This window comes from Schistocerca americana, chromosome 10, assembly GCF_021461395.2.
Source record: "Schistocerca americana isolate TAMUIC-IGC-003095 chromosome 10, iqSchAmer2.1, whole genome shotgun sequence".
NCBI classification, from domain to species: Eukaryota; Metazoa; Arthropoda; class Insecta; order Orthoptera; family Acrididae; genus Schistocerca; species Schistocerca americana.
Window position 1 is genome coordinate 24083348 of NC_060128.1, and position 576716 is coordinate 24660063.

Here is a 576716-nt window from a genome sequence, read left to right on the forward strand (position 1 = left end):
GCATAGTCAGAACGAGGAGTCAGTCTTCTTGTACTTATGTCGGCATTGTGCCTTTTGTATTTAATTCCGATGCAATTTCTGTGTTTCATCGTCAATAAGAACGTCCAAGGGATACAATAAACCTGAAGTGAAGCATCGGAATCTATAACTAGTGTCACAGGAATGGTTCAAAACATAGACAGTAGGAAGAGTCCGTCTTCCTGTACTTAATTCCGCATTGTGCCTTTTGTATTTAATTCCGATGCAATATCTGTGTTTCATCGTCAATAAGAAGGTCCAAGGGCTACAATAAACCTGAAGTAAAGCATCGGAATCTGTAACTATCGTCACAGGAGTGGTTCAAGACATAGACAGTAAGAAGAGTCAGTCTTATTGTACTTTAGTCGGCATTATGCCTTTTCTATTTTATTCCGATGCAATTTCTGTGTTTCATCGTCAAAAGAAATTCAGAGGGATACAGTAAACCTGAAGTGAAGCATCGGAATCTATAACTAGTGTCACAGGAAAGGTTCAAAACATAGACAGTATGAAGAGTCAGTCTTCTTGTACTTAAGTCGGCATTGTGCTTTTTCTATTCCATTCCGATGCAATTTCAGTGTTTCATCGTCAATAAGAATGTAAGAGAGATACAGTAAACCTGAAGTGAAGCATCGGAACCTGTAACTTGCGTCAGAGGAATGGTTCAAAACATAGACAGTAAGAAGAAACAGTCTTCTTGCACTTAAGTACAAGAAGACTGCATTGTGTCTTTTCTATTTAATTCCGATGCCATTTCTGTGTTTCATCGTCAATAAGAAGGTCCAAGGGATACAGTAAACCTGAAGTGAAGCATCGGAATCTATATCTAGTGTCACAGGAATGGTTCAAAACATAGGCAGTAAGGAGAGTCAGTCTTCTTTTACTTTAGTCGGCATTGTGCCATTTGTATTTAATTCCGATGCAATTTCTGTGTTTCAACGTCAATAAGAAGGTCAGAGGGATACAGTAAACCTGAAGTGAAGCATCGGAATCTATAACTAGTGTCACAGGATTGGTTCAAAACAGACAGTAAGAAGAGTCAGTCTTCTTGTACTTACGTCGGCATTGTGCCATTTGTATTTATTTCCGATGCAATTTCTGTGTTTCATCGTCAATGAGAAGGTCAGAGGGATACAGTAAACCTGAAGTGTAGCATCTGAATCTATAACTAGTGTCACAGGAATGGTTCAAAACATAGGCAGTAGGAAGAGTCAGTCATCTTGTACTTAAGTCGGCATTGTACCTTTTGTATTAATTCCGATCCAATTTCTGTGTTTCATCTTCAATAAGAAGGTCCAAGGGATAGAGTTAACCTGATGTGAAGCATCGGAATCTATAACTAGTGTCACAGGAATGGTTCAAAGCATAGACAGTAAGAAAGGTCAGTCTTCTTGTACTTAACTCGGCATTGTGCCTTTTGTATTTAATTCCGATGCAATTTCTGTGTTTCATCGTCAATAAGAAGATCAGAGGGATACAGAAAACCTGAAGTGAAGCATCGGAATCTATAACTAGTATCACAGGAATGGTTCAAAACATAGACAGTAGGAAGAGTCAGTCTTCTTGTACTTAAGTCAGCATTGTGCCTTTTCTATATAATTCCGATGCACTTACTGTGTTTCATGGTCATTAAGATGGTCCAAGGGATACAGTAAACCTGAAATGAAGCGTCGGAATCTATAACTAGTGTCACAGGAATGTTTCAAAACATAGACAGTAGGAAGAGTCAGTCTACATGTACTCAAGTCGGCATTGTGCCCTTTGTATTTAATTCAGATGCAATTTCTGTGTTTCATCGTCAATAGGAAAGTCAGAGGGATACAGTAAACCTGAAGTGAAGCATCGGAATCTATAACTAGTGTCACAGGAGTGGTTCAAAACATAGTCAGTAAGAAGAGTCAGTCTTCTTGTACTTATGTCGGCATTGTGCCTTTTGTATTTAATTCCGACGCAATTTCTGTGTTGCATCGTCAATAAGAACGTCCAAGGGATACAGTAAACCTGTAGTGAAGCATCGGAATCTATAACTAGTGTCACAGGAACGGTTCAAACCATAGACAGTAGGAAGAGTCAGTCTTCTTGTACTTAAGTAGCATTGTGCCTTTTCTATTTAATTCCGATGCAATTTCTGTGCTTCATCGTCAATAAAAAGGTCAGAGGGATACAGTATACCTGAAGTGTAGCAACGGAATCTATAACTAGTGTCACAGAAATGGTTCAAATCATAGTCAGTAAGAAGAGTCAGTCTTCTTGTACTTAAGTCGGCATTGTGCTTTTTCTATTTCATAAAGATGCAATTCCAGTGTTTCATCGTCAATAAGAATGTCAGAGGGATACAGTAAACCTGAAGTGAAGCATCGGAATCTGTAACTTGCGTCAGAGGAATAGTTCAAAACATAGACAGTAAGAAGAGTCAGTCTTCTTGTACTAAAGTCGGCATTGTGCTTTTCTATTTAATTCCGATGCAATATATGTGTTTCATCGTCAATAAGAACGTCCAAGGGATACAATAAACCTGAAGTGAAGCATCGGAATCTATAACTAGTGTCACAGGAGTGGTTCAAAACATAGTCAGTAAGAAGAGTCAGTCTTCTTGTACTTATGTCGGCATTGTGCCTTTTGTATTTAATTCCGATGCAATTTCTGTGTTGCATCGTCAATAAGAACGTCCAAGGGATACAATAAACCTGAAGTGAAGCATCGGAATCTATAACTAGTGTCACAGGAATGGTTCAAACATAGACTGTGTGAAGAGTCAGTCTTCTTGTACTTAAGTCAGCATTGTGCCTTTTGCATTTAATTCCGATACAATTTCTGTGTTTCATTGTCAATAAGAAGGTCAGAGAATTACAGAAAACCTGAAGTGAAGCATCGGAATATATAACTAGTGTCACAGGAATGGTTCAAAACATAGACAGTAGGAAGAGTCAGTCTTCCTGTACTTAAGTCAGCATTGTGCCTTTTGTATTTAATTCCGATGCACTTTCTGTGTTTCATGGTCAATAATAAGGTCCAAGGGATACAGTAAACCTGAAATGAAGCATCGGAATCAGTAACTAGTGTCACAGGAATGTTTCAAAGCATAGACAGTAGGAAGAGTCAGTACACATGTACTTAAGTCGGCATTATGCCTTTGTATTTAATTCCGATGCAATTTCTGTGTTTCATCGTCAATAAGAAGGTCAGAGGGATACAGTAAACCTGAAGTGAAGCATCGGAATCAATAACTAGTGTCACAGGAATGGTTCAAAGCATAGACAGTAAGAAAGGTCAGTCTTCTTGTACTTAAGTCGGCATTGTGACTTTTGTATTTAATTCCGATGCAATTTCAGTGTTTTATCGTCAATAAGAAGATCAGAGTGATACAGAAAACCTGAAGTGAAGCATCGGAATCTATAACTACTGTCATAATAATGGTTCAAAACATAGACAGTAGGAAGAGTCAGTCTTCTTATACTTAAGTCGGCATTGTGCCTTTTCTATTTAATTCCGATGCAATTTCTGTATTTCGTCGCCAATAAGTAGGTCCAAAGGATACAGTAAACCTGAAGTGAAGCATCGGAATCTATAACTAATGTCACAGGAATCGTTTCAAACATAGACAGAAGGAAGAGTCAGTCTTCTTGTACTTAAGTCGGCATTGTGCTTTTCTATTTAATTCCCATGCAATATCTGTGTTTCATCGTCAATAAGAAGGTCCAAGGGATACAGTAAACCTGAAGTGAAGCATCGGAATCTATATCTAGTGTCACAGGAAAGGTTCAAAACATAGACAGTAGGAAGAGTCCGTCTTCCTGTACTTAATTCCGCATTGTGCCTTTTGTATTTAATTCCGATGCAACATCTGTGTTTCATCGTCAATAAGAAGGTCCAAGGGCTACAATAAACCTGAAGTAAAGCATCGGAATCTGTAACTATCGTCACAGGAGTGGTTCAAAACATAGACAGTAGGAAGAGTCAGTCTTATTGTACTTTAGTCGGCATTATGCCTTTTCTACTTTATTCCGATGCAATTTCTGTGTTTCATCGTCAAAAAGAAATACAGAGGGATACAGTAAACCTGAAGTGAAGCATCGGAATCTATAACTAGTGTCACAGGAAAGGTTCAAAACATAGACAGTATGAAGAGTCAGTCTTCTTGTACTTTAGTCGGCATTGTGCTTTTTCTATTTCATTCCAATGCAATTTCAGTGTTTCATCGTCAATAAGAATGTCAGAGGGATACAGTAAACCTGAAGTGAAACATCGGAATCTGTAACTTCCGTCACAGGAATCGTTCAAAACATAGACAGTAGGAAGAGTCAGTCTTCTTGTACTTAAGTCGGCATTGTGCCTTTTGTATTTAATTCCGGTGCAATTTCTGTGTTTCATCGTCAAAAAGAAGGTCAGAGGGATACAGTAAACCTGAAGTGAAGCGTCGGAATCTATAACTAGTGTCACAGGAACGGTTCAAAACATAGACAGTAGGAAGAGTCAGTCTTCTTGTACTTAAGTCGGCATTGTGCTTTTTGTATTTAATTCCGATGCTATATCTGTGTTTCATCGACAATAAGAAGGTCCAAGGGCTACAGTAAACCTGAAGTGAAGCATCGGAATCTGTAACTAGCGTCACAGGAGTGGTCCAAAGCATAGACAGTTTATAAGAGTCAGTCTTCTTGTACTTAAGTCGGCATCGTGCCTTTTCTATTTAATTCCGATGCAATTTCTGTTTTTCATCGTCAATAATAAGGTCAGAGGGATACAGTAAACCTGAAGTGTAGCATCGGAATCTATAACTAGTGTCACAGGAATGGTTGAAATTATAGACAGTAAGGAGAGTCAGTCTTCTTGTACTTAAGTCGGCATTGTGCCTTTTCTATTTAATTCCGATGCAATTTCTGTGTTTCATCGTCAATTAGAAGGTCAGAGGGATACAGTAAACCTGAAGTGAAGCATCGCAATCTATAACTAGTGTCACAGGAATAGTTCAAAACAGTCAGTAAGAAGAGGGAGACTTCTTGTACTTAAGTCGGCATTGCGCATTTTGTATTTAACTCCGATGCAATTTCTGTGTTTCATCGTCAATAAGAAGGACCAAGGGATACAGTAAACATGAAGTTAAGCATCGGAATCTATAACTAGTGTCACAGGAATGGTTCAAAACATAGACAGTAAGAAGAGTCAGTCTTCTTGTACTTAAGTCGGCATTGTGCTTTTTCTATTTAATTCCGATGCAATTTCTGTGTTTCATCGTCAATAATAAGGTCAGAGGGATACAGTAAACCTGAAGTGTAGCATCGGAATCTATAACTAGTGTCACAGGAATTGTTCAAATCATAGTCAGTAAGAAAAGTCAGTCTTCTTGTACTTATGTCGACATTGTGCTTTTTCGATTTCATTTCGATGCAATTTCAGTGTTTCATCGTCAACAAGAATGTCAGAGGGGTACAGTAAACCTGAAGGGAAGCATCGGAATCTGTAACTTGCGTCAGAGGATTGGTTGAAACATAGACAGTAAGAAGAGTCAGTCTTCTTGTACTTTAGTCGGCATTGTGCCTTTTCTATTTAATTCCGATGCAATTTCTGTGTTTCATCTTCAATAAGAAGGTCCAAGGGATACAGTAAAACTGAAGTGAAGCATCGGAATCTATATCTAGTGTCACAGGAATGGTTGAAATTTTAGACAGTAAGGAGAGTCAGTCTTCTTGTACTTAAGTCGGCATTGTGCCTTTTCTATTTAATTCCGATGCAATTTCTGTGTTTCATCGTCAATTAGAAGGTCAGAGGGATACAGTAAACCTGAAGTGAAACATCGGAATCTGTAACTTGCGTCACAGGAATCGTTCAAAACATAGACAGTAGGAAGAGTCAGTTTTCTTGTACTTAAGTCGGCATTGTGCTTTTTGTATTTAATTCAGATGCAATATCTGTGTTTCATCGTCAATAGGAAGGTCCAAGGGCTACAGTAAACCTGAAGTGAAGCATCGGAATCTGTAACTAGCGTCACAGGAGTGGTTCAAAACATAGACAGTAAGAAGAGTCAGTCTTCTTGTACTTAAGTGGGCATTGTGCCTTTTGTATTTAATTCCGGTGCAATTTCTGTGTTTCATCGTCTAAAAAATGGTCAGAGGGATACAGTAAACCTGAAGTGAAGCATCGGAATCTATAACTAGTGTCACAGGAACGGTTCAAAACATAGACAGTAGGAAGAGTCAGTCTTCTTGTACTTAAGTGGGCATTGTGATTTTTGTATTTAATTCCGATGCTATATCTGTGTTTCATCGACAATAAGAAGGTCCAAGGGCTACAGTAAACCTGAAGTGAAGCATCGGAATCTGTAACTAGCGTCACAGGAGTGGTTCAAAACATAGTCAGAACGAGGAGTCAGTCTTCTTGTACTTATGTCGGCATTGTGCCTTTTGTATTTAATTACGATGCAATTTCTGTGTTTCATCGTCAATAGGAACGTCCAAGGGATACAATAAACCTGAAGTGAAGCATCGGAATCTATAACTAGTGTCACAGGAATGGTTCAAACATAGACTGTGTGAAGAGTCAGTCTTCTTGTACTTAAGTCAGCATTGTGCCTTTTGTACTTAATTCCGATGCACTTTCTGTGTTTCATGGTCAATAAGAAGGTCCAAGGGATACAGTAAACCTGAAATGAAGCATCGGAATCAGTAACTAGTGTCACAGGAATGTTTCAAAACATAGACAGTAGGAAGAGTCAGTATACATGTACTTAAGTCGGCATTATGCCTTTGTATTTAATTCCGATGCAATTTCTGTGTTTCATCGTCAATAAGAAGGTCAGAGGGATACAGTAAACCTGAAGTGAAGCATCGGAATCCATAACTAGTGTCACAGGAATGGTTCAAAGCATAGACAGTAAGAAAGGTCAGTCTCCTTGTACTTAAGTCGGCATTGTGACTTTTGTATTTAATTCCGATGCAATTTTTGTGTTTTATCGTCAATAAGAAGATCAGAGTGATACAGAAAACCTGAAGTGATGCATCGAAATCTATAACTAGTGTCATAGGAATGGTTCAAAACATAGACATTAGGAAGAATCAGTCTTCTTGTACTTAAGTCGGCATTGTGCTTTTCTATTTAATTCCCATGCAATATCTGTGTTTCATCGTCAATAAGAAGGTCCAAGGGATACAGTAAACCTGAAGTGAAGCATCGGAATCTATATCTAGTGTCACAGGAATGGTTCAAAACATAGACAGTAGGAAGAGTCCGTCTTCCTGTACTTAATTCCGCATTGTGCATTTTGTATTTAATTCCGATGCAATATCTGTGTTTCATCGTCAATAAGAAGGTCCAAGGGCTACAATAAACCTGAAGTAAAGCATCGGAATCTGTAACTATCGTAACAGGAGTGGTTCAAAACATAGACAGTAAGAAGAGTCAGTCTTATTGTACTTTAGTCGGCATTATGCCTTTTCTATTTTATTCCGATGCAATTTCTGTGTTTCATCGTCAAAAAGAAGGTCAGAGGGATACAGTAAACCTGAAGTGAAGCATCGGAATCTATAACTAGTGTCACAGGAAAGGTTCAAAACATAGACAGTATGAAGAGTCAGTCTTCTTGTACTTAAGTCGGCATTGTGCTTTTTCTATTTCATTCCAATGCAATTTCAGTGTTTCATCGTCAATAGGAAGGTCCAAGGGCTACAGTAAACCTGAAGTGAAGCATCGGAATCTGTAACTAGCGTCACAGGAGTGGTTCAAAACATAGACAGTAAGAAGAGTCAGTCTTCTTGTACTTAAGTCGGCTTTGTGCTTTTCTATTTAATTCCGATGCAATTTCTGTGTTTCATCGTCAATTAGAAGGTCAGAGGGATACAGTAAACCTGAAGTGAAACATCGGAATCTGTAACTTGCGTCACAGGAATCGTTCAAAACATAGACAGTAGGAAGAGTCAGTCTTCTTGTACTTAAGTCGGCATTGTGCCTTTTGTATTTAATTCCGGTGCAATTTCTGTGTTTCATCGTCTAAAAGATGGTCAGAGGGATACAGTAAACCTGAAGTGAAGCATCGGAATCTATAACTAGTGTCACAGGAACGGTTCAAAACATAGACAGTAGGAAGAGTCAGTCTTCTTGTACTTAAGTGGGCATTGTGATTTTTGTATTTAATTCCGATGCTATATCTGTGTTTCATCGACAATAAGAAGGTCCAAGGGCTACAGTAAACCTGAAGTGAAGCATCGGAATCTGTAACTAGCGTCACAGGAGTGGTCCAAAACATAGACAGTTTATAAGAGTCAGTCTTCTTGTTCTTAAGTCGGCATTGTGCATTTTGTATTTAATTCCGATGCAATTTCTGTGTTTCATCGTCAAAAAGAAATTCAGAGGGATACAGTAAACCTGAAGTGAAGCATCGGAATCTATAACTAGTGTCACAGGAATGGTTCAAAACATAGACAGTAGGAAGAGACAGTCTTCTTGTACTTAAGGCGGCGTTGTGCCTTTTGTATTTAATTCCGATGCAATATCTGTGTTTCATCGTCAATAAGAAGGTCCAAGGGCTACATTTAACCTAAAGAGAAGCATCGGAATCTCTAACTAGCGTCACAGGAGTGGTTCAAAACATAGTCAGAACGAGGAGTCAGTCTTCTTGTACTTATGTCGGCATTGTGCCTTTTGTATTTAATTACGATGCAATTTCTGTGTTTCATCGTCAATAGGAACGTCCAAGGGATACAATAAACCTGAAGTGAAGCATCGGAATCTATAACTAGTGTCACAGGAATGGTTCAAACATAGACTGTGTGAAGAGTCAGTCTTCTTGTACTTAAGTCAGCATTGTGCCTTTTGTATTTAATTCCGATGCAATTTTTGAGTTTCATTGTCAATAAGAAGGTCAGAGAATTACAGAAAACCTGAAGTGAAGCATCGGAATATATAACTAGTGTCACAGGAATGGTTCAAAACATAGACAGTAGGAAGAGTCAGTCTTCCTGTACTTAAGTCAGCATTGTGCCTTTTGTACTTAATTCCGATGCACTTTCTGTGTTTCATGGTCAATAAGAAGGTCCAAGGGATACAGTAAACCTGAAATGAAGCATCGGAATTAGTAACTAGTGTCACAGGAATGTTTCAAAACATAGACAGTAGGAAGAGTCAGTATACATGTACTTAAGTCGGCATTATGCCTTTGTATTTAATTCCGATGCAATTTCTGTGTTTCATCGTCAATAAGAAGGTCAGAGGGATACAGTAAACCTGAAGTGAAGCATCGGAATCCATAACTAGTGTCACAGGAATGGTTCAAAGCATAGACAGTAAGAAAGGTCAGTCTTCTTGTACTTAAGTCGGCATTGTGACTTTTGTATTTAATTCCGATGCAATTTTTGTGTTTTATCGTCAATAAGAAGATCAGAGTGATACAGAAAACCTGAAGTGATGCATCGAAATCTATAACTAGTGTCATAGGAATGGTTCAAAACATAGACATTAGGAAGAATCAGTCTTCTTGTACTTAAGTCGGCATTGTGCTTTTCTATTTAATTCCCATGCAATATCTGTGTTTCATCGTCAATAAGAAGGTCCAAGGGATACAGTAAACCTGAAGTGAAGCATCGGAATCTATATCTAGTGTCACAGGAATGGTTCAAAACATAGACAGTAGGAAGAGTCCGTCTTCCTGTACTTAATTCCGCATTGTGCATTTTGTATTTAATTCCGATGCAATATCTGTGTTTCATCGTCAATAAGAAGGTCCAAGGGCTACAATAAACCTGAAGTAAAGCATCGGAATCTGTAACTATCGTAACAGGAGTGGTTCAAAACATAGACAGTAAGAAGAGTCAGTCTTATTGTACTTTAGTCGGCATTATGCCTTTTCTATTTTATTCCGATGCAATTTCTGTGTTTCATCGTCAAAAAGAAGGTCAGAGGGATACAGTAAACCTGAAGTGAAGCATCGGAATCTATAACTAGTGTCACAGGAAATGTTCAAAACATAGACAGTATGAAGAGTCAGTCTTCTTGTATTTAAGTCGGCATTGTGCTTTTTCTATTTCATTCCAATGCAATTTCAGTGTTTCATCGTCAATAAGAATGTCAGAGGGATACAGTAAACCTGAAGTGAAACATCGGAATCTGTAACTTGCGTCACAGGAATCGTTCAAAACATAGACAGTAGGAAGAGTCAGTCTTCTTGTACTTAAGTCGGCATTGTGCCTTTTGTATTTAATTCCGGTGCAATTTCTGTGTTTCATCGTCAAAAAGAAGGTCAGAGGGATACAGTAAACCTGAAGTGAAGCATCGGAATCTATAACTAGTGTCACAGGAACGGTTCAAAACATAGACAGTAGGAAGAGTCAGTCTTCTTGTACTTAAGTCGGCATTGTGCTTTTTGTATTTAATTCCGATGCTATATCTGTGTTTCATCGACAATAAGAAGGTCCAAGGGCTACAGTAAACCTGAAGTGAAGCATCGGAATCTGTAACTAGCGTCACAGGAGTGGTCCAAAACATAGACAGTTTATAAGAGTCAGTCTTCTTGTACTTAAGTCGGCATTGTGCCTATTCTATTTAATTCCGATGCAATTTCTGTGTTTCATCGTCAATAATAAGGTCAGAGGGATACAGTAAACCTGAAGTGTAGCATCGGAATCTATAACTAGTGTCGCAGGAATTGTTCAAATCATAGTCAGTAAGAAAGTCAGTCTTCTTGTACTTAAGTCGGCATTGTGCTTTTTCTATTTCATTTCGATGCAATTTCAGTGTTTCATCGTCAACAAGAATGTCAGAGGGATACAGTAAACCTGAAATGAAGCATCGGAATCTGTAACTTGCGTCAGAGGATTGGTTCAAAACATAGACAGTAAGAAGAGTCAGTCTTCTTGTACTTTAGTCGGCATTGTGCCTTTTCTATTTAATTCCGATGCAATTTCTGTGTTTCATCTTCAATAAGAAGGTCGAAGGGATACAGTAAACCTGAAGTGAAGCATCGGAATCTATATCTAGTGTCACAGGAATGGTTGAAATTATAGACAGTAAGGAGAGTCAGTCTTCTTGTACTTAAGTCGGCATTGTGCCATTTGTATTTAAGTCCGATGCAATTTCTGTGTTTCAACGTCAATAAGAAGGTCAGAGGGATACAGTAAACCTGAAGTGAAGCATCGCAATCTATAACTAGTGTCACAGGAATGGTTCAAAACAGTCAGTAAGAAGAGGGAGACTTCTTGTACTTAAGTCGGCATTGCGCATTATGTATTTAATTCCGATGCAATTTCTGTGTTTCATCGTCAATAAGAAGGTCCAGAGGATAGAGTAAACGTGATGTTAAGCATTGGAATCTATAACTAGTGTCACAGGAATTGTTCAAAACATAGACAGTAAGAAGAGTCAGTCTTCTTGTACTTATGTCGGCATTGTGCCTTTTCTATTTAATTCCGATGCAATTTCTGTGTTCCTCGTCAATAATAAGGTCAGAGGGATACAGTAAACCTGAAGTGTAGAATCGGAATCTATAACTAGTGTCACAGGAATTGTTCAAATCATAGTCAGTGAGAGAAGTCAGTCTTCTTGTACTTAAGTCGGCATTGTGCTTTTTCTATTTCATTTCGATGCAATTTCAGTGTTTCATCGTCAACAAGAATGTCAGAGGGATACAGTAAACCTGAAGGGAAGCATCGGAATCTGTAACCTGCGTCAGAGGATTGGTTCAAAACATAGACAGTAAGAAGAGTCAGTCTTCTTGTATTTTAGTCGGCATTGTGCCTTTTCTATTTAATTCCGATGAAATTTCTGTGTTTCATCTTCAATAAGAAGGTCCAAGGGATACAGTAAACCTGAAGTGAAGCATCGGAATCTATATCTAGTGTCACAGGAATGGTTCAAATTATAGACAGTAAGGAGAGTCAGTCTTCTTGTACTTAAGTCGGCATTGTGCCTCTTCTATTTAATTCCGATGCAATTTCTGTGTTTCATCGTCAATTAGAAGGTCAGAGGGATACAGTAAACCTGAAGTGAAACATCGGAATCTGTAACTTGCGTCACAGTAATCGTTCAAAACATAGACAGTAGGAAGAGTCAGTTTTCTTGTACTTAAGTCGGCATTGTGCCTTTTGTATTTAATTCAGATGCAATATCTGTGTTTCATCGTCAATAGGAAGGTCCAAGGGCTACAGTAAACCTGAAGTGAAGCATCGGAATCTGTAACTTGCGTCACAGGAGTGGTTCAAAACGTAGACAGTAAGAAGAGTCAGTCTTCTTGTACTTAAGTAGGCACTGTGCCTTTTCTATTTAATTCCGATGCAATTTCTGTGTTTCATCGTCAATTAGAAGGTCAGAGGGATACAGTAAACCTGAAGTGAAACATCGGAATCTGTAACTTGCGTCACAGGAATCGTTCAAAACATAGACAGTAGGAAGAGTCAGTCTTCTTGTACTTAAGTCGGCATTGTGCCTTTTGTATTTAATTCCGGTGCAATTTCTGTGTTTCATCGTCAAAAAGATGGTCAGAGGGATACAGTAAACCTGAAGTGAAGCATCGGAATCTATAACTAGTGTCACAGGAACGGTTCAAAACATAGACAGTAGGAAGAGTCAGTCTTCTTGTACTTAAGTCGGCATTGTGATTTTTGTATTTAATTCCGATGCTATGTCTGTGTTTCATCGACAATAAGAAGGTCCAAGGGCTACAGTAAACCTGAAGTGAAGCATCGGAATCTGTGACTAGCGTCACAGGAGTGCTCCAAAACATAGACAGTTTATAAGAGTCAGTCTTCTTGTACTTAAGTCGGCATTGTGCATTTTGTATTTAATTCCGATGCAATTTCTGTGTTTCATCGTCAATAAGAAGGTCCAAGGGCTACAGTTAACCTGAAGTGAAGCATCGGAATCTCTAACTAGCGTCGCAGGAGTGGTTCAAAACATAGTCAGTACGAGGAGTCAGTCTTCTTGTACTTAAGTCGGCATTGTGCCTTTTCTATTTAATTCCGATGCAATTTCTGTGTTTCATCGTCAATAAGAAGGTCAGAGGGATACAGTAAACAAGAAGTGTAGCAACGGAATCTATAACTAGTGTCACAGGAATGGTTCAAATCGTAGTCAGTGAGAAGAGTCAGTCTTCTTGTACTTAAGTCGGCATTGTGTTTTTTCTATTTCATACCGATGCAATTCCAGTGTTTCATCGTCAATACGAATGTCAGAGGGATACAGTAATCCTGAAGTGAAGCATCGGAATCTGTAACTTGCGTCAGAGAAATAGTTCAAAACATAGAAAGTAAGAAGAGTCAGTCTTCTTGTACTTAAGTCGGCATTGTGCTTTTCTACTTAATTCCGATGCAATATCTGTGTTTCATCGTCAATAAGAAGGTCCAAGGGATACAGTAAACCTGAAGTGAAGCATCGGAATCTATATCTAGTGTCACAGGAATGGTTCAAAACATAGACAGTAGGAAGAGTCAGTCTTCTTGTACTTAAGTCGGCACTGTGCCTTTTGTATTTAATTCAGATGCAATATCTGTGTTTCATCGTTGATAGGAAGGTCCAAGGGCTACAGTAAACCTGAAGTGAAGCATCGGAATCTATATCTAGTGTCACAGGAATGGTTCAAAACATAGACAGTAAGAAGAGTCAGTCTACTTGTACTTAAGTCGGCACTGTGCCTTTTCTATTTAATTCCGATGCAATTTCTGTGTTTCATCGTCAATTAGAAGGTCAGAGGGATACAGTAAACCTGAAGTGTAGCATCGGGATCTATAACTAGTGTCACAGGAATCGTTAAAATCATAGCCAGTAAGTAAAGTCAGTCTTCTTGTACTTAAGTCGGCATTGTGCTTTTTCCATTTCATTCCGATGCAATTTCAGTGTTTCACCGTCAATAAGAATGTCAGAGGGATACAGTAAACCTGAAGGGAAGCTTCGGAATGTGTAACTTGCGTCAGAGGTATGGTTCAAAACATAGACAGTAAGAAGAGTCAGTCTTCTTGTACTTAAGTCGGCATTGTGCCTTTTCTGTTTTATTCCGATGCAATTTCTGTGTTTCATCTTCAATAAGAAGGTCCAAGGGATACAGTAAACGTGACGTGAAGCATCGGAATCTATATCTAGTGTCACAGGAATGGTTCAAATTATAGACAGTAGGAAGAGTCAGTCTTCTTGTACTTAAGTCGGCACTGTGCCTTTTGTATTTAATTCAGATGCAATATCTGTGTTTCATCGTTGATACGAAGGTCCAAGGGCTACAGTAAACCTGACGTGAAGCATCGGAATCTGTAACTAGCGTCACAGGAGTGGTTCAAAACATAGACAGTAAGAAGAGTCAGTCTACTTGTACTTAAGTCGGCACTGTGGATTTTCTATTTAATTCCGATGCAATTTCTGTGTTTCATCGTCAATTAGAAGGTCAGAGGGATACAGTAAACTTGAAGTGTAACATCGGGATCTATAACTAGTGTCACAGGAATCGTTAAAATCATAGCCAGTAAGAAAAGACAGTCTTATGGTACTTAAGTCGGCATTGTGCTTTTTCCATTTCATTCCGATGCAATTTCAGTGTTTCACCGTCAATAAGAATGTCAGAGGGATACAGTAAACCTGAAGGGAAGCTTCGGAATGTGTAACTTGCGTCAGAGGTATGGTTCAAAACATAGACAGTAAGAAGAGTCAGTCTTCTTGTACTAAAGTCGGCATTGTGCCTTTTCTATTTTATTCCGATGCAATTTCTGTGTTTCATCTTCAATAAGAAGGTCCAAGGGATACAGTAAACCTGACGTGAAGCATCGGAATCTATATCTAGTGTCACAGGAATGGTTCAAATTATAGACAGTAAGGAGAGTCAGTCTTCTTGTACTTAAGTCGGCATTGTGCCATTTGTATTTAATTCCGATGCAATTTCTGTGTTTCAACGTCAATAAGAAGGTCAGAGGGATACAGTAAATCTGAAGTGAAGCATCGGAATCTATAACTAGGGTCACAGGAACGGTTCAAAACATAGACAGTAGGAAGAGTCAGTCGTCTTGTACTTAAGTAGCATTGTGCCTTTTCTATTTAATTCCGATGCAATTTCTGTGTTTCATCGTCAATAAGATGGTCAGAGGGATACAGAAAACCTGAAGTGTAGCATCGGAATTTATAACTAGTGTCACAGGAATGGTTCAAATCATAGTCAGTAAGAAGAGTCAGTCTTCTTGTACTTAAGTCCACATTGTGCTTTTTCTATTTAATTCCGATGCAATTTCAGTGTTTCATCGTCAATAAGAATGTCAGAGAGATACAGTAAACCTGATGTGAAGCATCGGAATCTGTAACTTGCGTCAGAGGAATGGTTCAAAAGCATAGACAGTAAGAAGAGTCAGTCTTCTTGTACTTAAGTCGGCTTTGTGCCTTTTCTATTTAATTCCGATGCAATATCTGTGTTTCATCGTCAATAAGAGGGTCCAAGGGATACAGTAAACCTGAAGTGAAGCATTGGAATCTATATCTAGTGTCACAGGAATGGTTCAAAACATAGACAGTAAGGAGAGTCAGTCTTCTTGTACTTAAGTCGGCATTGTGCCCTGTGTATTTAATTCCGATGCAATTTCAGTGTTTCATCGTCAATAAGAAGATCAGAGGGATACAGAAAACCTGAAGTGAAGCATTGGAATCTATAACTAGTGTCACAGGAGTGGTTCAAAACATAGTCAGTAAGAAGAGTCAGTCTTCTTGTACTTATGTCGGCATTGTGCCTTTTGTATTTAATTCCGATGCAATTTCTGTGTTTCATCGTCAATACGAACGTCCAAGGGATACAGTAAACCTGAAGTGATGCATCGGAATCTGTAACTAGCGTCACAGGAATGGTTCAAAGCATACCCACTAAGAAGATTTAGTCAGCGTGTACTGAAGACGGTATTGTGCCTTTTCTATTTTATTCCCATGTGATTTCTGTGCTTCATCGTCAATAAGAAGGTCAGAGGGATACAGTGAACCTGAGGTGAAGCATCGGAATCTATAAGTAGTGTCACAGGAATGGTTCAAAACATAGACAGTAGGAAGAGTCAGTCTTCTTGTACTGAAGTCGGCATTGTGCCTTTTGTATTTACTTCCGATGCAATTTCTGTGTTTCATCGTAAAAAAGAACGTCAGAGGGATACAGTAAACCTGAAGTGAAGCATCGGAATCTATAACTAGTGTCACAGGAATGGTTCAAAACACAGGCAGTAGGAAGAGTCAGTCATCTTGTACTTAAGTCGGCATTGTACCTTTTGTATTAATTCCGATCCAATTTCTGTGTTTCATCTTCAATAAGAAGGTCCAAGGGCTACAGTAAACCTGAAGTGAAGCATCGGAATCTGTAACTAGCGTCACAGGAGTGGTCCAAAACATAGACAGTTTATAAGAGTCAGTCTTCTTGTACTTAAGTCGGCATTGTGCATTTTGTATTTAATTCCGATGCAATTTCTGTGCTTCATCGTCAAAAAGAAGGTCAGAGGGATACAGTAAACCTGAAGTGAAGCATCGGAATCTATAACTAGTGTCACAGGAATGGTTCAAAACATAGACAGTAGGAAGAGTCAGTCTTCTTGTACTTAAGGCGGCGTTGTGAGTTTTGTATTTAATTCCGATGCAATATCTGTGTTTCATCGTCAATAAGAAGGTCCAAGGGCTACAGTTAACCTAAAGTGAAGCATCGGAATCTCTAACTAGCGTCACAGGAGTGGTTCAAAACATAGTCAGTACGAGGAGTCAGTCTTCTTGTACTTAAGTCGGCATTGTGCCTTTTCTATTTAATTCCGATGCAATTTCTGTGTTTCATCGTCAATAAGAAGGTCAGAGGGATACAGTAAACATGAAGTGTAGCAACGGAATCTATAACTAGTGTCACAGGAATGGTTCAAATCGTAGTCAGTGAGAAGAGTCTGTCTTCTTGTACTTAAGTCGGCATTGTGTTTTTTCTATTTCATACCGATGCAATTCCAGTGTTTCATCGTCAATACAAATGTCAGAGGGATACAGTAATCCTGAAGTGAAGCATCGGAATCTGTAACTTGCGTCAGAGAAATAGTTCAAAACATAGACAGTAAGAAGAGTCAGTCTTCTTGTACTTAAGTCGGCATTGTGCTTTTTTACTCAATTCCGATGCAATATCTGTGTTTCATCGTCAATAAGAAGGTCCAAGGGATACAGTAAACCTGAAGTGAAGCATCGGAATCTATATCTAGTGTCACAGGAATGGTTCAAAACATAGACAGTAAGGAGAGTCAGTCTTCTTGTACTTAAGTCGGCATTGTGCCCTTTGTATTTAATTCCGATGCAATTTCAGTGTTTCATCGTCAATAAGAAGATCAGAGGGATACAGAAAACCTGAAGTGAAGCATCGGAATCTATAACTAGTGTCACAGGAGTGGTTCAAAACATAGTCAGTAAGAAGAGTCAGTCTTCTTGTACTTATGTCGGCATTGTGACTTTCGTATGTAATTCCGATGCAATTTCTGTGTTTCATCGTCAATAAGAACGTCCAAGGGATACAGTAAACCTGAAGTGAAGCATCGGAATCTGTAACTAGCGACACAGGAATGGTTCAAAGCATACCCACTAAGAAAAGTCAGTCAGCGTGTACTGAAGACGGTATTGTGCCTTTTCTATTTTATTCCCATGTGATTTCTGTGTTTCATCGTCAATAAGAAGGTCAGAGGGATACAGTGAACCTGAGGTGAAGCATCGGAATCTATAAGTAGTGTCACAGGAATGGTTCAAAACATAGACAGTAGGAAGAGTCAGTCTTCTTGTACTTAAGTCGGCATTGTGCCTTTTGTATTGAATTCCGATGCAATTTCTGTGTTTCATCGTAAAAAAGAACGTCAGAGGGATACAGTAAACCTGAAGTGAAGCATCGGAATCCATAACTAGTGTCACAGGAATGGTTCATAACACAGGCAGTAGGAAGAGTCAGTCATCTTGTACTTAAGTCGGCATTGTACCTTTAGTATTAATTCCGATCCAATTTCTGTGTTTCATCTTCAATAAGAAGGTCCAAGGGATACAGTAAACCTGAAGTGAAGCATCGGAATCTATAACTAGTGTCACAGGAACCGTTCAAAACATAGACAGTGGGAAGAGTCAGTCTTCTTGTACTTAAGTAGCATTGTGCCTTTTGTATTTAATTCCGATGCAATTTCTGTGTTTCATCGGCAATAGGAAGGTCAGAGGGATACAGTAAACCTGAGGTGAAGCATCGGAATCTATAACTAGTGTCACAGGAGTGGTTCAAAACATAGACAGTAGGAGGAATCAGTCTACATGTACTTAAGTCGGCATTGTGTTTTTCTATTTAATTCCGATGCAATATCTGTGATTCATCGTCAATAAGAAGGTCCAAGAAATACAGTAAACCTGAAGTGAAGCTACGGAATCTATATCTAGTGTCACAGGAATGGTTCAAAGCATAGACAGTAGGAAGAGTCAGTCGTCTTATACTCAAGTCAGCATTGTGCCTTTTCTATATAATTCCGATGCACTTTCTGTGTTTCATGGCCAATATGATGGTCCAAGGGATACAGTAATCCTGAAATGAAGCATCGGAATCTATAACTAGTGTCACAGGAATGTTTCAAAACATAGACAGTAGGAGGAATCAGTCTACATGTACTTAAGTCGGCATTGTGCCTTTTGTATTTAATTCAGATGCAATTTCTGTGTTTCATCGGCAATAGGAAGGTCAGAGGGATACAGTAAACCTGAGGTGAAGCATCGGAATCTATAACTAGTGTCACAGGAGTGGTTCAAAGCATAGTCAGTAAGAAGAGTCCGTCTTCTTGTACTTACGTCGGCATTGTGGCTTTTGTATTTAATTCCGATGCAATTTCTGTGTTTCATCGTCAACAAGAACGTCCAAGGGATACAGTAAACCTGAAGTGAAGCATCGGAATCTATAACTAGTGTCACAGGAACCGTTCAAAACATAGACAGTGGGAAGAGTCAGTCTTCTTGTACTTAAGTAGCATTGTGCCTTTTGTATTTAATTCCGATGCAATTTCTGTGTTTCATCGTCAATAAGAAGGTCCAAGGGATACAGTAAACCTGAAGTGAAGCATCGGAATCTGTAACTAGCGTCACAGGAGTGATTCAAATCATAGTCATTAAGAAGAGTCAGTCTTCTTGTACTTATGTCGGCATTGTGCCTTTTCTATTTAAATCCGATGCAATTTCTGTGTTTCATCGTCAATAAGAAGGTCAGAGGGATACAGTAAACCTGAAGTGTAGCATCGGAATCTATAACTAGTGTCACAGGAATGGTTCAAATCATAGTCAGTAAGAAGAGTCAGTCTTCTTGTACTTAAGTCGGCATTGTGCTTTTTCTATTTAATTACGATGAAATTTCAGTGTTTCATCGTCAATAAGAATGTCAGAGGGATACAGTATACCTGAAGTGAAGCATCGGAATCTATATCTAGTGTCACAGGAATGGTTCAAAACTTAGACAGTAAGGAGAGTCAGTCTTCTTGTACTTAATTCGGCATTGTGCCATTTGCATTTAATTCCGATGCAATTTCTGTGTTTCAACGTCGATAAGAAGGTCAGAGGGATACAGTAAACCTGAAGTGAAGCATCGGAATCCATAACTAGTGTCACAGGAATGGTTCAAAACAGTCAGTAAGAAGAGTCAGTCTCCTTGTACTTAAGTCGGCATTGTGCCTTTTGTATTTAATTCCGATGCAATTTCTATGTTTCATCGTCAATAAGAAGGTCAGAGGTATACTGAAAACCTAAAGTGAAGCATCGGAATCTATAACTAGTGTCACAGGAATGGTTCAAACATAGACTGTGTAAAGAGTCAGTCTTCTTGTACTTAAGTCAGCATTGTGCCTTTTGTATTTATTTCCGATGCAATTTCTGTGTTTCATTGTCAATAAGAAGGTCAGAGAATTACAGAAAACCTGAAGTGAAGCATCGGAATCTATAACTAGTGTCACAGGAATGGTTCAAAGCATAGACAGTAAGAAAGGTCAGTCTTCTTGTACTTAAGTCGGCAATGTGACTTTTGTGTTTAATTCCGATGCAATGTCTGTGTTTTATCGTCAATACGAAGATCAGAGTGATACAGAAAACCTGAAGTGAAGCATCGGAATCTATAACTAGTGTCATAGGAATGGTTCAAAACATAGACAGTATGAAGAGTCAGTCTTCTTGTACTTAAGTCAGCATTGTGCCTTTTCTATATAATTCCGATGCACTATCTGTGTTTCATTGTCAATAAGATGGTCCAATGGATACAGTAAACCTGAAATGAAGCATCGGAATCTATAACTAGTGTCACAGGAATGTTTCAAAACGTAGACAGTGGGAAGAGCCAGTCTACACGTACTTAAGACGGCATTGTGCCTTTTGTATTTAATTCAGATGCAATTTCTGTGTTTCATTGTCAATAAGAAGGTCCAAGGGATATAAGAAACCTGAAGTGAAGCATCGGAATCTATAACTAGTGTCACAGGAATGGTTCAAAACATAGTCAGTAAGAAGAGTCAGTCTTCCTGTACTTATGTCGGCATTGTGCCTTTTCTATTTAATTCCGATGCAATTTCTGTGTTTCATCGTCAATAAGAGGGTCCAAGGGATACGGTGAACCTGAAGTGAAGCATCGGAATCTGTAACTAGCGTCACAGAAGTGGTTCAAAACATAGTCAGTAAGAAGAGTCAGTCTTCTTGCGCTTAAGTCGGCATTGTGCCTTTTCTATTTAAATCCGATGCAATTTCTGTGTTTCATCGTCAATAAGAAGGTCAGAGGCATACAGTAAACCTGAAGTGAAGCGTGGGAATCTATAACTAGTGTCACAGGAATGGTTCAAAACATAGTCAGTAAGAAGAGTCAGTCTTCTTGTACTTAAGTCGGCATTGTGCCTTTTCTATTTAATTCCGATGCAATTTCTGTGTTTCATCGTCAATAAGAGGGTTCAAGGGATACAGTAAACCTGAAGTGAAGCATGGGAATCTATAACTAGTGTCACAGGAATGGTTCAAAACATAGTCAGTAAGCCGAGTCAGTCTTCTTGTACTTAAGTCGGCATTGTGCCCTTTGTATTTAATTCAGATGCAATTTCTGTGTTTCATCGTCATTAGGAAGGTCAGAGGGATACAATAAACCTGAAGTGAAGGATCGGAATCTATAACTAGTGTCACAGGAGTGGTTCAAAACATAGTCAGTAAGAAGAGTCAGTCTTCTTGTACTTATGTCGGCATTGTGCCTTTGGTATTTAATTCCGATGCAATTTCTGTGTTGCATCGTCAATAAGAACGTCCAAGGGATACACTAAACCTGTAGTGAAGCATCGGAATCTATAACTAGTGTCACAGGAACGGTTCAAAACATAGACAGTAGGAAGAGTCAGTCTTCTTGTACTTAAGTACCATTGTGCCTTTTCTATTTAATTCCGATGCAATTTCTGTGTTTAATCGTCAATAAGAAGGTCCAAGGGATACGGTAAACCTGAAGTGAAGCATCGGAATCTGTAACTAGCGTCACAGAAGTGGTTCAAAACATAGTCAGTAAGAAGAGTCAGTCTTCTTGCACTTAAGTCGGCATTGTGCCTTTTCTATTTAAATCCGATGCAATTTCTGTGTTTCATCGTCAATAAGAAGGTCAGAGGCATACAGTAAACCTGAAGTGTAGCATCGGAATCTACAACTAGTGTCACAGGAATGGTTCAAATCATAGTCAGTAAGAAGAGTTAGTCTTCTTGTACTTAAGTCGGCATTGTGCTTTTTCTATTTCATTCCGATGCAATTTCAGTGTTTGATCGTCAATAAGAATGTCAGAGGGATACAGTAAACCTGAAGTGAAGCATCGGAATCTATATCTAGTGTCACAGGAATTGTTCAAAACATAGACAGTAAGGAGAGTCAGTCTTCTTGTACTTAAGTCGGCATTGTGCCATTTGTATTTAATTCCGATGCAATTCCTGTGTTTCAACGTCAATAAGAAGGTCAGTGGGATACAGTAAACCTGAAGTGAAGCATCGGAATCCATAACTAGTGTCACAGGAATGGTTCAAAACAGTCAGTAAGAAGAGTCAGTCTTCTTGTACTTAAGTCGGCATTGTGCCTTTTGTATTTAATTCCGATGCAATTTCTGTGTTTCTTCGTCAATAAGAAGGTCAGAGGGATACTGAAAACCTGAAGTGAAGCATCGGAATCTATAACTAGTGTTACAGGAATATTTCTAACATAGACAGTGTGAAGAGTCAGTCTTCTTGTACTTAAGTCAGCATTGTGCCTTTTGTATTTAATTCCGATGCAATTTCTGTGTTTCATCGTCAATAAGAAGGTCAGAGAATTACAGAAAACCTGAAGTGAAGCATCGGAATATATAACTAGTGTCACAGGAATGGTTCAAATCATAGACAGTAGGAAGAGTCAGTCTTCTTGTACTTAAGTCAGCAATGTACGTTTTGTATTTAATTCCGATGCACTTTCTGTGTTTCATGGTCAATAAGAAGGTCCAAGGGCTACAGAAACCTGAAGTGAAGCATCGGAATCTGTAACCAGCGTCATAATAGTGGTTCAAAACATAGTCAGTAAGAGGAGTCAGTCTTCTTGTACTTAAGTCGGCATTGTGCCTTTTCTATTTAATTCCGATGCAATTTCTGTGTTTCATCGTCAATAAGAAAGTCAGAGGGATACAGTAAACCTGAAGTGTAGCAACGGAATCTATAACTAGTGTCACAGAAATGGTTCAAATCATAGTCAGTAAGAAGAGTCAGTCTTCTTGTACTTTAGTCGGCATTGTGCTTTTTCTATTTCATACCGATGCAATTCCAGTGTTTCATCGTCAATAAGAATGTCAGAGGGATACAGTAAACCTGAAGTGAAGCATCGGAATCTGTAACTTGCGTCAGAGGAATAGTTCAAAACATAGACAGTAAGAAGAGTCAGTCTTCTTGTACTAAAGTCGGCATTGTGTTTTCTATTTAATTCTGATGCAATATCTGTGTTTCATCGTCAATAAGAAGGTTCAAGAAATACAGTAAACCTGAAGTGAAGCATCGGAATCTATATCTAGTGTCACAGGAATGGTTAAAATCATAGACAGTAGGAAGAGTCAGTCGTCTTATACTTAAGTCAGCATTGTGCATTTTCTATATAATTCCGATGCACTTTCTGTGTTTCATGGTCAATATGATGGTCCAAGGGATACAGTAAACCTGAAATGAAGCATCGGAATCTATAACTAGTGTCACAGGAATGTTTCAAAACATAGACAGTAGGAGGAGTCAGTCTACATGTACTTAAGTCGGCATTGTGCCTTTTGTATTTAATTCAGATGCAATTTCTGTGTTTCATCGGCAATAGGAAGGTCAGAGGGATACAGTAAACCTGAAGTGAAGCATCGGAATCTATAACTAGTGTCACAGGAGTGGTTCAAAACATAGTCAGTAAGAAGAGTCCGTCTTCTTGTACTTATGTCGGCATTGTGCCTTTTGTATTTAATTCCGGTGCAATTTCTGTGTTTCATCGTCAATAAGAGCGTCCAAGGGATACAGTAAACCTGAAGTGAAGCATCGGAATCTATAACTAGTGTCACAGGAACGGTTCAAAACATAGACAGTAGGAAGAGTCAGTCTTCTTGTACTTTAGTAGCATTGTGACTTTTTTATTTAATTCCGATGCAATTTCTGTGTTTCATCGTCAATAAGAAGGTCCAAGGGATACAGTAAACCTGAAGTGAAGCATCGGAATCTGTAACTAGCGTCACAGGAGTGATTCAAATCATAGTCATTAAGAAGAGTCAGTCTTCTTGTACTTAAGTCGGCATTGTGCCTTTTCTATTTAAATCCGATGCAATTTCTGTGTTTCATCGTCAATAAGAAAGTCAGAGGGATACAGTAAACCTGAAGTGTAGCATCGGAGTCTATAACTAGTGTCACAGGAATGGTTCAAATCATAGTCAGTAAGAAGAGTCAGTCTTCTTGTACTTAAGTCGGCATTGTGCTTTTTCTATTTAATTCCGATGCAATTTCAGTGTTTCAACGTCAATAATAATGTCAGAGGGATACAGTATACCTGAAGTGAAGCATCGGAATCTATATCTAGTGTCACAGGAATGGTTCAAGACTTAGACAGTAAGGAGAGTCAGTCTTCTTGTACTTAAGTCGGCATTGTGCCATTTGCATTTAATTCCGATGCAATTTCTGTGTTTCAACGTCGATAAGAAGGTCAGAGGGATACAGTAAACCTGAAGTGAAGCATCGGAATCCATAACTAGTGTCACAGGAATGGTTCAAACATAGACTGTGTGAAGAGTCAGTCTTCTTGTACTTAAGTCAGCATTGTGCCTTTTGTATTTAATTCCGATGCAATTTCTGTGTTTCATTGTCAATAAGATGGTCAGAGAAATACAGAAATCCTGAAGTGAAGCATCGGAATCTATAACTAGTGTCACAGGAATGGTTCAAAGCATAGACAGTAAGAAAGGTCAGTCTTCTTGTACTTAAGTAGGCATTGTGACTTTTGTATTTAATTCCGATGCAATGTCTGTGTTTTATCGTCAATACGAAGATCAGAGTGATACAGAAAACCTGAAGTGAAGCATCGGAATCTATAACTAGTGTCATAGGAATGGTTCAAAACATAGACAGTAGGAAGAGTCAGTCTTCTTGTACTTAAGTCAGCATTGTGCCTTTTCTATATAATTCCGATGCACTTTCTGTGTTTCATGGTCAATAAGATGGTCCAATGGATACAGTAAACCTGAAATGAAGCATCGGAATCTATAACTAGTGTCACAGGAATGTTTCAAAACATAGACAGTAGGAAGAGTCAGTCTACACGTACTTAAGTCGGCATTGTGCCTTTTGTATTTAATTCAGATGCAATTTCTGTGTTTCATTGTCAATAAGAAGGTCCAAGGGATACAGTAAACCTGAAGTGAAGCATCGGAATCTATAACTAGTGTCACAGGAATGGTTCAAAACATAGTCAGTAAGAAGAGTCAGTCTTCCTGTACTTAAGTCGGCATTGTGCCTTTTCTATTTAATTCCGATGCAATTTCTGTGTTTCATCGTCAATAAGAAGGTCCAAGGGATACGGTAAACCTGAAGTGAAGCATCGGAATCTGTAACTAGTGTCACAGGAATGGTTCAAAACAGTCAGTAAGAAGAGTCAGTCTTCTTGTACTTAAGTCGGCATTGTGCCTTTTGTATTTAATTCCGATGCAATTTCTGTGTTTCTTCGTCAATAAGAAGGTCAGAGCGATACTGAAAACCTGAAGTGAAGCATCGGAATCTATAACTAGTGTTACAGGAATATTTCTAACATAGACAGTGTGAAGAGTCAGTCATCTTGTACTTAAGTCAGCATTGTGCCTTTTGTATTTAATTCCGATGCAATTTCTGTGTTTCATCGTCAATAAGAAGGTCAGAGAATTACAGGAAACCTGAAGTGAAGCATCGGAATATATAACTAGTGTCACAGGAATGGTTCAAAACATAGACAGTAGGAAGAGTCAGTCTTCTTGTACTTAAGTCAGCAATGTGCGTTTTGTATTTAATTCCGATGCACTTTCTGTGTTTCATGGTCAATAAGAAGGTCCAAGGGCTACAGTAAACCTGAAGTGAAGCATCGGAATCTGTAACCAGCGTTATAATAGTGGTTCAAAACATAGTCAGTAAAAGGAGTCAGTCTTCTTGTACTTAAGTCGGCATTGTGCCTTTTCTATTTAATTCCGATGCAATTTCTGTGTTTCATCGTCAATAAGAAGGTCAGAGGGATACAGTAAACCTGAAATGTAGCAACGGAATCTATAACTAGTGTCACAGAAATGGTTCAAATCATAGTCAGTAAGAAGAGTCAGTCTTCTTGTACTTAAGTCGGCATTGTGCTTTTTCTATTTCATACCGATGCAATTCCAGTGTTTCATCGTCAATAAGAATGTCAGAGGGATACAGTAAACCTGAAGTGTAGCATCGGAATCTGTAACTTGCGTCAGAGGAATAGTTCAAAACATAGACAGTAAGAAGAGTCAGTCTTCTTGTACTAAAGTCGGCATTGTGCTTTTTCTATTTAATTCCGATGCAATTTCAGTGTTTCATCGTCAATAAGAATGTCAGAGGGATACAGTATACCTGAAGTGAAGCATCGGAATCTATATCTAGTGTCACAGGAATGGTTCAAAACTTAGACAGTAAGGAGAGTCAGTCTTCTTGTACTTAAGTCGGCATTGTGCCTTTTGTATTTAATTCAGATGCAATTTCTGTGTTTCATTGTCAATAAGAAGGTCCAAGGGATACAGTAAACCTGAAGTGAAGCATCGGAATCTATAACTAGTGTCACAGGAATGGTTCAAAACATAGTCAGTAAGAAGAGTCAGTCTTCCTGTACTTATGTCGGCATTGTGCCTTTTCTATTTAATTCCGATGCAATTTCTGTGTTTCATCGTCAATAAGAAGGTCCAAGGGATACGGTAAACCTGAAGTGAAGCATCGGAATCTGTAACTAGCGTCACAGAAGTGGTTCAAATCATAGTAAGAAGCGTCAGTCTTCTTGCACTTAAGTCGGCATTGTGCCTTTTCTATTTAAATGCGATGCAATTTCTGTGTTTCATCGTCAATAAGAAGGTCAGAGGCATACAGTAAACCTGAAGTGAAGCATCGGAATCCATAACTAGTGTCACAGGAATGGTTCAAAACAGTCAGTAAGAAGAGTCAGTCTTCTTGTACTTAAGTCGGCATTGTGCCTTTTGTATTTAATTCCGATGCAATTTCTGTGTTTCTTCGTCAATACGAAGGTCAGAGCGATACTGAAAACCTGAAGTGAAGCATCGGAATTTATAACTAGTGTTACAGGAATATTTCTAACATAGACAGTGTGAAGAGTCAGTCTTCTTGTACTTAAGTCAGCATTGTGCCTTTTGTACTTAATTCCGATGCAATTTCTGTGTTTCATCGTCAATAAGAAGGTCAGAGAATTACAGGAAACCTGAAGTGTAGGATCGGAATCTGTAACTTGCGTCAGAGGAATAGTTCAAAACATAGACAGTAAGAAGAGTCAGTCTTCTTGTACTAAAGTCGGCATTGTGTTTTCTATTTAATTCCGATGCAATATCTGTGTTTCATCGTCAATAAGAAAGTCCAACAAATACAGTAAACCTGAAGTGAAGCATTGGAATCTATATCTAGTGTCACAGGAATGGTTCAAAACATAGACAGTAGGAAGAGTCAGTCGTCTTATACTTAAGTCAGCATTGTGCATTTTCTATATAATTCCGATGCACTTTCTGTGTTTCATGGTCAATATGATGGTCCAAGGGATACAGTAAACCTGAAATGAAGCATCGGAATCTATAACTATTGTCACAGGAATGTTTCAAAACATAGACAGTAGGAGGAGTCAGTCTACATGTACTTAAGTCGGCATTGTGCCTTTTGTATTTAATTCAGATGCAATTTCTGTGTTTCATTGTCAATAAGAAGGTCCAAGGGATACAGTAAACCTGAAGTGAAGCATGGGAATCTATAACTAGTGTCACAGGAATGGTTCAAAACATAGTCAGTAAGAAGAGTCAGTCTTCCTGTACATAAGTCGGCATTGTGCCTTTTCTATTTAATTCCGATGCAATTTCTGTGTTTCATCGTCAATAAGAGGGTCCAAGGGATACAGTAAACCTGAAGTGAAGCATGGGAATCTACAACTAGTGTCACAGGAATGGTTCAAAACATAGACAGTAAGGAGAGTCAATCTTCTTGTACTTAAGTCGCGCATTGTGCCATTTGTATTTAATTCCGATGCAATTTCTGTGTTTCAACGTCAATAAGAAGGTCAGTGGGATACAGTAAACCTGAAGTGAAGCATCGGAATCCATAACTAGTGTCACAGGAATGGTTCAAAACAGTCAGTAAGAAGAGTCAGTCTTCTTGTACTTAAGTCGGCATTGTGCCTTTTGTATTTAATTCCGATGCAATTTCTGTGTTTCTTCGTCAATAAGAAGGTCAGAGGGATACTGAAAACCTGAAGTGAAGCATCGGAATCTATAACTAGTGTTACAGGAATTTTTCTAACATAGACAGTGTGAAGAGTCAGTCTTCTTGTACTTAAGTCAGCATTGTGCCTTTTGTATTTAATTCCGATGCAATTTCTGTGTTTCATCGTCAATAAGAAGGTCAGAGAATTACAGAAAACCTGAAGTGAAGCATCGGAATATATAACTAGTTTCACAGGAATGGTTCAAAACATAGACAGTAGGAAGAGTCAGTCTTCTTGTACTTAAGTCAGCAATGTGCGTTTTGTATTTAATTCCGATGCACTTTCTGTGTTTCATGGTCAATAAGAAGGTCCAAGGGCTACAGTAAACCTGAAGTGAAGCATCGGAATCTGTAACCAGCGTCATAATAGTGGTTCAAAACATAGTCAGTAAGAGGAGTCAGTCTTCTTGTACTTAAGTCGGCATTGTGCTTTTTCTATTTCATACCGATGCAATTCCAGTGTTTCATCGTCAATAAGAATGTCAGAGGGATAAAGTAAACCTGAAGTGAAGCATCGGAATCTGTAACTTGCGTCAGAGGAATAGTTCAAAACATAGACAGTAAGAAGAGTCAGTCTTCTTGTACTAAGGTCGGCATTGTGTTTTCTATTTAATTCCGATGCAATATCTGTGTTTCATCGTCAATAAGAAGGTCCAAGAAATACAGTAAACCTGAAGTGAAGCATCGGAATCTATATCTAGTGTCACAGGAATGGTTCAAAACATAGACAGTAGGAAGAGTCAGTCGTCTTATACTTAAGTCAGCATTGTGCCTTTTCTATATAATTCCGATGCACTTTCTGTGTTTCATGGTCAATATGATGGTCCAAGGGATACAGTAAACCTGAAATAAAGCATCGGAATCTATAACTAGTGTCACAGGAATGTTTCAAAACATAGACAGTAGGAGGAGTCAGTCTACATGTACTTAAGTCGGCATTGTGCCTTTTGTATTTAATTCAGATGCAATTTCTGTGTTTCATCGGCAATAGGAAGGTCAGAGGGATACAGTAAACCTGAAGTGAAGCGTCGCAATCTATAACTAGTGTCACAGGAGTGGTTCAAAATATAGTCAGTAAGAAGAGTCTGTCTTCTTGTACTTATGTCGGCATTGTGCCTTTTGTATTTAATTCCGATGCAATTTCTGTGTTTCATCGTAATAAGAACGTCCAAGGGATACAGTAAACCTGAAGTGAAGCATCGGAATCTATAACTAGTGTCACAGGAACGGTTCAAAACATAGACAGTAGGAAGAGTCAGTCTTCTTGTACTTTAGTAGCATTGTGCCTTTTTTATTTAATTCCGATGCAATTTCTGTGTTTCATCGTCAATAAGAAGGTCCAAGGGATACAGTAAACCTGAAGTGAAGCATCGGAATCTGTAACTAGCGTCACAGGAGTGATTCAAATCATAGTCATTAAGAAGAGTCAGTTTTCTTGTACTTAAGTCGGCATTGTGCCTTTTCTATTTAAATCCGATGCAATTTCCGTGTTTCATCGTCAATAAGAAAGTCAAAGGGATACAGTAAACCTGAAGTGTAGCTTCGGAATCTATAACTAGTGTCACAGGAATGGTTCAAATCATAGTCAGTTAGAAGAGCCAGTCTTCTAGTACTTCAGTCGGGATTGTGCTTTTTCTATTTAATTCCGATGCAATTTCTGTGTTTCATCATCAATAAGAATGTCAGAGGGATACAGTATACCTGAAGTGAAGCATCGGAATCTATATCTAGTGTCACAGGAATGGTTCGAAACTTAGATAGTAAGGAGAGTCAGTCTTCTTGTACTTAAGTCGGCATTGTGCCATTTGCATTTAATTCCGATGCAATTTCTGTGTTTCAACGTCGATAAGGAGGTCAGAGGGATACAGTAAACCTGAAGTGAAGCATCGGAATCCATAACTAGTGTCACTAGAATGGTTCAAAGCAGTCAGTAAGAATCAGTCTCCTTCTACTTAAGTCGGCATTGTGCCTTTTGTATTTAATTCCGATGCAATTTCTGTGTTTCATCGTCAATAAGAAGGTCAGAGGGATACTGAAAACCTGAAGTGAAGCATCGGAATCTATAACTAGTGTCACAGGAATGGTTCAAACATAGACTGTGTGAAGAGTCAGTCTTCTTGTACTTAAGTCAGCATTGTGCCTTTTGTATTTAATTCCGATGCAATTTCTGTGTTTCATTGTCAAAAAGAAGGTAAGAGAAATACAGAAAACCTGAAGTGAAGCATCGGAATATATAACTAGTGTCACAGGAAGGGTTCAAAACATAGACAGTAGGAAAAGTCAGTCTTCCTGTACTTAAGTCAGCATTGTTCCTTTTGTATTTAATTCCGTTGCACTTTCTGTGTTTCATGGTCAATAAGAAGGTCCAAGGGATACAGTAAACCTGAAATGAAGCATCGGAATCCATAACTAGTGTCACAGGAATGTTTCAAAACATAGACAGTAGGAAGAGTCAGTATACATGTACTTAAGTCGGCATTGTGCCTTTGTATTTAATTCCGAAGCAATTTCTGTGTTTCATCGTCAATAAGAAGGTCAGAGGGATACAGAAAACCTGAAGTGAAGCATCGGAATCTATAACTAGTGTCACAGGAATGGTTCAAAACATAGTCAGTAAGAATAGTCAGTCTTCCTGTACTTAAGTCGGCATTGTGCCTTTTCTATTGAATTCCGATGCAATTTCTGTGTTTCATCGTCAATAAGAGGGTCCAAGGGATACAGTAAACCTGAAGTGAAGCATGGGAATCTATAACTAGTGTCACAGGAATGGTTCAAAACATAGACAGTAAGCGGAGTCAGTCTTCTTGTACATAAGTCGCCATTGTGCCTTTTCTATTTAATTCCGATGCAATTTCTGTATTTCGTCGCCAATTAGAAGGTCCAAAGGATACAGTAAACCTGAAGTGAAGCATCGGAATCTATAACTAATGTCACAGGAATCGTTTCAAACATAGACAATAGGAAGAGTCAGTCTACTTGAACTTAAGTCGGCATTGTGCATTTCTATTCAATTCCCATGCAATATCTGTGTTTCATCGTCAATAAGAAGGTCCAAGGGATACAGTAAACCTGAAGTGAAGCATCGGAATCTATAACTAGTGTCACAGGAAAGGTTCAAAACATAGACAGTATGAAGAGTCAGTCTTCTTGTACTTAAGTCGGCATTGTGCTTTTTCTATATCATTCCAATGCAATTTCAGTGTTTCATCGTCAATAAGAATGTCAGAGGGATACAGTAAACCTGAAGTGAAAAATCGGAATCTGTAACTTGCGTCACAGGAATCGTTCAAAACATAGACAGTAGGAAGAGTCAGTCTTCTTGTACTTAAGTCGGCATTGTGCCTTTTGTATTTAATTCCGGTGCAATTTCTGTGTTTCATCGTCAAAAAGAAGGTCAGAGGGATACAGTAAACCTGAATTGAAGCATCGGAATCTATATCTAGTATCACAGGAATGGTTCAAAACATAGACAGTAGGAAGAGTCAGTCTTCCTGTACTTAATTCGGCATTGTGCCTTTTGTATTTAATTCCTATTTAATATCTGTGTTTCATCGTCTATAAGAAGGTCCAAGGGCTACAATAAACCTGAAGTAAAGCATCGGAATCTGTAACTATCGTCACAGGAGTGGTTCAAAACATAGACAGTAAGAAGAGTCAGTCTTATTGTACTTTAGTCGGCATTATGCCTTTTCTATTTTATTCCGATGCAATTTCTGTGTTTCATCGTCAATAAGAAGGTCAGAGGGATACAGTAAACCTGAAGTGAAGCATCGGAATCTATAACTAGTGTCACAGGAAAGGTTCAAAACATAGACAGTATGAAGAGTCAGTCTTCTTGTACTTAAGTCGGCATTGTGCTTTTTCTATTTCATTCCAATGCAATTTCAGTGTTTCATCGTCAATAAGAATGTTAGAGGGATACAGTAGACCTAAAGTGAAGCATCGGAATCTAGATCTAGTGTCACAGGAATGGTTGAAATTATAGACAGTAAGGAGAGTCAGTCTTCTTGTACTTAAGTCGGCATTGTGCCATTTGTATTTAAGTCCGATGCAATTTCTGTGTTTCAACATCAATAAGAAGGTCAGAGGGATACAGTGAACCTGAAGTGAAGCATCGCATTGTTTAACTAGTGTCACAGGAATGGTTCAAAACAGTCAGTAAGAAGTGGGAGACTTCTTGTACTTAAGTCGGCATTGCGCATTTTGTATTTAATTCCGATGCAATTTCTGTGTTTCATCGTCAATAAGAAGGTCCAAGGGATACAGTAAACATGAAGTGAAGCATCGGGATCTATAACTAGTGTCACAGGAATGGTTCAAAACATAGACAGTAAGAAGAGTCAGTCTTCTTGTACTTAAGTCGGCATTGTGCCTTTTTCAATTTAATTCCGATGTAATTACTGTGTTGCATCGTCAATAGGAAGGTCAGAGGGATACCGTAACCCTGATGTGAAGCTTCGGAATCTCTAACTAGTGTCACAGTAATGGTTCAAAACATAGTCAGTAAGAAGAGTCAGTCTTCTTGTACTTACGTCGGCGTTGTGCCTTTTGTAGTTAATTCCGATGCAATATCTGTGTTTCATCGTCAATAAGAAGGCCCAAGGGATACAGTAAACCTGAAGTGAAGCATCGGAATCTGTAACTACCGTCACAGGAATGGTTCAAAACATAGACAGTTAGAAGAGTCAGTCTTCTTGCACTTAAGTCGGCATTGTGCTTTTTCTATTTCATACCGATGCAATTCCAGTGTTTCATCGTCAATACGAATGTCAGAGGGATACCGTAAACCTGAAGTGAAGCATCGGTATCTGTAACTTGCGTCAGAGGAATAGTTCAAAACATAGACAGTAAGAAGAGTCAGTCTTCTTGTACTTAAGTCGGCATTGTGCTTTTCTATTTAATTCCGATGCAATATCTGTGTTTCATCGTCAATAAGAAGGTCCAAGGGATACAGTACACCTGAAGTGAAGCATCGGAATCTATATCTAGTGTTACAGGAATGGTTCAAAACATAGACAGTAGGAAGAGGCAGTCTTCTTGTACTTAAGTAGGCATTGTGCCTTTTGTATTTAATTCAGATGCAATATCTGTGTTTCATCGTCAATAGGAAGGTCCAAGGGCTACAGTAAACATGAAGTGATGCATCGGAATCTGTAACTAGCGTCACAGGAGTGGTTCAAAACATAGAAAGTAAGAAGAGTCAGTCTTCTTGTACTTAAGTCGGCACTGTGCCTTTTCTGTTTAATTCCGATGCAATTTCTGTGTTTCATCGTCAATTAGAAGGTCAGAGGGATACAGTAAACCTGAAGTGAAGCATCGGAATCTATAACTAGTGTCACAGGAACGGTTCAAAACACAGACAGTGGGAAGAGTCAGTCTTCTTGTACTTAAGTCGGCATTGTGATTTTTGTATTTAATTCCGATGCAATTTCTGTGTTTCATAGTCAATAAGAAGGTCCAAGGAATTCAGTAAACGTGAAGTGAAGCATCGGAATCTAAAACTAGTGTCACAGGAATGTTTCAAAACATAGACAGTAGGAAGAGTCAGTCTACATGTACTTAAGTCGGCAATGTGACTTTTGTTTTTAATTTCGATGCAATTTCTGTGTTTCATTGTCAATAAGAAGGTCAGAGGGATACAGTAAACCTGAAGTGAAGCATCAGAATCTATAACTAGTGTCACAGGAATGGTTCAAAACAGTCGGTAAGAAGAGTCAGTCCTCTTGTACTTAGGTCGGCATTGTGCCATTTGTATTTAATTCACATGCAATTTCTGTGTTTCGTCGTCAATAAGATGGTCAGAGGGATACAGTAAACCTGAAGTGAAGCATCGGAATCTATAACTAGTGTCACAGGAATGGTTCAACACACTCAGTAAGAAGAGACAGTATTCTTGTACTTAAGTCGGCATTGTGCCTTTTGTATTTTATTCCGATGCAATTTCTGTGTTTCATCGTCAATATGAAGGTCAGAGGGATACAGTAAACCTGAAGTGTAGCATCAGAATCTATAACTAGTGTCACAGGAATGGTTCAAAACATAGACAGTAGGAAGAGTCAGTCTTCTTGTACTTAAGTTGGCATTGTGCCTTTTGTATTTAATTCCGATGCAATTTCTGTGTTTCATCGTCAATATGAAGGTCAGAGGGATACAGTAAACCTGAAGTGTAGCATCAGAATCTCTAACTAGTGTCACAGGAATGGTTCAAAACATAGACAGTAGGAAGAGTCAGTCTTCTTGTACTTAAGCCGGCATTGTGCCTTTTGTATTTAATTCCGATGCAATTTCTCTTTTTCATCGTCAATAAGAACGTTCAAGGGATACAGTAAACATGAAGTGAAGCATCGGAATCTATTACTAGTGTCACATGAATGGTTCAAAATATAGACAGTAGGATGAGTCAGTCTTCTTGTACTTAAGTCGGCATTGTGCCTTTTGTATTAAATTCTGATGCAATTTCTGAGATTCATCGTCAATAAGAAGGTCCAAGGGACTCAGTAAACCTTAAGTGAAGCATCGGAATCTATAACTAGTGTCACAGGAATGGTTCAAAGCATGGACGGTAACAAATGTCAGTCTTCTTGTACTTAAGTCGACATTGTGCCTTTTGTATTTAATTCCGATGCAATTTCTGTGTTTCATCGTCAATAAGAATATCAGAGGGATACAGTAATCCTGAAGTGAAGCATCGGAATCTATAACTAGTGTCACAGGAATGTTTAAAACATAGACAGTAGGAAGAGTCAGTCTTCTTGTACTTATGTCAGCATTGTGCCTTTTCTATTTAATTCCGATGCACTTTCAGTGTTTCATCGTCAATTAGAAGGTCCAATGTATACAGTAAACATGAAATGAAGCATCGGAATCTATTACTAGCGTCACAGGAATGTTTCAAAACATAGACAGTAGGAGGAGTCAGTCCACATGTACTTAAGTCGCCATTGTGCCTCTTGTATTTAATTCCGATGCAATTTCTATGTTTCATCGTCAATAAGAAGGTCAGAGGGATACAGTAAACCTGAAGTTAAGCATCGGGATCTGTAAATAGTGTCACAGGAATGGTTCAAAACAAAGTCAGTAAGAAGAGTCAGTCTTCTTGTAATTAAGTCGGCGTTGTGCCTATTGTATTTAATTCCGATGCAATTTCTGTGTTTCATCGTCAATGAGAAGGTCCAAGGGATACAGGAAACCTGAAGTGAAGAATCGGAATCTATAACTAGTGTCACAGGAATGGTTCAAAACGTAGACACTAAGAAGAGTCAGACTTCTTGTACATAGGTCGGCATTAAGCCCTTTTCTATTTAATTCCGATGCAATTACTGTGTTTCATCGTCAATAAGAAGGTCAGAGGGATACAGTAAACCTGAAGTGAAGCATCGGAATCTCTAACTGGTGTCACAGGAATGGTTCAAAACATAGTCAGTAAGAAGAGTCAGTCTTCTAGTACTTAAGTAAGCATTGTGCCTTTTGTATTTAATTCCGATGCAATATCTGTGTTTCATCGTCAATAAGAAGGTCCAAGGGATACAGTAAGCCTGAAGTGAAGCATCGGAATCTATAACTAGTGTCACAGGAATGGTTCAAAACATAGACAAAAATAAGAGTCAGTCTTCTTGTACTTAAGTCGGCATTGTGCCATTTGAATTTCATTCCGATGCAATTTCTGTGATTCATCGTCAATAAGAAGGCCCAAGGGGCACAGTAAACCTGAAGTGAGGCATCGGAATCTATAACTAGTATCACAGGAATTTTTCAAAACATAGACAGTAAGAAAAGTCTGTCTTCTTGCACTTTAGTCGGCATTGTGCCTTTTGTAATTACATCCGATGCAGTTTCTGTGTTTCATCGTCAACAAGAAGGTCAGAGGGATACAGTAATCCTGAAGTGAAGCATCGGAATCTATAACTAGCGTCACAGGAATGGTTCAAAACATAGAAAGTAGGAAGAGTCAGTCTTCTTGTACTTAAGTCTGCATTGTGAATTTTCTATTTAATTCCGATGCAACTTCTGTGTTTCATCGTCAGTAAGAAGGTCCAAGGAATACAGTAAACCTGAAGTGAAGCATCGGAATCTATATCTAGTGTCACAGGAATGGTTCAAAACATAGATAGTAAGGAGAGTCAGTCTTCTTGCACTTAAGTCGGCATTGTGCCATTTGTATTTAATTCCGATGTAATTTCTGTGTTTCATCGTCACTAAGAACGTCAGAGGGATACAGTAAACCTGAAGTGAAGCATCGGAATCTATAACTAGTGTCACAGGAATGGTTCAAAAGCAGTCAGTAAGAAGAGTCAGTCTACTAGTACTTAAGTCGGCATTGTGCCTTTTGTATTTAATTCCGATGCAATTTCTGCGTTCCATCGTCAATAAGAATTTCAGATGGATACAGTAGACCTGAAGTGTAGGATCGGAATCTATAACTAGTGTCACAGGAATGGTTCAAAACATAGACACTAAGAAGAGTCAGACTTCTTGTACATAGGTCGGCATTAAGCCCTTTTCTATTTAATTCCGATGCAATTACTGTGTTTCATCGTCAATAAGAAGGTCAGAGGGATACAGTAAACCTGAAGTGAAGCATCGGAATCTCTAACTGGTGTCACAGGAATGGTTCAGAACATAGTCAGTAAGAAGAGTCAGTCTTCTAGTACTTAAGTAAGCATTGTGCCTTTTGTATTTAATTCCGATGCAATATCTGTGTTTCATCGTCAATAAGAAGGTCCAAGGGATACAGTAAGCCTTAAGTGAAGCATCGGAATCTATAACTAGTGTCACAGGAATGGTTCAAAACATAGACAAAAATAAGAGTCAGTCTTCTTGTACTTATGTCAGCATTGTGCCTTTTCTATTTAATTCCGATACACATTCTCTGTTTCATGGTCAATACGAAGGTCCAAGGGATACAGTAAACTTGAAATGAAGCATCGGAATCTATAACTAGTGTCACAGGAATGTTTCAAAACATAGACAGAAGGAAGAGTCAGTCTCCTTGTACTTAAGTCGGCATTGTGCGTTTTGTATTTAATTGCGATGCAATTCCTGTGTTTCATCGTCAATAAGAAGGTCACCGGGATACAGTAAACCTGAAGTGAAGCATCGAAATCTGTAACTAACGTCACAGGAATGGTTCAAAGCATAGACACTAAGAAGAGTCAGTCTGCTTGTAATTCAGACGGCATTGTGCCTTTTATATTTAATTCCGATGCAATTTCTGCGTTCCATCGTCAATAAGAATTTCAGAGGGATACAGTAGACCTGAAGTGTAGCATCGGAATCTATAACTAGTGTCACAGGAATGGTTCAAAACATAGACACTAAGAAGAGTCAGACTTCTCGTACATAGGTCGGCATTAAGCCCTTTTCTATTTAATTCCGATGCAATTACTGTGTTTCATCGTCAATAAGAAGGTCAGAGGGATACAGTAAACCTGAAGTGAAGCATCGGAATCTCTAACTGGTGTCACAGGAATGGTTCAGAACATAGTCAGTAAGAAGAGTCAGTCTTCTAGTACTTAAGTAAGCATTGTGCCTTTTGTATTTATTTCCGATGCAATATCTGTGTTTCATCGTCAATAAGAAGGTCCAAGGGATACAGTAAGCCTTAAGTGAAGCATCGGAATCTATAACTAGTGTCACAGGAATGGTTCAAAACATAGACAAAAATAAGAGTCAGTCTTCTTGTACTTATGTCAGCATTGTGCCTTTTCTATTTAATTCCGATACACATTCTCTGTTTCATGGTCAATACGAAGGTCCAAGGGATACAGTAAACCTGAAATGAAGCATCGGAATCTATAACTAGTGTCACAGGAATGTTTCAAAACATAGACAGTAGGAAGAGTCAGTCTCCTTGTACTTAAGTCGGCATTGTGCGTTTTGTATTTAATTGCGATGCAATTCCTGTGTTTCATCGTCAATAAGAAGGTCACAGGGATACAGTAAACCTAAAGTGAAGCATCGGAATCTATAACTAGTGTCACAGGAATGGTTCAAAACATAGACAGTAGGAAGAGTCAGTCTTCTTGTACTTAAGTCGGCATTGTGCCTTTTCTATTTAATTCCGATGCGATTTATGTATTTCGTCGCCAATAAGGAGGCCCAAAGGATACAGTAAACCTGAAGTGAAGCATCGGAATCTATATCTAATGTCACAGGAATTGTTCAAATCATAGACAGTAGGAAGAGTCAGTCATCTTGTACTTAAGTCGGCATTGTGCCTTTTGTATTTAATTACGATGCAATTTCTGTGTTTCATCGTCAAAAAGAAGGTCAGAGGGATACAGTAAACCTGAAGCGAAGCATCGGAATCTATAACTAGTGTCACAGGAATGGTTCAAAACATAGACAGTAGGAAGAGTCAGTCTTCTTGTACTTAAGTCGGCATTGTGCCTATTTTATTTAATTCCGATGCAATATGTGTGTTTCATCGTCAATAAGAAGGTCCAAGGGATACAGTAAACCTGAAGTGAAGCATCGGAATCTGTAACTAGAGTCACAGGAGTGGTTCAAATCATAGTCAGTAAGAAGAGTCAGTCTTCTTGTACTTAAGTCGGCATTGTGCCATTTCTATTTAATTCCGATGCAATTTCTGTGTTTCATCGTCAATAAGAAAGTACAAGGGATACAGTAAAACTGAAGTGAAGCATCGGAATCTATATCGAGTGTCTTAGGAATGGTTCAAAACAGACAAAAAGAAGAGTCAGTCTTCTTGTACTTAAGTCGGCATTGTGCCTTTTCTATTTAATTCCGATGCAATTTCTGTATTTCGTCGCCAATAAGAAGGTCCAAAGGATACACTAAACCTGTAGTGATGCATCGGAATCCATAACTGGTGGCACAGTAATCGTTCAAAACATAGACAGTAGGAAGAGTCGATCTTCTTGTACTTAAGTCGGCATAGTGCCTTTTGTATTTAATTCCGATGCAATTTCTGTGTTTCATCGTCAATAAGAAGGTCAGAGGGATACAGTAAACCTGAAGTTAAGCATCGGGATCTGTAAATAGTGTCACAGAAATGGTTCAAAACAAAGTCAGTAAGAAGAGTCAGTCTTCTTGTAATTAAGTCGGCGTTGTGCCAATTGTATTTAATTCCGATGCAATTTCTGTGTTTCATCGTCAATGAGAAGGTCCAAGGGATACAGGATACCTGAAGTGAAGAATCGGAATCTATAACTAGTGTCACAGGAATGGTTCAAAACGTAGACACCAAGAAGAGTCAGACTTCTTGCACATAGGTCGGCATTAAGCCCTTTTCTATTTAATTCCGATGCAATTACTGTGTTTCATCGTCAATAAGAAGGTCAGAGGGATACAGTAAACCTGAAGTGAAGCATCGGAATCTCTAACTGGTGTCACAGGAATGGTTCAAAACATAGTCAGTAAGAAGAGTCAGTCTTCTAGTACTTAAGTAAGCATTGTGCCTTTTGTATTTAATTCCGATGCAATATCTGTGTTTCATCGTCAATAAGAAGGTCCAAGGGATACAGTAAGCCTGAAGTGAAGCATCGGAATCTATAACTAGTGTCACAGGAATGGTTCAAAACATAGACAAAAATAAGAGTCAGTCTTCTTGTACTTAAGTCGGCATTGTGCCATTTGAGTTTCATTCCGATGCAATTTCTGTGATTCATCGTCAATAAGAAGGCCCAAGGGGCACAGTAAACCTGAAGTGAGGCATCGGAATCTATAACTAGTATCACAGGAATTTTTCAAAACATAGACAGTAAGAAAAGTCTGTCTTCTTGCACTTTAGTCGGCATTGTGCCTTTTGTAATTACATCCGATGCAGTTTCTGTGTTTCATCGTCAACAAGAAGGTCAGAGGGATACAGTAATCCTGAAGTGAAGCATCGGAATCTATAACTAGCGTCACAGGAATGGATCAAAACATAGAAAGTAGGAAGAGTCAGTTTTCTTGTACTTAAGTCTGCATTGTGAATTTTCTATTTAATTCCGATGCAACTTCTGTGTTTCATCGTCAGTAAGAAGGTCCAAGGAATACAGTAAACCTGAAGTGAAGCATCGGAATCTATATCTAGTGTCACAGGAATGGTTCAAAACATAGATAGTAAGGAGAGTCAGTCTTCTTGCACTTAAGTCGGCATTGTGCCATTTGTATTTAATTCCGATGTAATTTCTGTGTTTCATCGTCACTAAGAAGGTCAGAGGGATACAGTAAACCTGAAGTGAAGCATCGGAATCTATAACTAGTGTCACAGGAATGGTTCAAAGCAGTCAGTAAGAAGAGTCAGTCTACTAGTACTTACGTCGGCATTGTGCCTTTTGTATTTAATTCCGATGCAATTTCTGCGTTCCATCGTCAATTAGAATTTCGGAGGGATACAGTAGACCTGAAGTGTAGCATCGGAATCTATAACTAGTGTCACAGGAATGGTTCAAAACATAGACAGTAGGAAGAGTCAGTCTTCTTGTACTTAAGTCGGCATTGTGACCTTCCTATTTAATTCCGATGCAATTACTGTGTTTCATCGTCAATAAGAAGGTGCAAGGGATACAGTAAACTTGAAGTGATGCATCGGAATCTATATCTAGTGTCACAGGAATAGTTGATATTTATAGACAGTTTGGAGAGTCAGTCTTCTTGTACTTAAGTCGGCATTGTGCCATTTGTATTTAAGTCCGATGCAATTTCTGTGTTTCAACGTCAATAAGAAGGACAAAGGGATACAGTAATCCTGAAGTGAAGCATCGCAATCTATAACTAGTGTCACAGGAATGGTTAAAACATAGACAGTAGGAAGAGTCAGTCTTCTTGTACTTATGTCAGCATTGTGCCTTTTCTATTTAATTCCGATGCACTTTCAGTGTTTCATCGTCAATTAGAAGGTCCAATGTATACAGTAAACATGAAATGAAGCATCGGAATCTATTACTAGCGTCACAGGAATGTTTCAAAACATAGACAGTAGGAGGAGTCAATCCACATATACTTAAGTCGCCATTGTGCCACTTGTATTTAATTCCGATGCAATTTCTATGTTTCATCGTCAATAAGAAGGTCAGAGGGATACAGTAAACCTGAAGTTAAGCATCGGGATCTGTAAATAGTGTCACAGGAATGGTTCAAAACAAAGTCAGTAAGAAGAGTCAGTCTTCTTGTAATTAAGTCGGCGTTGTGCCTATTGTATTTAATTCCGATGCAATTTCTGTGTTTCATCGTCAATGAGAAGGTCCAAGGGATACAGGAAACCTGAAGTGAAGAATCGGAATCTATAACTAGTGTCACAGGAATGGTTCAAAACATAGACAGTAGGAAGAGTCAGTCTTCTTGTACTTAAGTCGGCATTGTGCATTTTTTATTTAATTCCGATGCAATATGTGTGTTTCATCGTCAATAAGAAGGTCCAAGGGATACAGTAAACCTGAAGTGAAGCATCGGAATCTGTAACTAGAGTCACAGGAGTGGTTCAAATCATAGTCAGTAAGAAGAGTCAGTCTTCTTGTACTTAAGTCGGCATTGTGCCATTTCTATTTAATTCCGATGCAATTTCTGTGTTTCATCGTCAATAAGAATGTCCAAGGGATACAGTAAACCTGAAGTGAAGCATCGGAAACTATATCGAGTGTCTTAGGAATGGTTCAAAACATAGACAGTAGGAAGAGTCAGTCTTCTTGTACTTAAGTCGGCATTGTGCCTTTTCTATTTAATTCCGATGCAATGTCTGTGTTTCATCGTCAATAAGAGAGTACAAGGGATACAGTAAAACTGAAGTGAAGCATCGGAATCTATAACTAGTGTCACAGGAATGGTTCAAAACATAGACAAAAAGAAGAGTCAGTCTTCTTGTACTTAAGTCGGCATTGTGCCCTTTCTATTTAATTCCGATGCAATTTCTGTATTTCGTCGCCAATAAGAAGGTCCAAAGGATACAGTAAACCTGTAGTGATGCATCGGAATCCATAACTGGTGGCACAGGAATCGTTCAAAACATAGACAGTAGGAAGAGTCGGTCTTCTTGTACTTAAGTCGGCATAGTGCCTTTTGTATTTAATTCCGATGCAATTTCTGTGTTTCATCGTCAATAAGAAGGTCAGAGGGATACAGTAAACCTGAAGTTAAGCATTGGGATCTGTAAATAGTGTCACAGGAATGGTTCAAAACAAAGTCAGTAAGAAGAGTCAGTCTTCTTGTAATTAAGTCGGCGTTGTGCCTATTGTATTTCATTCCGATGCAATTTCTGTGTTTCAGCGTCAATGAGAAGGTACAAGGGATACAGGAAACCTGAAGTGAAGAATCGGAATCTATAACTGGTGTCACAGGAATGGTTCAAATCATAGACACTAAGAAGAGTCAGACTTCTTGTACATAGGTCGGCATTAAGCCCTTTTCTATTTAATTCCGATGCAATTACTGTGTTTCATCGTCAATAAGAAGGTCAGAGGGATACAGTAAACCTGAAGTGAAGCATCGGAATCTCTAACTGGTGTCACAGGAATGGTTCAAAACATAGTCAGTAAGAAGAGTCAGTCTTCTAGTACTTAAGTAAGCATTGTGCCTTTTGTATTTAATTCCGATGCAATATCTGTGTTTCATCGTCAATAAGAAGGTTCAAGGGATACAGTAAGCCTGAAGTGAGGCATCGGAATCTATAACTAGTGTCACAGGAATGGTTCAAAACATAGACAAAAATAAGAGTCAGTCTTCTTGTACTTAAGTCGGCATTGTGCCATTTGAATTTCATTCCGATGCAATTTCTGTGATTCATCGTCAATAAGAAGGCCCAAGGGGCACAGTAAACCTGAAGTGAGGCATCGGAATCTATAACTAGTATCACAGGAATTTTTCAAAAGCATAGACAGTAAGAAGAGTCTGTCTTCTTGCACTTTAGTCGGCATTGTGCCTTTTGTAATTACATCCGATGCAGTTTCTGTGTTTCATCGTCAACAAGAAGGTCAGAGGGATACAGTAATCCTGAAGTGAAGCATCGGAATCTATAACTAGCGTCACAGGAATGGTTCAAAACATAGAAAGTAGGAAGAGTCAGTCTTCTTGTACTTAAGTCTGCATTGTGAATTTTCTATTTAATTCCGATGCAATTTCTGTGTTTCATCGTCAGTAAGAAGGTCCAAGGAATACAGTAAACCTGAAGTGAAGCATCGGAATCTATATCTAGTGTCACAGGAATGGTTCAAAACATAGATAGTAAGGAGAGTCAGTCTTCTTGCACTTAAGTCGGCATTGTGCCATTTGTATTTAATTCCGATGTAATTTCTGTGTTTCATCGTCACTAAGAAGGTCAGAGGGATACAGTAAACCTGAAGTGAAGCATCGGAATCTATAACTAGTGTCACAGGAATGGTTCAAAGCAGTCAGTAAGAAGAGTCAGTCTACTAGTACTTACGTCGGCATTGTGCCTTTTGTATTTAATTCCGATGCAATTTCTGCGTTCCATCGTCAATAAGAATTTCAGAGGGATACAGTAGACCTGAAGTGTAGCATCGGAATCTATAACTAGTGCACAGGAATGGTTCAAAACATAGACAGTAGGAAGAGTCAGTCTTCTTGTACTTAAGTCGGCATCGTGCTTTTTCTATTTCATACCGATGCAATTCCAGTGTTTCATCGTCAATACGAATGTCAGAGGGATACAGTAATCCTGAAGTGAAGCATCGGAATCTGTAACTTGCGTCAGAGAAATAGTTCAAAACATAGACAGTAAGAAGAGTCAGTCTTCTTGTACTTAAGTCGGCATTGTGCCTTTTGTATTTAATTCTGATGCAATTTCTGTGTTTCATCGTCAATAAGTAGGTCAGAGGGATACAGAAAACCTGAAGTGAAGCATCGGAATCTGTAACAAGTGTCACATGAATGGTTCAAAACATAGACAGTAGGAAGAGTCAGTCTTCTTGTACTTATGTCAGCATTGTGCCTTTTCTATTTAATTCCGATACACATTCACTGTCTCATGGTCAATACGAAGGTCCAAGGGATACAGTAAACCTGAAATGAAGCATCGGAATCTATAACTAGTGTCACAGGAATGTTTCAAAACATAGACAGTAGGAAGAGTCAGTCTCCTTGTACTTAAGTCGGCATTGTGCGTTTTGTATTTAATTCTGATGCAATTCCTGTGTTTCATCGTCAATAAGAAGGTCACAGGGATACAGTATACCTGAAGTGAAGCATCGGAATCTGAAACTAGCGTCACAGGAATGGTTCAAAGCATAGACACTAAGAAGAGTCAGTCTGCTTGTATTTCAGACGGCATTGTGCCTCTTCTATTTAAATCCGATGCGATTTCTGTGTTTAATCGTCAGTAAGAAGGTCAGAGGGATACAGTGAACCTGAGTTGAAGCATTGGAATCTATGACTAGTGTCACAGGAATGGTTCAAAACATAGACAGTGGGAAGAGTCAGTCTTCTTGTACTTTAGTCGGCATTGTGCCTTTTCTATTTAATTCCGATGCGATTTATGTATTTCGTCGCCAATAAGGAGGTCCAAAGGATACAGTAAACCTGAAGTGAAGCATCGGAATCTATATCTAATGTCACAGGAATTGTTCAAATCATAGACAGTAGGAAGAGTCAGTCATCTTGTACTTAAGTCGGCATTGTGCCTTTTGTATTTAATTACGATGCAATTTCTGTGTTTCATCGTCAAAAAGAAGGTCAGAGGGATACAGTAAACCTGAAGTGAAGCATCGGAATCTATAACTAGTGTCACAGGAATGGTTCAAAACATAGACAGTAGGAAGAGTCAGTCTTCTTGTACTTAAGTCGGCATTGTGCCTTTTTTATTTAATTCCGATGCACTTTCAGTGTTTCATCGTCAATTAGAAGGTCCAATGTATACAGTAAACATGAAATGAAGCATCGGAATCTATTACTAGCGTCACAGGAATGTTTCAAAACATAGACAGTAGGAGGAGTCAGTCCACATGTACTAAAGTCGCCATTGTGCCTCTTGTATTTAATTCCGATGCAATTTCTATGTTTCATCGTCAATAAGAAGGTCAGAGGGATACAGTAAACCTGAAGTTAAGCATCGGGATCTGTAAATAGTGTCACAGGAATGGTTCAAAACAAAGTCAGTAAGAAGAGTCAGTCTTCTTGTAATTAAGTCGGCGTTGTGCCTATTGTATTTAATTCCGATGCAATTTCTGTGTTTCATCGTCAATGAGAAGGTCCAAGGGATACAGGAAACCTGAAGTGAAGAATCGGAATCTATAACTAGTGTCACAGGAATGGTTCAAAACATAGACACTAAGAAGAGTCAGACTTCTTGTACATAGGTCGGCATTAAGCCCTTTTCTATTTAATTCCGATGCAATTACTGTGTTTCAACGTCAATAAGAAGGTCAGAGGGATACAGTAAACATGAAGTGAAGCATCGGAATCTCTAACTGGTGTCACAGGAATGGTTCAAAACATAGTCAGTAAGAAGAGTCAGTCTTCTAGTACTTAAGTAAGCATTGTGCCTTTTGTATTTAATTCCGATGCAATATCTGTGTTTCATCGTCAATGAGAAGGTCCAAGGGATACAGTAAGCCTGAAGTGAAGCATCGGAATCTATAACTAGTGTCACAGGAATGGTTCAAAACATAGACAAAAATAAGAGTCAGTCTTCTTGTACGTAAGTCGGCATTGTGAAATTTGAATTTCATTCCGATGAAATTTCTGTGATTCATCGTCAATAAGAAGGCCCAAGGGGCACAGTAAACCTGAAGTGAGGCATCGGAATCTATAACTAGTATCACAGGAATTTTTCAAAACATAGACAGTAAGAAGAGTCTGTCTTCTTGCACTTTAGTCGGCATTGTGCCTATTGTAATTACATCCGATGCAGTTTCTGTGTTTCATCGTCAACAAGAAGGTCAGAGGGATACAGTAATCCTGAAGTGAAGCATCGGAATCTATAACTAGCGTCACAGGAATGGTTCAAAACATAGAAAGTAGGAAGAGTCGGTCTTCTTGTACTTAAGTCTGCATTGTGAATTTCCTATTTAATTCCGATGCAATTTCTGTGTTTCATCGTCAGTAAGACGGTCCAAGGAATACAGTAAACCTGAAGTGAAGCATCGGAATCTATATCTAGTGTCACAGGAATGGTTCAAAACATAGATAGTAAGGAGAGTCAGTCTTCTTGCACTTAAGTCGGCATTGTGCCATTTGTATTTAAGTCCGATGCAATTTCTGTGTTTCAACGTCAATAAGAAGGTCAGAGGGATACAGTAATCCTGAAGTGAAGCATCGCAATCTATAACTAGTGTCACAGGAATGGTTTAAAACAGTGAGTAATAAGAGTCAGACATCTTGTACTTAAGTCGGCATTGTGCATTTTGCATTTAATTCCGATGCAATTTCTGTGTTTCATCGTCAAAAAGAAGGTCAGAGGGATACAGTAAACCAGAAGTGAAGCATCGGAATCGATAACTAGTGTCACAGAAATGGTTCAAAACATAGACAGTAGGAAGAGTCAGTCTTCTTGTACTTAAGGCGGCATTGTGCCTTTTGTATTTAATTCCGATGCAATATCTGTGTTTCATCGTCAATAAGAAGGTCAGGGGGATACAGTAAACCTGAAGTGTAGCAACGGAATCTATAACTAGTGTCACAGGAATGGTTCAAATCATAGTCAGTGAGAAGAGTCAGTCTTCTTGTACTTAAGTCGGCATTGTGCTTTTTCTATTTCATACCGATGCAATTCCAGTGTTTCATCGTCAATACGAATGTCAGAGGGATACAGTAATCCTGAAGTGAAGCATCGGAATCTGTAACTTGCGTCAGAGAAATAGTTTAAAACATAGACAGTAAGAAGAGTCAGTCTTCTTGTACTTAAGTCGGCATTGTGCCTTTTGTATTTAATTCTGATGCAATTTCTGTGTTTCATCGTCAATAAGTAGGTCAGAGGGATACTGAAAACCTAAAGTGAAGCATCGGGATCTGTAACTAGCGTCACAGGAATGGTTCAGAGCATAGACACTAAGAAGAGTCAGTCTGCTTGTATTTCAGACGGCATTGTGCCTCTTCTATTTAATTCCGATGCGATTTCTGTGTTTAATCGTCAATAAGAAGGTCAGAGGGATACAGTGAACCTGAGTTGAAGCATCGGAATCTATAACTAGTGTCACAGGAATGGTTCAAAACATAGACAGTAGGAAGAGTCAGTCTTCTTGTACTTAAGTCGGCATTGTGCCTTTTTTATTTAATTCCGATGCAATAAGTGTGTTTCATCGTCAATAAGAAGGTCCAAGGGATACAGTAAACCTGAAGTGAAGCATCGGAATCTGTAACTAGAGTCACAGGAGTGGTTCAAATCATAGTCAGTAAGAAGAGTCAGTCTTCTTGTACTTAAGTCGGCATTGTGCCATTTCTATTTAATTCCGATGCAATTTCTGTGTTTCATCGTCAATAAGAATGTCCAAGGGATACAGTAAACCTGAAGTGAAGCATCGGAATCTATATCGAGTGTCTTAGGAATGGTTCAAAACATAGACAGTAGGAAGAGTCAGTCTTCTTGTACTTAAGTCGGCATTGTGCCTTTTCTATTTAATTCCGATGCAATGTCTGTGTTTCATCGTCAATAAGAAAGTACAAGGGATACAGTAAAACTGAAGTGAAGCATCGGAATCTATAACTAGTGTCACAGGAATGGTTTAAAACATAGACAAAAAGAAGAGTCAGTCTTCTTGTACTTAAGTCGGCATTGTGCCTTTTCTATTTAATTCCGATGCAATTTCTGTATTTCGTCGCCAATAAGAAGGTCCAAAGGATACAGTAAACCTGTAGTGATGCATCGGAATCCATAACTGGTGGCACAGGAATCGTTCAAAACATAGACAGTAGGAAGAGTCGGTCTTCTTGTACTTAAGTCGGCATAGTGCCTTTTGTATTTCATTCCGATGCAATTTCTGTGTTTCATCGTCAATAAGAAGGTCAGAGGGATTTAGTAAACCTGAAGTGAAGCATCGGAATCTATAACTAGTGTCACAGGAATGGTTCAAATCATAGACAGTAAGAAGAGTCAGTCTTCTTGTACTTAAGTCGGCATTGTGCCCTTTCTATTTAATTCCGATGCAATTTCTGTGTTTCATCGTCAATACGAGCGTCCAAGGGATATAGTAAACCTGAAGTGAAGCATCGGAATCTATAACTAGTGTCACAGGAATAGTTCAAAACATAGACAGTTAGAAGAGTCAGTCTTCTTGTACTTAAGTCGGCATTGTGCCCTTTCTATTTAATTCCGATGCAATATCTGTGTTTCATCGTCAATAAGAGCGTCCAAGTGATATAGTAAACCTGAAGTGAAGCATCGGAATCTATAACTAGTGTCACAGGAATGGTTCAAAACATAGACAGTTAGAAGAGTCAGTCTTCTTCTACTTATGTCGGCATTGTGCCATTTCTATTTAATTCCGATTTAATTTCTGTGTTTCATCGTCAATGAGAAGGTCCAAGGGATACTGTAAACCTGAAGTGAAGCTTCCGAAACCATTACTAGTGTCACAGGAATGGTTCAAAACATAGACAAAAAGAAGAGTCAGTCTTCTTGTACTCAAGTCGGCATTGTGCCTTTAGCATTTAATTCCGATGCAATTTCTGTGATTCGTCGTCAATACGAAGGTCAGAGGGATACACTAAAACTGAAGTGAAGCATAGGAATCTATAACTAGTGTCACAAGAATGGTTCAAAGCAGTCGGTAAGAAGAGTCAGTCCACTTGTACTTACGTCGGCATCGTGCCTTTTGTATACAATTCCGATGAAATTTCTGTGTTTCATCGTCAATAAGAAGGTCCAAGGGATACAGTAAATCTGAAGTGAAGCATCGGAATCTATAACTAGTGTCACAGGAATGGTTCAAAACATAGACAGTAAGAAGAGTCAGACTTCTTGTACTTAAGTCGGCATTATGCCCTTTTCAAATTAATTCCGATGCAATTACCGTGTTTCATCGTCAATAAGAGGGTCAGAAGGATACAGTAAACCTGAAGAGAAGCATCGGAATCTCCAACTAGTGTCACAGGAATGGTTCATAACATAGTCAGTAAGAAGAGTCAGTCTTCTTGTACTTAAGTCGGCATTGTGCGTTTTGTATTTAATTCCGATGCAATATCTGTGTTTCATCGTCAATACGAAGGACCAAGGGATACAGTAAACCTGAAGTGAAGCATCGGAATCTATATCTAGTGTCACAGGAATGGTTCAAACATAGTCAGTAAGGAGAGTCAGTCTTCTTAAACTGAAGTCGGCATTGTGCCATTTGTATTTAATTCACATGCAATTTCTGTGTTTCATCGTCAATAAGATGGTCAGAGGGATACAGTAAACCTGAAGAGAAGCATCGGAATCTCCAACTAGTGTCACAGGAATGGTTCATAACATAGTCAGTAAGAAGAGTCAGTCTTCTTGTACTTAAGTCGGAATTGTGCGTTTTGTATTTAATTCCGATGCAATATCTGTGTTTCATCGTCAATACGAAGGACCAAGGGATACAGTAAACCTGAAGTGAAGCATCGGAATCTATAACTAGTGTCACAGGAATGGTTCAACACAGTCAGTAAGAAGAGTCAGTCTTCTTGTACTTACGTCAGCATTGTGCTTTTTGTATTTAATTCCGATAAAATTTCTGTGTTCCATCGTCAATAAGAATTTCAGAGGGATACAGTAGACCTGAAGTGTAACATCGGAATCTATAACTAGTGTCACAGGAATGGTTCAATACATAGACAGTAGGAAGAGTCAGTCTTCTTCTACTCAAGTCGGCATTGTGCGTTTTGTATTTAATTCCGATGCAATATCTGTGTTTCATCGTCAATAAGAACGTCCAAGGGATACAGTAAAACTGAAGTGAAGCATCGGAATCTATAACTAGTGTCACAGGAATGGTTCAAAACATAGACAGTAGGAAAAGTCAGTCTTCTTGTACTTGAGTCGGCATTGTGCCTTTTCTATTTCTTTCCGATGCAATTTCTGTGTTTCATCGTCAATAAGAAGGTCCAAGGGATACAGAAAATCTGAAGTGAAGCATCGGAAACTATAACTAGTGTCACAGGAATGGTTCAAAACATAGACAAAAGAAGAGTCAGTCTTCTTGTACTCAAGGCCCCAATGTGCATTTTGCATTTAATTCCGATGCAATTTCTGTGATTAATCGTCAATAAGAAGGTCAGAGGGATACAGTGAACCTGAGTTGAAGCATCGGAATCTATAACTAGTGTCACAGGAATGGTTCAAAACATAGACAGTAGGAAGAGTCAGTCTTCTTGTACTTAAGTCGGCATTGTGCCTTTTTTATTTAATTCCGATGCAATAAGTGTGTTTCATCGTCAATAAGAAGGTCCAAGGGATACAGTAAACCTGAAGTGAAGCATCGGAATCTGTAACTAGAGTCACAGGAGTGGTTTAAATCATAGTCAGTAAGAAGAGTCAGTCTCCTTGTACTTAAGTCGGCATTGTGCCATTTCTATTTAATTCCGATGCAATTTCTGTGTTTCATCGTCAATAAGAATGTCCAAGGGATACAGTAAACCTGAAGTGAAGCATCGGAATCTATATCGAGTGTCTTAGGAATGGTTCAAAACATAGACAGTAGGAAGAGTCAGTCTTCTTGTACTTAAGTCGGCATTGTGCCTTTTCTATTTAATTCCGATGCAATGTCTGTGTTTCATCGTCAATAAGAAAGTACAAGGGATACAGTAAAACTGAAGTGAAGCATCGGAATCTATAACTAGTGTCACAGGAATGGTTCAAAACATAGACAAAAAGAAGAGTCAGTCTTCTTGTACTTAAGTCGGCATTGTGCCTTTTCTATTTAATTCCGATGCAATTTCTGTATTTCGTCGCCAATAAGAAGGTCCAAAGGATACAGTAAACCTGTAGTGATGCATCGGAATCCATAACTGGTGGCACAGGAATCGTTCAAAACATAGACAGTAGGAAGAGTCGGTCTTCTTGTACTTAAGTCGGCATAGTGCCTTTTGTATTTCATTCCGATGCAATTTCTGTGTTTCATCGTCAATAAGAAGGTCAGAGGGATTTAGTAAACCTGAAGTGAAGCATCGGAATCTATAACTAGTGTCACAGGAATGGTTCAAATCATAGACAGTAAGAAGAGTCAGTCTTCTTGTACTTAAGTCGGCATTGTGCCCTTTCTATTTAATTCCGATGCAATTTCTGTGTTTCATCGTCAATACGAGCGTCCAAGGGATATAGTAAACCTGAAGTGAAGCATCGGAATCTATAACTAGTGTCACAGGAATAGTTCAATACATAGACAGTTAGAAGAGTCAGTCTTCTTGTACTTAAGTCGGCATTGTGCCCTTTCTATTTAATTCCGATGCAATATCTGTGTTTCATCGTCAATAAGAGCGTCCAAGTGATATAGTAAACCTGAAGTGAAGCATCGGAATCTATAACTAGTGTCACAGGAATGGTTCAAAACATAGACAGTTAGAAGAGTCAGTCTTCTTCTACTTATGTCGGCATTGTGCCATTTCTATTTAATTCCGATTTAATTTCTGTGTTTCATCGTCAATGAGAAGGTCCAAGGGATACTGTAAACCTGAAGTGAAGCTTCCGAAACCATTACTAGTGTCACAGGAATGGTTCAAAACATAGACAAAAAGAAGAGTCAGTCTTCTTGTACTCAAGTCGGCATTGTGCCTTTAGCATTTAATTCCGATGCAATTTCTGTGATTCATCGTCAATACGAAGGTCAGAGGGATACACTAAAACTGAAGTGAAGCATAGGAATCTATAACTAGTGTCACAAGAATGGTTCAAAGCAGTCGGTAAGAAGAGTCAGTCCACTTGTACTTACGTCGGCATCGTGCCTTTTGTATACAATTCCGATGAAATTTCTGTGTTTCATCGTCAATAAGAAGGTCCAAGGGATACAGTAAATCTGAAGTGAAGCATCGGAATCTATAACTAGTGTCACAGGAATGGTTCAAAACATAGACAGTAAGAAGAGTCAGACTTCTTGTACTTAAGTCGGCATTATGCCCTTTTCAAATTAATTCCGATGCAATTACCGTGTTTCATCGTCAATAAGAGGGTCAGAAGGATACAGTAAACCTGAAGAGAAGCATCGGAATCTCCAACTAGTGTCACAGGAATGGTTCATAACATAGTCAGTAAGAAGAGTCAGTCTTCTTGTACTTAAGTCGGCATTGTGCGTTTTGTATTTAATTCCGATGCAATATCTGTGTTTCATCGTCAATACGAAGGACCAAGGGATACAGTAAACCTGAAGTGAAGCATCGGAATCTATATCTAGTGTCACAGGAATGGTTCAAACATAGTCAGTAAGGAGAGTCAGTCTTCTTAAACTGAAGTCGGCATTGTGCCATTTGTATTTAATTCACATGCAATTTCTGTGTTTCATCGTCAATAAGATGGTCAGAGGGATACAGTAAACCTGAAGAGAAGCATCGGAATCTCCAACTAGTGTCACAGGAATGGTTCATAACATAGTCAGTAAGAAGAGTCAGTCTTCTTGTACTGAAGTCGGCATTGTGCGTTTTGTATTTAATTCCGATGCAATATCTGTGTTTCATCGTCAATACGAAGGACCAAGGGATACAGTAAACCTGAAGTGAAGCATCGGAATCTATAACTAGTGTCACAGGAATGGTTCAACACAGTCAGTAAGAAGAGTCAGTCTTCTTGTACTTACGTCAGCATTGTGCTTTTTGTATTTAATTCCGATAAAATTTCTGTGTTCCATCGTCAATAAGAATTTCAGAGGGATACAGTAGACCTGAAGTGTAACATCGGAATCTATAACTAGTGTCACAGGAATGGTTCAATACATAGACAGTAGGAAGAGTCAGTCTTCTTCTACTCAAGTCGGCATTGTGCGTTTTGTATTTAATTCCGATGCAATATCTGTGTTTCATCGTCAATAAGAACGTCCAAGGGATACAGTAAAACTGAAGTGAAGCATCGGAATCTATAACTAGTGTCACAGGAATGGTTCAAATTATAGACAGTAGGAAAAGTCAGTCTTCTTGTACTTGAGTCGGCATTGTGCCTTTTCTATTTCTTTCCGATGCAATTTCTGTGTTTCATCGTCAATAAGAAGGTCCAAGGGATACAGAAAATCTGAAGTGAAGCATCGGAAACTATAACTAGTGTCACAGGAATGGTTCAAAACATAGACAAAAGAAGAGTCAGTCTTCTTGTACTCAAGGCCCCAATGTGCATTTTGCATTTAATTCCGATGCAATTTCTGTGATTAATCGTCAATAAGAAGGTCAGAGGGATACAGTGAACCTGAAGTGAAGCATCGGAATCTATAACTAGTGTCACAGGAATGGTTCAAAACAGTCGGTAAGAAGAGTCAGTCCTCTTGTACTTAGGTCGGCATCGTGCCATTTGTATTTAATTCCGATGCAATTTCTGTGATCCATCGTCAATAAGAAGGTCCAAGGGTTAAAGTAAATCTGAAGTGAAGCATCGGAATCTATAACTAGTGTCACAGGAATGGTTCAAAACATAGTCAGTAAGGAGAGTCAGTCTTCTTGAACTTAAGTCGGCATTGTGCCATTTGTATTTAATTCACATGCAATTTCTGTGTTTCGTCGTCAATAAGATGGTCAGAGGGATACAGTAAACCTGAAGTGAAGCATCGGAATCTATAACTAGTGTCACAGGAATGGTTCAACACACTCAGTAAGAAGAGACAGTATTCTTGTACTTAAGTCGGCATTGTGTATTTTGTATTTTATTCCGATGCAATTTCTGTGTTTCATCGTCAATATGAAGGTCAGAGGGATACAGTAAACCTGAAGTGTAGCATCAGAATCTATAACTAGTGTCACAGGAATGGTTCAAAACATAGACAGTAGGAAGAGTCAGTCTTCTTGTACTTAAGTTGGCATTGTGCCTTTTGTATTTAATTCCGATGCAATTTCTGTGTTTCATCGTCAATAAGAAGGTCCAAGGGAATCAATAAACCTGAAGTGAAGCATTGGAATCTATAACTAGTGTCACAGGAATGGTTCAAATCTTAGACAGTAAGAAGAGTCAGTCTTCTTGTACTTAAGCCGGCATTGTGCCTTTTGTATTTAATTCCGATGGAATTTCTCTTTTTCATCGTCAATAAGAACGTTCAAGGGATACAGTAAACATGAGGTGAAGCATCGGAATCTATTACTAGCGTCACAGGAATGTTTCAAAACATAGACAGTAGGAGGAGTCAGTCCACATGTACTTAAGTCGCCATTGTGCCTCTTGTATTTAATTCCGATGCAATTTCTGCGTTCCATCGTCAATAAGAATTTCAGAGGGATACAGTAAACCTGAAGTGAAGCATCGGCATCTATAACTACTGTCACAGGAATGGTTCAAAACACTCAGTAAGAAGAGGCAGTGTTCTTGTACTTAAGTCGGCATTGTGCCTTTTGTATTTAATTCCGATGCAATTTCTGTGTTTCATCGTCAATAAGAAGGTCAGAGGGATACATTAAACCTGAAGTGTAGCATCGGAATCTATAACTAGTGTCACAGGAATGGTTCAAAACATAGACAGTAGGATGAGTCAGTCTTCTAGTACTTAAGTCGGCATTATGCCTTTTGTATTTAATTCCGATGCAATCTCTGTGTTTCATCGTCAATAAGAAGGTCCAAGGGACTCAATAAACCTGAAGTGAAGCATTGGAATCTATAACTAGTGTCACAGGAATGGTTCAAATCTTAGACAGTAAGAAGATTCAGACTTCTTGCACTTAAGCCGGCATTGTGCCTTTTGTATTTAATTCCGATGCAATTTCTCTGTTTCATCGTCAATAAGAACGTCCAAGGGATACAGTAAACATGAAGTGAAGCATCGGAATCTATTCCTAGTGTCACAGGAATGGTTCAAAATATAGACAGTAGGATGAGTCAGTCTTCTTGTACTTGAGTCGGCATTGTGCCTTTTGTATTTAATTCCGATGCAATTTCTGAGATTCATCGTCAATAAGAAGGTCCAAGGGAGTCAGTAAACCTGAAGTGAAGCATCGGAATCTATAAGTAGTGTCACAGGAATGGTTCAAAGCATAGACAGTAAGAGAGGTCAGTCTTCTTGTACTTAAGTCGGCATTGAGCCTTTTGTATTTAATTCCGATGCAATTTCTGTGTTTCATCGTCAATAAGAATATCAGAGGGATACAGTAATCCTGAAGTGAAGCATCGGAATCTATAACAAGTGTCACAGGAATGGTTAAAAACATAGACAGTAGGAAGAGTCAGTCTTCTTGTACTTATGTCAGCATTGTGCCTTTTCTATTTAATTCCGATGCACTTTCAGTGTTTCATCGTCAATAAGAAGGTCAGAGGGATACAGTAAACCTGAAGTGAAGCATCGGGATCTGTAACTAGTGTCACAGGAATGGTTCAAAACAAAGTGAGTAAGAAGAGTCAGTCTTCTTGTACTTAAGTCGGCGTTGTGCCTATTGTTATTAAATTCCGATGCTATTTCTGTGGTTCATCGTCAATAAGAAGGTCCAAGGGATACAGGAAACCTGAAGTGAAGAATCGGAATCTATAACTAGTTCACAGGAATGGTTCAAAACATAGACAGTAAGAAGTGTCAGACTACTTGTACATAGGTCGGCATTAAGCCCTTTTCTATTTAATTCCGATGCAATTACTGTGTTTCATCGTCAATAAGAAGGTCAGAGGGATACAGTAAACCTGAAGTGAAGCATCGGGATCTTTAAATAGTGTCACAGGAATGGTTCAAAACAGAGTGAGTAAGAAGAGTCAGTCTTCTTGTACTTAAGTCGGCGTTGTGCCTATTGTATTAAATTCCGATGCTATTTCTGTGGTTCATCGTCAATATGAAGGTCCAAGGGATACAGGAAACCTGAAGTGAAGAATCGGAATCTATAACTAGTCTCACAGGAATGGTTCTAACATAGACAGTAAGAAGAGTCAGACTACTTGTACATAGGTCGGCATTAAGCCCTTTTCTATTTAATTCCGATGCAATTACTGTGTTTCATCGTCAATAAGAAGGTCAGAGGGATACAGTAAACCTGATGTGAAGCATCGGAATCTGTAACTGGTGTCACAGGAATGGTTCAAAACATAGTCAGTAAGAAGAGTCAGTCTTCTTGTTCTTAGGTAGGCATTGTGCCTTTTGTATTTAATTCCGATGCAATATCTGTGTTTCATCGTCAATACGAAGGTCCAAGCGATACAGTAAACCTGAAGTGAAGCATCGGAATCTCTATCTAGTGTCACAGGAATGGTTCAAAACATAGACAGTAAGTAGAGTCAGTCTTCTTGTACTTAAGTCGGCATTGTGCCATTTGTATTTAATTCCGATGCAATGTCTGTGTTTCATCGTCAATAAGAAGGTCAAAAGGATACAGTACACCTCAAGTGAAACATCGGAATCTATAACTAGTGTCACAAGAATGGTTCAAAACAGTCAGTAAGAAGAGTCAGTCTGCTTGTACTTAAGTCGGCATTGTGCCTTTTGTATTTAATTCCGATGCAATTTATGCTTTTCATCGTCAATAAGAAGGTCAGAGGTATACAGTAAACCTGAAGTGAAGCATCGGAATCTATAACTAGTGTCACAGGAATGCTTCAAAACAGTCAGTAACAAGAGTCAGTCTACTTGTACTTACGTCGGCATTGTGCCTTTTGTATTTAATTCCGATGCAATTTCTGTGTTCCATCGTCAATAAGAATTTCAGAGGGTTACAGTAGATATGAAGTGTAGCATCGGAATCTATAACTAGTGTCACAGGAATGGTTCAAAACATAGACAGTAGGAAGAGTCAGTCTTCTTGTACTTAAGTCGGCATTGTGACCTTCCTATTTAATTCCGATGCAATTACTGTGTTTCATCGTCAATAAGAAGGTCCAAGGGATACAGAAAACCTGAAGTGAAGAATCGGAATCTATAACTAGTGTCACTGGAATGGTTCAAAACATAGACAAAAAGAAGAGTCAGTCTTCTTGTACTCAAGTCGGCATTGTGCATTTTGCATTTAATTCCGATGCAATTTCTGTGGTTCATCGTCAATATAATAGTCAGAGGGATACAGTAAACCTGAAGTGAAGCATCGGAATCTATAACTAGTGTCACAGGAATGGTTCAAAACAGTCGGTAAGAAGAGTCAGTCTTCTTGTACTTAGGTCGGCATCGTGCCATTTGTATTTAATTGCGATGCAATTTCTGTGCTCCATCGTCAATAAGAAGGTCCAAGGGTTACAGTAAATTTGAAGTGAAGCATCGGAATCTATAACTAGTGTCAGAGGAATGGTTCAAAACATAGACAGTAAGAAGAGTCAGACTTTTTGTACTTAAGTCGGCATTATGCCCATTTCAATTTAATTCCGATGCAATTACTGTGTTTCATCGTCAATAAGAAGGTCCGAGGGATACAGTAAACCTGAAGTGAAGCATCGGAATCTATATCTAGTGCCACAGGAACGGTTCAAAATATAGTCAGTAAGGAGAGTCAGTCTTCTTGAACTTAAGTCGGAATTGTGCCATTTGTATTTAATTCACATGCAATTTCTGTGTTTCGTCGTCAATAAGATGGTCAGAGGGATACAGTAAACCTGAAGTGGAGCATCGGAATCTATAACTAGTGTCACAGGAATGGTTCAAAACACTCAGTAAGAAGAGACAGTGTTCTTGTACTTAAGTCGGCATTGTGCCTTTTGTATTTAATTCCGATGCAATTTCTGTGTTTCATCGTCAATAAGAAGGTCAGAGGGATACATTAAACCTGAAGTGTAGCATCGGAATCTATAACTAGTGTCACAGGAATGGTTCAAAACATAGACAGTAGGAAGAGTCAGTCTTCTTGTACTTAAGTCGGCATTATGCCTTTTGTATTTAATTCCGATGCAATCTCTGTGTTTCATCGTCAATAAGAAGGTCTAAGGGACTCAATAAACCTGAAGTGAAGCATTGGAATCTATAACTAGTGTCACAGGAATGGTTCAAATCTTAGACAGTAAGAAGATTCAGACTTCTTGCACTTAAGCCGGCATTGTGCCTTTTGTATTTAATTCCGATGCAATTTCTCTGTTTCATCGTCAATAAGAACGTCCAAGGGATACAGTAAACATGAAATGAAGCATCGGAATCTATTCCTAGTGTCACAGGAATGGTTCAAAATATAGACAGTAGGATGAGTCAGTCTTCTTGTACTTGAGTCGGCATTGTGCCTTTTGTATTTAATTCCGATGCAATTTCTGAGATTCATCGTCAATAAGAAGGTCCAAGGGAGTCAGTAAACCTGAAGTGAAGCATCGGAATCTATAACTAGTGTCACAGGAATGGTTCAAAGCATAGACAGTAAGAGAGGTCAGTCTTCTTGTACTTAAGTCGGCATTGAGCCTTTTGTACTTAATTCCGATGCAATTTCTGTGTTTCATCGTCAATAAGAATATCAGAGGGATACAGTAATCCTGAAGTGAAGCTTTGGAATCTATAACAAGTGTCACAGGAATGGTTAAAAGCATAGACAGTAGGAAGAGTCAGTCTTCTTGTACTTATGTCAGCATTGTGCCTTTTCTATTTAATTCCGATGCACTTTCAGTGTTTCATCGTCAATAAGAAGGTCAGAGGGATACAGTAAACCTGAAGTGAAGCATCGGGATCTGTAACTAGTGTCACAGGAATGGTTCAAAACAAAGTGAGTAAGAAGAGTCAGTCTTCTTGTACTTAAGTCGGCGTTGTGCCTATTGTTATTAAATTCCGATGCTATTTCTGTGGTTCATCGTCAATAAGAAGGTCCAAGGGATACAGGAAACCTGAAGTGAAGAATCGGAATCTATAACTAGTGTCACAGGAATGGTTCAAAACATAGGCAGTAAGAAGAGTCAGACTACTTGTACATAGGTCGGCATTAAGCCCTTTTCTATTTAATTCCGATGCAATTACTGTGTTTCATCGTCAATAAGAAGGTCAGAGGGATACAGTAAACCTGAAGTGAAGCATCGGGATCTGTAAATAGTGTCACAGGAATGGTTCAAAACAAATTGAGTAAGAAGAGTCAGTCTTCTTGTACTTAAGTCGGCGTTGTGCCTATTGTATTAAATTTCGATGCTATTTCTGTGGTTCATCGTCAATAAAAAGGTCCAAGGGATACAGGAAACCTGAAGTGAAGAATCGGAATCTATAAATAGTCTCACAGGAATGGTTCTAACATAGACAGTAAGAAGAGTCGGACTACTTGTACATAGGTCGGCATTAAGCCCTTTTCTATTTAATTCCGATGCAATGACTGTGTTTCATCGTCAATAAGAAGGTCAGAGGGATACAGTAAACCTGATGTGAAGCATCGGAATCTGTATCTAGTGTCACAGGAATGGTTCAAAACATAGACAGTAAGTAGAGTCAGTCTTCTTGTACTTAAGTCGGCATTGTGCCATTTGTATTTAATTCCGATGCAATGTCTGTGTTTCATCGTCAATAAGAAGGTCAAAAGGATACAGTACACCTCAAGTGAAGCATCGGAGTCTATAACTAGTGTCACAAGAATGGTTCAAAACAGTCAGTAAGAAGAGTCAGTCTTCTTGTACTTACGTCGGCATTGTGCCTTTTGTATTTAATTCCGATGCAATTTCTGTGTTCCATTGTCAATAAGAATTTCAGAGGGTTACAGTAGACCTGAAGTGTAGCATCGGAATCTATAACTAGTGTTACAGGAATGGTTCAAAACATAGACAGTAGGAAGAGTCAGTCTTCTTGTACTTAAGCCGGCATTGTGCCTTTTGTATTTAATTCCGATGCAATTTCTCTTTTTCATCGTCAATAAGAACGTTCAAGGGATACAGTAAACATGAAGTGAAGCATCGGAATCTATTACTAGCGTCACAGGAATGTTTCAAAACATAGACAGTAGGAGGAGTCAGTCCACATGTACTTAAGTCGCCATTGTGCCTCTTGTATTTAATTCCGATCCAATTTCTATGTTTCATCGTCAATAAGAAGGTCAGAGGGATACAGTAAACCTGAAGTTAAGCATCGGGATCTGTAAATAGTGTCACAGGAATGGTTCAAAACAAAGTCAGTAAGAAGAGTCAGTCTTCTTGTAATTAAGTCGGCGTTGTGTCATTTGTATTTAATTCCGATGCAATTTCTGTGTTTCATCGTCACTAAGAGGGTCAGAGGGATACAGTAAACCTGAAGTGAAGCATCGGAATCTATAACTAGTGTCACAGGAATGGTTCAAAGCAGTCAGTAAGAAGTGTCAGTCTACTAGTACTTACGTCGGCATTGTGCCTCTTGTATTTAATTCCGATGCAATTTCTGCGTTCCATCGTCAATAAGAATTTCAGAGGGATACAGTAAACCTGAAGTGAAGCATCGGCATCTATAACTACTGTCACAGGAATGGTTCAAAACACTCAGTAAGAAGAGACAGTGTTCTTGTACTTAAGTCGGCATTGTGCCTTTTGTATTTAATTCCGATGCAATTTCTGTGTTTCATCGTCAATAAGAAGGTCAGAGGGATACATTAAACCTGAAGTGTAGCATCGGAATCTATAACTAGTGTCACAGGAATGGTTCAAAACATAGACAGTAGGATGAGTCAGTCTTCTTGTACTTAAGTCGGCATTATGCCTTTTGTATTTAATTCCGATGCAATCTCTGTGTTTCATCGTCAATAAGAAGGTCCAAGGGACTCAATAAACCTGAAGTGAAGCATTGGAATCTATAACTAGTGTCACAGGAATGGTTCAAATCTTAGACAGTAAGAAGATTCAGACTTCTTGCACTTAAGCCGGCATTGTGCCTTTTGTATTTAATTTTGATGCAATTTCTCTGTTTCATCGTCAATAAGAACGTCCAAGGGATACAGTAAACATGAAGTGAAGCATCGGAATCTATTCCTAGTGTCACAGGAATGGTTCAAAATATAGACAGTAGGATGAGTCAGTCTTCTTGTACTTGAGTCGGCATTGTGCCTTTTGTATTTAATTCCGATGCAATTTCTGAGATTCATCGTCAATAAGAAGGTCCAAGGGAGTCAGTAAACCTGAAGTGAAGCATCGGAATCTATAAGTAGTGTCACAGGAATGGTTCAAAGCATAGACAGTAAGAGAGGTCAGTCTTCTTGTACTTAAGTCGGCATTGAGCCTTTTGTATTTAATTCCGATGCAATTTCTGTGTTTCATCGTCAATAAGAATATCAGAGGGATACAGTAATCCTGAAGTGAAGCATCGGAATCTATAACAAGTGTCACAGGAATGGTTAAAAACATAGACAGTAGGAAGAGTCAGTCTTCTTGTACTTATGTCAGCATTGTGCCTTTTCTATTTAATTCCGATGCACTTTCAGTGTTTCATCGTCAATAAGAAGGTCAGAGGGATACAGTAAACCTGAAGTGAAGCATCGGGATCTGTAACTAGTGTCACAGGAATGGTTCAAAACAAAGTGAGTAAGAAGAGTCAGTCTTCTTGTACTTAAGTCGGCGTTGTGCCTATTGTTATTAAATTCCGATGCTATTTCTGTGGTTCATCGTCAATAAGAAGGTCCAAGGGATACAGGAAACCTGAAGTGAAGAATCGGAATCTATAACTAGTTCACAGGAATGGTTCAAAACATAGACAGTAAGAAGTGTCAGACTACTTGTACATAGGTCGGCATTAAGCCCTTTTCTATTTAATTCCGATGCAATTACTGTGTTTCATCGTCAATAAGAAGGTCAGAGGGATACAGTAAACCTGAAGTGAAGCATCGGGATCTGTAAATAGTGTCACAGGAATGGTTCAAAACAGAGTGAGTAAGAAGAGTCAGTCTTCTTGTACTTAAGTCGGCGTTGTGCCTATTGTATTAAATTCCGATGCTATTTCTGTGGTTCATCGTCAATATGAAGGTCCAAGGGATACAGGAAACCTGAAGTGAAGAATCGGAATCTATAACTAGTCTCACAGGAATGGTTCTAACATAGACAGTAAGAAGAGTCAGACTACTTGTACATAGGTCGGCATTAAGCCCTTTTCTATTTAATTCCGATGCAATTACTGTGTTTCATCGTCAATAAGAAGGTCAGAGGGATACAGTAAACCTGATGTGAAGCATCGGAATCTGTAACTGGTGTCACAGGAATGGTTCAAAACATAGTCAGTAAGAAGAGTCAGTCTTCTTGTTCTTAGGTAGGCATTGTGCCTTTTGTATTTAATTCCGATGCAATATCTGTGTTTCATCGTCAATACGAAGGTCCAAGCGATACAGTAAACCTGAAGTGAAGCATCGGAATCTCTATCTAGTGTCACAGGAATGGTTCAAAACATAGACAGTAAGTAGAGTCAGTCTTCTTGTACTTAAGTCGGCATTGTGCCATTTGTATTTAATTCCGATGCAATGTCTGTGTTTCATCGTCAATAAGAAGGTCAAAAGGATACAGTACACCTCAAGTGAAACATCGGAATCTATAACTAGTGTCACAAGAATGGTTCAAAACAGTCAGTAAGAAGAGTCAGTCTGCTTGTACTTAAGTCGGCATTGTGCCTTTTGTATTTAATTCCGATGCAATTTATGCTTTTCATCGTCAATAAGAAGGTCAGAGGTATACAGTAAACCTGAAGTGAAGCATCGGAATCTATAACTAGTGTCACAGGAATGCTTCAAAACAGTCAGTAACAAGAGTCAGTCTACTTGTACTTACGTCGGCATTGTGCCTTTTGTATTTAATTCCGATGCAATTTCTGTGTTCCATCGTCAATAAGAATTTCAGAGGGTTACAGTAGATATGAAGTGTAGCATCGGAATCTATAACTAGTGTCACAGGAATGGTTCAAAACATAGACAGTAGGAAGAGTCAGTCTTCTTGTACTTAAGTCGGCATTGTGACCTTCCTATTTAATTCCGATGCAATTACTGTGTTTCATCGTCAATAAGAAGGTCCAAGGGATACAGAAAACCTGAAGTGAAGAATCGGAATCTATAACTAGTGTCACTGGAATGGTTCAAAACATAGACAAAAAGAAGAGTCAGTCTTCTTGTACTCAAGTCGGCATTGTGCATTTTGCATTTAATTCCGATGCAATTTCTGTGGTTCATCGTCAATATAATAGTCAGAGGGATACAGTAAACCTGAAGTGAAGCATCGGAATCTATAACTAGTGTCACAGGAATGGTTCAAAACAGTCGGTAAGAAGAGTCAGTCTTCTTGTACTTAGGTCGGCATCGTGCCATTTGTATTTAATTGCGATGCAATTTCTGTGCTCCATCGTCAATAAGAAGGTCCAAGGGTTACAGTAAATTTGAAGTGAAGCATCGGAATCTATAACTAGTGTCAGAGGAATGGTTCAAAACATAGACAGTAAGAAGAGTCAGACTTTTTGTACTTAAGTCGGCATTATGCCCATTTCAATTTAATTCCGATGCAATTACTGTGTTTCATCGTCAATAAGAAGGTCCGAGGGATACAGTAAACCTGAAGTGAAGCATCGGAATCTATATCTAGTGCCACAGGAACGGTTCAAAATATAGTCAGTAAGGAGAGTCAGTCTTCTTGAACTTAAGTCGGAATTGTGCCATTTGTATTTAATTCACATGCAATTTCTGTGTTTCGTCGTCAATAAGATGGTCAGAGGGATACAGTAAACCTGAAGTGGAGCATCGGAATCTATAACTAGTGTCACAGGAATGGTTCAAAACACTCAGTAAGAAGAGACAGTGTTCTTGTACTTAAGTCGGCATTGTGCCTTTTGTATTTAATTCCGATGCAATTTCTGTGTTTCATCGTCAATAAGAAGGTCAGAGGGATACATTAAACCTGAAGTGTAGCATCGGAATCTATAACTAGTGTCACAGGAATGGTTCAAAACATAGACAGTAGGAAGAGTCAGTCTTCTTGTACTTAAGTCGGCATTATGCCTTTTGTATTTAATTCCGATGCAATCTCTGTGTTTCATCGTCAATAAGAAGGTCCAAGGGACTCAATAAACCTGAAGTGAAGCATTGGAATCTATAACTAGTGTCACAGGAATGGTTCAAATCTTAGACAGTAAGAAGATTCAGACTTCTTGCACTTAAGCCGGCATTGTGCCTTTTGTATTTAATTCCGATGCAATTTCTCTGTTTCATCGTCAATAAGAACGTCCAAGGGATACAGTAAACATGAAATGAAGCATCGGAATCTATTCCTAGTGTCACAGGAATGGTTCAAAATATAGACAGTAGGATGAGTCAGTCTTCTTGTACTTGAGTCGGCATTGTGCCTTTTGTATTTAATTCCGATGCAATTTCTGAGATTCATCGTCAATAAGAAGGTCCAAGGGAGTCAGTAAACCTGAAGTGAAGCATCGGAATCTATAACTAGTGTCACAGGAATGGTTCAAAGCATAGACAGTAAGAGAGGTCAGTCTTCTTGTACTTAAGTCGGCATTGAGCCTTTTGTACTTAATTCCGATGCAATTTCTGTGTTTCATCGTCAATAAGAATATCAGAGGGATACAGTAATCCTGAAGTGAAGCTTTGGAATCTATAACAAGGGTCACAGAAATGGTTAAAAGCATAGACAGTAGGAAGAGTCAGTCTTCTTGTACTTATGTCAGCATTGTGCCTTTTCTATTTAATTCCGATGCACTTTCAGTGTTTCATCGTCAATAAGAAGGTCAGAGGGATACAGTAAACCTGAAGTGAAGCATCGGGATCTGTAACTAGTGTCACAGGAATGGTTCAAAACAAAGTGAGTAAGAAGAGTCAGTCTTCTTGTACTTAAGTCGGCGTTGTGCCTATTGTTATTAAATTCCGATGCTATTTCTGTGGTTCATCGTCAATAAGAAGGTCCAAGGGATACAGGAAACCTGAAGTGAAGAATCGGAATCTATAACTAGTGTCACAGGAATGGTTCAAAACATAGGCAGTAAGAAGAGTCAGACTACTTGTACATAGGTCGGCATTAAGCCCTTTTCTATTTAATTCCGATGCAATTACTGTGTTTCATCGTCAATAAGAAGGTCAGAGGGATACAGTAAACCTGAAGTGAAGCATCGGGATCTGTAAATAGTGTCACAGGAATGGTTCAAAACAAATTGAGTAAGAAGAGTCAGTCTTCTTGTACTTAAGTCGGCGTTGTGCCTATTGTATTAAATTTCGATGCTATTTCTGTGGTTCATCGTCAATAAAAAGGTCCAAGGGATACAGGAAACCTGAAGTGAAGAATCGGAATCTATAAATAGTCTCACAGGAATGGTTCTAACATAGACAGTAAGAAGAGTCAGACTACTTGTACATAGGTCGGCATTAAGCCCTTTTCTATTTAATTCCGATGCAATGACTGTGTTTCATCGTCAATAAGAAGGTCAGAGGGATACAGTAAACCTGATGTGAAGCATCGGAATCTGTATCTAGTGTCACAGGAATGGTTCAAAACATAGACAGTAAGTAGAGTCAGTCTTCTTGTACTTAAGTCGGCATTGTGCCATTTGTATTTAATTCCGATGCAATGTCTGTGTTTCATCGTCAATAAGAAGGTCAAAAGGATACAGTACACCTCAAGTGAAGCATCGGAATCTATAACTAGTGTCACAAGAATGGTTCAAAACAGTCAGTAAGAAGAGTCAGTCTTCTTGTACTTACGTCGGCATTGTGCCTTTTGTATTTAATTCCGATGCAATTTCTGTGTTCCATTGTCAATAAGAATTTCAGAGGGTTACAGTAGACCTGAAGTGTAGCATCGGAATCTATAACTAGTGTTACAGGAATGGTTCAAAACATAGACAGTAGGAAGAGTCAGTCTTCTTGTACTTAAGTCGGCATTGTGACCTTCCTATTTAATTCCGAAACAATTTCTGGGTTTCATCGTCAATAAGAAGGTCCAAGGGATACAGAAAACCTGAAGTGAAGAATCGGAATCTATAACTAGTGTCACAGGAATGGTTCAAAACATAGACAAAAAGAAGAGTCAGTCTTCTTGTACTCAAGTCGGCATTGTGCATTTTGCATTTAATTCTGATTCAATTTCTGTGATTCATCGTCAATAAGAAGGTCAGAGGGATACAGTAAACCTGAAGTGAAGCATCGGAATCTATAACTAGTGTCACAGGAATGGTTCAAAACAGTCGGTAAAAAGAGTCAGTCTTCTTGTACTTAGGTCGGCATCGTGCCATTTGTATTCAATTCCGATGCAATTTCTGTGTTCCATCGTCAATTAGAAGGTCCAAGGGTCACAGTAAATCTGAAGTGAAGCATCGGAATCTATAACTAGTGTCACAGGAATGGTTCAAAGCATAGACAGTAAGAAGAGTCAGACTTTTTGTACTTAAGTCGGCATTATGCCCATTACAATTTAATTCCGATGCAATTACTGTGTTTCATCGTCAATAAGAAGGTCAGAGGGATACAGTAAACCTGAAGTGAAGCATCGGAATCTGTAACTAGCGTCACTGGAATGGTTCAAAGCATAGACAGTAAGAAGAGTCAATCTTCTTGTACTTAAGCCGGCATTGTGCCTTTTCTATTTAATTCCGATGCAATTTCTGTGTTTCATCGTCAATAAGGAGGTCCAAGGAATTCAGTAAACCTGAAGTGAAGCATTGGAATCTATAACTAGTGTCACAGGAATGGTTCAAATCATAGACAGTAAGAAGAGTCAGTCCTCTTATTCTTAAGTCGGCATTGTGCCTTTGTATTTAATTCCGAAGCAATTTCTGTGTTTCATCGTCAATAAGAGCGTCCAAGGGATGCAGTAAACCTGAGGAGAATCATCGGAATCTATAACTAGTGTCACCGGAATGGTTCAAAACGTAGACAATAGGAAGAGTCAATCTTCTTGTACTTAAGTCGGCATTGTGCCTTTTCTATTTAATTCCGACGCAATTTCTGTGTTTCATCGTCAATAAGATGGTCCAAGGGATACAGTAAGCCTGAAGTGAAGCATCGGAATGTATAACTAGTGTCACAGGAATGGTTCAACACAAGGACAAAAATAAGAGTCAGTCTTCTTGTACTTAAGTCGGCATTGTGCCATTTGAATTTCATTCCGATGCAATTTCTGTGATTCATCGTCAATAAGAAGGTCCAAGGGGTACAGTAAACCTGAAGTGAAGCATGGGAATCTATAACTAGTGTCACAGGAATTTTTCAAAACATAGATAGTAAGAAGAGTCTGTCTTCTTGCACTTTAGTCGGCATTGTGCCTTTTTTAGTTACATCCGATGCAGTTTCTGTGTTTCATCGTCAACAAGAAGGTCAGAGGGATACAGTAATCCTGAAGTGAAGCACCGGAATCTGTAACTAGTGTCACAGGAATGGTTCAAAACATAGAAAGTAGGAAGAGTCAGTCTTCTTGTACTTAAGTCTGCATTGTGAATTTTCTATTTAATTCCGATGCGATTTCTGTGTTTCCTCGTCAGTAAGACGGTCCAAGGAATACAGTAAACCTGAAGTGAAGCATCGGAATCTATATCTAGTGTGACAGGAATGGTTCAAAACATAAACAGTAAGGAGAGTCAGTCTTCTTGCACTTAAGTCGGCATTGTGCCATTTGTATTTAATTCCGATGCAATTTCTGTGTTTCATCGTCACTAAGAAGGTCAGAGGGATACAGTAAACCTGAAGTGAAGCATCGGAATCTATAACTAGTGTCACAGGAATGGTTCAAAGCAGTCAGTAAGAAGAGTCAGTCTACTTGTACTTACGTCGGCATTGTGCCTTTTGTATTTAATTCCGATGCAATTTCTGTGTTCCATCGTCAATAAGAATTTCAGATGGATACAGTAGACCTGAAGTGTAGCATCGGAATCTATAACTAGTGTCACAGGAATGGTTCAAAACATAGACAGTAGGAAGAGTCAGTCTTCTTCTACTTAAGTCGGCATTGTGACCTTCCTATTTAATTCCGATGCAATTTCTGTGTTTCATCGTCAATAAGAAGGTCCAAGGGATACAGAAAACCTGAAGTTAAGAATCGTAATCTATAACTAGTGTCACAGGATTGGTTCAAAACATAGACAAAAAGAAGAGTCAGTCTTCTTGTACTCAAGTCGGCATTGTGCATTTTGCTTTTAATTCCGATGCAATTTCTGTGATTCATCGTCAATAAGAAGGTCAGAGGGATACAGTAAACCTGAAGTGAAGCATCGGAATCTATAACTAGTGTCACAGGAATGGTACTAAACAGTCGGTAAGAAGAGTCAGTCTTCTTGTACTTAGGTCGGCATCGTGCCATTTGTATTTAATTCCGATGCAATTTCTGTGCTCCATCGTCAATAAGAAGGTCCAAGGGTTAAAGTAAATCTGAAGTGAAGCATCGGAATCTATAACTAGTGTCACAGGAATGGTTCAAAACATAGACAGTAAGAAGAGTCAGACTTTTTGTACTTAAGTCGGCATTATGCCCATTTCAATTTAATTCCGATGCAATTACTGTGTTTCATCGTCAATAAAAGGTCCGAGGGATACAGTAAACCTGAAGTGAAGCATCGGAATCTATATCTAGTGTCACAGGAATGGTTCAAAACATTGTCAGTAAGGAGAGTCAGTCGTCTTGAACTCAAGTCGGAATTGTGCCATTTGTATTTAATTCACATGCAATTTCTGTGTTTCGTCGTCAATAAGATGGTCAGAGGGATACAGTAAACCTGAAGTGAAGCATCGGAATCTATCACTAGTGTCACATGAATGGTTCATAACACTCAGTAAGAAGAGACAGTGTTCTTGTACTTAAGTCGGCATTGTGCCTTTTGTATTTAATTCCGATGCAATTTCTGTGTTTCATCGTCAATAAGAAGGTCAGAGGGATACATTAAACCTGAAGTGTAGCATCGGAATCTATAACTAGTGTCACAGGAATGGTTCAAAACATAGACAGTAGGAAGAGTCAGCCTTCTTGTACTTAAGTCGGCATTGTGCCTTTTGTATTTAATTCCGATGCAATCTCTGTGTTTCATCGTCAATAAGAAGGTCCAAGGGACTCAATAAACCTGAAGTGAAGCATTGGAATCTATAACTAGTGTCACAGGAATGGTTCAAATCTTAGACAGTAAGAAGATTCAGTCTTTTTGTACTTAAGCCGGCATTGTGCCTTTTGTATTTAATTCCGATGCAATATCTCTGTTTCATCGTCAATAAGAACGTCCAAGGGATACAGTAAACATGAAGTGAATCATTGGAATCTATTACTAGTGTCACAGGAATGGTTCAAAATATAGACAGTAGGATGAGTCAGTCTTCTTGTACTTGAGTCGGCATTGTGCCTTATGTATTTAATTCCGATGCAATTTCTGTGTTTCATCGTCAATAAGAAGGTCCAAGGGACTCAGTAAACCTGAAGTGAAGCATCGGAATCTATAACTAGTGTCACAGGAATAGTTCAAAGCATAGACAGTAAGAGAGGTCAGTCTTCTTGTACTTAAGTCGGCATTGAGCTTTTTGTATTTAATTCCGATGCAATTTCTGTGTTTCATCGTCAATAAGAATATCAGAGGGATACAGTAATCCTGAAGTGAAGCATCGGATCTATAACTAGTGTCACAGGAATGGTTAAAAACATAGACAGTAGGAAGAGTCAGTCTTCTTGTACTTAAGTCAGCATTGTGCCTTTTCTATTTAATTCCGATGCACTTTCTGTGTTTCATCGTCAATAAGAAGGTCCAAGGTATACAGTAAACATGAAATGAAGCATCGGAATCTATTACTAGCGTCACAGGAATGATTCAAAACATAGACAGTAGGAAGAGTCAGTCTACATGTACTTAAGTCCTCATTGTGCCTTTTGTATTTAATTCCGACGCAATTTCTATGTTTCATCGTCAATAAGTAGGTCAGAGGGATACAGTAAACTTGAAGTGAAGCATCGGGATCTGTAACTAGTGTCACAGGAATGGTTCAAAACAAAGTCAGTAAGAAGAGTCAGTCTTCTTGTACTTACGTCGGCGTTGTGCCTATTGCATTAAATTCCGATGCTATTTCTGTGGTTCATCGTCAATAAGAAGGTCCAAGGGATACAGGAAACTTGAAGTGAAGAATCGGAATCTATAACTAGTGTCACAGGAATGGTTCAAAACATAGACAGTAAGAAGAGTCAGACTACTTGTACATAGGTCGGCATTAAGCCCTTTTCTATTTAATTCCGATGCAATTACTGTGTTTCATCGTCAATAAGAAGGTCACAGGGATACAGTAAACCTGAAGTGAAGCATCGGAATCTCTAACTGGTGTCACAGGAATGGTTCAAAACATAGTCAGTAAGAAGAGTCAGTCTTCTTGTTCTTAGGTAGGCATTGTGCCTTTTGTATTTAATTCCGATCCAATATCTGTGTTTCATCGTCAATAAGAAGGTCCAAGCGATACGGTAAACCTGAAGTGAAGCATCGGAATCTGTATCTAGTGTCACAGGAATGGTTCAAAACATAGACAGTAAGTAGAGCCAGTCTTCTTGTACTTAAGTCGGCATTGTGCCAATTGTATTTAATTCCGATGCAATGTCTGTGTTTCATCGTCAATAAGAAGGTCAGAAGGATACAGTACACCTCAAGTGAAGCATGGGAATCTATAACTAGTGTCACAAGAATGGTTCAAAGCAGTCAGTAAGAAGAGTCAGTCTTCTCGTACTTAAGTCGGCATTGTGCCTTTTGTATTTAGTTCCGACGCAATTTATGCTTTTCATCGTCAATAAGAAGGTTAGAGGGATACAGTACACCTGAAGTGAAGCATCGGAATCCATAACTAGTGTCACAGGAATGGTTCAAAACAGTCAGTAAGAAGAGTCAGTCTACTTGTACTTACGTCGGCATTGTGCCTTTTGTATTTAATTCCGATGCAATTTCTGTGTTCCATCGTCAATAAGAATTTCAGAGGGATACAGTAGACCTGAAGTGTAGCATCGGAATCTATAAGTAGTGTCACAGGAATGGTTCAAAACATAGAGAGTAGGAAGAGTCAGACTTCTTGTACTTAAGTCGGCATTGTGACCTTCCTATTTAATTCCGATGCAATTTCTGTGTTTCATCGTCAATAAGAAGGTCCAAGGGATACAGAAAGCCTGAAGTGAGGAATCGGAATCTATAACTAGTGTCACAGGAATGGTTCAAAACAGTCAGTAAAAAGAGTCAGTCTTCTTGTATTTAGGTCGGCATCGTGCCATTTGTATTCAATTCCGATGCAATTTCTGTGTTCCATCGTCAATAAGAAGGTCCAAGGGTCACAGTAAATCTGAAGTGAAGCATCGGAATCTATAACTAGTGTCACAGGAATGGTTCAAAACATAGACAGTAGGAAGAGTCAGACTTTTTGTACTTAAGTGAGCATTATGCCCATTTCAATTTAATTCCGATGCAATTACTGTGTTTCATCGTCAATAAGAAGGTCAGAGGGATACAGTAAACCTGAAGTGAAGCATCGGAATCTATAACTAGTGTCACAGGAATTTTTCAAAACAGTCGGTAAAAAGAGTCAGTCTTCTTGTACTTAGGTCGGCATCGTGCCATTTGTATTCAATTCCGATGCAATTTCTGTGTTCCGTCGTCAATAAGAAGGTCCAAGGGTCACAGTAAATCTGAAGTGAAGCATCGGAATCTATAACTAGTGTCACAGGAATGGTTCAAAACATAGACAGTAAGAAGAGTCAGACTTTTTGTACTTAAGTCAGCATTATGCCCATTTCAATTTAATTCCGATGCAATTACTGTGTTTCATCGTCAATAAGAAGGTCAGAGGGATACAGTAAACCTGAAGTGAAGCATCGGAATCTATATCTAGTGTCACAGGAATGGCTCAAACATAGTCAGTAAGGAGAGTCAGTCTTCTTGAACTTAAGTCGGCATTGTGCCATTTGTATTTAATTCACATGCAATTTCTGTGTTTCGTCGTCAATAAGATGGTCAGAGGGATACAGTAAACCTGAAGTGAAGCATCGGAATCTATAACTAGTGTCACAGGAATGGTTCAAAACACTCAGTAAGAAGAGACAGTCTTCTTGTCCTTAAGTCGGCATTCTGCCTTTTGTATTTAATTCCGATGCAATTTCTGTGTTTCATCGTCAATAAGAAGGTCCAAGGGATACAGAAAGCCTGAAGTGAGGAATCGGAATCTATAACTAGTGTCACAGGAATGGTTCAAAACAGTCAGTAAAAAGAGTCAGTCTTCTTGTACTTAGGTCGGCATCGTGCCATTTGTATTCAATTCCGATGCAAGTTCTGTGTTCCATCGTCAATAAGAAGGTCCAAGGGTCACAGTAAATCTGAAGTGAAGCATCGGAATCTATAACTAGTGTCACAGGAATGGTTCAAAACATAGACAGTAGGAAGAGTCAGACTTTTTGTACTTAAGTGAGCATTATGCCCATTTCAATTTAATTCCGATGCAATTACTGTGTTTCATCGTCAATAAGAAGGTCAGAGGGATACAGTAAACCTGAAGTGAAGCATCGGAATCTATAACTAGTGTCACAGGAATGGTTCAAAAGATAGACAGTAGGAAGAGTCAGTCTTCTTGTACTTAAGTCGGCATTGTGCCTTTTGTATTTAATTCCGATGCAATTTCTGTGTTTCATCGTCAATAAGAAGGTCCAAGGGACTCAATGAACCTGAAGTGAAGCATTGGAATCTATAACTAGTGTCACAGGAATGGTTCAAATCTTAGAGAGTAAGAAGATTCAGTCTTCTTGTACTTAAGACGGCATTGTGCCTTTTGTATTTAATTCCGATGCAATTTCTCTGTTTCATCGTCAATAAGAACGTCCAAGAGATACAGTAAACCTGAGGAGAAGCATCGGAATCTATAACTAGTGTTACAGTAATGGTTAAAAACATAGAAAGTAGGAAGAGTCAGTCTTCTTGTACTTAAGTCGGCATTTTGGCTTTTCTATTTAATTCCGATGCAATTTCTGTGTTTCATCGTCAATAAGGAGGTCCAAGGAATTCAGTAAACCTGAAGTGAAGCATCGGAATCTATAACTAGTGTCACAGGAATGGTTCAAATCTTAGAGAGTAAGAAGATTCAGTCTTCTTGTACTTAAGACGGCATTGTGCCTTTTGTATTTAATTCCGATGCAATTTCTCTGTTTCATCGTCAATAAGAACGTCCAAGGGATACAGTAAACATGAAGTGAAGCATCGGAAACTATAACTAGTGTCACAGGAATGGTTCAAAATATAGACAGTAGGATGAGTCAGTCTCCTTGTACTTGAGTCGGCATTGTGCCTTTTGTATGTAATTACGATGCAATTTCTGAAATTCATCGTCAATAAGAAGGTCCAAGGGACTCAGTAAACCTGAAGTGAAGCATCGGAATCTATAACTAGTGTCACAGGAATGGTTCAAAGCATAGACAGTAAGAAAGGTCAGTCTTCTTGTACTTAAGTCGGCATTGAGCCTTTTGTATTTATTTCCGATGCAATTTCTGTGATTCATCGTCAATAAGAAGGTCAGAGGGATACAGTAATCCTGAAGTAAAGCATCGGAATCCATAACTAGTGTCACAGGATTGGTTAAAAACATAGACAGTAGGAAGAGTCAGTCTTCTTGTACTTAAGTCAGCATTGTGCCTTTTCTATTTAATTCCGATGCACTTTCTGTGTTTCATCGTCAATAAGAAGGTCCAAGGTATACAGTAAACATGAAATGAAGCATCGGAATCTATTACTAGCGGCACAGGAATGTTTCAAAACATAGACAGTAGGAAGAGTCAGACTACATGTACTTAAGTCGTCATTGTGCCTTTTGTATTTAATTCCGACGCAATTTCTATGTTTCATCGTCAATAAGAAGGTCAGAGGGATACAGTAAACCTGAAGTGAAGCATCGGAATCTCTAACTGGTGTCACAGGAATGGTTCAAAACATAGTCAGCAAGAAGAGTCAGTCTTCTTGTTCTTAGGTAGGCATTGTGCGTTTTGTATTTAATTCCGATGCAATATCTGTGTTTCATCGTCAATAAGAAGGTCCAAGCGATACAGTAAACCTGAAGTGAAGCATCGGAATCTGTATCTAGTGTCACAGGAATGGTTCAAAACATAGACAGTAAGTAGAGTCAGTCTTCTTGTACTTAAGTCGGCATTGTGCTATTAGTATTTAATTCCGATGCAATGTCTGTGTTTCATCGTCAATAAGAAGGTGAGAAGGAAACAGTACACCTCAAGTGAAGCATCGGAATCTATAACTAGTGTCACAAGAATGGTTCAAAACAGTCAGTAAGAAGAGTCAGTCTTCTTGTACTTAAGTCGGCATTGAGCCTTTTGTATTTAATTCCGATGCAATTTCTGTTTTTCATCGTCAATAAGAAGGTCAGAGGGATAGAGTAAACCTGAAATGAAGCATCGGAATCTGTAAATAGCGTCACAGGAATTGTTCAAAACATAGACAGTAAGAAGAGTCAGTCTCCTTGTACTTAAGGCGGCATTGTGCCTTTTCTATTTAATTCCGATGCAATTTCTGTGTTTCATCGTCAATAAGGAGGTCCAAGGAATTCAGTAAACCTGAAGTGAAGCATCGGAATCTATAACTAGTGTCACAGGAATGGTTCAAATCATAGACAGTAAGAAGAGTCAGTCCTCTTGTACTTAAGTCGGCATTGTGTCTTTTGTATTTAATTCCGATGCAATTTCTGTGTTTCATCGTCAATAAGAACGTCCAAGAGATACAGTAAACCTGAGGAGAAGCATCGGAATCTATAACTAGTGTTACAGTAATGGTTAAAAACATAGACAGTAGGAAGAGTCAGTCTTCTTGTACTTAAGTCGGCATTTTGGCTTTTCTATTTAATTCCGACGCAATTTCTGTGTTTCATCGTCAATAAGAAGGTCCAAGGGATACAGTAAGCCTGAAGTGAAGCATCGGAATCTATAACTAGTGTCACAGGAATTTTTCAAAGCATAGACAGTAAGAAGAGTCTGTCTTCTTGTACTTTAGTCGGCATTGTGCCTTTTGTAATTACTTCCGATTCAGTTTCTGTGTTTCATCGTCAACAAGAAGGTCAGAGGGATACAGTAATCCTGAAGTGAAGCATCGGAATCTATAACTGGTGTAACAGGAATGGTTCAAAACATAGAAAGTAGGAAGAGTCAGTCTTCTTGTACTTAAGTCTGTATTGTGAATTTTCTATTTAATTCCGATGCAATTTCTGTGTTTCATCGTCAATAAGGAGGTCCATGGGATACTGTAAACCTGAAGTGAAGCATAGGAATCTATAACTAGTGTCACAGCAATGGTTCAAAACATAGACAAAAAGACGAGTCAGTCTTCTTGTACTTAAGTCGGCATTGTGCCCTTTGTATTTAATTCCGATGCAATTTCTGTGTTTCATCGTCAATAAGAAGGTCAGAGGGATAGAGTAAACCTGAAGTGTAGCATCGGAATCAATAACTAGTGTCACAGGAATGGTTCAAAACAGTCACTAAGAAGAGTCATTCTTCTTGTACTTCAGTCGGCATTGGGCCTTTTGTATTTAATTACGATGCAATTTCTGTGTTTCATCGTCAATAAGAAGATCAGAGGGATACAGTAAACCTGAAGTGTAGCATCGGAAACTATAACTAGTGTCACAGGAATAGTTCAAAACCTAGACAGTAGGAAGAGTCAGTCTTCTTGTACTTAAGTCAGCATTGTGCCTTTTGTTTATAATTCCGATGCAATTTCTGTGTTTCATGGCCTATAAGAAGGTCCAAGGCATACAGTGAACCTGAAGTGAAGCATCGGAATCTATAACTAGTGTCACAGGAATTGTTCAAAGCATAGACAGTAAGAAGAGTCTGTCTTCTTGTACTTAAGTCGTCATTGTGCCGTTTGTATTTAATTCCGACGCAATTTCTATGTTTCATCGTCAATAAGAAGGTCAGAGGGATACAGTAAACCTGAAGTGAAGCATCGTGATCTGTAACTAGTGTCACAGGAATGGTTCAAAACAAAGTCAGTATGAAGAGTCAGTCTTCTTGTACTTAAGTCGGCGTTGTGCCTATTGTATTAAATTCCGATGCAATGTCTGTGGTTCATCCTCAATAAGAAGGGCCAAGGGATACAGGAAACGTGAAGTGAAGAATCGGAATCTACAACTAGTGTCACAGGAATGGTTCAAAACATAGACAGTAAGAAGAGTCAGACTACTTGTACATAGGTCGGCATTAAGCCCATTTCTATTTAATTCCGATGCAATTACTGTGTTTCATCGTCAATAAGAAGGTCAGAGGGATACAGTAAACCTGAAGTGAAGCATTGGAATCTCTAACTGGTGTCACAGGAATGGTTCAAAATATAGTCAGTAAGAAGAGTCAGTCTTCTTGTTCTTAGGTAGGCATTGTGCGTTTTGTATTTAATTCCGATGGAATATCTGTGTTTCATCGTCAATAAGAAGGTCCAAGCGATACAGTAAACCTGAAGTGAAGCATCGGAACCTGTATCTAGTGTCACAGGAATGGTTCAAAACATAGACAGTAAGTAGAGTCAGTCTTCTTGTACTTAAGTCGGCATTGTGCCATTTGTATTTAATTCCGATGCAATGTCTGTGTTTCATCGTCAATAAGAAGGTCAGAAGGATACAGTACACCTCAAGTGAAGCATCGGAATCTATAACTAGTGTCACAAGAATGGTTCAAAACAGTCAGTAAGAAGTGTCAGTCTTCTTGTACCTAAGTCGGCATTGTGCCTTTTGTATTTAATTCCGATGCAATTTCTGTTTTTCATCGTCAATAAGAAGGTCAGAGGGATAGAGTAAACCTGAAATGAAGCATCGGAATCTGTAACTAGCGTCACAGGAATTGTTCAAATCATAGACAGTAAGAAGAGTCAGTCTCCTTGTAATTAAGGCGGCATTTTGCCTTTTCTATTTAATTCCGATGCAATTTCGGTGTTTCATCGTCAATAAGGACGTCCAAGGAATTCAGTAAACCTGAAGTGAAGCATCGGAATCTATAACTAGTGTCACAGGAATGGTTCAAATCATAGTTAGTAAGAAGAGTCAGTCCTCTTGTACTTAAGTCGGCATTGTGCCTTTTGTATTTAATTCCGATGCAATTTCTGTGTTTCATCGTCAATAAGAACGTCCAAGGGAGACAGCAAACCTGAGGAGAAGCATCGGAATCTATAACTAGTGTTACAGGAATGGTTCAAAACATAGACAGTAGGAAGAGTCAGTCTTCTTGTACTTAAGTCGGCATTGTGCCTTTTCTATTTAATTCCGACGCAATTTCTGTGTTTCATCGTCAATAAGAAGGTCCAAGGGATACAGTAAGCCTGAAGTGAAGCATCGGAATCTATAACTAGTGTCACAGGAATGGTTCAAAACATAGACGAAAAGAAGAGTCAGTCTTCTTGTACTTAAGTCGGCATTGCACAATTTTTATTCCATTCCGATGCAATTTCTGTGATTCATCGTCAATAAGAAGGTCCAAGGGGTACAGTAAACCTGAAGTGAAGCATCGGAATCTATAACTAGTGTCACAGGAATTTTTCAAAGCATAGACATTAAGAAGAGTCTGTCTTCTTGTACTTTAGTCGGCATTGTGCCTTTTGTAATTACTACCGATTCAGTTTCTGTGTTTCATCGTCAACAAGAAGGTCAGAGGGATACAGTAATCCTGAAGTGGAGCATCGGAATCTATAACTAGTGTCACAGGAATGGTTCAAAACAAAGAAAGTAGGAAGAGTCATTCTTCTTGTACTTAAGTCTGCATTGTGAATTTTCTATTTAATTTCGATGCAATTTCTGTGTTTCATCGTCAATAAGGAGGTCCTTGGGATACAGTAAACCTGAAGTGAAGCATAGGAATCTATAACTAGTGTCAAGGCAATGGTTCAAAACATAGACAAAAAGACGAGTCAGTCTTCTTGTACTTAAGTCGGCATTGTGCCTTTTGTATTTAATTCCGATGCAGTTTCTGTGTTTCATCGTCAATACGAAAGTCCAAGTGATACAGTAAACCTGAAGTGAAGCATCGAAATCAATAACTAGTGTCACAGGAATGGTTCAAAGCAGTCAGTAAGAAGTGTCGGTGTTCTTGTACTTAAGTCGGCATTGTGCCTTTTGTTTATAATTCCGATGCAATTTCTGTGTTTCATGGCCTATAAGAAGGTCCAAGGCATTCAGTAAACCTGAAGTGAAGCATCGGAATCTGTAACTAGCGTGACAGGAATGGTTCAAATCATAGACAGTAAGAAGAGTCAGTCCTCTTGTACTTAAGTCGGCATTGTGCCTTTTGTATTTAATTCCGATGCACTTTCTGTGTTTCATCGTCAATAAGAAGGTCCAAGGGACACAGTAAGCCTGAAATGAAGCATCGGAATCTATAACCAGCGTCACAGGAATGTTTCAAAGCATAGACAGTAGGAAGAGTCAGTCTACATGTACTTAAGTCAGCATTGTGCCTTTTGTATTTAATTCCGATGCAATTTCTGTGTTTCATCGTCAATAAGAAGGACCAGGGGATACAGTAAACCTGAAGTGAAGCATCGGAGTCTATAACTAGTGTCACAGGAATGGTTCAAAATATAGACAGTAAGAAGAGTCAGAAATCTTGTACTTAAGTCGGCATTATGCCCTTTTCAATTTAATTCCGATGCAATTACTGCGTTTCACCGTCAATAAGTAGGTCAGAGGGATACAGTAAACCTGAAGTGAAGCATCGGAATCTCTCACTAGTGACACAGGAATGGTTCAAAACATAATCAGTAAGAAGAGACAGTCTTCTTGTACATAAGTCTGTATTGTGCCTTTTGTATTTAATTCCGATGCAATATCTGTGTTTCATCATCAATAAGAAGGTCCAAGGGATACGGTAAACCTGAAGTGAAGCATCGGAATTTGTAACTAGCGTCGCAGGAATGGTTCAAAACATTGTCAGTAAGAAGAGTCAGTCTTCTGGTACTTAAGTCGGCCTTGTGCCTTTTCTATTTACTTCCGATGCAATTTCTGTGTTTCATCGTCAATAAGAACGTCCAAGGGATACAGTAAACCTGAAGTGAAGCATCGGAACCTATAACTAGCGTCACAGGAATGGTTCAAAACATAGACAGTATTAAGAGTCAGTCTTCTTGTACCTAAGTCGGCATTGTGCCTTTTCTATTTAATTCCGATGCAATTTCCGTGTTTCATCGTCAATAAGAAAGTCAGAGGGATACAGTAAACCTGAGGTGAAGCATCGGAATCTGTAAATAGCGTCACAGGAATGGTTCAAATCATATACAGTGAGAAGAGTCAGTCTTCTTGTACTTAAGTCGGCATTGTGCCTTTTCTATTTAATGCCGATGTAATTTCTGTGTTTCATCGTCAATAAGAAGGTCCAAGGGATACAGTAAACCTGAAGTGAAGCATCGGAATCTAAACTAGTGTCACAGGAATGGTTCAAAACATAGACAAAAAGAGGAGTCAGTCTTCTTGTACTTATGTCGGCATCGTGCATTTAGTATTTAATTCCGATGCAATTTCTGTGTTTCATCGTCAATAAGAAGGTCAGAGGGATACAGTAAACCTGAAGTGAAGCATCGGAATCTATAACTAGTGTCACAGGAGTGGTTCAAAACATAGACAGTGGGAATAGTCAGTCTTCTTGTACTTAAGTCGGCATTGTGCCTTTTGTATTTAACTCCGATGCACTATCTGTGTTTCATCGTCAAGAAGAAGATCCCAGGGATACAGTAAACCCGAAATAAAGCATCGGAATCTATAACTAGTGTCACAGGAATGGTTCTAAACATAGACAGTAGGAAGAGTCAGTCTTGTTGTACTTAAGTCGGCATTGTGCCTTTTCTATTTCATTCCGATGCACTTTCTGTGTTTCATCGTCAATAAGAAGGTCCAAGGGACGCAATAAACCTGAAATGAAGCATCTGATTCTATAACTAAGGCCTTAGGACTGTTTCAATATATAGAAAGGAGGAAGAGTCAGTCTTGTTGTACTTAAGTTGGCATTGTGCCTTTTCTATTTAATTCCGATGCAATTTCTGTGTTTCATCGTCAATACGAAGGCCAGAGGGATACAGTAAACCTGAAGTGAAGCATCGGAATCTATAACTAGTGTCACAGGAATGGTTCAAATCATAGTCAGTAAGATGAGTCAGTCTTCTTGTACTTAAGTCGGCATTGTGCCTTTTGTATTTAATTCCGATGCAATTTCTGTGTTTCATCGTCAATAAGAAGGTCAGAGGGATATAGAAAACCTGAAGTGAAGCATCGTAATCTGTAACTAGTGTCACAGGAATGGTTCCAAACATAGTCAGTAAGAAGAGTCAGTTTCGTTGTACTTAAGTCGGCATTGTGCCTTTTCTATTTAATTCCGAAGCAATTTCGGTGTTTCATCGTCAAAAAGAAGGTCCAAAGGATACAGTAAACCTAAAGTGAATCATCGGAATCTATAACTTGTGTCACAGGAATGGTTCAAAAAATAGTCTGTACGAAGAGTCAGTCTTCTTGTACTTAAGTCGGCATTGTGCCTTTTGTATTTAATTCCGATGCAATTTCTGTGTTTCATCGTCAATAAGAAGGTCCAAGGGAAACAGTGAACCTGAAGTGAAGCATCGGAATCTATAACTAGTGTCACAGGAATGGTAAAAACATAGACAAAAAGAAGAGTCAGTCTTCTTGTACTTAAGTCGGCATTGTGCCCTTTGTATTTAATTCCGATGCAATTTCTGAGTTTCATCGTCAATAAGGAGGTCAGAGGGATACAGTAAACCTGAAGTGAAGCATCGTAATCTATAACTAGTGTCACAGGAATGGTTCAAAACAGTCAGTAAGAAGAGTCAGTCTTCTTGTCCTTATGTCGGCATTGTGCCTTTTGTATTTAATTCCGATGCAATTTCTGTGTTTCGTCGTCAATAAGAAGGTCCAAGGGATACAGTGAACCTGAAATGAAGCATCGGAAACTATAACTAAGGTCACAGGACTGTTTCAAACATAGACAGTAGGAAGAGTCAGTCTACATGTACTTACGTCGGCATTGTGCCTTTTGTATTTTATTCCGATGCAATATCTGTGTTTCATCGTCAATAAGAAGGTCCAAGGGATACAGTGAACCTGAAGTGTAACATCGGAATCTATAACAAGTGTCACAGGAATAGTTCAAATCATAGTCAGTAAGATGAGTCAGTCTTCTTGTACTTAAGTCGGCATTGTGCCTTTTCTATTACATTCCGATGCAATTTCTGTGTTTCATCGTCAATAAGAAGGTCAGAGGGATACAGTAAACCTGAAGTGTAGCATCGGAATCTGTAACAAGTGTCACAGGAATAGTTCAAAACATAGACAGTTGGAAGAGTCAGTCTTCTTGTACTTAAGTCGGCATTGTGCCTTTTGTTTATAATTCCGATGCAATTTCTGTGTTTCATGGCCTATAAGAAGGTCCAAGGCATTCAGTAAACCTGAAGTGAAGCATCGGAATCTGTAACTAGCGTCACAGGAATTGTTCAAAGCATAGACAGTAAGAAGAGTCAGTCTCCTTGTACTTAAGGGGGCATTGTGCCTTTTCTATTTAATTCCGATGCAATTTCTGTGTTTCATCGTCAATAAGGAGGTCCAAGGAATTCAGTAAACCTGAAGTGAAGCATCGGAATCTACAACTAGTGTCACAGGAATGGTTCAAATCATAGACAGTAAGAAGAGTCAGTCCTCTTGTACTTAAGTCGGCATTGTGCCTTTTGTATTTAATTCCGATGCACTTTCTGTGTTTCATAGTCAATAAGAAGGTCCAAGGGACACAGTAAGCCTGAAATGAAGCATCGGAATCTATAACCAGCGTCACAGGAATGTTTCAAAGCATAGACAGTAGGAAGCGTCAGTCTACATGTACATAAGTCAGCATTGTGCCTTTTGTATTTAATTCCGATGCAATTTCTGTGTTTCATCGTCAATAAGAAGGACCAGATGATACAGTAAACCTGAAGTGAAGCATCGGAATCTATAACTAGTGTCACAGGAATGGTTCCTAATATAGACAGTAAGAAGAGTCAGAAATCTTGTACTGAAGTCGGCATTATGCCCTTTTCAATTTAATTCCGATGCAATTACTGCGTTTCACCGTCAATAAGTAGGTCAGAGGGATACAGTAAACCTGAAGTGAAGCATCGGAATCTCTCACTAGTGACACAGGAATGGTTCAAAACATAATCAGTAAGAAGAGACAGTCTTCTTGTACATAAGTCTGTATTGTGCCTTTTGTATTTAATTCCGATGCAATATCTGTGTTTCATCATCAATAAGAAGGTCCAAGGGATACAGTAAACCTGAAGTGAAGCATCGGAATTTGTAACTAGCGTCGCAGGAATGGTTCAAAACATTGTCAGTAAGAAGAGTCAGTCTTCTGGTACTTAAGTCGGCCTTGTGCCTTTTCTATTTACTTCCGATGCAATTTCTGTGTTTCATCGTCAATAAGAACGTCCAAGGGATACAGTAAACCTGAAGTGAAGCATCGGAACCTATAACTAGCGTCACAGGAATGGTTCAAAACATAGACAGTAGGAAGAGTCAGTCTTCTTGTACCTAAGTCGGCATTGTGCCTTTTCTATTTAATTCCGATGTAATTTCTGTGTTTCATCGTCAATAAGAAAGTCAGAGGGATACAGTAAACCTGAAGTGAAGCATCGGAATCTGTAAATAGCGTCACAGGAATGGTTCAAATCATAGACAGTAAGAAGAGTCAGTCTTCTTGTACTTAAGTCGGCATTGTGCCTTTTCTATTTAATGCCGATGTAAATTCTGTGTTTCATCGTCAATAAGAAGGTCCAAGGGATACAGTAAACCTGAAGTGAAGCATCGGAATCTAAACTAGTGTCACAGGAATGGTTCAAAACATAGACAAAAAGGGGAGTCAGTCTTCTTGTACTTAAGTCGGCATTGTGCATTTAGTATTTAATTCCGATGCAATTTCTGTGTTTCATCGTCAATAAGGAGGTCAGAGGGATACAGTAAACCTGAAGTGAAGCATCGGAATCTATAACTAGTGTCACAGGAGTGGTTCAAAACATAGACAGTGGGAATAGTTAGTCTTCTTGTACTTAAGTCGGCATTGTGCCTTTTGTATTTAACTCCGATGCACTATCTGTGTTTCATCGTCAATAAGAAGATCCCAGGGATACAGTAAACCCGAAATGAATCATCGGAATCTATAACTAGTGTCACAGGAATGGTTCAAAACATAGACAGTAGGAAGAGTCAGTCTTGTTGTACTTAAGTCGGCATTGTGCCCTTTCTATTTCATTCCGATGCACTTTCTGTGTTTCATCGTCAATAAGAAGGTCCAAGGGACGCAACAAACCTGAAATGAAGCATCTGATTCTATAACTAAGGTCTTAGGACTGTTTCAATACATAGACAGGAGGAAGAGTCAGTCTTGTTGTACTTAAGTTGGCATTGTGCCTTTTCTATTTAATTCCGATGCAATTTCTGTGTTTCATCGTCAATACGAAGGCCAGAGGGATACAGTAAACCTGAAGTGAAGCATCGGAATCTATAACTAGTGTCACAGGAATGGTTCAAATCATAGTCAGTAAGATGAGTCAGTCTTCTTGTACTTAAGTCGGCATTGTGCCTTTTGTATTTAATTCCGATGCAATTTCTGTGTTTCATCGTCAATAAGAAGGTCAGAGGGATATAGAAAACATGAAAGGAAGCATCGTAATATGTAACTAGTGTCACAGGAATGGTTCCAAACATAGTCAGTAAGAAGAGTCAGTTTCCTTGTACTTAAGTCGGCATTGTGCCTTTTCTATTTAATTCCGAAGCAATTTCGGTGTTTCATCGTCAAAAAGAAGGTCCAAAGGATACAGTAAACCTAAAGTGAATCATCGGAATCTATAACTTGTGTCACAGGAATGGTTCAAAAAATAGTCTGTACGAAGAGTCAGTCTTCTTGTACTTAAGTCGGCATTGTGCCTTTTGTATTTAATTCCGATGCAATTTCTGTGTTTCATCGTCAATAAGAAGGTCCAAGGGAAACAGTAAACCTGAAGTGAAGCATCGGAATCTATAACTAGTGTCACAGGAATGGTAAAAACATAGACAAAAAGAAGAGTCAGTCTTCTTGTACTTAAGTCGGCATTGTGCCCTTTGTATTTAATTCCGATGCAATTTCTGAGTTTCATCGTCAGTAAGAAGGTCAGAGGGATACAGTAAACCTGAAGTGAAGCATCATAATCTATAACTAGTGTCACAGGAATGGTTCAAAACAGTCAGTAAGAAGAGTCAGTCTTCTTGTCCTTATGTCGGCATTGTGCCTTTTGTATTTAATTCCGATGCAATTTCTGTGTTTCAACGTCAATAAGAAGGTCCAAGGGATACAGTGAACCTGAAATGAAGCATCGGAAACTATAACTAAGGTGACAGGACTGTTTCAAACATAGACAGTAGGAAGAGTCAGTCTACATGTACTTACGTCGGCATTGTGCCTTTTGTATTTAATTCCGATGCAATATCTGTGTTTCATCGTCAATACGAAGGCCCAAGGGATACAGTGAACCTGAAATGAAGCATCGGAAACTATAACTAAGGTGACAGGACTGTTTCAAACATAGACAGTAGGAAGAGTCAGTCTACATGTACTTACGTCGGCATTGTGCCTTTTGTATTTAATTCCGATGCAATTTCTGTGTTTCATCGTCAATAAGAAGCTCAGAGGGATACAGTAAACCTGAAGTGTAGCATCGGAATCTATAACAAGTGTCACAGGAATAGTTCAAAACATAGACAGTTGGAAGAGTCAGTCTTCTTGTACTTAAGTCGGCATTGTGCCTTTTGCTTATAATTCCGATGCATTTTCTGTGTTTCATGGCCTATAAGAAGGTCCAAGGCATTCAGTAAACCTGAAGTGAAGCATCGGAATCTGTAACTAATGTCACAGGAATTGTTCAAAGCATAGACAGTAAGAAGAGTCAGTCTCCTTGTACTTAAGGCGGCATTGTGCCTTTTCTATTTAATTCCGATGCAATTTCTGTGTTTCATCGTCAATAAGGAGGTCCAAGGAATTCAGTAAACATGAAGTGAAGCATCGGAATCTATAACTAGTGTAACAGGAATCTTTCAAATCATCGACAGTAAGACGAGTCAGTCCTCTTGTACTTAAGTCGGCATTGTGCCTTTTGTATTTAATTCCGATGCACTTTCTGTGTTTCATCGTCAATAAGAAGGTCCAAGGGACACAGTAAGCCTGAAATGAAGCATCGGAATATATAACTAGCGTCACAGGAATGTTTCAAAGCATAGACAGTAGGAAGAGTCAGTCTACATGTACTTAAGTCAGCATTGTGCCTTTTGTATTTAATTCCGATGCAATTTCTGTGTTTCATCGTCAATAAGAAGGACCAGGGGATACAGTAAACCTGAAGTGAAGCATCGGAATCTATAACTAGTGTCACAGGAATGGTACAAAATATAGACAGTAAGAAGAGTCAGAAATCTTGTACTTAAGTCGGCATTATGCCCTTTTCAATTTAATTCCGATGCAATTACTGCGTTTCACCGTCAATAAGAAGGTCAGAGGGATACAGTAAACCTGAAGTGAAGCATCGGAATCTCTCACTAGTGACACAGGAATGGTTCAAAACATAATCAGTAAGAAGAGACAGTCTTCTTGTACATAAGTCGGCATTGTGCCTTTTCTATTTACTTCCGATGCAATTTCTGTGTTTCATCGTCAATAAGAACGTCCAAGGGATACAGTAAACCTGAAGTAAAGCATCGGAACCTATAACTAGCGTCACAGGAATGGTTCAAAACATAGTCAGTAGGAAGAGTCAGTCTTCTTGTACCTAAGTCGGCATTGTGCCTTTTCTATTTAATTCCGATGCAACTTCTGTGTTTCATCGTCAATAAGAAAGTCAGAGGGATACAGTAAACCTGCGGTGAAGCATCGGAATCTGTAAATAGCGTCACAGGAATGGTTCAAATCATAGACAGTAAGAAGAGTCAGTCTTCTTGTACTTAAGTCGGCATTGTGCCTTTTCTATTTAATTCCGATGTAATTTCTGTGTTTCATCGTCAATAAGAAGGTCCAAGGGATACAGTAAACCTGAAGTGAAGCATCGGAATCTAAACTAGTGTCACACGATTGGTTCAAAACATAGACAAAAAGAGGAGTCAGTCTTCTTGTACTTAAGTCGGCATTGTGCCTTTAGTATTTAATTCCGATGCAATTTCTGTGTTTCATCGTCAATAAGAAGGTCAGAGGGATACAGTAAACCTGAAGTGAAGCATCGGAATCTATAACTAGTGTCACAGGAGTGGTTCAAAACATAGACAGTGGGAATAGTTAGTTTTCTTGTACTTAAGTCGGCATTGTGCCTTTTGTATTTAACTCCGATGCACTATCTGTGTTTCATCGTCAATAAGAAGATCCCAGGGATACAGTAAACCCGAAATGAAGCATCGGAATCTATAACTAGTGTCACAGGAATGGCTCTAAACATAGACAGTATTAAGAGTCAGTCTTGTTGTACTTAAGTCGGCATTGTGCCTTTTCTAATTCATTCCGATGCACTTTCTGTGTTTCATGTCAATAAGAAGGTCCAAGGGACGCAATAAACCTGAAATGAAGCATCTGATTCTATAACTAAGGTCTTAGGACTGTTTCAAAACATAGACAGGAGGAAGAGTCAGTCTTGTTGTACTTAAGTTGGCATTGTGCCTTTTCTATTTAATTCCGATGCAATTTCTGTGTTTCATCGTCAATACGAAGGCCAGAGGGATACAGTAAACCTGAAGTGATGCAGCGGAATCTATAACTAGTGTCACAGGAATGGTTCAAATCATAGTCAGTAAGATGAGTCAGTCTTCTTGTACTTAAGTCGGCATTGTGCCTTTTGTATTTAATTCCGATGCAATATCTGTGTTTCATCGTCAATAAGAAGGTCCAAGGGATACAGTGAACCTGAAATAAAGCATTGGCCTCTATAACTAGTGTCACAGGAGTGGTTCTAAACATAGACAGTAGGAAGAGTCAGTCTTGTTGTACTTAAGTCGGCATTGTGCGTTTTCTGTTTCATTCCGATGCACTTTCTGTGTTTCATCGTCAATAAGAAGGGCCAAGGGATACAATAAACCTGAAATGAAGCATCTGATTCTATAACTAAGGTCCTAGGACTGTTGCAAAACATAGACATTAGGAAGAGTCAGTCTTGTTGTACTTAAGTCGGCATTGTGCCTTTTCTATTTAATTCCGATGAAATTTCTGTGTTTCATCGTCAGTAAGAAGGCAAGAGGGATACAGTAAACCTTAAGTGAAGCATCGCAATCTATAAGTAGTGTCACAGCAATGGTTCAAATCATAGTCAGTAAGATGAGTCAGTCTTCTTGTACTTAAGCCGGCATTGTACCTTTTCTATTACATTCCGATGCAATTTCTGTGTTTCATCGTCAATAAGAAGGTCAGAGGGATACAGTAAACCTGAAGTGAAGCATCGGAATCCATAACTAGTGTCACAGGAATGGTTCAAAGCAGTCAGTAAGAAGAGTCAGACTTCTTGTACTTATGTCGGCATTGTGCCTTTTGTATTTAATTCCGATGCAATTTCTGTCTTTCATCGTCAATAAGAAGGTCCAAGGGATACAGTAAATCTGAAGTGAAGCATCGGAATCTATAACTAGTGTCACAGGAATGGTTCAAAACATAGACAGTAAGAAGAGTCAGTCTTCTTGTACTTAAGTCGACATTGTTTCTTTTGTATTTAATTCCGATCCAATTTCTGTGTTTCATCGGCAGAAAGAAGGTCAGAGGGATACAGTAAACCTGAAGTGAAGCATCGGAATCTATAACTAGTGTCACAGGAATGGTTCAAATCATGGACAGTAGGAAGAGTCAGTCTTCTTGTACTTAAGTCGCCGTTGTGCCTTATCTTTTTAATTCCAATGCAATTACTGTGTTTCATCGTCAATATGAAGGTCCAAGGGATACAATAAACCTGAAATGAAGGATCGGAATCTATAACTAAGGTCACAGGACTGTTTCAAACATAGACAGTAGAAAGAGTCAGTCTACATGTACTTACGTCGGCATTGTCCCTTTTGTATTTAATTCCGATGCAATATCTGTGTTTCATCGTCAATAAGAAGGTCCTAGGGATAGAGTAAACCTGCAGTGAAGCTTAGGAATCAATAACTAGTGTCACAGGAATGATTCAAAACATAGACAAAGAGAAGAGTCAGTCTTCTTGTACTTAAGTCGGCATTGTGCCTTTTGTATTTAATTCCGATGCAATTTCTGTGTTTTATCGTCAATAAGAAGGTGAGAGGGAAACAGTAAACCTGAAGTGCAGCATCGCAACCTATAACTAGTGTCACAGGAATGGTTCAAAACATAGTCAGTAAGAAGAGTCAGTCTTCTTGAACGTAAGTCGGCATTGTGCGTTTTGTATTTAATTCCGATGCAATTTCTGTGTTTCATCGTCAATAAGAATGTCCAAGGGATTCAGCAAACCTGGAGTGAAGCATCGGAATCTATAACTAATGTCACAGGAATGGTTCAAAATATAGACAGTAAGAAGAGTCAGTCTTCTTGTACCTACGTCGGCATTGTGCCTTTTGTATTTAATTCCGATGCACTATCTGTGTTTCATCGTCAATAAGAAGGCCAAGGGATACAGTCAACCTGAAGTGAAGCATCGGAATCTGTAACTAGCGTCACAGGAATGGTTCAAAACAAAGACAGTAAGAAGAGTCAGTCTTCTTGTACATAAGTCGGCATTGTAACTTTTCTATTTAATTCCGATGCAATATCCGTGTTTCATCGTCAATAAGAAGGTAAGAGGGATACAGAAAACCTGAAGTTAAGCATAGGAATCTATAACTAGTGTCACAGGAATGGTCCAAAATATAGTCAGTACGAAGAGTCAGTCTTATTGTACTTAAGTCGGCATTGTGCCTTTTGTATTTGATTCCGATGCCATTTCTGTGTTTCATCGCCAATAAGCAGGTCAGAGGGATACAGTAAACCTTAAGTGAAGCATCGGAATCTATAACTAGTGTCACAGGAATGGTTCAAAACATAGTCAGTAAGAAGAGTCAGTCTTCTTGTACTTAAGTCGGCATTGTGCTTTTTTTATTTAATTCCGATGCAATTTCAGTGTTTCATCGTCAATAAGAAGGTCAGAGGGATACAGTAAACCTGAAGTGAAGCATCGGAATCTGTAACTTGCGTCACAGGATTGGTTCAAAAGATAGACAGTAAGAAGAGTCAGTCTTCGTGTACTTAAGTCGGCATTGTGCATTTTCTATTTCATTCCGATGCAATTTCTGTGTTTCATCGTCAATAAGAAGTTCCATGGGATACAGTAAACCAGAAGTGAAGAATCGGAATCTATATCTTCTTTCACAGGAATGGTTCAAAACATAGACAGTAAGGTGAGTCAGTCTTCTTGTACTTAAGTCGGCATTGTGCCTTTTGTATTTAATACCGATGCAATTTATGTGTTTCATCGTCAATAAGAAGGTCCAACGGATACAGTAAGATTGAAGTGGAGCATCGGAATCTCTAACTAGTGTCACAGGAATGGTTCAAAATATAGTCAGTAAGAAGAGTCAGTCTTCTTGTACTTAAGTCGACATTGTGCCTTTTGTATTTAATTCCGATGCAATATCTGTGTTTCATCGTCAATAAGAAGGTCCAAGGGATACAGTAAACCTGAAGTGAAGCATCGGAATCTGTAACTAGCGTCACAGGAATGCTTCAAAACATAGTCAGTAAGAAGAGTCAGTCTTACTGTACTTAAGTCGGCATTGTGCCTTTTATATTTAATTACGATGCAATTTCTGTGTTTCATCGTCAATAAAAACGTCCAAGGGATACAGTGAACCTGAAGTGAAGCTTGCGAATCTATAACTAGTGTCACAGGATTGGTTCAAAGCATAGACAGTAGGAAGAGTCAATCTTCTTGAACTTAAGTCGGCATTGTGCCTTTTCTATTTAATTTCGATGCAATTTCTGTCTTTCATCGTCAATAAGACGGTCAGAGGGATACAGTAAACCCGAAGTGAAGCATCGGAATCTGTAACTAGCGTCACAGGAATGGTTCAAAACATAGACAGTAAGAAGAGTCAGTCTTCTTGTACTTAATTCGGCATTGTGCCATTTTCAATTTAATTCCGATGCAATTAGTGTGTTTCATCGTCAATTAGAAGGTCAGAGGGATACAGTAAACCTGAAGTGAAGCATCGGAATCTCTAAATAGTGTCACAGGAATGGTTCAAAACAAAGTCAGTAAGAAGAGTCAGTCTTCTTGTACTTACGTCGGCATTGTGCCTTTTGTATTTAATTCCGATGCAATATCTGTGTTTCATCGTCAATAAGAAGGTCCAAGGGATACAGTCAACCTGAAGTGAAGCATCGGAATCTGTAACTAGCGTCACAGGAATGGTTCAAAACATAGACAGTAAGAAGAGTCAGTCTTCTTGTACCTAAGTCGGCATTGTGCCTTTTCTCTTTAATTCCGATGCAATTTCCGTGTTTCATCATCAATAAGAAGGTAAGAGGGATACAGTAAACCTGAAGTTAAGCATAGGAATCTACAACTAGAGTCACAGGATTGGTCCAAAACATAGTCAGTACGAAGAGTCAGTCTTATTGTACTTAAGTCGGCATTGTGCCATTTGTATTTAATTCCGATGCCATTTCTGTGTCTCATCGTCAATAAGAAGGTCAGAGAGATACAGTAAACCTTAAGTGAAGCATCGGAATCTATAACTAGTGTCACAGGAATGGTTCAAATCATAGTCAGTGAGAAAAGTCAGTCTTCTTGTACTTAAGTCGGCATTGTGCTTTTTCTATTTCATTCCGATGCAATTTCAGTGTTTCATCGCCAATAAGAAGGTCAGAGGGATACAGTAAACCTGAAGTGAAGCATCGGAATCTGTAACTTCCGTCACAGAAATGGTTCAAAACATAGACAGTAAGATGAGTCAGTCTTCTTGTACTTAAGTCGGCATTGTGCATTTTCTATTTAATTCCGATGCAATTTCTGTGTTTCATCGTTAATAAGAGGGTCCAAGAGATACAGTAAACCTGAAGTGAAGCATCGGAATCTATATCTTGTGTCACAGGAATGGTTCAAAACATAGACAGTAAGGTGAGTCAGTCTTCTTGTACTTAAGTCGGCATTGTTCCATTTGTATTTAATTCCGATGCAATTTCTGGGTTTCATCGTCAATAAGAAGGTCAGAGGGATACAGTAAACCTGGAGTGAAGCATCGGAATCTATAACTAGTGTCACAGGAATGGTTCCAAACATAGTCAGTAAGAAGAGTCAGTCTCTTGTACTTAAGTTGGCATTGTGCTTTTTCAATTTATTTCCGATGCAATTTCTGTGTTTCATCGTCAATAAGAAGGTCAGAGGGATACAGTAAACCTGGAGTGAAGCATCGGAATCTATAACTAGTGTCACAGGAATGGTTCCAAACATAGTCAGTAAGAAGAGTCAGTCTCTTGTACTTAAGTTGGCATTGTGCTTTTTCAATTTATTTCCGATGCAATTTCTGTGTTTCATCGTCAATAAGAAGGTCCAAAGGATGCAGTAAACCTGAAGTAAATCATCGGAATCTATAACTAGAGTCACAGGAATGGTTCAGAACATAGTCAGTACGAAGAGTCGGTCTTCATGTACTTAAGTCGGCATTGTGCCTTTTGTATTTAATTCCGATGCAATTTTTGTGTTTCATCGTCAATAAGAAGGTCAGAGGGATACAGTAAACCTTAAGGGAAGCATCGGAATCTATAACTAGTGTCACAGGAATATTTCAAAGCATAGACAGTAAGAAGGGTCAGTCTTCTTGTACTTAAGTCGGCATTTTGCTTTTCGTATTTAATTCCGATGCAATTTCTGTGTTTCATCGCCAATAAGAAGGTCCAAGGGATACGGTAAACCTGAAGTGAAGCATCGGAATCTATAACTAGTGTCACAGGAATGGTTCAAAACATAGACAAAAAGAAGAGTCAGTCTTCATGTACCTAAGTCGGCATTGTGCCTTTTGTATTTGATTCCGATGCAATATCTGTGTTTCATCGTCAATAAGAAGGTCAGAGGGATACAGTAAACCTGAAGTGAAGCAATGGAATCTGTAACTAGTGTCATAGGAATGGTTCAAAACATAGACAGTGGGAAGAGTCATTCTTCTTGTACTTAAGTCAGCATTGTGCCTCTTCTATTTAATTCCGATGCACATTCTGTAGTTCATCGTCAATAACAAGGTCCAAGGGATACAGTAAACCTGAAATGAAGTATAGGAATCTATAACTAGTGTCACAGGAATGTTTCAAAACATAGACAGTAGGAAGAGTCAGTTTACATGTACTTAAGTCGGCCTTGTGCCTTTTGTGTTTAATTCCGATGCAATTTCTGTTTCATCGCCGATAAGAATGTCAGAGGGATAAAGTAAACCTGAAGTGAAGCATCGGAATCTATAACTAGTGTCACAGGAATGGTTCAAAACATAGTCAGTAAGAAGAGTCAGTCTTCTTGTACTTAAGTCAGCATTGTGCCTTTTGTATCTAAATTCAATGCAATTTCTGTGTTTCATCGTCAATAAGAAGGTCCAAGGGGTTACAGTAAACCTGAAGTGAAGCTTTGGAATCTATAACTAGTGTCACCGGAATGGTTCAAACATAGAGAGTAAGAAGAGTCAGTCTACTTGTACTTAAGTCGGCATTATGCCCTTTTCAATTTAATTCCGATGAAATTACTGTGTTTCATCGTCAATAAGAAGGTCAGAGGGATACAGTAAACCTGAAGTGAACCATCGGAATCTCTAACTAGTGTCACAGGAATGGTTCAATACATAGTCAGTAAGAAGAGTCAGTCTTCTTGTACTTAAGTAGGCATTGTGCCTTTTGTATTTAATTCCGATGCAATATCTGTGTTTCATCGTCAATAAGAAGGTCCAAGGTATACAGTAAACCTGAAGTGAAGCATCGGAATCTGTAACTAGCGTCACAGGAATGGTTAAAAACATAGTCAGTAAGAAGAGTCAGTCTTATTGTACTTAAGTCGGCATTGTGCCTTTTCTATTTAATTACGATGCAATTTCTGTGTTTCATCGTCAATAAGAACGTCCAAGGGATACAGTGAACCTGAATTGAAGCATCGGAATCTATAACTAGTGTCACAGGATTGGTTCAAAACATAGACAGTAGGAAGAGTCAATCTTCATGTACTTAAGTCGGCATTAAGCCCTTTTCAATTTAATTCCGATGCAATTAATGTGTTTCATCGTCAATAAGAAGGTCAGAGGGATACAGTAAACCAGAAGTGAACCATCGGAATCTCTAACTAGTGTCACAGGAATGGTTCAAATCATAGTCAGTAAGATGAGTCAGTCTTCTTGTACTTCAGTCGGCATTGTGCCTTTTGTATTTAAGATCGATGCAATATCTGTGTTTCATCGTCAATAAGAAGGTCCAAGGGATACAGTAAACATGAAGTGAAGCATCGGAATCTATAACTAGCGTCACAGGAATGGTTCAAAACATAGTCAGTAAGAAGAGTCAGTCTTATTGTACTTAAGTCGGCATTGTGCCTTTTCTATTTAATTACAAAGAAATTTCTGGGTTTCATCGTCAATAAGAACGTCCAAGGGTTACAATGTACCTGAAGGGAGCCCTTCGGAATCTATAACTAATGTCACGGGATTGGTTCAAAACATAGACAGTAGGAAGAGTCAGTCTTCTTGTACTTAAGTCGGCATTGTGACTTTTCTATTTAATTCCGATGCAATTTCTGTGTTTCATCGTCAATAAGAAGGTCCAAGGGATACAGTAAACCTGAAGTGAAGCATCGGAATCTATAACTAGTGTCACAGGAATGGTTCAAAACATAGACAGTAAGAGGAGACAGTCTTCTTGTACTTAAGTCGGCATTGTGCCTTTTCTACTTAATTCCGATGCAATATCTGTGTTTCATCGTCAATAAGAAGGTCAGAGGGATACGGTAAACCTGAAGTGAAGCATCGGAATCCATAACTAGTGTCACAGGAATATTTCAAAACATAGACAGTAAGAAGGGTCAGTCTTCTTGTACATAAGTCGGTATTGTGCTTTTCGTATTTAATTCCGATGCAATTTCTGTTTTTCATCGTTAATAAGAAGGTCAGAGGGATACAGTAAATCTGAAGTGAAGCATCGGAATCTATAACTAGTGTCACAGGAACGGTTCAAAACATAGACAGTGGGAAGAGTCAGTCTTCTTGTACTTTAGTCGGCATTGTGCTTTTTCTATTTAACTCCGATGCAATTTCTGTGTTTCATCGTCAATAAGAAGGTCAGAGGGATACAGTAAACCTGAAGTGAAGCATCGGAATCTATAACTAGTGTCACGGGAATGGTTCAGAGCAGTCTGTAAGATAAGTCAGTCTTCTTGTACTTAAGTCGTCATTGCGCCTTTTGTATTTAATTCCGATGCAACATCTGTGTTTCATCGTCAATTAGAAGGTCCAAGGGATACAGTAAAACAGAAGTGAAGCATCGGAATGTATAACTAGTGTCACAGGAATGGTTCAAAACATAGTCAGTAAGAAGAGTCAGTCTTCTTGTACTTAAGTCGGCATTATGCCCTTTTCAATTTAATTCCGATGCAATTACTGTGTTTCATCGTCAATAAGAAGGTCAGAGGGATACAGTAAACCTGAAGTGAAGCATAGGAATCGATAACTAGTGTCACAGGAATGGTTCAAAACATAGAGAGTAAGAAGGGTCAGTCTCATTGTACTTAAGTCGGCATCGTGCCTTTTGTATTTAATTCCGATGCAATTTCTGTGTTTCAACGTCAATAAGAAGTTCCAAGGGATACAGTAAACCTGAAGTGAAGCATCTGAATTTATAACTAGTGTCACAGGAATGGCTCAAAACATAGACAGTAAGAAGAGTCAGTCTTCTTGTACTTAAGCCGGCATTGTGCCTTATCTATTTAATTCCGATGCAATTTCTGTGTTTCATCGTCAATAAGAAGGTCCAAGGGATACAGTAAACATGAAGTGAAGCATCGGAATCTATAACTAGCGTCACAGGAATGGTTCAAATCATAGTCAGTAAGAAGAGTCAGTCTTATTGTACTTAAGTCGGCATTGTGCCTTTTCTATTTAATTACAATGCAATTTCTGTGTTTCATCGTCAATAAGAACGTCCAAGGGATACAATGTACCTGAATGGAGCCCTTCGGAATCTATAACTAGTGTCACAGGATTGGTTCAAAACATAGACAGTAGGAAGAGTCAGTCTTCTTGTACTTAAGTCGGCATTGTGACTTTTCTATTTAATTCCGATGCAATTTCTGTGTTTCATCGTCAATAAGAAGGTCCAAGGGATACAGTAAACCTGAAGTGAAGCATCGGAATCTATAACTAGTGTCACAGGAATGGTTCAAAACATAGACAGTAAGAGGAGTCAGTCTTCTTGTACTTAAGTCGGCATTGTGCCTTTTCTACTTAATTCCGATGCAATTTCTGTGTTTCATCGTCAATAAGAAGGTCAGAGGGATACGGTAAACCTGAAGTGAAGCATCGGAATCTATAACTAGTGTCACAGGAATATTTCAAAACATAGACAGTAAGAAGGGTCAGTCTTCTTGTACATAAGTCGGTATTGTGCCTTTCGTATTTAATTCCGATGCAATTTCTGTGTTTCATCGTTAATAAGAAGGTCAGAGGGATACAGTAAATCTGAAGTGAAGCATCGGAATCTATAACTAGTGTCACAGGAACGGTTCAAAACATAGACATTGGGAAGAGTCAGTCTTCTTGTACTTTAGTCGGCATTGTGCCTTTTCTATTTAACTCCGATGCAATTTCTGTGTTTCATCGTCAATAAGAAGGTCAGAGGGATACAGTAAACCTGAAGTGAAGCATCGGAATCTATAATTAGTGTCACAGGAATGGTTCAGTGCAGTCAGTAAGATAAGTCAATCTTCTTGTACTTAAGTCGTCATTGCGCCTTTTGTATTTAATTCCGATGCAACATCTGTGTTTCATCGTCAATTAGAAGGTCCAAGGGATACAGTAAAACAGAAGTGAAGCATCGGAATGTATAACTAGTGTCACAGGAATGGTTCAAAACATAGTCAGTAAGAAGAGTCAGTCTTCTTGTACTTAAGTCGGCATTATGCCCTTTTCAATTTAATTCCGATGCAATTACTGTGTTTCATCGTCAATAAGAAGGTCAGAGGGATACAGTAAACCTGAAGTGAAGCATAGGAATCGATAACTAGTGTCACAGGAATGGTTCAAAACATAGAGAGTAAGAAGGGTCAGTCTCATTGTACTTAAGTCGGCATCGTGCCTTTTGTATTCAATTCCGATTCAAATTTCTGTGTTTCAACGTCAATAAGAAGTTCCAAGGGATACAGTAAACCTGAAGTGAAGCATCTGAATGTATAACTAGTGTCACAGGCATGGCTCAAAACATAGACAGTAAGAAGAGTCAGTCTTCTTGTACTTAAGTCGGCATTGTGCCTTTTGTATTTAATTCCGATGCAATATCTGTGTTTCATCGTCAATACGAACGTCCAAGGGATACAGTAAACCTGAAGTGAAGCATCCGAATCCGTAACTAGCGTTACAGGAACAGTTCAAAACATAGTCAGTAAGAAGAGTCAGTCTTATTGAACTTAAGTCGGCATTGTGCCTTTTCAATTTAATTCCGATGCAATTTCTGTGTTTCATCGCCAATAAGAACGTCCAAGGGATACAGTGAACCTGAAGTGAAGCATCGGAATCTATAACTAGTGTCACAGGATTGGTTCAAATCATAGACAGTAGGAAGAGTCATTCTTCTTGTACTTAAGTCGGCATTGTGCCTTTTCTATTTAATTCCGATGCAATTTCTGTGTTTCATCGTCAATAGGAAGGTCAGAGGGACACAGTAAATCGGAAGTGAAGCATCGGAATCTGTAACTAGCGTCGCAGGAATGGTTCAAAACATAGACAGTAATAAGAGTCAGTCTTCTTGTACTTAAGCCGGCATTGTGCCTTATCTATTTAATTCCGATGCAATTTCTGTGTTTCATCGTCAACAAGAAGGTCCAAGGAATACAGTAAACCTGAAGTGAAGCATCGGAATGTATAACTAGTGTGGGAGGAATGGTTCAAAACATAGTCAGTAAGAAGAGTCAGTCTTCTTGTACCTAAGTCGGCATTGTGCCTTTTCTATTTAATTCTGATGCAATTTCTGTGTTTCATCGTCAATAAGAAGGTCAGAGGGATACAGTTAACCTGAAGGGAAGCATCGGAATCTATAACTAGTGACACAGGAATGGTGCAAAACAGTCAGTAAGAAGAGTCAGTCTTCTTGTACTTAAGTCGGCATTGTGCCATTTGTATTTAGTTCCGATGCAATTTCTGTGTTTCATCGTCAATAAGAAGGTCCAAAGGATGCAGTAAACCTGAAGTAAATCATCGGAATCTATAACTAGAGTCACAGGAATGGTTCAGAACATAGTCAGTACGAAGAGTCGGTCTTCATGTACTTAAGTCGGCATTGTGCCTTTTGTATTTAATTCCGATGCAATTTTTGTGTTTCATCGTCAATAAGAAGGTCAGAGGGATACAGTAAACCTTAAGGGAAGCATCGGAATCTATAACTAGTGTCACAGGAATATTTCAAAGCATAGACAGTAAGAAGGGTCAGTCTTCTTGTACTTAAGTCGGCATTTTGCTTTTCGTATTTAATTCCGATGCAATTTCTGTGTTTCATCGCCAATAAGAAGGTCCAAGGGATACGGTAAACCTGAAGTGAAGCATCGGAATCTATAACTAGTGTCACAGGAATGGTTCAAAACATAGACAAAAAGAAGAGTCAGTCTTCATGTACCTAAGTCGGCATTGTGCCTTTTGTATTTGATTCCGATGCAATATCTGTGTTTCATCGTCAATAAGAAGGTCAGAGGGATACAGTAAACCTGAAGTGAAGCAATGGAATCTGTAACTAGTGTCATAGGAATGGTTCAAAACATAGACAGTGGGAAGAGTCATTCTTCTTGTACTTAAGTCAGCATTGTTCCTCTTCTATTTAATTCCGATGCACATTCTGTAGTTCATCGTCAATAACAAGGTCCAAGGGATACAGTAAACCTGAAATGAAGTATAGGAATCTATAACTAGTGTCACAGGAATGTTTCAAAACATAGACAGTAGGAAGAGTCAGTTTACATGTACTTAAGTCGGCCTTGTGCCTTTTGTGTTTAATTCCGATGCAATTTCTGTTTCATCGCCGATAAGAATGTCAGAGGGATAAAGTAAACCTGAAGTGAAGCATCGGAATCTATAACTAGTGTCACAGGAATGGTTCAAAACATAGTCAGTAAGAAGAGTCAGTCTTCTTGTACTTAAGTCAGCATTGTGCCTTTTGTATCTAAATTCAATGCAATTTCTGTGTTTCATCGTCAATAAGAAGGTCCAAGGGGTTACAGTAAACCTGAAGTGAAGCTTTGGAATCTATAACTAGTGTCACCGGAATGGTTCAAACATAGAGAATAAGAAGAGTCAGTCTACTTGTACTTAAGTCGGCATTATGCCCTTTTCAATTTAATTCCGATGAAATTACTGTGTTTCATCGTCAATAAGAAGGTCAGAGGGATACAGTAAACCTGAAGTGAACCATCGGAATCTCTAACTAGTGTCACAGGAATGGTTCAATACATAGTCAGTAAGAAGAGTCAGTCTTCTTGTACTTAAGTAGGCATTGTGCCTTTTGTATTTAATTCCGATGCAATATCTGTGTTTCATCGTCAATAAGAAGGTCCAAGGTATACAGTAAACCTGAAGTGAAGCATCGGAATCTGTAACTAGCGTCACAGGAATGGTTAAAAACATAGTCAGTAAGAAGAGTCAGTCTTATTGTACTTAAGTCGGCATTGTGCCTTTTCTATTTAATTACGATGCAATTTCTGTGTTTCATCGTCAATAAGAACGTCCAAGGGATACAGTGAACCTGAATTGAAGCATCGGAATCTATAACTAGTGTCACAGGATTGGTTCAAAACATAGACAGTAGGAAGAGTCAATCTTCATGTACTTAAGTCGGCATTAAGCCCTTTTCAATTTAATTCCGATGCAATTAATGTGTTTCATCGTCAATAAGAAGGTCAGAGGGATACAGTAAACCAGAAGTGAACCATCGGAATCTCTAACTAGTGTCACAGGAATGGTTCAAATCATAGTCAGTAAGATGAGTCAGTCTTCTTGTACTTCAGTCGGCATTGTGCCTTTTGTATTTAAGATCGATGCAATATCTGTGTTTCATCGTCAATAAGAAGGTCCAAGGGATACAGTAAACATGAAGTGAAGCATCGGAATCTATAACTAGCGTCACAGGAATGGTTCAAAACATAGTCAGTAAGAAGAGTCAGTCTTATTGTACTTAAGTCGGCATTGTGCCTTTTCTATTTAATTACAAAGAAATTTCTGTGTTTCATCGTCAATAAGAACGTCCAAGGGTTACAATGTACCTGAAGGGAGCCCTTCGGAATCTATAACTAATGTCACGGGATTGGTTCAAAACATAGACAGTAGGAAGAGTCAGTCTTCTTGTACTTAAGTCGGCATTGTGACTTTTCTATTTAATTCCGATGCAATTTCTGTGTTTCATCGTCAATAAGAAGGTCCAAGGGATACAGTAAACCTGAAGTGAAGCATCGGAATCTATAACTAGTGTCACAGGAATGGTTCAAAACATAGACAGTAAGAGGAGACAGTCTTCTTGTACTTAAGTCGGCATTGTGCCTTTTCTACTTAATTCCGATGCAATTTCTGTGTTTCATCGTCAATAAGAAGGTCAGAGGGATACGGTAAACCTGAAGTGAAGCATCGGAATCTATAACTAGTGTCACAGGAATATTTCAAAACATAGACAGTAAGAAGGGTCAGTCTTCTTGTACATAAGTTGGTATTGTGCTTTTCGTATTTAATTCCGATGCAATTTCTGTTTTTCATCGTTAATAAGAAGGTCAGAGGGATACAGTAAATCTGAAGTGAAGCATCGGAATCTATAACTAGTGTCACAGGAACGGTTCAAAACATAGACAGTGGGAAGAGTCAGTCTTCTTGTACTTTAGTCGGCATTGTGCTTTTTCTATTTAACTCCGATGCAATTTCTGTGTTTCATCGTCAATAAGAAGGTCAGAGGGATACAGTAAACCTGAAGTGAAGCATCGGAATCTATAACTAGTGTCACGGGAATGGTTCAGAGCAGTCTGTAAGATAAGTCAGTCTTCTTGTACTTAAGTCGTCATTGCGCCTTTTGTATTTAATTCCGATGCAACATCTGTGTTTCATCGTCAATTAGAAGGTCCAAGGGATACAGTAAAACAGAAGTGAAGCATCGGAATGTATAACTAGTGTCACAGGAATGGTTCAAAACATAGTCAGTAAGAAGAGTCAGTCTTCTTGTACTTAAGTCGGCATTATGCCCTTTTCAATTTAATTCCGATGCAATTACTGTGTTTCATCGTCAATAAGAAGGTCAGAGGGATACAGTAAACCTGAAGTGAAGCATAGGAATCGATAACTAGTGTCACAGGAATGGTTCAAAACATAGAGAGTAAGAAGGGTCAGTCTCATTGTACTTAAGTCGGCATCGTGCCTTTTGTATTTAATTCCGATGCAATTTCTGTGTTTCAACGTCAATAAGAAGTTCCAAGGGATACAGTAAACCTGAAGTGAAGCATCTGAATTTATAACTAGTGTCACAGGAATGGCTCAAAACATAGACAGTAAGAAGAGTCAGTCTTCTTGTACTTAAGCCGGCATTGTGCCTTATCTATTTAATTCCGATGCAATTTCTGTGTTTCATCGTCAATAAGAAGGTCCAAGGGATACAGTAAACATGAAGTGAAGCATCGGAATCTATAACTAGCGTCACAGGAATGGTTCAAATCATAGTCAGTAAGAAGAGTCAGTCTTATTGTACTTAAGTCGGCATTGTGCCTTTTCTATTTAATTACAATGCAATTTCTGTGTTTCATCGTCAATAAGAACGTCCAAGGGATACAATGTACCTGAATGGAGCCCTTCGGAATCTATAACTAGTGTCACAGGATTGGTTCAAAACATAGACAGTAGGAAGAGTCAGTCTTCTTGTACTTAAGTCGGCATTGTGACTTTTCTATTTAATTCCGATGCAATTTCTGTGTTTCATCGTCAATAAGAAGGTCCAAGGGATACAGTAAACCTGAAGTGAAGCATCGGAATCTATAACTAGTGTCACAGGAATGGTTCAAAACATAGACAGTAAGAGGAGTCAGTCTTCTTGTACTTAAGTCGGCATTGTGCCTTTTCTACTTAATTCCGATGCAATTTCTGTGTTTCATCGTCAATAAGAAGGTCAGAGGGATACGGTAAACCTGAAGTGAAGCATCGGAATCTATAACTAGTGTCACAGGAATATTTCAAAACATAGACAGTAAGAAGGGTCAGTCTTCTTGTACATAAGTCGGTATTGTGCCTTTCGTATTTAATTCCGATGCAATTTCTGTGTTTCATCGTTAATAAGAAGGTCAGAGGGATACAGTAAATCTGAAGTGAAGCATCGGAATCTATAACTAGTGTCACAGGAACGGTTCAAAACATAGACATTGGGAAGAGTCAGTCTTCTTGTACTTTAGTCGGCATTGTGCCTTTTCTATTTAACTCCGATGCAATTTCTGTGTTTCATCGTCAATAAGAAGGTCAGAGGGATACAGTAAACCTGAAGTGAAGCATCGGAATCTATAATTAGTGTCACAGGAATGGTTCAGTGCAGTCAGTAAGATAAGTCAATCTTCTTGTACTTAAGTCGTCATTGCGCCTTTTGTATTTAATTCCGATGCAACATCTGTGTTTCATCGTCAATTAGAAGGTCCAAGGGATACAGTAAAACAGAAGTGAAGCATCGGAATGTATAACTAGTGTCACAGGAATGGTTCAAAATATAGTCAGTAAGAAGAGTCAGTCTTCTTGTACTTAAGTCGGCATTATGCCCTTTTCAATTTAATTCCGATGCAATTACTGTGTTTCATCGTCAATAAGAAGGTCAGAGGGATACAGTAAACCTGAAGTGAAGCATAGGAATCGATAACTAGTGTCACAGGAATGGTTCAAAACATAGAGAGTAAGAAGGGTCAGTCTCAATGTACTTAAGTCGGCATCGTGCCTTTTGTATTCAATTCCGATGCAAATTTCTGTGTTTCAACGTCAATAAGAAGTTCCAAGGGATACAGTAAACCTGAAGTGAAGCATCTGAATGTATAACTAGTGTCACAGGCATGGCTCAAAACATAGACAGTAAGAAGAGTCAGTCTTCTTGTACTTAAGTCGGCATTGTGCCTTTTGTATTTAATTCCGATGCAATATCTGTGTTTCATCGTCAATACGAACGTCCAAGGGATACAGTAAACCTGAAGTGAAGCATCCGAATCCGTAACTAGCGTTACAGGAACAGTTCAAAACATAGTCAGTAAGAAGAGTCAGTCTTATTGAACTTAAGTCGGCATTGTGCCTTTTCAATTTAATTCCGATGCAATTTCTGTGTTTCATCGCCAATAAGAACGTCCAAGGGATACAGTGAACCTGAAGTGAAGCATCGGAATCTATAACTAATGTCACAGGATTGGTTCAAATCATAGACAGTAGGAAGAGTCATTCTTCTTGTACTTAAGTCGGCATTGTGCCTTTTCTATTTAATTCCGATGCAATTTCTGTGTTTCATCGTCAATAGGAAGGTCAGAGGGACACAGTAAATCGGAAGTGAAGCATCGGAATCTGTAACTAGCGTCGCAGGAATGGTTCAAAACATAGACAGTAATAAGAGTCAGTCTTCTTGTACTTAAGCCGGCATTGTGCCTTATCTATTTAATTCCGATGCAATTTCTGTGTTTCATCGTCAACAAGAAGGTCCAAGGAATACAGTAAACCTGAAGTGAAGCATCGGAATGTATAACTAGTGTGGGAGGAATGGTTCAAAACATAGTCAGTAAGAAGAGTCAGTCTTCTTGTACCTAAGTCGGCATTGTGCCTTTTCTATTTAATTCTGATGCAATTTCTGTGTTTCATCGTCAATAAGAAGGTCAGAGGGATACAGTTAACCTGAAGGGAAGCATCGGAATCTATAACTAGTGACACAGGAATGGTGCAAAACAGTCAGTAAGAAGAGTCAGTCTTCTTGTACTTAAGTCGGCATTGTGCCATTTGTATTTAGTTCCGATGCAATTTCTGTGTTTCATCGTCAATAACAAGGTCCTAGGGATAGAGTTAACCTGAAGGGAAGCATCGGAATGTATAACTAGTGTCGCAGGAATGGTGCCAAACATAGTCAGTAAGAAGAGTCAGTCTTCTTGTACTTAAGTCGGCATTGTGCCTTTTCTATTTAATTCCGATGCAATTTCTGTGTTTCATCGTCAATAAGAAGGTCAGAGGGATACGGTAAACCTGAAGTGAAGCATCGGAATCTATAACTAGTGTCACAGGAATGGTTCAAAACATAGTCAGTAAGAAGAGTCTGTCTTCTTGTACTTACGTCGGCATTATGCCTATTCTATTTAATTCCGATGCAATATCGGTGTTTCATCGTCAATAAGAAGGTCAGAGGGATACAGTAAACCTGAACTGAAGCATCGGAATCTATAACTAGTGTCACAGGAATGGTTCCAAACATAGTCAGTAAGAAGAGTCAGTCTTCTTGTACTTAAGTTGGCATTGCGCCTTTTCTATTTATTTCCGATGCAATTTCTGTGTTTCATCGTCAATAAGAAGGTCCAAGGGATACAGTAAACTTGAAGTGAATCATCGGAATCTATAACTAGTGTCACAGGAATGGTTCAAAACATAGTCAGTACGAAGAGTCGGTCTTCTTGTACTTAAGTCGGCATTGTGCCTTTTGTATTTAATTCCGATGCAATTTCTGTGTTTCATCGTCAATAAGAAGGTCAGAGGGATACAGTAAACCTGAAGTGAAGCATCGGAATCTATAACTAGTGTCACAGGAATGGTTCAAATCATAGACAGTAAGAAGTCTCAGTCTTCTTGTACTTAAGTCGGCATTGTGCCTTTTCTATTTAATGTCGTTGCAATTTATTGTTTCATCGTCAATAAGAAGGTCCAAGGGATACAGTAAACCTGATGTGAAGCATCGGAATCTATAACTAGTGTCACAAAAATGGGTCAAAACATAGACAGTAAGAGGAGTCAGTCTTCTTGTACTTAAGTCGGCATTGTGCCTTTTCTATTTAACTCCGATGCAATTTCTGTGTTTCATCGTCAATAAGAAGGTCCAAGGGATACAGCAAACCTCAAGTGAATCATCGTAATCTATAACTAGTGTCACAGGAATGGTTAGAAACATAGCCAGTACGAAGAGTCAGTCTTCATGTACTTTAGTCGGCATTGTGCCTATTAAATTTAATTCCGACGCAATTTCTGTGTTTCATCGTCAATAAGAAGGTCAGAGGGATACAGTAAACCTTAAGTGAAGCATCGGAATCTATAACTAGTGTCACAGGAATGGTTCAAATCATAGACAGTAAGAAGTCTCAGTCTTCTTGTACTTAAGTCGGCATTGTGCCTTTTGTATTTAAAACCGATGCAATTTCTGTGTTTCATCGTCAATAAGAAGGTGCAAGGGATACAGTAAACCTGAAGTGAAGCATCGGAATCTATAACTAGTGTCACAGGAATGGTTCAAAACATAGACAGTAAGAAGAGTCGGTCTTCTTGTACTTAAGTCGGCATTGTGATTTTTGTATTTAATTCCGATGCAATTTCTGTGTTTCATCGTCAAAGAGATTGTCAGAAGGATACAACAAACCTGAAGTGAATCATCGTAATCTATAACTAGTGTCACAGGAATGGTTCAAACCATAGCCAGAACGAAGAGTCAGTCTTCTCGTACTTTAGTCGGCATTGTGCCTATTGTATTTAATTCCGATGCAATTTCTGTGTTTCATCGACAATACGAAGGTCAGAGGGATACAGTAAACCTGAAGTGAAGCATCGGAATCTATAACTAGTGTCACAGGAATGGTTCAAAACAGTCAGTAAGAAAAGTCAGTCTTCTTGTACTTAAGTCGTCATTGCGCCTTTTGTATTTCATTCCGATGCAATATCTGTGTTTCATCGTCAATTAGAAGGTCCAAGGGATACAGTAAAACAGAAGTGAAGCATCGGATTGTATAACTAGTGTCAGAGGAATGATTCAAATCATAGTCAGTAAGAAGAGTCAGTCTTCTTGTACTTAAGTCGGCATTATGCCCATTTCAAGTTAATTCCGATGCAATTACTGTGTTTCATCGTCAATAAGAAGGTCAGAGGGATACAGTAAACCTGAAGTGAAGCATCGGAATCTGTAACTAGTGTCACAGGAATGGTTCAAAACATAGTCAGTAAGAAGAGTCAGTCTTCTTGTACTTAAGTCGGCATTATGCCCTTATCAAATTAATTCCGATGCAATTACTGTGTTTCATCGTCAATAAGAAGGTCAGAGGGATACAGTAAACCTGAAGTGAAGCATCGGAATCGATAACTAGTGTCACAGGAATGGTTCAAATCATAGACAGTAAGAAGGGTCAGTCTTATTGTACTTAAGTAGGCATTGTGCCTTTGGTATTTAATTCCGATGCATTTTCTGTGTTTCACCGTCAATAAGAAGGTCCAAGGGATACAGTAAACCTAAAGTGAAGCATCGGAATTTATAACTAGTGTCCCAGGAATGGTTCAAAACATAGACAGTAAGAAGAGTCAGTCTTCTTGTACTTAAGTCGGCATTGTGCTTTTTCTATTTAAATCCGATGCAATTTCTGTAGTTCGTCGTCAATAAGAAGGTCCAAAGGATACATTAAACCTGAAGTGAAGCGTCGGAATCTATAACTAATGTCACAGGTATCTTTCAAAACATATTCAGTAGGAAGAGTCAGTCTTCTTGTACTTAAGTCGGCATTGTGCCTTTTGTATTTAGTCCCGATGCAATTACTGTGTTTCATCGTCAATAAGATGATCAGAGGGATACAGTAAACCTGAAGTGAAGCATCGGAATCTGTAACTAGTGTCGCAGGAATGGTTCAAAACATAGTCAGTAAGAAGAGTCAGTCTTCTTGTACTTAAGTCGGCATTGTGCCTTTTGTATTTAATTCCGATGCAATATCTGTGTTTCATCGTCAATAAGAACGTCCAAGGGATACAGTAAACCTAAAGTGAAGCATCCGAATCTGTAACTAGCGTCACAGGAATGGTTCAAAACATAGTCAGTAAGAAGAGTCAGTCTTATTGGACTTAAGTCGGCATTGTGCCTTTTCTATTTAATTCCGATGCAATTTCTGTGTTTCATCGCCAATAAGAACGTCCAAGGGATTCAGTGAACCTGAAGTGAAGCATCGGAATCTATAACTAGTGTCACAGGATTGGTTCAAATCATAGACAGTAGGAAGAGTCAGTCTTCATGTACTTAAGTCGGCATTGTGCCTTTTCTATTTAATTCCGATGCAATTTCTGTGTTTCATCGTCAATAGGAAGGTCAGAGGGATACAGTAAATCCGAAGTGAAGCATCGGAATCTGTAACTAGCGTCACAGGAATAGTTCAAAACATAGACAGTAAGAAGAGTCGGTCTTCTTGTACTTAAATCTGCATTGTGCCTTATCTATTTAATTCCGATGCAATTTCTGTGTTTCATCGTCAATAAGAAGGTCAGAGGGATACAGTAAACCTGAACTGAAGCATCGGAATCTATAACTAGTGTCACAGGAATGGTTCCAAACATAGTCAGTAAGAAGAGTCAGTCTTCTTGTACTTAAGTTGGCATTGCGCCTTTTCTATTTATTTCCGATGCAATTTCTGTGTTTCATCGTCAATAAGAAGGTCCAAGGGATACAGTAAACTTGAAGTGAATCATCGGAATCTATAACTAGTGTCACAGGAATGGTTCAAAACATAGTCAGTACGAAGAGTCGGTCTTCTTGTACTTAAGTCGGCATTGTGCCTTTTGTATTTAATTCCGATGCAATTTCTGTGTTTCATCGCCAATAAGAACGTCCAAGGGATTCAGTGAACCTGAAGTGAAGCATCGGAATCTATAACTAGTATCACAGGAATGGTTCAAATCATAGACAGTAAGAAGTCTCAGTCTTCTTGTACTTAAGTCGGCATTGTGCCTTTTCTATTTAATGTCGTTGCAATTTATTGTTTCATCGTCAATAAGAAGGTCTAAGGGATACAGTAAACCTGATGTGAAGCATCGGAATCTATAACTAGTGTCACAAAAATGGTTCAAAACATAGACAGTAAGAGGAGTCAGTCTTCTTGTACTTAAGTCGGCATTGTGCCTTTTCTATTTAACTCCGATGCAATTTCTGTGTTTCATCGTCAATAAGAAGGTCCAAGGGATACAGCAAACCTGAAGTGAATCATCGTAATCTATAACTAGTGTCACAGGAATGGTTAGAAACATAGCCAGTACGAAGAGTCAGTCTTCATGTACTTTAGTCGGCATTGTGCCTATTAAATTTAATTCCGACGCAATTTCTGTGTTTCATCGTCAATAAGAAGGTCAGAGGGATACAGTAAACCTTAAGTGAAGCATCGGAATCTATAACTAGTGTCACAGGAATGGTTCAAATCATAGACAGTAAGAAGTCTCAGTCTTCTTGTACTTAAGTCGGCATTGTGCCTTTTGTATTTAAAACCGATGCAATTTCTGTGTTTCATCGTCAATAAGAAGGTGCAAGGGATACAGTAAACCTGAAGTGAAGCATCGGAATCTATAACTAGTGTCACAGGAATGGTTCAAAACATAGACAGTAAGAAGAGTCGGTCTTCTTGTACTTAAGTCGGCATTGTGATTTTTGTATTTAATTCCGATGCAATTTCTGTGTTTCATCGTCAAAGAGATTGTCAGAGGGATACAACAAACCTGAAGTGAATCATCGTAATCTATAACTAGTGTCACAGGAATGGTTCAAACCATAGCCAGAACGAAGAGTCAGTCTTCTCGTACTTTAGTCGGCATTGTGCCTATTGTATTTAATTCCGATGCAATTTCTGTGTTTCATCGACAATACGAAGGTCAGAGGGATACAGTAAACCTTAAGTGAAGCATCGGAATCTATAACTAGTGTCACAGGAATGGTTCAAAACAGTCAGTAAGAAAAGTCAGTCTTCTTGTACTTAAGTCGTCATTGCGCCTTTTGTATTTCATTCCGATGCAATATCTGTGTTTCATCGTCAATTAGAAGGTCCAAGGGATACAGTAAAACAGAAGTGAAGCATCGGATTGTATAACTAGTGTCAGAGGAATGATTCAAATCATAGTCAGTAAGAAGAGTCAGTCTTCTTGTACTTAAGTCGGCATTATGCCCATTTCAAGTTAATTCCGATGCAATTACTGTGTTTCATCGTCAATAAGAAGGTCAGAGGGATACAGTAAACCTGAAGTGAAGCATCGGAATCTGTAACTAGTGTCACAGGAATGGTTCAAAACATAGTCAGTAAGAAGAGTCAGTCTTCTTGTACTTAAGTCGGCATTATGCCCTTATCAAATTAATTCCGATGCAATTACTGTGTTTCATCGTCAATAAGAAGGTCAGAGGGATACAGTAAACCTGAAGTGAAGCATCGGAATCGATAACTAGTGTCACAGGAATGGTTCAAATCATAGACAGTAAGAAGGGTCAGTCTTATTGTACTTAAGTAGGCATTGTGCCTTTGGTATTTAATTCCGATGCATTTTCTGTGTTTCACCGTCAATAAGAAGGTCCAAGGGATACAGTAAACCTAAAGTGAAGCATCGGAATTTATAACTAGTGTCCCAGGAATGGTTCAAAACATAGACAGTAAGAAGAGTCAGTCTTCTTGTACTTAAGTCGGCATTGTGCTTTTTCTATTTAAATCCGATGCAATTTCTGTAGTTCGTCGCCAATAAGAAGGTCCAAAGGATACATTAAACCTGAAGTGAAGCGTCGGAATCTATAACTAATGTCACAGGTATCTTTCAAAGCATATTCAGTAGGAAGAGTCAGTCTTCTTGTACTTAAGTCGGCATTGTGCCTTTTGTATTTAGTCCCGATGCAATTACTGTGTTTCATCGTCAATAAGATGATCAGAGGGATACAGTAAACCTGAAGTGAAGCATCGGAATCTGTAACTAGCGTCACAGGAATGGTTCAAAACATAGTCAGTAAGAAGAGTCAGTCTTATTGGACTTAAGTCGGCATTGTGCCTTTTCTGTTTAATTCCGATGCAATTTCTGTGTTTCATCGCCAATAAGAACGTCCAAGGGATTCAGTGAACCTGAAGTGAAGCATCGGAATCTATAACTAGTGTCACAGGATTGGTTCAAATCATAGACAGTAGGAAGAGTCAGTCTTCATGTACTTAAGTCGGCATTGTGCCTTTTCTATTTAATTCCGATGCAATTTCTGTGTTTCATCGTCAATAGGAAGGTCAGAGGGATACAGTAAATCCGAAGTGAAGCATCGGAATCTGTAACTAGCGTCACAGGAATAGTTCAAAACATAGACAGTAAGAAGAGTCGGTCTTCTTGTACTTAAATCTGCATTGTGCCTTATCTATTTAATTCCGATGCAATTTCTGTGTTTCATTGTCAATAAGAAGGTCCAAGGAATACAGTAAACCTGAAGTGAAGCATCGGAATATATAACTAGTGTCGCAGCAATGGTTCAAAACATAGTCAGTAAGAAGAGTCAGTCTTCTTGTACTTAAGTAGGCATTGTGCAATTTCAACATAATTCCGATGCAATATCTGTGATTCATCGTCAATAAGAAGGTCAGAGGGATACAGTAAACCTTAAGTGAAGCATCTGAATCGATAACAAGTGTCACAGGAATGGTTCAAATCGTAGACAGTAAGAAGGGTCAGTCTTTTTGTACGTAAGTCGGATTTGTGCCTTTTGTATTTAATTCCGATGCAATTTCTGTGTTTCATCGTCAATAAGAAGGTCCAAGGGATACAGTAAACCTAAAGTGAAGCATCGGAATTTAAACCTAGTGTCACAGAAATGGTTCAAAACATAGACAAAAACAAGAGTCAGTCTTCTTAAACTTAAGTCGGCATTGTGAATTTTGTATTTAATTCCGATACAATTTCTGTGATTTATCGTCAATAAGAAAGTCAGAGTTATACAGTTAACCTGAAGTGAAGCATCGGCATCTGTAACTAGTGTCACAGGAATGGTGCAAAACATTCAGTAAGAAGAGTCAGTCTTCTTGTACTTAAGTCGGCATTGTGCATTTTGTATTTAATTCCGATGCAATTTCTGTTTCATCGCCAATGAGAAGCTCAGGGGGATACAGTAAACCTGAAGTGAAGCTTTGGAATCTATAACTAGTGTCACAGGAATGGTTCAAATCATAGAGAGGAAGAACAGTCAGTCTTCTTGTACTAAAGTCGGCATTATGCCCTTTTCAATTTAATTCCGATGCAATTACTGTGTTTCATCGTCAATAAGAAGGTCAGAGGGATACAGTAAACCTGAAGAGAAGCATCGGAATCTCTATCTAGTGTCACAGGAATGGCCCAAACATAGTCAGTAAGAAGAGTCAGTCTTCTTGTACTTAACTCGGCATTGTGACTTTTGTATTTCATTCCGATGCAATATCTGTGTTTCATCGTCAATAAGAAGGTCCAAGGGATTCAGTAAACCTGAAGTGAAGCATCGGATTCTGTAACTAGCGTCACAGGAATGGTTCAAAACATAGTCAGTAAGACGAGATAGTCTTATTGTACTTAAGTCGGCATTGTGACTTTTCTATTTAATTCCGATGCAATTTCTGAGTTTCATCGTCAATAAGTACGTCCAAGGGATACTGTGAACCTGAAGTGAAGCATCTGAATCTATAACTAGTGTCACAGGATTGGTTCAAATCATAGACAGTAGGAAGAGTCAGTCTTCATGTACTTAAGTCGGCATTGTGCAATCTCTATTTAATTCCGATGCAATTTCAGTGTTTCATCGTCAATAAGAAGGTCAGAGGGATACAGTAGACCTGAAGTGAAACATCGGAATCTATAACTAGTGTCAGAGGAATGGCTCCAAACATAGTCAGTAAGAGAGTCAGTCTCCTTGTACTTAAGTTGGCATTGTGCCTTTTCTATTTATTTCCGATGCAATTTCTGTGTTTCATCGTCCATAAGAAGGTCCAAGGGGTACAGTAAACCTGAAGTGAATCATCGGATTCTATAACTAGTATCACAGAATTGGTTCAAAACATAGTCAGTACGAAGAGTCAGTCTTCTTGTACTTAAGTCGGCATCGTGCCTTTTGTATTTAATTCCGATGCAATTTCTGTGTTTCATCGTCAATAAGAAGGTCAGAGGGATACAGTAAACCTTAAGTGAAGCATCTGAATCGATAACTAGTGTCACAGGAATGGTTCAAAACATAGACAGTAAGGAGGGTCAGTCTTCTTTTACTTAAGTCGGCATTGTGCCTTTTGTATTTAATTCCGATGCAATTTCTGTGTTTCATCGTCAATAAGAAGGTCAGAGGGATACAGTAAATCCGAAGTGAAGCATCGGAATCTGTAACTAGCGTCACAGGAATAGTTCAAAACATAGACAGTAAGAAGAGTCGGTCTTCCTGTACTTAAGTCGGCATTGTGCCTTTTGTATTTAATTCCGATGCAATTTCTGTTTTTCATCGTCAATAAGAAGGTCAGAGGGATAAAGTAAACCTGAAGGGAAGCATCGGAATCTCTAACTAGTGTCACAGGAATGGTTCAAAACATAGACAAAAAGAAGAGTCAGTCTTCTTGTACTTAAGTCGGCATTGTGCATTTTGTATTTAATTCCCATACAATTTCTGTGATTCATCGTCAATAAGAATATCAGAGGGAAACAGTAAACCTGAAGTGTAGCATCGGAATCTATAACTAGTGTCACAGGAATGGTTCAAAACAGTCAGTAAGAAGAGTCAGTCTTCTTGTACTTAAGTCGTCATTGAGCCTTTTGTATTTAATTCCGATGCAATTTCTGTGTTTCATCGTCAATAAGAAGGTCAGAGGGATACAGTAAACCTGAAGTGAAACAACGGAATCTATAACTAGTGTCACAGGAATGGTTCAAAACATAGTCAGTAAGAAGAGTCAGTCTTCTTGTACTTAAGTCGGCATTGTGCCTTTTGTATTTAAATCAGATGCAATATCTGTTTTTCATCGTCAATAAGAAGGTCAAAGGGATACAGTAAACCTGAAGGGAAGCATCGGAATCCCTAACTAGTGTCACAGGAATGGTTCAAAACATAGACAGTAGGAAGATTCAGTATACATGTACATAAGTCTGCATCGTGCTTTTTGTATTTATTTCCGATGCAATTTCTGTGTTTCATCGTCAATAAGAAGGTCAGAGGGATACAGTAAACCTGAAGTGAAGCATCGGAATCTATAACTAGTGTCACAGGAATGGTTGAAAACATAGTCAGTAAGAAGAGTCAGTCTTCTTGTACTTAAGTCGGCATTGTGTCTTTTGTATTTAATTCCGATGCAATTTCTGTTTTTCACCGTCAATAAGAAGGTCAGAGGGATACAGTAAACCTGAAGGGAAGCATCGGAATCTCTAACTAGTGTCACTGGAGTGGTTCAAAACATAGACAATAAGAAGAGTCAGTCTTCTTGTACTTAAGTCGGCATTGTGCCTTCTGTATTTAATTCCGATAAAATTTCTGTGATTCATCGTCAAAAAGGAGGTCAGAGGGATACAGTAAACCTGAAGTGAAGCATCGGAATCTATAACTAGTGTCACAGGAATGGTTCAAAATGTAGACCGTAGGAACAGTCAGTCTTCTTGTACTTAAGTCGGCATTGTGCCTTCTGTATTTAATTCCGATACAATTTCTGTGATTCATCGTCAAAAAGGAGGTCAGAGGGTTACAGTAAACCTGAAGTGAAGCATCGGAATCTATAACTAGTGTCACAGGAATGGTTCAAATTATAGACCGTAGGAACAGTCAGTCTTCATGTACTTAAGTCGGCATTGTGCCTTTTCTATTTAATTCCGATGCAATTTCTGTGTTTCATCGTTAATAAGTACGTCCAAGGGTTACAGTAAACCTGAAGTGAAGCATCGGAATCTATAACTAGTGTCACAGGAATGGTTCAATACAGTAAGTAAGAAGAGTCAGTCTTCTTGTACTTAAGTCGGCATTGTGCCTTTTCTATTTAATTCCGATGCAAATTCTGTGTTTCATCGTTAATAAGAACGTCCAAGGGATACAGTAAACCTGAAGTGAAGCATCGGAATCTATAACTAGTGTCACAGGAATGGTTCAATCCAGTAAGTAAGAAGAGTCAGTCTTCTTGTACTTAAGTCGGCATTGTGCATTTTGTATTTAATTCCGATGCAATTTCTGTTTCATCGCCAATAAGAAGCTTAGAGGGATACAGTAATCCTGAAGTGAAGCTTTGGAATCTCTAACTAGTGTCACAGGAATGGTTCAAAACAGTCAGTAAGAAGAGTCAGTCTTCTTGTACTTAAGTCGGCATTGTGCATTATGTATTTAGTTCCGATGCAATTTATGTTTCATCGCGAATAAGAAGATGAGAGGGATACAGTAAACCTGAAGTGAAGCATCGGAATCTATAACTAGTGTCTCAGGAATGGTTCAAAACATAGTCAGTAAGAAGAGTCAGTCTTCTTGTACTTACGTCGGCATTGTGCAATTTCTATTTAATTCCGATGCAATATCTGTATTTCAACGTCAATAAGAAGGTACAAGGGATACAGTAAACCTGAAGAGAAGCATCGGAATCTATAACTGGTTTCACAGGAATGGTTCAAATCATAGTCGGTAAGAAGAAACAGTCTTCTTGTACATAAGTTGGCATTGTGCCTTTTGTATTTAATTTCGATGCAATTTCTGTGTTTCATCGTCAATAAGAAGGTCAGAGGGATACAGTGAAACCTGAAGTGAAGAATCGGAATCTATAACTAGTGTCACAGGAATGGTTCAAAACAGTCAGTAAGAAGAGTCAGTCTTCTTGTACTTAAGTCGACATTGTGCATTATGTATTTAGTTCCGATGCAATTTATGTTTCATCGCGAATAAGAAGATGAGAGGGATACAGTAAACCTGAAGTGAAGCATCGGAATCTATAACTAGTGTTACAGGAATGGTCCAAAACATAGTCAGTAACAAGAGTCAGTCTTCTTGTACTTAAGTCAGCATTGTGCCTTTTGTATTTAATTCCGATGCAATTTCGGTGTTTCATCGTCAATAAGAAGGTCCAAGGCATACAGTGAACCTGAAGTGAAGCTTTGGAATCTCTAACTAGTGTCACAGGAGTGGTTCAACACATAGTCAGTAAGAAGAGTCAGTCTTCTTGTACTTACGTCGGCATTGTGCAATTTCTATTTAATTCCGATGCAATATGTGTATTTCATCGTCAATAAGAAGTTACAAGGGATACAGTAAACCCGAAGAGAAGCATCGGAATCTATAACTGGTTTCACAGGAATGGTTCAAATCATAGTCAGTAAGAAGAGTCAGTCCTCTTGTACTTACGTCGGCATTGTGCAATTTCTATTTAATTCCGATGCAATTTCTGTGTTTCATCGTCAATAAGAAGGTCAGAGGGATACAGTAAACCTTAAGTGAAGCATCGGAATCTATAACTAGTGTCACAAGAACGGTTCAAAACATAGACAGTAGGAAGAGTCAGTTTTCTTGTACTTAAGTCGGCATTGTGCCTTTTGTACTTAATTCCGATGCAATTTCTGTGTTTCTTCGTCAATAAGAAGGTCAGAGGGATACAGTAACCTTGAAGTGAACCATCGGAATTTGTAACTAGCGTCACAGGAATGGTTCAAAACATAGACAGTAAGAAGAATCAGTCTTCTTGTACTTGAGTCGGCATTGTGCCTTCAGTATTTAATTCCGATGCAATTTCAGTGTTTCATCGTCAATAAGAAGGTCCAAGGGATACAGTGAACCTGAAGTGAAGCTTTGGAATCTCTAACTAGTGTCACAGGCGTGGTTCAACACATAGTCAGTAAGAAGAGTCAGTCTTCTTGTACTTACGTCGGCATTGTGCAATTTCTATTTAATTCCGATGCAATATCTGTATTTCATCGTCAATAAGAAGGTACAAGGGATACAAAAAACCTGAAGAGAAGCATCGGAATCCATAACTGGTTTCACAGGAATGGGTCAAATCATAGTCAGTAAGAAGAGTCAGTCTTCTTGTACTTAAGTTGGCATTGTGCCTTTTGTATTTAATTCCGATGCAATTTCTGTGTTTCATCGTCAATAAGAAGGTGAGAGGGATACAGTGAAACCTGAAGTGAAGCTTCGGAATCTATAACTAGCGTCACAGGAATGGTTCAAAACAGTCAGTAAGAAGAGTCAGTCTTCTTGTACTTAAGTCGGCATTGTGCATTATGTATTTAATTCCGATGAAATTTATGTTTCATCGCGAATAAGAAGGTGAGAGGGATACAGTAAACCTGAAGTGAAGCATCGGAATCTATAACTAGTGTCACAGGAATGGTTCATAACATAGTCAGTAGGAAGAGTCAGTCTTCTTGTACTTAAGTCGGCATTGTACCCTTTATATTTAATTCCGATGCAATTTCGGTGTTTCATCGTCAATAAGAAGGTCCAAGGGATACAGTGAACCTTAAGTGAAGCTTTGGAATCTCTAACTAGTGTCACAGGAGTGGTTCAAACATAGTCAGTAAGAAGAGTCAGTCTTCTTGTACTTACGTCGGCATTGTGCAATTTCTATTTAATTCCGATGCAATATCTGTGTTTCATCGTCAATAAGAAGGTCCAAGGGATACAGTAAACCTGAAGTGAAGCATCAGAATCAGTAACTAGCGTGACAGGAATGCTTCAAAACATAGTCAGTAAGAAGAGTCAGTCTAATTGTACTTAAGTGGGCATTGTGCCATTTCTATTTAATTCCAATGCAATTTCTGTGTTTCATCGTCAATAAGAACGTCCAAGGGATACAGTGAACCTCAAGTGAAGCATCGGAATCTATAACTAGTGTCACAGGAATGGTTCAAAACATAGACAGTAAGAAGAGTCAGTCCTCTTGTACTTAAGTCGGCATTGTGTCTTTTCTATTCAAATCCGATGCAATATCTGTGTTTCATCGTCATTAAGAAGGTCAGAGGGATACAGAAAACCTGAAGTGAAGCAGCGGAATCTATAACTAGTGTCACAGGAATGGTTCAGAACAGTCAGTAAGAAGAGTCAGTCTTCTTGTACTTAAGTCGGCATTGTGCAATTTCTATTTAATTCCGATGCAATATCTTTGTTTCATCGTCAATAAGAAGGTCAGAGGGATACAGTAAACCTGAAGTGAAGCATCGGAATCTATAACTAGTGTCACAGGAATGGTTCAAAACAGTCAGTAAGAAGAGTCAGTCTTCTTGTACTTAAGTCGGCATTGTGCCTTTTGTATTTAATTCCGATACAAGTTCTGTGATTCATCGTCAATAAGAAAGTCAGAGAGATACAGTAAACCTGAAGTGAAGCTTCGGAATCTGTAACTAGTGTCACAGGAGTAGTTCAAAACAGTCAGTAAGAAGAGTCAGTCTTTTTGTACTTAAGTCGGCATTGTGCCTTTTGTATTTAATTCCGATGCAATTTCTGTGTTTCATCGTCAAAAAGAAGGTCAGAGGGATACAGTAAACCTGAAGTGAAGCATCGGAATCTATAACTAGTGTCACAGGAATGGTTCAAAACATAGACAGTAGGAAGAGTCAGTCTACTTGTACTTAAGTCGGTATTGTGCCTCTTTTATTTAACTCCCATGCACTATCCGCGTTTCATCGTCAATAAGATGATCGAAGGGATACAGTAAATCTGGAATGAAACATCGGAATCTATAACTAGTGTCACAGGAATGGTTCAAAACATAGTCAGTAAGAAGAGTCAGTCTTCTTGTACTTAAATCGGCATTGTGCCTTTTGTATTTAATTCCGATGCAATCTCTGTGTTTCATCGTCAATAAGAAGGTCCAAGGGATACAGTAAACCTGAAGTGAAGCATCGGAATCTGTAAGTAGCGTCACAGGAATGGTTCAAATCATAGACACTAAGAAAATTCAGTATGCTTGTACTTAAGACGGCATTTTGCCTTTTCTATTTAATTCCGATGCAATTTCTGTGTTTCATCGTCAATAAGAAGGTCAGAGGGATACAGTGAACTTGAGGTGAAGCATCGGAATTTATAACTAGTGTCACAGGAATGGTTCAAAACTCAGACAGTAGGTAGAGTCAGTCTTCTTGTACTTAAGTCGGCAATGTGCCTTTTGTATTTAATACCGATGCAATTTCTGTGTTTCTTCGACAATAAGAAGGTCAGAGGGATACAGTAAACCTAAAGTGAAACATCGGAATCTATAACTAGTGTCACAGGAATGGTTCAAAACATAGACAGTAAGAATTGTCAGTCTTCTTGTACTTAAGTCGGCATTTTGCCTATTGTATTTAAGTCCGATGCAATTTCTGTGTTACATCGTCAATAAGAAGGTGCAAGGGATACAGTAAACCTGAAGTGAAGCATCGGAATCTATAACTAGTGTCACCAGAATGGTTCAAAACATAGACAGTAAGAATTGTCAGTCATCTTGTACTTAAGTCGGCATTGTGCCTTTTGTATTTAATTCCGAAGCAATTTCTGTGTTTCATCGGCAATAAGAAGGTCCAAGGGATACAGTAAACCTGAAGTGGAGCATCGGAATCTATAACTAGTGTCACAGGAATGGTTAAAAAAAAAGGCAGTAAGATGAGTCAGTCTTCTTGTACTTAAGTCGGCATTGTGCAATTTCTATTTAATTCCGATGCAATATCTTTGTATCATCGTCAATAAGAAGGTCAGAGGGATACAGTAAACCTGAAGTGAAGCATCGGAATCTATAACTAGTGTCACAGGAATGGTTCAAAACAGTCAGTAAGAAGAGTCAGTCTTCTTGTTCTTAAGTCGGCATTGTGCCTTTTGTATTTAATTCCGATACAAGTTCTGTGATTCATCGTCAATAAGAAAGTCAGAGAGATAGAGTAAACCTGAAGTGAAGCTTCGGAATCTATAACTAGTGTCACAGGAATAGTTCAAAACAGTCAGTAAGAAGAGTCAGTCTTTTTGTACTTAAGTCGGCATTGTGCCTTTTGTATTTAATTCCGATGCAATTTCTGTGTTTCATCGTCAATAAGAAGGTCAGAGGGATACAGTAAACCTGAAATGAAGCATCGTAATCTATAACTAGTGTCACAGGAATGGTTCAAAACAGTCAGTACAAAGAGTCAGTCTTCTTGTACTTAAGTCGGCATTGTGCCTTTTGTATTTAATTCCGAAGCAATTTCTGTGTTTCATCGTCAATAAGAAGGTTCAAGGGATACAGTAAACCTGAAGTGGAGCATCGGAATCTATAACTAGTGTCACAGGAATGGTTCAAAACAAAGGCAGTAAGAAGAGTCAGTCTTCTTGTACTTAAGTCGGCATTGTGATTTTCTATTTAATTCCGATGCAATTTCTGTATTTCGTCGCCAATAAGAAGGTCCAAAGGATACAGTAAACCTGAAGTGAAGCATCGGAATCTATAACTAATGTCACAGGAATCGTTCAAAACATCGGCAGTAGGAAGAGTCATCCTTCTTGTACTTAAGTCGGCATTGGGCCTTTTGTATTTAGTTCCGATGCAATTTCTGTGTTTCATCGTCAATAAGAAGGTCCTAGGGATAGAGTAATCCAGATGTGAAGCATCGGAATCGATAACTAGTGTCACAGGAATGGTTCAAAACATAGTCAGTAAGAAGAGTCAGTCTTCTTGTACTTAAGTCGGCATTGTGCCTTTTGTATTTAATTCCGATGCAATTTCTGTGTTTCATCGTCAATACAAAGGTCCAAGGGATACAGTAGACCTGAAGTGAAGCATCCGAATCTAAAACTAGTGTCACAGGAATTGATCAAAACATAGTCAGTAAGAAGAGTCTGTCTTCTTGTACTTAAGTTGGCATTGTGCCTTTTGTATTTAATTCCGATGCAATTTCTGTGTTTCATCGTCAATAAGTAGGTCAGAGGGATACAGTAAACCTGAAGTGAAGCATCGGAATCTATAACTAGTGTCACAGGAATGGTTCAAAATAGTCAAAAAGAAGAGTCAGTCTTCTTGTACTTAAGTCAGCATTGTGAATTTTGTATTTAATTCCGATGAAATTTCTGTGTTTCATCGTCAATAAGAGGGTCCAAGGGATACAGTAGACTTGGAGTGAAGCATCGGAATCTATAACTAGTTTCACAGGAATGGTTCAAAACGTAGTCAGTAAGAAGAGTCAGACTTCTTGTACTTAAGTCGGCATTGTGCCTTTTGTATTTAATTCCGATGCAATCTCTGTGTTTCATCGTCAATAAGAAGGTCCAAGGGATACAGTAAACCTGAAGTGAAGCATCGGAATCTGTAACTAGCGTCACAGGAATGGTTCAAATCATAGACACTAAGAAGATTCAGTTTGCTTGTACTTAAGACGGCAGTTTGCCTTTTCTATTCAATTCCGATGCAATTTCTGTGTTTCATCGTCAATAAGAAGGTCAGAGGGATACAGTGAACCTGAGGTGAAGCATCGGAATCTATAACTAGTGTCACCGGAATGGTTCAAAACATAGACAGTAGGAAGAGTCATCCTTCTTGTACTTAAGTCGGCATTGGGCCTTTTGTATTTAGTTCCGATGCAATTACTGTGTTTCATCGTCATTAAGACGGTCCAAGGGATATAGTAAACCTGAAGTGATTCATCGTAAACTATAACTAGTGTCACAGGAATGGTTCAAAACATAGTCAGTAAGAAGAGACAGTCTTCTTGTACTTAAGTCGGCATTGTGCCTTTTCTATTAAATTCCGATGCAATTTCTGTATTTCATCGTCAATAAGAAGGTCCATTGGATACAGTAAGCCTGAAGTGAAGCATCGGAATCTATAACTAGTGTCACAAGAATGGTTCAAAACATAGACTGTAAGAAGAGTCAGTATTCTTGTACTTAAGTCGGCATTGTCCCTTTTGTATTTAATTCCGATGCAATTTCTGTGTTTCATCGTCAATAAGAAGGTCAGAGGGATACAGTAAACCTGAAGTGAAGCATCGGAATCTATAACTAGTTTCACAGGAATGGTTCAAAAAAGTAGTCAGTAAGAAGAGTCAGACTTCTTGTACTTAAGTCGGCATTGTGCCTTTTCTATTTAATTCCAATGCAATTTCTGAGTTTCATCGTCAATAAGAAGGTCAGAGAGATACAGTAAACCCGAAGGGAAGCATCGGAATCTCTAACTAGTGTCACAGGAATGGTTCAAAACATAGTCAGTAAGAAGAGTCAGTCTTCTTGTACTTAAATCGGCATTGTGCCTTTTGTATTTAATTCCGATGCAATCTCTGTGTTTCATCGTCAATAAGAAGGTCCAAGGGATACAGTAAACCTGAAGTGAAGCATCGGAATCTGTAAGTAGCGTCACAGGCATGGTTCAAAACATAGACACTAAGAAGATTCAGTATGCTTGTACTTAAGACGGCATTTTGCCTTTTCTATTTAATTCCGATGCAATTTCTGTGTTTCATCGTCAATAAGAAGGTCAGAGGGATACAGTGAACTTGAGGTGAAGCATCGGAATTTATAATTAGTGTCACAGGAATGGTTCAAAACTCAGACAGTAGGTAGGGTCAGTCTTCTTGTACTTAAGTCGGCAATGTGCCTTTTGTATTTAATTCCGATGCAATTTCTGTGTTTCTTCGACAATAAGAAGGTCAGAGGGATACAGTAAACCTAAAGTGAAACATCGGAATCTATAACTAGTGTCACAGGAATGGTTCAAAACATAGACAGTAAGAATTGTCAGTCTTCTTGTACTTAAGTCGGCATTTTGCCTTTTGTATTTAAGTCCGATGCAATTTCTGTGTTACATCGTCAATAAGAAGGTGCAAGGGATACAGTAAACCTGAAGTGAAGCATCGGAATCTATAACTAGTGTCACCAGAATGGTTCAAAACATAGACAGTAAGAATTGTCAGTCATCTTGTACTTAAGTCGGCATTGTGCCTTTTGTATTTAATTCCGAAGCAATTTCTGTGTTTCATCGGCAATAAGAAGGTCCAAGGGATACAGTAAACCTGAAGTGGAGCATCGGAATCTATAACTAGTGTCACAGGAATGGTTATAAAAAAAAGGCAGTAAGATCAGTCAGTCTTCTTGTACTTAAGTCGGCATTGTGCAATTTCTATTTAATTCCGATGCAATATCTTTGTATCATCGTCAATAAGAAGGTCAGAGGGATACAGTAAACCTGAAGTGAAGCATCGGAATCTATAACTAGTGTCACAGGAATGGTTCAAAACAGTCAGTAAGAAGAGTCAGTCTTCTTGTACTTAAGTCGGCATTGTGCCTTTTGTATTTAATTCCGATACAAGTTCTGTGATTCATCGTCAATAAGAAAGTCAGAGAGATACAGTAAACCTGAAGTGAAGCTTCGGAATCTATAACTAGTGTAACAGGAATAGTTCAAAACAGTCAGTAAGAAGAGTCAGTCTTTTTGTACGTAAGTCGGCATTGTGCCTTTTGTATTTAATTCCGATGCAATTTCTGTGTTTCATCGTCAAAAAGAAGGTCAGAGGGATACAGTAAACCTGAAGTGAACAATCGGAATCTATAACTAGTGTCACTGGAATGGTTCAAAACACAGACAGTAAGAAGTGTCAGTCTTCTTGTACTTAAGTCGGCATTGTGCCTCTTATATTTAATTCCGATGCTATTTCTGTGTTACATCGTCAATAAGAAGGTGCAAGGGATACAGTAAACCTAAAGTGAAGCATCGGAATCTATAACTAGTGTCACAAGAATGGTTCAAAACATAGACAGTAAGAGGAGTCAGTATTCTTGTACTTAATTCGGCATTGTCCCTTTTGTATTTAATTCCGATGCAATTTCTGTGTTTCATCGTCAATAAGAAGGTCAGAGGGATACAGTAAACCTGAAATGAAGCATCGTAATTTATAACTAGTGTCACAGGAATGGTTCAAAACAGTCAGTACAAAGAGTCAGTCTTCTTGTACTTAAGTCGGCATTGTGCCTTTTGTATTTAATTCCGAAGCAATTTCTGTGTTTCATCGTCAATAAGAAGGTTCAAGGGATACAGTAAACCTGAAGTGGAGCATCGGAATCTATAACTAGTGTCACAGGAATGGTTCAAAACAAAGGCAGTAAGAAGAGTCAGTCTTCTTGTACTTAAGTCGGCATTGTGATTTTCTATTTAATTCCGATGCAATTTCTGTATTTCGTCGCCAATAAGAAGGTCCAAAGGATACAGTAAACCTGAAGTGAAGCATCGGAATCTATAACTAATGTCACAGGAATCGTTCAAAACATAGGCAGTAGGAAGAGTCATCCTTCTTGTACTTAAGTCGGCATTGGGCCTTTTGTATTTAGTTCCGATGCAATTTCTGTGTTTCATCGTCAATAAGAAGGTCCTAGGGATAGAGTAATCCAGAAGTGAAGCATCGGAATCGATAACTAGTGTCACAGGAATGGTTCAAAACATAGTCAGTAAGAAGAGTCAGTCTTCTTGTACTTAAGTCGGCATTGTGCCTTTTGTATTTAATTCCGATGCAATTTCTGTGTTTCATCGTCAATACAAAGGTCCAAGGGATACAGTAGACCTGAAGTGAAGCATCCGAATCTAAAACTAGTGTCACAGGAATTGATCAAAACATAGTCAGTAAGAAGAGTCAGTCTTCTTGTACTTAAGTTGGCATTGTGCCTTTTGTATTTAATTCCGATGCAATTTCTGTGTTTCATCGTCAATAAGTAGGTCAGAGGGATACAGTAAACCTGAAGTGAAGCATCGGAATCTATAACTAGTGTCACAGGAATGGTTCAAAATAGTCAAAAAGAAGAGTCAGTCTTCTTGTACTTAAGTCAGCATTGTGAATTTTGTATTTAATTCCGATGAAATTTCTGTGTTTCATCGTCAATAAGAGGGTCCAAGGGATACAGTAGACTTGGAGTGAAGCATCGGAATCTATAACTAGTTTCACAGGAATGGTTCAAAACGTAGTCAGTAAGAAGAGTCAGACTTCTTGTACTTAAGTCGGCATTGTGCCTTTTGTATTTAATTCCGATGCAATCTCTGTGTTTCATCGTCAATAAGAAGGTCCAAGGGATACAGTAAACCTGAAGTGAAGCATCGGAATCTGTAACTAGCGTCACAGGAATGGTTCAAAACATAGACACTAAGAAGATTCAGTATGCTTGTACTTAAGACGGCAGTTTGCCTTTTCTATTCAATTCCGATGCAATTTCTGTGTTTCATCGTCAATAAGAAGGTCAGAGGGATACAGTGAACCTGAGGTGAAGCATCGGAATCTATAACTAGTGTCACCGGAATGGTTCAAAACATAGACAGTAGGAAGAGTCATCCTTCTTGTACTTAAGTCGGCATTGGGCCTTTTGTATTTAGTTCCGATGCAATTACTGTGTTTCATCGTCATTAAGACGGTCCAAGGGATATAGTAAACCTGAAGTGATTCATCGTAAACTATAACTAGTGTCATAGGAATGGTTCAAAACATAGTCAGTAAGAAGAGACAGTCTTCTTGTACTTAAGTCGGCATTGTGCCTTTTCTATTAAATTCCGATGCAATTTCTGTATTTCATCGTCAATAAGAAGGTCCATTGGATACAGTAAGCCTGAAGTGAAGCATCGGAATCTATAACTAGTGTCACAAGAATGGTTCAAAACATAGACTGTAAGAAGAGTCAGTATTCTTGTACTTAAGTCGGCATTGTCCCTTTTGTATTTAATTCCGATGCAATTTATGTGTTTCATCGTCAATAAGAAGGTCAGAGGGATACAGTAAACCTGAAGTGAAGCATCGTAATCTATAACTAGTGTCACAGGAATGGTTCAAAACAGTCAGTACGAAGAGTCAGTCTTCTTGTACTTAAGTCGGCATTGTGCCTTTTGTATTTAATTCCGAAGCAATTTCTGTGTTTCATCGTCAATAAGAAGGTCAAAGGGATACAGTAAACATGAAGTGGAGCATCGGAATCTATAACTAGTGTCACAGGAATGGTTCAAAACGTAGTCAGTAAGAAGAGTAAGACTTCTTGTACTTAAGTCGGCATTGTGCCTTTTCTATTTAATTCCAATGCAATTTCTGTGTTTCATCGTCAATAAGAAGGTCAGAGGGATACAGTAAACCTGATGGGAAGCATCGGAATCTCTAACTAGTGTCACAGGAATGGTTCAAAACATAGTCAGTAAGAAGAGTCAGTCTTCTTGTACTTAATTCGGCATTGTGCCTATTGTATTTAATTCCGATGCAATCTCTGTGTTTCATCGTCAATAAGAAGGTCCAAAGGATACAGTAAACCTGAAGTGCAGCATCGGAATCTGTAACTAGCGTCACAGGAATGGTTCAAAACATAGACACTTAGAAGATTCAGTATGCTTGTACTTAAGACGGCATTTTGCCTTTTCTATTCAATTCCGATGCGATTTCTGTGTTTCATCGTCAATAAGAAGGTCACAGGGATACAGTGAATGTGAGGTGAAGCATCGGAATCTATAACTAGTGTCACAGGAATGGTTCAAATCAGAGACAGTAGGAAGAGTCATCCTTCTTGTACTTAGGTCGGCATTGGGCCTTTTGTATTTAGTTCCGATGCAATTTCTGTGTTTCATCGTCAATAAGAAGGTCCTAGGGATAGAGTAAACCTGAAGTGAAGCATCGGAATCTATAACTAGTGTCACAGGAATGGTTCAAAACATAGTCAGTAAGAAGAGTCAGTCTTCTTGTACTTAAGTCAGCATTGTGAATTTTGTATTTAATTTAGATGCAATTTCTGTGTTTCATCGTCAATAAGAGGGTCCAAGGGAAACAGTAGACCTGGAGTGAAGCATCGGAATCTATAACTAGTTTCACATGAATGGTTCAAAACGTAGTCATTAAGAAGAGTCAGACTTCTTGTACTTAAGTCGGCATTGTGCCTTTTCTATTTAATTCCAATACAATTTCTTTGTTTCATCGTCAATAAGAAGGTCAGAGGGATACAGTAAACCTGAAGGGAAGCATCGGAAACTCTAACTAGTGTCACAGGAATGGTTCAAAACATAGTCAGTAAGAAGAGTCAGTCTTCTTGTACTTAATTCGGCATTGTGAGTTTTGTATTTAATTCCGATGCAAACTCTGTGTTTCATCGTCAATGGGAAGGTCCAAGGGATACAGTAAACCTCAAGTGAAGCATCGGATTCTGTAACTAGCGTCACAGGAATGGTTCAAAACATAGACACTAAGAAGATTCAGTATGCTTGTACTTAAGACGGCATTTTGCCTTTTCCATTTAATTCCGATGCAATTTCTGTGTTTCATCGTCAATAAGAAGGTCAGAGGGATACAGTGAACCTGAGGTGAAGCATCGGAATCTATAACTAGTGTCACAGGAATGGTTCAAAACATACACAGTAGGAAGAGTCAGTCTTCTTGTACTTAAGTCGGCATTGTGCCTTTGCTATTTAATTCCGATGCAATTTCTGTATTTCGTCGCCAATAAGAAGGTCCAAAGGATACAGTGAACCTGAGGTGAAGCATCCGAATCTATAACTAGTGTCACAGGAATGGTTCAAAGCATAGAAAGTAGGAAGAATCAGTCTTCTTGTACTTAAGTCGGCATTGTGCCTTTTCTATTTAATTCCGATGCAATTTCTGTGTTTCATCGTCAATAAGAAGGTCAGAGGGATACAGTAACCCTGAAGTGAAGCATCGTAATCTGTAACTTATGTCACAGGAATGGTTCAAAACATAGACAGTAAGAAGAGTCAGTCTTCTTGTACTTAAGTCGGCATTGTGCCATTTCTATTAAATTCCGATGCAATGTCTGTATTTCATCGTCAATAAGAAGGTCCATGGGATACAGTAAGCCTGAAGTGAAGCATCGGCATCTATAACTAGTGTCACTGGAATGGTTCAAAACATAGACAGTAAGGAGACTCGGTCTTCTTGTACTTAAGTCGGCATTGTGCCTTTTGTATTCAATTCCGATGCAATTTATGTGTTTCATCGACAATAAGAAGGTCAGAGGGATACAATAAACCTAAAGTGAAACATCGGAATCTATAACTAGTGTCACAGGAATGGTTCAAAACATCGACAGTAAGAAGTGGCAGTCTTCTTGTACGTAAGTCGGCATTGTGCCTTTTGTATTTAATTCCGATGCAATTTCTGTGTTACATCGTCAATAAGAAGGTGCACGGGATACAGTAAACCTGAAGTGAAGAATCGGAATCTATAACTAGTGTCACAAGAATGGTTCAAATCATAGACAGTAAGAAGAGTCAGTCCTCTTGTACTTAAGTCGGCATTGTCCCTTTAGTATTTCATTCCGATGCAATTTCTGTGTTTCATTGTCAATAAGAAGGTCAGAGGGATACATTAAACCTGAAATGAAGCATCGTAATCTATTACTAGTGTCACAGGTATGGTTCAAAACAGTCAGTAAGTAGAGTCAGTCTTCTTGTACTTTAGTTGGCATTGTGCCTTTTCTATTTAATTCCGATTCAATTTCTGTGTTTCATCGGCAATTAGTAGGTCAGAGGGATACATTAAGCCTGATGTGAAGCATCGGAATCTATAACTAGTGTCACTGGAATGGTTCAAAACATAGACAGTAAGAGGAGTCAGTCTTCTAGTACCTTAGTCGGCATTGTGCCTTTTCTATTTAATTCCGATGCAATTACTGTGTTTCATCGTCAACAAGACGGTCCAAGGAATATAGTAAACCTGAAGTGAATCATCGTAATCTATAACTAGTGTCACAGGATCGGTTCAAAACATAGTCAGTAAGGAGACTCAGTCTTCTTGTACTTAAGTCGGCATTGTGCCTTTTGTATTCAATTCCGATGCAACTTCTGTGTTTCATCGACAATAAGAAGGTCAGAGGGATACAGTAAACCTAAAGTGGAACATCGAAATCTATAACTAGTGTCACAGGAATGGTTCAAAACATCGACAGTAAGAAGTGGCAGTCTTCTTGTACGTAAGTCGGCATTGTGCCTTTTGTATTTAATTCCGATGCAATTTCTGTGTTACAATCGTCAATGTGAAGGTGCAAGGGATACAGTAAACCTGAAGTGAAGCATCGGAATCTATAACTAATGTCACAGAAATCGTTCAAAACATAGACAGTAGGAAGAGTCATCCTTCTTGTACTTAAGTCGGCATTGGGCCTTTTGCATTTAGTTCCGATGCAATTTCTGTGTTTCATCGGCAATAAGAAGGTCCTAGGAATAGAGTAAACCTGAAGTGAAGCATCGGAATCTATAACTAGTGTCTCAGGAATGGTTCAAAACATAGTCAGTAAGAAGAGTCAGTCTTCTTGTACTTAAGTCGGCATTGTGCCTTTTGTATTTAATTCCGATGCAATTTCTGTGTTTCATCGTCAATACAAAGGTCCAAGGGATACAGTAAAAATGAAGTGAAGCATCGGAATCTAAAACTAGTGTCACAGGAATTGATCAAAGCATAGTCAGTAAGAAGAGTCAGTCTTCTTGTACTTAAGCTGGCATTGTGCCTTTTGTATTTAATTCCGATGCAATTTCTGTGTTTCATCGTCAATAAGTAGGTCAGAGGGATACAGTAAACCTGAAGTGAAGCATCGGAATCTATAACTAGTGTCACAGGAATGGTTCAAAACAGTCAGTAAGAAGAGTCAGTCTTCCTGTACTTAAGTCGGCATTGTGAATTTTGTAATTAATTCCGATGCAATTTCTGTGTTTCATCGTCAATAAGAGGGTCCAAGGGATACAGTAGACCTGGAGTGAAGCATCGGAATCTATAACTAGTGTCACAGGAATGGTTCATATCATAGACAGTAAGAAGAGTCAGTCTTCTTGTACTGAAGTCGGCATTGTGCCTTTTGTATTTAATTCCGATGCAATTTCTGTGTTTAATCGTCAAAAAGAAGGTCAGAGGGATACAGTACACCTGAAGTGAAGCATCGGAATCTATAACTAGTGTCACAGGAATGGTTCAAACTTAGATAGTAGGAAGAGTCAGTCTTCTTGTACTTAAGTCAGCATTGTGCATTTTCTATTTAATTCCGATGCAATTTCTGTGTTTCATCGTCAAAAAGAAGGTCAGAGGGATAGAGTAAACCTGATGTGAAGCATCGGAATCTATAACTAGTGTCACAGGAATGGTTCAAACTTAGATAGTAGGAAGAGTCAGTCTTCTTGTACTTAAGTCAGCATTGTGCATTTTCTATTTAATTCCGATGCAATTTCTGTGTTTAATCGTCAAAAAGAAGGTCAGAGGGATACAGTACACCTGAAGTGAAGCATCGGAATCTATAACTAGTGTCACAGGAATGATTCCAAACATAGACAGTAGGAAGAGTCAGTCTTCTTGTACTTAAGTCGGCATTGTGCCATTTCTATTTAATTCCGATGCAATTTCTGTGTTTCATCGTCAATAAGAAGGTGCAAGGGGTACAGTAAACCAGACGTGAAGCATCGAAATCTATAACTAGTGTCACAGGAATGGTTCAAAACATAGACGGTAAGAAGAGTCAGTCTTCTTGTACTTAAGTCGGCATTGTGCCTTTTGTATTTAATTCCGATCCAATTTCTGTGTTTCATCGTCAATAAGAAGGTCAGAGGGATACAGTAAACCTGAAGTGAAGCATCGGAATCTATAACTAGTGTCACAGGAATGGTTCAAAGCAGTCAGTAAGAAGAGTCAGTCTTCTTGTACTTAAGTCAGCATTGTGCCTTTTGTATTCAGTTCCAATGCAATTTCTGTATTTCGTCGCCAATAAGAAGGTCCAAAGGATGCAGTAAACCTGAAGTGAAGCATCGGAATCTATAACTAATGTCACAGGAGTCGTTCAAAACAAAGACAGTAGAAAGTGTCAGTCTTCTTGTACTTAAGTCGGCATTGTGCCTTTTCTATTTAATTCCGATGCAATTTCTGTGATTCATCGTCAATAAGAATGTCAGAGTTCTACAGTAACCCTGAAGTGAAGCATCGTAATCTGTAACTAGCGTCACAGGAATGGTTCAAAACATAGTCAGTAAGAAGAGTCAGTCTTCTTGTACTTAAGTCCGCATTGTGCCTTTTCTATTTAATTCCGATGCAATTTCTGTGTTTCATCGCCAATAAGAAAGTGCAAGGGATACAGTAAACCTGAAGTGAAGCATCGGAATCCATAACTAGTGTCACAGGATTGGTTCAAAAGATAGTCAGTAAGAAGAGTCAGTCTTCTTGTGCTTAAGTCGGCATTATGCCTTTTCCATTTAATTCCGATGCAATATCTGTGTTTCATCGTCAATAAGAAGGTCAGAGGGATACAGTAAACCTGAAGTGAGGCATCGGGATCTATAACTAGTGTTACAGGAATGGTTCCAAACATAATCAGTATGAAGAGTCAGTCTTCTTGTACTTAAGTCGGCATTGTGCCTTTTCTATTTAATTCCGATGCTATTTCTGTGTTTCATCGTCAATAAGAAGGTCTAAGGGATACAGTAAACCTGAAGTGAATCATCGTAATCTATAACTAGTGTCACAAGAATGGTTCTAAACATAGTCAGTACGCAGAGTCAGTCTTCTTGTACTTAAGTCGGCATTGTGCCTTTTGTATTTAATTCCGATGCAATTTCTGTGTTTCGTCGTCAATAAGGAGGTCTCAGGGATACAGTAAACCTGAAGTGAACCATCGGAATCTATAACTAGTGTCACAGGAATGGTTCAAAACAGTCAGTTAGAAGAGTCAGTCTTCTTGTACTTAAGTCGGCAGTTTGCCTTTTGTATTTTATTCCGATGCAATTTCCGTACTTCGTCACCAATACGAAGGTCCAAAGGGTACAGTAAACATGAAGTGAAGCATCGGAATCTATAACTAATGTCACAGGAATCGTTCAAAACATAGACAGTAGGAAGAGTCAGTCTTCTTGTACTTAAGTTGGCATTGTGCCTTTTGTATTTAATTCCGATGTAATTTCTGTGTTTTATCGTCAACAAGTAGGTCAGAGGGATACAGTAAACCTGAAGTGAAGCTTCGGAATCTATAACTAGTGTCCCAGGAATGGTTCAAAACAGTCAGTAAGTAGAGTCAGTCTTCCTGTACTTAAGTCGGCATTGTGAATTTTGTATTTAATTCCGATGCAATTACTGTGTTTCATCGTCAATAAGAGGGTCCAAGGGATACAGTAGACATGGAGTGAAGCATCGGAATCTATAACTAGTGTCACAGGAATGGTTCATATCATAGACAGTAAGAAGAGTCAGTCTTCTTGTACTTAAGTCGGCATTGTGATTTTTGTATTTAATTCCGATGCAATTTCTGTGTTTAATCGTCAAAAAGAAGGTCAGAGGGATACAGTACATCTGAAGTGAAGCATCGGAATCTATAACTAGTGTCACAGGAATGGTTCAAACATAGACAGTAGGAAGAGTCAGTCTTCTTGTACTTAAGTCAGCATTGTGCCTTTTCTATTTAATTCCGATGCAATTTCTGTGTTTCATCGTCAAAAAGAAGGTCAGAGGGATAGAGTAAACCTTAAGTGAAGCATCGGAATCTATTACTAGTGTCACAGGAATGGTTCAAAACATAGGCAGTAGGAAGAGTCAGTCTTCCTGTACTTAAGTCGGCATTGTGGTTTTTCTATTTAATTCCGATGCAATTTCTGTGTTTCATCGTCAATAAGAAGGTCCAAGTGATACAGTGAACCTGAAGTGAAGCATCGGAATCTATAACTAGTGTCACAGGAATGGTTCAAAACATAGACAGTAGGAAGAGTCAGTCTTCTTGTACTTAAGTCAGCATTGTGCCTCTTCTATTTCATTCCGATGCAATTTCTGTGTTTCATCGTCAATAAGATGGTCAGAGGGATACAGTAAACCTGAAGTGAAGCATCGTAATCTATAACTAGTGTCACAGGAATGGTTCAAACAGTCAGTAAGAAGAGTCAGTCTTCTTGAACTTAAGTCGGCATTGTGCCTTTTGTATTCAATTCCGATGCAATTTCTGTATTTCGTTCGCCAATAAGAAGGTCCAAAGGATACAGTAAACCTGAAGTGAAGCATCGGAATCTATAACTAATGTCACAGGAATCGTTCAAAAAAAAGACAGTAGAAAGTGTCAGTCTTCTTGTACTTAAGTCGGCATTGTGCCTTTTCTTGTTAATTCCGATGCAATTTCTGTGATTCATCGTCAATAAGAATGTCAGAGTTCTACAGTAACCCTGAAGTGAAGCATCGGAATCTGTAACTAGCGTCACAGGAATGGTTCAAAACATAGTCAGTAAGAAGAGTCAGTCTGCTTGTACTTAAGTCCGCATTGTGCCTTTTCTATTTAATTCCGATGCAATTTCTGTGTTTCATCGCCAATAAGAAGGTGCAAGGGATACAGTAAACCTGAAGTGAAGCATCGGAATCTATAACAAGTGTCACAGGAATGTTTCAAAAGATAGTCAGTAAGGAGAGTCAGTCTTCTTGTACTTAAGTCGGCATTGTGCCTTTTGTATTTAATTCCGATGCAATTTCTGTGTTTCGTCGTCAATAAGAAGGTCTCAGGTATACAGTAAACCTGAAGTGAACCATCGGAATCTATAACTAGTGTCACAGGAATGGTTCAAAACATAGACAGTAAGAAGGGACAGCCTTCTTGTACCTAAGTCGGCATTGTGCCTTTTGTATTTAATTCCGATGCAATAACTGTGTTTCATCGTCAATTAGAAGGTGCAAGGGATACAGTAAACCTGAAGTGAATCATCGTAATCTATAACTAGTGTCACAGGAATGGTTCAAAACATAGTCAGTACGATTAGTCATTCTTCTACTTAAGTCGGCATTGTGCCTTTTGTATTTAATTCCGACGCAATTTCTGTGTTTCGTCGTCAATAAGGAGGTCTCAGGGATACAGTAAACCTGAAGTGAACCACCGGAATCTATAACTAGCGTCACAGGAATGGTTCAAAACATAGACAGTAAGAAGGGTCAGCCTTCTTGTACCTAAGTCGGCATTGTGCCTTTTGTATTTAATTCCGATGCAATTTCTGTGTTTCATCGTCAATAAGAGGGTCAGAGGGATATAGTAAACCTGAAGTGAAGCATCGGAATCTATAACTAGTGTCACAGGAATAGTTCAAAACAGTAAGTAAGAAGAGTCAATCTTCTTGTACTTAAGTCGGCATTCTGCCTTTTGTATTTAATTCCGATGCATTTTCTGTGTTTCATCGTCAATAAGAAGGTCCAAGGGATACAGTAAACCTGAAGTGAAGCATCGGAATCTATAACTAGTGTCACAGTAATGGTTCAAATCGTAGACAGTATGAAGAGTCAGTCTTCTTGTACTTAAGTCGGCAATGTGCCCTTTCTATTTAATTCCAATGCAATTTCTGTATTTCGTCGCCAATAAGAAGGTCCAAAGGACACAGTAAACCTGAAGTGAAGCGTCGGAATCTATAACTAATGTCACAGGAATCGTTCAAAGCATAGACAGTAGAAAGAGACAGTCTTCTTGTACTTAAGTCGGCATTGTGCCTTTTGTATTTAATTCCGATGCAATTTCTGTGTTTCATCGTCAAAAAGAAGATCAGAGGGTTACAGTAAACCTAAAGTGAAGCATCGGAATCTATAACTAGTGTCACAGGAATGGTTCAAAACAGTCAGTTAGAAGAGTCAGTCTTCTTGTACTTAAGTCGGCAGTTTGCCTTTTGTATTTTATTCCGATGCAATTTCCGTACTTCGTCACCAATACGAAGGTCCAAAGGGTACAGTAAACATGAAGTGAAGCATCGGAATCTATAACTAATGTCACAGGAATCGTTCAAAACATAGACAGTAGGAAGAGTCAGTCTTCTTGTACTTAAGTCAGCATTGTGCCTTTTGTATTTAATTCCGATGCAATTTCTGTGTTTCATCGTCAATACAAAGGTCCAAGGGATACAGTAAACCTAAAGTGAAGCATCGGAATCTAAAACTAGTGCCACAGGAATTGATCAAAACATAGTCAGTAAGAAGCTTCAGTCTTCTTGTACTTTGGTTGGCATTGTGCCTTTTGTATTTAATTCCGATGTAATTTCTGTGTTTCATCGTCAATTAGTAGGTCAGAGGGATACAGTAAACCTAAAGTGAAGCATGGGAATCTATAACTAGTGTCACAGGAATGGTTCAAAACAGTCAGTAAGAAGAGTCAGTCTTCCTGTACTTAAGTCGGCATTGGGCCTTTTGTATTCAATTCCGATGCAACTTCTGTGTTTCATCGACAATAAGAAGGTCAGAGGGATACAGTAAACCTAAGGTGAAACATTGGAATCTATAACTAGTGTCACAGGAATGGTTCAAAACATCGACAGTAAGAAGTGGCAGTCTTCTTGTACGTAAGTCGGCATTGTGCCTTTTGTATTTAATTCCGATGCAATTTCTGTGTTCCATCGTCAATAAGAAGGTCAGTGGGATACATTAAACCCGAAGTGAAGCATCGTAATCTATAACTAGTGTCACAGGAATGGTTCAAAACAGTCAGTAAGAAGAGTCAGTCTTCTTGTACTTAAGTCGGCATTGTGCCTTTTGTATTTAATTCCGAAGCAATTTCTGTGTTTCATCGTCATTAAGAAGGTCCAAGGGATACAGTAAACCTGAAGTGAAGCATCGGAATCTATAACTAGTGTCGCAGGAATGGTTCAAAACAAAGGCAGTAAGAAGAGTCAGTCTTCTTGTACTTAAGTCGGCATTGTGCTTTTCTATTTAATTCCGATGCAATTGCTGTATTTCGTCGCCAATAAGAAGGTCCAAAGGATACAGTAAACCTGAAGTGAAGCATCGGAATCTATAACTAATGTCACAGGAATCGTTCTAAACATAGACAGTAGGAAGAGTCATCCTTCTTGTATTTAAGTCGGCATTGGGCCTTTTGCATTTAGTTCCGATGCAATTTCTGTGTTTCATCGTCAATAAGTAGGTCCTAGGGATGGAGTAAACCTGAAGTGAAGCATCGGAATCTATAACTAGTGTCACAGGGATGGTTCAAACATAGTCAGTAAGAAGAGTCAGTCTTCTTGTACTTAAGTCGGCATTGTGCCTATTGTATTTAATTCCGATGCAATTTCTGTGTTTCATCGTCAATACAAAGGTCCAAGGGATACAGTAAAAATGAAGTGAAGCATCGGAACCTAAAACTAGTGCCACAGGAATTGATCAAAATATAGTCAGTAAGAAGAGTCAGTCTTCTTGTACTTAAGTTGGCATTGTGCCTCTTGTATTTAATTCGATGTAATTTCTGTGTTTCATGGTCAATTAGTAGGTCAGAGGGATACAGTAAACCTGAAGTGAAGCATCGGAATCTATAACTAGTGTCACAGGAATGGTTCAAAACAGTCAGTAAGAAGAGTCAGTCTTCCTGTACTTAAGTCGGCATTGTGCCCTTTGTATTCAATTCCGATGCAACTTCTGTGTTTCATCGACAATAAGAAGGTCAGAGGGATACAGTAAACCTAAAGTGAAACATTGGAATCTATAACTAGTGTCACAGGAATGGTTCAAAACATCGACAGTAAGAAGTGGCAGTCTTCTTGTACGTAAGTCGGCATTGTGCCTTTTGTATTTAATTCCGATGCAATTTCTGTGTTTCATCGTCAATAAAAAGGTCAGAGGGATATAGTAAACCTGAAGTGAAGCATCGGAATCTATAACTAGTGTCACAGGAATAGTTCAAAACAGTAAGTAAGAAGAGTCAATCTTCTTGTACTTAAGTCGGCATTCTGCCTTTTGTATTTAATTCCGATGCATTTTCTGTGTTTCATCGTCAATAAGAAGGTCCAAGGGATACAGTAAACCTGAAGTGAAGCATCGGAATCTATAACTAGTGTCACAGTAATGGTTCAAATCGTAGACAGTATGAAGAGTCAGTCTTCTTGTACTTAAGTCGGCAATGTGCCCTTTCTATTTAATTCCAATGCAATTTCTGTTTTTCGTCGCCAATATGAAGGTCCAAAGGATACAGTAAACCTGAAGTGAAGCATCGGAATCTATAACTAATGTCACAGGAATCGTTCAAAGCATAGACAGTAGAAAGAGACAGTCTTCTTGTACTTAAGTCGGCATTGTGCCTTTTGTATTTAATTTCGATGCAATTTCTGTGTTTCATCGTCAAAAAGAAGATCAGAGGGTTACAGTAAACCTAAAGTGAAGCATCGGAATCTATAACTAGTATCACAGGAATGGTTCAAAAGAGTCAGTTAGAAGAGTCAGTCTTCTTGTACTTAAGTCGGCAGTTTGCCTTTTGTATTTTATTCCGATGCAATTTCCGTACTTCGTCACCAATACGAAGGTCCAAAGGGTACAGTAAACATGAAGTGAAGCATCGGAATCTATAACTAATGTCACAGGAATCGTTCAAATCATAGTCAGTAGGAAGAGTCAGTCTTCTTGTACTTAAGTCAGCATTGTGCCTTTTGTATTTAATTCCGATGCAATTTCTGTGTTTCATCGTCAATACAAAGGTCCAAGGGATACAGTAAACCTGAAGTGAAGCATCGGAATCTAAAACTAGTGCCACAGGAATTGATCAAAACATAGTCAGTAAGAAACTTCAGTCTTCTTGTACTTTAGTTGGCATTGTGCCTTTTGTATTTAATTCCGATGTAATTTCTGTGTTTCATCGTCAGTTAGTAGGTCAGAGGGATACAGTAAACCTGAAGTGAAGCATCGGAATCTATAACTAGTGTCACAGGAATGGTTCAAAACAATCAGTAAGAAGAGTCAGTCTTCCTGTACTTAAGTCGGCATTGTGCCTTTTGTATTCAATTCCGATGCAACTTCTGTGTTTCATCGACAATAAGAAGGTCAGAGGGATACAGTAAACCTAAAGTGAAACATTGGAATCTATAACTAGTGTCACAGGAATGGTTCAAAACATCGACAGTAAGAAGTGGCAGTCTTCTTGTACGTAAATCGGCATTGTGCCTTTTGTATTTAATTCCGATGCAATTTCTGTGTTACATCGTCAATAAGAAGGTGCACGGGATATAGTAAACCTGAAGTGAAGCATCGGAATCTATAACTAGTGTCACAAGAATGGTAAAAAGCATAGACAGTAAGACGAGTCTGTCTTCTTGTACTTAAGTCGGCATTGTCCCTTTAGTATTTCATTCCGATGCAATTTCTGTGTTCCATCGTCAATAAGAAGGTCAGAGGGATACATTAAACCCGAAGTGAAGCATCGTAATCTACAACTAGTGTCACAGGAATGGTTCAAAACAGTCAGTAAGAAGAGTCAGTCTTCTTGTACTTAAGTCGGCATTGTGCCTTTTGTATTTAATTCCGAAGCAATTTCTGTGTTTCATCGTCAATAAGAAGGTCCAAGGGATACAGTAAACCTGAAGTGAAGCATCGGAATCTATAACTAGTGTCGCAGGAATGGTTCAAAACAAAGGCAGTAAGAAGAGTCAGTCTTCTTGTACTTAAGTCGGCATTGTGCTTTTCTATTTAATTCCGATGCAATTGCTGTATTTCGTCGCCAATAAGAAGGTCCAAAGGATACAGTAAACCTGAAGTGAAGCATCGGAATCTATAACTAATGTCACAGGAATCGTTCAAAACATAGACAGTAGGAAGAGTCATCCTTCTTGTACTTAAGTCGGCATTGGGCCTTTTGCATTTAGTTCCGATGCAATTTCTGTGTTTCATCGTCAATAAGTAGGACCTAGGGATAGAGTAAACCTGAAGTGAAGCATCGGAATCTATAACTAGTGTCACAGGAATGGTTCAAAACATAGTCAGTAAGAAGAGTCAGTCTTCTTGTACTTAAGCCGGCATTGTGCCTATTGTATTTAATTATGATGCAATTTCTGTGTTTCACCGTCAATACAAAGGTCCAAGGGATACAGTAAAAATGAAGTGTAGCATCGGAATCTAAAACTAGTGTCACAGGATTGATCAAATCATAGTCAGTAAGAAGAGTCAGTCTTCTTGTACTTATGTTGGCATTGTGCCTCTTGTATTTAATTCCGATGCAATTTCTGTGTTTTATCGTCAACAAGTAGGTCAGAGGGATACAGTAAACCTGAAGTGAAGTTTCGGAATCTATAACTAGTGTCACAGGAATGGTTCAAAACAGTCAGTAAGTAGAGTCAGACTTCCTGTACTTAAGTCGGCATTGTTAATTTTGTATTTAATTCCGATGCAATTACTGTGTTTCATCGTCAATAAGAGGGTCCAAGGGATACAGTAGACATGGAGTGAAGCATCGGAATCTATAACTAGTGTCACAGGAATGGTTCATATCATAGACAGTAAGAAGAGTCAGTCTTCTTGTACTTAAGTCGGCATTGTGCCTTTTGTATTTAATTCCGATGCAATTTCTGTGTTTAATCGTCAAAAAGAAGGTCAGAGGGATACAGTACACCTGAAGTGAAGCATCGGAATCTATAACTAGTGTCACAGGAATGGTTCAAACATAGACAGTAGGAGGAGTCAGTCTTCTTGTACTTAAGTCAGCATTGTGCCTTTTCTATTTAATTCCGATGCAATTTCTGTGTTTCATCGTCAAAAAGAAGGTCAGAGGGATAGAGTAAACCTGAAGTGAAGCATCGGAATCTATAACTAGTGTCACAGGAATGGTTCAAAGCATAGGCAGTAGGAAGAGTCAGTCTTCCTGTACTTAAGTCGGCATTGTGGTTTTTCTATTTAATTCCGATGCAATTTCTGTGTTTCATCGTCAATAAGAAGGGCCAAGGGATACAGTGAACCTGAAGTGAAGCATCGGAATCTATAACTAGTGTCACAGGAATGGTTCAGAACATAGACAGTAGGAAGAGTCAGTCTTCTTGTACTTAAGTCAGCATTGTGCCTCTTCTATTTCATTCCGATGCAATTTCTGTGTTTCATCGTCAATAAGAAGGTCCAAGGGGTACCGTAAACCAGACGTGAAGCATCGAAATCTATAACTAGTGCCACAGGAATGGTTCAAAACATAGACGGTAAGAAGAGTCAGTCTTCCTGTACTTAAGTCGGCATTGTGCCTTTTGTATTTAATTCCGATCCAATTTCTGTGTTTCACCGTCAATAAGAAGGTCAGAGGGATACAGTAAACCTGAAGTGAAGCATCGGAATCCATAACTAGTGTCACAGGAATGGTTCAAAGCAGTCAGTAAGAAGAGTCAGTCTTCTTGTACTTAAGTCGGCATTGTGCCTTTTGTATTCAATTCCGATGCAATTTCTGTATTTCGTTCGCCAATAAGAAGGTCCAAAGGATACAGTAAACCTGAAGTGAAGCATCGGAATCTATAACTAATGTCACAGGAATCGTTCAAAAAAAAGACAGTAGAAAGTGTCAGTCTTCTTGTACTTAAGTCGGCATTGTGCCTTTTGTACTTAATTCCGATGCAATTTCTGTGTTTCATCGTCAAAAAGAAGGTCAGAGGATTACAGTAAACCTAAAGTGAAGCATCGGAATCTATAACTAGTGTCACAGGAATGGTTCAAAACAGTCAGTAAGAAGAGTCAGTCTTCTTGTACTTAAGTCGGCAGTTTGCCTTTTGTATTTTATTCCGATGCAATTTCCGTACTTCGTCACCAATACGAAGGTCCAAAGGGTACAGTAAACATGAAGTGAAGCATCGGAATCTATAACTAATGTCACAGGAATCGTTCAAAGCATAGACAGTAGGAAGAGTCAGTCTTCTTGTACTTAAGTCAGCATTGTGCCTTTTGTATTTAATTCCGATGCAATTTCTGTGTTTCATCGTCAATACAAAGGTCCAAGGGATACAGTAAACCTGAAGTGAAGCATCGGAATCTAAAACTAGTGCCACAGGAATTGATCAAAACATAGTCAGTAAGAAGCTTCAGTCTTCTTGTACTTTAGTTGGCATTGTGCCTTTTGTATTCATTTCCGATGTAATTTCTGTGTTTCATGGTCAATTAGTAGGTCAGAGGGATACAGTAAACCTGAAGTGAAGCATCGGAATCTTTAACTAGTGTCACAGGAATGGTTCAAAACAGTCAGTAAGAAGAGTCAGTCTTCCTGTACTTAAGTCGGCATTGTGCCCTTTGTATTCAATTCCGATGCAACTTCTGTGTTTCATCGACAATAAGAAGGTCAGAGGGATACAGTTAACCTAAAGTGAAACATTGGAATCTATAACTAGTGTCACAGGAATGGTTCAAAACATCGACAGTAAGAAGTGGCAGTCTTCTTGTACGTAAGTCGGCATTGTGCCTATAGTATTTAATTCCGATGCAATTTCTGTGTTACATCGTCAATAAGAAGGTGCAAGGGATACAGTAAACCTGAAGTGAAGCATCGGAATCTATAACTAGTGTCACAGGAATGGTTCAAAACAGTCAGTAAGTAGAGTTAGTCTTCCTGTACTGAGTGTCGGCATTGTGAATTTTGTATTTAATTCCGATGCAATTACTGTGTTTCATCGTCAATAAGAGGGTCCAAGAGATACAGTGCACATGGAGTGAAGCATCGGAATCTATAACTAGTGTCACAGGAATGGTTCATATCATAGACAGTAAGAAGAGTCAGTCTTCTTGTACTTAAGTCGGCATTGTGCCTTTTGTATTTAATTCCGATGCAATTTCTGTGCTTAATCGTCAAAAAGAATGTCAGAGGGATACAGTACACCTGAAGTGAAGCATCGGAATCTATGACTAGTGTCACAGGAATGGTTCAAACATAGACAGTAGGAAGAGTCAGTCTTCTTGTACTTAAGTCAGCATTGTGCCTTTTCTATTTAATTCCGATGCAATTTCTGTGTTTCATCGTCAAAAAGAAGGTCAGAGGGATAGAGTAAACCTGAAGTGAAGCATCGGAATCTATAACAAGTGTCACAGGAATGGTTCAAAACATAGGCAGTAGGAAGAGTCAGTCTTCCTGTACTTAAGACGGCATTCTGGTTTTTCTATTTAATTCCGATGCAATTTCTGTGTTTCATCGTCAATAAGAAGGTCAGAGGGATAGAGTAAACCTGAAGTGAAGCATCGGAATCTATAACTAGTGTCACAGGAATGGTTCAAAACATAGTCAGTAAGAAGAGTCAGTCTTCTTGTACTTAAGCCGGCATTGTGCCTATTGTATTTAATTCCGATGCAATTTCTGTGTTTCACCGTCAATACAAAGGTCCAAGGGATACAGTAAAAATGAAGTGAAGCATCGGAATCTAAAACTAGTGTCACAGGAATTGATCAAATCATAGTCAGTAAGAAGAGTCAGTCTTCTTGTACTTATGTTGGCATTGTGCCTCTTGTATTTAATTCCGATGCAATTTCTGTGTTTTATCGTCAACAAGTAGGTCAGAGGGATACAGTAAACCTGAAGTGAAGTTTCGGAATCTATAACTAGTGTCACAGGAATGGTTCAAAACAGTCAGTAAGTAGAGTCAGCCTTCCTGTACTTAAGTCGGCATTGTTAATTTTGTATTTAATTCCGATGCAATTACTGTGTTTCATCGTCAATAAGAGGGTCCAAGGGATACAGTAGACATGGAGTGAAGCATCGGAATCTATAACTAGTGTCACAGGAATGGTTCATATCATAGACAGTAAGAAGAGTCAGTCTTCTTGTACTTAAGTCGGCATTGTGCCTTTTGTATTTAATTCCGATGCAATTTCTGTGTTTAATCGTCAAAAAGAAGGTCAGAGGGATACAGTACACCTGAAGTGAAGCATCGGAATCTATAACTAGTGTCACAGGAATGGTTCAAACATAGACAGTAGGAAGAGTCAGTCTTCTTGTACTTAAGTCAGCATTGTGCCTTTTCTATTTAATTGCGATGCAATTTCTGTGTTTCATCGTCAAAAAGAAGGTCAGAGGGATAGAGTAAACCTGAAGTGAAGCATCGGAATCTATAACTAGTGTCACAGGAATGGTTCAAAGCATAGGCAGTAGGAAGAGTCAGTCTTCCTGTACTTAAGTCGGCATTGTGGTTTTTCTATTTAATTCCGATGCAATTTCTGTGTTTCATCGTCAATAAGAAGGTCCAAGGGATACAGTGAACCTGAAGTGAAGCATCGGAATCTATAACTAGTGTCACAGGAATGGTTCAAAACATAGACAGTAGGAAGAGTCAGTCTTCTTGTACTTAAGTCAGCATTGTGCCTCTTCTATTTCATTCCGATGCAATTTCTGTGTTTCATCGTCAATAAGAAGGTCCAAGGGGTACCGTAAACCAGACGTGAAGCATCGAAATCTATAACTAGTGCCACAGGACTGGTTCAAAACATAGACGGTAAGAAGAGTCAGTCTTCTTGTACTTAAGTCGGCATTGTGCCTTTTGTATGTAATTCCGATCCAATTTCTGTGTTTCACCGTCAATAAGAAGGTCAGAGGGATACAGTAAACCTGAAGTGAAGCATCGGAATCCATAACTAGTGTCACAGGAATGGTTCAAAGCAGTCAGTAAGAAGAGTCAGTCTTCTTGTACTTAAGTCGGCATTGTGCCTTTTGTATTCAATTCCGATGCAATTTCTGTATTTCGTTCGCCAATAAGAAGGTCCAAAGGATACAGTAAACCTGAAGTGAAGCATCGGAATCTATAACTAATGTCACAGGAATCGTTCAAAAAAAAGACAGTAGAAAGTGTCAGTCTTCTTGTACTTAAGTCGGCATTGTGCCTTTTGTACTTAATTCCGATGCAATTTCTGTGTTTCATCGTCAAAAAGAAGGTCAGAGGATTACAGTAAACCTAAAGTGAAGCATCGGAATCTATAACTAGTGTCACAGGAATGGTTCAAAACAGTCAGTAAGAAGAGTCAGTCTTCTTGTACTTAAGTCGGCAGTTTGCCTTTTGTATTTTATTCCGATGCAATTTCCGTACTTCGTCACCAATACGAAGGTCCAAAGGGTACAGTAAACATGAAGTGAAGCATCGGAATCTATAACTAATGTCACAGGAATCGTTCAAAGCATAGACAGTAGGAAGAGTCAGTCTTCTTGTACTTAAGTCAGCATTGTGCCTTTTGTATTTAATTCCGATGCAATTTCTGTGTTTCATCGTCAATACAAAGGTCCAAGGGATACAGTAAACCTGAAGTGAAGCATCGGAATCTAAAACTAGTGCCACAGGAATTGATCAAAACATAGTCAGTAAGAAGCTTCAGTCTTCTTGTACTTTAGTTGGCATTGTGCCTTTTGTATTTAATTCCGATGTAATTTCTGTGTTTCATGGTCAATTAGTAGGTCAGAGGGATACAGTAAACCTGAAGTGAAGCATCGGAATCTATAACTAGTGTCACAGGAATGGTTCAAAACAGTCAGTAAGAAGAGTCAGTCTTCCTGTACTTAAGTCGGCATTGTGCCCTTTGTATTCAATTCCGATGCAACTTCTGTGTTTCATCGACAATAAGAAGGTCAGAGGGATACAGTAAACCTAAAGTGAAACATTGGAATCTATAACTAGTGTCACAGGAATGGTTCAAAACATCGACAGTAAGAAGTGGCAGTCTTCTTGTACGTAAGTCGGCATTGTGCCTATTGTATTTAATTCCGATGCAATTTCTGTGTTACATCGTCAATAAGAAGGTGCAAGGGATACAGTAAACCTGAAGTGAAGCATCGGAATCTATAACTAGTGTCACAGGAATGGTTCAAAACAGTCAGTAAGTAGAGTTAGTCTTCCTGTACTGAGTGTCGGCATTGTGAATTTTGTATTTAATTCCGATGCAATTACTGTGTTTCATCGTCAATAAGAGGGTCCAAGAGATACAGTGCACATGGAGTGAAGCATCGGAATCTATAACTAGTGTCACAGGAATGGTTCATATCATAGACAGTAAGAAGAGTCAGTCTTCTTGTACTTAAGTCGGCATTGTGCCTTTTGTATTTAATTCCGATGCAATTTCTGTGCTTAATCGTCAAAAAGAAGGTCAGAGGGATACAGTACACCTGAAGTGAAGCATCGGAATCTATAACTAGTGTCACAGGAATGGTTCAAACATAGACAGTAGGAAGAGTCAGTCTTCTTGTACTTAAGTCAGCATTGTGCCTTTTCTATTTAATTCCGATGCAATTTCTGTGTTTCATCGTCAAAAAGAAGGTCAGAGGGATAGAGTAAACCTGAAGTGAAGCATCGGAATCTATAACAAGTGTCACAGGAATGGTTCAAAACATAGGCAGTAGGAAGAGTCAGTCTTCCTGTACTTAAGTCGGCATTGTGGTTTTTCTATTTAATTCCGATGCAATTTCTGTGTTTCATCGTCAATAAGAAGGTCAGAGGGATACAGTAAACCTGAAGTGAAGCATCGGAATCTATAACTAGTGTCACAGGAATGGTTCAAAGCAGTCAGTAAGAAGAGTCAGTCTTCTTGTACTTAAGTCGGCATTGTGCCTTTTGTATTCAATTCCGATGCAATTTCTGTATTTCGTTCGCCAATAAGAAGGTCCAAAGGATACAGTAAACCTGAAGTGAAGCATCGGAATCTATAACTAATGTCACAGGAATCGTTCAAAAAAAAGACAGTAGAAAGTGTCAGTCTTCTTGTACTTAAGTCGGCATTGTGCCTTTTCTATTTAATTCCGATGCAATAACTGCGTTTCATCGTCAATTAGAAGGTGCAAGGGATACAGTAAACCTGAAGTGAATCACCGTAATCTATAACTAGTGTCACAGGAATGGTTCAAAGCATTGTCAGTACGATTAGTCATTCTTCTACTCAAGTCGGCATTGTGCCTTTTCTATTTAATTCCGATGCATTTTCTGTGTTTCATCGTCAATAAGAAGGTCCAAAGGATACAGTAAACCTGAAGTGAAGCATCGGAATCTATAACTAGTGTCACAGGAATGGTTCAAATCATAGACAGTAGGAAGAGTGAGTCTTCTTGTACTTAAGTCGGCATTGTGCCTTTTCTATTTAATTCCGATGCAATTTCTGTGTTGCATCGACAATAAGAAGGTTAGAGGGAAACATGAACCTGAAGTGAAGCATCGGAATCTATAACTAGTGTCACAGGAATGGTTCAAAACAGTCAGTAAGAAGAGTCAGTCTTCTTGTACTTAAGTCGGCAGTGTGCCTTTTGTATTTTATTCCGATGCAATTTCTGTACTTCGTCACCAATACGAAGGTCCAAAGGATACAGTAAACATGAAGTGAAGCATCGGAATCTACAACTAATGTCACAGGAATCGTTCAAAACATAGACAGTAAGAAGAGTCAGTCTTCTTGTACTTAAGTCAGCATTGTGCCTTTTGTGTTTAATTCCGATGCAATTACTGTGTTTCTACGTCAAAAAGAAGGTCATAGGGATACAGTAAACCTGAAGAGAAGCATTGGAATCTGTAACTAGCGCCACAGGAATGGTTCAAAACATAGTCAGTAAGAAGAGTCAGTCTTCTTGTACTTAAGTCGGCATTGTAATTTTTCTATTTAATTCCGATGCAATTTCAGTGTTTCATCGTCAATAAGAATGTCAGAGGGATACAGTTACCCTGAAGTGAAGCATCGGAATCCTTAACTAGTGTCACAGGAATGGTTCAAAACATAGTCAGTAAGAAGAGTCGGTCTTCTTGTACTTAAGTCGGCATTTTGCCTTTTCTATTTAATTCCGATGCAATATCTGTGTTTCATCGTCAATAAGAAGGTCCAAGGTATACAGTAAACCTGAAGTGAATCATCGTAATCTATAACTGGTGGCACAGGAATGGTTAAGAACATAGTCAGTACGATGAGTCATTCTTCTACTTAAGTCGACATTGTGCCTTTCGTATGTAATTCCGATGCATTTTCTGTGTTTCATCGTCAATAAGAAGGTCCAAGGGATACAGTAAACCTGAAGTGAAGCATCGGAATCTATAACTAGTGTCACAGGAATGGTTCAAATCATAGACAGTAAGAAGAGTCAGTCTTCTTGTACTTAGGTCGGCAATGTGCCTATTCTATTTAATTCCAATGCAATTTATGTATTTCGTCGCCAATAAGAAGGTCCGAAGGATACAGTAAACCTGAAGTGAAGCATCGGAATCTTTAACTAAGGTCACAGGAATCGTTCAAAACATAGACAGTAGGAAGAGTCAGTCTTCTTGTACTTAAGTCGGCATTGTGCCTTTTCTATTTAATTCCGATGCAATTTCTGTGTTGCATCGACAATAAGAAGGTTAGAGGGATACAGTAAACCTGAAGTGAAGCATCGGAATCTATAACTAGTGTCACAGGAATGGTTCAAAACATAGTCAGTAAGAAGAGTCGGTCTTCTTGTACTTAAGTCGGCATTGTGCCTTTTCTATTTCATTCCGATGCAATTTCTGTGTTTCATGGTCAGTAAGAAGGTCCATGGGATACAGTAAACCAGAAGTGAATCATCGTAATCTATAACTAGTGTCACAGGAATGGTTCAAAACATAGTTAGTACGATGAGTCATTCTTGTACTTAAGTCGGTATTGTGCCTTTTATACTTATTTCCGATGCTATTTCTGTTTTTCATGGTCAATAAGAAGGTCAGAGGGATTCAGTAAACCTGAAGTGAAGCATCGGAATCTATAACTAGTGTCACAGGAATGGTTCAAATCATAGACAGTAAGAAGGGTCAGTCTTCTTGTACTTAAGTCGGCATTGTGCCTTTTCTATTTAATTCCGATGCAATATCTGTGTCTCATCGTCAAGAAGAAGGTGCAAGGGATACAGTAAATCTGAAGTGAAGCATCGGAATCTTAAACTAGTGTCACAGGAATGGTTCAAAACATAGTCAATAAGAAGAGTCAGTCTTCTTGTGCTTAAGTCGGCATTGTGCCTTTTCTATTTAATTCCAATGCAATATCTGTGTTTCATCGTCAATAAGAAGGTCAGAGGGATACAGTATACCTGAAGTGTGGCATCAGAATGTATAACTAGTGTCACAGGAATGGTTCCAAACATCGTCAGCACGAAGAGTCAGTCTTCTTGTACTTAAGTCGGCATTGTGCCTTTTGTATTTCATTCCGATGCAATTTCTGTGTTTCGTCGTCAATAAGAAGGAAAGAGGGATACAGTAAACCTGAAGTGAAGCATCGGAATCTGTAACTAGTGTCACAGGAATGGTTCAAAACATAGACAGTAAGAAGGGTCAGTCTTCTTGAACTTAAGTCGGCATTGTGCATTTTGTATTTAATTCTGATGCAATATCTGTGTTTCATCGTCAATAAGAAGGTGCAAGGGATACAGTAAACCTGAAGTGAAGCATCGGAATCTATAACTAGTGTCACAGGAATGGTTCAAATCATAGACAGTAAGAAGAGTCCGTCTTCTTGTACTTAAGTCGGCATTGTGCCTTTTGTATTTAATTCCGATGCAATTACTGTGTTTCTACGTCAAAAAGAAGGTCATAGAGATACAGTAAACCTGAAGAGAAGCATTGGAATCTGTAACTAGCGTCACAGGAATGGTTCAAAGTATAGTCAGTAAGAAGAGTCAGTCCCCTTGTACTTAAGTCGGCATTGTACCTTTTCTATTTAATTCCGATGCAATTTCAGTGTTTCATCGTCAATAAGAATGTCAGAGTGATACAGTTACCCTGAAGTGAAGCATCGGAATCTATAACTAGTGTCACAGGAATGGTTCAAAACATAGTCAGTAAGAAGAGTAGGTCTTCTTGTACTTAAGTCGGCATTTTGCCTTTTCTATTTAATTCCGATGCAATATCTGTGTTTCATCGTCAACAAGAAGGTCCAAGGGATACAGTAAACCTGAAGTGAATCATCGTAATCTATAACTGGTGTCACAGGAATGGTTCAAAACATAGTCAGTACGATGAGTCATTCTTCTACTTAAGTCGACATTGTGCCTTTCGTATTTAATTCCGATGCATTTTCTGTGCTTCATCGTCAATAAGAAGGTCCAAAGGATACAGTAAACCTGAAGTGAAGCATCGGAATCTATAACTAGTGTCACAGGAATGGTTCAAATCATAGACAGTAGGAAGAGTGAGTCTTCTTGTACTTAAGTCGGCATTGTGCCTTTTCTATTTAATTCCGATGCAATTTCTGTGTTGCATCGACAATAAGAAGGTTAGACGGATACAGTAAACCTGAAGTGAAGCATCGGAATCTATAACTAGTGTCACAGGAATGGTTCAAAACATAGACAGTAAGAAGAGTCAGTCTTCTTGTACTTAAGTCGGCATTGTGCCTTTTGTATTTAATCCCGATGCAATTTCTGTGTTTCATCGTCAATAAAAAGGACAGAGGGAAACTAGAACCTGAAGTGAAGCATCGGAATCTATAACTAGTGTCACAGGAATGGTTCAAAACATAGTCAGTAAGAAGAGTCGGTCTTCTTGTACTTAAGTCGGCATTGTGCCTTTTGTATTTAATCCCGATGCAATTTCTGTGTTTCATCGTCAATAAAAAGGACAGAGGGAAACATGAACCTGAAGTGAAGCATCGGAATCTATAACTAGTGTCACAGGAATGGTTCAAAACAGTCAGTAAGAAGAGTCAGTCTTCTTGTACTTAAGTCGGCAGTGTGCCTTTTGTATTTTATTCCGATGCAATTTCTGTACTTCGTCACCAATACGAAGGTCCAAAGGATACAGTAAACATGAAGTGAAGCATCGGAATCTACAACTAATGTCACAGGAATCGTTCAAAACATAGACAGTAAGAAGAGTCAGTCTTCTTGTACTTAAGTCAGCATTGTGCCTTTTGTATTTAATTCCGATGCAATTACTGTGTTTCTACGTCAAAAAGAAGGTCATAGGGATACAGTAAACCTGAAGAGAAGCATTGGAATCTGTAACTAGCGCCACAGGAATGGTTCAAAACATAGTCAGTAAGAAGAGTCAGTCTCCTTGTACTTAAGTCGGCATTGTAATTTTTCTATTTAATTCCGATGCAATTTCAGTGTTTCATCGTCAATAAGAATGTCAGAGGGATACAGTTACCCTGAAGTGAAGCATCGGAATCCTTAACTAGTGTCACAGGAATGGTTCAAAACATAGTCAGTAAGAAGAGTCGGTCTTCTTGTACTTAAGTCGGCATTTTGCCTTTTCTATTTAATTCCGATGCAATATCTGTGTTTCATCATCAATAAGAAGGTCCAAGGTATACAGTAAACCTGAAGTGAATCATCGTAATCTATAACTGGTGGCACAGGAATGGTTAAGAACATAGTCAGTACGATGAGTCATTCTTCTACTTAAGTTGACATTGTGCCTTTCGTATGTAATTCCGATGCATTTTCTGTGTTTTATCGTCAATAAGAAGGTCCAAGGGATACAGTAAACCTGAAGTGAAGCATCGGAATCTATAACTAGTGTCACAGGAATGGTTCAAATCATAGACAGTAAGAAGAGTCAGTCTTCTTGTACTTAAGTCGGCATTGTGCCTTTTCTATTTAATTCCGATGCAATTTCTGTGTTGCATCGACAATAAGAAGGTTAGAGGGATACAGTAAACCTGAAGTGAAGCATCGGAATCTATAACTAGTGTCACAGGAATGGTTCAAAACATAGTCAGTAAGAAGAGTCGGTCTTCTTGTACTTAAGTCGGCATTGTGCCTTTTCTATTTCATTCCGATGCAATTTCTGTGTTTCATGGTCAGTAAGAAGGTCCATGGGATACAGTAAACCAGAAGTGAATCATCGTAATCTATAACTAGTGTCACAGGAATGGTTCAAAACATAGTTAGTACGATGAGTCATTCTTGTACTTAAGTCGGTATTGTGCCTTTTATACTTATTTCCGATGCTATTTCTGTTTTTCATGGTCAATAAGAAGGTCAGAAGGATTCAGTAAACCTGAAGTGAAGCATCGGAATCTTTAACTAAGGTCACAGGAATCGTTCAAAACATAGACAGTAGGAAGAGTCAGTCTTCTTGTACTTAAGTCGGCAATGTGCCTTTTCTATTTAATTCCGATGCAATTTCTGTGTTGCATCGACAATAAGAAGGTTAGAGGGATACAGTAAACCTGAAGTGAAGCATCGGAATCTATAACTAGTGTCACAGGAATGGTTCAAAACATAGTCAGTAAGAAGAGTCGGTCTTCTTGTACTTAAGTCGGCATTGTGCCTTTTCTATTTCATTCCGATGCAATTTCTGTGTTTCATGGTCAGTAAGAAGGTCCATGGGATACAGTAAACCAGAAGTGAATCATCGTAATCTATAACTAGTGTCACAGGAATGGTTCAAAACATAGTTAGTACGATGAGTCATTCTTGTACTTAAGTCGGTATTGTGCCTTTTATACTTATTTCCGATGCTATTTCTGTTTTTCATGGTCAAGAAGAAGGTCAGAAGGATTCAGTAAACCTGAAGTGAAGCATCGGAATCTATAACTAGTGTCACAGGAATGGTTCAAATCATAGTCAGTAAGAAATGTCAGTTTTCTTGTACTTAAGTCGGCATTGTGCCTTTTCTATTTAATTCCGATGCAATATCTGTGTCTCATCGTCAAGAAGAAGGTGCAAGGGATACAGTAAACCTGAAGTGAAGCATCGGAATCTTAAACTAGTGTCACAGGAATGGTTCAAAACATAGTCAATAAGAAGAGTCAGTCTTCTTGTGCTTAAGTCGGCATTGTGCCTTTTCTATTTAATTCCAATGCAATATCTGTGTTTCATCGTCAATAAGAAGGTCAGAGGGATACAGTATACCTGAAGTGTGGCATCAGAATGTATAACTAGTGTCACAGGAATGGTTCCAAACATCGTCAGCACGAAGAGTCAGTCTTCTTGTACTTAAGTCGGCATTGTGCCTTTTCTATTTAATTCCGATGCAATTTCTGTGTTGCATCGACAATAAGAAGGTTAGAGGGATACAGTAAACCTGAAGTGAAGCATCGGAATCTATAACTAGTGTCACAGGAATGGTTCAAAACATAGTCAGTAAGAAGAGTCGGTCTTCTTGTACTTAAGTCGGCATTGTGCCTTTTCTATTTCATTCCGATGCAATTTCTGTGTTTCATGGTCAGTAAGAAGGTCCATGGGATACAGTAAACCTGAAGTGAAGCATCGGAATCTATAACTAGTGTCACAGGAATGGTTCAAATCATAGACAGTAAGAAGAGTCCGTCTTCTTGTACTTAAGTCGGCATTGTGCCTTTTGTATTTAATTCCGATGCAATTACTGTGTTTCTACGTCAAAAAGAAGGTCATAGAGATACAGTAAACCTGAAGAGAAGCATTGGAATCTGTAACTAGCGTCACAGGAATGGTTCAAAGTATAGTCAGTAAGAAGAGTCAGTCCCCTTGTACTTAAGTCGGCATTGTACCTTTTCTATTTAATTCCGATGCAATTTCAGTGTTTCATCGTCAATAAGAATGTCAGAGAGATACAGTTACCCTGAAGTGAAGCATCGGAATCTATAACTAGTGTCACAGGAATGGTTCAAAACATAGTCAGTAAGAAGAGTCGGTCTTCTTGTACTTAAGTCGGCATTTAGCCTTTTCTATTTAATTCCGATGCAATATCTGTGTTTCATCGTCAACAAGAAGGTCCAAGGGATACAGTAAACCTGAAGTGAATCATCGTAATCTATAACTGGTGTCACAGGAATGGTTCAAAACATAGTCAGTACGATGAGTCATTCTTCTACTTAAGTCGACATTGTGCCTTTCGTATTTAATCCCGATGCATTTTCTGTGTGTCATCGTCAATAAGAAGGTCCAAAGGATACAGTAAACCTGAAGTGAAGCATCGGAATCTATAACTAGTGTCACAGGAATGGTTCAAATCATAGACAGTAGGAAGAGTGAGTCTTCTTGTACTTAAGTCGGCATTGTGCCTTTTCTATTTAATTCCGATGCAATTTCTGTGTTGCATCGACAATAAGAAGGTTAGAGGGATACAGTAAACCTGAAGTGAAGCATCGGAATCTATAACTAGTGTCACAGGAATGGTTCAAAACATAGACAGTAAGAAGAGTCAGTCTTCTTGTACTTAAGTCGGCATTGTGCCTTTTGTATTTAATCCCGATGCAATTTCTGTGTTTCATCGTCAATAAAAAGGACAGAGGGAAACGTGAACCTGAAGTGAAGCATCGGAATCTATAACTAGTGTCACAGGAATGGTTCAAAACAGTCAGTAATAAGAGTCAATCTTCTTGTACTTAAGTCGGCATTGTGCCTTTTGTATTTAATTCCGATGTATTTTCTGTGTTTCATCGTCAATATGAAGGTCCAAAGGATACAGTAAACCTGAAGTGAAGCATCGGAATCTATAACTAGTGTCACAGGAATGGTTCTAATCATAGACAGTAAGAAGAGTCAGTCTTCTTGTACTTAAGTCGGCAATGTGCCTTTTCTATTTAATTCCAATGCAATTTCTGTATTTCGTCGCCAATAAGAAGGTCCAAAGGATACAGTAAACCTGAAGTGAAGCATCGGAATCCGTAACTAGTGTCACAGGAATGGTTCAAGACATAGACAGTAGGAAGAGCCAGTCTTTTTGTACTTAAGTCGGCATTACGCCTTTTGTATTTAATTCCGATGCAATATCTGTGTTTCATCGTCAATAAGAAGGTCCAAGGGATACAGTAAACCTGAAGTGAAGCATCGGAATCTGTAACTAGCGTCACAGGAATGGTTCCAAAGATAGTCAGTAAGGAGAGTCAGTCTTCTTGTGCTTAAGTCGGCATTGTGCCTTTTCCATTTAATTCCGATGCAATATCTGTGTTTCTTCGTCAATAAGAAGGTCAGAGGGATACAGTAAACCTGAGGTGAGGCATCGGAATCTATAACTAGTGTCACAGGAATGGTTCCAAACATAATCAGTAAGACGAGTCAGTCTTCTTGTACTTAAGTCGGCATTGTGCCTTTTCTATTTAATTACGATGCAATTTCAGTGTTTCATCGTTAATAAGAGGGTCCAAGGGATACAGTAATCCTGAAGTGAATCATCGTAATCTACAAATAGTGTCACAAGAATGGTTCTAAACATAGTCAGTACGAAGAGTCAGTCTTCTTGTACTTATGTCGGCATTGTGCCTATTGTATTTAATTCCGATGCAATTTCTGTGTTTCGTCGTCAATAAGAAGGTCTGAGGGATCCAGTAAACCTAAAGTGAAGCATCGGAATCTATAAATAGTGTCACAGGAATGGTTCAATACATAGACAGTGAGAAGGGTCAGTCTTCTTGTACCTAAGTCGGCATTGTGCATTTTGTATTTAATTCCGATGCAATATCTGTGTTTCATCGTCAAGAAGAAGGTGCAAGGGATACAGTAAACCTGAAGTGAAGCATCGGAATCTTAAACTAGTGTCCCAGGAATGGTTCAAAACATAGTAAGTAAGAAGAGTCAGTCTTCTTGTGCTTAAGTCGGCATTGTGCCTTTTCTATTTCATTCCAATGCAATATCTGTGTTTCATCGTCAATAAGAAGGTCAGAGGGATACAGTATACCTGAAGTGTGGCATCAGAATGTATAACTAGTGTGACATGAATGGTTCCAAACATCGTCAGTACGAAGAGTCAGTCTTCTTGTACTTAAGTCGGAATTGTGCATTTTGTATTTAATTCTGATGCAATATCTGTGTTTCATCGTCAGTAAGAAGGTGCAAGGGATACAGTAAACCTGAAGTGAACCATCGGAATCTATAACTAGTGTCACAGGAATGGTTCAAATCATAGACAGTAAGAAGAGTCAGTCTTCTTGTACTTAAGTCGGCATTGTGCCTTTTGTATTTAATTCCGTTGCAAATTCTGTGTTTCATCGTCAATAAGAAGGTCAGAGGGAAACATGAACCTGAAGTGAAGCATCGGAATCAATAACTAGTGTCACAGGAATGGTTCAAAGCAGTCAGTAAGAAGAGTCAATCTTCTTGTACTTAGGTCGGCATTGTGCCTTTTGTATTTAATTCCGATGCATTTTCTGTGTTTCATCGTCAATAATAAGGTCCAAGGGATACAGTAAACCTGAAGTGAAGCATCGGAATCTATAACTAGTGTCGCAGGAAAGGTTCTAATCATAGACAGTAAGAAGAGTCAGTCTTCTTGTACTTAAGTCGGCAATGTGCCTTTTCTATTTAATTCCAATGCAGTTTCTGTATTTCGTCGCCAATAAGAAGGTCCAAAGGATACAGTAAACCTGAAGTGAACCATCGGAAACTATAGCTAATGTCACAGGAATCGTTCAAAACATAGACAGTAGGAAGAGTCAGTCTTCTTGTACTTAAGTCGGCATTGAGCCTTTTGTATTTAATTCCGAAGCAATTTCTGTGTTTCATCGTCAAAAAGAAGGTCAGAGAGATACAGTAAACCTGAAGTGAAGCATCGAAATCCGTAACTAGTGTCACAGGAACGGTTCAAGACATAGACAGTAGGAAGAGCAAGTCTTTTTGTACTTAAGTCGGCATTACGCCTTTTGTATTTAATTCCGATGCAATATCTGTGTTTCATCGTCAATAAGAAGGTCCAAGGGATACAGTGAACCTGAAGTGAAGCATCGGAATCTGTAACTAGCGTCACAGGAATGGTTCAAAACATAGTCAGTAAGAAGAGTCAGTCTTCTTGTACTTAAGTCGGCATTGTGCCTTTTGTATTTAATCCCGATGCAATTTCTGTGTTTCATCGTCAATAAAAAGGACAGAGGGAAACGTGAACCTGAAGTGAAGCATCGGAATCTATAACTAGTGTCACAGGAATGGTTCAAAACAGTCAGTAATAAGAGTCAATCTTCTTGTACTTAAGTCGGCATTGTGCCTTTTGTATTTAATTCCGATGTATTTTCTGTGTTTCATCGTCAATATGAAGGTCCAAAGGATACAGTAAACCTGAAGTGAAGCATCGGAATCTATAACTAGTGTCACAGGAATGGTTCTAATCATAGACAGTAAGAAGAGTCAGTCTTCTTGTACTTAAGTCGGCAATGTGCCTTTTCTATTTAATTCCAATGCAATTTCTGTATTTCGTCGCCAATAAGAAGGTCCAAAGGATACAGTAAACCTGAAGTGAAGCATCGGAATCCGTAACTAGTGTCACAGGAATGGTTCAAGACATAGACAGTAGGAAGAGCCAGTCTTTTTGTACTTAAGTCGGCATTACGCCTTTTGTATTTAATTCCGATGCAATATCTGTGTTTCATCGTCAATAAGAAGGTCCAAGGGATACAGTAAACCTGAAGTGAAGCATCGGAATCTGTAACTAGCGTCACAGGAATGGTTCCAAAGATAGTCAGTAAGGAGAGTCAGTCTTCTTGTGCTTAAGTCGGCATTGTGCCTTTTCCATTTAATTCCGATGCAATATCTGTGTTTCTTCGTCAATAAGAAGGTCAGAGGGATACAGTAAACCTGAGGTGAGGCATCGGAATCTATAACTAGTGTCACAGGAATGGTTCCAAACATAATCAGTAAGACGAGTCAGTCTTCTTGTACTTAAGTCGGCATTGTGCCTTTTCTATTTAATTACGATGCTATTTCAGTGTTTCATCGTTAATAAGAGGGTCCAAGGGATACAGTAATCCTGAAGTGAATCATCGTAATCTACAAATAGTGTCACAAGAATGGTTCTAAACATAGTCAGTACGAAGAGTCAGTCTTCTTGTACTTATGTCGGCATTGTGCCTATTGTATTTAATTCCGATGCAATTTCTGTCTTTCGTCGTCAATAAGAAGGTCTGAGGGATCCAGTAAACCTAAAGTGAAGCATCGGAATCTATAAATAGTGTCACAGGAATGGTTCAATACATAGACAGTGAGAAGGGTCAGTCTTCTTGTACCTAAGTCGGCATTGTGCCTTTTGTATTTAATTCCGATGCAATATCTGTGTTTCATCGTCAAAAAGAAGGTCAGAGGGTTACAGTAAGCCTAAAGTGAAGCATCGGAATCTATAACTAGTGTCACAGGAATGGTTCAAAACAGTCAGTAAGAAGAGTCAGTCTTCTTGTACTTAAGTCGGCAGTGTGCCTTATGTATTTTATTCCGATTCAATTTCTGTACTTCGTCACCAATACGAAGGTCCAAAGGATACAGTAAACATGAAGTGAAGCATCGGAATCTACAACTAATGTCACAGGAATCGTTCAAAACATAGACAGTAAGAAGAGTCAGTCTTCTTGTACTTAAGTCAGCATTGTGCCTTTTGTATTTAATTCCGATGCAATTACTGTGTTTCTACGTCAAAAAGAAGGTCATAGGGATACAGTAAACCTGAAGAGAAGCATTGGAATCTGTAACTAGCGTCACAGGAATGGTTCAAAACATAGTCAGTAAGAAGAGTCAGTCTCGTTGTACTTAAGTCGGCATTGTGCCTTTTGTATTTAATTCCGATGCAATATCTGTGTTTCATCGTCAAAAAGAAGGTCCAAAGGATACAGTAAACCTGAAGTGAAGCATCGGAATCTATAACTAGTGTCACAGGAATGGTTCAAATCATAGACAGTAAGAAGAGTCAGTCTTCTTGTACTTAGGTCGGCAATGTGCCTTTTCTATTTAAATCCAATGCAATTTATGTATTTCGTCGCCAATAAGAAGGTCCGAAGGATACAGTAAACCTGAAGTGAAGCATCGGAATCTTTAACTAAGGTCACAGGAATCGTTCAAAACATAGACAGTAGGAAGAGTCAGTCTTCTTGTACTGAAGTCAGCATTGTGCCTTTTCTATTTAATTCCGATGCAATTTCTGTGTTGCATCGACAATAAGAAGGTTAGAGGGATACAGTAAACCTGAAGTGAAGCATCGGAATCTATAACTAGTGTCACAGGAATGGTTCAAAACATAGTCAGTAAGAAGAGTCAGTCTTCTTGCACTTATGTCGGCATTGTGCCTTTGCTATTTAATTCCGATGCAATATCTGTGTTTCATCGTCAATAAGAAGGTCAGAGGGATACAGTAAACCTGAAGTGAGGCATCGGAATCTATAACTAGTGTCACAGGAATGGTTCCAAACATAGTCAGTAAGAAGAGTCAGTCTTCTTGTACTTATGTCGGCATTGTGCCTTTGCTATTTAATTCCGATGCAATTTCTGTGTTTCATCGTCAGTAAGAAGGATCAAGGGATACAGTAAACCAGAAGTGAATCATCGTAATCTATAACTAGTGGCACAGGAATTGTTCAAAACATAGTTAGTACGATGAGTCATTCTTGTACTTAAGTCGATATTGTGCCTTTTATACTTATTTCCGATGCTATTTCTGAGTTTCATGGTCAATAAGAAGGTCAGAGGGATTCAACAAACCTGAAGAGAAGCATCGGAATCTATAACTAGTGTCACAGGAATGGTTCAAATCATAGACAGTAAGAAGTGTCAGTCTTCTAGTACTTAAGTCGGCATTGTGCATTTTGTATTTAATTCCGATGCAATATCTGTGTTTCATCGTCAAGAAGAAGGTGCAAGGGATACAGTAAACCTGAAGTGAAGCATCGGAATCTTAAACTAGTGTCCCAGGAATGGTTCAAAACATAGTAAGTAAGAAGAGTCAGTCTTCTTGTGCTTAAGTCGGCATTGTGCCTTTTCTATTTCATTCCAATGCAATATCTGTGTTTCATCGTCAATAAGAAGGTCAGAGGGATACAGTATACCTGAAGTGTGGCATCAGAATGTATAACTAGTGTGACATGAATGGTTCCAAACATCGTCAGTACGAAGAGTCAGTCTTCTTGTACTTAAGTCGGAATTGTGCATTTTGTATTTAATTCTGATGCAATATCTGTGTTTCATCGTCAGTAAGAAGGTGCAAGGGATACAGTAAACCTGAAGTGAACCATCGGAATCTATAACTAGTGTCACAGGAATGGTTCAAATCATAGACAGTAAGAAGAGTCAGTCTTCTTGTACTTAAGTCGGCATTGTGCCTTTTGTATTTAATTCCGTTGCAAATTCTGTGTTTCATCGTCAATAAGAAGGTCAGAGGGAAACATGAACCTGAAGTGAAGCATCGGAATCAATAACTAGTGTCACAGGAATGGTTCAAAGCAGTCAGTAAGAAGAGTCAATCTTCTTGTACTTAGGTCGGCATTGTGCCTTTTGTATTTAATTCCGATGCATTTTCTGTGTTTCATCGTCAATAATAAAGTCCAAGGGATACAGTAAACCTGAAGTGAAGCATCGGAATCTATAACTAGTGTCGCAGGAAAGGTTCTAATCATAGACAGTAAGAAGAGTCAGTCTTCTTGTACTTAAGTCGGCAATGTGCCTTTTCTATTTAATTCCAATGCAGTTTCTGTATTTCGTCGCCAATAAGAAGGTCCAAAGGATACAGTAAACCTGAAGTGAACCATCGGAAACTATAGCTAATGTCACAGGAATCGTTCAAAACATAGACAGTAGGAAGAGTCAGTCTTCTTGTACTTAAGTCGGCATTGAGCCTTTTGTATTTAATTCCGAAGCAATTTCTGTGTTTCATCGTCAAAAAGAAGGTCAGAGAGATACAGTAAACCTGAAGTGAAGCATCGAAATCCGTAACTAGTGTCACAGGAACGGTTCAAGACATAGACAGTAGGAAGAGCAAGTCTTTTTGTACTTAAGTCGGCATTACGCCTTTTGTATTTAATTCCGATGCAATATCTGTGTTTCATCGTCAATAAGAAGGTCCAAGGGATACAGTGAACCTGAAGTGAAGCATCGGAATCTGTAACTAGCGTCACAGGAATGGTTCAAAACATAGTCAGTAAGAAGAGTCAGTCTTCTTGTACTTAAGTCGGCATTGTGCCTTTTCTATTTATTTCCGATGCAATTTCTGTGTTTCATCGTCAATAAGAACGTGCAAGGGATACAGTAAACCTGAAGTGAAGCATCGGAATCTATAACTAGTGTCACAGGAATGGTTCAAAAGATAGTCAGTAAGGAGGGTCAGTCTTCTTGTGCTTAAGTCGGCATTGTGCCTTTTCCATTTAATTCCGATCCAATATCTGTGTTTCATCGTCAATAAGAAGGTCAGAGGGATACAGTAAACCTGAAGTGATACATCGGAATCTATAACTAGTGTCACAGGAATGTTTCCAAACATAATCAGAAAGAAGAGTCAGTCTTCTTGTACTTATGTCGGCATTGTGCCTTTCCTATTTAATTCCGATGCAATTTCAGTATTTTGTCGTCAATAAGAAGGTCCAAGGGATACAGTAAACCTGAAGTGAATCATCGTAATCTATAACTAGTGTCACAAGAATGGTTCTAAACATAGTCAGTACGAAGACTCAGTCTTCTAGTACTTAAGACGGCATTGTGCCTTATGTATTTAATTCCGATGCAATTTCTGTGTTTCGTCGTCAATAAGAACGTCTGAGGGATACAGGTAACCTGAAGTGAAGCATCGGAATCTATAAATAGTGTCACAGGAATGGTTCAAAACATAGACAGTAAGAAGGGTCCGTTTTCTTGTACCTAAGTCGGCATTGTGCATTTTGTATTTAATTCCGATGCAATATCAGTGTTTCATCGTCTATAAGATTGTCAGAGGGATACAGTAACCCTGAAGTCAAGCACCGGAATCAGTAACTAGCGTCACAGGAATGGTTCAAAACATAGACTGAAAGAAGAATCAGTCCTCTTGTACTTAAGTCCGCATTGTGCCTTTTCTATTTAATTCCGATGCAATTTCTGTGTCTCATCGTCAATAAGAAGGTCCAAGGGATACAGTAAACCTGAAGTGAAGCATCGGAATCTATAACTAGTGTCACTGGAATGGTTCAAAACATAGACAGTAAGAAGAGTCAGTCTTTTTGTACTTAAGTCGGCATTACGCCTTTTGTATTTAATTCCGATGCAATATCTGTGTTTCATCGTCAATAAGAAGGTCCAAGGGATACAGTGAACCTGAAGTGAAGCATCGGAATCTGTAACTAGCGTCACAGGAATGGTTCAAAACATAGTCAGTAAGAAGAGTCAGTCTTCTTGTACTTAAGTCGGCATTGTGCCTTTTATACTTATTTCCGATGCTATTTCTGAGTTTCATGGTCAATAAGAAGGTCAGAGGGATTCAACAAACCTGAAGTGAAGCATCGGAATCTATAACTAGTGTCACAGGAATGGTTCAAATCATAGACAGTAAGAAGTGTCAGTCTTCTAGTACTTAAGTCGGCATTGTGCATTTTGTATTTAATTCCGATGCAATATCTGTGTTTCATCGTCAAGAAGAAGGTGCAAGGGATACAGTAAACCTGAATTGAAGCATCGGAATCTTAAACTAGTGTCCCAGGAATGGTTCAAAACATAGTAAGTAAGAAGAGTCAATCTTCTTGTGCTTAAGTCGGCATTGTGCCTTTTCTATTTCATTCCAATGCAATATCTGTGTTTCATCGTCAATAAGAAGGTCAGAGGGATACAGTATACCTGAAGTGTGGCATCAGAATGTATAACTAGTGTCACATGAATGGTTCCAAACATCGTCAGTACGAAGAGTCAGTCTTCTTGTACTTAAGTCGGAATTGTGCATTTTGTATTTAATTCTGATGCAATATCTGTGTTTCGTCGTCAGTAAGAAGGTGCAAGGGATACAGTAAACCTGAAGTGAAGCATCGGAATCTTAAACTAGTGTCACAGGAATGGTTCAAATCATAGACAGTAAGAAGAGTCAGTCTTCTTGTACTTAAGTCGGCATTGTGCCTTTTGTATTTAATTCCGTTGCAAATTCTGTGTTTCATCGTCAATAAGAAGGTCAGAGGGAAACATGAACCTGAAGTGAAGCATCGGAATCAATAACTAGTGTCACAGGAATGGTTCAAAGCAGTCAGTAAGAAGAGTCAATCTTCTTGTACTTAGGTCGGCATTGTGCCTTTTGTATTTAATTCCGATGCATTTTCTGTGTTTCATCGTCAATAATAAGGTCCAAGGGATACAGTAAACCTGAAGTGAAGCATCGGAATCTATAACTAGTGTCGCAGGAAAGGTTCTAATCATAGACAGTAAGAAGAGTCAGTCTTCTTGTACTTAAGTCGGCAATGTGCCTTTTCTATTTAATTCCAATGCAGTTTCTGTATTTCGTCGCCAATAAGAAGGTCCAAAGGATACAGTAAACCTGAAGTGAAGCATCGGAAACTATAACTAATGTCACAGGAATCGTTCAAAACATAGACAGTAGGAAGAGTCAGTCTTCTTGTACTTAAGTCGGCATTGAGCCTTTTGTATTTAATTCCGAAGCAATTTCTGTGTTTCATCGTCAAAAAGAAGGTCAGAGAGATACAGTAAACCTGAAGTGAAGCATCGAAATCCGTAACTAGTGTCACAGGAACGGTTCAAGACATAGACAGTAGGAAGAGCAAGTCTTTTTGTACTTAAGTCGGCATTACGCCTTTTGTATTTAATTCCGATGCAATATCTGTGTTTCATCGTCAATAAGAAGGTCCAAGGGATACAGTGAACCTGAAGTGAAGCATCGGAATCTGTAACTAGCGTCACAGGAATGGTTCAAAACATAGTCAGTAAGAAGAGTCAGTCTTCTTGTACTTAAGTCGGCATTGTGCCTTTTCTATTTATTTCCGATGCAATTTCTGTGTTTCATCGTCAATAAGAACGTGCAAGGGATACAGTAAACCTGAAGTGAAGCATCGGAATCTATAACTAGTGTCACAGGAATGGTTCAAAAGATAGTCAGTAAGGAGGGTCAGTCTTCTTGTGCTTAAGTCGGCATTGTGCCTTTTCCATTTAATTCCGATCCAATATCTGTGTTTCATCGTCAATAAGAAGGTCAGAGGGATACAGTAAACCTGAAGTGATACATCGGAATCTATAACTAGTGTCACAGGAATGTTTCCAAACATAATCAGAAAGAAGAGTCAGTCTTCTTGTACTTATGTCGGCATTGTGCCTTTCCTATTTAATTCCGATGCAATTTCAGTATTTTGTCGTCAATAAGAAGGTCCAAGGGATACAGTAAACCTGAAGTGAATCATCGTAATCTATAACTAGTGTCACAAGAATGGTTCTAAACATAGTCAGTACGAAGACTCAGTCTTCTAGTACTTAAGACGGCATTGTGCCTTATGTATTTAATTCCGATGCAATTTCTGTGTTTCGTCGTCAATAAGAACGTCTGAGGGATACAGGTAACCTGAAGTGAAGCATCGGAATCTATAAATAGTGTCACAGGAATGGTTCAAAACATAGACAGTAAGAAGGGTCCGTTTTCTTGTACCTAAGTCGGCATTGTGCATTTTGTATTTAATTCCGATGCAATATCAGTGTTTCATCGTCTATAAGATTGTCAGAGGGATACAGTAACCCTGAAGTCAAGCACCGGAATCAGTAACTAGCGTCACAGGAATGGTTCAAAACATAGACTGAAAGAAGAATCAGTCTTCTTGTACTTAAGTCTGCATTGTGCCTTTTCTATTTAATTCCGATGCAATTTCTGTGTCTCATCGTCAATAAGAAGGTCCAAGGGATACAGTAAACCTGAAGTGAAGCATCGGAATCTATAACTAGTGTCACTGGAATGGTTCAAAACATAGACAGTAAGAAGAGTCAGTCTTCTTGTACTTAAGTCGGCATTGTGCCTTTTGTATTTAATTCCGATGCATTTTCTGTGTTTCATCGTCAATAATAAGGTCCAAGGGATACAGTAAACCTGAAGTGAAGCATCGGAATCTATAACTAGTGTCACAGGAATGGTTCTAATCATAGACAGTAAGAAGAGTCAGTCTTCTTGTACTTAAGTCGGCAATGTGCCTTTTCTATTTAATTCCAATGCAATTTCTGTATTTCGTCGCCAATAAGAATGTCCAAAGGATACAGTAAACCTGAAGTGAAGCATCGGAATCTATAACTAATGTCACTGGAATCGTTCAAAACATAGACAGTAGGAAGAGTCAGTCTTCTTGTACTTAAGTCAGCATTGAGCATTTTGTATTTAATTCCGAAGCAATTTCTGTGTTTCATCGTCAAAAAGAAGGTCAGAGGGATACAGTAAACCTGAAGTGAAGCATCGGAATCCGTAACTAGTGTCACAGGAACGGTTCAAGACATAGACAGTAGGAAGAGCAAGTCTTTTTGTACTTAAGTCGGCATTACGCCTTTTGTATTTAATTCCGATGCAATATCTGTGTTTCATCGTCAATAAGAAGGTCCAAGGGATACAGTGAACCTGAAGTGAAGCATCGGAATCTGTAACTAGCGTCACAGGAATGGTTCAAAACATAGTCAGTAAGAAGAGTCAGTCTTCTTGTACTTAAGTCGGCATTGTGCCTTTTCTATTTATTTCCGATGCAATTTCTGTGTTTCATCGTTAATAAGAACGTGCAAGGAATACAGTAAACCTGAAGTGAAGCATCGGAATCTATAACTAGTGTCACAGGAATGGTTCAAAAGATAGTCAGTAAGGAGGGTCAGTCTTCTTGTGCTTAAGTCGGCATTGTGCCTTTTCCATTTAATTCCGATCCAATATCTGTGTTTCATCGTCAATAAGAAGGTCAGAGGGATACAGTAAACCTGAAGTGATACATCGGAATCTATAACTAGTGTCACAGGAATGTTTCCAAACATAATCAGAAAGAAGAGTCAGTCTTCTTGTACTTATGTCGGCATTGTGCCTTTCCTATTTAATTCCGATGCAATTTCAGTATTTTGTCGTCAATAAGGAGGTCCAAGGGATACAGTAAACCTGAAGTGAATCATCGTAATCTATAACTAGTGTCACAAGAATGGTTCTAAACATAGTCAGTACGAAGACTCAGTCTTCTAGTACTTAAGACGGCATTGTGCCTTTTGTATTTAATTCCGATGCAATTTCTGTGTTTCGTCGTCAATAAGAACGTCTGAGGGATACAGGTAACCTGAAGTGAAGCATCGGAATCTATAAATAGTGTCACAGGAATGGTTCAAAACATAGACAGTAAGAAGGGTCCGTTTTCTTGTACCTAAGTCGGCATTGTGCATTTTGTATTTAATTCCGATGCAATATCAGTGTTTCATCGTCTATAAGATTGTCAGAGGGATACAGTAACCCTGAAGTCAAGCACCGGAATCTGTAACTAGCGTCACAGGAATGGTTCAAAACATAGACTGAAAGAAGAATCAGTCTTCTTGTACTTAAGTCCGCATTGTGCCTTTTCTATTTAATTCCGATGCAATTTCTGTGTCTCATCGTCAATAAGAAGGTCCAAGGGATACAGTAAACCTGAAGTGAAGCATCGGAATCTATAACTAGTGTCACTGGAATAATTCAAAACATAGACAGTAAGAAGAGTCAGTCTTCTTGTACTTAAGTCGGCATTGTGCCTTTTGTATTTAATTCCGATGCATTTTCTGTGTTTCATCGTCAATAATAAGGTCCAAGGGATACAGTAAACCTGAAGTGAAGCATCGGAATCTATAACTAGTGTCACAGGAATGGTTCTAATCATAGACAGTAAGAAGAGTCAGTCTTCTTGTACTTAAGTCGGCAATGTGCCTTTTCTATTTAATTCCAATGCAATTTCTGTATTTCGTCGCCAATAAGAAGGTCCAAAGGATACAGTAAACCTGAAGTGAAGCATCGGAATCTATAACTAATGTCACTGGAATCGTTCAAAACATAGACAGCAGGAAGAGTCAGTCTTCTTGTACTTAAGTCAGCATTGAGCATTTTGTATTTAATTCCGAAGCAATTTCTGTGTTTCATCGTCAAAAAGAAGGTCAGAGGGATACAGTAAACCTGAAGTGAAGCATCGGAATCCGTAACTAGTGTCACAGGAACGGTTCAAGACATAGACAGTAGGAAGAGCAAGTCTTTTTGTACTTAAGTCGGCATTACGCCTTTTGTATTTAATTCCGATGCAATATCTGTGTTTCATCGTCAATAAGAAGGTCCAAGGGATACAGTGAACCTGAAGTGAAGCATCTGAATCTGTAACTAGCGTCGCAGGAATGGTTAGAAGCATAGTCAGTAAGAAGAGTCAGTCTTCTTGTACTTAAGTCGGCATTGTGCCTTTTCTATTTAATTCCGATGCAATTTCTGTGTTTCATCGTCAATAAGAACGTGCAAGGGATACAGTAAACCTGAAGTGAAGCATCGGAATCTATAACTAGTGTCACAGGAATGGTTCAAAAGATAGTCAGTAAGGAGAGTCAGTCTTCTTGTGCTTAAGTCTGCATTGTGCCTTTTCCATTTAATTCCGATGCAATATCTGTGTTTCATCGTCAATAAGAAGGTCAGAGGGATACAGTAATCCTGAAGGGAGGCATCGCAATCTATAACTAGTGTCACAGGAATGTTTCCAAACATAATCAGTAAGAAGAGTCAGTCTTCTTGTACTTAAGTCGGCATTGTGCTTTGTCTATTTAATTCCGATGCAATTTCTGTGTTTCATCGTCAAAAAGAAGGTCAGAGGGATACAGTAAACCTGAAGTGAAGCATCGGAATCCGTAACTAGTGTCACAGGAACGGTTCAAGTCATAGACAGTAGGAAGAGCAAGTCTTTTTGTACTTAAGTCGGCATTACGACTTTTGTATTTAATTCCGATGCAATATCTGTGTTTCATCGTCAATAAGAAGGTCCAAAGGATACAGTGAACCTGAAGTGAAGCATCGGAATCTGTAACTAGCGTCACAGGAATGGTTAGAAGCATAGTCAGTAAGAAGAGTCAGTCTTCTTGTACCTAAGTCGGCATTGTGCCTTTTCTATTTAATTCCGATGCAATTTCTGTGTTTCATCGTCAATATGAACGTGCAAGGGATACAGTAAACCTGAAGTGAAGCATCGGAATCTATAACTAGTGTCACAGGAATGGTTCAAAACATAGACAGTAAGAAGGGTCAGTCTTCTTGTACCTAAGACGGCATTGTGCCTTTTGTATTTAATTCCGATGCAATATCTGTGTTTCATTGTCAATAAGATTGTCAGAGGGATACAGTAACCCTGAAGTGAAGCATCGGAATCTGTAACTAGCGTCACAGGAATGGTTCAAAACATAGACAGAAGGAAGAATCAGTCTTCTTGTACTTAAGTCGGCATTGTGCTTTTTCTATTTAATTCCGATTCAATTTCTGTGTCCCATCGTGAATAAGAAGGTCCAAGGGATACAGTAAACCTGAAGTGAAGCATCGGAATCTATAACTAGTGTCACTGGAATGGTTCAAAACATAGACAGTAAGAAGAGTCAGTCTTCTAGTACTTAAGTCGGCATTGTGCCTTTTCTATTTAATTCCGATGCAATTTTATGTGTTTCATCGTCAATAAGAAGGTCAGAGGGATAAACTAAACCTGAAGTGAAGCATCGGAATCTATAACTAGTGTCACAGGAATGGTTCAAAACATAGTCAGTAAGAAGAGTCAGTCTTCTTGTACTTAAGTCGGCATTGTGCCTTTTCTATTTCATTCCGATGCAATATCTGTGTTTCATCGTCAATAAGAAGGTCAGAGGGATACAGTAAACCTGAAGTGAGGCATCGGAATTTGTAACTAGTGTAACAGGAATGGTTTCAAACACAGTCAGTAAGAAGAGTCAGTCTTCTTGTACTTAAGTCGGCATTGTGCCTTTTGTATTTAATTCCGATGCAATTTCTGTGTTTCATCGTCAATAAGAAGGTCCAAGGGATACAGGATACCTGAAGTGAATCATCGTAATTTATAACTAGTGTCACAGGAATGGTTCAAAACATAGTCAGTACGAAGAGTCAGTCTTCTTTTACTTAAGTCCGCAATGTGCCTTTTGTGTTTAATTCCGATGCTATTTGTGTGTTTCATGGTCAATAAGAAGGTCAGAGGGATACAGTAAACCTAAAGTGAAGCATCGGAATCTATAACTAGTGTCACAGGAATGGTTCAAAACATAGACAGTAAGAAGGGTCAGTCTTCTTGTACTTAATTGGCATTGTGCCTTTCGTATTTAATTCCGATGCAATATCTGTGTTTCATCGTCAATAAGAAGGTGCAAGGGATACAGTAAACCAGGGCTATACAGTATATCTGAAGTGAAGCATCGGAATCTATAACTAGTGTCACAGGATTGGTTCAAAACTTAGACAGTAGGAAGAGTCAGTCTTCTTGTACTGAAGTCGGCATTGTGCCTTTTCTATTTAATTCCGATGCAATTTCTGTGTTTCATCGTCAAAAAGAAGGTCAGAGGGATACAGTAAACCTGAAGTGAACCATCGGAATCAATAACTGGTGTCACAGGAATGGTTCAAAGCAGTCAGTAAGAAAAGTCAGTCTTCTTATACTTAAGTCGCCATTCTGCCTTTTGTATTTAATTCCGATGCAATTTCTGTGTTTCTTCGTCAATAAGGAGGTCAGAGGGATACAGTAAACCTGAAGTGAAGCATCGGAATATATAACTAGTGTCACAGGAATGGTTCAAAACAGTCAGTAAGAAGAGTCAATCTTCTTGTACTTAAGTCGGCATTGTGCCTTTTGTATTTAATTCCGATGCATTTTCTGTGTTTCATCGTCAATAAGAAGGTCCAAGGGATACAGCAAACCTGAAGTTAAGCATCGGTATATATAACTAGTGTCACAGGAATGGTTCAAACATAGACAGTAAGAAGAGTCAATCTTCTTGTACTTAAGTCGGCATTGTGCCTTTTGTATTTAATTCCGATGCATTTTCTGTGTTCCATCGTCAATACGAAGGTCACAGGGATACAGTAAACCTGAAGTGAAGCATCGGAATCTATTACTAGTGTCACAGGAATGGTTCAAAACATAGTCAGTAAGAAGATTCAGTCTTCTTGTACTTAAGTCGGCAATGTGCCTTTTCTATTTATTTCCGATGCAATTTCTGTGTTTCATCGTCAATTAGAAGGTCCCAGGGATACAGTAAAAATGAAGTGAAGCTTCGGAATCTATAACTAGTGTCACAGGAATGGTTCAAAACATAGACAGTAAGAAGAGTCAGTCTTCTTGTACTTAAGTCGGCATTGTGCCTTTTGTATTTAATTTCGAAGCTATTTCTGCATTTCGTCGTCAATTAGAAGGTCCAAAGGATACAGTAAACCTGAAGTGTAGCATCGGAATCAATAACTAATGTCACAGGAATCGTTCAAAGCATAGACAGTAGGAAGAGTCAGTCTTCTTGTACTTAAGTCGGCATTGTGCCTTTTGTATTTAATTCCGATGCAATTTCTGGGTTTCATCGTCAAAAAGAAGGTCAGAGGGATACAGTAAACCTGAAGTGAGGCATCGGAATCTGTATCTAGTGTCACAGGAATGGTTCAAAACATAGACAGTTGGAAGAGTCAGTCTTCTTGTACTTAATTGGCATTGTGCCTTTCGTATTTAATTCCGATGCAATATCTGTGTTTCATCGTCAATAAGAAGGTTGCAAGAGATACAGTAAACCAGGGCTATACAGTAAATCTGAAGTGAAGCATCGGAATCTATAACTAGTGTCACAGGATTGGTTCAAAACTTAGACAGTAGGAAGAGTCAGTTTTCTTGTACTGAAGTCGGCATTGTGCCTTTTCTATTTAATTCCGATGCAATTTCTGTGTTTCATCGTCACAAAGAAGGTCAGAGGGATACAGTAAACCTGAAGTGAAGCATCGGAATCTATAACTGGTGTCACAGGAATGGTTCAAAACAGTCAGTAAGAAGAGTCAGTCTTCTTATACTTAAGTCGCCATTCTGCCTTTTGTATTTAATTCCGATGCAATTTCTGTGTTTCATCGACAATAAGAAGGTCAGAGGGATACAGTAAACCTGAAGTGAAGCATCGGAATATATAACTAGTGTCACAGGAATGGTTCAAAACAGTCAGTAAGAAGAGTCAATCTTCTTGTACTTAAGTCGGCATTGTGCCTTTTGTATTTAATTCCGATGCATTTTCTGTGTTTCATCGTCAATAAGAAGGTCCAAGGGATACAGCAAAATTGAAGTTAAGCATCGGAATATATAACTAGTGTCACAGGAATGGTTCAAACATAGACAGTAAGAAGATTCAATCTTCTTGTACTTAAGTCGGTATTGTGCCTTTTGTATTTAATTCCGATGCATTTTCTGTGTTTCATCGTCAATAAGAAGGTCCTAGGGATACAGTAAACCTGAAGTGAAGCATCGGAATCTATAACTAGTGTCACAGGAATGGTTCAAATCATAGACAGTAAGAAGAGTCAGTCTTCTTGTACTTAAGTCAGCAATGTGCATTTTGTATTTAATTCCAATGCAATTTCTGTATTTCGTCGCCAATAAGAAGGTCCAAAGGATGCAGTAAACATGAAGTGAAGCATTGGAATCTATAACTAGTGACACAGGAATGGTTCAAAACAGTCAGTAAGAAGAGTCAGTCTTCTTGTACATAAGTCGGCATTGTGCCTTTTGTATTTAATTCCGATGCAAATTCTGTACTTCGTCGGCAATAAGAAGGTCCGAAGGATACAGTAAACCTGAAGTGAAGCGTCGGTATCTATAACTAATGTCACAGGAATCGTTCAAAACATACACAGTAGGAAGTGTCAGTCTTCTTGTGCTTAAGTCGGCATTGTGCCTTTCGTATTTAAGTCCGATGCAATTTCTGTGTTTCATCGTCAAAAAGAGGGTCAGAGGGATACAGTAAACCTGAAGTGAAGCATCGGTATCTGTAACTAGTGTCACAGGAATGATTCAAATCATAGACAGTAGGAAGAGTCAGTCTTTTTGTACTTAAGTCGGCATTGTGCCTTTTGTATTTAATTCCGATGCAATTTCTATGTTTCATCGTCAATAAGAATGTCAGAGGGATACAGTAACCCTGAAGTGAAGCATCGGAATCTGTAACTAGCGTCACAGGAATGGTTCAAAACATAGACAGAAAGAAGAGTCAGTCTTCTTGTACTTAAGTCGGCATTGTGCCTTTTCTATTTATTTCCGATGCAATTTCTGTGTTTCATCGTTAATTAGAAGGTCCCAGGGATACAGTAAACATGAAGTGAAGCTTCGGAATCTATAACTAGTGTCACAGGAATGGTTCAAAACATAGACAGTAAGAAGAGTCAGTCTTCTTGTACTTAAGTCGGCATTGTGCCTTTTCTATTTAATTCCGATGCTATTTCTGTGTTCCATCGTCAATACGAAGGTCACAGGGATACAGTAAACCTGAAGTGAAGCATCGGAATCTATAACTAGTGTCACAGGAATGGTTCAAAACATAGTCAGTAAGAAGATTCAGTCTTCTTGTACTTAACTCGGCATTGTGCCTTATCTATTTAATTCCGATGCAATATCTGTGTTTCATCGTCAATAAGAAGGTCAGAGGGATACAGAAAACCTGAACTGAGGCATCGGAATCTATAACTAGCGTCACAGGAATGGTTCAAAACATAGACAGAAAGAAGAGTCAGTCTTCTTGTACTTAAGTCGGCATTGTGCCTTTTCTATTTATTTCCGATGCAATTTCTGTGTTTCATCGTCAATTAGAGGGTCCCAGGGATACAGTAAACATGAAGTGAAGCTTCGGAATCTATAACTAGTGTCACAGGAATGCTTCAAAACATAGACAGTAAGAAGAGTCAGTCTTATTGTACTTAAGTCGGCATTGTGCCTTTTGTATTTAATTTCGAAGCTATTTCTGCATTTCGTCGTCAATTAGAAGGTCCAAAGGATACAGTAAACCTGAAGTGAAGCATCGGAATCAATAACTAATGTCACAGGAATCGATCAAAGCATAGACAGTAGGAAGAGTCAGTCTTCTTGAACTTAAGTCGGCATTGTGCCTTTTGTATTTAATTCCGATGCAATTTCTGTGTTTCATCGTCAAAAAGAAGGTCAGAGGGATACAGTAAACCTGAAGTGAGGCATCGGAATCTGTATCTAGTGTCACAGGAATAGTTCAAAACATAGACAGTTGGAAGAGACAGTCTTCTTGTACTTTAGTCGGCATTGTGCCTTTTGTATTTAATTCCGATGCAATATCGGTGTTTCATCGTCAATAAGAAGGTGCAAGGGATACAGTAAACCTGAATTGAAGCATCGGAATTTATAACTAGTGTCACAGGAATGGTTCAAAACATAGACAGTAAGAAGAGTCATTCTTCTTCTACTTAAGTCGGCATTGTGCCTTTTGTATTTAATTCCGATGCAATTTCTGTGTTTCATCGTCAATAAGAAGGTCAGAGGGATACAGTAAACCTGAAGTGAAGCATCGGAATCTATCACTAGTGTCACAAGAATGGTTCAAAACAGTCAGTAAGAAGAGTCAATCTTCTTGTACTTAAGTCGGCATTGTGCCTTTTGTATTTAATTCCGGTGCATTTTCTGTGTTTCATCGTCAATAAGAAGGTCCAAGGGATACAGTAAACCTGAAGTGAAGCATCGGAATATTTAACTAGTGTCACAGGAATGGTTCAAACATAGACAGTAAGAAGAGACAGTCCTCTTGTACTTAAGCCGGCAATGTGCCTTTTCTATTTAATTCCATTGCAATTTCTGTATTTCGTCGCCAATAAGAAGGTCCAAAGGATACAGTAAACCTGAAGTGAAGCATCGGAATCTATAAGTAATGTCACAGGAATCGTTCAAAACATAGACAGTAGGAAGAGTCAGTCTTCTTGTACTTAAGTCGGCATTGTGCCTTCTCTATTTAATTCCGATGCAATTTCTGTGTTTCATCGTCAATAAGAATGTCAGAGGGATACAGTAACCCTGAAGTGAAGCATCGGAATATATAACTAGTGTCACAGGAATGGTTCAAACATAGACAGTATGAAGAGTCAGTCCTCTTGTACTTAAGCCGGCAATGTGTCTTTTCTATTTAATTCCAATGCAATTTCTGTATTTCGTCGCCAATACGTAGGTCCAAAGCATACAGTAAACCTGAAGTGAAGCATCGGAATCTATAAATAATGTCACAGGAATCGTTCAAAACATAGACTGTAGGAAGAGTCAGTCTTCTTGTACTTAAGTCGGCATTGTGCCGTTTGTATTTAATTCCGAAGCATTTCTGTGTTTCATCGTCAAAAAGAAGGTCAGAGGGATACAGTAAACCTGAAGTGAAGCATCGGAATCTATAACTGATGTCACAGGAATGGTTCAAAACAGTCAGTAAGAAGAGTCGGTCTTCTTGTACATAAGTCGGCATTGTGCCTTTTGTATATAATTCCGATGCAATTTCTGTACTTCGTCGCCAATAAGAAGGTCCAAAGGATACAGTAAACCTGAAGTGAAGCGTCGGAATCTATAACTAATGTCACAGGAATCGTTCAAAACATAGACAGTAGGAAGTGTCAGTCTTCTTGTACTTAAGTCGGCATTGTGCCTTTTGTATTTAAGTCCGATGCAATATCTGTGTTTCATCGTCAAAAAGAAGGACAGAGGGATACAGTAAACCTGAAGTGAAGCATCGGAATCTGTAACTAGTGTCACAGGAATGATTCAAAGCATAGACTGTAGGAAGAGTCAGTCTTTTTGTACATAAGTCGGCATTGTGCCTTTTGTATTTAATTCCGATGCTATTTCTGTGTTTAATCGTCAATAAGAATGTCAGAGGGATACAGTAACCCTGAAGTGAAGCATCGTAATCTGTAACTAGCGTCACAGGAATGGTTCAAAGCATAGACAGAAAGAAGAGTCAGTCTTCTTGTACTTAAGTCGTCATTGTGCTATTTCTAATTATTTCCGATGCAATTTCTGTGTTTCATCGTCAATAAGAAGGTCCCAGGGATACAGTAAACCTGAACTGAAGCATCGGAATCTATAACTAGTGTCACAGGAATGGTTCAAAACATAGACAGTAAGAAGAGTCAGTCTTCTTGTACTTAAGTCGGCATTGTACCTTATCTATTTAATTCCGATGCAATTTCTGTGTTTCATCGTCAATAAGATGGCAACAGGGATACAGTAAACCTGAAGTGAAGCATCTGAATCTATAACTAGTGTCACAGGAATGGTTCAAAACATAGTCAGTAAGCAGAGTCAGTCTTCTTGTACTTAAGTCGGCATTGTGCCTTATCTATTTAATTCCGATGCAATATCTGTGTTTCATCGTCAAAAAGAAGGACAGAGGGATACAGTAAACCTGAAGTGAAGCATCGGAATCTGTAACTAGTGTCACAGGAATGATTCAAAGCATAGACTGTAGGAAGAGTCAGTCTTTTTGTACATAAGTCGGCATTGTGCCTTTTGTATTTAATTCCGATGCAATTTCTGAGTTTAATCGTCAATAAGAATGTCAGAGGGATACAGTAACCCTGAAGTGAAGCATCGTAATCTGTAACTAGCGTCACAGGAATGGTTCAAAGCATAGACAGAAAGAAGAGTCAGTCTTCTTGTACTTAAGTCGGCATTGTACCTTATCTATTTAATTCCGATGCAATTTCTGTGTTTCATCGTCAATAAGAAGGCCACAGGGATACAGTAAACCTGAAGTGAAGCATCTGAATCTATAACTAGTGTCACAGGAATGGTTCAAAACATAGTCAGTATGCAGAGTCAGTCTTCTTGTACTTAAGTCGGCATTGTGCCTTATCTATTTAATTCCGATGCAATATCTGTGTTTCATCGTCAATAAGATAGTCAGAGGGATACAGAAAACCTGACGTGAGGCATCGGAATCTATAACTAGTGTCACAGGAATGGTTCAAAACATAGTCAGTACGAAGAGTCAGTCTTCTTGTACTTAAGTCGGCATTGTGCCTTTTGTACTTAATTCCGATGCTATTTCTGTGTTTCATGGTCAATAAGAAGGTCAGAGGGATACAGTAAACCTGAAGTGAACCATCGGAATCTATAACTAGTGTCACAGGAATGGTTCAAAACATAGACATTAAGAAGGGTCAGTCTTCTTGTACTTAAGTCGGCATTGTGCCTTTTGTACTTAATTCCGGTGCAATATCTCTGTTTCATCGTCAATAAGAAGGTGCAGGGTTATTCAGTAAATCTGAAGTGAAGCAACGGAATCTATAACTAGTGTCACAGGATTGGTTCAAAACTTAGACAGGTGGAAGAGTCAGTCCTCTTGTACTGAAGTCAGCATTGTGCCTTTTCTATTTAATTCCGATGCAATTTCTGTGATTCATCGTCAAAAAGAAGGTCAGAGGGATACAGTAAACCTGAAGTGAAGCATCGGAATCTATAACTGGTGTCACAGGAATGGTTCAAAACAGTCAGTAAGAAGAGTCAGTCTTCTTATACTTAAGTCGCCATACTACCTTTTGTATTTAATTCCGATGCAATTTCTGTGTTTCATCGTCAATAAGAAGGTCAGAGGGATACAGTAAACCTGAAGTGAAGCATCGGAATATATAACTAGTGTCACATGAATGGTTCAAAACAGTCAGTAAGAAGAGTCAATCTTCTTGTACTTAAGTCGGCATTGTGCCTTTTGCATTTAATTCCGATGCATTTTCTGTTTTTCATCGTCAATAAGAAGGTCCAAGGGATACAGCAAACCTGAAGTTAAGCATCGGAATATATAACTAGTGTCACAGGAATGGTTCAAACATAGACAGTAGGATGAGTCAATCTTCTTGTACTTAAGTCGGCATTGTGCCTTTTGTATTTAATTCCGATGCATTTTCTGTGTTTCATCGTCAATAAGAAGGTCCAAGGGATACAGTAAACCTGAAGTGAAGCATCGGAATCTATAACTAGTGTCACAGGAATGGTTCAAATCATAGACAGTAAGAAGAGTCAGTCTTCTTGTACTTAAGTCAGCAATGTGCATTTTGTATTTAATTCCAATGCAATTTCTGTATTTCGTCGCCAATAGGAAGGTCCAAAGGATACAGTAAACCTGAAGTGAAGCATTGGAATCTATAACTAGTGACACAGCAATGGTTCAAAACAGTCAGTAAGAAGAGTCAGTCTTCTTGTACATAAGTCGGCATTGTGCCTTTTGTATTTAATTCCGATGCAAATTCTGTACTTCGTCGGCAATAAGAAGGTCCGAAGGATACAGTAAACCTGAAGTGAAGCGTCGGTATCTATAACTAATGTCACAGGAATCGTTCAAAACATAGACAGTAGGAAGTTACAGTCTTCTTGTACTTAAGTCGGCATTGTGCCTTTTGTATTTAATTCCGATGCAATTTCTGTGATTCATCGTCAAAAAGAAGGTCAGAGGGATACAATAAACCTGAAGTGAAGCATCGGAAATTGTAACTAGTGTCACAGGAATGATTCAAACCATAGACAGTAGGAAGAGTCAGTCATTTTGTACTTAAGTCGGCAATGTGCCTTTTGTATTTAATTCCGATGCAATTTCTATGTTTCATCGTCAATAAGAATGTCAGAGGGATACAGTAACCCTGAAGTGAAGCATCGGAATCTGTAACTAGCGTCACAGGAACGGTTCAAAACATAGACAGAAAGAAGAGTCAGTCTTCTTGTACTTAAGTCGGCATTGTGCCTTTTCTATTTATTTCCGATTCAATTTCTGTGTTTCATCGTCAATTAGAAGGTCCCAGGGATACAGTAAACCTGAAGTGAAGCATTGGAATCTATAACTAGTGACACAGGAATGGTTCAAAACAGTCAGTAAGAAGAGTCAGTCTTCTTGTACATAAGTCGGCATTGTGCCTTTTGTATTTAATTCCGATGCAAATTCTGTACTTCGTCGGCAATAAGAAGGTCCGAAGGATACAGTAAACCTGAAGTGAAGCGTCGGTATCTATAACTAATGTCACAGGAATCGTTCAAATCATAGACAGTAGGAAGTGTCAGTCTTCTTGTACTTAAGTCGGCATTGTGCCTTTTGTTTTAAGTCCGATGCAATTTCTGTGTTTCATCGTCAAAAAGAAGGTCAGAGAGATACAGTAAACCTGAAGTGAGGCATCGGAATCTGTATCTAGTGTCACAGGAATGGTTCAAAACATAGAGAGTTGGAAGAGTCAGTCTTCTTGTACTTAATTGGCATTGTGCCTTTCGTATTTAATTCCGATGCAATATCTGTGTTTCATCGTCAATAAGAAGGTGCAAGGGATACAGTAAACCAGGGCTATACAGTAAATCTGAAGTGAAGCATCGGAATCTATAACTAGTGTCACAGGATTGGTTCAAAACTTAGACTGTAGGAAGAGTCAGTCTTCTTGTACTGAAGTCGGCATTGTGCCTTTTCTATTTAATTCCGATGCAATTTCTGTGTTTCATCGTCAAAACGAAGGTCAGAGGGATACAGTAAACCTGAAGTGAAGCATCGGAATCTATAACTGGTGTCACAGGAATGGTTCAAAACAGTCAGTAAGAAGAGTCAGTCCTCTTATACTTAAGTCGCCATTCTGCCTTTTGTATTTAATTCCGATGCAATCTCTGTGTTTCATCGACAATAAGAAGGTCAGAGGGATACAGTAAACCTGAAGTGAAGCATCGGAATATATAACTAGTGTCACAGGAATGGTTCAAAACAGTCAGTAAGAAGAGTCAATCTTCGTGTACTTAAGTCGGCATTGTGCCTTTTGTATTTAATTCCGATGCATTTTCTGTGTTTCATTGTCAATAAGAAGGTCCAAGGGCTACAGCAAACCTGAAGTTAAGCATCGGAATATATAACTAGTGACACAGGAATGGTTCAAACATAGACAGTAAGAAGAGTCAATCTTCTTGTACTTAAGTCGGCATTGTGCCTTTTGTATTTAATTGCGATGCATATTCTGTGTTTCATCGTCAATAAGAAGGTCCAAGGGATACAGTAAACCTGAAGTGAAGCATCGTAATCTATAACTAGTGTCACAGGAATGGTTCAAATCATAGACAGTAAGAAGAGTCAGTCTTCTTGTACTTAAGTCAGCAATGTGCATTTTGTATTTAATTCCAATGCAATTTCTGTATTTCGCCGCCAATAAGAAGGTCCAAAGGATACAGTAAACCTGAAGTGAAGCATTGGAATCTATAACTAGTGACACAGGAATGGTTCAAAACAGTCAGTAAGAAGAGTCAGTCTTCTTGTACATAAGTCGGCATTGTGCCTTTTGTATTTAATTCCGATGCAAATTCTGTACTTCGCCGCCAATAAGAAGGTCCGAAGGATACAGTAAACCTGAAGTGAAGCGTCGGTATCTATAACTAATGTCACAGGAAACGTTCAAAACATAGACAGTAGGAAGTGTCAGTCTTCTTGTGCTTAAGTCGGCATTGTGCCTTTCGTATTTAAGTCCGATGCAATTTCTGTGTTTCATCGTCAAAAAGAAGGTCAGAGGGATACAGTAAACCTGAAGTGAAGCATCGGAATCTGTAACTAGTGTCACAGGAATGATTCAAAACATAGACAGTAGGAAGAGTCAGTCTTTTTGTACTTAAGTCGGCATTGTGCCTTTTGTATTTAATTCCGATGCAATTTCTATGTTTCATCGTCAATAACAATGTCAGAGGGATACAGTAACCCTGAAGTGAAGCATCGGAATCTGTAACTAGCGTCACAGGAATGGTTCAAAACATAGACAGAAAGAAGAGTCAGTCTTCTTGTACTTAAGTCGGCATTGTGCCTTTTCTATTTAATTCCGATGCTATTTCTGTGTTCCATCGTCAATACGAAGGTCACAGGGATACAGTAAACCTGAAGTGAAGCATCGGAATCTATAACTAGTGTCACAGGAATGGTTCAAAACATAGACAGTAAGAAGAGTCAGTCTTCTTGTACTTAAGTCGGCATTGTTCCTTTTCTATTTAATTCCGATGCTATTTCTGTGTTCCATCGTCAATACGAAGGTCACAGGGATACAGTAAACCTGAAGTGAAGCATCGGAATCTATAACTAGTGTCACAGGAATGGTTCAAAACATAGTCAGTAAGAAGATTCAGTCTTCTTGTACTTAAGTCGGCATTGTGCCTTATCTATTTAATTCCGATGCAATATCTGTGTTTCATCGTCAATAAGAAGATCAGAGGGATACAGAAAACCTGAAGTGAGGCATCGGAATCTATAACTAGCGTCACAGGAATGGTTCAAAACATAGACAGAAAGAAGAGTCAGTCTTTTTGTACTTAAGTCGGCATTGTGCCTTTTGTATTTCGTTTCGAAGCTATTTCTGCATTTCGTCGTCAATTAGAAGGTCCAAAGGATACAGTAAACCTGAAGTGAAGCATCGGAATCAATAACTAAAGTCACAGGAATCGTTCAAAGCATAGGCAGTAGGAAGAGTCAGTCTTCTTGTACTTAAGTCGTCATTGTGCCTTTTGTATTTAATTCCGATGCAATTTCTGTGTTTCATCGTCAAAAAGAGGTTCAGAGGGATACAGTAAACCTGAAGTGAGGCATCGGAATCTGTATCTAGTGTCACAGGAATTGTTCAAAACATAGACAGTTGGAAGAGTCAGTCTTCTTGTACTTTAGTCGGCATTGTGCCTTTTGTATTTAATTCCGATGCAATATGTGTGTTTCATCGTCAATAAGAAGGTGCAAGGGATACAGTAAACCTGAAGTGAAGCATCGGAATCTATAACTAGTGTCACAGGAATGGTTCAAAGCAGTCAGTAAGAAGAGTCAATCTTCTTGTACTTAAGTCGGCATTGTGCCTTTTGTATTTAATTCCGGTGCATTTTCTGTGTTTCATCGTCAATAAGAAGGTCCAAGGGATACAGTAAACCTGAAGTGAAGCATCGGAATCTATAAGTAATGTCACAGGAATCGTTCAAAACATAGACAGTAGGAAGAGTCAGTCTTCTTGTACTTAAGTCGGCATTGTGCCTGCTCTATTTAATTCCGATGCAATTTCTGTGTTTCATCGTCAATAAGAATGTCAGAGGGATGCAGTAACCCTGAAGTGAAGCATCGGAATATATAACTAGTGTCACAGGAATGGTTCAAACATAGACAGTGTGAAGAGTCAGTCCTCTTGTACTTAAGCCGGCAATGTGCCTTTTCTATTTAATTCCAATGCAATTTCTGTATTTCGTCGCCAATACGTAGGTCCAAAGCATACAGTAAACCTGAAGTGAAGCATCGGAATCTATAAGTAATGTCACAGGAATCGTTCAAAACATAGACTGTAGGAAGAGTCAGTCTTCTTGTACTTAAGTCGGCATTGTGCCCTTTGTATTTAATTCCGAAGCATTTCTGAGTTTCATCGTCAAAAAGAAGGTCAGAGGGATACAGTAAACCTGAAGTGAAGCATCGGAATCTATAACTGGTGTCACAGGAATGGTTCAAAACAGTCAGTAAGAAGAGTCAGTCTTCTTATACTTAAGTCGGCATTGTGCCTTTTGTATATAATTCCGATGCAATTTCTGTACTTCGTCGCCAATAAGAAGGTCCAAAGGATACAGTAAACCTGAAGTGAAGCGTCGGAATCTATAACTAATGTCACAGGAATCGTTCAAAACATAGACTGTAGGAAGAGTCAGTCTTCTTGTACTTAAGTCGGCATTGTGCCCTTTGTATTTAATTCCGAAGCATTTCTGAGTTTCATCGTCAAAAAGAAGGTCAGAGGGATACAGTAAACCTGAAGTGAAGCATCGGAAACTATAACTAGTGTCACAGGAATGATTCAAACCATAGACAGTAGGAAGAGTCAGTCTTTTTGTACTTAAGTCGGCATTGTGCCTTTTGTATTTAATTCCGATGCAATTTCTATGTTTCATCGTCAATAAGAATGTCAGAGGGATACAGTAACCCTGAAGTGAAGCATCGGAATCTGTAACTAGCGTCACAGGAATGGTTCAAAACATAGACAGAAAGAAGAGTCAGTCTTCTTGTACTTAAGTCGGCATTGTGCCTTTTCTATTTATTTCCGATTCAATTTCTGTGTTTCATCGTCAATTAGAAGGTCCCAGGGATACAGTAAACCTGAAGTGTAGCATTGGAATCTATAACTAGTGACACAGGAATGGTTCAAAACAGTCAGTAAGAAGAGTCAGTCTTCTTGTACATAAGTCGGCATTGTGCCTTTTGTATTTAATTCCGATGCAAATTCTGTACTTCGTCGGCAATAAGAAGGTCCGAAGGATACAGTAAACCTGAAGTGAAGCGTCGGTATCTATAACTAATGTCACAGGAATCGTTCAAAACATAGACAGTAGGAAGTGTCAGTCTTCTTGTACTTAAGTCGGCATTGTGCCTTTTGTTTTAAGTCCGATGCAATTTCTGTGTTTCATCGTCAAAAAGAAGGTCAGAGAGATACAGTAAACCTGAAGTGAGGCATCGGAATCTGTATCTAGTGTCACAGGAATGGTTCAAAACATAGAGAGTTGGAAGAGTCAGTCTTCTTGTACTTAATTGGCATTGTGCCTTTCGTATTTAATTCCGATGCAATATCTGTGTTTCATCGTCAATAAGAAGGTGCAAGGGATACAGTAAACCAGGGCTATACAGTAAATCTGAAGTGAAGCATCGGAATCTATAACTAGTGTCACAGGATTGGTTCAAAACTTAGACAGTAGGAAGAGTCAGTCTTCTTGTACTGAAGTCGGCATTGTGCCTTTTCTATTTAATTCCGATGCAATTTCTGTGTTTCATCGTCAAAAAGAAGGTCAGAGGGATACAGTAAACCTGAAGTGAAGCATCGGAATCTATAACTGGTGTCACAGGAATGGTTCAAAACAGTCAGTAAGAAGAGTCAGTCTTCTTATACGTAAGTCGCCATTCTGCCTTTTGTATTTAATTCCGATGCAATTTCTGTGTTTCATCGACAATAAGAAGGTCAGAGGGATACAGTAAACCTGAAGTGAAGCATCGGAATATATAACTAGTGTCACAGGAATGGTTCAAAACAGTCAGTAAGAAGAGTCAATCTTCATGTACTTAAGTCGGCATTGTGCCTTTTGTATTTAATTCCGATGCATTTTCTGTGTTTCATTGTCAATAAGAAGGTCCAAGGGCTACAGCAAACCTGAAGTTAAGCATCGGAATATATAACTAGTGTCACAGGAATGGTTCAAACATAGACAGTAAGAAGAGTCAATCTTCTTGTACTTAAGTCGGCATTGTGCCTTTTGTATTTAATTGCGATGCATATTCTGTGTTTCATCGTCAATAAGAAGGTCCAAGGGATACAGTAAACCTGAAGTGAAGCATCGTAATCTATAACTAGTGTCACAGGAATGGTTCAAATCATAGACAGTAAGAAGAGTCAGTCTTCTTGTACTTAAGTCAGCAATGTGCATTTTGTATTTAATTCCAATGCAATTTCTGTATTTCGCCGCCAATAAGAAGGTCCAAAGGATACAGTAAACCTGAAGTGAAGCATTGGAATCTATAACTAGTGACACAGGAATGGTTCAAAACAGTCAGTAAGAAGAGTCAGTCTTCTTGTACATAAGTCGGCATTGTGCCTTTTGTATTTAATTCCGATGCAAATTCTGTACTTCGTCGCCAATAAGAAGGTCCGAAGGATACAGTAAACCTGAAGTGAAGCGTCGGTATCTATAACTAATGTCACAGGAATCGTTCAAAACATAGACAGTAGGAAGTGTCAGTCTTCTTGTGCTTAAGTCGGCATTGTGCCTTTCGTATTTAAGTCCGATGCAATTTCTGTGTTTCATCGTCAAAAAGAAGGTCAGAGGGATACAGTAAACCTGAAGTGAAGCATCGGAATCTGTAACTAGTGTCACAGGAATGATTCAAAACATAGACAGTTGGAGGAGTCAGTCTTTTTGTACTTAAGTCGGCATTGTGCCTTTTGTATTTAATTCCGATGCAATTTCTATGTTTCATCGTCAATAAGAATGTCAGAGGGATACAGTAACCCTGAAGTGAAGCATCGGAATCTGTAACTAGCGTCACAGGAATGGTTCAAAACACAGACAGAAAGAAGAGTCAGTCTTCTTGTACTTAAGTCGGCATTGTGCCTTTTCTATTTATTTCCGATGCAATTTCTGTGTTTCATCGTCAATTAGAAGGTCCCAGGGATACAGTAAACATGAAGTGAAGCTTCGGAATCTATAACTAGTGTCACAGGAATGGTTCAAAACATAGACAGTAAGAAGAGTCAGTCTTCTTGTACTTAAGTCGGCATTGTGCCTTTTCTATTTAATTCCGATGCTATTTCTGTGTTCCATCGTCAATACGAAGGTCACAGGGATACAGTAAACCTGAAGTGAAGCATCGGAATCTATAACTAGTGTCACAGGAATGGTTCAAAACATAGTCAGTAAGAAGATTCAGTCTTCTTGTACTTAAGTCGGCATTGTGCCTTATCTATTTAATTCCGATGCAATATCTGTGTTTCATCGTCAATAAGAAGGTCAGAGGGATACAGAAAACCTGAAGTGAGGCATCGGAATCTATAACTAGCGTCACAGGAATGGTTCAAAACATAGACAGTAGGAAGAGTCAGTCTTCTTGTACTTAAGTCGGCATTGTGCCTTTTGTATTTAATTCCGATGCAATTTCTGTGTTTCATCGTCAAAAAGAAGTTCAGAGGGATACAGTAAACCTGAAGTGAGGCATCGGAATCTGTATCTAGTGTCACAGGAATTGTTCAAAACATAGACAGTTGGAAGAGTCAGTCTTCTTGTACTTTAGTCGGCATTGTGCCTTTTGTATTTAATTCCGATGTAATATGTGTGTTTCATCGTCAATAAGAAGGTGCAAGGGATACAGTAAACCTGAAGTGAAGCATCGGAATCTATAACTAGTGTCACAGGAATGGTTCAAAGCAGTCAGTAAGAAGAGTCAATCTTCTTGTACTTAAGTCGGCATTGTGCCTTTTGTATTTAATTCCGGTGCATTTTCTGTGTTTCATCGTCAATAAGAAGGTCCAAGGGATACAGTAAACCTGAAGTGAAGCATCGGAATCTATAAGTAATGTCACAGGAATCGTTCAAAACATAGACAGTAGGAAGAGTCAGTCTTCTTGTACTTAAGTCGGCATTGTGCCTGCTCTATTTAATTCCGATGCAATTTCTGTGTTTCATCGTCAATAAGAATGTCAGAGGGATGCAGTAACCCTGAAGTGAAGCATCGGAATATATAACTAGTGTCACAGGAATGGTTCAAACATAGACAGTGTGAAGAGTCAGTCCTCTTGTACTTAAGCCGGCAATGTGCCTTTTCTATTTAATTCCAATGCAATTTCTGTATTTCGTCGCCAATACGTAGGTCCAAAGCATACAGTAAACCTGAAGTGAAGCATCGGAATCTATAAGTAATGTCACAGGAATCGTTCAAAACATAGACTGTAGGAAGAGTCAGTCTTCTTGTACTTAAGTCGGCATTGTGCCCTTTGTATTTAATTCCGAAGCATTTCTGAGTTTCATCGTCAAAAAGAAGGTCAGAGGGATACAGTAAACCTGAAGTGAAGCATCGGAATCTATAACTGGTGTCACAGGAATGGTTCAAAACAGTCAGTAAGAAGAGTCAGTCTTCTTATACTTAAGTCGGCATTGTGCCTTTTGTATATAATTCCGATGCAATTTCTGTACTTCGTCGCCAATAAGAAGGTCCAAAGGATACAGTAAACCTGAAGTGAAGCGTCGGAATCTATAACTAATGTCACAGGAATCGTTCAAAACATAGACAGTAGGAAGTGTCAGTCTTCTTGTACTTAAGTCGGCATTGTGCCTTTTGTATTTAAGTCCGATGCAATTTCTGTGTTTCATCGTCAAAAAGAAGGTCAGAGGGATACAGTAAACCTGAAGTGAAGCATCGGAATCTGTAACTAGTGTCACAGGAATGATTCAAAACATAGACAGTAGGAAGAGTCAGTCTATTTGTACATAAGTCGGCATTGTGCCTTTTGTATTTAATTCCGATGCTATTTCTGTGTTTAATCGTCAATAAGAATGTCAGAGGGATACAGTAACCCTGAAGTGAAGCATCGTAATCTGTAACTAGCGTCACAGGAATGGTTCAAAGCATAGACAGAAAGAAGAGTCAGTCTTCTTGTACTTAAGTCGGCAATGTGCTATTTCTATTTATTTCCGATGCAATTTCTGTGTTTCATCGTCAATAAGAAGGTCCCAGGGATACAGTAAACCTGAACTGAAGCATCGGAATCTATAACTAGTGTCACAGGAATAGTTCAAAACATAGCCGGTAAGAAGAGTCAATCTTCTTGTACTTAAGTCGGCATTGTACCTTATCTATTTCATTCCGATGCAATTTCTGTGTTTCATCGTCAATAAGAAGGTCACAGGGATACAGTAAACCTGAAGTGAAGCATCGGAATCTATAACTAGTGTCACAGGAATGGTTCGAAACATAGTCAGTAAGAAGAGTCAGTCTTCTTGTACTTAAGTCGGCATTGTGCCTTATCTATTTAATTCCGATGCAATATCTGTGTTTCATCGTCAATAAGAAGGTCAGAGGGATACAGAAAACCTGACGTGAGGCATCGGAATCTATAACTAGTGTCACAGGAACGGTTCAAAACATAGTCAGTACGAAGAGTCAGTCTTCTTGTACTTAAGTCGGCATTGTGCCTTTTGTACTTAATTCCGATGCTATTTCTGTGTTTCATGGTCAATAAGAAGGTCAGAGGGATACAGTAAACCTGAAGTGAACCATCGGAATCTATAACTAGTGTCACAGGAATGGTTCAAAACATAGACATTAAGAAGGGTCAGTCTTCTTGTACTTAAGTCGGCATTGTGCCTTTTGTACTTAATTCCGGTGCAATATCTCTGTTTCATCGTCAATAAGAAGGTGCAGGGTTATACAGTAAATCTGAAGTGAAACAACGGAATCTATAACTAGTGTCACAGGATTGGTTCAAAACTTAGACAGTAGGAAGAGTCAGTCTTCTTGTACTGAAGTCGGCATTGTGACTTTTCTATTTAATTCCGATGCAATTTCTGTGATTCATCGTCAAAAAGAAGGTCAGAGGGATACAGTAAACCTGAAGTGAAGCATCGGAATCTATAACTGGTGTCACAGGAATGGTTCAAAACAGTCAGTAAGAAGAGTCAGTCTTCTTATACTTAAGTCGCCATACTGCCTTTTGTATTTAATTCCGATGCAATTTCTGTGTTTCATCGTCAATAAGAAGGTCAGAGGGATACAGTAAACCTGAAGTGAAGCATCGGAATATATAACTAGTGTCACAGGAATGGTTCAAAACAGTCAGTAAGAAGAGTCAATCTTCTTGTACTTAAGTCGGCATTGTGCCTTTTGTATTTAATTCCGATGCATTTTCTGTGTTTCATCGTCAATAAGAAGGTCCAAGGGATACAGCAAACCTGAAGTTAAGCATCGGAATATATAACTAGTGTCACAGGAATGGTTCAAACATAGACAGTAGGAAGAGTTAATCTTCTTGTACTTAATTCGGCATTGTGCCTTTTGTATTTAATTCCGATGCATTTTCTGTGTTTCATCGTCAATAAGAAGGTCCAAGGGATACAGTAAACCTGAAGTGAAGCATCGGAATCTATAACTAGTGTCACAGGAATGGTTCAAATCATAGACAGTAAGAAGAGTCAGTCATCTTGTACTTAAGTCAGCAATGTGCATTTTGTATTTAATTCCAATGCAATTTCTGTATTTCGACGCCAATAAGAAGGTCCAAAGGATACAGTAAACCTGAAGTGAAACATTGGAATCTATAACTAGTGACACAGGAATGGTTCAAAACAGTCAGTAAGAAGAGTCAGTCTTCTTGTACATAAGTCTGCATTGTGCCTTTTGTATTTAATTCCGATGCAAATTCTGTACTTCGTCGGCAATAAGAAGGTCCGAAGGATACAGTAAACCTGAAGTGAAGCGTCGGTATCTATAACTAATGTCACAGGAATCGCTCAAAACATAGACAGTAGGAAGTGTCAGTCTTCTTGTACTTACGTCGGCATTGTGCCTTATCTATTTAATTCCGATGCAATATCTGTGTTTCATCGTCAACAAGAAGGTCAAAGGGATACAGAAAACCTGAAGTGAGGCATCGGAATCTATAACTAGCGTCACATTAATGGTTCAAACATAGTCAGTAAGAAGATTCAGTCTTCTTGTACTTAAGTCGGCATTGTGCCTTATCTATTTAATTCCGATGCAATATCTGTGTTTCATTGTCAATAAGAAGGTCAGAGGGATACAGAAAACCTGACGTGAGGCATCGGAATATATAACTAGCGTCACAGGAATGGTTCAAAACATAGACAGAAAGAAGAGTCAGTCTTCTTGTACTTAAGTCGGCATTGTGCCTTTTGTATTTAATTTCGAAGCTATTTCTGCATTTCGTCGTCAATTAGAAGGTCCAAAGGATACAGTAAACCTGAAGTGAGGCATCGGAATCTGTATCTAGTGTCACAGGAATGGTTCAAAACATAGACAGTTGGAAGAGTCAGTCTTCTTGTACTTTAGTCGGCATTGTGCCTTTTGTATTTAATTCCGATGCAATATCTGTGTTTCATCGTCAATAAGAAGGTGCAAGGGATACAGTAAACCTGAAGTAAAGCATCGGAATCTATAACTAGTGTCACAGGAATGGTTCAAAACATAGACAGTAAGAAGAGTCAGTCTTCTTCTACTTAGGTCGGCATTGTGCCTTTTGTATTTAATTCCGATGCAATATCTGTGTTTCATCGTCAATAAGAAGGTCATAGGGATACAGTAAACCTGAAGTGAAGCATCGGAATCTGTAACTAGTGTCACAGGAGTGATTCAAAACATAGACAGTAGGAAGAGTCATTCTTTTTGTACATAAGTCGGCATTGTGCCTTTTGTATTTAATTCCGATGCTATTTCTGTGTTTAATCGTCAATAAGAATGTCAGAGGGATACAGTAACCCTGAAGTGAAGCATCGTAATCTGTAACTAGCGTCACAGGAATGGTTCAAAGCATAGACAGAAAGAAGAGTCAGTCTTCTCGTACTTAAGCCGGCATTGTGCTATATCTATTTATTTCCGATGCAATTTCTGTGTTTCATCGTCAATAAGAAGGTCCCAGGGATACAGTAATCCTGAAGCATTGGAATCTATAACTAGTGTCACAGGAATGGTTCAAAACATAGACAGTAAGAAGAGTCAGTCTTCTTGTACTTAAGTCGGCATTGTACCTTATCTATTTAATTCCGATGCAATTTCTGTGTTTCATCGTCAATAAGAAGGTCACAGGGATACAGTAAACCTGAAGTGAAGCATCGGAATCTATAAGTAGTGTCACAGGAATGGTTCAAAACATAGTCAGTAAGAAGAGTCAGTCTTCTTGTACTTAAGTCGGCATTGTGCCTTATCTATTTAATTCCGATGCAATATCTGTGTTTCATCGTCAATAAGAAGGTCAGAGGGATACAGAAAACCTGACGTGAGGCATCGGAATCTATAACTAGTGTCACAGGAATGGTTCAAAACATAGTCAGTACGAAGAGTCAGTCTTCTTGTACTTAAGTCGGCATTGTGCCTTTTGTACTTAATTCCGATGCTATTTCTGTGTTTCATGGTCAATAAGAAGGTCAGAGGGATACAGTAAACCTGAAGTGAACCATCGGAATCTATAACTAGTGTCAAAGGAATGGTTCAAAACATAGACATTAAGAAGGGTCAGCCTTCTTGTACTTAAGTCGGCATTGTGCCTTTTGTACTTAATTCCGGTGCAATATCTCTGTTTCATCGTCAATAAGAAGGTGCAGGGTTATACAGTTAATCTGAAGTGAAGCATCGGAATCTATAACTAGTGTCACAGGATTGGTTCAAAACTTAGACAGTAGGAAGAGTCAGTCTTCTTGTACTGAAGTCGGCATTGTGCCTTTTCTATTTAATTCCGATGCAATTTCTGTGATTCATCGTCAAAAAGAAGGTCAGAGGGATACAGTAAACCTGAAGTGAAGCATCGGAATCTATAACTGGTGTCACAGGAATGGTTCAAAACAGTCAGTAAGAACAGTCAGTCTTCTTATACTTAAGTCGCCATACTGCCTTTTGTATTTAATTCCGATGCAATTTCTTTGTTTCATCGTCAATAAGAAGGTCAGAGGGATACAGTATACCTGAAGTGAAGCATCGGAATATGTAACTAGTGTCACAGGAATGGTTCAAAACAGTCAGTAAGAAGAGTCAGTCTTCTTGTACATAAGTCGGCATTGTGCCTTTTGTATTTAATTCCGATGCAAATTCTGTACTTCGTCGGCAATAAGAAGGTCCGAAGGATACAGTAAACCTGAAGTGAAGCGTCGGTATCTATAACTAATGTCACAGGAATCGTTCAAAACATAGACAGTAGGAAGTGTCAGTCTTCTTGTACTTAAGTCGGCATTGTGCCTTTTGTATTTAAGTCCGATGCAATTTCTTTGTTTCATCGTCAAAAAGAAGGTCAGAGGGATACAGTAAACCTGAAGGAAGCATCGGAAACCGTAACTAGTGTCACAGGAAGGATTCAAAACATAGACAGTAGGAAGAGTCAGTCTTTTTGTACTTAAGTCGGCATTGTGCCTTTTGTATTTAATTCCGATGCAATTTCTATGTTTCATCGTCAATAAGAATGTCAGAGGGATACAGTAACCCTGAAGTGAAGCATCGGAATCTGTAACTAGCGTCACAGGAATGGTTCAAAACAAAGACAAAAAGAAGAGTCAGTCTTCTTGTACTTAAGTCGGCATTCTGCCTTTTCTATTTATTTCCGATGCAATTTCTGTGTTTCATCGTCAATTAGAAGGTCCCAGGGATACAGTAAACATGAAGTGAAGCATCGGAATCTATAACTAGTGTCACAGGAATGGTTCAAAACATAGACAGCAAGAAGAGTCAGTCTTCTTATACTTAAGTCAGCATTGAGCCTTTTCTATTTAATTCCGATGCTATTTCTGTGTTCCATCGTCAATAAGAAGGTCACAGGGATACAGTAAACCTGAAGTGAAGCATCGGAATCTATAACTAGTGTCACAGGAATGGTTCAAAACATAGTCAGTAAGAAAAGTCAGTCTTCTTGTACTTAAGTCGGCATTGTGCCTTATCTATTTAATTCCGATGCAATATCTGTGTTTCATCGACAATAAGAAGGTCCAAGGGATACAGTAACCCTGAAGTGAAGCATCGGAATCTGTAACTAGCGTCGCAGGAATGGTTTAAAAGATAGACAGAAAGAAAATTCAGTCTTCTTGTACTTAAGTCGGCATTGTGCCTTTTCTTTTTAATTCCGATGCAATTTCTGTGTTTCATCGTAGATAAGAAGGTCCAAGGGATACAGAAAACCTGAAGTGAAGCATCGGAATCTATAACTAGTGTCACAGGAATGGTTCAAAACATAGTCAGTAAGAAGAGTCAGTCTTCTTGTACTTAAGTCGACATTGTGCCTTTTCTATTTAATTCCGATGCAATATATTTGTTTCAACGTCAATAAGAAGGTCGGAGGGATACAGTAAACCTGAAGTGAGGCATCGGAATCTATAACTAGTGTCAGAGGAATGGATCCAAACATAGTCAGTAAGAAGAGTCAGTCTTCTTGTTCTTAAGTCGGCATTGTGCTTTTGTATTTAATTCCGATGCAATTTCTGTGTTTCTTCGTCAATAAGAAGGTCTAAGGGATACAGTAAACCTAAAGTGAAGCATCGGAATCTATAACTAGTGTCACAGGAAAGGTTCTAAACATAGACAGTAAGAAGAGTCAGTCTTCTTGTACTTAAGTCGGCATTGTGCTTTTTGTATTTAATTCCGATGCAATTTCTGTGTTTCATCGTCAAAAAGAAGTTCAGAGGGATACAGTAAACCTGAAGTGAATCATCGTAATCTATAACTAGTGTCACAGGAATGGTTCAAAACATAGTCAGTACGAAGAGTCAGTCTTCTTGTACTTAAGTCGGCATTGTGCCTTTTGTTTTTAATTCCGATGCAATTTCTGTGTTTCATCGTCAATAAGAAGGTCAGTGGGATACAGTAAACCTGTAGTGAAGCATGGGAATCTATAACTAGTGTCACAGGAATGGTTCTAAACATAGACAGTAAGAAGGGTCAGTCTTCTTGTACTTAAGTCGGCATTGCGCCTTTTGTATTTAGTTCCGATGCAATTTCTGTGTTTCATCGTCAATAAGAAGGTGCAAGGGATACAGTAAACCTGAAGTGAAGCATCGGAATCTATAACTAATGTCACAGGAATCGTTCAAACATAGACAGTAGGAAGAGTCAGTCTTCTTGTACTTAAGTCGGCATTGGGCCTTTTGTATTTAGTTCCGATGCAATTTCTGTGTTTCATCGTCAATAAGAAGGTCCTAGGGATAGAGTAAACCTGAAGTGAAGCAGCGGAAACTATAACTAGTGTCACAGGAATGGTTCAATACGTAGACAGTAAGAAGGGTCAGTCTTCTTGTACTTAAGTCGTCATTGTGCCTTTTGTATTTAATTCCGATGCAATATCTGTGTTTCACCGTCAGTAAGAAGGTGCAAGGGATACAGTAAACCTGAAGTGAAGCATCGGAATCTATAACTAGTGTCACAGGAATGGTTCAAAACATAGTCAGTAAGAAGAGACAGTCTTTTTGTGCTTAAGTCGGCATTGTGCCTTTTCTATTTAATTCCAATGCAATATCTGTGTTTCATCGTCAATGAGAAGGTCAGAGGGATACAGTAAACCTGAAGTGAAGCCTCGGAATTTATAACAAGTGTCACAGGAATGGTTCAAAACAGTCAGTAAGAAGAGTCAGTCTTCTAGTACTTAAGTCGGCATTGTGCCTTTAGTATTTAATTCCGAAGCTATTTCTGCATTTCGTCGCCAATTAGAAGGTCCAAAGGATACAGTAAGCTTGAAGTGAAGCATCGGAATCAATAACTATTGTCACAGGAATCGATCAAAACATTGACAGTAGGAAGAGTCAGTCTTCTTGTACTTAAGTCGGCATTGTGCCTTTTGTATTTAATTCCGATGCAATATCTGTGTTTCATCGTCAATAAGAAGGTCCAAGGGATACAGTAACCCTGAAGTGAAGCATCGGAATCTGTAACTAGCGTCACAGGAATGGTTCAAAACATAGACAGAAAGAAGAGTCAGTCTTCTTGTAATTAAGTCGGCATTGTGAATTATCTAATTAATTACGATGCAATATCTGTGTTTCATCGTCAATAAGAAGGTCAGTGGGATACAGAAAACCTGAAGTGAGGCATCGGAATCTATAACTAGCGTCACAGGAATGGTTCAAAACATAGACAGAAAGAAGAGTCAGTCTTCTTGTACTTAAGTCGGCATTGTGCCTTTTCTATTTAATTCCGATGCAATATCTGTGTTTCAACGTCAATAAGAAGGTCAGAGGGATACAGTAAACCTGAAGTGAGGCATCGGAATCTATAACTAGTGTCACAGGAATGGATCCAAACATAGTCAGTAAGAAGAGTCAGTCTTCTTGTACTTAAATAGGCATTGTGCGTTTGTATTTAATTCTGATGCAATTTCTGTGTTTCTTCGTCAATAAGAAGGTCCAAGGGAAACTGTAAACCTAAAGTGAAGCATCGGAATCTATAACTAGTGTCACAGGAAAGGTTCAAAACATAGACAGTAAGAAGAGTCAGTCTTCTTGTACTTAAGTCGGCATTGTGCTTTTTGTATTTAATTCCGATGCAATTTCTGTGTTTCATCGTCAAAAAGAAGTTCAGAGGGATACAGTAAACCTGAAGTAAATCATCGTAATCTATAATTAGTGTCACAGGAATGGTTCAAAACATAGTCAGTACGAAGAGTCAGTCTTCTTGTACTTAAGTTGGCATTGTGCCTTTTGTTTTTAATTCCGATGCAATTTCTGTGTTTCATCGTCTATACGAAGGTCAGTGGGATACAGTAAACCTGTAGTGAAGCATGGGAATCTATAACTAGTGTCACAGGAATGGTTCTAAACATAGACAGTAAGAAGGGTCAGTCTTCTTGTACTTAAGTCGGCATTGTGCCTTTTGTATTTAATTCCGATGCAATATCTGTGTTTCATCGTCAATAAGAAGGTCCAAGGGATACAGTAACCCTGAAGTGAAGCATCGGAATCTGTAACTAGCGTCACAGGAATGGTTGAAAACATAGACAGTTGGAAGAGTCAGTCTTCTTGTACTTTAGTCGGCATTGTGCCTTTTGTATTTAATTCCGATGCAATATCTGTGTTTCACCGTCAATAAGAAGGTCCAAGGGATACAGTAACCCTGAAGTGAAGCATCGGAATCTGTAACAAGCGTCGCAGGAATGGTTTAAAATATAGACAGAAAGAAAAGTCAGTCTTCTTGTACTTAAGTCGGCATTGTGCCTTTTCTTTTTAATTCCGATGCAATTTCTGTGTTTCATCGTAGATAAGAAGGTCCAAGGGATACAGAAAACCTGAAGTGAAGCATCGGAATCTATAACTAGTGTCACAGGAATGGTTCAAAACATAGTCAGTAAGAAGAGTCAGTCTTCTTGTACTTAAGTCGACATTGTGCCTTTTCTATTTAATTCCGATGCAATATATGTGTTTCAACGTCAATAAGAAGGTCAGAGGGATACAGTAAACCTGAAGTGAGGCATCGGAATCTATAACTAGTGTCACAGGAATGGATCCAAACATAGTCACTAAGAAGAGTCAGTCTTCTTGTACTTAAGTCGGCATTGTGCTGTTGTATTTACTTCCGATGCAATTTCTGTGTTTCTTCGTCAATAAGAAGGTCTAAGGGATACAGTAAACCTAAAGTGAAGCATCGGAATCTATAACTAGTGTCACAGGAAAGGTTCAAAACATAGACAGTAAGAAGAGTCAGTCTTCTTGTACTTAAGTCGGCATTGTGCTTTTTGTATTTAATTCCGATGCAATTTCTGTGTTTCATCGTCAAAAAGAAGTTCAGAGGGATACAGTAAACCTGAAGTGAATCATCGTAATCTATAACTAGTGTCACAGGAATGGTTCAAAACATAGTCAGTACGAAGAGTCAGTCTTCTTGTACTTAAGTCGGCATTGTGCCTTTTGTATTTAATTCCGATGCAATATCTGTGTTTCATCGTCAATAAGAAGGTCCAAGGGATACAGTAACCCTGAAGTGAAGCATCGGAATCTGTAACTAGCGTCACAGGAATGGTTCAAAACATAGACAGAAAGAAGAGTCAGTCTTCTTGTAATTAAGTCGGCATTGTGCCTTATCTAATTAATTCCGATGCAATATCTGTGTTTCATCGTCAATAAGAAGGTTAGTGGGATACAGAAAACCTGAAGTGAGGCATCGGAATCTATAACTAGCGTCACAGGAATGGTTCAAAACATAGACAGAAAGAAGAGTCAGTCTTCTTGTACTTAAGTCGGCATTGTGCCTTTTCTATTTAATTCCGATGCAATATCTGTGTTTCAACGTCAGTAAGAAGGTCAGAGGGATACAGTAAACCTGAAGTGAGGCATCGGAATCTATAACTAGTGTCACAGGAATGGATCCAAACATAGTCAGTAAGAAGAGTCAGTCTTCTTGTACTTAAATAGGCATTGTGCTTTTGTATTTAATTCCGATGCAATTTCTGTGTTTCTTCGTCAATAAGAAGGTCCAAGGGAAACTGTAAACCTAAAGTGAAGCATCGGAATCTATAACTAGTGTCACAGGAAAGGTTCAAAACATAGACAGTAAGAAGAGTCAGTCTTCTTGTACTTAAGTCGGCATTGTGCTTATTGTATTTAATTCCGATGCAATTTCTGTGTTTCATCGTTATAAAGAAGTTCAGAGGGATTCAGTAAACCTGAAGTGAATCATCGTAATCTATAACTAGTGTCACAGGAATGGTTCAAAACATAGTCAGTACGAAGAGTCAGTCTTCTTGTACTTAAGTCGGCATTGTGCCTTTTGTTTTTAATTCCGATGCAATTTCTGTGTTTCATCGTCAATAAGAAGGTCAGTGGGATACAGTAAACCTGAAGTGAAGCATCGGAATCTATAACTAGTGTCACAGGAATGGTTCTAAACATAGACAGTAAGAAGGGTCAGTCTTCTTGTACTTAAGTCGGCATTGTGCCTTTTGTATTTAATTCCGATGCAATATCTGTGTTTCATCGTCAATAAGAAGGTGCAAGGGATACAGTAAACCTGAAGTGAAGCATCGGAACCTATAACTTGTGTCACAGGAATGGTTCAAAACATAGACAGTAAGAAGGGTCAGTCTTCTTGTACTTAAGTCGGCATTTTGCTTTTGTATTTAATTCCGATGCAATTTCTGTGTTTCTTCGTCAATAAGAAGGTCCAAGGGATACAGTAAATCTAAAGTGAAGCATCGGAATCTATAACTAGTGTCACAGGAAAGGTTCAAAACATAGACAGTAAGAAGAGTCAGTCTTCTTGTACTTACATCGGCAATGTGCCTTATCTATTTAATTCCAATGCAATTTCTGTATTTCGTCGCCAATATGAAAGTCCAAAGGATATAGTACACCTGAAGTGAAGCATCGGAATCTATAACTGATGTCACAGGAATCGTTCAAACATAGACAGTAGGAAGAGTCAGTCTTCTTGTACTTAGGTCGGCATTGTGCCTTTTGTATTTAGTTCTGATGCAATTTCTGTGTTTCATCGTCAGTAAGAAGGTCCTAGGGATAGAGTTAACCTGAAGTGAAGCATCGGAAACTATAACTAGTGTCACAGGAATGGTTCAATACGTAGACAGTTAGAAGGGTCAGTCTTCTTGTACTTAAGTCGGCATTGTGCCTTTTGTATTTAATTCCGATGCAATATCTGTGCTTCACCGCAATAAGAAGGTGAAAGGGATACAGTAAACCTGAAGTAAAGCATCGGAATCTATAACTAGTGTCACAGGAATGGTTCAAACATAGTCAGTAAGAAGAGTCAGTCTTCTTGTGCTTAAGTCGGCATTGTGCCTTTTCTATTTACTTCCAAAGCAATATCTGTGTTTCATCGTCAATAAGAAGGTCAGAGGGATACAGTAAACCTGAAGTGAAGCCTCGGAATCTACAACATGTGTCACAGGAATGGTTCAAAACAGTCAGTAAGAAGAGTCAGTCTTCTTGTGCTTAAGTCGGCATTGTGCCTTTAGTATTTAATTCCGAAGCCATTTCTGCATTTCGTCGACAATTAGAAGGTCCAAAGGATTCAGTAAACCTGAAGTGAAGCATCGAAATCAATAACTATTGTCATATGAGTCGATCAAAACATAGACAGTAGGAAGAGTCAGTCTTCTTGTACTTAAGTCGGCATTGTGCCTTTTGTATTTAATTCCGATGCAATATCTGTGTTTCATCGTCAATAAGAAGGTCCAAGGGATACAGTAACCCTGAAGTGAAGCATCGGAATCTGTAACTAGCGTCACAGGAATGGTTCAAAACATAGACAGTAGGAAGGGTCAGTCTTCTTGTGCTTAAGCCGGCATTGTGCCTTTTGTATTTAATTCCGATGCAATATCTGTGTTTCATCGTCAATAAGAAGGTGCAAGGGATACAGTAAACGTGAAGTGAAGCATCGGAATCTATAACTAGTGTCACAGGAATGGTTCTAAACATAGACAGTAAGAAGGGTCAGTCTTCTTGTACTTAAGTCGGCATTGTGCCTTTTGTATTTAATTCCGATGCAATTTCTGTGTTTCATCGTCAATAACAAGGTCAGAGGGATACAGTAGACATGAAGTGAAGCATCGGAATCTATAAATAGTGTCACAGGAATGGATCAAAACAGTCAGTAAGAAGAGTCAATCTTCTTGTACTTAAGTCGGCATTGTGCCTTTTGAATTTAATTCCGATGCATTTTCTGTGTTTCATCGTCAATAAGAAGGTCCAAGGATTACAGTAAACCTGAAGTGAAGCATCGGAATCTATAACTAGTGTCTCAGGAATGGATCTAAACATAGACAGTAAGAAGGGTCTGTCTTCTTGTACTTAAGTCGGCATTGTGCCTTTTGTATTTAATTCCGATGCAATTTCTGTGTTTCATCGTCAAAGAGGTCAGAGGGATACAGTAAACCTGAAGTGAAGCATCGGAATCTATAACTAGTGTCACAGGAAAGGTTCAAAACATAGACAGTAAGAAGAGTCAGTCTTCTTGTACTTACGTCGGCAATGTGCCTTATCTATTTAATTCCAATGCAATTTCTGTATTTCGTCGCCAATAAGAAAGTCCAAAGGGTTTAGTAAACCTGAAGTGAAGCATCGGAATTTATAACTAATGTCACAGGAATCGTTCAAACATAACAGTAGGAAGAGTCAGTCTTCTTGTACTTAAGTCGGCATTGTGTACTTTGTATTTAATTCCGATGAAATTTCTGTGTTTCATCGTCAGTAAGAAGGTCAGAGGGATACAGTAAACCTGAAGTGAAGCATCGGAATATATAACTAGAGTCACAGGAATGGTTCTAAACATAGACAGTAAGAAGGGTCAGTCTTCTTGTACTTAAGCCAGCATTGTGCCTTTTGTATTTAATTCCGATGCAATATCTGTGTTTCATCGTCAATAAGAAGGTGCAAGGAATACAGTAAACCTGAAGTGAAGCATCGGAATCTATAACTAGTGTCACAGGAATGGTTCTAAACATAGACAGTAAGAAGGGTCAGTCTTCTTTTACTTAAGTCGGCCTTGTGCCTTTTGTATTTAATTCCGAAGCTATTTCTGCATTTCGTCGCCAATTAGAAGGCCCAAAGGATACAGTAAACCTGAAGTGAAGCATCGGAGTCTGTAACTACTGTCGCAGGAATGGTTCAAAACATAGACAGTAGGAAGAGTCAGTCTTCTTTTACTTAAGTCGGCATTGAGCCCTTTGTATTTAATTCCGATGCAATTTCTGTGATTCAACGTCAATTACAAGGTCAGAGGGATAAAGTAAACCTGAAGTGAAGCATCGGAATCTGTAACTAGTGTCACAGGAATGGTTTAAAACATAGACAGTAAGAAGGGTCAGTCTTCTTGAACTTAAGTCGGCATTGTGCCTTTGCTATTTAATTCCGATGCAATTTCTGTGTTTCATCGTCAATAAGAAGGTCAGAGGGATACAGTAAACCTGAAGTGAAGCATCGGAATCTATAACTAGTGTCACAGGAATGGTTCAAAACATAGTCCGTTAGAAGAGTCAGTCTTATTGTACTTAAGTCGGCATTGTGCCTTTTCTATTTAATTCCGATGCAATATCTGTGTTTCATCGTCAATAAGAAGGTCAGAGGGATACAGTAAACCTGAAGTGAGACATCGGAATCTATAACTAGTGTCACAGGAATGGTTCCAAACATAGTCAGTAAGAAGAATCGGTCTTCTTGTCCATAAGTCGGCATTGTGCCTCTTCTATTTAATTCAGATGCAATTTCTGTGTTTCATCGTCAATAAGAAAGTCCAAGGGATACAGTAAACCTGAAGTGAAACATCGTAATCTATAACTAGTGTCACAAGAATGGTTCAAAACATAGTCACTACGAAGAGTCAGTCTTCTTTTACTTAAGTCGGCATTGTGCCTTTTGTATTTAATTGCGATGCAATTTCTGTGTTTCATCGTCAATAAGAAGGTCAGAGGAATACAGTAAACCTGAAGTGAATCATCGGAATCTATAACTAGTGTCACAGGAATGGTTCTAAACATAGACAGTCTTCTTGTACATAAGTCGGCATTGTGCTTTTTGTATTTAATTCCGATGCAATATCTGTGTTTCATCGCCATTAAGAAGGTGCAAGGGATACAGTAAACCTGAAGTGAAGCATCGGAATCTATAACTAGTGTCACAGGAATGGTTCTAAACATAGACAGTAAGAAGGGTCAGTCTTCTTGTACTTAAGTCGGCATTGTGCATTTTGTATTTAATTCCGATGCAATTTCTGTGTTTCATCGTCAATAAAAAGGTCAGAGGGATACAGTAAACCTGAAGTGAAGCATCGGAATCTATAATTAGTGTCACAGGAATGATTCAAACAGTCAGTAAGAAGAGTCAATCTACATGTACTTAAGTCGGCATTGTGCCTTTTGTATTTAATTCCGATACATTTTCTGTGTGTCATCGTCAATAAGAAGGTCCTAGGGATAGAGTAAACCTGAAGTGAAGCATCGGAATCCATTACTAGTGCCACTGGAATGGTTCAAAACATAGACAGTAGGAAGAGTCAGTCTTCTTGTACTTCAGTCGGCATTGTGCTATTTGCATTTAATTCCGATGCAATATCTGTGTTTCATCGTGAATAAGAAGGTCCAAGGGATACAGTAACCCTGAAGTGAAGCATCGGAATCTGTAACTAGCGTCACAGGAATGGTTCAAAACATAGACAGAAAGAAGAGTCAGTCTTCTTGTACTTAAGTCGGCAATGTGCCTTTTCTAATTAATTCCGATGAAATTGCTGTGTTTCATCGTCAATAAGAAGGTCAGAGGGATACAGTAAACCTGAAGTGAAGCATCAGAATCTATAACTAGTGTCACAGGAATGGTTCAAAACATAGTCAAAAGAAGAGTCAGTCTTCTTGTACTTAAGTCGGCATTGTGCCTTTTCTATTTAATTCAGATGCAATATCTGTGTTTCATCGTCAATACGAATATCACAGGGATACAGTAAACCTGAAGTGAGGCATCGGAATCTATAACTAGTGTCACAGGAATGGTTCGAAACATAGTCAGTAAGAAGAGTCAGTCTTCTTGTACTTAAGTCAGCACTGTGCCTTTTCTATTTAATTCCGATGCAATTTCTGTGTTACATCGTCAATAAGAAGGTCCAGGGGATACAGTAAACCTGAAGTGAATCATCGTAATCTATAACTAGTGTCACAGGAATGGTTAAAACATAGTCAGTACGAAGAGTCAGTCTTCTTGTACTTAAGTCGGCATTGAGCCCTTTGTATTTAATTCCGATGCAATTTCTGTGATTCAACGTCAATTACAAGGTCAGAGGGATAAAGTAAACCTGAAGTGAAGCATCGGAATCTGTAACTAGTGTCACAGGAATGGTTTAAAACATAGACAGTAAGAAGGGTCAGTCTTCCTGTACTTAAGTCGGCATTGTGCCTTTTCTAATTAATTCCGATGAAATTGCTGTGTTTCATCGTCGAATAGAAGGTCAGAGGAATACAGTAACCCTGAAGTGAAGCAGCGGAATCTATAACTAGTGTCACAGGAATGGTTCAAAACGTAGACACTAAGAAGGGTCAGTCTTCTTGTTCTTAAGTCGGCATTGTGCCTTTTGTATTTAATTCCGCTGCAATATCTGTGTTTCACCGTCAATAAGAAGGTGCAAGAGATACAGTAAACCTGAAGTGAAGCATCGGAATCTATAACTAGTGTCACAGGAATGGTTCAAAACATAGTCAGTAAGAAGAGTCAGTCTTCTTGCGCTTATGTCGGCATTGTTCCTTTTCCATTTAATTCCAATGCAATTTCTATGTTTCATCGTCAATAAGAAGGTCAGAGGGATACAGTAAACCTGTAATGAAGCCTCGGAATCTATAACACGTGTCACAGGAATGGTTCAAAACAGTCAGTAAGAAGAGTCAGTCATCTTGTACTTAAGTCGGCAGTGTACATTTTGTATTTAATTCCGAAGCTATTTCTGCTTTTCGTCGCCAATTAAAAGGTCCAAAGGATACAGTAAACCTGAAGTGAAGCATCGGAATCAATACCTAATGTCACAGGAATCGTTCAAAACACAGACAGTAGGAACAGTCAGTCTTCTTGTACTTAAGTCGGCATTGTGCCTTTAGCATTTAATTCCGATGCAATTTCTGTGTTTCATCGTCAAAACGAAGTTCAGAGGGATACAGTAAACCTGAAGTGAAGCATCGGAATCTCTAACTAGTGACACAGGAATGGTTCAAAACATAGACAGTAGGAAGAGTGAGTCTTCTTGTACTTAAGTCGGCATTGTGCCTTTTGTATTTAATTCCGATGCAATATCTGTGTTTCATCGTCAATAAGATTGTGCAAGGGAAACAGTAACCATGAAATGAAGCATATGAATCTGTAACTAGCGTCACAGGAATGGTTCAAAACATAGACAGAAAGAAGAGTCAGTCTTCTTGTACTTAAGTCGGCATTGTGCCTTTTCTATTAAATTCCGATGCAATTTCTGTGTTTCATCGTCAATAAGAAGGTCCAAGGGATACAGTAAACCTGAAGTGAAGCATCGGAATCTATTACTAGTGTCACAGGAATGGTTCAAAACATCGACAGTAAGAAGAGTCAGTCTTCTTGTACTTAAGTCGGCATTGTGCCTTTTCTATTTACTTCCGACCCAATTTCTGTGTTTCATCGTCAATAAGAAGGTCAGAGGGATACAGTAAACCTGAAGTGAGGCATCGGAATCTATAACTAGTGTCACAGGAATGGTTACAAACATAGACAGTAAGAAGGCTCAGTCTTCTTGTACTTAAGTCGGCATTTTGCCATTTGTATTTAATTCCGATGCAATATCTGTGTTTCATCGTCAATAAGGAGGCGCAAGGGATACAGTAAACCTGAAGTGAAGCATAGGAATCTATAACTAGTGTCACAGGAATGGTTCTAAACATAGACAGTACGAAGGGTCAGTCTTCTTGTACTTCAGTCGGCATTGTGCCTTTTCTATTTAATTCCAATGCAATTTCTGTATTTCGTCGCCAATACGAAAGTCCAAAGGATATAGTAAACCTGAAGTGAAGCATCGGAATCAATAACTAATGTCACAGGAATCGTTCAAACATAGACAGTAGGAAGAGTCAGTCTTCTTGTACTCAAGTCGGCATTGTGCCTTTTGTATTTAATTCCGAAGCTATTTCTGCATTTCGTCACCAATTATAAAGTCCAAAGGATACAGTAAACCTGAAGTGAAGCATCGGAATTAATAACTAATGACACAGGAATCGTTCAAAACATAGACAGTAGGAAGAGTCAGTCTTCTTGTACTTAAGTCGGCATTGTGCCTTTTGTATTTAATTCCGATGCAATTTCTGTGTTTCATCGTCAAAAAGAAGGTCAGAGGGATACAGTAAACCTGAAGTGAAGCATCGGAATATGTAACTAGCGTCACAGGAATGGTTCAAAACATAGTCAGTAAGAAGAGTCAGTCTTCTTGTACTTAAGTCGGCATTGTGCCATTACTATTTAATTCCGATGCAATTTCTGGTTTTCATCGTCAATAAGAACGTTTAAGGGATACAGTAAACCTGAAGTGAGGCATCGGAATCTATAACTAGTGTCAGAGGAAAGGTTCAAAACATAGACAGTAAGAAGGGTCAGTCTTCCTGTACTTAAGTCCGCATTGTGCCTTTTCTATTTAATTCCGATGCAATTTCAGTATTTCATCGTCAATAAGAATGTCAGAGGGATACAGTAACCCTGAAGTGATGCATCGGATTGTGTAACTAGCGTCACAGGAATGGTTCAAACATAGACAGAAAGAGGAGTCAGTCTTCTTGTACTTAAGTCGGCATTGTGCCTTTTCCATTTAATTCCGATGCAATTTCTGTGTTTCATCGTCAATAAAAAGGTCAGAGGGATACAGTAATCCTGAAGTGAAGCATCGGAATCTATAACTAGTGTCACAGGAAAGGTTCAAACTGTCAGTAAAAAGAGTCAATCTTCTTGTACCTAAGTCGGCATTGTGCCTTTTGTATTTAATTCCGAAGCATTTTCTGTATATTATCGTCAATAAGAAGGTCCAAGGGATACAGTAAACCTGAAGTGAAGCATCTGAATCAATTACTAGTGTCACAGGAATGGTTCAAAACATAGACAGTAAGAAGAGTCAGTCTATTTGTACTTACGTCGGCAATGTGCCTTTTCTATTTACTTCCAATGCAATTTCTGTATTTCGTCGCCAATAAGAAAGTCCAAAGGATATAGTAAACCTGAAGTGAAGCATCGGAATCTATAACTAATGTCACAGGAGTCGTTCAAACATAGACAGTAGGAAGAGTCAGTCTTCTTGTACTTAAGTCGGCATTGTGCCTTTTGTATTTAGTTCCGATGCAATTTCTGTGTTTCATCGTCAATAAGAAGGTCTTAGGGATACAGTAAACCTGAAGTGAAGCATCGGAATCTATAACTAGTGTCACAGGAATGGTTCAAAACATATTCAGTAAGAACAGTCAGTCTTCTTGTACTTAAGTCGGCATTGTGCATTTTGTACTTAATTCCGATGCAATTTCTGTGTTTCATCGTCGAATAGAAGGTCAGAGGGATACAGTAAACCTGAAGTGAAGCATCGGAATCTATAACTAGTGTCACAGGAATGGTTCAAAACATAGACAGTAAGAAGGGTCAGTCTTCTTGTACTTAAGTCGGCATTGTGCCTTTTGTATTTAATTCCGATGCAATATCTGTGTTTCACCGTCAATACGAAGGTGCAAGGGATACAGTAAACCTGAAGTGAAGCATCGGAATCTATAACTAGTGTCACAGGAATGGTTCAAAACATAGTCAGTAAGAAGAGTCAGTCTTCTTGTGCTTAGGTCGACATTGTTTCTTTTCTATTTAATTCCCAAGCAATATCTGTGTTTCATCTTCAATAAGAAGGTCAGAGGGATACAGTAAACCTGAAGTGAAGCCTCGGAATCCATAACACGTGTCACAGGAATGGTTCAAAACAGTCAGTAAGGAGAGTCAGTCATCTTGTAATTAAGTCGGCATTGTGCCTATTATATTAAATTCCGAATTAATTTCTGCATTTCGTCGCCAATTAGAAGGTCCAAAGTATACAGTAACCCCGAAGTGAAGCATCGGAATCCATAACTAATGTCAAAGGAAACGTTCAAAACATAGGCAGTAGGAAGAGTCAGTCTTCTTGTACTTAAGTCGGCATTGTGCCTTTTGTATTTAATTCCGATGCAATTTCTGTGTTTCATCGTCAAAAAGAAGTTCAGAGGGATACAGTAAACGTAAAGTGAAGCATCGGAATCTATAACTAGTGTCACAGGAATGGTTCAAAACATAATCAGTAAGAACAGTGAGTCTTATTGTACTTTAGTCGGCATTGTGCCTTTCTATTTAATTCCGATGCAATTTCTGTGTTTTATCGTCAATACGACGGTCCAAGAGATACTGTAAACCTGAAGTGAATCATCGTAATCTATAACTAGTGTCACAGGAATGGTTCAAAACATAGTCAGTACGATGAGTCAGTCTTCTTGCACTTAAGTCGGCATTGTGCCTTTTCTATTAAATTCCGATGCAATTTCTGTGTTTCATCGTCAATAAGAAGGTCCAAGGGATACAGTAAACCTGAAGTGAAGCATCGGAATCTATTACTAGTGTCACAGGAATGGTTCAAAACATCGACAGTAAGAAGAGTCAGTCTTCTTGTACTTAAGTCGGCATTGTGCCTTTTCTATTTAATTCCGATGCAATTTCTGTGTTTCATCGTCAATAAGAAGGCCAGAGGGATACAGTAAACCTGAAGTGAAGCATCGGAATCTATAACTAGTGTCACAGGAATGGTTCAAAGCATAGTCAGTAAGAAGAGTGAGTCTTCTTGTACTTAAGTCGGCATTGTGCCTTTTCTATTTACTTCCGACCCAATTTCTGTGTTTCATCGTCAATAAGAAGGTCAGAGGGATACAGTAAACCTGAAGTGAGGCATCGGAATCTATAACTAGTGTCACAGGAATGGTTCCAAACATAGTCAGTAAGAAGAATCAGTCTTCTTGTACTTAAGTCGGCATTGTGATTTTTTCTATTTAATTCCGATGCAATTACTGTGTTTCATCGTCAATACGACGGTCCAAGGGATACTGTAAACCTGAAGTGAATCATCGTAATCTATAACTAGTGTCACAGGAATGGTTCAAAACATAGTCAGTACGAAGAGTCAGTCTTCTTGTACTTAAGTCGGCATTGTGCATTTTGTATTCAATTGCGATGCAATTTCTGTGTTTCATCGTCAATAAGAAGGTCCAAGGGATACAGTAAACCTGAAGTGAAGCATCGGAATCTATTACTAGTGTCACAGGAATGGTTCAAAACATCGACAGTAAGAAGAGTCAGTCTTCTTGTACTTAAGTCGGCATTGTGCCTTTTCTATTTAATTCCGATGCAATTTCTGTGTTTCATCGTCAATAAGAAGGCCAGAGGGATACAGTAAACCTGAAGTGAAGCATCGGAATCTATAACTAGTGTCACAGGAATGGTTCAAAGCATAGTCAGTAAGAAGAGTGAGTCTTCTTGTACTTAAGTCGGCATTGTGCCTTTTCTATTTACTTCCGACCCAATTTCTGTGTTTCATCGTCAATAAGAAGGTCAGAGGGATACAGTAAACCTGAAGTGAGGCATCGGAATCTATAACTAGTGTCACAGGAATGGTTCCAAACATAGTCAGTAAGAAGAATCAGTCTTCTTGTACTTAAGTCGGCATTGTGATTTTTTCTATTTAATTCCGATGCAATTACTGTGTTTCATCGTCAATACGACGGTCCAAGGGATACTGTAAACCTGAAGTGAATCATCGTAATCTATAACTAGTGTCACAGGAATGGTTCAAAACATAGTCAGTACGAAGAGTCAGTCTTCTTGTACTTAAGTCGGCATTGTGCATTTTGTATTCAATTGCGATGCAATTTCTCTGTTTCATCGTCAATAAGAAGGTCAGAGGGATACAGTAAACCTGAAGTGAAGCATCGGAATCTATATGTAGTGTCACAGGAATGGTTACAAACATAGACAGTAAGAAGGCTCAGTCTTCTTGTACTTAAGTCGGCATTTTGCCTTTTGTATTTAATTCCGATGCAATATCTGTGTTTCATCGTCAATAAGAAGGCGCAAGGGATACAGTAAACCTGAAGTGAAGCATAGGAATCTATAACTAGTGTCACAGGAATGGTTCTAAACATAGACAGTACGAAGGGTAAGTCTTCTTGTACTTCAGTTGGCATTGTGCCTTTTCTATTTAATTCCAATGCAATTTCTGTATTTCGTCGCTAACAAGAAAGTCCAAAGGATATAGTAAACCTGAAGTGAAGCATCGGAATCAATAACTAATGTCACAGGAATCGTTCAAACATAGACAGTAGGAAGAGTAAGTCTTCTTGAACTTAAGTCGGCATTGTGCCTTTTGTATTTAATTCCGATGCTATTCCTGTGTTTCATCGTCAAAAAGAAGGTCAGATGGATACAGTGAACCTGAAGAGAAGCATCGGAATCTATAATTAGTGTCACAGGAATGGTTGAAAACATAGACAGTAGGAAGAGTCAGTCTTCTTGTACTTAAATCGGCATTGTGCCTTTTCTATTTAATTCAGATGCTATTTCTGTGTTTCATCGTCAATAAGAAGGTCCTAGGGATAGAGTAAACCTGAAGTGAAGCATCGGAATCTATAACTAATGTCACAGGAATCGTTCAAACATAGACTGTAGGAAGAGTCAGTCCTCTTGTACTTAAGTCGGCATTGTGCCTTTTGTATTTAGTTCCGATGCAATTTCTGTGTTTCATCGTCAATAAAAAGGTCCAAAGGATACAGTGAACCTTAAGTGAAGCATCGGAATCTATAACTAATGTCACAGGAATCGTTCAAAACATAGACAGTAGGAAGAGTCAGTCTTCTAGTACTTAAGTCGGCATTGTGCCTTTTGTTTTCAATTCCGATGCAATTTCTGTGTTTCATCGTCAAAAAGAAGGTCAGAGGGATACAGTAAACCTGAAGTGAAGCCTCGGAATCTATAACAAGTGTCACAGGATTGGTTCAAATCAGTCAGTAAGAAGAGTCAGTCTTCTTGTACTTAAGTCGGCATTGTGCCTTTTGTATTTAATTCCGAAGCTATTTCTGCATTTCGTCACCAATTATAAAGTCCAAAGGATACAGTAAACCTGAAGTGAAGCATCGGAATTAATAACTAATGACACAGGAATCGTTCAAAACATAGACAGTAAGAAGAGTCAGTCTTCTTGTACTTAAGTCGGCATTGTGCCTTTTGTATTTAATTCCGATGCAATTTCTGTGTTTCATCGTCAAAAAGAAGGTCAGAGGGATACAGTAAACCTGAAGTGAAGCATCGGAATATGTAACTAGCGTCACAGGAATGGTTCAAAACATAGTGAGTAAGAAGAGTCAGTCTTCTTGTACTTAAGTCGGCATTGTGCCATTACTATTTAATTCCGATGCAATTTCTGGTTTTCATCGTCAATAAGAACGTTTAAGGGATACAGTAAACCTGAAGTGAGGCATCGGAATCTATAACTAGTGTCAGAGGAAAGGTTCAAAACATAGACAGTAAGAAGAGTCAGTCTTCCTGTACTTAAGTCCGCATTGTGCCTTTTCTATTTAATTCCGATGCAATTTCAGTATTTCATCGTCAATAAGAATGTCAGAGGGATACAGTAACCCTGAAGTGATGGTCGGATTCTGTAACTAGCGTCACAGGAATGGTTCAAACATAGACAGAAAGAGGAGTCAGTCTTCTTGTACTTAAGTCGGCATTGTGCCTTTTCCATTTAATTCCGATGCAATTTCTGTGTTTCATCGTCAATAAAAAGGTCAGAGGGATACAGTAATCCTGAAGTGAAGCATCGGAATCTATAACTAGTGTCACAGGAAAGGTTCAAACTGTCAGTAAAAAGAGTCAATCTTCTTGTACTTAAGTCGGCATTGTGCCTTTTGTATTTAATTCCGAAGCATTTTCTGTATTTCATCGTCAATAAGAAGGTCCAAGGGATACAGTAAACCTGAAGTGAAGCATCGGAATCAATAACTAGTGTCACAGGAATGGTTCAAAACATAGACAGTAAGAAGAGTCAGTCTATTTGTACTTACGTCGGCAATGTGCCTTTTCTATTTACTTCCAATGCAATTTCTGTATTTCGTCGCCAATAAGAAAGTCCAAAGGATATAGTAAACCTGAAGTGAAGCATCGGAATCTATAACTAATGTCACAGGTGTCGTTCAAACATAGAAAGTAGGAAGAGTCAGTCTTCTTGTACTTAAGTCGGCATTGTGCCTTTTGTATTTAGTTCCGATGCAATTTCTGTGTTTCATCGTCAATAAGAAGGTCTTAGGGATACAGTAAACCTGAAGTGAAGCATCGGAATCTATAACTAGTGTCACAGGAATGGTTCAAAACATATTCAGTAAGAAGGGTCAGTCTTCTTGTACTTAAGTCGGCATTGTGCATTTTGTACTTAATTCCGATGAAATTTCTGTGTTTCATCGTCGAATAGAAGGTCAGAGGGATACAGTAAACCTAAAGTGAAGCATCGGAATCTATAACTAGTGTCACAGGAATGGTTCAAAACATAGTCAGTAAGAAGAGTCAGTCTTCTTGTGCTTAGGTCGACATTGTTTCTTTTCTATTTAATTCCCAAGCAATATCTGTGTTTCATCTTCAATAAGAAGGTCAGAGGGATACAGTAAACCTGAAGTGAAGCCTCGGAATCCATAACACGTGTCACAGGAATGGTTCAAAACAGTCAGTAAGGAGAGTCAGTCATCTTGTAATTAAGTCGGCATTGTGCCTATTATATTAAATTCCGAATTAATTTCTGCATTTCGTCGCCAATTAGAAGGTCCAAAGTATACAGTAACCCCGAAGTGAAGCATCGGAATCCATAACTAATGTCAAAGGAAACGTTCAAAACATAGGCAGTAGGAAGAGTCAGTCTTCTTGTACTTAAGTCGGCATTGTGCCTTTTGTATTTAATTCCGATGCAATTTCTGTGTTTCATCGTCAAAAAGAAGTTCAGAGGGATACAGTAAACGTAAAGTGAAGCATCGGAATCTATAACTAGTGTCACAGGAATGGTTCAAAACATAATCAGTAAGAACAGTGAGTCTTATTGTACTTTAGTCGGCATTGTGCCTTTCTATTTAATTCCGATGCAATTTCTGTGTTTTATCGTCAATACGACGGTCCAAGAGATACTGTAAACCTGAAGTGAATCATCGTAATCTATAACTAGTGTCACAGGAATGGTTCAAAACATAGTCAGTACGAAGAGTCAGTCTTCTTGCACTTAAGTCGGCATTGTGCCTTTTGTATTTAATTCCGATGCAATTTCTGTGTTTCATCGTCAAAAAGAAGTTCAGAGGGATACAGTAAACGTAAAGTGAAGCATCGGAATCTATAACTAGTGTCACAGGAATGGTTCAAAACATAATCAGTAAGAACAGTGAGTCTTATTGTACTTTAGTCGGCATTGTGCCTTTCTATTTAATTCCGATGCAATTTCTGTGTTTTATCGTCAATACGACGGTCCAAGAGATACTGTAAACCTGAAGTGAATCATCGTAATCTATAACTAGTGTCACAGGAATGGTTCAAAACATAGTCAGTACGAAGAGTCAGTCTTCTTGCACTTAAGTCGGCATTGTGCCTTTTGTATTTAATTCCGATGCAATTTCTGTGTTTCATCGTCAATAAGAAGGTCAGAGGGATACAGTAAACCTGAAGTGAAGAATCGGAATCTATAACTAGTGTCACAGGAATGGTTCTAAACATAGACAGTAAGAAGAGTCAGTCTTCTTGTACTTAAGTCGGCATTGTGCCTTTGTATTTAATTCCGATGCAATATCTGTGTTTCATCGTCAATAAGAAGGTGCAAGGGATACAGTAAACCTGAAGTGAAGCATCGGAATCTATAACTAGTGTCACAGGAATGGTTCTAAACATAGACAGTAAGAAGGGTCAGTCTTCTTGTACTTAAGTCGGCATTGTGCCTTTTCTATTTAATTCCGATGCAATACCTGTGATTCATCGACAATAAGAAGGTGCAAGTGATACAGTAAACCTGAAGTGAAGCATCGGAATCTATAACTAGTGTCACAGGAATGGTTCAAAACATAGTCAGTAGGAAGAGTCAGTCTTCTTGTACTTAAGTCGGCATTGTGCCTTTTGTATTTAATTCCGATGCAATTTCTGTGTTTCATCGTCAAAAAGAAGGTCAGAGGGATACAGTAAACCTGAAGTGAAGCCTCGGAATCTATAACTAGTGTCACAGGAATGGTTCAAAACATAGACACTAGGAAGAGTCAATCTTCATGTACTTAAGTCGGCATTGTGCCATTTCTATTTAATTCCGATGCAATTTCAGTGTTTCATCGTCAATAAGAATGTCAGAGTGATACAGTAACCCTGAAGTGAAGCATCGGAATCTGTAACTAGCGTCACAGGAATGGTACAAAACATAGTCAGAAAGAGGAGTCAGTCTTCTTGTACGTAAGTCGGCATTGTGCCTTTTGTATTTAATTTCGATGCTATTTCTGTGTTTCATCGTCAATAAGAAGGTCCAAGGGATACAGTAAACCTGAAGTGAATCATCGTAATCTATAACTAGTGTCACAGGAATGGTTCAAAACATAGTCAGTAAGAAGAGTCAGTCATCTTGTGCTTAAGTCGGCATTGTGCATTTTGTACTTAATTCCGATGCAATTTCTGTGTTTCATCGTCGAATAGAAGGTCAGAGGGATACAGTAAACCTGAAGTGAAGCATCGGAATCTATAACTAGTGTCACAGGAATGGTTCAAAACATAGACAGTAAGAAGGGTCAGTCTTCTTGTACTTAAGTCGGCATTGTGCCTTTTGTATTTAATTCCGATGCAATATCTGTGTTTCACCGTCAATACGAAGGTGCAAGGGATACAGTAAACCTGAAGTGAAGCATCGGAATCTATAACTAGTGTCACAGGAATGGTTCAAAACATAGTCAGTAAGAAGAGTCAGTCTTCTTGTGCTTAAGTCGGGATTGTGCATTTTGTACTTAATTCCGATGCAATTTCTGTGTTTCATCGTCGAATAGAATGTCAGAGGGATACAGTAAACCTGAAGTGAAGCATCGGAATCTATAACTAGTGTCACAGGAATGGTTCAAAACATAGACAGTAAGAAGGGTCAGTCTTCTTGTATTTAAGTCGGCATTGTGCCTTTTGTATTTAATTCCGATGCAATATCTGTGTTTCACCATCAATACGAAGGTGCAAGGGATACAGTAAACCTGAAGTGAAGCATCGCAATCTATAACTAGTGTCACAGGAATGGTTCAAAACATAGTCAGTAAGAAGAGTCAGTCTTCTTGTCTTAAGTCGGCATTGTCTCTTTTCTATTTAATTCCAAAGCAATATCTGTGCTTCATCTTCAATAAGAAGGTCCGAGGGATACAGTAAACCTGAAGTGAAGCCTCGGAATCCATAACACGTGTCACAGGAATGGTTGAAAACAGTCCGTAAGAAGAGTCAGTCATCTTGTGCTTAAGTCGGCATTGTGCCTTTTATATTTAATTCCGAATTAATTTCTGCATTTCGTCGCCAATGTGAAGGTCCAAAGTATACAGTAACCCCGAAGTGAAGCATCGGAATCAATAACTAATGTCAAAGGAACCGTTCAAAACATAGGCAGTAGGAAGAGTCAGTCTTCTTGTACTTAAGTCGGCATTGTGCCTTTTGTATTTAATTCCGATGCAATTTCTGTGTTTCATCGTCAAAAAGAAGTTCAGAGGGATACAGTAAACGTAAAGTGAAGCATCGGAATCTATAACTAGTGTCACAGGAATGGTTCAAAACATAATCAGTAAGATCAGTGAGTCTTATTGTACTTAAGTCGGCATTGTGCCTTTCTATTTAAATCCGATGCAATTTCTGTGTTTCATCGTCAATAAGAAGGTCAGAGGGATGCAGTAAACTTGAAGTGAGGCATCATAATCTATAACGAGTGTCACAGGAATGGTTCAAAACATAGTCAGTACGAAGAGTCAGTCTTCTTGTACTTAAGTCGGCATTGTGCCTTTTGTATTTAATTCCGATGCAATTTCTGTGTTTCATCGTCAATAAGAAGGTCAGAGGGATACAGTAAACCTGAAGTGAAGAATCGGAATCTATAACTAGTGTCACAGGAATGGTTCTAAACATAGACAGTAAGAAGGGTCAGTCTTCTTGTACTTAAGTCGGCATTGTGCCTTTGTATTTAATTCCGATGCAATATCTGTGTTTCATCGTCAATAAGAAGTTGCAAGGGATACAGTAAACCTGAAGTGAAGCATCGGAATCTATAACTAGTGTCACAGGAATGGTTCTAAACATAGACAGTAAGAAGGGTCAGTCTTCTTGTACTTAAGTCGGCATTGTGCCTTTTCTATTTAATTCCGATGCAATACCTGTGATTCATCGACAATAAGAAGGTGCAAGTGATACAGTAAACCTGAAGTGAAGCATCGGAATCTATAACTAGTGTCACAGGAATGGTTCAAAACATAGTCAGTAGGAAGAGTCAGTCTTCTTGTACTGAAGTCGGCATTGTGCCTTTTCTATTTAATTCCGATGCAATTTCTGTGTTTCATCGCCAATAAGAAGGTCCTAGAAATAGAGTAAACCTGAAGTGAAGCATCGGAAACTATAACTAATGTCACAGGATTCGTTCAAACATAGACAGTAGGAAGAAACAGTCCTCTTGTACTTAAGTCGGCATTGTGCATTTTGTATTTCGTTCCGATGCAATTTCTGTGTTTCATAGTCAATAAGAAGGTCCAAAGGATACAGTAAACCTGAAGTGAAGCATCAGAATCTGTAACTAATGTCACAGGAATCGTTCAAAACATAGAGAGTAGGAAGAGTCAGTCTTCTAGTACTTAAGTCGGCATTGTGCCTTTTGTATTTAATTCCGATGCAATTTCTGTGTTTCATCGTCAAAAAGAAGGTCAGAGGGATACAGTAAACCTGAAGTGAAGCCTCGGAATCTATAACTAGTGTCACAGGAATGGTTCAAAACATAGACACTAGGAAGAGTCAATCTTCTTGTACTTAAGTCTGCATTGTGCCATTTCTATTTAATTCCGATGCAATTTCAGTGTTTCATCGTCAATAAGAATGTCAGAGTGATACAGTAACCCTGAAGTGAAGCATCGGAATCTGTAACTAGCGTCACAGGAATGGTTCAAAACATAGTCAGAAAGAGGAGTCAGTCTTCTTGTACGTAAGTCGGCATTGTGCCTTTTGTATTTAATTTCGATGCTATTTCTGTGTTTCATCGTCAATAAGAAGGTCCAAGGGATACAGTAAACCTGAAGTGAATCATCGTAATCTATAACTAGTGTCACAGGAATGGTTCAAAACATAGTCAGTACGAAGAGTCAGTCTTCTTGTACTTAAGTCGGCATTGTGCATTTTGTATTTAATTCCGATGCAATATCTGTATTTCATCGTCAAAAAGAAGGTCAGAGGGATACAGTAAACCTGAAGTGAAGCATCGGAATCTATAACTAGTGTCACAGGAATGGTTCAAAACATAGTCAGTAAGAAGAGTCAGTCATCTTGTGCTTAAGTCGGCGTTGTGCATTTTGTACTTAATTCCGATGCAATTTCTGTGTTTCATCGTCGAATAGAAGGTCAGAGGGATACAGTAAACGTAAAGTGAAGCATCGGAATCTATAACTAGTGTCACAGGAATGGTTCAAAACATAATCAGTAAGAACAGTGAGTCTTATTGTACTTAAGTCGGCATTGTGCCTTTCTATTTAATTCCGATGCAATTTCTGTGTTTCATCGTCAATAAGAAGGTCAGAGGGATACAGTAAACTTGAAGTGAGGCATCGGAATCTATAACGAGCATCACAGGAATGGTTCCAAACATAGTCAGTAAGAAGAATCAGTCTTCTTGTACTTAAGTCGGCATTGTGCCTTTTCCATTTAATTCCGATGCAATTTCTGTGTTTTATCGTCAATACGACGGTCCAAGAGATACTGTAAAACTGAAGTGAATCATCGTAATATATAACTAGTGTCACAGGAATGGTTCAAAACATAGTCAGTACGAAGAGTCAGTCTTCTTGTACTTAAGTCGGCATTGTGCCTTTTGTATTTAATTCCGATGCAATTTCTGTGTTTCATCGTCAATAAGAAGGTCAGAGGGATACAGTAAACCTGAAGTGAAGAATCGGAATCTATAACTAGTGTCACAGGAATGGTTCTAAACATAGACGGTAAGAAGGGTCAGTCTTTTTGTACTTAAGTCGGCATTGTGCGTTTGTATTTAAATCCGATGCAATATCTGTGTTTCATCGTCAATAAGAAGGTGCAAGGGATACAGTAAACCTGAAGTGAAGCATCGGAATCTATAACTAGTGTCACAGGAATGGTTCTAAACATAGACAGTAGGAAGGGTCAGTCTTCTTGTACTTAAGTCGGCATTGTGCCTTTTCTATTTAATTCCGATGCAATACCTGTGATTCATCGACAATACGAAGGTGCAAGTGATACAGTAAACCTGAAGTGAAGCATCGGAATCTATACCTAGTGTCACAGGAATGGTTCAAAACATAGACAGTAGGAAGAGTCAGTCTTCTTGTACTTAAGTAGGCATTGTGCCTTTTCTATTTAATTCCGATGCAATTTCTGTGTTTCATCGTCAATAAGAAGGTCCTAGAAATAGAGTAAACCTGAAGTGAAGCATCGGAAACTATAACTAATGTCACAGGAATCGTTCAAACATAGACAGTAGGAAGAAACAGTCCTCTTGTACTTAAGTCGGCATTGTGCATTTTGTATTTCGTTCCGATGCAATTTCTGTGTTTCATCGTCAAAAAGAAGGTCACAGGGATACAGTAAACCTGAAGTGAAGCCTCGGAATCTATAACTAGTGTGACAGGAATGGTTCAAAACATAGACACTAGGAAGAGTCAATCTTCTTGTACTTATGTCGGCATTGTGCCATTTCTATTTAATTCCGATGCAATTTCAGTGTTTCATCGTCAATAAGAATGTCAGAGTGATACAGTAACCCTGAAGTGAAGCATCGGAATCTGTAAGTAGCGTCACAGGAATGGTTCAAAACATAGACAGAAAGAGGAGTCAGTCTTCTTGTACTTAAGTCGGCATTGTGCCTTTTTTATTTAAATTCGATGCTATTTCTGTGTTTCATCGTCAATAAGAAGGTCCAAGGGATACAGTAAACCTGAAGTGAATCATCGTAATCTATAACTAGTGTCACAGGAATGGTTCAAAACATAGTCAGTACGAAGAGTCAGTCTTCTTGTACTTAAGTCGGCATTGTGCATTTTGTATTTAATTATGATGCAATATCTGTATTTCATCGTCAAAAAGAGGGTCAGAGGGATACAGTAAACCTGAAGTGAAGCATCGGAATCTATAACAAGTGTCACAGGAATGGTTCAAAACAGTCAGTAAGAAGAGTCAGTCTTCTTGTACATAAGTCGGCATTGTGCCTTTTCTATTTAATTCCGAAGCTATTTCTGCATTTTGTCGCCAATTAGAAGGTCAAAAGGATAAAGTAAATCTGAAGTGAAGCATCGGAATCAATAACTAATGTTACAGGAATGGTTCAAAACATAGACAGTAAGAAGGGTCAGTCTTCTTGTACTTAAGTCGGCATTGTGCCTTTTGTATTTAATTCCGAAGCAATATCTGTGTTTCACCGTCAATACGAAGGTGCAAGGGATGCAGTAAACCTGAAGTGAAGCATCGGAATCTATAACTAGTGTCACAGGAATGGTTCGAAACATAGTCAGTAAGAAGAGTCAGTCTTCTTGTGCTTAAGTCGGCTTTGTTCCTTTTCTATTTAATTCCAATGCAATATCTGTGTTTCATCGTCAATAAGAAGTTCACAGGGATACAGTAAACTTGAAGTGAAGCCTCGGAATCTATAACTAGTGTCACAGGAATGGTTCAAAACAGTCAGTAAGAAGAGTCAGTCATCTTGTACTTAAGTCGGCATTGTGCCTTTTGTATTTAATTCCGGTGCAATTTCTATGTTTCATCGTCAAAAAGAAGTTCAGAGGGATACAGTAAAGATAAAGTGAAGCATCGGAATCTATAACTAGTGTCACAGCAATGGTTCAAAACATAGTCAGTAAGAAGAGTGAGTCTTCTTGTACTTAAGTCGGCATTGTGCCTTTTCTATTTAATTCCGATGCAATTTCTGTGTTTCATCGTCAATAAGAAGGTCAGAGGGATACAGTAAACCTGAAGTGAGGCATCGGAATCTGTAACTAGTGTCACAGGAATGGTTGCAAACTTAGTCAGTAAGAAGAATCAGTCTTCTTGTACTTAAGTCGGCATTGTGATTTTTCTATTTAATTCCGATGCAATTTCTGTGTTTGATCGTCAATACGACGGTCCAAGAGATACTGTAAACCTGAAGTGAATCATCGTAATCTATAACTAGTGTCACAGGAATGTTTCAAAACAAAGTCAGTACGAAGAGTCAGTCTTCTTGTACTTAAGTCGGCATTATGCCTTTTTTATTTAATTCCGATGCAATTTCTGTGTTTCATCGTCAATAAGAAGGTCAGAGGGATACAGTAAACCTGAAGTGAAGCATCGGAATCTATAACTAGTGTCACAGGAATGGTTCTAAACATAGACAGTAAGAAGGGTCAGTCTTCTTGTACTTAAGTCGGCATTGTGCCTTTTCTATTTAATTCCGATGCGATATCTGTGTTTCATCGTCAATAAGAAGGTGCAAGGGATACAGTAAACCTGAAGTGATGCATCCGAATCTATTACTAAGGTCACAAGAATGGTTCAAAAGATAGACGGTAGGAAGAGGCAGTCTTCTTGTAATTAAGTCGGCATTGTGCCTTTTCTATTTAATTCCGATGCAATATCTGTGTCTCATCGTCAATAAGAAGGTTCTAGGGATAGAGTAAACCTGAAGTGAAGCATCAGAATCTATAACTAATGTCACACGAATCGTTCATACATAGACAGTTGGAAGAAACAATCCTCTTGTACTTAAGTCGGTATTGTGCCTTTTGTATTTAGTTCCGATGCAATTTCTGTGTTTCATCGTCAATAAGAAGGTCCAAAGGATACAGTAAACCTGAAGTGAAGCATCGGACTCTATTACTAATGTCACAGGAATCGTTCAAAACATAGACAGTAGGAAGGGTCAGTCTTCTAGTACTTAAGTCGGCATTGTGCCTTTTCTATTTAATTCCGATGCAATATCGGTGTTTCATCGTCAATAAGAAGGTCAGAGGAATACAGTAAACCTGAAGTGAGGCATCGGAAACTATAACTAGTGTCACAGGAATGGTTCAAAACATAGACAGAAAGGGGAGTCAGTCTTCTTGTACTTAAGTCGGCATTGTGCATTTTCCATTTAATTCCGATGCAATGTCTATGTTTCATCGTCAATAAGAAGATCCAAGGGATACAGTAAACCTGAGCGAAGCATCGGATTCTATAACTAGTGTCACAGGAATGGTTCCAAACATAGACAGTAATAAGAGTTAGTTTTCTTGTACTTAAGTCGGCATTGTGCCTTTTGTATTTAATTCCGATGCAATTTCCGGGTTTCATCGGCAATAAGAAGGTCAGAGGGATACAGTAAACCTGAAGTGAAGCATCGGAATCTATATCTAGTGTCACAGGAATGGTTCAAAACATAGTCAGTAAGAAGAGTCAGTCTTCTTGTACTTAAGTCGGCATTGTGCCTTTTCTATTTAATTCCGATGCAATATCGGTGTTTCATCGTCAATAAGAAGGTCAGAGGAATACAGTAAACCTGAAGTGAGGCATCGGAAACTATAACTAGTGTCACAGGAATGGTTCCAAACATAGCCAGTAAGAAGAGTCAGTCTTCTTGTACTTAAGTCGGCATTGTGCCTTTTCTATTTAATTCCGATGCAATTTCTGTGTTTCATCGTCAATAAGAAAGTCCAACGGATACAGTAAACCTGAAGTGAATCATCGTAATCTATAACTAGTGTCACAGGAATGGTTCAAAACAGTCAGTAAGAAGAGTCAGTCATCTTGTACTTAAGTCGGCATTGTGCTTTTTGTATTTAATTCCGAAAGTATTTCTGCGTTTCGTCGCCAATTAGATGGTCCAAAGGTTACAGTAAACCCGAAGTGAAGCATCGGAATCAATAACTAATGTCACAGGAATCGTTCAAAACATAGACAGTAGGAAGAGTCAGTCTTCTTGTACTTAATTCGGCATTGTGCCTTTTGTATTTAATTCCGATGCAATTTCTATGTTTCATCGTAAAAAGAAGTTCAGAGGGATACAGTAAACCTAAAGTGAAGCATCGGAATCTATAACTAGTGTCACAGCAATGGTTCAAAACATAGTCAGTAAGAAGTGTGAGTCTTCTTGTACTTAAGTCGGCATTGTGCCTTTTCTATTTAATTCCGATGCAATTTCTGTGTTTCATCGTCAATAAGAAGGTCAGAGGGATACAGTAAACCTGAAGTGAGGCATCGGAATCTGTAACTAGTGTCACAGGAATGGTTGCAAACTTAGTCAGTAAGAAGAATCAGTCTTCTTGTACTTAAGTCGGCATTGTGATTTTTCTATTTAATTCCGATGCAATTTCTGTGTTTCATCGTCAATACGACGGTCCAAGAGATACTGTAAACCTGAAGTGAATCATCGTAATCTATAACTAGTGTCACAGGAATGTTTCAAAACATAGTCAGTACGAAGAGTCAGTCTTCTTGTACTTAAGTCGGCATTGTGCCTTTTTTATTTAATTCCGATGCAATTTCTGTGTTTCATCGTCAATAAGAAGGTCAGAGGGATACAGTAAACCTGAAGTGAAGCATCGGAATCTATAACTAGTGTCACAGGAATGGTTCTAAACATAGACAGTAAGAAGGGTCAGTCTTCTTGTACTTAAGTCGGCATTGTGCCTTTTCTATTTAATTCCGATGCGATATCTGTGTTTCATCGTCAATAAGAGGGTGCAAGGGATACAGTAAACCTGAAGTGATGCATCTGAATCTATAACTAAGGTCACAAGAATGGTTCAAAACATAGACGGTAGGAAAAGTCAGTCTTCTTGTAATTAAGTCGGCATTGTGCCTTTTCTATTTAATTCCGATGCAATTTCTGTGTTTCATCGTCAATAAGAAGGTCCTAGGGATAGAGTAAACCTGAAGTGAAGCATCAGAATCTATAACTAATGTCACACGAATCGTTCAAACATAGACAGTTGGAAGAAACAATCCTCTTGTACTTAAGTCGGCATTGTGCTTGTTTGTATTGAGTTCCCATGCAATTTCTGTGTTTCATCGTCAATAAGAAGGTCCAAAGGATACAGTAAACCTGAAGTGAAGCATCGGAATCTATATCTAGTGTCACAGGAATGGTTCAAAACATTGTCAGTAAGAAGAGTCAGTCTTCTTGTACTTAAGTCGGCATTGTGCCTTTTCTATTTAATTCCGATGCAATATCGGTGTTTCATCGTCAATAAGAAGGTCAGAGGAATACAGTAAACCTGAAGTGAGGCATCGGAAACTATAACTAGTGTCACAGGAATGGTTCCAAACATAGTCAGTAAGAAGAGTCAGTCTTCTTGTACTTAAGTCGGCATTGTGCCTTTTCAATTTAATTCCGATGCAATTTCTGTGTTTCACCGTCAATAAGAAGGTCCAACGGATGCAGTAAACCTGAAGCGAATCATCGTAATCTACAACTAGTGTCACAGGAATGGTTCAAAACATAGTCAGTACGAAGAGTCAGTCTTCTTGTACTTAAGTCGGCATTGTGCATTTTGTATTTAATTCCGATGCAATTTCTGTATTTCATCGTCAAAAAGAAGGTCAGAGGGATACAGTAAACCTGAGGTGAATCATCGGAATCTATAACTAGTGTCACAGGAATGGTTCAAAACAGTCAGTAAGAAGAGTCAGTCTTCTTGTACTTAAGTCGGCATTGTGCCTTTTGTATTTAATTCCGATGCAATTTCTGTGTTTCATCGTCAATAAGAAGTTCAGAGGGATACAGTAAACTTGAAGTGAAGCCTCGGAATCTATAACTAGTGTCACAGGAATGGTTCAAAACAGTCAGAAAGAAGAGTCAGTCATCTTGTACTTAAGTCGGCATTGTGCCTTTTGTATTTAATTCCGAAAGTATTTCTGCATTTCGTCGCCAATTAGATGGTCCAAAGGTTACAGTAAACCCGAAGTGAAGCATCGGAATCAATAACTAATGTCACAGGAATCGTAAAAAAACATAGACAGTAGGAAGAGTCAGTCTTCTTGTACTTAAGTCGGCATTGTGCCTTTTGTATTTAATTCCGATGCAATTTCTATGTTTCATCGTCAAAAAGAAGTTCAGAGGGATACAGTAAACCTAAAGTGAAGCATCGGAATCTATAACTCGTGTCACAGCAATGGTTCAAAACATAGTCAGTAAGAAGAGTGAGCCTTCTTGTACTTAAGTCGGCATTGTGCCTTTTCTATTTAATTCCGATGCAATTTCTGTGTTTCATCGTCAATAAGAAGGTCAGAGGGATACAGTAAACCTGAAGTGAGGCATCGGAATCTGTAACTAGTGTCACAGGAATGGTTGCAAACTTAGTCAGTAAGAAGAATCAGTCTTCTTGTACTTAAGTCGGCATTGTGATTTTTCTATTTAATTCCGATGCAATTTCTGTGTTTCATCGTCAATACGACGGTCCAAGAGATACTGTAAACCTGAAGTGAATCATCGTAATCTATAACTAGTGTCACAGGAATGTTTCAAAACATAGTCAGTACGAAGAGTCAGTCTTCTTGTACATAAGTCTGCATTGTGCCTTTTGTATTTAATTCCGATGCAATTTCTTTGTTTCATCGTCAATACGAAGGTCAGAGGGATACAGTAAACCTGAAGTGAAGCATCGGAATCTACAACTAGTGTCACAGGAATGGTTTTAAACATAGACAGTAAGAAGGGTCAGTCTTCTTGTACTTAAGTCGGCATTGTGCCTTTTCTATTTAATTCCGATGCGATATCTGTGTTTCATCGTCAATAAGAAGGTGCAAGGGATACAGTAAACCTGAAGTGATGCATCGGAATCTATAACTAAGGTCACAAGAATGGTTGAAAACATAGACGGTAGGAAGAGTCTGTCTTCTTGTAATTAAGTCGGCATTGTGCCTTTTGTATTTAGTTCCGATGCAATTTCTGTGATTCATCGTCAATAAGAAGGTCCAAAGGATAGAGTAAACCTGAAGTGAAGCATCGGAATCTATTACTAATGTCACAGGAATCGTTGAAAACATAGACAGTAGGAAGAGTCAGTCTTCTAGTACTTAAGTCGACATTGTGCCTTTTGTATTTAATTCCGATGCAATTTCTGTGTTTCATCGTGAAAAAGAAGGTCAGAGGGATACCGTAACCCTGAAGTGAAGCATCGGAATCTGTAACTAGCGTCACAGGAATGGTTCAAAACATAGACAGAAAGGGGAGTCAGTCTTCTTGTACTTAAGTCGGCATTGTGCATTTTCCAATTAATTCCGATGCAATGTCTATGTTTCATCGTCAATAAGAAGGTCCAAGGGATACAGTAAACCTGAGCGAAGCATCGGATTCTATAACTAGTGTCACAGGAATGGTTCCAAACATAGACAGTAATAAGAGTTAGTTTTCTTGTACCTAAGTCGGCATTGTGCCTTTTGTATTTAATTCCGCTGCAATTTCCGGGTTTCATCGGCAATAAGAAGGTCAGAGGGATACACTAAACCTGAAGTGAAGCATCGGAATCTATATCTAGTGTCACAGGAATGGTTCAAAACATAGTCAGTAAGAAGAGTCAGTCTTCTTGTACTTAAGTCGGCATTGTGCCTTATCTATTTAATTCCGATGCAATATCGGTGTTTCATCGTCAATAAGAAGGTCAGAGGAATACAGTAAACCTGAAGTGAGGCATCGGAAACTATAACTAGTGTCACAGGAACGGTTCCAAACATAGTCAGTAAGAAGAGTCAGTCTTCTTGTACTTAAGTCGGCATTGTGCCTTTTCTATTTAATTCCGATGCAATTTCTGTGTTTCATCGTCAATAAGAAGGTCCAACGGATACAGTAAACCTGAAGTGAATCATCGTAATCTATAACTAGTGTCACAGGAATGGTTTTAAAACATAGTCAGTACGAAGAGTCAGTCTTCTTGTACTTAAGTCGGCATTGTGCATTTTGTATTTAATTCCGATGCAATTTCTGTATTTCATCGTCAAAAAGAAGGTCAGAGGGATACAGTAAACCTGAAGTGAATCATCGGAATCTGTAACTAGTGTCACAGGAATGGTTCAAAACAGTCAGTAAGAAGAGTCAGTCTTCTTGTACTTAAGTCGGCATTGTGCCTTTTGTATTTAATTCCGAAGCTATTTCTGCATTTCGTCGCCAATTAGAAGGTCCAAAGGATAAAGTAAACCTGAAGTGAAGCATCGGAATCAATAACTAATGTCACAGCAATCGTTCAAAACATAGACAGTAGGCAGAGTCAGTCTTCTTGTACTTAAGTCGGCATTGTGCCTTTTGTATTTAATTCCGATGCAATTTCTGTGTTTCATCGTCAAAAAGAGTGTCAGAGGGATACAGTAAACTTGAAGTGAAGCATCGGAATCTGTAACTAGTGTCACAGGAATGGTTCAAAACATAGTCAGTAAGAAGAGTCAGTCTTCTTGTACTTAAGTCGGCATTGTGCCTTTTCTATTTAATTCAGATGCAATATTGGTGTTTCATCGTCAATAAGAAGGTCAGAGGGATACAGTAAACCTGAAGTGAGGCATCGGAAACTCTAACTAGTGTCACAGGAATCGTTCAAAACATAGACAGTAGGAAGAGTCAGTCTTCTTGTACTTAAGTCGGCATTGTGCCTTTTGTATTTAATTCCGATGCAATTTCTATGTTTCATCGTCACAAAGAAGTTCAGAGGGATACAGTAAACCTAAAGTGAAGCATCGGAATCTATAACTAGAGTCACAGCAATGGTTCAAAACATAGTCAGTAAGAAGAGTGAGTCTTCTTGTACTTAAGTCGGCATTGAGCATTTTCTATTTAATTCCGATGCAATTTCTGTGTTTCATCGTCAATAAGAAGGTCCTAGGAATAGAGTAAACCTGAAGTGAAGCATCAGAATCTATAACTAATGTCACACGAATCGTTCAAACATAGACAGTTGGAAGAAACAATCCTCTTGTACTTAAGTCGGCATTGTGCCTTATGTATTTAGTTCCGATGCAATTTCTGTGTTTCATCGTCAATAAGAAGGTCCAAAGGATACAGTAAACCTGAAGTGAAGCATCGGAATCTATAACTAATGTCACAGGAATCGTTCAAACATAGACAGTAGGAAGAGTCAGTCTTCTTGTACTCAAGTCGGCATTGTGCCTTTTGTATTTAATTCCGATGCAATTTCTGTGTTTCATCGTCAAAAAGAGGGTCAGAGGGATACAGTAAACCTGAAGTGAAGCATCGGAATCTGTAACTAGTGTCACAGGAATGGTTCAAAACATAGTCAGTAAGAAGAGTCAGTCTTCTTGTACTTAAGTCGGCATTGTGCCTTTCTATTTAATTCCGATGCAATATCGGTGTTTCATCGTCAATAAGAAGGTCAGAGGGATACAGTAAACCTGAAGTGAGGCATCGGAAACTATAACTAGTGTCACAGGAATGGTTCCAAACATAGTCAGTTAGAAGAGTCAGTCTTCTTGTACTTAAGTCGGCATTGTGCCTTTTCTATTTAATTCCGATGCAATTTCTGTGTTTCATCGTCAATAAGAAGGTCCAAGGGATACAGTAAACCTGAAGTGAATCATCGTAATCTATAACTAGTGTCACAGGAATGGTTCAAAGCATAGTCAGTACGAAGAGTCAGTCTTCTTGTACTTAAGTCGGCATTGTGCATTTTGTATTTAATTCCGATGCAATTTCTGTATTTCATCGTCAAAAAGAAGGTCAGAGGGATACAGTAAACCTGAAGTGAATCATCGGAATCTATAACAAGTGTCACAGGAATGGTTCAAAACAGTCAGTAAGAAGAGTCAGTCTTCTTGTACTTAAGTCGGCATTGTGCCTTTTGTATTTAATTCCGAAGCTATTTCTGTATTTCGTCGCCAATTAGAAGGTCCAAAGGATAAAGTAAAACTGAAGTGAAGCATCGGAATCAATAATTAATGTCACAGGAATCGTTCAAAACGTAGACAGTAGTCAGTGTCAGTCTTCTTGTACTTAAGTCTGCATTGTGCCTTTTGTATTTAATTCCGATGCAATTTCTGTGTTTCATCGTCAAAAAGAGGGTCAGAGGGATACAGTAAACCTGAAGTGAAGCATCGGAATCTGTAACTAGTGTCACAGGAATGGTTCAAAACATAGACAGTAGGAAGAGTCAGTCTTCTTGAACTTAAGTCGGCATTGTGCCTTTTGTATTTAATTCCGATGCAATATCTGTGTTTCATCGTCAATAAGAAGGTCCAAAGGATACAGTAACCCTGAAGTGAAGCATCGGAATCTGTAACTAGCGTCACAGCAATGGTTCAAAACATAGACAGAAAGAAAAGTCAGTCTTCTTGTACTTAAGTCGGCATTGTGCCTTTTCTATTTAATTCCGTTGCAATTTCTGTGTTTCAACTTCAATGAGAAGGTCCAAGGGATACAGTAAACCTGAAGTGAAGCATCGGAATCTATAACTAGTGTCACAGGAATGGTTCAAAACAGTCAGTAAGAAGAGTCAATCATCTTGTACTTAAGTCGGCAAAGTGCCTTTTGTTTTTAATTCCGATGCATTTTCTGTGTTTCATCGTCAATAAGAAGGTCCAAAGGATAAAGTAAACCTGAAGTGAAGAGTCGGAATCAGTAACTAATGTCACAAGAATCGTTCAAAACATAGACAGTAGGCAGAGTCAGTCTTCTTGTACTTAAGTCGGCATTGTGGATTTTGTATTTAATTCCGATGCAATTTCTGTGTTTCATCGTCAAAAAGAGGGTCAGAGGGATACAGTAAACCTGAAGTGAAGCATCGGAATCTGTAACTAGTGTCACAGGAATGGTTCAAAACATAGACAGTAGGAAGAGTCAGTCTTCTTGAACTTAAGTCGGCATTGTGCCTTTTGTATTTAATTCCGATGCAATATCTGCGTTTCATTGTCAATAAGAAGGTCCAAAGGATACAGTAACCCTGAAGTGAAGAATCGGAATCTGTAACTAGCGTCACAGCAATGGTTCAAAACATAGACAGAAAGAAAAGTCAGTCTTCTTGTACTTAAGTCGGCATTGTGCCTTTTCTATTTAATTCCGATGCAATTTCTGTGTTTCATCGTCAATGAGAAGGACCAAGGGATACAGTAAACCTGAGTGAAGCATCGGATTCTATAACTAGTGTCACAGGAATGGTTCCAAACATAGACAGTAATAAGAGTTAGTTTTCTTGTACTTAAGTCGGCATTGTGCCTTTTGTATTTAATTCCGATGCAATTTCTGTGTTTCATCGGCAATAAGAAGGTCAGAGGGATACAGTAAACCTGATGTGAAGCATAGGAATCTATAACTAGTGTCACAGGAATGGTTCAAAACATAGTCAGTAAGAAGAGTCAGTCTTCTTGTACTTAAGTCGGCATTGTGCCTTTTCTATTTAATTCCGATGCAATATCGGTGTTTCATCGTCAATAAGAAGGTCAGAGGGATACAGTAAACCTGAAGTGAGGCATCGGAAACTATAACTAGTGTCACAGGAATGGTGCCAAACATAGTCAGTAAGAAGAGTCATTCTTCTTGTACTTAAGTCGGCATTGTGCCTTTTCTATTTAATTCCGATGCAATTTCTGTGTTTCATCGTCAATAAGAAGGTCCAAGGGATACAGTAAACCTGAAGTGAATCATCGTAACCTATAACTAGTGTCACAGGAATGGTTCAAAGCATAGTCAGTACGAAGAGTCAGTCTTCTTGTACTTAAGTCGGCATTGTGCATTTTGTATTTAATTCCGATGCAATTTCTGTATTTCATCGTCAAAAAGAAGGTCAGAGGGATACAGTAAACCTGAAGTGAATCATCGAAATCTATAACAAGTGTCACAGGAATGGTTCAAAACAGTCAGTAAGAAGAGTCAGTCTTCTTGTACTTAAGTCGGCATTGTGCCTTTTGTATTTAATTCCGAAGCTATTTCTGCATTTCGTCGCCAATTAGAAGGTCCAAAGGATAAAGTAAACCTGAAGTGAAGTATCGGAATCAATAACTAATGTCACAGGAATCGTTCAAAACATAGACAGTAGGCAGAGTCAGTCTTCTTGTACTTAAGTCGGCATTGTGCCTTTTGTATTTAATTCCGATGCAATTTCTGTGTTTCATCGTCAAAAAGAGGGTCAGAGGGATACAGTGAACCTGAAGTGAAGCATCGTAATCTGTAACTAGTGTCACAGGAATGGTTCAAAACATAGACAGTAGGAAGAGTCAGTCTTCTTGAACTAATGTCGGCATTGTGCCTTTTGTATTTAATACCGATGCAATATCTGTGTTTCATCGTCAATACGAAGGTCCAAAGGATACAGTAACCCTGAAGTGAAGCATCGGAATCTGTAACTAGCGTCACAGCAATGGTTCAAAACATAGACAGAAAGAAAACTCAGTCTTCTTGTACTTAAGTCGGCATTGTGCCTTTTCTATTTAATTCCGATGCAATTTCTGTGTTTCATCGTCAATGAGAAGGTCCAAGGGATACAGTAACCCTGAAGTGAGGCATCGGAATCTATAACTAGTGTCACAGGAATGGTTCAAAACAGTCAGTAAGAAGAGTCAATCATCTTGTACTTAAGTCGGCAATATGCCTTTTGTTTTTAATTCCGATGCATTTTCTGTGTTTCATCGTCAATAAGACTGTCCAAGGGATACAGTAAACCTGAAGTGAAGCATCGGAATCTATAACTAGCGTCACAGAAAAGGTTCAAAACATAGACAGTAATAAGAGTCAGTCTTCTTGTACTTACGTCGGCAATGTGCCTTTTCTATTTAATTCCAATGCAATTTCTGTATTTCGTCGCCAATAAGAAAGTCCAAAGGATATAGTAAACCTGAAGTGAAGCATCGGAATCTATAACTAATGTCACAGGAATCGTTCATACATAGACAGTAGGAAGAGTCAGTCTTCTTGTACTTAAGTCGGCATTGTGCCTTTTGTATTTAGTTCCGATGCAATTTCTGTGTTTCATCGTCAATAAGAAGGTCCTAGGGATAGAGTAAACCTGAAGTGTAGCATCGGAATCTATAACTAGTGTCACAGGAATGGTTCAAAACATAGTCAATAAGAAGAGTCAGTCTTCTTGTACTTAAGTCGGCATTGTGCCTTTTGTATTTAATTCCGAAGCAATTTCTGTGTTTTATCGTCAAAAAGACGGTCAGAGGGATATAGTGAACCTGAAGTGAATTATCGGAATCTATAACTAATGTCACAAGAATGGTTCAAAGCATAGACAGTAGGAAGAGTCAGTCTTCTTGTACTTAAGTCAGCATTGTGCCTTTTCTAACTAATTCCGATGCAATTTCTGTGTTCTTCGTCAATAAGAAGGTCCAAGAGATACTGTAAACCTAAAGTGAAGCATCTGAATCTATAACTAGAGTCACAGGAATGGTTCAAAACATAGGCAGTAAAAAGAGTCAGTCTTCTTGTACTTAAATCGGCAATGTGCTTTTTCTATTTAATTCCAATGCAATTTCTGTATGTCGTCGCCAATAAAAAGGTCCAAAAGATATAGTAAACCTGAAGTGAAGAATCGGAATCTATAACTAATGTCACAAGAATCGTTCAAACATAGACAGTAAGAAGAGTCAGTCTTCTTGTACTTAAGTCGGCATTGTGCCTTTTGTATTTAATTCCGATGCAATTTCTGTGTTTCATCGTCAATAAGAAGGTAATAGGGATAGAGTAAACCTGAAGTGAAGCATCGGAATCTATAACTAGTGTCACAGGAAAGGTTCAAAAAATAGACAGTAAGAAGGGTCAGTCTTCTTGTACTTAAGTCGGCATTGTGCATTTTCTATTTAATTCCGATGCAATTTCTGTGTTTCATCGTCAATAAGAAGGTCCTAGGGATAGAGTAAACCTGAAGTGAAGCATCGGAATCTATAACAAGTGTCACAGGAAAGGTTCAAAACATAGACACTAAGAAGGGTCAGTCTTCTTGTACTTAAGTCGGCATTGTGCCTTTAGTATTTCATTACGATGCAATATCTGTACTTCGTCGCCAATACGAAGGTCCATAGGATAAAGTAAACCTGAAGTGAAGCATCGGAATCAATAACCAATGTCACAGGAATCGTTCAAAACATAGACAGTAGGAAGAGTCAGTCTTCTGTTACTTAAGTCGGCATTGTGCCTTCTGTATTTCATTCCGATGCAATTTCTGTGTTTCATCGTCAAAACGAAGGACACAGGGATACAGTAAACCTGACGTGAAGCATCGGAATGTGTAACTAGTGTCCCAGGAATGGTTAAAAACATAGACAGTAGGAAGAGTCTGTCTTTTTGTACTTAAGTCGGCATTGTGCCTTTTGTATTTAATTCGGATGCAATATCTGTGTTTCATCGTCAATATGAAGGTCCAAGGGATACAGTAAACCTGAAGTGAAGCATCGGAATCTGTAACTAGCGTCACAGGAATGGTTCAATACACAGTCAGTAAGAGGAGTCAGTCTTCTTGTACTTAAGTCGGCATTGTGCCTTTTCTGTTTAATTCCGATGCAATTTCTGTGTTTCATCGTCAATAAGAAGGTCTGAGGGATACAGTAAACCTGATGTGAAGCATCGGAATCTATAACTAGTGTCACAGGAATGGTTCAAACATAGACAGTAGGATGAGTCAGTCTTCTTGTACTTAAGTTGGCATTGTACCTTTTCTATTTAATTCCGATGCAATGTCTGTGTTTCATCGTCAATAAGAAGGTCAGAGGGATACAGTAAACCTGGAGTGAGGCATCGGAATCTATAACTAGTGTCACAGGAATGGTTCCAAACATAGTCAGTAAGAGGAGTCAATCTTCTTGTACTTAAGTCGGCATTGTGCCTTTTGTATTTAATTCCGATGCAAGATCTGTGTTTCATCGTCAATAAGAAGGTCCAAGGGATACAGTAAACCTGATGTGAAGCATCGGAATCTATAACTAGTGTCATAGGAATGGTTCAAAACATAGACAGTAAGAAGGGTCAGTCTATTTGTACTTAAGTCGGCATTGTGCCTTTTGTTTTTAATTCCGATGCAGTATCTGTGTATCATCGTCAATAAGAGGGTGCAAGGGATACAGAAAACCTGGAGTGAAGCATCGGAATCTATAACTAGTGTCACAGGAATGGTTCAAAACAGTCAGTAAGAAGATTCAATCATCTTGTACTTAAGTCGGCAATGTGCCTTTTGTTTTTAATTCCGATGCAAGATCTGTGTTTCATCGTCAATAAGAAGGTCCAAGGGATACAGTAACCCTGAAGTGAAGCATCGGAATCTGTAACTAGCGTCACAGGAAGGGTTCAAACATAGACAGAAAGTAGAGTCAGTCTTCTTGTACTTAAGTCGGCATTGTGCCTTTTCCATTTAATTCCGATGCAATTTCTATGTTTCATCGTCAATAAGAAGGTCCAAGGGATACAGTAAACCTGAGTGAAGCATCGGATTCTATAACTAGTGTCACAGGAATGGTTCCAAACATAGACAGTAATAAGAGTTAGTTTTCTTGTACTTAAGTCGGCATTGTGCCTTTTGTATTTAATTCCGATGCAATTTCTGTGTTTCATCGGCAATAAGAAGGTCAGAGGGATACAGTAAACCTGATGTGAAGCATAGGAATCTATAACTAGTGTCACAGGAATGGTTCAAAACATAGTCAGTAAGAAGAGTCAGTCTTCTTGTACTTAAGTCGGCATTGTGCCTTTTCTATTTAATTCCGATGCAATATCGGTGTTTCATCGTCAATAAGAAGGTCAGAGGGATACAGTAAACCTGAAGTGAGGCATCGGAAACTATAACTAGTGTCACAGGAATGGTGCCAAACATAGTCAGTAAGAAGAGTCATTCTTCTTGTACTTAAGTCGGCATTGTGCCTTTTCTATTTAATTCCGATGCAATTTCTGTGTTTCATCGTCAATAAGAAGGTCCAAGGGATACAGTAAACCTGAAGTGAATCATCGTAACCTATAACTAGTGTCACAGGAATGGTTCAAAGCATAGTCAGTACGAAGAGTCAGTCTTCTTGTACTTAAGTCGGCATTGTGCATTTTGTATTTAATTCCGATGCAATTTCTGTATTTCATCGTCAAAAAGAAGGTCAGAGGGATACAGTAAACCTGAAGTGAATCATCGAAATCTATAACAAGTGTCACAGGAATGGTTCAAAACAGTCAGTAAGAAGAGTCAGTCTTCTTGTACTTAAGTCGGCATTGTGCCTTTTGTATTTAATTCCGAAGCTATTTCTGCATTTCGTCGCCAATTAGAAGGTCCAAAGGATAAAGTAAACCTGAAGTGAAGCATCGGAATCAATAACTAATGTCACAGGAATCGTTCAAAACATAGACAGTAGGCAGAGTCAGTCTTCTTGTACTTAAGTCGGCATTGTGCCTTTTGTATTTAACTCCGATGCAATTTCTGTGTTTCATCGTCAAAAAGAGGGTCAGAGGGATACAGTGAACCTGAAGTGAAGCATCGTAATCTGTAACTAGTGTCACAGGAATGGTTCAAAACATAGACAGTAGGAAGAGTCAGTCTTCTTGAACTAAAGTCGGCATTGTGCCTTTTGTATTTAATACCGATGCAATATCTGTGTTTCATCGTCAATAAGAAGGTCCAAAGGATACAGTAACCCTGAAGTGAAGCATCGGAATCTGTAACTAGCGTCACAGCAATGGTTCAAAACATAGACAGAAAGAAAACTCAGTCTTCTTGTACTTAAGTCGGCATTGTGCCTTTTCTATTTAATTCCGATGCAATTTCTGTGTTTCATCGTCAATGAGAAGGTCCAAGGGATACAGTAACCCTGAAGTGAGGCATCGGAATCTATAACTAGTGTCACAGGAATGGTTCAAAACAGTCAGTAAGAAGAGTCAATCATCTTGTACTTAAGTCGGCAATATGCCTTTTGTTTTTAATTCCGATGCATTTTCTGTGTTTCATCGTCAATAAGACTGTCCAAGGGATACAGTAAACCTGAAGTGAAGCATCGGAATCTATAACTAGCGTCACAGAAAAGGTTCAAAACATAGACAGTAATAAGAGTCAGTCTTCTTGTACTTACGTCGGCAATGTGCCTTTTCTATTTAATTCCAATGCAATTTCTGTATTTCGTCGCCAATAAGAAAGTCCAAAGGATATAGTAAACCTGAAGTGAAGCATCGGAATCTATAACTAATGTCACAGGAATCGTTCATACATAGACAGTAGGAAGAGTCAGTCTTCTTGTACTTAAGTCGGCATTGTGCCTTTTGTATTTAGTTCCGATGCAATTTCTGTGTTTCATCGTCAATAAGAAGGTCCTAGGGATAGAGTAAACCTGAAGTGTAGCATCGGAATCTATAACTAGTGTCACAGGAATGGTTCAAAACATAGTCAATAAGAAGAGTCAGTCTTCTTGTACTTGAGTCGGCATTGTGCCTTTTGTATTTAATTCCGATGCAATTTCTGTGTTTTATCGTCAAAAAGACGGTCAGAGGGATATAGTGAACCTGAAGTGAATTATCGGAATCTATAACTAATGTCACAAGAATGGTTCAAAGCATAGACAGTAGGAAGAGTCAGTCTTCTTGTACTTAAGTCGGCATTGTGCCTTTTCTAACTAATTCCGATGCAATTTCTGTGTTCTTCGTCAATAAGAAGGTCCAAGAGATACTGTAAACCTAAAGTGAAGCATCGGAATCTATAACTAGAGTCACAGGAATGGTTCAAAACATAGGCAGTAAAAAGAGTCAGTCTTCTTGTACTTAAGTCGGCAATGTGCTTTTTCTATTTAATTCCAATGCAATTTCTGTATTTCGTCGCCAATAAGAAGGTCCAAAAGATATAGTAAACCTGAAGTGAAGAATCGGAATATATAACTAATGTCACAAGAATCGTTCAAACATAGACAGTAGGATGAGTCAGTCTTCTTGTACTTAAGTTGGCATTGTACCTTTTCTATTTAATTCCGATGCAATGTCTGTGTTTCATCGTCAATAAGAAGGTCAGAGGGATACAGTAAACCTGGAGTGAGGCATCGGAATCTATAACTAGTGTCACAGGAATGGTTCCAAACATAGTCAGTAAGAGGAGTCAATCTTCTTGTACTTAAGTCGGCATTGTGCCTTTTGTATTTAATTCCGATGCAAGATCTGTGTTTCATCGTCAATAAGAAGGTCCAAGGGATACAGTAAACCTGATGTGAAGCATCGGAATCTATAACTAGTGTCATAGGAATGGTTCAAAACATAGACAGTAAGAAGGGTCAGTCTTTTTGTACTTAAGTCGGCATTGTGCCTTTTGTTTTTAATTCCGATGCAGTATCTGTGTATCATCGTCAATAAGAGGGTGCAAGGGATACAGAAAACCTGGAGTGAAGCATCGGAATCTATAACTAGTGTCACAGGAATGGTTCAAAACAGATAGTAAGAAGATTCAATCATCTTGTACTTAAGTCGGCAATGTGCCTTTTGTTTTTAATTCCGATGCAAGATCTGTGTTTCATCGTCAATAAGAAGGTCCAAGGGATACAGTAACCCTGAAGTGAAGCATCGGAATCTGTAACTAGCGTCACAGGAAGGGTTCAAACATAGACAGAAAGTAGAGTCAGTCTTCTTGTACTTAAGTCGGCATTGTGCCTTTTCCATTTAATTCCGATGCAATTTCTATGTTTCATCGTCAATAAGAAGGTCCAAGGGATACAGTAAACCTGAGTGAAGCATCGGATTCTATAACTAGTGTCACAGGAATGGTTCCAAACATAGACAGTAATAAGAGTTAGTTTTCTTGTACTTAAGTCGGCATTGTGCCTTTTGTATTTAATTCCGATGCAATTTCTGTGTTTCATCGGCAATAAGAAGGTCAGAGGGATACAGTAAACCTGATGTGAGGCATCGGAATCTATAACTAGTGTCACAGGAATGGTTCAAAACAGTCAGTAAGAAGAGTCAATCATCTTGTACTTAAGTCGGCAATATGCCTTTTGTTTTTAATTCCGATGCATTTTCTGTGTTTCATCGTCAATAAGACTGTCCAAGGGATACAGTAAACCTGAAGTGAAGCATCGGAATCTATAACTAGCGTCACAGAAAAGGTTCAAAACATAGACAGTAATAAGAGTCAGTCTTCTTGTACTTACGTCGGCAATGTGCCTTTTCTATTTACTTCCAATGCAATTTCTGTATTTCGTCGCCAATAAGAAAGTCCAAAGGATATAGTAAACCTGAAGTGAAGCATCGGAATCTATAACTAATGTCACAGGAATCGTTCATACATAGACAGTAGGAAGAGTCAGTCTTCTTGTACTTAAGTCGGCATTGTGCCTTTTGTATTTAGTTCCGATGCAATTTCTGTGTTTCATCGTCAATAAGAAGGTCCTAGGGATAGAGTAAACCTGAAGTGTAGCATCGGAATCTATAACTAGTGTCACAGGAATGGTTCAAAACATAGTCAATAAGAAGAGTCAGTCTTCTTGTACTTAAGTCGGCATTGTGCCTTTTGTATTTAATTCCGATGCAATTTCTGTGTTTTATCGTCAAAAAGACGGTCAGAGGGATATAGTGAACCTGAAGTGAATTATCGGAATCTATAACTAATGTCACAAGAATGGTTCAAAGCATAGACAGTAGGAAGAGTCAGTCTTCTTGTACTTAAGTCGGCATTGTGCCTTTTCTAACTAATTCCGATGCAATTTCTGTGTTCTTCGTCAATAAGAAGGTCCAAGAGATACTGTAAACCTAAAGTGAAGCATCGGAATCTATAACTAGAGTCACAGGAATGGTTCAAAACATAGGCAGTAAAAAGAGTCAGTCTTCTTGTACTTAAGTCGGCAATGTGCTTTTTCTATTTAATTCCAATGCAATTTCTGTATTTCGTCGCCAATAAGAAGGTCCAAAAGATATAGTAAACCTGAAGTGAAGAATCGGAATATATAACTAATGTCACAAGAATCGTTCAAACATAGACAGTAGGATGAGTCAGTCTTCTTGTACTTAAGTTGGCATTGTACCTTTTCTATTTAATTCCGATGCAATGTCTGTGTTTCATCGTCAATAAGAAGGTCAGAGGGATACAGTAAACCTGGAGTGAGGCATCGGAATCTATAACTAGTGTCACAGGAATGGTTCCAAACATAGTCAGTAAGAGGAGTCAATCTTCTTGTACTTAAGTCGGCATTGTGCCTTTTGTATTTAATTCCGATGCAAGATCTGTGTTTCATCGTCAATAAGAAGGTCCAAGGGATACAGTAAACCTGATGTGAAGCATCGGAATCTATAACTAGTGTCATAGGAATGGTTCAAAACATAGACAGTAAGAAGGGTCAGTCTTTTTGTACTTAAGTCGGCATTGTGCCTTTTGTTTTTAATTCCGATGCAGTATCTGTGTATCATCGTCAATAAGAGGGTGCAAGGGATACAGAAAACCTGGAGTGAAGCATCGGAATCTATAACTAGTGTCACAGGAATGGTTCAAAACAGATAGTAAGAAGATTCAATCATCTTGTACTTAAGTCGGCAATGTGCCTTTTGTTTTTAATTCCGATGCAAGATCTGTGTTTCATCGTCAATAAGAAGGTCCAAGGGATACAGTAACCCTGAAGTGAAGCATCGGAATCTGTAACTAGCGTCACAGGAAGGGTTCAAACATAGACAGAAAGTAGAGTCAGTCTTCTTGTACTTAAGTCGGCATTGTGCCTTTTCCATTTAATTCCGATGCAATTTCTATGTTTCATCGTCAATAAGAAGGTCCAAGGGATACAGTAAACCTGAGTGAAGCATCGGATTCTATAACTAGTGTCACAGGAATGGTTCCAAACATAGACAGTAATAAGAGTTAGTTTTCTTGTACTTAAGTCGGCATTGTGCCTTTTGTATTTAATTCCGATGCAATTTCTGTGTTTCATCGGCAATAAGAAGGTCAGAGGGATACAGTAAACCTGATGTGAAGCATAGGAATCTATAACTAGTGTCACAGGAATGGTTCAAAACATAGTCAGTAAGAAGAGTCAGTCTTCTTGTACTTAAGTCGGCATTGTGCCTTTTCTATTTAATTCCGATGCAATATCGGTGTTTCATCGTCAATAAGAAGCTCAGAGGGATACAGTAAACCTGAAGTGAGGCATCGGAAACTATAACTAGTGTCACAGGAATGGTGCCAAACATAGTCAGTAAGAAGAGTCATTCTTCTTGTACTTATGTCGGCATTGTGCCTTTTCTATTTAATTCCGATGCAATTTCTGTGTTTCATCGTCAATAAGAAGGTCCAAGGGATACAGTAAACCTGAAGTGAATCATCGTAACCTATAACTAGTGTCACAGGAATGGTTCAAAGCATAGTCAGTACGAAGAGTCAGTCTTCTTGTACTTAAGTCGGCATTGTGCATTTTGTATTTAATTCCGATGCAATTTCTGTATTTCATCGTCAAAAAGAAGGTCAGAGGGATACAGTAAACCTGAAGTGAATCATCGAAATCTATAACAAGTGTCACAGGAATGGTTCAAAACAGTCAGTAAGAAGAGTCAGTCTTCTTGTACTTAAGTCGGCATTGTGCCTTTTGTATTTAATTCCGAAGCTATTTCTGCATTTCGTCGCCAATTAGAAGGTCCAAAGGATAAAGTAAACCTCAAGTGAAGCATCGGAATCAATAACTAATGTCACAGGAATCGTTCAAAACATAGACAGTAGGCAGAGTCAGTCTTCTTGTACTTAAGTCGGCATTGTGATTTTTGTATTTAACTCCGATGCAATTTCTGTGTTTCATCGTCAAAAAGAGGGTCAGAGGGATACAGTGAACCTGAAGTGAAGCATCGTAATCTGTAACTAGTGTCACAGGAATGGTTCAAAACATAGACAGTAGGAAGAGTCAGTCTTCTTGAACTAAAGTCGGCATTGTGCCTTTTGTATTTAATACCGATGCAATATCTGTGTTTCATCGTCAATAAGAAGGTCCAAAGGATACAGTAACCCTGAAGTGAAGCATCGGAATCTGTAACTAGCGTCACAGCAATGGTTCAAAACATAGACAGAAAGAAAACTCAGTCTTCTTGTACTTAAGTCGGCATTGTGCCTTTTCTATTTAATTCCGATGCAATTTCTGTGTTTCATCGTCAATGAGAAGGTCCAAGGGATACAGTAACCCTGAAGTGAGGCATCGGAATCTATAACTAGTGTCACAGGAATGGTTCAAAACAGTCAGTAAGAAGAGTCAATCATCTTGTACTTAAGTCGGCAATATCCCTTTTGTTTTTAATTCCGATGCATTTTCTGTGTTTCATTGTCAATAAGACTGTCCAAGGGATACAGTAAACCTGAAGTGAAGCATCGGAATCTATAACTAGCGTCACAGAAAAGGTTCAAAACATAGACAGTAATAAGAGTCAGTCTTCTTGTACTTACGTCGGCAATGTGCCTTTTCTATTTAATTCCAATGCAATTTCTGTATTTCGTCGCCAATAAGAAAGTCCAAAGGATATAGTAAACCTGAAGTGAAGCATCGGAATCTATAACTAATGTCACAGGAATCGTTCATACATAGACAGTAGGAAGAGTCAGTCTTCTTGTACTTAAGTCGGCATTGTGCCTTTTGTATTTAGTTCCGATGCAATTTCTGTGTTTTATCGTCAATAAGAAGGTCCTAGGGATAGAGTAAACCTGAAGTGTAGCATCGGAAACTATAACTAGTGTCACAGGAATGGTTCAAAACATAGTCAATAAGAAGAGTCAGTCTTCTTGTACTTAAGTCGGCATTGTGCCTTTTGTATTTAATTCCGATGCAATTTCTGTGTTTTATCGTCAAAAAGACGGTCAGAGGGATATAGTGAACCTGAAGTGAATTATCGGAATCTATAACTAATGTCACAAGAATGGTTCAAAGCATAGACAGTAGGAAGAGTCAGTCTTCTTGTACTTAAGTCGGCATTGTGCCTTTTCTAACTAATTCCGATGCAATTTCTGTGTTCTTCGTCAATAAGAAGGTCCAAGAGATACTGTAAACCTAAAGTGAAGCATCGGAATCTATAACTAGAGTCACAGGAATGGTTCAAAACATAGGCAGTAAAAAGAGTCAGTCTTCTTGTACTTAAGTCGGCAATGTGCTTTTTCTATTTAATTCCAATGCAATTTCTGTATTTCGTCGCCAATAAGAAGGTCCAAAAGATACAGTAAACCTGAAGTGAAGAATCGGAATATATAACTAATGTCACAAGAATCGTTCAAACATAGACAGTAAGAAGAGTCAGTCTTCTTGTACTTAAGTCGGCATTGTGCCTTTTGTATTTAATTCCGATGCAATTTCTGTGTTTCATCGTCAATAAGAAGGTAATAGGGATAGAGTAAACCTGAAGTGAAGCATCGGAATCTATAACTAGTGTCACAGGAAAGGTTCAAAACATAGACAGTAAGAAGGGTCAGTCTTCTTGTACTTAAGTCGGCATTGTGCATTTTCTATTTAATTCCGATGCAATTTCTGTGTTTCATCGTCAATAAGAAGGTCCTAGGGATAGAGTAAACCTGAAGTGAAGCATCGGAATCAATAACAAATGTCACAGGAATCGTTCAAAACATAGACAGTAGGAAGAGTCAGTCTTCTGTTACTTAAGTCGGCATTGTGCCTTCTGTATTTCATTCCGATGCAATTTCTGTGTTTCATCGTCAAAACGAAGGACACAGGGATACAGTAAACCTGACGTGAAGCATCGGAATGTGTAACTAGTGTCCCAGGAATGGTTAAAAACATAGACAGTAGGAAGAGTCTGTCTTTTTGTACTTAAGTCGGCATTGTGCCTTTTGTATTTAATTCGGATGCAATATCTGTGTTTCATCGTCAATATGAAGGTCCAAGGGATACAGTAAACCTGAAGTGAAGCATCGGAATCTGTAACTAGCGTCACAGGAATGGTTCAATACACAGTCAGTAAGAGGAGTCAGTCTTCTTGTACTTAAGTCGGCATTGTGCCTTTTCAGTTTAATTCCGATGCAATTTCTGTGTTTCATCGTCAATAAGAAGGTCTGAGGGATACAGTAAACCTGAAGTGAAGCATCGGAATCTATAACTAGTGTCACAGGAATGGTTCAAACATAGACAGTAGGATGAGTCAGTCTTCTTGTACTTAAGTTGGCATTGTACCTTTTCTATTTAATTCCGATGCAATGTCTGTGTTTCATCGTCAATAAGAAGGTCAGAGGGATACAGTAAACCTGGAGTGAGGCATCGGAATCTATAACTAGTGTCACAGGAATGGTTCCAAACATAGTCAGTAAGAGGAGTCAATCTCCTTGTACTTAAGTCGGCATTGTGCCTTTTGTATTTAATTCCGATGCAAGATCTGTGTTTCATCGTCAATAAGAAGGTCCAAGGGATACAGTAAACCTGATGTGAAGCATCGGAATCTATACCTAGTGTCATAGGAATGGTTCAAAACATAGACAGTAAGAAGGGTCAGTCTTTTTGTACTTAAGTCGGCATTGTGCCTTTTGTTTTTAATTCCGATGCAGTATCTGTGTATCATCGTCAATAAGAGGGTGCAAGGGATACAGAAAACCTGGAGTGAAGCATCGGAATCTATAACTAGTGTCACAGGAATGGTTCAAAACAGTCAGTAAGAAGAGTCAATCATCTTGTACTTAAGTCGGCAATGTGCCTTTTGTTTTTAATTCCGATGCATTTTCTGTGTTTCATCGTCAATAAGAAGGTCCAAGGGATACAGTAAACCTGAAGTGAAGCATCGGAATCTATAACTATCTTCACAGAAAAGGTTCAAAACATAGACAGTAATAAGAGTCAGGCTTCTTGTACTTACGTCGGCAATGTGCCTTTTCTATTTAATTCCAATGCAATTTCTGTATTTCGTCGCCAATAAGGAAGTCCAAAGGATATAGTAAACCTGAAGTGAAGCATCGGAATCTATAACTAATGTCACAGGAATCGTTCATACATAGACAGTAGGAAGAGTCAGTCTTCTTGTACTTAAGTCGGCATTGTGCCTTTTGTATTTAGTTCCGATGCAAATTCTGTGTTTCATCGTCAATAAAAAGGTCCTAGGGATAGAGTAAACCTGAAGTGAAGCATCGGAATCTATAACTAGTGTCACAGGAATGGTTCAAAACATAGTCAATAAGAAGGATCAGTCTTCTTGTACTTAAGTCGGCATTGTGCCTTTTGTATTTAATTCCGATGCAATTTCTGTGTTTTATCGTCAGAAAGACGGTCAGAGGGATACAGTGAACCTGAAGTGAATTATCGGAATCTATATCTAGTGTCACGAGAATGGTTCAAAACTTAGACAGTAGGAAGAGTCAGTCTTCCTGTACTTAAGTCGGCATTGTGCCTTTTCTAACTAATTCCGATGCAATTTCTGTGTTGTTCGTCAACAAGAAGGTCCAAGAGATACTGTAAACCTAAAGTGAAGCATCGGAATCTATAACTAGAGTCACAGGAACGGTTCAAACATAGGCAGTAAAAGAGTCAGTCTTCTTGTATTTAAGTCGGCAATGTGCTTTTTCTATTTAATTCCAATGCAATTTCTGTATTTCGTCGCCAATAAGAAGGTCCAAAAGATATAGTAAACCTGAAGTGAAGTATCGGAATCTATAACTAATGTCACAAGAATCGTTCAAACATAGACAGTAGGAAGAGTCAGTCTTCTTGTACTTAAGTCGGCATTGTGCCTTTTGCATTTAATTCCGATGCAATTTCTGTGTGTCATCGTCAATAAGAAGGTCCTAGGGATAGAGTAAACCTGAGGTGAAGCATCGGAATCTATAACTAGTGTCACAGGAAAGGTTCAAAACATAGACAGTAAGAAGGGTCAGTCTTCTTGTACTTAAGTCGGCATTGTGCCTTTTGTATTTCATTCCGATGCAATATCTGTGTTTCACCGTCAATACGACGGCGCAAGGGATACAGTAAACCTGAAGTGAAGCATCGGAATCTATAACTAGTGTCACAGGAATAGTTCAAAACATAGTCAGTAAGAAGAGTCAGTCTTCTTGTGCTTAAGTCGGCATTGTGCTTTTTCTATTTAATTCCGATGCAATTTCTGTGTTTCATCATCAATAAGAAGGTCCTAGGGATAGAGTAAACCTGAAGTGAAGCATCGGAATCTATAACTAGTGTCACAGGATAGGTTCAAAACATAGACAGTAAGAAGGGTCAGTCTTCTTGTACTTAAGTCGGCATTGTGCCTTTTGTATTTCATTCCGATGCAATTTCTGTACTTCGTCGCCAATAAGAAGGTCCAAAGGATAAAGTAAACCTGAAGTGAAGAATCGGAATCAATAACAAATGCAACAGGAATCGTTCAAAACATAGACAGTAGGAAGAGTCAGTCTTCTGTTACTTAAGTCGGCATTGTGCCTTCTGTATTTCATTCCGATGCAATTTCTGTGTTTCATCGTCAAAACGAAGGACACAGGGATACAGTAAACCTGAAGTGAAGCATCGGAATGTGTAACTAGTGTCACAGGAATGGTTAAAAACATAGACAGTAGGAAGAGTCAGTCTTTATGTACTTAAGTCGGCATTGTGCCTTTTGTATTTAATTCCGATGCAATTTCTGTGTTTCATCGTCAATAAGAAGGTCTGAGGGATACAGTAAACCTGAAGTGAGCATCGGAATCTATAACTAGTGTCACAGGAATGGTTCAAACATAGACAGTAAGAAGGGTCAGTCTTTTTGTACTTAAGTCGGCATTGTGCCTTTTGTTTTTAATTCCGATGCAGTATCTGTGTATCATCGTCAATAAGAGGGTGCAAGGGATACAGAAAACCTGGAGTGAAGCATCGGAATCTATAACTAGTGTCACAGGAATGGTTCAAAACAGATAGTAAGAAGATTCAATCATCTTGTACTTAAGTCGGCAATGTGCCTTTTGTTTTTAATTCCGATGCAAGATCTGTGTTTCATCGTCAATAAGAAGGTCCAAGGGATACAGTAACCCTGAAGTGAAGCATCGGAATCTGTAACTAGCGTCACAGGAAGGGTTCAAACATAGACAGAAAGTAGAGTCAGTCTTCTTGTACTTAAGTCGGCATTGTGCCTTTTCCATTTAATTCCGATGCAATTTCTATGTTTCATCGTCAATAAGAAGGTCCAAGGGATACAGTAAACCTGAGTGAAGCATCGGATTCTATAACTAGTGTCACAGGAATGGTTCCAAACATAGACAGTAATAAGAGTTAGTTTTCTTGTACTTAAGTCGGCATTGTGCCTTTTGTATTTAATTCCGATGCAATTTCTGTGTTTCATCGGCAATAAGAAGGTCAGAGGGATACAGTAAACCTGATGTGAAGCATAGGAATCTATAACTAGTGTCACAGGAATGGTTCAAAACATAGTCAGTAAGAAGAGTCAGTCTTCTTGTACTTAAGTCGGCATTGTGCCTTTTCTATTTAATTCCGATGCAATATCGGTGTTTCATCGTCAATAAGAAGCTCAGAGGGATACAGTAAACCTGAAGTGAGGCATCGGAAACTATAACTAGTGTCACAGGAATGGTGCCAAACATAGTCAGTAAGAAGAGTCATTCTTCTTGTACTTATGTCGGCATTGTGCCTTTTCTATTTAATTCCGATGCAATTTCTGTGTTTCATCGTCAATAAGAAGGTCCAAGGGATACAGTAAACCTGAAGTGAATCATCGTAACCTGTAACTAGTGTCACAGGAATGGTTCAAAGCATAGTCAGTACGAAGAGTCAGTCTTCTTGTACTTAAGTCGGCATTGTGCATTTTGTATTTAATTCCGATGCAATTTCTGTATTTCATCGTCAAAAAGAAGGTCAGAGGGATACAGTAAACCTGAAGTGAATCATCGAAATCTATAACAAGTGTCACAGGAATGGTTAAAAACAGTCAGTAAGAAGAGTCAGTCTTCTTGTACTTAAGTCGGCATTGTGCCTTTTGTATTTAATTCCGAAGCTATTTCTGCATTTCGTCGCCAATTAGAAGGTCCAAAGGATAAAGTAAACCTGAAGTGAAGCATCGGAATCAATAACTAATGTCACAGGAATCGTTCAAAACATAGACAGTAGGCAGAGTCAGTCTTCTTGTACTTAAGTCGGCATTGTGCCTTTTGTATTTAACTCCGATGCAATTTCTGTGTTTCATCGTCAAAAAGAGGGTCAGAGGGATACAGTGAACCTGAAGTGAAGCATCGTAATCTGTAACTAGTGTCACAGGAATGGTTCAAAACATAGACAGTAGGAAGAGTCAGTCTTCTTGAACTAAAGTCGGCATTGTGCCTTTTGTATTTAATACCGATGCAATATCTGTGTTTCATCGTCAATAAGAAGGTCCAAAGGATACAGTAACCCTGAAGTGAAGCATCGGAATCTGTAACTAGCGTCACAGCAATGGTTCAAAACATAGACAGAAAGAAAACTCAGTCTTCTTGTACTTAAGTCGGCATTGTGCCTTTTCTATTTAATTCCGATGCAATTTCTGTGTTTCATCGTCAATGAGAAGGTCCAAGGGATACAGTAACCCTGAAGTGAGGCATCGGAATCTATAACTAGTGTCACAGGAATGGTTCAAAACAGTCAGTAAGAAGAGTCAATCATCTTGTACTTAAGTCGGCAATATGCCTTTTGTTTTTAATTCCGATGCATTTTCTGTGTTTCATTGTCAATAAGACTGTCCAAGGGATACAGTAAACCTGAAGTGAAGCATCGGAATCTATAACTAGCGTCACAGAAAAGGTTCAAAACATAGACAGTAATAAGAGTCAGTCTTCTTGTACTTACGTCGGCAATGTGCCTTTTCTATTTAATTCCAATGCAATTTCTGTATTTCGTCGCCAATAAGAAAGTCCAAAGGATATAGTAAACCTGAAGTGAGGCATCGGAATCTATAACTAATGTCACAGGAATCGTTCATACATAGACAGTAGGAAGAGTCAGTCTTCTTGTACTTAAGTCGGCATTGTGCCTTTTGTATTTAGTTCCGATGCAATTTCTGTGTTTCATCGTCAATAAGAAGGTCCTAGGGATAGAGTAAACCTGAAGTGTAGCATCGGAAACTATAACTAGTGTCACAGGAATGGTTCAAAACATAGTCAATAAGAAGAGTCAGTCTTCTTGTACTTAAGTCGGCATTGTGCCTTTTGTATTTAATTCCGATGCAATTTCTGTGTTTTATCGTCAAAAAGACGGTCAGAGGGATATAGTGAACCTGAAGTGAATTATCGGAATCTATAACTAATGTCACAAGAATGGTTCAAAGCATAAACAGTAGGAAGAGTCAGTCTTCTTGTACTTAAGTCGGCATTGTGCCTTTTCTAACTAATTCCGATGCAATTTCTGTGTTCTTCGTCAATAAGAAGGTCCAAGAGATACTGTAAACCTAAAGTGAAGCATCGGAATCTATAACTAGAGTCACAGGAATGGTTCAAAACATAGGCAGTAAAAAGAGTCAGTCTTCTTGTACTTAAGTCGGCAATGTGCTTTTTCTATTTAATTCCAATGCAATTTCTGTATTTCGTCTCCAATAAGAAGGTCCAAAAGATATAGTAAACCTGAAGTGAAGAATCGGAATATATAACTAATGTCACAAGAATCGTTCAAACATAGACAGTAAGAAGAGTCAGTCTTCTTGTACTTAAGTCGGCATTGTGCCTTTTGTATTTAATTCCGATGCAATTTCTGTGTTTCATCGTCAATAAGAAGGTAATAGGGATAGAGTAAACCTGAAGTGAAGCATCGGAATCTATAACTAGTGTCACAGGAAAGGTTCAAAACATAGACAGTAAGAAGGGTCAGTCTTCTTGTACTTAAGTCGGCATTGTGCATTTTCTATTTAATTCCGATGCAATTTCTGTGTTTCATCGTCAATAAGAAGGTCCTAGGGATAGAGTAAACCTGAAGTGAAGCATCGGAATCAATAACAAATGTCACAGGAATCGTTCAAAACATAGACAGTAGGAAGAGTCAGTCTTCTGTTACTTAAGTCGGCATTGTGCCTTCTGTATTTCATTCCGATGCAATTTCTGTGTTTCATCGTCAAAACGAAGGACACAGGGATACAGTAAACCTGACGTGAAGCATCGGAATGTGTAACTAGTGTCCCAGGAATGGTTAAAAACATAGACAGTAGGAAGAGTCTGTCTTTTTGTACTTAAGTCGGCATTGTGCCTTTTGTATTTAATTCGGATGCAATATCTGTGTTTCATCGTCAATATGAAGGTCCAAGGGATACAGTAAACCTGAAGTGAAGCATCGGAATCTGTAACTAGCAGTCACAGGAATGGTTCAATACACAGTCAGTAAGAGGAGTCAGTCTTCTTGTACTTAAGTCGGCATTGTGCCTTTTCTGTTTAATTCCGATGCAATTTCTGTGTTTCATCGTCAATAAGAAGGTCTGAGGGATACAGTAAACCTGAAGTGAAGCATCGGAATCTATAACTAGTGTCACAGGAATGGTTCAAACATAGACAGTAGGATGAGTCAGTCTTCTTGTACTTAAGTTGGCATTGTACCTTTTCTATTTAATTCCGATGCAATGTCTGTGTTTCATCGTCAATAAGAAGGTCAGAGGGATACAGTAAACCTGGAGTGAGGCATCGGAATCTATAACTAGTGTCACAGGAATGGTTCCAAACATAGTCAGTAAGAGGAGTCAATCTTCTTGTACTTAAGTCGGCATTGTGCCTTTTGTATTTAATTCCGATGCAAGATCTGTGTTTCATCGTCAATAAGAAGGTCCAAGGGATACAGTAAACCTGATGTGAAGCATCGGAATCTATACCTAGTGTCATAGGAATGGTTCAAAACATAGACAGTAAGAAGGGTCAGTCTTTTTGTACTTAAGTCGGCATTGTGCCTTTTGTTTTTAATTCCGATGCAGTATCTGTGTATCATCGTCAATAAGAGGGTGCAAGGGATACAGAAAACCTGGAGTGAAGCATCGGAATCTATAACTAGTGTCACAGGAATGGTTCAAAACAGTCAGTAAGAAGAGTCAATCATCTTGTACTTAAGTCGGCAATGTGCCTTTTGTTTTTAATTCCGATGCATTTTCTGTGTTTCATCGTCAATAAGAAGGTCCAAGGGATACAGTAAACCTGAAGTGAAGCATCGGAATCTATAACTATCGTCACAGAAAAGGTTCAAAACATAGACAGTAATAAGAGTCAGGCTTCTTGTACTTACGTCGGCAATGTGCCTTTTCTATTTAATTCCAATGCAATTTCTGTATTTCGTCGCCAATAAGGAAGTCCAAAGGATATAGTAAACCTGAAGTGAAGCATCGGAATCTATAACTAATGTCACAGGAATCGTTCATACATAGACAGTAGGAAGAGTCAGTCTTCTTGTACTTAAGTCGGCATTGTGCCTTTTGTATTTAGTTCCGATGCAAATTCTGTGTTTCATCGTCAATAAAAAGGTCCTAGGGATAGAGTAAACCTGAAGTGAAGCATCGGAATCTATAACTAGTGTCACAGGAATGGTTCAAAACATAGTCAATAAGAAGGATCAGTCTTCTTGTACTTAAGTCGGCATTGTGCCTTTTGTATTTAATTCCGATGCAATTTCTGTGTTTTATCGTCAGAAAGACGGTCAGAGGGATACAGTGAACCTGAAGTGAATTATCGGAATCTATATCTAGTGTCACGAGAATGGTTCAAAACTTAGACAGTAGGAAGAGTCAGTCTTCCTGTACTTAAGTCGGCATTGTGCCTTTTCTAACTAATTCCGATGCAATTTCTGTGTTGTTCGTCAACAAGAAGGTCCAAGAGATACTGTAAACCTAAAGTGAAGCATCGGAATCTATAACTAGAGTCACAGGAACGGTTCAAACATAGGCAGTAAAAGAGTCAGTCTTCTTGTATTTAAGTCGGCAATGTGCTTTTTCTATTTAATTCCAATGCAATTTCTGTATTTCGTCGCCAATAAGAAGGTCCAAAAGATATAGTAAACCTGAAGTGAAGTATCGGAATCTATAACTAATGTCACAAGAATCGTTCAAACATAGACAGTAGGAAGAGTCAGTCTTCTTGTACTTAAGTCGGCATTGTGCCTTTTGCATTTAATTCCGATGCAATTTCTGTGTGTCATCGTCAATAAGAAGGTCCTAGGGATAGAGTAAACCTGAGGTGAAGCATCGGAATCTATAACTAGTGTCACAGGAAAGGTTCAAAACATAGACAGTAAGAAGGGTCAGTCTTCTTGTACTTAAGTCGGCATTGTGCCTTTTGTATTTCATTCCGATGCAATATCTGTGTTTCACCGTCAATACGACGGCGCAAGGGATACAGTAAACCTGAAGTGAAGCATCGGAATCTATAACTAGTGTCACAGGAATAGTTCAAAACATAGTCAGTAAGAAGAGTCAGTCTTCTTGTGCTTAAGTCGGCATTGTGCTTTTTCTATTTAATTCCGATGCAATTTCTGTGTTTCATCATCAATAAGAAGGTCCTAGGGATAGAGTAAACCTGAAGTGAAGCATCGGAATCTATAACTAGTGTCACAGGATAGGTTCAAAACATAGACAGTAAGAAGGGTCAGTCTTCTTGTACTTAAGTCGGCATTGTGCCTTTTGTATTTCATTCCGATGCAATTTCTGTACTTCGTCGCCAATAAGAAGGTCCAAAGGATAAAGTAAACCTGAAGTGAAGAATCGGAATCAATAACAAATGCAACAGGAATCGTTCAAAACATAGACAGTAGGAAGAGTCAGTCTTCTGTTACTTAAGTCGGCATTGTGCCTTCTGTATTTCATTCCGATGCAATTTCTGTGTTTCATCGTCAAAACGAAGGACACAGGGATACAGTAAACCTGAAGTGAAGCATCGGAATGTGTAACTAGTGTCACAGGAATGGTTAAAAACATAGACAGTAGGAAGAGTCAGTCTTTATGTACTTAAGTCGGCATTGTGCCTTTTGTATTTAATTCCGATGCAATTTCTGTGTTTCATCGTCAATAAGAAGGTCTGAGGGATACAGTAAACCTGAAGTGAGCATCGGAATCTATAACTAGTGTCACAGGAATGGTTCAAACATAGACAGTAGGATGAGTCAGTCTTCTTGTATTTAAGTTGGCATTGTACCTTTTCTATTTAATTCCGATGCAATGTCTGTGTTTCATCGTCAATAAGAAGGTCAGAGGGATACAGTAAACCTGGAGTGAGGCATCGGAATCTATAACTAGTGTCACAGGAATGGTTCCAAAATACGTCAGTAAGAGGAGTCAATCTTCTTGTACTTAAGTCGGCATTGTGCCTTTTGTATTTAATTCCGATGCAATATCTGTGTTTCATCGTCAATAAGAAGGTCCAAGGGATACAGTAAACCTGAAGTGAAGCATCGGAATCAATAACTAGTGTCATAGGAATGGTTCAAAACATAGACTGTAAGAAGGGTCAGACTTCTTGTACTTAGGTCGGCATTGTGCCTTTTATATTTAATTCCGATGCAGTATCTGTGTATCATCGTCAATAAGAGGGTGCAAGGGATACAGAAAACCTGGAGTGAAGCATCGGAATCTATAACTAGTGTCACAGGAATGGTTCAAAACATAGACAGTAAGAAGAGTCAGTCTTCTTCTACCTACGTCGGCATTGTGCCTTTTGTATTAAATTCCGATGCAATTTCTGTGTTTCATCGTCAATAAGAAGGTCAGAGGGATACAGTAAACCTGCAGTGAAGCATCGGAATCTATAACTAGTGTCACAGGTATGGTTCAAAACAGTCAGTAAGAAGAGTCAATCTTCTTGTACTTAAGTCGGCATTGTGCCTTTTGTATTTAATTCCGATGCAATATCTGTGTTTCATCGTCAAAAGAAGGTCCAAGGGATACAGTAAACCTGAAGTGAAGCAGCGGAATCTATAACTAACGTCACAGGAATCGTTCAAATCATAGACAGTAGGAAGAGTCAGTCTTCTTGTACTTAAGTCGGCATTGTGCCTTTTGTATTTAATTCCGATGCAATTTCTGTGTTTCATCGCCAATAAGAAGGTCCAAGGGATGCAGTAAACATGAAGTGAAGCATCGGAATCTATAACTAGTGTCACAGGAATTGTTCAAAACATAGACAGTAGGAAGAGTCAGTCTTCTTGTACTTAAGTCGGCATTGTAACTTTTCTATTTAATTCCGATGCAATTTCAGTATTTCATCGTCAACAAGAATGTCAGAGGGATACAGTAACCCCGAAGTGAAGCATCGGAATCTGTAACTAGCGTCACAGGAATGGTTCAAAACATAGACAGAAAGAAGAGTCAGTCTTCTTGTACTTAAGTCGGCATTGTGCCTTTTCCATTTAATTCCGATGCAATTTCTGTGTTTCATCGTCAATAAGAAGGTCCAAGGGATACAGTAAGCCTGAAGTGAAGCATCGGAATCTATAACTAGTGTCACAGGAATGGTTCAAACATAGACAGTAAGAGGAGTCAGTGTTCTTGTACTTAAGTCGGCATTGTGCCTTTTCTATTTAATTCCGATGATATTTCTGTGTTTCATCGTCAATAAGAAGGTCAGAGGGATACAGTAAACCTAAAGTGAAGCATCGGAATCTATAACTAGTGTCACAGGAATTGTTCAAAACATAGTCAGTAAGAAGAGTCGGTCTTCTTGTACTTAAGTCGGAGTTGTGCCTTTTTTGTATTTAATTCCGATGCAATTTCTGTGTTGCAACGTCAATAAGAAGGTCAGAGGGATACAGTAAACCTGAAGTGAAGCATCGGAATTTAAAACTAGTGTCACAGGAATGGTTCAAAACAGTCAGTAAGAAGAGTCAATCTTCTTGTACTTAAGACGGCATTGTGCCTTTTGTACTTAATTCCGATGCATTTTCTGTGTTTCATCGACAATATAAAGGTCCAAGGGATACAGTAAACCTAAAGTGAAGCATCGGAATCTATAACTAGTGTCACAGGAATGGTTCAAAACAGTCAGTAAGAAGAGTCAGTCATCTTGTACTTAAGTCGGCATTGTGCCTTTTCTATTTCATTCCGATGCAATTTCTGTACTTCGTCCCCAATAAGAAGGTCCAAAGGATACAGTAAAGCTGAAGTGAAGCATCGGAATCTATTACTAATGTCACAGGAATCGTTCAAAACATAGACAGTAGGAAGAGTCAGTCTACTTGTACTTAAGTCAGCATTGTGCATTTGTATTTAACTCCGATGCTATTTCTGTGTTTCATCGTCAAAACGAAGGTCAAAGGGATACAGTAAACCTGAAGTGAAGCATCGGAATCTGTAACTAGTGTCACAGGAATGGTTCAAATCATAGACAGTAGGAAGAGTCAGTCTTTTTGTACTTAAATCGGCATTGTGCCTTTTGTATTTAATTCCGATGCAATATCTGTGATTCATCGTCTATAAGAAGGTCCAAGGGATACAGTAAACCTGAAGTGAAGCATCGGAATCTATAACTAGTGTCACAGGAATGGTTCAAAACATAGACAGTAGGATGAGTCAGTTTTCTTGTACTTAAGTCGGCATTATACCTTTTCTATGTAATTCCGATGCAATTTCAGTGTTTCATCGTCAATAAGAATGTCAGGGGGATACAGTAACCCTGAAGTGTAGCATCGGAATCAATAAGTAGTGTCACAGGAATGGTTCAAAACATAGTCAGTAAGAAGATTCTGTCTTCTTGTACTTAAGTCGGCATTGTGCCTTTTGTATTTAATTCCGATGCAATATCTGTGTTTCATCGTCAATAAGAATGTCCAAGGGATACAGTAAACCTGAAGTGAAGCATCGGAATCTATAACTAATGTCACAGGAATCGTTCAAAGCATAGACAGTAGGAAGAGTCAGTCTTCTTGTACTAAAGTCGGCATTGTACCTTTTCTATTTAATTCCGATCGCAATTTCAGTGTTTCATCGTCAATAAGAATGTCAGAGGGATACAGTAACCCTGAAGTGAAGCATCGGAATCTGTAACTAGCGTCACAGGAATGGTTCAAAACATAGACAGTAAGAGGAGTCAGTCTTCTTGTGCTTAGGTCGGCATTGTGCCTTTTCTATTTAATTCCGATGCAATTTCTGTGTTTCATCGTCAATAAGAAGGTCAGAGGGATACAGTAAACCTGAAGTGAAGCATCGGAATCTATAACTAGTGTCACAGGAATTGTTCAAAATATAGTCAGTAAGAAGAGTCGGTCTTATTGTACTTAAGACGGCATTGTGTCTTTTGTATTTAATTCCTATGCAATTTCTGTGTTTCATCGTCAATACGACGGTCAGAGGGATACAGTAAACCTGAAGTGAAGCATCGGAATTTATAACTAGTGTCACAGGAATGGTTCAAAACAGTCAGTAAGAAAAGTCAATCTTCTTGTACTTGAGTCGGCATTGTGCCTTTTGTATTTAATTCCGATGCATTTTCTGTGTTTCATTGTCAATATAAAGGTCCAAGGGATACAGTAAACCTGAAGTGAAGCATCGGAATCTATATCTAGTGTCACAGGAATGGTTCAAAACAGTCAGTAAGAAGAGGCTGTCATCTTGTACTTAAGTCGGCATTTTGCCTTTTGTATTTCATTCCGATGCAATTTCTGTACTTCGACGCCAATAAGAAGGTCCAAAGGAAACAGTAAACCTGAAGGGAAGCATCGGAATCCAAACTAATGTCACAGGAATCGTTCAAAACAGTCGGTAAGAAGAGTCAGTCTTCTTGTACTTAAGTCGACATTGTGCCTTTTCTATTTAATTCCGAAGCAATTTCTGTGTTTCATCGTCAATAAGAAGGTCCAAGGGATACAGTAAACCTGAAGTGAAGCATCGGAATCTATAACTAGTGTCACAGGAATGGTTCAAAACATAGACAGTAAGAAGAGTCAATCTTCTTGTACTTAAGTCGGCATTGTGCCTTTTGTATTTAATTCCGAACCATTATCTGCGTTTCATCGTCAATAAGAAGGTAAAAGGAATACAGTAAACCAGAAGTGAAGCCTCGGAATCTATAACTAGTGTCACAGGAATGGTTCAAAACATAGACAGTAGGAAGATTCAGTCCTCTTGTACTTAAGTCGGCAATGTGCCTTTTCTATTTAATTCCAATGCAATTTCTGTATTTCGTCGCCAATAAGAATGTCCAAAGGAAACAGTAAACCTGAAGTGAAGCATCGGAATCTATAACTAATGTCACAGGAATCGTTCAAAACATAGACAGTAAGAAGAGTCAGTCTTCTTGTACTTAAGTCGGCATTGTGCCTTTTGTATTTAATTCCGTTGCAATTTCTGTGTTTCATCGTCAATAAGAAGGTCCAACGGATACAGTAAACATGAAGTGAAGCATCGGAATCTTCAACTAGTGTCACAGGAACGGTTCAAATCACAGACAGTAGGAAGAGTCAGTCTTCTTGTACTTAAGTCGGCATTGTACCTTTACTATTTAATTCAGATGCAATTTCAGTGTTTCATCGTCAATAAGAATGTCAGAGGGATACAGTAACCCTGAAGTAAATCATATGAATCTGTAACTAGCGTCACAGGAATGGTTCAAACAAAGACAGAAAGAAGAGTCAGTCTTCTTGTACTTAAGTCGGCAATGTGCCTTTTCTATTTAATTCCAATGCAATTTCTGTATTTCGTCGCCAATAAGAAGGTCCAAAGGAAACAGTAAACCTGAAGTGAAGCATCGGAATCTATAACTAATGTCACAGGAATCGTTCAAAACATAGACAGTAGGAAGAGTCAGTCTTCTTGTACTTAAGTCGACATTGTGCCTTTTGTATTTAAATCCGATGCAATTTCTGTGTTTCATCGTCAATAAGAAGGTCCAAGGGATACAGTAAACCTGAAGTGAAGCATCGGAAGCTGTAACTAGCGTCACAGGAATGGTTCAAAACATAGTCAGTAGGAAGCGTCAGTCTTCTTGTACTTAAGTCGGCATTGTGCCTTTTCTATTTAATTCCGATGCAATTTCTGTGTTTCATCGTCAATAAGAATGTCCAAGGGATACAGTAAACCTGATGTGAAGCATCGGAATCTATAACTAGTGGCACAGGAATGGTTCAAAACATAGACAGTAGGATGAGTCAGTCTTCTTGTACTTAAGTCGGCATTGTGCCTTTTCTATTTAATTCCGATGCAATTTCTGTGTTTCAGCGTCAATAAGAAGGTTAGAGTAATACAGTAAACCTGAAGTGAAGCATCGGAATCTATAACTAGTGGCACAGGAATGGTTCAAAACAGTCAGTAAGAAGAGTCAGTCCTCATGTACTTCAGTCGGCAATGTGTTTTTTCTATTTAATTCCAATGTAATTTTTGTATTTCGTCGCCAATAAGAAAGTCCAAAGGAAACAGTAAACCTGAAGTGAAGCATCGGAATCTATAACTGATGTCACTGGAATCGTTCAAAACATAGACAGTAGGAAGAGTCAGTCTTCTTGTACTGAAGTCGGCATTGTGCCTTTTCTGTTTAATTCCGATGCAATATCTGTGTTTCATCGTCAATATGAACGTCCTAGGGATACAGTAACCCTGAGGTGAAGCATCGGAATCTGTAACTAGCGTCACAGGAATGGTTCAAAACATAGACAGAAAGAAGAGTCAGTCTTCTTGTACTTCAGTCGGCATTGTTCCTTTTCTATTTAATTCCGATGCAATTTCTGTCTTTCATCGTCAATAAGAAGGTCCAAGGGATACAGTAAACCTGAAGTGAAGCATCGGAATCTATAACTAGTGTCACAGGAATGGTTCAAATCATAGACAGTAAGAAGAGTCAGTCTTCTTGTACTTAATTCGGCATTGTGCCTTTTCTATTTAATTCCGATGCAATTTCTGTGTTTCATCGTCAATAAGAAGGTCCAAGGGATACAGTAAACCTGAAGTGAATCATCGTAATCTATAACTAGTGTCACAGGAATGGTTCAAAACATAGACAGTAAGAAGGGGCAGTCTTCTTGTACTTAAGTCGGCATTGTGCCTTTTGTACTTAATACCGATGCAATATCTGTGTTTCATCGTCAATAAGAAGGTCAGAGGGATACAGTAAATCTGAAGTGAAGCATCGGAATCTATAACAAGTGTCACAGGAATGGTTCAAAGCAGTCAGTAAGAAGAGTCAGTCTTCTTGTACTTAAGTCGGCATTGTGCCTTTTGTAATTAATTCCGAAGCTATTTCTGCATTTCGTCGCCAATTAGAAGGTCCAAAGGATACAGTAAACCTGAAGTGAAGCATCGGAATCAATGACTAATGTCACAGGAATCGTTCAAAGCATAGACAGTAGGAAGAGTCAGTCTTCTTGTTCTTAAGTCGGCATTGTGCCTTTTGTATTTAATTCCAATGCAATTTCTGCGTGTCATCGTTAAAAGAAGGTCAGAGGGATACCGTAAACCTGAAGTGAAGCTTCGGAAACTGTAACTAGTGTCACAGGAATGGTTCAAAACATAGTCAGTAAGAAGGGTCAGTCTTCTTGTTCTTAAGTCGGCATTGTGCCTTTTCTATTTAATTCCGATGCAATTTCTGTGTTTCATCGTCAATAAGAAGGTCCAAGGGATACAGTAAACCTGAAGAGAAGCATCGGAATCTGTAACTAGCGTCACAGGAATGGGTCAAAACATAGTCAGTAGGAAGCGTCAGTCTTCTTGTACTTAAGTCGGCATTGTGCCTTTTCTATTTAATACCGATGCAATTTCAGTAATTCATCGTCAATAAGAAGGTCCAAGGGATACAGTAAACCTGATGTGAAGCATCGGAATCTATAACTAGTGGCACAGGAATGGTTCAAAACATAGACAGTAGGATGAGTCAGTCTTCTTGTACTTAAGTCGGCATTGTGCCTTTTCTATTTAATTCCGATGCAATTTCTGTGTTTCATCGTCAATAAGAAGGTGCAAGGGATACAGTAAACCTGAAGTGAAGCATCGGAATCTATAACTAGTGTCACAGGAATGGTTCAAAACATAGACAGTAAGAAGAGTCAATCTTCTTGTACTTAAGTCGGCATTGTGCCTTTTGTATTTAATTCCGATGCATTATCTGTGTTTCATCGTCAATAAGAAGGTAAAAGGAATACAGTAAACCAGAAGTGAAGCCTCGGAATCTATAACTAGTGTCACAGGAATGGTTCAAAACATAGACAGTAGGAAGATTTAGTCCTCTTGTACTTAAGTCGGCAATGTGCCTTTTCTATTTAATTCCAATGCAATTTCTGTATTTCGTCGCCAATAAGAATGTCCAAAGGAAACAGTAAACCTCAAGTGAAGCATCGGAATCTATAACTAATGTCACAGGAATCGTTCAAAACATAGACAGTAAGAAGAGTCAGTCTTCTTGTACTTAAGTCGGCATTGTGCCTTTTGTATTTAATTCCGATGCAATTTCTGTGTTTCATCGTCAATAAGAAGGTCCAACGGATACAGTAAACATGAAGTGAAGCATCGGAATCTATAACTAGTGTCACAGGAATGGTTCAAATCATAGACAGTGGGAAGAGTCAGTCTTCTTGTACTTAAGTCGGCATTGTACCTTTACTATTTAATTCAGATGCAATTTCAGTGTTTCATCGTCAATAAGAATGTCAGAGGGATACAGTAACCCTGACGTAAATCATATGAATCTGTAACTAGCGTCACAGGAATGGTTCAAACAAAGACAGAAAGAAGAGTCAGTCTTCTTGTACTTAAGTCGGCAATGTGCCTTTTCTATTTAATTCCAATGCAATTTCTGTATTTCGTCGCCAATAAGAAGGTCCAAAGGAAACAGTAAACCTGAAGTGAAGCATCGGAATCTATAACTAATGTCACAGGAATCGTTCAAAACATAGACAGTAGGAAGAGTCAGTCTTCTTGTACTTAAGTCGACATTGTGCCTTTTGTATTTAAATCCGATGCAATTTCTGTGTTTCATCGTCAATAAGAAGGTCCAAGGGATACAGTAAACCTGAAGTGAAGCATCGGAATCTGTAACTAGCGTCACAGGAATGGGTCAAAACATAGTCAGTAGGAAGCGTCAGTCTTCTTGTACCTAAGTCGGCATTGTGCCTTTTCTATTTAAATCCGATGCAATTTCTGTGTTTCATCGTCAATAAGAAGGTCCAAGGGATACAGTAAGCCTGATGTGGAGCATCGGAATCTATAACTAGTGGCACAGGAATGGTTCAAAACATAGACAGTAAGAAGAGTCAGTCTTCTTGTACTTAAGTCGGCATTGTGCCTTTTGTATTTAATTCCGATGCATTATCTGTGTTTCATCGTCAATAAGAAGGTAAAAGGAATACAGTAAACCAGAAGTGAAGCCTCGGAATCTATAATTCGTGTCACAGGAATGGTTCAAATCATAGACAGTAGGAAGAGTCAGTCTTCTTGTACTTAAGTCGGCATTGTACCTTTACTATTTAATTCAGATGCAATTTCAGTGTTTCATCGTCAATAAGAATGTCAGAGGGATACAGTAACCCTGAAGTAAATCATCTGAATCTGTAACTAGCGTCACAGGAATGGTTCAAACAAAGACAGAAAGAAGAGTCAGTCTTCTTGTACTTAAGTCGGCAATGTGCCTTTTCTATTTAATTCCAATGCAATTTCTGTATTTCGTCGCCAATAAGAAGGTCCAAAGGAAACAGTAAACCTGAAGTGAAGCATCGGAATCTATAACTAATGTCACAGGAATCGTTCAAAACATAGACAGTAGGAAGAGTCAGTCTTCTTGTACTTAAGTCGACATTGTGCCTTTTGTATTTAAATCCGATGCAATTTCTGTGTTTCATCGTCAATAAGAAGGTCCAAGGGATACAGTAAACATGAAGTGAAGCATCGGAATCTATAACTAGTGTCACAGCAATGGTTCAAAACATAGACAGTAGGAAGAGTCAGTCTTCTTGTACTTAAGTCGGCAATGTACCTTTTCTATTTAATTCCGATGCAATTTCAGTGTTTAATCGTCAATAAGAAATTCAGAGGGATACAGTAACCCCGAAGTGAAGCATCGCAATCTGTAACTAGCGTCACAGGAATGGTTCAACCATAGACAGAAAGAAGAGTCAGTCTTCTTGTACTTAAGTCGGCATTGTGCCTTTTCTATTTAATTCCGATGCCATTTCTGTGTTTCATCGTCAATAAGAAGGTCCAAGGGATACAGTAAACCTGAAGTGAAGCATCGGAATCTATAACTAGTGTCACAGGAATGGTTCCAAACATAGTCAGTAAGAAGAGTCAGTCTTCTTGTACTGAAGTCGGCATTGTGCCTTTTCTATTTAATTCCGATGCAATTTCTGTGTTTCATCGTCAATAAGAAGGTTAGAGGGATACAGTAAACCTGAAGTGAAGCATCGGAATCTATAACTAGTGGCACAGGAATGGTTCAAAACAGTCAGTAAGAAGAGTCAGTCCTCTTGTACTTAAGTCGGCAATGTGATTTTTCTATTTAATTCCAATGTAATTTTTGTATTTCGTCGCCAATAAGAAAGTCCAAAGGAAACAGTAAACCTGAAGTGAAGCATCGGAATCTATAACTAATGTCACTGGAATCGTTCAAAACATAGACAGTAGGAAGAGTCAGTCTTCTTGTACTGAAGTCGGCATTGTGCCTTTTCTGTTTAATTCCGATGCAATATCTGTGTTTCATCGTCAATATGAACGTCCAAGGGATACAGTAACCCTGAAGTGAAGCATCGGAATCTGTAACTAGCGTCACAGGAATGGTTCAAAACATAGACAGAAAGAAGAGTCAGTCTTCTTGTACTTCAGTCGGCATTGTTCCTTTTCTATTTAATTCCGATGCAATTTCTGTGTTTCATCGTCAATAAGAAGGTCCAAGGGATACAGTAAACCTGAAGTGAATCATCGTAATCTATAACTAGTGTCACAGGAATGGTTCAAAACATAGACAGTAAGAAGGGTCAGTCTTCTTGTACTTAAGTCGGCATTGTGCCTTTTGTACTTAATACCGATGCAATATCTGCGTTTCATCGTCAATAAGAAGATCAGAGGGATACAGTAAATCTGAAGTGAAGCATCGGAATCTATAACAAGTGTCACAGCAATGGTTCAAAACAGTCAGTAAGAAGAGTCAGTCTTCTTGTACTTAAGTCGGCATTGTGCCTTTTGTAATTAATTCCGAAGCTATTTCTGCATTTCGTCGCCAATTAGAAGGTCCAAAGGATACAGTAAACCTGAAGTGAAGCATCGGAATCAATGACTAATGTCACAGGAATCGTTCAAAGCATAGACAGTAGGAAGAGTCAGTCTTCTTGTTCTTAAGTCGGCATTGTGCCTTTTGTATTTAATTCCGATGCAATTTCTGTGTGTCATCGTTAAAAGATGGTCAGAGGGATACCGTAAACCTGAAGTGAAGCTTCGGAATCTGTAACTAGTGTCACAGGAATGGTTCAAAACATAGTCAGTAAGAAGGGTCAGTCTTCTCGTTCTTAAGTCGGCATTGTGCCTTTTCTATTTAATTCCGATGCTATTTCTGTGTTTCATCGTGAATAAGAATGTCAGAGGGATACAGTAACCCTGAAGGGAAGCATCGGAATCTGTAACTAGCGTCACAGGAATGGTTCAAAACATAGACAGAAAGAAGAGTCAGTCTTCTTTTACTTAAGTCGGCATTGTGCCTTTTGTATTTAATGCCGTTGCAATTTCTGTGTTTCATCGTCAATAAGAGGGTCCAAGGGATGCAGTAAACCTGAAGTGAAGCATCGGAATCTATAACTAGTGTCACAGGAAAGGTTCCAAAAATAGTCAGTAAGAAGAGTCAGTCTTCTTGTACTGAAGTCGGCATTGTGCCTTTTCTATTTAATTCCGATGCAATTTCTGTGTTTCATCGTCAATAAGAAGGTTAGAGGGATACAGTAAACCTGAAGTGAAGCATCGGAATCTATAACTAGTGGCACAGGAATGGTTCCAAACAGTCAGTAAGAAGAGTCAGTCCTCTTGTACTTAAGTCGGCAATGTGATTTTTCTATTTAATTCCAATGCAAATTTTGTATTTCGTCGCCAATAAGAAAGTCCAAAGGAAACAGTAAACCTGAAGTGAAGCATCGGAATCTATAACTAATGTCACTGGAATCGTTCAAAACATAGACAGTAGGAAGAGTCAGTCTTCTTGTACTGAAGTCGGCATTGTGCCTTTTCTGTTTAATTCCGATGCAATATCTGTGTTTCATCGTCAATATGAACGTCCAAGAGATACAGTAACCCTGAAGTGAAGCATCGGAATCTATAACTAGTGTCACAGGAATGGTTCTAAACATAGACAGTAGGAAGAGTCAGTCTTCTTGTACTTAAGTCGGCATTGTACCTTTTCTATTTAATTCCGATGCGATTTCAGTGTTTCATCGTCAATAAGAATGTTAGAGGGATACAGTAACCCTGAAGTGAAGCATCGGAATCTGTAACTAGCGTCACAGGAATGGTTCAAAACATAGACAGAAAGATGAGTCAGTCTTCTTGTACTTCAGTCGGCATTGTTCCTTTTCAATTTAATTCCGATGCAATTTCTGTGTTTCATCGTCAATAAGAAGGTCCAAGGGATACAGTAAACCTGAAGTGAAGCATCGGAATCTATAACTAGTGTCACAGGAATGGTTCAAACATAGACAGTAAGAAGAGTCAGTCTTCTTGTACTTAAGTCGGCATTGTTCCTTTTCTATTTAATTCCGATGCAATTTCTGTGTTTCATCATCAATAAGAAGGTCCAAGGGATACAGTAAACCTGAAGTGAATCATCATAATCTATAACTAGTGTCACAGGAATGGTTCAAAACATAGACAGTACGAAGGGTCAGTCTTCTTGTACTTAAGTCGGCATTGTGCCTTTTGTATTTAATTCCGAAGCTATTTCTGCATTTCGTCGCCAATTAGAAGGTCCAAAGGATACAGTAAACCTGAAGTGAAGCATCGGAATCAATGACTAATGTCACAGGAATCGTTCAAAGTATAGACAGTAGGAAGAGTCAGTCTTCTTGTTCTTAAGTCGGCATTGTGCCTTTTGTATTTAATTCCGATGCAATTTCTGTGTTTCATCGTTAAAAGAAGGTCAGAGGGATACCGTAAACCTGAAGTGAAGCATCGGAATCTGTAACTAGCGTCACAGGAATGGTTCAAAACATAGACAGAAAGAAGAGTCAATCTTCTTGTACTTAAGTCGGCATTGTGCCTTTTGTATTTAATTCCGTTGCAATTTCTGTGTTTCATCGTCAATAAGAGGGTCCAAGGGATACAGTAAACCTGAAGTGATGCATCGGAATCTATAATTAGTGTCACAGGAATGGTTCAAAACATAGACAGTAAGAAAAGTCAGTATTCTTGTAATTAAGTCGGCATTGTGCCTTTTCTATTTAATTCCGATGCAATTTCTGCGTTTCATCGTCAATACGAAGGTCCAAGGGATACAGTAATCCTGATGTGAATAATCGTAATCTATAAGTAATGTCACAGGAATGGTTCAAAACATAGTCAGTACGAAGATTCAGTCTTCTTGTACTAAAGTCGGCATTGTGCCTTTTGAATTTAATTCCGATGCAATTTCTGTATTTCATCGTCGATAAGAAGGTCAGAGGGATACAGTAAACCTGAAGTGAAGCATCGGAATATATAACAAGAATCACAGGTATGGTTCAAAACAGTCAGTAAGAGAGTCAGTCTTCTTGTACTTAAGTCGGCATTGTGCCTTTTGTATTATTTTCGGATGCAATTTCTGTGTTTCATCGTAAATGAGAAGATCCAAGGGATACAGTAAACCTGAAATGAAGCATCGGAATCTATAACTAGTGTCACAGGAATGGTTCAAAACATAGATAGTTGGAAGAGTCAGTCCTCTTGTACTTAAGTCGGCATTGTGCCTTTTGTATTTAATTAAGGTGCAATATCTGTGTTTCATCGTCAACAAGAAGGTCCAAGGGATACAGTGAACCTGAAGTGAAGCATCGGAATCAGTAACTAGAACCACATTAATGGTTCAAAACATAGTCAGTAAGATGAGTCAGTCTTCTTGTACTTAAGTCGGCATTGTGCCTTTTGTATTTAATTCCGATGCAATTTCGTGTTTCATCGTCAATAAGAACGACCAAGGGATACAGTAAACCTGAAGTGAAGCATCGGAATCTATAACTAGTGTCACAGGAATGGTTCAAATCATAGCCAGTAGGAAGAGTCAGTCTTCTTGTACTTAAGTCGGCATTGTGCCTTTTCTATTCAATTCCGATGCTATTTCAGTGTTTCCTCGTCAATAAGAACGTCAGAGGGATACAGTAACCCTGAAGTGAAGAATCGGAATCTGTAACTAGCGTCACAGGAATGGTTCAAAACATAGACAGAAAGAAGAGTCAGTCTTCTTGTACTTAAGTCGGCATTGTGCCTTTTGTATTTAATTCCGTTGCAATTTCTGTGTTTCATCGTCAATAAGAGGGTACAAAGGATACAGTAAACCTGAAGTGAAGCATCGGAATCTATAACTAGTGTCACAGGAATGGTCCAAAACATAGCCAGTAAGAAGAGTCAGTCTTCTTGTACTTAAGCCGGCATTGTGCCTTTTCTATTGAATTCCGAAGCTATTTCTGCATTTCGTCGCCAATTAGAAGGTCCAAAGTATACAGTAAACCTGAAGTGAAGCATCGGAATCAATGACTAATGTCACAGGAATCGTTCAAAGCATAGACAGTAGGAAGAGTCAGTCTTCTTGTTCTTAAGTCGGCATTGTGCCTTTTGTATTTAATTCCGATGCAATTTCTGTGTTTCATCGTTAAAAGAAGGTCAGAGGGATACCGTAAACCTGAAGTGAAGCATCGGAATCTGTAACTAGCGTCACAGGAATGGTTCAAAACATAGTCAGTACGAAGATTCAGTCTTCTTGTACTAAAGTCGGCATTGTGCCTTTTGAATTTAATTCCGATGCAATTTCTGTATTTCATCGTCGATAAGAAGGTCAGAGGGATACAGTAAACCTGAAGTGAAGCATCGGAATCTATAACAAGAATCACAGGTATGGTTCAAAACAGTCAGTAAGAAGAGTCAGTCTTCTTGTACTTAAGTCGGCATTGTGCCTTTTGTATTGAATTCGGATGTAATTTCTGTGTTTCATCGTCAATAAGAAGATCCAAGGGATACAGTAAACCTGAAATGAAGCATCGGAATCTATAACTAGTGTCACAGGAATGGTTCAAAACATAGATAGTTGGAAGAGTCAGTCCTCTTGTACTTAAGTCGGCATTGTGCCTTTTGTATTTAATTAAGGTGCAATATCTGTGTTTCATCGTCAACAAGAAGGTCCAAGGGATACAGTAAACCTGAAGTGAAGTTTCGGAATCTATAACTAATGTCACAGGACTCGTTCAAAACATAGACAGTAGGAAGAGTCAGTCTTCTTGTACTTAAGTCGGCATTGTGCCTTTTCTATTTAATTCCGATGCAATTTCTGTGTTTCATCGGCAATAAGAAGGTCCAAAGGATACAGTAAACCTGAAGTGAAGTTTCGGAATCTATAACTAATGTCACAGGACTCGTTCAAAACATAGACAGTAGGAAGAGTCAGTCTTCTTGTACTTAAGTCGGCATTGTGCTATTTGTATTTAATTCCGATGCAATTTCTGTGTTTCATCGTCTCAAAGAAGGTCAGAGGGATACAGTAAACCTGAAGTGAAGCATCGGAATCTATAACTAGTGTCACAGAAATGGTTCAAAGCATAGACAGTAGGAAGGGACAGCCTTCTTGTACTTAAGTCGGCATTGTGCCTCTTCTATTTATTTCCGATGCACTATCTGTGTTCCATCGTCAATAAGAAGATCCAAGGGATACAGTAAGCCTGAAATGAAGCATCGGAATCTATAACTAGTGTCACAGGAATGGTTCAAAACATAGACAGTAGGAAGAGCCAGTCCTCTTGTACTTCAGTCGGCATTGTGCCTTTTGTATTTAATTAAGATGCAATATCTGTATTTCATCGTCAACAACAAGGTCCAAGGGATACAGTAAACCTGAATTGAAGCATCGGAATCTGTAACTAGCGTCACATTAATGGTTAAAAACATAGTCAGTAAGAAGAGTCAGTCTTCTTGTACTTAAGTCAGCATTGTGCCTTTTGTATTTAACTCCGATGCAATTTCTGAGTTTCATCGTAAATAAGAAGGTCCAAGGGATACAGTAAACCTGAAGTGAAGCATCGGAATCTGTAACTAGTGTCACAGGAATGGTTCAAAACATAGACAGTTATAAGAGTCAGTCTTCTTGTACTTAAGTCGGCATTGTGCCTTTTGTATTTAATTCCGATGCATTATCTGTGATTCTTCGTCAATAAGAAGGTCCAAGGGATACAGTATACCAGAAGTGAAGCCTCGGAATCTATAACTAGTGTCACAGGAATGGTTCAGAACATAGTCAGTACGAAGAGTAAGTCTTCTTGTACTTAAGTCGGCATTGTGCCTTTTGTAATTAATTCTGATGCTATTTCTATGTTTCATGTTCAATAAGAAGGTCAGAGGGATACAGTAAACCTGAAGTGAAGCATCGGCATCTATAACTAGTGTCACAGGAATGGTTCAAAACATAGACAGTAAGAAGGGTCAGTCTTCTTGTACTTAAGTCGGCATTGTGCCTTTTGTATTTAATTCCGATGCAATATCTGTGTTTCATCGTCAATAAGAAGGTGCAAGGGATACAGTAAACCTGAAGTGAAGCATCGGAATCTATAACTAGTGTCACAGGAATGGTTCAAAACATAGACAGTTATAAGAGTCAGTCTTCTTGTACTTAAGTCGGCATTGTGCCTTTTGTATTTAATTCCGATGCATTATCTGTGATTCTTCGTCAATAAGAAGGTCCAAGGGATACAGTATACCAGAAGTGAAGCCTCGGAATCTATAACTAGTGTCACAGGAATCGTTCAAAACATAGACAGTAGGAAGATTCAGTCCTCTTGTACTTAAGTCGGCAATGTGCCTTTTCTATTTTATTCCAATGCAATTTCTGTATTTCGTCGCCAATAAGAATGTCCAAAGGAAACAGTAAACCCGAAGTGAAGCATCGGAATCTACAACTAATGTCACAGGAATCGTTCAAAACATAGACAGTAAGAAGAGTGAGTCTTCTTGTACTTAAGTCGGCATTGTGCCTTTTGTATTTAATTCCGAGGCAATTTCTGTGTTTCATCGTCAATAAGAAGGTCCAACGGATACAGTAAACATGAAGTGAAGCATCGGAAACTATAACTAGTGTCACAGGAATGGTTCAAATCATAGACAGTAGGAAGAATCAGTCTTCTTGTACCTAAGTCGGCTTTGTACCTTTTCTATTTAATTCAGATGCAATTTCAGTGTTTCATCGTCAATAAGAATGTCAGAGGGATACAGTAAACCTGAAGTGAATCATCGTAATCTATAACTAGTGTCACAGGAATGGTTCAAAACATAGACAGTAGGAAGAGTCAGTCTTCTTGTACTTAAGTCGGGATTGTGCCTTTTCTATTTAATTCCGATGCAATTTCTGTGTTTCATCGGCAATAAGAAGGTCCAAAGGATACAGTTAACCTGAAGTGAAGTTTCGGAATCTACAACTAATGTCACAGGACTCGTTCAAAACATAGACAGTAGGAAGAGTCAGTCTTCTTGTACTTAAGTCGGCATTGTGCTTTTTGTATTTAATTCCGGTGCAATTTCTGTGTTTCATCGTCTCAAAGAAGGTCAGAGGGATACAGTAAACCTGAAGTGAAGCATCGGAATCTATAACTAGTGTCACAGGAATGGTTCAAAGCATAGACAGTAGGAAGGGACAGCCTTCTTGTTCTTAAGTCGGCATTGTGCCTCTTCTATTTATTTCCGATGCACTATCTGTGTTCCATCGTCAATAAGAAGATCCAAGGGATACAGTAAGCCTGAAATGAAGCATCGGAATCTATAACTAGTGTCACAGGAATGGTTCAAAACATAGACAGTAGGAAGAGTCAGTCCTCTTGTACTTAAGTCGGCATTGTGCCTTTTGTATTTAATTAAGATGCAATATCTGTATTTCATCGTCAACAAGAAGGTCCAAGGGATACAGTAAACCTGAATTGAAGCATCGGAATCTGTAACTAGCGTCACATTAATGGTTAAAAACATAGTCAGTAAGAAGAGTCAGTCTTCTTGTACTTAAGTCGGCATTGTGCTTTTTCTATTTAATTCCGATGCAATTTCTGTGTTTCATCGTCAATAAGAAGGTCCAAGGGATACAGTAAACCTGAAGTGAAGCATCGGAATCTATAACTAGTGTCACAGGAATGGTTCAAAACATAGACAGTAGGATGAGTCGGTCTTCTTGTACTTAAGTCGGCATTGTGCCTTTACAATTTAATTCCGATGCAATATCTGTGTTTCATTGTCAATAAGAAGATAAGAGGGATGCAGTAAACCTGAAGTGAGGCATCGGAATCTATAACTAGTGTCACAGGAATGGTTCCAAACATAGTCAGTAAGAAGAGTCAGTCTTCTTGTTCTTAAGTCAGCATTGTGCCTTTTCTATTTAATTCCGATGCATTTTCTGTGTTTCATCGTCAATAAGAAGGTCCAAGGGATACAGTAAACCTGAAGTGAATCATCGTAATCTATAACTAGTGTCACAGGAATGGTTCAGAACATAGTCAGTACGAAGAGTAAGTCTTCTTGTACTTAAGTCGGCATTGTGCCTTTTGTAATTAATTCTGATGCTATTTCTATGTTTCATGTTCAATAAGAAGGTCAGAGGGATACAGTAAACCTGAAGTGAAGCATCGGCATCTATAACTAGTGTCACAGGAATGGTTCAAAACATAGACAGTAAGAAGGGTCAGTCTTCTTGTACTTAAGTCGGCATTGTGCCTTTTGTATTTAATTCCGATGCAATATCTGTGTTTCATCGTCAATAAGAAGGTGCAAGGGATACAGTAAACCTGAAGTGAAGCATCGGAATCTATAACTAGTGTCACAGGAATGGTTCAAAACATAGACAGTTATAAGAGTCAGTCTTCTTGTACTTAAGTCGGCATTGTGCCTTTTGTATTTAATTCCGATGCATTATCTGTGATTCTTCGTCAATAAGAAGGTCCAAGGGATACAGTATACCAGAAGTGAAGCCTCGGAATCTATAACTAGTGTCACAGGAATGGTTCAAAACATAGACAGTAGGAAGATTCAGTCCTCTTGTACTTAAGTCGGCAATGTGCCTTTTCTATTTAATTCCAATGCAATTTCTGTATTTCGTCGCCAATAAGAATGTCCAAAGGAAACAGTAAACCCGAAGTGAAGCATCGGAATCTACAACTAATGTCACAGGAATAGTTCAAAACATAGACAGTAAGAAGAGTGAGTCTTCTTGTACTTAAGTCGGCTTTGTGCCTTTTGTATTTAATTCCGATGCAATTTCTGTGTTTCATCGTCAATAAGAAGGTCCAACGGATACAGTAAACATGAAGTGAAGCATCGGAAACTATAACTAGTGTCACAGGAATGGTTCAAATCATAGACAGTAGGAAGAATCAGTCTTCTTGTACCTAAGTCGGCATTGTACCTTTTCTATTTAATTCAGATGCAATTTCAGTGTTTCATCGTCAATAAGAATGTCAGAGGGATACAGTAACCCTGAAGTAAAGCATCTGAATCTGTAACTAGCGTCACAGGAATGGTTCAAACAAAGACAGAAAGAAGAGTCAGTCTTCTTGTACTTAAGTCGGCATTGTGCCTTTTCTATTTAATTCCGATGCAATTTCTGTGTTTCATCGTCAATAAGAAGGTCCAAGGGATACAGTAAACCTGAAGTGAATCATCGTAATCTATAACTAGTGTCACAGGAATGGTTCAAAACATAGTGAGTACGAAGAGTCAGTCTTCTTGTACTTAAGTCGGCATTGTGCCTTTTCTATTTAATTCCGATGCAATTTCTGTGTTTCATAGTCAATAAGAAGGTCCAAGGGATACAGTAAACCAGAAGTGAAGCGTCGGAATCTATAACTAGTGTCACAGGAATGGTTCAAAACTCAGACAGTAAGAAGATTTAGTCCTCTTGTTCTTAAGTCGGCAATGTGCCTTTTCTATTTAATTCCAATGCAATTTCTGTATTTCGTCGCCAATAAGAAGGTCCAAAGGAAACAGTAAGCTTGAAGTGAAGCATCGGAATCTATAACTAATGTCACAGGAATCGTTCAAAGCATAGACAGTAGGAAGAGTCAGTCTTCTTGTTCTTAAGTCGGCATTGTGCCTTTTGTATTTAATTCCGATGCAATTTCTGTGTTTCATCGTCAATAAGAAGGTCAGAGGGATTCAGTAAACCTGAAGTGAAGCATCGGAATCTATAACAAGTGTCACAGGAATGGTTCAAAACAGTCAGGAAGAAGAGTCAGTCTTCTTGTACTTAAGTCGGCATTGTGACTTTTGTATTTAATTCCGAAGCTATTTCTGTATTTCGTCGCCAATTAGAAGGTCCAAAGGATACAGTAAACCTGAAGTGAAGCATCGGAATCAATGACTAATGTCACAGGAATCGTTCAAAGCATAGACAGTAGGAAGAGTCAGTCTTCTTGTTCTTAAGTCGGCATTGTGCCTTTTGTATTTAATTCCGATGCAATTTCTGTGTTTCATCGTTAAAAGAAAGTCAGAGGGATACCGTAAACCTGAAGTGAAGCATCGGAATCTGTAACTAGTGTCACAGGAATGGTTCAAAACATAGTCAGTAAGAAGGGTCAGTTTTCTTGTTCTTAAATCGGCATTGTGCCTTTTCTCTTTAATTCCAATGCAATTTCTGTGTTTCATCGTCAATAAGAACGTGCAAGGGATACAGTAAACCTGAAGGGAAGCATCGGAATCTATAACTAGTGTCACAGGAATGGTTCAAAACATAGACAGTAGGAAGAGTCAGTCTTCTTGTACTTAAGTCGGCATTGTGCCTTTTCTATTTAATTCCGATGCAATTTCAGTGTTTCATCGTCAATAAGAATGTCAGAGGGATACAGTAACCCTGAAGTGAAGCATCGGAATCTGTAACTAGCGTCACAGGAATGGTTCAAAACATAGACAGAAAGAAGAGTCAGTCTTCTTGTACTTAAGTCGGCATTGTGCCTTTTGTATTTAATTCCGTTGTAATTTCTGTGTTTCATCCTCAATAAGAGGGTCCAAGGGATACAGTAAACCTGAAGTGAAGCATCGGAATCTATAACTAGTGTCACGGGAATGGTTCAAAACATAGACAGTAAGAAGAGTCAGTCTTCTTGTAATTAAGTCGGCATTGTGCCTTTTCTATTTAATTCCGATGCAATATCTGTGTTTCATCGTCAATAAGAAGGTCAGAGGGATACAGTAAACATGAAGTGAAGCATCGGAATCCAAAACTAGTGTCACAGGAATGGTTCAAAACATAGTCAGTAAGAAGAGTCAGTCTACTTGTACTTCAGTCGGCATTGTGCCTTTTCTATTTAATTCCGATGCAATATCTGTGTTTCATCGTCAATAAGAAGGTCAGAGGGATACAGTATACCTGAAGTGAGGCATCGGAATCTATAACTAGTGTCACCGGAATGGTTCCAAACATAGTCAGTAAGAAGAGTCAGTCTTCTTGTACTTAATTCGGCATTGTGCCTTTTCTATTTAATTCCGATGCAATTTCTGCGTTTCATCCTCAATAAGAAGGTCCAAGGGATACAGTAATTCTGATGTGAATCATTGTAATCTATAAGTAGTGTCATAGGAATGGTTCAAAACATAGTCAGTACGAAGATTCAGTCTTCTCGTACTAAAGTCGGCATTGTGCCTTTTGAATTTAATTCCGATGCAATTTCTGTATTTCATCGTCGATAAGAAGGTCAGAGGGATACAGTAAACCTGAAGTGAGGCATCGGAATCTATAACAAGTGTCACAGGTATGGTTCAAAACAGTCAGTAAGAAGAGTCAGTCTTCTTGTACTTAAGTCGGCATTGTGCCTTTTGTATTTAATTCCCATGCAATTTCTGTGTTTCATCGTCAATAAGAAGATCCAAGGGATACAGTAAACATAAAATGAAGCATCGGAATCTATAACTAGTGTCACAGGAATGGTTCAAAACATAGACAGTGGGAAGAGTCAGTCCTCTTGTACTTAAGTCGGCATTGTGCCTTTTGTATTTAATTAAGATGCAATATATGTGTTTCATCGTCAACAAGAAGGTCCAAAGGATACAGTAAACCTGAAGTGAAGCATCGGAATCTATAACTAGTGACACAGGAATGGTTCAAAACATAGACAGTAGGAAGAGTCAGTCCTCTTGTACTTAAGTCGGCATTGTGCCTTTTCTATTTAATTCCGAAGCTATTTCTGCATTTCGTCGCCAATTAGAAGGTCCAAAGTATACATTAAACCTGAAGTGAAGCATCGGAATCAATGACTAATGTCACAGGAATCGTTCAAAGCATAGACAGTAGGAAGAGTCAGTCTTCTTGTTCTTAAGTCGGCATTGTGCCTTTTGTATTTAATTCCGATGCAATTTCTGTGTTTCATCGTTAAACGAAGGTCAGAGGGATACCGTAAACCTGAAGTGAAGCATCGGAATCTGTAACTAGCGTCACAGGAATGGTTAAAACATAGTCAGTACGAAGATTCAGTCTTCTTGTACTAAAGTCGGCATTGTGCCTTTTGAATTTAATTCCGATGCAATTTCTGGATTTCATCGTCGATAAGAAGGTCAGAGGGATACAGTAAACCTGAAGTGAAGCATCGGAATCTATAACAAGAATCACAGGTATGGTTCAAAACAGTCAGTAAAAAGAGTCAGTCTTCTTGTACTTAAGTCGGCATTGTGCCTTTTGTATTTAATTCGGATGCAATTTCTGTGTTTCATTGTCAATAAGAAGATCCAAGTTATACAGTAAACCTGAAATGAAGCATCGGAATCTATAACTAGTGTCACAGGAATGGTTCAAAACATAGATAGTTGGAAGAGTCAGTCCTCTTGTACTTAAGTCGGCATTGTGCCTTTTGTATTTAATTAAGGTGCAATATCTGTGTTTCATCGTCAACAAGAAGGTCCAAGGGATACAGTGAACCTGAAGTGAAGCATCGGAATCTGTAACTAGCATCACATTAACGGTTCAAAACATAGTCTTCTTGTACTTAAGTCGGCATTGTGCCAATTCTATTTAATTCCGATGCAATTTCGTGTTTCATCGTCAATAAGAACGTCCAAGGGATACAGTAAACCAGAAGTGAAGCATCGGAATCTATAACTAGTATCACAGGAATGGTTCAAATCATAGACAGTAGGAAGAGTCAGTCTTCTTGTACTCAAGTCGGCATTGTGCCTTTTCTATTCAATTTAGATGCTATTTCAGTGTTTCATCGTCAATAAGAATGTCAGAGGGATACAGTAACCCTGAAGTGAAGAATCGGAATCTGTAACTAGCGTCACAGGAATGGTTCAAAACATAGACAGAAAGAAGAGTCAGTCTTCTTGTACTTAAGTCGGCATTGTGCCTTTTGTATTTAATTCCGTTGCAATTTCTGTCTTTCATCGTCAATAAGAGGGTACAAAGGATACAGTAAACCTGAAGTGAGGCATCGGAATCTATAACAAGTGTCACAGGTATGGTTCAAAACAGTCAGTAAGAAGAGTCAGTCTTCTTGAACTTAAGTCGGCATAGTGCCTTTTGTATTTAATTCCGATGCAATTTCTGTGTTTCATCGTCAATAAGAAGGTCAGAGGGATACAGTAAACCTGAAGTGAAGCATCGGAATCAATAACTAGTGTCACAGGAATGGTTCAAAACATAGACAGTAGGAAGAGTCAGTCTTCTTGTACTTAAGTCGGCATTGTGCCTTTTCTATTTAATTCCGATGCAATTTCTGTGTTTCATCGGCTATAAGAAGGTCCAAAGGATACAGTAAACCTGAAGTGAAGTTTCGGAATCTATAACTAATGTCACAGGAATCGTTCAAAACATAGACAGTAGGAAGAGTCAGTCTCCTTGTACTTAAGTCGGCATTGTGCTTTTTGTATTTAATTCCGATGCAATTTCTGTGTTTCATCGTCACAAAGAAGGTCAGAGGGATACAGTAAACCTGAAGTGAAGCATCGGAATCTATAACTAGTGTCACAGGAATGGTTCAAAGCATAGACAGTAGGAAGGGACAGCCTTCTTGTACTTAAGTCGGCATTGTGCCTCTTCTATTTATTTCCGATGCACTATCTGTGTTCCATCGTCAATAAGAAGATCCAAGGGATACAGTAAACCTGAAATGAAGCATCGGAATCTATAACTAGTGTCACAGGAATGGTTCAAAACATAGACAGTAGGAAGAGTCAGTCCTCTTGTACTTAAGTCGGCATTGTGCCTTTTGTATTTCATTAAGATGCAATATCTGTATTTCATCGTCAACAAGAAGGTCCAAGGGATACAGTAAACCTGAATTGAAGCATCGGAATCTGTAACTAGCGTCACATTAATGGTTAAAAACATAGTCAGTAAGAAGAGTCAGTCTTCTTGTACTTAAGTCGGCATTGTGCTTTTTCTATTTAATTCCGATGCAATTTCGTGTTTCATCGTCAATAAGAACGTCCAAGGGATACAGTAAACCTGAAGTGAAGCATCAGGATCTATAACTAGTGTCAGAGGAATGGTTCAAATCATTGACAGTAGGAAGAGTCTGTCTTCTTGTACTTAAGTCGGCATTGTGCCTTTTCTATTCAATTGCGATGCTATTTCAGTGTTTCATCGTCAATAAGAATGTCAGAATGATACAGTAACCCTGAAGTGATGCATCAGAATCTGTAACTAGCGTCACAGGAATCGTTCATAACATAGACAGTACGAAGAGTCAGTCTTCTTGTACTTAAGTCAGCATTGTGCCTTTTGTATTTAACTCCGATGCAATTTCTGTGTTTCATCGTAAATAAGAAGGTCCAAGGGATACAGTAAATCTGAAGTGAAGCATCGGAATCTGTAACTAGCGTCATAGGAATGGGTCAAAACATAGTCAGTAAGAAGAGTCAGTCTTCTTGTACTTAAGTCGGCATTGTGCCTTTTCTATTTAATTCCGATGCAATTTCTGTGTTTCATCGTCAATAAGAAGGTCCAAGGGATACAGTAAACCTGAAGTGAAGCATCGGAATCTATAACTAGTGTCACAGGAATATTTCAAAGCATAGACAGTAGGATGAGTCGGTCTTCTTGTACTTAAGTCGGCATTGTGCCTTTACAATTTAATTCCGATGCAATATCTGTGTTTCATTGTCAATAAGAAGGTAAGAGGGATGCAGTAAACCTGAAGTGAGGCATCGGAATCTATAACTAGTGTCACAGGAATGGTTCCAAACATAGTCAGTAAGAAGAGTCAGTCTTCTTGTTCTTAAGTCAGCATTGTGCCTTTTCTATTTAATTCCGATGCATTTTCTGTGTTTCATCGTCAATAAGAAGGTCAAAGGGATACAGTAAACCTGAAGTGAATCATCGTAATCTATAACTAGTGTCACAGGAATGGTTCAGAACATAGTCAGTACGAAGAGTAAGTCTTCTTGTACTTAAGTCGGCATTGTGCCTTTTCTATTTAATTCCGATGCAATATCTGTGTTTCATCGTCAATAAGAAGGTGCAAGGGATACAGTAAACCTGAAGTGAAGCATCGGAATCTATAACTAGTGTCACAGGAATGGTTCAAAACATAGACAGTAATAAGAGTCAGTCTTCTTGTACTTAAGTCGGCATTGTGCCTTTTGTATTTAATCCCGATGCATTATCTGTGTTTCTTCGTCAATAAGAAGGTCCAAGGGATACAGTATACCAGAAGTGAAGCCTCGGAATCTATAACCAGTGTCACAGGAATGGTTCAAAACATAGACAGTAGGAAGATTCAGTCCTCTTGTACTTAAGTCGGCAATGTGCCTTTTCTATTTAATTCCAATGCAATTTCTGTATTTCGTCGCCAATACGAATGTCCAAAGGAAACAGTAAACCTGAAGTGAAGCATCGGAATCTACAACTAATGTCACAGGAATCGTTCAAAACATAGACAGTAAGACGACTGAGTCTTCTTGTACTTAAGTCTGCATTGTGCCTTTTGTATTTATTTCCGATGCAATTTCTGTGTTTCATCGTCAATAAGAAGGTCCAACGGATACAGTAAACATGAAGTGAAGCATCGGAATCTATAACTAGTGTCACAGGAATGGTTCAAATCATAGACAGTAGGAAGAGTCAGTCTTCTTGTACCTAAGTCGGCATTTTACCTTTTCTATTTAATTCAGATGCAATTTCAGTGTTTCATCGTCAATAAGAATGTCAGAGGGATACAGTAACCCTGAAGTAAAGCATCTGAATCTGTAACTAGCGTCACAGGAATGGTTCAAACAAAGACAGAAAGAAGAGTCAGTCTTCTTGTACTTAAGTCGGCATTGTGCCTTTTCTATTTAATTCCGATGAAATTTCTGTGTTTCATCGTCAATAAGAAGGTCCAAGGGATACAGTAAACCTGAAGTGAATCATCGTAATCTATAACTAGTGTCACAGGAATGGTTCAAAACATAGTCAGTACGAAGAGTCAGTCTTCTTGTACTTAAGTCGGCATTGTGCCTTTTCTATTTAATTCCGATTCAATTTCTGTGTTTCATAGTCAATAAGAAGGTCCAAGGGATACAGTAAACCTGAAGTGAAGCGTCGGAATCTATAAGTAGTGTCACAGGAGTGGTTCAAAACTCAGACAGTAAGAAGATTTAGTCCTCTTGTACTTAAGTCGGCAATGTGCCTTTTCTATTTAATTCCAATGCAATTTCTGTATTTCGTCGCCAATAAGAAGGTCCAAAGGAAACAGTAAGCCTGAAGTGAAGCATCGGAATCTATAACAAATGTCACAGGAATCGTTCAAAACATAGACAGTAGGAAGAGTCAGTCTTCTTGTAATTAAGTCGGCATTTTGCCTTTTGTATTTAAATCCGATGCAATTTCTGTGTTTCATCGTCAATAAGAAGGTCCAAGGGATACAGTAAACATGAAGTGAAGCATCGGAATCTATAACTAGTGTCACAGGAATGGTTCAAAGCACAGACAGTAAGAAGAGTCAGTCTTCTTGTACTTAAGTCGGCATTGTGCCTTTTCTATTTAATTCCGATGCAATTACAGTGTTTCATCGTCAATAAGAAATTCAGAGGGATACAGTAACCCTGAAGTGAAGCATCGCAATCTGTAACTAGCGTCGCAAGAATGGTTCAAACATAGACAGAAAGAAGAGTCAGTCTTCTTGTACTTAAGTCGGCATTGTGCCTTTTCTATTTAATTCCGATGCAATTTCTGTGTTTCATCGTCAATAAGAAGGTCCAAGGGATACAGTAAACCTGAAGTGAAGCATCGGAATCTATAACTAGTGTCACAGGAATGGTTCCAAACATAGTCAGTAAGAAGAGTCAGTCTTCTTGTACTGAAGTTGGCATTGTGCCTTTTCTATTTAATTCCGATGCAATTTCTGTGTTTCATCGTCAATAAGTAGGTTAGAGGAATACAGTAAACCTGAAGTGAAGCATCGGAATCTATAACTAGTGGCACAGGAATGGTTCAAAACAATCAGTAAGAAGAGTCAGTCCTCTTGTACTTAAGTCGGCAATGTGACTTTTCTATTTAATTCCAATGCAATTTCTGTATTTAGTCGCCAATAAGAAAGTCCAAAGGAAACTGTAAACCTGAAGTGAAGCATCGGAATCTATATCTAATGTCACTGGAATCGTTCAAAACATAGACAGTAGGAAGAGTCAGTCTTCTTGTACTTAAGTCGGCATTGTACCTTTTCTATTTAATTCCGATGCAATTTCAGTGTTTCATCGTCAATAAGAATGTTAGAGGGATACAGTAACCCTGAAGTGAAGCATCGGAATCTGTAACTAGCGTCACAGGAATGGTTCAAAACATAGACAGAAAGAAGAGTCAGTCTTCTTGTACTTCAGTCGGCATTGTTCCTTTTCTATTTAATTCCGATGCAATTTCTGTGTTTCATCGTCAATAAGAAGGTCCAAGGGATACAGTAAACCTGAAGTGAAGCATCGGAATCTATAACTAGTGTCACAGGAATGGTTAAAAACATAGACAGTAAGAAGGGTCAGTCTTCTAGTACTTAAGTCGGCATTGTGCCTTTTGTACTTAATACCGATGCAATATCTGTGTTTCATCGTCAATAAGAAGGTCAGAGGGATACAGTAAACCTGAAGTGAAGCATCAGAATCTATAACAAGTGTCACAGGAATGGTTCAAAACAGTCAGGAAGAAGAGTCAGTCTTCTTGTACTTAAGTCGGCATTGTGCCTTTTGTATTTAATTCCGAAGCTATTTCTGCATTTCGTCGCCAATTAGAAGGTCCAAAGGATACAGTAAACCTGAAGTGAAGCATCGGAATCAATGACTAATGTCACAGGAATCGTTCAAAGCATAGACAGTAGGAAGAGTCAGTCCTCTTGTTCTTAATTCGGCAAAGTGCCTTTTGTATTTAATTCCGATGCAATTTCTGTGTTTCATCGTTAAAAGAAGGTCAGAGGGATACCGTAAACCTGAAGTGAAGCATCGCAATCTGTAACTAGTGTCACAGGAATGGTTCAAAACATAGTCAGTAAGAAGGGTCAGTTTTCTTGTTCTTAAGTCGGCATTGTGCCTTTTCTATTTAATTCCGATGCAATTTCTGTGTTTCATCGTTAATAAGAACGTGCAAGGGATACAGTAAACCTGAAGTGAAGCATCGGAATCTATAACTAGTGTCACAGGAATGGTTCAAAACATAGACAGTAGGAGGAGTAAGTCTTCTTGTACTTAAGTCGGCATTGTGCCTTTTCTATTTAATTCCGATGCAATTTCAGTGTTTCATCGTCAATAAGAATGTCAGAGGGATACAGTAACCCTGAAGTGAAGCATCGGAATCTGTAACTAGCGTCACAGGAATGGTTCAAAACATAGACAGAAAGAAGAGTCAGTCTTCTTGTACTTAAGTCGGCATTGTGCCTTTTGTATTTAATTCCGTTGTAATTTCTGTGTTTCATCCTCAATAAGAAGGTCCAAGGGATACAGTAAACCTTAAGTGAAGCATCGGAATCTATAACTAGTGTCACAGGAATGGTTCAAAACATAGACAGTAAGAAGAGTCAGTCTTCATGTAATTAAGTCGGCATTGTGCCTTTTCTATTTAATTCCGATGCAATATCTGTGTTTCATCGTCAATAAGAAGGTCAGAGGGATACAGTAAACATGAAGTGAAGCATCGGAATCCATAACTAGTGTCACAGGAATGGTTCAAAACATAGTCAGTAAGAAGAGTCAGTCTACTTGTACTTCAGTCGGCATTGTGCCTTTTCTATTTAATTCCGATGCAATATCTGTAATTCATCGTCAATAAGAAGGTCAGAGGGATACAGTATACCTGAAGTGAGGCATCGGAATCTATAACTAGTGTCACCGGAATGGTTCCAAACATAGTCAGTAAGAAGAGTCAGTCTTCTTGTACTTAAGTCGGCATTGTGCCTTTTCTATTTAATTCAGATGCAATTTCTGCGTTTCATCGCCAATAAGAAGGTCCAAGGGATACAGTAATCCTGATGTGAATCATCGTAATCTATAAGTAGTATCACAGGAATGGTTCAAAACATAGTCAGTACGAAGATTCAGTCTTCTTGTACTGAAGTCGGCATTGTGCCTTTTGAATTTAATTCCGATGCAATTTCTGTATTTCATCGTCGATAAGAAGGTCAGAGGGATACAGTAAACCTGAAGTGAAGCATCCCAATCCATAACTAGTGTCACAGGAATGGTTCAAAACAGAGACAGTAGGAAGAGTCAGTCTTCTTGTACTTAAGTCGTCATTGTGCCTTTTGTATATAATTCCGATGCAATTTCTGTGTTTCATCGTAAATACGAAGGTCAGATTGATACAGTAAACCTGAAGTGAAGCATCGGAATCTATAACTAGTGTCACAGGAATGGTTCTAAACATAGACAGTAAGAAGAGTCAGTCTTCTTGTACTTAAGTCGGCATTGTGCTTTTTGAATTTAATTCCGATGCAATTTCTGTGTTTCATCGTCAATAAGAAGGTCAGAGGGATACAGTAAACCTGAAGTGAAGCATCCCAATCCATAACTAGTGTCACAGGAATGGTTCAAAACAGAGACAGTAGGAAGAGTCAGTCTTCTTGTACTTAAGTCGTCATTGTGCCTTTTGTATATAATTCCGATGCAATTTCTGTGTTTCATCGTAAATACGAAGGTCAGAGGGATACAGTAAACCTGAAGTGAGGCATCGGAAACTATAACAAGTGTCACAGGTATGGTTCAAAACAGTCAGTATGAAGAGTCAGTCTTCTTGTACTTAAGTCGGCATTGTTCCTTTTCTATTTAATTCCGATGCAATATCTGTGTTTCATCGTCAATAAGGAGGTCCAAGTGATAAAGTAAACCTGTAGTGAATCATCGGAAACTATAACTAGTGTCACTGGAATGGTTCAAAACATAGACAGTAAGAAGAGTCAGTCTTCTTGTACTTAAGTCGGCATTGTGCCTTTTGTATTTAATTCCGATGCAATTTCTGTGTTTCATCGTAAATAAGAAGGTCAGAGGGATACAGTAAACCTGAAGTGAAGCATCGGAATCTATAACTAGTGTCACAGGAATGGTTCTAAACATAGACAGTAAGAAGAGTCAGTCTTCTTGTACTTAAGTCGGCATTGTGCTTTTTGAATTTAATTCCGATGCAATTTCTGTGTTTCATCGTCAATAAGAAGGTCAGAGGGATACAGTAAACCTGAAGTGAAGCATCCCAATCCATAACTAGTGTCACAGGAATGGTTCAAAGCAGAGACAGTAGGAAGAGTCAGTCTTCTTGTACTTAAGTCGTCATTGTGCCTTTTGTATATAATTCCGATGCAATTTCTGTGTTTCATCGTAAATACGAAGGTCAGAGGGATACAGTAAACCTGAAGTGAGGCATCGGAAACTATAACAAGTGTCACAGGTATGGTTCAAAACTGTCAGTAAGAAGAGTCAGTCTTCTTGTACTTAAGTCGGCATTGTGCCTTTTGTATTTAATTCCGATGCAATTTCTGTGTTTCATCGCCAATAAGAAGATCCAAGGGATACAGTAAACCTGAAATGAAGCATCGGAATCTATAACTATTGTCACAGGAATGGTTCAAAACATAGACAGTTGGAAGAGTCAGTCCTCTTGTACTTAAGTCGGCATTGTGCCTTTTGTATTTAATTAATATGCAATACATGTGTTTCATCGTCAACAAGAAGGTCCAAGGGATACAGTAAACCTGAAGTGAAGCATCGGAATCTGTAACTAGCGTCACATTAATGGTTCAAAACATAGTCAGTAAGAAGAGTCAGTCTTCTTGTACTTAATTCGGCATTGTGCCTTTTCTATTTAATTCCGATGCAATTTCGTGTTTCATCGTCAATAAGAACGTCCAAGGGATACAGTAAACCTGAAGTGAAGCATCGGAATCTATAACTAGTGTCACAGGCTTGGTTCAAATCATAGACAGTAGGAAGAGTCAGTCTTCTTGTACTTAAGTCGGCATTGTGCCTTTTCTATTCAATTCCGATGCTATTTCAGTGTTTCACCGTCAATACGAATGTCAGAGGGATACAGTAACCCTGAAGTGAAGAATCGGAATCTGTAACTAGCGTCACAGGAATGGTTCAAAACATAGACAGAAAGAAGAGTCAGTCTTCTTGTACTTAAGCCGGCATTGTGCCTTTTCTATTTAATTCCGATGCAATTTCTGTGTTTCATCGTCAATACGAAGGTCAGAGCGATACAGTAAACATGAAGTGAAGCATCGGAATCCATAACTAGTGTCACAGGAATGGTTCAAAACATAGTCAGTAAGAAGAGTCAGTCTTCTTGTACTTCAGTCGGCATTGTGCCTTTTCTATTTAATTCCGATGCAATATCTGTGTTTCATCGTCAATAAGAAGGTCAGAGGGATACAGTAATCCTGAAGTAAGGCATCGGAATCTATAACTAGTGTCACCGGTATGGTTCCAAACATAGTCAGTAAGAAGAGTCAGTCTTCTTGTACTTAAGTCGGCATTGTGCCTTTTCAATTTAATTCCGATGCAATTTCTGTGTCTCATCGTCAATAACAAGGTCCAAGGGATACAGTAATCCTGAAGTGAATCATCGTAATCTATAACTAGTGTCACAGGAATTGTTCAAACCATAGTCAGTACGAAAATTCAGTCTTCTTGTACTTAAGTCGGCATTGTGCCTTTTATATTTAATTCCGATGCAATTTCTGTGTTTCATCGTCAATAAGAAGGTCAGAGGGATACAGTAAACCTGAAGTGAAGCATCGGAATCTATAACAAGTGTCACAGGTATGGTTCAAAACAGTCAGTAAGAAGAGTCAGTCTTCTTGTACTTAAGTCGGCATTGTGCCTTTTGTATTTAATTCCGATGCAATTTCTGTGTTTCATCGTCAATAAGACGGTCAGAGGGATACAGTAAACCTGAAGAGAAGCATCGGAATCTGTAACTAGTGTCACAGGAATGGTTCAAAACATAGACAGTAGGAAGAGTCAGTCTTCTTGTACTTAAGTCGGCATTGTGCCTTTTCTATTTAATTCCGATGCAATTTCTGTGTTTCATCGGCAATAAGTAGGTCCAAAGGATACAGTAAACCTGAAGTGAAGTTTCGGAATCTATAACTAATGTCACAATAATCGTTCAAAACATAGACAGTAGGAAGAGTCAGTCTTCTTGTACTTAAGTCGGCATTGTGCATTTTGTATTTAATTCCGATGCAATTTCTGTGTTTCATCGTCAAAAAGAAGGTCAGAGGGATACAGTAAACCTGAAGTGAAGCATCGTAATCTATAACTAGTGACACAGTATTGTTTCAAAACATAGACAGTAGGATGAGACAGCCTTCTTGTACTTAAGTCGGCATTGTGCCTCTTCTATTTATTTCCGATGCACTATCTGTGTTCCATCGTCAATAAGAAGATCCAAGGGATACAGTAAACCTGAAATGAAGCATCGGAATCTATAACTAGTGTCACAGGAATGGTTCAAAACATAGACAGTAGGAAGAGTCAGTCCTCTTGTACTTAAGTCGGCATTGTGCCTTTTGTATTTAATTGAGATGCAATATCTGTATTTCATCGTCAACAAGAAGGTCCAAGGGATACAGTAAACCTGAAGTGAAGCATCGGAATCTGTAACTAGCGTCACATTAATGGTTAAAAACATAGTCAATAAGAAGAGTCAGTCTTTTTGTACTTAATTCGGCATTGTGCTTTTTCTATTTAATTCCGATGCAATTTCGTGTTTCATCGTCAATATGAACGTCCAAGGAATACAGTAAACCTGAAGTGAAGTATCGGAATCTATAACTAGTGTCAGAGGAATGGTTCAAATCATAGACAGTAGTAAGAGTCAGTCTTCTTGTACTTAAGTCGGCATTGTGCGTAATCTATTCAATTCCGATGCTATTTCAGTGTATCATCGTCAATAAGAATGTCAGAGGGATACAGTAACCCTGAAGTGAAGCATCGGAATCTGTAACTAGCGTCACAGGAATGGTTCAAAACATAGATAGAACGAAGAGTCAGTCTTCTTGTACTTAAGACGTCATTGTGCCTGTTGTATTTAATTCCAATGCAATTTCTGTGTTTCATCGTCAGTAAGAAGGTCCAAGGGATACAGTAAACCTGAAGTGAAGCATCGGAATCTATAACTAGTGTCACAGGAATGGTTCAAAGCATAGACAGCAAGAAGAGTCAGTCTTCTTGTACTTAAGTCGGCATTGTGCCTTTTCTATTTAATTCTGATGCAATTTCTGTGGTTCATCGTCAATAAGAAGGTCATAGGGATACAGTAAACCGGAAGTGAGGCATCCGAATCTATAACTAGTGTCACAGGAATGGTTCCAAACATAGTCAGTAAGAAGTGTCGGTCTTCTTGTACTTAAGTCGGCATTGTGCCTTTTCTATTTAATTCCGATGCAATTTCTGTGTTTCATCGTCAATAAGAAGGGCCAAGGGATACAGTAATCCTGAAGTGAATCATCGTAATCTATAACTAGTGTCACAGGAATGGTTCAAAAGATAGTAGGTACGAAGAGTCAGTCGTCTTGTACTTAAGTCATCATTGTGCCTTTTGTATTTAATTCCAATGCAATTTCTGTGTTTCATCGTCAAAAAGAAGGTCAGAGGGATACATTAAACCTGAAGTGAAGCATCAGAATCTATAACAAGTGACACAGGAATGGTTCAAAACAGTCAGAAAGAAGAGTCAGTCTTCTTGTACTTAAGTCGGCATTGTGCCTTTTGAATTTAATTCCGAAGCTATTTCTGCATTTCGTCGCCAATTAGAAGGTCCAAAGGATACAGTAAACCTGAAGTGAAGCATCGGAATCAATAAATCATGTCACAGGAATGGTTCAAAACGTAGTAGGTACGAAGAGTCAGTCGTCTTGTACTTAAGTCATCATTGTGCCTTTTGTATTTAATTCCAATGCAATTTCTGTGTTTCATCGTCAAAAAGAAGGTCAGAGGGATACATTAAACCTGAAGTGAAGCATCGGAATCTATAACTAGCGACACAGGAATAGTTCAAAACATAGTCAGTGAGAAGAGTCAGTCTTCTTGTACTGAAGTCGTCATTGTTCCTTTTCTATTTAATTCCGATGCAATTTCTGTGTTTCATCGTCAATAAGAAGGTGCAAGGGATACAGTGAACCTGAAGTGAATTATCGTAATCTATAACTAGTGTCACAGGAATGGTTCAAAACATAGACAGTAGGAAGAGTCAGTCTTCTTGTACTTAAGTCGGCATTGTACCTTTTCTAATTAATTCCGATGCAATTTCAGTGTTTCATCGTCAATAAGATAGTCAGAGGGATACAGTAACCCTGAAGTGAAGCATCGGAATCTGTAACTAGCGTCACAGGAATGGTTCAAGACTTAGACAGAAAGAAGAGTCAGTCTTCTTGAACTTAAGTCGGCATTGTTCCTTTTCTATTTAATTCCGATGCAATTTCTGTGTTTCATCGTCAATAAGAAGGTCCAAGGGATACAGTAAAGCTGAAGTGAAGCATCGGAATCTACAACTAGTGTCACAGGAATGGTTCAAAACATAGACAGTAAGAATAGTCAGTCTTGTTGTACTTAAGTCGGCATTGTGCCTTTTCTATTTAATTCCGATGCAATTTCTGTGTTTCATCGTCAATAAGAAGGTCAGAGGGATACAGTAAACCTGAAGTGAAGCATCGGAATCTATAACTAGTGTCACAGGAATGGTTCGAAACAGTCAGTAAGAAGAGTCAGTCTTCTTGTACATAAGTCGGCATTGTGCCTTTTGTATTTAATTCCGAAGCAATATCTGTACTTCGTCGCCAATAAGAAGGTCCAAAGGATAAAGTAAATCTGAAGTGAAGCATCGATATCTATAACTAATGCCACAGGAATCGTTCAAAACATAGACAGTAGGAAGAGTCAGTCTTCTTGTACTTAAGTCGGCATTATGCCTTTTGTATTTAATTCCGATGCAATTTCTGTGATTCATCGTCAAAAAGAAGGTCACAATGATACAGTAAACCTGAAGTGAAGCATCGGAATCTGTAACTAGTGTCACAGGAATGGTTCAAAACATAGACAGTAGGAAGAGTCAGTCTTTTTGTACTTAAGTCGGCATTGTGCCTTTTGTATTTAATTCCGATGCAATTACTGTGTTTCATCGTCTATAAGAACGTCCAAGGGATACAGTAACAGTGAAGTGAAGCATCGGAATCTATAACTAGTGTCACAGGAATGGTTCAAAACATAGACAGTAGGAAGAGTCAGTCTTCTTGTACTTAAGTCGGCATTGTACCTTCTCTATATAACTCCGATGCAATATCAGTGTTTCATCGTCAATAAGAATGTCAGAGGGATACAGTAACCCTGAAGTGAAGCATCGGAATCTATAACTAGTGTCACAGGAATGGTTCAAATCATAGACAGTAGGAAGAGTCAGTCTTCTTGTACTTAAGTCGGCATTGTGCCTTTTCTATTTAATTCCGATGCTATTTCAGTGTTTCATCGTCAATAAGAATGTCAGAGGGATACATTAACCCTGAAGTGAAGCATCGGAATCTGTAACTAGCATCACAGGAATGGTTCAAAACATAGACAGAAAGAAGGGTCAGTCTTCTTTTACTTAAGTCGGCATTGTGCCTTTTGTATTTAATTCCGATGCAATTTCTGTGTTTCATCGTCAATAAGAAGGTCCAAGGGATACAGTAAACCTGAAGTGAAGCATCGGAATCTATAACAAGTGTCACAGGAATGGTTCCAAGCATAGTCAGTAAAAAGAGTCAGTCTTCTTGTACTTAAGTCGGCATTGTGCCTTTTCTATTTAATTCCGATGCAATTTCTGTGTTTCATCGTCAATAAGAAGGGCCAAGGGATACAGTAATCCTCAAATGAATCATCGTAATCTATTACTAGTGTCACAGTAATGGTTCAAAACATAGTAGGTACGAAGAGTCAGTCTTCTTGCATTTAAGTCGGCATTGTGCCTTTTGTATTTAATTCCGATGCAATTTCTGTGTTTCATCGTCAAAAAGGAGGTCAGAGGGATACAGTAAACCTGAAGTGAAGCATCTGAATCTATAACAAGTGTCACAGGAATGGTTCAAAACAGTCAGTAAGAAGAGTCATTCTTCTTATACTTAAGTCGGCATTGTGCCTTTTGTATTTAATTCCCAAGCTATTTCTGCATTTCGTCGCCAATTAGAAGGTCCAAAGGATACAGTAAACCAGAAGTGAAGCATCTGAATGTATAACAAGTGTCACAGGAGTGGTTCAAAACAGTCAGTAAGAAGGGTGAGTCTTCTTATACTTAAGTCGGCATAATGCCTTTTCTATTTAATTCCGATGCAATTTCTGTGTTTCATCGTCAATAAGAGGGTCCAAGGGATACAGTAAACCTGAAGTGAATCATCGTTATCTATAACTAGTGTCACAGGAATGGTTCAAAACATAGTCAGTACGAGGAGTCAGTCTTCTAGTACTTAAGTCGGCATTGTGCCTTTTGTATTTAATTCCGATGCAATTTCTGTGTTTCATCGTCAATAAGAAGGTCAGAGCGATACAGTAAACCTGAAGTGAAGCATCGGAATCTATAACTATTGTCACAGGAATGGTTCTAAACATAGCCAGTAAGAAGGGTCAGTCTTCTTGTACTTAAGTCGGAATTGTGCCTTTTGTATTTAATTCCGATGCAATTTCTGTGTTTCATCGTCAATAAGAAGGGCCAAGGGATACAGTAAACCTAAAGTGAATCATCGTAATCAATAACTAGTATCACAGGAATGGTTCTAAGCAGTCAGTAAGGAGAGTCAATCTTCTTGTACTTAAGTCGGCATTGTGCCTTTTGTATTTAATTCCGATGCATTTTCTGTGTTTCATCGTCAATAAGAAGGACCAAAGGATACAGTAAACCTGAAGTGAAGCATCGGAATCTATAACTAATGTCACAGGAATCGTTCAAAACATAGACAGTAGGAAGAGTCAGTCTTCTTGTACTTAAGTCGGCATTGTGCCTTTTGTATTTAATTCCGATGCAATTTCTGTGTTTCATCGTCAAAATGGAGGTCGAAGGGATACAGTAAACCTGAAGTGAAGCATCGAATCTATAACAAGTGTCACAGGAATGGTTCAAAACAGCCAGTAAGAAGAGTCAGTCTTCTTGTACTTAAGTCGGCATTGTGCCTTTTGTATTTAATTCCGAAGCTATTTCTGCATTTCGTGGCCAATTAGAAAGTCCAAAGGATACAGTAAACCTGAAGTGAAGCATCGGAATCAATAACTAATGTCACAGGAATCGTTCAAAAAATAGACAGTAGGAAGAGTCAGTCTTCTTGTACTTCAGTCGGCATTGTGCCTTTTGTATTTAATTCCGATGCAATTTCTGTGCTTCATCGTCAATAAGAAGGTCAGAGGGATACAGTAAACCTGAAGTGAAGCATCGGAATCTATAACTAGTGTCACAGGATTGGTTCGAAACAGTCACTAAGAAGAGTCACTCTTCTTGTACATAAGTCGGCATTGTGCTTTTTTTTATTTAATTCCGATGCAATATCTGTACGTCGTCGCCAGTAAGAAGGTCCAAAGGATAAAGTAAATCTGAAGTGAAGCATCGGTATCTATAACTAATGCCACAGGAATCGTTCAAAACATAGACAGTAGGAAGAGTCAGTCTTCTTGTACTTAAGTCGGCATTGTGCCTTTTGTATTTAATTCCGATGCAATTTCTGTGTTTCATCGTCAAAAAGAAGGTCAGAAGGATACAGTAAACCTGAAGTGAAACATCGGAATCTGTAACTAGTGTCACAGGAATGGTTCAAAACATAGACAGTAGGAAGAGTCAGTCTTTTTGTAGTTAAGTCGGCATTGTGCCTTTTGTATTTAATTCCGATCCTATTACTGTGTTTCATCGTCAATAAGAACGTCCAAGGGATACAGTAACCCTGAAGTGAAGCATCGGAATCTATAACTAGTGTCACAGGAATGGTTCAAAACATAGACAGTAGGAAGAGTCAGTCTTCTTGTACTTAAGTCGGCATTGTACCTTTTCTATATAACTCCGATGCAATTTCAGTGTTTCATCGTCAATAAGAATGTCAGAGGGATACAGTAACCCTGAAGTGAAACATCGGAATCTTTAACTAGCGTCGCAGGAATGGTTCAAAACATAGACAGAACGAAGAGTCAGTCTTCTTGTACTTCAGTCGGCATTGTTCCTTTTCTATTTTATTCCGATGCAATTTCTGTGTTTCATCGTCAATAAGAAGGTCCAAGGGATACAGTAAAGCTGAAGTGAAGCATCGGAATCTATAACTAGTGTCACAGGAATGGTTCAAAACAATGACAGTAAGAAGAGTCAGTCTTCTTGTACTTAAGTCGGCATTGCGCCTTTTCTATTTAATTCCGATGCAATTTCTGTGTTTCATCGTCAATAAGAAGGTCAGAGGGATACAGTAAACCTGAAATGAAGCATCGAATGCTATAACTAGTGTCACAGGAATGTTTCAAAACATAGACAGTAGGAAGAGTCAGTCCTCTTGTACTTAAGTCGGCATTGTGCCTTTTGTATTTAATTAAGGTGCAATATCTGTGTTTCATCGTCAACAAGAAGGTCCAAGGGATACAGTAAACCTGAAGTGAAGCATTGGAATCTGTAACTAGAGTCACATTAATGGTTCAAACATAGTCAGTAAGAAGAGTCAGTCTTCTTGTACTTAAGTCGGCATCGTGCTTTTTCTATTTAATTCCGATGCAATTTCTGTGTTTCATCGTCAATAAGAACGTCCAAGGGATACAGTAAACCCGAAGTGAAGCATCGGAATCTATAACTAGTGTCACAGGAATGGTTCAAATCATAGACAGTAGGAAGAGTCAGTCTTCTTGTACTTAAGTCGGCATTGTGCCTTTTCTATTTAATTCCGATGCTATTTCAGTGTTTCATCGTCAATAAGAATGTCAGAGGGATACATTAACCCTGAAGTGAAGCATCGGAATCTGTAACTAGCGTCACAGGAATGGTTCAAAACATAGACAGACAGAAGGGTCAGTCTTCTTTTACTTAAGTCGGCATTGTGCCTTTTGTATTTAATTCCGATGCAATTTCTGTGTTTCATCGTCAATAAGATGGTCCAAGGGATACAGTAAACCTGAAGTGAAGCATCGGAATCTATAAATAGTGTCACAGGAATGGTTCAAAACATAAACAGCAAGAAGGGTCAGTCTTCTCGTACTTAAGTCGGCATTGTGCCTTTTCTATTTCATTCCGATGAAATTTCTGTGTTTCATCGTCAAAAAGAAGGTCAGAGGGATACAGTAAACCTGAAGTGAAGCATCTGAATCTATAACAAGTGTCACAGGAATGGTTCAAAACAGTCAGTAAGAAGAGTCAGTCTTCCTGTACTTAAGTCGGCATTGTGCCTTTTCTATTTCATTCCGATGCAATATCTGTGTTTCATCGTCGATAAGAAGGTCAGAGGGATACAGTAAACCTGAAGTGAGGCATCGGAATCTATAACAAGTGTCACAGGAATGGTTCCAAACATAGTCTGTAAGTAAGGTCAGTCTTCTTGTACTTAAGTCGGCATTGTGCCTTTTCTATTTAATTCCGATGCAATTTCTGTGTTTCATCGTCAATAAGAAGGTCCAAGACATACAGTAATCCTGAAGTGAATCATCGTAATCTATTACAAGTGTCACAGGAATGGTTCAAAACATAGTAGGTACGAAGAGTCAGTCTTCTAGCATTTAAGTCGGCATTGTGCCTTTTGTATTTAATTCCGATGCAATTTCTGTGTTTCATCGTCAATAAGAAGGTCCAAGGGATACAGTAAACCTGAAGTGAAGCATCGGAATCTATAAATAGTGTCACAGGAATGGTTCAAAACATAAACAGCAAGAAGAGTCAGTCTTCTTGTACTTAAGTCGGCATTGTGCCTTTTCTATTTCATTCCGATGCAATTTCTGTGTTTCATCGTCAAAAAGAAGGTCAGAGGGATACAGTAAACCTGAAGTGAAGCATCTGAATCTATAACAAGTGTCACAGGAATGGTTCAAAACAGTCAGTAAGAAGAGTCAGTCTTCCTGTACTTAAGTCGGCATTGTGCCTTTTGTATTTAATCCCGATTCAATTTCTGTGTTTCGTCGTCAATAAGAAGGTCCAAGGGATACAGAAAACCTGGAGTGAATCATCGGAATCTATAACTAGTAACACAGGAATGGTTCAAAACATAGACAGTAAGAAGAGTCAGTCTTCTTGTACTTAAGTCGGCATTGTGCCTTTTGTATTTAATTTCGATGCTATTTCTGTGTTTCATCGTCGATAAGAAGTTCCAAAGGATACCCTAAACCTGAAGTGAAGCATCGGAATTTGTAACTAGTGTCAATGGAATTCCTCAAAACATAGACAGTAGGAAGAGTCGGTCTTCTTGTACTTAAGTCGGCATTGTGCCTTTTATATTTATTCCGATGGTATTTCAGTGTTTCGTCGTCAATTAGAAGGTAAGAGATATACAATAAACCTGAAGTGAAGCATCGGAATCTATATCTAGTGTCACAGGAAAGGTTCAAAACATAGACAGTAAGAAGAGTCAGTCCTATTGTACATGAGTCGGCATTGTGAATTTTGTATTTAATTCCGATGCAATTTCTGTGTTTCATCGTCAAAAAGAAGGCCCAAGGGATACAGTAAACATATAATGAAGCATCGGAATCTAAAACTGTTCTCACAGGAAATGTTCAAATCATAGTCAGTAAGAAGAGTCAGTCCTCTTGTACTTATGTCGGCATTGTGCCTTTCTATTTAATTCCGATGCAATTTCTGTGTTTCGTCGTCAATAAGAAGGTCCAAGGGATACAGTAAACCTGAAGTGAAGCATCGGAATCTAAAACCGGTCTCACAGGAAAGGTTCAAAACATAGAGAGTAAGGAGAGCCAGTCATCTTGTATTTGAGTCAACATTGTGCCTTTTGTATTTAATTCCGGTGCAATTTCTGTGTTTCATCGTCAATAAGAATGTAAGAGGAATACAGTAAACCTGAAGTGAAGCATCGGAATCTATAACTACTGTCACAGGAATGGTTCAAAACATACACAGCAAGAAGAGTCAGTCTTCTTGTACTTAAGTCGGTATTGTGCCTTTTGTATTTAATCCCGATTCAATTTCTGTGTTTCGTCGTCTATAAGAAGGTCCAAGGGATACAGTAAACCTGAAGTGAAGCATCGAAATCTATAACTAGTGACACAGGAATGGTTCAAAACATAGACATTTGGAAGAGTCAGTCTTCTTTTACTTAAGTCGGCATTGTGCTTTTTGTATTTAATTCCGATGCAATATCTGTGTTTCATCGTAAACAAGAAGGTCCAAGGGATACAGTAAACATATAGTGAAGCATCGGGATCTAAATCTGGTTTCACAGGAAATGTTCAAATCATAGTCAGTAAGAAGAGTCAGTCTTCTTGAACTTATGTCGGCATTGTGCCTTTTCTATTTAATTCCGATGCAATTTCTGTGTTTCGTCGTCAATAAGAATGATGAAGGGATACAGTAAACCTGTAGTGAAGCATCGGAATCAAAAACCGGTCTCACAGGAAAGTTCCAAAGCATAGAGGGTAAGTAGAGCCTGTCATTTTGTATTTGAGTCGGCATTGTGCCTTTTGTATTTAATTCCGATGCAATTTCTGTGTTTCATCGTCAATAAGAAGGTCAGAGGGATACAGTAAACCGGAAGTGAAGCATCGGAATCTATAACTAGTGTCACAGTAATGGTTAAAACATTGACACTAGGAAGGGTCAGTCTTCTTGAACTTTAGTCAGTATTGTGCCTTTAGTATTTAATCCTAATTAGATTTCTGTGTTTCGTCGTCAATATGAAGGTCCAAGGAATACAGTAAACCTGAAGTGAAGCATCGGAATCCATAACTAGTGTCACAGGAATGGTTCAAAACATAGACAGTAAGAAGAGTCAGTCTTCTTGTACTTAAGTCGGCATTGTGCCTTTTGTATTTAACTCTGATGCTACTTATGTGTTTCATCGTCGATAAGAAGGTCCAAGGTATACAGTAAACCTGAAGTGAAGAATCGGAATCCATAACTAGTGTCACAGGAATTGCTCAAAACATAGACAGAAAGAAGAGTCAGTCTTCTTGTACTTAAGTCGTCATTGTGCCTTTTGTATTTAATTCCGATGCAAATTCTGTGTTTCATCGTCAATAAGAAAGTCCAAAGGATACAGCAAACCTGAAGTGAAGCTTCAGAATCTATAACTAGTGTCACAGGAATGGTTCAAAACTTAGACAGTAAGAAGAGTCAGTCTTCTTGTACTTAAAACGGAATATTGACTTTTGTATTTAATTCCGTTGCAATTTCTGTGTTTCATCGTCAATAAGAGTGTCAGAGGAATACAGTAAACCTGAAGTGAAGCATCGGAACCTATAACTATTATCACAGGAATGGTTCAAACCATAGACAGTTGGATGAGTCAGTCTTCTTCTACTTAAGTCGGTATTGTGCCTTTTCTATTTAATTCCGATGCAATTTCTGAGTTTCGTCGTCAATAAAAAGGTCCAAGGGATACAGTAAACCTGAAGTGGAGCATCGGAATCTATAACTAGTTTCACAGGAATGGTTCAAAACATACACAGCAAGAAGAGTCAGTCTTCTTGTTCTTAAGTCGGCATTGTGCATTTTGTATTTCATTCCGATGCAATCTCTGTGTTTCATCGTCAATGAGAAGATCCAAGGGATACAGTAAACCTGAAGTGAAGCATCGGAATCTATAACTAGAGTCACAGGAATGGTTCAAATCATAGACAGTAGGAAGAGTCAGTCTTCTTGTACTTAAGTCGGCATTGTGCATTTTCTATTTAATTCCGATGCAATTTCTATGTTTCGTCGTCAATAAGAAGGTCAGAGGGATACACTAAACCTGAAGTGAAGCATCGGAATCTATAACTAGTTTCACAGGAATGGTTCAAAACATACACAGCAAGAAGAGTCAGTCTTCTTGTTCTTAAGTCGGCATTGTGCATTTTGTATTTCATTCCGATGCAATCTCTGTGTTTCATCGTCAATGAGAAGGTCCAAGGGATACAGTAAACCTGAAGTGAAGCATCGGAATCTATAACTAGTGTCACAGGAATGGTTCAAAGCATAGACAGTCGGAAGAGTCAGTCTTCTTGTACGTAAGTCGGCATTGTGCCTCTTGTATTTAATTCCGATGCAATTTCTGTGTTTCATCGTCAGTAAGAGGGTCCAAGGGATACAGTGAACTTATAGTGAATCATCGGAATCTAAAACTGGTCTCACAGAAAATGTTCAAATCATAGTCAGTAAGAAGAGTCAGTCTTCTTATACTTAAGTCGGCTTTGTGCCTTTTGTACTTAATTCCGATGCAATTTCTGTGTTTCATCCTCAATAAGAAGGTCCAAGGGATACAGTAAGCATATAGTGAAGCATCGGAATCTAAAAGTGGTCTCACAGGAAATGTTCACAACATAGTCAGTAAGAAGAGTCAGTCTTCTTGTACTTAAGTCGGCACTGTGCCGTTTGTATTTAATTCCGATGCAATTTCTGTGTTTCATCGTCAATAAGAATGTCAGAGGTATACAGTAAAACCTGGAGTAAAGCATCGGAATCTATAACTAGTGTCACAGGAATGGTTTAAAACACAGACAGTAGGACGAGTCAGTCTTCTTGTACATGAGTCGGCATTGTGCCATTTGTATTTAATTCCGATGCAATTACTGAGTTTCATCGTCAATAGGAAGGTCAGAGGGATACAGCAAACATGAACTGAAGCATCGGAATCTATAACTAATGTCACAGGAATGGTTCAAAACATACACAGCAAACAGAGTCAGTCTTCTTGTACTTAAGTCGGCATTGTGCCTTTTGTATTTAATTCCCATGCGATTTGTGTGTTTCATCGCCAACAAGATGGTCAAAGGGATACAGTAAACATATAGTGAAGCATCGGAATGTAAAACTGGTCCCACAGGAAATGTTCAAATCATAGTCAGTAAGAAGAGTCAGTCTTCTTGTACTTATGTCGGCATTGTGCCTTTTCTATTTAATTCCGTTGCAATTTCTGTGTTTCGTCGTCAATAAGGAGGTCCATGGGATACAATAAACCTGAAGTGAAGCATCGGAATCTAAAACCCGTCTCACAGGAAAAGTTCAAAAAATAGAGAGTAAGAAGAGCCAGTCTCCTTGTATTTGAGTCGGCATTGTGCCATTTCTATTTAATTCCGATGCAATTTCTGTGTTTCATCGTCAACAACAAGGTCAAAGGGATACAGTAAACCAGTAGTGAAGCATCGGAATCTATAACTAGTGACACAGGAATGGTTAAAACATAGACAGTAGGATGGGTCAGTCTTCTTGTACTTAAGTCGGAATTGTGCCTTTTGTATTTAATCCTGATTCAATTTCTGTGTTTCGTCGTCAATAAGATGGTCCAAGTGATACAGTAAACCTGAAGTGAAGCATCGGAATCTATAACTAGTGTCACAGGAATGGTTCAAAACATAGACAGTAAGAAGAGTCAGCCTTCTTGTACTTAAGTCGGCACTGTGCCTTTTGTATTTAATTCCGATGCAATTTCTGTGTTTCATCGTCAGTTAGTGTGTCAGAGGGATACAGTAAACCTGAAGTGCAGCCTCGGAATCTATAAGTAGGGTCACAGGAATTTTTCAAAACATAGACAGTTGGATGAGTCAGCCTTCTTGTACTTAAGTCGGCATTGTGCCGTTTGTATTTAATTCCGATGCTATTTCTGTGTTTCATCGTCGATAATTAGGTCCAAGGGATACAGTAAACTTGAAGTGAAGCATCGGAATCTATAACTAGTGCCACAGGAGTTGCTCAAAACATAGACAGTAAGAAGAGTCAGTCTTCTTGTATTTAAGTCGGCATCGTGCTTTTTCTATTTAATTCCGATGCAATTTCTGTGTTTCATCGTCAATAAGAAGGTCAGAGGGATACAGTAAACCTGACGTGAAACATCGGAATCTATAACTAGTGTCGCAGGAATGGTTCAAAACATAGACAATAGGAAGGGTCAGTCTTCCTGTACTTAAGTCGGCATTGTGCCGTTCCTATTTAATTCCAATGCAATTTCTGTGAATCATCGTCATTAAGAAGGTCCAAGGGATGCAGTAAACCTGAAGTGAAGCAACGGAATCTATAACTAGTGTCACAGGAATGGTTCTAAACATAGACAGTAAGAAGAGTCAGTCTTCTTGTACTTATGTCGGCATTGTGCTTTTTGAATTTAATTCCGATGCAATTTCTGTGTTTCATCGTCAATAAGAAGGTCAGAGGGATACAGTAAACCTGAAGTGAAGCATCCCAATCTATAACTAGTGTCACAGGAATGGTTCAAAACAGAGACAGTAGGAAGAGTCAGTCTTCTTGTACTTAAGTCGGCATTGTGCCTTTTGTATATAATTCCGATGCATTTTTTGTGTTTCATCGTAAATAAGAAGGTCAGAGGGATACAGTAAACCTAAAGTGAAGCATCGGAATCTATAACTAGGGTCACAGGAATGGTTCTAAACATAGACAGTAAGAAGAGTCAGTCTTCTTGTACTTAAGTCGGCATTGTGCCTTTTGAATTTAATTCCGATGCAATTTCTGTGATTCATCGTCAATAAAAAGGTCCCAGGGATACTATAAACATGTAGTGAAGCATCGGAAACTATAACTAGTGTCACCAGAATGGTTCAAAACATAGACAGTAAGAAGAGTCAGTCTTCTTGTACTTAAGTCGGCATTGTGCCTTTTGTATTTAATTCCGATGCAATTTCTGTGTTTCATCGTAAATAAGAAGGTCAGAGGGAAACAGTAAATCTGAAGTGAAGCATCGGAATCTATAACTAGTGTCACAGGAATGGTTCTAAACGTAGACAGTAAGAAGAGTCAGTCTTCTTGTACTTAAGTCGGCATTGTGCATTTTGTATTTAATTCCGATGCAATTTCTGTGTTTCGTCGTAAATAAGAAGGTCAGAGGGATACAGTAAACCTGAAGTGAAGCATCGGAATCTATAACTAGTGTCACAGGAATGGTTCAAAACAGAGACAGTAGGAAGAGTCAGTCTTCTTGTACTTAAGTCGGCATTGTGCCTTTTTTATTTGATTCCGATGCAATGTCTGTGTTTCATCGTAAATAAGAAGGTCAGAGGGATACAGTAAGTCTGAAGTGAAGCATCGGAATCTATAACTAGTGTCACAGGAATTGTTCAAAACATAGACAGTAAGAAGAGTCAGTCTTCTTGTACTTAAGTCAGCATTGTGCCTTTTGTATCTAATTCCGATGGAGTTTCTGTGTTTCATCGACAATAAGAAGGTCAGAGGAAATCAGTAAACCTGAAGTGAAGCATCGGAATCTATAACTAGTGTCACAGGAATGGTTAAAACATAGACAGTAGGAAGAGTCAGTCTTGTTGTACTTAAGTCGGCATTGAGCCTTTTCTAATTAATTCCGATGCAAGTTCTGTGTTTCATCGTCAATTAGAAGGTCCATGGGATACAGTAAACATACAGTGAAGCATCGGAATCTAAAACTGGTGTCCCAGGAAATGTTCACAACATAGTCAGTAAGAAGAGTCAGTCTTCTTGTACTGAAGACGGCATTGTGCTTTTTCTATTTAATTCCGATGCAATTTCTGTGTTTCATCGTCAATAAGAGGGTCAGAGGGATACAGTAAACCTGAAGTGAAACATCGGATTCTACAACTAGTGTCACAGGAATGGTTCAAAACATAGACAATAGGAAGGATCAGTCTTCTTGTACTTAAGTCGGCATTGTGCCTTTCCTATTTAATTCCAATGCAATTTCTGTGAATCATCGTCATTAAGAAGGTCCAAGGGATGCAGTAAACCTGAAGTGAAGCAACGGAATCTATAACTAGTGTCACAGGAATGGTTCTAAACATAGACAGTAAGAAGAGTCAGTCTTCTTGTACTTATGTCGGCATTGTGCTTTTTGAATTTAATTCCGATGCAATTTCTGTGTTTCATCGTCAATAAGAAGGTCAGAGGGATACAGTAAACCTGAATTGAAGCATCCCAATCTATAACTAGTGTCACAGGAATGGTTCAAAACAGAGACAGTAGGAAGAGTCAGTCTTCTTGTACTTAAGTCGGCATTGTGCCTTTTGTATATAATTCCGATGCAATTTTTGTGTTTCATCGTAAATAAGAAGGTCAGAGGGATACAGTAAACCTAAAGTGAAGCATCGGAATCTATAACTAGGGTCACAGGAATGGTTCTAAACATAGACAGTAAGAAGAGTCAGTCTTCTTGTACTTAAGTCGGCATTGTGCCTTTTGAATTTAATTCCGATGCAATTTCTGTGATTCATCGTCAATAAAAAGGTCCCAGGGATACTATAAACATGTAGTGAAGCATCGGAAACTATAACTAGTGTCACCAGAATGGTTCAAAACATAGACAGTAAGAAGAGTCAGCCTTCTTGTACTTTAGTCGGCATTGTGCCTTTTGTATTTAATTCCGATGCAATTTCTGTGTTTCATCGTAAATAAGAAGGTCAGAGGGAAACAGTAAATCTGAAGTGAAGCATCGGAATCTATAACTAGTGTCACAGGAATGGTTCTAAACGTAGACAGTAAGAAGAGTCAGTCTTCTTGTACTTAAGTCGGCATTGTGCATTTTGTATTTAATTCCGATGCAATTTCTGTGTTTCGTCGTAAATAAGAAGGTCAGAGGGATACAGTAAACCTGAAGTGAAGCATCGGAATCTATAACTAGTGTCACAGGAATGGTTCATAACAGAGACAGTAGGAAGAGTCAGTCTTCTTGTACTTAAGTCGGCATTGTGCCTTTTTTATTTGATTCCGATGCAATTTCTGTGTTTCATCGTAAATAAGAAGGTCAGAGGGATACAGTAAGTCTGAAGTGAAGCATCGGAATCTATAACTAGTGTCACAGGAATTGTTCAAAACATAGACAGTAAGAAGAGTCAGTCTTCTTGTACTTAAGTCAGCATTGTGCCTTTTGTATCTAATTCCGATGGAGTTTCTGTGTTTCATCGACAATAAGAAGGTCAGAGGAAATCGGTAAACCTGAAGTGAAGCATCGGAATCTATAACTAGTGTCACAGGAATGGTTAAAACATAGACAGTAGGAAGAGTCAGTCTTGTTGTACTTAAGTCGGCATTGAGCCTTTTCTAATTAATTCCGATGCAAGTTCTGTGTTTCATCGTCAATTAGAAGGTCCATGGGATACAGTAAACATACAGTGAAGCATCGGAATCTAAAACTGGTCTCCCAGGAAATGTTCACAACATAGTCAGTAAGAAGAGTCAGTCTTCTTGTACTGAAGACGGCATTGTGCTTTTTCTATTTAATTCCGATGCAATTTCTGTGTTTCATCGTCAATAAGAGGGTCAGAGGGATACAGTAAACCTGAAGTGAAACATCGGATTCTACAACTAGTGTCACAGGAATGGTTCAAAACATAGACAATAGGAAGGATCAGTCTTCTTGTACTTAAGTCGGCATTGTGCCTTTCCTATTTAATTCCAATGCAACTCCTGTGATTCGTCGTCAATAAGAAGGTCCAAGGGATGCAGTAAACCTGAAGTGAAGCATTAGAATCTATAACTAGTGTCACAGGAATGGTTCTAAACATAGACAGTAAGAAGAGTCAGTCTTCTAGTACTTAAGTCGGCATTGTGCCTTTTGTATTTAATTCCGTTGCAATTTCTGTGTTTCATCGTCAATAAGAAGGTCCAAGGGATACTATAAATATGTAGTGAAGCATCGGAATCTAAAACTGGTCTCACAGGAAATGTTCACAACATAGCCAGAAAGAAGAGACTGTCTTCATGTACTTAAGTCGGCATTGTGCCTTTTGTATTTAATTCCGATGCAATTTCTGTGATTCATCGTCAATAAGAAGGTCCAAGCGATACTATAAACATGTAGTGAAGCATCGGAAACTATAACTAGTGTCACCGGAATGGTTCAAAACATAGACAGTAAGAAGAGTCAGTCTTCTTGTACTTAAGTCGGCATTGTGCCTTTTGTATTTAATTCCGATGCAATTTCTGTGTTTCATCGTAAATAAGAAGGTCAGAGGGATTCAGTAAACCTGAAGTGAAGCATTAGAATCTATAACTAGTGTCACAGGAATGGTTCTAAACATAGACAGTAAGAAGAGTCAGTCTTCTAGTACTTAAGTCGGCATTGTGCCTTTTGTATTTAATTCCGTTGCAATTTCTGTGTTTCATCGTCAATAAGGAGGTCCAAGTGATAAAGTAAACCTGAAGTGAATCATCGGAAACTATAACTAGTGTCACCGGAATGGTTCAAAACATAGACAGTAAGAAGAGTCAGTCTTCTTGTACTTAAGTCGGCATTGTGCCTTTTGTATTTAATTCCGATGCAATTTCTGTGTTTCATCGTCAATAAGGAGGTCCAAGTGATAAAGTAAACCTGAAGTGAATCATCGGAAACTATAACTAGTGTCACCGGAATGGTTCAAAACATAGACAGTAAGAAGAGTCAGTCTTCTTGTACTTAAGTCGGCATTGTGCCTTTTGTATTTAATTCCGATGCAATTTCTGTGTTTCATCGTAAATAAGAAGGTCAGAGGGATACAGTAAACCTGAAGTGAAGCATCCCAATCTATAACTAGTGTCACAGGAATGGTTCTAAACATAGACAGTAAGAAGAGTCAGTCTTCTTGTACTTATGTCAGCATTGTGCCTTTTGTATTTAATTCCGATGCAATTTCTGTGATTCATCGTCAATAAGAAGGTCCAAGGGATACTATAAACAAGTAGTGAAGCATCGGAAACTATAACTAGTGTCACCGGAATGGTTCAAAACATAGACAGTAAGAAGAGTCAGTCTTCTTGTACTTAAGTCGGCATTGTGCCTTTTGTATTTAATTCCGATTCAATTTCTGTGTTCCATCGTAAATAAGAAGGTCAGAGGGATACAGTAAACCTGAAGTGAAGCATCGGAATCTATAACTAGTGTCACAGGAATGGTTCTAAACGTAGACAGTAAGAAGAGTCAGTCTTCTTGTACTTAAGTCGGCAGTGTGCCTTTTGTATTTAATTCCGATGCAATTTCTGTGTTTCATCGTAAATAAGAAGGTCAGAGGGATACAGTAAACCTGAAGTAAAGCATCGGAATCTATAACTAGTGTCACAGGAATGGTTCAAAACAGAGACAGTAGGAAGAGTCAGTCTTCTTGTACTTAAGTCGGCATTGTGCCTTTTTTTAAATTCCGATGCAATTTCTGTGTTTCATCGTAAATAAGAAGGTCAGAGGGATACAGTAAGTCTGAAGTGAAGCATCGGAATCTATAACTAGTGTCACAGGAATTGTTCAAAACATGGACAGTAAGAAGAGTCAGTCTTCTTGTACTTAAGTCAGCATTGTGCCTTTTGTATTTAATTCCGATGCAGTTTCTGTGTTTCATCAACAATAAGAAGGTCAGAGGAAATCAGTAAACCTGAAGTGAAGCATCGGAATCTATAACTAGTGTCACAGGAATGGTTAAAACATAGACAGTAGGAAGCGTCAGTCTTGTTGTACTTAAGTCGGCATTGTGCCTTTTCTAATTAATTCCGAAGCAAGTTCTGTGTTTCATCGTCAATAAGAAGGTCCATGGGATACAGTAAACATATAGTGAAGCATCTGAATCTAAAACTGGTCTCACAGAAAATGTTTACAACATAGTCAGTAAGAAGAGTCAGTCTTCTTGTACTTAAGTCGGCATTGTGCTTTTTCTATTTAACTCCGATGCAATTTCTGTGTTTCATCGTCAATAAGAGGGTCAGAGGGATACAGTAAACCTGAAGTGAAACATCGGATTCTACAACTAGTGTCACAGGAATGGTTAAAAACATAGACAATAGGAAGGGTCAGTCTTCTTGTACTTAAGTCGGCATTGTGCCTTTCCTATTTAATTCCAATGCAACTTCTGTGATTCGTCGTCAATAAGAAGGTCCAAGGGATGCAGTAAACCTGAAGTGAAGCAACGGAATCTATAACTAGTGTCACAGGATTTGTTCAAAACATAGACAGTAAGAAGAGTCAGTCTTCTTGTACTTAAGTCGGCATTGTGCCTTTTGTATTTATTTCCGATGCAATTTCTGTGTTTCATCGTCAATACGAAAGTCCAAGTGATACAGCAAACCTGAAGTGAATCATCGGAAACTATAACTAGTGTCACCGTAATGGTTCAAAACATAGACAGTAAGAAGAGTCAGTCTTCTTGTACTTAAGTCGGCATTTTGCCTTTTGTATTTAATTCCGATGCAATTTCTGTGTTTCATCGTAAATAAGAAGGTCAGAGGGATACAGTAAACCTGAAGTGAAGCATCGGAATCTATAACTAGTGTCACAGGAAAGGTTCTAAACATAGACAGTAAGAAGAGTCATTCTTCTTGTACTTAAGTGGGCATTGTGCCCTTTGTATTTAATTCCGATGCAATTTCTGTTTCATCGTCAATAAGAAGGTCCAAGGGATACTATAAATATGTAGTGAAGCAGCGGAATCTAAAACTGGTCTCACAGGAAATGTTCACAATATAGCCAGAAAGAAGAGACTGTCTTCATGTACTTAAGTCGGCATTGTGCCTTTTGTATTTAATTCCGATGCAGTTTCTGTGTTTCATCGTCAACAAGAAGGTCAGAGGGATACAGTAAACCTGAAGTGAAGCATCGGAATCTATAACTAGTGTCACAGGAATGGTTCAAAACAGAGACAGTAGGAAGAGTCAGTCTTCTTGTACTTAAGTCGGCATTGTGCCTTTTGTATTTAATTCCGATGCAAATTCTGTGTTTCGTCGTAAATAAGAAGGTCAGAGGGATACAGTAAACCTGAAGTGAAGCAACGGAATCTATAACTTGTGCCACAGGAATTGTTCAAAACATAGACAGTAAGAAGAGTCAGTCTTCATGTACTTAAGTCGGCATTGTGCCTTTTGTATTTAATTCCGATGCAATTTCTGTGTTTCATCGTCAATAAGGAGGTCCAAGTGATAAAGTAAACCTGTAGTGAATCATCGGAAACTATAACTAGTGTCACTGGAATGGTTCAAAACATAGACAGTAGGAAGAGTCAGTCTTCTTGTACTTAAGTCGGCATTGTGCCTTTTGTATTTAATTCCGATGCAATTTCTGTGTTTCATCGTAAATAAGACGGTCAGAGGGATACAGTAAACCTGAAGTGAAGCATCGGAATCTGTAACTAGTGTCACAGGAATGGTTCTAAACATAGACAGTAAGAAGAGTCAGTCTTCTTGTACTTAAGTCGGCATTGTGCTTTTTGAATTTAATTCCGATGCAATTTCTGTGTTTCATCGTCAATAAGAAGGTCAGAGGGATACAGTAAACCTGAAGTGAAGCATCCCAATCTATAACTAGTGTCACAGGAATGGTTCAAAACAGAGACAGTAGGAAGAGTCAGTCTTCTTGTACTTACGTCGGCATTGTGCCTTTTGTATATAATTCCGATGCAATTTCTGTGTTTCATCGTAAATACGAAGGTCAGAGGGATACAGTAAACCTGAAGTGAAGCATCGGAATCTATAACTAGTGTCACAGGAATGGTTCTAAACATAGACAGTAACAAGAGTCAGTCCTCTTGTACTTAAGTCGGCATTGTGCCTTTTGTATTTAATTCCGATGCAATTTCTGTGATTCATCGACAATAAAAATGTCAGACGGATACAGTAAACCTGAAGTGAAGCATCGGAATCTATAACTAGTGTCACAGGAATGGTTCAAAACAGAGACAGTAGGAAGAGTCAGTCTTCTTGTACTTAAGTCGGCATTGTGCCTCTTGTATTTAATTCCGATGCAATTTCGGTGTTTCATCGTAAGTAAGAGGGTCAGAGGGATACAGTAAGTCTGAAGTGAAGCATCGGAATCTATAACTAGTGTCACAGGAATTGTTCAAAACATAGACAGTAAGAAGAGTCAGTCTTCTTGTACTTAAGTCAGCATTGTGCCTTTTGTATTTAATTCCGATGCAGTTTCTGTGTTTCATCGTCAATACGAAAGTCCAAGTGATACAGTAAACCTGAAGTGAATCATCGGAAACTATAACTAGTGTCACCGTAATGGTTCAAAGCATAGACAGTAAGAAGAGTCAGTCTTCTTGTACTTATGTCGGTATTGTGCATTTTGTATTTAATTCCGATGCAATTTCTGTGTTTCATCGTAAATAAGAAGGTCAGAGGGATACAGTAAACCTGAAGTGAAGCATCGGAATCTATAACTAGTGTCACAGGAATGGTTCTAAACATAGACAGTAAGAAGAGTCATTCTTCTTGTACTTAAGTCGGCATTGTGCATTTTGTATTTAGTTCCGATGCAATTTCTGTGTTTCATCGTCAATAAGAAGGTCCAAGGGATACAGTAAAACTGAAGTGAATCATCGGAAACAATAACTAGTGTCACCGGAATGGTTCAATACATAGACAGTATGAAGAGTCAGTCTTCATGTACTTAAGTCGGCATTGTGCCTTTTGTATTAAATTCCGATGCAATTTCTGTGTTTCATCGTAAATAAGAAGGTCAGAGGGATACAGTAAACCTGAAGTGAAGCATCGGAATCTATAACTAGTGTCACAGGAATGGATCTAAACATTGACAGTAAGAAGAGTCAGTCTTCTTGTACTTAAGTCGGCATTGTGCTTGTTGAATTTAATTCCGATGCAATTTCTGCGTTTCATCGTCAATAAGAAGGTCAGAGGGATTCAGTAAACCTGAAGTGAATCATCGGAATCCATAACTAGTGTCACAGGAATGGTTAAAAACATAGACAGTAGGAAGAGTCAGTCTTCTTGTACTTAAGTCGGCATTGTGCCTTTTGTATTTAATTCCGATGCAATTTCTGTCTTTCATCGTAAATAAGAAGGTCAGAGGGATACAGTGAACCTGAAGTGAAGCATCGGAATCTATAACTAGTGTCACAGGAATGGTTCTAAACATAGACAGTAAGAAGAGTCAGTCTTCTTGTACTTAAGTCGGCATTGTGCCTTTTGTATTTAATTCCGATGCAATTTCTGTGTTTCATCGTCAATAAGGAGGTCCAAGGGATACAATAAACATGTAGTGAAGCATCGGAATCTAAAACTGGTCTCACAGGAAATGCTCACAACATAGTCAGAAAGAAGAGACAGTCTTCATGTACTTAAGTCGGCATTTTGCCTTTTGTATTTAATTCCGATGCAGTTTCTGTGTTTCATCGTCAACAAGAAGGTCAGAGGGATACAGTAAACGTGAAGTGAAGCATCGGAATCTATAACTAGTGTCACAGGAATGGTTCTAAACATAGACAGTAAGAAGAGTCATTCTTCTTGTACTTAAGTCGGCAGTGTGCCTTTTTTATATAATTCAGATGCAAATTCTGTGTTTTATCGTCAATAAGAAGGTCCAAAGGATACAGTAAACCTGAAGTGAAGCTTCTGAATCTATAACTAGTGTCACAGGAATGGTTGAAAACATAGACAGTAAGAAGAGTCAGTCTTCTTGTACTTAAGTCGGCATTGTGCCCTTTGTATTTAATTCCGATGCAATTTCTGTGTTTCATCCTCAATAAGAAGGACAGAGGGATACAGTAAACGTGAATTGAAGCATCGGAATCTATGACTAGAGTCACAGGAATGGTTCAAAACATAGACAATAGGAAGAGTCAGTCTTCTTGTACTTAAGTCGGCATTGTGCCTTTTCTATTTAATTCCGTTGCAATTTCAGTAAACCTGAAGTGAAGCATCGGAATCTATAACTAGTGTCACAGGATTGGTTCAAAACATACACAGCAAGAAGTGTCAGTCTTCTTGTAGTTAAGTCGGCATTGTGCCTTTTGTATTTAAATCCGATGAAATTTCTGTGTGTCATCGTCAATACGAAGGTCCAAGGGATACAGTAAACCTGAGGTGATGCATTGGAATCTATAACTAGTGTCACAGGAATGGTTCAAAGCATAGTCTGTCGGAAGTGTCAGTCTTCTTGTACTTAAGTCGGCATTGTGCATTTTGTATTTAATTCCGATGCAATTTCTGTGTTTCATCGTCAATAACAAGTTCCAAGGGATACAGTAAATCTGAAGTGAAGCATCGTAATCTATAACTAGTGTCACAGGAATGGTTCAAAACATAGACAGTAAGAATAGTCAGTCTTCTTGTACTTCAGTCGGCCTTGTGCCCTTTGTATTTAATTCCGATGCAATATCTGTGTTTCATCGTCAATAGGAAGGTACAAGGGATACAGTACACTTATAGTGAAGCATCGGACTCTAAAACTGGTCTCACAGGAAATGTTCAAATCATAGTCAGTAAGAAGAGTCAGTCTTATTATACTTAAGTCGGCTTTGTGCCTTTTGTATTTAATTCTGAAGCAATATCTGTGTTTCATCGGCAATAAGAAGGTCCAAGGGATACAGTAAATTTGAAGTGAAGCATCGAAATCTATAACTATTGTTACAGGAATTATTCAATACATTAACTGTAAGAAGAGTCAGTCTTCTTGTACTTAATACGGCATGGTGCCTTTTGTATTTAATTCCGATGCAATTTCTGTGTTTCATCGTCAATAAGACGGTCCAAGTGATACAGTAAACCTGAAGTGAATCATCGGAATCTATAACTAGTGTCACAGGAATGGTTCAAAACATACACAGCAAAAAGTGTCAGTCTTCTTGTACTTAAGTCGGCATTGTGCCTTTTCTATCTAATTCCGATGCAATTTCTGTGTTTCATCGTCAATAAGAGGGTCAGAGGGATACAGTAAACCTGAAGTGAAACATCGGAATCCATAACTAGTGTCACAGGAATGGTTCAAAACATAGACAATAGGAAGGGTCAGTCTTCTTGTACTTAAGTCGGCATTGTGCCTTTCCTATTTAATTCCAATGCATTTTCTGTGATTCGTCGTCAATAAGAAGGTCCAAGGGATGCAGTAAACCTGAAGTGAAGCAACGGAATCTATAACTAGTGTCACAGGAATTGTTCAAAACATAGACACTAAGAAGAGTCAGTCTTCTTGTACTTAAGTCGGCATTGTGCCTTTTGTATTTAATTCCGACGCAATTTCTGTGTTTCATCGTCAATAAGGAGGTCCAAGTGATAAAGTAAACCTGTAGTGAATCATCGGAAACTATAACTAGTGTCACTGGAATGGTTCAAAACATAGACAGTAAGAAGAGTCAGTCTTCTTGTACTTAAGTCGGCATTGTGCCTTTTGTATTTAATTCCGATGCAATTTCTGTGTTTCATCGTAAATAAGAAGGTCAGAGGGATACAGTAAACCTGAAGTGAAGCATCGGAATCTATAACTAGTGTCACAGGAATGGTTCTAAACATAGACAGTAAGAAGAGTCAGTCTTCTTGTACTTAAGTCGGCATTGTGCTTTTTGAATTTAATTCCGATGCAATTTCTGTGTTTCATTGTCACTAAGAAGGTCAGAGGGATACAGTAAACCTGAAGTGAAGCATCCCAATATATAACTAGTGTCACAGGAATGGTTCAAAACAGAGACAGTAGGAAGAGTCAGTCTTCTTGTACTTAAGTCGTCATTGTGCCTTTCGTATATAATTCCGATGCAATTTCTGTGTTTCATCGTAAATACGAAGGTCAGAGGGATACAGTAAACCTGAAGTGAAGCATCGGAATCTATAACTAGTGTCACAGGAATGGTTCTAAACATAGACAGTAACAAGAGTCAGTCCTCTTGTACTTAAGTCGGCATTGTGCCTTTTGTATTTAATTCCGATGCAATTTCTGTGTTTCATCGTAAGTAAGAAGGTCAGAGGGATACAGTAAGTCTCAAGTGAAGCATCGGAATCTATAACTAGTGTCACAGGAATTGTTCAAAACATAGACAGTAAGAAGAGTCAGTCTTCTTGTACTTGACTCAGCATTGTGCCTTTTGTATTTAATTCCGATGCAGTTTCTGTGTTTCATCGTCAATACGAAAGTCCAAGTGATACAGTAAACCTGAAGTGAATCATCGGAAACTATAACTAGTGACACCGTAATGGTTCAAAACATAGACAGTAAGAAGAGTCAGTCTTCTTGCACTTAAGTCGGCATTGTGCCTTTTGTATTTAATTCCGATGCAATTTCTGTCTTCCATCGTAAATAAGAAGGTCAGAGGGATACAGTAAACCTGAAGTGAAGCATCGGAATCTATAACTAGTGTCACAGGAATGGTTCTAAACATAGACAGTAAGAAGAGTCATTCTTCTTGTACCTAAGTCGGCATTGTGCCTTTTGTATTTAATTCCGATGCAATTTCTGTGTTTCATCGTCAAAAAGAAGGCCTAAGGGATACAGTAAACATATAATGAAGCATCGGAATCTAAAACTGGTCTCACAGGAAATGTTCAAATCATAGTCAGTAAGAAGAGTCAGTCCTCTTGTACTTATGTCGGCATTGTGCCTTTCTATTTAATTCCGATGCAATTTCTGTGTTTCGTCGTCAATAAGAAGGTCCAAGGGATACAGTAAACCTGAAGTGAAGCATCGGAATCTAAAACCGGTCTCACAGGAAAGGTTCAAAACATAGAGAGTAAGGAGAGCCAGTCATCTTGTATTTGAGTCAACATTGTGCCTTTTGTATTTAATTCCGATGCAATTTCTGTGTTTCATCGTCAATAAGAAGGTCAGCGGGATACAGTAAACCTGAAGTGAAGCATCGGAATCTATAACTAGTGTCACAGGAATGGTTAATATTTAGACAGTAGGAAGAGTCAGTCTTCTTGTACTGAAGTCGGCATTGTGCCTTTTCTATTTAATTCCGATGCCATTTCAGTGTTTCGTCGACAATAAGAAGGTCCAAGGGATACAGTAAACCTGAAGCGAAGCATCGGAATCTGTAACTAGTATCAGAGAAAGGGTTCAAAACTTATACAGTAAGGAGAGTCAGTCTTCTTGTACTTAAGTCGGCATTGTGCCTTTTGTATTTAATTCCGATGCAATTTCTGTGTTTCATCATCAATAAGAAGGTCCAAGGGATACAGTAAACCTGAAGTGAAGCATCGAAATCTATAACTAGTGTCACAGGAATGGTTCAAAACATACACAGCAAGAAGAGTCAGTCTTGTTGTACTTAAGTCCGCATTGTGCCTTTTGTATTTAATTCCGATGCATTTTCTGTGTTTCATCGTCAACAAGAAGGTCCAAGGGATACAGTAAACCTGAAGTGTTGCATATTAATCCATAACTAGTGCCACAGGAATGGTTCAAATCATAGACAATTGGAAGAGTCAGTCTTCTTGTACTTAAGTCGGCATTGTGCCTTTTGTATTTAATTCCGACGCAATTTCTGTGTTTCATCGTCAATAACAAGCTCCAAGGGATACAGTAAACCTGAAGTGAAGCATCAGAATCTATAACTAGTGTCACAGAAATGGTTCAAAACATAGGCAGTAAGAGGATTCAGTCTTCTTGTACTTATGTCTGCATTGTGCCTTTTGTATTTAATTCCGATGCATTTTCTGTGTTTCTTCGTCAATAAGAGGGTCCAAGAGATACAGTAAACATATAGTGAAACATCGGAATCTAAAACTGGTCTCACAGGAATGTTCAAATCTTAGTCAGTAAGAAGAGTCAGTCTTCTTATACTTAAGTCGGCATTGCGCCTTTTGTATTTAATTCCGATGCACTCTCTGTGTTTCATCATCAATAAGAAGGTCCAAGAGATACAGTAAACATATAGTGAAGCATCGGAATCTAAAACTGGTTATAAAATTAATATCTCGCGTTTCCGAGGAAACTCACGCTCGGCATGCAAATGTGCCTTTATATGGTCTCACAGGAAATGTTTACAACATAGTCAGTAGGAAGAGTCAGTCTTCTTGTACTTAAGTCGGCACTGTGCCGTTTGTATTTAATTCCGATGAAATTTCTGTGTTTCATCGTCAGTAAGAATGTCAGAGGGTTACAGTAAACCTGAGGTGAAGCATCGGAATCTATAACTAGTGACACAGGAATGGTTCAAAACATAGACAGTAAGAAGAGTGAGTCTTCTTGTACTTAAGTCGACATTGTACCTTTTGTATTTAATTCCGATGCTATTCCTGAATTTCATCGTCAATAAGAAGGTCCAAGGGATACAGTAAACCTGAAGTGAAGCATGTAATCTATAACTAGTGTCAATGGAATTGCTCAAAACATAGACAGTAAGAAGAGTCAGTCTTCTTGTACTTAAGCCGGCATTGTTCCTTTTGTATTTAATTCCGATGCAAATTCTGTGTTCCATCGTCAATAAGAAGGTCCAAAGTATACAGTATACCTGAAGTGAAGCTTCGGAATCTATAACTAGTGTCACAGGATTGGTTCAAAGCATAGACAGTAATAAGAGTCAGTCTTCTTGTACTTAAGTCGGCATTGTGCCTTTTGTATTTAATTCCGATGCTATTTCTGTGTTTCATCGTCAATAAGAGTGTCAGAGGGATACAGTAAACCTGAAGTGAAGCATCGGAATCTATAACTAGTGTCACAGGAATGGTTCAAAACATAGACAATTGGAAGAGTCAGTCTTCTTTTACTTAAGTCGGCATTGTGCCTTTTGTATTTAATTCCGATGCAATTTCTGTGTTTCATCGTAAACAAGAAGGTCCAAGGGATACAGTAAACATATAGTGAAGCATCGGGATTAAATCTGGTTTCACAGGAAATGTTCAAATCATAGTCAGTAAGAAGAGTCAGTCTTCTTGTACTTATGTCGGCATTGTGCCTTTTCTATTTAATTCCGATGCAATTTCTGTGTTTCGTCGTCAATAAGAATGACCAAGGGATACAGTAAACCTTTAGTGAAGCATCGGAATCAAAAACCGGTCTCACAGGAAAGTTCCAAAACATAGAGGGTAAGTAGAGCCTGTCATTTTGTATTTGAGTCGGCATTGTGCCTTTTGTATTTAATTCCGATGCAATTTCTGTGTTTCATCGTCAATAAGAAGGTCAGAGGGATACAGTAAACCGGAAGTGAAGCATCGGAATCTATAACTAGTGTCACAGTAATGGTTAAAACATAGACAGTAGGAAGGGTCAGTCTTCTTGTACTTTAGTCGGTATTGTGCCTTTTGTATTTAATCCTCATTAGATTTCTGTGTTTCGTCGTCAATATGAAGGTCCAAGGAATACAGTAAACCTGAAGTGAAGCATCGGAATCCATAACTAGTGTGACAGGAATGGTTCAAAACATAGACAGTAAGATGAGTCAGTCTTCTTGTACTTAAGTCGGCATTGTGCCTTTTGTATTTAACTCTGATGCTACTTATGTGTTTCATCGTCGATAAGAAGGTCCAAGGTATACAGTAAACCGGAAGTGAAGAATCAGAATCCATAACTAGTGTCACAGGAATTGCTCAAAACAAAGACAGAAAGAAGAATCAGTCTTCTTGTACTTAAGTCGTCATTGTGCCTTTTGTATTTAATTCCGATGCAAATTCTGTGTTTCATCGTCAATAAGAAGGTCCAAAGGATACAGCAAACCTGAAGTGAAGCTTCAGAATCTATAACTAGTGTCACAGGAATGGTTCAAAACTTAGACAGTAAGAAGAGTCAGTCTTCTTGTACTTAAAACGGCATTGTGACTTTTGTATTTAATTCCGATGCAATTTCTGTGTTTCATCGTCAATAAGAGTGTCAGAGGAATACAGTAAACCTGAAGTGAAGCATCGGAATCTATATCTACTGTCACAGGAATGGTTGAAAACATAAACACGGAAGAGTCAGTCTTCTTGTACTTATGTCGGCATTGTGCTTTTGTATTTAATTCCGATGCAATTTCTGTGTTTCGTCGTCAATAAGAAGGTCCAAGGGATACAGTAAACCTTAGGGGAAGCATCGGAATCTATAACCAGTGTCACAGAAAAGGTTCAAAACATAGACTGTAAGAAGAGTCTGACTTCTTGTACTTAAGTCGGCATTGTGCCTTTTGTATTTAATTTTGATGCAATTTCTGTGTTTCATCGTCAATAAGAATGTCAAAGGGATACAGTAAACGTGAAGTGAAGCATCGTAATCTATAACTAGAGTCACAGGAGCGGTTCAAATCATAGACAGTAGGAAGAGTCAGTCTTCTTGTACTTAAGTCGGCATTGTGCATTTTCTATTTAATTCCGATGCAATTTCTATGTTTCGTCGTCAATAAGAAGGTCAGCGGGATACAGTAAACCTGAAGTGAAGCATCGGAATCTATAACTAGTTTCACACGAATGGTTCAAAACATACACAGCAAGAAGAGTCAGTCTTCTTGTTCTTAAGTCGGCATTGTGCATTTTGTATTTCATTCCGATGCAATCTCTGTGTTTCATCGTCAATAAGAAGGTCCAAGGGATACAGTAAACCTGAAGTGAAGCATCGGAATCTATAACTAGTGTCACAGGAATGGTTCAAAGCATAGACAGTCGGAAGAGTCAGTCTTCTTGTACATAAGTCGGCATTGTGCCTCTTGTATTTAATTCCGATGCAATTTCTGTGTTTCATCGTCAATAAGAAGGTCCTAGGGATACAGTGAACTTATAGTGAATCATCGGAATCTAAAACTGGTCTCACAGAAAATGTTCAAATCATAGTCAGTAAGAAGAGTCAGTCTTCTTATACTTAAGTCGGCTTTGTGCCTTATGTACTTAATTCCGATGCAATTTCTGTGTTTCATCTTCAATAACAAGGACCAAGGGATACAGTAAACCTGAAGTGGAGCATCGTAATCTATAAGTAATGTCACAGGAATGGTTCAAAACATACACAGCAAGAAGAGTCAGTCTTCTTGTACTTAAGTCGGCATTGTGCATTTTGTATTTAATACCGATGCCATTTCTGTGTCTCATCGTCAATAAGAAGGTCCAAGCGATACAGTAAACCTGAAGTGAAGCATCGGAATCTATAACTAGTGTCACAGGAATGGTTCAAAACATAGACAGTAAGAAGAGTCAGTCGTCTTGTACTTAAGTCGGCCTTGTGCCTTTTGTATTTAATTCCGATGCAATTACTGTGTTTCATCGTCAATAAGAAGGTCCAAGGGATACAGTAAACATATAGTTAAGCATCGGAATCTAAAACTGGTCTCACAGGAAATGTTCAAATCATAGTCAGTAAGAAGAGTCAGTCATCTTATACTTAAGTCGGCATTGTGCCTTTTCTACTTAATTCCGAAGCAATATCCGTGTTTCGTCGTCAATAAGAAGGTCCACGGGATACAGTAGACCTGAAGTGAAGCATCGGAATCTAAAACCGGTCTCACAGGAAAGATTCAAATCATAGAGAGTAAGAAGAGCCAGTCATCATGTATTTGGGTCGGCATTGTGCCTTTTGTATTTAATTCCGATGCAATTTCTGTGTTTCATCTTCAATAACAAGGACCAAGGGATACAGTAAACCTGAAGTGGAGCATCGTAATCTATAAGTAATGTCACAGGAATGGTTCAAAACATACACAGCAAAAAGAGTCAGTCTTCTTGTACTTATGTCGGCATTGTGCCTTTTGTATTTAATTCAGATGCAATTTCTGTGTTTCATCGTCAACAATAAGGTCAATGGGATACAGTAAACATATAGTGAAGCATCGGAATGTAAAACTGGTCTCACAGGAAATGTTCAAATCATAGTCAGTAAGAAGAGTCAGTCTTCTTGTACTTATGTCGGCATTGTGCGTTTTCTATTTAATTCCGTTGCAATTTCTGTGTTTCGTCGTCAATAAGAAGGTCCATGGGATACAGTAAACCTGAAGTGAAGCATCGGATTCTAAAACCCGTCTCACAGGAAAAGTTCAAAAAATAGAGAGTAAGAAGAGCCAGTCTCCTTGTATTTGAGTCGGCATTGTGCCATTTCTATTTAATTCCGATGCAATTTCTGTGTTTCATCGACAACAACAAGGTCAAAGGGATACAGTAAACCAGTAGTGAAGCATCGAAATCTATAACTAGTGACACAGGAATGGTTAAAACATAGACAGTATGATTGGTCAGTCTTCTTGTACTTAAGTCGGAATTGTGCCTTTTGTATTTAATCCTGATTCAATTTCTGTGTTTCGTCGTCATTAAGATGGTCCAAGTGATACAGTAAACCTGAAGTGAAGCATCGGAATCTATAACTAGTGTCACAGGAATGGTTCAAAACATAGACAGTAAGAAGAGTCAGTCTTCTTGTACTTAACTCGGCATTGTGGATTTTGTATTTAATTCCAAAGCTATGTCTGTGTTTCATCGTCAATAGGAAGGTCCAAGGGATACAGTAAACCTGAGGTGAAGCATCGGAATTTATTACTAGTGTCACAGGAATGGTTAAAACGTAGTCAGAAGGAAGAGTCAGTCTACTTCTACTTAAGTCGGCATAGTGCCTTTTGTATTTAATTCCGATGCAATTTCTGTGTTTCATCGTCAATAAGAAGGTCAGAGGGATACAGTAAACGTAAAGTGTAGCATCGGAATCTATAACTAGTGTCTCAGGAATGGTTCAAAACATAGACAGTAGAAAGAGTCAGTCTTCTTGTACTTAAGTCGGCATTGTGCCTTTTCTATTTAATTCCCATGCAATTTCTGTGATTCGTCGTCAATAAGAAGGTCAAAGGGATACAGTAAACCTGAAGTGAAGCATCGGAATCTATAACTAGTTTCACAGGAATGGTTCAAAACATACACAGCAAGAAGAGTCAGTCTTCTTGTACTTAAGTCGGCATTGTGCATTTTGTATTTAATACCGATGCCATTTCTGTGTCTCATCGTCAATAAGAAGGTCCAAGCGATACAGTAAACCTGAAGTGAAGCATCGGAATCTATAACTAGTGTCACAGGAATGGTTCAAAACATAGACAGTAAGAAGAGTCAGTCGTCTTGTACTTAAGTCGGCCTTGTGCCTTTTGTATTTAATTCCGATGCAATTACTGTGTTTCATCGTCAATAAGAAGGTCCAAGGGATACAGTAAACATATAGTTAAGCATCGGAATCTAAAACTGGTCTCACAGGAAATGTTCAAATCATAGTCAGTAAGAAGAGTCAGTCATCTTATACTTAAGTCGGCATTGTGCCTTTTCTACTTAATTCCGAAGCAATATCCGTGTTTCGTCGTCAATAAGAAGGTCCACGGGATACAGTAGACCTGAAGTGAAGCATCGGAATCTAAAACCGGTCTCACAGGAAAGATTCAAATCATAGAGAGTAAGAAGAGCCAGTCATCATGTATTTGGGTCGGCATTGTGCCTTTTGTATTTAATTCCGATGCAATTTCTGTGTTTCATCTTCAATAACAAGGACCAAGGGATACAGTAAACCTGAAGTGGAGCATCGTAATCTATAAGTAATGTCACAGGAATGGTTCAAAACATACACAGCAAAAAGAGTCAGTCTTCTTGTACTTATGTCGGCATTGTGCCTTTTGTATTTAATTCAGATGCAATTTCTGTGTTTCATCGTCAACAATAAGGTCAATGGGATACAGTAAACATATAGTGAAGCATCGGAATGTAAAACTGGTCTCACAGGAAATGTTCAAATCATAGTCAGTAAGATGAGTCAGTCTTCATGTACTTATGTCTGCATTGTACATTATCTATTTAATTCCGATGCAATTTCTGTTTTTCGTCGTCAATAAGAAAGTCCGAGGGATAGAGTAAACCTGAAGTGAAGCATTGGAATCTAAAACCCGTCTCCCAGGAAAAGTTCAAAAAATAGAGAGTAAGAAGAGCCAGTCTCCTTGTATTTGAGTCGGCATTGTGCCATTTCTATTTACTTCCGATGCAATTTCTGTGTTTCATCGTCAACAACAAGGTCAAAGGGATACAGTAAACCAGTAGTGAAGCATCGAAATCTATAACTAGTGACACAGGAATGTTTAAAACATAGACAGTAGTATGGGTCAGTCTTCTTGTACTTAAGTCGGAATTGTGCCTTTTGTATTTAATCCTGATTCAATTTCTGTGTTTAGTCGTCAATAAGATGGTCCAAGTGATACAGTAAACCTGAAGTGAAGTATCGGAATCTATAACTAGTGTCACAGGAATGGTTCAAAACATAGACAGTAAGAAGAGTCAGTCTTCTTGTACTTAACTCGGCATTGTGGATTTTGTATTTAATTCCAAAGCTAAGTCTGTGTTTCATCGTCAATAGGAAGGTCCAAGGGATACAGTAAACCTGAGGTGAAGCATCGGAATTTATTACTAGTGTCACAGGAATGGTTAAAACGTAGACAGAAGGAAGAGTCAGTCTACTTCTACTTAAGTCGGCATAGTGCATTTTGTATTTAATACCGATGCAATTTCTGTGTCTCATCGTCAATAAGAAGGTCCAAGGGATACAGTAAACCTGAAGTGAAGCATCGGAATCTATAACTAGTGTCACAGGAATGGTTCAAAACATAAACAGTAAGAAGAGTCAGTCTTCTTGTACTTAAGTCGGCAATGTGCCTTTTCTACTTAATTCAGATGCTATTTCTGTGTTTCATCGTCGATAAGAAGGTCCAAGGTATACAGTAAACCTGAAGTGAAGCATCGGAATCTATAACTAGTGTCACAGGAATTGCTCAAAGCATAGACAGTAAGAAGAGTCAGTCTTCTTGTTCTTAAGTCGGCATTGTGCCTTTCGTATTTAGTTCCGATGCAAATTTTGTGTTTCATCGTCAATAAGAAGGTCCAAAGGGTACAGTAACCCTGAAGTAAAGCTTCGGAAACTATAACTAGGGTCGCAGGATGGTTCAAAACATAGACAGTAAGAAGAGTCAGTCTTCTTGTACTTAAGTCGGCATTGTGCCTTTTGTATTTAATTCCGATGCAATTTATGTGTTTCATAGTCAATAAGAGTGGCAGAGGGATACAGTAAACCTGAAGTGAAGCATCGGAATCTATAACTAGTGTCACAGGAATGGTTCAAAACATAGACAGTTGGAAGAGTCTGTCTTCTTGTACTTAAGTCGGCATTGTGCCTTTTCTATTTAATTCCGATGCAATTTCTGTGTTTCGTCGTCAATAAGAAGGTCCAAGGGATACAGTAAACCTGAAGTGGAGCATCGTAATCTATATCTAGTGTCACATGAAATGTTGAAAACATAAACATGGAAGAGTCAGTCTTCTTGTACTTATGTCGGAATTGTGCCTTTTGTATTTAATTCCGATGCAATTTTTGTGTTTCGTCGTCAATAAGAAGGTCCAAGGGATACAGCAAATTTGAAGTGAAGCATCGAAATCTATAACTATTGTTACAGGAATTATTCAATACATAGACTGTAAGAAGAGTCAGTCTTGTTGTACTTAATACGGCATTGTGCCTTTTCTATCTCATTCCGATGCAATTTCTGTGTTTCATCGACAATAAGAATGTCAGAGGGATACAGTAAACCTGAAGTAAAGCCCGGAATCTATAACTAGTGTCACAGGAATGATTCAAAACATAGACACTACGAAGCGTCAGTCTTCTTGTACTTATGTCGGCATTGTGCCTTTTCCTTTTGTTCCGATGCAATTTCTGTGTTTCATCGTCAATAAGAAGGTCCAAAGGACAAAGTAAACCAGAAGTGAAGCTTCGGAATCTATAAGTAGTGTCACAGGAATTTTTCAAAACATAGACAGTTGGATGAGTCAGCCTTCTTGTACTTAAGTCGGCATTGTGCCTTTTCTATTTAATGCCGATGCAATTTCTGTGTTTCGTCGTCAATAAGAAGGTCCAAGGGATACACTAAATTGAAGTGAAGCATCGGAATCTAAAATCGGTCACACAGGAAAGGTTCAAAACATAGAGAGTAAGAAGAGCCAGTCATATTGTATTTGAGTCGGCATTGTGCCTTTTGTATTTAATTCCGTTGCAATTTCTGTGTTTCATCGTCAATAAGAAGGTCAGAGAGATACAGTAAACCTGAAGTGAAGCATCGGAATCAATAACTAGTGTCACAGCAATGGTTAAAACATAGACAGTAGGAAGAGTCAGTCTTCTTGTACTTAAGTCCGCATTGTGCCTTTTGTATTTAATCCCGATGCAATTTCTGTGTTTCGTCGTCAATAAGAAGGTCCAAGGGATACAGTAAACCTGAAGTGAAGCATCGGAATCTATAACTAGTGTCACAGGAATGGTTCAAAACAGAGACAGTAGGAAGAGTCAGTCTTCTTGTACTTAAGTCGGCATTGTGCCTTTTGTATTTAATTCCGAAGCAAATTCTGTGTTTCGTCGTAAATAAGAAGGTCAGAGGGATACAGTAAACCTGAAGTGAAACATCGGAATCTATAACTAGTGTCACAGGAATTGCTCAAAGCATAGACAGTAAGAAGAGTCAGTCTTCTTGTTCTTAAGTCGGCATTGTGCCTTTTGTATTTAATTCCGATGCGATTTGTGTGTTTCATCGTCAACAAGAAGGTCAAAGGGATACAGTAAACATATAGTGAAGCATCGGAATCTAAAACTGGTCCCACAGGAAATGTTCAAATCATAGTCAGTGAGAAGAGTCAGTCTTCTTGTACTTATGTCGGCATTGTGCCTTTTCTATTTAATTCCGTTGCAATTTCTGTGTTTCGTCGTCAATAAGAAGGTCCATGGGATACAGTAAACCTGAAGTGAAGCATCGGAATCTAAAACCCGTCTCACAGGAAAAGTTCAAAAAATAGAGAGTAAGAAGAGCCAGTCTCCTTGTATTTGAGTCGGCATTGTGCCATTTCTATTTAATTCCGATGCAATTTCTGTGTTTCATCGTCAACAACAAGGTCAAAGGGATACAGTAAACCAGTAGTGAAGCATCGAAATCTATAACTAGTGACACAGGAATGTTTAAAACATAGACAGTAGGATGGGTCAGTCTTCTTGTACTTAAGTCGGAATTGTGCCTTTTGTATTTAATCCTGATTCAATTTCTGTGTTTAGTCGTCAATAAGATGGTCCAAGTGATACAGTAAACCTGAAGTGAAGCATCGGAATCTATAACTAGTGTCACAGGAATGGTTCAAACATAGACAGTAAGAAGAGTCAGTCTTCTTGTACTTAACTCGGCATTGTGGATTTTGTATTTAATTCCAAAGCTAAGTCTGTGTTTCATCGTCAATAGGAAGGTCCAAGGGATACAGTAAACCTGAGGTGAAGCATCGGAATTTATTACTAGTGTCACAGGAATGGTTAAAACGTAGACAGAAGGAAGAGTCAGTCTACTTCTACTTAAGTCGGCATAGTGCATTTTGTATTTAATACCGATGCAATTTCTGTGTCTCATCGTCAATAAGAAGGTCCAAGGGATACAGTAAACCTGAAGTGAAGCATCGGAATCTATAACTAGTGTCACAGGAATGGTTCAAAACATAGACAGTAAGAAGAGTCAGTCGTCTTGTACTTAAGTCGGCCTTGTGCCTTTTGTATTTAATTCCGATGCAATTACTGTGTTTCATCGTCAATAAGAAGGTCCAAGGGATACAGTAAACATATAGTTAAGCATCGGAATCTAAAACTGGTCTCACAGGCAATGTTACAATCATAGTCAGCAAGAAGAGTCAGTCATCTTATACTTAAGTCGGCATTGTGCCTTTTCTACTTAATTCCGAAGCAATATCCGTGTTTCGTCGTCAATAAGAAGGTCCACGGGATACAGTAGACCTGAAGTGAAGCATCGGAATCTAAAACCGGTCTCACAGGAAAGATTCAAATCATAGAGAGTAAGAAGAGCCAGTCATCATGTATTTGGGTCGGCATTGTGCCTTTTGTATTTAATTCCGATGCAATTTCTGTGTTTCATCTTCAATAACAAGGACCAAGGGATACAGTAAACCTGAAGTGGAGCATCGTAATCTATAAGTAATGTCACAGGAATGGTTCAAAACATATACAGCAAAAAGAGTCAGTCTTCTTGTACCTATGTCGGCATTGTGCCTTTTGTATTTAATTCAGATGCAATTTCTGTGTTTCATCGTCAACAATAAGGTCAATGGGATACAGTAAACATATAGTGAAGCATCGGAATGTAAAACTGGTCTCACAGGAAATGTTCAAATCATAGTCAGTAAGAAGAGTCAGTCTTCATGTACTTATGTCTGCATTGTACCTTTTCTATTTAATTCTGATGCAATTTCTGTGTTTCGTCGTCAATAAGAACGTCCGAGGGATAGAGTAAACCTGAAGTGAAGCATCGGAATCTAAAACCCGTCTCCCAGGAAAAGTTCAAAGCATAGAGAGTAAGAAGAGCCAGTCATCTTGTATTTGAGTCGGCATTGTGCCTTTTGTATATAATTCCGATGCAATTTCTTTGTTTTATCGTCAATAAGAAGGTCAGAGGGATACAGTAAACCTGTAGTGAAGCATCGGAATCTATAACTACTGTCACAGGAATGGTTAAAACATAGACAGTAGGAAGAGTAAGTCTTCTTGTACTTAAGTCGGCATTGTGCCTTTTGTATTTAATCCTGATTCAATTTCTGTGTTTAGTCGTCAATAAGATGGTCCTAGGGATACAGTAAACCTGAAGTGAAGCATCGGAATCTAAAACTAGTGTCACAGGAATGGTTCAAAACATAAACAGTAAGAAGAGTCAGTCTTCTTGTACTTAAGTCGGCAATGTGCCTTTTCTACTTAATTCAGATGCTATTTCTGTGTTTCATCGTCGATAAGAAGGTCCAAATATACAGTAAACCTGAAGTGAAGCATCGGAATCTATAACTAGTTTCACAGGAATGGTTCAAAACATACACAGCAAGAAGAGTCAGTCTTCTTGTACTTAAGTCGGCATTGTGCATTTTGTATTTAATACCGATGCCATTTCTGTGTCTCATCGTCAATAAGAAGGTCCAAGCGATACAGTAAACCTGAAGTGAAGCATCGGAATCTATAACTAGTGTCACAGGAATGGTTCAAAACATAGACAGTAAGAAGAGTCAGTCGTCTTGTACTTAAGTCGGCCTTGTGCCTTTTGTATTTAATTCCGATGCAATTACTGTGTTTCATCGTCAATAAGAAGGTCCAAGGGATACAGTAAACATATAGTTAAGCATCGGAATCTAAAACTGGTCTCACAGGAAATGTTCAAATCATAGTCAGTAAGAAGAGTCAGTCATCTTATACTTAAGTCGGCATTGTGCCTTTTCTACTTAATTCCGAAGCAATATCCGTGTTTCGTCGTCAATAAGAAGGTCCACGGGATACAGTAGACCTGAAGTGAAGCATCGGAATCTAAAACCGGTCTCACAGGAAAGATTCAAATCATAGAGAGTAAGAAGAGCCAGTCATCATGTATTTGGGTCGGCATTGTGCCTTTTGTATTTAATTCCGATGCAATTTCTGTGTTTCATCTTCAATAACAAGGACCAAGGGATACAGTAAACCTGAAGTGGAGCATCGTAATCTATAAGTAATGTCACAGGAATGGTTCAAAACATACACAGCAAAAAGAGTCAGTCTTCTTGTACTTATGTCGGCATTGTGCCTTTTGTATTTAATTCAGATGCAATTTCTGTGTTTCATCGTCAACAATAAGGTCAATGGGATACAGTAAACATATAGTGAAGCATCGGAATGTAAAACTGGTCTCACAGGAAATGTTCAAATCATAGTCAGTAAGAAGAGTCAGTCTTCATGTACTTATGTCTGCATTGTACATTATCTATTTAATTCCGATGCAATTTCTGTTTTTCGTCGTCAATAAGAAAGTCCGAGGGATAGAGTAAACCTGAAGTGAAGCATTGGAATCTAAAACCCGTCTCCCAGGAAAAGTTCAAAAAATAGAGAGTAAGAAGAGCCAGTCTCCTTGTATTTGAGTCGGCATTGTGCCATTTCTATTTACTTCCGATGCAATTTCTGTGTTTCATCGTCAACAACAAGGTCAAAGGGATACAGTAAACCAGTAGTGAAGCATCGAAATCTATAACTAGTGACACAGGAATGTTTAAAACATAGACAGTAGTATGGGTCAGTCTTCTTGTACTTAAGTCGGAATTGTGCCTTTTGTATTTAATCCTGATTCAATTTCTGTGTTTAGTCGTCAATAAGATGGTCCAAGTGATACAGTAAACCTGAAGTGAAGCATCGGAATCTATAACTAGTGTCACAGGAATGGTTCAAAACATAGACAGTAAGAAGAGTCAGTCTTCTTGTACTTAACTCGGCATTGTGGATTTTGTATTTAATTCCAAAGCTAAGTCTGTGTTTCATCGTCAATAGGAAGGTCCAAGGGATACAGTAAACCTGAGGTGAAGCATCGGAATTTATTACTAGTGTCACAGGAATGGTTAAAACGTAGACAGAAGGAAGAGTCAGTCTACTTCTACTTAAGTCGGCATAGTGCATTTTGTATTTAATACCGATGCAATTTCTGTGTCTCATCGTCAATAAGAAGGTCCAAGGGATACAGTAAACCTGAAGTGAAGCATCGGAATCTATAACTAGTGTCACAGGAATGGTTCAAAACATAAACAGTAAGAAGAGTCAGTCTTCTTGTACTTAAGTCGGCAATGTGCCTTTTCTACTTAATTCAGATGCTATTTCTGTGTTTCATCGTCGATAAGAAGGTCCAAGGTATACAGTAAACCTGAAGTGAAGCATCGGAATCTATAACTAGTGTCACAGGAATTGCTCAAAGCATAGACAGTAAGAAGAGTCAGTCTTCTTGTTCTTAAGTCGGCATTGTGCCTTTTGTATTTAGTTCCGATGCAAATTTTGTGTTTCATCGTCAATAAGAAGGTCCAAAGGGTACAGTAACCCTGAAGTAAAGCTTCGGAAACTATAACTAGGGTCGCAGGATGGTTCAAAACATAGACAGTAAGAAGAGTCAGTCTTCTTGTACTTAAGTCGGCATTGTGCCTTTTGTATTTAATTCCGATGCAATTTATGTGTTTCATAGTCAATAAGAGTGGCAGAGGGATACAGTAAACCTGAAGTGAAGCATCGGAATCTATAACTAGTGTCACAGGAATGGTTCAAAACATAGACAGTTGGAAGAGTCTGTCTTCTTGTACTTAAGTCGGCATTGTGCCTTTTCTATTTAATTCCGATGCAATTTCTGTGTTTCGTCGTCAATAAGAAGGTCCAAGGGATACAGTAAACCTGAAGTGGAGCATCGTAATCTATATCTAGTGTCACATGAAATGTTGAAAACATAAACATGGAAGAGTCAGTCTTCTTGTACTTATGTCGGAATTGTGCCTTTTGTATTTAATTCCGATGCAATTTTTGTGTTTCGTCGTCAATAAGAAGGTCCAAGGGATACAGCAAATTTGAAGTGAAGCATCGAAATCTATAACTATTGTTACAGGAATTATTCAATACATAGACTGTAAGAAGAGTCAGTCTTGTTGTACTTAATACGGCATTGTGCCTTTTCTATCTCATTCCGATGCAATTTCTGTGTTTCATCGACAATAAGAATGTCAGAGGGATACAGTAAACCTGAAGTGAAGCCCGGAATCTATAACTAGTGTCACAGGAATGATTCAAAACATAGACACTACGAAGCGTCAGTCTTCTTGTACTTATGTCGGCATTGTGCCTTTTCCTTTTGTTCCGATGCAATTTCTGTGTTTCATCGTCAATAAGAAGGTCCAAAGGACAAAGTAAACCTGTAGTGAAGCTTCGGAATCTATAAGTAGTGTCACAGGAATTTTTCAAAACATAGACAGTTGGATGAGTCAGCCTTCTTGTACTTAAGTCGGCATTGTGCCTTTTCTATTTAATGCCGATGCAATTTCTGTGTTTCGTCGTCAATAAGAAGGTCCAAGGGATACACTAAATTGAAGTGAAGCATCGGAATCTAAAATCGGTCACACAGGAAAGGTTCAAAACATAGAGAGTAAGAAGAGCCAGTCATATTCTATTTGAGTCGGCATTGTGCCTTTTGTATTTAATTCCGTTGCAATTTCTGTGTTTCATCGTCAATAAGAAGGTCAGAGAGATACAGTAAACCTGAAGTGAAGCATCGGAATCAATAACTAGTGTCACAGCAATGGTTAAAACATAGACAGTAGGAAGAGTCAGTCTTCTTGTACTTAAGTCCGCATTGTGCCTTTTGTATTTAATCCCGATGCAATTTCTGTGTTTCGTCGTCAATAAGAAGGTCCAAGGGATACAGTAAACCTGAAGTGAAGCATCGGAATCTATAACTAGTGTCACAGGAATGGTTCAAAACAGAGACAGTAGGAAGAGTCAGTCTTCTTGTACTTAAGTCGGCATTGTGCCTTTTGTATTTAATTCCGAAGCAAATTCTGTGTTTCGTCGTAAATAAGAAGGTCAGAGGGATACAGTAAACCTGAAGTGAAACATCGGAATCTATAACTAGTGTCACAGGAATTGCTCAAAGCATAGACAGTAAGAAGAGTCAGTCTTCTTGTTCTTAAGTCGGCATTGTGCCTTTTGTATTTAATTCCGATGCGATTTGTGTGTTTCATCGTCAACAAGAAGGTCAAAGGGATACAGTAAACATATAGTGAAGCATCGGAATCTAAAACTGGTCCCACAGGAAATGTTCAAATCATAGTCAGTGAGAAGAGTCAGTCTTCTTGTACTTATGTCGGCATTGTGCCTTTTCTATTTAATTCCGTTGCAATTTCTGTGTTTCGTCGTCAATAAGAAGGTCCATGGGATACAGTAAACCTGAAGTGAAGCATCGGAATCTAAAACCCGTCTCACAGGAAAAGTTCAAAAAATAGAGAGTAAGAAGAGCCAGTCTCCTTGTATTTGAGTCGGCATTGTGCCATTTCTATTTAATTCCGATGCAATTTCTGTGTTTCATCGTCAACAACAAGGTCAAAGGGATACAGTAAACCAGTGGTGAAGCATCGAAATCTATAACTAGTGACACAGGAATGTTTAAAACATAGACAGTAGGATGGGTCAGTCTTCTTGTACTTAAGTCGGAATTGTGCCTTTTGTATTTAATCCTGATTCAATTTCTGTGTTTAGTCGTCAATAAGATGGTCCAAGTGATACAGTAAACCTGAAGTGAAGCATCGGAATCTATAACTAGTGTCACAGGAATGGTTCAAAACATAGACAGTAAGAAGAGTCAGTCTTCTTGTACTTAACTCGGCATTGTGGATTTTGTATTTAATTCCAAAGCTAAGTCTGTGTTTCATCGTCAATAGGAAGGTCCAAGGGATACAGTAAACCTGAGGTGAAGCATCGGAATTTATTACTAGTGTCACAGGAATGGTTAAAACGTAGACAGAAGGAAGAGTCAGTCTACTTCTACTTAAGTCGGCATAGTGCATTTTGTATTTAATACCGATGCAATTTCTGTGTCTCATCGTCAATAAGAAGGTCCAAGGGATACAGTAAACCTGAAGTGAAGCATCGGAATCTATAACTAGTGTCACAGGAATGGTTCAAAACATAGACAGTAAGAAGAGTCAGTCGTCTTGTACTTAAGTCGGCCTTGTGCCTTTTGTATTTAATTCCGATGCAATTACTGTGTTTCATCGTCAATAAGAAGGTCCAAGGGATACAGTAAACATATAGTTAAGCATCGGAATCTAAAACTGGTCTCACAGGAAATGTTACAATCATAGTCAGCAAGAAGAGTCAGTCATCTTATACTTAAGTCGGCATTGTGCCTTTTCTACTTAATTCCGAAGCAATATCCGTGTTTCGTCGTCAATAAGAAGGTCCACGGGATACAGTAGACCTGAAGTGAAGCATCGGAATCTAAAACCGGTCTCACAGGAAAGATTCAAATCATAGAGAGTAAGAAGAGCCAGTCATCATGTATTTGGGTCGGCATTGTGCCTTTTGTATTTAATTCCGATGCAATTTCTGTGTTTCATCTTCAATAACAAGGACCAAGGGATACAGTAAACCTGAAGTGGAGCATCGTAATCTATAAGTAATGTCACAGGAATGGTTCAAAACATATACAGCAAAAAGAGTCAGTCTTCTTGTACCTATGTCGGCATTGTGCCTTTTGTATTTAATTCAGATGCAATTTCTGTGTTTCATCGTCAACAATAAGGTCAATGGGATACAGTAAACATATAGTGAAGCATCGGAATGTAAAACTGGTCTCACAGGAAATGTTCAAATCATAGTCAGTAAGAAGAGTCAGTCTTCATGTACTTATGTCTGCATTGTACCTTTTCTATTTAATTCTGATGCAATTTCTGTGTTTCGTCGTCAATAAGAACGTCCGAGGGATAGAGTAAACCTGAAGTGAAGCATCGGAATCTAAAACCCGTCTCCCAGGAAAAGTTCAAAGCATAGAGAGTAAGAAGAGCCAGTCATCTTGTATTTGAGTCGGCATTGTGCCTTTTGTATATAATTCCGATGCAATTTCTTTGTTTTATCGTCAATAAGAAGGTCAGAGGGATACAGTAAACCTGTAGTGAAGCATCGGAATCTATAACTACTGTCACAGGAATGGTTAAAACATAGACAGTAGGAAGAGTAAGTCTTCTTGTATTTAAGTCGGCATTGTGCCTTTTGTATTTAATCCTGATTCAATTTCTGTGTTTAGTCGTCAATAAGATGGTCCTAGGGATACAGTAAACCTGAAGTGAAGCATCGGAATCTATAACTAGTGTCACAGGAATGGTTCAAAACATAAACAGTAAGAAGAGTCAGTCTTCTTGTACTTAAGTCGGCAATGTGCCTTTTCTACTTAATTCAGATGCTATTTCTGTGTTTCATCGTCGATAAGAAGGTCCAAATATACAGTAAACCTGAAGTGAAGCATCGGAATCTATAACTAGTGTCACAGGAATGGTTCAAAACATAGACAGTTGGAAGAGTCTGTCTTCTTGTACTTAAGTCGGCATTGTGCCTTTTCTATTTAATTCCGATGCAATTTCTGTGTTCCGTCGTCAATAAGAAGGTCCAAGGGATACAGTAAACCTGAAGTGGAGCATCGTAATCTATATCTAGTGTCACATGAAATGTTGAAAACATAAACATGGAAGAGTCAGTCTTCTTGTACTTATGTCGGAATTGTGCCTTTTGTATTTAATTCCGATGCAATTTTTGTGTTTCGTCGTCAATAAGAAGGTCCAAGGGATACAGCAAATTTGAAGTGAAGCATCGAAATCTATAACTATTGTTACAGGAATTATTCAATACATAGACTGTAAGAAGAGTCAGTCTTGTTGTACTTAATACGGCATTGTGCCTTTTCTATCTAATTCCGATGCAATTTCTGTGTTTCATCGACAATAAGAATGTCAGAGGGATACAGTAAACCTGAAGTGAAGCCCGGAATCTATAACTAGTGTCACAGGAATGATTCAAAACATAGACACTACGAAGCGTCAGTCTTCTTGTACTCATGTCGGCATTGTGCCTTTTCCTTTTGTTCCGATGCAATTTCTGTGTTTAATCGTCAATAAGAAGGTCCAAAGGACACAGTAAACCTGAAGTGAAGCTTCGGAATCTATAACTAGTGTCACAGGAATGGTTCAAAACATAGACAGTAAGAAGAGTGAGTCTTCTTGTACTTAAGTCGGCATTGTGCTTTTGTATTTAATTCCGATGCAATTTCTGTGTTTCATCGTCTGTTAGAGTGTCAGAGGGATACAGTAAACCTGAAGTGCAGCCTCGGAATCTATAAGTAGTGTCACAGGAATTTTTCAAAACATAGACAGTTGGATGAGTCAGCCTTCTTGTACTTAAGTCGGCATTGTGCCTTTTCTATTTAATGCCGATGCAATTTCTGTGTTTCGTCGTCAATAAGAAGGTCCAAGGGATACACTAAATTGAAGTGAAGCATCGGAATCTAAAATCGGTCACACAGGAAAGGTTCAAAACATAGAGAGTAAGAAGAGCCAGTCATATTGTATTTGAGTCGGCATTGTGCCTTTTGTATTTAATTCCGTTGCAATTTCTGTGTTTCATCGTCAATAAGAAGGTCAGAGAGATACAGTAAACCTGAAGTGAAGCATCGGAATCTATAACTAGTGTCACAGCAATGGTTAAAACATAGACAGTAGGAAGAGTCAGTCTTCTTGTACTTAAGTCCGCATTGTGCCTTTTGTATTTAATCCCGATGCAATTTCTGTGTTTCGTCGTCAATAAGAAGTTCCAAGGGATACAGTAAACCTGAACTGAAGCATCGGAATCTATAACTAGTGTCACAGGAATGGTTCAAAACATACAGAGTAAGAAGAGTCAGTCTTCTTGTACTTAAGTCGGCATTGCGCGTTTTGTATTTAATTCCGATGCAGTTTCTGTGTTTCATCGTCAACAAGAAGGTCAGAGGGATACAGTAAACCTGAAGTGAAGCATCGGAGTATATAACTAGTGTCACAGGAATGGTTCAAAACAGAGACAGTAGGAAGAGTCAGTCTTCTTGTACTTAAGTCGGCATTGTGCCTTTTGTATTTAATTCCGAAGCAAATTCTGTGTTGCGTCGTAAATAAGGTCAGAGGGATACAGTAAACCTGAAGTGAAACATCGGAATCTATAACTAGTGTCACAGGAATGGTGCAAAGCATAGACAATAGGAAGGGTCAGTCTTCTTGTACTTAAGTCGGCATTGTGCCTTTCCTATTTAATTCCAATGCATTTTCTGTGATTCGTCGCCAATAAGAAGCTCCAAGGGATGCAGTAAACCTGAAGTGAAGCAACGGAATCTATAACTAGTGCACAGGAATTGTTCAAAACATAGACAGTAAGAAGAGTCAGTCTTCTTGTACTTAAGTCGGCATTGTGCCTTTTGTATTTAATTCCGATGCAATTTCTGTGTTTCATCGTCAATAAGGAGGTCCAAGTGATAAAGTAAACCTGAAGTGAATCATCGGAAACTATAACTAGAGTCACCGGAATGGTTCAAAACATAGACAGTAAGAAGAGTCAGTCTTCTTGTACTTCAGTCGGCATTGTGCCTTTTGTATTTAATTCCGATGCAATTTCTGTGTTTCATCGTCAATAAGGAGGTCCAAGTGATAAAGTAAACCTGAAGTGAATCATCGGAAACTATAACTAGTGTCACCGGAATGGTTCAAAACATAGACAGTAAGAAGAGTCAGTCTTCTTGTACTTAAGTCGGCATTGTGCCTTTTGTATTTAATTCCGATGCAATTTCTGTGATTCATCGTCAATAAGAAGGTCCTAGGGATACTATAAACATGTAGTGAAGCATCGGAAACTATAACTAGTGTCACCGGAATGGTTCAAAACATAGACAGTAAGAAGAGTCAGTCTTCTTGTACTTAAGTCGGCATTGTGCCTTTTGTATTTAATTCCGATTCAATTTCTGTGTTTCATCGTAAATAAGAAGGTCAGAGGGATACAGTAAACCTGAAGTGAAGCATCGGAATCTATAACTAGTGTCACAGGAATGGTTCAAAACAGAGACAGTAGGAAGAGTCAGTCTTCTTGTACTTAAGTCGGCATTGTGCCTTTTGTATTTAATTCCGATGCAATTTCTGTGTTTCATCGTAAATAAGAAGGTCAGAGGGATACAGTAAGTCTGAAGTGAAGCATCGGAATCTATAACTAGTGTCACAGGAATTGTTCAAAACATAGACAGTAAGAAGAGTCAGTCTTCTTGTACTTAAGTCAGCATTGTGCCTTTTGTATTTAATTCCGATGCAGTTTCTGTGTTTCATCGACAATAAGAAGGTCAGAGGAAATCAGTAAACCTGAAGTGAAGCATCGGAATCTATAACTAGTGTCACAGGAATGGTTAAAACATAGACAGTAGGAAGAGTCAGTCTTGTTGTACTTAAGCCGGCATTGTGCCTTTTCTAATTAATTCCGATGCAAGTTCTGTGTTTCATCGTCAATAAGAAGGTCCATGGGATACAGTAAACATATAGTGAAGCATCGGAATCTAAAACTGGTCTCACAGGAAATGTTTACAACATAGTCAGTAAGAAGAGTCAGTCTTCTTGTACTTAAGTCGGCATTGTGCTTTTTCTATTTAATTCCGATGCAATTTCTGTGTTTCATCGTCAATAAGAGGGTCAGAGGGATACAGTAAACCTGAAGTGAAACATCGGATTCTACAACTAGTGTCACAGGAATGGTTAAAAACATAGACAATAGGAAGGGTCAGTCTTCTTGTACTTAAGTCGACATTGTGCCTTTCCTATTTAATTCCAATGCAATTTCTGTGTTTTATCGTCAATAAGAAGGTCCAAGGGATACTATAAATATGTAGTGAAGCAGCGGAATCTAAAACTGGTCTCACAGGAAATGTTCACAACATAGCCAGAAAGAAGAGACTGTCTTCATGTACTTAAGTCGGCATTGTGCCTTTTGTATTTAATTCCGATCCAGTTTCTGTGTTTCATCGTCAACAAGAAGGTCAGAGGGATACAGTAAACCTGAAGTGAAGCATCGGAATCTATAACTAGCGTCACAGGAATGGTTCAAAACAGAGACAGTAGGAAGAGTCAGTCTTCTTGTACTTAAGTCGGCATTGTGCCTTTTGTATTTAATTCCGATGCAAATTCTGTGTTTCGTCGTAAATAAGACGGTCAGAGGGATACAGTAAACCTGAAGTGAAACATCGGAATCTATAACTAGTGTCACAGGAATGGTTCAAAGCATAGACAATAGGAAGGGTCAGTCTTCTTGTACTTAAGTCGGCATTGTGCCTTTCCTATTTAATTCCAATGCATTTTCTGTGATTCGTCGTCAATAAGAAGGTCCAAGGGATGCAGTAAACCTGAAGTGAAGCAACGGAATCTATAACTAGTGTCACAGGAATCGTTCAAAATACAGACAGTAAGAAGAGTCAGTCTTCTTGTACTTAAGTCGGCATTGTGCCTTTTGTATTTAATTCCGACGCAATTTCTGTGTTTCATCGTCGATAAGGAGGTCCAAGTGTTAAAGTAAACCTGTAGTGAATCATCGGAAACTATAACTAGTGTCACTGGAATGGTTCAAAACATAGACATTAAGAAGAGTCAGTCTTCTTGTACTTAAGTCGGCATTGTTCCTTTTCTATTTAATTCCGATGCAATTTCTGTGTTTCATCGTAAATAAGACGGTCAGAGGGATACAGTAAACCTGAAGTGAAGCATCGGAATCTATAACTAGTGTCACAGGAATGGTTCTAAACATAGACAGTAAGAAGAGTCAGTCTTCTTGTACTTAAGTCGGCATTGTGTTTTTTGAATTTAATTCCGATGCAATTTCTGTGTTTCATCGTCAATAAGAAGGTCAGAGGGATACAGTGAACCTGAAGTGAAGCATCCCAATCTATAACTAGTGTCACAGGAATGGTTCAAAACACAGACAGTAGGAAGAGTCAGTCTTCTTGTACTTAAGTCGGCATTGTGCCTTTTGTATATAATTCCGATGCAATTTCTGTGTTTCATCGTAAATACGAAGGTCAGAGGGATACAGTAAACCTGAAGTGTAGCATCGGAATCTACAACTAGTGTCACAGGAATGGTTCTAAACATAGACAGTGACAAGAGTCAGTCCTCCTGTACTTAAGTCGGCATTGTGCCTTTTGTATTTAATTCCGATGCAATTTCTGTGATTCATCGTCAATAAGAAGGTCAGAGGGATACAGTAAACCTGAAGTGAAGCATCGGAATCTATAACTAGTGTCACAGGAATGGTTCAAAACAGAGACAGTAGGAAGAGTCAGTCTTCTTGTACTTAAGTCGGCATTGTGCCTTTTGTATTTAATTCCGATGCAATTTCTGTGTTTCATCGTAAGTAAGAAGGTCAGAGGGATACAGTAAGTCTGAAGTGAAGCATCGGAATCTATAACTAGTGTCACAGGAATTGTTCAAAACATAGACAGTAAGAAGAGTCAGTCTTCTTGTACTTAAGTCAGCATTGTGCCTTTTGTATTTAATTCCGATGCAGTTTCTGTGTTTCATCGTCAATACGAAAGTCCAAGTGATACAGTAAACCTGAAGGGAATCATCGGAAACTACAACTAGAGTCACCGTAATGGTTCAAAACATAGACAGTAAGAAGAGTCAGTCTTCTTGTACTTATGTCGGCATTGTGCCTTTTGTATTTAATTCCGATGCAATTTCTGTGTTTCATCGTAAATAAGACGGTCAGAGGGATACAGTAAACCTGAAGTGAAGCATCGGAATCTATAACTAGAGTCACAGGTTTGGTTCTAAACATAGACAGTAAGAAGAGTCATTCTTCTTGTACTTAAGTCGGCATTGTGCCTTTTGTATTTAATTCCGATGCAATTTCTGTCTTTCATCGTCAATAAGAAGGTCCAAGGGATACTATAAATATGTAGTGAAGCATCGGAATCTAAAACTGGTCTCACAGGAAATGTTCACAACATAGCCAGAAAGAAGAGACTGTCTTCATGTACTTAAGTCGGCATTGTGCCTTTTATATTTAATTCCGATGCAGTTTCTGTGTTTCATCGACAATAAGAAGGTCAGAGGGAATCAGTAAACCTGAAGTGAAGCATCGGAATCTATAACTAGTGTCACAGGAATGATTAAAACATAGACAATAGGAAGGGTCAGTCTTCCTGTACTTAAGTCGGCATTGTGCCTTTCCTATTTAATTCCAATGCAATTTCTGTGATTCGTGGTCAATAAGAAGGTCCAAGGGATGCAGTAAACCTGAAGTGAAGCAACGGAATCTATAACTAGTGTCACAGGAATTGTTCAAAACATAGACATTAAGAGGAGTCAGTTTTCTTGAACTTAAGTCGGCATTGTGCCTTTTGTATTTAATTCCGATGCAATTTCTGTGTTTCATCGTCAATAAGAAGGTGCAAGTGATACAGTAAACCTGAAGTGAATCATCGGAAACTATAACTAGTGTCACCGGAATGGTTCAATACATAGACAGTATGAAGAGTCAGTCTTCATGTACTTAAGTCGGCATTGTGCCTTTTGTATTACATTCCGATGCAATTTTTGTGTTTCATCGTAAATAAGAAGGTCAGAGGGATACAGTAAACCTGAAGTGAAGCATCGGAATCAATAACTAGTGTCACAGGAATGGTTCTAAACATAGACAGTAAGAAGAGTCAGTCATCTTGTACTTAAGTCGGCATTGTGCTTGTTGAATTTAATTCCGATGCAATTTCTGTGTTTCATCGTCAATAAGAATGTCAGAGGGATACAGTAAACCTGAAGTGAAGCATTGAAATCTATAACTAGTGTCACAGGAATGGTTCAAAACAGAGACAGTAGGAAGAGTCAGTCTTCTTGTACTTAAGTCGGCATTGTGCCTTTTGTATTTAATTCCGATGCAATTTCTGTCTTTCATCGTAAATAAGAAGGTCAGAGGGATACAGTAAACCTGAAGTGAAGCATCGGAATCTATAACTAGTGTCACAGGAATGGTTCTAAACATAGACAGTAAGAAGAGTCAGCCTTCTTGTACTTAAGTCGGCATTGTGCCTTTTGTATTTAATTCCGATGCAATTTCTGTGTTTCATCGTCAATAAGGAGGTCCAAGGGATACTATAAACATGTAGTGAAGCATCGGAATCTAAGACTGGTCTCACAGGAAATGTTCACAACATAGTCAGAAAGAAGAGACAGTCTTCATGTACTTAAGTCGGCATTTTGCCTTTTGTATTTAATTCCGATGCAGTTTCTGTGTTTCATCGTCAACAAGAAGGTCAGAGGGATACAGTAAACGTGAAGTGAAGCATCGGAATCTATAACTAGTGTCACAGGAATGGTTCAAAACAGAGACAGTAGGAAGAGTCAGTCTTCTTGTGCTTAAGTCGGCATTGTGTCTTTTGTATTTAATTGCGATGCAATTTCTGTGTTTCATTGTAAATAAGCAGGTCAGAGGGATACAGTAAACCTGAAGTGAAGCATCGGAATCTATAACTAGTGTCACAGGAATGGTTCTAAACATAGACAGTAAGAAGAGTCAGTCTTGTTGTACTTAAGCCGGCATTGTGCTTTTTGAATTTATTTCCGATGCAATTTCTGTGTTTCATCGTCAATAAGAAGGTCAGAGGGATACAGTAAACCTGAAGTGAAGCATCGTAATCTATAACTAGTGTCACAGAAATGGTTCAAAACTTAGAGAGTAAGAAGAGTCAGTCTTCTTGTACTTAAGTTGGCATTGTGCCTTTTGTATTAAATTCCGATGCTATTTCTGTTTCATCGTCGATAAGAAGGTCCAAGGGATACAGTAAACCTGAAGTGAAGCAACGTAATCTATAACTAGTGTCACAGGAATTGCTCAAAACATAGACAGTAAGAAGAGTCATTCTTCTTGTACTTAAGTCGGCAGTGTGCCTTTTTTATATAATTCAGATGCAATTTCTGTGTTTCTTCGTCAATAACAAGTTCCAAGGGACACAGTAAATCTGAAGTGAAGCATCGTAATCTATAACTAGTGTCACAGGAATGGTTCAAAACATAGACAGTAAGAATAGTCAGTCTTCTTGTACTTCAGTCGGCCTTGTGCCCTTTGTATTTAATTCCGATGCAATATCTGTGTTTCATCGTCAATAGGAAGGTACAAGGGATACAATACACTTATAGTGAAGCATCGGACTCTAAAACTGGTCTCACAGGAAATGTTCAAATCATAGTCAGTATGAAGAGTCAGTCTTGTTATACTTAAGTCGGCTTTGTGCCTTTTGTATTTAATTCTGAAGCAATATCTGTGTTTCATCGGCAATAAGAAGGTCCAAGGGATACAGTAAATTTGAAGTGAAGCATCGAAATCTATAACTATTGTTACAGGAATTATTCAATACATAGACTGTAAGAAGAGTCAGTCTTCTTGTACTTCATACGGCATGGTGCCTTCTGTATTTAATTCCGATGCAATTTCTGTGTTTCATCGTCAATAAGAAGGTCCAAGTGATACAGTAAACCTGAAGTGAATCATCGGAATCTATAACTAGTGTCACAGGAATGGTTCAAAACATACACAGCAAAAAAAGTCAGTCTCCTTGTACTTCAGTCGGCATTGTGCCTGTTCTATCTAATTCCGATGCAATTTCTGTGTTTCATCGTCAATAAGAGGGTCAGAGGGATACAGTAAACCTGAAGTGAAACATAGGAATCCATAACTAGTGTCACAGGAATGGTTCAAAACATAGACAATAGGAAGGGTCAGTCTTCTTGTACTTAAGTCGGCATTGTGCCTTTCCTATTTAATTCCAATGCATTTTCTGTGATTCGTCGTAAATAAGAAGGTTCAAGGGATGCAGTAAACCTGAATTGAAGCAACGGAATCTATAACTAGTGTCACAGGAATTGTTCAAATCATAGACAGTAAGAAGAGTCAGTCTTCTTGTACTTAAGTCGGCATTGTGCCTTTTGTATTTAATTCCGACGCAATTTCTGTGTTCCATCGTCAATAAGGAGGTCCAAGTGATAAAGTAAATCTGTAGTGAATCATCGGAAACTATAACTAGTGTCACTGGAATGGTTCAAAACATAGACAGTAAGAAGAGTCAGTCTTCTTGTACTTAAGTCGGCATTGTGCCTTTTGTATTTAATTCCGATGCAATTTCTGTGTTTCATCGTAAATAAGAAGGTCAGAGGGATACAGTAAACCTGAAGTGAAGCATCGGAATCTATAACTTTTGTCACAGGTATGGTTCTAAACATAGACAGTAAGAAGAGTCAGTCTTCTTGTACTTAAGTCGGCATTGTGCTTTTTGAATTTAATTCCGATGCAATTTCTGTGTTTCATCGTCAATAAGAAGGTCATAGGGATACAGTAAACCTGAAGTGAAGCATCCCAATCTGTAACTAGTGTCACAGGAATGGTTCAAAACAGAGACAGTAGGAAGAGTCAGTCTTCTTGTACTTAAGTCGTCATTGTGCCTTTTGTATATAATTCCGATGCAATTTCTGTGTTTCATCGTAAATACGAAGGTCAGAGGGATACAGTAAACCTGAAGTGAAGCATCGGAATCTATAACTAGTGTCACAGGAATGGTTCTAAACATAGACAGTAACAAGAGTCAGTCCTCTTGTACTTAAGTCGGAATTGTGCCTTTTGTATTTAATTCCGATGCAATTTCTGTGATTCATTGTCGATAAGAAGGTCAGAGGGATACAGTAAACCTGAAGTGAAGCTTCGGAATCTATAACTAGTGTCACAGGAATGGTTCAAAACAGAGACAGTAGGAAGAGCCAGTCTTCTTGTACTTAAGTCGGCATTGTGCCTTTTGTATTTAATTCCGATGCAATTTCTGTGTTTCATCGTAAGTAAGAAGGTCAGAGGGATACAGTAAGTCTGAAGTGAAGCATCGGAATCTATAACTAGTGTCACAGGAATTGTTCAAAACATAGACAGTAAGAAGAGTCAGTCTTCTTGTACTTAAGTCAGCATTGTGCCTTTTGTATTTAATTCCGATGCAGTTTCTGTGTTTCATCGTCAATACGAAAGTCCAAGTGATACAGTAAACCTGAAGTGAATCATCGGAAACTATAACTAGTGTCACCGTAATGGTTCAAAACATATACAGTAAGAAGAGTCAGTCTTCTTGTACTTAAGTCGGCATTGTGCCTTTTGTATTTAATTCCGATGCAATTTCTGTGTTTCATCGTAAATAAGAAGGTCAGAGGGATACAGTAAACCTGAAGTGAAGCATCGGAATCTATAACTAGTGTCACAGGAATGGTTCTAAACATAGACAGTAAGAAGAGTCATTCTTCTTGTACTTAAGTCGGCATTGTGCCTTTTGTATTTAATTCCGATGCAATTTCTGTGTTTCATCGTCAATAAGAAGGTCTAAGGGATACTGTAAATATGTAGTGAAGCATCGGAATCTAAAACTGGTCTCACAGGAAATGTTCACAACATAGCCAGAAAGAAGAGACTGTCTTCATGTACTTAAGTCGGCATTGTGCCTTTTGTATTTAATTCCGATGCAGTTTCTGTGTTTCATCGACAATAAGAAGGTCAGAGGGAATCAGTAAACCTGAAGTGAAGCATCGGAATCTATAACTAGTGTCACAGGAATGATTAAAACATAGACAATAGGAAGGGTCAATCTTCCTGTACTTAAGTCGGCATTGTGCCTTTCCTATTTAATTCCAATGCAATTTCTGTGATTCGTGGTCAATAAGAAGGTCCAAGGGATGCAGTAAACCTGAAGTGAAGCAACGGAATCTATAACTAGTGTCACAGAAATTGTTCAAAACATAGACATTAAGAAGAGACAGTTTTCTTGTACTTAAGTCGGCATTGTGCCTTTTGTATTTAATTCCGATGCAATTTCTGTGTTTCATCGTCAATAAGAAGGTCCAAGTGATACAGTAAACCTGAAATGAATCATCGGAAACTATAACTAGTGTCACCGGAATGGGTCAATACATAGACAGTATGAAGAGTCAGTCTTCATGTACTTAAGTCGGCATTGTGCCTTTTGTATTAAATTCCGATGCAATTTCTGTGTTTCATCGTAAATAAGAAGGTCCATGGGATACAGTAAACATATAGTGAAGCATCGGAATGTAAAACTGGTCTCACAGGAAATGTTCAAATCATAGTCAGTAAGAAGAGTCAGTCTTCATGTACTTATGTCTGCATTGTACCTTTTCTATTTAATTCTGATGCAATTTCTGTGTTTCGTCGTCAATAAGAACGTCCGAGGGATAGAGTAAACCTGAAGTGAAGCATCGGAATCTAAAACCCGTCTCCCAGGAAAAGTTCAAAGCATAGAGAGTAAGAAGAGCCAGTCATCTTGTATTTGAGTCGGCATTGTGCCTTTTGTATATAATTCCGATGCAATTTCTTTGTTTTATCGTCAATAAGAAGGTCAGAGGGATACAGTAAACCTGTAGTGAAGCATCGGAATCTATAACTACTGTCACAGGAATGGTTAAAACATAGACAGTAGGAAGAGTAAGTCTTCTTGTACTTAAGTCGGCATTGTGCCTTTTGTATTTAATCCTGATTCAATTTCTGTGTTTAGTCGTCAATAAGATGGTCCTAGGGATACAGTAAACCTGAAGTGAAGCATCGGAATCTATAACTAGTGTCACAGGAATGGTTCAAAACATAAACAGTAAGAAGAGTCAGTCTTCTTGTACTTAAGTCGGCAATGTGCCTTTTCTACTTAATTCAGATGCTATTTCTGTGTTTCATCGTCGATAAGAAGGTCCAAATATACAGTAAACCTGAAGTGAAGCATCGGAATCTATAACTAGTGTCACAGGAATTGCTCATAGCATAGACAGTAAGAAGAGTCAGTCTTCTTGTTCTTAAGTCGGCATTGTGCCTTTTGTATTTAGTTCCGATGCAAATTTTGTGTTTCATCGTCAATAAGAAGGTCCAAAGGGTACAGTAACCCTGAAGTAAAGCTTCGGAAACTATAACTAGGGTCGCAGGATGGTTCAAAACACAGACAGTAAGAAGAGTCAGTCTTCTTGTACTTAAGTCGGCATTGTGCCTTTTGTATTTAATTCCGATGCAATTTATGTGTTTCATAGTCAATAAGAGTGGCAGAGGGATACAGTAAACCTGAAGTGAAGCATCGGAATCTATAATTAGTGTCACAGGAATGGTTCAAAACATAGACAGTTGGAAGAGTCTGTCTTCTTGTACTTAAGTCGGCATTGTGCCTTTTCTATTTAATTCCGATGCAATTTCTGTGTTCCGTCGTCAATAAGAAGGTCCAAGGGATACAGTAAACCTGAAGTGGAGCATCGTAATCTATATCTAGTGTCACATGAAATGTTGAAAACATAAACATGGAAGAGTCAGTCTTCTTGTACTTATGTCGGAATTGTGCCTTTTGTATTTAATTCCGATGCAATTTTTGTGTTTCGTCGTCAATAAGAAGGTCCAAGGGATACAGCAAATTTGAAGTGAAGCATCGAAATCTATAACTATTGTTACAGGAATTATTCAATACATAGACTGTAAGAAGAGTCAGTCTTCTTGTACTTAATACGGCATTGTGCCTTTTCTATCTAATTCCGATGCAATTTCTGTGTTTCATCGACAATAAGAATGTCAGAGGGATACAGTAAACCTGAAGTGAAGCCCGGAATCTATAACTAGTGTCACAGGAATGATTCAAAACATAGACACTACGAAGCGTCAGTCTTCTTGTACTTATGTCGGCATTGTGACTTTTCCTTTTGTTCCGATGCAATTTCTGTGTTTAATCGTCAATAAGAAGGTCCAAAGGACACAGTAAACCTGAAGTGAAGCTTCGGAATCTATAACTAGTGTCACAGGAATGGTTCAAAACATAGACAGTAAGAAGAGTGAGTCTTCTTGTACTTAAGTCGGCATTGTGCTTTTGTATTTAATTCCGATGCAATTTCTGTGTTTCATCGTCAGTTAGAGTGTCAGAGGGATACAGTAAACCTGAAGTGCAGCCTCGGAATCTATAAGTAGTGTCACAGGAATTTTTCAAAACATAGACAGTTGGATGAGTCAGCCTTCTTGTACTTAAGTCGGCATTGTGCCTTTTCTATTTAATGCCGATGCAATTTCTGTGTTTCGTCGTCAATAAGAAGGTCCAAGGGATACACTAAATTGAAGTGAAGCATCGGAATCTAAAATCGGTCACACAGGAAAGGTTCAAAACATAGAGAGTAAGAAGAGCCAGTCATATTGTATTTGAGTCGGCATTGTGCCTTTTGTATTTAATTCCGTTGCAATTTCTGTGTTTCATCGTCAATAAGAAGGTCAGAGAGATACAGTAAACCTGAAGTGAAGCATCGGAATCTATAACTAGTGTCACAGCAATGGTTAAAACATAGACAGTAGGAAGAGTCAGTCTTCTTGTACTTAAGTCCGCATTGTGCCTTTTGTATTTAATCCCGATGCAATTTCTGTGTTTCGTCGTCAATAAGAAGTTCCAAGGGATACAGGAAACCTGAACTGAAGCATCGGAATCTATAACTAGTGTCACAGGAATGGTTCAAAACATACAGAGTAAGAAGAGTCAGTCTTCTTGTACTTAAGTCGGCATTGCGCGTTTTGTATTTAATTCCGATGCAGTTTCTGTGTTTCATCGTCAACAAGAAGGTCAGAGGGATACAGTAAACCTGAAGTGAAGCATCGGAATCTATAACTAGTGTCACAGGAATGGTTCAAAACAGAGACAGTAGGAAGAGTCAGTCTTCTTGTACTTAAGTCGGCATTGTGCCTTTTGTATTTAATTCCGAAGCAAATTCTGTGTTGCGTCGTAAATAAGGTCAGAGGGATACAGTAAACCTGAAGTGAAACATCGGAATCTATAACTAGTGTCACAGGAATGGTGCAAAGCATAGACAATAGGAAGGGTCAGTCTTCTTGTACTTAAGTCGGCATTGTGCCTTTCCTATTTAATTCCAATGCATTTTCTGTGATTCGTCGTCAATAAGAAGCTCCAAGGGATGCAGTAAACCTGAAGTGAAGCAACGGAATCTATAACTAGTGCACAGGAATTGTTCAAATCATAGACAGTAAGAAGAGTCAGTCTTCTTGTACTTAAGTCGGCATTGTGCCTTTTGTATTTAATTCCGATGCAATTTCTGTGTTTCATCGTCAATAAGGAGGTCCAAGTGATAAAGTAAACCTGAAGTGAATCATCGGAAACTATAACTAGTGTCACCGGAATGGTTCAAAACATAGACAGTAAGAAGAGTCAGTCTTCTTGTACTTCAGTCGGCATTGTGCCTTTTGTATTTAATTCCGATGCAATTTCTGTGTTTCATCGTCAATAAGGAGGTCCAAGTGATAAAGTAAACCTGAAGTGAATCATCGGAAACTATAACTAGTGTCACCGGAATGGTTCAAAACATAGACAGTAAGAAGAGTCAGTCTTCTTGTACTTAAGTCGGCATTGTGCCTTTTGTATTTAATTCCGATGCAATTTCTGTGATTCATCGTCAATAAGAAGGTCCTAGGGATACTATAAACATGTAGTGAAGCATCGGAAACTATAACTAGTGTCACCGGAATGGTTCAAAACATAGACAGTAAGAAGAGTCAGTCTTCTTGTACTTAACTCGGCATTGTGCCTTTTGTATTTAATTCCGATTCAATTTCTGTGTTTCATCGTAAATAAGAAGGTCAGAGGGATACAGTAAACCTGAAGTGAAGCATCGGAATCTATAACTAGTGTCACAGGAATGGTTCAAAACAGAGACAGTAGGAAGAGTCAGTCTTCTTGTACTTAAGTCGGCATTGTGCCTTTTGTATTTAATTCCGATGCAATTTCTGTGTTTCATCGTAAATAAGAAGGTCAGAGGGATACAGTAAGTCTGAAGTGAAGCATCGGAATCTATAACTAGTGTCACAGGAATTGTTCAAAACATAGACAGTAAGAAGAGTCAGTCTTCTTGTACTTAAGTCAGCATTGTGCCTTTTGTATTTAATTCCGATGCAGTTTCTGTGTTTCATCGACAATTAGAAGGTCAGAGGAAATCAGTAAACCTGAAGTGAAGCATCGGAATCTATAACTAGTGTCACAGGAATGGTTAAAACATAGACAGTAGGAAGAGTCAGTCTTGTTGTACTTAAGTCGGCATTGTGCCTTTTCTAATTAATTCCGATGCAAGTTCTGTGTTTCATCGTCAATAAGAAGGTCCATGGGATACAGTAAACATATAGTGAAGCATCGGAATCTAAAACTGGTCTCACAGGAAATGTTTACAACATAGTCAGTAAGAAGAGTCAGTCTTCTTGTACTTAAGTCGGCATTGTGCTTTTTCTATTTAATTCCGATGCAATTTCTGTGTTTCATCGTCAATAAGAGGGTCAGAGGGATACAGTAAACCTGAAGTGAAACATCGGATTCTACAACTAGTGTCACAGGAATGGTTAAAAACATAGACAATAGGAAGGGTCAGTCTTCTTGTACTTAAGTCGGCATTGTGCCTTTCCTATTTAATTCCAATGCAATTTCTGTGTTTCATCGTCAATAAGAAGGTCCAAGGGATACTATAAATATGTAGTGAAGCAGCGGAATCTAAAACTGGTCTCACAGGAAATGTTCACAACATAGCCAGAAAGAAGAGACTGTCTTCATGTACTTAAGTCGGCATTGTGCCTTTTGTATTTAATTCCGATCCAGTTTCTGTGTTTCATCGTCAACAAGAAGGTCAGAGGGATACAGTAAACCTGAAGTGAAGCATCGGAATCTATAACTAGCGTCACAGGAATGGTTCAAAACAGAGACAGTAGGAAGAGTCAGTCTTCTTGTACTTAAGTCGGCATTGTGCCTTTTGTATTTAATTCCGATGCAAATTCTGTGTTTCGTCGTAAATAAGACGGTCAGAGGGATACAGTAAACCTGAAGTGAAACATCGGAATCTATAACTAGTGTCACAGGAATGGTTCAAAGCATAGACAATAGGAAGGGTCAGTCTTCTTGTACTTAAGTCGGCATTGTGCCTTTCCTATTTAATTCCAATGCATTTTCTGTGATTCGTCGTCAATAAGAAGGTCCAAGGGATGCAGTAAACCTGAAGTGAAGCAACGGAATCTATAACTAGTGTCACAGGAATCGTTCAAAACACAGACAGTAAGAAGAGTCAGTCTTCTTGTACTTAAGTCGGCATTGTGCCTTTTGTATTTAATTCCGACGCAATTTCTGTGTTTCATCGTCGATAAGGAGGTCCAAGTGATAAAGTAAACCTGTAGTGAATCATCGGAAACTATAACTAGTGTCACTGGAGTGGTTCAAAACATAGACATTAAGAAGAGTCAGTCTTCTTGTACTTAAGTCGGCATTGTTCCTTTTCTATTTAATTCCGATGCAATTTCTGTGTTTCATCGTAAATAAGACGGTCAGAGGGATACAGTAAACCTGAAGTGAAGCATCGGAATCTATAACTAGTGTCACAGGAATGGTTCTAAACATAGACAGTAAGAAGAGTCAGTCTTCTTGTACTTAAGTCGGCATTGTGTTTTTTGAATTTAATTCCGATGCAATTTCTGTGTTTCATCGTCAATAAGAAGGTCAGAGGGATACAGTGAACCTGAAGTGAAGCATCCCAATCTATAACTAGTGTCACAGGAATGGTTCAAAACACAGACAGTAGGAAGAGTCAGTCTTCTTGTACTTAAGTCGGCATTGTGCCTTTTGTATATAATTCCGATGCAATTTCTGTGTTTCATCGTAAATACGAAGGTCAGAGGGATACAGTAAACCTGAAGTGAAGCATCGGAATCTATAACTAGTGTCACAGGAATGGTTCTAAACATAGACAGTGACAAGAGTCAGTCCTCCTGTACTTAAGTCGGCATTGTGCCTTTTGTATTTAATTCCGATGCAATTTCTGTGATTCATCGTCAATAAGAAGGTCAGAGGGATACAGTAAACCTGAAGTGAAGCATCGGAATCTATAACTAGTGTCACAGGAATGGTTCAAAACAGAGACAGTAGGAAGAGTCAGTCTTCTTGTACTTAAGTCGGCATTGTGCCTTTTGTATTTAATTCCGATGCAATTTCTGTTTTCATCGTAAGTAAGAAGGTCAGAGGGATACAGTAAGTCTGAAGTGAAGCATCGGAATCTATAACTAGTCTCACAGGAATTGTTCAAAACATAGACAGTAAGAAGAGTCAGTCTTCTTGTACTTAAGTCAGCATTGTGCCTTTTGTATTTAATTCCGATGCAGTTTCTGTGTTTCATCGTCAATACGAAAGTCCAAGTGATACAGTAAACCTGAAGTGAATCATCGGAAACTACAACTAGAGTCACCGTAATGGTTCAAAACATAGACAGTAAGAAGAGTCAGTCTTCTTGTACTTATGTCGGCATTGTGCCTTTTGTATTTAATTCCGATGCAATTTCTGTGTTTCATCGTAAATAAGACGGTCAGAGGGATACAGTAAACCTGAAGTGAAGCATCGGAATCTATAACTAGAGTCACAGGTATGGTTCTAAACATAGACAGTAAGAAGAGTCATTCTTCTTGTACTTAAGTCGGCATTGTGCCTTTTGTATTTAATTCCGATGCAATTTCTGTGTTTCATCGTCAATAAGAAGGTCCAAGGGATACTATAAATATGTAGTGAAGCATCGGAATCTAAAACTGGTCTCACAGGAAATGTTCACAACATAGCCAGAAAGAAGAGACTGTCTTCATGTACTTAAGTCGGCATTGTGCCTTTTATATTTAATTCCGATGCAGTTTCTGTGTTTCATCGACAATAAGAAGGTCAGAGGGAATCAGTAAACCTGAAGTGAAGCATCGGAATCTATAACTAGTGTCACAGGAATGATTAAAACATAGACAATAGGAAGGGTCAGTCTTCCTGTACTTAAGTTGGCATTGTGCCTTTCCTATTTAATTCCAATGCAATTTCTGTGATTCGTGGTCAATAAGAAGGTCGAAGGGATGCAGTAAACCTGAAGTGAAGCAACGGAATCTATAACTAGTGTCACAGGAATTGTTCAAAACATAGACATTAAGAGGAGTCAGTTTTCTTGAACTTAAGTCGGCATTGTGCCTTTTGTATTTAATTCCGATGCAATTTCTGTGTTTCATCGTCAATAAGAAGGTGCAAGTGATACAGTAAACCTGAAGTGAATCATCGGAAACTATAACTAGTGTCACCGGAATGGTTCAATACATAGACAGTATGAAGAGTCAGTCTTCATGTACTTAAGTCGGCATTGTGCCCTTTGTATTAAATTCCGATGCAATTTTTGTGTCTCATCGTAAATAAGAAGGTCAGAGGGATACAGTAAACCTGAAGTGAAGCATCGGAATCAATAACTAGTGTCACAGGAATGGTTCTAAACATAGACAGTAAGAAGAGTCAGTCATCTTGTACTTAAGTCGGCATTGTGCTTGTTGAATTTAATTCCGATGCAATTTCTGTGTTTCATCGTCAATAAGAATGTCAGAGGGATACAGTAAACCTGAAGTGAAGCATCGAAATCTATAACTAGTGTCACAGGAATGGTTCAAAACAGAGACAGTAGGAAGAGTCAGTCTTCTTGTACTTAAGTCGGCATTGTGCCTTTTGTATTTAATTCCGATGCAATTTCTTTCTTTCATCGTAAATAAGAAGGTCAGAGGGATACAGTAAACCTGAAGTGAAGCATCGGAATCTATAACTAGTGTCACAGGAATGGTTCTAAACATAGACAGTAAGAAGAGTCAGATTTCTTGTACTTAAGTCGGCATTGTTCCTTTTGTATTTAATTCCGATGCAATTTCTGTGTTTCATCGTCAATAAGGAGGTCCAAGGGATACTATAAACATGTAGTGAAGCATCGGAATCTAAGACTGGTCTCACAGGAAATGTTCACAACATAGTCAGAAAGAAGAGACAGTCTTCATGTACTTAAGTCGGCATTTTGCCTTTTGTATTTAATTCCGATGCAGTTTCTGTGTTTCATCGTCAACAAGAAGGTCAGAGGGATACAGTAAACGTGAAGTGAAGCATCGGAATCTATAACTAGTGTCACAGGAATGGTTCAAAACAGAGACAGTAGGAAGAGTCAGTCTTCTTGTGCTTAAGTCGGCATTGTGTCTTTTGTACTTAATTCCGATGCAATTTCTGTGTTTCATTGTAAATAAGCAGGTCAGAGGGATACAGTAAACCTGAAGTGAAGCATCGGAATCTATAACTAGTGTCACAGGAATGGTTCTAAACATAGACAGTAAGAAGAGTCAGTCTTGTTGTACTTAAGCCGGCATTGTGCTTTTTGAATTTATTTCCGATGCAATTTCTGTGTTTCATCGTCAATAAGAAGGTCAGAGGGATACAGTAAACCTGAAGTGAAGCATCGTAATCTATAACTAGTGTCACAGAAATGGTTCAAAACATAGAGAGTAAGAAGAGTCAGTCTTCTTGTACTTAAGTTGGCATTGTGCCTTTTGTATTAAATTCCGATGCTATTTCTGTTTCATCGTCAATAAGAAGGTCCAAGGGATACAGTAAACCTGAAGTGAAGCAACGTAATCTATAACTAGTGTCACAGGAATTGCTCAAAACATAGACAGTAAGAAGAGTCATTCTTCTTGTACTTAAGTCGGCAGTGTGCCTTTTTTATATAATTCAGATGCAATTTCTGTGTTTCATCGTCAATAACAAGTTCCAAGGGATACAGTAAATCTGAAGTGAAGCATCGTAATCTATAACTAGTGTCACAGGAATGGTTCAAAACATAGACAGTAAGAATAGTCAGTCTTCTTGTACTTCAGTCGGCCTTGTGCCCTTTGTATTTAATTCCGATGCAATATCTGTGTTTCATCGTCAATAGGAAGGTACAAGGGATACAATACACTTATAGTGAAGCATCGGACTCTAAAACTGGTCTCACAGGAAATGTTCAAATCATAGTCAGTATGAAGAGTCAGTCTTGTTATACTTAAGTCGGCTTTGTGCCTTTTGTATTTAATTCTGAAGCAATATCTGTGTTTCATCGGCAATAAGAAGGTCCAAGGGATACAGTAAATTTGAAGTGAAGCATCGAAATCTATAACTATTGTTACAGGAATTATTCAATACATAGACTGTAAGAAGAGTCAGTCTTCTTGTACTTAATACGGCATGGTGCCTTTTGTATTTAATTCCGATGCAATTTCTGTGTTTCATCGTCAATAAGAAGGTCCAAGTGATACAGTAAACCTGAAGTGAATCATCGGAATCTATAACTAGTGTCACAGGAATGGTTCAAAACATACACAGCAAAAAGTGTCAGTCTTCTTGTACTTAAGTCGGCATTGTGCCTTTTCTATCTAATTCCGATGCAATTTCTGTGTTTCATCGTCAATAAGAGGGTCAGAGGGATACAGTAAACCTGAAGTGAAACATAGGAATCCATAACTAGTGTTACAGGATTGGTTCAAAACATAGACAATAGGAAGGGTCAGTTTTCTTGTACTTAAGTCGGCATTGTGCCTTTCCTATTTAATTCCAATGCATTTTCTGTGATTCGTAGTAAATAAGAAGGTTCAAGGGATGCAGTAAACCTGAATTGAAGCAACGGAATCTATAACTAGTGTCACAGGAATTGTTCAAATCATAGACAGTAAGAAGAGTCAGTCTTCTTGTACTTAAGTCGGCATTGTGCCTTTTGTATTTAATTCCGACGCAATTTCTGTGTTCCATCGTCAATAAGGAGGTCCAAGTGATAAAGTAAATCTGTAGTGAATCATCGGAAACTATAACTAGTGTCACTGGAATGGTTCAAAACATAGACAGTAAGAAGAGTCAGTCTTCTTGTACTTAAGTCGGCATTGTGCCTTTTGTATTTAATTCCGATGCAATTTCTGTGTTTCATCGTAAATAAGAAGGTCAGAGGGATACAGTAAACCTGAAGTGAAGCATCGGAATCTATAACTTTTGTCACAGGTATGGTTCTAAACATAGACAGTAAGAAGAGTCAGTCTTCTTGTACTTAAGTCGGCATTGTGCTTTTTGAATTTAATTCCGATGCAATTTCTGTGTTTCATCGTCAACAAGAAGGTCATAGGGATACAGTACACCTGAAGTGAAGCATCCCAATCTGTAACTAGTGTCACAGGAATGGTTCAAAACAGAGACAGTAGGAAGAGTCAGTCTTCTTGTACTTAAGTCGTCATTGTGCCTTTTGTATATAATTCCGATGCAATTTCTGTGTTTCATCGTAAATACGAAGGTCAGAGGGATTCAGTAAACCTGAAGTGAAGCATCGGAATCTATAACTAGTGTCACAGGAATGGTTCTAAACATAGACAGTAACAAGAGTCAGTCCTCTTGTACTTAAGTCGGCATTGTGCCTTTTGTATTTAATTCCGATGCAATTTCTGTGATTCATTGTCGATAAGAAGGTCAGAGGGATACAGTAAACCTGAAGTGAAGCTTCGGAATCTATAACTAGTGTCACAGGAATGGTTCAAAACAGAGACAGTAGGAAGAGCCAGTCTTCTTGTACTTAAGTCGGCATTGTGCCTTTTGTATTTAATTCCGATGCAATTTCTGTGTTTCATCGTAAGTAAGAAGGTCAGAGGGATACAGTAAGTCTGAAGTGAAGCATCGGAATCTATAACTAGTGTCACAGGAATTGTTCAAAACATAGACAGTAAGAAGAGTCAGTCTTCTTGTACTTAAGTCAGCATTGTGCCTTTTGTATTTAATTCCGATGCAGTTTCTGTGTTTCATCGTCAATACGAAAGTCCAAGTGATACAGTAAACCTGAAGTGAATCATCGGAAACTATAACTAGTGTCACCGTAATGGTTCAAAACATATACAGTAAGAAGAGTCAGTCTTCTTGTACTTAAGTCGGCATTGTGGCTTTTGTATTTAATTCCGATGCAATTTCTGTGTTTCATCGTAAATAAGAAGGTCAGAGGGATACAGTAAACCTGAAGTGAAGCATCGGAATCTATAACTAGTGTCACAGGAATGGTTCTAAACATAGACAGTAAGAAGAGTCATTCTTCTTGTACTTAAGTCGGCATTGTGCCTTTTGTATTTAATTCCGATGCAATTTCTGTGTTTCATCGTCAATAAGAAGGTCCAAGGGATACTGTAAATATGTAGTGAAGCATCGGAATCTAAAACTGGTCTCACAGGAAATGTTCACAACATAGCCAGAAAGAAGAGACTGTCTTCATGTACTTAAGTCGGCATTGTGCCTTTTGTATTTAATTCCGATGCAGTTTCTGTGTTTCATCGACAATAAGAAGGTCAGAGGGAATCAGTAAACCTGAAGTGAAGCATCGGAATCTATAACTAGTGTCACAGGAATGATTAAAACATAGACAACAGGAAGGGTCAATCATCCTGTACTTAAGTCGGCATTGTGCCTTTCCTATTTAATTCCAATGCAATTTCTGTGATTCGTGGTCAATAAGAAGGTCCAAGGGATGCAGTAAACCTGAAGTGAAGCAACGGAATCTATAACTAGTGTCACAGAAATTGTTCAAACATAGACATTAAGAAGAGACAGTTTTCTTGTACTTAAGTCGGCATTGTGCCTTTTGTATTTAATTCCGATGCAATTTCTGTGTTTCATCGTCAATAAGAAGGTCCAAGTGATACAGTAAACCTGAAGTGAATCATCGGAAACTATAACTAGTGTCACCGGAATGGGTCAATACATAGACAGTATGAAGAGTCAGTCTTCATGTACTTAAGTCGGCATTGTGCCTTTTGTATTAAATTCCGATGCAATTTCTGTGTTTCATCGTAAATAAGAAGGTCAGAGGGATACAGTAAACCTGAAGTGAAGCATCGGAATCTATAACTAGTGTCACAGGAATGGTTCTAAACATAGACAGTAAGAAGAGTCAGTCTTCTTGTACTTAAGTCGGCATTGTGCTTGTTGAATTTAATTCCGATGCAATTTCTGTGTTTCATCGTCAATAAGAAGGTCAGAGGGATGCAGTAAACCTGAAGTGAAGCATCGAAATCTATAACTAGTGTCACAGGAATGGTTCAAAACAGAGACAGTAGGAAGAGTCAGTCTTCTTGTACTTAAGTCGGCATTGTGCCTTTTGTATTTAATTCCGATGCAATTTCTGTCTTTCATCGTAAATAAGAAGGTCAGAGGAATACAGTAAACCTGAAGTGAAGCATCGGAATCTATAACTAGTGTCACAGGAATGGTTCTAAACATAGACAGTAAGAAGAGTCAGTCTTCTTGTACTTAAGTCGGCATTGTGCCTTTTGTATTTAATTCCGATGCAATTTCTGTGTTTCATCGTCAATAAGGAGGTCCAAGGGATACTATAAACATGTAGTGAAGCATCGGAATCTAAAACTGGTCTCACAGGAAATGTTCACAACATAGTCAGAAAGAAGAGACAGTCTTCATGTACTTAAGTCGGCATTTTGCCTTTTGTATTTAATTCCGATGCAGTTTCTGTGTTTCATCGTCAACAAGAAGGTCAGAGGGATACAGTATACGTGAAATGAAGCATCGGAATCTATAACTAGTGTCACAGGAATGGTTCAAAACAGAGACAGTAGGAAGAGTCAGTCTTCTTGTACTTAAGTCGGCATTGTGCCTTTTGTATTTAATTCCGATGCAATTTCTGTGTTTCATCGTAAATAAGAAGCTCAGAGGGATACAGTAAACCTGAAGTGAAGCATCGTAATCTATAACTAGTGTCACAGAAATGGTTCAAAATACAGAGAGTAAGAAGAGTCAGTCTTCTTGTACTTAAGTTGGCATTGTGCCTTTTGTATTAAATTCCGATGCTATTTCTGTTTCATCGTCGATAAGAAGGTCCAAGGGATACAGTAAACCTGAAGTGAAGCAACGTAATCTATAACTAGTGTCACAGGAATTGCTCAAAACATAGACAGTAAGAGGAGTCATTCTTCTTGTACTTAAGTGGGCAGTGTGCCTTTTTTATATAATTCAGATGCAAATTCTGTGTTTTATCGTCAATAAGAAGGTCCAAAGGATACAGTAAACCTGAAGTGAAGCTTCTGAATCTATAACTAGTGTCACAGGAATGGTTGAAAACATAGACAGTAAGAAGAGTCAGTCTTCTTGTACTTAAGTCGGCATATTGCCCTTTGTATTTAATTCCGATGCAATTTCTGTGTTTCATCCACAATAAGAAGGTCAGAGGGATACAGTAAACGTGAATTAAAACATCGGAATCTATGACTAGAGTCACAGGAATGGTTCAAAACATAGACAATAGGAAGAGTCAGTCTTCTTGTACTTATGTCAGCATTGTGCCTTTTCTATCTAATTCCGTTGCAATTTCTGTGTTTCGTCGACAATAAGAGGGTCAGAGGGATACAGTAAACCTGAAGTGAAGCATCGGAATCTATAACTAGTGTCACAGGAATGGTTCAAAACATACACAGCAAGAAGTGTCAGTCTTCTTGTACTTAAGTCGGCATTGTGCCTGTTGTATTTAAATCCGATGCAATTTCTTTGTGTCATCGTCAATACGAAGGTCCAAGGGATACAGTAAACCTGAGGTGATGCATTGGAATCTATAACTAGTGTCACAGGAATGGTTCAAAGCATAGTCTGTCGGAAGTGTCAGTCTTCTTGTACTTAAGTCGGCATTGTGCTTTTTGTATTTAATTCCGATGCAATTTCAGTGTTTCATCGTCAATAACAAGTTCCAAGGGATACAGTAAATCTGAAGTGAAGCATCGTAATCTATAACTAGTGTCACAGGAATGGTTCAAAACATAGACAGTAAGAATAGTCAGTCTTCTTGTACTTCAATCGGCCTTGTGCCCTTTGTATTTAATTCCGATGCAATATCTGTGTTTCGTCGTCAATAGGAAGGTACAAGGGATACAGTACACTTATAGTGAAGCATCGGACTCTAAAACTGGTCTCACAGGAAATGTTCAAATCACAGTCAGTAAGAAGAGTCAGTCTTGTTATACTTAAGTCGGCTTTGTGCCTTTTGTATTTAATTCTGAAGCAATATCTGTGTTTCATCGGCAATAAGAAGGTCCAAGGGATACAGTAAATTTGAAGTGAAGCATCGAAATCTATAACTATTGTTACAGGAATTATTCAATACATAGACTGTAAGAAGAGTCAGTCTTCTTGTACTTAATACGGCATGGTGCCTTTTGTATTTAATTCCGATGCAATTTCTGTGTTTCATCGTCAATAAGAAGGTCCAAGTGATACAGTAAACCTGAAGTGAATCATCGGAATCTATAACTAGTGTCACAGGAATGGTTCAAAACATATACAGCAAGAAGTGTCAGTCTTCTTGTACTTAAGTCGGCATTGTGCCTTTTCTAACTAATTCCGATGCAATTTCTGTGTTTCATCGTCAATGAGAGGATCAGAGGGATACAGTAAACCTGAAGTGAAACATCGGAATCCATAACTAGTGTCACAGGAATGGTTCAAAACATAGACAATAGGAAGGGTCAGTCTTCTTGTACTTAAGTCGGCATTGTGCCTTTCCTATTTAATTCCAATGCAATTTCTGTGATTCGTCGTCAATAAGAAGGTCCACGGGATGCAGTAAACCTGAAGTGAAGCAACGGAATCTATAACTAGTGTCACAGGAATTGTTCAAAACATAGACAGTAAGAAGAGTCAGTCTTCTTGTACTTAAGTCGGCATGGTGCCTTTTGTAATTAATTCCGAAGCAATTTCTGTGTTTCATCGTCAATAAGAAGGTCCAAGTGATATAGTAAACCTGAAGTGAATCATCGGAATCTATAACTAGTGTCACAGGAATGGTTCAAAACATAGACAGTAAGAAGAGTCAGTTTTCTTGTACTTAAGTCGGCATTGTGCCTTTTGTATTTAATTCCGATGCAATTTCTGTGTTTCATCGTAAATAAGAAGGTCAGTGGGAACCAGTAAACCTGAAGTGAAGCATCGGAATCTATAACTAGTGTCACAGGAGTGGTTCTAAACATAGACAGTAAGAAGAGTCAGGCTTCTTGTACTTAAGTCGGCATTGTGCTTTTTGAATTTAATTCCGATGCAATTTCTGTGTTTCATCCTCAACAAGAAGGTCGGAGGGATACAGTAAAACTGAAGTGAAGCATCGGAATCTATAACTAGTGTCACAGGAATGGTTCAAAACAGAGACAGTAGGAAGAGTCAGTCTTCTTGTACTTAAATCGGCATTGTGCCTTTTGTATTTAATTCCGATGCAATTTCAGTGTTTCATCGAAAATAAGAAGGTCAGAGGGATACAGTAAACCTGAAGTGAAGCATCGGAATCTATAACTACTGTCACAGAAATGTTTCTAAACATAGACAGTAAGAAGAGTCAGTCTCCTTGTACTTAAGTCGGCATTGTGTTTTTGAATTTAATTCCGTTGCAATTTCTGTGTTTCATCGTCAATAACAAGGTCCAAGGGATACAGTAAATCTGAAGTGAAGCATCGTAATCTATAACTAGTGTCACAGGAATGGTTCAAAAGATACACAGTAAGAATAGTCAGTCTTCTAGTAGTTCAGTCGGCCTTGTGCCCTTTGTATTTAATTCCGATGCAATTTCTGTGTTTCATCGTCAATAGGAAGGTACAAGGGATACAGTACACTTATAGTGAAGCATCGGACTCTAAAACTGGTCTCACTGGAAATGTTCAAATCATAGTCAGTAAGAAGAGTCAGTCTTGTTATGCTTAAGTCGGCATTGTGCCTTTTGTATTTAATTCTGAAGCAATTTCTGTGTTTCATCGTCAATAAGAAGCTCCAAGGGATACAGTAAATTTAAAGTGTAGCATCGAAATCTATAACTACTGTTACAGGATTATTCAATACATAGACTGTAAGAAGAGTCAGTCTTCTTGTACTTAATACGGCATTGTGCCATTTCTATCTAATTCCGATGCAATTTCTGTGTTTCATCGACAATAAGAATGTCAGAGGGATACAGTAAACCTGAATTGAAGCATCAGAATGTATAACTAGTGTCACAGGAACGGTTCAAAACATAGACACTGGGAAGCGTCAGTCTTCTGGTACTTATGTCGGCATTGTGCCTTTTCTTTTTGATTCCGATGGAATTTCTGTGTTTCATCGTCAATAAGAAGGTCCAAAGGGCAAAGTAAACCTGAAGTGAAGCTTCGGAATCTATAACTAGAGTCACAGGAATGGTTCAAAACATAGACAGTAAGAAGAGTCAGTCTTCTTGTACTTAAGTCGGCACTGTGCCTTTTTTATTTAATTCCGATGCAATTTCTGTGTTTCATCGTCAGTAAGAGTGTCAGTGGGATACAGTAAACCTGAAGTGAAGCCTCGGAATCTATAACTAGTGTCACAGGAATTTTTTAAAACATAGAAAGTTGGATGAGTCAGCCTTCTTGTACTTAAGTCGGCATTGTGCCTTTTCTATTTAATGCCGATGCAATTTCTGTATTTCGTCTTCAATAAGAAGGTCCAAGGGATACAGTAAACCTAAAGTGAAGCATCGGAATCCAAAACCGGTCTCACAGGAAAGGTTCAAAACATAGAGAGTAAGAAGAGTCAGTCTTCTTGTACTTAAGTCGTCATTGTGCCTTTTGTATTTAATTCCGATGCTATTTCTGTGTTTCATCGTCGATAAGAAGGTCCAAGGGATACAGTAAACCTGAAGTGAAGCATCGGAATCTATAACTAGTGTCACAGGAATTGCTCAAAACACAGACAGTAAGAAGAGTCAGTCTTCTTGTACTTAAGTCGGCATTGTGCATTCTGAATTTAATTCCGATGCAATTTCTGTGTTTCATCATCAATAAGAAGGTCAGAGGGATACAGTAAACCTGAAGTGAAGCAACGGAATCTATAACTAGTGTCACAGGAATGGTTCAAAACATAGACAGTAGGAAGAGACAGTCTTCTTGTACTTAAGTCGGCATTGTGCCTTGTATATTAAATTCCGATGCAATTTCTGTGTTTCATCGTCGATAAGAAGGTCCAAGGGATACAGTAAACCTGAAGTGAAGCATCGGAATCTATAACTAGTGTCACAGGAATGGTTCTAAACATAGACAGTAAGAAGAGTCAGTCTTCTTGTACTTAAGTCGGCATTGTGCCTTTTGTATTTCATTCCGATGCAATTTCTGTGTTTCGTCCTCAATAAGAAGGTCCAAGGGATACAATAAACATATAGTGAAGCATCGGAATCTAAAACTGGTGTCACAGGAAATGTTCACAACTTAGTCAGAAAGAAGAGACAGTCTTCTTGTACTTAAGTCGGCATTGTGCCTTTTGTATTTAATTCCGATGCAATTTCTGTGTTTCATCGTCAATAAGAAGGTGAGAGGGATACAGTAAACCTGAAGTGAAGCATCGGAATCTATAACTAGTGTCACAGGAATGGTTCAAAACAGAGACAGTGGGAAGAGACAGTCTTCTTTTACTTAATTCGGCATAGTGCCTTTTCTATTTAATTCCGATGCAAATTCTGTGTTTCATCGTCAATAAGAAGGTCCAATTGATACAGTAAACCTGAAGTGAAGCATCGGAATCTATAACTAGTGTCACAGGAGTGATTCAAAACATAGACAGTAAGAAGAGTCAGTCTTCTTGTACTTAAGTCGGCATTGTGCTTTTTCTATTTAATTCCGATGCAATTTCTGTGTTTCATCGTCAATAAGAGGGTCAGAGGGATACAGTAAACCTGAAGTGAAACATCGGAATCTATAACTAGTGTCACAGGAATGGTTCAAAACATAGACAATAGGAAGGGTCAGTCTTCTTGTACTTAAGTCGTCATTGTGTCTTTCCTATTTAATTCCAATGCAATTTCTGTTATTCGTCGTCAATAAGAAGGTCCAAGGGATGCAGTAAACCTGAAGTGAAGCAACGGAATCTATAACTAGTGTCACAGGAATGGTGCAAAGCAGAGACAGTAAGAAGAGTCAGTCTTCTTTTACTTAAGTGGGCATTGTGCCTTTTCTAATTAATTACGATGCAATTTCTGTGTTTCATCGTCAATAAGAAGGTCCATGGGATACAGTAAACATACAGTGAAGCATCGAAATCTAAAACTGGTTTCACAGGAAATGTTCACAACATAGTCAGTAAGAAGAGTCAGTCTTCTTGTACTTAAGTCGGCATTGTGCTTTTTCTATTTAATTCGGATGCAATTTCTGTGTTTCATCGTCAATAAGAGGGTCAGAGGGATACAGTAAACCTGAAGTGAAACATCGGAATCTATAACTAGTGTCACAGGATTGGTTCAAATCATAGACAATAGCAAGGGTCAGTCTTCTTGTACTTAAGTCGGCATTGTGCCTTTCCTATTTAATTCCAATGCAATATCTGTGATTCGTCGTCAATAAAAAGGTCCAAGGGATGCAGTAAACCTGAAGTAAAGCAACGGAATCTATAACTAGTGTCACAGGAATTGTTCAAAACATAGACAGTAAGAAGAGTCAGTCTTCTTGTACTTACGTCGGCATTGTGCCTTTTGTATTTAATTCCGATGCGATTTCTGAGTTTCATCGTCAATAAGAAGGCCCAAGTGATACAGTAAACCTGAAGTGAATCATCGGAAACTATAACTAGTGTCACCGGAATGGTTCAAAACGTAGACAGTAGGAAGAGTCAGTCTTCTTGTACTGTAGTCGGCATTGTGCCTTTTGTATTTAATTCCGATGCAATTTCTGTGTTTCGTCGTAAATAAGAAGGTTTGAGGGATACAGTAAACCTGAAGTGAAGCATCGGAATCTATAACTAGTGTCACAGGAGAGGTTCTAAACATCGACAGTAAGAAGAGTGAGTCTTCTTGTACTTAAGTCGGCATTGTGCCTTTTGTATTTAATTCCGATGCAAATTCTGTCTTTTGTCGTCAATAAGAAGGTCCAAGGGATACAGTAAACCTGATGTGAAGCATCGGAATCTGTAACTGGTGTCACAGGAATGGTTCAAATCATAGACAGTAAGAAGAGTCAGTCTTCTTGTACTTAAGTCGGCATTGTGCCTTTTCTATTTAATTCCGATGCATCTTCTGTGTTTCATCGTCAATAACACGGTCAGAGGGACACAGTAAACTTGAAGTGAAGCATCGGATCCTATAACTAGTGTCACAGGAATGGTTCAAAACCTAGACAGTAGGAATTGTCAGTCTTCTTGTACTTAAGCCGGGATTGTGCCTTTCCTATTTAATTCCGATGCAATTTCTGTGTTTCATCGTCAATAAGAAGGTCTGAGGGATACAGTAAACCAGAAGTGAACCATCGGAATCTATAACTAGTGTCACAGGAATGGTGCAAAGCATAGACAGTAGGAAGAGTCAGTCTTCTTGTACTTAAGTCGGCATTGTGCTTTTCTATTTAATTTCGATGCAGTTTCTGTGTTTCGTCGTCAATACGAAGGTCAGAGGGATAGAGTAAACCTTAAGTGAAGCATCGGAATCTATAACTAGTGTCACAGGAATGGTTCAAAACATACACAGCATGAAGAGTCAGTCTTCTTGTACTTAAGTCGGCATTGTGCCTTTTGTATTTAATTCCGATGCAAATTGTGTGTTTCATCGTCAATAAGAAGGTCCAAGGGAGACAATAAACCTGAAGTGATGCATCGGAATCTATAACTAGTGTCACAGCAATGGTTCAAACATAGACAGTAGGAAGTGTCAGTCTTCTTGTACTTAAGTCGTCATTGTGCTCTTTGTATTTAATTCCGATGCAATTTCGGTGTTTCATCGTCAATAAGAAGGTCCAAGGGATACAGTAAACCTGAAGTGAAGCATAGGAATTTAAAACTGTTCTCACAGGAAATGTTCAAATCATAGTAAATAAGAAGAGTCAGTCTTCTTGTACTTAAGTCGGCATTGTGCCTTTTCTATGTAATTTTGATGCAATTTCTGTGTTTCGTCGTCAATAAAAGGTCCATGGGATACAGTAAACATGACGTGAAGCACCGGAATCTAAAACCGGTCTCTCTGGAAGGTTCAAAAGGTAGAGAGTAAGAAGAGCCAGTCATCTCGTATTTTAGTCGGCATTGTGCCTTTTGTATTTAATTCTGATGCCGTTTCTGTGTTTCATCGTCAATAAGAAGGTCAGAGGGAATCAGTAAACCTGAAGTGAAGCATCGGAATCTATAACTAGTGTCACAGGAATGGTTAAAACATAGACAGTAGGAAGAGTCAGTCTTCTTGTACTTAAGACGGCATTGTGCCTTTTCTATTTAATTCCGATGCAATGTATGTGTATCATCGTCAGTAAGAAGGTCCAAGGGATGCAGTATCCATATAGTGAAGCATCGGAATCTAAAACTGGTCTCACAGGAAATGTTCACAACATAGTCAGAAAGTAGAGACAGTCTTCATGTACTTAAGTCGGCATTGTGCCCTTTGTATTTAATTCCGATGCAGTTTCTGTGTTTCATCGTCAACAAGAAGGCCAGAGGGATACAGTAAACCTGAAGTGAAGCATCGTAATCTATAACTAGTGTCACAGGAATGGTTCAAAACAGAGACAGTAGGAAGAGTCAGTCTTCTTGTACTTAAGTCGGCATTGTGCCTTTTGTATTTAATTCCGATGCATATTCTGTGTTTATTCGTCAATAAGAAGGTCCAAGGGATACAGTAAACCCGAAGTGAAGCATCGGAATCTGTAACTAGTGGCACAGGAATGGTTCAAATCATTGACACTAAGAAGAGTCAGTCTTCTTGTACTTAAGTCGGCATTGTGCCTTTTCTATTTAATTCCAATGCAATTTCTGTGTTTCATCGTCAATAACACGGTCAGAGGGATACAGTAAACTTGAAGTGAAGCATCGGATCCTATAACTAGTGTCACAGGAATGGTTCAAAACCTAGACAGTAGGAAGGGTCAGTCTTCTTGTACTTAAGCCGGCATTGTGCCTTTCCTATTTAATTCCGATGCAATTTCTGTGTTTCATCGTCAATAAGAAGGTCTGAGGGATACAGTAAACCTGAAGTGAACCATCGGAATCTATAACTAGTGTCACAGGAATGGTGCAAAGCATAGACAGTAGGAAAAGTCAGTCTTCTTGTACTTAAGTCGGCATTGTGCTTTTCTATTTACTTCCGATGCAGTTTCTGTGTTTCGTCGTCAATTCGAAGGTCAGAGGGATAGAGTAAACCTTAAGTGAAGCATCGGAATCTATAACTAGTGTCACAGGAATGGATCAAAGCATACACAGCATGAAGAGTCAGTCTTCCTGTACTTAAGTCGGCATTGTGCCTTTTGTATTTAATTCGGATGCAATTTGTGTGTTTCATCGTCAATAAGAAGGTCCAAGCGATACAGTAAACCTGAAGTGATGCATCGGAATCTATAACTAATGTCACAGGAATGGTTCAAATATAGACAGTAGGAAGTGTCAGTCTTCTTGTACTTAAGTCGTCATTGTGCTCTTTGTATTTAATTCCGATGCAATTTCTGTGTTTCATCGTCAAGAAGAAGGTCCAAGGGATACAGTAAACCTGAAGTGATGCATCGGAATCTATAACTAGTGTCACAGGAATGGTTCAAACATAGACAGTAAGAAGTGTCAGTCTTCTTGTACTTAAGTCGGCATTGTGCCATTTGTATTTAAGTCCGATGCAATGTATGTGTTTCATCGTCAATAAGAAGGTCCAAGGGATGCGGTAACCATATAGTGAAGCATCGGAATCTGACACTGGTCTCACAGGAAATGTTCACAACATAATCAGTAAGAAGACTCAGTCTTCTTGTACTTAAGTCGGCATTGTGCATTTTGTATTTAATTCCGATGCAGTTTCCGTGTTTCGTCGACAATACGAAGGTCAGAGGGAGACAGTAAACCTTAAGTGAAGCATCGGAAACTATAACTAGTGTCACAGGAATGGTTCAAATCATACACAGCAAAAAGAGTCAGTCTTCATGTACTTAAGTCGGCATTTTGCCTTTTGTATTTAATTCCGATGCAATTTGTGTGTTCCATCGTCAATAAGAACGTCCAAGCGATACAGTAACCCTGTTAAGTGATGCATTGGAATCTATAACTAGTACACAGGAATGGTTCATAACATAGACAGTAGGAAGTGTCAGTCTTCTTGTACTTAAGTCGGCATTGTGCCTTTTGTATTTAATTCCGATGCAGTTTCTGTGTTTCGTCGTCAATACGAAGGTCAGAGGGAGACAGTAACCCTTAAGAGAAGCATCGGTATCTATAACTAGTGTCACAGGAATGGTTCAAAAAATAGACAGGAAGATGAGTCAGTCTTCTTGTACGTAAGTCGGCATTGTGCATTTTCTATTTAATTCCGAGACAAATACTGTTTTTCATCATCTAGAAGAAGGTCAGAGGGATGCAGTAAACCTGAAGTGAAGCATCAGAATCTATAACTGGTGTCACAGAAAAGGTTCAAAACATAGACAGTAAGAAACGTCTGTCGTCTTGTACTTAAGTCGACATTGTGCCTTTTGTATTTAATTCCGATGCAATTTCGGTGTTTCATCGTCAATAAGAAGGTCTGAGGGATACAGTAAACCTAAAGTGAAGCATCAGAATCTATAACTAGTGTCACAGGAATGGTTCAAAACATACACAGCAAGAAGAGTCAGTCTTCTTGTACTTAAGTCGGCATTGTGCCTTTTGTATTTAATTCCGATGCAATTTGTGTGTTTCATTGTCAGTACGAAGGTCAGAGGGATAGAGTAAACCTTAAGTGAAGCATGGGAATCTATTACTAGTGTCACAGTAATGGTTCAAAACATACACAGCAAGAAGAGTCAGTCTTCTTGTACTTAAGTCTGCATTGTGCCTTTTGTATTTAATTCCGATGCAATTTGTGTGTTTTATCGTCAATAAGAAGGTCCAAGGGATACAGTAAACCTGAAGTGATGCATCGGAATCCATAACTAGTGTCACAGGAATGGTTCAAACATAGACAGTAGGAAGTGTCATCTACTTGTACTTAATTTGGCATTGTGCCATTTGTATTTAATTCCGATGCAATTTCTGTGTTTCATCGTCAATAAGAAGGTCAAGGGATACAGTAAACCTGAAGTGAAGCATCGGAATCTATAACTAGTGTCACAGGAATGGTTCAAACATAGACAGTAAGAAGAGTCATTCTTCTTGTACTTAAGTCGGCATTGTGCCTTTTGTATTTAATTTTGATGCAATTTCTGTGTTTCATCGCCAATAAGAAGGTCCAAGGGATACAGTAAACACATAGTGAAGCATCGGAATCTAAAACTGGTCTCACAGGAAATTTTTTAATCATAGTAAGTAAGAAGAGTCAGTCTTCTTTTACTTAAGTAGGCATTGTGCCTTTTCTATGTACTTTTGATGCAATTTCTGTGTTTCGTCGTCAATAAGAAGGTCCAAGGGATACAGTAAACGTTAAGTGAAGCACCGGAATCTAAAACCGGTCTCTCAGGAAAGGTTCAAAACATAGAGAGTAAGGAGAGCCAGTCATCTTGTATTTCAGTCGGCATTGTGCCTTTTGTATTTAATTCCGATGCAGTTTCTGTGTTTCATCGTCAACAAGAAGGTCAGAGGGAACAGTAAACCTGAAGTGAAGCATCGGAATCTATAACTAGTGTCACAGGAATGGATAAAACATAGACAGTAGGAAGGGTCAGTCTTCTTGTACTTAAGTCGGCATTGTGCCTTTTGTATTTAATTTCGATGCAATTTCTGTGTTTCATCGTCAATAAGAAGGTCCAAGGGATACAGTAAACACATAGTGGAGCATCGGAATCTAAAACTGGTCTCACAGGAAATGTTCAAATCATAGTAAGTAAGAAGAGTCAGTCTTCTTTTACTTAAGTAGGCATTGTGCCTTTTCTATGTACTTTTGATGCAATTTCTGTGTTTCGTCGTCAATAAGAAGGTCCAAGGGATACAGTGAACCTGAAGTGAAGCACCGGAATCTAAAACCGGTCTCTCAGGAAAGGTTCAAAACATAGAGAGTAAGAAGAGCCAGTCATCTCGTATTTTAGTCTTCATTGTGCCTTTTGTATTTAATTCTGATGCAGTTTCTGTGTTTCATCGTCAATAAGAACGTCAGAGGGAATCAGTAAACCTGAAGTGAAGCATCGGAATCTATAACTAGTGTCACAGGAATGGTTAAAACATAGACAGTAGGAAGAGTCAGTCTTCTTGTACTTAAGTCGGCATTGTGCCTTTTCTATTTAATTCCGATGCAATGTATGTGTTTCATTGTCAATAAGAAGGTCCAAGGGATTCAGTAACCATATAGTGAAGCGTCGGAATCTAAAACCGATCTCACAGGAAATGTTCACAACATAGTCAGAAAGTAGAGACAGTCTTCATGTACTTAAGTCGGCATTGTGCCTTTTGTATTTAATTCCGATGCAGTTTCTGTGTTTCATCGTCAACAAGAAGGTCAGAGGGATACAGTAAACCTGAAGTGAAGCATCGTAACTATAACTAGTGTCACAGGAATGGTTCTAAACAGAGACAGTAGGAAGAGTCAGTCTTCTTGTACTTAAGTCGGCATTGTGCCTTTTGTATTTAATTCCGATGCAAATTCTGTGTTTCGTCGTCAATAAGAAGGTCCAAGGGATATAGTAAACCTGAAGTGAGGCATCGGAATCTGTAACTAGTGTCACAGGAATGGTTCAAATCATAGACAGTAAGAAGAGTCAGTCTTCTTGTACTTAAGTCGGCATTGTGAATTTTCTATTTAATTCCGATGCAATTTCTGTGTTTCATCGTCAATAACACGGTCAGAGGGATACAGTAAACTTGAAGTGAAGCATCGGATCCTATAACTAGTGTCACAGGAATGGTTCAAAACCTAGACAGTAGGAAGGGTCAGTCTTCTTGTACTTAAGCCGGCATTGTGCCTTTCCTATTTAATTACGATGCAATTTCTGTGTTTCATCGTCAATAAGAAGGTCTGAGGGATACAGTAAACCTGAAGTGAACCATCGGAATCTATAACTAGTGTCACAGGAATGGTGCAAAGCATAGACAGTAGGAAGAGTCAGTCTTCTTGTACTTAACTCGGCATTGTGCATTTCTATTTAATTCCGATGCAGTTTCTGTGTTTCGTCGTCAATACGAAGGTCAGAGGGATAGAGTAAACCTTAAGTAAAGCATCGGGATCTATAACTAGTGTCACAGGAATGGATCAAAACGTACACAGCATGAAGAGTCAGTCTTCTTGTACTTAAGTCGGCATTGTGCCTTTTGTATTTAATTCCGATGCAATTTGTGTATTTCATCGTCAATAAGACGGTCCAAGGGATACAGTAAACCTGAAGTGATGCTTCGGAATCTATAACTAGTGTCACAGGAATGGTTAAAACATAGACAGTAGGAAGAGTCAGTCTTCTTGTACTTAAGTCGGCATTGTGCCTTTTCTATTTAATTCTGATGTAATTTCTGTGTTTCATCGTCAATAAGAAGGTCCAAGGGATACAGTAAACCTAAAGAGAAGCATCGGAATCTATAACTAGTGTCACAGGAATGGTTCAAAACATAGACAGTAAGAAGAGTCATTCTTCTTGTACTTAAGTCGGCATTGTGCCTTTTGTATTTAATTTCGATCCAATTTCTGTGTTTCATCGTCAATAAGAAGGTCCAAGGGATACAGTAAACACATAGTGGAGCATCGGAATCTAAAACTGGTCTCACAGGAAATCTTCAAATCATAGTAAGTAACAAGAGTCAGTCTTCTTGTACTTAAGTCGGCATTGTGCCTTTTCTATGTAATTTTGATGCAATTTCTGTGTTTCGTCGTCAATAAGAAGGTCCAAGGGATACAGTAAACATTAAATGAAGCACCGGAATCTAAAACCGGTCTCTCAGGAAAGGTTCAAAACATAGAGAGTAAGAAGAGCCAGTCATCTTGTATTTGTGTCGTCATTGTGCCTTTTGTATTTAATTCCGATGCAGTTTCTGTGTTTCATCGCCAACAAGAAGGTCAGAGGGAATCAGTAAACCTGAAGTGAAGCATCGGAATCTATAACTAGTGTTACAGGAATGGTTAAAACATAGACAGTAGGAAGAGTCTGTCTTCTTGTACTTAAGTCGGCATTGTGCCTTTTCTATTTAATTCCGATGCAATGTATGTGTTTCATCGTCAATAAGAAGGTCCAAGGGATTCAGTAACCATATAGTGAAGCATCAGAATCTAAAACTGGTCTCACAGGAAATGTTCACAACATAGTCAGAAAGTAGAGACAGTCTTCATGTACTTAAGTCGGCATTGTGCCTTTTGTATTTAATTCCGATGCAGTTTCTGTGTTTCATCGTCAACAAGAAGGTCAGAGGGGATCAGTAAACCTGAAGTGAAGCATCGGAATCTATAACTAGTGTCACAGGAATGGATAAAACATAGACAGTAGGAAGAGTCAGCCTTCTTGTACTTAAGTCGGCATTGTGAATTTTCTATTTAATTCCGATGCAATTTCTGTGTTTCATCGTCAATAACACGGTCAGAGGGATACAGTAAACCTTAAGTGAACCATCGGAATCTATAACTAGTGTCACAGGAATGGTTCAAAACATACACAGCAAGAAGAGTCAGTCTTCTTGTACTTAAGTCGGCATTGTGCCTTTTGTATTTAATTCCGATGCAATTTGTGTGCTTCATCGTCAATAAGAAGGTCCAAGGGATACAGTAAACCAGAAGTGAAACATCGGAATCTATAACTAGTGTCACAAGAATGGTTCAAAACATAGACAGTAAGAAGAGTCAGTCATCTTGTACTTAAGTCGGCATTGTGCCTTTTGTATTTAATTTCGATGCAATTTCTGTGTTTCATCGTCAATAAGAAGGTCCAAGGGATACAGCAAACACATAGTGAAGCATCGGAATCTAAAACTGGTCTCACAGGAAATGTTCAAATCATAGTAAGTAAGAAGAGTCAGTCTACTTGTACTTAAGTCGGCATTGTGCATTTTGTATTTGATTCCGATGCAATTTCTGTGTTTCTTCGTCAATAAGAAGGTCCAAGTGATACAGTAAGCCTGAAGTGAAGCATCGGAAACTATACCTAGTGTCACCGGAATGGTTCAAAACGTAGACAGTAAGAAGTGTCAGTCTTATTGTACTTAAGTCGGCATTGTGCCTTTTGTATTTAATTCCGATGAAATTTCTGTGTTTCACCGTAAATAAGAAGGTCAGAGGGATACTGTAAACCTGAAGTGAAGCATCGGAATCTATAACTAGTGTCACAGGAATGGTTCAAAACATAGACAGTAGGAAGAGTCCATCTTGTTGTACTTAAGTCGGCATTGTGCTGTTTCTATTTAATTCCGATGGAATTTCTGTGTTTCATCGTCAATAAGAATGTCAGAGGAATACAGTAAACCTGAAGTGAAGCATCGGAATCTATAACTAGTGTCACAAGAATGGTTCAAAGCATACACAGCAAGAAGAGTCAGTCTTCTTGTACTTAAGTCGGCATTGTGCCTTTTGTATTTAATTCCGATGCTATTCCTGATTTTCATCGTCAATAAGAAGGTCCAAGGGATACAGTAAACCTGAAGTGAAGCATGGTAATCTATAACTAGTGTCAATGGAATTGCTCAAAACATAGACAGTAAGAAGAGTCAGTCTTCTTGTACTTAAGCCGGCATTGTTCCTTTTGTATTTAATTCCGATGCAAATGCTGTGTTTCATCGTCAATAAGAAGGTCCAAAGTATACAGTATACCTGAAGTGAAGCTTCGGAATCTATAACTAGTGTCACAGGAATGGTTCAAAGCATAGACAGTAATAAGAGTCAGTCTTCTTGTACTTAAGTCGGCATTGTGCCTTTTGTATTTAATTCCGATGCTATTTCTGTGTTTCATCGTCAATAAGAGTGTCAGAGGGATACAGTAAACCTGAAGTGAAGCATCGGAATCTATAACTAGTGTCACAGGAATGGTTCAAAACATAGACATTTGGAAGAGTCAGTCTTCTTTTACTTAAGTCGGTTTTTTGTGCCTTTTCTATTTAATTCCGATGCAATTTCTGTGTTTCGTCGTCAATAAGAATGACCAAGGGATACAGTAAACCTGTAGTGAAGCATCGGAATCAAAAACCGGTCTCACAGGAAAGTTCCAAAACATAGAGGGTAAGTAGAGCCTGTCATTTTGTATTTGAGTCGGCATTGTGCCTTTTGTATTTAATTCCGATGCAATTTCTGTGTTTCATCGTCAATAAGAAGGTCAGAGGGATACAGTAAACCGGAAGTGAAGCATCGGAATCTATAACTAGTGTCACAGTAATGGTTAAAACATAGACAGTAGGAAGGGTCAGTCTTCTTGTACTTTAGTCGGTATTGTGCCTTTTGTATTTAATCCTAATTAGATTTCTGTGTTTCGTCGTCAATATGAAGGTCCAAGGAATACAGTAAACCTGAAGTGAAGCATCGGAATCCATAACTGGTGTCACAGGAATGGTTCAAAACATAGACAGTAAGAAGAGTCAGTCTTCTTGTACTTAAGTCGGCATTGTGCCTTTTGTATTTAACTCTGATGCTACTTATGTGTTTCATCGTCGATAAGAAGGTCCAAGGTATACAGTAAACCTGAAGTGAAGAATCGGAATCCATAACTAGTGTCACAGGGATTGCTCAAAACATAGACAGAAAGAAGAGTCAGTCTTCTTGTACTTAAGTCGTCATTGTGCATTTGTATTTAATTCCGATGCAAATTCTGTGTTTCATCGTCAATAAGAAGGTCCAAAGGATACAGCAAACCTGAAGTGAAGCTTCAGAATCTATAACTAGTGTCACAGGAATGGTTCAAAACTTAGACAGTAAGAAGAGTCAGTCTTCTTGTACTTAAAACGGCATTGTGACTTTTGTATTTAATTCCGATGCAATTTCTGTGTTTCATCGTCAATAAGAGTGTCAGAGGAATACAGTAAACCTGAAGTGAAGCATCGGAATCTATAACTAGTTTCACAGGAATGGTTCAAAACATACACAGCAAGAAGAGTCAGTCTTCTTGTTCTTAAGTCGGCATTGTGCATTTTGTATTTCATTCCGATGCAATCTCTGTGTTTCATCATCAATAAGAAGGTCCAAGGGATACAGTAAACCTGAAGTGAAGCATCGGAATCTATAACTAATGTCACAGGAATGGTTCAAAGCATAGACAGTCGGAAGAGTCAGTCTTCTTGTACGTAAGTCGGCATTGTGCCTCTTGTATTCAATTCCGATGCAATTTCTGTGTATCATCGTCAATAAGAAGGTCCAAGGGATACAGTGAATATATAGTGAATCATCGGAATCTAAAACTGGTCTCACAGAAAATGTTCAAATCATAGTCAGTAAGAAGAGTCAGTCTTCTTATACTTAAGTCGGCTTTGTGCCTTTTGTACTTAATTCCGATGCAATTTCTGTGTTTCATCCTCAATAAGAAGGTCCAAGGGATACAGTAAGCATATAGTGAAGCATCGGAATCTAAAAGTGTTCTCACAGGAAATGTTCACAACATAGTCAGTAAGAAGAGTCAGTCTTCTTGTACTTAAGACGGCACTGTGCCGTTTGTATTTAATTCCGATGCAATTTCTGTGTTTCATCGTCAATAAGAATGTCAGAGGTATACAGTAAAACCTGGAGTAAAGCATCGGAATCTATAACTAGTGTCACAGGAATGGTTTAAAACACAGACAGTAGGAAGAGTCAGTCTTCTTGTGCTTATGTCTGCATTGTGCCCATTCTATTTAATTCCGATGCAATTTCTGTGTTTCGTCGTCAATAAGAAGGTCCAAGGGATACAGTAAACCTGAAGTGAAGCATTGGAATGTATATCTAGTGTCACAGGAAAGGTTCAAACCATAGACAGTAAGAAGAGTCAGTCTTCTTGTACATGAGTCGGCATTGTGCCTTTTGTATTTAATTCCGATGCAATTACTGAGTTTCATCGTCAATAGGAAGGTCAGAGGGATACAGCAAACATGAACTGAAGCATCGGAATATATAACTAATGTCACAGGAATGGTTCAAAACATACACAGCAAACAGAGTCAGTCTTCTTGTACTTAAGTCGGCATTGTGCCTTTTGTAGTTAATTCCGATGCGATTTGTGTGTTTCATCGTCAACAAGAAGGTCAAAGGGATACAGTAAACATATAGTGAAGCATCGGAATGTAAAACTGGTCCCACAGGAAATGTTCAAATCATAGTCAGTAAGAAGAGTCAGTCTTCTTGTACTTATGTCGGCATTGTGCCTTTTCTATTTAATTCCGTTGCAATTTCTGTGTTTCGTCGTCAATAAGAAGGTCCATGGGATACTGTAAACCTGAAGTGAAGCATCGGAATCTAAAACCGTCTCACAGGAAAAGTTCAAAAAATAGAGAGTAAGAAGAGCCAGTCTCCTTGTATTTGAGTCGGCATTGTGCCATCTCTATTTAATTCCGATGCAATTTCTGTGTTTCATCGTCGACAACAAGGTCAAGGGGATACAGTAAACCAGTAGTGAAGCATCGGAATCTATAACTAGTGACACAGGTATGGTTAAAACATAGACAGTAGGATGGGTCAGTCTTCTTGTACTTAAGTCGGAATTGTGCCTTTTGTATTTAATCCCGATTCAATTTCTGTGTTTCATCGTCAATAAGAAGGTCCAAGGGATACAGTAAACATATAGTTAAGCATCGGAATCTAAAACTGGTCGCACAGGAAATGTTCAAATCATAGTCAGTAAGAAGAGTCAGTCATCCTATACTTAAGTCGGCATTGTGCATTTTCTACTTAATTCCGAAGCAATATCCGTGTTTCGTCGTCAATAAGAAGGTCCACGGGATACAGTAGACCTGAAGTGAAGCATCGGAATGTAAAACTGGTCTCACAGGAAATGTTCAAATCATAGTCAGTAAGAAGAGTCAGTCTTCATGTGCTTATGTCTGCATTGTACCTTTTCTATTTAATTCCGATGCAATTTCTGTGTTTAGTCGTCAATAAGATGGTCCAAGGGATACAGTAAACCTGAAGTGAAGCATCGGAATCTATAACTAGTGTCACAGGAATGGTTCAAAACATAAACAGTAAGAAGAGTCAGTCTTCTTGTACTTAAGTCGGCAATGTGCCTTTTCTATTTAATTCAGATGCTATTTCTGTGTTTCATCGTCAATAAGAAGGTCCAAGGGATACAGTAAACCTGAAGTGAAGCATCGGAATCTATAACTAGTGTCACAGGAATTGCTCAAAGCATAGACAGTAAGAAGAGTCAGTCTTCTTGTTCTTAAGTCGGCATTGTGCCTTTTGTATTTAATTCCGATGCAAATTTTGTGTTTCATCGTCAATAAGAAGGTCCAAAGGGTACAGTAACCCAGAAGTAAAGCTTCGGAAACTATAACTAGGGTCGCAGGAATGGATCAAATCATAGACAGTAAGAAGAGTCAGTCTTCTTGTACTTAAGTCGGCATTGTGCCTTTTGTATTTAATTCCGATGCAATTTATGTGTTTCATAGTCAATAAGAGTGGCAGAGGGATACAGTAAACCTGAAGTGAAGCATCGGAATCTATAACTAGTGTCACAGGAATGGTTCAAAACATAGACAGTTGGAAGAGTCTGTCTTCTTGTACTTAAGTCGGCATTGTGCCTTTTCTATTTAATTCCGATGCAATTTCTGTGTTTCGTCGTCAATAAGAAGGTCCAAGGGATACAGTAAACCTGAAGTGGAGCATCGTAATCTATATCTAGTGTCACATGAAATGTTGAAAACATAAACATGGAAGAGTCAGTCTTCTTGTACTTATGTCGGCATTGTGCCTTTTGTATTTAATTCCGATGCAATTTCTGTGTTTCGTCGTCAATAAGAAGGTCCAAGGGATACAGCAAATTTGAAGTGAAGCATCGAAATCTATAACTATTGTTACAGGAATTATTCAATACATAGACTGTAAGAAGAGTCAGTCTTCTTGTACTTATTACGGCATTGTGCCTTTTCTATCTAATTCCGATGCAATTTCTGTGATTCATCGACAATAAGAATGTCAGAGGGATACAGTAAACCTGAAGTGAAGCCTCGGAATCTATAAGTAGTGTCACAGGAATTTTTCAAAACATAGACAGTTGGATGAGTCAGCCTTCTTGTACTTAAGTCGCCATTGTGCCTTTTCTATTTAATGCCGATGCAATTTCTGTGTTTCATCGTCAATAAGAAGGTCCAAAGGACAAAGTAAACCTGAAGTGAAGCTTCGGATTCTATAACTAGTGTCACAGGAATGGTTCAAAACATAGACAGTAAGAAGAGTCAGTCTTCTTGTACTTAAGCCGGCACTGTGCCTTTTGTATTTAATTCCGATGCAATTTCTGTGTTTCATCGTCAGTTAGAGTGTCAAAGGGATACAGTAAACCTGAAGTGCAGCCTCGGAATCTATAAGTAGTGTCACAGGAATTTTTCAAAACATAGACAGTTGGATGAGTCAGCCTTCTTGTACTTAAGTCGCCATTGTGCCTTTTCTATTTAATGCCGATGCAATTTCTGTGTTTCGTCGTCAATAAGAAGGTCCAAGGGATACACTAAATTGAAGTGAAGCATCGGAATCTAAAATCGGTCTCACAGGAAAGGTTCAAAACATAGAGAGTAAGAAGAGCCAGTCATATTGTATTTGAGTCGGCATTGTGCCTTTTGTATTTAATTCCGTTGCAATTTCTGTGTTTCATCGTCAATAAGAAGGTCAGAGAGATACAGTAAACCTGAAGTGAAGCATCGGAATCTATAACTAGTATCACAGGAATGGTTAAAACATAGACAGTAGGAAGAGTCAGTCTTCTTGTACTTAAGTCCGCATTGTGCCTTTTGTATTTAAACCTAATTAGATTTCTGTGTTTCGTCGTCAATATGAAGGTCCAAGGAATACAGTAAACCTGAAGTGAAGCATCGGAATCCATAACTGGTGTCACAGGAATGGTTCAAAACACAGACAGTAAGAAGAGTCAGTCTTCTTGTACTTAAGTCGGCATTGTGCCTTTTGTATTTAACTCTGATGCTACTTATGTGTTTCATCGTCGATAAGAAGGTCCAAGGTATACAGTAAACCTGAAGTGAAGAATCGGAATGCATAACTAGTGTCACAGGAATTGCTCAAAACATAGACAGAAAGAAGAGTCAGTCTTCTTGTACTTATGTCGTCATTGTGCATTTGTATTTAATTCCGATGCAAATTCTGTGTTTCATCGTCAATAAGAAGGTCCAAAGGATACAGCAAACCTGAAGTGAAGCTTCAGAATCTATAACTAGTGTCACAGGAATGGTTCAAAACTTAGACAGTAGGAAGAGTCAGTCTTCTTGTACTTAAAACGGCATTGTGACTTTTGTATTTAATTCCGATGCAATTTCTGTGTTTCATCGTCAATAAGAGTGTCAGAGGAATACAGTAAACCTGAAGTGAAGCATCGGAATCTATAACTATTATCACAGGAATGGTTCAAAACATAGACAGTTGGATGAGTCAGTCTTCTTCTACTTAAGTCGGTATTGTGCCTTTTCTACTTAATTCCGATGCAATTTCTGAGTTTCGTCGTCAATAAAAAGGTCCAAGGGATACAGTAAACCTGAAGTGGAGCATCGGAATCTATATCTACTGTCACAGGAATGGTTGAAAACATAAACACGGAAGAGTCAGTCTTCTTGTACTTATGTCGGCATTGTGCCTTTTGTATTTAATTCCGATGCAATTTCTGTGTTTCGTCGTCTATAAGAAGGTCCAAGGGATACTGTAAACCTTAGGGGAAGCATCGGAATCTATAACCAGTGTCACAGAAAAGGTTCAAAACATTGACAGTAAGAAGAGTCTGACTTCTTGTACTTAAATCGGCATTGTGCCTTTTGTATTTAATTTTGATGCAATTTCTGTGTTTCATCGTCAATAAGAATGTCAGAGGGATACAGTAAACGTGAAGTGAAGCATCGCAATCTATAACTAGAGTCACAATAATGGTTCAAATCATAGACAGTAGGAAGAGTCAGTCTTCATGTACTTAAGTCGGCATTGTGCATTTTCTATTTAATTCCGATGCAATTTCTATGTTTCGTCGTCAATAAGAAGGTCAGAGGGGTACAGTAAACCTGAAGTGAAGCATCGGAATCTGTAACTATTTTCACAGGAATGGTTCAAAACATACACAGCAAGAAGAGTCAGTCTTCTTGTTCTTAAGTCGGCATTGTGCATTTTGTATTTCATTCCGATGCAATCTCTGTGTTTCATCATCAATAAGAAGGTCCAAGGGATACAGTAAACCTGAAGTGAAGCATCGGAATCTATAACTAGTGTCACAGGAATGGTTCAAAGCATAGACAGTCGGAAGAGTCAGTCTTCTTGTACGTAAGTCGGCATTGTGCCTCTTGTATTTAATTCCGATGCAATTTCTGTGTTTCATCGTCAATAAGAAGGTCCAAGGGATACAGTGAATATATAGTGAATCATCGGAACCTAAAACTGGTCTCACAGAAAATGTTCAAATCATAGTCAGTAAGAAGAGTCAGTCTTCTTATACTTAAGTCGGCTTTGTGCCTTTTGTACTTAATTCCGATGCAATTTCTGTGTTTCATCCTCAATAAGAAGGTCCAAGGGATACAGTAAGCATATAGTGAAGCATCGGAATCTAAAAGTGGTCTCACAGGAAATGTTCACAACATAGTCAGTAAGAAGAGTCAGTCTTCTTGTACTTAAGACGGCACTGTGCCGTTTGTATTTAATTCCGATGCAATTTCTGTGTTTCATCGTCAATAAGAATGTCAGAGGTATACAGTAAAACCTGGAGTAAAGCATCGGAATCTATAACTAGTGTCACAGGAATGGTTTAAAACACAGACAGTAGGAAGAGTCAGTCTTCTTGTGCTTATGTCTGCATTGTGCCCATTCTATTTAATTCCGATGCAATTTCTGTGTTTCGTCGTCAATAAGAAGGTCCAAGGGATACAGTAAAACTGAAGTGAAGCATTGGAATGTATATCTAGTGTCACAGGAAAGGTTCAAAACATAGACAGTAAGAAGAGTCAGTCTTCTTGTACATGAGTCGGCATTGTGCCTTTTGTATTTAATTCCGATGCAATTACTGAGTTTCATCGTCAATAGGAAGGTCAGAGGGATACAGCAAACATGAACTGAAGCATCGGAATATATAACTAATGTCACAGGAATGGTTCAAAACATACACAGCAAACAGAGTCAGTCTTCTTGTACTTAAGTCGGCATTGTGCCTTTTGTAGTTAATTCCGATGCGATTTGTGTGTTTCATCGTCAACAAGAAGGTCAAAGGGATACAGTAAACATATAGTGAAGCATCGGAATGTAAAACTGGTCCCACAGGAAATGTTCAAATCATAGTCAGTAAGAAGAGTCAGTCTTCTTGTACTTATGTCGGCATTGTGCCTTTTCTATTTAATTCTGTTGCAATTTCTGTGTTTCGTCGTCAATAAGAAGGTCCATGGGATACTGTAAACCTGAAGTGAAGCATCGGAATCTAAAACCGGTCTCACAGGAAAGATTCAAATCATAGAGAGTAAGAAGAGCCAGTCATCATGTATTTGGGTCGGCATTGTGCCTTTTGTATTTAATTCCGATGCAATTTCTGTGTTTCATCGTCAATAACAAGGACCAAGGGATACAGTAAACCTGAAGTGGAGCATCGTAATCTATAAGTAATGTCACAGGAATGGTTCAAAACATACACAGCAAAAAGAGTCAGTCTTCTTGTACTTATGTCGGCATTGTGCCTTTTGTATTTAATTCAGATGCAATTTCTGTGTTTCATCGTCAACAAGAAGGTCAATGGGATACAGTAAACATATAGTGAAGCATCGGAATGTAAAACTGGTCTCACAGGAAATGTTCAAATCATAGTCAGTAAGAAGAGTCAGTCTTCATGTGCTTATGTCTGCATTGTACCTTTTCTATTTAATTCCGATGCAATTTCTGTGTTTCGTCGTCAATAAGAACGTCCGAGGGATAGAGTAAACCTGAAGTGAAGCATCGGAATCTAAAACCCGTCTCCCAGGAAAAGTTCAAAGCATAGAGAGTAAGAAGAGCCAGTCATCTTGTATTTGAGTCGGCATTGTGCCTTTTGTATATAATTCCGATGCAATTTCTTTGTTTTATCGTCAATAAGAAGGTCAGAGGGATACAGTAAACCGGTAGTGAAGCATCGGATCTATAACTACTGTCACAGGAATGGTTAAAACATAGACAGTAGGAAGAGTCAGTCTTCTTGTACTTAAGTCGGCATTGTGCCTTTTGTATTTAATCCTGATTCAATTTCTGTGTTTAGTCGTCAATAAGATGGTCCAAGGGATACAGTAAACCTGAAGTGAAGCATCGGAATCTATAACTAGTGTCACAGGAATGGTTCAAAACATAAACAGTAAGAAGAGTCAGTCTTCTTGTACTTAAGTCGGCAATGTGCCTTTTCTATTTAATTCAGATGCTATTTCTGTGTTTCATCGTCGATAAGACGGTCCAAGGGATACAGTAAACCTGAAGTGAAGCATCGGAATCTATAACTAGTGTCACAGGAATTGCTCAAAGCATAGACAGTAAGAAGAGTCAGTCTTCTTGTTCTTAAGTCGGCATTGTGCCTTTTGTATTTAATTCCGATGCAAATTTTGTGTTTCATCGTCAATAAGAAGGTCCAAAGGGTACAGTAACCCAGAAGTAAAGCTTCGGAAACTATAACTAGGGTCGCAGGAATGGTTCAAATCATAGGCAGTAAGAAGAGTCAGTCTTCTTGTACTTATGTCGGCATTGTGCCTTTTGTATTTAATTCCGATGCAATTTTTGCGTTTCATAGTCAATAAGAGTGGCAGAGGGATACAGTAAACCTGAAGTGAAGCATCGGAATCTATAACTAGTGTCACAGGAATGGTTCAAAACATAGACAGTTGGAAGAGTCTGTCTTCTTGTACTTAAGTCTCCATTGTGCCTTTTCTATTTAATTCCGATGCAATTTCTGTGTTTCGTCGTCAATAAGAAGGTCCAAGGGATACAGTAAACCTTAAGTGGAGCATCGTAATCTATATCTAGTGTCACATGAAATGTTGAAAACATAAACATGGAAGAGTCAGTCTTCTTGTACTTATGTCGGCATTGTGCCTTTTGTATTTAATTCCGATGCAATTTCTGTGTTTCATCGTCAATAAGAAGGTCCAAGGGATACAGCAAATTTGAAGTGAAGCATCGAAATCTATAACTATTGTTACAGGAATTATTCAATACATAGCTGTAAGAAGAGTCAGTCTTCTTGTACTTATTACGGCATTGTGCCTTTTCTATCTAATTCCGAAGCAATTTCTGTGATTCATCGACAATAAGAATGTCAGAGGGATACAGTAAACCTGAAGTGAAGCCCGGAATCTATAACTAGTGTCACAGGAATGATTCAAAACATAGACACTACGAAGCGTCAGTCTTCTTGTACTTATGTCGGCATTGTGCCTTTTCCTTTTGATTCCGATGCAATTTCTGTGTTTCATCGTCAATAAGAAGGTCCAAAGGACAAAGTAAACCTGAAGTGAAGCTTCGGAATCTATAACTAGTGTCACAGGAATGGTTCAAAACATAGACAGTAAGAAGAGTCAGTCTTCTTGTACTTAAGTCGGCACTGTGCCTTTTGTATTTAATTCCGATGCAATTTCTGTGTTTCATCGTCAGTTAGAGTGTCAAAGGGATACAGTAAACCTGAAGTGCAGCCTCGGAATCTATAAGTAGTGTCACAGGAATTTTTCAAAACATAGACAGTTGGATGAGTCAGCCTTCTTGTACTTAAGTCGGCATTGTGCCTTTTCTATTTAATGCCGATGCAATTTCTGTGTTTCGTCGTCAATAAGAAGGTCCAAGGGATACACTAAATTGAAGTGAAGCATCGGAATCTAAAATCGGTCTCACAGGAAAGGTTCAAAACATAGAGAGTAAGAAGAGCCAGTCGTATTGTATTTGAGTCGGCATTGTGCCTTTTGTATTTAATTCCGTTGCAATTTCTGTGTTTCATCGTCAATAAGAAGGTCAGAGAGATACAGTAAACCTGAAGTGAAGCATCGGAATCTATAACTAGTGTCACAGGAATGGTTAAAAGCATAGACAGTAGGAAGAGTCAGTCTTCTTGTACTTAAGTCCGCATTGTGCCTTTTGTATTTAATCCCGATGCAATTTCTGTGTTTCGTCGTCAATAAGAAGGTCCAAGGGATACAGTAAACCTGAACTGAAGCATCGGAATCTATAACTAGTGTCACAGGAATGGTTCAAAACATACAGAGTAAGAAGAGTCAGTCTTCTTGTACTTAAGTCGGCATTGTGCCGTTTGCATTTAATTCCGATGCTATTTCTGTGTTTCATCGTCGATAAGTAGGTCCAAGGGATACAGTAAACCTGAAGTGAAGCATCGGAATCTATAACTAGTGTCACAGGAATTGCTCAAAACATAGACAGTAAGAAGAGTCAGACTTCTTGTACTTAAGTCGGCATTCTGAATTTTGTATTTAATTCCGATGCAAATTCTGTGCTTCATCGTCAATAACAAGGTCAGAGGGAATCAGTAAACCTGAAGTGAAGCATCGTAACCTATAACTAGTGTCACAGGAATGGTTAAAACATAGACAGTAGGAAGAGTTAGTCTTGTTGTGCTTAAGTCGCCATTGTGCCTTTTCTAATTAATTCCTATGCAAGTTCTGTGTTTCATCGTCAATAAGAAGGACCATGGGATACGGTAAACATGTAGCGAAGCATGGGAATCGAAAACTGGTCTCACTGGAAATGTTCACAACATAGTCAGTAAGAAGAGTCAATCTTCTTGTACTTAAGTCGGCATTGCGCATTTTGTATTTAATTCCGACGGAATTTCTGTGTTTCATCATCAATAAGACGGTCAGAGGGATACAGTAAACCTGAAGTGAAGCAACGGAATCTATAACTAGTGTCACAGGAATGGTTCAAAATATTGACAGTAAGAATAGTCAGTCTTCTTGTACTTAAGTTGGCATAGTGCCTTTTGTATTTAATTCCGATGCAATTTCTGTGTTTCATCGTACATAGGAAGGTCAGAGGGATACAGTAAACCTGAAGTGAAGCATCGGAATCTATAACTAGTGTCACAGGAGTGGTTCTAAACATAGACAGTAAGAAGGGTCAGTCTTGTTGTACTTAAGTCGGCATTGTGCCTTTTGTATTTAATTCCGATGCAATTTCTGTGTTTCGTCGTCAGTAAGAAGGTCCAAGGGATACAATAAACATATAGTGAAGCATCGGAATCTATAACTAGTGTCACAGGAATGGTTCTAAACATAGACAGTAAGAAGAGTCAGTCTTCTTGTACTTATGTCGGCATTGTGCTTTTTGAATTTAATTCTGATGCAATTTCTGTGTTTCATCGTCGATAAGAAGGTCAGAGGGATACAGTAAACCTGAAGTAAAGCATCCCAATTCATAACTAGTGTCACAGGAATGGTTCAAAACAGAGACAGTAGGAAGAGTCAGTCTTCTTGTACTTAAGTCGGCATTGTGCCTTTTGTATATAATTCCGATGCAATTTCTGTGTTTCATCGTAAATAAGAAGGTCAGAGGGATACAGTAAACCTGAAGTGAAGCATCGGAATCTATAACTAATGTCACAGGAATGGTTCTAAACATAGACAGTAAGAATTGTCAGTCTTCTTGTACTTAAGTCGGCATTGTGCCTTTTGTGTTTAATTCCGATGCAATTTCTGTGATTCGTCGTCAATAAGAAGGTCCAAGGGATGCAGTAAACCTGAAGTGAAGCAACGGAATCTATAACTAGTGTCACAGGAATTGTTCAAAACATAGACAGTAAGGAGAGTCAGTCTTCTTGTACTTAAGTCGGCATTGTGCCTTTTGTATTTACTTCCGATGCAATTTCTGTGTTTCATCGTCAATACGAAAGTCCAAGTGATACAGTAAACCGGAAGTGAATCATCGGAAACTATAACTAGTGTCACCGTAATGGTTCAAAACATAGACAGTAAGAAGAGTCAGTCTTCTTGTACTTAAGTCGGCATTGTGCCTTTTGTATTTAATTCCGATGCAATTTCTGTGTTTCATCGTAAATAAGAAGGTCAGAGGGATACAGTAAACCTGAAGTGAAGCATCGGAATCTATAACTAGTGTCACAGGAATGGTTCAAAACAGAGACAGTAGGAAGAGTCAGTCTTCTTGTACTTAAGTCGGCATTGTGCCTTTTGTATTTAATTCCAATGCAAATTCTGTTATTCGTCGTAAATAAGAAGGTCAGAGGGATACAGTAAACCTGAAGTGAAACATCGGAATCTATAACTAGTGTCACAGGAATGGTGCAAAGCATAGACAATAGGAAATGTCAGTCTTCTTGTACTTAAGTCGGCATTGTGCCTTTCCTATTTAATTCCAATGCTTTTTCTGTGATTCGTCGTCAATAAGAAGCTCCAAGGGATGCAGTAAACCTGAAGTGAAGCAACGGAATCTATAACTAGTGCACAGGAATTGTTCAAAACATAGACAGTAAGAAGAGTCAGTCTTCTTGTACTTAAGTCGGCATTGTGCCTTTCCTATTTAAGTCCAATGCAGTTTCTGTGTTTCATCGTCAACAAGAAGGTCAGAGGGATACAGTAAACCTGAAGTGAAGCATCGGAATCTATAACTAGTGTCACAGGAATGGTTCAAAACAGAGACCGTAGGGAGAGTCAGTCTTCTTGTACTTAAGTCGGCATTGTGCCTTTTGTATTTAATTCCGATGCAAATTCTGTGTTTCGTCGTAAACAGGAAGGTCAGAGGGATACAGTAAACCTGAAGTGAAACATCGGAATCTATAACTAGTGTCACAGGAATGGTTCAAAACATAGACAATAGGAAGGGTCAGTCTTCTTGTACTTAAGTCGGCATTGTGCCTTTCCTATATAATTCCAATGCATTTTCTGTGATTCGTCGTCAATAAGAAGGTCCAAGGGATGCAGTAAACCTGAAGTGAAGCAACGGAATCTATAACTAGTGTCACAGGAATTGTTCAAAACATAGACAGTAAGAAGAGTCAGCCTTCTTGTACTTAAGTCGGCATTGTGCCTTTTGTATTTAATTCCGACGCAATTTCTGTGTTTCATCGTCAATAAGGAGGTCCAAGTGATAAAGTAAACCTGTAGTGAATCATCGGAAACTATAACTAGTGTCACTGGAATCGTTCAAAACATAGACATTAAGAAGAGTCAGTCTTCTTGTACTTAAGTCGGCATTGTGCCTTTTGTATTTAATTCCGATGCAATTTCTGTGTTTCATCGTAAATAAGACGGTCAGAGGGATACAGTAAACCTGAAGTGAAGCATCGGAATCTATAACTAGTGTCACAGGAATGGTTCTAAACATAGACAGTAAGAAGAGTCAGTCTTCTTGTACTTAACTCGGCATTGTGCTTTTTGAATTTAATTCCGATGCAATTTCTGTGTTTCATCGTCAATAAGAAGGTCAGAGGGGTACAGTAAACCTGAAGTGAAGCATCCCAATCTATAACTAGTGGCACAGGAATGGTTCAAAACAGAGACAGTACGAAGAGTCAGTCTTCTTGTACTTAAGTCGGCATTGTGCCTTTTGTATATAATTCCGATGCAATTTCTGTGTTTCATCGTAAATACGAAGGTCAGAGGGATACAGTAAACCTGAAGTGAAGGATCGGAATCTATAACTAGTGTCACAGGAATGGTTCTAAACATAGACAGTAACAAGAGTCAGTCCTCTTGTACGTAAGTCGGCATTGTGCCTTTTGTATTTAATTCCGATGCAATTTCTGTGATTCATCGTCAATAAGAAGGTCAGAGGGATACAGTAAACCTGAAGTGAAGCATCGGAATCTATAACTAGTGTCACAGGAATGGCTCAAAACAGAGACAGTAGGAAGAGTCAGTCTTCTTGTACTTAAGTCGGCATTGTGCCTTTTGTATTTAATTCCGATGCAATTTCTGTGTTTCATCGTAAGTAAGAAGGTCAGAGGGATACAGTAAGTCTGAAGTGAAGCATCGGAATCTATAACTAGTGCCACAGGAATTGTTCAAAACATAGACAGTAAGAAGAGTCAGTCTTCTTGTACTTAACTCAGCATTGTGCCTTTTGTATTTAATTCCGATGCAGTTTCTGTGTTTCATCGTCAATACGAAAGTCCAAGTGATACAGTAAACCTGAAGTGAATCATCGGAAACTATAACTAGTGTCACCGTAATGGTTCAAAACATAGACAGTAAGAAGAGTCAGTCTTCTTGTACTTATGTCGGCATTGTGCCTTTTGTATTTAATTCCGATGCAATTTCTGTGTTTCATCGTAAATAAGAAGGTCAGAGGGATACAGTAAATCTGAAGTGAAGCATCGGAATCTATAACTAGTGTCACAGGAATGGTTCTAAACATAGACAGTAAGAAGAGTCATTCTTCTTGTACTTAAGTCGGCATTGTGCCTTTTGTATTTAATTCCGATGAATTTCTGTGTTTCATCGTCAATAAGAAGGTCCAAGGGATAATATAAATATGTAGTGAAGCATCGGAATCTAAAACTGGTCTCACAGGAAATGTTCACAACATAGCCAGAAAGAAGAGACTGTCTTCATGTACTTAAGTCGGCATTGTGCCTTTTATATTTAATTCCGATGCAGTTTCTGTGTTTCATCGACAATAAGAAGGTCAGAGGGAATCAGTAAACCTGAGGTGAAGCATCGGAATCTATAACTAGTGTCACAGGAATGATTAAAACATAGACAATAGGAAGGGTCAGTCTTCCTGTACTTAAGTCGGCATTGTGCCTTTCCTATTTATATCCATTGCAATTTCTGTGATTCGTGGTCAATAAGAAGGTCCAAGGGATGCAGTAAACCTGAAGTGAAGCAACGGAATCTATAACTAGTGTCACAGGAATTGTTCAAAACATAGACATTAAGAAGAGTCAGTTTTCTTGTTCTTAAGTCGGCATTATACCTTTTGTATTTAATTCCGATGCAATTTCTGTGTTTCATCGTCAATAAGAAGGTCCAAGTGATACAGTAAACCTGAAGTGAATCATCGGAAACTAAAACTAGTGTCACCGGAATGGTTCAATACATAGACAGTATGAAGAGTCAGTCTTCATGTACTTAAGTCGGCATTGTGCCTTTTGTATTAAATTCCGATGCAATTTCTGTGTTTCATCGTAAATAAGAAGGTCAGAGGGATACAGTAAACCTGAAGTGAAGCATCGGAATCTATAACTAGTGTCACAGGAATGGTTCTAAACATAGACAGTAAGAAGAGTCAGTCTTCTTGTACTTAAGTCGGCATTGTGCTTGTTGAATTTAATTCCGATGCAATTTCTGTGTTTCATCGTCAATAAGAATGTCAGAGGGATACAGTAAACCTGAAGTGAAGCATCGAAATCTATAACTAGTGTCACAGGAATGGTTCAAAACAGAGACAGTAGGAAGAGTCAGTCTTCTTGTACTGAAGTCGGCATTGTGCCTTTTGTATTTAATTCCGATGCAATTTCTGTCTTTCATCGTAAATAAGAAGGTCAGAGGGATACAGTAAACCTGAAGGGAAGCATCGGAATCTATAACTAGTGTCACAGGAATGGTTCTAAACATAGACAGTAAGAAGAGTCAGTCTTCTTGTACTTAAGTCGGCATTGTGCCTTTTGTATTTAATTCCGATGCAATTTCTGTGTTTCATCGTCAATAAGGAGGTCCAAGGGATACTGTAAATATGTAGTGAAGCATCGGAATCTAAAACTGGTCTCACAGGAAATGTTCAAAACATAGTCAGAAAGAAGAGACAGTCTTCATGTACTTAAGTCGGCATTTTGCCTTTTGTATTTAATTCCGATGCAGATTCTGTGTTTCATCGTCAACAAGAAGGTCAGAGGGATACAGTAAACGTGAAGTGAAGCATCGGAATCTATAACTAGTGTCACAGGAATGGTTCAAAACAGAGACAGTGGGAAGAGTCAGTCTTCTTGTACTTAAGTCGGCATTGTGCCTTTTGTATTAAATTCCGATGCAATTTCTGTGTTTCATCGTAAATAAGCAGGTCAGAGGGATACAGTAAACCTGAAGTGAAGCATCGGAATCTATAACTAGTGTCACAGGAATGGTTCTAAACATAGACAGTAAGAAGAGTCAGTCTTGTTGTACTTAAGTCGGCATTGTGCTTTTTGAATTTAATTCCGATGCAATTTCTGTGTTTCATCGTGAATAAGAAGGTCAGAGGGATACAGTAAACCTGAAGTGAAGCATCGTAATCTATAACTAGTGTCACAGGAATTGCTCAAAACATAGACAGTAAGAAGAGTAATTCTTCTTGTACTTAAGTCGGCAGTGTGCCTTTTTTATATAATTCAGATGCAAATTCTGTGTTTCATCGTCAATAAGAAGGTCCAAAGGATACAGTAAACCTGAAGTGAAGCTTCTGAATCTATAACTAGTGTCAGAGGATTGGTTGAAAACATAGACAGTAAGAAGAGTCAGTCTTCTTGTACTTAAGTCGGCATTGTGCCCTTTGTATTTAATTCCGATGCAATTTTTGTGTTTCATCCTCAATAAGAAGGACAGAGGGATACAGTAAACGTGAATTGAAGCATCGGAATCTATAACTAGAGTCACAGGAATGGTTCAAAACATAGACAATAGGAAGAGTCAGTCTTCTTGTACTTAAGTCGGCATTGTGCCTTTTCTATTTAATTCCGTTGCAATTTCTGTGTTTCGTCGACAATAAGAGGGTCAGAGGGATACAGTAAACCTGAAGTGAAGCATCGGAATCTATAACTAGTGTCACAGGAATGGTTCAAAACATACACAGCAAGAAGTGTTAGTCTTCTTGTACTTAGGTCGGCATTGTGCCTTTTGTATTTAAATCCGATGCAATTTCTGTGTGTCATCGTCAATACGAAGGTCCAAGGGATACAGTAAACCTGAGGTGATGCATTGGAATCTATAACTAGTGTCACAGGAATGGTTCAAACCATAGTCTGTCGGTAGTGTCAGTCTTCTTGTACTTAAGTCGGCATTGTGCTTTTTGTATTTAATTCCGATGCAATTTCTGTGTATCATCGTCAATAACAAGTTCCAAGGGATACAGTAAATCTGAAGTGAAGCATCGTAAACTATAACTAGTGTCACAGGAATGGTTCAAAACATAGACAGTAAGAATAGTCAGTCTTCTTGTACTTCAGTCGGCCTTGTGCCCTTTGTATTTAATTCCGATGCATTATCTGTGTTTCATCGTCAATAGGAAGGTACAAGGGATACAGTACACTTATAGTGAAGCATCGGACTCTAAAACTGGTCTCACAGGAAATGTTCAAATCATAGTTAGTAAGAAGAGTCAGTCTTGTTATACTTAAGTCGGCTTTGTGCCTTTTGTATTTAATTCTGAAGCAATATCTGTGTTTCATCGCCAATAAGAAGGTCCAAGGGATACAGTAAATTTGAAGTGAAGCATCGAAATCTATAACTATTGTTACAGGAATTATTCAATACATAGACTGTAAGAAGAGTCAGTCTTCTTGTACTTAATACGGCATGGTGCCTTTTGTATTTAATTCCGATGCAATTTCTGTGTTTCATCGTCAATAAGAAGGTCCAAGTGATACAGTAAACCTGAAGTGAATCATCGGAATCTATAACTAGTGTCACAGGAATGGTTCAAAACATACACAGCAAAAAGTGTCAGTCTTCTTGTACTTAAGTCGGCATTGTGCCTTTTCTATCTAATTCCGATGCAATTTCCGTGTTTCATCGTCAATAAGAGGGTCAGAGGGATACAGTAAACCTGAAGTGAAACATCGGAAGCCATAACTAGTGTCACAGGAATGGTTCAAGACATAGACAATAGGAAGGGTCAGTCTTCTTGTACTTAAGTCGGCATTGTGCCTTTCCTATTTAATTCCAATGCATTTTCTGTGATTCGTCGTCAATAAGAAGGTCCATGGGATGCAGTAAACCTGAAGTGAAGCAACGGAATCTATAACTAGTGTCACAGGAATTGTTCAAAACATAGACAGTAAGAAGAGTCAGTCTTCTTGTACTTAAGTCGGCATTGTGCCTTTTGTATTTAATTCCGACGCAATTTCTGTGTTTCATCGTCAATAAGGAGGTCCAAGTGATAAAGTAAACCTGTAGTGAATCATCGGAAACTATAACTAGTGTCACTGGAATGGTTCAAAACATAGACACTAAGAAGAATCAGTCTTCTTGTACTTAAGTCGTCATTGTGCCTTTTGTATATAATTCCGATGCAATTTCTGTGTTTCATCGTAAATACGAAGGTCAGAGGGATACAGTAAACCTGAAGTGAAGCATCGGAATCTATAACTAGTGTCACAGGAATGGTTCTAAACATAGACAGTAACAAGAGTCAGTCCTCTTGTACTTAAGTCGGCATTGTGCCTTTTGTATTTAATTCCGATGCAATTTCTGTGATTCATCGTCAATAAGAAGGTCAGAGGGATACAGTAAACCTGAAGTGAAGCATCGGAATCTATAACTAGTGTCACAGGAATGGTTCAAAACAGAGACAGTAGGAAGAGTCAGTCTTCTTGTACTTAAGTCGGCATTGTGCCTTTTGTATTTAATTTCTATGCAATTTCTGTGTTTCATCGTAAGTAAGAAAGTCAGAGGGATACAGTAAGTCTGAAGTGGAGCATCGGAATCTATAACTAGTGTCACAGGAATTGTTCAAAACATAGACAGTAAGAAGAGTCAGTCTTCTTGTACTTAAGTCAGCATTGTGCCTTTTGTATTTAATTCCGATGCAGTTTCTGTGTTTCATCGTCAATACGAAAGTCCAAGTGATAGAGTAAACCTGAAGTGAATCATCGGAAACTATAACTAGTGTCACCGTAAAGGTTCAAAACATATACAGTAAGAAGAGTCAGTCTTCTTGTACTTAAGTCGGCATTGTGCCTTTTGTATTTAATTCCGATGCAATTTCTGTGTTTCATCACAAATAAGAAGGTCAGAGGGATACAGTAAACCTGAAGTGAAGCATCGGAATCTAATACTAGTGTCACAGGAATGGTTCTAAACATAGACAGTAAGAAGAGTCATTCTTCTTGTACTTAAGTCGGCATTATGCCTTTTGTATTTAATTCCGATGCAATTTCTGTGTTTCATCGTCAATAAGAAGGTCCAAGGGATACTATAAATATGTAGTGAAGCATCGGAATCTAAAACTGGTCTCACAGGAAATATTCACAGCATAGCCAGAAAGAAGAGACTGTCTTCATGTACTTATGTCGGCATTGTGCCTTTTGTATTTAATTCCGATGCTGTTTCTGTGTTTCATCGACAATAAGAAGGTCAGAGGGAATCAGTAAACCTGAAGTGAAGCATCGGAATCTATAACTAGTGTCACAGGAATGATTAAAACATAGACAATAGGAAGGGTCAGTCTTCCTGTACTTAAGTCGGCATTGTGCCTTTCCTATTTAATTCCAATGCAATTTCTGTGATTCGTGGTCAATAAGAAGGTCCAAGGGATGCAGTAAACCTGAAGTGAAGCAACGGAATCTATAACTAGTGTCACAGGAATTGTTCAAAACATAGACATTAAGAAGAGTCAGTTTTCTTGTACTTAAGTCGGCATTGTGCCTTTTGTATTTAATTCCGATGCAATTTCTGTGTTTCATCGTCAATAAGATGGTCAGTGGGCTACAGTAAACCTGAAGTGAAGCATCGGAATCTATAACTAGTGTCACAGGAATGGTTCTAAACATAGACAGTAAGAAGAGTCAGTCTTCTTGTACTTAAGTCGGCATTGTGCTTGTTGAATTTAATTCCGATGCAATTTCTGTGTTTCATCGTCAATAAGAAGGTCAGAGGGATACAGTAAACCTGAAGTGAAGCATCGAAATCTATAACTAGTGTCACAGGATTGGTTCAAAACAGAGACAGTAGGAAGAGTCAGTCTTCTTGTACTTAAGTCGGCATTGTGCCTTTTGTATTTAATTCCGATGCAATTTCTGTCTTTCATCGTAAATAAGAAGGTCAGAGGGATACAGTAAACCTGAAGTGAAGCATCGGAATCTATAACTTGTGTCACAGGAATGGTTCTAAACATAGACAGTAAGAAGAGTCAGTCTTGTTGTACTTAAGTCGGCATTGTGCTTTTTGAATTTAATTCCGTTGCAATTTCTGTAATTCATCGTCAATAAGAAGGTCAGAGGGATACAGTAAACCTGAAGTGAAGCATCGAAATCTATAACTAGTGTCACAGGATTGGTTCAAAACAGAGACAGTAGGAAGAGTCAGTCTTCTTGTACTTAAGTCGGCATTGTGCCTTTTGTATTTAATTCCGATGCAATTTCTGTCTTTCATCGTAAATAAGAAGGTCAGAGGGATACAGTAAACCTGAAGTGAAGCATCGTAATCTATAACTAGTGTCACAGAAATGGTTCAAAACATAGAGAGTAAGAAGAGTCAGTCTTCTTGTACTTAAGTTGGCATTGTGCCTTTTGTATTAAATTCCGATGCTATTTCTGTTTCATCGTCGATAAGAAGGTCCAAGGGATACAGTAAACCTGAAGTGAAGCAACGTAATCTATAACTAGTGTCACAGGAATTGCTCAAAACATAGACAGTAAGAAGAGTCATTCTTCTTGTACTTAAGTCGGCAGTGTGCCTTTTTTATATAATTCAGATGCAAATTCTGTGTTTCATCGTCAATAAGAAGGTCCAAAGGATACAGTAAACCTGAAGTGAAGCTACTGAATCTATAACTAGTGTCACAGGAATGGTTGAAAACATAGACAGTAAGAAGAGTCAGTCTTCTTGTACTTAAGTCGGCATATTGCCCTTTGTATTTAATTCCGATGCAATTTCTGTGTTTCATCCTCAATAAGAAGGTCAGAGGGATACAGTAAACGTGAATTGAAGCATCGGAATCTATAACTAGAGTCACAGGAATGGTTCAAAACATAGACAATAGGAAGAGTCAGTCTTCTTGTACTTAAGTCGGCATTGTGCCTTTTCTATTTAATTCCGTTGCAATTTCTGTGTTTCGTCGACAATAAGAGGGTCAGAGGGATACAGTAAACCTGAAGTGAAGCATCGGAATCTATAACTAGTGTCACAGGAATGGTTCAAAACATACACAGCAAGAAGTGTCAGTCTTCTTGTACTTAAGTCGGCATTGTGCCTTTTGTATTTAAATCCGATGCAATTTCTTTGTGTCATCGTCAATACGAAGGTCCAAGGGATACAGTAAACCTGAGGTGATGCATTGGAATCTATAACTAGTGTCACAGGAATGGTTCAAAGCATAATCTGTCGGATGTGTGAGTCTTCTTGTACTTAAGTCGGCATTGTGCTTTTTGTATTTAATTCCGATGCAATTTCTGTGTTTCATCGTCAATAACAAGTTCCAAGGGATACAGTAAATCTGAAGTGAAGCATCGTAATCTATAACTAGTGTCACAGGAATGGTTCAAAACATAGACAGTAAGAATAGTCAGTCTTCTTGTACTTCAGTCGGCCTTGTGCCCTTTGTATTTAATTCCGATGCAATATCTGTGTTTCATCGTCAATAACAAGTTCCAAGGGATACAGTAAACTTATAGTGAAGCATCGGACTCTAAAACTGGTCTCACAGGAAATGTTCAAATCATAGTCAGTAAGAAGAGTCAGTCTTGTTATACTTAACTCGGCTTTGTGCCTTTTGTATTTAATTCTGAAGCAATATCTGTGTTTCATCGGCAATAAGAAGGTCCAAGGGATACAGTAAATTTGAAGTGAAGCATCGAAATCTATAACTATTGTTACAGGAATTATTCAATACATAGACTGTAAGAAGAGTCAGTCTTCTTGTACTTAATACGGCATGGTGCCTTTTGTATTTAATTCCGATGCAATTTCTGTGTTTCATCGTCAATAAGAAGGTCCAAGTGATACAGTAAACCTGAAGTGAATCATCGGAATCTATAACTAGTGTCACAGGAATGGTTCAAAACATACACAGCAAGAAGTGTCAGTCTTCTTGTACTTAAGTCGGCATTGTGCCTTTTCTATCTAATTCCGATGCAATTTCTGTGTTTCATCGTCAATAAGAGGGTCAGAGGGATACAGTAAACCTGAAGTGAAACATCGGAATCCATAACTAGTGTCACAGGAATGGTTCAAAACATAGACAATAGGAAGGGTCAGTCTTCTTGTACTTAAGTCGGCATTGTGCCTTTCCTATTTAATTCCAATGCAATTTCTGTGATTCGTCGTCAATAAGAAGGTCCAAGGGATGCAGTAAACCTGATGTGAAGCATCGGAATCTGTAACTAGTGTCACAGGAATGGTTCAAATCATAGACAGTAAGAAGAGTCATTCTACTTGTACTTAAGTCGGCATTGTGCCTTTTGTATTTAATTTCAATGCAATTTCTGTGTTTCATCGTCAATAAGAAGGTCCAAGGGATACAGTAAACCTGAAGTGATGCATCGGAATCTATAACTAGTGTCACAGGAATAGTTCAAACATAGACAGTAGGAAGTGTCAGTCTTCTTGTACTTAAGTCGGCATTGTGCCATTTGTATTTAATTCCGATGCAATGTATGTGTTTCATCGTCAATAAGAAGGTCCAAGTGTTGCAGTAACCATATAGTGAAGCATCGGAATCTAAAACTGGTCTCACAGGAAATGTTCACAACATAGTCAGTAAGTAGAGTCAGTCTTCTTGTACTTAAGTCGGCATTGTGCATTTTGTATTTAATTCCGATGCGGTTTCTGTGTTTCGTCGTCAATACGAAGGTCAGAGGGAGACAGTAAACCTTAAGTGAAGCATCGGAAACTATAACTAGTGTCACAGGAATGGTTCAAAACATACACAGCAAGAAGAGTCAGTCTTCTTGTACTTAAGTCGGCATTGTGCCTACTGTATTTAATTCCGATGCAATTTGTGTGTTTCATCGTCAATAAGAAGGTCCAAGCGATACGGTAAACCTGAAGTGATGCATCGGAATCTATAACTAGTGTCACAGGAACGGTTCATAACATAGACAGTAGGAAGTGTCAGTCTTCTTCTACTTAAGTCGGCATTGTCCCTTTTGTATTTAATTCCGATGCAGTGTCTGTGTTTCGTCGTCAATACGAAGGTCAGAGGGAGACAGTAAACCTTAAGTGAAGCATCAGAATCTATAACTAGTGTCACAGGAATGTTTCAAAAAATAGACAGCAAGATGAGTCAGTCTTCTTGTACGTAAGTCGGCATTGTGCCTTTTCTATTTAATTCCGATGCAAATTCTGTGTTTCATCATCAAGATGAAGGTCAGGGGGATGCAGTAAACCTGAAGGGAAGCATCGGAATCTATAACTGGTGTCACAGAAAAGGTTCAAAACATAGACAGTAAGAAACGTCTGTCGTCTTGTACTTAAGTCGACATTGTGCCTTTTGTATTCAATTCCGATGCAATTTCTGTGTTTCATCGTCAATAAGAAGGTCTGAGGGATACAGTAAACCTGAAGTGAAGCATCAGAATCTATTACTAGTGTCACAGGAATGGTTCAAAACATACACAGCAAGAAGAGTCAGTCTTCTTGTACTTAAGTCGGCATTGTGCCTTTTGTATTTAATTCCGATGCAATTTGTCTGTTTCATCGCCAGTACGAAGGTCAGAGGGATAGAGTAAACCTTAAGTGAAGCATGGGAATCTATTACTAGTGTCACAGGAATGGTTCAAAACATACACAGCAAGAAGAGTCAGTCTTCTTGTACTTAAGTCTGCATTGTGCCTTTTGTATTAATTCCGATGCATTTTGTGTGTTTCATCGTCAATAAGAAGGTCCAAGGGATACAGTAAACCTGAAGTGATGCATCGGAATCTATAACTAGTGTCACTGGAATGGTTCAAACATAGACAGTAGGAAGTGTCAGTCTTCTTGTACTTAAGTCGGCATTGTACCATTTGTATTTAATTCCGATGCAATTTCTGTGTTTCATCGTCAATCAGAAGGTCCAAGGGATACAGTAAACCTAAAGTGAAGCATCGGAATCTATAACTAGTGTCACAGGAATGGTTCATACATAGACAATAAGGAGAGTCATTCTTCTTGTACTTAAGTCGGCATTGTGCGATTTGTACTTAATTTCGATGCAATTTCTGTGTTTCATCGTCAATAAGGAGGTCCAAGTGATAAAGTAAACCTGAAGTGAATCATCGGAAACTATAACTAGTGTCACCGGAATGGTTCGAAACATAGACAGTAAGAAGAGTCAGCCTTCTTGTACTTAAGTCGGCATTGTGCCTTTTCTATTTAATTCCGATGCAATGTATGTGTTTCATCGTCTATAAGAAGGTCCAAGGGGTACAGTAAACAATAGTGAAGCACCGGAATCTAAAACTGGTCTCACAGGAAATGTTCACAACATAGTCAGTAAGAAGAGTCAGTCTTCTTGTACATAAGTCAGCATTGTGCATTTTGTATTTAATTCTGATGCAGTTTCTGTGTTTCGTCGTCAATACGAAGGTCAGAGGGAGACAGTAAACCTTAAGTGAACCATCGGAATCTATAACTAGTGTCACAGGAATGGTTCAAAACATACACAGCAAGAAGAGTCAGTCTTCTTGTACTTAAGTCGGCATTGTGCCTTTTGTATTTAATTCCGATGCAATTTGTGTGCTTCATCGTCAATAAGAAGGTCCAAGGGATACAGTAAACCAGAAGTGAAACATCGGAATCTATAACTAGTGTCACAAGAATGGTTCAAAACATAGACAGTAAGAAGAGTCAGTCTTCTTGTACGTAAGTCGGCATTGTGACTTTTGTATTTAATTTCGATGCAATTTCTGTGTTTCATCGTCAATAAGAAGGTCCAAGGGATACAGTAAACACATAGTGAAGCATCGGAATCTAAAACTGGTCTCACAGGAAATGTTCAAATCATAGTAACTAAGAAGAGTCAGTCTACTTGTACTTAAGTCGGCATTGTGCACTTTGTATTTGATTCCGATGCAATTTCTGTGTTTCATCGTCAATAAGAAGGTCCACGTGATACAGTAAACCTGAAGTGAAGTATCGGAAACTATACCTAGTGTCACCGGAATGGTTCAAAACGTAGACACTAAGAAGTGTCAGTCTTATTGTACTTAAGTCGGCATTGTGCCTTTTGTATTTAATTCCGATGAAATTTCTGTGTTTCCCCGTAAATAAGAAGGTCAGAGGGATACTGTAAACCTGAAGTGAAGCATCGCAATCTATAACTAGTGTCACAGGAATGGTTCTAAACATAGACAGTAAGTACAGTCAGTCTTCTTGTACTTAAGTCGGCATTGTGCCTTTTGTATTTAATTGCGATGCAATTTCTGTGTTTTATCGTCAATAAGAAGGTCCAAGGAATACAATAAACATATAGTGAAGCATCGGAATCTAAAACTGGTCTCACAGGAAATGCACACAACTTAGTCAGAAAGAAGAGACAGTCTTCTTGTACTTAAGTCGGCGTTGTGCCTTTTGTATTTAATTCCGATGCAATTTCTGTGTTTCATCGTCAATAAGAAGGTCAGAGGGATACAGTAAACCTGAAGTGAAGCATCGGAATGTCACAAGAATGGTTCAAGACATAGACAGTAGGAAGAGTCAGTCTTCTTGTACTTGAATCGGCATTGTGTCTTTTGTATTTAATTCCGATGCAATTTCTGTGTTTCATCGTCAATAAGAAGGTCAGTGGGAATCACTGAACCTGAAGTAAAGCATCGGAATCTATAACTAGTGTCACAGGAATGGTTAAAACATAGACAGTAGGAAGAGTCAGTCTTCCTGTACTTAGGTCGGCATTGTGAATTTTCTATTTAATTCCGATGCAATGTATGTGTTTCGTCGTCAATAAGAAGGTCCAAGGGATACAGTAAACATATAGTGAAGCATCGGAATCTAAAACTGGTCTCGCAGGAAATGTTCACAACATAGTCAGTAAGAAGAGTCAGTCTTCTTGTACTTAAGTCGGCATTGTGCATTTTATATTTAATTCCGATGCAGTTTCTGTGTTTCGTCGTCAATACGAAGGTCAGAGGGAGACAGTAAACCTTAAGTGAAGCATCGGAATCTATAACTAGTGTCACAGGAATTGTTCAAAAAATAGACAGTAAGATGAGTCAGTCTTCTTGTACGTAAGTCGGCATTGTGCCTTTTCTATTTAATTCCGATGCAATTTCTGTGTTTCATCGTCAATAAGAAGGTCTGCGGGATACAGTAAACCTGAAGTGAATCATCGGATTCTATAACTAGTGTCACAGGAATGGTGCAAAGCATAGACAGTAGGAGGAGTCAGTCTTCTTGTACTTAAGTCCGCATTGTGCCTTTTCTATTTAATTCCGATGCGGTTTCTGTGTTTCGTCGTCAATACGAAGGACAGAGGGATAGAGTAAACCTTAAGTGAAGCATCGAAATCTATAACTAATGTCACAGGATTGGTTCAAAACATACACAGCAAGAGGAGTCAGTCTTCGTGTACTTAAGTCGGCATTGTGCCATTTGTATTTAATTCCGATGCAATTTCTGTGTTTCATCGTCAATAAGAAGATCCAAGGGATACAGTAAACCTGAAGTGAAGCATCGGAATCTATAACTAGTGTCACAGGAATGGTTCAAAACATAGACAGTAAGAAGAGTCATTCTTCTTGTACTTAAGTCGGCATTGTGCCTTTTGTATTTAATTTTGATGCAATTTCTGTGTTTCATCGTCAATAAGAAGGTCAGAGGGAATCAGTAAACCTGAAGTGAAGCATCGGAATCATTTACTAGCGTCACAGGAATGGATAAAACATAGACAGTAGGAAGAGTCAGTCTTCTTGTACTTAAGTCGGCATTGTGCCTTTTCTATTTAATTCCGATGCATTGTATGTGTGTCATCATAAATAAGAAGGTCCAAAGAATACAGTAAACATATAGTGAAGCATCGGAATCTAAAACTGGTCTCACAGGAAATGTTCACAACATAGTCAGTAAGAAGAGTCAGTCTTCTTGTACTTAAGTCGGCATTGTGCATTTTGTATTTAATTCCGATGCAGTTTCAGTGTTTCGTCGTCAAAACGAAGGTCAGAGGGAGACACTAAACCTTAAGTGAAGCGTCGGAATCTATAACTAGTGTCACAGGAATGGTTCAAAACATACACAGCAAGAAGAGTCAGTCTTCTTGTACTTAAGTCGGCATTGTGCCTTTTGTATTTAATTCGGATGCAATTTGTGTGTTTCATCGTCAATAAGAAGGTCCAAGGGATACAGTAAACCTGAAGTGATGCATCGGAATCTATAACTAGTGTCACAGGAACGGTTCATAACATAGACAGTAGGAAGTGTCAGTCTTCTTGTACTTAAGTCGGCATTGAGCCTTTTGTATTTAATTCCGATGCAATTTCTGTGTTTCATCGTCAATAAGAAGGTCCAAGGGATACAGTAAACCAGAAGTGAAACATCGGAATCTATACCTAGTGTCACAAGAATGGTTCAAAACATAGACAGTAAGAAGAGTCAGTCTTCTTGTACTTAAGTCGGCATTGTGCCTTTTGTATATAATTTCGATGCAAATTCTGTGTTTCATCGTCAATAAGAAGGTTTAAGGGATACAGTAAACACATAGTGAAGCATCGGAATCTAAAACTGGTCTCACAGGAAATGTTCAAATCATAGTAAGTAATAAGAGTCAGTCTTCTTTTACTTAAGTCGGCATTGTGCCTTTTCTATGTAATTTTGATGCAATTTCTGTGTATCGTCGTCAATAAGAAGGTCCAAGGGATACAGTGAACCTGAAGTGAAGCACCGGAATCTAAAACCGGTCTCTCAGGATAGGTGCAAAACATAGAGATTAAGAAGAGCCAGTCATCTTGTATTTGAGTCGGCGTTGTGCCTTTTGTATATATTTCCGATGCAGTTTCTGTGTTTCATCGTCAATAAGAAGGTCAGAGGGAATCAGTAAACCTAAAGTGAAGCATCGGAATCTATAACTAGTGTCACAGGAATGGTTAAAACATAGACAGTAGGAAGAGTCTGTCTTCTGCTACTTAAGTCGGTATTGTGCCTTTTCTATTTAATTCCGATGCAATGTATGTGTTTCATCGTCAATAAGAAGGTCCAAAGGATACAGTAAACATATAGTGAAGCATCGGAATCTAAAACTGGTCTCACAGGAAATGTTCACAACATAGTCAGTAAGAAGTGTCAGTCTACTTGTACTTAAGTCGGCATTGTGCATTTTGTATTTGATTCCGATGCAATTTCTGTGTTTCATCATCAATAAGAAGGTCAGAGAGATACAGTAAACCTGAAGTGAAGCATCTGAAACTATAACTAGTGTCACCGGAATGGCTCAAAGCATAGACAGTAAGAAGAGTCGGTCTTCTTGTACTTAAGTCGGCATTGTGCCTTTTGTATTTGATTTCGATGCAATTTCTGTGTTTCATCGTCAATAAGAAAATCCAAGTGATACAGTAAACCTGAAGTGAAGCACCGGAAACTATAACTAGTGTCACCGGAATGGTTCAAAACGTAGACAGTAAGAAGTGTAAGTCTTCTTGTACTTAAGTCGGCATTGGCCTTTTGTATTTAATTCCGATGCAATTTCTGTGTTTCATCGTAAATAAGAAGGTCAGAGGGATACAGTAAACCTGAAGTGAAGCATCGCAATCTATAACTAGTGTCACAGGAATGGTTTTAAACATAGACAGTAAGTAGGGTCAGTCTTCTTGTACTTATGTCGGCATTGTCCCCTTTGTACTTAATTGCGATGCAAATTCTGTGTTTCATCGTCAATAAGAAGGTCCAAGGGATACAATAAACATATAGTGAAGCATCGGAATCTAAAACTGGTCTCACAGGAAATGCGCATAACATAGTCAGAAAGAAGAGACAGTCTTCTTGTACTTGAGCCGGCATTGTGCATTTTGTATTTAATTCCGATGCAGTTTCTGTGTTTCGTTGTTAATACGAAGGTCAAAGGGAGACAGTAAACCTTAAGTGAAGCATCGGAATCTATAACTAGTGTCACAGGAATGGTCCAAAACATACACAGCTAGAAGAGTCAGTTTTTCTTGTACTTAAGTCGGCATTGTGCCTTTTGTATTTAATTCCGATGCAAATTGTGTGTTTCATCGTCAATAAGAAGGTCCAAGGGATACAGTGAACCGGAAGTGAAGCACCGGAATCTAAAACCGGTTTCTCAGGTAAGGTGCAAAACATAGAGAGTAAGAAGAGCCAGTCATCTTGTATTTGAGTTGGCATTGTGCCTTTTATATATAATTCCGATGCAGTTTCTGTGTTTCATCGTCAATAAGAAGGTCAGAGGGAATCAGTAAACCTGAAGTGAAGCATCGGAATCTATAACTAGTGTCACAGGGATGGTTAAAACATAGACAGTAGGAAGAGTCTGTCTTCTGGTACTTAAGTCGGCATTGTGCCTTTTCTATTTAATTCCGATGCAATGTATGTGTTCCATCGTCAATAAGAAGGTCCAAGGGATACAGTAAACATATAGTGAAGCATCGGAGTCTAAAACTGGTCTCACAGGAAATGTTCACAACATAGTCAGTAAGAAGAGTCAGTCTACTTGTACTTAAGTCGGCATTGTGTATTTTGTATTTCATTCCGATGCAATTTCTGTGTTTCATCATCAATAAGAAGGTCAGAGGGATACAGTAAACCTGAAGTGAAGCAACAGAATCTATAACTAATGTCACAGGAATGGTTCAAACATAGACAGTAGGAATAGTCAGTCTTCTTGTACTTAAGTCGGCATTGTGCCTTTTTATTTAATTCCGATGCCATTTCTGTGTTTCGTCGTCAATAAGAAGGTCAAAAGGATACAGTAAACCTAAAATGAAGCATCGGAATCTATAACTAGTGTCATAGGAATGGTTCAAAACATAGACAGTAAGAAGAGTCAGTCTCCTTGTACTTATGTCGGCATTGTGCCACTTGTATTTAATTCCGATGCAATTTCTGTGTTTCATTGTCGATAAGAAGGTCCAAGGATACAGTAAACCTGATGTGAAGCATCGAAATCTATAACTAGTGTCAGAGGAATTGTTCGAAGAATAGACGATAAGAAGAGTCAGTCTTCTTGTACTTAATTCGCCATTGTGCCTTTTGTATTTAATTCCGATGCAATTTCTGTGTTTCATCGTCAATAAGATGGTCCAAGTGATACAGTAAACCTGAAGTGAAGCATCTGAAACTATAACTAGTGTCACCGGAATGGTTCAAAGCATAGACAGTAAGAAGAGTCGGTCTTCTTGTACTTAAGTCGGCATTGTGCCTTTTGTATTTGATTCCGATGCAGTTTCTGTGTTTCATCGTCAATAAGAAGGTCCAAGTGATACAGTAAACCTGAAGTGAAGCACCGGAAACTATAACTAGTGTCACCGGAATGGTTCAAAACGTAGACAGTAAGAAGTGTCAGTCTTCTTGTACTTAAGTCGGCATTGTGCCTTTTGTATTTAATTCCGATGCGATTTCTGTGTTTCATCGTAAATAAGAAGGTCAGAGAGATACAGTAAACCTGAAGTGATGCATCGCAATCTATAACTAGTGTCACAGGAATGGTTCTAAACATAGACAGTTAGTAGAGTCAGTCTTCTTGTACTTAAGTCGGCATTGTGCATTTTGTATTTAATTGCGGTGCAATTTCTGTGTTTCATCGTCAATAAGAAGGTCCAAGGGATACAATAAACATATAGTGAAGCATCGGAATCTAAAACTGGTCTCACAGGAAATGCACACAACATACTCAGAAAGAAGAGACAGTCTTCTTGTACTTAAGCTGGCATTGTGCCCTTTGTATTTAATTCCGATGCAATTTCTGTGTTTCATCGTCAATAAGAAGGTCAGAGGGATACAGTAAACCTGAAGTGAAGCATCGGAATGTCAAAAGAATTGTTCAAAACATAGACAGTAGGAAGAGTCAGTCTTCTTGTACTTGAATCGGCATTGTGTCTTTTGTATTTAATTCCGATGCAATTTCTGTGTTTCATCGTCAATAAGAAGGTCCAAGTGATACAGTAAACCTGAAGTGAAGCATCGGAAGCTATAACTAGTGTCACCGGAATGGTTCAAAAAATAGACAGTAAGAAGGGTGAGTCTTCTTGTACTTAAGTCGGCATTGTGCCTTTTCTATTTAATTCCGATGCAATTTCTGTGTTTCATCGTAAATAAGAATGTCAGAGGGATACAGTAAACCTGAAGTGAAGCATCGGAATCTATAACTAGTGTCACAGGAATGGTTTTAAACATAGACAGTAAGAAGAGTCAGTCTACTTGTACTAAAGTCGGCATTGCGCCTTTTGAATTTAATTCCGATGCAATTTCTGTGTTTCATCGTCAATAAGAAGGTCCAAGGGATACAATAAAGATATAATGAAGCATCGGAATCTAAAACTGGACTCACAGGAAATGCTCACAACATAGTCAGAAAGAAGAGACAGTCTTCTAGTACTTAAGTCGGCATTGCGCCTTTTGTATTTAATTCCGATGCAATTTCTGTGTTTCATCGTCATTAAGAAGGTCAGAGGGATACCTTAAACCTGAAGTGAAGCATTGGAATCTATAACTTGTGTCACATAAATGGTTCAAAACAGAGACAGTAGGAAGAGTCAGTCTTCTTGTACTTAAGTCGGCATTGTGCCTTTTCTATTTAATTCCGATGCAATGTCTGTGTTTCATCGTCAATAAGAGGGTCAGAGGTATACAGTAAATCTGAAGTGAAGCATCGGAATCTATAACTAGTGTCACAGGAATCGTTCAAAACATAGACAATAGGATAGGTCAGTCTTCTTGTACTTAAGTCGGCATTGTGCCTTTCCTATTTTATTCCGATGCAATTTCTGTGTTTCGTCGTCAATAAGAAGGTCCAAGGGATGCAGTAAACCTGAAGTGAAGCATCGGAATCTACAACTAGTGTCACAGGAATGGTTCAAAACATAGACAGTAAGAAGAGTCAGTCCTCATGTACTTAAGTCGGCATTGTGCCTTTTGTATTTAATTCTGATGCAATTTCTGTGTTTCATCGACAATAAGAAGGTCAGAGGGATACAGTAAACCTGAAGTGAAGCATCGGAATCTATAACTAGTGTCACAGGAATGGTTCAAATCATAGACAGTTGGAAGTGTCAGTCTTCTTGTACTTAAGTCGGCATTGTGCCTTTTCTATTTAATTCCGATGCAATTTCTGTGTTTCGTCGTCAATGAGAAGGTCAATGGGATACAGTAAACCTGAAGTGAAGCATCGGAATCTATAACTAGTGTCACAGGAATAGTTCAAAGAATAGACAGTAAGATGAGTCAGTCTTCTTGTACGTAAGTCGGCATTGTGCCTTTTCTATTTAATTCCGATGCAAATTCTGTGTTTCGTCGTCAATAAGAAGATCCAAGGGATACAGTAAACCTGAAGTGAAGCATCAGAATCTATAACTAGTGTCACAGTAATGGTTCAAAACATAGACAGTAAGAAGAGTCAGTCCTCATGTACTTAAGTCGGCATTGTGCCTTTTGTATTTAATTCCGATGCAATTTCTGTGTTACATCGTCAATAAGGTCAGAGGGATACAGTAAACCTGAAGTGAAGCATCGGAATCTAAAACTAGTGTCACAGGAATGGTTCAAAACATAGAGATTAGAAAAAGTCAGTCTTCTTATACTTAAGTCGGCACTGTGTCTATTGTATTTATTTCCGATGCAATTTCTGTGCTTCATCGTCAATAAGAAGGTCAGAGGGATACAGTAAACCTTAAGTGAAGCATCGGAATGTATAACTAGAGTCTCTATAATGGATCTAAACATAGACAGTCGGAAGAGTCAGTCTTCTTGTACTTGAGTCGGCATTGTGCCTTTTGTATTTATTACCGATGCCATTTCTGTGTCTCATCGTCAATAAGAAGGTCAGAGGGATACAGTAAACCTGAAGTGAAGCATCGGAATCTATAACTAGTGCCACAGGAATGGTTCAAAACATAGACAGTAGAAAGAGTCATTCTTCTTGTACTAAAATCGGCATTGTGCCTTTTCTATTTAATTCCGATACAATTTCTGTGTTTCATCGTCAATAAGAAGGTCAAAGGTATACAGTAAACGTAAAGTGAATCATCGGAATCTTTAACTAGTGTCACAGGAATAGTTCAAAACATAGACAGTGGGAAGAGTCAGTCCTCTTGTACTTGAGTCGGCATTGTGCCTTTTGTATTCAATTCCGATGCAATTTCTGTGTTTCATCGTCAACAAGAAGGTCTAAGGGATACAGTAAACCTGAAGTAAAGCATCGGAATCTATAACTAGTGTCACAGGGATGGTTCAGAGCATAGGCAGTAGGAAGAGTCAGTCTTGTTGTACTTAAGTCGGCATTGTGCGTTTTGTATTTAATTCCGATGCAATTTCTGTGTTTCATCGTCAATGAGAAGGTCGGAGGGATACAGTGAAACTGAAGTGAAGGATCGGAATCTATAACTAGTGTCACAGGAATGGTTCAAAACATAAACACTAAGAAGAGTCAGTCTACTTGTACTTAAGTCGGCATTGTGCCTTTTGTATTTAATCCCGATACAATTTATGTGTTTCATCGTCAATAAGAAAGTCCAAGGGATACAGCACACCTGAAGTGAAATATCGGAGTGTATAACTAGTGTCACAGGAATGTTTCAAACATAGACAGTAGGAAGAGTCAGTCTTCTTGTACTTGTGTCGGCATTGTGCCTTTTGTATTTAATTCCGATGCAATTTCTGAGTTTCATCGTCAATAAGAAGGTCACAGGGATGCAGTAAACCTGAAGTGAAGCATCGGAATCTATAACTAGTGTCACAGGAATGGTTCAAAACATAGACAGTAAGATGAGTCAGTCTTCTTGTACTTAAGTCGGCATTGTGCATTTTCTATTTAATTCCGATGCAATTTCTGTGTGTCATCGTCAGTAATAAAGTCCAAGGGATATATTAAACCTGAAGTGAAGAATCGGAATCTATAACTAGTGTCACAGGATTGGTTCAAATCATAGACAGTAAGAAGAGTCAGTCTTCTGTACTTATGTCGGCATTGTGCCTTTTCTATTTAATTCCGATGCAATTTCTGTGTTTCATCGCCGATAAGAAGGTCAGTGGGATACAGTAAACCTGAAGTGAATCTTCGGAATGTATAACTAGTGTCACAGGAATGGTTCAAATTATAGACAGTAGGAAGAGTCAGTCTCCTTGTACTTGATTCGGCATTGTGCCTTTTGTATTTAATTCCGATGCAATTTCTGTGTTTCATCGTCAATAAGAAGGTCAGAGGGATACAGTAAACCTGAAGTGAAGCATCGGAATCTATAACTAGTGTCACAGGAATGGTTCAAAACATAGACAGTAGGATGAGTCAGTCTCATTGTACTTGAGTCGGCATTGTGCCTTTTGTATTTAATTCCGATGCAACTTCTGTGTTTCATCGTCAATAAGAAGGTCCAAGAGATGGAGTACACATGAAATGAAGCATCGGAATCTATAACTAGTGTCACAGGAATCGTTCAAATCATAGACAGTAAGGAGAGTCAGTCTCCTTCTACTTAAGTCGGCATTGTGCCTTTTCTATTTAATTCCGATGCAATTTCTGTGTTTGATCATCAAGAAGAAGGTCTGAGGGACACAGCAAACCTGAAGTGAAGCATCGGAATGTATAACTAGTGTCACAGGAGTTGTTTAAAACATAGACAGTAGGAAGAGTCAGTCTTCTTGTACTTGAGTCGGCATTGTGCCTTTTGTATTTAATTCCGATGCAATTTCTGTGTTTCATCGTCAATAAGAAGGTCAGAGGTATACAGTAAACCTGAAGTGAAGCATCGGAATCTATAACTAGTGTCACACGAATGGTTAATAACATTGACAGTAAGAAGAGTCAGTCTTCTTGTACTTAAGTCGGCATTGGGCCTTTTGTATTTAATTCCGATGCAATTTCTGTGTTTCATCGACAATAAGAAGGTGAGAGGGATACAGTAAACCTGAAGTGAAGCATCGGAATCTATAACTAGTGTCACAGGAATGGTTCAAAACATAGACAGTTGGAAGAGTCAGTCTTCTTGTACTTAAGTCGGCATTGTGCCTTTTGTATTTAATTCCTTGCAATTTCTGTGTTTCATCGACAATAAGAAGGTGAGAGGGATACAGTAAACCTGAAGTGAAGCATCGGAATCTATAACTAGTGTCACAGGAATGGTTCAAAACATAGACAGTTGGAAGAGTCAGTCTTCTTGTACTTAAGTCGGCATTGTGCCTTCTCTATTTAATTCCGATGCAGTTTCTGTGTTTCGTCGTCATTGAGAAGGTCCAAGGGATACAGTAAACCTGAAGTGAAGCATCGGAATCTATAACTAGTGTCACAGGAATGGTTCAAAACATAGACAGAAGGATGAGTCAGTCTTCTTGTACGTATGTCGGCAATGTGCCTGTTGTATTTAATTCCGATGCAATTTCTGTGTTTCATCGTCAATAAGAAGGGCAGAGGGATACAGTAAACCTGAAGTGAAGCATCAGAATCTATAACTAGTGTCACGGGAGTGGTTCAAAACATAGAGATTAGGAAGAGTCAGTCTTCTTATACTAAAATCAGCACTGTGCGTTTTGTATTTAATTCCGCTGCAATTTCTGTGTTTCATCGTCAATTAGAAGGTCAGAGGTATACAGTAAACCTGAAGTGAAGCATCAGAATGTATAACTAGTGTCACAGGAATGGTTCAAATCATAGACAGTAGGAAGAGTCAGATTTCTTGTACTTGAGTCGGCATTGTGCATTTAGTAATTAATTCCGATGCAATTTCTGTGTTTCATCGTAAATAAGAAGGTCAGAGGGATACAGTAAACCTGAAGTGAAGCATCGGAATCTGTAACTAGTGTCACAGGAATGGTTCTAAACATAGACAGTAAGAAGAGTCACTCTTCTTGTACTTAGGTCGGCATTGTGCCCTTTGTATTTAATTCCGATGCAATATCTGTGTTTCATCGTCAATAAGAAGGTCCAAGGGATACAATAAACATATTGTGAAGCATCGCAATATAAAACTGGACTCATAGGAAATGTTCACAACATAGTCAGAAAGAAGAGACAGTCTTCTTGTACTTAAGTCGCCATTGCGCCTTTTGTATTTAATTCCGATGCAATTTCTCTGTTTCGTCGTCAATAAGAAGGTCAGAGGGCTACAGTAAACCTAAAGTGAAGCAGCGGAATCTATAGCTAGTGTCACAGGAATGGTTCAAAACAGAGACAGTAGGAAGAGTCAGTCTTCTTGTACTTAAATCGGCATTGTGCCTTTTCTATTTAATTCCGATGCAAATTCTGTGTTTCGTCGTCAATAAGAAGGTCCAAGGGATACAGTAAACCTGAAGTGAAGCATCGGAATCTATAAATAGTGTCACAGGTATGGTTCAAAACATAGACAGTAAGAAAAGTCAGTCTTCCTGTACTTAAGTCGGCATTGTGCCTTTTCTATTTAATTCCGACGCAATTTCTGTGTTTCATCATCAAGATGAAGGTCAGAGAGATACAGTAAACCTGAAGTGAGGCATCGGAATGTATAACTAGTGTCACAGGAGTGGTTCAAAACATAGAGAGTAGGAAGAGTCAGTTTTCTTGTACTTGAGTCGGCATTGTGCCTTTTGTATTTAATTCCGATGCAATTTCTGTGTTTCATCGTCAATAAGAAGGTCAGAGGGATACAGTAAACCTGAAGTGAAGCATCGGAATCTATAACAAGTGTCATAGGAATGGTTCAAATAATAGACAGTATGAAGAGTCAGTCTTCTTGTACTTAAGTCGGCATTGTGCCTTTTTTAATTAATTCCGATGCAATTTCTGTGTTTCATCGTCAATAAGAAGGTCCAAGGGATACAGTAAACCTGAAGTGAGGCATCGGAATCTATAAGTAGTGTCTCAGGAATGTTTCAAAACATAGACAGTAGGAAGAGTAAGTCTTCTAGTACTTAAGACGGCAATGTGCCTTTTGTATTTAATTCCGATGCAATTTCTGTGTTTCATCATCAATAAGAAGGTCAGAGGAATACAGCAAACCTGAAGTGAGGTATCGGAAACCAAAACTAGTGTCACAGGAATGGTTCAAAACATAGTCAGTAAGAAGAGTCAGTCATCTTGTACTTAAGTCGGCATGGTGCCTTTTGTATTTAATTCCGATGCAATTTCTGTGTTTCAACGTCAATAAGAAGGTCTAAGGGATACAGTAAACATATTGTGAAGCATCGGAATCTAAAACTGGTCTCACAGGAAATGTTCAAAACATAGCCAGTAAAAAGAGTCATTCCTCTTGTACTTAAGTCGGCATTGTGCCTTTCCTATATAATTCCGATGCAATTTCTGAGTTTCGTCGTCAATAAGAAGGTCCAAGGGATACAGTAAACCTGAAGTGAAGCATCGGAATCTAATACCGGTCTCACAGGAAAGGTTCATAGCATAGAGAGTAAGAAGAGCCAGTAATCTTGTATTTGAGTCGGCATTGTGCCTTTTGTATTTAATTCCGATGCAATTTCTGTGTTTCATCGTCAATAAGAAGGTCAGTGGGCTACAGTAAACCTGAAGTGAAGCATCGGAATCTATAACTAATGTCACAGGAATGGTTCAAAACATAGAAAGTTGGAAGAGTCAGTCTTCTTGTACTTAAGTCGGCATTGTGCCTTTTCTATTTAATTCCGATTGCAGTTTCTGTGTTTCGTCGTCAATGAGAAAGTCCAAGGGATACAGTAAACCTGAAGTGAAGCATCGGAATCTATAACTAGTGTCACAGGAATGGTTCAAAACTTAGACCGAAGGATGAGTCAGTCTTCTTTTACGTAAGTCGGCATTGTGCCTTTTGTATTTAATTCCGATGCAATTTCTGTGTTTCATCGTCAATAAGAAGGTAAGAGGGATACAGTAAACCTGAAGTGAAGCATCGTAATCTATAACTAGTATCACGGGAATGGTTCAAAACATAGAGATTAGGAAGAGTCAGTCTTCTTATACTTAATTCGGCACTGTGCCTTTTGTATTTAATTCCGATGCAATTTCTGTGTTTCATCGTCAATTAGAAGGTCAGAGGGATGCAGTAAACCTGAAGTGAAGCATCGGAATCTATAACTAGTATCACGGGAATGGTTCAAAACATAGAGATTAGGAAGAGTCAGTCTTCTTATACTTAATTCGGCACTGTGCCTTTTGTATTTAATTCCGATGCAATTTCTGTGTTTCATCGTCAATAAGAAGGTCCAAGTGATACAGTAAACCTAAAGTGAAGCATCGGAAACTTTAACTAGTGTCACCGGAATGGTTCAAAACATAGACAGTAAGAAGAGTCAGTCTTCTTGTACTTAAGTCGGCATTGTGCCCTTTGTATTTAATTCCGATGCAATTTCTGTGTTTCATCGTAAATAAGAATGTCAGAGGGATACAGTAAACCTGAAGTGAAGCATCGGAATCTGTAACTAGTGTCACAGGAATGGTTCTAAACATAGACAGTAAGAAGAGTCAGTCTTCTTGTACTTAAGTCGGCATTTTGCCTTTTCTATTTAATTCCGATGCAAATTCTGTGTTTCGTCGTCAATAAGAAGGTCAGAGGGATACAGTAAACCTGAAGCGAAGCATCGGAATCTATAACAAGTGTCATAGGAATGGTTCAAATAATAGACAGTAGGAAGAGTCAGTCTTCTTGTACTTAAGTCGGCATTGTGCCTTTTTTAATTACTTCCGATGCAATTTCTGTGATTCATCATCAATAAGAAGGTCAGAGGGATACAGTAAACCGGAAGTGAGGCATCAGAATCTATAACTAGTGTCACAGGAATGGTTCAAAACATAGTCAGTAAGAAGAGTCAGTCATCTTGTACTTAAGTCGGCATGGTGCCTTTTGTATTTAATTCCGATGCAATTTCTGTGTTTCAACGTCAATAAGAAGGTCTAAGGGATACAGTAAACATATTGTGAAGCAACGGAATCTAAAACTGGTCTCACAGGAAATGTTCAAAACATAGGCAGTATGAAGAGTCAGTCCTCTTGTACTTAAGTCGGCATTGTGCCTTTTCTATTTAATTCCGATGCAATTTCTGAGTTTCGTCGTCAATAAGAAGGTCCAAGGGATACAGTAAGCCTGAAGTGAAGCATCGGAATCTAATACCGGTCTCACAGGAAAGGTTCATAGCATAGAGAGTAAGAAGAGCCAGTCATCTTGTATTTGAGTGGGCATTGTTCCTTTTGTATTTAATTCCGATGCAATTTCTGTGTCTCATCGTCAATAAGAAGGTCAGTGGGCTACAGTAAACCTGAAGTGAAGCATTGGAATCTACAGCTAGTGTCACAGGAATGGTTCAAAACATAGTCAGTAAGAAGAGTCAGTCCTCTTGTACTTAAGTCTGCATTGCGCCGTTTGTATTTAAATCCGATGCAATTTCTGTGTTTCATCGACAATAAGAAGGTCAGAGGGATACAGTAAACCTGAAGTGAAGCATCGGAATCTATAACTAATGTCACAGGAATGGTTCAAAACATAGCAAGTTGGAAGAGTCAGTCTTCTTGTACTTAAGTCGGCATTGTGCCTTTTCTATTTAATTCCGATGCAGTTTCTATGTTTCGTCGTCAATGAGAAGGTCCAAGGGATACAGTAAATCTGAAGTGAAGCATCGGAATCAATAACTAGTGTCACAGGAATGGTTCAAAACTTAGACAGAAGGATGAGTCAGTCTTCTTGTACGTAAGTCGGCATTGTGACTTTTGTATTTAATTCCGATGCAATTTCTATGTTTCATCGTCAATAAGAATGTCAGACGGATACAGTAAACCTGAAGTGAAGCATCGGAATCTATAACTAGTATCACGGGAATGGTTCAAAACATAGAGATTAGGAAGAGTCAGTCTTCTTATACTTAAGTCGGCACTGTGCCTTTTGTATTTAATTCCGATGCAATTTCTGTGTTTCATCGCCAATTAGAAGGTCAGAGGGATACAGTAAACCTGAAGTGAAGCATCGGAATGTATAACTAGTGTCACAGGAATGGTTCAAATCATAGACAGTAGGAAGAGTCAGATTTCTTGTACTTGAGTCGGCATTGTGCCTTTTGTATTTAATTCTGATGCAATTTCTGTGTTTCATCGTCAATAAGAAGGTCCTAGGGATACAATAAACATATTGTGAAGCATCGGAATCTAAAACTGGACCCACAGGAAATGTTCACAACATAGTCAGAAAGAAGAGACAGTCCTCTTGTACTTAAGTCGGCATTGCGCCTTTTGTATTTAAATCCGATGCAATTTCTGTGTTTCATCGACAATAAGAAGGTCAGAGGGATACAGTAAACCTGAAGTGAAGCATCGGAATCTATAACTAATGTCACAGGAATGGTTTAAAACATAGAAAGTTGGAAGAGTCAGTCTTCTTGTACTTAAGTCGGCATTGTGCCTTTTCTACTTAATTCCGATGCAGTTTCTGTAATTCGTCATCAATGAGAAGGTCCAAGGGATACAGTAAACCTGAAGTGAAGCATCGGAATCTATAACTAGTGTCAGAAGAGTGGTTCAAAACTTAGACAGAAGGATGAGTCAGTCTTCTTGTACGTAAGTCGGCATTGTGCCTTTTGTATTTAATTCCGATGCAATATCTGTGTTTCATCGTCAATAAGAAGGTCCAAGGGATACAATAAACATATTGTGAAGCATCGGATTCTAAAACTGGACTCACAGGAAATGTTCACAACATAGTCAGAAAGAAGAGACAGTCTTCTAGTACTTAAGTCGGCATTGTGCCTTTTGTATTTAATTCCGATGCAATTTCTGTGTTTCGTCGTCTATAAGAAGGTCAGAGGGCTACAGTAAACTTGAAGTGAAGGATCGGAATCTATAGCTAGTGTCACAGGAATGGTTCAAAACAGAGACAGTAGGAAGAGTCAGTCGTCTTGTACTTAAGTCGGCATTGTGCCTTTTCTATTTAATTCCGATGCAAGTTCTGTGTTTCGTCGTCAATAAGAAGGTCCAAGGGATACAGTAAACCTGAAGTGAAGCATCGGAATCTATAACTAGTGTCACAGGAATGGTTCAAAACATAGACAGTAAGAAAAGTCAGTCTTCCTGTACTTAAGTCGGCATTGTGCCTTTTCTATTTCATTCCGATGCAATTTCTGTGTTTCATCATCAAGATGAAGGTCAGAGAGATACAGTAAACCTGAAGTGAAGCATCGGAAAGTAAAACTAGTGTCACAGGAGTGGATCAAAACATAGAGAGTAGGAAGAGTCAGTTTACTTGTACTTGAGTCGGCATTGTGCCTTTTGTATTTAATTCCGATGCAATTTCTGTGTTACATCATCAATAAGAAGGTCAGAGGGATACAGTAAACCTGAAGTGAAGCATCGGAATCTATAACTAGTGTCACAGGAATGGTTCAAAGCATAGTCAGTAAGAAGAGTCAGTCATCTTGTACTTAAGTCGGCATGGTGCATTTTGTATTTAATTCCGATGCAATTTCTGTGTTTCTACGTCAATAAGAAGGTCTAAGGGATATAGGAAACATATTGTGAAGCATCGGAATCTAAAACTGGTCTCACAGGAAATGTTCAAAGCATAGCCGGTAAGAAGTGTCAGTCCTCTTGTACTTAAGTCGGCATTGTGCCTTTTCTATTTAATACCGATGCAATTTCTGTGTTTCGTCGTCAATAAGAAGGTCCAAGGGATACAGTAAACCAGAAGTGATGCATCAGGAATCTAATACCGGTCTCACAGGAAAGGTTCATAGCATAGAGAGTAAGAAGAGCCAGTCATCTTGTATTTGAGTCGGCATTGTGCCTTTTGTATTTAAATCCGATGCAAGTTCTGTGTTTCGTCGTCAATAAGAAGGTCCAAGGGATACAGTAAACCTGAAGTGAAGCATCGGAATCTATAACTAGTGTCACAGGAATGGTTCAAAACATAGACAGTAAGAAAAGTCAGTCTTCCTGTACTTAAGTCGGCATTGTGCCTTTTCTATTTCATTCCGATGCAATTTCTGTGTTTCATCATCAAGATGAAGGTCAGAGAGATACAGTAAACCTGAAGTGAAGCATCGGAAAGTAAAACTAGTGTCACAGGAGTGGATCAAAACATAGAGAGTAGGAAGAGTCAGTTTACTTGTACTTGAGTCGGCATTGTGCCTTTTGTATTTAATTCCGATGCAATTTCTGTGTTACATCATCAATAAGAAGGTCAGAGGGCTACAGTAAACCTGAAGTGAAGCATCGGAATCTGTAGCTAGTGTCACAGGAATGGTTCAAAACAGAGACAGTAGGAAGAGTCAGTCTTCTTGTACTTAAGTCGGCATTGTGCCTTTTCTTTTTAATTCCGATGCAAATTCTGTGTTTCGTCGTCAATAAGAAGGTCCGAGGGATACAGTAAACCAGAAGTGAAGCATCGGAATCTATAACTAGTGTCACAGGAATGGTTAAAAGCAGAGACAGTAGGAAGAGTCAGTCTTCTTGTACTTAAGTCGGCATTGTGCCTTTTCTATTCAATTCCGATGGAAATTCTGTGTTTCGTCGTCAATAAGAAGGTCAGAGGGATACTGTAAACCTGAAGCGAAGCATCGGAATCTATAACAAGTGTCATAGGAATGGTTCAAATAATATACAGTAGGAAGAGTCAGTCTTCTTGTACTTAAGTCGGCATTGTGCCTTTTTCAATTACTTCCGATGCAATTTCTGTGTTTCATCGTCAATAAGAAGGTCCAACGGATACAGTAAACCTGAAGTGAGGCATCGGAAACTATAAGTAGTGACACAGGAATGTTTCAAAACACAGACAGTAGGAAGAGTAAGTCTTCTAGTACTTAAGTCGGCAATGTACCTTTTGTATTTAATTCCGATGCAATTTCAGTGTTTCTTCATCAATAAGAAGGTCAGAGGGATACAGTAAACCTGAAGTGAGGCATCAGAATCTATACCTAGTGTCACAGGAATGGTTCAAAGCATAGTCAGTAAGAAGAGTCAGTCATCTTGTACTTAAGTCGGCATGGTGCCTTTGGTTTTTAATTCCGATGCAATTTCTGTGTTTCAACGTCAATAAGAAGGTCTAAGGGATACAGTAAACATATTGTGAAGCATCGGAATCTAAAACTGGTCTCACAGGAAATGTTCAAAACATAGGCAGTAAGAAGAGTCAGTCCTCTTGTACTTAAGTCGGCATTGTGCCTTTTCTATTTAATTCCGATGCAATTTCTGAGTTACGTCGTCAATAAGAAGGTCCAAGGGATACAGTAAACCTGAAGTGAAGCATCGGAATCTAATACCGGTCTCACAGGAAAGGTTCATAGCATAGAGAGTAAGAAGAGCAGTCATCTTGTATTTTTAGTCGGCATTGTTCCTTTTGTATTTAATTCCGATGCAATTTCTGTGTTTCATCGTCAATACGAAGGTCAGTGGGCTACAGTAAACCTTAAGTGAAGCAACGGAATCTATAGCTAGTGTCACAGGAATGGTTCAAAACATAGTCAGTAAGAAGAGTCAGACCTCTTGTACTTAAGTCGGCATTGCGCCTTTTGTATTTAAATCCGATGCAATTTCTGTGTTTCATCGACAATAAGAAGGTCAGAGGGATACAGTAAACCTGAAGTGAAGCATCGGAATCTATAACTAATGTCACAGGAATGGTTCAAAACATAGAAAGTTGGAAGAGTCAGTCTTCTTGTACTTAAGTCGGCATTGTGCCTTTTCTATTTAATTCCGATGCAGTTTCTGTGTTTCGTCGTCAATGAGAAGGTCCAAGGGATACAGTAAACCTGAAGTGAAGCATCTGAATCAATAACTAGTGTCACAGGAATGGTTCAAAACTTAGACAGAAGGATGAGTCAGTCTTCTTGTACGTAAGTCGGCATTGTGCCTTTTGTATTTAATTCCGATGCAATTTCTGTGTTTCATCGTCAATAAGAATGTCAGACGGATACAGTAAACCTGAAGTGAAGCATCGGAATCTATAACTAGTATCACGGGAATGGTTCAAAACATAGAGATTAGGAAGAGTCAGTCATCTAATACTTAAGTCGGCACTGTGCCTTTTGTATTTAATTCCGATGCAATTTCTGTGTTTCATCGCCAATTAGAAGGTCAGAGGGATACAGTAAACCTGAAGTGAAGCATCGGAATGTATAACTAGTGTCACAGGAATGGTTCAAATCATAGACAGTAAGAAGAGTCAGTCTTCGTGTAGTTAAATCGGCATTGTGCCCTTCGTATTTAATTCCGATGCAATTTCTGTGTTTCATCGTAAATAAGAAGGTCAGAGGGATACAGTAAACCTGAAGTGAAGCATCGGAATCTGTAACTAGTGTCACAGGAATGGTTCTAAACATAGACAGTAAGAAGAGTCAGTCTTCTTGTACTAAAGTCGGCATTGTGCCTTTTGTATTTAATTCCGATGCAATATCTGTAATTCATCGTCAACAAGAAGGTCCAAGGGATACAATAAACATATTGTGAAGCATCGGATTCTAAAACTGGACTCACAGGAAATGTTCACAACATAGTCAGAAAGAAGAGACAGTCTTCTAGTACTTAACTCGGCATTGTGCCTTTTGTATTTAATTCCGATGCAATTTCTGTGTTTCGTCGTCTATAAGAAGGTCAGAGGGCTACAGTAAACTTGAAGTGAAGCATCGGAATCTATAGCTAGTGTCACAGGAATGGTTCAAAACAGAGACAGTAGGAAGAGTCAGTCGTCTTGTACTTAAGTCGGCATTGTGCCTTTTCTATTTAATTCCGATGCAAGTTCTGTGTTTCGTCGTCAATAAGAAGGTCCAAGGGATACAGTAAACCTGAAGTGAAGCATCGGAATCTATAACTAGTGTCACAGGAATGGTTCAAAACATAGACAGTAAGAAAAGTCAGTCTTCCTGACTTAAGTCGGCATTGTGCCTTTTCTATTTAATTCCGATGCAATTTCTGTGTTTCATCATCAAGATGAAGGTCAGAGAGATACAGTAAACCTGAAGTGAAGCATCGGAAAGTATAACTAGTGTTACAGGAGTAGTTCAAAACATAGAGAGTAGGAAGAGTCAGTTTACTTGTACTTGAGTCGGCATTGTGCCATTTGTATTTAATTCCGATGCAATTTCTGTGTTTCATCGTCAATAAGAAGGTCAGAGGGATACAGTAAACCAGAAGTGAAGCATCGGAATCTATAACAAGTGTCATAGGAATGGTTCAAATAACAGACAGTAGGAAGAGTCAGTCTTCTTGTACTTAAGTCGGCATTGTGCCTTTTGTATTTAATTCCGATGCAATTTCTGTGTTTCATCGTCAATAAGAAGGTCCAAGGGATACAGTAAACCTGATGTGAGGCATCGGAATCTATAAGTAGTGTCACAGGAATGTTTCAAAACATAGACAGTAGGAAGAGTAAGTCTTCTAGTACTTAAGTCGGCATTGTGCCTTTTGTATTTAATTCCGATGCAATTTCTGTGTTACATCATCAATAAGAAGGTCAGAGGGATACAGTAAACCTGAAGTGAAGCATCGGAATCTATAACTAGTGTCACAGGAATGGCTCAAAACATAGTCAGTAAGAAGAGTCAGTCATCTTGTACTTAAGTCGGCATGTTGCCTTTTGTTTTTAATTCCGATGCAATTTCTGTGTTTCAACGTCAATAAGAAGGTCTAAGGGATACAGTAAACATATTGTGAAGCATCGGAATCTAAAACTAGTCTCACAGGAAATGTTCAAAACATAGGCAGTAAGAAGAGTCAGTCCTCTTGTACTTAAGTCGGCATTGTGCCTTTTCTATTTAATTCCGATGCAATTTCTGAGTTACGTCGTCAATAAGAAGGTCCAAGGGATACAGTAAACCTGAAGTGAAGCATCGGAATCTAATACCGGTCTCACAGGAAAGGTTCATAGCATAGAGAGTAAGAAGAGCAGTCATCTTGTATTTTTAGTCGGCATTGTTCCTTTTGTATTTAATTCCGATGCAATTTCTGTGTTTCATCGTCAATAAGAAGGTCAGTGGGCTACAGTAAACCTTAAGTGAAGCATCGGAATCTATAGCTAGTGTCACAGGAATGGTTCAAAGCATAGTCAGTAAGAAGAGTCAGACCTCTTGTACTTAAGTCAACATTGTGCCTTTTGTATTTAAATCCGATGCAATTTCTGTGTTTCATCGACAATAAGAAGGTCAGAGGGATACAGTAAACCTGAAGTGAAGCATCGGAATCTATAACTAATGTCACAGGAATGGTTCAAAACATAGAAAGTTGGAAGAGTCAGTCTTCTTGTACTTAAGTCGGCATTGTGCCTTTTCTATTTAATTCCGATGCAGTTTCTGTGTTTCGTCGTCAATGAGAAGGTCCAAGGGATACAGTAAACCTGAAGTGAAGCATCTGAATCAATAACTAGTGTCACAGGAATGGTTCAAAACTTAGACAGAAGGATGAGTCAGTCTTCTTGTACGTAAGTCGGCATTGTGCCTTTTGTATTTAATTCCGATGCAATTTCTGTGTTTCATCGTCAATAAGAATGTCAGACGGATACAGTAAACCTGAAGTGAAGCATCGGAATCTATAACTAGTATCACGGGAATGGTTCAAAACATAGAGATTAGGAAGAGTCAGTCATCTTATACTTAAGTCGGCACTGTGCCTTTTGTATTTAATTCCGATGCAATTTCTGTGTTTCATCGCCAATTAGAAGGTCAGAGGGATACAGTAAACCTGAAGTGAAGCATCGGAATGTATAACTAGTGTCACAGGAATGGTTCAAATCATAGACAGTAGGAAGAGTCAGATTTCTTGTACTTGAGTCGGCATTGTGCCTTTTGTATTTAATTCCGATGTAATTTCTGTGTTTCGTCGTCTATAAGAAGGTCAGAGGGCTACAGTAAACTTGAAGTGAAGCATCGGAATCTATAGCTAGTGTCACAGGAATGGTTCAAAACAGAGACAGTAGGAAGAGTCAGTCGTCTTGTACTTAAGTCGGCATTGTGCCTTTTCTATTTAATTCCGATGCAAGTTCTGTGTTTCGTCGTCAATAAGAAGGTCCAAGGGATACAGTAAACCTGAAGTGAAGCATCGGAATCTATAACTAGTGTCACAGGAATGGTTCAAAACATAGACAGTAAGAAAAGTCAGTCTTCCTGACTTAAGTCGGCATTGTGCCTTTTCTATTTAATTCCGATGCAATTTCTGTGTTTCATCATCAAGATGAAGGTCAGAGAGATACAGTAAACCTGAAGTGAAGCATCGGAAAGTATAACTAGTGTCACAGGAGTAGTTCAAAACATAGAGAGTAGGAAGAGTCAGTTTACTTGTACTTGAGTCGGCATTGTGCCATTTGTATTTAATTCCGATGCAATTTCTGTGTTTCATCGTCAATAAGAAGGTCAGAGGGATACAGTAAACCTGAAGTGAAGCATCGGAATCTATAACAAGTGTCATAGGAATGGTTCAAATAACAGACAGTAGGAAGAGTCAGTCTTCTTGTACTTAAGTCGGCATTGTGCCTTTTGTATTTAATTCCGATGCAATTTCTATGTTTCATCGTCAATAAGAAGGTCCAAGGGATACAGTAAACCTGAAGTGAGGCATCGGAATCTATAAGTAGTGTCACAGGAATGTTTCAAAACATAGACAGTAGGAAGAGTAAGTCTTCTAGTACTTAAATAGGCATTGTGCCTTTTGTATTTAATTCCGATGCAATTTCTGTGTTACATCATCAATAAGAAGGTCAGAGGGATACAGTAAACCTGAAGTGAAGCATCGGAATCTATAACTAGTGTCACAGGAATGGCTCAAAACATAGTCAGTAAGAAGAGTCAGTCATCTTGTACTTAAGTCGGCATGGTGCCTTTTGTATTTAATTCCGATGCAATTTCTGTGTTTCTACGTCAATAAGAAGGTCTAAGGGATACAGGAAACATATTGTGAAGCATCGGAATCTAAAACTGGTCTCACAGGAAATGTTCAAAGCATAGCCGGTAAGAAGAGTCAGTCCTCTTGTACTTAAGTCGGCATTGTGCCTTTTCTATCTAATTCCGATGCAATTTCTGTGTTTCGTCGTCAATAAGAAGGTCCAAGAGATATAGTAAACCAGAAGTGAAGCATCGGAATCTAATAACGGTCTCACAGGAAAGGTTCATAGCATAGAGACGAAGAAGAGCCAGTCATCTTGTACTTGAGTCGGCATTGTGCCTTTTGTATTTAATTCCGATGCAATTTCTGTGTTTCATCGTCAATAAGAAGGTCAGTGGGCTACAGTCAACCTGAAGTGAAGCATCGGAATCTATAGCTAGTGTCACAGGAATGGTTCAAAACATAGTCAGTAAGAAGAGTCAGTCCTCTTGTACTTAAGTCGGCATTGCGCCTTTTGTATTTAAATCCGATGCAAATTCTATGTTTCATCGACAGTAAGAAGGTCAGAGGGATACAGTAAACCTGAAGTGAAGCATCGGAATCTATAACTAGTGTCACAGGAATGGTTCAAAACTTAGACAGAAGGATGAGTCAGTCTTCTTGTACGTAAGTCGGCATTGTGCCTTATGTATTTAATTCCGATGCAATTTCTGTGTTTCATCGTCAATAAGAAGGTCAGCGGGATACAGTAAACCTGAAGTGAAGCATCGGAATCTATAAGTAGTGTCACGGGAATGGTTAAAAACATTGACAGAAAAAAGAGTCAGTCTTCGTGTACTTAAGTCGGCATCGTGCCTTTTGTATTTAATTCCGTTGCAATTTCTGTGTTTCATCGTCAATAAGAAGATCCAAGTGATACAGTAAACCTTAAGTGAAGCATCGGAATCTATAACTAGTGTCACACGAATGGTTCAAAACATAGTCAGTAAGAAGAGTCAGTCCTCTTGTACTTAAGTCGGCATTGCGCCTTTTGTATTTAAATCCGATGCAATTTCTGTGTTTCATCGACAATAAGAAGGTCAGAGGGATGCAGTAAACCTGAAGTGAAGCATCGGAATCTATAACTAATGTCACAGGAATGGTTCAAAACATAGAAATTTGGAAGAGTCAGTCTTCTTGTACTTAAGTCGGCATTGTGCCTTTTCTATTTAATTCCGATGCAGTTTCTGTGTTTCGTCGTCAATGAGAAGGTCCAAGGGATACAGTAAACCTGAAGTGGAGCATCGGAAACAATAACTAGTGTCACAGGAATGGTTCAAAACTTAGACAGAAGGATGAGTAACTCATCTTGTACGTAAGTCGGCATTGTGCCTTTTGTATTTAATTCCGATGCAATTTCTGTGTTTCATCGTCAATAAGAAGGTCAGAGGGATACAGTAAACCTGAAGTGAAGCATCGGAATCTATAACTAGTATCACAGGAATGGTTCAAAACATAGAGATTAGGAAGAGTCAGTCTTCTTATACTTAAGTCGGCACTGTGCCTTTTGTATTTAATTCCGATGCAATATCTGTGTTTCATCGCCAATTAGAAGGCCAGAGGGATACAGTAAACCTGAAGAGAAGCATCGGAATATATAACTAGTGTCACAGGAATGGTTCAAATCATAGACAGTAGGAAGAGTCAGATTTCTTGTACTTGAGTCGGCATTGTGCCTTTTGTATTTAATTCGGATGCAATTTCTGTGTTTCATCGTCAATAAGAAGGTCCAAGGGATACAATAAACATATTGTGAAGCATCGGAATCTAAAACTGGACTCACAGAAAATGTTCACAACATGGTCAGAAAGAAGAGACAGTCCTCTTGTACTTAAGTCGGCATTGCGCCTTTTGCATTTAAATCCGATGCAATTTCTGTGTTTCATCGACAATTAGAAGGTCAGAGGGATACAGTAAATCTGAAGTGAAGCATCGGAATCTATAACTAATGTCACAGGAATGGTTCAAAACATAGAAAGTTGGAATAGTCAATCTTCTTGTACTTAAGTCGGCATTGTGTCTTTTCTATTTAATTCCGGTGCAGTTTCTGTGTTTCGTTGTCAATGAGAAGGTCCAAGGGATACAGTAAACCTGAAGTGAAGCATCGGAATCTATAACTAGTGTCAGAGGAATGGTTCAAAACTTAGACAGAAGGATGAGTCAGTCTTCTTGCACGTAAGTCGGCATTGTGCCTTTTGTATTTAATTCCGATGCAATTTCTATGTTTCATCGTCAATAAGAAGGTCAGAGGGAAACAGTAAACCTGAAGTGAAGCATCGGAATCTATAACTAGTAGCACGGGAATGGTTCAAAACATAGAGATTAGGAAGAGTCAGTCTTCTTATACTTAAGTTGGCACTGTGCCTTTTGTATTTCATTCCGATGCAATTTCCGTGTTTCATCGTCAATTAGAAGGTCAGAGGGATACAGTAAACCTGAAGTGAAGCATCGGAATGTATAACTAGTGTCACAGGAATGGTTCAAATCATAGACAGTAGGAAGAGTCAGATTTCCTGTACTTGAGTCGGCATTGTGCTTAAGTATTTAATTCCGATGCAATTTCTGTGTTTCATCGTCAATAAGAAGGTCCAAGTGATACAGTAAACCTAAAGTGAAGCATCGGAAACTTTAACTAGTGTCACCGGAATGGTTCAAAACATAGACAGTAAGAAGAGTCAGTCTTCTTGTACTTAAGTCGGCATCGTGCCCTTTGTATTTAATTCCGATGCAATTTCTGTGTTTCATCGTAAATAAGAAGGTCAGAGGGATCCAGTGAACCTGAAGTGAAGCATCGGAATCTGTAACTAGTGTCACAGGAATGGTTCTAAACATAGACAGTAAGAAGAGTCAGTCTTCTAGTACTTAAGTCGGCATTGTGCCTTTTGTATTTAATTACGATGCAATTTCTGTGTTTCGTCGTCAATAGGAAGATCAGAGGGCTACAGTAAACCTGAAGTGAAGCATCGGAATCTATGGCTAGTGTCACAAAATTGGTTCAAAACAGAGACAGTAGGAAGAGTCAGTCTTCTTGTACTTAAGTCGGCATTGTGCCTTTTCTATTTAATTCCGATGCAAGTTCTGTGTTTCGTCGTCAATAAGAAGGTCCAAGGGATACAGTAAACCTGAAGTGAAGCATCGGAATCTATAACTAGTGTCCCAGGAATGGTTCAAAACATAGACAGTAAGAAAAGTCAGTCTTCGTGTACTTAAGTCGGCATTGTGCCTTTTCTATTTAATTCCGATGCAATTTATGTGTTTCATCATCAAGATGAAGGTAAGAGAGATACAGTAAACCTGAAGTGAGCATCGGAATGTATAACTAGAGTCACAGGAGTGGTTAAAAACATAGAGAGTAGGAAGAGTCAGTTTTCTTGTACTTGAGTCGGCATTGTGCCTTTTGTATTTAATTCCGATGCAATTTCTGTGTTTCATCGTCAATAAGAAGGTCAGAGGGATACAGTAAACCTAAAGGGAAGCATCGGAATTTATAACAAGTGTCATAGGAATGGTTCAAATAATAGACAGTAGGAAGAGTGAGTCTTCTTGTACTTAAGTCGGCATTGTGCCTTTTGTATTTAATTCCGATGCAATTTCTGTGTTTCATCGTCAATAAGATGGTCAGTGGACTACAGTAAACCTAAAGTGAAGCATCGGAATCTATAGTTAGTGTCACAGGAATGGTTCAAAACATAGTCAGTAAGAAGAGTCAGTCCTCTAGTACTTAAGTCGGCATTGCGCCTTTTGTATTTAAATCCGATGCAATTTCTATGTTTCATCGAAAATAAGAAGGTCAGAGGGATACAGTAAACCTGAAGTGAAGCATCGGAATCTATAACTAGTGTCACAGGAATGGTTCAAAACTTAGACAGAAGGATGAGTCTGTCTTCTTGTACGTAAGTCGGCATTGCGCCTTTTGTATTTAATTCCGATGCAATTTCTGTGTTTCATCGTCAATAAGAAGGTGAGAGGGATACAGTAAACCTGAAGTGAAGCATCGGAATCTATAACTAGTATCACGGGAATGGTTCAAAACATAGAGATTAGGAAGAGTCAGTCTTCTTATACTTACGTCGGCACTGTGTGTTTTTGTATTTAATTCCGATGCAATTTTTTGTGTTTCATCGTCAATTAGAAGGTCAGAGGGATACAGTAAACCTGAAGTGAAGCATCGGAATGTATAACTAATGTCACAGGAATGGTTCAAATCATAGACAGTAGGAAGAGTCAGTCCTCTTGTACTTAAGTCGGCATTGTGCCTTTTCTATCTAATTCCGATGCAATTTCTGTGGTTCGTCGTCAATAAGAAGGTCCAAGAGATACAGTAAACCAGAAGTGAAGTATCGGAATCTAATACCGGTCTCACAGGAAAGGTTCATAGCATAGAGAGTAAGAAGAGCCAGTCATCTTGTATTTGAGTCGGCATTGTGCCTTTTGTATTTAATTCCGATGCAATTTCTGTGTTTCATCGTCAATAAGAAGGTCAGTGGGCTACAGCAAACCTGAAGTGAAGCATCGGAATCTATAGCTAGTGTCACAGGAATGGTTCAAAACATAGTCAGTAAGAAGAGTCAGTCCTCTTGTACTTAAGTCGGCATTGCGCCTTTTGTATTTAAATCCGATGCAAATTCTATGTTTCATCGACAGTAAGAAGGTCAGAGGGATACAGTAAACCTGAAGTGAAGCATCGGAATCTATAACTAGTGTCACAGGAATGGTTCAAAACTTAGACAGAAGGATGAGTCAGTCTTCTTGTACGTAAGTCGGCATTGTGCCTTATGTATTTAATTCCGATGCAATTTCTGTGTTTAATCGTCAATAAGAAGGTCAGCGGTATACAGTAAACCTGAAGTGAAGCATCGGAATCTATAAGTAGTGTCACGGGAATGGTTAAAAACATTGACAGAAAAAAGAGTCAGTCTTCGTGTACTTAAGTCGTCATCGTGCCTTTTGTATTTAATTCCGTTGCAATTTCTGTATTTCATCGTCAATAAGAAGATCCATGTGATACAGTAAACCTTAAGTGAAGCATCGGAATCTATAACTAGTGTCACAGGAATGGTTCAAAACATAGTCAGTAAGAAGAGTCAGTCCTCTTGTACTTAAGTCGGCATTGCGCCTTTTGTATTTAAATCCGATGCAATTTCTGCGTTTCATCGACAGTAGGAAGGTCAGAGGGATACAGTAAACCTGAAGTGAAGCATCGGAATCTATAACTAATGTCACAGGAATGGTTCAAAACATAGAAATTTGGAAGAGTCAGTCTTCTTGTACTTAAGTCGGCATTGTGCCTTTTCTATTTAATTCCGATGCAGTTTCTGTGTTTCGTCGTCAATGAGAAGGTCCAAGGGATACAGTAAACCTGAAGTGGAGCATCGGAATCAATAACTAGTGTCACAGGAATGGTTCAAAACTTAGACAGAAGGATGAGTAAGTCATCTTGTACGTAAGTCGGCATTGTGCCTTTTGTATTTAATTCCGATGCAATTTCTATGTTTCATCGTCAATAAGAATGTCAGAGGGATACAGTAAACCTGAAGTGAAGCATCGGAATCTATAACTAGTATCACAGGAATGGTTCAAAACATAGAGATTAGGAAGAGTCAGTCTTCTTTTACTTAAGTCGGCACTGTGCCTTTTGTATTTAATTCCGATGCAATATCTGTGTTTCATCGCCAATTAGAAGGTCAGAGGGATACAGTAAACCTGAAGTGAAGCATCGGAATATATAACTAGTGTCACAGGAATGGTTCAAATCATAGATAGTAGGAAGAGTCAGATTTCTTGTACTTGAGTCGGCATTGTGCCTTTTGTATTTAATTCTGATGCAATTTCTGTGTTTCATCGTCAATAAGAAGGTCCAAGGGATACAATAAACATATTGTGAAGCATCGGAATCTAAAACTGGTCTCACAGAAAATGTTCACAACATAGTCAGAAAGAAGAGACAGTCCTCTTGTACTTAAGTCGGCATTGCGCCTTTTGCATTTAAATCCGATGCAATTTCTGTGTTTCATCGACAATAAGGAGGTCAGAGGGATACAGTAAATCTGAAGTCAAGCATCGGAATCTATAACTAATGTCGCAGGAATGGTTCAAAACATAGAAAGTTGGAATAGTCAGTCTTCTTGTACTTAAGTCGGCATTGTGTCTTTTGTATTTAATTCCGATGCAATTTCTCTGTTTCATCATTAATAAGAAGGTCCAACTGATACAGTAAACCAGAAGTGAGGCATCGGAATCTATAACTAGTATCACGGGAATGGTTCAAAACATAGAGATTAGGAAGAGTCAATCTTCTTATACTTATGTCGGCACTGTGCCTTTTGTATTTAATTCCGATGCAGTTTCTGTGTTTCATAGCCAATTAGAAGGTCAGAGGGATACAGTAAACCTGAAGTGAAGCATCGGAATGTATAACTAGTGTCACAGGAATGGTTCAAATCATAGACAGTAGGAAGAGTCAGATTTCTTGTACTAAAGTCGGCATTGTGCCTTTTGTATTTAAATCCGATGCAATTTTTGTGTTTCATCGACAATAAGAAGGTCAGAGGGGTAGAGTAAACCTGAAGTGAAGCATCGGAATCTATAACTAATGTCACAGGAATGGTTTAAAACATAGAAAGTTGGAAGAGTCAGTCTTCTTGTACTTAAGTCGGCATTGTGCCTTCTTTATTTAATTCCGATGCAGTTTCTGTGTTTCGTCATCAATGAGAAGGTCCAAGGGATACAGTAAACCTGAAGTGAAGCATCGGAATCTATAACTAGTATCACGGGAATGGTTCAAAACATAGAGATTAGGAAGAGTCAGTCTTCTTATACTTAAATCGGCACTGTGCCTTTTGTATTTTATTCCGATGCAATTTCTGTGTTTCATCGTCAATTAGAAGGTCAGAGTGATACAGTAAACCTGAAGTGAAGCATCGGAATGTATAACTAGTGTCACAGGAATGGTTCAAATCATAGACAGAAGGAAGAGTCAGATTTCTTGTACTTGAGTCGGCATTGCGCTTAAGTATTTAATTCCGATGCAATTTCTGTGTTTCAACGTCAATAAGAAGGTCAATGTGATACAGTAAACCTAAAGTGAAGCATCGGAAACTTTAACTAGTGTCGCCGGAATGGTTCAAATCATAGACAGCAAGAAGTGTCAGTCTTCTTGTAGTTAAATCAGCATTGTGCCCTTTCTATTTAATTCCGAGGCAATTTCTGTGTTTCATCGTAAATAAGAAGGTCAGAGGGATACAGTAAACCTGAAGTGAAGCATCGGAATCTGTAACTAGTGTCACAGGAATGGTTCTAAACATAGACAGTAAGAAGAGTCAGTCTACTTGTACTAAAGTCGGCATTGTGCCTTTTGTATTTAATTCCGATGCAATATCTGTGTTTCATCGTCAATAAGAAGGTCCAAGGGATACAATAAACATATTGTGAAGCATCGGATTCTAAAACTGGACTCACAGGAAATGTTCACAACATAGTCAGAAAGAAGAGACAGTCCTCTAGTACTTAAGTCGGCATTGTGCCTTTTATATTTAATTCCGATGCAATTTCTGTGTTTCGTCGTCTATAAGAAGGTCAGAGGGCTACAGTAAACTTGAAGTGAAGCATCGGAATCTATAGCTAGTGTCACAGGAATGGTTCAAAACAGAGACAGAAAGAAAAGTCAGTCATCCTGTACTTAAGTCGGCATTGTGCCTTTTCTATTTAATTCCGATGCAATTTCTGTGTTTCATCATCAAGATGAAGGTCAGAGAGATACAGTAAACCTGAAGTGAAGCATCGGAATGTATAACTAGTGTCACAGGAGTGGTTCAAAACATAGAGAGTAGGAAGAGTCAGTTTACTTGTACATGAGTCGGCATTGTGCCTTTTGTATTTAATTCCGATGCAATTTCTGTGTGTCATCGTCAATAAGAAGGTCAGAGGGATACAGTAAACCTGTAGTGAAGCATCGGAATCTATAACAAGTGTCCTAGAAATGGTTCAAATAATAGACAGTAGGAAGAGTCTGTCTTCTTGTACTTAAGTCGGTATTGTGCCTTTTGTATTTAATTCCGATGCAATTTCTGTGTTTCATCGTCAATAAGAAGGTCCAAGGGATACAGTAAACCTGAAGTGAGGCATCGGAATCTATAAGTAGTGTCACAGGAATGTTTCAAAACATAGACAGTAGGAAGAGTAAGTCTTCTAGTACTTAAGTCGGCATTGTGCCATTTGTATTTAATTCCGATGCAATTTCTGTGTTACATCATCAATAAGAAGGTCAGAGGGATACAGTAAATCTGAAGTGACGCATCGGAATCTATAACTAATGTCACAGGAATGGTTTAAAACATAGAAAGTTGGAAGAGTCAGTCTTCTTGTACTTAAGTCGGCATTGTGCATTTTCTATTTAATTCCGATGCAGTTTCTGTGTTTCGTCATCAATGAGAAGGTCCAAGGGATACAGTAAACCTGAAGTGAAGCATCGGAATCTATAACTAGTGTCAGAGGAGTGGTTCAAAACTTAGACAGAAGGATGAGTCAGTCTTCTTGTACGTAAGTCGGCATTGTGCCTTTTGTATTTAATTCCGATGCAATTTCTGTGTTTCATCGTCAATAAGAAAGTCAGAGGGATACAGTAAACCTGAAGTGAAGCATCGGAATCTATAACTAGTATCACGGGAATGGTTCAAAACATAGAGATTAGGAAGAGTCAGTCTTCTTATACTTAAGTCGGCACTGTGCCTTTTGTATTTCATTCCGATGCAATTTCTGTGTTTCATCGTCAATTAGAAGGTCAGAGGGATACAGTAAACCTGAAGTGAAGCATCGGAATATATAACTAGTGTCACAGGAATGGTTCAAATCATAGACAGTAGGAAGAGTCTGATTTCTTGTACTTGAGTCGGCATTGTGCTTAAGTATTTAATTCCGATGCAATTTCTGTGTTTCATCGTCAATAAGAAGGTCCAAGTGATACAGTAAACCTAAAGTGAAGCATCGGAAACTTTAACTAGTGTCACCGGAATGGTTCAAAACATAGACAGTAAGAAGAGTCAGTCTTCTTGTACTTAAGTCGGCATCGTGCCCTTTGTATTTAATTCCGATGCAATTTCTGTGTTTCATCGTAAATAAGAAGGTCAGAGGGATCCAGTGAACCTGAAGTGAAGCATCGGAATCTGTAACTAGTGTCACAGGAATGGTTCTAAACATAGACAGTAAGAAGAGTCAGTCTTCTAGTACTTAAGTCGGCATTGTGCCTTTTGTATTTAATTACGATGCAATTTCTGTGTTTCGTCGTCAATAGGAAGATCAGAGGGCTACAGTAAACCTGAAGTGAAGCATCGGAATCTATGGCTAGTGTCACAAAATTGGTTCAAAACAGAGACAGTAGGAAGAGTCAGTCTTCTTGTACTTAAGTCGGCATTGTGCCTTTTCTATTTAATTCCGATGCAAGTTCTGTGTTTCGTCGTCAATAAGAAGGTCCAAGGGATACAGTAAACCTGAAGTGAAGCATCGGAATCTATAACTAGTGTCCCAGGAATGGTTCAAAACATAGACAGTAAGAAAAGTCAGTCTTCGTGTACTTAAGTCGGCATTGTGCCTTTTCTATTTAATTCCGATGCAATTTATGTGTTTCATCATCAAGATGAAGGTAAGAGAGATACAGTAAACCTGAAGTGAGCATCGGAATGTATAACTAGAGTCACAGGAGTGGTTAAAAACATAGAGAGTAGGAAGAGTCAGTTTTCTTGTACTTGAGTCGGCATTGTGCCTTTTGTATTTAATTCCGATGCAATTTCTGTGTTTCATCGTCAATAAGAAGGTCAGAGGGATACAGTAAACCTAAAGGGAAGCATCGGAATTTATAACAAGTGTCATAGGAATGGTTCAAATAATAGACAGTAGGAAGAGTGAGTCTTCTTGTACTTAAGTCGGCATTGTGCCTTTTGTATTTAATTCCGATGCAATTTCTGTGTTTCATCGTCAATAAGATGGTCAGTGGACTACAGTAAACCTAAAGTGAAGCATCGGAATCTATAGTTAGTGTCACAGGAATGGTTCAAAACATAGTCAGTAAGAAGAGTCAGTCCTCTAGTACTTAAGTCGGCATTGCGCCTTTTGTATTTAAATCCGATGCAATTTCTATGTTTCATCGAAAATAAGAAGGTCAGAGGGATACAGTAAACCTGAAGTGAAGCATCGGAATCTATAACTAGTGTCACAGGAATGGTTCAAAACTTAGACAGAAGGATGAGTCTGTCTTCTTGTACGTAAGTCGGCATTGCGCCTTTTGTATTTAATTCCGATGCAATTTCTGTGTTTCATCGTCAATAAGAAGGTGAGAGGGATACAGTAAACCTGAAGTGAAGCATCGGAATCTATAACTAGTATCACGGGAATGGTTCAAAACATAGAGATTAGGAAGAGTCAGTCTTCTTATACTTACGTCGGCACTGTGTGTTTTTGTATTTAATTCCGATGCAATTTTTTGTGTTTCATCGTCAATTAGAAGGTCAGAGGGATACAGTAAACCTGAAGTGAAGCATCGGAATGTATAACTAATGTCACAGGAATGGTTCAAATCATAGACAGTAGGAAGAGTCAGTCCTCTTGTACTTAAGTCGGCATTGTGCCTTTTCTATCTAATTCCGATGCAATTTCTGTGGTTCGTCGTCAATAAGAAGGTCCAAGAGATACAGTAAACCAGAAGTGAAGTATCGGAATCTAATACCGGTCTCACAGGAAAGGTTCATAGCATAGAGAGTAAGAAGAGCCAGTCATCTTGTATTTGAGTCGGCATTGTGCCTTTTGTATTTAATTCCGATGCAATTTCTGTGTTTCATCGTCAATAAGAAGGTCAGTGGGCTACAGCAAACCTGAAGTGAAGCATCGGAATCTATAGCTAGTGTCACAGGAATGGTTCAAAACATAGTCAGTAAGAAGAGTCAGTCCTCTTGTACTTAAGTCGGCATTGCGCCTTTTGTATTTAAATCCGATGCAAATTCTATGTTTCATCGACAGTAAGAAGGTCAGAGGGATACAGTAAACCTGAAGTGAAGCATCGGAATCTATAACTAGTGTCACAGGAATGGTTCAAAACTTAGACAGAAGGATGAGTCAGTCTTCTTGTACGTAAGTCGGCATTGTGCCTTATGTATTTAATTCCGATGCAATTTCTGTGTTTAATCGTCAATAAGAAGGTCAGCGGTATACAGTAAACCTGAAGTGAAGCATCGGAATCTATAAGTAGTGTCACGGGAATGGTTAAAAACATTGACAGAAAAAAGAGTCAGTCTTCGTGTACTTAAGTCGTCATCGTGCCTTTTGTATTTAATTCCGTTGCAATTTCTGTATTTCATCGTCAATAAGAAGATCCATGTGATACAGTAAACCTTAAGTGAAGCATCGGAATCTATAACTAGTGTCACAGGAATGGTTCAAAACATAGTCAGTAAGAAGAGTCAGTCCTCTTGTACTTAAGTCGGCATTGCGCCTTTTGTATTTAAATCCGATGCAATTTCTGCGTTTCATCGACAGTAGGAAGGTCAGAGGGATACAGTAAACCTGAAGTGAAGCATCGGAATCTATAACTAATGTCACAGGAATGGTTCAAAACATAGAAATTTGGAAGAGTCAGTCTTCTTGTACTTAAGTCGGCATTGTGCCTTTTCTATTTAATTCCGATGCAGTTTCTGTGTTTCGTCGTCAATGAGAAGGTCCAAGGGATACAGTAAACCTGAAGTGGAGCATCGGAATCAATAACTAGTGTCACAGGAATGGTTCAAAACTTAGACAGAAGGATGAGTAAGTCATCTTGTACGTAAGTCGGCATTGTGCCTTTTGTATTTAATTCCGATGCAATTTCTATGTTTCATCGTCAATAAGAATGTCAGAGGGATACAGTAAACCTGAAGTGAAGCATCGGAATCTATAACTAGTATCACAGGAATGGTTCAAAACATAGAGATTAGGAAGAGTCAGTCTTCTTTTACTTAAGTCGGCACTGTGCCTTTTGTATTTAATTCCGATGCAATATCTGTGTTTCATCGCCAATTAGAAGGTCAGAGGGATACAGTAAACCTGAAGTGAAGCATCGGAATATATAACTAGTGTCACAGGAATGGTTCAAATCATAGATAGTAGGAAGAGTCAGATTTCTTGTACTTGAGTCGGCATTGTGCCTTTTGTATTTAATTCTGATGCAATTTCTGTGTTTCATCGTCAATAAGAAGGTCCAAGGGATACAATAAACATATTGTGAAGCATCGGAATCTAAAACTGGTCTCACAGAAAATGTTCACAACATAGTCAGAAAGAAGAGACAGTCCTCTTGTACTTAAGTCGGCATTGCGCCTTTTGCATTTAAATCCGATGCAATTTCTGTGTTTCATCGACAATAAGGAGGTCAGAGGGATACAGTAAATCTGAAGTCAAGCATCGGAATCTATAACTAATGTCGCAGGAATGGTTCAAAACATAGAAAGTTGGAATAGTCAGTCTTCTTGTACTTAAGTCGGCATTGTGTCTTTTGTATTTAATTCCGATGCAATTTCTCTGTTTCATCATTAATAAGAAGGTCCAACTGATACAGTAAACCAGAAGTGAGGCATCGGAATCTATAACTAGTATCACGGGAATGGTTCAAAACATAGAGATTAGGAAGAGTCAATCTTCTTATACTTATGTCGGCACTGTGCCTTTTGTATTTAATTCCGATGCAGTTTCTGTGTTTCATAGCCAATTAGAAGGTCAGAGGGATACAGTAAACCTGAAGTGAAGCATCGGAATGTATAACTAGTGTCACAGGAATGGTTCAAATCATAGACAGTAGGAAGAGTCAGATTTCTTGTACTAAAGTCGGCATTGTGCCTTTTGTATTTAAATCCGATGCAATTTTTGTGTTTCATCGACAATAAGAAGGTCAGAGGGGTAGAGTAAACCTGAAGTGAAGCATCGGAATCTATAACTAATGTCACAGGAATGGTTTAAAACATAGAAAGTTGGAAGAGTCAGTCTTCTTGTACTTAAGTCGGCATTGTGCCTTCTTTATTTAATTCCGATGCAGTTTCTGTGTTTCGTCATCAATGAGAAGGTCCAAGGGATACAGTAAACCTGAAGTGAAGCATCGGAATCTATAACTAGTATCACGGGAATGGTTCAAAACATAGAGATTAGGAAGAGTCAGTCTTCTTATACTTAAATCGGCACTGTGCCTTTTGTATTTTATTCCGATGCAATTTCTGTGTTTCATCGTCAATTAGAAGGTCAGAGTGATACAGTAAACCTGAAGTGAAGCATCGGAATGTATAACTAGTGTCACAGGAATGGTTCAAATCATAGACAGAAGGAAGAGTCAGATTTCTTGTACTTGAGTCGGCATTGCGCTTAAGTATTTAATTCCGATGCAATTTCTGTGTTTCAACGTCAATAAGAAGGTCAATGTGATACAGTAAACCTAAAGTGAAGCATCGGAAACTTTAACTAGTGTCGCCGGAATGGTTCAAATCATAGACAGCAAGAAGTGTCAGTCTTCTTGTAGTTAAATCAGCATTGTGCCCTTTCTATTTAATTCCGAGGCAATTTCTGTGTTTCATCGTAAATAAGAAGGTCAGAGGGATACAGTAAACCTGAAGTGAAGCATCGGAATCTGTAACTAGTGTCACAGGAATGGTTCTAAACATAGACAGTAAGAAGAGTCAGTCTACTTGTACTAAAGTCGGCATTGTGCCTTTTGTATTTAATTCCGATGCAATATCTGTGTTTCATCGTCAATAAGAAGGTCCAAGGGATACAATAAACATATTGTGAAGCATCGGATTCTAAAACTGGACTCACAGGAAATGTTCACAACATAGTCAGAAAGAAGAGACAGTCCTCTAGTACTTAAGTCGGCATTGTGCCTTTTATATTTAATTCCGATGCAATTTCTGTGTTTCGTCGTCTATAAGAAGGTCAGAGGGCTACAGTAAACTTGAAGTGAAGCATCGGAATCTATAGCTAGTGTCACAGGAATGGTTCAAAACAGAGACAGAAAGAAAAGTCAGTCATCCTGTACTTAAGTCGGCATTGTGCCTTTTCTATTTAATTCCGATGCAATTTCTGTGTTTCATCATCAAGATGAAGGTCAGAGAGATACAGTAAACCTGAAGTGAAGCATCGGAATGTATAACTAGTGTCACAGGAGTGGTTCAAAACATAGAGAGTAGGAAGAGTCAGTTTACTTGTACATGAGTCGGCATTGTGCCTTTTGTATTTAATTCCGATGCAATTTCTGTGTGTCATCGTCAATAAGAAGGTCAGAGGGATACAGTAAACCTGTAGTGAAGCATCGGAATCTATAACAAGTGTCCTAGAAATGGTTCAAATAATAGACAGTAGGAAGAGTCTGTCTTCTTGTACTTAAGTCGGTATTGTGCCTTTTGTATTTAATTCCGATGCAATTTCTGTGTTTCATCGTCAATAAGAAGGTCCAAGGGATACAGTAAACCTGAAGTGAGGCATCGGAATCTATAAGTAGTGTCACAGGAATGTTTCAAAACATAGACAGTAGGAAGAGTAAGTCTTCTAGTACTTAAGTCGGCATTGTGCCATTTGTATTTAATTCCGATGCAATTTCTGTGTTACATCATCAATAAGAAGGTCAGAGGGATACAGTAAATCTGAAGTGACGCATCGGAATCTATAACTAATGTCACAGGAATGGTTTAAAACATAGAAAGTTGGAAGAGTCAGTCTTCTTGTACTTAAGTCGGCATTGTGCATTTTCTATTTAATTCCGATGCAGTTTCTGTGTTTCGTCATCAATGAGAAGGTCCAAGGGATACAGTAAACCTGAAGTGAAGCATCGGAATCTATAACTAGTGTCAGAGGAGTGGTTCAAAACTTAGACAGAAGGATGAGTCAGTCTTCTTGTACGTAAGTCGGCATTGTGCCTTTTGTATTTAATTCCGATGCAATTTCTGTGTTTCATCGTCAATAAGAAAGTCAGAGGGATACAGTAAACCTGAAGTGAAGCATCGGAATCTATAACTAGTATCACGGGAATGGTTCAAAACATAGAGATTAGGAAGAGTCAGTCTTCTTATACTTAAGTCGGCACTGTGCCTTTTGTATTTCATTCCGATGCAATTTCTGTGTTTCATCGTCAATTAGAAGGTCAGAGGGATACAGTAAACCTGAAGTGAAGCATCGGAATATATAACTAGTGTCACAGGAATGGTTCAAATCATAGACAGTAGGAAGAGTCTGATTTCTTGTACTTGAGTCGGCATTGTGCTTAAGTATTTAATTCCGATGCAATTTCTGTGTTTCATCGTCAATAAGAAGGTCCAAGGGATACAATAAACATATTGTGAAGCATCGGATTCTAAAACTGGACTCACAGGAAATGTTCACAACATAGTCAGAAAGAAGAGACAGTATTCTAGTACTTAAGTCGGCATTGTTCCTTTTGTATTTAATTCCGATGCAATTTCTGTGTTTCATCGTAAATAAGAAGGTCAGAGGGATACAGTAAACCTGAAGTGAAGCATCGGAGTCTGTAACTAGTGTCACAGGAATGGTTCTAAACATAGAAAGTTGGAAGAGTCAGTCTTCTTGTACTTAAGTCGGCATTGTGCCTTTTCTATTTAATTCCGATGCAGTTTCTGTGTTTCGTCATCAATGAGAAGGTCCAAGGGATACAGTAAACCTGAAGTGAAGCATCGGAATCTATAACTAGTGTCAGAGGAGTGGTTCAACACTTAGACAGAATGATGAGTCAGTCTTCTTGTACGTAAGTCGGCATTGTGCCCTTTGTATTTAATTCCGATGCAATTTCTGTGTTTCATCGTAAATAAGAAGGTCAGAGGGATACAGTAAACCTGAAGTAAAGCATCGGAATCTGTAACTAGTGTCACAGGAATGGTTCTAAACATAGACAGTAAGAAGAGTCAGTCTTCTTGTACTAAAGTCGGCATTGTGCCTTTTGTATTTAATTCCGATGCAATATCTGTGTTTCATCGTCAATAAGAAGGTCCAAGGGATACAATAAACATATTGTGAAGCATCGGATTCTAAAACTGGACTCACAGGAAATGTTCACAACATAGTCAGAAAGAAGAGACAGTCTTCTAGTACTTAAGTCGGCATTGTGCCTTTTGTATTTAATTCCGACGCAATTTCTGTGTTTCGTCGTCTATACGAAGGTCAGAGGGCTACAGTAAACTTGAAGTGAAGCATCGGAATCCATAGCTAGTGTCACAGGAATGGTTCAAAACAGAGACAGTAGGAAGAGTCAGTTGTCTTGTACTTAAGTCGGCATTGTGCCTTTTCTATTTAATTCCGATGCAAGTTCTGTGTTTCGTCGTCAATAAGAAGGTCCAAGGGATACAGTAAACCTGAAGTGAAGCATCGGAATCAATAACTAGTGTCACAGGAATGGTTCAAAACATAGACAGTAAGAAAAGTCAGTCTTCCTGTACTTAAGTCGGCATTGTGCCTTTTCTATTTAATTCCGTTGCAATTTCTGTGTTTCATCATCAAGATGAAGGTCAGAGAGATACAGTAAACCTGAAGTGAAGCATCGGAAAGTATAACTAGTGTCACAGGAGTGGTACAAAACAAAGAGAGTAGGAAGAGTCAGTTTACTTGTACATGAGTCGGCATTGTGCTTTTTGTATTTAATTCCGATGCAATTTCTGTGTTTCATCGTCAATAAGAAGGTCAGATGGATACAGTAAACCTGTAGTGAAGCATCGGAATCTATAACAAGTGTCCTAGGAATGGTTCAAATAATAGACAGCAGGAAGAGTCAGTCTTCTTGTACTTAAGTCGGTATTGTGCCTTTTGTATTTAATTCCGATGCAATTTCTGTGTTTCATCGTCAATAACAAGGTCCAAGGGATACAGTAAACCTGAAGTGAGGCATCGGAATCTATAAGTAGTGTCACAGGAATGTTTCAAAACATAGACAGTAGGAAGAGTAAGTCTTCTAGTACTTAAGTCGGCACTGTGCCTCTTGTATTTAATTCCGATGCAATTTCTGTGTTACATCATCAATAAGAAGGTCAGAGGGATACAGTAAATCTGAAGTGTAGCATCGGAATCTATAACTAGTGTCACAGGAATGGTTCAAAACATAGTCAGCAAGAAGAGTCAGTCATCTTGTACTTAAGTCGGTATGGTGCCTTTTGTATTTAATTCCGATGCAATTTCTGTGTTTCTACGTCATAAGAAGGTCTAAGGGATACAGGAAACATATTGTGAAGCATCGGAATCTAGAACTGGTCTCACAGGAAATGTTCAAAGCATAGCCGGTAAGAAGAGTCGGTCCTCTTGTACTTAAGTCGGCATTGTGCCTTTTCTATTTAATTCCGATGCAATTTCTGTGTTTCGTCGTCAATAAGAAGGTCCAAGGGATACAGTAAACCAGAAGTGAAGCATCGGAATCTAATACCGGTCTCACAGGAAAGGTTCATAGCATAGAGAGTAAGAAGAGCCAGTCATCTTGTACTTGAGTCGGCATTGTGCCTTTTGTATTTAATTTCGATGCAATTTCTGCGTTTCATCGTCAATAAGAAGGTCAGTGGGCTACAGTAAACCTGAAGTGAAGCATCGGAATCTATAGCTCCTGTCACAGGAATGGTTCAAAACATAGTCAGTAAGAAGAGTCAGTCCTCTTGTACTTAAGTCGGCATTGCGCCTTTTGTATTTAAATCCGATGCAAATTCTATGTTTCATCGACAATAAGAAGGTCAGAGGGATACAGTAAACCTGAAGTGAAGCATCGGAATCTATAACTAATGCCACAGGAATGGTTCAAAACATAGAAATTTTATAAGAGTCCGTCTTCTTGTACTTAAGTCGGCATTGTGCCTTTTCTATTTAATTCCGATGCAGTTTCTGTGTTTCGTCGTCAATGAGAAGGTCCAAGGGATACAGTAAACCTGAAGTGAAGCATCGGAATCTATAACTTGTGTCACAGGAATGGTTCAAAACATAGACAGTAAGAAAAGTCAGTCTTCCTGTACTTATGTCGGCATTGTGCCTTTTCTATTTAATTCCGATGCAATTTCTGTGTTTCATCATCAAGATGAAGGTAAGAGAGATACAGTAAACCTGAAGTGAGCATCGGAATGTATAACTAGTGTCACAGGAGTGGTTCAAAACATAGAGAGTAGGAAGAGTCAGTTTTCTTGTACTTGAGTCGGCATTGTGCATTTTGTATTTAATCCCGATGCAATTTCTGTGTTTCTTCGTCAATAAGAAGGTCAGAGGGATACAGTAAATCTGAAGTGAAGCATCGGAATCTATAACTAATGTCACAGGAATGGTTCAAAACATAGAAAGTTGGAATAGTCAGTCTTCTTGTACTTAAGTCGGCATTGTGTCTTTTCTATTTAATTCCGGTGCAGTTTCTGTGTTTCGTCGTCAATGAGAAGGTCCAAGGGATACAGTAAACCTGAAGTGAAGCATCGGAATCTATAACTAGTGTCAGAGGAATGGTTCAAAACTTCGACAGAAGGATGAGTCAGTCTTCTTGTACGTAAGTCGGCATTGCGCCTTTTGTATTTAATTCCGATGCAATTTCTGTGTTTCATCGTCAATAAGAAGGTCAGAGGGATACAGTAAACCTGAAGTGAAGCATCGGAATCTATAACTAGTATCACGGGAATGGTTCAAAACATAAAGATTAGGAAGAGTCAGTCTTCTTATACTTAAGTTGGCACTGTGCCTTTTGTATTTCATTCCGATGCAATTTCTGTGTTTCATCGTCAATTAGAAGGTCAGAGGGATACAGTAAACCTGAAGTGAAGCATCGGAATCTATAACTAGTGTCATAGGAATGGTTCAAATCTTCGACAGAAGGATGAGTCAGTCTTCTTGTACGTAAGTCGGCATTGTGCCTTTTGTATTTAATTCCGATGCAATATCTGTGTTTCATCGTCAATAAGAAGGTCCAAGGGATACAATAAACATATTGTGAAGCATCGGAATATAAACTGGACTCACAGGAAATGTTCACAACATATTCAGAAAGAAGAGACTGTCTTCTAGTACTTAAGTCGGCATTGTGCCTTTTGTATTTAATTCCGATGCAATTTCTGTGTTTCGTCGTCAATAGGAAGGTCAGAGGGCTACAGTAAACCTGAAGTGAAGCATCGGAATCTATGGCTAGTGTCACAAAATTGGTTCAAAACAGAGACAGTAGGAAGAGTCAGTCTTCTTGTACTTAAGTCGGCATTGTGCCTTTTCTATTTAATTCCGATGCAAGTTCTGTGTTTCGTCGTCAATAAGAAGGTCCAAGCGATTCAGTAAACCTGAAGTGAAGCATCGGAATCTATAACTAGTGTCACAGGAATGGTTCAAAACATAGACAGTAAGAAAAGTCAGTCTTCCTGTACTTATGTCGGCATTGTGCCTTTTCTATTTAATTCCGATGCAATTTCTGTGTTTCATCATCAAGATGAAGGTAAGAGAGATACAGTAAACCTGAAGTGAGCATCGGAATGTATAACTAGTGTCACAGGAGTGGTTCAAAACATGGAGAGTAGGAACAGTCAGTTTTCTTGTACTTGAGTCGGCATTGTGCCTTTTGTATTTAATCCCGATGCAATTTCTGTGTTTCTTTGTCAATAAGAAGGTCAGAGGGATACAGTAAACCTGAAGTGAAGCATCGGAATCTATAACAAGTGTCATAGGAATGGTTCAAATAATAGACAGTAGGAAGAGTCAGTCTTCTTGTACTTAAGTCGGCATTGTGCCTTTTGTATTTAATTCCGATGCAATTTCTGTCTTTCATCGTCAATAAGAAGGTCCAAGGGATACAGTTAACCAGAAGTGAAGCATCGGAATCTAATACCGGTCTCACTGGAAAGGTTCATAGCATAGAGAGTAAGAAGAGCCAGTCATCTTGTATTTGAGTCGGCATTGTGCTTTTGTATTTAATTCCGATGCAATTTCTGTGTTTCATCGTCAATAAGATGGTCAGTGGGCTACAGTAAACCTGAAGTGAAGCATCGGAATCTATAGCTAGTGTCACAGGAATGGTTCAAAACATAGTCAGTAAGAAGAGTCAGTCCTCTTGTACTTAAGTCGGCATTGCGCCTTTTGTATTTAAATCCGATGCAATTTCTATGTTTCATCGAAAATAAGAATTTCAGAGGGATACAGTAAACCTGAAGTGAAGCATCGGAATCTATAACTAGTGTCACAGGAATGGTTCAAAACTTAGACAGAAGGATGAGTCTGTCTTCTTGTACGTAAGACGGCATTGCGCCTTTTGTATTTAATTCCGATGCAATTTCTGTGTTTCATCGTCAATAAGAAGGTCAGAGGAATACAGTAAACCTGAAGTGAAGCATCGGAATCTATAACTAGTATCACGGGAATGGTTCAAAACATAGAGATTAGGAAGAGTCAGTCTTCTTATACTTAAGTCGGCACTGTGTGTTTTTGTATTTAATTCCGATGCAATTTTTTGTGTTTCATCGTCAATTAGAAGGTCAGAGGGATACAGTAAACCTGAAGTGAAGCATCGGAATGTATAACTAATGTCACAGGAATGGTTCAAATCATAGACAGTAGGAAGAGTCAGATTTCTTGTACTTGAGTCGGCATTGTACCTTTTGTATTTAATTATGATGCAATTTCTGTGTTTCATCGTCAATAAGAAGGTCCAAGGGATACAGTAAACCTGAAGTGAGGCATCGGAATCTATAACTAGTGTCACAGGAATGGTTCAAAACATAGACAGTAGGAAGAGTAAGTCTTCTAGTACTTAAGTCGGCATTGTGCCTTTTGTATTTAATTCCGATGCAATTTCTCTGTTTCATCATCAATAAGAAGGTCCAACTGATACAGTAAACCTGAAGTGAGGCATTGGAATCTATAACTAGTGTCACAGGAATGGTTCAAAGCATAGTCAGTAAGAAGAGTCAGTCTTCTTGTACTTAAGTCGGCATTGTGCCTTTTGTATTTAATTCCGATGCAATATCTGTGTTTTATCGTCAATAAGATGGTCCAAGGGATAAAATAAACATATAGTGATGCATCGGAATCTAAAACTGGTCTCACAGGAAATGTTCACAGCATAGTCAGAAAGAAGAGACAGTCTTCTTGTACTTAAGTCGGCTTTGTGCCTTTTGTATATAATTCCCATGCAATTTCTGTGTCTCGTCGTCAATAAGAAGGTCAGAGGACTACAGTAAACCTGATGTGAAGCATCGGAATCTATAGCTAGTGTCACGGGAATGGTTCAAAACAGAGACAGTAGGAAGAGTCAGTCTTCTTGTACTTAAGTCGGCATTGTGCCTTTTGTATTTAATTCCGATGCAATTTCTCTGTTTCATCATCAATAAGAAGTTCCAACTGATACAGTAAACCTGAAGTGAGGCATTGGAATCTATAACTAGTGTCACAGGAATGGTTCAAATCATAGACAGTAGGAAGAGTCTGATTTCTTGTACTTGAGTCGGCATTGTGCTTAAGTATTTAATTCCGATGCAATTTCTGTGTTTCATCGTCAATAAGAAGGTCCAAGGGATACAATAAACATATTGTGAAGCATCGGATTCTAAAACTGGACTCACAGGAAATGTTCACAACATAGTCAGAAAGAAGAGACAGTCTTCTAGTACTTAAGTCGGCATTGTTCCTTTTGTATTTAATTCCGATGCAATTTCTGTGTTTCATCGTAAATAAGAAGGTCAGAGGGATACAGTAAACCTGAAGTGAAGCATCGGAGTCTGTAACTAGTGTCACAGGAATGGTTCTAAACATAGAAAGTTGGAAGAGTCAGTCTTCTTGTACTTAAGTCGGCATTGTGCCTTTTCTATTTAATTCCGATGCAGTTTCTGTGTTTCGTCATCAATGAGAAGGTCCAAGGGATACAGTAAACCTGAAGTGAAGCATCGGAATCTATAACTAGTGTCAGAGGAGTGGTTCAAAACTTAGACAGAAGGATGAGTCAGTCTTCTTGTACGTAAGTCGGCATTGTGCCCTTTGTATTTAATTCCGATGCAATTTCTGTGTTTCATCGTAAATAAGAAGGTCAGAGGGATACAGTAAACCTGAAGTAAAGCATCGGAATCTGTAACTAGTGTCACAGGAATGGTTCTAAACATAGACAGTAAGAAGAGTCAGTCTTCTTGTACTAAAGTCGGCATTGTGCCTTTTGTATTTAATTCCGATGCAATATCTGTGTTTCATCGTCAATAAGAAGGTCCAAGGGATACAATAAACATATTGTGAAGCATCGGATTCTAAAACTGGACTCACAGGAAATGTTCACAACATAGTCAGAAAGAAGAGACAGTCTTCTAGTACTTAAGTCGGCATTGTGCCTTTTGTATTTAATTCCGACGCAATTTCTGTGTTTCGTCGTCTATACGAAGGTCAGAGGGCTACAGTAAACTTGAAGTGAAGCATCGGAATCTATAGCTAGTGTCACAGGAATGGTTCAAAACAGAGACAGTAGGAAGAGTCAGTTGTCTTGTACTTAAGTCGGCATTGTGCCTTTTCTATTTAATTCCGATGCAAGTTCTGTGTTTCGTCGTCAATAAGAAGGTCCAAGGGATACAGTAAACCTGAAGTGAAGCATCGGAATCTATAACTAGTGTCACAGGAATGGTTCAAAACATAGACAGTAAGAAAAGTCAGTCTTCCTGTACTTAAGTCGGCATTGTGCCTTTTCTATTTAATTCCGTTGCAATTTCTGTGTTTCATCATCAAGATGAAGGTCAGAGAGATACAGTAAACCTGAAGTGAAGCATCGGAAAGTATAACTAGTGTCACAGGAGTGGTACAAAACAAAGAGAGTAGGAAGAGTCAGTTTACTTGTACATGAGTCGGCATTGTGCTTTTTGTATTTAATTCCGATGCAATTTCTGTGTTTCATCGTCAATAAGAAGGTCAGATGGATACAGTAAACCTGTAGTGAAGCATCGGAATCTATAACAAGTGTCCTAGGAATGGTTCAAATAATAGACAGCAGGAAGAGTCAGTCTTCTTGTACTTAAGTCGGTATTGTGCCTTTTGTATTTAATTCCGATGCAATTTCTGTGTTTCATCGTCAATAAGAAGGTCCAAGGGATACAGTAAACCTGAAGTGAGGCATCGGAATCTATAAGTAGTGTCACAGGAATGTTTCAAAACATAGACAGTAGGAAGAGTAAGTCTTCTAGTACTTAAGTCGGCATTGTGCCTCTTGTATTTAATTCCGATGCAATTTCTGTGTTACATCATCAATAAGAAGGTCAGAGGGATACAGTAAATCTGAAGTGTAGCATCGGAATCTATAACTAGTGTCACAGGAATGGTTCAAAACATAGTCAGTAAGAAGAGTCAGTCATCTTGTACTTAAGTCGGTATGGTGCCTTTTGTATTTAATTCCGATGCAATTTCTGTGTTTCTACGTCATAAGAAGGTCTAAGGGATACAGGAAACATATTGTGAAGCATCGGAATCTAGAACTGGTCTCACAGGAAATGTTCAAAGCATAGCCGGTAAGAAGAGTCGGTCCTCTTGTACTTAAGTCGGCATTGTGCCTTTTCTATTTAATTCCGATGCAATTTCTGTGTTTCGTCGTCAATAAGAAGGTCCAAGGGATACAGTAAACCAGAAGTGAAGCATCGGAATCTAATACCGGTCTCACAGGAAAGGTTCATAGCATAGAGAGTAAGAAGAGCCAGTCATCTTGTACTTGAGTCGGCATTGTGCCTTTTGTATTTAATTTCGATGCAATTTCTGCGTTTCATCGTCAATAAGAAGGTCAGTGGGCTACAGTAAACCTGAAGTGAAGCATCGGAATCTATAGCTACTGTCACAGGAATGGTTCAAAACATAGTCAGTAAGAAGAGTCAGTCCTCTTGTACTTAAGTCGGCATTGCGCCTTTTGTATTTAAATCCGATGCAAATTCTATGTTTCATCGACAATAAGAAGGTCAGAGGGATACAGTAAACCTGAAGTGAAGCATCGGAATCTATAACTAATGCCACAGGAATGGTTCAAAACATAGAAATTTTATAAGAGTCCGTCTTCTTGTACTTAAGTCGGCATTGTGCCTTTTCTATTTAATTCCGATGCAGTTTCTGTGTTTCGTCGTCAATGAGAAGGTCCAAGGGATACAGTAAACCTGAAGTGAAGCATCGGAATCTATAACTAGTGTCACAGGAATGGTTCAAAACATAGACAGTAAGAAAAGTCAGTCTTCCTGTACTTATGTCGGCATTGTGCCTTTTCTATTTAATTCCGATGCAATTTCTGTGTTTCATCATCAAGATGAAGGTAAGAGAGATACAGTAAACCTGAAGTGAGCATCGGAATGTATAACTAGTGTCACAGGAGTGGTTCAAAACATAGAGAGTAGGAAGAGTCAGTTTTCTTGTACTTGAGTCGGCATTGTGCCTTTTGTATTTAATCCCGATGCAATTTCTGTGTTTCTTCGTCAATAAGAAGGTCAGAGGGATACAGTAAATCTGAAGTGAAGCATCGGAATCTATAACTAATGTCACAGGAATGGTTCAAAACATAGAAAGTTGGAATAGTCAGTCTTCTTGTACTTAAGTCGGCATTGTGTCTTTTCTATTTAATTCCGGTGCAGTTTCTGTGTTTCGTCGTCAATGAGAAGGTCCAAGGGATACAGTAAACCTGAAGTGAAGCATCGGAATCTATAACTAGTGTCAGAGGAATGGTTCAAAACTTCGACAGAAGGATGAGTCAGTCTTCTTGTACGTAAGTCGGCATTGCGCCTTTTGTATTTAATTCCGATGCAATTTCTGTGTTTCATCGTCAATAAGAAGGTCAGAGGGATACAGTAAACCTGAAGTGAAGCATCGGAATCTATAACTAGTATCACGGGAATGGTTCAAAACATAAAGATTAGGAAGAGTCAGTCTTCTTATACTTAAGTTGGCACTGTGCCTTTTGTATTTCATTCCGATGCAATTTCTGTGTTTCATCGTCAATTAGAAGGTCAGAGGGATACAGTAAACCTGAAGTGAAGCATCGGAATCTATAACTAGTGTCATAGGAATGGTTCAAATCTTCGACAGAAGGATGAGTCAGTCTTCTTGTACGTAAGTCGGCATTGTGCCTTTTGTATTTAATTCCGATGCAATATCTGTGTTTCATCGTCAATAAGAAGGTCCAAGGGATACAATAAACATATTGTGAAGCATCGGAATATAAACTGGACTCACAGGAAATGTTCACAACATATTCAGAAAGAAGAGACTGTCTTCTAGTACTTAAGTCGGCATTGTGCCTTTTGTATTTAATTCCGATGCAATTTCTGTGTTTCGTCGTCAATAGGAAGGTCAGAGGGCTACAGTAAACCTGAAGTGAAGCATCGGAATCTATGGCTAGTGTCACAATATTGGTTCAAAACAGAGACAGTAGGAAGAGTCAGTCTTCTTGTACTTAAGTCGGCATTGTGCCTTTTCTATTTAATTCCGATGCAAGTTCTGTGTTTCGTCGTCAATAAGAAGGTCCAAGGGATTCAGTAAACCTGAAGTGAAGCATCGGAATCTATAACTAGTGTCACAGGAATGGTTCTAAACATAGACAGTAAGAAAAGTCAGTCTTCCTGTACTTATGTCGGCATTGTGCCTTTTCTATTTAATTCCGATGCAATTTCTGTGTTTCATCATCAAGATGAAGGTAAGAGAGATACAGTAAACCTGAAGTGAGCATCGGAATGTATAACTAGTGTCACAGGAGTGGTTCAAAACATGGAGAGTAGGAAGAGTCAGTTTTCTTGTACTTGAGTCGGCATTGTGCCTTTTGTATTTAATCCCGATGCAATTTCTGTGTTTCTTTGTCAATAAGAAGGTCAGAGGGATACAGTAAACCTGAAGTGAAGCATCGGAATCTATAACAAGTGTCATAGGAATGGTTCAAATAATAGACAGTAGGAAGAGTCTGTCTTCTTGTACTTAAGTCGGCATTGTGCCTTTTGTATTTAATTCCGATGCAATTTCTGCGTTTCATCGTCAATAAGAAGGTCCAAGGGATACAGTTAACCAGAAGTGAAGCATCGGAATCTAATACCGGTCTCACTGGAAAGGTTCATAGCATAGAGAGTAAGAAGAGCCAGTCATCTTGTATTTGAGTCGGCATTGTGCTTTTGTATTTAATTCCGATGCAATTTCTGTGTTTCATCGTCAATAAGATGGTCAGTGGGCTACAGTAAACCTGAAGTGAAGCATCGGAATCTATAGCTAGTGTCACAGGAATGGTTCAAAACATAGTCAGTAAGAAGAGTCAGTCCTCTTGTACTTAAGTCGGCATTGCGCCTTTTGTATTTAAATCCGATGCAATTTCTATGTTTCATCGAAAATAAGAATTTCAGAGGGATACAGTAAACCTGAAGTGAAGCATCGGAATCTATAACTAGTGTCACAGGGATGGTTCAAAACGTAGACAGTAGGAAGAGTCAGTATTCTTGTACTTAAGTCGGCATTTTGACTTTTGTATTTAATTCCGATGCATATTCTAAGTTTCATCGTCAATAAGAAAATCCAAGTGATACAGTAAACCTAAAGTGAAGCATCGGAATCTATAACTTGTGTCACAGGAATGGTTCAAAACATAGTCAGTAAGAAGTGTCAGTCTTCTTGTACTTAAGTCAGCATTGTGCCTTTTCTATATAATTCCGATGCAATTTCTGTGTTTTATCGTCAATAAGAAGGTCAGAGGGATACAGTAAACCTTAAGTGAAGCATCGGAATCTATAACTAGTGTCACAGGGATGGTTCAAAACGTAGACAGTAGGAAGAGTCAGTATTCTTGTACTTAAGTCGGCATTTTGACTTTTGTATTTAATTCCGATGCAATTTCTGTGTTTCATCGTCAATCAGAGGGTCAGAGGGATACAATAAACCTGCAGTGAGGCATCAGAATCTATAACTAGTGCCACAGGAATGGTTCAAATCATAGACAGTAAGAAGAGTCACTCTACTTGTACTTAAGTAGGCATTGTGCCTTTTGTAATTAATTCCGATGCAATTTCTGTGTTTCATCGTCAACAAGAAGGTCCAAGGGATACAGCACACCTGAAGTGAAGAATCGGAATCTATAACTAGTGACACAGGAATGGTTCAAATCATAGACAGTAAGAAGAGTCAGTCTTCTTGTACTTAAGTCGGCATTGTGCCTTTTCGATTTAATTCCGATGCAATTTCTGTGTTTCATCATCAAGAAGAAGCTCAGAGGGATACAGTAAACCTGAAGTGAAGCATCGGAATGTATAACTAGTGTCACAGGAATGGTTAAAAACATAGACAGTCGGAAGAGTCATTCTTCTTGTACTTGAGTCGGCATAGTGCCTTTTGTATTTAATTCCGATGCAGTTTCTGTGTTTCATCGTCAATAAGAAGGTCAGAGGGATACAGTAAACCTGTAGTGAAGCATCGGAATCTATAACAAGTGTCACAGGAATGGTTAAAAAATAGACAGTAGGAAGAGTCAGTCTTCTTGTTCTTAAGTGGGCATTGTGCCTTTTGTATTTAATTCCAATGCAATTTCTGTGTCCAAGGGATACGGTAAGCCTGAAGTGAAGCATCGCAATCTATAACTAGTGTCCCAGGAATGGTTCAAAACATAGTCAGTAAGAAGAGTCAGTCTTCTTGTATTTGAGTCGGCATTGTGAGTTTTGTATTTAATTCCGATGCAATTTCTAAGTTTCATCGTCAATAAGAAGAATAGAGGTATACAGTAAATGTGAAGTGAAGCATCGGAATCTATTACTAGTGTCACAGGAATAGTAAAGAGCATTGACAGTAAGAAGAGTCTGTCCTCTTGTACTTAAGTCGGCATTGTGCCTTTTCTATTTAATTCCGATGCAATTTCTGTGTTTTATCGTCAATAAGAAGGTCAGAGGGATACAGTAAACTTGAAGTGAAGCATCGGAATCTATAAGTAGTGTAACAGGGATGGTTCAAAACGTAGACAGTAGGAAGAGTCAGTCTTCTTGTACTTAAGTCGGCATTGTGATTTTTGTATTTAATTCCGATGCAATTTCTGTGATTCATCGTCAATAAGAGGGTCAAAACGATACAGTAAACCTGAAGTGAGGCATCAGAATCTATAACTAGTGTCACAGGAATGGTTCAAAACATAGACAGTAGGAAGAGTCAGTGTTCTTGTACTTAAGTCGCCATTGTGCCTTTTGTTTTTAATTCCGATGCAACTTCTGTGTTTCATCGTCAATACGAAGGTCCAAGTGATACAGTAAACCTAAAGTGAAGCATCGCAATCTATAACTAGTGTCACAGGAATGGTTCAAAACATAGTCAGTAAGAAGAGTCAGTCTTCTTGTACTTAAGTCAGCATTGTGCATTTTCTATTTAATTCCGATGCAATTTCTGTGTTTTATCGTCAATAAGAAGGTCAGAGGGATACAGTAAACTTGAAGTGAAGCATCGGAATCTATAACTAGTGTCACAGGGATGGTTCAAAACGTAGACAGTAGAAAGAGTCAGTCTTCTTGTACTTAAGTCGGCATTGTGACTTTTGTATTTAATTCCGATGCAATTTCTGTGTTTCATCGTCAATCAGAGGGTAAGAGGGATACAATAAACCTGCAGTGAGGCATCAGAATCTGTAACTAGTGCCACAGGAATGGTTCAAATCATAGACAGTAAGAAGAATCAGTCTACTTGCACTTAAGTAGGCATTGTGCCTTTTGTATTTAATTCCGATGCAATTTCTGTGTTTCATCGTCAACAAGAAGGTCCAAGGGATACAGCACACATGAAGTGAAGAATCGGAATCTATAACTAGTGACACAGGAATGGTTCAAATCATAGACAGTAAGAAGAGTCAGTCTTCTTGTACTTAAGTCGGCATTGTGCTTTTTCGATTTAATTCCGATGCAATTTCTGTGTTTCATCGTCAAGAAGAAGCTCAGAGGGATACAGTAAACCTGAAGTGAAGCATCGGAATGTATAACTAGTGTCACAGGAATGGTTAAAAACATTGACAGTCGGAAGAGTCATTCTTCTTGTACTTGAGTCGGCATTGTGCCTTTTGTATTTAATTCCGATGCAGTTTCTGTGTTTCATCGTCAGTAAGAAGGTCCAAGGGATACGGTAAGCCTGAAGTGAAGCATCGCAATCTATAACTAGTGTCCCAGGAATGGTTCAAAACATAGTCAGTAAGAAGAGTCAGTCTTCTTGTATTTGAGTCGGCATTGTGAGTTTTGTATTTAATTCCGATGCAATTTCTAAGTTTCATCGTCAATAAGAAGAATAGAGGTATACAGTAAACGTGAAGTGAAGCATCGGAATCTATTACTAGTGTCACAGGAATAGTAAAGAGCATTGACAGTAAGAAGAGTCTGTCCTCTTGTACTTAAGTCGGCATTGTGCCTTTTCTATTTAATTCCGATGCAATTTCTGTGTTTTAACGTCAATAAGAAGGTCAGAGGGATACAGTAAACTTGAAGTGAAGCATCGGAATCTATAACTAGTGTCACAGGGATGGTTCAAAACGTAGACAGTAGGAAGAGTCAGTCTTCTTGTACTTAAGTCGGCATTGTGATTTTTGTATTTAATTCCGATGCAATTTCTGTGATTCATCGTCAATAAGAGGGTCAAAACGATACAGTAAACCTGAAGTGAGGCATCAGAATCTATAACTAGTGTCACAGGAATGGTTCAAAACATAGACAGTAGGAAGAGTCAGTGTTCTTGTACTTAAATCGCCATTGTGCCTTTTGTTTTTAATTCGGATGCAACTTCTGTGTTTCATCGGCAATAAGAAGGTCCAAGGGACACAGTAAACCTGAAGTGAGGCATCGGAATCTATAACTAGTGTCACATTAATGGTTCAAAACATAGACAGTAATAAAAGTCAGTCTTCTTGTACTTAAGTCAGCATTGTGCCTTTTCTGTTTAATTCCGATGCTATTGCTGTTTTGCATCGTCAATAAGAAAGTCCAAGGGATACAGTAAACATATGGTGAAGCATCGGAAACTAAAACTGGTCTCACAGGAAATGTTCAAACCATAGTCAGTAAGAAGAGTCAGTCTTCTTGTACTTAAGTCGGCATTGTGCCTTTTCTACTTAATTCCGATGCCATTTCTGTGTTTCATCGTCAATAAGAAGGTCCAAGGGATACGGTAAGCCTGAAGTGAAGCCTCGCAATCTATAACTAGTGTCCCAGGAATGTTTCAAAACATAGTCAGTAAGAAGAGTCAGTCTTCTTGTATTTGAGTCGGCATTGTGAGTTTTGTATTTAATTCCGATGCAATTTCTAAGTTTCATCGTCAATAAGAAGAATAGAGGTATACAGTAAACGTGAAGTGAAGCATCGGAATCTATTACTAGTGTCACAGGAATAGTAAAAAGCATTGACAGTAAGAAGAGTCTGTCCTCTTGTACTTAAGTCGGCATTGTGCCTTTTGTATTTAATTCCGATGCAATTTCTGTGTTTCATCGTCAATACGAAGGTCCAAGTGATACAGTAAACCTAAAGTGAAGCATCGCAATCTATAACTAGTGTCACAGGAATGGTTCAAAACATAGTCAGTAAGAAGAGTCAGTCTTCTAGTACTTAAGTCAGCATTGTGCCTTTTCTATTTAATTTCGATGCAATTTCTGTGTTTTATCGTCAATAAGAAGGTCAGAGGGATACAGTAAACTTGAAGTGAAGCATCGGAATCTATAACTAGTGTCACAGGGATGGTTCAAAACGTAGACAGTAGGAAGAGTCAGTCTTCTTGTACTTAAGTCGGCATTGTGATTTTTGTATTTAATTCCGATGCAATTTCTGTGATTCATCGTCAATAAGAGGGTCAGAGCGATACAGTAAACCTGAAGTGAGGCATCAGAATCTATAACTAGTGTCACAGGAGTGGTTCAAAACATAGACAGTAGGAAGAGTCAGCCTTCTTGTACTTAAGTCGCCATTGTGCCTTTTGTTTTTAATTCCGATGCAACTTCTGTGTTTCATCGGCAATAAGAAGGTCCAAGGGACACAGTAAACCTGAAGTGAGGCATCGGAATCTATAACTAGTGTCACAGGAATGGTTCAAAACATAGACAGTAATAATAGTCAGACTTCTTGTACTTAAGTCAGCATTGTGCTTTTCTGTTTAATTCCGATGCTATTGCTGTTTTGCATCGTCAATAAGAAAGTCCAAGGGATACAGTAAACATATGGTGAAGCATCGGAAACTAAAACTGGTCTCACAGGAAATGTTCAAACCATAGTCAGTAAGAAGAGTCAGTCTTCTTGTACTTAAGTCGGCATTGTGCCTTTTCTATTTAATTCCGATGCCATTTCTGTGTTTCGTCGTCAATAAGAAGGTCCAATGGATACAGTAAACCAGAAGTGAAGCATCGGAATCTAGAACTGGTCTCATAGGAAAGGCTCAAAACATAGAGAGTAAGAAGGGCCAGTCATCTTGTATTTGAGTCGGCATTGTGAATTTTGTATTTAATTCCGATGCAATTTCTAAGTTTCGTCGTCAATAAGAAGAACAGAGGTATACAGTAAACCTGAAGTTAAGCATCGGGATCTATAACTAGTGTCACAGGAATGGTTAAAAACATTGACAGTAAGAAGAGTCAGTCTTCTTGTACTTAAGTCACCATTGTGCTTTTTTGTATGTAATTCCGATGCAATTTCTGTGTTTCATCGTCAATAAGAGGGTCAGAAGGATACAGTGAACCTGAAGTGAGGAATCTGAATCTATAACCTGTGTCACAGGAATGGTTCAAAACATAGACAGTAAGAAGAGTCAGTCTTCTTGTACGTATGTCAGCATTGTGCCTTTTCTATTTAATTCCGATGCAATTTCTATGTTTCATCGTCAATAAGAAGTTCAGAGGGATACAGTAAACCTGAAGTGAAGCTTCAGAATCTATAACTAGTGTCACAGGAATGGTTCAAAACATAGACAGTAGGAAGAGTCAGTCTTCTTGTACTTAAGTCGGCATTGTGCCATTCGTATTTAATACCGATGCAACTTCTGTGTTTCATCGTCAATAAGAAGGTCCAAGGGATACAGTAAACCTGAAGTGAGGCATCGGAATTTATAACTAGTGTCACAGGAATGGTTCAAAACATAGACAGTAAGAAGAGTCAGTCTTCTTGTACTTAAGTCTGCATGGTGCCTTTTGTATTTAATTCAGATGCAATTTCTGTGTTTCATCGTCAGTAAGAAGTTCCAAGGGATACAGTAAACGTATGGTGAAGCATCGGAATCTAAAACTGGTCTCACAGGAAATGTTCAAAACATAGTCAGTAAGAAGAATCAGTCGTCTTGTACTTAAGTCGGCATTGTGCCTTTTCTATTTAATTGCGATGCAATTTCTGTGTTTCGTCGTCAATAAGAAGGTCCAAGGGAAACAGTGAACCTGAAGTGAAGCATCGGAATTTAATACGGGTCTCACAGGAAAGGTTCATAGCATAGAGAGTAAGAAGAGCCAGTCATCTTGTATTTGAGTCGGCATTGTGCCTTTTGTATTTAATTCCGATACAACTTCTAAGTTTCATCGTCAATAGGAAGGTCAGAGGGATACAGAAAAACTGAAGTGAAGCATCAGAATCTATAACTAGTGTCACAGGAATGGTTAAAAACATTGACTGTAAAAAGAGTCAGTCTTCTTGTACTTAAGTCGGCATTGTGCCTTTTGTATTTAATTCCGATGCAATTTCTGTGTTTCATCGTTAATAAGAAGATCCAAGTGATAGAGTAAACCTAAAGTGAAGCATCGGAATCTATAACTAGTGTCACAGGAGTGGTTCAAAACATAGTCAATAAGAAGAGTCAGTCTTCTTGTACTTAAGTCAGCATTGTGCCTTTTCTATATAATTCCGATGCAATTTCTGTGTTTTAACGTCAATAAGAAGGTCAGAAGGATACAGTAAACCTGAAGTGAAGCATCGGAATCTATAACTAGTGTCACAGGGATGGTTCAAAACGTAGACAGTAGGAAGAGTCAGTATTCTTGTACTTAAGACGGCATTGTGCCTTTTGTATTTAATTCCGATGCAATTTCTGTGTTTCATCGTCAATGAGAGGGTCAGAGGGGTACAATAACCCTGCAGTGAGGCATCAGAATCTATAACTAGTGTCACAGGAATGGTTCAAATCATAGACAGTAAGAAGAGTCAGTCTACTTGTACTTAAGTAGGCATTGTGCCTTTTGTATTTAATTCCGATGCAATTTCTGTGTTTCATCGTCAATAAGAAGGTCCAAGGGATACAGCACACCTGAAGTGAAGAATCGGAATCTATAACTAGTGACACAGGAATGGTTCAAATCATAGACAGTAAGAAGAGTCAGTCTTCTTGTACTTAAGTCGGCATTGTGCCTTTTCGATTTAATTCCGATGCAATTTCTGTGTTTCATCATCAAGAAGAAGGTCAGAGGGATACAGTAAACCTGAAGTGAAGCATCGGAATGTATAGCTAGTGTCACAGGAATGGTTAAAAACATAGACAGTAGGAAGAGTCATTCTTCTTGTACTTGAGTCGGCATTGTGCCTTTTGTATTTAGTTCCGATGCAATTTCTGTGTTTCATCGTCAATAAGAAGGTCAGAGGGATACAGTAAACCTGAAGTGAAGCATCGGAATCTATAACAAGTGTCACAGGAATGGTTCAAAAAATAGACAGTAGGAAGAGTCAGTCTTCTTGTTCTTAAGTGGGCATTGTGCCTTTTGTATTTAATTCCGATGCAATTTCTGTGTTTCATCGTCAATAAGAAGTTCCAAGGGATACAGTAAGCCTGATGTGAAGCATCGCAATCTATAACTAGTGTCCCAGGAATGGTTCAAAACATAGTCAGTAAGAAGAGTCAGTCTTCTTGTATTTGAGTCGGCATTGTGCCTTTTGTATTTAATTCCGATGCAATTTCTAAGTTTCATCGTCAATAAGAAGAATAGAGGTATACAGTTAACCTGAAGTAAAGCATTGGAATCTATAACTAGTGTCACAGGAATAGTTAAAAACATTGACAGTAAGAAGAGTCTGTCCTCTTGTACTTAAGTCGGCATTGTGCCTTTTGTATTTAATTCCGATGCAATTTCTGTGTTTCATCGTCAATAAGAAGGTCCAAGTGATACAGTAAACCTAAAGTGAAGCATCGGAATCTATAACTAGTGCCACAGGAATGGTTCAAAGCATAGTCAGTAAGAAGAGTCAGTCTTCTTGTACTTAAGTCAGCATTGTGCCTTTTCTATTTAATTCCGATGCAATTTCTGTGTTTTATCGTCAATAAGAAGGTCAGAGGGATACAGTAAACTTGAAGTGAAGCATCGGAATCTATAACTAGTGTCACAGGGATGGTTCAAAACGTAGACAATAAGAAGAGTCAGTCTTCTTGTACTTAAGTCGGCATTGTGATTTTTGTATTTAATTCCGATGCATTTTCTGTGTTTCATCGTCAATAAGAGGGTCAGAGCGAACAGTAAACCTGAAGTGAGGTATCAGAATCTATAACTAGTGTCACAGGAATGGTTCAAAACGTAGACAGTAAGAAGAGTAAGTCTTCTTGTAATTATGTCAGCATTGTGCCTTTTCTATTTAATTCCGATGCAATTTCTGTGTTTTATCGTCAATAAGAAGGTCAGAGGGATACAGTAAAAATGAAGTGAAGCATCGGAATCTATAACTAGTGTCACAGGGATGGTTCAGAACGTAGACAGTGGGAAGAATCTGTCATCTTGTACTTATGTCGGCAATGTGATTTTTGTATTTAATTCCGATGCAATTTCTGTGTTTCATCGTCAATACGAGGGTCAGAGGGATACAGTGAACTTGAAGTGAGGCATCAGAATCAATAACTAGTGTCACTGGAATGATTCAAAACATAGACAGTAGGAAGAGTCAGTTTTCTTGTACTTAAGTCGGCATTGTGGCTTTTGTATTTAATTATGATGTAACTTCTGTGTTTCATCGTCAATAAGAAGGTCCAAGGGATACAGTAAACCTGAAGTGAGGCATCGGAATTTATAACTAGTGTCACAGGAATGGTTCAAAACACAGTAAGTAAGAAGAGTCAGTCTTCTTGTATTTAAGTCAGCATTGTGCCTTTTCTATTTAATTCCGATGCAATTTCTGTGTTTCATCGTCAATAAGAAGGTGAGGGGGATACAGTAAACCTGAAGTGAAGCATCGGAATCTATAACAAGTGTCACAGGAATGGTTAAAAACATAGACAGTAGGAGGAGTCATTCTTCTTGTACTTGAGTCGGCATTGTGCCTTTTGTATTTAATTCCGATGCAATTTCTGTGTTTCATCGTCAATAAGAAGGTCAGAGGGATACAGTAAACCTGAAGTGAAGCATCGGAATCTATAACAAGTGTCACAGGAATGGTTCAAAAAATAGACAGTAGGAAGAGTCGGTCTTCTTGTTCTTAAGTGGGTATTGTGCCTTTTGTATTTAATTCCGATGCAATTTCTGTGTTTCATCGTCAATAAGTAGGTCCAAGGGATACAGTAAGCCTGATGTGAAGCATCGCAATATATAACTAGTGTCCCAGGAATGGTTCAAAACATATTCAGTAAGAAGAGTCAGTCTTCTTGTATTTTAGTCGGCATTGTGCCTTTTGTATTTAATTACGATGCAATTTCTAAGTTTCATCGTCAATAAGAAGCATAGAGGTATACAGTAAACCTGAAGTGAAGCATTGGAATCTATAACTAGTGTCACAGGAATAGTTAAAAACATTGACAGTAAGTAGAGTCTGTCCTCTTGTACTTAAGTCGGCATTGTGCCTTTTGTATTTAATTCCGATGCAATTTCTGTGTTTCATCGTCAATAAGAAGGTCCAAGTGATACAGTAAACCTAAAGTGAAGCATCGGAATCTATAACTAGTGTCACAGGAATGGTTCAAAACATAGTCAGTAAGAAGAGTCAGTCTTCTTGTACTTAAGACAGCATTGTGCTTTTTCTATTTAATTCCGATGCAATTTCTGTGTTTTATCGTCAATAAGAAGGTCAGAGGGATACAGTAAACTTGAAGTGAAGCATCGGAATCTATAACTAGTGTCACAGGGATGGTTTAAAACGTAGACAGTAAAAAGAGTCAGTCTTCTTGTACTTAAGTCGGCATTGTGATTTTTGTATTTAATTCCGATGCAATTTCTGTGTTTCATCGTCAATAAGAGGGTCAGAGCGATACAGTAAACCTGAAGTGAGGTATCAGAATCTATAACTAGTGTCACAGGAATGGTTCAAAACATAGACAGTAGGAAGAGTCAGTCTTCTTGTACTTATGTCGCCATTGTGCCTTTTGTTTTTAATTCCGATGCAACTACTGTGTTTCATCGGCAATAAGAAGGTCCAAGGGATACAGTAAACCTGAAGTGAGGCATCGGAATCTATAACTAGTGTCACAGGAATGGTTCAAAACATAGACAGTAAGAAAAGTCAGTCTTCTTGTACTTAAGTCAGCATTGTGCCTTTTCTGTTTAATTCCGATGCAATTTCTGTTTTGCATCGTCAATAAGAAAGTCCAAGGGATACAGTAAACATATGGTGAAGCATCGGAATCTAAAACTGGTCTCACAGGAAATGTTCAAAACATAGTCAGTAAGAAGAGTCAGTCTTCTTGTACTTAAGTCGGCATTGTGCCTTTTCTATTTAATTCCGATGCCATTTCTGTGTTTCGTCGTCAATAAGAAGGTCCAAGGGATACAGTAAACCAGAAGTGAAGCATCGGAATCTAGAACTGGTCTCATAGGAAAGGCTCAAAACATAGAGAGTAAGAAGAGCCAGTCATCTTGTATTTGAGTCGGCATTGTGCCTTGTGTATTTAATTCCGATGCAATTTCTATGTTTCGTCGTCAATAAGAAGGTCAGAGGTATACAGTAAACCTGAAGTTGAGCATCGGGATCTATAACTAGTGTCACAGGGATGGTTCAAAACGTAGACAGTGGGAAGAATCTGTCATCTTGTACTTATGTCGGCAATGTGACTTTTGTATTTAATTCCGATGCAATTTCTGTGTTTCATCGTCAATACGAGGGTCAGAGGGATACAGTCAACCTGAAGTGAGGCATCAGAATCTATAACTAGTGTCACAGGAATGGTTCAAAACATAGACAGTAAGAAGAGTCAGTCTTCTTGTACTTATGTCAGCATTGTGCCTTTTCTATTTAATTCCGATGCAATTTCAGTGTTTTATCGTCAATAAGAAGGTCAGAGGGATACAGTAAACCTGAAGTGAAGCATCGTAATCTATAACTAGTGTCACAGGGATGGTTCAAAACGTAGACAGTAGGAAGAGTCAGTATTCATGTACTTAAGTCGGCATTGTGCCTTTTGTATTTAATTCCGATGCAATTTCTGTGTTTCATCGCCAATGAGAGGGTCAGAGGGGTACAATAACCCTGCAGTGAGGCATCAGTATCTATAACTAGTGTCACAGGAATGGTTCAAAACATAGACAGTAAGAAGAGTCAGTCTTCTTGTACTTATGTCAGCATTGTGCCTTTTCTATTTAATTCCGATGCAATTTCTGTGTTTTATCGTCAATAAGAATGTGAGAGGGATACAGTAAACCTGAAGTGAAGCATCGGAATCTATAACTAGTGTCACAGGGATGGTTCAAAACGTAGACAGTGGGAAGAATCTGTCATCTTGTACTTATGTCGGCAATGTGATTTTTGTATTTAATTCCGATGCAATTTCTGTGTTTCATCGTCAATACGAGGGTCAGAGGGATACAGTGAACCTGAAGTGAGGCATCAGAATCAATAACTAGTGTCACAGGAATGATTCAAAACATAGACAGTAGGAAGAGTCAGTCATCTTGTACTTAAGTCGGCATTGTGCCTTTTGTATTTAATTATGATGTAACTTCTGTGATTCATCGTCAATAAGAAGGTCCAAGGGATACAGTAAACCTGAAGTGAGGCATCGGAATTTATAACTAGTGTCACAGGAATGGTTCAAAACACAGTAAGTAAGAAGAGTCAGTCTTCTTGTATTTAAGTCAGCATTGTGCCTTTTCTATTTAATTCCAATGCAATTTCTGTGTCTCATTGTCAATAAGAAGGTGAGGAGGATACAGTAAACCTGAAGTGAAGCATCGGAATCTATAACTAGTGTCACAGGGATGGTTCAAAACGTAGACAGTAGGAAGAGTCTGTCTTCTTGGACTTATTTCGGCATTGTGCTTTTTGTATTTCATTCCGATGCAATTTTTGTCTTTCATCGTCAATAAGAAGGTACAAGGGATACAGTAAACCTGAAGTGAGGCATCGGAATCTATAAGTAGTGTCACAGGAATGGTTCAAAACATAGACAGTAAGAGGAGTCAGTCTACTTGTACTTAAGTCGGTATTGTGCCTTTTCTATTTAATTCCGATGCAATTTCTCTGTTTCATCGTCAATAAGAAAGTCAGAGGGATACAGTAAACCTGACGTGAAGCATCGGAATCTATAACAAGTGTCACAGGAATGGTTCAAAACATAGATAGTAAGAGGAGTCCGTCTACTTGTACTTAAGTCGGTATTGTGCCTTTTCTATATAATTCCGATGCAATTTCTGTGTTTTATCGTCAATAAGAAGGTCAGAGGGATACAGTAAACCTGAAGTGAAGCATCGGAAACTATAACTAGTGTCACAGGGATGGTTCAAAACGTAGACAGTAGGAAGAGTCAGTATTCTTGTACTTAGGTCGGCATTGTGCGTTTTGTATTTAATTCCAATGCAATTTGTGTGTTTCATCGTAATGAGAGGGTCAGAGGGGTACAATAACCCTGCAGTGATTCATCAGAATCTATAACTAGTGTCACAGGAATGGTTCAAATCATAGACAGTAAGAAGAGTCAGTCTACTTGTACTTAAGTAAGCATTGTGCCTTTTGTATTTAATTCCGATGCAATTTCTGTGTTTCATCGTCAATAAGAAGGTCCAAGGGATACAGCACACCTGAAGTGAAGAATCGGAATCTATAGCTAGTGTCACAGGAATGGTTCAAATCATAGACAGTAAGAAGAGTCAGTCTTCTTGTACTTAAGTCGGCATTGTGCCTTTCCGATTTAATTCCGATGCAATTTCTGTGTTTCATCATCAAGAAGAAGGTCAGAGGGATAGAGTAAACCTGAAGTGAAGCATCGGAATGTATAACTAGTGTCACAGGAATGGTTAAAAACATTGACAGTAAGAAGAGTCTGTCCTCTTGTACTTAAGTCGGCATTGTGCCTTTTGTATTTAATTCCGATGCAATTTCTGTGTTTCATCGTCAATAAGAAGGTCCAAGTGATACAGTAAACCTAAAGTGAAGCATCGGAATCGATAACTAGTGTCACAGGAATGGTTCAAAACATAGTCAGTAAGAAGAGTCGGTCTTCTTGTACTTAAGTCAGCAATGTGCCTTTTCTATTTAATTCCGATGCAATTTCTGTGTTTTATCGTCAATAAGAAGGTCAGAGGGATACAGTAAACTTGAAGTGAAGCATCGGAATCTATAACTAGTGTCACAGGGATGGTTCAAAACGTAGACAGTAAGAAGAGTCAGTCTTCTTGTACTTAAGTCGCCATTGTGCCTTTTGTTTTTAATTCCGATGCATCTTCTGTGTTTCATCGGCAATAAGAAGGTCCAAGGGATACAGTAAACCTGAAGTGAGGCATCGGAATCTATAACTAGTGTCACAGGAATGGTTCAAAACGTAGACAGTAAGGAAAGTCAGTCTTCTTGTACTAAAGTCAGCATTGTGCCTTTTCTGTTTAATTCCGATGCAGTTTCTGTTTTGCATTGTCAATAAGAAAGTCCAAGGGATACAGTAAACATATGGTGAAGCATCGGAATCTAAAACTGGTCTCACAGGAAATGTTCAAATCATAGTCAGTAAGAAGAGTCAGTCTTCTTGTACTTAAGTCGGCATTGTGCCTTTTCTATTTAATTCCGATGCCATTTCTGTGTTTCGTCGTCAATAAGAAGGCCCAAGGGATACAGTAAACCAGAAGTGAAGCATCGGAATCCAGAACTGGTCTCATAGGAAAGGCTCAAAACATAGAGAGTAAGAAGAGCCAGTCATCTTGTATTTGAGTCGGCATTGTGCCTTGTGTATTTAATTCCGATGCAATTTCTATGTTTCGTCGTCAATAAGAAGGTCAGAGGTATACAGTAAACCTGAAGTTAAGCATCGGGATCTATAACTAGTGGCACAGGGATGGTTCAAAACGTAGACAGTGGGAAGAATCTGTCATCTTGTACTTATGTCGGCAATGTGACTTTTGTATTTAATTCCGATGCAATTTCTGTGTTTCATCGTCAATACGAGGGTCAGAGGGATACAGTGAACCTGAAGTGAGGCATCAGAATCTATAACTAGTGTCACAGGAATGGTTCAAAACATAGACAGTAAGAAGAGTCAGTCTTCTTGTACTTATGTCAGCATTGTGCCTTTTCTATTTAATTCCGATGCAATTTCAATGTTTCATCGTCAATAAGAAGGTCAGAGGGATACAGTAAACCTGAAGTGAAGCATCGCAATCTATAACTAGTGTCACAGGGATGGTTCAAAACGTAGACAGTGGGAAGAATCTGTCATCTTGTACTTATGTCGGCAATGTGATTTTTGTATTTAATTCCGATGCAATTTCTGTGTTTCATCGTCAATACGAGGGTCAGAGGGATACAGTGAACCTGAAGTGAGGCATCAGAATCTATATCTAGTGTCACAGGAATGATTCAAAACATACACAGTAGGAAGAGTCAGTCTTCTTGTACTTAAGTCGGCATTGTGCCTTTTGTATTTAATTATGATGTAACTTGTGTGTTCCATCGTAAATAAGAAGGTCCAAGGGATACAGTAAACCTGAAGTGAGGGAATCGGAATTTATAACTAGTGTCACAGGAATGGTTCAAAACATAGTAAGTAAGAAGAGTCAGTCTTCTTGTACTTAAGTCAGCATTGTGCCTTTTCTATTTAATTCCGATGCAATTTCTGTGTTTCATCGTCAATACGAAGGTGAGGGGGATACAGTAAACCTGAAGTGAAGCATCGGAATCTATACCTAGTGTCACTGAGATGGTTCAAAACGTAGACAGTAGGAAGAGTCTGTCTTCTTGTACTTATTTCGGCATTGTGCCTTTTGTATTTAATTCCGATGCAATTTCTGTCTTTCATCGTCAATAAGAAGGTCCAAGGGATACAATAAACCTGAAGTGAGGCATCGGAATCTATAAGTAGTGTCACAGGAATGGTTCAAAACATAGACAGTAAGAGGAGTCAGTCTACTTGTACTTAAGTCGGTATTGTGCCTTTTCTATTTAAATCCGATGCAATTTCTGTGTTTCATCGTCAATAAGAAAGTCAGAGGGATACAGTAAACCTGACGTGAAGCATCGGAATCTATAACAAGTGTCACAGGAATGGTTCAAATCATAGTCAGTAAGAAGAGTCTGTCTTCTTGTACTTAAGTCGGCATGGTGCCTTTTGCATTTAATTCCGATGCAATTTCTGTGTTTCATCGTCAATTAGAAGGTCCGAGGGATAGAGTAAACATATAGTGAAGCATCGGAATCTAAAACTGGTCTCACAGGAAATGTTCAAATCATAGTCAGTAAGAAGAGTCGGTCTTCTTGTATTTGAGTCAGCATTGTGCCTTTTGTATTTAATTCCGATGCAATTTCTAAGTTTCATCGTCAATAAGAAGGTCAGAGGTATACAGTAAACCTGAAGTGAAGCTTCGGAATCTATAACTAGTGTCACAGGAATTGTTAAAACATTGACAGTAAGAAAAGTCAGTCTTCTCGTACTAAAGTCGGCATTGTGCCTTTTCTATTTAATTCCGATGCAATTTCTGTGTTTTATCGTCTATAAGAAGGTCAGAGGGATACAGTAAACTTGAAGTGAAGCATCGGAATCTATAACTAGTGTCACAGGGATGGTTCAAAACGTAGACAGTAAGAAAAGTCAGTCTTCTTGTATTTGAGTCGGCATTGTGCCTTTTGTATTTAATTCCGATGCAATTTCTAAGTTTCATCGTCAATAAGAAGAATAGAGGTATACAGTAAACCTGAAGTGAAGCATTGGAATCTATAACTAGTGTCACAGGAATAGTTAAAAACATTGACAGTAAGAAGAGTCTGTCCTCTTGTACTTAAGTCGGCATTGTGCCTTTTGTATTTAATTCCGATACAATTTCTGGGTTTCATCGTCAATAAGAAGGTCCAAGTGATACAGTAAACCTAAAGAGAAGCATCGGAATCTATAACTAGTGTCACAGGAATGGTTCAAAACATAGTCAGTAAGAAGAGTCAGTCTTCTTGTACTTAAGTCAGCATTGTGCCTTTTCTATTTAATTCCGATGCAATTTCTGTGTTTTATCGTCTATAAGAAGGTCAGAGGGATACAGTAAACTTGAAGTGAAGCATCGGAATCTATAACTAGTGTCACAGGGATGGTTCAAAACGTAGACAGTAAGAAAAGTCAGTCTTCTTGTACTTAAGTCGGCATTGTGATTTTTGTATTTAATTCCGATGCAATTTCTGTGTTTCATCGTCAATGAGAGAGTCAGAGCGATACAGTAAACCTGAAGTGAGCCATCTGAATCTATAACTAGTGTCAAAGGAATGGTTCAAAACATAGACAGTAGGAAGAGTCAGTCTTCTTGTACTTAAGTCGCCATTGTGCCTTTTGTTTTTAATTCCGATGCAACTTCTGTGTTTGATCGGCAATAAGAAGGTCCAAGGGATACAGTAAACCTGAAGTGAGGCATCGGAATCTATAACTAGTGTCATAGGAATGGTTCAAGACATAGACAGTAAGAAAAGTCAGTCTTCTTGTACTTAAGTCAGCATTGTGCCTTTTCTGTTTAATTCCGATGCAATTTCTGTTTTGCATCGTCAATAAGAAAGTCCAAGAGTTACAGTAAACATATGGTGAAGCATCGGAATCTAAAACTGGTCTCACAGGAAATGTTCAAATCATAGTCAGTAAGAAGAGTCAGTCTTCTTGTACTTAAGTCGGCATTGTGCCTTTTCTATTTAATTCCGATGCCATTTCTGTGTTTCGTCGTCAATAAGAAGGTCCAAGGGATACAGTAAACCAGAAGTGAAGCATCGGAATCTAGAACTGGTCTCATAGGAAAGGCTCAAAACATAGAGAGTAAGAAGAGCCAGTCATCTTAAATTTGAGTCGGCGTTGTGCCTTGTGTATTTCATTCCGATGCAATTTCTATGTTTCGTCGTCAATAAGAAGGTCAGAGGTATACAGTACACCTGAAGTTGAGCATCGGGATCTATAACTAGTGTCACAGGGATGGTTCAAAACGTAGACAGTGGGAAGAATCTGTCATCTTGTACTTATGTCGGCAATGTGATTTTTGTATTTATTTCCGATGCAATTTCTGTGTTTCATCGTCAATACGAGGGTCAGAGGGATACAGTGAACCTGAAGTGAGGCATCAGAATCTATAACTAGTGTCACAGGATTGGTTCAAAACATAGACAGTAAGAAGAGTCAGTCTTCTTGTACTTATGTCAGCATTGTGCCTTTTCTATTTAATTACGATGCAATTTCTATGTTTCATCGTCAATAAGAAGGTCAGAGGGATACAGTAAACCTGAAGTGAAACATCGGAATCTATAACTAGTGTCACAGGGATGGTTCAAAACGTAGACAGTGGGAAGAATCTGTCATCTTGTACTTATGTCGGCAATGTGACTTTTGTATTTAATTCCGATGCAATTTCTGTGTTTCATCGTCAATACGAGGGTCAGAGGGATACAGTGAACCTGAAGTGAGGCATCAGAATCTATAACTAGTGTCACAGGAATGATTCAAACATAGACAGTAGGAAGAGTCAATCTTCTTGTACTTAAGTCGGCATTGTGCCTTTTGTATTTAATTATGATGTAACTTCTGTGTTTCATCGTCAATAAGAAGGTCCAAGGGATACAGTAAACCTGAAGTGAGGCATCGGAATTTATAACTAGTGTCACAGGAATGGTTCAAAACATAGTAAGTAAGAAGAGTCAGTCTTCTTGTACTTAAGTCAGCTTTGTGCCTTTTCTATTTAATTCCGATGCAATTTCTGTGTTTCATCGTCAATAAGAAGGTGAGGGGGATACAGTAAACCTGAAGTGAAGCATCGGAATCTATAACTAGTGTCACAGGGATGGTTCAAATCGTATACAGTAGGAAGAGTCTGTCTTCTTGTACTTATTTCGGCATTGTGCCTTTTGTATTTAATTCCGATGCAATTTCTGTCTTTCATCGTCAATAAGAAGGTCCAAGGGATACAGTAAACCTGAAGTTAGGCATCGGAATCTATAAGTAGTGTCACAGGAATGGTTCAAAACATAGACAGTAAGAGGAGTCAGTCTACTTGTACTTAAGTCGGTATTGCGCCTTTTCTATTTAATTCCGATGCAATTTCTCTGTTTCATCGTCAATAAGAAAGTCAGAGGGATACAGTAAACCTGACGTGAAGCATCGGAATCTATAACAAGTGTCACAGGAATGGTTCAAATCATAGTCAGTAAGAAGAGTCTGTCTTCTTGTACTTAAGTCGGCATGGTGCCTTTTGCATTTAATTCCGATGCAATTTCTGTGTTTCATCGTCAATTAGAAGGTCCGAGGGATAGAGTAAACATATAGTGAAGCATCGGAATCTAAAACTGGTCTCTCAGGAAATGTTCAAATCATTGTCAGTAAGAAGAGTCGGTCTTCTTGTATTTGAGTGGGCATTGTGCCTTTTGTATTTAATTCCGATGCAATTTCTAAGTTTCATCGTCAATAAGAAGGTCAGAGGTATACAGTAAACCTGAAGTGAAGCATCGGAATCTATAACTAGTGTCACAGGAATGGTTAAAACATTGACAGTAAGAAGAGTCAGTCTTCTTGTACTTAAGTTGGCATTGTGCCTTTTGTATTAAATTCCGATGCAATTTCTGTGTTTCATCGTCAATAAGAAGGTCCAAGTGATACAGTAAACCTAAAGTGAAGCATCGGAATCTATTACTAGTGTCACAGGAATGGTTCAAAACATAGTCAGTAAGAAGAGTCAGTCTTCTTGTACTTAAGTCAGCATTGTGCATTTGCTATTTAATTCCGATGCTATTTCTGTGTTTTATCGACAATACGAAGGTCAGAGGGATACATAAACTTCAAGTGAAGCATCTGAATCTATAACAAGTGTCACAGGGATGGTTGAAAACGTAGACAGTATGAAGAGTCAATCTTCTTGTACTTAAGTCGGCATTGTCATTTTTGTATGTAATTCTGATGCAATTTCTATGTTTCATCGTCAATAAGAGGGTCAGAGGGATACAGTAAACCTGAAGTGAGGCATCAGAATCCATAACTAGTGTCACAGGAATGGTTCAAACATAGACAGTAGGAAGAGTTAGCCTTCTTGTACTTAAGTCGGCAATGTGCCTCTTGTATTTAATTCCGATGCAACTTCTGTGTTTCATCGTCAATAAGAAAGTCCAAGGGATACAGTAAACCTGAAGTGAAGCATCGGAATCTATAACTAGTGACACAGGAATGGTTCAAAACATAGACAGTAAGATGAGTCAGCCTTCTTGTACTTAAGTCGGCATGGTGCCCTTTGTATTTAATTCCGATGCAATTTCTGTGTTTCATCGTCAATAAGAAGGTCCAAGGGATACAGTAAACATATAGTGAAGCATCGCAATCTAAAACTGGTCCCACAGGAAATGTGCAAAACATAGTCAGGTAGAATAGTCAGTCTTCTTGTACTTAAATCGGCATTGTGCCTTTTCTATTTAATTCCGATGCAATTTCTGTGTTTCGTCGTCAATAAGAAGGCCCAAGGAATACAGTAAACCTGAAGTGAAGCATCGGGATCTAAAACCGGTCACACAGGAAAGGATCAAAACATAGAGATTAAGAAGAGCCAGTCATCGTGTATTTGAGTCGGCATTGTCCCTCTTGTATTTAATTCCGATGCAACTTCTGTGTTTCATCATCAATAAGAAGGTCAAAGGGATACAGTAAACCTGAAGTGAGGCATCGGAATCTATAACTAGTGTCACAGGAATGCTTCAAAGCATAGACAGTAAGAAGAGTCAGTCTCCTTGTACTTAAGTCAGCATTGTGCATTTTCTATTTAATTCCGATGCAATTTCTGTGTTTCGTCGTCAATAAGAAGGTCCAAGTGATACAGTAAACCTAAAGTGAAGCATCGGAATCTATAACTAGTGTCACAGGAATGGTTCAAAACAAAGTCAGTAAGAAGAGTCAGTCTTCTTGTACTTAAGTCAGCATTGTGCCTTTCCTATTTAATTCCGATGCTATTTCTGTGTTTTATCGACAATACGAAGGTCAGAGGGATACATAAACTTCATGTGAAGCATCTGAATCTATAACTAGTGACACAGGGATGGTTGAAAACGTAGACAGTATGAAGAGTCAATCTTCTTGTACTTAAGTCGGCATTGTGACTTTTGTATGTAATTCTGATGCAATTTCTATGTTTCATCGCCAATAAGACGGTCAGAGGGATACAGTAAACCTGAAGTGAGGCATCAGAATCCATAACTAGTGTCACAGGAATGGTTCAAAACATAGACAGTAGGAAGAGTTAGTCTTCTTGTACTTAAGTCAGCAATGTGCCTTTTGTATTTAATTCCGATGCAACTTATGTGTTTCATCGTCAATAAGAAATTCCAAGGGATACAGTAAACCTGAAGTGAAGCATTGGAATCTATAACTAGTGACACAGGAATGGTTCAAAACATAGACAGTAAGAAGAGTCAGTCTTTTTGTACTTAAGTCAGCATTGTGCCTTTTCTAATTAATACCGATGCAATTTCTCTGTTTCATCGTCAATAAGAATGTCAGAGGGATACAGTAAGCCTGAAGTGAAGCATCGGAATCCATAACAAGTGTCACAGGAATTGTTCAAACATAGTCAGTAAGATGAGTCAGCCTTCTTGTACTTAAGTCGGCATTGTGCCTTTTCTATTTAATTCCGATGCAATTTCTGTGTTTCGTCGTCAATAAGAAGGCCCAAGGGATACAGTAGACCTGAAGTGAAGCATCGGAATCTAAAACCGGTCTCACAGGAAAGGATCAAAACATAGAGATTAAGTAGAGCCAGTCATCGTGAATTTGAGTCGGCATTGTCCCTCTTGTATTTAATTCCGATGCAATTTCTAAGTTTCATCGTCAATAAGGCGGTCAGAGGTATACAGCAGACCTGAAGTGACGCATCGGAATCTATAACTAGTGTCACAGGAATGGTTAAAAGCATCGACAGTAAGAAGAGTCAGTCATCTTGTACTTAAGTCGGCATTGTGCCTTTTGTATATAATTCCGATGCAATTTCTGTGTTTCATCGTCAATAAGAAGGTCCATGTGATACAGTAAACCTAAAGTGAAGCATCGGAATCTATAACTAGTGTCACAGGAATGGTTCAAAACATAGTCAGTAAGAAGAGTCAGTCTTCTTGTACTTAAGTCAGCATTGAGCCTTTTCTATTTAATACCTATGCAATTTCTGTGTTTTATCATCAATAAGAAGGTCAGAGTGATACAGAAAGCTTGAAGTGAATCATCGGAATCTATAACTTGTGTCACAGGGATGGTTCAAAACGTAGACAGTAGGAAGAGTCAGTCTTCTTGTACTTAAGTCGGCATTGTGATTTTTGTATTTAATTCCGATGCAATTTCTGTGTTTCATCGTCAATAAGAGGGTCAGAGGGATACAGTGAACCTGAAGTGAGGCATCAGAATCTATAACTAGTGTCACAGGAATGCTTCAAAGCATAGTCAGTAGGAAGAGTCAGTCTTCTTGTACTTAAATCGGCATTGTGCCTTTTGTATTTAATTCCGATGCAACTTGTGTGTTTCATCTTCAATAAGAAGGTCAAAGGTATACAGTAAACCTGAAGTGAGGCATCGGAATCTATAACTAGTGTCACAGGAATGGTTCAAACATAGACAGTAAGAAGAGTCAGTCTTCTTGTACTTAAGTCAGCATTGTGCATTTTCTATTTAATTCCGATGCAATTTCTGTGTTTCGTCGTCAATAAGAAGGTCCAAGTGATACAGTAAACCAAAAGTGAAGCATCGGAACCTATAACTAGTGTTACAGGAATGGTTCAAAACATAGTCAGTCAGAAGAGTCAGTCTTCTTGTACTTAAGTCAGCATTGTGCCTTTTCTATTTAATTCCGATGCTATTTCTGTGATTTATCGACAATACGAAGGTCTGAGGGATACATAAACTTGAAGTGAAGCATCTGAATCTATAACTAGTGTCACAGGGATGCTTGAAAACGTAGACAGTATTAAGAGTCAATCTTCTTGTACTTAAGTCGGCATTGTGATATTTGTATGTAATTCTGATGCAATTTATTTGTTTCATCGTCAATAAGAGGGTCAGATTGATACAGTAAACCTGAAGTGAGGCATCAGAATCCATAACTAGTGTCACAGGAATGGTTCTAAACATAGACAGTAGGAAGAGTTAGTCTTCTTGTACTTAAGTCGGCAATGTGCCTTTTGTATTTAATTCCGATGCAACTTCTGTGTTTCATCGTCAATAAGAAAGTCCAAGGGATACAGTAAACCTGAAGTGAAGCATCGGAATCTATAACTAGTGACACAGGAATGGTTCAAAACATAGACACTAAGAAGAGTCAGTCTTTTTGTACTTAAGTCAGCATTGTGCCTTTTCTAATTAATACCGAAGCAATTTCTCTGTTTCATCGTCAATAAGAATGTCAGAGGGATACAGTAAGCCTGAAGTGAAGCATCGGAATCCATAAAAGGTGTCACAGGAATGGTTCAAAACATAGAGATTAAGAAGAGCCGGTCATCGTGTATTTGAGTCGGCATTGTCCCTCTTGTATTTAATTCGGATGCAATTTCTAAGTTTCATCGTTAATAAGGCGGTCAGAGGTATACAGCAAACCTGAAGTGACGCATCGGAATCTATAACTAGTGTCACAGGAATGGTTAAAAGCATTGACAGTAAGAAGAGTCAGTCATCTTGTCCTTAAGTCGGCATTGTGCCTTTTGTATTTAATTCCGATGCAATTTCTGTGTTTCATCGTCAATAAGAAGGTCCATGTGATACAGTAAACCTAAAGTGAAGCATCGGAATCTATAACTAGTGTCACAGGAATGGTTCAAAACATAGTCAGTAAGAAGAGTCAGTCTTCTTGTACTTAAGTCAGCATTGAGCCTTTTCTATTTAATACCGATGCAATTTCTGTGTTTTATCATCAATAAGAAGGTCAGAGTGATACAGAAGGCTTCAAGTGAATCATCGGAATCTATAACTTGTGTCACAGGGATGGTTCAAAACGTAGACAGTAGGAAGAGTCAGTCTTCTTGTACTTAAGTCGGCATTGAGATTTTTGTATTTAATTCCGTTGCAATTTCTGTGTTTCATCGTCAATAAGAGGGTCAGAGGGATACAGTGAACCTGAAGTGAGGCATCAGAATCTATAACTAGTGTCACAGGAATGGTTCAAAGCATAGACAGTAGGAAGAGTCAGTCTTCTTGTACTTAAGTCGGCATTGTGCCTTTTGTATTTAATTTTGATGCAACTTCTGTGTTTCATCTTCAATAAGAAGGGCAAAGGGATACAGTAAACCTGAAGTGAAGCATCGGAATCTATAACTAGTGTCACAGGGATGGTTCAAATCGTAGACAGTAGGAAGAGTCAGTCTTCTTGTACTGAAGTCGGCAATGTGCCTTTTGTATTTAATTCCGATGCAATTTCTGTTTTTCATTGTCAATAAGAAGGTCCAAGGTATACAGCATACCTGAAGTGAGGCACCGGAATCTATAACTAGTGTCACAGGAATATTTCAAAACATAGACAGTAGGGAGAGACAGTCTTCTTCTACTTAAGTCGGCATTGTGCCTTTTGTATTTAATTCCAGTGCAATTTCTGTGTTTCATCGTCAATAAGAAGGCCCAAGATATACAGTAAACATATAGTGAAGCATCGGAATCTAAAACTGGTCTCACAGGAAATGTTCAAAGCATAGTCAGTAAGAAGAGTCATTCTTCTTGTACTTAAGTCGGCATTGTGCCTTTTCTATTTAATTCCGATGAAATTTCTGTGTTTCGTCGTCAATAAGAAGGTCCAAGGGATACAGTAAACCTGAAGTGAAGCATCGGAATCTAATACCGGTCTCACAGGAAAGGTTCAAAGCATAGTGAGCAAAAGACCCAGTCATCTTGTATTTGAGTCGGCATTGTGCCTTTTGTATTTAATTCCGATGCAATTTCTGTGTTTCGTCATCAATAAAAAGGTCCAGTGGATACAGTAAACCTGAAGTGAAGCATCGGAAACTAAAACCGCTTTCACAGGAAAGGTTCAAAGCATAGTGAGTAAGAAGAGTCAGTCATCTTGTGTTTGAGTCGGCATTGTGCCTTTTGTATTTAATTATAATGCAATTTCTGTGTTTCATCGTCAATAAGAGGGTCCAAGGGATACAGTACACCTGAAGTGAAGCATCGGAATCTATAACAAGTGTCACAGGAATGGTTCAAATCACAGACAGTAAGAAGAGTCAGTCTTCTTGTACTTAAGTCGGCATTGTGCCTTTTCTGTTTAACTCCGATGCAATTTCTGGGTTTCATCATCAAGATGAAGGTCAGAGGGATACAGTAAACCTGAAGTGAAGCATCGGAATGTATAACTAGTCTCACAGGAATGGTACAAAACATAGACAGTAGGAAGTGTCAGTCTTCTTGTACTTGAGTCGTCATTGTGCCTTTTGTATTTAATTCCGACGCAATTTCTGTGTTTCATTGTTAATAAGAAGGTAAGAGGGACACAGTAAACCTGAAGTGAAGCATCGGAATCCATAACTAGTGTCACAGGAATGGTTCAAAACGTTGACAGTAGGAAGAGTCAGTCTTCTTGTACTTAAGTCGGCATTGTGCCTTTTCTATTTAATTCCGTTGCAATTTCTCTGTTTCATCGTCAATAGGAAAGTCAGAGGGATACAGAAAACCTGAAGTGAAGCATCGGAATCTATAACTAGTGTCACAGGAATGGTTCAAAACATAGTCAGTAAGAAGAGTCAGTCTTCTTGTACTGAAGTCGGCATTGTGCCTTTTGTATTTAATTCCGATGCAATTTCTGTTTTTCATTGTCAATAAGAAGGTCCAAGGTATACAGTAAACCTGAAGTGAGGCACCGGAATCTATAACTAGTGTCACAGGAATCGTTCAAAACATAGACAGTAGGGAGAGACAGTCTTCTTGTACTTAAGTCGGCATTGTGCCTTTTGTATTTAATTCCGATGCAATTTCTGTGTTTCATCGTCAATAAGAAGGTCAGAGGGATACAGTAAAACTGAAGTGAAGCATCAGATTCTATAACTAGTGTCACAGGAATGGTTCAAAACATAGTCAGTAGGAAGGGGCAGTCTTCTTGTACTTATGTCGGCATGGTGCCTTTTGTATTAAATTCCGATGCAATTTCTGTGTTTCATCGTCATTAAGAAGGTCCAAGATATACAGTAAACATATAGTGAAGCATCGGAATCTAAAACTGGTCTCACAGGAAATGTTCAAAGCATAGTCAGTAAGAAGAGTCATTCTTCTTGTACTTAAGTCGGCATTGTGCCTTTTCTATTCAATTCCGATGAATTTTCTGTGTTTCGTCGTCAATAAGAAGGTCCAAGGGATACAGTAAACCTGAAGTGAAGCATCGGAATCTAATACCGGTCTCACAGGAAAGGTTCAAAGCATAGTGAGCAAAAGAGCCAGTCATCTTGTATTTGAGTCGGCATTGTGCCTTTTGTATTTAGTTCCGATGCAATTTCTGTGTTTCGTCATCAATAAGAAGGTCCAATGGATACAGTAAACTTGAAGTGAAGCATCGGAACCTAAAGCCGGTCTCACAGGAAAGGTTCAAATCATAGTGAGTAAGAAGAGTCAGTCATCTTGTATTTGAGTCGGCATTGTGCCTTTTGTATTTAATTCCGCTGCAATTTCTGTGTTTCATCGCCAATAAGAGGGTCCAAGGGATACAGTACACCTGAAGTGAAGCATCGGAATCTGTAACAAGTGTCACAGGAATGGTTCAAATCACAGACAGTAAGAAAAGTCAGTCTTCTTGTACTTAAGTCGGCATTGTGCCTTTTCTGTTTAATTCCGATTCAATTTCTGGGTTTCATCATCAAGATGAAGGTCAGAGGGATACAGTAAACTTGAAGTGAAGCATCGGAATCTATAACTAGTGTCACAGGAATGGTTCAAAACATTGACAGTAGGAAGAGTCAGTCTTCTTGTACTTATGTCGGCATTGTGCCTTTTCTATTTAATTCCGATGCAATTTCTCTGTTTCATCGTCAATAGGAAAGTCAGAGGGATACAGTAAACCTGAAGTGAAGCATCGGAATCTATAACAAGTGTCACAGGAATGGTTCAAAACATAGACAGTAGGAAGTGTCAGTCTTCTTGTACTTGAGTCGGCATTGTGCCTTTTGTATTTAATTCCGATGCAATTTCTGTGTTTCGTCATCAATGAGAAGGTCCAAGGGATACAGTAAACCTGAAATGAAGCATCGGAATCTAAAACCGGTCTCACTGGAAAGGTTCAAAACATAGAGAGTAAGAAGAGCCAGTCTTCTTGTACTTAAGTCAGCATTGTGCCTTTTCTATTTAATTCCGATGCAATTTCTGTTTTTTATTGTCAATATAAAGGTCAGAATGATAGAGTAAACTTGAAGTGAAGCATCGGAATCTATAACTAGTCTCACAGGAATGGTTCAAAACATTGACAGTAGGAAGGGTCAGTCTTCTTGTACTTAATTCGGCATTGTGTATTTTGTATTTAATTCCGATGCAATTTCTGTGTTTCATCGTCAATAAGAAGGTCCAAGTGATACAGTTAACCTAAAGTGAAGCATTGGAGTTCATAACTAGTGTCACAGGAGTGGTTCAAAACATAGTCAGTAAGAAGAGTCAGTCTTCTTGTACCTAAGTCAGCATTGTGATATTTCTATTTAATTCCGATGCAATTTCTGTGTATTATCGTCAATAAGAAGGTCAGAGGGATACAGTAAACTTGAAGTGAAGTATCGGATTTAATAACTAGTGTCACAGGGATGGTTCAAATCATAGACAGTAAGAAGAGTCAGTCTTCTTGTACTTAAGTCGGCATTGTGCCTTTTCTATTTAATTCCGATGCAATTTCTGTGTTTCATCATCAAGAAGAAGGTCAGAGGGATACAGTAAACCTGAAGTGAAGCATCGGAATCTATTACTAGTGTCCCAGGAATGGTTCAAAACATAGACAGTAGGAAGAGTCAGTCTTCTTGTACTTGAGTCGGCATTAGGCCTTTTGTATTTAATTCCGATGCAATTTCTGTGTTTCATCGTCAATAAGAAGGTCAGAGGGATACAGAAAACCTGAAGTGAAGCATCGGAATCTATAACAAGTGTCACAAGAATGGTTCAAAAAATAGACAGTAGGAGGAGTCAGACTTATTGTACTTAAGTCGGCATTCTGCCTTTTGTATTTAATTCCGATGCAATTTCTGTGTTTCATCGTCAATAAGAAGGTCCAAGGGATACAGTAAACCTGAAGTGAGACATCGGAATCTATAACTAGTGTCACAGGAATGGTTCAAAACATAGACAGTAGGAAGAGTCATTCTTCTTGTACTTAAGTCGGCATTGTGCCTTTTGTATTTAATTCCGATGCAATTTCTGTGTTTCATCGTCAATAAGAAGGTCCAAGTGATACAGTAAACCTAAAGTGAAGCATCGGAATTCATAACTAGTGTCACAGGAATGGTTCAAAACATAGTCAGTAAGAAGAGTCAGTCTTCTTGTACTTAAGTCAGCATTGTGACATTTCTATTTAATTCCGATGCCATTTCTGTGTATTATCGTCAATAAGAAGGTCAGAGGGATACAGTAAACTTGAAGTGAAGCATCGGATTTAATAACTAGTGTCACAGGGATGGTTCAAATCATAGACAGTAAGAAGGGTCAGTCTTCTTGTACTTAAGTCGGCATTGTGCCTTTTCTATTTAGTTCCGATGCAATTTCTGTGTTTCTTCATCGAGATGAAGGTCAGAGGGATACAGTAAACCTGAAGTGAAGCATCGGAATCTATAACTAGTGTCCCAGGAATGGTTCAAAACATAGACAGTAGGAAGAGTCAGTCTTCTTGTACTTGAGTCGGCATTAGGCTTTTTGTATTTAATTCCGATGCAATTTCTGTGTTTCATAGTCAATAAGAAGGTCAGAGGGATACAGAAAACCTGAAGTGAAGCATCGGAATCTATAACTAGTGTCACAGTAATGGTTAAAGCATTGGCTGTAAAAAGAGTCAGTCTTCTTGTACTTAAGTCGGCATTCTGCCTTTTGTATTTAATTCCGATGCAATTTCTGTGTTTTATCGTCCATACGAAGGTCAGAGGGATACAGTAAACCTGAAGTGAAGCATCGGAATCTATAACGAGTGTCCCAGGAGTGGTTCAAAACATTGTCAGTAAGAAGAGTCAGTCTTCTTGTACTTAAGTCAGCATTGTGCCTTTTCTATTTAATTCCGATGCAATTTCTGTGTTTTATCGTCCATACGAAGGTCAGAGGGATACAGTAAACCTGAAGTGAAGCATCGGAATCTATAACGAGTGTCACAGGAATGGTTCAAAACATAGACAGTAAGAAGAGTCAGTCTACTGTACTTAATTAGGCATTGTGCCTTTTCTATTTAATTCCGATGCAATTTCTATGTTTCTTCGTCAATAAGAATGTCAGAGGGATACAGTAAATCTGAAGTGAAGCATCGGAATCTATAACTAGTGTCACAGAAATGGTTCGAAACATAGAAAGAAAGAAGAGTGAGTTTTCTTGTACTTAAGTCGGCATTGTGCCTTTTCTGTTTAATTCCGATGCAATTTCTGTCTTTCATCGTCAATTAGAAGGTCCAAGGGATACAGTAAACCTGAAGTGAGGCATCGGAATCTATAACTAGTGTCACAGGAATGGTTCTAAACATAGACAGTAGGAAGAGACAGTCTTCTTGTACTTAAGTCGGCATTGTGCCTTTTGTATTTAATTCCGATGCAATTTCTGTGTTTCATCGTCAATAAGAAGGTCAGAGGGATACAGTTAAACTGAAGTTAAGCATCGGAATCTATAACTAGTGTCACAGGAATGATTCAAATCATAGACAGTAAGAAGAGTCAGTCTTCTTGTACTTAAGTCGGCATTGTGCCTTTTCTATTTAGTTCCGATGCAATTTCTGGGTTTCATCATCAAGAAGAGGGTCAGAGGGATACAGTAAACCTGAAGTGAAGCATCGGAATGTATAACTAGTCTCACAGGAATGGTTCAAAACATAGACAGTAGGAAGAGTCAGTCTTCTTGTGCTTGAGTCGGCATTGTGCATTTTGTATTTAATTCCGATGCAATTTCTGTGTTTCATCGTCAATAAGAGGGTCCGAGGGATATAGTGAACCTGAAGTGAAGCATCGGAATCTATAACTAGTGCCACAGGAATGGTTCAAAACATTGACAGTAGGAAGAGTCAGTCTTCTTGTACTTAAGTCGGCATTGTGCCTTTTCAATATAATTCCGATGCAATTTCTCTGTTTCATCGTCAATAAGAAAGTCAGAGGGATACAGTAAACCTGAAGTGAAGCATCGGAATCTATAACACGTGTCACAGGAGTGGTTCAAAACATAATCAGTAAATAGAGTCAGTCTTCTTGTACTTAAGTCGGCATGGTGCCTTTAGTATTTAATTCCGATGCAATGTCTGTGTTTCATCGTCAATAAGAAGGTCCAAGGCATACAGTAAAGATACAGTGAAGCATCGGAATCTAAAACAGGTCTCACTGGAAAGGTTCAAAACATAGAGAGTAAGAAGAGCCAGTCTTCTTGTACTTAAGTCAACATTGTGCCTTTTCTATTTAATTCCGATGCAATTTCTGTGTTTTATCGTCAATAAGAAGGTCAGAGGGATACAGTAAACTTGAGAAGAAGCATCGGAATCTATAACTAGTGTCACAGGAATCGTTCAAAACATTGACAGTAGGAAGAGTCAGTCCACTTGTACTTAAGTCGGCATTGTGCCTTTTGTATTTAATTCCGATTCAATTTCTGTGTTTCGTCATCAATAAGAAGAACCAAGCGATACAGTAAACCTGAAGTGAAGCATTGGAATCTAAATCCGGTCTCACTGGAAAGGTTCAAAACATAGAGAGTAAGAAGAGCCAGTCTTCTTGTACTTAAGTCAACATTGTGCCTTTTCTATTTAATTCCGATGCAATTTCTGTGTTTTATCGTCAATAAGAAGGTCAGAGGGATACAGAAAACTTGAGAAGAAGCATCGGAATCTATAACTAGTGTCACAGGAATCGTTCAAATCATTGACAGTAGGAAGAGTCAGTCCACTTGTACTTAAGTCGGCATTGTGCCTTTTGTATTTAATTCCGAAGCAATTTCTAAGTTTCATCGTCAATACGAAGGTCAGTGGGATACAGTACACCTGAAGTGAAGCATCGGAATCTATAACTAGTGTCACAGGAATGGTTAAAAACAATGACAGTAAGAAGAGTCAGTCTTCTTGCACTTAAGTCGGCATTGTGCCTTTTCTATATAATTCCGATGCCATTTCTGTGTTTCATCGTCAATAAGAATGTCCAAGTGATACAATAAACCTAAAGTGAAGCATCGGAATCTATAACTAGGGTCACAGGAATATTTCAAAACATAGTCAGTAAGAAGAGTCAGTCTTCTTGTACTTAAGTCAGCATTATGCCTTTTCTATTTAATTCCGATGCAATTTCTGTGTTTTATCGTCAATAAGAAGGTCAGAGGGATACAGTAGACTTGAAGTGAAGCATCGGAATCTATAACTAGTGTCACAGGTATGGTTCAAAACGTAGACAGTAGGAAGAGTCAGTCTTCTTGCACTTAAGTCGGCATTGTGATTTTTGTATTTTTTCCGATGCAATTTCTGTGTTTCATCGTCAATAAGAAGGTCCAAGGGATACAGCACACCTGAAGTGAAGAATCGTAATCTATAACTAGTGTCACAGGAATGGTTCAAATCATAGACAGTAAAAAGAGTCAGTCTTCTTGTACTTATGTCGGCACTCTGCCTTTTCTATTTAATTCCGATGCAATTTCTGTGTTTCATCGTCAATAAGAAGGTTAGAGGGATACAGTATACATTAAGTGAATCATCGGAATCTATAATTAGTGTCACAGGAATGGTTCTAAACATAGACAGTCGGAAGAGTCAGTCTTCTTGTACTTGAGTCGGCATTGTGCCTTTTGTATTTACTTCCGATGCAATTTCTGTTTTTCATCGTCAATAAGACGGTCAGAGGGATACAGTAAACCCGAAGTGAAGCATCGGAATCTATAACTAGTGTCACAGGAGTTGTTCAAAGCATTGACAGTGGGAAGAGTCAGTCTTCTTGTACTTAATTCGGCATTGTGCCTTTTCTATTTAATTCCGATGCAATTTCTATGCTTCATCGTCAATAAGAAGGTCAGAGGGATACAGTAAACCTGATGTGAAGCATCGGAATCTATAACTAGTGTCACAGGAATGGTTCAAAACATATACAGTAGGAAGAGTCAGTCTTCTTGTACTTAAGTCGGCATTGTGCCTTTTGTATTTAATTACGATGCAACTTCTGTGTTTCATCGTCAATAAGAAGGTCCAAGGGATACAGTAAACCTGAAGAGGGGCATCGGAATCTATTACTACTGTCACAGGAATGGTTCAAAACATAGACAGTAAGAAGAGTCAGTCTTCTTGTACATAAGTCAGCATTGTGCCTTTTCTATTAATTTCCGATGCAATTTCTGTGTTTCATCGACAATAAGAGGGTCAGAGGGATACAGTAAACCTGAAGTGAGGCATCAGAATCTATACCTAGTGTCACAGGAATGGTTCAAAATATAGACAGTAAGAAGAGTCAGTCTACTTGTACTTATGTCGGCATTGTGCCTTTTGTATTTAATTCCGATGCAATTTCTGTGTTTCATCGTCAATAAGAAGGTCGAAGGGATACAGCACACCTGAAGTGAAGAATCGGAATCTATAAGTAGTGTCATAGGAATGGTTCAAATCATAGACAGTGAGAAGAGTCAAGCTTCTAGTACTTATGTCGGCATTGTTCCTTTTCTATTTAAATCCGATGCAATTTCTGTGATTCATCGTCAATAAGAAGGTCAGAGGGATACAGTAAACCTGAAGTGAATCGTCGGAATCTATAACTAGTGTTACAGGATTGGTTCAAAACATAGACAGTAGGAAGAGTCAGTGTTCTTGTACTTGAGTCGGCATTGTGATTTTTGTATTTAATTCCGATGCAATTTTTTTGTTTCATCGTCAATAAGAGGGTCAGAGGGATACAGTGAACCTGAAGTGAGGCATCAGAATCTATAACTAGTGTCACGGGAATGGTTCAAACATAGACAGTAGGAAGAGTCAGTCTTCTTGTACTTAAGTCGGCATTGTGCCTTTTCAATTTAATTCCGATGCAATTTCTCTGTTTCGTAGTCAATAAGAAAGTCAGAGGGATACAGTAAACCTGAAGTGAAGCATCGGGAATCTGTAACTAGTGTCACAGGAATGGTTCGAAACATAGACAGTAAGAAGAGTGAGTTTTCTTGTACTTAAGTCGGCATTGTGCCTTTTCTGTTTAATTCCGATGCAATTTCTGTGTTTCATCGTCAATAAGAAGGTCCAAGGGATACAGTAAACCTAAAGTGAAGCATCGGAATTCATAACTAGTGTCACAGGAATGGTTCAAAACATAGTCAGTAAGAAGAGTCAGTCTTCTTGTACTTAAGTCAGCATTGTGATATTTCTATTTAATTCCGATGCAATTTCTGTGTATTATCGTCAATAAGAAGGTCAGAGGGATACAGTAAACTTGAAGTGAAGCATCGGATTTAATAACAAGTGTCACAGGGATGGTTCAAATCATAGACAGTAAGAAGAGTCAGTCTTCTTGTACTTAAGTCGGCATTGTGCCTTTTCTATTTAATTCCGATGCAATTTCTGTGTTTCTTCATCAAGATGAAGGTCAGAGGGATACAGTAAACCTGAAGTGAAGCATCGGAATCTATAACTAGTGTCCCAGGAATGGTTCAAAACATAGACAGTAGGAAGAGTCAGTCTTCTTGTACTTGAGTCGGCATTAGGCCTTTTGTATTTAATTCCGATGCAATTTCTGTGTTTCATAGTCAATAAGAAGGTCAGAGGGATACAGAAAACCTGAAGTGAAGCATCGGAATCTATAACTAGTGTCCCAGGAATGGTTGAAAACATAGACAGTAGGAAGAGTCATTCTTCTTGTACTTAAGTCGGCATTGTGCCTTTTGTATTTAATTCCGATGCAATTTCTGTGTTTCATCATCAATACGAAGGTCCAAGGGATACAGTAAACCTGAAGAGAGGCATCGGAACCTATAACTAGTGTCACAGGAATGGCTCAAAACATAGTCAGTAAGAAGAGTCAGTCTTCTTGTACTTAAGTCGGCATGGTACCTTTTGTATTTAATTCCGTTGAAATTTCTGTGTTTCGTCGTCAATAAGAAGGTCCAAGGGATACAGTAAACCTGAAGTGAAGCATCGGAATCTAATACCGGTCTCACAGGAAAGGTTCAAAGCATAGTGAGTAAGAAGAGCCAGTCATCTTGTATTTGAGTCGGCATTGTGCCTTTTGTATTTGATTCCGATGCACTTTCTAAGTTTCATCGTCAATAAGACCGTCAGAGGGATACAGTAAACCTGAAGTGAAGCATCGGAATCTATAACTAGTGTCACAGTAATGGTTAAAGCATTGGCTGTAAAAAGAGTCAGTCTTCTTGTACTTAAGTCGGCATTGTGCCTTTTGTATTTAATTCCGATGCAATTTCTGTGTTCCATCGTCATTAAGAAGGTCCAAGTGATACAGTAAACCTAAAGTGAAGCATCGGAATCTATAACTAGTGTCCCAGGAGTGGTTCAAAACATTGTCAGTAAAAAGAGTCAGTCTTCTTGTACTTAAGTCAGCATTGTGCTTTTTCTATTTAATTCCGATGCAATTTCTGTGTTTTATCGTCCATACGAAGGTCAGAGGGATACAGTAAACCTGAAGTGAAGCATCGGAATCTATAACGGGGGTCACAGGAATGGTTCAGAACATAGACAGTAAGAAGAGTCAGTCTACTTGTACTTAATTCGGCATTGTGCCTTTTCTCTTTAATTCCGATGCAATTTCTATGTTTCTTCGTCAATAAGAATGTCAGAGGGATACAGTAAATCTGAAGTGAAGCATCGGAATCTATAACTAGTGTCACAGAAATGGTTCGAAACATAGAAAGAAAGAAGAGTGAGTTTTCTTGTACTTAAGTCGGCATTGTGCCTTTTCTGTTTAATTCCGATGCAATTTCTGTCTTTCATCGTCAATAAGAAGGTCCAAGGGATACAGTAAACCTGAAGTGAGGCATCGGAATCTATAACTAGTGTCACAGGAATGGTTCTAAACATAGACAGTAGGAAGAGACAGTCTTCTTGTACTTAAGTCGGCATTGTGCCTTTTGTATTTAATTCCGATGCAATTTCTGTGTTTCATCGTCAATAAGAAGGTCAGAGGGATACAGTTAAACTGAAGTTAAGCATCGGAATCTATAACTAGTGTCACAGGAATGATTCAAATCATAGACAGTAAGAAGAGTCAGTCTTCTTGTACTTAAGTCGGCATTGTGCCTTTTCTATTTAGTTCCGATGCAATTTCTGGGTTTCATCATCAAGAAGAGGGTCAGAGGGATACAGTAAACCTGAAGTGAAGCATCGGAATGTATAACTAGTCTCACAGGAATGGTTCAAAACATAGACAGTAGGAAGAGTCAGTCTTCTTGTACTTGAGTCGGCATTGTGCCTTTTGTATTTAATTCCGATGCAATTTCTGTGTTTCATCGTCAATAAGAGGGTCCGAGGGATATAGTGAACCTGAAGTGAAGCATCGGAATCTATAACTAGTGCCACAGGAATGGTTCAAAACATTGACAGTAGGAAGAGTCAGTCTTCTTGTACTTAAGTCGGCATTGTGCCTTTTCAATATAATTCCGATGCAATTTCTCTGTTTCATCGTCAATAAGAAAGTCAGAGGGATACAGTAAACCTGAAGTGACGCATCGGAATCTATAACACGTGTCACAGGAGTGGTTCAAAACATAATCAGTAAGAAGAGTCAGTCTTCTTGTACTTAAGTCGGCATGGTGCCTTTTGTATTTAATTCCGATGCAATGTCTGTGTTTCATCGTCAATAAGAAGGTCCAAGGCATACAGTAAAGATACAGTGAAGCATCGGAATCTAAAACAGGTCTCACAGCAAATGTTCAAAACATAGTAAGGAAGAAGAGTCAGTCTTCTTGAACTTAAGTCTGCAATGTGCCTCTTCTATTTAATTCCGATTCAATTTCTGTGTTTCGTCATCAATAAGAAGAACCAAGCGATACAGTAAACCTGAAGTGAAGCATTGGATCTAAAACCGGTCTCACTGGAAAGGTTCAAAACATAGAGAGTAAGAAGAGCCAGTCTTCTTGTACTTAAGTCAACATTGTGCCTTTTCTATTTAATTCCGATGCAATTTCTGTTTTTTATTGTCAATATAAAGGTCAGAATGATAGAGTAAACTTGAAGTGAAGCATCGGAATCTATAACTAGTCTCACAGGAATGGTTCAAAACATTGACAGTAGGAAGGGTCAGTCTTCTTGTACTTAATTCGGCATTGTGTATTTTGTATTTAATTCCGATGCAATTTCTGTGTTTCATCGTCAATAAGAAGGTCCAAGTGATACAGTTAACCTAAAGTGAAGCATTGGAGTTCATAACTAGTGTCACAGGAGTGGTTCAAAACATAGTCAGTAAGAAGAGTCAGTCTTCTTGTACCTAAGTCAGCATTGTGATATTTCTATTTAATTCCGATGCAATTTCTGTGTATTATCGTCAATAAGAAGGTCAGAGGGATACAGTAAACTTGAAGTGAAGTATCGGATTTAATAACTAGTGTCACAGGGATGGTTCAAATCATAGACAGTAAGAAGAGTCAGTCTTCTTGTACTTAAGTCGGCATTGTGCCTTTTCTATTTAATTCCGATGCAATTTCTGTGTTTCATCATCAAGAAGAAGGTCAGAGGGATACAGTAAACCTGAAGTGAAGCATCGGAATCTATTACTAGTGTCCCAGGAATGGTTCAAAACATAGACAGTAGGAAGAGTCAGTCTTCTTGTACTTGAGTCGGCATTAGGCCTTTTGTATTTAATTCCGATGCAATTTCTGTGTTTCATCGTCAATAAGAAGGTCAGAGGGATACAGAAAACCTGAAGTGAAGCATCGGAATCTATAACAAGTGTCACAAGAATGGTTCAAAAAATAGACAGTAGGAGGAGTCAGACTTATTGTACTTAAGTCGGCATTCTGCCTTTTGTATTTAATTCCGATGCAATTTCTGTGTTTCATCGTCAATAAGAAGGTCCAAGGGATACAGTAAACCTGAAGTGAGACATCGGAATCTATAACTAGTGTCACAGGAATGGTTCAAAACATAGACAGTAGGAAGAGTCATTCTTCTTGTACTTAAGTCGGCATTGTGCCTTTTGTATTTAATTCCGATGCAATTTCTGTGTTTCATCGCCAATAAGAAGGTCCAAGTGATACAGTAAACCTAAAGTGAAGCATCGGAATTCATAACTAGTGTCACAGGAATGGTTCAAAACATAGTCAGTAAGAAGAGTCAGTCTTCTTGTACTTAAGTCAGCATTGTGACATTTCTATTTAATTCCGATGCCATTTCTGTGTATTATCGTCAATAAGAAGGTCAGAGGGATACAGTAAACTTGAAGTGAAGCATCGGATTTAATAACTAGTGTCACAGGGATGGTTCAAATCATAGACAGTAAGAAGGGTCAGTCTTCTTGTACTTAAGTCGGCATTGTGCCTTTTCTATTTAGTTCCGATGCAATTTCTGTGTTTCTTCATCGAGATGAAGGTCAGAGGGATACAGTAAACCTGAAGTGAAGCATCGGAATCTATAACTAGTGTCCCAGGAATGGTTCAAAACATAGACAGTAGGAAGAGTCAGTCTTCTTGTACTTGAGTCGGCATTAGGCTTTTTGTATTTAATTCCGATGCAATTTCTGTGTTTCATAGTCAATAAGAAGGTCAGAGGGATACAGAAAACCTGAAGTGAAGCATCGGAATCTATAACTAGTGTCACAGTAATGGTTAAAGCATTGGCTGTAAAAAGAGTCAGTCTTCTTGTACTTAAGTCGGCATTCTGCCTTTTGTATTTAATTCCGATGCAATTACTGTGTGTCATCGTCATTAAGAAGGACCAAGTGATACAGAAAACCCAAAGTGAAGCATCGGAATCTATAACTAGTGTCCCAGGAGTGGTTCAAAACATTGTCAGTAAGAAGAGTCAGTCTTCTTGTACTTAAGTCAGCATTGTGCCTTTTCTATTTAATTCCGATGCAATTTCTGTGTTTTATCGTCCATACGAAGGTCAGAGGGATACAGTAAACCTGAAGTGAAGCATCGGAATCTATAACGAGTGTCACAGGAATGGTTCAAAACATAGACAGTAAGAAGAGTCAGTCTACTGTACTTAATTAGGCATTGTGCCTTTTCTATTTAATTCCGATGCAATTTCTATGTTTCTTCGTCAATAAGAATGTCAGAGGGATACAGTAAATCTGAAGTGAAGCATCGGAATCTATAACTAGTGTCACAGAAATGGTTCGAAACATAGAAAGAAAGAAGAGTGAGTTTTCTTGTACTTAAGTCGGCATTGTGCCTTTTCTGTTTAATTCCGATGCAATTTCTGTCTTTCATCGTCAATTAGAAGGTCCAAGGGATACAGTAAACCTGAAGTGAGGCATCGGAATCTATAACTAGTGTCACAGGAATGGTTCTAAACATAGACAGTAGGAAGAGACAGTCTTCTTGTACTTAAGTCGGCATTGTGCCTTTTGTATTTAATTCCGATGCAATTTCTGTGTTTCATCGTCAATAAGAAGGTCAGAGGGATACAGTTAAACTGAAGTTAAGCATCGGAATCTATAACTAGTGTCACAGGAATGATTCAAATCATAGACAGTAAGAAGAGTCAGTCTTCTTGTACTTAAGTCGGCATTGTGCCTTTTCTATTTAGTTCCGATGCAATTTCTGGGTTTCATCATCAAGAAGAGGGTCAGAGGGATACAGTAAACCTGAAGTGAAGCATCGGAATGTATAACTAGTCTCACAGGAATGGTTCAAAACATAGACAGTAGGAAGAGTCAGTCTTCTTGTGCTTGAGTCGGCATTGTGCATTTTGTATTTAATTCCGATGCAATTTCTGTGTTTCATCGTCAATAAGAGGGTCCGAGGGATATAGTGAACCTGAAGTGAAGCATCGGAATCTATAACTAGTGCCACAGGAATGGTTCAAAACATTGACAGTAGGAAGAGTCAGTCTTCTTGTACTTAAGTCGGCATTGTGCCTTTTCAATATAATTCCGATGCAATTTCTCTGTTTCATCGTCAATAAGAAAGTCAGAGGGATACAGTAAACCTGAAGTGAAGCATCGGAATCTATAACACGTGTCACAGGAGTGGTTCAAAACATAATCAGTAAATAGAGTCAGTCTTCTTGTACTTAAGTCGGCATGGTGCCTTTAGTATTTAATTCCGATGCAATGTCTGTGTTTCATCGTCAATAAGAAGGTCCAAGGCATACAGTAAAGATACAGTGAAGCATCGGAATCTAAAACAGGTCTCACTGGAAAGGTTCAAAACATAGAGAGTAAGAAGAGCCAGTCTTCTTGTACTTAAGTCAACATTGTGCCTTTTCTATTTAATTCCAATGCAATTTCTGTGTTTTATCGTCAATAAGAAGGTCAGAGGGATACAGTAAACTTGAGAAGAAGCATCGGAATCTATAACTAGTGTCACAGGAATCGTTCAAAACATTGACAGTAGGAAGAGTCAGTCCACTTGTACTTAAGTCGGCATTGTGCCTTTTGTATTTAATTCCGATTCAATTTCTGTGTTTCGTCATCAATAAGAAGAACCAAGCGATACAGTAAACCTGAAGTGAAGCATTGGAATCTAAATCCGGTCTCACTGGAAAGGTTCAAAACATAGAGAGTAAGAAGAGCCAGTCTTCTTGTACTTAAGTCAACATTGTGCCTTTTCTATTTAATTCCGATGCAATTTCTGTGTTTTATCGTCAATAAGAAGGTCAGAGGGATACAGAAAACTTGAGAAGAAGCATCGGAATCTATAACTAGTGTCACAGGAATCGTTCAAATCATTGACAGTAGGAAGAGTCAGTCCACTTGTACTTAAGTCGGCATTGTGCCTTTTGTATTTAATTCCGAAGCAATTTCTAAGTTTCATCGTCAATACGAAGGTCAGTGGGATACAGTACACCTGAAGTGAAGCATCGGAATCTATAACTAGTGTCACAGGAATGGTTAAAAACAATGACAGTAAGAAGAGTCAGTCTTCTTGCACTTAAGTCGGCATTGTGCCTTTTCTATATAATTCCGATGCCATTTCTGTGTTTCATCGTCAATAAGAATGTCCAAGTGATACAATAAACCTAAAGTGAAGCATCGGAATCTATAACTAGGGTCACAGGAATATTTCAAAACATAGTCAGTAAGAAGAGTCAGTCTTCTTGTACTTAAGTCAGCATTATGCCTTTTCTATTTAATTCCGATGCAATTTCTGTGTTTTATCGTCAATAAGAAGCTCAGAGGGATACAGTAGACTTGAAGTGAAGCATCGGAATCTATAACTAGTGTCACAGGTATGGTTCAAAACGTAGACAGTAGGAAGAGTCAGTCTTCTTGCACTTAAGTCGGCATTGTGATTTTTGTATTTTTTCCGATGCAATTTCTGTGTTTCATCGTCAATAAGAAGGTCCAAGGGATACAGCACACCTGAAGTGAAGAATCGTAATCTATAACTAGTGTCACAGGAATGGTTCAAATCATAGACAGTAAAAAGAGTCAGTCTTCTTGTACTTATGTCGGCACTCTGCCTTTTCTATTTAATTCCGATGCAATTTCTGTGTTTCATCGTCAATAAGAAGGTTAGAGGGATACAGTATACAATAAGTGAATCATCGGAATCTATAATTAGTGTCACAGGAATGGTTCTAAACATAGACAGTCGGAAGAGTCAGTCTTCTTGTACTTGAGTCGGCATTGTGCCTTTTGTATTTACTTCCGATGCAATTTCTGTTTTTCATCGTCAATAAGACGGTCAGAGGGATACAGTAAACCCGAAGTGAAGCATCGGAATCTATAACTAGTGTCACAGGAGTTGTTCAAAGCATTGACAGTGGGAAGAGTCAGTCTTCTTGTACTTAATTCGGCATTGTGCCTTTTCTATTTAATTCCGATGCAATTTCTATGGTTCATCGTCAATAAGAAGGTCAGAGGGATACAGTAAACCTGATGTGAAGCATCGGAATCTATAATTAGTGTCACAGGAATGGTTCAAAACATATACAGTAGGAAGAGTCAGTCTTCTTGTACTTAAGTCGGCATTGTGCCTTTTGTATTTAATTACGATGCAACTTCTGTGTTTCATCGTCAATAAGAAGGTCCAAGGGATACAGTAAACCTGAAGAGGGGCATCGGAATCTATTACTACTGTCACAGGAATGGTTCAAAACATAGACAGTAAGAAGAGTCAGTCTTCTTGTACATAAGTCAGCATTGTGCCTTTTCTATTAATTTCCGATGCAATTTCTGTGTTTCATCGACAATAAGAGGGTCAGAGGGATACAGTAAACCTGAAGTGAGGCATCAGAATCTATACCTAGTGTCACAGGAATGGTTCAAAATATAGACAGTAAGAAGAGTCAGTCTACTTGTACTTATGTCGGCATTGTGCCTTTTGTATTTAATTCCGATGCAATTTCTGTGTTTCATCGTCAATAAGAAGGTCGAAGGGATACAGCACACCTGAAGTGAAGAATCGGAATCTATAAGTAGTGTCATAGGAATGGTTCAAATCATAGACAGTGAGAAGAGTCAAGCTTCTAGTACTTATGTCGGCATTGTTCCTTTTCTATTTAAATCCGATGCAATTTCTGTGATTCATCGTCAATAAGAAGGTCAGAGGGATACAGTAAACCTGAAGTGAATCGTCGGAATCTATAACTAGTGTTACAGGATTGGTTCAAAACATAGACAGTAGGAAGAGTCAGTGTTCTTGTACTTGAGTCGGCATTGTGATTTTTGTATTTAATTCCGATGCAATTTTTTTGTTTCATCGTCAATAAGAGGGTCAGAGGGATACAGTGAACCTGAAGTGAGGCATCAGAATCTATAACTAGTGTCACGGGAATGGTTCAAACATAGACAGTAGGAAGAGTCAGTCTTCTTGTACTTAAGTCGGCATTGTGCCTTTTCAATTTAATTCCGATGCAATTTCTCTGTTCATAGTCAATAAGAAAGTCAGAGGGATACAGTAAACCTGAAGTGAAGCATCGGGAATCTGTAACTAGTGTCACAGGAATGGTTCGAAACATAGACAGTAAGAAGAGTGAGTTTTCTTGTACTTAAGTCGGCATTGTGCCTTTTCTGTTTAATTCCGATGCAATTTCTGTGTTTCATCGTCAATAAGAAGGTCCAAGGGATACAGTAAACCTAAAGTGAAGCATCGGAATTCATAACTAGTGTCACAGGAATGGTTCAAAACATAGTCAGTAAGAAGAGTCAGTCTTCTTGTACTTAAGTCAGCATTGTGATATTTCTATTTAATTCCGATGCAATTTCTGTGTATTATCGTCAATAAGAAGGTCAGAGGGATACAGTAAACTTGAAGTGAAGCATCGGATTTAATAACAAGTGTCACAGGGATGGTTCAAATCATAGACAGTAAGAAGAGTCAGTCTTCTTGTACTTAAGTCGGCATTGTGCCTTTTCTATTTAATTCCGATGCAATTTCTGTGTTTCTTCATCAAGATGAAGGTCAGAGGGATACAGAAAACCTGAAGTGAAGCATCGGAATCTATAACTAGTGTCCCAGGAATGGTTGAAAACATAGACAGTAGGAAGAGTCATTCTTCTTGTACTTAAGTCGGCATTGTGCCTTTTGTATTTAATTCCGATGCAATTTCTGTGTTTCATCATCAATACGAAGGTCCAAGGGATACAGTAAACCTGAAGAGAGGCATCGGAACCTATAACTAGTGTCACAGGAATGGCTCAAAACATAGTCAGTAAGAAGAGTCAGTCTTCTTGTACTTAAGTCGGCATGGTGCCTTTTGTATTTAATTCCGTTGAAATTTCTGTGTTTCGTCGTCAATAAGAAGGTCCAAGGGATACAGTAAACCTGAAGTGAAGCATCGGAATCTAATACCGGTCTCACAGGAAAGGTTCAAAGCATAGTGAGTAAGAAGAGCCAGTCATCTTGTATTTGAGTCGGCATTGTGCCTTTTGTATTTGATTCCGATGCACTTTCTAAGTTTCATCGTCAATAAGACCGTCAGAGGGATACAGTAAACCTGAAGTGAAGCATCGGAATCTATAACTAGTGTCACAGTAATGGTTAAAGCATTGGCTGTAAAAAGAGTCAGTCTTCTTGTACTTAAGTCGGCATTGTGCCTTTTGTATTTAATTCCGATGCAATTTCTGTGTTCCATCGTCATTAAGAAGGTCCAAGTGATACAGTAAACCTAAAGTGAAGCATCGGAATCTATAACTAGTGTCCCAGGAGTGGTTCAAAACATTGTCAGTAAGAAGAGTCAGTCTTCTTGTACTTAAGTCAGCATTGTGCTTTTTCTATTTAATTCCGATGCAATTTCTGTGTTTTATCGTCCATACGAAGGTCAGAGGGATACAGTAAACCTGAAGTGAAGCATCGGAATCTATAACGGGGGTCACAGGAATGGTTCAGAACATAGACAGTAAGAAGAGTCAGTCTACTTGTACTTAATTCGGCATTGTGCCTTTTCTATTTAATTCCGATGCAATTTCTATGTTTCTTCGTCAATAAGAATGTCAGAGGGATACAGTAAATCTGAAGTGAAGCATCGGAATCTATAACTAGTGTCACAGAAATGGTTCGAAACATAGAAAGAAAGAAGAGTGAGTTTTCTTGTACTTAAGTCGGCATTGTGCCTTTTCTGTTTAATTCCGATGCAATTTCTGTCTTTCATCGTCAATAAGAAGGTCCAAGGGATACAGTAAACCTGAAGTGAGGCATCGGAATCTATAACTAGTGTCACAGGAATGGTTCTAAACATAGACAGTAGGAAGAGACAGTCTTCTTGTACTTAAGTCGGCATTGTGCCTTTTGTATTTAATTCCGATGCAATTTCTGTGTTTCATCGTCAATAAGAAGGTCAGAGGGATACAGTTAAACTGAAGTTAAGCATCGGAATCTATAACTAGTGTCACAGGAATGATTCAAATCATAGACAGTAAGAAGAGTCAGTCTTCTTGTACTTAAGTCGGCATTGTGCCTTTTCTATTTAGTTCCGATGCAATTTCTGGGTTTCATCATCAAGAAGAGGGTCAGAGGGATACAGTAAACCTGAAGTGAAGCATCGGAATGTATAACTAGTCTCACAGGAATGGTTCAAAACATAGACAGTAGGAAGAGTCAGTCTTCTTGTACTTGAGTCGGCATTGTGCCTTTTGTATTTAATTCCGATGCAATTTCTGTGTTTCATCGTCAATAAGAGGGTCCGAGGGATATAGTGAACCTGAAGTGATGCATCGGAATCTATAACTAGTGCCACAGGAATGGTTCAAAACATTGACAGTAGGAAGAGTCAGTCTTCTTGTACTTAAGTCGGCATTGTGCCTTTTCAATATAATTCCGATGCAATTTCTCTGTTTCATCGTCAATAAGAAAGTCAGAGGGATACAGTAAACCTGAAGTGACGCATCGGAATCTATAACACGTGTCACAGGAGTGGTTCAAAACATAATCAGTAAGAAGAGTCAGTCTTCTTGTACTTAAGTCGGCATGGTGCCTTTTGTATTTAATTCCGATGCAATGTCTGTGTTTCATCGTCAATAAGAAGGTCCAAGGCATACAGTAAAGATACAGTGAAGCATCGGAATCTAAAACAGGTCTCACAGCAAATGTTCAAAACATAGTAAGGAAGAAGAGTCAGTCTTCTTGAACTTAAGTCTGCAATGTGCCTCTTCTATTTAATTCCGATTCAATTTCTGTGTTTCGTCATCAATAAGAAGAACCAAGCGATACAGTAAACCTGAAGTGAAGCATTGGATCTAAAACCGGTCTCACTGGAAAGGTTCAAAACATAGAGAGTAAGAAGAGCCAGTCTTCTTGTACTTAAGTCAACATTGTGCCTTTTCTATTTAATTCCGATGCAATTTCTGTGTTTTATCGTCAATAAGAAGGTCAGAGGGATACAGTAAACTTGAGAAGAAGCATCGGAATCTATAACTAGTGTCACAGGAATCGTTCAAAACATTGACAGTAGGAAGAGTCAGTCCACTTGTACTTAAGTCGGAATTGTGCCTTTTGTATTTAATTCCGAAGCAATTTCTAAGTTTCATCGTCAATACGAAGGTCAGTGGGATACAGTACACCTGAAGTGAAGCATCGGAATCTATAACTAGTGTCACAGGAACGGTTAAAAACAATGACAGTAAGAAGAGTCAGTCTTCTTGCACTTAAGTCGGCATTGTGCCTTTTCTATTTAATTCCGATGCCATTTCTGTGTTTCATCGTCAATAAGAATGTCCAAGTGATACAATAAACCTAAAGTGAAGCATCGGAATCTATAACTAGGGTCACAGGAATATTTCAAAACATAGTCAGTAACAAGAGTCAGTCTTCTTGTACTTAAGTCAGCATTATGCCTTTTCTATTTAATTCCGATGCAATTTCTGTGTTTTATCGTCAATAAGAAGGTCAGAGGGATACAGTAGACTTGAAGTGAAGCATCGGAATCTATAACTAGTGTCACAGGTATGGTTCAAAACGTAGACAGTAGGAAGAGTCAGTCTTCTTGCACTTAAGTCGGCATTGTGATTTTTGTATTTTTTCCGATGCAATTTCTGTGTTTCATCGTCAATAAGAAGGTCCAAGGGATACAGCACACCTGAAGTGAAGAATCGTAATCTATAACTAGTGTCACAGGAATGGTTCAAATCATAGACAGTAAAAAGAGTCAGTCTTCTTGTACTTATGTCGGCACTCTGCCTTTTCTATTTAATTCCGATGCAATTTCTGTGTTTCATCGTCAATAAGAAGGTTAGAGGGATACAGTATACATTAAGTGAATCATCGGAATCTATAATTAGTGTCACAGGAATGGTTCTAAACATAGACAGTCGGAAAAGTCAGTCTTCTTGTACTTGAGTCGGCATTGTGCCTTTTCTATTTAATTCCGATGCAATTTCTGTTTTTCATCGTCAATAAGAAGGTCAGAGGGATACAGTAAACCCGAAGTGAAGCATCGGAATCTATAACTAGTGTCACAGGAGTTGTTCAAAGCATTGACAGTGGGAAGAGTCAGTCTTCTTGTACTTAATTCGGCATTGTGCCTTTTCTATTTACTTCCGATGCAATTTCTATGCTTCATCGTCAATACGAAGGTCAGAGGGATACAGTAAACCTGATGTGAAGCATCGGAATCTATAACTAGTGTCACAGGAATGGTTCAAAACATAGACAGTAGGAAGAGTCAGTCTTCTTGTACTTAAGTCGGCATTGTGCCTTTTGTATTTAATTCCGATGCAACTTCTGTGTTTCATCGTCAATAAGAAGGTCCAAGGGATACAGTAAACCTGAAGTGAGGCATCGGAATCTATAACTAGTGTCACAGGAATGGTTCTAAACATAGACAGTAGGAAGAGACAGTCTTCTTGTACTTAAGTCGGCATTGTGCCTTTTGTATTTAATTCCGATGCAATTTCTGTGTTTCATCGTCAATAAGAAGGTCAGAGGGATACAGTTAAACTGAAGTTAAGCATCGGAATCTATAACTAGTGTCACAGGAATGATTCAAATCATAGACAGTAAGAAGAGTCAGTCTTCTTGTACTTAAGTCGGCATTGTGCCTTTTCTATTTAGTTCCGATGCAATTTCTGGGTTTCATCATCAAGAAGAGGGTCAGAGGGATACAGTAAACCTGAAGTGAAGCATCGGAATGTATAACTAGTCTCACAGGAATGGTTCAAAACATAGACAGTAGGAAGAGTCAGTCTTCTTGTACTTGAGTCGGCATTGTGCCTTTTGTATTTAATTCCGATGCAATTTCTGTGTTTCATCGTCAATAAGAGGGTCCGAGGGATATAGTGAACCTGAAGTGAAGCATCGGAATCTATAACTAGTGCCACAGGAATGGTTCAAAACATTGACAGTAGGAAGAGTCAGTCTTCTTGTACTTAAGTCGGCATTGTGCCTTTTCAATATAATTCCGATGCAATTTCTCTGTTTCATCGTCAATAAGAAAGTCAGAGGGATACAGTAAACCTGAAGTGACGCATCGGAATCTATAACACGTGTCACAGGAGTGGTTCAAAACATAATCAGTAAGAAGAGTCAGTCTTCTTGTACTTAAGTCGGCATGGTGCCTTTTGTATTTAATTCCGATGCAATGTCTGTGTTTCATCGTCAATAAGAAGGTCCAAGGCATACAGTAAAGATACAGTGAAGCATCGGAATCTAAAACAGGTCTCACAGCAAATGTTCAAAACATAGTAAGGAAGAAGAGTCAGTCTTCTTGAACTTAAGTCTGCAATGTGCCTCTTCTATTTAATTCCGATTCAATTTCTGTGTTTCGTCATCAATAAGAAGAACCAAGCGATACAGTAAACCTGAAGTGAAGCATTGGATCTAAAACCGGTCTCACTGGAAAGGTTCAAAACATAGAGAGTAAGAAGAGCCAGTCTTCTTGTACTTAAGTCAACATTGTGCCTTTTCTATTTAATTCCGATGCAATTTCTGTGTTTTATCGTCAATAAGAAGGTCAGAGGGATACAGTAAACTTGAGAAGAAGCATCGGAATCTATAACTAGTGTCACAGGAATCGTTCAAAACATTGACAGTAGGAAGAGTCAGTCCACTTGTACTTAAGTCGGAATTGTGCCTTTTGTATTTAATTCCGAAGCAATTTCTAAGTTTCATCGTCAATACGAAGGTCAGTGGGATACAGTACACCTGAAGTGAAGCATCGGAATCTATAACTAGTGTCACAGGAACGGTTAAAAACAATGACAGTAAGAAGAGTCAGTCTTCTTGCACTTAAGTCGGCATTGTGCCTTTTCTATTTAATTCCGATGCCATTTCTGTGTTTCATCGTCAATAAGAATGTCCAAGTGATACAATAAACCTAAAGTGAAGCATCGGAATCTATAACTAGGGTCACAGGAATATTTCAAAACATAGTCAGTAACAAGAGTCAGTCTTCTTGTACTTAAGTCAGCATTATGCCTTTTCTATTTAATTCCGATGCAATTTCTGTGTTTTATCGTCAATAAGAAGGTCAGAGGGATACAGTAGACTTGAAGTGAAGCATCGGAATCTATAACTAGTGTCACAGGTATGGTTCAAAACGTAGACAGTAGGAAGAGTCAGTCTTCTTGCACTTAAGTCGGCATTGTGATTTTTGTATTTTTTCCGATGCAATTTCTGTGTTTCATCGTCAATAAGAAGGTCCAAGGGATACAGCACACCTGAAGTGAAGAATCGTAATCTATAACTAGTGTCACAGGAATGGTTCAAATCATAGACAGTAAAAAGAGTCAGTCTTCTTGTACTTATGTCGGCACTCTGCCTTTTCTATTTAATTCCGATGCAATTTCTGTGTTTCATCGTCAATAAGAAGGTTAGAGGGATACAGTATACATTAAGTGAATCATCGGAATCTATAATTAGTGTCACAGGAATGGTTCTAAACATAGACAGTCGGAAAAGTCAGTCTTCTTGTACTTGAGTCGGCATTGTGCCTTTTCTATTTAATTCCGATGCAATTTCTGTTTTTCATCGTCAATAAGAAGGTCAGAGGGATACAGTAAACCCGAAGTGAAGCATCGGAATCTATAACTAGTGTCACAGGAGTTGTTCAAAGCATTGACAGTGGGAAGAGTCAGTCTTCTTGTACTTAATTCGGCATTGTGCCTTTTCTATTTACTTCCGATGCAATTTCTATGCTTCATCGTCAATACGAAGGTCAGAGGGATACAGTAAACCTGATGTGAAGCATCGGAATCTATAACTAGTGTCACAGGAATGGTTCAAAACATAGACAGTAGGAAGAGTCAGTCTTCTTGTACTTAAGTCGGCATTGTGCCTTTTGTATTTAATTCCGATGCAACTTCTGTGTTTCATCGTCAATAAGAAGGTCCAAGGGATACAGTAAGCCTGAAGTGAGGCATCGGAATCTATTACTACTGTCACAGGAATGGTTCAAAACATAGACAGTAAGAAGAGTCAGTCTTCTTGTACATAAGTCAGCATTGTGCCTTTTCTATTAATTTCCGATGCAATTTCTGTGTTTCATCGACAATAAGAGGGTCAGAGGGATACAGTAAACCTGAAGTGAGGCATCAGAATCTATAACTAGTGTCACAGGAATGGTTCAAAATATAGACAGTAAGAAGAGTCAGTCTACTTGTACTTAAGTCGGCATTGTGCCTTTTGTATTTAATTCCGACGCAATTTCTGTGTTTCATCGTCAATAAGAAGGTCCAAGGGATACAGCACACCTGAAATGAAGAATCGGAATCTATAAGTAGTGTCACAGGAATGGTTCAAATCATAGACAGTGAGAAGAGTCAAGCTTCTAGTACTTATGTCGGCGTTGTTCCTTTTCTATTTAAATCCGATGCAATTTCTGTGATTCATCGTCAATACGAAGGTCAGAGGGATACAGTAAACCTGAAGTGAATCATCGGAATCTATAGCTAGTGTTACAGGATTGGTTCAAAACATAGACAGTAGGAAGAGTCAGTGTTCTTGTACTTGAGTCGGCATTGTGATTTTTTTATTTAATTCCGATGCAATTTTTGTGTTTCATCGTCAATAAGAGGGTCAGAGGGATACAGTGAACCTGAAGTGAGGCATCAGAATCTATAACTAGTGTCACGGGAATGGTTCAAACATAGACAGTAGGAAGAGTCAGTCTTCTTGTACTTAAGTCGGCATTGGGCCTTTTCAATTTAATTCCGATGCAATTTCTCTGTTTCATCGTCAATAAGAAAGTCAGAGGGATACAGTAAACCTGAAGTGAAGCATCGGAATCTGTAACTAGTGTCACAGGAATGGTTCGAAACATAGACAGTACGAAGAGTGAGTTTTCTTGTACTTAAGTCGGCATTGTGCCTTTTCTGTTTAATTCCGATGCAATTTCTGTCTTTCATCGTCAATAAGAAGGTCCAAGGGATACAGTAAACCTGAAGTGAGGCATCGGAATCTATAACTAGCGTCAAAGGAATGGTTCTAAACATAGACAGTAGGAAGAGACAGTCTTCTTGTACTTAAGTCGGCATTGTGCCTTTTGTATTTAATTCCGATGCAATTTCTGTGTTTCATCGTCAATAAGAAGGTCAGAGGGATACAGTTAAACTGAAGTTAAGCATCGGAATCTATAACTAGTGTCACAGGAATGATTCAAATCATAGACAGTAAGAAGAGTCCGTCTTCTTGTACTTAAGTTGGCATTGTGCCTTTTTTATTTAGTTCCGATGTAATTTCTGGGTTTCATCATCAAGAAGAGGGTCAGAGGGATACAGTAAACCTTAAGTGAAGCATCGGAATGTATAACTAGTCTCACAGGAATGGTTCAAAACATAGACAGTAGGAAGAGTCAGTCCTCTTGTACTTGAGTCGGCATTGTGCCTTTTGTATTTAATTCCGATGCAATGTCTGTGTTTCATCGTCAATAAGAAGTTCCAAGGCATACAGTAAAGATACAGTGAAGCATCGGAATCTAAAACAGGTCTCACAGCAAATGTTCAAAACATAGAGAGTAAGAAGAGCCAGTCTTCTTGTACTTAAGTCAACATTGTGCCTTTTCTATTTAATTCCGATGCAATTTCTGTGTTTTATCGTCAATAAGAAGGTCAGAGGGATACAGTAAACTTGAGGTGAAGCATCGGAATCTATAACTAGTGTCACAGGAATGGTTCAAAACATTGACAGTAGGAAGAAACAGTCCACTTGTACTTAAGTCGGCAATGTGCCTTTTGTATTTAATTCCGAAGCAATTTCTAAGTTTCATCGTCAATAAGAAGGTCAGTGGGATACAGTACACCTGAAGTGAAGCATCGGAATCTATAACTAGTGTCACAGGAATGGTTAAAAACATTGACAGTAAGAAGAGTCAGTCTTCTTGCACTTAAGTCGGCATTGTGCCTTTTCTATTTAATTCCGATGCCATTTCTGTATTTCATCGTCAATAAGAATGTCCAAGTGATACAATAAACCTAAAGTGAAGCATCGGAATCTATAACTAGGGTCACAGGAATATTTCAAAACATAGTCAGTAAGGAGAGTCAGTCTTCTTGTACTTAAGTCAGCATTGTGCCTTTTCTATTTAATTCCGATGCAATTTCTGTGTTTTATCGTCAATAAGAAGGTCGGAGGGATACAGTAGACTTGAAGTGAAGCATCGGAATCTATAACTAGTGTCACAGGTATGGTTCAAAACGTAGACAGTAGGAAGAGTCAGTCTTCTTGCACTTAAGTCGGCATTGTGATTTTTGTATTTTTTCCGATGCAATTTCTGTGTTTCATCGTCAATAAGAAGGTCCAAGGGATACACCACACCTGAAGTGAAGAATCGTAAGCTATAACTAGTGTCACAGGAATGGTTCAAATCATAGACAGTAAAAAGAGTCAGTCTTCTTGTACTTATGTCGGCACTCTGCCTTTTCTATTTAATTCCGATGCAATTTCTGTGTTTCATCGTCAATAAGAAGGTTAGAGGGATACAGTATACATTAAGTGAATCATCGGAATCTATAATTAGTGTCACAGGAATGGATCTAAACATAGACAGTCGGAAGATTCAGTCTTCTTGTACTTGAGTCGGCATTGTGCCTTTTGTATTTACTTCCGATGCAATTTCTGTTTTTCATTGTCAATAAGAAGGTCAGAGGGATACAGTAAACCTGATGTGAAGCATCGGAATCTATAACTAGTGTCACAGGAATGGTTCAAAACATAGACAGTAGGAAGAGTCAGTCTTCTTGTACTTAAGTCGGCATTGTGCCTTTTGTATTTAATTCCGATGCAACTTCTGTGTTTCATCGTCAATAAGAAGGTCCAAGGGATACAGTAAACCTGAAGTGAGGGATCGGAATCTATTACTACTGTCACAGGAATGGTTCAAAACATAGACAGTAAGAAGAGTCAGTCTTCTTGTACATAAGTCAGCATTGTGCCTTTTTTATTAATTTCCGATGCAATTTCTGTGTTTCATCGTCAATAAGAAGGTCAGAGGGATACAGTAAACCTGAAGTGAATCATCGGAATCTATAACTAGTGTTACAGGATTGGTTCAAAACATAGACAGTAGCAAGAGTCAGTGTTCTTGCACTTGAGTCGGCATTGTGATTTTTGTATTTAATTCCGATGCAATTTTTGTGTTTCATCGTCAATAAGAGGGTCAGAGGGATACAGTGAACCTGAAGTGAGGCATCAGAATCTATAACTAGTGTCACGGGAATGGTTCAAACATAGACAGTAAGAAGAGTCAGTCTTCTTGTACTTAAGTCAGCATTGTGCCTTTTCTATTTAATTCCGATGCAATTTCTGTCTTTCATCGTCAATAAGAAGGTGCAAGGGATACAGTAAACCTGAGGTGAGGCATCGGAATCTATAACTAGTGTCACAGGAATGGTTCAAAACATAGACAGTAAGAAGAGTCAGTCTACTTGTACTTAAGTCGGCATTGTTCCTTTTGTATTTAATCCCGAAGCAATTTCTGTGTTTCATCGTCAATACGAAGGTCCAAGGGATACAGTACACCTGAAGTGAAGCATCGGAATCTATAACTAGAGTCACAGAAATGGTTCAAATCATAAACAGTAAGAAGAGTCAGTCTTCTTGTACTTAAGTCGGCATTGTGCCTTTTCTATTTAATTCCGATGAAATTTCTGTGTTTCGTCGTCAATAAGAAGGTCCAAGGGATACAGTAAACCTGAAGTGAAGCATCGGAATCTAATACCGGTCTCACAGGAAAGGTTCAAAGCATAGTGAGTAAGAAGAGCCAGTCATCTTGTATTTGAGTCGGCATTGTGCCTTTTCTATTTAATTCCGATGCAATTTCTAAGTTTCATCGTCAATAAGAAGGTCTGGGGGATACAGTAAACCTGAAGTGGAGCATCGGAATCTATAACTAGTGTCACAGGAATGGTTCAAAACATAGACAGTTAGAAGAGTCAGTCTTCTTGTACTTAAGTCAGCATTGTGCCTTTTCTATTTAATTCCGATGCAATTTCTGTGTTTCTTCGTCAATAAGAAGGTGCAAGGGATACAGTAAACCTGAAGTGAGGCATCGGAATCGATAACTAGTGTCACAGGAATGGTTCAAAAAATAGACAGTAGGAAGAGGCAGTCTTCTTGTACTTAAGTCGGCATTGTGCCTTTTGTATTTAATTCCGATGCAATTTCTGTGTTTCATCCTCAATAAGAAGGTCAAAGGGATACAGAAAAACTGAAGTGAAGCATCAGAATCTATAACTAGTGTCACAGGAATGGTTCAAAACATAGACAGTAAGAAGAGTCAGTCTACTTTTACTTAAGTCGGCATTGTGCCTTTTGTATTTATTCCCGATGCAATTTCTGTGTTTCATCGTCAATACGAAGGTCCAAGGGATACAGTACACCTGAAGTGAAGCATCGGAATCTATAACTAGTGTCTCAGAAATGGTTCAAATCATAAACAGTAAGAAGAGTCAGTCTTCTTGTACTTAAGTCGGCATTGTGCCTTTTCTATTTACTTCCGATGCAATTTCTGTGTTTCATCGTCAATAAGATGGTCCAAGGGACACAGTAAACCTGAAGTGAGGCATCGGAATCTATAACTAGTGTCACAGGAATGGTTCAAAACATAGACAGTAGGAAGAGTCAGTCTTCTTGTACGTAAGTCGGCATTGTGCCTTTTGTATTTTATTCCGATGCAATTTCTGTGTTTCATCATCAATACGAAGGTCCAAGGGATACAGTAAACCTGAAGTAAGGCATCGGAATCTATAACTAGTGTCACAGGAATGGTTCAATACATAGTCAGTAAGAAGAGTCAGTCTTCTTGTACTTAAGTCGGCATGGTGCCTTTTGTATTTAATTCCGATGCAATTTCTGTGTTTCATCGTCAAAAAGAAGGTATAAGATACACAGTAAACATATAGTGAAGCATCGGAATCTAAAACTGGTCTCACAGGAAATGTTCAAAGCATAGTCAGTAAGATGAGTCAGTCTTCTAGTACGTAAGTCGGCATTGTGCCTTTTCTATTTAATTCCGATGACATTTCTCTGTTTCGTCGTCAATAAGAAGGTCCAAGGGATACAGTAAACCTGAAGTGAAGCATCGGAATCTATAACTAGTGTCACAGGAATGGTTCAAAACATAGACAGTAGGTAGAGACAGTCTTCTTGTACTTAAGTCGGCATTGTGCCTTTTGTATTTAATTCCGATGCAATTTCTGTGTTTCATCGTCAATAAGAAGGTCCAAGGGATACAGTAAACATACAGTGAAGCATCGGAATCTAAAACTGGTCGCACAGGAAATGTTCAATACATAGTAAGTAAGAAGAGTCAGTCTTCTTGTACTTAAGTCGGCAATGTGATTTTTCTAGTTAATTCCGATGCAATTTCTGTGTTTCGTCATCAATAAGAAAGTCCAAGGGATACAGTAAACCTCAAGTGAAGCATCGGAATCTAAAACCGGTCTCACAGGAAAGGTTCAAAACATAGAGAGTAAGAAGAGCCAGTCATCTCGTACTTAAGTCAGCATTGTGCCTTTTCTATTTACTTCCCATGCAATTTCTGTGTTTTATCGTCAATAAGAAGGTCAGAGGGATACTGTAAACTTGAAGTGAAGCATCGGAATCTATAACTAGTGTCACAGGAATGGTTCAAAACATTGACAGTAGGAAGAGTCAGTCTTCTTGTACTTAAGTAGGCATTGTGCCTTTTGTATTTAAACCCGATGCAATTTCTAAGTTTGATCGTCAATAAGAAGGTCAGTGGGATACAGTAAACCTGAAGTGAAGCATCGGAATCTTTAACTAGTGTCACAGGAATGGTTCAAAACATAGACAGTAAGAAGAGTCAGTCTTCTTGTACATAAGTCAGCATTGTGCCTTTTTTATTAATTTCCGATGCAATTTCTGTGTTTCATCGACAATAAGGGGGTCAGAGGGATACAGTAAACCTGAAGTGAGGCATCAGAATCTATAACTAGTGTCACAGGAATGGTTCAAAATATAGACAGTAAGAAGAGTCAGTCTACTTGTACTTAAGTCGGCATTGAGCCTTTTGTATTTAATTCCGATGCAATTTCTGTGTTTCATCGTCAATAAGAATGTCCAAGGGATACAGCACACCTGAAGTGAAGAATCGGAATCTATAAGTAGTGTCACAGGAATGGTTCAAATCATAGACAGTGAGAAGAGTCAAGCTTCTAGTACTTATGTCGGCATTGCGCCTTTTCTATTTAAATCCGATGCAATTTCTGTGATTCATCGTCAATAAGAAGGTCAGAGGGATACAGTAAACCTGAAGTGAATCATCGGAATCTATAACTAGTGTTACAGGATTGGTTCAAAACATAGACAGTAGCAAGAGTCAGTGTTCTTGTACTTGAGTCGGCATTGTGATTTTTGTATTTAATTCCGTTGCAATTTTTTGTGTTTCATCGTCAATAAGAGGGTCAGAGGGATACAGTGAACCTGAAGTGAGGCATCAGAATCTATAACTAGTGTCACGGGAATGGTTCAAACATAGACAGTAGAAAGAGTCAGTCTTCTTGTACTTGAGTCGGCATTGTGCCTTTTGTATTTAATTCCGATGAAACTTCTGTGTTTCATATTCAATAAGAAGGTCCAAGGGATACAGTAAACCTGAAGTGAGGCATCGGAATCTATAACTAGTGTCACAGGAATGGTTCAAAACATAGACAGTAAGCAGAGTCAGTCTACTTGTACTTAAGTCGGCATTGTGCCTTTTCTATTTAATTCCGATGAAATTTCTGTGTTTCGTCGTCAATAAGAAGGTCCAAGGGATACAGTAAACCTGAAGTGAAGCATCGGAATCTAATACCGGTCTCACAGGAAAGGTTCAAAGCATAGTGAGTAAGAAGAGCCAGTCATCTTGTATTTGAGTCGGCATTGTGCCTTTTCTATTTAATTCCGATGCAATTTCTAAGTTTCATCGTCAATAAGAAGGTCTGGGGGATACAGTAAACCTGAAGTGGAGCATCGGAATCTATAACTAGTGTCACAGGAATGGTTCAAAACATAGACAGTTAGAAGAGTCAGTCTTCTTGTACTTAAGTCAGCATTGTGCCTTTTCTATTTAATTCCGATGCAATTTCTGTGTTTCTTCGTCAATAAGAAGGTGCAAGATATACAGTAAACCTGACGTGAGGCATCGGAATCGATAACTAGTGTCACAGGAATGGTTCAAAAAATAGACAGTAGGAAGAGACCGTCTTCTTGTACTTAAGTCGGCATTGTGCCTTTTGTATTTAATTCCGATGCAATTTCTGTGTTTCATCCTCAATAAGAAGGTCAAAGGGATACAGTAAAACTGAAGTGAAGCATCAGAATCTATAACTAGTGTCACAGGAATGGTTCAAAACATAGACAGTAAGAAGAGTCAGTCTACTTGTACTTAAGTCGGCATTGTGCCTTTTGTATTTAATCCCGATGCAATTTCTGTGTTTCATCGTCAATACGAAGGTCCAAGGGATACAGTACACCTGAAGTGAAGCATCGGAATCTATAACTAGTGTCTCAGAAACAGTTCAAATCATAAACAGTAAGAAGAGTCAGTCTTCTTGTACTTAAGTCGGCATTGTGCCTTTTCTATTTACTTCCGATGCAATTTCTGTGTTTCATCGTCAATAAGATGGTCCAAGGGACACAGTAAACCTGAAGTGAGGCATCGGAATCTATAACTAGTGTCACAGGAATGGTTAAAACATAGACAGTAGGAAGAGTCAGTCTTCTTGTACGTAAGTCAGCATTGTGCCTTTTGTATTTTATTCCGATGCAATTTCTGTGTTTCATCATCAATACGAAGGTCCAAGGGATACAGTAAACCTGAAGTGAGGCATCGGAATCTATAACTAGTGTCACAGGAATGGTTCAATACATAGTCAGTAAGAAGAGTCAGTCTTCTTGTACTTAAGTCGGCATGGTGCCTTTTGTATTTAATTCCGATGCAATTTCTGTGTTTCATCGTCAAAAAGAAGGTCCAAGATACACAGTAAACATATAGTGAAGCATCGGAATCTAAAACTGGTCTCACAGGAAATGTTCAAAGCATAGTCAGTAAGATGAGTCAGTCTTCTAGTACGTAAGTCGGCATTGTGCCTTTTCTATTTAATTCCGATGACATTTCTCTGTTTCGTCGTCAATAAGAAGGTCCAAGGGATACAGTAAACCTGAAGTGAAGCATCGGAATCTATAACTAGTGTCACAGGAATGGTTCAAAACATAGACAGTAGGAAGAGACAGTCTTCTTGTACTTAAGTCGGCATTGTGCCTTTTGTATTTAATTCCGATGCAATTTCTGTGTTTCATCGTCAATAAGAAGGTCCAAGGGATACAGTAAACATACAGTGAAGCATCGGAATCTAAAACTGGTCGCACAGGAAATGTTCAAAACATAGTAAATAAGAAGAGTCAGTCGTCTTGTACTTAAGTCGGCAATGTGATTTTTCTATTTAATTCCGATGCAATTTCTGTGTTTCGTCATCAATAAGAAAGTCCAAGGGATACAGTAAACCTCAAGTGAAGCATCGGAATCTAAAACCGGTCTCACAGGAAAGGTTCAAAACATAGAGAGTAAGAAGAGCCAGTCTTCTCGTACTTAAGTCAGCATTGTGCCTTTTCTATTTAATTCCCATGCAATTTCTGTGTTTTATCGTCAATAAAAAGGTCAGAGGGATACAGTAAACTTGAAGTGAAGCATCGGAATCTATAACTAGTGTCACAGGAATGGTTCAAAACATTGACAGTAGGAAGAGTCAGTCTTCTTGTACTTAAGTCGGCATTGTGCCTTTTGTATTTAATTCCGATGCAATTTCTAAGTTTGATCGTCAATAAGAAGGTCAGTGGGATACAGTAAACCTGAAGTGAAGCATCGGAATCTTTAACTAGTGTCACAGGAATGGTTCAAAACATAGTCAGTAAGAAGAGTCAGTCTTCTTGTACATAAGTCAGCATTGTGCCTTTTTTATTAATTTCCGATGCAATTTCTGTGTTTCATCGACAATAAGAGGGTCAGAGGGATACAGTAAACCTGAAGTGAGGCATCAGAATCTATAACTAGTGTCACAGGAATGGTTCAAAATATAGACAGTAAGAAGAGTCAGTCTACTTGTACTTAAGTCGGCATTGTGCCTTTTGTATTTAATTCCGATGAAATTTCTGTGTTTCATCGTCAATAAGAAGGTCCAAGGGATACAGCACACCTGAAGTGAAGAATCGGAATCTATAAGTAGTGTCACAGGAATGGTTCAAATCATAGACAGTGAGAAGAGTCAAGCTTCTAGTACTTATGTCGGCATTGCGCCTTTTCTATTTAAATCCGATGCAATTTCTGTGATTCATCGTCAATAAGAAGGTCAGAGGGATACAGTAAACCTGAAGTGAATCATCGGAATCTATAACTAGTGTTACAGGATTGGTTCAAAACATAGACAGTAGCAAGAGTCAGTGTTCTTGTACTTGAGTCGGCATTGTGATTTTTGTATTTAATTCCGATGCAATTTTTGTGTTTCATCGTCAATAAGAGGGTCAGAGGGATACAGTGAACCTGAAGTGAGGCATCAGAATCTATAACTAGTGTCACGGGAATGGTTCAAACATAGACAGTAGGAAGAGTCAGTCTTCTTGTACTTGAGTCGGCATTGTGCCTTTTGTATTTAATTCCGATGAAACTTCTGTGTTTCATCTTCAATAAGAAGGTCCAAGGGATACAGTAAACCTGAACTGAGGCAACGGAATCTATAACTAATGTCACAGGAATGGTTCAAAACATAGACAGTAAGAAGAGTCAGTCTACTTGTACTTAAGTCGGCATTGTGCCTTTTGTATTTAATCCCGAAGCAATTTCTGTGTTTCATCGTCAATACGAAGGTCCAAGGGATACAGTACACCTGAAGTGAAGCATCGGAATCTATAACTAGTGTCACAGAAATGGTTCAAATCATAAACAGTAAGAAGAGTCAGTCTTCTTGTACTTAAGTCGGCATTGCGCCTTTTCTATTTAATTCCGATGAAATTTCTGTGTTTCGTCGTCAATAAGAAGGTCCAAAAGATACAGTAAACCTGAAGTGAAGCATCGGAATCTAATACCGGTCTCACAGGAAAGGTTCAAAGCATAGTGAGTAAGAAGAGCCAGTCATCTTGTATTTGAGTCGGCATTGTGCCTTTTCTATTTAATTCCGATGCAATTTCTAAGTTTCATCGTCAATAAGAAGGTCTGGGGGATACAGTAAACCTGAAGTGGAGCATCGGAATCTATAACTAGTGTCACAGGAATGGTTCAAAACATAGACAGTTAGAAGAGTCAGTCCTCTTGTACTTAAGTCGGCATTGTGCCTTTTGTATTTAATTCCGATGCAATTTCTGTGTTTCATCCTCAATAAGAAGGTCAAAGGGATACAGTAAAACTGAAGTGAAGCATCAGAATCTATAACTAGTGTCACAGGAATGGTTCAAAACATAGACAGTAAGAAGAGTCAGTCTACTTGTACTTAAGTCGGCATTGTGCCTTTTGTATTTAATCCCGATGCAATTTCTGTGTTTCATCGTCAATACGAAGGTCCAAGGGATACAGTACACCTGAAGTGAAGCATCGGAATCTATACCTAGTGTCTCAGAAATGGTTCAAATCATAAACAGTAAGAAGAGTCAGTCTTCTTGTACTTATGTCGGCATTGTGCCTTTTCTATTTAATTCCGATGCAATTTCTGTGTTTCATCGTCAATAAGATGGTCCAAGGGACACAGTAAACCTGAAGTGAGGCATCGGAATCTATAACTAGTGTCACAGGAATGGTTCAAAACATAGACAGTAGGAAGAGTCAGTCTTCTTGTACGTAAGTCGGCATTGTGCCTTTTGTATTTAATTCCGATGCAATTTCTGTGTTTCATCATCAATACGAAGGTCCAAGGGATACAGTAAACCTGAAGTGAGGCATCGGAATCTATAACTAGTGTCACAGGAATGGTTCAATACATAGTCAGTAAGAAGAGTCAGTCTTCTTGTACTTAAGTCGGCATGGTGCCTTTTGTATTTAATTCCGATGCAATTTCTGTGTTCCATCGTCAAAAAGAAGGTCCAAGATACACAGTAAACATATAGTGAAGCATCGGAATCTAAAACTGGTCTCACAGGAAATGTTCAAACATAGTCAGTAAGATGAGTCAGTCTTCTAGTACGTAAGTCGGCATTGTGCCTTTTCTATTTAATTCCGATGACAGTTCTCTGTTTCGTCGTCAATAAGAAGGTCCAAGGGATACAGTAAACCTGAAGTGAAGCATCGGAATCTATAACTAGTGTCACAGGAATGGTTCAAAACATTGACAGTAGGAAGAGTCAGTCTTCTTGTACTTAAGTCGGCATTGTGCCTTTTGTATTTAATTCCGATGCAATTTCTGTGTTTCATCGTCAATAAGAAGGTCCAAGGGATACAGTAAACATACAGTGAAGCATCGGAATCTAAAACTGGTCGCACAGGAAATGTTCAAAACATAGTAAGTAAGAAGAGTCAGTCTTCTTGTACTTAAGTCGGCAATGTGCCTTTGCTATTTAATTCCGATGCAATTTCTGTGTTTCGTCGTCAATAAGAAAGTCCAAGGGATACAGTAAACCTCAAGTGAAGCATCGGAATCTAAAACCGGTCTCACAGGAAAGGTTCAAAACATAGAGAGTAAGAAGAGCCAGTCTTCTCGTACTTAAGTCAGCATTGTGCCTTTTCTATTTAATTCCGATGCAATTTCTGTGTTTTATCGTCAATAAGAAGGTCAGAGGGATACAGTAAACTTGAAGTGAAGCATCGGAATCTATAACTAGTGTCACAGGAATGGTTCAAAACATTGACAGTAGGAAGAGTCAGTCTTCTTGTACTTAAGTCGGCATTGTGCCTTTTGTATTTAATTCCGATGCAATTTCTAAGTTTGATCGTCAATAAGAAGGTCAAAGGGATACAGTAAAACTGAAGTGAAGCATCAGAATCTATAACTAGTGTCACAGGAATGGTTCAAAACATAGACAGTAAGAAGAGTCAGTCTACTTGTACTTAAGTCGGCATTGTGCCTTTTGTATTTAATCCCGATGCAATTTCTGTGTTTCATCGTCAATACGAAGGTCCAAGGGATACAGTACACCTGAAGTGAAGCATCGGAATCTATACCTAGTGTCTCAGAAATGGTTCAAATCATAAACAGTAAGAAGAGTCAGTCTTCTTGTACTTAAGTCGGCATTGTGCCTTTTCTATTTAATTCCGATGCAATTTCTGTGTTTCATCGTCAATAAGATGGTCCAAGGGACACAGTAAACCTGAAGTGAGGCATCGGAATCTATAACTAGTGTCACAGGAATGGTTCAAAACATAGACAGTAGGAAGAGTCAGTCTTCTTGTACGTAAGTCGGCATTGTGCCTTTTGTATTTTATTTCGATGCAATTTCTGTGTTTCATCATCAATACGAAGGTCCAAGGGATACAGTAAACCTGAAGTGAGGCATCGGAATCTATAACTAGTGTCACAGGAATGGTTCAAAACATTGACAGTAGGAAGAGTCAGTCTTCTTGTACTTAAGTCGGCATGGTGCCTTTTGTATTTAATTCCGATGCAATTTCTGTGTTCCATCGTCAAAAAGAAGGTCCAAGATACACAGTAAACATATAGTGAAGCATCGGAATCTAAAACTGGTCTCACAGGAAATGTTCAAAGCATAGTCAGTAAGATGAGTCAGTCTTCTAGTACGTAAGTCGGCATTGTGCCTTTTCTATTTAATTCCGATGACAGCTCTCTGTTTCGTCGTCAATAAGAAGGTCCAAGGGATACAGTAAACCTGAAGTGAAGCATCGGAATCTATAACTTGTGTCACAGGAATGGTTCAAAACATTGACAGTAGGAAGAGTCAGTCTTCTTGTACTTAAGTCGGCATTGTGCCTTTTGTATTTAATTCCGATGCAATTTCTGTGTTTCATCGTCAATAAGAAGGTCCAAGGGATACAGTAAACATACAGTGAAGCATCGGAATCTAAAACTGGTCGCACAGGAAATGTACAAAACATAGTAAGTAAGAAGAGTCAGTCTTCTTGTACTTAAGTCGGCAATGTGCCTTTGCTATTTAATTCCGATGCAATTTCTGTGTTTCGTCGTCAATAAGAAAGTCCAAGGGATACAGTAAACCTCAAGTGAAGCATCGGAATCTAAAACCGGTCTCACAGGAAAGGTTCAAAACATAGAGAGTAAGAAGAGCCAGTCTTCTCGTACTTAAGTCAGCATTGTGCCTTTTCTATTTAATTCCGATGCAATTTCTGTGTTTTATCGTCAATAAGAAGGTCAGAGGGATACAGTAAACTTGAAGTGAAGCATCGGAATCTATAACTAGTGTCACAGGAATGGTTCAAAACATTGACAGTAGGAAGTGTCAGTCTTCTTGTACTTAAGTCGGCATTGTGCCTTTTGTATTTAATTCCGATGCAATTTCTAAGTTTGATCGTCAATAAGAAGGTCAGTGGGATACAGTAAACCTGAAGTGAAGCATCGGAATCTTTAACTAGTGTCACAGGAATGGTTCAAATCATAGTCAGTAAGAAGAGTCAGTCTTCTTGTACTTAAGTCGGCATTGTGCCTTTTGTATTTAATTCCGATGCACTTTCTGTGTTTCATCGTCAATAAGAAGGTCCAAGGGATACAGCACACCTGAAGTGAAGAATCGGAATCTATAACTAGTGTCACAGGAATGGTTCAAATCATAGACAGTAAGAAGAGTCAGTCTTCTTGTACATATGTCGGCATTGTGCCTTTTCTATTTAATTCGATGCAATTTCTGTGTTTCATCGTCAATAAGAAGGTTAGAGGGATACAGTAATCATGAAGTGAATCATCGGAATCTATAATTAGTGTCACAGGAATGGTTCTAAACATAGACAGTAGGAAGAGTCAGTCTTCTTGTACTCGAGTCGGCATTGTGCCTTTTGTATTTACTTCCGATGCAATTTCTATTTTTCATCGTCAATAAGAAGGTCCAAGGGATACAGTAAACCTGAAGTGAAGCATCGGAATCTATAACTAGTGTCACAGGAATTGTTCAAAACATAGACAGTAGGAAGAGTCAGTCTTCTTGTACTTAATTCGGCATTGTGCCTTTTCTATTTAATTCCGATGCAATATCTATGTTTCATCGTCAATACGAAAGTCAGAGGGATACAGTAAACCTGATGTTAAGCATCGGAATCTATAACTAGTGTCACAGGAATGGATAAAAACATAGACAGTAGGAAGAGTCAGTCTTCTTGTACTTAAGTCGGCATTGTGGTTTTTGTATTTCATTCCGATGCTACTTCTGTGTTTCATCGTCTATAAGAAGGTCCACGGGATACAGTAAACCTGAAGTGAGGCATCGGAATCTATTACTACTGTCACAGGAATGGTTCAAAACATAGACAATAAGAAGAGTCAGTCATCTTGTACATAATTCAGCATTGTGCCTTTTCTATAAATTTCCGTTGCAATTTCTGTGTTTTATCGTCAATAAGAAGGTCAGAGGGATACAGTAAACCTGAAGTGAAGCATCGGAATCTATAACTAGTGTCACAGGAATGGTTCAAAACATAGACAGTAACAAGAGTCAGTTTTCTTGTACTTAAGTCGGCATTGTACCTTTTCTGTTTAATTCCGATGCAATTTCTGTCTTTCATCGCCAATAAGAAGGTCCAAGGGATACAGTAAACCTGAAGTGTGGCATCGGAATCTATAACTAGTGTCACAGGAATGGTTCAAAACATAGACAGTAGGAAGAGACAGTCTTCTTGTACTTAAGTCGGCATTGTGCCTCTTGTATTTAATTCCGATGCAATTTCTGTGTTTCATCGTCAATAAGACGGTCAAAGGGATACAGTAAAACTGAAGTGAAGCATCAGAATCTATAACTAGTGTCACAGGAATGGTTCAAAAAATAGACAGTAGGAAGAGTCAGTCTACTTGTACTTAAGTCGGCAATGTGCATTTTGTATTTAATTCCGATGCAATTTCTGTGTTTCATCGTCAATAAGAAGGTCCAAGGGATATAGTAAACCCGAAGTGAGGCATCGGAATCAATAACAAGTGTCACAGGAATGGTTCAAACCTTAGACAGTTGGAAGAGTCAGTCTTCTAGTACTTAAGTCGGCATTGTGCCTTTTGTATTTAATTCCGATGCAATTTCTGTGTTTCATCGTCAATAAGAAGGTCAGAGGGATACAGTAAACCCGAAGTGGAGCATCGGAATCTATAACTAGTGTCACAGGAATGGTTAAAAACGTAGACAGTAAGAAGAGTCAGTCTTCTTGTACTTAAGTCGGCATTGTGCCTTTTGTATTTAATTCCGATGCATTTTCTGTGTTTCATCGTCAATAAGAAGGTCCAAGGGATACAGCAAACCTAAAGTGAAGCATCGGAACCTAAAACTAGTGTCACAGGAATGGTTCAAAACATAGTCAATAAGAAGAGACAGTCTTCTTGTACTGAAGTCGGCATTGTGCCTTTTCTATTTAATTCCGATGCAATTTCTGTGTTTTATCGTCAATAAGAAGGTCAGAGGGATACAGTGAACCTGAAGTGAAGAATCGGAATCTATAACTAGTGTCACAGGGATGGTTCAAAACATAGACAGTAACAAGAGTCAGTCTTCTTGTACTGAAGTCAGCATTGTGCCTTTTCTGTTTAATTCCGTTGCAATTTCTGTCTTTCATCGTTTAATAAGAAGGTGCAAGGGATACAGTAAACCTGAAGTGAGGCGTCGGAATCGATAACTAGTGTCACAGGAATGGTTCAAAAAATAGACAGTAGGAAGAGACAGTCTTCTTGTACTTAAGTCGGCATTGTGCCTTTTGTATTTAATTCCGATGCAATTTCTGTGTTTCATCGTCAATAAGAAGGTCAGAGGGATACAGTAAAACTGAAGTGAAGCATCAGAATCTATAACTAGTGTCACAGGAATGGTTCAAAACATAGACAGTAAGAAGAGTCAGTCTACTTGTACTTAATTCTGCATTGTGCCGTTTGTATTTAATCCCGATGCAATTTCTGTGTTTCATCGTCAATACGAAGGTCCAAGGGATACAGTACACCTGAAGTGAAGCATCGGAATCCATAACTAGTGTCTCAGAAATGGTTCAAATCATAAACAGTAAGAAGAGTCAGTCTTCTTGTACTTAAGTCGGCATTGTGCCTTTTCTATTTAATTCCGATGCAATTTCTGTGTTTCATCGTCAATAAGATGGTCCAAGGGACACAGTAAACCTGAAGTGAGGCATCTGAATCTATAACTAGTGTCACAGGAATGGTTCAAAACATAGACAGTAGGAAGAGTCAGTCTTCTTGTACGTAAGTCGGCATTGTGCCTTTTGTATTTAATTCCGATGCAATTTCTGTGTTTCATCATCAATACGAAGGTCCAAGGGATACAGTAAACCTGAAGTGAGGCATCGGATTCTATAACTAGTGTCACAGGAATTGTTCAATATATAGTCAGTAAGAAGAGTCAGTCTTCTTGTACTTAAGTCGGCATGGTGCCTTTTGTATTTAATTCCGATGCAATTTCTGTGTTTCATCGTCAAAAAGAAGGTCCAAGATACACAGTAAACATATAGTTAAGCATCGGATTCTAAAACTGGTCTCACAGGAAATGTTCAAAGCATAGTCAGTAAGATGAGTCAGTCTTCTAGTACGTAAGTCGGCATTGTGCATTTTCTATTTAATTCCGATGAAATTTCTCTGTTTCGTCGTTAATAAGAGGGTCCAAGGGATACAGTAAACCTGAAGTGAAGCATCGGAATCTATAACTAGTGTCACAGGAATGGTTCAAAACATAGACAGTAGGAAGAGACAGTCTTCTTGTACTTAAGTCGGCATTGTGCCTTTTGTATTTAATTCCGATGCAATTTCTGTGTTTCATCGTCAACAAGAAGGTCAGAGGGATACAGTAAAACTGAAGTGAAGCATCAGAATCTATAACTAGTGTCACAGGAATGGTTAAAAACATAGACAGTAAAAAGAGTCCGTCTACTTGTACTTAAGTCGGCATTGTGCCTTTTGTATTTAATCCCGATGCAATTTCTGTGTTTCATCGTCAATAAGAAGGTCCAAGGGATACAGTACACCTGAAGTGAAGCATCGGAATCTATAACTAGTGTCACAGGAATGGTTCAAATCATAGACAGTAGGAAGAGTCAGTCTTCTTGTACTTAAGTCGGCATTGTGCCTTTTCTATTTAATTCCGGTGCAATTTCTGGGTTTCATCATCAAGAAGAAGGTCAAAGGGATATAGTAAACCTGAAGTGAAGCTTCGGAATGTATAACTAGTCTCACAGGAATGGTTCAAAGCATAGTCAGTAAGAAGAGTCAGTCTTCTTGTACTTAAGTCGGCATGGTGCCTTTTGTATTTAATTCCGATGCAATTTCTGTGTTTCATCGTCAATAAGAAGGTCCAAGGGATACAGTAAACATACAGTGAAGCATCGGAATCTAAAACTGGTCTCACAGGAAATGTTCAAAACATAGTAAGTAAGAAGAGTCAGTCTTCCTGTACTTAAGTCGGCAAAGTGCCTTTTCTATTTAATTCCGATGCAATTTCTGTGTTTCGTCGTCAATGAGAAAGTCCAAGGGATACAGTAAACCTCAAGTGAAGCATCGGAATCTAAAACCGGTCTCACAGGAAAGGTTCAAAACATAGAGAGTAAGAAGAGCCAGTCTTCTTGTACTTAAGTCAGCATTGGTCCTTTTCTATTTAATTCCGATGCAATTTCTGTGTTTTATCGTCAATAAGAAGGTCAGAGGGCTACAGTAAACTTGAAGTGAAGCATCGGAATCTATAACTAGTGTCACAGGAATGGTTCAAAACATCGACAGTAGGAAGAGTCAGTCTCCTTGTACTTAAGTCGGCATTGTGCCTTTTGTATTTAATTCTGATGCAATTCCTAAGTTTGTTAGTCAATAAGAAGGTCAGTGGGATACAGTAAACCTGAAGTGAAGCATCGGAATCTATAACTAGTGTCACAGGGATGGTTCAAAACGTAGACAGTAGGAAGAGTCTGCCTTCTTGTACTTAAGTCGGCTTCGTGATTTTTGTATTTATTTCCGATGCAATTTCTGTGTTTCATCGTCAATTAGAGGGTCAGAGAGATACAGTAAACCTGAAGTGAGGCATCAGAATTTATAACTAGTGTCACTGGAATGGTTCAAAACATAGACAATAAGAAGAGAGAGTCTAATTGTACTTAAGTCGGCATTGTGCCTTTTGTATTTAATTCCGATGCACTTTCTGTGTTTCATCGTCAATAAGAAGGTCCAAGGGATACAGCACACCTGAAGTGAAGAATCGGAATCTATAACTAGTGTCACAGGAATGGTTCAAATCATAGACAGTAAGAAGAGTCAGTCTTCTTGTACATATGTCGGCATTGTGCCTTTTCTATTTAATTCCGATGCAATTTCTGTGTTTCATCATCAATAAGAAGGTTAGAGGGATACAGTAATCATGAAGTGAATCATCGGAATCTAAAATTAGTGTCACAGGAATGGTTCTAAACATAGACAGTAGGAAGAGTCAGTCTTCTTGTACTTGAGTCGGCATTGTGCCTTTTGTATTTACTTCCGATGCAATTTCTATTTTTCATCGTCAATAAGAAGGTCCAAGGGATACAGTAAACCTGAAGTGAAGCATCGGAATCTATAACTAGTGTCACAGGAATTGTTCAAAACATAGACAGTAGGAAGAGTCAGTCTTCTTGTACTTAATTCGGCATTGTGCCTTTTCTATTTAATTCCGATGCAATATCTATGTTTCATCGTCAATAAGAAAGTCAGAGGGATACAGTAAACCTGATGTGAAGCATCGGAATCTATAACTAGTGTCACAGGAATGGTTCAAAACATAGACAGTAGGAAGAGACAGTCTTCCTGTACTTAAGTCGGCATTGTGCCTCTTGAATTTAATTCCGATGCAATTTCTGTGTTTCATCGTCAATAAGAAGGTCCAAGGGATATAGTAAACCCGAAGTGAGGCATCGGAATCTATAACAAGTGTCACAGGAATGGTTCAAACCTTAGACAGTTGGAAGAGTCAGTCTTCTAGTACTTAAGTCCGCATTGTGCCCTTTCTATTTAATTCCGATGCAATTTCTGTGTTTCATCATCAAGAAGTAGGTCAGAGGGATACAGTAAACCTGAAGTGAAGCATCAGAATGTATAACTAGTGCAACAGGAATGGTTCAAAACATTGACAGTAGGAAGAGTCAGTCTTCATGTACTTGAGTCGGCATTGTGCCTTTTGTGTTTAATTCCGATGCAATTTCAGTGTTTCATCGTCAATAAGAAGGTCAGAGGGATACAGTAAACCTGAAGTGAAGCAACGGAATCTATAACAAGTGTCACAGGAATGGATCAAAAAATAGACAGTAGGAAGAGTCAGTCTTTTTGTACTTAAGTCGGCATTGTGCCTTTTTTTTTAAATTCCGATGAAATTTCTGTGTTTCATCGAAAATAAGAAGGTCAGAGGGATACAGTAAACCTGAAGTGAGGCACCGGAATGTATAACTAGTGTCACAGGAATGGTTCAAAACATAGACAGTAGGAAGAGTCAGTCTTCTTGTACCTAAGTCGGCATTGTGCCTTTTGTATTTAATTCCGATGCAATTTCCATGTTTCGTCGTCAATAAGAAGGTCCAAAGGATACAGTAAACCTGAAGTGAAGCATCGGAATCTAAAACCGGTCTCACAGGAAAGGTTCAAAACATAGAGAGTAAGAAGAGCAGTACATCTTGTATTTGAGTCGGCATTGTGCCTTTTGTATTTAGTTCCGATGCAATTTCTAAGTTTCATCGTCAAAAAGAAGGTCAGAGGGATACAGTAAACCCGAAGTGGAGCATCGGAATCTATAACTAGTGTCACAGGAATGGTTAAAAACATAGACAGTAAGAAGAGTCAGTCTTCTTGTACTTAAGTCGGCATTGTGCCTTTTGTATTTAATTCCGATGCATTTTCTGTGTTTCATCGTCAATAAGAAGGTCCAAGGGATACAGCAAACCTAAAGTGAAGCATCGGAACCTAAAACTAGTGTCACAGGAATGGTTCAAAACATAGTCAATAAGAAGAGACAGTCTTCTTGTACTGAAGTCGGCATTGTGCCTTTTCTATTTAATTCCGATGCAATTTCTGTGTTTTATCGTCAATAAGAAGGTCAGAGGGATACAGTGAATCTGAAGTGAAGCGTCGGAATCTATAACTAGTGTCATATGGATGGTTCAAAACATAGACAGTAACAAGAGTCAGTCTTCTTGTACTGAACTCAGCATTGTGCCTTTTCTATTTAATTCCGTTGCAATTTCTGTCTTTCATCGTTTAATAAGAAGGTGCAAGGGATACAGTAAACCTGAAGTAAGGCATCGGAATCGATAACTAGTGTCACAGGAATGGTTCAAAAAATAGACAGTAGGAAGAGACAGTCTTCTTGTACTTAAGTCGGCATTGTGCCTTTTGTATTTAATTCCGATGCAATTTCTGTGTTTCATCGTCAATAAGAAGGTCAGAGGGATACAGTAAAACTGAAGTGAAGCATCAGAATCTATAACTAGTGTCACAGGAATGGTTCAAAACATAGACAGTAAGAAGAGTCAGTCTACTTGTACTTAAGTCGGCATTGTGCCGTTTGTATTTAATCCCGATGCAATTTCTGTGTTTTATCGTCAATAAGAAGGTCAGAGGGATACAGTAAAACTGAAGTGAAGCATCAGAATCTATAACTAGTGTCACAGGAATGGTTCAAAACATAGACAGTAAGAAGAGTCAGTCTTCCTGTACTTAAGTCGGCAAAGTGCCTTTTCTATTTAATTCCGATGCAATTTCTGTGTTTCGTCGTCAATGAGAAAGTCCAAGGGATACAGTAAACCTCAAGTGAAGCATCGGAATCTAAAACCGGTCTCACAGGAAAGGTTCAAAACATAGAGAGTAAGAAGAGCCAGTCTTCTTGTACTTAAGTCAGCATTGGTCCTTTTCTATTTAATTCCGATGCAATTTCTGTGTTTTATCGTCAATAAGAAGGTCAGAGGGATACAGTAAACTTGAAGTGAAGCATCGGAATCTATAACTAGTGTCACAGGGATGGTTCAAAACGTAGACAGTAGGAAGAGTCTGCCTTCTTGTACTTAAGTCGGCTTCGTGATTTTTGTATTTATTTCCGATGCAATTTCTGTGTTTCATCGTCAATTAGAGGGTCAGAGAGATACAGTAAACCTGAAGTGAGGCATCAGAATTTATAACTAGTGTCACTGGAATGGTTCAAAACATAGACAATAAGAAGAGAGAGTCTAATTGTACTTAAGTCGGCATTGTGCCTTTTGTATTTAATTCCGATGCACTTTCTGTGTTTCATCGTCAATAAGAAGGTCCAAGGGATACAGCACACCTGAAGTGAAGAATCGGAATCTATAACTAGTGTCACAGGAATGGTTCAAATCATAGACAGTAAGAAGAGTCAGTCTTCTTGTACATATGTCGGCATTGTGCCTTTTCTATTTAATTCCGATGCAATTTCTGTGTTTCATCATCAATAAGAAGGTTAGAGGGATACAGTAATCATGAAGTGAATCATCGGAATCTAAAATTAGTGTCACAGGAATGGTTCTAAACATAGACAGTAGGAAGAGTCAGTCTTCTTGTACTTGAGTCGGCATTGTGCCTTTTGTATTTACTTCCGATGCAATTTCTATTTTTCATCGTCAATAAGAAGGTCCAAGGGATACAGTAAACCTGAAGTGAAGCATCGGAATCTATAACTAGTGTCACAGGAATTGTTCAAAACATAGACAGTAGGAAGAGTCAGTCTTCTTGTACTTAATTCGGCATTGTGCCTTTTCTATTTAATTCCGATGCAATATCTATGTTTCATCGTCAATAAGAAAGTCAGAGGGATACAGTAAACCTGATGTGAAGCATCGGAATCTATAACTAGTGTCATAGGAATGGTTCAAAACATAGACAGTAGGAAGAGACAGTCTTCCTGTACTTAAGTCGGCATTGTGCCTCTTGAATTTAATTCCGATGCAATTTCTGTGTTTCATCGTCAATAAGAAGGTCCAAGGGATATAGTAAACCCGAAGTGAGGCATCGGAATCTATAACAAGTGTCACAGGAATGGTTCAAACCTTAGACAGTTGGAAGAGTCAGTCTTCTAGTACTTAAGTCCGCATTGTGCCCTTTCTATTTAATTCCGATGCAATTTCTGTGTTTCATCATCAAGAAGTAGGTCAGAGGGATACAGTAAACCTGAAGTGAAGCATCAGAATGTATAACTAGTGCAACAGGAATGGTTCAAAACATTGACAGTAGGAAGAGTCAGTCTTCATGTACTTGAGTCGGCATTGTGCCTTTTGTGTTTAATTCCGATGCAATTTCAGTGTTTCATCGTCAATAAGAAGGTCAGAGGGATACAGTAAACCTGAAGTGAAGCAACGGAATCTATAACAAGTGTCACAGGAATGGATCAAAAAATAGACAGTAGGAAGAGTCAGTCTTTTTGTACTTAAGTCGGCATTGTGCCTTTTTTTTTTAATTCCGATGAAATTTCTGTGTTTCATCGAAAATAAGAAGGTCAGAGGGATACAGTAAACCTGAAGTGAGGCACCGGAATGTATAACTAGTGTCACAGGAATGGTTCAAAACATAGACAGTAGGAAGAGTCAGTCTTCTTGTACCTAAGTCGGCATTGTGCCTTTTGTATTTAATTCCGATGCAATTTCCATGTTTCGTCGTCAATAAGAAGGTCCAAAGGATACAGTAAACCTGAAGTGAAGCATCGGAATCTAAAACCGGTCTCACAGGAAAGGTTCAAAACATAGAGAGTAAGAAGAGCAGTACATCTTGTATTTGAGTCGGCATTGTGCCTTTTGTATTTAATTCCGATGCAATTTCTAAGTTTCATCGTCAAAAAGAAGGTCAGAGGGATACAGTAAACCCGAAGTGGAGCATCGGAATCTATAACTAGTGTCACAGGAATGGTTAAAAACATAGACAGTAAGAAGAGTCAGTCTTCTTGTACTTAAGTCGGCATTGTGCCTTTTGTATTTAATTCCGATGCATTTTCTGTGTTTCATCGTCAATAAGAAGGTCCAAGGGATACAGCAAACCTAAAGTGAAGCATCGGAACCTAAAACTAGTGTCACAGGAATGGTTCAAAACATAGTCAATAAGAAGAGACAGTCTTCTTGTACTGAAGTCGGCATTGTGCCTTTTCTATTTAATTCCGATGCAATTTCTGTGTTTTATCGTCAATAAGAAGGTCAGAGGGATACAGTGAATCTGAAGTGAAGCGTCGGAATCTATAACTAGTGTCATATGGATGGTTCAAAACATAGACAGTAACAAGAGTCAGTCTTCTTGTACTGAACTCAGCATTGTGCCTTTTCTATTTAATTCCGTTGCAATTTCTGTCTTTCATCGTTTAATAAGAAGGTGCAAGGGATACAGTAAACCTGAAGTAAGGCATCGGAATCGATAACTAGTGTCACAGGAATGGTTCAAAAAATAGACAGTAGGAAGAGACAGTCTTCTTGTACTTAAGTCGGCATTGTGCCTTTTGTATTTAATTCCGATGCAATTTCTGTGTTTCATCGTCAATAAGAAGGTCAGAGGGATACAGTAAAACTGAAGTGAAGCATCAGAATCTATAACTAGTGTCACAGGAATGGTTCAAAACATAGACAGTAAGAAGAGTCAGTCTACTTGTACTTAAGTCGGCATTGTGCCGTTTGTATTTAATCCCGATGCAATTTCTGTGTTTCATCGTCAATACGAAGGTCAAAGGGATACAGTACACCTGAAGTGAAGCATCGGAAACTATAACTAGTGTCTCAGAAATGGTTCAAATCATAAACAGTAAGAAGAGTCAGTCTTCTTGTACTTATGTCGGCATTGTGCCTTTTCTATTTAATTCCGATGCAATTTCTGTGTTTCATCGTCAATAAGATGGTCCAAGGGACACAGTAAACCTGAAGTGAGGCATCGGAATCTATAACTAGTGTCACAGGAATGGTTCAAAACATAGACAGTAGGAAGAGTCAGTCTTCTTGTACGTAAGTCGGCATTGTGCCTTTTGTATTTAATTCCGATGCAATTTCTGTGTTTCATCATCAATACGAAGGTCCAAGGGATACAGTAAACCTGAAGTGAGGCATCGGAATCTATAACTAGTGTCACAGGAATGGTTCAATACATAGTCAGTAAGAAGAGTCAGTCTTCTTGTACTTAAGTCGGCATGGTGCCTTTTGTATTTAATTCCGATGCAATTTCTGTGTTTCATCTTCAAAAAGAAGGTCCAAGATACACAGTAAACATATATTGATGCATCGGAATCTATAACTGGTCTCACAGGAAATGTTCAAAGCATAGTCAGTGAGATGAGTCAGTCTTCTAGTACGTAAGTCGGCATTGTGCCTTTTCTATTTAATTCCGATGAAAATTCTCTGTTTCGTCGTCAATAAGAAGGTCCAAGGGATACAGTAAACCTGAAGTGAAGCATCGGATTCTATAACTAGTGTCACAGGAATGGTTCAAATCATAGACAGTAGGAAGAGACAGTCTTCTTGTACTTAAGTCGGCATTGTGCCTTTTGTATTTAATTCCGATGCAATTTCTGTGTTTCATCGTCAATAAGAAGGTCAGAGGGATACAGTAAAACTGAAGTGAAGCATCAGAATCTATAACTAGTGTCACAGGAATGGTTCAAAACATAGACAGTAAAAAGAGTCAGTCTACTTGTACTTAAGTCGGCATTGTGCCTTTTGTATTTAATCCCGATGCAATTTCTGTGTTTCATCGTCAATAAGAAGGTCCAAGGGATACAGTACACCTGAAGTGAAGCATCGGAATCTATAACTAGTGTCACAGGAATGGTTCAAAACATCGACAGTAGGAAGAGTCAGTCTCCTTGTACTTAAGTCGGCATTGTGCCTTTTGTATTTAATTCCGATGCAATTTCTAAGTTTGATCGTCAATAAGAAGGTCAGTGGGATACAGTAAACTTGAAGTGAAGCATCGGATTCTATAACTAGTGTCACAGGAATGGTTCAAAACATAGTCAGTAAGAAGAGTCAGTCTTCTTGTACTTAAGTCAGCATTGTGCCTTTTCTATTTAATTCCGATGCAATTTCTGTGTTTTATCGTCAATAAGAAGGTCAGAGGGATACAGTAAACTTGAAGTGAAGCATCGGAATCTATAACTAGTGTCACAGGGATGGTTCAAAACGTAGACAGTAGGAAGAGTCAGCCTTCTTGTACTTATGTCGGCATTGTGATTTTTGTATTTATTTCCGATGCAATTTCTGTGTTTCATCGTCAATTAGAGGGTCAGAGAGATACAGTAAACCTGAAGTGAGGCATCAGAATCTATAACTAGTGTCACTGGAATGGTTCAAAACATAGACAATAAGAAGAGAGAGTCTAATTGTACTTAAGTCGGCATTGTGCCTTTTGTATTTAATTCCGATGCACTTTCTGTGTTTCATCGTCAATAAGAAGGTCCAAGGGATACAGCACACCTGAAGTGAAGAATCGGAATCTATAACTAGTGTCACAGGAATGGTTCAAATCATAGACAGTAAGAAGAGTCAGTCTTCTTGTACATATGTCGGCATTGTGCCTTTTCTATTTAATTCCGATGCAATTTCTGTGTTTCATCATCAATAAGAAGGTTAGAGGGATACAGTAATCATGAAGTGAATCATCGGAATCTAAAATTAGTGTCACAGGAATGGTTCTAAACATAGACAGTAGGAAGAGTCAGTCTTCTTGTACTTGAGTCGGCATTGTGCCTTTTGTATTTACTTCCGATGCAATTTCTATTTTTCATCGTCAATAAGAAGGTCCAAGGGATACAGTAAACCTGAAGTGAAGCATCGGAATCTATAACTAGTGTCACAGGAATTGTTCAAAACATAGACAGTAGGAAGAGTCAGTCTTCTTGTACTTAATTCGGCATTGTGCCTTTTCTATTTAATTCAGATGCAATATCTATGTTTCATCGTCAATAAGAAAGTCAGAGGGATACAGTAAACCTGATGTGAAGCATCGGAATCTATAACTAGTGTCACAGGAATGGATCAAAACATAGACAGTAGGAAGAGTCAGTCTTCTTGTACTTAAGTCGGCATTGTGCCTTTTGTATTTCATTCCGATGCTACTTCTGTGTTTCATCGTCAATAAGAAGGTCCAAGGGATACAGTAAACCTGAAGTGAGGCATCGGAATCTATTACTACTGTCACAGGAATGGTTCAAAACATAGACAGTAAGAAGAGTCAGTCATCTTGTACATAAGTCAGCATTGTGCCTTTTCTATTAATTTCCGTTGCAATTTCTGTGTTTTATCGTCAATAAGAAGGTCAGATTGATACAGTAAACCTGAAGTGAAGCATCGGAATCTATAACTAGTGTCACAGGAATGGTTCAAAACATAGACAGTAACAAGAGTCAGTTTTCTTGTACTTAAGTCGGCATTGTGCCTTTTCTGTTTAACTCCGATGCAATTTCTGTCTTTCATCGCCAATAAGAAGGTCCAAGGGATACAGTAAACCTGAAGTGTGGCATCGGAATCTATAACTAGTGTCACAGGAATGGTTCAAAACATAGACAGTAGGAAGAGACAGTCTTCCTGTACTTAAGTCGGCATTGTGCCTCTTGTATTTAATTCCGTTGCAATTTCTGTGTTTCATCGTCAATAAGACGGTCAAAAGGATACAGTAAAACTGAAGTGAAGCATCAGAATCTATAACTAGTGTCACAGGAATGGTTCAAAAAATAGACAGTAGGAAGAGTCAGTCTTCTTTTACTTAAGTCGGCAATGTGCATTTTGTATTTAATTCCGATGCAATTTCTGTGTTTCATCGTCAATAAGAAGGTCCAAGGGATATAGTAAACCCGAAGTGAGGCATCGGAATCTATAACAAGTGTCACAGGAATGGTTCAAACCTTAGACAGTTGGAAGAGTCAGTCTTCTAGTACTTAAGTCCGCATTGTGCCCTTTCTATTTAATTCCGATGCAATTTCTGTGTTTCATCATCAAGAAGTAGGTCAGAGGGATACAGTAAACCTGAAGTGAAGCATCAGAATGTATAACTAGTGCAACAGGAATGGTTCAAAACATTGACAGTAGGAAGAGTCAGTCTTCATGTACTTGAGTCGGCATTGTGCCTTTTGTGTTTAATTCCGATGCAATTTCAGTGTTTCATCGTCAATAAGAAGGTCAGAGGGATACAGTAAACCTGAAGTGAAGCAACGGAATCTATAACAAGTGTCACAGGAATGGTTCAAAAAATAGACAGTAGGAAGAGTCAGTCTTTTTGTACTTAAGTCGGCATTGTGCCTTTTTTTTTTAATTCCGATGAAATTTCTGTGTTTCATCGAAAATAAGAAGGTCAGAGGGATACAGTAAACCTGAAGTGAGGCACCGGAATGTATAACTAGTGTCACAGGAATGGTTCAAAACATAGACAGTAGGAAGAGTCAGTCTTCTTGTACCTAAGTCGGCATTGTGCCTTTTGTATTTAATTCCGATGCAATTTCCATGTTTCGTCGTCAATAAGAAGGTCCAAAGGATACAGTAAACCTGAAGTGAAGGATCGGAATCTAAAACCGGTCTCACAGGAAAGGTTCAAAACATAGAGAGTAAGAAGAGCAGTACATCTTGTATTTGAGTCGGCATTGTGCCTTTTGTATTTAATTCCGATGCAATTTCTAAGTTTCATCGTCAAAAAGAAGGTCAGAGGGATACAGTAAACCCGAAGTGGAGCATCGGAATCTATAACTAGTGTCACAGGAATGGTTAAAAACATAGACAGTAAGAAGAGTCAGTCTTCTTGTACTTAAGTCGGCATTGTGCCTTTTGTATTTAATTCCGATGCATTTTCTGTGTTTCATCGTCAATAAGAAGGTCCAAGGGATACAGCAAACCTAAAGTGAAGCATCGGAACCTAAAACTAGTGTCACAGGAATGGTTCAAAACATAGTCAATAAGAAGAGACAGTCTTCTTGTACTGAAGTCGGCATTGTGCCTTTTCTATTTAATTCCGATGCAATTTCTGTGTTTTATCGTCAATAAGAAGGTCAGAGGGATACAGTGAACCTGAAGTGAAGCATCGGAATCTATAACTAGTGTCATATGGATGGTTCAAAACATAGACAGTAACAAGAGTCAGTCTTCTTGTACTGAACTCAGCATTGTGCCTTTTCTATTTAATTCCGTTGCAATTTCTGTCTTTCATCGTTTAATAAGAAGGTGCAAGGGATACAGTAAACCTGAAGTAAGGCATCGGAATCGATAACTAGTGTCACAGGAATGGTTCAAAAAATAGACAGTAGGAAGAGACAGTCTTCTTGTACTTAAGTCGGCATTGTGCCTTTTGTATTTAATTCCGATGCAATTTCTGTGTTTCATCGTCAATAAGAAGGTCAGAGGGATACAGTAAAACTGAAGTGAAGCATCAGAATCTATAACTAGTGTCACAGGAATGGTTCAAAACATAGACAGTAAGAAGAGTCAGTCTACTTGTACTTAAGTCGGCATTGTGCCGTTTGTATTTAATCCCGATGCAATTTCTGTGTTTCATCGTCAATACGAAGGTCCAAGGGATACAGTACACCTGAAGTGAAGCATCGGAAACTATAACTAGTGTCTCAGAAATGGTTCAAATCATAAAATGTAAGAAGAGTCAGTCTTCTTGTACTTATGTCGGCATTGTGCCTTTTCTATTTAATTCCGATGCAATTTCTGTGTTTCATCGTCAATAAGATGGTCCAAGGGACACAGTAAACCTGAAGTGAGGCATCGGAATCTATAACTAGTGTCACAGGAATGGTTCAAAACATAGACAGTAGGAAGAGTCAGTCTTCTTGTACGTAAGTCGGCATTGTGCCTTTTGTATTTAATTCCGATGCAATTTCTGTGTTTCATCATCAATACGAAGGTCCAAGGGATACAGTAAACCTGAAGTGAGGCATCGGAATCTATAACTAGTGTCACAGGAATGGTTCAATACATAGTCAGTAAGAAGAGTCAGTCTTCTTGTACTTAAGTCGGCATGGTGCCTTTTGTATTTAATACCGATGCAATTTCTGTGTTTCATCTTCAAAAAGAAGGTCCAAGATACTCAGTAAACATATATTGATGCATCGGAATCTATAACTGGTCTCACAGGAAATGATCAAAGCATAGTCAGTGAGATGAGTCAGTCTTCTAGTACGTAAGTCGGCATTGTGCCTTTTCTATTTAATTCCGATGAAAATTCTCTGTTTCGTCGTCAATAAGAAGGTCCAAGGGATACAGTAAACCTGAAGTGAAGCATCGGATTCTATAACTAGTGTCACAGGTATGGTTCAAAACATAGACAGTAGGAAGAGACAGTCTTCTTGTACTTAAGTCGGCATTGTGCCTTTTGTATTTAATTCCGATGCAATTTCTGTGTTTCATCGTCAATAAGAAGGTCAGAGGGATACAGTAAAACTGAAGTGAAGCATCAGAATCTATAACTAGTGTCACAGGAATGGTTCAAAACATAGACAGTAAAAAGAGTCAGTCTACTTGTACTTAAGTCGGCATTGTGCCTTTTGTATATAATCCCGATGCAATTTCTGTGTTTCATCGTCAATAAGAAGGTCCAAGGGATACAGTACACCTGAAGTGAAGCATCGGAATCTATAACTAGTGTCACAGGAATGGTTCAAAACATCGACAGTAGGAAGAGTCAGTCTCCTTGTACTTAAGTCGGCATTGTGCCTTTTGTATTTAATTCCGATGCAATTTCTAAGTTTGATCGTCAATAAGAAGGTCAGTGGGATACAGTAAACTTGAAGTGAAGCATCGGAATCTATAACTAGTGTCACAGGAATGGTTCAAAACATAGTCAGTAAGAAGAATCAGTCTTCTTGTACTTAAGTCAGCATTGTGCCTTTTCTATTTAATTCCGATGCAATTTCTGTGTTTTATCGTCAATAAGAAGGTCAGAGGCATACAGTAAACTTGAAGTGAAGCATCGGAATCTATAACTAGTGTCACAGGGATGGTTCAAAACGTAGACAGTAGGAAGAGTAAGCCTTCTTGTACTTAAGTCGGCATTGTGATTTTTGTATTTATTTCCGATGCAATTTCTGTGTTTCATCGTCAATTAGAGGGTCAGAGGGATACAGTAAACCTGAAGTGAGGCATCAGAATCTATAACTAGTGTCACTGGAATGGTTCAAAACATAGACAATAAGAAGAGAGAGTCTAATTGTACTTAAGTCGGCATTGTGCCTTTTGTATTTAATTCCGATGCACTTTCTGTGTTTCATCGTCAATAAGAAGGTCCAAGGGATACAGCACACCTGAAGTGAAGAATCGGAATCTATAACTAGTGTCACAGGAATGGTTCAAATCATAGACAGTAAGAAGAGTCAGTCTTCTTGTACATATGTCGGCATTGTGCCTTTTCTATTTAATTCCGATGCAATTTCTGTGTTTCATCATCAATAAGAAGGTTAGAGGGATACAGTAATCATGAAGTGAATCATCGGAATCTATAATTAGTGTCACAGGAATGGTTCTAAACATAGACAGTAGGAAGAGTCAGTCTTCTTGTACTTGAGTCGGCATTGTGCCTTTTGTATTTACTTCCGATGCAATTTCTATTTTTCATCGTCAATAAGAAGGTCCAAGGGATACAGTAAACCTGAAGTGAAGCATCGGAATCTATAACTAGTGTCACAGGAATTGTTCAAAACATAGACAGTAGGAAGAGTCAGTCTTCTTGTACTTAATTCGGCATTGTGCCTTCTCTACTTAATTCCGATGCAATATCTATGTTTCATCGTCAATAAGAAAGTCAGAGGGATACAGTAAACCTGATGTGAAGCATCGGAATCTATAACTAGTGTCACAGGAATGGTTCAAAACATAGACAGTAACAAGAGTCAGTTTTCTTGTTCTTAAGTCGGCATTGTGCCTTTTCTGTTTAATTCCGATGCAATTTCTGTCTTTCATCGCCAATAAGAAGGTCCAAGGGATACAGTAAAACTGAAGTGTGGCATCGGAATCTATAACTAGTGTCACAGGAATCGTTCAAAACATAGACAGTAGGAAGAGACAGTCTTCTTGTACTTAAGTCGGCATTGTGCCTCTTGTATTTAATTCCGATGCAATTTCTGTGTTTCATCGTCAATAAGACGGTCAAAGGGATACAGTAAAACTGAAGTGAAGCATCAGAATCTATAACTAGTGTCACAGGAATGGTTCAAAAAATAGACAGTAGGAAGAGTCAGTCTTCTTGTACTTAAGTCGGCAATGTGCATTTTGTATTTAATTCCGATGCAATTTCTGTGTTTCATCGTCAATAAGAAGGTCCAAGGGATATAGTAAACCCGAAGTGAGGCATCGGAATCTATAACAAGTGTCACAGGAAAGGTTCAAACCTTAGAGAGTTGGAAGAGTCAGTCTTCTAGTACTTAAGTCCGCATTGTGCCCTTTCTATTTAATTCCGATGCAATTTCTGTGTTTCATCATCAAGAAGTAGGTCAGAGGGATACAGTAAACCTGAAGTGAAGCATCAGAATGTATAACTAGTGCAACAGGAATGGTTCAAAACATTGACAGTAGGAAGGGTCAGTCTTCATGTACTTGAGTCGGCATTGTGCCTTTTGTGTTTAATTCCGATGCAATTTCAGTGTTTCATTGTCAATAAGAAGGTCAGAGGGATACAGTAAACCTGAAGTGAAGCAACGGAATCTATAACAAGTGTCACAGGAATGGTTCAAAAAATAGACAGTAGGAAGAGTCAGTCTTCTTGTACTTAAGTCGGCAATGTGCATTTTGTATTTAATTCCGATGCAATTTCTGTGTTTCATCGTCAATAAGAAGGTCCAAGGGATATAGTAAACCCGAAGTGAGGCATCGGAATCTATAACAAGTGTCACAGGAATGGTTCAAACCTTAGACAGTTGGAAGAGTCAGTCTTCTAGTACTTAAGTCCGCATTGTGCCTTTTCTATTTATTTCCGATGCAATTTCTCTGTTTCATCGTCAATAAGATAGTCAGAGGGATACAGTAAACCTGAAGTGAAGCATCGTAATCTATAACAAGTGTCACAGGAATGGTTCAAAATATAGACAGTAGGAAGAGTCAGTCTTCTTGTACTTAGGTCGGCATTGTGCCTTTTGTATTTAATTCCGATGCAATTTCTGTGTTTCATTGTCAATAAGAAGGTCAGAGGGATACAGTAAACCTGAAGTGAGGCATTGGAATGTATAACTAGTGTCACAGGAATGGTTCAAAACATAGACAGTAGGAAGAGTCAGTCTTCTTGTACTTAAGTCGGCATTGTGCCTTTTGTATTTAATTCCGACGCAATTTCTATGTTTCGTCGTCAATAAGAAGGTCCAAGGGATACAGTAAACCTGAAGTGAAGCATCGGAATCTAAAACCGGTCTCACAGGAAAGGTTCAAAACATAGAGAGTAAGAAGAGCCGTACATCTTGTATTTGAGTCAGGCATTGTGCCTTTTGTATTTAATTCCGATGCAATTTTTAAGTTTCATCGTCAAAAAGGAGGTCAGAGGGATACAGTAAACCCGAAGTGGAGCATCGGAATCTATAACTAGTGTCACAGGAATGGTTAAAAACATAGACAGTAAGAAGAGTCAGTCTTCTTGTACTTAAGTCGGCATTGTCCCTTTTGTATTTAATTCCGATGCATTTTCTGTGTTTCATCGTCAATAAGAAGGTCCAAGGGATACAGCAAACCTAAAGTGAAGCATCGGAACCTAAAACTAGTGTCACAGGAATGGTTCAAAACATAGTCAATAAGAAGAGTCAGTCTTCTTGTACTGAAGTCGGCATTGTGCCTTTTCTATTTAATTCCGATGCAATTTCTGTGTTTTATCGTCAATAAGAAGGTCAGAGGGATACAGTGAACCTGAAGTGAAGCATCGGAATCTATAACTAGTGTCACAGGGATGGTTCAAAACATAGACAGTAGGAAGGCTCAGTCTTCATGTACTTGAGTCGGCATTGTGCCTTCTGTATTTAATTCCGATGCAATTTCTGTGTTTCATCGCCAACAAGGTCAGAGGGATACAGCAAACCTGAAGTGAATCATCGGAATCTATAACTAGTGTCACAGGAATAATTCAAAACATAGACAGTAAGAAGAGTCAGTCTTCTTGTACTTAAGTCGGCATTGTGCATTTTGTATTTAATTCCGATGCTTTTTCTGTGTTTCATCGTCAATAAGAAGGTCCAAGGGATACAGCAAACCTAAAGTGAAGCATCGGAACCTAAAACTAGTGTCAAAGGAATGGTTCAAAACATAGTCAGTAAGAAGTGTTAGTCTTCTTGTAATGAAGTCGGCATTGTGCCTTTTCTATTTAATTCTGATGCAGTTTCTGTGTTTTATCGTCAATAAGAATGTCAGAGGGATGCAGTAAACCTGAAGTGAAGCATCAGAATCTTTAACTAGTGTCACAGGAATGGTTCAAATCATAGACAGTAAGAAGAGTCAGTCTTCTTGTACTTATGTACTCATTGTGCCATTTCTATTTAATTCCGAGGCAATTTCTGTGTTTCATCGTCAACAAGAAGGTCAGAGGGATACAGTAAACCTGAAGTGAATCATCGGAATCTATAACTAGTGTCACAGGAATGGTTTAAATCATAGACAGTAGGTAGAGTCAGTCTTCTTGTACTTGTGTCGGCATTGTGCTTTTTCTGTTTAATTCCGATGCAATTTCTGTGTTTCATCGACAATAAGAAGGTCTAAGGGATGCAGTACACCTGAAGTGAAGCATCGGAATCTATAACTAGTTTTACAGGAATGGTTCAAAACACAGAAAGTAAGAAGAGTCAGTCTTCTCGTACTTAAGTCGGCATTGTGCCTTTTCTATTTATTTCCGATGCAATTGCTCTGTTTCATTGTCCATAAGAAGCTCAGAGGGATACAGTAAACCTGAAGTGAAGCATCGGAATCTATAAGTGGTGTCACAGGAATGGTCCAAAACATAGTCAGTAAGATGAGTCAGATTTCTTGTACTTAAGTCGGAATTGTGATTTTTGTATTTATTTCCGATGCAATTTCTGTGTTTCATCGTCAATTAGAGGGTCAGAGGGATACAGTAAACCTGAAGTGAGGCATCAGAATCTATAACTAGTGTCACTGGAATGGTTCAAAACATAGACAATAAGAAGAGAGAGTCTAATTGTACTTAAGTCGGCATTGTGCCTTTTGTATTTAATTATGATGCACTTTCTGTGTTTCATCGTCAATAAGAAGGTCCAAGGGATACAGCACACCTGAAGTGAAGAATCGGAATCTATAACTAGTGTCACAGGAATGGTTCAAATCATAGACAGTAAGAAGAGTCAGTCTTCTTGTACATATGTCGGCATTGTGCCTTTTCTATTTAATTCCGATGCAATTTCTGTGTTTCATCATCAATAAGAAGGTTAGAGGGATACAGTAATCATGAAGTGAATCATCGGAATCTATAATTAGTGTCACAGGAATGGTTCTAAACATAGACAGTAGGAAGAGTCAGTCTTCTTGTACTTGAGTCGGCATTGTGCCTTTTGTATTTACTTCCGATGCAATTTCTATTTTTCATCGTCAATAAGAAGGTCCAAGGGATACAGTAAACCTGAAGTGAAGCATCGGAATCTATAACTAGTGTCACAGGAATTGTTCAAAACATAGACAGTAGGAAGAGTCTGTCTTCTTGTACTTAATTCGGCATTGTGCCTTTTCTACTTAATTCCGATGCAATATCTATGTTTCATCGTCAATAAGAAAGTCAGAGGGATACAGTAAACCTGATGTGAAGCATCGGAATCTATAACTAGTGTCACAGGAATGGATCAAAACATAGACAGTAGGAAGAGTCAGTCTTCTTGTACTTAAGTCGGCATTGTGCCTTTTGTATTTCATTCCGATGCTACTTCTGTGTTTCATCGTCAATAAGAAGGTCCAAGGGATACAGTAAACCTGAAGTGAGGCATCGGAATCTATTACTACTGTCACAGGAATGGTTCAAAACATAGACAGTAAGAAGAGTCAGTCATCTTGTACATAAGTCAGCATTGTGCCTTTTCTATTAATTTCCGTTGCAATTTCTGTGTTTTATCGTCAATAAGAAGGTCAGAGGGATACAGTAAACCTGAAGTGAAGCATCGGAATCTATAACTAGTGTCACAGGAATGGTTCAAAACATAGACAGTAACAAGAGTCAGTTTTCTTGTTCTTAAGTCGGCATTGTGCCTTTTCTGTTTAATTCCGATGCAATTTCTGTCTTTCATCGCCAATAAGAAGGTCCAAGGGATACAGTAAACCTGAAGTGTGGCATCGGAATCTATAACTAGTGTCACAGGAATCGTTCAAACATAGACAGTAGGAAGAGACAGTCTTCTTGTACTTAAGTCGGCATTGTGCCTCTTGTATTTAAATCCGATGCAATTTCTGTGTTTCATCGTCAATAAGACGGTCAAAGGGATACAGTAAAACTGAAGTGAAGCATCAGAATCTATAACTAGTGTCACAGGAATGGTTCAAAAAATAGACAGTAGGAAGAGTCAGTCTTCTTGTACTTAAGTCGGCAATGTGCATTTTGTATTTAATTCCGATGCAATTTCTGTGTTTCATCGTCAATAAGAAGGTCCAAGGGATATAGTAAACCCGAAGTGAGGCATCGGAATCTATAACAAGTGTCACAGGAATGGTTCAAACCTTAGAGAGTTGGAAGAGTCAGTCTTCTAGTACTTAAGTCCGCATTGTGCCCTTTCTATTTAATTCCGATGCAATTTCTGTGTTTCATCATCAAGAAGTAGGTCAGAGGGATACAGTAAACCTGAAGTGAAGCATCAGAATGTATAACTAGTGCAACAGGAATGGTTCAAAACATTGACAGTAGGAAGGGTCAGTCTTCATGTACTTGAGTCGGCATTGTGCCTTTTGTGTTTAATTCCGATGCAATTTCAGTGTTTCATTGTCAATAAGAAGGTCTGAGGGATACAGTAAACCTGAAGTGAAGCAACGGAATCTATAACAAGTGTCACAGGAATGGTTCAAAAAATAGACAGTAGGAAGAGTCAGTCTTCTTGTACTTAAGTCGGCAATGTGCATTTTGTATTTAATTCCGATGCAATTTCTGTGTTTCATCGTCAATAAGAAGGTCCAAGGGATATAGTAAACCCGAAGTGAGGCATCGGAATCTATAACAAGTGTCACAGGAATGGTTCAAACCTTAGACAGTTGGAAGAGTCAGTCTTCTAGTACTTAAGTCCGCATTGTGCCTTTTCTATTTATTTCCGATGCAATTTCTCTGTTTCATCGTCAATAAGATAGTCAGAGGGATACAGTAAACCTGAAGTGAAGCATCGTAATCTATAACAAGTGTCACAGGAATGGTTCAAAAAATAGACAGTAGGAAGAGTCAGTCTTCTTGTACTTAAGTCGGCATTGTGCCTTTTGTATTTAATTCCGATGCAATTTCTGTGTTTCATTGTCAATAAGAAGGTCAGAGGGATACAGTAAACCTGAAGTGAGGCGTTGGAATGTATAACTAGTGTCACAGGAATGGTTAAAAACATAGACAGTAAGAAGAGTCAGTCTTCTTGTACTTAAGTCGGCATTGTCCCTTTTGTATTTAATTCCGATGCATTTTCTGTGTTTCATCGTCAATAAGAAGGTCCAAGGGATGCAGCAAACCTAAAGTGAAGCATCGGAACCTAAAACTAGTGTCACAGGAATGGTTCAAAACATAGTCAATAAGAAGAGTCAGTCTTCTTGTACTGAAGTCGGCATTGTGCCTTTTCTATTTAATTCCGATGCAATTTCTGTGTTTTATCGTCAATAAGAAGGTCAGAGGGATACAGTGAACCTGAAGTGAAGCATCGGAATCTATAACTAGTGTCACAGGGATGGTTCAAAACATAGACAGTTGGAAGACTCAGTCTTCATGTACTTGAGTCGGCATTCTGCCTTCTGTATTTAATTCCGATGCAATTTCTGTGTTTCATCGCCAACAAGGTCAGAGGGATACAGCAAACCTGAAGTGAATCATCGGAATCTATAACTAGTGTCACAGGAATAATTCAAAACATAGACAGTAAGAAGAGTCAGTCTTCTTGTACTTAAGTCGGCATTGTGCATTTTGTATTTAATTCCGATGCTTTTTCTGTGTTTCATCGTCAATAAGAAGGTCCAAGGGATACAGCAAACCTAAAGTGAAGCATCGGAACCTAAAACTAGTGTCAAAGGAATGGTTCAAAACATAGTCAGTAAGAAGTGTTAGTCTTCTTGTAATGAAGTCGGCATTGTGCCTTTTCTATTTAATTCTGATGCAATTTCTGTGTTTTATCGTCAATAAGAATGTCAGAGGGATGCAGTAAACCTGAAGTGAAGCATCAGAATCTTTAACTAGTGTCACAGGAATGGTTCAAATCATAGACAGTAAGAAGTGTCAGTCTTCTTGTACTTATGTACTCATTGTGCCATTTCTATTTAATTCCGAGGCAATTTCTGTGTTTCATCGTCAACAAGAAGGTCAGAGGGATACAGTAAACCTGAAGTGAATCATCGGAATCTATAACTAGTGTCACAGGAATGGTTTAAATCATAGACAGTAGGTAGAGTCAGTCTTCTTGTACTTGAGTCGGCATTGTGCTTTTTCTGTTTAATTCCGATGCAATTTCTGTGTTTCATCGACAATAAGAAGGTCTAAGGGATGCAGTACACCTGAAGTGAAGCATCGGAATCTATAACTAGTTTTACAGGAATGGTTCAAAACACAGAAAGTAAGAAGAGTCAGTCTTCTCGTACTTAAGTCGGCATTGTGCCTTTTCTATTTATTTCCGATGCAATTGCTCTGTTTCATTGTCCATAAGAAGCTCAGAGGGATCCAGTAAACCTGAAGTGAAGCATCGGAATCTATAAGTGGTGTCACAGGAATGGTCCAAAACATAGTCAGTAAGATGAGTCAGACTTCTTGTACTTAAGTCGGCATTGTGCCTTTCGTATTTAATTCCGATGCAATTTCGGTGTTTCATCGTCAATAAGAAGGTCCAAGGGATACAGTACACCTGATGTGAAGCATCGGACCCTACAACTAGTGTCACAGGAATGGTTCAAAAAATAGACAGTAGGAAGAGTCAGTCTTCTTGTACTTAAGTCGGCAATGTGCATTTTGTATTTAATTCCGATGCAATTTCTGTGTTTCATCGTCAATAAGAAGGTCCAAGGGATATAGTAAACCCGAAGTGAGGCATCGGAATCTATAACAAGTGTCACAGGAATGGTTCAAATCATAGACAGTAAGAAGAGTCAGTCTTCTTGTACATATGTCGGCATTGTGCCTTTTCTATTTAATTCCGATGCAATTTCTGTGTTTCATCATCAATAAGAAGGTTAGAGGGATACAGTAATCATGAAGTGAATCATCGGAATCTATAATTAGTGTCACAGGAATGGTTCTAAACATAGACAGTGGGAAGAGTCAGCCTTCTTGTACTTAAGTCGGCATTGTGAATTTTGTATTTATTTCCGATGCAATTTCTGTGTTTCATCGTCAATTAGAGGGTCAGAGAGATACAGTAAACCTGAAGTGAGGCATCAGAATCTATAACTAGTGTCACTGGAATGGTTCAAAACATAGACAATAAGAAGAGAGAGTCTAATTGTACTTAAGTCGGCATTGTGCCTATTGTATTTAATTCCGATGCACTTTCTGTGTTTCATCGTCAATAAGAAGGTCCAAGGGATACAGCACACCTGAAGTGAAGAATCGGAATCTATAACTAGTGTCACAGGAATGGTTCAAATCATAGACAGTAAGAAGAGTCAGTCTTCTTGTACTTAAGTCGGCATTGTGCCTTTTGTATTTCATTCCGATGCTACTTCTGTGTTTCATCGTCAATAAGAAGGTCCAAGGGATACAGTAAACCTGAAGTGAAGCATCGGAATCTATAACTAGTGTCACAGGAATTGTTCAAAACATAGACAGTAGGAAGAGTCAGTCTTCTTGTACTTAATTCGGCATTGTGCCTTTTCTACTTAATTCCGATGCAATATCTATGTTTCATCGTCAATAAGAAAGTCAGAGGGATACAGTAAACCTGATGTGAAGCATCGGAATCTATAACTAGTGTCACAGGAATGGATCAAAACATAGACAGTGGGAAGAGTCAGTCTTCTTGTACTTAAGTCGGCATTGTGCCTTTTGTATTTCATTCCGATGCTACTTCTGTGTTTCATCGTCAATAAGAAGGTCCAAGGGATACAGTAAACCTGAAGTGAGGCATCGGAATCTATTACTACTGTCACAGGAATGGTTCAAAACATAGACAGTAAGAAGAGTCAGTCATCTTGTACATAAGTCAGCATTGTGCCTTTTCTATTAATTTCCGTTGCAATTTCTGTGTTTTATCGTCAATAAGAAGGTCAGAGGGATACAGTAAACCTGAAGTGAAGCATCGGAATCTATAACTAGTGTCACAGGAATGGTTCAAAACATAGACAGTAACAAGAGTCAGTTTTCTTGTTCTTAAGTCGGCATTGTGCCTTTTTTGTTTAATTCCGATGCAATTTCTGTCTTTCATCGCCAATAAGAAGGTCCTAGGGATACAGTAAACCTGAAGTGTGGCATCGGAATCTATAACTAGTGTCACAGGAATAGTTCAAAACATAGACAGTAGGAAGGCACAGTCTTCTTGTACTTAAGTCGGCATTGTGCCTCTTGTATTTAATTCCGATTCAATTTCTGTGTTTCATCGTCAATAAGACGGTCAAAGGGATACAGTAAAACTGAAGTGAAGCATCAGAATCTATAACTAGTGTCACAGGAATGGTTCAAAAAATAGACAGTAGGAAGAGTCAGTCTTCTTGTACTTAAGTCGGCAATGTGCATTTTGTATTTAATTCCGATGCAATTTCTGTGTTTCATCGTCAATAAGAAGGTCCAAGGGATATAGTAAACCCGAAGTGAGGCATCGGAATCTATAACAAGTGTCACAGGAATGGTTCAATCCTTAGAGAGTTGGAACAGTCAGTCTTCTAGTACTTAAGTCCGCATTGTGCCCTTTCTATTTAATTCCGATGCAATTTCTGTGTTTCATCATCAAGAAGTAGGTCAGAGGGATACAGTAAACCTGAAGTGAAGCATCAGAATGTATAACTAGTGCAACTGGAATGGTTCAAAACATTGACAGTAGGAAGGGTCAGTCTTCATGTACTTGAGTCGGCATTGTGCCTTTTGTGTTTAATTCCGATGCAATTTCAGTGTTTCATTGTCAATAAGAAGGTCAGAGGGATACAGTAAAGCTGAAGTGAAGCAACGGAATCTATAACAGGTGTCACAGGAATGGTTCAAAAAATAGACAGTAGGAAGAGTCAGTCTTCTTGTACTTAAGTCGGCAATGTGCATTTTGTATTTAATTCCGATGCAATTTCTGTGTTTCATCGTCAATAAGAAGGTCCAAGGGATATAGTAAACCCGAAGTGAGGCATCGGAATCTATAACAAGTGTCACAGGAATGGTTCAAACCTTAGACAGTTGGAAGAGTCAGTCTGCTAGTACTTAAGTCCGCATTGTGCCTTTTCTATTTATTTCCGATGCAATTTCTCTGTTTCATCGTCAATAAGATAGTCAGAGGGATACAGTAAACCTGAAGTGAAGCATCGTAATCTATAACAAGTGTCACAGGAATGGTTCAAAAAATAGACAGTAGGAAGAGTCAGTCTTCTTGTACTTAAGTCGGCATTGTGCCTTTTGTATTTAATTCCGATGCAATTTCTGTGTTTCATTGTCAATAAGAAGGTCAGAGGGATACAGTAAACCTGAAGTGAGGCATTGGAATGTATAACTAGTGTCACAGGAATGGTTCAAAACATAGACAGTAGGAAGAGTCAGTCTTCTTGTACTTAAGTCGGCATTGTGCCTTTTGTATTTAATTCCGATGCAATTTCTATGTTTCGTCGTCAATAAGAAGGTCCAAGGGATACAGTAAACCTGAAGTGAAGCATCGGAATCTAAAACCGGTCTCACAGGAAAGGTTCAAAACATAGAGAGTAAGAAGAGCCGTACATCTTGTATTTGAGTCAGGCATTGTGCCTTTTGTATTTAATTCCTATGCAATTTTTAAGTTTCATCATCAAAATGGAGGTCAGAGGGATACAGTAAACCCGAAGGGGAGCATCGGAATCTATAACTAGTGTCACAGGAATGGTTAAAAACATAGACAGTAAGAAGAGTCAGTCTTCTTGTACGTAAGTCGGCACTGTGCCTTTTGTATTTAATTCCGATGCATCTTCTGTGTTTCATCGTCAATAAGAAGGTCCAAGGGATACAGCAAACCTAAAGTGAAGCATCGGAACCTAAAACTAGTGTCACAGGAATGGTTCAAAACATAGTCAATAAGAAGAGTCAGTCTTCTTGTACTGAAGTCGGCATTGTGCCTTTTCTATTTAATTCCGATGCAATTTCTGTGTTTTATCGTCAATAAGAAGGTCAGAGGGATACAGTGAACCTGAAGTGAAGCATCGGAATCTATAACTAGTGTCACAGGGATGGTTCAAAACATAGACAGTAGGAAGACTCAGTCTTCATGTACTTGAGTCGGCATTGTGCCTTCTGTATTTAATTCCGATGCAATTTCTGTGTTTCATCGCCAACAAGGTCAGAGGGATACAGCAAACCTGAAGTGAATCATCGGAATCTATAACTAGTGTCACAGGAATAATTCAAAACATAGACAGTAAGAAGAGTCAGTCTTCTTGTACTTAAGTCGGCATTGTGCCTTTTGTATTTAATTCCGATGCTTTTTCTGTGTTTCATCGTCAATAAGAAGGTCCAAGGGATACAGCAAACCTAAAGTGAAGCATCGGAACCTAAAACTAGTGTCAAAGGAATGGTTCAAAACATAGTCAGTAAGAAGTGTTAGTCTTCTTGTAATGAAGTCGGCATTGTGCCTTTTCTATTTAATTCCGATGCAATTTCTGTGTTTTATCGTCAATAAGAATGTCAGAGGGATGCAGTAAACCTGAAGTGAAGCATCAGAATCTTTAACTAGTGTCACAGGAATGGTTCATATCATAGACAGTAAGAAGAGTCAGTCTTCTTGTACTTATGTACTCATTGTGCCATTTCTATTTAATTCCGAGGCAATTTCTGTGTTTCATCGTCAATAAGAAGGTCAGAGGGATACAGTAAACCTGAAGTGAATCATCGGAATCTATAACTAGTGTCACAGGAATGGTTTAAATCATAGACAGTAGGTAGAGTCAGTCTTCTTGTACTTGAGTCGGCATTGTGCTTTTTCTGTTTAATTCCGATGCAATTTCTGTGTTTCATCGACAATAAGAAGGTCTAAGGGATGCAGTACACCTAAAGTGAAGCATCGGAATCTATAACTAGTTTTACAGGAATGGTTCAAAACACAGAAAGTAAGAAGAGTCAGTCTTCTTGTACTTAAGTCGGCATTGTGCCTTTTCTATTTATTTCCGATGCAATTGCTCTGTTTCATTGTCCATAAGATGCTCAGAGGGATACAGTAAACCTGAAGTGAAGCATCGGAATCTATAAGTGGTGTCACAGGAATGGTCCAAAACATAGTCAGTAAGAAGAGTCAGACTTCTTGTACTTAAGTCGGCATTGTGCCTTTCGTATTTAATTCCGATGCAATTTCGGTGTTTCATCGTCAATAAGAAGGTCCAAGGGATACAGTACACCTGATGTGAAGCATCGGACCCTACAACTAGTGTCACAGGAATGGTTCAAATCATAGACAGTAAGAAGAGCAAGTCTTCTTATTCTTAAGTCGGCATTGTGCCTTTTGTATTTAATTCCGATGCATTTTCTGTGTTTCATTGTCAATAAGAAGGTCCAAGAGATACTGTAATCAAATAGTGAAGCAACGGATCCTAAACCTGGTATCACAGGAAATGTTCAAAACATAGTCAGTAAAAAGAGTCAGTCTCCTTGTACTTCAGTCGGCATTGTGCCTTTTGTATTTAATGCCGATGCAATTTATGTGATTCATCGTCAATAAGAAGGTCAGAGGGATACAGTAAACCTGAAGTGAAGCATTGGAATCTAAAACCGGTCTCACAGGAAAGGTTCAAAACAAAGAGAGTAAGAAGAGCCAAACATCTTGTATTTGAGTCCACATTGTGAATTTTGTATTTAATTCCGATGCGATTTCTGTGTTTCATCGTCAATGAGTTTTCAGACGGATACAGTAAACCTGAAGTGAAGCATCGGAATCTATAACTAGTGTCACAGGAATGGTTCAAAACATAATCAGTAAGAAGAGTCAGTTTTCTTGTACTTAAGTCGGCATTGTGCCTTTTGTATTTAATACCGATGCAATTTCTGTGTTTCATCGTCAATAAGAAGGTCCAAGGGATACAGTAAACCTGGAGTGAAGCATCTGAATCTATAACTAGTGTCACAGGGACGGTTCAAAACATAGTAAGATGAGTCAGTATTCTTGTACTTAACTCGGCATTGTGCCTTTTCTATTTAATTCCGATGCAATTTCTGTGTTTCATCGTCAATAAGAAGGTCAGAGGGATACAGTAAACCTGAAGAGAAGCATCGGAATCTATAACTAGTGTCACAGGAATGGTTCAATACATTGACAGTAGGAAGAGTCAGTCATCCTGTACTTGATTTGGCATTGTGCGTTTTGTATTTAATTCCGATGCAATTTCTGTATTTCATCGTAAATATGAAGGTCAGAGGGATGCAGTAGACCAGAAGTGAAGCATCGGAATCTATAGCATGTGTCACAGGAATGATCCAAATCATAGACAGTAGGAAGAGTCAGTCTTCTTGTACTTAAGTCGGAATTGTGCCTCTTCTATTTAATTCCGATATAATTTGTATGTTTCATCGTCAATATGAAGGTCAGATGGATACAGTAAATCTGAAGTGAAGCATCGGAATCTATAACTAGTGTCACAGGAATGGTTTAAATCATAGACAGTAGAAAGAGTCAGTCTTCTTGTACTTAAGTCGGCATTGTGCCTTTTCTGCTTAATTCCGATGCAATGTCTGTGTTTCATCTTCAATAAGAAGGTCCAAGGGGTACAGAAACATATAGTGAAGCATCGGAATCTGAAACTGGTCTCACAGGAAATGTTCAAAACATAGTCAGTAAGAAGAGTCAGTCCTCTAGTACTTAAGTCGGCATTGTGCCTTTTGTATTTAATTCCGATGCAATTTCTGTGTTTCATCGTCAATAAGAAGGTCCAAGGGATACAGTAAACCTGGAGTGAAGCATGTGAATCTATAACTAGTGTCACAGGGACGGTTCAAAACATAGTAAGATGAGTCAGTATTCTTGTACTTAACTCGGCATTGTGCCTTTTCTATTTAATTCCGATGCAATTTCTGTGTTTCATCGTCAATAAGAAGGTCCAAGGGATACAGTAAACCTGAAGTGAAGCATCGGAATCTATAACTAGTGTCACAGGAATCATAGTCAGTAAGAAGAGTCTGTCTTCTTGTACTTAAGTCATCATTGTGCATTTTGTATTTAATTCCAATGCAATTTCTGTGTATCATCGTCAATAAGACGGTCAGAGGGATACAGTAAAAATGAAGAGGAGCATCGGAATCTAGAATTAGTGTCACAGGAATGGTTCAAAACATAGACAGTTGCAAGAGTCAGTCTTCTTGTTCTGAAGTCGGCCTTGTGCCTTTTGTATTTAATTCCGATGCAATTTCTGTGTTTCATCGTCAATAAGAAGGTCCAAGGGATACAGTAAAGCTGAAATGAACCATCGGAATCTATAACTAGTGTCACAGGAATGGTTCAAAACACAGACAGTAGGAAAAGTCAGTCTACATGTACTTCAGTCGGCATTGTGCCTATTGTATTTTATTCCGATGCAATTACTGTGTTTCAGCGTCAATAAGAAGGTCCGAGGGATACAGTAAACCTGATGTGAAGCATCGGAATCTATGAGTAGTGTCACAGGAATGGTTTAAAACATAGTCAGTAAGAATAGTCAATCTTCTTGTACTTATGTCGGTATTGTGCCTTTTGTATTTAATTCCGATGCAATTTCTGTGTTTCATCGTCAATAAGTAGGTCCAAGGGATACTGTAAACCTGAAGTGAAGCATCGGAATCCATAACTAGTGTCACAGGAATGGTTCAAACATAGACAGTAAGATGAGTCAGTCTTCTTGTACATAAGTCGGCAATGTGCCTTTTGTATTTAATTCCGATGCAATTTCTGTGTTTCATCGTCAATAAGAAGGTCCAATGGATACAGTAAACCTGAAGTGAAGCATCGGAATCTATAACTAGTGTCACAGGAATGGTTCAAAACATAGACAGTAGCAAGGGTCACCCTTCTTTTACTTAAGTCGGCATTGTGCCTATTGTATTTAATTTCGATGCAATTTCTGTGATTCATCGTCAATAAGAAGGGCCAAGGGACACAGTAAACCTAGAGTGAAGCATCGGAATCTATAACTAGTGTCAGAGGAATGGTTCAAATCATAGACAGTAGAAAGAGTCAGTCTTCTTGTACTTAGTTCGGCTTTGTGCCTTTTGTATTTAGTTCCGATGCAATTTCTGTGTTTCATCGTCAATAAGAAGGTCAAAGGGATACAGGAAACCTGGGGTGACGCATCGCAATCTGTAACTAGTGTCACAGGAATGGTTCAAAGCATAGTCAGTAAGAAGAGTCAGTCTTCTTGTACTTAATTCGGCATTGCGCCTTTTGTATTTAATTCCGATGCAATTTCTGTGTTTCATCGTCAATAAGAAGGTCAGAGGGATACTGTAATCCTGAAGTGAAGCATCGGAATCTATTAGTGGCACAGGAATGGTTCAAAACATAGTCAGTAAGAAGAGTCAGTCTTCTTGTACTTAAGTCGGCATTGTGCCTTTTGTATTTAATTCCGATGCAATTTCTGTGTTTCATCGTCAATAAGAAGGTCCAAGGGATACATTAAACCTGGAGTGAAGCTTCGGGATCTATAACTACAGTCACAGGGACGGTTCAAAACATAGACTGTAAGAGAGTCAGTCTTCTTGTACTTAATTGGCATTGTGCCTTTTGTATTTAATTCCGGTGCAATTTCTGTGTTTCATCGTCAATAAGAAGGTCAGAGGGATACAGTAAACCTGAAGTGAAGTATCGGAATCTATAACTAGTGCCAGCGGAATGGCTCAAAACATAGTCAGTAAGAAATGTCAGACTTCTTTTACTTAAATCGGCATTGTGCCTTTGGTATTTAATTCCGAAGCATTTTCTGTGTTTCATCGTAAATAAGAAGGTCCAAGGGATTCAGTAAACCTGGAGTGAAGCATCGGAATCTATAACTAGTGTCACAGGAATGGTTCAAACCATAGACAGTAAGAAGAGTCAGTCTTCTTGTACTTAATTCTGCATTGTGCCTTTTGTATTTAATTCCGATGCAATTTCTGTGTTTCATCGTCAATAAGAAGGTCCAAGGGATACAGTAAACCTGAAGTGAAGCATCGGTATCTATAACTAGTGTCACAGGAATGGTTCAAAAAATAGTCAGTAAGAAGAGTCAGTCTTCTTGTATTTAAGTCGGCATTGTGAATTTTGTATTTAATTCCGATACAATTTATGTGTTTCATCGTCAATAAGAAGGACCATGGGATACAGTAATCCTGGAGTGAAGCATCGGAATCTATAACTAGTGTCACGGGGATGGTTCAAAACATAGAGAGTTAGATGAGTCAGTATTCTTGTACTTAAATCGGTATTGTGGATTTTCTATTTAATTCCGATGCAATTTCTGTGCTTCATCGTCAATAAGAAGGCGCAAGGGACACAGTAAACATGGAGTTAAGCATCGGAATCCATAACTAGTGTCACAGGAATGGTTCAAATCATAGGCAGTAGGAAGAGTCAGTCTACTTGTACTTAAGTCGGCATTGTGCCTTTTGTATTTAATTCCGATGCAATTTCTGTGTTTCATCGTCAATAAGAAGGTCCAAGGGATACAGTAAACCTGAAGTGAAGCATCGGAATCTATAACTAGTGTCACAGGAATGGTTCAAAGAATAGACAGTAGCATGAATCACTCTTCTTGTACTTAAGTCGGCATTGTGCCTTTTGTATTTAATTTCGATGCAATTTCTGTGTTTCATCGTCAATAAGAAGGTCAAAGGGATACGGTAAACTTGGAGTGAAGCATCGGAATCTATAACTAGTGTCACAGGGACGGTTCAAAACATAGACAGTAAGATGAGTCAGTATTCTAGTACTTAAGTCGGCATTGTGCCTTTTGTATTTAATTCCGATGCAATTTCTGTGTTTCATCGCCAATAAGAAGGTCCAAGGGATACAGTAAACCTGGAGTGAAGCATCGGAGTCTATAACTAGTGTCACAGGAATGGTTCAAAACATAGTCAGTAAGAAGAGTCAGTCTTCTTGTACTTAGTTCGGGATTGCGCCTTTTGTATTTAATTCCGACGCAATTTCTGTGTTTCATCGTCAATAAGAAGGTCAGAGGGATACTGTAAGCCTGAAGTGAAGCATCGGACTCTATTAGTGTCACAGGAATGGTTCAAAACATAGTCAGTAAGAAGAGTCAGTCTTCTTGTACTTAAGTCGGCATTGTGCCTTTTGTATTTAATTCCGATGGAATTTCTGTGTTTCATCGTCAATAAGAAGGTCCAAGGCATACTTTACACGTGGAGTGAAGCATCGGAATCTATAACTACACTCACAGGGACGGTTCAAAACATAGACTGTAAGAAGAGTCAGTCTTCTTGTACTTAATTCTGCAATGTGCCTTTTGTATTTAATTCCGATGCAATTTCTGTGTTTCATCGTGAATAAGAAGGTCCAAGGGATACAGTAAACCTGAAGTGAAGCATCGGTATCTATAACTAGTGTCACAGGAATGGTTCAAAAAATAGTCTGTAAGAAGAGTCAGTATTCTTTTTCTTAAATCGGCATTGTGCCTTTTCTATTTAATTCCGAAGCAATTTCTGTGTTTCATCTTCAATAAGAAGGTCCAAGGGATACAGTAAACCTGAAGTGAAGCATCGTAATTTATAACTAGAGTCACAGGAATGGTTCAAAACATAGTAGGTAAGAAGAGTCAGTGTTCTTGTACTTAAGTCGACATTGTGCCGTTTGTATTTAATTCCGATGCAATTTCTGTGTTTCATCGTCAATAAGAAGATCCAACGGATACAATAGACCAGAATTGAAGCATCGGAATCTACAACTAGTGTCACAGGAATGGTTCAAAACATAGACAGTAGGAAGAGTCAGTCTTCTTGTACTTAAGTCGGCATTGAGATTTTTGTATTTCATTCCGGTGCAGTTTCTGTGTTTCATCGTCAATAAGAAGGTCACAGGGATACAGTAAACCTGAAGTGAAGCATGGGAATCTAAAACTAGAGTCACAGGAATGGTTCAAAACATAGACAGTAAGAAGAGTCAGTCTTCTTGTACTGAAGTCGGCATTGTGCCTTTTGTATTTAATTCCGATGCAATTTCTGTGTTTCATCGTCAATAAGAAAGTTTAAGGGATACAGTAAACCTGAAGTGAAGCATCGGAATCTATATCTAGCGTCACAAGAATGGTTCAAAGCATAGTCAGTAAGAAGAGTCATTCTTCTTGTACTTAAGTCGGCATTGCGCCTTTTGTATTTAAACCCGATGCAATTTCTGTGTTTCATCGTCTATTAGAAGTTCAGAGGGATACAGTAAACCTGAAGTGAAGCATCGGAATCTATAAGTAGTGTCACAGGAATGGTTCAAAACATAGACAGTAGGAAGAGTCAGTCTTCATGTACTTAAGTCGGCATTGTGCCTTTTGTATTTAATTCGGATGCAATTTCTGTGTTTCATCGTCAATAGGAAGGTCAGAGGGATACAACAAACCTGAAGTGAAGCATCGGAATCTATAACTAGTGTCACAGGAACGGTTCAAAACATAAACAGTAAGAAGAGTCAGTCTTCTTGTACTTAAGTCGGCATTGTGCCTTTTCTATTTAATTCCGATGCAATATCTGTGTTGCATCGTGAATAAGCAGGTCCAAGGGATACAGTAAACCTGAAGTGAAGAATCGGAATCTATAACTAGTGTCACAGGAATGGTTCAAAACATAGTCAGTAAGGAGCGTCAGTCTTCTTGTACTTAAGTCGGCATTGTGCTTTTTCTATTTAATTCTGATGAAATTTCTGTGTTTCATCGACAATAAGAAGGTCCAAGGGATACATTAAACCTGGAGTGAAGCACCGGAATCTATAAGTAGTGTCACAGGAATGGTTAAAAGCATAGACTGAACGAAAAGTCAGTCTTCTGGTACTTTAGTCGGCATTGTGCCTTTTGTATTTAATTCCGATGCAATTTCTTGTTTACTCGTCAAAAAGAAGGCCCAAGGGATACAGTAAACCTGGAGTGAAGCACCAGAATCTATAACTAGTGTCACAGGAGTGATTAAAAACATATACAGTAAGAAGAGTCAGTCTTCTTGTACATAAGTCGGCATTGTGCCTTTTCTATTTAATTCTGATGCAATTTCTGTGTTTCATCGTCAATAAGAAGGTCCAAGGGATACTGTAAACCTGAAGTGAAGCATCGGAATCTATAACTAGTGTCACAGGAATGGTTCAACACATACACAGTAGGAAGAGTCAGCCTTCTAGTACTTAGGTCCTCATTGTGCATATTCTATTTAATTCCGATGCAATTTCTGTGTTTCATCGTCAATAAGACGGTCAGAGGGATACAGTAAACCTGAAGTGAAGCATCGGTATTTATAACTAGTGTCACAGGAATGGTTCAAAACATAGTCAGTAAGCAGAGTCAGTCTTCTTGTACTTAAGACGGCATTGTGCCTTTTGTATTTAGTTCCGATGCAATTTCTGTGTTTCATCGTCAATAGGATGGATCAAGGGATACAGTAAATCTGGGGTGAAGCATCGGAATCTATAACTAGTGTAACAGGGATGGTTCAAAACATAGACAGTAAGAAGAGTCAGTCTTCTTGTACTTAAGTCGGCATTGTGCCTTTTGTATTTAGTTCCGTTACAATTTCTGTGTTACATCGTCAATAAGAAGGTCCAAGGGATACAGTTAACCTGGAGTGAAGCATCGGAGTCTATAACTAGTGTCACAAGAATGGTTCAAACATAGACAGTAAGAAGAGTCAGTCTTCTTGTACTTAATTTGGCGTTGTGCCTTTTGTATTTAATTCCGATGCAATTATTGTGTTTCATCGTCTATTAGAAGTTCAGAGGGATACAGTAAACCTGAAGTGAAGTATCGGAATCTATAAGTAGTGTCACAGGAATGGTTCGAAGCATAGTCAGTAAGAAGAGTCAGTCTTCTTGTACTTAAGTCGGCATTGTGCCTTTTGTATTTAATTCCGATGCAATTTCTGTGCTTCATCGTCAATAAGAAGGTCCAAGGGATACAGTAAACCTGGAGTGTAGCATCGGAATCTATAACTAGTGTCACAGGGACGGTTCAAAACATAGACAGTAAGATGAGTCAGTATTCTTGTACTTAAGTCGGCATTGTGCCTTTTCTATTTAATTCCGGTGCAAGTTCTGTGTTTCATCGTCAATAACAAGGTCAAAGGGATACAGTAAACCTGAAGTGAAGCATCGGAATCTATAACTAGTGTCACAGGATTGGTTCAAATCATAGTCAGTAAGAAGAGTCAGTCTTCTTGTACTTAAGTCATCATTGTGCATTTTCTATTTAATTCCGATGCAATTTCTGTATTTCATCGTCAATAAGAAGGTCCAAGGGATTCAGTAAACCTGGAGTGAAGCATCGGAATCTATAACTAGTGTCACAGGGACGGTTCAAAACATAGACAGTAAGATGAGTCAGTATTCTTGTACTTAAGTCGGCAATGTGCCTTTTGAATTTAATTATGATGCAATTTCTGTGTTTCATCGTCAATAAGAAGGTCCAAGGGATACAGTAGACCTGAATTGAAGCATCGGAATCTATAGCTAGTGTCACAGAAATGGTTCTAGTACATAGACAGTAAGAAGAGTCAGTCTTCTTGTACTTAGGTCTCTATGGTGCCTTTTGTATTTAATTCCGATGCAATTTCTGTGTTTCATCGTCACTAAGAAGGTCAGAGGGATACAGTAATCCGGAACTTAAGCATCGGAATCTATAACTAGTGTCACAGGAATGGTTCAAAGCATAGTCAGTAAGAAGAGTCAGTGTTCTTGTAGTTAAGTCTGCATTGTGCCTTTTGTATTTAAGTCCGATGCAATTTCTGTGTTTCATCGTCAATAAGTAGGTCCAAGGGATACAGTAAACCTGAAGTGAAGCATCGGAATCTATAACTAGTGGCACAGGAATGGTTCAAAACATAGTCAGTAAAAAGAGTAAGTCTTCTTGTACTTATGTCGGTATTGTGCATTTTGTATTTAATTCCGATGCAATTTCTGTGTTTCATCGTCAATATGAAGGTCCAAGGGATACAGTAAACCTGAAGTGAAGCATCGGAATCTGTAACTAGTGTCACAGCAATGCTTCAAAACATAGACATTAGCAAGAGTCACTCTTCTTGTACTTAAGTTGGCATTGTGCCTATTGTATTTAATTCCGATGCAATTTTTGTGTTTCATGGTCAATAAGAAGGTCCAAGGGACACAGTAAACCTGGTGTGAAGCATCGGAATCTATAACTACAGTCACAGGGACGGTTCAAAACATAGACAGTAAGATGAGTCAGTATTCTTGCACTTATGTCGGCCTTGTGCCTTTTCTATTTAATTCAGATGCAATTTCTGTGTTTCATCGTCAATAAATAGGTCCAAGGGATACAGTAAACCTGAAGTGAAGCATCGGAGTCTATAACTAGTGTCACAGGAATGGTTCAAACATAGGCAGTAAGAAGAGTCAGTCTTCTTGTACTTAATTCGGCGTTGTGCCTTTTGTATTTAATTGCGATGCAATTTCAGTGTTTCATCGTCAATAAGAAGGTCAGAGGGATACAGTAAACCTGGAGTGCAGCATCGGTCTCTATAACTAGTGTCACAGGAATGGTTCAAAACATAGACAGTAAGAAAAGTCAGACTTCTTTTACTTAAGTCGGCATTGTGCCTTTTGTATTTAATTCCGATGTAATTTCTGTGTTTCATCGTCAATAAGAAGGTCCAAGGGATACAGTAAACCTGGAGTGAAGCATCGGAATCTTTAACGAGTGTCACAGGGACGGTTCAAAACATAGACAGTAAGATGAGTCAGTATTCTTGTACTTAAGTCGGCAATGTGCTGCAATTTCTGTGTTTCATCGTCACTAAGAAGGTCAGAGGGATACAGTAATCCGGAACTTAAGCATCGGAATCTATAACAAGTGTCACAGGATTGGTTCAAAGCATAGTCAGTAAGAAGAGTCAGTCTTCTTGTAGTTAAGTCTGCATTGTGCCTTTTGTAATTAAGTCCGATGCAATTTCTGTGATTCATCGTCAATAAGTAGGTCCAAGGGATACAGTAAACCTGAAGTGAAGCATCGGAATCTATAACTAGTGTCACAGGAATGGTTCAAAACATACACAGTAGGAAGAGTCAGTCTTCTAGTACTTAAGTCGGCATTGCGCATTTCTATTTAATTGCGATGCAATTTCTATGTTTCATCGTCAATAAGACGGTCAGAGGGATACAGTACACCTGATGTGAAGCAGCGGAATCTATAACTAGTGTCACAGGAATGGTTCAAAACAAAGTCAGTAAGAAGAGTCAGTCTTCTTGTACTTAAGTCGGCATTGTGCCTTTTGTATTTAATTCCGATGCAATTTCTGTGTTTCATCGTCAATAAGAAGCTCCATGGGATACAGTAATCCTGAAGTTGAGCATCGGAATCTATGACTAGTGTCACAGGAATGGTTCAAAACATAGTCAGTAAGAAGAGTAAGTCTTCTTGTACTTATGTCGGTATTGTGCCTTTTGTATTTAATTCCGATGCAATTTCTGTGTTTCATCCTCAATATTAAGGTCCAAGGGATACACTAAACTTGAAGTGAAGCATCGGAATCTATAACTAGTGTCACAGGCATGGGCAAAACATAGACAGTAGCAAAAGTCACTCTTCTTGTACTTAAGTCGGCATTGCGCCTATTGTATTTAATTCCGATGCAATTTTTGTGTTTCATCGTCAATAAGAAGGTCCAAGGGACACAGTAAACCTGGTGTGAAGCATCGGAATCTATAACTACAGTCACAGGGACGGTTCAAAACATAGACAGTAAGATGATTCAGTATTCTTGTACTTAAGTCGGCATTGTGCTTTTTGTATTTAATTCCGAAGCAATTTCTGTGTTTCATCCTCAATAAGAAGGTCAGAGGGATACTGTAAGCCTGAAGTGAAGCATCGGAATCAGTTAGTGTCCCAGGAATGGTTTAAAACATAGTCAGTAAGAAGAGTCAGTCTTCTTGTACTTAAGGCGGCATTGTGCCTTTTGTATTTAATTCCGATGCAATTTCTGTGTTTCATCGTCAATAAGAAGGTCCAAGGGATACATTAAACCTGGAGTGAAGCATCGGAATCTATAACTACAGTCTCAGGGACGGTTCAAAACATAGACAGTAAGATGAGTCAGTATTCTTGTACTTAAGTCGGCATTGTGCTTTTTGTATTTAATTCCGATGCAATTTCTGTGTTTCATCGTCACTGTGAAGGTAGAGGGATACAGTAAACCTGAAGTTAAGCATCGGAATCTATAACTAGTGTCACGGGAATGGCTCAAAGCATAGTCAGTAAGAAGAGTCAGTCTTCTTGTAGTTAAGTCGGCTTTGTGAATTGTGTATTTTAATTCCGATGCAATTTCTGTGTTTCATCGTCAATAAGAAGGTCCAAGGGGTACAGTAAACCTGAAGTGAACCATCGGAATCTATAACTAGTGTCACAGGAATGGTTCAAAACATAGTCAGTAAGAAGAGTCAGTCTTCTTGTACTTAAGTCGGCATAGTGCCTTTTGTATTTAATTCCGATGCAATTTCTGTGTTTCATCGTCAATAAGAAGGTCAGAGGATACAGTAAACCTGGAGTGAAGCATCGGAATCTATAACTAGTGGCACAGGGACGGTTCAAAACATAGACAGTAAGATGAGACAGTATTCTTGTACTTACGTCGGCAATGTGCTTTTTGTATTTATTTCCGATGCAATTTCTGTGTTTCATCGTCACTAAGGAGGTCAGAGGGATACAGTAATCGGGAAGTTAAGCATCGGAATCTATAACTAGTGTCACAGGAATGGTTCAAAGCATAGTCAGTAAGAAGAGTCAGTCTTCTTGTAGTTAAGTCTGCATTGTGCCTTTTGTATTTAATTCCGATGCAATTTCTGTGTTTCATCGTCAATAAGAGGGTCCAAGGGATACAGTAAACCTGAAATGAACCATCGGAATCTATAACTACTGTCAGAGGAATGTTTTTAAAACATAGAGAGTAGGAAAAGTCAGTCTAGATGTACTTAATTGGCATTGTGCCTTTTGTATTTAATTCCGACGCTATTTCTGTGTTTCATCGTCTATAAGAAGGTCCAAGGGATACAGTAAACCTTAAGTGAAGCATCGGAATCTGTAACTAGTGTCACAGGAATGGTTCAAAACATAGACAGGAGCAAGAGTCACTCTTCTTGTAATTAAGTCGGCATTTTGGCTATTGTATTTAATTCCGATGCAAATTCTGTATTTCATCGTCAATAAGAAGGTCCAAGGGACACAGTAAACCTGGAGTGAAGCATCGGAACCTATAACTAGTGTCACAGGAATTTTTCAAACATAGACGGTAGGAAGAGTCAGTCTACATGCACTAAAGTCGGCATTGTGCCTTTTGTATTTAATTCCGACGCAATTTCTGTGTATTATCGTCAATAAGAAGGTCAGACGGATACAGTAATCCTGATGTGAAACATCGGAATCTATAACTAGTGTCACAGGAATGCTTCAAAACATAGTCAGTAAGAAGGGTCAGTCTTCTTGTACTTATGTCGGCATTGTGCCTTTTGTATTTTATTCTGATGCAATTTCTGTGTTTCATCGTCAATAAGAAGGTCCAAGGGATACAGTAGACCTGAATTGAAACATCCGAATCTATAACTAGTGTCACAGGAATGGTTCAAAACATACACAGTAAGAAGAGTCGGTCTTCTAAAACATAAGTCGGCATTGTGCCTTTTGTATTTAATTCTGATGCAATTTCTGTGTTTCATCGTCAATAAGAAGGTCCAAGGGATACAGTAGACCTGAATTGAAACATCCGAATCTATAACTAGTGTCACAGGAATGGTTCAAAACATACACAGTAAGAAGAGTCAGTCTTCTTGTACTTAAGTCGGCATTGTGCCTTTTGTATTTAATTCCGATGCAATTTCTGTGATTCTTCGTCAATAAGACGGTCAGAGGGATACAGTAAAAATGAAGTGAAGCATCGGAATCTATAACTAGTGTCACAGGAATGGTTCAAATCATAGTCAGTAAGAAGAGCCAGTCTTCTTGGTCTTCTTGTACTTAAGTCGGCATTATGCCTTTTGTATTTAATTCCGATGCAATATCTGTGTTTCATCGTCAATACGAAGGCCCAAGGGATACAGTAAACCTGGAGTGAAGCATCGGAGTGTATAACTATTGTCACAGCAATGGTTCAAAACATGGACAGTAAGAATAGTCAGTCTTCTTGTACTTAATTCGGCATTGCGCCTTTTGTATTTAATTCCGATGCAATTTCTGTGTTTCATCGTCAATAAGAAGGTCAGAGGGATACTTTATGCCCGAAGTGAAGCATCGGAATCAATTAGTGTCACTGGAATGGTTTGAAACAGAGTCAGTAAGAAGAGTCAGTCTTCTTGTACTTAAGTCGGCATTGTGCCTTTTGCATTTAATTCCGATGCAATTTCTGTGTTTCGTCGTCAATAAGAAAGTCCAAGGGATACATTAAACCGGGAGTGAAGCATCGGAATCTATAACTACAGTCACAGGGACGGTTCAAAACATAGACAGTAGGATGAGTCAGTATTCTTGTACTTAAGTCGGCATTGTGCTTTTTGTATTTAATTCCGATGCAATTTCTGTGTTTCATCGTCACTATGAAGGTCAGAGGGATACAGTAATCCAGAAGTTAAGCATCGGAATCTATAACTAGTGGCACAGGAATGGTTCAAAGCATAGTCAGTAAGAAGAGTCAGTCTTCTTGTAGTTAAGTGGGTTTTGTGCCTTTTGTATGTAATTCCGATGCAATTTCTGTGTTTCATTGTCAATAAGAAGGTCCAAGGGATACAGTAAACCTGAAGTGAAGCATCGGAATCTATAGCTAGTGTCACAAGAATGGTTCAATACATAGTCAGTAAGAAGAGTCAGTCTTCTTGTACTTAAGTCGGCATTGTCCATTTTGTATTTAATTCCGATACAATTTCTGTGTTTAATCGTCAATATGAAGGTCCAAGGGATACAGTAATCCTGAAGTTAAGCATCGGAAACTATGATTATTGTCACAGGAATGATTCAAAACATAGACAGGAGCAAGAGTCACTCTTCTTGAACTTAAGTCGGCATTGTGGCCATTGTATTTAATTCCGATGCAATTTCTGTGTTCCATCGTCAATAAGAAGGTCAGAGGAATACAGTAAACCTGGACTGAAGCAACGGAGTCTATAGCTAGTGTCACAGGAATGTTTCAAAACATAGGCAGTAAGATGGGTCAGTCTTCTTGTTCTTAAATCGGTATTGTGCCTTTTGTATTTAATTCCATGCAATATCTGTGTTTCATCGTCAATAGGAAGGTCCAAGGAACACAGTACACCTGGAGTGAAGCATCGGGATCTATAACTAGTGTCACAGGAATGGTTCAAAGCATAGACAGTAGGAAGAGTGAGTCTTCTTGTACTTAAGTCGGCATTGTGCCTTTAGTATTTAATTCCGATGCAATTTCTGTGTTTCATCGTGAATGAGAAGGTCATAGGGATACAGTAAACCTGTAGTGAAGCATCGGAGTGTATAACTAGTATCACAGGAATGGTTTAAAACATAGGCAGTAAGAAGAGTCAGTCTTCTTGTACTTAAGTCGGCATTGTGCCTTTTTTATTTAATTCCGATGCAATTTCTGTGATTCTTCGTCAATAAGACGGTCAGAGGGATACAGTAAACATGAAGTGAAGCATCGGAATCTATAACTAGTGTCACAGGAATGGTTCAAAGCATAGTCAGTAAGAAGAGTCAGTCTTCTTGGTCTTCTTGTACTTAAGTCGGCATTATGCCTTTTGTATTTAATTCCGATGCAATATCTGTGTTTCATCGTCAATGAGAAGGCCCAAGGGATACAGTAAACCTGGAGTGAAGCATCGGAGTGTATAACTATTGTCACAGGAATGGTTCAAAACATGGACAGTAAGAATAGTCAGTCTTCTTGTACTTAATTCGGCATTGCGCCTTTTGTATATAATTCCGATGCAATTTCTGTATTTCATCGTCAATAAGAAGGTCAGAGGGATACTTTATGCCCGAAGTGAAGCATCGGAATCAATTAGTGCCACTGGAATGGTTTAAATCATAGTCAGTAAGATGAGTCAGTGTTCTTGTACTTAAGTCGGCATTGTGCCTTTTGTAATTAATTCCGTTGCAATTTCTGTGTTTCGTCGTCAATAAGAAGGTCCAAGGGATACATTAAACCTGGAGTGAAGCATCGGAATCTATAACTACAGTCACAGGGACGGTTCAAAACATAGAGAGTTAGATGAGTCAGTATTCTTGTACTTAAGTCGGCATTGTGCCTTTTGTATTTAATTCCGATGCAATTTCTGATTTTCATCGTCAATAAGAAGGTCAGAGAGATACAGTAAACCTGTAGTGAAGCATCTGAGTGTATAACTAGTGTCACAGGAATGGTTCAAAACATAGGCAATAAGAAGAGTCAGTCTTCTTGTACTTAAGTCGGCTTTGTGCCTTTTGTATTTAATTCCGATGCAATTTCTGCGATTCTTCGTCAATAAGAAGGTCAGAGGGATACAGTAAACCTGAAGTGAAGCATCGGAATCTATAACTAGTGTCACAGGAATGGTTCAAACATAGTCAGTAAGAAGAGTCAGTCTTCTAGGTCTTCATGTACTTAAGTCGGCATTATGCCTTTTGTATTTAATTCCGATGCAATATCTGTGTTTCATCGTCAATAAGAAGGCCCAAGGGATACAGTAATCCTGGAGTGAAGCATCGGAGTCTATAACTAGTGTCACAGGAATGGTTCGAAACATAGACAGTAAGAAGAGTCAGTCTTCTTGTACTCAATTCGGCATTGCGCCTTTTGTATTTAATTCCGATGCAATTTCTGTATTTCATCGTCAATAAGAAGGTCAGAGGGATACTATAATCCCAAAGTGAAGCATCGGAATCAATTAGTGTCACTGGAATGGTTTAAAACAGAGTCAGTAAGAAGAGTCAGTCTTCTTGTACTTAAGTCGGCATTGTGCCTTTTGTAATTAATTCCGATGCGATTTCTGTGTTTCGTCGTCAATAAGAAAGTCCAAGGGATACATTAAACCTGGAATGAAGCATCGGAATCTATAACTACAGTCACAGGGACGGTTCAAAACATAGACAGTAAGATGAGTCAGTAATCTTGTACTTAAGTCGGCATTGTGCTTTTTGTATTTAATTCCGATGCAATTTCTGTGTTTCATCGTCACTATGAAGGTCAGAGGGATACAGTAATCCAGAAGTTAAGCATCGGAATCTATAACTAGTGGCACAGGAATGGTTCAAAGCATAGTCAGTAAGAAGAGTCAGTCTTCTTGTAGTTAAGTCGGCTTTGTGCCTTTTGTATGTAATTCCGATGCAATTTCTGTGTTTCATCGTCAATAAGAAGGTCCAAGGGATACAGTAAACCGGATGTGAACCATCGGAATCTATAACTAGTGTCACAGGAATGGTTCAAAACATAGACAGTAGGAAAAGTCAGCCTACATCTACTTAAGTCGGCATTGTGCCTTTTGTATTTAATTCGGATGCAATTTCTGTGTTTCATCGTCAATAAGAAGGTCAGTGGATACAGTAAAACTGAAGTGAAGCATCGGAATCTATTACTAGAGTCACAGGAATGGTTCAAAACATAGACAGTAAGAAGAGTCACTCTTCTTGAACTTAAGTCGGCATTGCGGCTATTGTATTTAATTCCGATGCAATTTCTGTGTTCCATCGTCAATAAGAAGGTCAGAGGGATACAGTAAACCAGGAGTGAAGCAACGGAGTCTATAACTAGTGTCACAGGAATGGTTCAAAACATAGACAGTAGGAAGAGTCAGTCTTCTTGTACTTAAGTAGGCATTGTGCCTTTTGTATTTAATTCCGATGCAATTTCTGTGATTCTTCGTCAATAAGACGGTCAGAGGGATACAGTAAACCTGTAGTAGAGCATCGGAGTGTATAACTATTGTCACAGGAATGGTTCAAAACATGGACAGTAAGAGTAGTCAGTCTTCTTGCGCTTAATTCGGCATTGCGCTTTTCTATTTAATTCCGATGCAATTTCTGTGTTTCATCGTCAATAAGAAGGTCAGAGGGATACTTTATGCCCGAAGTGAAGCATCGGAATCAATTAGTGCCACTGGAATGGTTTAAATCATAGTCAGTAAGAAGAGTCAGTCTTCTTGGACTTAAGTCAGCATTGTGCCTTTTGTATTTAATTCCGTTGCAATTTCTGTGTTTCGTAGTCAATAAGAAGGTCCAAGGGACACAGTAAATCTGGAGTGAAGCATCTGGATCTATAACTAGTGTCACAGGAATGGTTCAAAACATAGACAGTAGGAAGAGTCAGTCTTCTTGTACTTAAGTCGGCATTGTGCCTTTTGTATTTAATTCCGATGCAATTTCTGATTTTCATCGTCAATAAGAAGGTCAGAGGGATACAGTAAACCTGTAGTGAAGCATCGGAGTGTATAACTAGTGTCACAGGAATGGTTCAAAACATAGGCAGTAAGAAGAGTCAGTCTTCTTGTACTTAAGTCGGCATTGTGCCTTTTGTATTTAATTCCGATGCAATTTCTGCGATTCTTCGTCAATAAGAAGGTCAGAGGGATACAGTAAACCTGAAGTGAAGCTTCGGAATCTATAACTTGTGTCACAGGAATGGTTCAAAACATAGTCAGTAAGAAGAGTCAGTCTTCTTGGTCTTCATGTACTTAAGTCGGCATTATGCCTTTTGTATTTAATTCCGATGCAATTTCTGTGTTTCATCGTCAATAAGAAGGCCCAAGGGATACAGTAAACCTGGAGTGAAGCATCGGAGTCTATAACTAGTGTCACAGGAATGGTTCAAAACATAGACAGTAAGAAGAGTCAGTCTTCTTGTACTTAATTCGGCATTGCGCCTTTTGTATTTAATTCCGATGCAATTTCTGTGTTTCATCGTCAATAAGAAGGTCAGAGGGATACTATAAGCCCAAAGTGAAGCATCGGAATCAATTAGTGTCACTGGAATGGTTTAAAACAGAGTCAGTAAGAAGAGTCAGTCTTCTTGTACTTAAGTCGGCATTGTGCCTTTTGTGTTTAATTAAGATGCATTTTCTGTGTTTCGTCGTCAATAAGAAAGTCCAAGGGATACATTAAACCTGGAGTGAAGCATCGGAATCTATAACTACAGTCACAGGGACGGTTCAAAACATAGACAGTAAGATGAGTCAGTATTCTTGTACTTAAGTCGGCATTGTGCTTTTTGTATTTAATTCCGATGCAATTTCTGTGTTTCATCGTCACTATGAAGGTCAGAGGGATACAGTAAACCAGAAGTTAGGCATCGGAATCTATAACTAGTGGCACAGGAATGGTTCAAAGCATTGTCAGTAAGAGGAGTCAGTCTTCTTGTAGTTAAGTCGGCATTGTGCCATTTGTATTTATTTCCGATGCATTTTCTGTGTTTCATCGTCAATAAGAAGGCCCAAGGGATACAGTAGACCTAAATTGAAGCATCCGAATCTCTAACTAGTGTCACAGGAATCGTTCAAAACATACACAGTAAGAAGAGTCAGTCTTCTTGTACTTAAGTCGGCGTTGTGCCTTTTGTAATTAATTCCGATGCAATTTCTGTGTTTCGTCGTAAATAAGAAGGTCAGAGGATACAGTAAACCTGAAGTGAAGCATCGGAATCTATAACTAGAGTCACAGGAATGGATCAAAACATAAACAGTAAGAAGAGTCAGTCTTCTTGTACTTAAGTCGGCATTGTGCCTCTTGTATTTAATTCCGATGCTATTTCTGTGTTTCATCGTCAATAAGAAGGTTAAGGGACACTATAAACCTGAAGTGTAGCATCGAAATCTGTAGCTAGTGTCACAAGAATGGTTCAAAACATAGTCAGTAAGAAGAGTCAGTCTTCTTGTACTTAAGTCGGCATAGTGCCTTTTGTATTTAATTCCGATGCAATTTCTGTGTTTCATCGTCAATAAGAGGGTCCAAGGGATACAGTGAACCTGAAATGAACCATCGGAATCTATAACTACTGTCAGAGGAATGTTTCAAAACATAGACAGTAGGAAAAGTCAGTCTACATGTACTTAAGTCGGCATTGTGATTTTGTATTTAATTCCGTTGCTATTTCTGTGATTCTTCGTCAATAAGAAGGTCAGAGGAATACAGTAAACATGAAGTGAAGCATCGGAATCTATAACTAGTGTCACAGGAATGGATCAAAACATAAACAGTAAGAAGAGTCAGTCTTCTTGTACTTAAGTCGGCATTGTGCCTCTTGTATTTAATTCCGATGCTATTTCTGTGTTTCATCGTCAATAAGAAGGTTAAGGGACACTATAAACCTGAAGTGTAGCATCGAAATCTGTAGCTAGTGTCACAGGAATGGTTCAAAACATAGTCAGTAAGAAGAGTCAGTCATCTTGGATTTCTTGTACTTAAGTCGGCATTGTGCCTTTTGTATTTAACTCCGATGCATTATATGTGTTTCATCGTCAATAAGAAGGCCCAAGGGATACAGTAGACCTGAATTGAAGCATCCGAATCTATAACTAGTGTCACAGAAATGGTTCAAAACATACACAATAAGAAGAGTCAGTCTTCTTGTACTTAATTCGGCATTGCGCCTTTTGTATTGAATTCCGATGCAATTTCTGTGTTTCATCGTCAATAAGCAGGTCAGAGGGATACTGTAAGCCCGATGTGAAGCATCAGAATCTATTAGTGTCACTGGAATGGTTTAAAACATAGTCAGTAAGAAGAGTCAGTCTTCTTGTACTTAAGTCGGCATTGTGCCTTTTGTATTTAATTCCGAAGCAATTTCTGTGTATCGTCGTCAATAAGAAGGTCCAAGGGATACATTAAACCTGGAGTGAAGCATCGGAATCTATAACTACAGTCACAGGGACGGTTCAAAACATAGACAGTAAGATGAGTCAGTATTCTTGTACTTAAGTCGGCATTGTGCTTTTTGTATTTAATTCCGATGCAATTTCTGTGTTTCATCGTCACTATGAAGGTCAGAGGGATACGGTAATCCTTAAGTTAAGCATCGGAATCTATAACTAGTGGCACAGGAATGGTTCAAAACATAGTCAGTAAGAAGAGTCAGTCTTCTTGTACTTAAGTCGGCATTGTGCCTTTTGTATTTAATTCCGATGCGTTTTCTGTGTTTCATCGTCAATAAGAAGGCCCAAGGGATACAGTAGACCTGAATTGAAGCATCCGAATCTATAACTAGTGTCACAGGAATGGTATAAAGCATACACAGTAAGAAGAGTCAGTCTTCTTGTACTTAAGTCGGCGTTGTGCCTTTTGTATTTATTTCCGATGCAATTTCTGTGTTTCATCGTCAGTAAGAAGGTCAGGGGATACAGTAAACCTGAAGTGAGGCATCGGAATCTATAACTAGAGTCACAGGAATGGTTCAAAACATAGACAGTAAGAAGAGTCAGACTTCTTGTACTTATGTCGGTATTGTGCTGTTTGTATTTAATTCCGATTCAATTTCTGTGTTTCATCGTCAATAAGAAGGTCCAAGGGATACAGTTAACCTGAAGCGAAGCATCGGAATCTATAACTAGTGTCACAGGAATGGTTCAAACATAGACAGGAGCAAGAGTCACTCTTCTTGTTCTTAAGTCTGCATTGTGCCAATTGTATTTAATTCCGTTGCAATTTCTGTGTTTCATCGTCATTAAGAAGGTCCAAGGTACACAGTAAACCTGGAGTGAACCATCGGAATCTATAACTAGTGTCACAGGAATGGTTCAAACATAGACAGGAGCAAGAGTCACTCTTCTTGTTCTTAAGTCTGCATTGTGCCTATTGTATTTAATTCCGTTGCAATTTCTGTGTTTCATCGTCATTAAGAAGGTCCAAGGGACACAGTAAACCTGCAGTGAACCATCGGAATCTATAACTAGTGTCACGGGAATTTTTCAAAACATAGACAGTAGGAAGAGTCAGTCTTCTTGTACTTAATTCGGCATTGTGCCTTTTGTATTTAATTCCGATGCAATTTCTGTGTTTCATCGTCAATTAGAAGGTCCAAGGGATACAATAAACATGGAGTGAAGCATCGGAATACATAACTACAGTCACAGGGACGGTTTAAAACAGAGACAGTAAGATGAGACAGTATTCTTGTACTTAAGTCGGCATTGTGCTTTTTGTATTTAATTCCGATGCAATTTCTGTGTTTCATCGTCAATAAGAATGTTAGAGGGATGCAGTAATCCTGACATGAAGCATCGGAATCTATGACTAGTGTCACAGGAATGGTTCGAAACATAGTCAGTAAGAAGAGTCAGTCTCCTTGTACTTAAGTTGGTATTGTTCCTTTTGTATTTAATTCCGATGCATTTTCTGTGTTTCATCGTCAATAAGAAGGTCCTAGGAATACAGTAAACCTGCAGTGAAGCATCGGAAAATATAACTAGTGTCACAGGAATGGTTCAAAACATAGACAGTAAGACGAGGCAGTCTTCTTGTACTTAAGTCATCATTGTGCCTTTTCGAATTAATTCTGATGCAATTTCAGTGTTTCATCGTCAATAAGAAGGTCAGAGGGATACAGTAAACCTGAAGTGAAGCATCGGAATCTATAACTAGTGTCACAGGAATGGTTCAAACATAGTCAGTAAGATGAGTCAGTGTTCTTGCACTGAAGTCGGATTTGTGCCTTTGTATTTAATTCCGATGCAATTTCTGTGTTTCATCGTCAATAAGAAGGTCCAAGGGATACAGTAAACCTGGAGTGAAGCTTCGGAATCTATAACTAGTGTCACAGGGGCGGTTCAAAACATAGACAGTAAGATGAGTCAGTATTCTTGTACTTAAGCCTGCATTGTGCCTTTTCTATTTAATTCCGATGCAATTTCTGTTTCATCGTCAATATGAAGGTCCAAGGGATACAGTAAACCTGAAGTGAAGCATCGGAATCTATAACTAGTGTCACAGGGACGGTTCAACACATAGACACTAAGATGAGTCAGTATTCTTGTACTTTAGGCGGCATTGTGCCTATTGAATTTGATTCCGATGCAATTTCTGTGTTTCACCGTCAATAAGAAGGTCAGAGGGATACAGTAAACCTGAAGTGAAGCATCGGAATCTATAACAAGTGTCACTGGAATGGTTCAAAACATAGACAGTAAGAAGAGTAAGTCTTCTTGTACTAAAGTCTACATTGTGCCTTTTGTATTTATTCCGATGCAATTTCTGTGTTTCATCGACAATAAGAAGGTCGAAGGGATACAGTAAACCTGGAGTGAAGCATCGGAATCTTTAACTAGTGTCACAGGGATGGTTCAAAACATAGACAGTAAGAAGAGTCAGTCTTCTTGTACTTAAGTCGGCATTGTGCCTTTTGTATTTAATTCCGATGCAATTTCTGTGTTTCATCTTCAATAAGAAGGTCAGAGGGATACAGTAAACCTGAAGTGAAGCATCGGAATTCATAACTAGAGTCACAGGAATGGTTCAAAACATAGACAGTAAGCAGAGTCAGTCTTCTAGTACTTAAGTCGGCATTGTGCCTTTTGAATTTAATTGCGATGCAATATCTGTGTTCCATCGGCAATAAGAAGGTCCAAGGGATACAGTAAACCTGGAGTGAAACACCGGAATCTATAACTAGTGTCACAGGAATGGTTCAAAGCATAGACTGTCAGAAGAGTCAGTCTTCTTGTACTTTAGTCGGAATTGTGCCTTCTGTATTCAATTCCGATGCAATTTCTGTGTTTCATCGTCATTAAGAAGGTCCGAGGCATACAGTAAACCTGGAGTGAAGCACCGGAATCTATAACTAATGTCACAGGAATGGTTCAAAACATAGACTGTCAGAAGAGTCTGTCTTCTTGTACTTTAGTCGGCATTGTGCCTTTTGTATTTAATTCCGATACAATTTCTGTGCTTCATCGTCAATAAAAAGATCCGAGGGATACAGTACACCTGGAGTGAAGCATCGGAATCTATAACTAGTGTCACAGGGATGGTTCAAAGCATAGACAGTATGAAGAGTCAGTGTTCTTGTACTTAAGTCGGCGTGTTCCTTTTGTATTTAATTCCGATGCAATTTCTGTGTTTCATCGTCAATAAGAAGGTCAGAGGGATACAGTAAACCTGAAGTGAAGCATCGGAATCTATGACTAGTGTCACAGGAATGGTTCAAAACATAGACAGTATGAAGAGTCAGTCTTCTTGTACATAAGTCTTCATTGTGTCTTTTCTATTTAATTCTGATGCAATTTCTGTGTTTCATCATCAATAAGAAGGTCCAAGGGATACAGTAAACCTGGAGTGAAGAATCGGAATCTATAACTATTGTCACAGGAATGGTTCAAAACACGGACAGTAAGAAGAGTCAGACTTCTTTTCCTTAAGTCGGCATTGTGCCTTTTGTATTTGATTCCGATGCAATTTCTGTGTCTCATCGTCAATAAGAAGGTCCAAGGGATACAGTAAACCTGGAGTGAAGCATCAGAGTCTATAACTAGTGTCAAGGGGACGGTTGAAAACATACACAGTAAGATGAGTCAGTATTCTTGTACTTTAGTCGGCATTGTGCTTTTTGTATTTAATTCCGATGCAATTTCTGTGTTTCATCGTCACTAAGAAGGTCAGTGGGATACAGTAATCCTAAAGGTAAGCATCGGAATCTATAACTAGCGTCACAGGAATGGTTTCCAATCATAGTCAGTAAGAAGAGTCAGTCTTCTTGTAGTTAAGTCGGCATTGTGCCTTTTCTATTTAATTCCGATGCAATTTCTGTGTTTCATCGTCAATAAGAAGGTCAGAGGGGTACAGTAAACCTGAAGTGAAGCATCGGAATCTATAACAAGTGTCACACGAATGGTTCAAAACATAGACAGTTGGAAGAGTCAGTCTTCTTGTACTTAAGTCGGCATTGAGCCTTTTGTATTTAATTCCGATACAATTTCTGTGTTTCATTGTCAATAAGAAGTTCCAAGGGATACAGTAAACCTGAAATGAACCATGGGAATCTGTAACTAGTGTCACAGGAATAGCTCAAAGCATAGACAGTGGGAAAATTCAGTCTACATGTACTTAAGTCGGCATTGTGCCTTTCATATTTAATTCCGATGCAATTTCTGTGTTTCATCGTCAATAAGAGGGTCAGATGGAAACAGTAAACCTGAAGTGAAGCATCGGAATCCTTAACTAGTGTCACAGGAATGATTCAAAACATAGTCAATAAGAAGAGTCAGTCTTCTTGTACTTAAGTCGGCATTGTGCCTATTGTATTTCATTACGATGTAATTAGTGTGTTTCATCGTTAATAAGAAGGTCCAAGGGATACAGTAAACCTGAAGTGAAGCATCGGAATCTATAAGTAGAGTCACAGGAATGGTTCAAAACATAGACAGTAGGAAGAGTCAGTCTTCATGTACTTAAGTCGGTATTGTGCCTTTTCCATTTAATTCCGATGCAATTTCTGTGTTTCATCGTCAATACGAAGGTCAAAGGGAAACAGTAAACCAGAAGTGAAGCATCGGAATCTATAACTAGTGTCACAGGAATGGATCAAACATAGTCAGTAAGAAGAGTCCGTCTTCTTGTACTTAAGTCGGCATTGTGCTATTGTATTTAATTCCGATGCAATTTCTATAGTTCATCGTCAATAAGAAGGTCCAAGGTATACTGTAAACCTGGAGAGAAGCATCGGAATCTATAACTAGTGTCGCAGGAATGGTTCAAAACATAGACAGTAAGGTGAGTCAGTCTTCTTGTACTTAAGTCGGCATTGTGACTTTTGTATTTAATTTCGATGCAATTTCTGTGTTTCATCGTCAATAAGGAGGTCCAAGGGATACAGTTAACCTGAAGTGAAGCATCGAAATCTATAACTAGTATCACAGAAATTGTTCAAAACATAGACAGTAAGCAGAGTCAGTCTTCTCGTACGTAAGTCGGCATTGTGTCTTTTATTTAATTCGAGTGCAATTTCTTGGTTCATCGTCAATAAGAAGGTCCAAGGGATACAGTAAACCTAGAGTGAAGCATCGGAATCTATATCTAGTGTCACAGGAATGGTTCAAAATATAGACAGTAAGAAGAGTCAGCCTTTTTGTAGTTAATTCGGCATTGTGCCTTTTGTATTTAATTCCGATGCAATTTCTGTGTTTCATTGACAATAAGAACGTCAGAGCGATACAGAAAATCTGAAGTGAAGCATCGGAATCTATAACTAGTGTCACAGGAATGGTTCAAAACATAGACAGTAAGAAGAGTCAGTCTTCTTGTACTTAAGTCGGCATTGTGCCTTTTGTATTTAATTCCGATGTAATTTCTGTGTTTTATAGTCAATAAGAAGGTCAGAGGGATACAGTAAACATGAAGTGAAGCATCGGAATCTATAACTAGTGTCACAGGAATGGTTCAAATCATAGTCAGTAAGAAGAGTCAGTCTTCTTGTACTTAAGTCGGCATTGCGCCTTTTGTATTTTATTCCGATGCAATTTCTGTGTTTCATCGTCAATATGAAGGTCTAAAAGATACAGTAAACCTGGAGTGAAGCATTAGAATCTTTAACTAGTGTCACAGGAATGGTTCAAATCATAGTCAGTAAGAAGAGTCAGTCTTCTTGTACTTAAGTCGGCATTGTGCCTTTTGTATTTAATTCCGATGCAATTTCTGTGTTTCATCGTCACTAAGAAGGTCAGTGGGATATAGTAGTCATGAAGTTAAGCATCGGAATCTATAACTAGTGTCACAGGAATTGTTCAAAACATAGTCAGTAAGAAGAGTCAGTCTTCTTGTAGTTAAGTCGGTATTGTGCCTTTTCTATTTACTTCCGATGCCATTTCTGTGTTTCATCGTCAATAAGAAGGTCCAAGGGATACAGTAAACCTGAAGTGAAGCATCGGAATTTATAACTAGTGTCACAGGAATGGTTCAAAACATAGTCAGTAAGAAGAGTCAGTCTTCTTGTACGTAAGTCGGCATTGTGAATTTTGTATTTAATTCCGATACAATTTCTGTGTTTCATCGCCAATAAGAATGTCAGAGGGATACAGTAATCCTGAAGTGAAACATCGGAATCTATGACTAGTGTCACAGGAATGGTTCAAAACATAGACAGTAGGAAGAGTAAGTCTACTTGTACTTAAGTCGGCATTGTGCTTTTGGTATTTAATTCCAATGCAGTTTCTGTGTTTCATCGTCAATAGGAAGGTCCAAAGGGATACAGTAAACCAGGAGTTAAGCATCGGAATCTGTAACTAGTGTCACAGGGACGGTTCAAAGCATAGGCAGTAAGAAGAGTCAGTCTTCTCGTACTTAAGTCGGCATTGTGCCTTTTGTATTTAATTCCGATGCAATTTCTGTGTTTCATCGTCAATAAGAAGGTCAGAGGGATACAGTACACCTGATATGAAGCATCGTAATCTATAACTAGTGTCACAGGAATGGTTAAAACATAGTCAGTAAGAAGAGTCAGTCTTCTTGTACTTAAGTCGGGATTGTGCCTTTTGTATTTAATTCCGATGCAATTTCTGTGTTTCACCGTCAATATGAAGGTCTAAGGGATACAGTAAACCTGGAGTGAAGCATCGGATTCTATAACTAGTGCCACAGGAATGGTTCAAAGCATAGACAGTAAAATGAGTCAGTCTTCTTGTACTTAAGTCATCATTGTGCATTTTCGATTTATTTCTGATGATTTTTCTGTGTTTCATCGTCAATAAGAAGGTCCAAGAGATACTGTAAACCTGGAAACATTTAACAAGGATGGGGCCCCTCCACGCCCGCACCAACGTGGTGACCAACACAAAAGTTCTACTGTCACCTCCGTATGCATGTTAGTTTTGAATCAAGGCGTCACAGGATGCAGGCTGTGATGTTATCCATGCGTCTGGGTAAGACTACTCATTAACATGGTCCATCAGGAGATAGAAGTGGTCGAAAGCGATCGAAGGGTAGCGGTTGTAAGAGCAGAGGAAAAAAAGTGCCAAGGCCAGCGCCAAGGGAAAAAAACCTCTGCGACAGTAGGACGGGTAGTAAGGGCAGTAGCGGCTTGCTATCTGCGACAGTGCATGCAAGGTGTGGTTGTGTTAGTTCGAGGTATCGTGCATCGTCACCTTTGTTGTTGTTGGAGCTTGTTGCGGCGCTTGCTGCAGTTGCTGCGTCCCTGCAACAGTTCAAGGTCGTTGTGGATTAGTGGGCGATCGGTCATAGATCGGCTCACGGACTGTGTAGGGGGGTGTGTGTGGCTGGTTTGCGTGCTGTGTACAGTACGGTTTCCCTGCGGTTGCCTGTTTTTCGGCTAGTCGCACAGCTGGGTTTCCAGTAATAACTGTGTTGCTGGGGCTCGCCAGTACTGTCGTGTTAGCGTTCTATAGACCATAGATGTTCAGTTCCTAGCCAGTAATGTCTTTGGTCTGTTATGCTTCCATCTATGGTTGTGGTCGTAGTTACCCAGAGAAAGGATAAACGGGTTGCGCGAGTGTCTCGTGTTATTGTACAGTCGTGTGGAGAGTTTTTGGAATACCTGCAAGATAGTATCTAGCCGGTATTCCCGGTGAAGATCCGCGATGCGTGTGTAGCGCGGAGCGTTGCTTATGATTTTGAGTACTTTGTTCTGTATGAGCTGCAGACGGCGCAGGCGAGTTGGCGCAGCGTATCCCCAGACAGGGGCTGCGTACGTCATCAGGGGTCTAATAAGTGTCATGTACATGGACCTAGACACCCTCCTGTTTAGTGTGCTACGCCTGTTAAGCATAGGGTAGAGTTGTTTGAGCCTCGCGTTAGCTTTGTTGGTCACGTGTTGAATGTGGTCCCCCCAGAGTAGTTTCCTGTCCAGCCAGACACCGAGGTATTTGACCTTCTCGCGGAAACGTATTGGGCGTGTGTGTAGTGTTATTGGGTTGCAGTGCTGATGTTTGCGTAGTTGCTTCGGTCTTCTAGTGAACAGAACGGCCTCGCACTTGTCGACGTTTACTCTAACACGCCATTTCACCAGCCAAGGCTCCGCCGTTCTGAGTGCGGTCTGTAGTCGTGAGTTAATGTTAGACGGCTTCCAATCTTGCGCAAGGATGGCAGTGTCATCCGCGTAGATTGCTACCGTCGTGTTATGTGTAGCTGGGAGGTCGTTGATGTAGAGGTTAAACAGTAAGGGCCCTAGGATACTTCCTTGGGGTACTCCTGCCAGTATACCATGTCGTGTCGATTGTTTGCCCTGCACGTCAGTGTTGAAACTCCTGTCCGTGAGATATGAGTGTATGAGACGTACGAGCCCGTCGGGGAACCCTGCGTCACTGAGTTTGCGTATTAGGCCGTTGTGCCATAGACGATCGAAAGCCTTTTCGATGTCCAGGAACACCGCCCCAGTTGCCTTGCTTGTGTTGTATCCGTGTGTTATGTATTCAACGACGCGGAGGAGTTGTTGTGTTGTTGAGTGGTGATTCCTGAAACCGAATTGCTCCGGTCTCAGGGTGTCGTTTGTGATGCAGTGCCTGGTGAGTCGTTTTAATATTACCTTCTCAACGATCTTGCTGAGCGCGCTCAGCAGACTGATGGGTCGGTAATTTTGTGGGAGGGAGTGGTCTTTCCCCGGCTTCCTGAACATCAGGACCTTGGCCGTCTTCCAAAAGGCGGGGAAGTGTTGGTGTTTGAGTATGGCATTCGTAATGTGTGCTAGGTAGTCTACAGCTTTGTCCGTGAACTCCTGGAGGACACGGTTTTGAATGCCATCGTGACCAGGGGCCTTCCTAGCTGTGGTGTGCATGATGGCCCATTTGATTTCTGCTGTACTAGCTTGTCGGATGTTGTTGCGCGCTGGTTGGGCCAAGATGCGTGTGACCTCCTGGTCCGTATCAAGTGTGAATGCTGGGTCTGAGGGATCCAGGTTCGGTGTGAATGACGCTGCGAGTGTGAGGGCCATCAGTTCCGCTTTTTCTTCCGCCGAATATGCTGGTCCGTCTGGCCCTTGTAACGTGGGGGTGTACAGTTTCTCCCTGGTGAAGTGTCGGGCTAGCTGCCACACGCCAGGCCGCGTGGTGTCTAGCCCTTCGAGTTTCTGGTCCCACTGTTGTGTCTTGAATGTTTGTATTTTTTCCCGGATTATACCCTGGAGCCTGTTAATGTGCCGTTTGAAGTGCTGGCGCCTGGTACGCTGCCAGTGTCTCCTGAGGCGGTTCCTCATTGAGATTAGGCCCAGGATTTCCTGGGGCAGGGCAGCACTGTGTTGTTGTGGCGTGCGGATTGGTATGGTGTTGGCTATTGCGTCCTGGACGGCGCCGGTGAGGGTTTCGACTGCCTCGTCAATTTGGGCTGTCTCGTTAATCGCGTGGGTTGGTGGGATGCGACTGTCAAGCGCTTCCTTGAACTGGGTCCAATTCGCGCGCCTGTAGTCTAACATCCTGCGTTGTTCCATGTTCTGCAGTGTTTCTTCAATGTATAGTATAACGGGTTGGTGATTTGAGGGCAGATCGTTTTCAACGACAACGTTGAGTGTCGTTGTTATGCCCTTGATGAGGGCCATGTCTAGCACGTCTGGCCTGTGTCCCCTCCGGTAGGGAATGTGCGTCGGTTCGGTCGGCGCTAGTGTGATGTAGTTTCGTCCTAGTGCATGTTCGTACAGTTTCTTGCCGTTGGAGTTTCGTATTCGTGAGTTCCAGTCCGGGTGTTTTGCGTTAAGATCTCCAGCGGCTATTACGCGCGGTGATGTGTTGAGTATTGTGCTGATGTCGCGTGTTTTGATGTTTTTAGGGCTGTTGTATACTGACACCAGTGTAGTGTAGGCTCCGTTGAACACGACCCTGACGGCGGTTGCCTCTAGTTTTTCGAGTTCGGGGAGCACTATGTTTGTGTGTTCTATGTCTTTGTGTATGATGATGGCTGTTCCGCCGTGACCGGAGCCGTCCGGTCGGTCGGTACGATAGACGCAGTAGCCGGTGAAGTTTAGTTGGTTGCGTGGTTTGAGCTTAGTTTCGCTCAGCAGTGCGATAAGGATACCCTTACGCTCCATGAACGCGGCGAGTTCCGCCCTTTTGTTATTGATCCCGTCTGCATTCCAGAACAGGATCTGTGTCAGTGTCTGGTTGTTTGCGATGGGGGCGGGGTGTGGTGTGTTATCCATGTATGTGTGTAAACAGTGTGGTGAATGCTGTTTGTATGGCAGCCCAGTACTGCCCGGGTTGGGCAGTCGTGAGCTGTGTAAGGAGTGTGGCGACGGCCGTCCAGATCTTGTGAAGGATCTGGGTGGTCGTGTGACGGGGGAATAGTGTTTCCAATAAACCCCCGGATGTTGTGTTGGCGTTGTGTGTGTCGGCCTGTGGCTCAGTTGTGGTGTTAGCGGCCGCTAGTGCGGGTGTTGGCGTTATGGATGGGCTGGCGCTTGTGGTGTTGTTGCGTGGAACATTTTGTGGTGCCTGTGTATTAGATGTGTTGGGGGGAGTAGTAGTGTGTGTGCTGGTGTTGCTGGCTTGCTGACTGTGTGTCTGTGTGTCATTGTTTTGTTGTCGCTGGGTATTCTGTTGTGGTGCGCGCGTGTTCCCGCTCCTGTTTCCACGTGTTCGCCTACGCCTTCTCTGGGTTTTCGGTTCTGGGGCTCCCTGTGTTAGTGTGTTTTCATGTGTGACATGTGTAGTTTCGCAGGCAGTGGCTACAGGGGGTGGGGTCGTGTTGTTTCTGGGGGCTGGTGTTGGTACCGGTGTGGGTGCAGTGTCGTGTGTTGGCTGAGACAATTGTGTTGCTGTCGCAGCGGTTGTGATAGGTGTGTGTGCTGGGCGCAGAGGTTCCGCGGCCTGCACTGCTCCTCCAGGGCGTGTAGCCATGGCGAACGACACTCCGTTCCTGACAGGGTTTGGTGCGGGCCTTGGTCGTGTTATGACGTTGGGTGGCTTCGACTGTTGGTTTTTGCGCCTCTGCGCCTCTCTGTATACGTTGCAGCCCCTGTAGTTGGCCGCATGGGCTTGGCCACAGTTGGCGCAACGGCGTATGTTTTCATGAATTAGTGTACATGCGTTGGAAGCGTGATTGCCAGCGCATCCGCGGCAACGGGGTGCCAGGCCGCAGCGGAGGCCCGAATGACCGAACCGCTGGCAGTTGTTACATTGTTGGGGGACTTGTGGCGGTTCGTAGATTTCTACCCTTACGTCCATCCGCAGAAGGCTTTTTATCTGGAGAAGGCCGCGGGAGGCGGCCGTATCGGCCATCTCAACCAGGTAGTGTGGTAGACGGTGGTGGGAGCGGAAGCCTGTCATCCTGGAAGCACTTTTGCAGTCGAATCCAAGGAAGTTAAGCGCCGCTTGTACTGTGTTGTTTGGGGTGTTGGGGTCCACCCCCTTTACCACGTACTGCTGTGTCCGTTCTTCGGCGGTCCTGTACGTATAGTGCTCGATTTCCTATTCTTTGAGGAAGATAAGGAGATCTTTGTATTCACTGTTAGTTGATACGTACAGTGAGGCCCTATCCCCAGAGTACTTCGTGTGTAGCGTGCAAGGTGAGTGCCTTTCCGCGAATGTTGTGTTGAGGACGCTGAGGTCCCCGTAGTTCTGGATTACGACTGGGGGAAAACCAGTCTTCTGTTGTGTGGGCGTAGCTGCGGTTGGTGCTTGTGTGGTGTTGCTGACCGCAGGTCGGGTCGTGTTTGTTGTTGTAGCATTGGTGTTCCTAACATGAAGCGCGGGTTTTGGCGTAGGTAGCAGCGCCTTTCGGCTACCTTGCGAGTGTGTTTGCTCGCTTGTTTGCGTGGTGTTTCTTTGTTTGCGTCGTGGGCCCTCCACCTGCCAGGGCCCAGTGTAGTGTTGTTCTGTGTCCGCATCTGCGGCTGCCGGTTCCGCCGTTGGAGTCGGTTGCCGCAGTGGGACAGTGGTGCATGAGTCACCAGATGCAGGTGAATGTAATGTTATATGGAGTGTACTTGTCCGCGTGGGGGACTCACTTGTGCCGCAGAGGTCGGTTATTAATCGACGCTGGCTCAGCAGTTCCTGCGCTTGCGCAGCGATCTGCCGGTCCTTGTCGGCCAACACCTCCTCAACAGCGGCAAGCGGGACGCTGACGTCGACGGGAACAGCCGACTCTCGCGCCTCTTTAGCTGCAGCCTTGCTGCGGGTTAGGGCGGGGGAAACACCGGCAAATCTGTCATCGTGTGTTTGCAGGAGCTTTATTTGGTGTGGGTGGGCACGACAATTATGCTTTTTCTGAGAAGAAAAGGCTAATAGTAGGTCCTACGAAGAGGGGGAATACCCTACGGCCTACCGTGCGCCGTTGGTGCAGTGGCGCGGCACCTAAAGGAGGTGCGGAGGAAGAGAAGTGGCCTACAGTACGCGGGGTGGTCCGACGTGAACGGGCCCCTGGCACTGATCAACCCTAACAAAGAACGAGAGAGTCTCGCTAGGTTTGTAACCGAAGTTACGGGTTACTGTGAGTCAGTGACTGGGGTGAAGCATCGGAATTTATAACTAGTGTCACAGGAATGGTTCAAAACTTAGACAGTGAGAAGAGTCAGACTTCTTTTACTTAAGTCGGCATTGTGCCTTTTGTATTTAATTCCGATGCAATTTCTGTGTTTCATCGTCAATAAGAAGGTCCAAGGTTTACAGAAAACCTGGAGTGAAGCATCGGAATCTATAACTAGTGTCACAGGAATGGTTCAAAACATAGACAGTAAGAAGAGTCAGTCTTCCTGTACTTAAGGCGGCATTGTGCCATTTGTATTTAATTCCGATGTAATTTCTGTAATTTATCGTCAATATGAAGGTCAGAGGGATACAGTAAACATGAAGTGAAGCATCGGAATCTATAACTAGTGTCACAGGAATGGTTCAAAACATAGTCAGTAAGAAGAGTCAGTCTCCTTGTACTTAAGTCATCATTGTGCATTTTCTATTTATTTCTGATGCTTTTTCTGTCTTTCGTCGTCAATGAGAAGGTCCAAGGGATACTGAAAACCTGGAGTGAAGCATCGGAATTTATAACTAGTGTCACAGGAATGGTTCAAAACACAGACAGTAAGAAGAGTCAGACTTCTTTTACTTAAGTCGGCATTGTGCCTTTTGTATTTAATTCCGATGCAATTTCTGTGTTTCATCGTCAATAAGAAGGTCCAAGGGATACAGTAAACCTTGAGTGAAGCATCAGAGACTATAACTAGTGTCACAGGAATGGTTCAAAACTTAGACAGTGAGAAGAGTCAGACTTCTTTTACTTAAGTCGGCATTGTGCCTTTTGTATTTAATTCCGATGCAATTTCTGTGTTTCATCGTCAATAAGAAGGTCCAAGGTTTACAGAAAACCTGGAGTGAAGCATCGGAATCTATAACTAGTGTCACAGGAATGGTTCAAAACATAGACAGTAAGAAGAGTCAGTCTTCCTGTACTTAAGGCGGCATTGTGCCATTTGTATTTAATTCCGATGTAATTTCTGTAATTTATCGTCAATATGAAGGTCAGAGGGATACAGTAAACAGGAAGTGAAGCATCGGAATCTATAACTAGTGTCACAGGAATGGTTCAAAACATAGTCAGTAAGAAGAGTCAGTCTCCTTGTACTTAAGTCATCATTGTGCATTTTCTATTTATTTCTGATGCTTTTTCTGTCTTTCGTCGTCAATAAGAAGGTCCAAGGGATACTGAAAACCTGGAGTGAAGCATCGGAATTTATAACTAGTGTCACAGGAATGGTTCAAAACACAGACAGTAAGAAGAGTCAGACTTCTTTTACTTAAGTCGGCATTGTGCCTTTTGTATTTAATTCCGATGCAATTTCTGTGTTTCATCGTCAATAAGAAGGTCCAAGGGATACAGTAAACCTTGAGTGAAGCATCAGAGACTATAACTAGTGTCACAGGAATGGTTCAAAACATAGACAGCAAGAAGAGTCAGTCTTCTTGTACTTAATTCGGTATTGTGCCTTTTGTATTTAATTCCGATGCAATTTCTGTCTTTCATCGTCAATAAGAAGGTCAGAGGGATACAGTAAACCTGATATGAAGCATCGTAATCTATAACTAGTGTCACAGGAATGGTTCAAAACATAGTCAGTAAGAAGAGTCAGTCTTCTTGTACTTAAGTCGGTATTGTGCCTTTTGTAGTTAATTCCGATGCAATTTCTGTGTTTCATCGGCAATACGAAGGTCCTAGGTATACAGTAAACCTGGAGTGAAGCATCGGAATCTATAACTAGTGTCACAGGAATGGTTCAAATCATAGACAGTTAGATGAGTCAGTCTTCTTGCACTTAATTCGGTATTGTGCCTTTTGTATTTAATTCCGATGCAATTTCTGTCTCTCATCGTCAATAAGAAGGTCCAAGGGATACAGTAACCCTGAAGTGAAGCATCGAAATCTAAAACTAGTATCACAGGAATTGTTCAAAACATAGACAGTAAGCAGAGTCAGTCTTCTCGTACTTAAGTCGGCATTGTGATTTTTATTAAATTCGGATGCAATTTCTGTGTTTAATCGTCAATAAGAAGGTCCAAGGGATCCAGTAAACCTTGAGTGAAGCATAAGAGACTATAACTAGTGTCACAGGAATTTTTCAAAACATAGACAGTAAGAAGAGTCAGTCTTCTTGTACTAAATTTGGCATTGTGCCTTTTGTATTTAATTCCAATGCAATTTCTGTGTTTCATCGTCAATAAGAAGGTCAGAGGGATACAGTAAACCTGATATGAAGCATCGTAATCTATAACTAGTGTCACAGGAATGGTTCAAAACATAGTCAGTAAGAAGAGTCAGTCTTCTTGTAGTTAAGTCGGTATTGTGCCTTTTGTATTTAATTCCGATGCAATTTCTGTGTTTCATCGTCAATAAGAAGGTCCAAGGTATACAGTAACCCTGAAGTGAAGCATCGAAATCTAAAACTAGTATCACAGGAATTGTTCAAAACATAGACAGTAAGCAGAGTCAGTCTTCTCGTACTTAAGTCGGCATTGTGATTTTTATTAAATTCGGATGCAATTTCTGTGTTTCATCGTCAATAAGAAGGTCAGAGGGATACAGTAACCCTGAAGTGAAGCATCGAAATCTAAAACTAGTATCACAGGAATTGTTCAAAACATAGACAGTAAGCAGAGTCAGTCTTCTCGTACTTAAGTCGGCATTGTGATTTTTATTAAATTCGGATGCAATTTCCGTGTTTAATCGTCAATAAGACGGTCCAAGGGATACTGTAAACCTGGAGTGAAGGATCGGAATCTATAACTAGTGTCACAGGAATGGTTCAAAACATAGACAGTAAGATGAGTCAGTTTTCTTGTACTTAAGTCGGCATTGTGCCTTTTCTATTTAATTCCGAAGCAATTTCTGTGTTTCATCGTCAATAAGAAGGTCAGAGGGATACAGTAAACCTGATATGAAGCATCGTAATCTATAACTAGTGTCACAGGAATAGTTCAAAGCATACTCAGTAAGAAGAGCCATTCTTCTTGTACATAAGTCGGTATTGAGCCTTTTGTATTTAATTCCGATGCAATTTCTGTGTTTCATCGTCAATAAGAAGGTCCAAGGTATACAGTAAACCTGGAGTGAAGCATCGGAATCTATAACTAGTGTCACAGGAATGGTTCAAAACATAGACAGTAAGATGAGTCAGTCTTCTTGTACTTAAGTCGGCATTGTGCCTTTTGTATTTAATTCCGATGCAATTTCTGAGTTTCATCGTCAATAAGAAGGTCCAAGGTATACAGTAAACCTGGAGTGAAGAATCGGAATCTATAACTAGTGTCACAGGAATGGTTCAAAACATAGACAGTAAGATGAGTCAGTCTTCTTGTACTTATGTCGGCATTGTGCCTTTTGTATTTAATTCCGAAGCAATTTCTGTTATTCATCGTCAATAAGAAGGTCAGAGGGATACAGTAAACCTGATATGAAGCATGGTAATCTATAACTAGTGTCACAGGAATGGTTCAAACATCGTCAGTAAGAAGAGCCAGTCTTCTTTTACATAAGTCGGTATTGTGCCTTTTGTATTTAATTCCGATGCAATTTCTGTGTTTCATCGTCAATAAGAAGGTCCAAGGTATACAGTAAACCTGGAGTGAAGCATCGGAATCTATAACTAGTGTCACAGGAATGGTTCAAAACATAGACAGTAAGATGAGTCAGTCTTCTTGTACTTAAGTCGGCATTGTGCCTTTTGTATTTAATTCCGATGCAATTTCTGTGTTTTATCGTCAATAAGAAAGTCCAAGGGATACAGTAACCCTGAAGTGAAGCATCGAAATCTAAAACTAGTATCACAGGAATTGTTCAAAACATAGACAGTAAGCAGAGTCAGTCTTCTCGTACATCTCAGTCGGCATTGTGATTTTTATTTAATTCGGATGCAATTTCTGTGTTTCATCGTCAATATGGAGGTCAGAGGGATACAGTAAACATGAAGTGAAGCATCGGAATCTATAACTAGTGTCACAGGAATGGTTCAAAACATAGACAGTATTAAGAGTCAGTCTTCTTGTACTTAAGTCGGCATTGTGCTTTTTGTATTTAATTCCGATGCAATTTCTGTGTTTCATCGTCAATAAGAAAGTCCAAGGGATACAGTAAACCTGGAGTGAAGCATCGGAATCTATAACTAGTGTCACAGGGACGGTTCAAACCATAGACAGTAAGATGAGTCAGTATTCTTGTACTTAATTCGGCATTGTGCATTTTCTATTTATTTCCGATGCAATTTCTGTGTTTCATCGTCAATAAATAGGTCCAAGGGATACAGTAAACCCGAAGTGAAGCATCGGAATCTATAACTAGTGTCACAAGAATGGTTCAAAACATAGTCAGTAAGAAGAGTCAGTCTTCTTGTACTTAAGTCATCATTGTGAATTTTCTATTCATTTCTGATGCTTCTTCTGTGTTTCAACGTCAATAAGAAGGTCCAAAGGATACTGTAAACCTGGAGTGAAGCATCGGAATTTATAACTAGTGTCACAGGAATGGTTCAAAACACAGACAGTAAGAAGAGTCAGACTTCTTTTACTTAAGTCGGCATTGTGCCTTTTGTATTTAATTCCGATGCAATTTCTGTGTTTCATCGTCAATAAGAAGGTCCAAGGGATACAGTAAACCTAGAGTGAAGCATCAAAGTCTATAACTAGTGTCACAGGAATGGTTCAAAACATAGTCAGTAAGAAGAGTCAATCTTCTTGTACTTAAGTCGGCATTGTGCCTTTTGTATTTAATTCCGATGTAATTTCTGTGTTTTACCGTCAATATTAAGCTCTAAGGGATACAGTAAACCTGGAGTGAAGCATCGGATTCTATAACTAGTGTCACAGGAATGGTTCAAAACATAGACAGTAAAATGAGTCAGTCTTCTTGTACTTAAGTCGGCATTGTGCCTTTTGTGTTTAATTCCGATGCAATTTCTGTGTTTCATCGTCATTAAGAAGGTCCAAGGGATACAGTAATCCTGAAGTAAAGCATCAGAATCTATGACTAGTGTCACGGGAATGGTTCAAAACATAGTCAGTAAGAAGAGTCAGTCTTGTTGTACTCAAGTCGGTATTGTGCCTTCTGTATTTAATTCCGATGCAATTTCTGTGTTTCATCGTCAATAAGAAGGTCCAAGGGATACAGTAAACCTGAGGTGAAGCATCGGAATCTATGACTAGTGTCACAGGAATGGTTCAAAACATAGACAGTAGGAAGAGTCAGTCTTCTTGTACTTAATTCGGCATTGTGCATTTTCTATTTATTTCCGATGCAATTTCTGTGTTTCATCGTCAATTAATAGGTCCAAGGGATACAGTAAACCCGAAGTGAAGCATCGGAATCTATAACTAGTGTCACAAGAATGGTTCAAAACATAGTCAGTAAGAAGAGTCAGTCTTCTTGTACTTAAGTCATCTTTGTGCATTTTCTATTCATTTCTGATGCTTTTTCTGTGTTTCATCGTCAATAAGAAAGTCCAAAGGATACTGTAAACCTGGAGTGAAGCATCGGAATTTATAACTAGTGTCACAGGAATGGTTCAAAACACAGACAGTAAGAAGAGTCGGACTTCTTTTACTTAAGTCGGCATTGTGCCTTTTGTATTTAATTCCGATGCAATTTTTGTGTTTCATCGTCAATAAGAAGGTCCAAGGGATACAGTAAACCTTGAGTGAAGCATCAAAGTCTATAACTAGTGTCACAGGAATGGTTCAAAACATAGACAGTAAGAAGAGTCAGTCTTCTTGTACTTAAGTCGGCATTGTGCCTTTTGTATTTAATTCCGATGTAATTTCTGTGTTTTATAGTCAATAAGAAGGTCAGAAGGGTACAGTAAACATGAAGTGAAGCATCTGAATCAATAACTAGTGTCACAGGAATGGTTCAAATCATAGTCAGTAAGTAAAGTCACTCTTCTTGTACTTAAGTCGGCATTGTGCCCTTTGTATTTATTTCCGATGCAATTTCTGTGTTTCATCGTCAATATGAACGTCTAAGGGATACAGTAAACCTGGAGTGAAGCATTAGAATCTATAACTAGTGTCACAGGAATGGTTCAAATCATAGTCGGTAAGAAGAGTCAGTCTTCTTGTACTTAAGTCGGCATTGTGCCTTTTGTATTTAATTCCGATGCAATTTCTGTGTGGCATCGTCACTCAGAAGGTCAAGGGATATAGTAGTCCTGAAGTTAAGCATCGGAATCTATAACTAGTGTCACAGGAATCGTTCAAAACATAGTCAGTAAGAAGAGTCAGTCTTCCTGTAGTTAAGTCTGTATTGTGCCTTTTCTATTTAATTCCGATGCAATTTCTGTGCTTCATCGTCAATAAGACGGTCCAAGGGATACAGTAAACCTGAAGTGAAGCATCGGAATTTATAACTAGTGTCACAGGAATAGTTCGAAACATAGTCAGTAAGAAGAGTCAGTCTTCTTGTACGTAAGTCGGCATTGTGAATTTTGTATTTCATTCGATACAATTTCTGTGTTTCATCGTCAATAAGAAGGTCAGAGGGATACAGTAATCCTGAAGTAAAGCATCGGAATCTATGACCAGTGTCACAGGTATGGTTCAAAACATAGTCAGTAAGAAGAGTCAGTCTTCTTGTACTTAAGTCGGTATTGTGACTTTTGTATTTAATTCCGATGCAATTTCTGTGTTTCATCGTCAATAAGAAGGTCCAAGGGATACAGTAAACCTGAAGTGAAGCATCGGAATCTATGACTAGTGTCACAGGAATGGTTCAAAACATAGACAGTAGGAAGAGTCAGTCTACTTGTACTTAAGTCGGTATTGTGCTTTTGGTATTTAATTCCGATGAAATTTCTGTGTTTCATCGTCAATAAGAAGGTCCAAGGGATACTGTAAACGAGGAGTGAAGCATCGGAATCTATAACTAGTGTCACAGGGACGGTTCAAACCATAGTCAGTAAGATGAGTCAGTATTCTTGTACTTAATTCGGCATTGTGCATTTTCTATTTAATTCCGATGCAATATCTGTGTTTCACCGTCAATAAGAAGGTCCAAGGGATACAGTAAACCCGAAGTGAAACATCGGAATCTATAACTAGTGTCACAGGAATGGTTCAAAACATAGACAGTAAGATGAGTCAGTTTTCTTGTACTTAAGTCGGCATTGTGCCTTTTCTATTTAATTCCGAAGCAATTTCTGTGTTTCATAGTCAATAAGAAGGTCAGAGGGATACAGTAAACCTGATATGAAGCATCGTAATCTATAACTAGTGTCACAGGAATAGTTCAAAGCATAGTCAGTAAGAAGAGCCAGTCTTCTTGTACATAAGTCGGTGTTGAGCCTTTTGTATTTAATTCCGATGCAATTTCTGTGTTTCATCGTCAATAAGAAGGTCCAAGGTATACAGTAAACCTGGAGTGAAGCATCGGAATCTATAACTAGTGTCACAGGAATGGTTCAAAACATAGACAGTAAGATGAGTCAGTCTTCTTGTACTTAAGTCGGCATTGTGCCTTTTGTATTTAATTCCGATGCAATTTCTGAGTTTCATCGTCAATAAGAAGGTCCAAGGTATACGGTAAACCTGGAGTGAAGAATCGGAATCTATAACTAGTGTCACAGGAATGGTTCAAAACATAGACAGTAAGATGAGTCAGTCTTCTTGTACTTATGTCGGCATTGTGCCTTTTGTATTTAATTCCGAAGCAATTTCTGTTATTCATCGTCAATAAGAAGGTCAGAGGGATACAGTAAACCTGATATGAAGCATGGTAATCTATAACTAGTGTCACAGGAATGGTTCAAACATAGTCAGTAAGAAGAGCCAGTCTTCTTTTACATAAGTCGGTATTGTGCCTTTTGTATTTAATTCCGATGCAATTTCTGTGCTTCATCGTCAATAAGAAGGTCCAAGGTATACAGTAAACCTGGAGTGAAGCATCGGAATCTATAACTAGTGTCACAGGAATGGTTCAAAACATAGACAGTATTAAGAGTCAGTCTTCTTGTACTTAAGTCGGCATTGTGCTTTTTGTATTTAATTCCGATGCAATTTCTGTGTTTCATCGTCAATAAGAAAGTCCAAGGGATACAGTAAACCTGGAGTGAAGCATCGGAATCTATAACTAGTGTCACAGGGACGGTTCAAACCATAGACAGTAAGATGAGTCAGTATTCTTGTACTTAATTCGGCACTGTGCATTTTCTATTTATTTCCGATGCAATTTCTGTGTTTCATCGTCAATAAATAGGTTCAAGGGATACAGTAAACCCGAAGTGAAGCATCGGAATCTATAACTAGTGTCACAAGAATGGTTCAAAACATAGTCAGTAAGAAGAGTCAGTCTTCTTGTACTTAAGTCATCATTGTGAATTTTCTATTCATTTCTGATGCTTCTTCTGTGTTTCAACGTCAATAAGAAGGTCCAAAGGATACTGTAAACCTGGAGTGAAGCATCGGAATTTATAACTAGTGTCACAGGAATGGTTCAAAACACAGACAGTAAGAAGAGTCAGACTTCTTTTACTTAAGTCGGCATTGTGCCTTTTGTATTTAATTCCGATGCAATTTCTGTGTTTCATCGTCAATAAGAAGGTCCAAGGGATACAGTAAACCTTGAGTGAAGCATCAAAGTCTATAACTAGTGTCACAGGAATGGTTCAAAACATAGTCAGTAAGAAGAGTCAATCTTCTTGTACTTAAGTCGGCATTGTGCCTTTTGTATTTAATTCCGATGTAATTTCTGTGTTTCACCGTCAATATTAAGGTCTAAGGGATACAGTAAACCTGGAGTGAAGCATCGGATTCTATAACTAGTGTCACAGGAATGGTTCAAAACATAGACAGTAAAATGAATCAGTCTTCTTGTACTTAAGTCGGCATTGTGCCTTTTGTGTTTAATTCCGATGCAATTTCTGTTATTCATCGTCATTAAGAAGGTCCAAGGGATACAGTAATCCTGAAGTAAAGCATCAGAATCTATGACTAGTGTCACGGGAATGGTTCAAAACATAGTCAGTAAGAAGAGTCAGTCTTCTTGTACTCAAGTCGGTATTGTGCCTTCTGTATTTAATTCCGATGCAATTTCTGTGTTTCATCGTCAATAAGAAGGTCCAAGGGATACAGTAAACCTGAGGTGAAGCATCGGAATCTATGACTAGTGTCACAGGAATGGTTCAAAACATAGACAGTAGGAAGAGTCAGTCTTCTTGTACTTAAGTCGGCATTGTGCTTTTTGTATTTTATTCCGATGCAATTTCTGTGTTTCATCGTCAATAAGAAAGTCCAAGGGATACAGTAAACCTGGAGTGAAGCATCGGAATCTATAACTAGTGTCACAGGGACGGTTCAAACCATAGACAGTAAGATGAGTCAGTATTCTTGTACTTAATTCGGCATTGTGCATTTTCTATTTATTTCCGATGCAATTTCTATTTCATCGTCAATTAATAGGTCCAAGGGATACAGTAAACCCGAAGTGAAGCATCGGAATCTATAACTAGTGTCACAAGAATGGTTCAAAACATAGTCAGTAAGAAGAGTCAGTCTTCTTGTACTTAAGTCATCTTTGTGCATTTTCTATTCATTTCTGATGCTTTTTCTGTGTTTCATCGTCAATAAGAAAGTCCAAAGGATACTGTAAACCTGGAGTGAAGCATCGGAATTTATAACTAGTGTCACAGGAATGGTTCAAAACACAGACAGTAAGAAGAGTCGGACTTCTTTTACTTAAGTCGGCATTGTGCCTTTTGTATTTAATTCCGATGCAATTTTTGTGTTTCATCGTCAATAAGAAGGTCCAAGGGATACAGTAAACCTTGAGTGAAGCATCAAAGTCTATAACTAGTGTCACAGGAATGGTTCAAAACATAGACAGTAAGAAGAGTCAGTCTTCTTGTACTTAAGTCGGCATTGTGCCTTTTGTATTTAATTCCGATGTAATTTCTGTGTTTTATAGTCAATAAGAAGGTCAGAAGGGTACAGTAAACATGAAGTGAAGCATCTGAATCAATAACTAGTGTCACAGAAATGGTTCAAATCAAAGTCAGTAAGAAAAGTCACTCTTCTTGTACTTAAGTCGGCATTGTGCCCTTTGTATTTATTTCCGATGCAATTTCTGTGTTTCATCGTCAATATGAACGTCTAAGGGATACAGTAAACCTGGAGTGAAGCATTAGAATCTATAACTAGTGTCACAGGAATGGTTCAAATCATAGTCGGTAAGAAGAGTCAGTCTTCTTGTACTTAAGTCGGCATTGTGCCTTTTGTATTTAATTCCGATGCAATTTCTGTGTGGCATCGTCACTAAGAAGGTCAAGGGATATAGTATTCCTGAAGTTAAGCATCGGAATCTATAACTAGTGTCACAGGAATCGTTCAAAACATAGTCAGTAAGAAGAGTCAGTCTTCCTGTAGTTAAGTCTGTATTGTGCCTTTTCTATTTAATTCCGATGCAATTTCTGTGCTTCATCGTCAATAAGACGGTCCAAGGGATACAGTAAACCTGAAGTGAAGCATCGGAATTTATAACTAGTGTCACAGGAATAGTTCGAAACATAGTCAGTAAGAAGAGTCAGTCTTCTTGTACGTAAGTCGGCATTGTGAATTTTGTATTTCATTCGATACAATTTCTGTGTTTCATCGTCAATAAGAAGGTCAGAGGGATACAGTAATCCTGAAGTAAAGCATCGGAATCTATGACAAGTGTCACAGGAATGGTTCAAAACATAGTCAGTAAGAAGAGTCAGTCTTCTTGTACTTAAGTCGGCATTGTGCCTTTTGTATTTAATTCCGATGCAATTTCTGTGTTTTATCGTCAATAAGAAAGTCCAAGGGATACAGTAACCCTGAAGTGAAGCATCGAAATCTAAAACTAGTATCACAGGAATTGTTCAAAACATAGACAGTAAGCAGAGTCAGTCTTCTCGTACTTCTCAGTCGGCATTGTGATTTTTATTTAATTCGGATGCAATTTCTGTGTTTCACCGTCAATATGGAGGTCAGAGGGATACAGTAAACATGAAGTGAAGCATCGGAATCTATAACTAGTGTCACAGGAATGGTTCAAAACATAGACAGTATTAAGAGTCAGTCTCCTTGTACTTAAGTCGGCATTGTGCTTTTTGTATTTAATTCCGATGCAATTTCTGTGTTTCATCGTCAATAAGAAAGTCCAAGGGATACAGTAAACCTGGAGTGAAGCATCGGAATCTATAACTAGTGTCACAGGGACGGTTCAAACCATAGACAGTAAGATGAGTCAGTATTCTTGTACTTAATTCGGCATTGTGCATTTTCTATTTATTTCCGATGCAATTTCTGTGTTTCATCGTCAATAAATAGGTCCAAGGGATACAGTAAACCCGAAGTGAAGCATCGGAATCTATAACTAGTGTCACAAGAATGGTTCAAAACGTAGTCAGTAAGAAGAGTCAGTCTTCTTGTACTTAAGTCATCATTGTGAATTTTCTATTCATTTCTGATGCTTCTTCTGTGTTTCAACGTCAATGAGAAGGTCCAAAGGATACTGTAAACCTGGAGTGAAGCATCGGAATTTATAACTAGTGTCACAGGAATGGTTCAAAACACAGACAGTAAGAAGAGTCAGACTTCTTTTACTTAAGTCGGCATTGTGCCTTTTGTATTTAATTCCGATGCAATTTCTGTGTTTCATCGTCAATAAGAAGGTCCAAGGGATACAGTAAACCTTGAGTGAAGCATCAAAGTCTATAACTAGTGTCACAGGAATGGTTCAAAACATAGTCAGTAAGAAGAGTCAATCTTCTTGTACTTAAGTCGGCATTGTGCCTTTTGTATTTAATTCCGATGTAATTTCTGTGTTTCACCGTCAATATTAAGGTCTAAGGGATACAGTAAACCTGGAGTGAAGCATCGGATTCTATAACTAGTGTCACAGGAATGGTTCAAAACATAGACAGTAAAATGAGTCAGTCTTCTTGTACTTAAGTCGGCATTGTGCCTTTTGTATTTAATTCCGATGCAATTGCTGTGTTTTATCGTCAATAAGAAAGTCCAAGGGATACAGTAACCCTGAAGTGAAGCATCGAAATCTAAAACTAGTATCACAGGAATTGTTCAAAACATAGACAGTAAGCAGAGTCAGTCTTCTCGTACTTCTCAGTCGGCATTGTGATTTTTATTTAATTCGGATGCAATTTCTGTGTTTCATCGTCAATATGGAGGTCAGAGGGATACAGTAAACATGAAGTGAAGCATCGGAATCTATAACTAGTGTCACAGGAATGGTTCAAAACATAGACAGTATTAAGAGTCAGTCTTCTTGTACTTAAGTCGGCATTGTGCTTTTTGTATTTAATTCCGATGCAATTTCTGTGTTTCATCGTCAATAAGAAAGTCCAAGGGATACAGTAAACCTGGAGTGGTGCATCGGAATCTATAACTAGTGTCACAGGGACGGTTCAAACCATAGACAGTAAGATGAGTCAGTATTCTTGTACTTAATTCGGCACTGTGCATTTTCTATTTATTTCCGATGCAATTTCTGTGTTTCATCGTCAATAAATAGGTTCAAGGGATACAGTAAACCCGAAGTGAAGCATCGGAATCTATAACTAGTGTCACAAGAATGGTTCAAAACATAGTCAGTAAGAAGAGTCAGTCTTCTTGTACTTAAGTCATCATTGTGAATTTTCTATTCATTTCTGATGCTTCTTCTGTGTTTCAACGTCAATAAGAAGGTCCAAAGGATACTGTAAACCTGGAGTGAAGCATCGGAATTTATAACTAGTGTCACAGGATTGGTTCAAAACACAGACAGTAAGAAGAATCAGACTTCTTTTACTTAAGTGGGCATTGTGCCTTTTGTATTTAATTCCGATGCAATTTCTGTGTTTCATCGTCAATAAGCAGGTCCAAGGGATACAGTAAACCTTGAGTGAAGCATCAAAGTCTATAACTAGTGTCACAGGAATGGTTCAAAACATAGTCAGTAAGAAGAGTCAATCTTCTTGTACTTAAGTCGGCATTGTGCCTTTTGTATTTAATTCCGATGTAATTTCTGTGTTTCACCGTCAATATTAAGGTCTAAGGGATACAGTAAACCTGGAGTGAAGCATCGGATTCTATAACTAGTGTCACAGGAATGGTTCAAAACATAGACAGTAAAATGAATCAGTCTTCTTGTACTTAAGTCGGCATTGTGCCTTTTGTGTTTAATTCCGATGCAATTTCTATGTTTCATCGTCATTAAGAAGGTCCAAGGGATACAGTAATCCTGAAGTAAAGCATCAGAATCTATGACTAGTGTCACGGGAATGGTTCAAAACATAGTCAGTAAGAAGAGTCAGTCTTCTTGTACTCAAGTCGGTATTGTGCCTTCTGTATTTAATTCCGATGCAATTTCTGTGTTTCATAGTCAATAAGAAGGTCCAAGGGATACAGTAAACCTGAGGTGAAGCATCGGAATCTATGACTAGTGTCACAGGAATGGTTCAAAACATAGACAGTAGGAAGAGTCAGTCTTCTTGTACTTAAGTCGGCATTGTGCTTTTTGTATTTTATTCCGATGCAATTTCTGTGTTTCATCGTCAATAAGAAAGTCCAAGGGATACAGTAAACCTGGAGTGAAGCATCGGAATCTATAACTAGTGTCACAGGGACGGTTCAAACCATAGACAGTAAGATGAGTCAGTATTCTTGTACTTAATTCGGCATTGTGCATTTTCTATTTATTTCCGATGCAATTTCTGTGTTTCATCGTCAATTAATAGGTCCAAGGGATACAGTAAACCCGAAGTGAAGCATCGGAATCTATAACTAGTGTCACAAGAATGGTTCAAAACATAGTCAGTAAGAAGAGTCAGTCTTCTTGTACTTAAGTCATCTTTGTGCATTTTCTATTCATTTCTGATGCTTTTTCTGTGTTTCATCGTCAATAAGAAAGTCCAAAGGATACTGTAAACCTGGAGTGAAGCATCGGAATTTATAACTAGTGTCACAGGAATGGTTCAAAACACAGACAGTAAGAAGAGTCGGACTTCTTTTACTTAAGTCGGCATTGTGCCTTTTGTATTTAATTCCGATGCAATTTTTGTGTTTCATCGTCAATAAGAAGGTCCAAGGGATACAGTAAACCTTGATTGAAGCATCAAAGTCTATAACTAGTGTCACAGGAATGGTTCAAAACATAGACAGTAAGAAGAGTCAGTCTTCTTGTACTTAAGTCGGCATTGTGCCTTTTGTATTTAATTACGATGTAATTTCTGTGTTTTATAGTCAATAAGAAGGTCAGAAGGGTACAGTAAACATGAAGTGAAGCATCTGAATCAATAACTAGTGTCACAGGAATGGTTCAAATCAAAGTCAGTAAGAAAAGTCACTCTTCTTGTACTTAAGTCGGCATTGTGCCCTTTGTATTTATTTCCGATGCAATTTCTGTGTTTCATCGTCAATATGAACGTCTAAGGGATACAGTAAACCTGGAGTGAAGCATTAGAATCTATAACTAGTGTCACAGGAATGGTTCAAATCATAGTCGGTAAGAAGAGTCAGTCTTCTTGTACTTAAGTCGGCATTGTGCCTTTTGTATTTAATTCCGATGCAATTTCTGTGTGGCATCGTCACTAAGAAGGTCAAGTCATATAGTAGTCCTGAAGTTAAGCATCGGAATCTATAACTAGTGTCACAGGAATCGTTCAAAACATAGTCAGTAAGAAGAGTCAGTCTTCCTGTAGTTAAGTCTGTATTGTGCCTTTTCTATTTAATTCCGATGCAATTTCTGTGCTTCATCGTCAATAAGACGGTCCAAGGGATACAGTAAACCTGAAGTGAAGCATCGGAATTTATAACTAGTGTCACAGGAATAGTTCGAAACATAGTCAGTAAGAAGAGTCAGTCTTCTTGTACGTAAGTCGGCATTGTGAATTTTGTATTTCATTCGATACAATTTCTGTGTTTCATCGTCAATAAGAAGGTCAGAGGGATACAGTAATCCTGAAGTAAAGCATCGGAATCTATGACAAGTGTCACAGGAATGGTTCAAAACATAGTCAGTAAGAAGAGTCAGTCTTCTTGTACTTAAGTCGGCATTGTGCCTTTTGTATTTAATTCCGATGCAATTTCTGTGTTTTATCGTCAATAAGAAAGTCCAAGGGATACAGTAACCCTGAAGTGAAGCATCGAAATCTAAAACTAGTATCACAGGAATTGTTCAAAACATAGACAGTAAGCAGAGTCAGTCTTCTCGTACTTCTCAGTCGGCATTGTGATTTTTATTTAATTCGGATGCAATTTCTGTGTTTCATCGTCAATATGGAGGTCAGAGGGATACAGTAAACATGAAGTGAAGCATCGGAATCTATAACTAGTGTCACAGGAATGGTTCAAAACATAGACAGTATTAAGAGTCAGTCTCCTTGTACTTAAGTCGGCATTGTGCTTTTTGTATTTAATTCCGATGCAATTTCTGTGTTTCATCGTCAATAAGAAAGTCCAAGGGATACAGTAAACCTGGAGTGAAGCATCGGAATCTATAACTAGTGTCACAGGGACGGTTCAAACCATAGACAGTAAGATGAGTCAGTATTCTTGTACTTAATTCGGCATTGTGCATTTTCTATTTATTTCCGATGCAATTTCTGTGTTTCATCGTCAATAAATAGGTCCAAGGGATACAGTAAACCCGAAGTGAAGCATCGGAATCTATAACTAGTGTCACAAGAATGGTTCAAAACGTAGTCAGTAAGAAGAGTCAGTCTTCTTGTACTTAAGTCATCATTGTGAATTTTCTATTCATTTCTGATGCTTCTTCTGTGTTTCAACGTCAATGAGAAGGTCCAAAGGATACTGTAAACCTGGAGTGAAGCATCGGAATTTATAACTAGTGTCACAGGAATGGTTCAAACACAGACAGTAAGAAGAGTCAGACTTCTTTTACTTAAGTCGGCATTGTGCCTTTTGTATTTAATTCCGATGCAATTTCTGTGTTTCATCGTCAATAAGAAGGTCCAAGGGATACAGTAAACCTTGAGTGAAGCATCAAAGTCTATAACTAGTGTCACAGGAATGGTTCAAAACATAGTCAGTAAGAAGAGTCAATCTTCTTGTACTTAAGTCGGCATTGTGCCTTTTGTATTTAATTCCGATGTAATTTCTGTGTTTCACCGTCAATATTAAGGTCTAAGGGATACAGTAAACCTGGAGTGAAGCATCGGATTCTATAACTAGTGTCACAGGAATGGTTCAAAACATAGACAGTAAAATGAGTCAGTCTTCTTGTACTTAAGTCGGCATTGTGCCTTTTGTGTTTAATTCCGATGCAATTTCTGTGTTTCATCGTCATTAAGAAGGTCCAAGGGATACAGTAATCCTGAAGTAAAGCATCAGAATCTATGACTAGTGTCACGGGAATGGTTCAAAACATAGTCAGTAAGAAGAGTCAGTCTTCTTGTACTCAAGTCGGTATTGTGCCTTCTGTATTGAATTCCGATGCAATTTCTGTGTTTCATCGTCAATAAGAAGGACCAAGGGATACAGTAAACCTGAGGTGAAGCATCGGAATCTATGACTAGTGTCACAGGAATGGTTCAAAAGCATAGACAGTAGGAAGAGTCAGTCTTCTTGTACTTAAGTCGGCATTGTGCTTTTTGTATATTATTCCGATGCAATTTCTGTGTTTCATCGTCAATAAGAAAGTCCAAGGGATACAGTAAACCTGGAGTGAAGCATCGGAATCTATAACTAGTGTCACAGGGACGGTTCAAACCATAGACAGTAAGATGAGTCAGTATTCTTGTACTTAATTCGGCATTGTGCATTTTCTATTTATTTCCGATGCAATTTCTGTGTTTCATCGTCAATTAATAGGTCCAAGGGATACAGTAAACCCGAAGTGAAGCATCGGAATCTATAACTAGTGTCACAAGAATGGTTCAAAACATAGTCAGTAAGAAGAGTCAGTCTTCTTGTACTTAAGTCATCTTTGTGCATTTTCTATTCATTTCTGATGCTTTTTCTGTGTTTCATCGTCAATAAGAAAGTCCAAAGGATACTGTAAACCTGGAGTGAAGCATCGGAATTTATAACTAGTGTCACAGGAATGGTTCAAAACACAGACAGTAAGAAGAGTCGGACTTCTTTTACTTAAGTCGGCATTGTGCCTTTTGTATTTAATTCCGATGCAATTTTTGTGTTTCATCGTCAATAAGAAGGTCCAAGGGATACAGTAAACCTTGAGTGAAGCATCAAAGTCTATAACTAGTGTCACAGGAATGGTTCAAAACATAGACAGTAAGAAGAGTCAGTCTTCTTGTACTTAAGTCGGCATTGTGCCTTTTGTATTTAATTCCGATGTAATTTCTGTGTTTTATAGTCAATAAGAAGGTCAGAAGGGTACAGTAAACATGAAGTGAAGCATCTGAATCAATAACTAGTGTCACAGGAATGGTTCAAATCATAGTCAGTAAGAAAAGTCACTCTTCTTGTACTTAAGTCGGCATTGTGCCCTTTGTATTTATTTCCGATGCAACTTCTGTGTTTCATCGTCAATATGAACGTCTAAGGGATACAGTAAACCTGGAGTGAAGCATTAGAATCTATAACTAGTGTCACAGGAATGGTTCAAATCATAGTCGGTAAGAAGAGTCAGTCTTCTTGTACTTAAGTCGGCATTGTGCCTTTTGTATTTATTTCCGATGCAATTTCTGTGTGGCATCGTCACTAAGAAGGTCAAGGGATATAGTAGTCCTGAAGTTAAGCATCGGAATCTATAACTAGTGTCACAGGAATCGTTCAAAACATAGTCAGTAAGAAGAGTCAGTCTTCCTGTAGTTAAGTCTGTATTGTGCCTTTTCTATTTAATTCCGATGCAATTTCTGTGCTTCATCGTCAATAAGACGGTCCAAGGGATACAGTAAACCTGAAGTGAAGCATCGGAATTTATAACTAGTGTCACAGGAATGGTTCAAAACATAGTCAGTAAGAAGAGTCAGTCTTCTTGTACATAAGTCGGCATTGTGAATTTTGTATTTCATTCGATACAATTTCTGTGTTTCATCGTCAACAAGAAGGTCAGAGGGATACAGTAATCCTGAAGTAAAGCATCGGAATCTATGACCAGTGTCACAGGAATGGTTCAAAACATAGTCAGTAAGAAGAGTCAGTCCTCTTGTACTTAAGTCGGTATTGTGACTTTTGTATTTAATTCCGATGCAATTTCTGTGTTTCATCGTCAATAAGAAGGTCCAAGGGATACAGTAAACCTGAAGTGAAGCATCGGAATCTATGACTAGTGTCACAGGAATGGTTCAAAACATAGACAGTAGGAAGAGTCAGTCTACTTGTACTTAAGTCGGTATTGTGCTTTTGGTATTTAATTCCGATGAAATTTCTGTGTTTCATCGTCAATAAGAAGGTCCAAGGGATACAGTAAACGAGGAGTGAAGCATCGGAATCTATAACTAGTGTCACAGGAATGGCTCAAAACTTAGTCAGTAAGAAGAGTCAGTCTTCTTGTACTTAAGTCATCATTGTGCATTTTCTATTTATTTCTGATGCTTTTTCTGTGTTTCATCGTCAATATGGAGGTCAGAGGGATACAGTAAACATGAAGTGAAGCATCGGAATCTATAACTAGTGTCACAGGAATGGTTCAAAACATAGACAGTATTAAGAGTCAGTCTCCTTGTACTTAAGTCGGCATTGTGCTTTTTGTATTTAATTCCGATGCAATTTCTGTGTTTCATCGTCAATAAGAAAGTCCAAGGGATACAGTAAACCTGGAGTGAAGCATCGGAATCTATAACTAGTGTCACAGGGACGGTTCAAACCATAGACAGTAAGATGAGTCAGTATTCTTGTACTTAATTCGGCATTGTGCATTTTCTATTTATTTCCGATGCAATTTCTGTGTTTCATCGTCAATAAATAGGTCCAAGGGATACAGTAAACCCGAAGTGAAGCATCGGAATCTATAACTAGTGTCACAAGAATGGTTCAAAACGTAGTCAGTAAGAAGAGTCAGTCTTCTTGTACTTAAGTCATCATTGTGAATTTTCTATTCATTTCTGATGCTTCTTCTGTGTTTCAACGTCAATGAGAAGGTCCAAAGGATACTGTAAACCTGGAGTGAAGCATCGGAATTTATAACTAGTGTCACAGGAATGGTTCAAACACAGAAGGTAAGAAGAGTCAGACTTCTTTTACTTAAGTCGGCATTGTGCCTTTTGTATTTAATTCCGATGCAATTTCTGTGTTTCATCGTCAATAAGAAGGTCCAAGGGATACAGTAAACCTTGAGTGAAGCATCAAAGTCTATAACTAGTGTCACAGGAATGGTTCAAAACATAGTCAGTAAGAAGAGTCAATCTTCTTGTACTTAAGTCGGCATTGTGCCTTTTGTATTTAATTCCGATGTAATTTCTGTGTTTCACCGTCAATATTAAGGTCTAAGGGATACAGTAAACCTGGAGTGAAGCATCGGATTCTATAACTAGTGTCACAGGAATGGTTCAAAACATAGACAGTAAAATGAGTCAGTCTTCTTGTACTTAAGTCGGCATTGTGCCTTTTGTATTTAATTCCGATGCAATTTCTGTGTTTTATCGTCAATAAGAAAGTCCAAGGGATACAGTAACCCTGAAGTGAAGCATCGAAATCTAAAACTAGTATCACAGGAATTGTTCAAAACATAGACAGTAAGCAGAGTCAGTCTTCTCGTACTTCTCAGTCGGCATTGTGATTTTTATTTAATTCGGATGCAATTTCTGTGTTTCATCGTCAATATGGAGGTCAGAGGGATACAGTAAACATGAAGTGAAGCATCGGAATCTATAACTAGTGTCACAGGAATGGTTCAAAACATAGACAGTATTAAGAGTCAGTCTTCTTGTACTTAAGTCGGCATTGTGCTTTTTGTATTTAATTCCGATGCAATTTCTGTGTTTCATCGTCAATAAGAAAGTCCAAGGGATACAGTAAACCTGGAGTGAAGCATCGGAATCTATAACTAGTGTCACAGGGACGGTTCAAACCATAGACAGTAAGATGAGTCAGTATTCTTGTACTTAATTCGGCACTGTGCATTTTCTATTTATTTCCGATGCAATTTCTGTGTTTCATCGTCAATAAATAGGTTCAAGGGATACAGTAAACCCGAAGTGAAGCATCGGAATCTATAACTAGTGTCACAAGAATGGTTCAAAACATAGTCAGTAAGAAGAGTCTGTCTTCTTGTACTTAAGTCATCATTGTGAATTTTCTATTCATTTCTGATGCTTCTTCTGTGTTTCAACGTCAATAAGAAGGTCCAAAGGATACTGTAAACCTGGAGTGAAGCATCGGAATTTATAACTAGTGTCACAGGATTGGTTCAAAACACAGACAGTAAGAAGAGTCAGACTTCTTTTACTTAAGTGGGCATTGTGCCTTTTGTATTTAATTCCGATGCAATTTCTGTGTTTCATCGTCAATAAGCAGGTCCAAGGGATACAGTAAACCTTGAGTGAAGCATCAAAGTCTATAACTAGTGTCACAGGAATGGTTCAAAACATAGTCAGTAAGAAGAGTCAATCTTCTTGTACTTAAGTCGGCATTGTGCCTTTTGTATTTAATTCCGATGTAATTTCTGTGTTTCACCGTCAATATTAAGGTCTAAGGGATACAGTAAACCTGGAGTGAAGCATCGGATTCTATAACTAGTGTCACAGGAATGGTTCAAAACATAGACAGTAAAATGAATCAGTCTTCTTGTACTTAAGTCGGCATTGTGCCTTTTGTGTTTAATTCCGATGCAATTTCTATGTTTCATCGTCATTAAGAAGGTCCAAGGGATACAGTAATCCTGAAGTAAAGCATCAGAATCTATGACTAGTGTCACGGGAATGGTTCAAAACATAGTCAGTAAGAAGAGTCAGTCTTCTTGTACTCAAGTCGGTATTGTGCCTTCTGTATTTAATTCCGATGCAATTTCTGTGTTTCATAGTCAATAAGAAGGTCCAAGGGATACAGTAAACCTGAGGTGAAGCATCGGAATCTATGACTAGTGTCACAGGAATGGTTCAAAACATAGACAGTAGGAAGAGTCAGTCTTCTTGTACTTAAGTCGGCATTGTGCTTTTTGTATTTTATTCCGATGCAATTTCTGTGTTTCATCGTCAATAAGAAAGTCCAAGGGATACAGTAAACCTGGAGTGAAGCATCGGAATCTATAACTAGTGTCACAGGGACGGTTCAAACCATAGACAGTAAGATGAGTCAGTATTCTTGTACTTAATTCGGCATTGTGCATTTTCTATTTATTTCCGATGCAATTTCTGTGTTTCATCGTCAATTAATAGGTCCAAGGGATACAGTAAACCCGAAGTGAAGCATCGGAATCTATAACTAGTGTCACAAGAATGGTTCAAAACATAGTCAGTAAGAAGAGTCAGTCTTCTTGTACTTAAGTCATCTTTGTGCATTTTCTATTCATTTCTGATGCTTTTTCTGTGTTTCATCGTCAATAAGAAAGTCCAAAGGATACTGTAAACCTGGAGTGAAGCATCGGAATTTATAACTAGTGTCACAGGAATGGTTCAAAACACAGACAGTAAGAAGAGTCGGACTTCTTTTACTTAAGTCGGCATTGTGCCTTTTGTATTTAATTCCGATGCAATTTTTGTGTTTCATCGTCAATAAGAAGGTCCAAGGGATACAGTAAACCTTGATTGAAGCATCAAAGTCTATAACTAGTGTCACAGGAATGGTTCAAAACATAGACAGTAAGAAGAGTCAGTCTTCTTGTACTTAAGTCGGCATTGTGCCTTTTGTATTTAATTACGATGTAATTTCTGTGTTTTATAGTCAATAAGAAGGTCAGAAGGGTACAGTAAACATGAAGTGAAGCATCTGAATCAATAACTAGTGTCACAGGAATGGTTCAAATCAAAGTCAGTAAGAAAAGTCACTCTTCTTGTACTTAAGTCGGCATTGTGCCCTTTGTATTTATTTCCGATGCAATTTCTGTGTTTCATCGTCAATATGAACGTCTAAGGGATACAGTAAACCTGGAGTGAAGCATTAGAATCTATAACTAGTGTCACAGGAATGGTTCAAATCATAGTCGGTAAGAAGAGTCAGTCTTCTTGTACTTAAGTCGGCATTGTGCCTTTTGTATTTAATTCCGATGCAATTTCTGTGTGGCATCGTCACTAAGAAGGTCAAGGGATATAGTAGTCCTGAAGTTAAGCATCGGAATCTATAACTAGTGTCACAGGAATCGTTCAAAACATAGTCAGTAAGAAGAGTCAGTCTTCCTGTAGTTAAGTCTGTATTGTGCCTTTTCTATTTAATTCCGATGCAATTTCTGTGCTTCATCGTCAATAAGACGGTCCAAGGGATACAGTAAACCTGAAGTGAAGCATCGGAATTTATAACTAGTGTCACAGGAATA